The following is a 576,716-nucleotide window of genomic DNA, read 5'->3' on the forward strand; positions in this document are numbered from 1 at the left end:
GTTTAGTCTTGGGAGAGTGTATGTGTCTAGGAATTTATCCATTTCTTCTAGGTTTTCTAGTTTATTTGCATAGAGGAGTTTATAGTATTCTCTGATGGTAGTTTGTATTTCTGTGGGGTCGGTGGTGATATCCCCTTTATCCTTTTTTATTGCATCTATTTGATTCTTCTCTCTTTTCTTCTTTATTAGTCTTGCTAGTGGTCTATCAATTTTGTTGATCTTTTCAAAAAACCAGCTCCTAGATTCATTGATTTTTTGAAGGGTTCTTTGTGTCTCTATCTCCTTCAGTTCTGCTCTGATCTTAGTTATTTCTTGCCTTCTGCTAGCTTTTGAATGTGTTTGCTCTTACTTCTCTAGTTCTTTTAATTGTGATGTTAGAGTGTCAATTTTAGATCTTTCCTGCTTTCTCTTGTGGGCATTTAGTGCTATAAATTTCCCTCAACACACTGCTTTAAATGTATCCCAGAGATTCTGATATGGTGTATCTTTGTTCTCAATGGTTTCAAAGAACATCTTTATTTCTGCCTTCATTTTTTTATGTACCCTGTAGTCATTCAGGAGCAGCTTGTTCAGTTCCCATGTAGTTGAGCAGTTTTGATTGAGTTTCTTAGACCTGAGTTCTAGTTTGATTGCACTGTGGTCTGAGAGACAATTTGTTATAATTTCTGTTCTTGTACATTTGCTGAGGAGTGCTTTACTTCCAACTATGTGGTCAATTTTGGAATAGGTGCAATGTGGTGCTGAGAAGAATGTATATTTTGTTGTTTTGGGGTGGAGAGTTCTGTAGATGTCTATGAGGTCTACTTGGTGCAGAGCTAAGTTCAATTCTTGGATATCCTTGTTAACTTTCTGTCTCATTGATCTGTCTAATGTTGACAGTTGGGTGTTGAAATCTCCCATTATTACTGTATGGGAGTGTAAGTCTCTTTGTAAGTCTCTAAGGACTTGCCTTATGAATCTGGGTGCTCCTGTATTGGGCACATATATATTTAGGATAGTTAGCTCTTCCTGTTGAGTTGATCCCTTTACCATTATGTAATGGCCTTCTTTGTCTCTTTTGATCTTTGATGGTTTAAAGTCTGTTTTATCAGAGATGACGATTGCAACCCCTGCTTTTTTTTGTTCTCTATTTGCTTGGTAGATCTCCCTCCATCCCTTTATTTTGATCCTATGTGTGTCTCTGCATGTGAGATGGGTCTCCTGAATATAGCAAACTGATGGGTCTTGACTCTTTATCCAATTTGCCAGTCTGTGTCTTTTAATTGCACCATTAAGTCCATTTACATTTAAGGTTAATATTGTTATGTGTGAACTTGATCCTGTCATTGTGATATTAGCTGGTTATTTTGCTCGTTAGTTGATGTAGTTTCTTCCTAGCATCGATGGTCTTTACATTTTGGCATGTTTTTGCAATGGCTGGTACCAGTTGTTCCTTTCCATGTTTAGTGCTTCCTTCAGGAGCTCTTGTAGGGAAGGCCTGGTGGTGACAAAATCTCTAAGCGTTTGCTTGTCTGTAAAGTATTTTATTTCTCCTTCACTTATGAAACTTAGTTTGGCTGGATAAGAAATTCTGGGTTGAAAATTCTTCTCTTTAAGAATGTTGAATGTTGGCTCCCACTCTCTTCTGGTTTGTAGAGTTTCTGTAGAGAGATCCACTGTTAGTCTGACAGGCTTCCCTTTGTGGGTAACTCGACATTTCTCTCTGACTGCCCTTAACATTTTTTCCTTCATTTCAACTTTGGTGAATCTGACAATTATGTGTCTTGGAGTTGCTCTTCTCGAGGAGTATCTTTGTGGCATTCTCTGTATTTCCTGAATTTGAATGTTGGCCTGCCTTACTAGGTTGGGGAAGTTCTCCTGGATGATATCCTGAAGAGTGTTTTCCAACTTGGTTTCATTTTCCCCCTCACTTTCAGGCACACTAATCAGACGTAGATTTGGTCCTTTCACATAATCCCATATTTCTTGGAGGCTTTGTTCATTTCTTTTTCTTTTTTTTTCTCTAGACTTCTCTTCTCGCTTCATTTCATTCATTTGATCTTCAATCATTGATACCCTTTCTTCCAGTTGATCGAGTCGGTTACTGAAGCTCATGCATTTGTCACATATTTCTCGTGTCATGGTTTTTATCTCTGTCAGTTCGTTTATGGCCTTCTCTGCATTGATTATTCTAGTTATCCATTCTTCCATTCTTTTTTCAAGATTGTTAGTTCCTTTGTGCTGGGTACGTAGTTTCTGCTTTAGCTCTGAGAAGTTTGATCGACTGAAGCCTTCTCCTCTCAACTCATCAAAGTCATTTTCCGTCCAGCTTTGATCCGTTGCTGGTGATGAGCTGCATTCCTTTGGAGGGGAAGATGTGCTCTGATTTTTTGAACTTCCAGCTTTTCTGCCCTGCTTTTTCCCCATCTTTGTGGTTTTATCTCCCTTTGGTCTTTGATGCTGGTGACGTACTGATGGGGTTTTGGTGTGGGTGTCCTTTCTGTTTGTTAGTTTTCCTTCTAATAGTCAGGACCCTCAGCTGTAGGTCTGTTGGAGATTGCTTGAGGTCCACTCCAGACCCTGTTTGCCTGGGTATCTACAGCAGAGGCTACAGAAGATAGAATATTGCTGAACAGCGAGTGCTGCTGTCTGATTCTTGCTCTGGAAGCTTCATCTCAGGGTTGTACCCTGCCGTGTGAGGTGTGAGTTGTCAGTCTGCACCTAGTGGGGGATGTCTCCTAGTTAGGCTACTCAGGGGTCAGGGACCCACTTGAGCAGGCAGTCTGTCTGTTCTCAGATCTCAGCCTCTGTGTTAGGAGATCCACTGCTCTCTTCAAAGCTGTCAGACAGCTGTCAGACTCCACCCAGAGGTGGAGGCCTCCTTGAGCTGCAGTGGGCTCCACCCAGTTCAAGCTTCCCTGAGTCTTTGTTTACCTACTTAAGCCTCAGCAATGGCGTGCGCCCCTCCCCCAGCCTCGCTGCCACCTTGCAGTTAGATCTCAGACTGCTGTGCTAGCAGTGAGGGAGGATCCATGGGTGTAGGACCCTCTCGGCCAGGTGTGGGATATAATCTCCTGGTGTGCCATTTGCTAAGACCCTTGGTAAAACCCTAATAAGGATGGGAGTTACTCGATTTTCCAGGTGTTGTGTGTCTCAGCTTCCCTTGGCTAGGAAAAAGGATTCCCTTCACCCTTGCGCTTCCCAGGTGAGGCGATGCCTCGCCCTGTTTCAGCCCTCGCTGGTCAGGCTGCACCAGCTGACCAGCACCAATTGTCTGGCACTCCCCAGTGAGATGAACCCGGTACCTCAGTTGAAAATGCAGAAATCACACATCTTCTATGTCGCTCGTGCTGGGAGCTGGAGGCTGGAGCTGTTCCTATTCAGCCATCTTGCTCCCCCCTCTTATTTATTATTTCTAATTCCCCTACCTGTTGTGAGTCTCTACCTTTCAGCAGAGAGAAGAGCTCAGTCCTTACCACTCTCCCCCACTAAAGAGAGAGATATATATATATATATTGAATGTGATATTATAGGCTGCTCTGAAATGTAGATATGTTTGCTCATTCTCATCTTTGTAATCCCATATTTCAGTGAATTCATTCATTCTATCCATATTTATTTGGGATCTACTCTGTGCCAGGCACTCTTCCATACACTATGGATATAGAAATAAAGAGGAAAAAATAACCCTGATTTCAGAAATTTCAGATTCTATTGAGCAAGACAGATATAAAAGTAAAAATAATAATTATTAGCATTATTATTTAAGAGTGAAAGTAAATAAAATGTAAAAAGAAAAAAAGTAAATTTTATGAAGATAGGAAGCCAGGGTGATGACATAGAAGAATCCCTGAGATGCATGGGCTCTTTTAGATGAGGTGGTCTGAAGAGGCTCTTAAGAAGAAGTGGTATGAAGGAGCTAGGCATAACATTTCTGGAGCCACAGAGTTCCAGACAGAGAGCAGCAGGGATGAAAGGCCTAACACAGGAACAAGTTGCAGTGGTGCTCAATAAAAAATTTAAAAATTCCGTGGGCCTAATGGATGAATAACAGGAGACAGTGGTTTGAAATGAGATCAGCAGGGTCCAGATGAGGTAAAGTTTTATGATGACAGTAAGGAGTAGATAATTATTTGAAGTATAATTGGAAGCCACTGGAATGTTTTAAAGAAAGAAATGATATGTGCTTATACGTCAGTTGAGTGTGCACAAGGTTCTACTCTCTGGCTGACACTGTGGACAGCACAATCATAGTATAGTCAGTGGATTTTCCAATTCTCTTCTTCTTTAAGATTCTAAAGCAAAAATCAGTATGTAGAAGAAATTTTACTAATGTGTTCACCTCATAAAAATCTTTGCAGAATCTAGATGTGTGTATTTACCTATGAATGTACATGTATTATTATATACATAATATATAATCAATTATCTATTTTAAGAAGATATTCACACACTTATAGAAAGTACCAAGATAGAAGATATAGCCAGATAGAATCTTCTAAATATTTCTGTTCAGGCTATTTTTTGGGGTTTATGACAATGTGGAACATGCTTTGCTTCCCTTTACTTACACAGTTGCAAGAGCAGCTTATTACCCTTGTATTTGCCAAAATAGATTTTTATTTTCCTATCCCATAAAAATGTGATTGTTCTTCATATACCTTTCATCTGTCTCCAGATGTTCAACTTGGTGACACTCAATCAAACTAATGAATTATGAAATGAAACTAATAGTAAGTCAACTTTCCCAAATCACTGGGAAAGAAGGCAATACAAAGTTCATTACTGAAATTCCAGGATGGTGAAGTTTTTCAGGTCTAACTTGACCCAGTGTCAGCCTCTTCAAACTTGAGAACTGGTTAATCCTCTGAAGTGTCATAACACGTAGCCACAAAATCTGGTGCAAGGAGGGGTGTTGAACATTTTACACGCCAGTCTGACATTACTTAGGAAGTGAGGTGCTTCAGTGAAACATGCTACAGAAATGGGGAACTATTTACCTCAAATTGGCACATAGAATCACTTTTGAAGTCTTCTGATATTTCAACCATCTCACTTTCAAAACGGATGCTTCTGAAACTCCTTTCTGGGGTAGAAGGACATGTAAAATGCTATCTAATCAATGTCTCCTCTCTTGTTAACCTGCCTATTGAGCCAGCCTATTCATTATACATGTATATTTTGAAAAGCTTTTCTGAAAAAAACACCCATGTTCCTTGAAAATACATCCCACAATCTCCACTGCTTCTATCAAAATTCATTCTTTCCATGATAATGTAGTGAAAGGAATGATGAATTGAAAACTCACTGTTTTCAGTTTTTGCTATATTTCTGCCAAGTTGAATAGAATGTGTTACGTTAGGCACATCACTTCTCCTGCCTAGGATACAGTTAATGTTATTTGCAGAATAAGGGAATTGGATTACTTGATTTACAAAGTATGGTCTACTTCTAAATAAGGTTCTCTTTGTCTTGATTGATTTATTAAATTTAATTAATTAATTAATTAGATTTTTGGTTTTGGAGACATAGTCTTGCTCTGTCACTCAGGCAGGAGTGCAGTGGCATGTTATAGCTCACTGCAGCCTCAAACTCCTGGGTTCAAGTGATCCTCCCCACCTCAGTCTCCTGGGTGCCTAAGACTACAGGTGCATGCCACCACCACACCCAGCTAATTTTTTTGAAGAAAAATTTAAATTTTTTGTAGAGATAGGGTCTTGCTATGTTATCCCAAGCTGGTCTCAAACTCAAATGGTCCTCTCATCTCAGCCTCCCAAATTGGTGAGATTACATATCCAGCCCAATTTTATTTGTTTGCTCCCATCTATCACATACAAAGAGGCCAGGAAAAGGGTCTTCTCATTTACATTTATTATAGCGTTTTGTTTACATGAAGATTAAAATAGATGTGCCACTCTATATTTTGTTTTCCTTTAAGGCAAAATACTGAGTATACTTTCATTAAGCATCACAACTTCAGCAAACCATTTTATCATCAAAGTAGGAAGGCCAAACCTGGCAGAAAATTATGCAGAATAGTCCTTCCTTCCTGATACTGCTATGAATACTTCCCCGTCTTGCCAATCCAAAGAGATTCCAAAGGTATCATGAGAGCTGGTGATTCTAGTCAGTGCTTTGTTTTTTTATTGCTTTTCACTTTTTATTTCTATTTATGTCTTTTAAAATATCCCTAGGCTCTTTAGCTTTCAGACCAAGTCTTAATCTGACAAACCAGAGTCCACTTGCAATGAGTTAAAGGAGATCAATACTATTTTGGACAGACTTAACACTATCCTTCTCAAGATGTGGGGGTTAATGGAAGATTAAATGTGGGAGCATAACTTTTGATTATCTGTGTGACACAATTTGGTAAAATAGCAGATCATTCAGAAATCATTCATATTTGGCCTTGAGACGTATTAAAGGATGCATCTTTGATCTCCCTCTCTAATTACGTTTCGCTTTGGTCTAATGTCAAAGAAATAATTTGCATTCCCAAAGCACGTACTAAGTAACGACAGAGGAAGGGGACTTAGAAAAAAGCAAGGGAGAGAGGACCAGAATAAGATTTTCAAATGCCTTAGAGAATTCATAAAGTAAATGTGTATGTAAATAATCCAGATTTCATTAAATTTGCCCTTTGTTCTGCAGTCCAACTTCTCTTTCTTAAAATTATTTCCATTCCTCTCCTCCCCAAAACCAAAGTCATTGAAGATCAATAAATAAGCATGAATGTTGTGAGTACCTTCTATAAATAGATAATTACAGAGAATGCATGTTGAGAAAACAAGTTCCTTGCCATTCAGAATCTTCCAATCAATGCTGACACATGAAACTAAAACATATGCAGTGTAGAAAATAGGAGTTGACAGGGCACAAAAATATCATATAATAATTAATTGTTCAATTGTTGTGGTGCAGCACACTCTTGCTATAACAGATTAAAGGAGGAGATCAGTGAGAACTGCTAGAGTTTTGAACGTCTTCACAGGAATATTTGAAATGGTGTTTAAAGGCTCAGCAGGATTTGAATAAATAGAAAGAAGAGTCAGAACATTCCAGATTCCAGTGTCCAGAAAGAAAATGATATGAAAATGCATTATGCAATACAAATATTCATTATATAGGGACAGAAACTGGGAAATCTCAATTTATTTTACCCATAAATTTCAAATAAAGAATTTTGAATGAAAACGTTAGCTAGAAAATTTGAAATGAAAGATGGGTAAATTTCCCTAGACAACAGTACATGTCAGTTGTTGAAATTCACTGCCTCCTTTCAGTTATGCACTGTAGCTGGATTTAAAAGAATTCTAAATTCAAACAACATTTGAAGTTTTGTGCTAAGATGGAGGGAGCAAATCCGATGCTTTAGGGCATCAGGTTTTTTTGTTGTAGGGCCATGAGGAGGATTTGCACCCAGTCTTATTGCCCCCTAACATCAAGAAGAAGCTGTGTTCAACATCAAGCTATCAATGTCCTGTTTGAGCATAGCCATAGAAAAAAAGATTCTATGGATTTTTCTCACTTTCCTGCAGACTCAGAGAATCTTCCCAAACCCCTGTTGTCTTAAATTCTTGTCATTGAGACCAAAAGGAGAAGTGATGCCAGTAATGAGAACCTCGTTGCTTTTTAGAAAATATGATGATAAACTGTGTTTCTCATGTATTTCCCTAGCTGTAGATGCAGATCCTCTGAGGTGCTAAGATCCGTATGATGCCCAGGAGCAGAGAGAGGAAAGAGATGTGATGGGAGGGGGCTAGAGTAAATTAAAACAAACAAACAAACATGATATCCTCCTATCATTAAATAACTTATCAACTATTTGCAGAGACAAGGTAGCTGAATAAGACACACACAAAATATAAACATGTAAAATGTAAAAAAAAAAAAAGGTAACAGAGACAATAATAGACAATAAGGTAAGTCTGAAAAGAGACAAAATGGCATGAAAAAAATTAGTTAATGCCAGACTATGTGGAAAAGACAGTGTCACAGAAGGAGGAGATTACTGCTTTGAACAGCTTATTTGGTGATAAGATGCGGAATGAACTAAGAAGGGCATACCAGGTTTGGAATTACGGAGTCATATGAGTCCTCTTATTTAGTCCCCAAAATTTTTCCATGAGTTAAATATCTTTTTTCTCAATTTACAAGTAGGGAGGTTGAGGTTTAGCAAGGTTAACCGATTTGTTCAAGATCACACAATTATGTAATTGGTAGAATTAAAATTACAGCCTAGGTGTGTCTAATTTCAAAGTGTTTGCTTTTCCCCACTCATGAGCAGGGCTTGAGGGGATATTGAGAATGATTATTATTGCTGGGGATCATTTTCAAAATTATCAGAACTTAAGATGACTCTAATTCGATCTCCATTTCATGAAGAGAGAGAGATGTAGAAAGGCAGAGACAGAATGAAATAGGATAGACATACAAAGGAAAAAAAACAGGATCAGAGGAAGAAAATGAGACTGTCATGAGTCAGGTGAAATAGTTTCCCCCTTTTTTTTTTTTTTAAGGAATTCAATATATCTTATCATCATCATACCAGTCAGCAAATAGACAATATTAAATGTATTAAAGATTTTTTTTTAAAACTTCTCAACCAGAATAGGTCTTTTTCATTTCTAATATTGAGTATGGCTAGCTGCTACATGTCTCAGATGAGTTTAATATCATATGCTTATTTCCTTGGTTTCCAGACACATGGGAGTTTTTTGTTTTGTTTTGTTTGTTTGTTTTTGTGGGTTTTTTGTTTTTGTTTTTGTTTTTTTTTGAGACAGAGTTATGCTCTTGTTGCCCAGTCTGTAGTGCAACGGTATGATCTCGGGTCACTGCAACCTCCGCCTCCTGAGTTCAAGTGATTCTCCTGCCTCAGCTTCCCTAGTAGCTGGGATTACAGGTGCCCGCCACCACACCCGACTAATTTTTGTATTTTTAGCAGAGATGGGGTTTCATCATATTGGTCAGGCTGCTCTCAAATTCCTGACATCAGGTGATCCGCCCAACTCAGCCTCCCAAAGTGCTGGGGTTCAGGCGCGAGCCACCGCGCCTGACCACATGGAAGCTTTTAAAAAATCCTACTGCCTAGGGCTGGGAGCCATGGCTCACTCCTGTAATCCCAGCACTTTGGGAGGCTGAGTTGGGCGGATCACGAGGTCAGGAGTCAAGACCATCCTGGCTAACATGGTGAAACCCCGTCTCTACTAAAAATACAAAAAAATTAGCCAGGTGCGGTGGCGGGGGCCTGTAGTCCCAGCTACTCGGGAGGCTGAGGCGGCAGAATGGCGTGAACCCAGGAGGCGGAGCTTGCAGTGAGTGGAGATTGCGCCACTGCACTCCAGCCTGGGCGACAGAGCGAGACTCCGTCTCAAAAGAAGAAGAAAAGGAAAGGAAAGGAACAAGGAAAGGAAAAAGGAAAGAAGAAAGGAAAGGAATAAGTTATAGTAGGAGTCAGGCATGGTAGTTTTTTAAGATTCCCAGGTGATTCTAATGTGCAAGGCATTTAAGGACTAGTGGTTTACTTAATTATTCAGTTAATTTTCTTTAATCCTAAATTTATCTTAATTTTCTATTATTCTAAAATAGGTGGATGCCAGATAAATATTCTTGAACTAAGGTTTTAAAGTCTATTTAGACCTTCAAAAACCAACTCTGCCACCTCTTTGAGAACATTATTGAACATTTCTCAATATTTGTTTCTTCATCGATAAATAAATAACGACTACCTTCTAATGTTCTCTGGTACTGAATGAGAAGGTAAGTGGACAAGATGGAGCACAATACCTACTATCCGGTGCTCAGATCCGATTTTTCCTGCCTCTACTCCACCTAGTTTAGGGAGGGAATTGAGTCCACAAAACAAAAGCAACTTGTCGCAGGTTCCAGAGCTACTTAAAGCATGGCAAAGCCTAGATGCTTTCAAGTATCTCTCTTTCAAGCATTGTTTTCACTATAAAATATTAAAGACAGTGTGGAGAAAATAACAGTAGCAGTAACTGAGAGAAATAAATAAACTGGTGAATGGCTTTCCACTCTGCTACCTGAAAGTCTCCAATGTTGCCATGAATCCAGCTATAATGTGCTTAATAAGCCTCAACGTGTATGTATGTTTACACACACACACACACACACACACACACACACACAGTCTCACTATGTTTCCCAGGCTGGCATTGAACTCCTGGCCTCAAGTGGTCCTCCCACCTCAGCCTCTCAAGTAGCTAGAGCAACAGATGTGCACCAACCACCTTGCCCGTCTGGTCTATATTTTACCTCCTACGCTTTTGCACCATCTTTCTATGCAGCCTGATTTCTGTATTGAAAACTTCTAACATCCAGACTGTTTATGCCTCACATTTTTCTTCTCACTCAGATATTTCTTCTACCTTAATACTACTTTTTATCCCAATGTGATTCATCTTTTGAGGACCAAGTGAAGAATCTATCTGGTCTACCAAAATAATTCTCTTTTATTTCTTTCAACTTTTATTTTAGAATCAGAAAGTACATGTGCAGATTTGTTAGAAAGGTATATTGTGTAATCCTGAGGTTTGGGGTACAATTGAACCCATTATCCAGGTAGAGAGCAGAGTACCCAAAAGGTAGTTTTTAAGCCCTTGCACCCCACCCTCTCCCCTTTAGTAGTCTCCAGCATCCATTATTTCGTATTTATGTCCACATGTACTCCACGTTTAGCTCCCATCTTATTAGGCTTAGTGGTGTAGTACTAAGGACACCAGGCTTGAAGTCGAAAATACTGTTTTAGTCCAGATGTTCACCACTTTCCTCCCATGAATTGGCATGAGAGGAGGGGAAAATATTAGAATGCAACATATCACAGGACTGTTTTGAGGACTTCTCAAATAAATATTAAAGAAAAAGCTTTGCAGAGCAAAAATAGGTCAGCAAGCTTGGAGCAGAGTGTTACAATGAGAACAACACATCACAAATTAGATTTTTTTACAACTGGATTTATAGTTTATTTCTATATATGAAAAGATAACTACCAGGAAACAAAGCATTTAGAAAATTCAAAGTTAGAAAGTGACCATCTTTAAATCAAGTTTCTATCTATTTTGGAGAATATGGTTATCTCTTCTTTACTTATTCAGTTAGTTACGTCAATTCTACAATTCATTCAGCCAATGTAGACTCAATCTCATAGTTTTAAACCAGAGCTTGTCACTCATTTCCTCAATGACCTTGGGCCAGTCACTTAATTTCTCCACATCTCAATTTCTTTGTCTGTAAAATTGGGATAATAATCTTGACCTCGCAGAGAGGTTGCATGAATTAACTGATTAATGATTATAAAGCAATTTGAAAATACAGAACACTATATAAATGCTAAGTATTGTTATTAAGCAAATCAATTCAGAAAATCAAGATAATGACATTTCTTTTCAATCTATTTCTTAAAGTGCTTAACGCCTTTGCATCTAAGCTTCATGTTGTAAAAAAGCAGTTTAAATATTTATAACTTGAAGTTTTCTAATTTAACCAGTTCCTACTGCATATCAGGGAAGAAAAATTGAGGGAAAAATCTCATAAACTGAGAACACGAATTCCTCATTTTCTTTGACTTTTTGTTAATATCTAGTTTAATTTTAAAAAACAGCCATCTCTATCTATCTATCTATCTATCTATCTATCTATCTATCTATCTATCAATCATCTATCTATCTATCTATCATCTGTCTAATCTATCCATCTATATCATCCATCTGCTGGAATCTTGAAATTTCAGAGCTAAAGTGTACATTATATTCCAATTCCCTTGTTTTACTTATCTGGAGAAAGTATTGAGACAGGAAGTGATTTGCTCAAGTTTGCAAGGGTGATTTGTGCCAGAACTGATCTCTATCCTTAATCCTTGGCTGTCTAGCCTTAATTCAGGTGCAGGGCAAATAATAAAAGACAGAAACAGTAGCCCTACCTTCACGGATTTTACTTGAGAAGACTTATAAAATTGATAGAGTGAAAAGCTATGATTAATTCATGTGAACTTTAACAACAATATGAAATAATTGGATCAGCTCCTAATTTATCAATTGTAGATTTTGTCTATGCAACTTTAGAGGTATAAGACTACTAGACCTGGCCACTGTGACACTTCTAACTTTCAACCATCACTTCACTTCACTTTGACACTTTTCCTTAAAATGCAGGTGAATACAAGAATTGGGTTTCAGGTTTTAGATATATATATACACACATCATATAATCTCATGTATGTATACATATATATACACACACACATATATACACACACACACACATATTCACATATACATTTTAAATAAACATTTTTGTATGGAGTGCTGATTTTCAATTAAAATATTCCAGTTCTATGTCCAGCTCAGGCTACTACCTATGTAGCCTTAACCAGCCATTTCCTTTCACTGATGCCAGTTCCCTAATTTATTAAAGAAAAAGTCAGGATAGAAACTTGCTTAAGTCTCTCAGTGCTAAAGTTCAAAATGCTGTGGCATCTGAAGCCAGAGTTGAGAATCCCTCAGGTAGATATTGGATTCTGAATAGGTCATAGACAATAAATCTGATTGTAAAACCAGTCACACTTTAAACCAAATGCTCATTTGAGGTTTCCTATCTTCAAAGAATAAATTTGCAGAATGTTAATGCTGAAAGGAATATTAGAGATCATTTAGTCTGATTCCCTCATTTTATGATGAGAAAACTGAAGTCTTGAAATATTAAGTAAATAGTCCAAGGTCACCAAGTCAGTCCATGAGGAAGCCAGGTCTAAAACCCAGGTTTTCACAAATCCCAGTTGTCTGTACTTTCTTCTAAATCATTAATTGAAATGACATTGGGGTAAATGACACCTTTGCTTTGAGGTTAGGATTTTATAAACAAAAAAATTCAAATATTAAAATATTACTTCTCCCGGTTGTCTTTCTTTCACTCTTCACATGTTTGTTCTGAAGACATAGCATTTAAAAGAGGGTACTACCTATACAATAATAAGGCTCAAATGTCATAGTGTCTAAATATCATAAATACCCACCTTTCCCTACGATGGTCTGTCAATAACAGGTTTCATGCATTTTTTTGCTGCACAAGTTGGGAGAAATCTGTTGTCTGCTTCCCTTGAATGTTTGCATTAAGCAATAAATACTCAGCCTTCTCTTGCTCAACTTTGGCTTTTCATAGCAATTCAAAAGATCAAGATCTGTTTTAAGAAGGGGTTTAGTACCATTCTCAAAGTGACATTGGCTCACTGAAATAAATGTTGCTGAATCGACATCCTCTATTGAGCCATTTAAAGTATACTTTTCCATCAGAGGAAATCTTCACTGTGGCCCTTCAGGGATTCTAAACTAGTTCTCACCACAACTAAGTAGGTTTGTGAATGTCTGAAGACCTGAAGAACCTGGCAGAAAAGCCTTACACCCATTGTAATGAAATATGCAGGGAGGAACCTTAATTAGAATCCTCCCTTTTCAAAAGCTAGTAACCAAGAATGTGGAAATGCCATGTAGATCTAGATATATGAATATTCTTTGGTGCCAGATGATGTTTATGTCTTTACTGTATATAATGTTTGGTGTTCAAGTATGGAGTATGTTAGTGTGGTTGATTATACAGTTTCACTGAAAGATGATACAAAAATAAGAAGCTACCATGTAAAGGGCCAGTCACTGAGAAACTCGTATTTATTTTCCAAAAGAAAAGTTGGATCAGGTAGAACAGATATTTTGCCGTTAATTCATCAGATTAGAAACCCATAGTTTGAAATGCTACATTCATCAGTCCTGAGTTCTCTCTTAAGATTGATCAGCCCACACAATCTCCATTTCAATCTCCCATGGAAACCTCAAACTTGAAATATCTTAAACTGAACTCATCATCTTCTCTTCCAAGTAAATCCTTTTTGTAGTCAATTAATGAATTTGCATAGGTTACCCATATATGAATGTCAATGCAGTGTGATTTTGTGCTTTCTAATAAATAGTTTTTACAATCCTATATTTTTGGATGCTTGAAATTTCAGCAAATGAACATCATCTCTCCTACAAATTTGTATTTCTGGAAAGGTATCAAATCATCTGCCATTTACAATTAGAATGAATGAATTTATTTGAAAATATTCTCGTATAATTTTTGGTGATAAAAGGGGAAACAGGAGAAAGAAGACATCACAAAGGATACAAGCATGTGTGTGCATATGTGTGTGTGTACTCACTTGAGTTTGGAATCTGATGAAATCAGGATTTTGAGTTTTGTTTTTGAGGAAGAGTCTGTCACCAGGCTGGGTCTGATGGCAGATCTCGGCTCACTGGCTCGCCTCCGGGTTCGAACCAGATCTCCTCTCAGCCTCAGGTGGCTGGGTTCGAACACCACGCCGCCAGTAATTGGCAGTTTAAAGTAGAGCCGGGGTTCCACCATGTTAATGGATGATCTCCGGATCTGACCTTAATGATCTTATCCGTATCAAAGTGCCTGGGATTAGTGAACCACCACGCCCAGCAGAAGGATCTTTCAATCAAACTTTATCTGATCCTCTGCCTCAAAGATTATCTTTCTTAGGCATCAGGATCAACGGTCCTCCTGATCTCTCTATTCACCGGACCAGTAGTCCTCAGACCTCTCTGCATCAGAGTATGAGTACCCCTTGAGTACACAGTCTGATTCTGTTGAATTAGGATGGTGCTCTGTCATCGGAATTTAAAACAAAAAAAAAATACTCTTCAGGTAACCCTATTGGATATTTAGAGTTGAGAACCACTTCCCCAAACCCTCCACGGTCCTGCTTCCAGTATCAACTTCTGGCTTCCTCCCATCTTTATATCTAACCACTTTTTTTATGTGTTGATGTAAGAAGTGTCCCTCTAGAGTTAGTTGCCCTCTCAACAACATGATGAAGCTGGAGGCTGATTTTCACTGTCTGCATCTCCTCCAAGTTTCAGAGTTTACAGCATGTGATTAAACATAAATGCTTACCACCAGTTTACCACCACCTCCATTTGAGAGGATGCAGTTGAGCCCTGAGGTGATAGGCATGCAATGTTCCCCCGAACATTAACACTTGAGACTAGTAAAACTAAGTTAGTTGCCCAAGCCATTTTGGGTTAGGCTCCCTGTGAGAATCTGCAGAGTGCTACCATCTTGTCTCTGTACTCAAAGATTCACATGTTTCTAATAAGCTGAAGTCCAATAGAATCATGATCAAAAATAAATAAATCAATAAATAAAAATAAATGTTAAAAAAACATGCGCTTTGAATTTGAGCATGGGCTTTAAAATCTGGCCTCTGTTCCTTACCGATGGCATGACAATGGGCAAAGCATGTAATCTTTGTGAGTCTTCAGTTTTCTCATCTCTTAATTAAGGGTTGCAACACTCACCTTTGAGTTTCAGTGAAGGTTATATGAAATTGTGTATGTAAGTCATTTGCACAGCACCTGGCCGCTGCAAATGCTCAGCAAATAGAAGTTACAGTGATAGTAATTGCTAGTAAAAATAATCCTGAAGAAGGACTAACAAGTTCTGGGTAAGTGTAACTCTGAGAAAGTGCAGAATTGCTGGCAGTATATTGGGGCAACCAAGACATTTCTCCCTTCCCATCACCTGATATGTGTCTGTTTTCATCTACATAAATGGTACATAAATATTATGGAGCTGGTCTTAAGAAATACATAAAAATTAACTATAGTAAATTAAGCAAAGAAAAGAGGGGTAGTCAACTGAACAGCAAATATATGAAAAATATCGTTGAGGACTAAGAACAAAGAGTTACATTCGGAGGCAGAAACCCACCTCCTGCTCATTTTGCTGTGCCTGTTTGTTTGGCTTACAACCAGTCCTGCTTACTGGCTCTCTGGAGATGACTGTCAACAGCTGGCTGCTATACAGTGCTGTGCAGGAGTAAATAAGACCCATCCTACCCTGCTGGCATCAGTGAAGGAAAGACCAGAAGGACCGGATTTGGAGATTTGACATTTTTATTACTAAGAATGTCTTCTGACCCATATTGACCGTTGCACATGAGAGCAGAAAAGACCCACACTTGGTCACCATGCCCTCCTAATTGAGGAGTGCTGCTTTATGTAGCTTAAGTGCCAGAATAGGAGTGCGGAATCTCGGGTGCTCACAGATTCACAGTAGGAAGCCCACAACAGCTTGCATTTGTCACCTATACCCTGTTTTACATAGACAAGTCATAACATTGGCTCCAGCATGCAACACATAGAACTCTAAGCTTGGTTTTGGCAGGAAAATGAAAATGAAAAAAGACATCCACCCTTTCCTTATGGAATGTAAACACCTCACTGCTGGGCAGAAATTTACATCAAATTGTCATCTTTGTAAGGAAATGAATATAAATTACTCATCAGAAACATACATATTTTTTCTCAATATTTGAATGACATGTGGAACCTGCTAATCAAATCGTCCTTGATTTCTCAATATATACATTTCTCTCGCAGTCTCATATAATATAAACTGGATAGATAATGTAGTATATTTTTTTCTTAACTTCCTGGATTATTAATTTGAATGTGTCATTTTGAGCAGATTGCGAGCTACCACAATAAAGTTTGAGAGCAAGGCTGAGTAATCATATTGCACAGGGGTCTAATGGTAAAGAGGGGCATTGAGGAGGAACATGGAGGAGCAGGGGCCAGGTTTTAATGGAGCCACTTCCTCAGCATGTGCTACTTGACCTAGTTTCTGCTTCATACAGTCCAGCTTATGCAACTAGGTAAAACGCAGGCTGTGGATGAAAACCAGATACTGTTTCTTGGCTGAGATTTCCGCAGCAAATAAATTATGAAATTAAAAGAGATAAATGCTCACATATGTATTGTGCAACTCATTTATAAGGAATCATAGATTCATAGACTCTTAGGTTTTTATGCACAACTATTTACGTTCAATTATTCAGTCAATGCCATGGAGACAGGGTTACAAGATTGAAGGATGAATATTTTCTGTCACCCTTCTGTGTGTGTGTGTGTATGTGCATGTGTGTGTGTGTTTTAGCATAACAAGAAACAGCTACCTGGATATCAAGAAGCAATCACCTTGCAGTTAATATGAAAGATAAAAACAAAACAAAACATATATTCATCATAGCTATCCAAGTAGAACATCAATAACTGAACAAATGGCAAGTCCAAATTAAATCAAAAGGCAATAACAAGAAAAAGAGTGTGGGAGCCATAGATCATTGCACAGGGAGGTCACTGAGCTCTCAAAGCCTGAGGAGATGACCCGCCCTGAAAAACCCATATAGGTGTCTCCTGTCTGTTCACCAGGCTGAGAATCATAAGAAGGCTAAGGAAGTTGAGTCTCTTTTAATAGGAATCAGCTAATGGCCCAGCTGAAAGCCAGTTCTGACTTCAAGGAGCCAGGAAAGCCATGTGTCTCCTAACATCTTCCCATGGTCAGTGAGTGGCTGAACCTGGAAAGCCCAAGGTAGACCCCGAGCCCTGTGAAAAGGCAAAACTTCTTTGTAAGCCATTTACTCCTCAAGAAAACCTAGTGGATGTCAAAGATAACTTCAAATCAAGAAGAGCAAGGAAGTTCCCATCTTCACCCACCGTTTGTCCGTTTGTCTGTTGTGTCTAGTTGAAACCACTAAGGAGCAAACAAAGACTGGAGACTCAGATATAACCCTAAAATTTGCTCCTAGGATCACTGAGACCAGAGGGCATGAGAAATCAATTCAAGTTCCTTCCATTGCTGTGCCTTTTTCCTTTTGGAGTTCCAAGGTCTAAATAACTGCATAAAACAAATCAAGGGAAAATAGGGCCCAGCTGCCTGTGGCCTTTGTTGATGAATAGGGCTCTAAGTCAGTCACTCAGCTGTTTTATTACTTGTCTTTAAGGCTGATGAGTCCCAAGCAGACCTGCATCACTGAATTCTCAATAAAGGGTTAGTGCTTGTCCTGCAGAATAATAAGAACCGCTAATGGCACCAATTAAGAGCTGTAAATGTCATTTATACTTGTTTGTTATTTTTCAAATCAATAAGGCTGGAAAGACACAGCAGTCTGAGATAATTTAGATTGGAACAGTTTGTGGGGACATTTTAATGGATATATTGCAATCGGGATTCTTGTTCTCCTTTTGGAGAAATTGTGTTTCTCATTGGGTTAATTCTAATACTTATTTAAAGCAGAACTTTCACTTCAAATAATTAAACATAGGGGAAACTATTTAAGGCAATGAAAAGAAAGACAAATATATACATTTCTGCATTCTGTTCATTAAATCTCTTGTTGGAAAGAGCACCCATCTTCTGTGAGAAAGTATTGTTAAATGGGATAAAAAATAATAAAAATAAAAATAAATAAATTTATAAAGAGAGAAAAACTAGTAGTGCGGGCTACAGCAGTATATTCTGATACTGGAGGAATGTCTGGGGCACATGATTTTATAAGGTTCTTATTCTTTTGCCAAAAGTAAGTAGTAGACTTGTAATTGGTTCATTCATAAGATTGTGCAAGTTACACATAAGGTGTTTGTTTGTTTTGCTGAAGTATGAGGCAGTTGATCAGAACTCTAGAGAAGTCCGTTTCTTTATTTCCAAAAGTGGCACAAGAGTCTCATTTCTCACTGGGGCCCTGTTCTAGCAAGAGAAAACTATTAAACATTTCACTGACAAGACTGCAACCAGAGACTGACAGCCCATCTCCATAAAACAACAGAGTGGTGCCAATTATTGCAACTAAAGGGACATCTCACCAGAGAGTTTGGGAATAGCTTACCAAGCTAACTTCTGAGTATTTGTGAATGCATTCTTAAATTTTTCTATTATAATTGGGAACGTTAACAAAAGATGGTAAGAAATGGCATGTAAAATTCCAAATACCTGTCTTGCGTGTCTACCTCTACACTTATTCCTCTATAAGTAGGTTCTCTGCTTTGTTTCAAAAGTGAGACTTCAGTGGTTAATCTTTTGAAGGTTTATTTTTAATTACTTTTAATAGAACAGTAAAATCACCAAGTCGGGGGGAAATACAGACTTAAAAGACGTTTTGGGAAATTGCCATTTAAACAATCAATAATCATTTTGTGTAAATGTCTACTTGACAATAAAATAATTAGTGAAAAATGGAATATTTTACATACTCAATTTATTGTGGCTACCTCGCAATCGTTGCCCAGTTTGATTACCTACACTGAAGATAGCATGGGCATTGAAGAAGTAAGTTACAACAATTTTAAAAATTAAATTGACGAATGTTTAAAATAAAACAGATAATGCAGTGGGGGAAAACAAAGGGTATAGAAAGTATATTCTAGCCGTATGTCTTTTCTGGTTGATTTGATATACATGCACGCTTCTTTTTTTTTTTTTTTTTTTTTTTGACTTTTGACAGTGTGATGTCATGAAAAGGAGGAATGTAGGGAGAAAAACATGTTTAGATGTCTGGTATGCTCTTGCCCAGATCATTTAATACAGATTTGATACAAAGCTTGATCTTGTCCGTGTTCTCGAGCTTGCCTTTGTTTTAAATAATGCAACTTTAATATCCACAAATTATCTCTAACTTACCTCCCCACTCGGAGCTCTACTATTCCATTAAATATTTTTAATTTTCTTCATTGGCTAAATTTACCTACTCATTCTCCTCAAATATTTCCCACACTCTCTCACATGTCATTATCTCCAGAATGTCTTCTTATCTACCCTATCTTCATCTATGAAAATTTTAGCCTCCATAGACAGCACAGACTTTGCCAGTTTATAAGGTGTTACCTGATTAAACCAGTTAGAAATAGTTTTATGTCAGTCATTCATTCACTTGTTCAACACACATTTACTGATGGTTTACTATGTGCCAGGCATTGTGATAGGCTCTGCCCTTCCTTAAAAATATTATTTTTATATTTGGGCCAACCACATGGCTCTTGATATATTTTGCTGAATGTTACAGCAATTTGCACATGGACTTTATCTCAGCACAGTAGGGTAAGTTCCTTGAGGGCCGAGGCTTTGCTTTAGTCATTTTTGAACTTACTGAACTGCTTATGATGGCATCTTTCTTAGAAGAAATGAATGAAAGAGCATCAAGCTATGTATATATAATTCCAAGACAACTGAACTGCTGAATTTGAGAGAAAAATGATCATATTAGGTAGCCATGTGCTAATTTAGATAAAGCAGTAAGTTAATTCACTTAATTTCTTATCCCCTGCTTATCTGGATATTATTAAAAAATGGCATTCAGTGATTTTTCTCACTTGACTTTTTTTTTTGTCAAAGGCCCATCAGAATGCTCCAATAAATAAACAGAATCAGGAAGACCTAGTGTTGAGATATGGTTTGGGGTTTGTTTTTAATACACATGTGTACTCTACAAGTCACTTGTGTCAATGGTTGGCAGTGAGAAAACTGAATGCAAAGGTGTATAGGATTCCTCTGTTTCATTTGGGCTGCAGAAAGAAGGGAAACATAAATGACTTCTGTAAGCCCAGTTACTCTCTAGCAAGCCCTAGAGCAACCTAAATACAATCCCCAGTGGGCAGGGATATGGTGGTGTCTGGTACTAACTAAAATGCTCAAGGCCATACAGAACTAGGTGGATAGAGGGAGCAAATTTGGCTCGCCGTAGTGGATACCACATAGTCTCCTCTCAATGCTTCTTTTTCCTCCTCATTAATTCCCACTTTTTTTTCTGCCTGAGGCTCCCTGAACTCACTCTTTCTCTCCTCAAAAGAGATCCACCAGACAACATCAGATAAACTCTCTTGCTCTTGGAATGCAGTTCATTTCCAGCATGAGGAATAATTATCTCAAGGGATACATCACTCTCTGTGGAATGCCAGACCACAGAAAGTTGTGTGAGGCAGGACATTTTAAGGGCAAGCAGCCCTGAATTAAAATTAAACTAATTAGGTAACTTCCATTTTAATCACCCTGTGAAAAGGTCACTGTGGCCCAGGGACTTAGGCTCAATAGATATCTGTTTGATGATTGCATTTACTCATTAGTTTTCTAAAGTTTAGGTACTTGGTTTTGTTACTGACAAAGAATCCAATAAGGCCTGATGACCTCAATGGCAGAATGGACTCCCACTGTTCATATTGTGTTCTCTTTGGAAAGAAATTTCCAACTACATCCCCCTATATGGGGAGTCACAGGGTCACTAGTAAACAATATTCTCTGTTCAGGGAAGATTTATGTGAGTGTTCCTTCTCAGCTATCAAATGTAGGTCAAAGAGTCTCTCATTTCCTGAAGCAAAGGCCCCTTCAGGGTCAGGGAGCTCATAAAACCATGTATAAAGCCAGACTGGGGATGACTAGAGAGAGGCAGATATGGCAGCTGGCTAGAGAGCCCAGACCCATCTCTAGGGGACAGTGGTCCATTGCCATACCGTAATGCACACTCGGTGTTGCCAGATTTTCACAAAAAGCCAGAAAATGAAAGTTTTATGTAAAATCTCCTAATTTTCAAATGTTGGCTTAAGATATTAACATGTTGTTAAAGGTAAACTATGTCTGTGGGCCATATCCAGGCCATAGCCCATGAGTTTGCCACCTTTGATTTTTAAAAAGGTAAACTTGTGAGTCAGTACGGTGGTGCATGCCCTGGAGTCCCAGCTACTCCGAAGGCTAAAATGGGAGGACTGCTTGATCATGGTGTGAGTTCCAGCCTGGCAAACATAGTGAGACTCTGTTTCTGTGTGTGTGTGTGTGTGTGTGTGTGTATAAACAAGGCAAATTTGTGATGTGATAGAGTGTGTGTGGAAAGTCTGGGCCCTTAACCCCTTTACTGCATTTCTTACAACCAGAGCAATTCTCATTTTCTCACCCCACCCACCCACCCACTTCCATCCCCAGCTCATTGGAGACCCACATGGTCAATTTCCTTGTCAATGAACAAAGGGAAAAATATTTTTTGAAGAAGTGTCTTTTTAAATAATATAAGAAAAGGTTTTTAATGAGTGCCTCTGATCTTTTGAAGTTAGCTTTCCCTAGATAAAAATTTAGTCACTACAACAAAAGAAGCAGTAGCCTTTACCTGGTTCTGTTGCTTATGCTTGTTTAATGATAAACGCCATCTCCGCCAATTCTGTATTCAAGTGTTAAAAAGTAACGAAGGTTTTTCAACTGCCATTTATGACTGCAACGAAAAATTTGCTTCTGCATAAGGCTTGCCTATCCTTACTAAATACTCTGTGATTTTTTCTTATACTAATGCCCTTAATTAGATTTATAGACTCTTTACAGTGTTTTATGTTGATGAGGGACTTAGAATACAGCACACACTAATAAAATATCCCCACTACCCAACTTGTGCTTTTGCATGTTTTATTTCAGTGAATAATGAGTCTTAAATAATGTTCTGAATATGTTGTCGAGGATGTTCTAAAGAAATATGGACTGATGATCCATCAGGAAACATTAATAAACACACAACCACATGGAACTGGTGACCAAGAGAAAGTGATTCATTGGGCCATAAACCGTTAAAGAATTTGGACCATGAATGCCTGCTACAAATAAAAATGTATTTAGAAAACAACAGATATACATTCTCATTTTTTAATTTCCTTTCTGTGACTTTTAGCTTGTGTAAATGTTTTAAAATTGAAGGTAATCATTGTATAACAGTCTCCATCCTGGGGTAAAGAAATTTACTCTACATACTTTCCTTTTCACATGACACAGCCATTTTCATGGTTATAGCTAATTAGTTTGGTTTCGACATTAGATACGGAGGATGTTTAAGCAACGTAAACTAGCTGTCATCCAGCGGCATCATAATCAAAATGGCATAAAATTTGCCATAAAACCTGAAGCTAATAACATTTATAAGGCACCTTATTACATAAGGATATTGGAGAAGCTCAGACACTGTATATCACAATGCTTCCCCAGGGACCTGGTTCATTTTCCTAATGACTGTGTATGGGTTTACTTTAGGAGTTTTTATGCACCTGCCTGAGCACCGGGCTAACCCAGCCAGACTGATAAGAACTGAAGCAGAGTGAGGTCCAAACTAGATCTGCCTGAAAATGAATCAGCAATCTGGCTACCTTTGTTGCTCACTAGCTAAGCCTTCTCAGCATTTCGTGGTCATGCTGGTTTTAATATTCGTCCATGTTTTATTTGAAAATGCTTATAACCTGCTCTCCACCTAAGAGGTTTTTTTTTTTCTATGCCCTACTCTTGTAGCCTTTACGCTTCCACTCAACCTTGTAAGCTAACATCAAGCTATGTTTCCTCACAGATATTTCCCTACAACTCTAGCCCACATCAGTCTTTACCTTTGAGCTTTTATCTGGCCTGCACAGTCAGTGTCCATTCTTGCCTTCATTCTTGCCTATCTATTTTTTTTTCTTTTTAAAAAAATTGAATACAACTTACAGCTCAACCTTATATCATCACCAAATCATAGAGAGTCAATCCTGGAAGTACAATAGGGCCACATGTTTCAACATTAAATGATATTTGACCAGTCCTACTTGGGACTTCCTTTTCTCTTTCGTCACCTATGGAACAGTCAGCTGCAGCATGACAACCACGTTGCATTGATTTTCAGGATCCTACCCACAGTTCAATCTATTCACATCATTTCTTACATGCTAATCTAGTTCCTGTCATTCCACCATGCTAGACCGTTTCTGGTGACCCTTCATTGTCTTGAATACATTTTCCGAACAATGACTCAATTGATAGTTTCCAATAATAACTGTTGCCTAGAAGCCCTGCTCTCAATCCCACACAGTGACTTCTCATGCAGCAACTTGAATATCAAACATAATCTGCATGGTGAAGATTTTTCTATTCCTCCCTCGGCTTGGTGTTCCCTCTCTAGGGAGGAGGACCAACCTTATTATCTGAACCATCTCTCCTATCTCTTCTCAGGGGAGTTTCTGAATGCCCTATAACTTGGATCCTGCCAACTATGATAATCAGTTTAGCTTATTTCCTATCATGCAATGTGTTATGTTATATGCTAGCTAGTTTGCTGATTATGTCATGTATAAAGCTTGCCTTTTCTCTCTAACTAGATTATAAGCTTCTTATGAAGAAAGATGCTGTCATTATACTTCTTTATCAAAGCTTTAATGCATTCTCTAGTCCTAGGCATGTGGTAGTGCTCATACATTCATTAATGATTATCTTCCAAAAACAGCGTGAACCCAGTATGATTCTAATACAATAAAGACACCATTCTATCATCTAATCGGATCTGGCTGTCCACCATTGGAAAGAGTAATACAGTTGCTGAATGTAAGATGTGCCCCAAATCCATCCTAAACCTTCCTTTCCTTACATGATCTCCTTTTACTGTAAATTTGAATCTTCACTTCATTCAATTCTCAGTTTACAGTTTCTGGCTTTATTCTCCAGTCTTCTAGTTCTTCTGCCTCTCCTCTTCTCTCCTTTCCTTCCCTTTAACTTAAGGACTTTTCTGTTGCCAAGTTTTTCATGTTTGACTCTATGGTAACTTCCTGGGAACTGCCCGTGGTACAGCCTGATTAAGTGTGGCCTTTCTCCTTGGAATCTTTTCCCTCTCTGGGGCTCCAGTCCCAAGAATCACTGCCTTGTAGAAATGATATGCCTTTTCACTTCTTTGGTATTGCTCATATCATGACTTCTACACATCCCATTGTGCCATCTATGCCTCCCCAGACAGATAACTCATTTTCCCCCATGATAATATAATAGTAATAATAGATATTATATAATTTTATATGTATTATATAATACATGTAATATATTTAGTGACAACTTCTTAAGCTCAAATAGTGATGCAAAATATTAGGGAAAAAAATTATAATAATTGGAATGCATGCAAATTAATTGATAATGGTATAGATCACAAAATGCTATAAATATGCAAACAGCAGTAAAGCATCATCAAAGTGTCCCCCCTATTTATTAGGGGAGTTTATTTGTGCATTGTGCATTATAGATTATTATAGTGAAAAGAATAAACAAATTTAGAAAGTGATTGCATTACAATATGGCAAACAGACATCTATAACATTTTTATGAAAGACTTTAACTTCTTATGGTATTTTTGAAAATGAAATGATTCATGAAGTTTCCTGAGACTGAGGGACCCAAAGAACAATTGAAATGGCTTGAGAAAGAGAATTCATCTCTTCATATTAGGAAGCTAGCCCTGTTCTGATATTTGGCAATCATACAAACAAAAGTGTATGCATATTATGGACCATTCTAGGGAAAATCTTTACCTCATCAAACTTACTTGTGAATGTAGTTAAAGGAGTCACACTACACAAATAAGTAGAATACACAGCACATCTGACAGTAATAAGGTTAGGAGAAAACTAAAACGGGGTTATGGGATGCTTGTCAAGACTGGTGTGCACTAGTTTAAGTACAAATATCAAGAGAGGTTTCACTGATACTGTGCTATTGAGCAGAGAAATAGTTTAAGAAATAAGTGATGTGATATCTGGAGAAAGCATGCTTCGGGTACAGGAAGCAGAGAAACAGAAACATTTTATCCTTGCCACTCAATAACAAGGATCCCTGTGAGGTTGGTGGTCATGAATTTAAAGTGATATCAGTCATCAGGGTTGTGTATATATTTTTGGTTTTGGTTTGGTTTTTGCTCTAGTGGTCAGAATGGGTGGGAGCTGGATTTGACCAAGTTTTGGATTTTGCCAAGTGATTATAAAGAGGAAGAGGATCAACAGAGTTGAAAGAGTAAACAAGGAAATGATAATAAAATAAGAATCTCAAGTAAGGAAGAAAATGAGGGCATGGGGAAGGAATAAGGGACACTGGAAAGGTGGCAGAATCAAATAATTGTAGATCCTTGAGAGCTCAGAGACTTAATAAATCTGACTTCTAGTCTATGTAGAGTTGATTGACAGCTGGAAGCCCCTGGGTACCTTCCGGGATTGGGCTAGTCACAAGAGGGATCAACACAGACTTAGAGGGTTGAAACTTTCTGCTCCATTCCCCAATCTCTGGGGAGGTAGACAGGCTGAAAGTTAACTTAATCACCAATGGCCAAGGGTCTAATCAATCATGCCTATGTAATGAAGCCTCCATAAAAATCCAAAAGGACTGAATTCAGAGAGCTTTCGCAAAGCTGAATCAGGAGGTTCCTGGAGGGTGGTAGGCCTAGGGAGGGCATGGAAGCCCCATGTCCCTTCCCTTATACCTTATACTATGTATCTCTTTATCTGTATCCTTTGTAATATCCTTTAGAATAAAATGATAAGCATGTTTTGCTAAGTTCTGTGAGCCATTTTAGCAAATTAATTGAACCAAAAAATGGGGCTGTGGGAACCCTAACTTGAAACTAGTCAGATGTTCTAGAAGTCCAGACTTGTGACTAGTGTCTGAAGGGGAGGCAGTCTTGGGGACTGAGCCCTTACTCTGTGGAATCTGATGCTATCTTCAGGTTGATAGTGTTAGAATCATGTTGGAGAACACCCAGCTGGTAACTGCTGCAGAATTGATTGCTTACTCGGTTTGTGGGGAAAAACTCCCACACATTTGGTCACCAAAGTCTTCTCTATTTATTGTCATTGTGAGTGAGAACAGAGAAAAAAATATGCTTTGATTTTGTGTTTCCTCTAGTAACAGAAGGTATGTACTTCAACATAGCAAAGACCACATTTGACAAACCTACAACTAATGTCATACTGAATGGGGAAAAGCTCAGGAACAGAACAAGGATGCCCACTCTCACAACTTCTATTCAACATATTATTGAAAGTCCTAGCCAGAGCAATTAGGCAAGAGAGAGAAATAACTCCAAATAACCTAAGCAACTTTGAGCAAAATGAACAAAGGTGGAGACAACATATTATTGGCTTCAAAATATATTACTAACTATAGTTACCAAGACACATAGTACCAGCACATAGACAAACAGATCAATGGAACAGAATAGGGAGCTCAGAAATGAATTCATGCACCTACAGCCAACTGATTTTTGACAAAGATGCCAAGAATGCACACTGGGGAAGAGAATCTCTTCAATAAATGGTGCTGGGAAAACTGGACATCAGAAAATGATATTAGACCTCTACCTCTCATTATATACAAAAATCAACTCAAAATGGATTAAAGGCAAATATAAAGTTGAAATTATTATACTACTAAAAGAAAACAAGGGAAATGTTTCACAACATTGGGCTAGGGAATATTTTTTCTTAATAAAATAACTCAAAAGCAAAAGCAAAAATCCCCCAAAATAAACAAATGGGATTACATCAAACTAAGAAGCTTTTGCATAGCAAAGGAAACAATTTAATGGGGTAAAGAGACAATCTACAAAATGAGAAAAAATATTTGCAAACTATGCATCTGGCAAAAAGTTAATATCCAGAATATTTAAGGAACTTAAACAACTGAACAGCCAAAAAATAAATAACCCAATTAAAAAATGGGCAAGAGACCATAATAGACATTTCTCTAGAAAAGATATACAAATGGCCAACAAGTTTATAAAAAAAAGTTCAACATCACTAATCAACAGGAAAATGAGAATCAAAACCACAATGAGATACCACTTCACTCCAGTTAGAATGGCAATTATCAAAAAGACAAAAGAAAAAAAGTGTTGGTGAGAATGTGGAGAAAAGGGAATACTTATACACTGTTGGTGGGATTGTAAGCAATTAGCCATTATAGAAAACAGTTTGGAGGTTCCTCAAAAAATTAAAAATAGGTCTACCATATGATTCTGCAATCTCACGACTGGGTATGTATCCAAAGGAAATAAAATCAGTATGTTGAAGAGATATCTGCACTCCCATGTTCATTGCAGCTCTACTTACAATAGTTAAGATGTGGGATCAATGTAAGTGTCCACAACAGATGAATAGATAAAGAAAATGTGGTACATATACAGAGTGGTATAATATTCACCCATAAAAAAGAATGAAATAGTGTCATTTGCAACAATATTGATGAAGCTGGAGAAACATCTTGATAAGTGAAATAAGCCAGGCACAGTGAAGCAAATACTACATGATCTTAATCATGTGGAATACTATTATTATATTTTGAAACAGGGTCCTGCTCCACCATTCAGGCTGGAGTACAGTGGTGGGACCATGGTTCACTTAAGCCTCCACCTCTCTGGCTGAAGTGATCCTCCCACATCAGCCTCCCAAGTAGCTGGGACTATAGGAACACACCACAACACCCTGCTAATTTTTGTGTTTGTTTGTAGAGACAGGGTCTCTGCTGTTTGACCAAGGCTGGTCTCAAACTCCTGGACTCAAGCAATCCTTTTGCCTCAGCCTCACAGAGTGCTGGGATTAGCAACATTGTTATGTTACTGGCATTATTTTGTTTTAGGTAATTTTAGTTATTCAACTAATATGTGAACGTGTTGCTGATATGGTTTGGCTGTGTCCCCACCCAAATCTCATTTTGAATTGTAACTCCCATGATTCCCACATGTCATGGGAGGAGTTCCCCTGCACAAGCTCTCCCTTTGCCTGCCACCCTCCATGTAAGATATGACTTCTGTACATTTTCATACATATTATCACTGGGGAAAATATTTTGAGTTTAAAATCTAAAGTGGAGTTGTTTTCTAGCCTCAGGTATTAATAAACTGCCTTTTCACCTACGTGAATGTCCAATGGAATGTATGAAAATAACCTGAACTGCAAACAAATCTTTTCTTGTGAAGGATCACCCCTCTCCTTGCAGACAATCTACCTGACCCCTGTCACTTTGTACCATGTCTCAATTCCAGTCATTGTGAAAACCAAAACCACCCACACACATTTTTGAAATGCACTCATGCTTTCTCTGATGAGAACAAGAAGATTAACACTCATTTTAGCTTATAGAAAAAAAGAGGAACTTAATGAAAAATCTGAGACATAAATGAAACTTTAAAATTGTGGTCAAGACAATTCTCAAAGTGACTAAAACGTGAGACATTTTGGACAGAGGCTAATCTTGAATATGCATATATACTTTGATGAGTTAAAATTTTCCATCATTTGTTTCATGACTCAAAAGTTAGATGTGTCTGTTTTCTATCCAATGCCATACTTAATACGCACATGATTTAAAAAGAGAAAAGAAAAAAACGCTCAAAGTACATTGCATATTGCTAGTTCCAAAAAACGCTAAGAAGTAAGAAATCTTTGTACAATTCTGGGTACCTGAACTTCAGCTGGGTTTATAATGCAATGAATGTGCCTTCTGTATGTTATCTTAATACATGTGGGCCAGTGAAGGTGTGTACATTTCCACACCTACATGCTTACCATTAGCTTCATATGGAGAACCGGCCTCTTTGTGATAGGAAAGCTAAAGCTAGTGTTTGCATTTATGTGCCCAACCTGCTAATCAGTTGTAGCCTTCATCTAATCAGAAAGCCAGAAAGTATTGCCGGCCAAATGGAGGAGAATGGTGGTGATAATAGTGATAAGGAAAATCAAACCTGAGACTCTGACTTACTATAGTTGCAAATACTATTTTCAATAAAAAGGTTTGAAATGGTACATTGTTATTCATAGTTAAACAGAACAGAACAGACCACCTCCCATTCTATCAAAATTTACTCAAAATTGTCATCATCAAAGCCTTTTCGGGCTCTAAAATAAATACAACCTAGTTCTGTCTTTACACATATATCCACATGCCTCTATATATGCACATCCATTTTGTGTGCATAGATAAGCATAGTTTGGTTTTTGTTCATCAAACACTTCAGAATATTTTTTCAGATATTTAGCCCTCTCTTCTCTTAGCTTTTTGAAGACATTTAACGTAAAGAAAAAGAAAAAAATGCATTTTTTTATTCATTTACACTTCAATCATCCATGTTGTTTAATATGAGCTATTTGATATTCAAGAGCCCTTGGGGCTTTTCAAACATGCTTTGGAAAAATCTTTTTTTTTTCTCGCCTAATATAAAAAGTAGCATTTCGCCAAAGGCAAGTAATACTGAATGCCAGGGAAGCAGGGTGCTACTTTACTCTGAACTTGTGAATCCTGAGTAATGTCTAAATTGGGGAAAAGAGAGCTCTTGGTAGTTTGTTGTGTATGCTTACATGGGCACCTTTGTTCTATACAGTCACAAATCAGTCTTCATAATCTATATTATTTTACAGAATGAGAATTTTAACCTCAATCTAGGAAGACCAGGATACAGACGTAAGATTAGTTTATTTCCTTCTTCCTTCTCTACCCACTTCTCCTCCTCCTCCCCGACCCCTTCCTTCTCTCCTTTGTTTTCTTCCTTTTAATATGTGAAAAGAGCCACTGGGTCAAATCAACATTTTCTCTTAGGATAATCTTTCTCATGTGGAGAAATGGACAGATAGAGCAACCCTAAAAGAGTCATGAAACTTTGACCCCTCAAGTGCTTCATTAATTTTTCTGTTAAAATTCCATACTTATAAAGACTTAGCCTCTACTTGATTCCAGATATATGAGGTTCACTGATTCCAGAGGGGGCAATGCACATCCTTAAAAATTACCAAAATGTAATTCCTTTTTGAGGAAAATGTTCAGAATTTGTGGGGCTACAGGTCTATAAATTTTGAAGACCTGTTTTAAGGAAAATGTTAAAAATTATAAATACGAAATCAAGTCTTCAACTTAATATTTATTTAAAATGATAAATGAAACTATAATACATTACACATTTTGAAAACTATTAAAATCCAGAAAAAATAGCATATTTATATTTATTATAATATGTTTATTTACTGCCTAGCAGTTAATAATCTATCATTTTTCTTAAATTTTTTTGACTGCTGGCCCTTTGATCATATTGCCATATGACAATGATTTTGTGGCATCATTTTTTTATGGAGTGAATAGGAAGATCATTCAGTCTTACCTTTAGCAAGGTTGACAGAAATGTGTTTTTAATCATTGATACTTTATTAAATTTTCTTTCAGCATCTTAACTTGTCGGTAATGTCATGTAAAGTGTTAAGATTGTTGTCAAATTTGGGTAAACATCTCTCAAGTTGTTTTTTTTTTTTTAATACAAGCTGTAAGATGTCAGGGCATTTCAAAGTATGTATGTTTGTGTGCATGTGTGCAGTGACAAACACAATATCCTCTTTGAATTGATGACACACACTGACCAATTTGTAGTAAATATCTCTTGGGTAGTGATCTTTCGAGAGTTATATGTTATCTTTATCAATGTTTGTACTTTATGTCAAACCATCAAGAAATTAATAAGAACCTGTATAGATGTAAAAGAAAAAGTCATGTCAGACAGAGAAGAGTATGACAAAGGTCTGACCTGGAGAGGACATGGGAACGGTTTGAATGGGGTGGAGTGGAGAGCACCAAAGGGTGAAGGGACACACTCTTTGGAGCTAGGCAAGGAGGTGGAAGGAGAGCTGAACGTTGGATAGTGACTTCTAGTCCATCAGTCTTTAAAGCTAAGGAAATGACAGCCAGTTCTTGAATTATGATGCATAAGCAGTATAGCTTTACATTCATTTGCATTTGAGTTCCACAAACTCAAGTCTTATACTTACTAACCTATGTAACCTAGCTGGAGGTAATTTAACCTTTCACCTAAGAAACTGTGCACCATATAAATATATCCCACTAAATCCACGTTAACTGTAGCTACAAATCACCTCCCCTTACCCAAATTTCAAAAATGCCTTCAGCCATTCTAGTTACATGACACAAGGGCTAATTTGATACAATGGATGTCACAGTTCGGGGGTGGAGGGGAAACATGGTCTTAACCTACTGAGGTAAAAATATCTTACTTTCAAATTTTACAAAAGAATATGATCACGTGAACAATTGCATGGATTATTTTCACATTTTGGCCCATGCAGGTGAAGGACCCTGACACGTGAAGCCCACATTTTGGCCCATGAAAGTGAAGGGCCTTTCATTGGCTTTATATTAACATGCCTCTGTTCTTTCCTTTTTGGTACTTTGGCTCTGGTTTTACATGCTTGGAGCCCTACTGTATAAGTCTTTAAAACATCTGGGGACAGTCATATGTTTTTGTTCATAAGTCTCTTCTTCCAGATAAACATTCTCAGCTCAGACTCACATTCCAGGGTGTAAATGTCTCCTCCCTTCTCTCCCCACCTGAGCCTCCAGTATGCTTTTGCCCCTTCAATGTAACCTCAGGAACTAAACATAATAGCCGACTTTTAGTGCTTATAACTTTCACATCTGTTATTTCAACTATTCTTAAGTGTTTAATCAGAAGGTCTGTTAGAATCACGTATTGGTAACTGTGTGGGGCATAGTGTACTTTCATATAGAACTGGCAAAAGTGTATACTGGGGCAATTATTGATGGGGATTCCATTGAGCAGTAACTATTTAAATTAAAAACCGTCACATCCTGTGATCTAGCACCAGCACTTATTAGATTCAGCCTCTGAAAAACATGCACATGTGCAAAGTGAGTCATGTAGGAGAATGTTCACCCTGGCTCTTTTTATAGCAGGGAAAGGCTGGCAATAATACAAATGTTAATTTAGCAGTGAAATGACTCAAAACTGTGCTGTATTTGTATTGTGGCATACTCTAAGAAGATCAAGAGAGAGATAAGTTGATAGATTTACAGATTGTCAAGACATATTTTTTAGTAAAAATTAGACAAAATTGTCAGGATACTACACAAAATACAATGTCTTTATTGTGAAGCAAGCAGGGACAGAATACACATAAACATACATGTAGAAATACGTAGTAGTAACTGACATCTCTGTAGAGGGCCAGAATTGGGATGATTGGTTAAAGGAAACTTTTCCCTCAGGTGTAGCTTTTTAATATTTGTTGTTTTAAACAACATTTTCATGCTGCTTACAAAGACATACCTGAGACTGGGAAAAAAGAGAATTTTATCGGACTTACAGTTCCACATGACTGGAGAGGCCTCACAATCATGGTGGAAGGCAAGTAGGAGCAAGTCACATCTTACATGGAGGGTGGCAGGCAAAGAGAGAGAGCTTGTGCAGGGGAACTCCTCCCATGACATGTGGGAATCATGGGAGTTACAATTCAAAATGAGATTTGGGTGGGGACACAGCCAAACCATATCAGCAACACGTTCACGTATTAGTTGAATAGCTAAAATTACCTAAAACAAAATTATGCCAGTAACATAACAATGTTGCATTGCTATTCCCCTGCTTGTTCACATACAAACATGCATGCATGTGCACATACACATACATACGCACAAATCCAGGAAAGATTCTGTATGATTGGTTTAATGAATATGAAATTAGAAGTCTAGATTTAAAGTGCACACATGCAAAAAACAAAAATAAACCCTTCTTGAGTGACCTGGAGTCATGTTTTCATGTTTATCATATGAAATAAGTTGTCAATAGGATAATATTAACCTGGCAAGAGTCGCAGCACATGAAATTCCCTGATGAGGTTTTAGATTTTAGAGAAAACATTTCCTTTAGGTTCTCTGACAAAGAACAACCTCTTGAACTTGGATTTGAAAAAATGAGAATGGGCTGGGAAGAGCCAGGTTTGGGAGTAAGGGCGCAGAGAGTAGAGGAGGAAGACCAGCAGGTGCAAGGAACGGTGGGTTGACTGAAGCCTCTCTCTTCTCTCTGCTCCATATCTTCATCTATATCATGGGCTAAACACAACCACACCCACCTCAAGGAAACATGGTGAGGGTCATCGGGACAGCATACACGAACTCCCCTCTGAAAGTACCCACTGCTTTACAAATACCAGGCATTGTTACCCACAACTTGATGTTTAACCAATAAACACAAGATTGATGTGTTTTTACTAACCATAAAAAGTGAGAGTAAAACTAGAAAAGCTCAGTAAATGAGGACTGAGTTTCATAATTTCTGATGCCTGTGACTGTATACCCAGCACTGACAGGTCAACACAGTGTGTTTCTATAACCAAAATCAGTTAAATGGCCAATGTTAGGCAGCATAAAGTTAAAAATATGTGACATTGTTTTTGATCATTACCATTACATTGTAAGTAAAATACTCTGCTCCAAATGATAATTGTTTATCTTCAATGACGAAAGTCTGAATCGGATAAGATGGGAAGAAATTTTTATCAGAGGACCCTTTAACTGGATGTATATTGGACCAGGATTTTAAGAAGATTTCTTCTTCTTCTCTCTCAAACAAAATAATAGCTACTCTGTTCTTTCCTTTTGCTCTCAAGCCTGAAGATGATTTGTGCCAGGCAGAGATCTGAATCTAATGTTTTAATGTTGTTTTAACATAGTTTTCATTTTTAATCTGTAGATAATCCTAATATAATAGACTGTGAATCAATATTTATAAGTGAATTTTAATCTTTTATAGCAGATCCATTAACAAACCCCAAATTTATTGAGCCATAAAAGTTAGGCCAAGCTATGGCATGTAGTATAGTCTTATAGTTCCCAATTGAATCACTAGGCAGCGTAGATATGTTGCTTCACACTGCACAAGTGCTCTCAAAAAAAAAAAAAAAAGTAGTATATTTGTCTCCTCTTTTACTTTTCCTTGGGATAAACACGGAAACAGTAAAAAGGGGCTAAGGCACCGCAGGGGATGCAAAGCAGACAGGCTACACAGCCTACAAGGGAGGCTATTACAGAGTTACAGTGGCTGTTGCAGGGCAACCAGCTGTGCATCTAGAATGAGCTGGTGTAAACGAGGTGCTTTTAATCTGGAAACAACATTTTTTTCCTTGGATGTTACTTCATTTCCCTTCAATTTTTATTAGGACATTTTCAAAATTTATCCTCCCACCACCAGATGTGCAAACAATAAATATAATAGTGGTTTTGCCCCCTTAGCATTTTTGTTTTCAGTGTTTGAATTGAAAAAATGCAAGCATAGTCAGAGCTGCTCAGCTAAGTGTTTCTGGGCCCCTAATTCAACCAAAAAGGTCACGAGAATGTGTGCAGTACTCCCTCCACCTACTTTAATGGTGTGTACTGTTCATCACTCAATATTCTTGGACAAGTTTCCTCCCTCCAGTCCCTCAGCTACCTAATTAGTGAAGCACAGACACCTATGTGTATACACACAGAAACACACAAAATAAGAAGGCCCTTTCAGAAGAAGGGTTTGACATGTTGGCTGTCATACGGACCTAGGATTTCATATAGAGAAAATGCAGACTTTTTAAGTCTAGCACTTGAAACTGCTGCTGTCTTTTGTAAAACTGACCAAACCACTGGAGCACATGAAATAAATCGGCAGACCATGACAAAATACTACCACTTTGTAGTATCCTTAAAATTCCCATTCAAGGTTAAGAGTTGTTAAGAATTGCCTTAACTCTCCCTAGTTTTTTAGAGATTAATGAAATCATTGCACTGTGGAAACCAGAGGACTTGCTGAAACAATGTAGTAGTTCTTCTGGCTTTCCTGGAGACCTGAGTTGGCGATCAGTTGTCAAAGGTCATATGGCCTGTGTGAGGGATAGCCTGAACCAACACTCACATCTCTGTATATTATCATGCAAATATATATTATTTTGACAAATAAGATAATTTGCATTTTCTGTCTGTTTCTCCATGGGCATGCATACTCATTAGTTCAAAACTGAAGAGCAACTTTGCAAAGTAGCAGTGAGACACAGTGCTCCAGATTAGATGTCCTTGACATCTCCTGGCTTGAAAAAAATATGTATTCAAAAACTGTTCAGCTCCCCAAGAACCAGGTGATTCTTCTTTCTGCTTCCAATACTCATCGCTGAGCTGAAGGAACTGCCTGACACATCAGTCTCTTGATGGACAATGTACACCCCATCTTGCTTTGTACACCCCCAGGCTTGCATGTACCTCTGTTCTGGCTTACTCAAATGTTTTTACACAAATATATTGTACTATCTCTTCTAATATGATGCTTCTTCTTTCAAAGATACTTTTAACATGCTGACCATATTTCTAATTTGGGAAGGAAGTCAGTAAGTGTTTTATGTCTAAACTCATTGGCCCAGTACCTTGCTGTGGAAACAAAATAATTTTTCTTTTTAATCTAAGAATCCTAGTTCTCAGAACTACAATGAAAAAAGAAAGTTAAAAAGTTTCAGAGGATGGAAAAATCAAAAAAAGAGATGTGGAGAAAAGAAGAGTGGAGGGCATGGGCCTTTGTGATCAAGTTTAAGCTGCTTTCTGTAACTCCTCTTTAATGCCTCAAATGCCTAGAATCTTTACCAGCCCTAAGAGTTTAACTCTCCATCATGTTATCCTAAAATAGTCTGCTTTCTTCTACAAAGACATAGTTCCATGAGTGCATGAATCCTTGTATACTGAAGGCCAACTGTCTCCATAGAATATTCCAGAATTCCCTGTGCCCCTAGCTCATAAGTCTTAGCCTGTCAATGACCTACTTTCTCATTAGAAGTTGATGGACTAACTACACTGAAGATAAGTCTCTGCTATTCTGAGTGCTTGCTAAGCCCCCAGACTCCTTGTGAAAGGCCCCTTACTCACAACTGGAATGGGTTATGACCTGTGTCTCTGCCTCTCTGAGCACAGTTGATGCAAAAGGGGTGAAAAGTCACCGAACAGAAGAAAACTTTGATTTGTTTATCAAATCAAAGTTGTCCAACATCTCATGAGGTAACTAGACATGAAAGCACTGCCCACGAGGGCATTTTATGGTGGTGACTGGTCATGCATTCAACTATTTGATCAATTCTTTGTTAGAATGTGTGAATGCAGTACACAGAGAGAAGGATCAATACAGCAGCATGGCATAGTCAACGCAATGCGGAGAGAAAAGGTATCAAGTAGAACCATGAGTAAGAAATTACTAGAAGGAAACAGAAGAAAAGTGAATTCGGTGCTAATAACCAGAGAAGTGGTACTAGCAGAAAGAGAGAACATTCAATGACCATAGTGGACAGCATGATTGTGAAGTCACAGGCAAACTTTGGTGAGGGGCTATGCTAAGTCTTGTGGTTGAGTCACAGGAGATTCCGTCTGATATCTAGAGTTAACCAAAAATAAATGCTAACAATTGCTTCCATCCATAAGGGTTATAAATGAGGTTCCAGATGCCACACAGCCTTGAAGAGGATCTGCTGGAATGTTTTACTCTTCTTCCTTTCTTTCTCAAGTTTTTCTGCAGTAAATCTTTATTACCTGCGGTAAATTTACACACAAGTTGAGGGCCAATGTATTCTGCCACACATTGATATACCCGTTGGTAATTTAACTCCATAATTTTGGAAAATGCTCTGCATCAAATAATCTATACATTTTTCCCTGTTTCCAAACCTAGTTCAACTACATCACATATTTATTAGAAGAATTATCAAAACTTAAATATGGAATGTAAGATATTTATATTTTAATTATGAGATAAAGAGGGAATCATAAAAGATGTAAGAGCTGAAAGGCTGGTCAAGGAAAGTCGTATATACTTAGAAATGTATTTAATTAATATTGATATAGAACTTGCTATTTACAAATCACCATCTAAGCACATATCTGCTATATTAAAGATATTAACTCTATAAATTTTAACTCACATAATCCTCATAACAACTTTGCAAAATAGATACTATTGTCCTTATTTTATAGATGAGAAAACCAGGGAATAGAGTTGAAGTTACTTGCCAAAGGCCTCACAGTAGGTGAGGGCAACAGCTAGACTGTGAACTCAGGAATCTTCCAGAGTACAGCCTCTCATCCACTATATTAATGATGCCTCTAAATTCAAAATTGAACTTAAACTTCGACCAATTATCAAATATTTATTAAGCATCTCTGATAGACAATGTGAAGCCATGCATACACACACACACACACACACACACACACACACACACACACGGAATGTATAATCTTGATCATGTGTCCAAATTGTGAAGACAGTAAATAAAAGTAACTTTATATTAATGTTATTCTACTTTTTTGTTTTTGTAGTTTTTAAAGCTATTTATTCAACACTAACTAGTCAAGCCATATTCTCAGTATTTTAAAGATACCATCTATAACCATAACAGTAATTCTGTGAGGACTCTCTCCACTTTATCATTCAGGCAACCAGGCTTAGGGAGACTAGCGACTTTCAGTTCACAGTCACTCAGATAATGAGGAAAATGTTCCCAAAATAAACATTTAAAAGCTGTAGACACTGTCTTGGTATTCAGATAAATAAAAAATTAATATGGCCATTAAGAAATAGCTTCAAAGGGGAAGTCAGATTTGACCTTTATTTTATTTTTTAATATATGTATTTAATGATGGGTAATATTCCCAAGAGCTGAGAGGTGAGGTGGGGTTGGAATTATCCTTTCTACAAAGAAACTGGGAAAGTCATCACGACCAAGGATCTGGAGACATTCTGGCTGGCGGAGAAAGAGTAGGACATAAATTTGAATAAATCAGGTGAAGCCCTATTAAAGATGTCCTGAAAAAGAGCAGAGGAGTTTGGACTTAATATAATAAGAAATAAGACTGTGAAGGTTGTTGAGAGGCAGAGGATATGATAAAAGCAGTGCTTGGGGAAGATTAATCTGTCAACAGTTTGCAGGATAGATGCTGTTTTAAAGATTGTATATTGTTATAGTACTTTATGTTTCCTTGGGGGTGTTTTGTATATATTTTTCTCTCCTCTGTTAGATTATAAACTCCTGTAAGGCATAGCCTGTGTTTTCAGCTTACATTTTCAGTTTCCCACAGTGTTTAGCCCAGTGTTGGTCTGTTACTCTTGATGGTTAGGAGTGTAGAAAAGCCACCTAATGATGGGAAATATTCAAATATTTCAAGCTACTAAGTACAAAGTAACAGTGTCTTTCCTAGACTAAATTAAAATAATTCTCTTTTTTTTCTGAGTTAGAGATTTTGGTACCCTGAGTTCAATAACATGAGAAGTTATTTAAAAGAAGGGGAAGATGAAGAAGGAAAATAAGAGGGAGAAGAGACGGTGCCTACATGAGATAGACTTGTTGAGGCACAGAGACTCTAATAATATGAGAAATACCCTCTAATTCCATGTGGGTAGAAGATTGAATAACTTTGCTAATCACTAAGACTGGGAACTGAAAAGACCACAGAGCCAGATCACACAGTTCTATAATTAGAGCCAAAATAATTCCCTCCCCACCCGCCCATATTCCAATTCTGCTCACGTGGCAAGCAGCAGCTCTGTGAAGCAATGTGTGATGCCACTCCTGGGTTTCAATTATAGAAAAAAAAAAAAAGGTAATAAATAATGTCTGCCTGGTATGGGATGAGACAATGATAGCACATAAGCCCTGTCTTTGTCAATCTCAACTTAGTTTGATCTCAGTTTTCTTAACTGTCAAGAAATTGAGACTCAGAGTGAAGTAACTAATCCCTAACAGCTTGTAAAAGGAGGACCCAAGATTGGAGTTTATCATTGCAGGGACACATTTAGCCTTTGGTCACTATTTGAATACTCCACATGCCATTTTGTTCAGTACATTGGGATTCTTTATTTATCTCCATCCTCCAAAAGCATAAAGCTAAATGATAACTTTTGACACAAATATTCATAATACCAGAGGTTTTTCTTGATGTCCTTATAGGTGGAAGAACAAGCTTCCTTTGCCTTCGGAGTCTGATTTTCCAGTCCTCTGTGAAGCTAGATTTGCCAAAGGGAAAATAACTGAATACCCTCTGGGGCAAACCAGCATCTGTAGAAGCTACTGCATTCAACACCTGCTTAATGCCTGCAGTGTGAAAGTAATTTATCCTTCTAATTTTATAGTGTAATAGATCAAATCTTTCCTTCATACCTACCTTTCAGGCCTGATTCCTTATGCATATACACTTCCCTGGGTAAAGGAAACATCTTTGTTTCTGAGGTTTCTTTATGATCATGGCTAGTCCCTACTTAGATAATCTCCTCCACCTCCACAGTGGTACTCTTGGTAATGGGAAGTTCAGCTAGCAGTATAGTTTACATCGCCATATACAGTCGGTTAATGGCTGCTTTATTAGGTATCTCCAGTGAGATGATGGGCCATCCGAGAGTATTAACACCTGGATTTACAGTCATCATGATGGAACACATTGAAGATCTTTACTAAGCTGAATTACTCAATAACATCTTAGAAACATAAATAATCAAGAAGCCTCATTTTCGAGCCTAAAAGCCAGGAGTCTGTCTTGCTAATTGACCATGATGGAGTTATAATAGTGAAATACAACACAGAAAAACTCTCTAGAAGGTTGCCTCGGGCATATAACATCAATAAAGCAATGGTGATCCCATTTCCAGCCCCAAATTCTTACGAAGCATTCCTTCAAATCAGCCCCATGTTTTGAGATGCAGATCTATGGGGAGGTATTTTAAATGTCTAGTTATTTCACAGAATACATAGAGAATAACTATCTCCATGTAATTAAATGTGAGCTCCACAATAATTCCAAAAATCTTCTAGCCTTCTCAGAATTAATTTGTAGGCTTCAGGCACTAAATAAGATTAGTTAATTCATCAAAGAAATAATCATAAAGTAGAATAGAATAGAATAGAATAGAATAGAATAATCAAAATAGAAGCAAACAATTGCTGCCTGAAAGTAAACAATTTGCAGCTATATTTTTGGAATAAAGAAGGAAAAAAGTAACATATAAATATAAGATTAGTCTGCAATTAGGCAATGGCTAATATGACCAATGCCAATGATGATTATTCATTTCCCTAGTGTTAAAGTTTTATAATCATCAAACAATGGATCCTTAAAATGTAGATAAGGCAGGCAATGTTTTCATTTTATAAATTATGAAATAGGCTCTGTTCATTCCAGTCATGTGCTGTGATAGATTTTGATATTTTATATGGCTCCAAAGCCAACAGGAATAGTAAGTACGGTTTATTCCCCCATGCCCATCTGGCTAGATTACCCTCTGGACTATTGGTCACATCCTGACCATATTGTATTAGTTTTTACAAGAAATAGCATTTATAGCTCAACCTGCATTACAAGGAAAAAATGACAATCAAGACTTCACAGTAGTGGTCTTCAAAACTTTACAAATTTCTAAATGTCAAAAACCATGGGACATTTCCAAACCAATCAACAGTTAACAGAAAGTCATATTTGTCCCTTGAAATAGCCTTTACAAAATTATAACTGAGGAAATCATGTCAGTGGAAGAAATCAGACGTAACCAACCCTATCTTCCTTCTCACCTCTAAACTGTCTTTGTTGATTCCTGGGCATAGGCTGAACTAGCCTTGGGAAGGAATTTAGTTTATAGTTTAAACTCTGAAACAAAATGGATAATAGCCCTTCACCAAAAAATCCCTTTCTCACCTGGGGACCAGTCTGCCTTTGTAGGACTCACAAATTAGCTACAAGATTGGATGTCATGGTTTGGGGGCCATGAGGCCTTTGGCTGCAAGAGTCTGGACAAGAGTCTGGACCTCTCCAAATTACTCCTGGGAGTAACACCACTATTGTAAAACCAAAGATCAGTGCTTGAGACATTTTGCAGACCCTGCACTCGATGGATCCGCTGACACCACCCAGACCAGTAATCTGGCCCAACCAGTTCTGCCATCGCACCCAGGAACAGAAGACCTCACTTTAAGAAAACCTAACTTTGACCCCCTATGATTCCATCTCCAACCTGACCAACTAGCACTCCCCACTTCCCAAGCCCCTATCCGCCAAATTATCTTTAAAAATTCTGATCCCCAAATGCTCGGGGTGACTCATTTGAGTAATAATAAAACTCTAGTCTCCCGCACAGCTGGCTCTAATCCCCTGTTTGATAAATCGGTTCTATCTAGGCAGTGGGCAAGGTGAACCCATCAGGCGGTTACACCCTCAGTTTTCTAAAATTATTTATATGTGATCAAGGTAAACATCCAGTTTGGGTCATTAGGGTAACTATATATTTTTGAAATAAGTCAAATACTGTGTTTCTTCTTGAGTGCAAAGGACTTAAATAATTGCAAAAAGCTGATCATTTGTTTGATGCTCTGTTGCTAGAGCTGAGCCCTTTCTAATTTTATACATAGTGATGCACATTATCACCATGGACAGAATATATGGTCTGCTGTAATCAATCCAAGGGGTTACAATGACTGTTTCTTGCCTTTTAAGAGTAAAAACCTATGAAATGTTAATCACCAGGAAGTGTTCTCCTTTTTCTCATCTGTCTTCCATTTTCCCTCAAGCTCTTTCCTCCTTCCTAAGGCAATAGCCCTGGCCTTTCTCTCTTTCATTAATACTGGAAGTTAGTTGTGTCCAATTATGATGATTCAAGATTCTGGTCTTAGCCGTTTATGTCTACAAGCTTTCAAAGATCTGGAAAGGCAGTAACCAGTCAAAAAATGCTCAGCAGACCTTAGGGTTTGCTGAAATAAAAAGGAATATATGCAAAGATATGGATTCACTTTTGGCAATACATTGCTGAAAATCTCCCCTACCAATATAATTGCTGTGTCAAGATGAAGGCAGAGCAGGAGGGAAAGCAACTAGAATAAGTTATCATCAAGAAAGGGAATGAAGGGACACAATTTTAAGAAGCAATAAGGGACAGGCACCAGAGGAATTTATGTTGGAGTCTTTGCAGAGAGAGTAATTAATACATTGCATATGGAATCAACCCATTGAGGGATGCAATGGAAGTAATTAGTATGAAGTTTTAATAAAGGAGTTAGACATGTATTTAGAGGAAAGAGAATGCTGTGATGTACAATTAATAACTCTGAGGCTAGGATGAGGCATACAGGACATGAGCTTTCTAGCTGCTTTTCCCTATTCACCCATCAGCCAGTCAGCTAAGAATGTGCCTTAGCGAACATTTTCTACAGCAGGCTCCCAGGAGTGACTTGTCTGTGGAAATCAGGGAAATCTAAAAACAGCTCTGTTCTGTTTCAGAAAGGTAAATGAACCTTCTATGGAAAGCAGAGGTGTGAAAGCCTTTAGACAAACTCATTACAAGCTCCAGCACACACTTAGTGAATGGAATTGTGACTTAGAACCTCATACTGCCCAGTGTCCTTAGGGGCCAAGAATAACAGATAAGTACAAAGACAGGACGTTCATTTATATACTGTAAATGAATGGCAGTATGGTCCATCCTGCACTGTCATTTTTATTCCATCCATGCCCAAAGGAATATAGGAAACCAAGACCATAGACTGGGGCCATCACCCATAAACAATTGTATACATGGTCTCCAACTTTTGAGCAAAGGATCTCTACGATTACAGCATGAACTCCAAAATTAACTAATGTCACAGGTAAAATCTGTGGTTTGTAGTCAACTCTGGTCCATCCATTTAGGTAAATATGTGACTTCTTAGGTAAGAGTATATCCTATTAACTACTTTTTATCTATGAATAACCAATTCGGTCAAACAAACTGCTCTAGGCTTAATTGTGCACATGAAGTTAGGTTGAAGTTATGTCTAGAGAACGTCTAGAAAAAATTAAGAAGTTCTTGAAAGGGCTAGAGAACAAATGAACTACCTAATTAAGCTCCTGAACTTCCACCCCAACATCTTTTCATAGTGATGCCTGATAAGTAAAATTTGTCATTAGTTATTTTGTGGATAGTTATTTCCTGATAGTTGGATCTCACATTGACATATCTATCAGTAAAAATAGGTAAATTTTTACTGAAGTTTATTAGATTTGCTGCTCATTCAATATCTCATTTAATTGACACAACAATACAGGAAGATAGATATTAATGAGAGCATTTTATAGAAAACGAAACTGTCTAAAGCTGGTAAGTGGCACAACCAATGTTCCATCTCAGCTCTTCCTAATGCCAAAGTCATGAAAATCTATCTCAGTGCTCTTTCAGAGCAAGATTTTCATGAAATAAAATTGTCAAATGAAAACCTAGGACAAGCAAAGGTACAGGAAAGGAATATAGTGACTGAATAGAAAGAAGGAATAGCAGCAGAAAAGCAACCCTTCTGCTCCTCCTCCTTCTCCTCCTCCTCCCCTCTCTTCCTCTTCACAATCGGAATGATTGGTTCTATCTATAACTGCTATATTAATGACAATGAAAGGCAATACAAATTGATATTTGATCAAATATACAATATTTCTTTTCCTTTTGAGTGAAAGATTGGAATACATTTTGCATCTTCTATGAAGAGAACCAGAGAGTCCAGTGTTATTTGGCACACACATAGAAGTGTTGAAAAAGAAATTAGTAGTCCCTTTTCCCTTTTTAATCACTGCCCTTTCTCTAGAAATGTAATATTAAGCAATGCGTCCCCTAAAAGAGGAGACCCTAATGTCCCTTAAATAATTATATGTATGGAAAAGTATACTTCACCTATTTGTCAAGTCATGTATACAAGTATTCAGAACTCGAAAAATAATTTAAAAAGATTTGAAAACCATGATGTTTTATGACAGAGATGTTTCAGTTGGATTAATCGAGGAATGTGGGAATTCTTCCAAAACCAGGTTATAAAATGTTATACTGTTTTATGAGACTCAAAATTGAATGGTGCAGATTACAGGTAAACCACATGAATACCCATAAAATAAAATTAGATTTTAATTTTATTCATCCATTCATCCATTTCTCCATTCAACAAATGTTTAATAAACACCAATGTGCTGGTCACAATGCTATGTGTGGGCCATAGAATATTGAAAAATCAAATGTTTCGTCCTCATTGAGTTTAGAATCTGGTGAGGAAGACAATATGTAAGTAAAATAACTGCAATTTGTGATAAATGCTATGATGAAAACAGTGCAGTGATAGGAAATAAACAAAGGGTTGGAGGAGTACATACAAATACAGATAAAATTTGTCCAGGACAGTAAAACAATAGAAATAGTTTCTCTGCTGTGATTCATGAGATTTCAAAGAAGAATGGAAGGCATCACATGGAGAAATAGAGTACTAGTGTCCCCAGTTTATGGTTGAATGTGTGCAAAGGCCTTGGAGTGGAAAAGAGATGATTTTGTTCTAAGGAATGCTGGAAACAAGTGTGGCTGCATTATGGTGAGGGATGAGAAAAGTGGGCAGATGTGAAAGTGGTGAGACAGGCTACACCAGCATGGCAGGAGAGATGTGATATGATCTTACTGGTGTTTTCTAGATGTCTTGGCTGAAGACTGAGCATAGACTCAGAGTCAGAGAAGATGTAGAGAAAGAAATAAATAATTTGCTACAGAATTTATCCAAGCTATATTGATGGCTCAGCATACTGGGATAGTAGGAGATGAGAAAAATTGAAAGATCATAAAGTTTTAGAATTGAGTGATTACCTTGATGAATTGGATATTATTTCAGAAACTGGTGATTGCTTGAAGATTGCTTTTTGGCATTGTTTGGTTTTGCTTTTTGCTTGTTTTTGGTCAGAAACACCATTCTTACTACTCTGAATTTAAGAGGTGGGAAAGGGGAAGTTTAAACTGAGAAACAAAGTGGTTTATAGGAGGTCAGTGATTTTCACTGGGGCACCTGGATCCGCTTTCTTCAAAAGACCCAGAGGAGCAATCAGCATTGTCTTCTTGATTTTTACTGATTTGTAATATATTACCTGATTTTGACAAGATGGCCTAAGAACTGCAAAATGATAGAGATTGCAGACCACTGATACCTAAGACCAAGCTGTGGGGAGACGGGAAGTCACATGGGAAATTCTGAGGATAAAATATCCATGTAAGAGGCCGTACGTCATGGCTCACACCTGTAATCCCAGCACTTTGGGAGGCTGAGATGAGACAATCACCTGAGGCTAGGAATTTAAAATCAGCCTGGGCAGCATAGTGAGACCGTCTCTACAAAAAATAAATAAAATATTTAAAAAAAATAGTTGTGTATGGTGACATGTGCATATAGTCACATCTACTCAGGAGGCTGAGGTGGGAGGATTGTTTTAGCCCAGGAGGTGAAGGCTGCAGTGAGCTATGTTTGCACTTCAGCCTGAGCAACAGAATGAGACTTTGTCTCAAAGAAGAAGAAGGAGAGAGAGAGGGAGAGGGAGGGGGAGGGGGAGGGAAGGGGGAGGAGGGAGGAGGAGGGAGGAGGAGGAGAAGAAGAAGGAGAAGGAGAAGGAGAAGGGAAGAAGAAGGAGGAGGAGGAAACGACGATGAAGAAGAAGAAGAGGAAGAAGAAGAAGGAGGAGGAGAAGGAGAAGGAGAAGGGAAGAAGAAGGAGGAGGAGGAGGAGGAGGAGATGACGATGAAGAAGAAGAAGAGGAAGAAGGGAAAAACCCATGTGAGAAGAAACAAAGTGACTTCCATTCCTACTTGGTATTGAGACTGATTTCAGAGCTTTGATCTAAGACTTTGATCTTAGATGAGAGAAAGCAGGTAAAGCTATTACGAACCTGAAAGAAAACCGACTCAGTTGGCCAGAAAGACTCAGAAATAGGAGTCTGGACAACAGGGCAACAGTCTCCCAAGAGTGAAGCAACTGCATTCTTGCTGAGAAGCAGCTTCCCTGGTGCATAGGAATGAAGTGCTTAGCTCAGTGATTGCTGAGCTCACCTCTGTACAAAGTGCCATTTTCACTCATGTAGCTATTCATTCGGGGAATATGAATTTACTGAGCCCCTTCTATGCTCTAGGCTGCAATCTCTAAGAAGTAGTAAGATAAGTCGTATTATTTTCTGTTTGGAAGGAAGCAAACAAGGCAGACAATTCCTCATGAGGCAACTCCAGGAGCTCCTGTTGGCTGCATTGCACAGCTACCTCTCATCTATCCTACCCAAACTCTCCCCTGTTTTCTCATTACTGTCTCAGAGCTTCAGTTCCAGGCCACATGAAGTGAACAAGCCAGATGTCATCCTTGTCCTCGTGGTACATTTAATCTTAGGCCATAGGGAGAGTGTGAATTAAAACACACACACACACACACACACACACAGGTATTAGTCAATTACAGACAAATTTTTAAATGTAGAATTTCAAATACTGTGGGTGTTGTTTTAAAAGACTTAAAGTGCATTCAAATCATTCAAATGACTTTTTTTTTCCCCTAGAATTTCTCTAATACATCATTTTCTTGTCTGACGTATTATAAAGTTAAGGTGAATAATTGTAGGTACACGAACTCAAACACTTCAGAGTGTTCTTCCCACTCTTAATTAACCAGTTGTAGGAGAACATGCTTCAGCAAAACTTTAGGTTTCTGGCTATATTTTCCCCCATCACAATGTTCTCTTATTAATGCAATACCAACGTGTGCATAGGCTGAAAACTTCAAATGTGTTGTATTGACTCCCTGGGCCACGAAGTCTCTGCTGCTTGCTAACATCTTCAGCCCTATCATTGGTGTCATCTCCGGGCTCTGTAATCTTCCCAGGGACCTGCTGAGTGCATAGCTCACCCTAGGACCTCCATGAAAGCCTGGTTTCCAGTTCAAAAGTCAGGAGGCAGCAGGTTTGCACTTCTGCTGAGCTGCAGGGAAACATACTGATTGCTGCCAAGAAATAAAGGCAAATCAGTCACAGAACTCTGCCGAATGAGAGGAAATCTCATGAAAGGCAGATTACAAAGGCGAATGAGGAGTGAACACACTCACTTAAGGCTGAACTCTTGAAGGAAGAAGTTGGTTTGGATTCTTTATTTGGAAAGAAGTAAACTCTGGATAGGCAGAGCAGGCAACCACCTGCTCAGGGCCATCAGGAAGCCAGGCTGCTCACAGGCCACTCACCTATCCCACCCAGACCTCTCCTTCTACCTGGTCAGTGCCTCAGCTCCTCAAACTTTAGATTAATACTAACTAGTTTAAAAAAGTTAAACCAGAGCTGCTACAGTCTAATGTCAATGTTTTCCTTGTTGGCTCTAGTGCAAGTTCTAGTTCCTGACCTTCTTCAGGTGGAAGAATCAGTGTACTGCCTTTTGCCCTCCAAAGATGTTTCCTTCTCCAATAATGTCTCATAGTAGATCCTGAAAAAATGACCAGGACCTTTTGTCTGAAATGGGGAAAGGATGTAACAAAGGACAAAGGAACACATTCTCCTGTTGAGCAGGGAAGTGCTCTGAGGTGAGGCTGCTGGTATTTGGGGTTGCCCTGAAAGAGAATTGCTCGGTCGAGCTTAGTCTTTGATTGTCAAGATTAGCCCAAAAATGCTTGATGAAATTTCTGTGATGCTGAAGGTAGAGATCAGTAGAATATGCTATATTCCAGGAAATAACTAGCCATAACTAAGCCTATTCTGTATATTATGCCCAAGAGTTTAAAAGCAGATTCACATTCAAAATTATTTTGTTATCACAGAAGAAAACTGGTGGTTAGACACGATATGGTATTTTTTTAAATGTAAGAGAGTGATAGATCTGGTAATAGTATTTCTGAAAACTTGTAAAATTGCTGGGTCCCCAGATTTGTTGGTAATTTTTGCCTCCTAAAATCTTTTCTCATTAGGAAATTGCTATAATTGGATTTATATGAAAAGGACCCCTGGGTATAATCTTTGGACAGCAAAAAAGACATGAGAGAGGAAGAAAGCAACACCCCTGCCATCTGAAATGAGCAGAAAGAAGCCCATGTGGAATGAATGAGTGGTAGCAGCTATGTGGAATAGAGAATTAACCCCATAACAAATTACACTCATTGCCCTATCTTAGGCTCTTTCGTGCTAAGCATTTTTACTTTCACCTCATTTAATCTTTAGAATGATTTTGTTTTACACATGAGAAAACTACGGGTCAAAAAGGTTGTGCATTATTCCTGGGTAGAAAGAGGTAGGATCAGGACGTGAGCTCTGCCTTGGGGCCTTTGAAAGGAGTAATGTACTGATGACAGTGGACTCTGCAACAGAAAACCACCCACGGGGTCTTGTCTCAGGAGCTGGAATGTGGGTTCCCAAATGAGGACTTCCTAAAACAAGGTTCAGCTTTAAAAGGAACATCCACTTTATTTAATATGGGGGTATAATTCTTCAATCTACAGGATTGGGTTGTCCCCTTCATTTTGCACACAGAGTAGAGGCCCTGTGATTAGCTTGAACAAACGTGGAGATTTGTGATTAACCCACAAAGAACCCTTAAGTAGCCAGAACCGAGAACCTTTGGAGGTTTTCCTTCTCTTGATTTTACTACCTGACGCCATCTACTACAGCTTGAACTGAGTTAAGTTAGAACCACTTTTTCACTCAGTATAGTATTTGTTCATTTTTAATTGATTCTTACGCTTCAAAGGCTGGGTCCCGGATGTGTCCCTTACTGACTTTGCTAGTTATTTCATTCAGGCAGTCCTTACATGGTCTTTGGGGACTGTGATTAGGCTGAGAAAAGCTGCATTAATTTACTTTTTATACAGATACACACTGATTGGGATGGAAGCAGAAAAACTTGAGAAATAAACCAATGGGATAGTCAAAGATTTTAATCTTAGACAATCTCTCCCAAACCAGCAGCCTGATTCTCTTTCCTCTGGTTGGTGCAGTATGATGCAAAAACTATTAATTGTGTTTTCAAAGGAACATTAAAGGCTAAGCAAATATGCACATAAATAAAATAAGCGTAGTGCTTTGTTCTTTTGTGTTGGTCAGAAAATACACATAAGCATACTAATGAGTATGCATACCATAGTTGTGTGCCATATTGAAAGTATAAGACTTCACTAATCAGTGTGTTCTCCTTGCATCTAGAATAAAAGCAAAAATAAGTATCCCCTCATTCCTTCTAGCACCGTAATTATCCAGATGTCCATTCTACATCCTGATCCCTCAGAGACATATTTGTTAGCTAGTTGTCATAATTGAAAATATCTGTAAATTTATTTTATGTTACAATTCTAAAGAATAGTAATGGAAAGTGCTCCCCTTTTAAGTGAGCATCTGAGGTCTTAGACATGCTGGAGTTAGAGATAGGAATCTCTCTTAATTACAAGAAAAGGAGAGCTGACTAGGAAAGAGGGAATACTAACTCCAGTTCCCCCTCTTTCCCCAGCCAGATCCATCAACTTTAGCAGCCATTCATTTCTGTAGGTAAAGAAAGAGAAAATTAAAGTAAATAATCTCTTAGATCTCTTCCAAAAATGTAATTCTATCAATCCCCATGTTTCCAAAATCAGACATTTCAAATACAATGTTAGGACAGTAGAGGTGATAATTTTCACTAGCATCTCTCAAAAATAACCATTCATGGAAAATTATAAAGCCTTTGGCATGTTTGCTTGCTGTATGGTATGTACTTCATTCAATAGTCAGATAGATAGATAGATAGATTTTTTTTTTTTTTTTTAAGAGAGAGTCTTGTTCTGTCACCCAGGCTGGAGTGCAGTGGTATGATCTCAGCTCACTGCAACCTCTGCCTTCCGAGTTCAAGCGATTCTCCTGCCTCAGCCTCCCAAGTATCTGGGATTATAGGTGCCAGCCACCATGCCCCACTAATTTTTTGTATTTTTGGTAGAGATGGAGTTTCACCATATTGGCCAGGCTGGTTTCAAACTCCTGACCTCAAGTGATTCGCCTGCTTTGGCCTCCCCAAGTGCTAGGATTACAGATATGAGCCACCATACCCAATCAGTAGATAAAAATTTAAATGCTAACTTTCTCCTACTACTTTCAGTAAATGGATATATGGCTTTCAATATTCTAATCACAAACACTGAGCTGCCAAACAAAGCTAGGTGTCCAGTCAATGCAGATTAATCTGTGTGTTATATAGAGATGTGTGTGTCTTCTCCCTCTGCATGAGCTCACTATGAGAAATTTATTTAACCTTTAGCTTCAAGTTTGATGAACCTGTGGTGAAACTGTACTTTTCCTTTCCACAGAATGGCTTATAATAACAATAAAACAAGGGGAAACATTAGAATTGACAAAGATTAATTTCTTCTTACTCTCCCTGGTGAGAATCTAAAATGACAGTTGTCACTTTATAAAGCTGTGACTTCACTGCAATACAGAGGCAGACCAGGTCATCAACTGTGTCTTTTGTGTTGAGCAGCTGAGTTGCAACAGAAGTTGAACATACACTGAGGAGCATAAATTAAGAGTTAGCTATTGTTTGTCACCTGGCAGAGTTCAGACTGGGAAATTTTGAAACCAAAGCCAGGTTCCTATTTTATAGTCAAAACACTCTACATTTTATCTCTCTACTGATATATCCAGCAGTTTCTCTGATGTGCCTCAAATCATCTCATCTTTTCTAATGAGAGTGAGAAAGAATACCTTTACCTTTGTTCCCCTGATCCATGCTGTCTTTTAGTGCTAGCAACAGGGAAAAACTGCATCATCATTTTGGAATATCCTGAACCTATTTAAAATGCTTTAATAGTAAATATATATGGATGCTTTAAGCATACAACTTATTTAGCAAAGCAAGAAATAAAAAAAGTCATATCAATTTCACACAGATGTTGGCATACACAATTCAGAGTAATATTTCCTTTTCCTTCTAAAAAATGACTATTTTGGGTGATGTATACACCTACAATGGTCCCTAGGTAGCCTGATGTTTTATAGAGAATAGTTTGTGACTTGTTTTCCAGCTGAGAACTTCAGGATATTTATATACAAACACCATGTATTACTGAAACCATGATTCCAATTCAGTAAAATAGCATGAGAAGTTGCTTTTGCCTACTTGATATCAAATCATCGTTCATAGGCCTTTTTACTTCAGACTGATTGTTTCAACTTCATAAAGAGATACGCTAAGAATTTTCCATGATTTAAAATGTTGGTGGTAGTTCAGAAAAGTGTTAGCCATTACTTGGATAAAGAAAAAATATAGAGCAATTATTATACACAAAAATATTTTTATACAGAAAAATGTAAGAAAACTACCTTTGCTGGGGTAATTTGTAATTTAATTCAAATGATCAGACCACTTGGAGTTGGTATGAGGGTTTCAAATATATATAAAATATTATCAAAACTTAAGAAACTTCTCTAGTAATTATCTTAATATATGTGCATAAATATATGATAGAATAAACAATGATTCTGACAATTTAACTTGGGGAATAGAAAGACTCCCTTCGAAAACAAAGACAAAATTCCACCTATTAGTAAAAGTAAGGAATAAGCATCCAGCAAATCATCCTGATGATACTTGCACAACATAGTAAAGAATGAGGAGAGAAAGTCCCACCTGGGATTTTTGAGAACCATGTCTCAAATGTGAAATATGTCAACCATCTTCAGTTGTTTATTAGTATTATTACAAATGCAAAGGTGTTTAAATAGGAAGATGCAAACTGAATTGAATGTCCAAAATGTTATAAATGGACATGAGATTTGCCATCCCAGAAGAGAGGAATGATCTATATTGTTATTATCCTGAAGAAGAAGTCAATTTATATAGCAGTAACAGTACACCCAGCTCTGTATGGTGGGTGGCTGACGCCTGTTTCGGTTCAGTGGGCCTCCTGTCTAAATAAGACTGAAAGCAAAAGAGGGCAAAGGCAAAAACTAAATTCATCATCACAGATACAGAATTGGTCTCATCCATTTCACTGATCCAGTTCTATATATCTTTTGTCCAAAGGTGTTACCAAGAAATTCTTATAGAAAGAAGAGATACTGTCTATTATCTACTTCAATCCAAGACATTCCCAGATTTAGCACTGTCTTCCTATATTCCCTAAGATATCACCCAATGATTGTGGCTCTTTTATTTTTTCCTTTTCTCAACCTTCTCTGTCATCTAGTTCTGAAGATTATTCCCAAATGCCTATAATATTTATGAATATCTTTTGTAATAGGCAGATACTCCTTCTGGGTTTACAGTTACTGGGGAATAGAATGAGCAGCCATTCTTAAAAGGGGAAGAATGGCATAGCCAGCTGAAATTACTTGTGTGATAAATAAGTGAATGAGTGACAGATGTTGCAGCCCCATCACTAGAAGATTTGGGAACTATTCTTCTTTACTCCTTTCCATAAAGTTTCTCTGTTTATTGTGAAATCTTTAAGCATATAGAGAAGGGAAATGAGAGCTCATCTCGGAGGACAGCACTGTATTCATTCAACAAATCCTTCAATAAATATTTACTGTCTCTGAGCTAGGCCTCTGAGGATGGCTAGGCATTTTATCAATGGAGTTAAGTATATAGGAGGGCTGTGTAGAATGAAGGATCAAAATGAATATAGGCATTAATACGAGAAAGGACACATTTGAAAGCAAATGGCTCAATCAATTTAATTAGAGAAAAAGATTGATGTTGGGCTCTGTCTAGGTCCTGTGCTCTCACATGACCCCATAAATGCAATATATGTGTGCATACACATGTATACACATTGTATCAGTAAACATGATCTCGTTAGGAACATCGATTGTCCTGGTAAATCATTTTGTTAAAAGTTTACTCTCTTTGAACTGATGGGAAATTCAGTCTATAAAAACTAGTTAGGATATAGAAAGCAAAATAAATAAAATGATAGAAATGAAGAGAAAGACAGATCTGGGAAAGTTCAGAAAAAGGAGAACGGAGAAGTACAGAAACAGAAAGGAGACACAATTCTCCAAACAGCCCTTACTGGAGAATCACCTTTTGCCACTGACTTTGCCTGGCTTTTCTTTTAGTCACTCAAGCTTGAGTTAAGTGGTTCTTTCAGGGCCAAAGGCCTTCTCTCTGCTTCCTCTTGTAAAGCAATTTCAATGTCTCTAACCCAGATACACATACATGAAGAAATACAATCACAAGGCAAAACCAAAAGAACCAAGCTCCTGCTTTTTCTTTGAAAATATTTTTGCTACCACTGAGTCAAGTTCACATTTTAGTGACATTGCCCCAAAAGCAGGTTAGGAAGCTGGGTCTTCACTGTCTCCACTTTAATTCCTTCTTCCCTATGTACTCCTGTATTAATTCTGAGCCTGCAACCTGAATGCTCCCTCTGACACTAGAATTACCTGAGCATTCATCTAATGTAATATCTCCTGTTGGAATGCATATGCACCATTTCTGGCACATACTGGATATTCAATAACATTCAGTACATGGGTGGGATGGAGAGGAGATGACTCACCAAATACACTTGGAGGGAGAACCAAAGGTAGAGAGAAAAAGGAATGAGAAGAGGGCATTTATAACTAACTCTGGTCAGAATTGGCGATCTGACAAAATTTATTTTTGCCCCTCCTGTTTCACTTTCCTAGCAACCCTTGTCCTCTCTGACTGCAACTCACTGAACCTCAAGTGCCCTCAGGCTGCCTGCAACTGTGAGTAGCAAAACCAGCTTAAAGGAATAAATCTCAAATGTCTTGTGCGAAGAAGGTGTAAGTGTCTGTTTATTGTTTATTGGTTTGACATGGGTAGGAGGAAGAATAGGAGGTAGCCTGAAGGCACATGGACTTCAGACTAAAAATCCAGGGTTATAATCCTCGTCCTATGACATCCCAGTCATGTAACTGCTATGGCACTCAATTTCACCTTCTTACTCTGATGATAATAGTAGCAATGTATTGGGTGTATTTTTATTAAATGGCCTAATGGCTTCAAAGGACAAACCCGTCTGGCACAAAGTAGTTTATTAAAAATACTTGCCGGGTGCGGTGGCTCATGCCTGTAATCCTAGCCTTTGGGAGGCCGAGGCGAGTGGATCCTCTGAGGTCAGGAGTTCCAGACAAGCCTGGCCAACATGGCGAAACCTCGTCTCTACTAAAAATGCAAAAAAATTAGCTGGGCGTCGTGGCAGGCGCCTGTATTCCCAGCTACTCTGGAGGCTAAGGGAGGAGAATCTCTTGAACCTGGGAGGCGGAGGTTGCAGTGAGCTGAGATGACCTGGGCAACAGGGTGAGACTCCGTCTCAAAAACAAAAAACAAAAAACAAAAAACACTTAGAAAAGCAGCAATGGAGGTCTACTCAGTAAATGTTAATTATCATTCCATGTTTTCCCTTCTCTCTCCTGCTTTTCTTACTTTCTTCTTCCTTGTATTTTTGTGGTTCCCACAGTGCTTAGCAAAATGTCTTCTACCATGAGTTTTCAGGAAATATTTAAACTAAATTGAATGAATAGGGGAGTAAATGAATGAGTGGGGAATTAAATTAGTGCTTAATGTCTTACCTCCTCTTCCCCAACCATTTGGGAATCTAATCATCTTTTGAAATATCACCAGTCTGACAAGTTTCTTGTCTTTTTTAAAAATAAATTATTCTTTTTTGAAAGTAATGTATTGTTTTTAATTCTAAATTTCCTTATATCACAGATGATAATACATTGCTCAATCCTCTATGATCTTTAAAAAAGTAAACAAGTGATCCTAGTTCTGCTTTTTCAGAGACATGAAATTTCACCATTGAAGAACAACTAGGTTTTTAATCAAATAACTTCTTTGGTCATACAGATAGAAGGCCGCTGAAAACCAGAAGACAATGTGGGCAATAAGCATTTAAACAAAGCTAACTACATGATGACTACTGTCAATGAAATTCAGCAAGCTTTGATGGTTAATATTAATTCCAATAACATAGCCTTGTGAACAGGTAAGAGGCCCAAAGACCTTGAATGTTGAAAGGAACTATAGATCTTCAAAGTCAGACATATAAGCCAAACAAAAAAAGAATAAAAAATACTGATATGCAAGGAAGATCTAAATAATGTAAAAGCCTTGGTTTGAAGTGGGGAAGGTAGAGGAAGAATTGCAATCATTCTATTTGTAAAACATCCATGGAAAGTATATTTTAGATTTATTTAATAAGTAGTAGATTGCCAGCTCTTTTTTTTTTTTTTTTGAAGCCTGAGAGATCATCACAGTGCCAGACGTTAAGGACAAAGACAGAATAGGATCATGGAAGGTTAAGATTATGGAAGACAAAACTCATTCAATCCTGCAGAAGTCTTTTAGGGGAGAATTTCCAAAAAATTCTAGGGTTTGGTGCAGAGTTTAAAATTCAGAACTGAAGGGAATAATCATGTGGATGTTTTATCTCAAAGGCAAAGGCTAGTGGTACAAAACACAGCATACTCACTAATGTCATTTCAAGTCTTCTTGCTCAACGTTTTGCTAACTAGTCTTTCTACAAGAGGGGAAATACAGGCTACTTGACCTTTGAAAGCATCATCAGGACAATAATTGTAAACTAATGCATGTTTTCAATACACTCATCTCCACTATCTCAGGAGAGTAAAGGGTCTGTATTGTGGGGAATGAAATGGGATTCATAGATACTTTTTTTGCTATTTGTTTTGTTTTAGATGGACTTTTGCTCTTGTCCCCCAACCTGGAGTGCAGTGGCATGATCTCGGCTCACTGCAACCTCCGCCCCCCGGGTTCAAGCAATTCTCCTGCCTCAGCCTCCTAAGTAGCTGGGATTACAGGCACCCACCACCATACCCAGCTAATTTTGTATTTTTAGTAAAGATGTGGCTTCACCATGTTGGCCAGGAAGGTCTCGAACTCCTGACCTCTGGTGATCTGCCCATCTTTGCCTCCCAAAGTGCTGGGATTACAGGCATCAGCCACTGCTCCCGGCCCCACAGATACTTTTTGATGAAGACTACTTTTCATTAAGATATTTTGTTTGTTTTTGAGATGGAGTCTCGCTTTATCCCCCAGGCTGGAATGAAATGGTACAATCTTGGCTCACAGGAAAACTCTGCTTCTTGGGTTCATGCCATTCTCCTGCCTCAGTCTCCGGAGTAGCTGGGACTACAGGCTCCTGTCACCACTATGCTTGGCTAATTTTTTTGTATTTTTAGTAGAGACAGGGTTTCATTGTGTTAGCCAGGATGGTCTCGATCTCCTGACCTTGTGATCTGCCCACCTTGGCCCCCAAAGTGCTGGAATTACAGGCATGAGCCACTGCGCCTGGCCTAAGATACATTATTTTTTTTTTAAAGCAGCATGAATATATTTTCCTTATGGATTTGTAACTAGAATTGGTTTAAAGTAAATTCCCAGAGAATTTCTATTTTAAACTAGGAGGAAAGCAAATGCACACACATAAATACATATATCTACAGCTACATGTGCACCAGTCTTAAACTCAGTCAACTTCACATACCCAAGAACAACTCCGTTGTTCTCATAAGGAATCCCTGGGACAATATTTCCAAGTCATAGAGAATCTCCCAAAAAATATTTTGTGAGAGTTCACCATATTCTCTTTTCCAGTTAAAGTTTATGAAATTTAAATATAAATCTGGCTGAACAGATACAATATTTCATGTAATATTTTATATAATATTTTATATAATATTTCACACAATACAAAATTTTAGCTTAGTTACTATATGTATATGCTATATGTGAAAATGAGTGGCATAGTTTTTTTTTTTTTTTAAGGATTAGTGAGTTGTTATGGGTGTTTTGTTTTGTTTTGTTTTTGCTTGTTTTGTTTTTCTTTGACCAGAGAAGCACTGACTACATTGGATTTACTTAGGCAACTCAATACTAAATATCTACTCATCCCTGATTAAATAAGGTAGTAGGTCTTCACTTTCTCGGAAGCTTCTCTGTAAATCAGATTATATCTAGATGGAACATAAGAAGGGGGAACCCTAATGACCTCTCTCAAAACCAGTCTGAGGCAACATTGTTTGCACTTGGCCAGAGCTACCACTTTGACACCAGCTAGAGAGTGACCTGACCTGACAAAAAAAATGCAGCACTGCAGCACCTGTGACTCACTCACTGGTCAACAGTCCTCACTTAGCTTCACCATCAGCCTGCCCCTTTTTTAGTCTGGAATTGTGAATATTTACAATCCTAAACTACCTCTTTGAGAGAGCATACTCCAGCAAATGTCTCTGTGTAAATATCCCCTCATCAAGAGGAAATAAGAATGATCTATGTTTGCTTCAAAAACTGGAAAAGATTAATGTCTAATTACCTGTTCATTTTTCTCATTTATTTACCCCACAACACACACCTTGACACCTTGCAGGAGTTCTCTTTCTTACCTTCTAAGTTGGTTGCATTGATATCATTTGCAATTGAGCAGAAATGGGAAAAAATGTGTCTGTGTGGATGGGTCTCCAAGGACATGGGGAATCCAGATTAATACAATAGCTACATTAGGACTTCTTGGAATTCACAGTGGCCTATCAGAAATGCTTGAAAAAATCAGAGGACATAAAATCAGGAGTCCAGACATTGGCATGAAGACCCACAGAAATATAAGAGCTATTAATACCTGAAATGTTACAAAGACAGGGCTTTGAGTATTAACAATTTGTAAAACTGAAACTAGGAAATTTTAAGAAAATTGCCAAAAGTTACGTACCTATGCATTTTCTCATTTACTATAAATTGATCAATAGATGACAGATAACACCAATGCCATTTACTGTAGAAACTTCAAAGATGAATTGTATACAAATCCTGTTTTTGAGACGCAAATATTAGATACAGCTCAAAGAAAGCTTGAGAGAGGTCCATGCACCATACTACAAAAGAAAGACAGTCTGTAGATAAAGTAGAAGACTTTGGAGAGAAAGGACACTGGAGCTGGCATTTTGCAGACACAAGCAGAAGAAATTTTAAACAGGAGAAGGAAAGGGTGTTGCAGTTTATCTCCCTTTTAGATGCTTCATCTCTAAATATGCACAGGAGAATCTTGGTGAAAATACCTCCCATCAGGCAACTCTAACTGCATATCTACATGCTCCATGTGGCTGCTGTGGCCTACATACCAGCTGGCTTCTGACCTGGCCTGGGTTTCTCCATTTTGGCCCAACTTCAGTTTTAGAAAGGCATGTGCACCAGTTTCAGAATGGGAGGTTCTCAGCCTGCCTGCCTCACCTCCCTGTGGCAGCCCAATTGCCTTGAACCTGGCAGGTCTTGCATTCTGGTCCAGCCCTCCTCCCCTCCCCTTAATCAGCAGTAGCACACCTTTCTCAATAAAAGACTCAGTTCAAGAAAACTTCTTGCTCCCGCCTCCGGAATGGAGAGATTTCTCTTACCCACCTACCAGCGACAACTTTCACTGCTTGTGCCTGTGGACAAGCAGTTTCTCTGTTCCTCACCAAAGGGCCTACAGCTTTCACTTCATGGGAGAAAAGGGGCACAAAGCCCACAGATGTCCTGTGCCTGCCCCTCCCTTGAGGCCCCATCAGCACTTGCACCATCAGTCAGTTTGCTCAGTCTCCACCTCTGCCCCAAAGTTGCTCCTGAGCAACCAGTACAGGCCCCTGCGGAGGACTTTATGGGTGAGTACGGATTTCCCTCGTCAGGTGCCCCTGGCAATTTCTTACTTACTAGCCACAATTGGCCTTTGGTGGCCAGGGGTTCTTTAAATTTTTAGCTTATTCTTACCTGTTTGTTTTGTGGCTTCGAGAAGTCTCTTTCTTCATGCTCTGCCATAGGCAAAAGCGATCACATGCTCTAGCTCTCCTTGGAGAAACTTCTTCATCTTAGAATTTTAGGTTATTGGGTTGCACTGCCACCCCAATATTCTGCTATTCTGATGGGCTAAAGAAAAGCTGTGATTTTGTTTTTTATCTGTTTTTTATGCATTATGATGATTAATATAATGTGGATGTCACCTCCAAATACATGCATATATATATGTATATATGTATATATATGTGTGTGTGTGTGTGTATATATATACATTTGAGATGCAGTCTTGCTTTGTTGCCCAGGCTGGAGTGCAGTGGCATGATCTCAGCTCACTGCAATCTCCACCTCCCAGGTTCAGGTGATTCTCTTGCTTCAGCCTCCCAAGTAGCTGGGATTATAGGCAGGCACCATCACATCTGGCTAATTTTTGTGTTTTTAGTAGATACAGGGTTCTACCATGTTGGCCAGGCTAGTCCCAAACTCCTGACCTCAGGCAATCCACCCGCTTTGGCCTCTCAAAGTGCTGGGATTACAGGCATGAGCCACCATGCCTGGCCACTTGATATATTTTCTGTGTGACTCTTTTGACATATTTGTTTAATGAAAATGCCATCTCTCATGCTGTGCCTTGCACTTTCAATCTCTTAAAGATGCTCCTGGATTAATAGAAGTTTTTTTTTTAATTTAATGAAGTTCAACTTAACATTTTTTTTTAAAGTTGTGTTAGATTTTATAGTGTAAATTTTAAAATAACATATTTGCTACTACAAGTCACAAATATATTTTCCCATATTACTATATTATTTTGTACTGTCTTTTACACTTAGGCCAATGACCTATTTGGAATTGACTTTTGTATATTCTGTGAGGAAGGGGTCTAGATTTATTTTTACATGTATAGATATCCAGTTCATTCTGTAATATTCGTGGATATAAACAAAGACCACCAAATGAGAATATATATATATATATATCAAGAATATATATATATATATCAAGAACTTCTATGAATTAAAGAAAAGGCAATGTGATAAGATTGAGCAAAAGACACCAGCAACCAGCAAAAAGTATAAAAGAGGACTTTAAAATGTAATAAGTTTATAAAAAAGTGCTAGACATCATTATCCACCAGGGAAATACAAATCAAAACCAAGGAGAAGTGCTACTACACACCCTCTACAATGGCTAAAATTTAAAAATAATAAAAAATCTAACTATTATTTTTTTGAAAAGGATTTGGAGCACCTTGAACACCTACAATGCTGGTAGGAATACAAATTGGAAAAGCATATTTGAAAACTACTTTTATTTACGAACAGTATTGAACATCTACATACTATATGATCCACTTCTAGATATGCCCCCAACAGAAACGAGGGTGTGGGAAAACAGCCTGTTGCATGGCATGAGTGATGCCATCTTGAAGCAAAACCACAATGATGACTGACGTTTGACCTCCACATACCAAGGTGAACAGGAATAAGGCCTTTAAAAAATGCCTGCAGCATAGATAACCCTTCATAAACATGCTTAGCTAACCTTTCCAGTGAAAGGGGAATTCTCAGCCTCTTTCTTCAGCTTCTCAACTCCCTCAGCCTTTGGAGGTAGGTTTGCACAAACCTGCTTATCATGGAACAGAGTATAAATGTATAGCATAAGACAGGTACAATAAAATTCACAGCAGCTTCATTCAGAAAAGGAAAAAAAAAAACTGGAGGCGGGGAAAGAGGGGTGGTGTGTTAAAGAAACATGAGTAGAAGAACAAATATAGTGTGATATATCAATACAGTGAAATAATATACAGTGATTAAAAATGACTAACAAATGGTATATATAACAACAAAATGGTTATATCTCAAAGATAGTTAATAAAAAAACATGTATATATACATTTGATTTTATTTACATAAAGCTCAATAATGAGTACAACAAAAACTAATGCAGTACAAATGAAGAGAAAAATAGTAGTGAAGAAGGCATACTGAAGAAGATTTCTAGTGTGCTGGAAATCTTCAACAACTTGATATGGGTTCTGCTTGCACAGGTGGCTAGACTTGCACAAATTCATTGAGCTGCACATTTGAGGTTTATTCCGTTTATGTGTGTAATGACTCTAATATATGCTATGAATAAAAGGCTAGACAACCAGAATATTTTTACAGTGGCGATGGCTTCAGAAGTCTGGTGACAATAGAAGGAGTTGAGCAGAAACCCCATTTTTAGTGGGCCTGTGATGATAATGGTGCCAGGAAAGGGTTAGCAGTATTGAGGTCAAGACTATTCTTGTACCATCATGTGCCTGTGTTTTTTCCTGTATAGACTTCTTTAGTTCTTGCTGGTTCTCCAGAATTCCCTTTGATTCTGTAAGCTATTTAATATCTCATAATTTCTTTTCTGCCTAAATTTCCAAGAGTTTATTTCTGTTCCTGGCAACAAAATATCTCAATGAAAAATGTATCAAAAATGAAATATTGCAAATTACTAGCTCCAAAATATTCAATGGGCTAGCCAGAGAACATAAAATGTAGGAGAGAGAAAGTCTCAATATTCCAGTCTGGGATATTTTAAATATTTATCATTTGATAGCATAAACAATGTTTGACTCAGAACTTTTATGTAGTAGAAGTACATACCGAGTACAACTATTGCCTAGAAAAAAAGGAGCAGTATAATGGAATTCTAGTCAGCTTCAGAAAGAAGCAAAGGTATAAGCTTAGCCTGATGTTGGCCATTTTGAAAACAAAGGGAAAAAAAGAAAAAGAAAACATCATTGTTAACAGAGAGCCACTTGTATTGTAAGATCTAACATTTTTTACATCTTCAATCCTTAGAAGGTCCCAAAGCCCTAAATAGGAGTTCTCCTGCTCTAGTCAGATGTGTCCCGAATCACTGGGAAAAGCTCCCTACTCATAAAGTTCCCGGCTCTATGGGATCCACTGCATTCCAGCCAGTCCTCAACCTATTGGGTTTCACCTCCCCAGACCTCAAAATCAGTCAATCAAGCCAATCACATCCTCCCATGGGAATGAGGGGCAGCTCACTTTCTCGTTTCTACAAAGCCTGCCTCCCACATCCCCTTCTGGTTCACTCTGCTCTCAAGTGTAGCCCCTGCATGCCCTGCACGGACAAAGCATAAGTACTTGGCTGACCCCAGAAGTGCAAAACTGACTGTGAAGTTCACCTTTTCTCCATATCCCAATGTTGAAAGAAGGCTGAAATGGTGAATAATTCATCTTGCAGTGATGAGGAAGGTGGCCTTGTTGGTAAGGGCTTTGTGGTGCCCTGTGTGCCCTGCATGGACAAAGCATGTGTTTCCTCCACTCCCAGGCTGTAGGTTATGTGACTAATAAACTTTTGCCAGTCTCATTTGACCAGTATCATGTGTCATGTGTACTGCTATCTTGTACCATTTAGTGGGGGCCTCATTCTATGACTACAAACAGGACAACTGAACTCCTCATGAAGATGCAGTTTGGGGACAAGAGGAAATTATCAGTATCTCTGCACCAGAATCTGTCATTGTGAATCACCTAAAGGCAGAGGTTATCATTGTTATAAACACCTTTAAAGTAAGGGCCTTGGAGATGGGCAGAGCTTGGAAGTCTTTCACTAAGAGACAAAGATTCCCCGACACGAAAACTCTCTTGATCTACGGCTCTAGCTAAAAGCTCGGTGCCCTAAAGCCAATCAGCACCTCTGCCAGTCAGTTTGGTGTGAAAATATGAAGTCTGAAACTGCTACAGACACTCTGCCATTATGAAAGTTAACTAACATTAGAGAAGACAAAGCAAAAAGACCAGAAGTAACTGTCTCCTTGGCACCTTTGAGCTACTGAGTCAAGCAAATTCTGGAGCCAGCTTTATCCCTGCCCTTCCCACTTATGTGAGACCACAAATCCCCTTTCTTATTTAAGTCAATTTGAGTATTTTTTCTATAACTTTTTTGCTGCAGATATAAGCCTTCTGGTCAAAAAACCATAAGCAATACTTTTCTGAACTATTTTAAAAAGTTTACAATTATTGTGATATTCCTAGATATCTTAAGATTTAAGCCTATACCTCTAAAATCATCAATTACTGATGGTTTCATGGAAAGAAAGTCTCACAGCTGCAAGACAGGTAAAACACTAAACAGACTCAGGAATGGGAGTAACAGTAATGGTAGAATGTCAGGAAAATAATGCAGACAGTTAAGGCCTGGAAGAAGTCCAGATGAATGGTACTTATGTACCATAAAAGTAAGATTAAAATGTTCAAAGATGAGCCCCTTGTGATATGGGACAGGGGAAGGGAAGTGCTGGGTAGAGAAAGGCGGGTCCCTGGCTGGGGCTCCATCCTCGGACCTGTGCTGATGGACCTAGCTGAGGATAGGCATTCTTGCCTTTGCATCCAAGTGTTGCATTTTCCAAGACCACCCTGGTCCGCCATGCCCCCATCCTGTGCCTATAAAAACCCTCGAGACCCGAGCAGGTGGACACACAGGCAACTGGATGTCGAGAGGATCACATCAGCGAGGAATACACAAGCGGCTAGAAATGGAGAGTAACACACCGACAGGCACAGGCATGCCGGCAGGCCACCGACTGGCAGAACGATGCAGAGTTTGGCTAGGGCAGTCAGAGGAGAGCGCAGGCCACTGAATGGCCCGACTCCAAGGGAAACTTTCCCATTCCATCCCCTTCTGGCTTCCCCCATCTGCTGGAAACTACCTCCACTCAATAAAACCTTGCACTCATTCTCCAAGCCCAGATGTGATCTAATTCTTCCAATGCATCAAGACAGGAACCCAGGATACAGATAGCCCTCTGTCCTTACAACAAAGTAGAGGGTCTAATTGAACTGGTTAACACAAGCTGCCTATAGACAGCTAAACTAAAAGAGCACCTTGTTACACATGCCCACTGGAGCTTCAGCTGTAAACATTCACCCCTAGACACTGCCCTGGGGCCCCCTGCCCATCTGTATGCTTCCCTAGCGGTTTGAGCAGCGGGGCACTGAAGAAGCGAGCCCTACCCACATCGCACACCCTGCCAGGGTAACAAGGAAACTTTTACCGTCTCACATGTAGGGAGGAAAAACTAGCAGGCATCAGTCAGGAAGTAGACTAGAAATCTTTTCAAGAGAACCAGATGGATTTAGAAGAGCTTAGCTATGTTATCCTCCGTGAATCTTGGTCAGTGTTTCTCAAATTTGATTAAAACCTATTAAGTGGGGGAGAGACCCTTATTCAGAAGGAAGGCAAGGAAGGAAAAAAATCATTAGCAGTAATTATGTTCTTCGAAATTGAAAATCCACCCTTACACTTCATTGTTATTTCCATTCTCCAGTTTGTGCCTCACCCCATCCCATTCCCAACTTAGCACTTTTTCTATATTCATAACATTCTGACATGGACTCAGAGAATCACAACGTGTGTCCCATCCCATCCTACTAGTAGATTTAGGCAAATATAAAATAGTGAATTTGTATAGATTTCGTATATATGGCTTGCTTGAACAATGTGAGATACACCCAGCGGGGAAAAGAACACAAACACTAAAGGAAGGCAACCAGATCCTGTATGAAGAGTGAAAATGCCTGGCATAGAGCAACAAGAGTTGTGTGAAAAGATTGGGGTGGGTGGCTGGGCCCCAATTCTGATCATTGTTCTCAGGGCTTCCCATCACCTACAGAATAAAATTAAATTCTGTGCACAACACACAAACATGGACATTCCACCTATCCAACTAACCTACTCTATGGCCATTTGTTTTCCTTATACTGGACACTCAGGCAAGGATGAAATGCACGTACTACCTATAATATGCCCCTCCTCATTGTCTTAAAACATTATGTTATTGTTGTTTTATTTGTTAAACATTTCTATCTAAATTTTACCACCAAAATGCACTTACATGTAACAGTTTTAGTAAAACTTTCCCTGGTATATGCAGACAGCCCTAAATATCACAGCATTCCCCCAATTATTTTTGTATTGCAGCACAATATTTTTCAGTTTCAACTGCTTGTTTATATCCCTGGCCTATGGACAGAAAACATGTCTTATTTGTATTGATTTCTATGGTATCTACATGGTGCTTTGCACATGTTATGCCCAAAATAAATATTTGTTGTATAAATGAATGAATGAATGATGCCAGGAAGGCCAGCCTTATGAATTGGTGGTAAAATGTATTGGTTAGTTTTACGTGCACTAGAAAATGCTTCTGAAACACAAATAATGTTCCTATTTAGATGCAGGAAGTTAAGTGTCAGAAGAATTATTTTCTTAGTTTAACTGAAGACTTTAACTTTTATTAAATATAAATGTTTTTTGAAAAGGTCCCTCTTTCTTATGTTTCTAGGCTATCCTAGATTCTTCACGATGACAACTAAAGTCCTCCCCTGAGTTTACTGCTTCTTCTCTGACTCCCTTTGATCCAAATATGCTGCCATTAATCAAGGCCTGTGCTCAGGGTTGATGTTGTTGACTAGTTACACTTTTGTAATAAGTTTCTGATAAATTACTGAAAGTTTTTTTAGTGATGGGTACACATACACCCCTGAAAGAGAAAGGAGGGGGATTGAAAAAATTGGGGGAATTGAAATCACAAATTTCAGGTACACTGAAGGCTAATGTACTTGTAAAGAAAGGCTTATTAATGGTGGTTTCCCTGGTCCACAATAAATCATGGTAGTTTAACTGACTAGCTAGATGGTGGAAATAAAGAAATTCCACACAGAGAACCTTGCATTTGGGATATAATCAATATACCCAATGACATAATATCAGACCTTAAAAAAATGACCCAAGTTACTCCAATTGAACCTTTGCACTTTGACCTCCATTAGTTTCTTTTGTTTGCTTCTGAAGTAAAATAGACACAAAGTAAAACTGCTTGATGGGTTTCCATGCAGAGAATGGATGGTGATAGTATCACAAAGTCTTACCAACAAGGCCACCTTCCTTATCACTGCAAGATGAATAATTCACCATTTCAGCCTTCTTTCAGCATTGGGATATGGAAAGAAGGTGAGGTTTACAATCAGCTTTGCACTTCTGGGGTCAGCCAAGTACTTATCTTCAGAGCAGCAGAGAACGTTAATTTTACAAGGTCCTCTACTTGATCCTACTGCAATAGAAATCCAACCAGAACCTTATCATCCTAGGAGATCAGCCTTGGAGCTATAAGAGAATGAATTCACCTTGAAAAGAATGATCTCAGGCAGGGAAAGGGAAGAATTTTATTGCCATGAATTTGCAGTTTCAGATATGAAAACTGCCTTTAATTTCTGCGTATCATTTTTACCTTTTAATTGGGATTTTATCTTTCCCCAGCACTTCAGAAAATACTAAGTTCAAGGTTTCTCAGTTTCTCTGACTCCATTACCCTAGGATGCTAGTAAGCCCTTAGCCATTTCACTTCACCTCCACTACAGGGTGTGTTCAAGGTCCAGTGATAAAATTGGCCATATCTGTCTCTCATCTTCCTCTTTGTACACTTGTTTCACAATTTGGGAGGATTCCTTTGTCGTCCTCTTTATTTTAATCTTACATGCTGCTTTCAGCAAGTGAAGTATTAAACTAATTTATAATCAAGTTGGGATAGATCATGTGTTCTTTCATCCAGAAGGGAATTTTTTTCTTTAGGAAGGCACAAAATGGGAAGTAACACAGAAAGGTTAGTTTCTTGGTCATTTTTAAAAATCCACTCTTTGATTGCATTCATTCTACAAGCATTGATGAAATACGTGCTACACTTTGCAAACCAGAGATAATTGAGCAACACAGACCCTGTCCTTAAGAAATGCATCTTCTAGTGAAGACACGAGCATGCGGTAATTATGATGCACAGTGAGAAAGGGAATTATGGAGGCAGACTAGGGTATGATATATGCAAAAGTCTTTCTGCTAAAATTCTTATATTTCTCACGGATGATATATTTCCTAACGTTATGCTGAATTGGATATCAATGTCCAGATCTTCAGTGGTTCATATGTCATCTGTCCTGAAGCTGATCTCTCTCCCAGGCTTTCTTTTTCTATCTAGCCTTTCAAAATAGTCATTCTGTAACTTTAAAAAAGAAAGACTTACTATGGCATATTATCTTAGTAAGGTGAAGTATCAGAACCTGCCTCCAGGTCACCAAGCAAAGGGACAATTCAAAGTTTTGATAGTTTCTAGGTTGAGAAAGTGAGTAACTCTGATGACTAAGAAATCCTTTTACAAATCAAGTTTCTAACATTTACCTTTGTCATCCAAAAGTCCTCCAAGATGTCTAAATAGCAGAAAGGAGAGTTTTATCGGCACTATCAGTTTGCAAGCCAGGAAGAGAAAGTCTCCAGTGTGGACCAAATGTGCTCTCTCTTTGAAGAGGGGAGGGGAAGGTTGGATTTTATGCCTCACAGGGCCAGTATCATACATATTCAGCAGGTTTGGGAGAAAAGCTATACAAATTTTTGAGAGGAACAGAGCACATTGCATGGGTAGCTATGTAGGTAAGGTACATCGCATGTTCACTTTGGGGAGGAATTTCAGCATTAAAATGAGGTGGAAGTTGGCTCTTTATGTAAGAAGATGAACTTGTCTGCAATAGCTTATCTAAAACGAAAGAATGCTCCTAAGGCCGATCTGGTCCTCTGACCAATCAGAGTTGTAGTGATCTAGGTTGTAAATCAGAGCTGATAGCTCCTATTGTTAGGGAGTTTAGCCATAGGAATTTAGAAATTTGCCATGCCACCCAGGCCCTGAACCCTTGACCTGTGGGTAACTTTGTTTCCTTAACTTTTAGGTGCATCTTACTTGATAAAGGGGAATCTATTCTCTCTGGGATCATAGCTTGAAACAAAATTGAGGAAGGACTAATTGAATTGCTGGAGTGTAGATTATTAACAACTTTTAATGCTAGGTCATCAACTGATTTTCTGTTTCTTTGCTTAAAAATTAGAAGGAAGTCAAAGGACTGAAAGGCACTGACGTAACAAAAATCTGTTTATCCCCATCTATTCCTAGTCATTCCTCAGTATCTACAAGGAATTGGTTCAAGGACCCACATGGATACCAAAATCCACAGACACTCAAGGCAGTCCACTGTGGAGAAAATTGCATATGAGAAAAGGTGGTTCTTGGTATTTGTAGGTTCCACATCCTGCGAACAATGAATTACCTAATTGCAGCTGGTTTTATTTACCTGAAAAAGGTTTATCATGCTTAGTCTTGTAGGGGTGGAGAGAGTCCCAACTGTCTGTTAAGACTAAAACTGGGAAGAGAAGTGGTCGTGAATTTGCCCTCATTCTAGAAATAATTAATATTCATAATTAGATATATGAATTGAAAAAAGTTATAAATAAGGGCTTTTTTATGCCATAGATTGGTTCCAAGAATATTTTACTTTTTATATGTTAAATAATAATTTACCAAAATTTAACACAGTATTTAGACCATTTTGACCAAATATAATCTATAGTAATTACAATGATAATCAAGAAAAACTTCTTAATACTTATATGATTACAGGAAATTATTTATTAAAGAACATTTAAATACTCTTTACTTATTTACTTTATGTTGAAATCCTTTTATCAAGTGGCCGATAAAAGGTTTTCAACATAAAATATTAACTTCAGATATACTGCCTGGTAGAAATATAACTTCAAGGAAAGAAGAACTTCTTAAATACACATACAAATAAGATTAAGCAAGATGGAAGAAAAGATCATTTCAGGGTGTGGGCATAGTAAGTACCAAAGTATGTATTCCAGAAAAAAACTTGGCAAATTGGCGAGATTATTACCAAAGGATTGCTTGAAAAGGAAAGTGGAAATTGACTTAGTGGAGCAGTATTGTTGAAGGTGGCAACACAATAAAATTTCTAGAATGACTCTTTCCCTTCTTACCAATGAAGTACGTTGAGTTCTTATGGGACTTCAACCTTTTTTCAGAGTGCATTCAGGACAGTTCACATTTAATTCAAGGACTGTGATTTTTAAGCCTTGGCAAAAAGCCAGATGAGTTGAGTCTCAAATTACTTAGATTCTCTTGGACTTGAAAATAAATTCCAAAGTTTAGCTTTAGAGAGCTAAATGTCTCAGCAGCCAAGAAATTGAAGTTGACAATGGTCAGAAAAATGTCATAATCCTTGTTTCCACTCCTCACCTGAAATATTTTCAGAATATCCGAGTCCAGCTCGTACAGCTAGTATGTGAAATAGAGAATAGTTGAGTGTCAAGCATGTTGTCATTTTTGCTCGGTGAAGAATTCTATCTAACAGAAAGCCATAAGAAAAAAAGCAAGAGTGTTTCATTATGCAATTCTTGGAGACTTGAGTTCCCCTATCAAGTGAAAGTATGGGTAAGAGAATCTACATGAAACCACATAGCAGTTGGCTTCTGTAGATACCTGTAAATGAAGCAGAACAGAACAATGTAGAAGAGAGAGCCATTTTTTTTTTCCTGGTCACATATAAAAAGTTCACAGGACAAGGATATTATTTATTTTAACTCCCAGAGTTTCAATAGTAAACATAGATGACTAAATGAAATCTTCTATTTATTTACAAAAGAAGAGGAAAAAGGAGGGGAGAAATCACATGAAGAGTTTTTAAAAATCTGAAACGTAGAAGCTTCTAGCTTAGTTTCCATAACTTGAATTTATAATGAAATGGGAGAGTTCCCTGATTCCGCTCACAGGACGTGCAACAGGGGTGTGGCTCGCCTGCTTGATGACCCCACAACTCAAATGCCTACGGGGAGCATGCAGAAATGCAGGTGCAGAGGCAGGTGCGAGATCTTTTAGGCTCCTGCCCCATGGCAGTGTCTAGTGGTGGGTGTCTGCAACTCCCAAACCTCAAGTGGGTGTGTCTTATGAAGCTCTTTCATATTTGCCATCTGTAGTTGGCTTGTGTGTTAATCAGCTCAATGGACACTATCTTATCACAAGGGCAGAGGGCTAGTGTGACAGCCTTCTGTATTCTGAGCTCTTACCCAGTGTCCTGAAAGAATCGGATCACACACAGGCTTGAAGGATGACTGCAATGTTTCACTGAGTGGTGGAGGTGGCTCTCAGTGAGATAGATGGGGAACCAGAAGAGGGGATGGAGTGGGAAGGTGATCAGAGTCAGGCCACTCAGCTGCCAAACTCTTCCTCAACCACCCCAGGACAAACTTCCCTCAGTATCCAGATGTCCTTCCTCCTCTCTTTCTCTGCTGCGTTATTCTGCTGTTGCTGGTCTGCTGGTCTGTTGGTCCACTGGTGTGCTGATCTCAATTCAGCCACTTGTGTATGTGTCCGCTAAGGTCTTAGGTTTACATGGGAGCAGGATGGGGGTACATCGTGGGCCAAAAGACAAGTTTTGGGGCATGAAAACAGGAATGCCTATCCTCATTTAGGGCCACAGGTCTTCAGGCTTGAGGGTGGGCCCTTTGCTGGGGAACCATCCTCTTCTACCCAGTATTTCTCTGTATTCTGTCCATATCGATAATGACACAAATCATCATACATGTGTCTTTTTTTCCAGTGGTTCTAAAACCCTAACAAAGAGTGGGAAAAGGTAGCATTAACCAGGACTAATGTTTTTGAGATCTGGTGTGATGGAAAGGTGAGAGAAGAAGTGCACTGAGGTGACTGGCAAGAGAATTATCAAAATAATGGACTCTAGTACCAAAGCTGAATGGGGACAGGATTAGAGGCAGAAGTTGGTGTGGTGTAACTGCAAGTCTGCCCAAGCTCTTGGGCCCTTGGGGCAGTGGAGGGCAGAGAGTGGAAGTTTGCAAGGCATTGACAAAGAGCAGAAAGAAAGAGACTAATGATTACAGACCAATAAGCCTGAGAAATTGGTGAGAGAGAGCCCAGATAAGATTGGAGTGGAGCCAGAGAGTGGTATTTGGGAACTTAGGACACTAGAGTAAAATTTAAGGTATTAGGTAAAAGGCAAGAAAAGAAATAATTTGGAAATTTGTTGGGGCAATTAGTCTGTTAATTTATACTATAAAAAAACAGATTCTCTGTCTTGTCCTGAACACTCTCATATAAAGCTGACATGTTATCTTAGAATTTCGCAAACACATCTGAGCTCTTTCTAAATGTATCAGGTCAAAGTCAGAGATGGGGGTTGTATCCAAATACTAAAAAGAAAAAAAGGGAGGACGGAGGAAGAGGAGAAGGAGAATGCATATGAATCTAATTCTATGTATTTTTATTTTTTGTAAAAACTAAACTTGAATTAAATAGCTTTTTCAAGTCACCTTGACTTTATCATGGCCTTAACATGAAATAAAAAGGAATAACTTCAGTCATCCTTTAATATGGGAAGCAATCCCATTAATAAAAGGGCTGATACTGCACCTGCTTAGGCATTTTTCTTGCTTTCCACCCCCTTGCACTGCATGACAAAAACAACAATGTGATATTTTATTGACAATTACTATGTGCCAGGCTCCAACAATACCTAAGTGTTAATACTTAGAGTTCCCAGTGTATCTCTCTTTTTCTCACACCTACATGATTTTTGTACATCCAGTTTCGTCTCTCTAGAATACACTTTCCCACTTTTCTTCCTGCTGGGATATTCCTATCCTTTCTTAAAAACTTAGCCAATCAACACATACTTTATCATATTGACCCTCTTAGGCAGACAGCAATGCATTTTCCTCTATTAAATTCATTATCTACTGCTATTGTCTTATAATTGATAGTGCCACTTTTCTGGCTACAAGATTGAGTTTATCTCCAAGACCAAACACATCATAAGGTAAATAAAAAACATTAAATGAATATTTGTTGAATTAGTAGTCTGATGCATGAATCAATTAATGAATAAATCTGCACCAATATATCCTGCACTGTTCTGTTCCAATAAATTACTGCTCACAAAGGGGAAAACATTAGGTTCCAGACATAATTTCCAAAGCAGGTAATATCCTTTATATTTTCAGAAGCTCTTGCAAAGACATCCTGCATTATTTGAATTACAATTTAATTTTGATAGTGACAATAATGTTTTTATTGGGAATTTCAAGAATGCTGATATCAATGACATTGGGTATCAAATACAAAATTGAAGTAGGATGACGAAGGTGGTTGAAACAGACATGCACCCTGCCACCACACTGAACTGAGACCACGTATTTCTCCTTCATACTGCACAACATCTTATTCCTTCTGTTTCCCACTGACTCCCACTTCTCTCATTCGATAGGGAATTTTCTTTATTTTCACAGGATCTATCAGATATTGTTGGAAATGACACTGTAAGTAAATTAAGTACAGGATAGTATGGGCTGATGAAGTACTGTAATTTAATTTTATTGCATCAGTGGCAACAGTAAAATAAATGCACAGCATAACATGCTGAGATAGTCTATTGATCTTTTCAGTCAATATTGGATGAAAACTCCTAACAAAACATAAAATTACAATATTGTTAGAAAATATATTATTTTTAGCTTTGAATACTATAACAAATTTAGAAACATAATTGTTTATTTTACACACATCTAATATATATGTAGATGACCAAGAACTGAATTCACAGCTGATCAGAACATATATAATAATAATATATTTATCCCAAGGTTACTTATTATGTTACTTCCAGGGGTAGTCAGCCTAAGAGTAGGATAGGTCTTAAACATTTATAGTCAAGCAAAAGGATGTGACAAAATCCAGGTACCCAAAGGAACCTCATAGAGATAAAGTACATCCTTCTAAGAACCTCCCTCAGAGACAAAGTACATCCTTCTAAGAACCACACTGAATTTATAATCTTGATTATCTGTTTAACATAGTATACAAAAAAAGTGAGTCGGATATTAGAGATAATTATAAGGGAAAGACAGAATTTCCATAATGACAAATGGTGGTTATTTTCTTGAAAGCAGAAGGCATGCTTCGGAAAACGGTCAAAAACAAACTAAATAAGCAAAGAAGTCTGAAGCCTTTCAATGCAAAGAGGATTGTTTCATGTACCTTAACAACAGTTTTGGACTTTTTTGGAGTGTAGTTTGCCTAGGAAATAATTGATCACAATTCTATTTTTATGGGGAGTCAAAAATGTTTTCAAATGTATTCAAATTTGACCTGAAAATACATCACAACTAGTAACTGATTCGGTTTTCTGTTGTAGTGGTCTTTTACTCCATATTGAAATCACTTTTGCAATTAGAAATTTGTTTATTAAATTTAACCAATATATGTTCAGTGCCTACTATGTGCCAGGTGCTGTGATAAGCACTTAAAGGGATGGAGAGATGAACAGTATATGATTATTATAATTAATAATTCAAAAATTTTAGTGAATCACTTCAATTTAAAACTTGGAAGTGTCTGCCATACCCCTTTTGGGGACATATGAAGAACTAAGGTTATTATAAATCTGAGATGAGGGGATTCAGAATATATCATTACAAGAAATAGTGTTGATAACGCTCTAAATCTGTGTATTCTTTATTCATTTCCAAGTGTTCTCATTCTACTTCATATTAGTTCTCACAATAAGCCTATAAGCAAAGAAATAGTAATATTCACTCCATTCAGCAGATGAGAATACCTCAAATCAAAGCGGTTATTTCAAATTTTAACCTCAGACAGTTAGAGGGAGAGTCTAGAATAATATAACATACGTAATATAATAATATCCTGCAAACAACTACAGTGCCTCCTTCAGAGGCATTTTTACTCTCAACCATACACCAGGCAGTCTGCATTAGGGAGAACACTTTCGCTTGGATGTATGGAAGAGAACCCTAGAGGTCTGGACACAGGAAGACATAGAGAGGCCAAAGGAGCTTATCTGATTTCTATCATCCTCCTCACTGTTCTTCCTTACCCAGAGGGTAAGGAATTATATTTTATGTATTTTCTTTCTATCTATCTATCTATCTATCTATCTATCTATCTATCTACACACACACACACACACATATATATATAATTTATATAGTATAAAATACTCACATGCCCAGAGGAAAAATAGTGAACCAACATTCTTCTTTGCAGCTGGCATAAATCTTAATTCATTCTATACATGTGATTAATACAACTTGCATTGCCTCTTCTGTAAAGGTGCTTCGTTCCAGTAGTACAGGTGGTTTCAACTACATACATAAGTCTGCTGGGGGGACGATAAAAACACATGTATTAACCGTATATCAACATGAAAATAATGTTTAAAAGGTTTAAGGAAGAAACAGAAGATTTAAAATAATTTTTCAAGATCTTCTAAGAGGAAACATGGAGAAGCTTCTAGGTCCCTAGGGAAAGAAAACCCAGGAAAAATTTAAAAGACCAGAAAGAGGTAATGGTTTTCTAACAGTACATTTTAAATGCTCCCCTTTTTAAAATATCTGAAGGAATTATTCTGCATGTGCCACCAAATATACAATAATACACAATTCCTTTGGACATTCAGTTTGTTTCACTACCTTAGCAGTCAATCATGAAAGCAAGCCGACTCTAGCTTTTATTTTTGTTATTCCAAACAGAAGAAAGAAAGCTTCATGAGAATGCAGTGTAATTGGAGAGAAAAATAATTGCAGCATAAAAGAGGGGTTGAAGGGAAAGAGAAGAGGGCTAGAAGGAAAGGGCTTAGCAACTCAGAATGTGGCGAAAATCATTGCACCTGGAAAGAAGGGCATTGGCTTGCTATATCATTGCAAATCTCTGATAACAAAACCTTTATTCAGTCATCTTTGGATTGCTTCCAACTGCTACTGATATATTTTGAATTTAATAGATCAAGGTTAAACGTATGGTTGGATGCTGACTTGAGGGTATCTTCCTTCTGATAAAATCAGAAACTATTATTGCTAATTGTCTACTGAATTTCCTAGACGCCCAGGAATGAAAGACCTTAGTAGTCATCTAATTCCACTATACACCATTTTTCAGTAGTTGTATTCTTTCTGACTTTTAGCAGAGTGAAGGGGAAAGAAGCCAAGACTTACAAACAGGTGGTGAAAATATGAGTCTCAACTCCGTCTCTGGCTATTTAGATGACCTCTGCCAGGTGATTTAATCAGGCTGGGGCTTGTTTCATTTAAACTAAGGAAAGGATTACATTCTACATATGCTTATAAAATGTAATAAAGTTAATATCTTTTGAAAATATTCACTTCAATAGTCCTCGTAATTGATCCTGGTCAAAAATAAAACAAGAAAACAATTATTCCAATATTTATATGTTCTTTCACATTCCAATGGAAACCTTATAACACCTACCCAAGCTCCGTATCTAAATATCTAACACAAATATTAACACATTTTAAATAAATATATAATACACCTATAAATATCACAATAAGCTGGGCATGCAGCACTTTGGGAGGCCAAGATGGGCTAGAATTTGAGACTAGCCTGGACAAGATGGTGAAACCCCGACTCTACTAAAAATACACAAATTAGCCGGATGTGCTGGTGCACACCTGTAATCTCAGCTACTTGGGAGACTGAGGCAGGAGAATCACTTGAACCTGGGAGGCAGAGATTGCTCCTGAGCCAAGAACACGCCACTGCCCTCCAGCCTGGGTGACAGAGTGAGATTCTGTAAATAAATATCACAATGATGCTGATTTATAAAATCGCAACTCTATCTAGAACAAAATCCTAGGATTGACTTACTGACTCTATGTTGTGGTTTTTCAGTATAAATTACTACTTGACATTGCTTTACTAAGAAAGCAAAGACCCAATACCACCTCCTACATCAATTCACAGTATCACACCTACTACATGGAAATAATTTGGGACTCTGTTTTCTTTTGCTTTACCCTTTCAAGTAATTCATTTATGTCAAAAGAAAAAATTGATTTGTGGATATTTAGTTGTTTTCTTCATTTACAAAATGTTGAGAGTTAAGATGTCTTTGTGGCTAGCCATTTTACAATAAATACGGGCGATATCTTCCTGTGTCATGGTTTTCCTTCTGAGGTTACTTAATGATACTGAGTGTGAATGAGACAATTATTTTGCTAGATGATGTCTTCTTTCCAGACATTAAGTAATATCATATAAAATATAATAATCATAGCTTTATTTGATTTTTTTCTAAGTATTTACATGTACCAAGTCCTTTAATCCCCACAGCAGTCTGGGGAGATAGCTACTATTGTTATCACTATTTTGATAATGAGGAAACTGAGACAGACAGAGGATAAGTAACTGGCTAAAGGCAACACAGCTAGTAAGTGAAAATGCCAGGATACGGACCCAGGCATTTAAGCCCACGGTCCATGTCTTAGCCAATATTGTGTAAGTTGAGAGCAACAGAATACACATTTTCAACTCCCTTAATAGCTTATTCAGAGTGAAACATACACATATTGTTTCTTAGTGATGGTTTTATTTTTAAGGCAGTGAAGATTATGTTACAAGGCAAGCCACTCTTTTCATTTCTAGCATGCAAAAGCTCAAGCTAAGTTGTGAGGATAAGGAAGTGTCATCATCCTTCAATTACAAACGTGGATAGAAGCTTTGATATAACTAATGATTAAATGGAAAGATAGAGTTTTCCATTACTCATTGATTTTATCCTCCATAATATTGGAAATTAAAAATTGTAACCTTTTGAGAATATACCTGTTTCTCTGATACAAATACTTCTACAAATGTGTACATTCAATGCCACCAAATTTATTTCACTTCCATTCACCCCCTAACTGAGTGACAACAGGCTACTAAGAGCTATGTCAGGTAAGTAATTTTTCTTGAGCTTTTGTGTTGAGTTCTGCACATAGCCAAATATCTGCTTTTGAAGGAAAATAAAATTATGGAACCGAATAAAGCAGAACAGTTTTTGCCCTAGCATGCAGGCTGTAAGTTGTTTTTTGTTTGTTTGTTTGTTTGTTTGTTTTGATGGAGCCTTGCTCTGTCACACAGGCTGGAGTGCAGTCATGATCTTGGCTCACAGCAACCTCTGCCTCTGGGTTCAAGTGATTCTCCTGCTGCAGCCTCTCCAGCAGTTGGGATTACAGGCGCCCACCACCATGCTCCCCTAATTTTGTAGTACTTTTGTTAGAGATACCGTTTCACCATGTTGCCCAGGCTGGTCTCAAACTCCTTACCTCAGGTGATCCACCCTCCTTGGCCTCCCAAAGTGCTGGGATTACAGGCATGAGCCACTGCGTCTAGCCGGCTCTAAGCTTTTTAAGGAAAGATGTTTTGTTTTACTCATTTTTGCACTCATAGCACCTAACCCTGTCTCATGTACAGAACTTGGTCCTACAAACATGCCCATTAAATTGTGTGAGGTGATTAAAAATAATTGTTCAAATAAAACACAGTCAAAATACTAAAATTGTAAGAATATAGGCCAATGAGTCTCTAAGAGATGAACACGCACACATATTCCCTACCAAGTTTAAGAAACAAAATTCCCCAATATCAGAGAAGCTCTCCCCATGCCCTTCTTAATCGCTGCCTTCCTTTTTCCATAAAAGAAAACCATGACCTGCCTTCTAACAGAGTAGAGTACTTTTGCCTGATTTTCAACTGTATGTGAATGGAGTATTACAACATGCACTCTCTAAGGTCTAATTTCTTTCACTCACTACAATGTTTGCAAAATTCATCCATGGCATTGCTTGTAGCTGCAACACATTTTATCTGTAGTATGTGACACCTTTGGTGAGTAAAACACTTTTTCTTTTAATCCCTGCTACTGTTAATGGACATTTGAGTAGCTTCCAGCTTTGGGCTCTCATAAAAAATATTGCTGTGCATATCATTTATCCTTCTTTAGGCCTAGACATGAATGTATTTCTGTTGGGTAGATACCTAGGTTTAGAAATGCTATTGTATTGAGTAGGCATTTATTCAGGTTAGCAGATAATTTGGGGTAGATTCCAAAAATGGTTGTTCAAGTGTGCATTTTCTCCAGAAGTATATTATAGTTCTACTGGTCCAACATCCTTACCGGTTGTCACTCTTTTAAATTGTAGCCATTGTGTGAGTTTGTGATGGCCTATTATTATGGCTTAATTTACTTTTTCATCTTTTTTTTGAGACAAAGTCTCATTCTGCCACTCAAGCTAGAGTGCAGTGCTACAATCTTGGCTCACTGCAACCCCGGCCTCCCGGGTTCAAGTGAGTCTCCTGCCTCAGTCACCTGAGTAGCTACGAGTACAGGCGTGTGCCACCACTTCTGGATAATTTTTGTATTTTTAGTAGAGACGGGGTTTCACAAGTTTGGCCAGGCTGGTCTGGAACTCCTGACCTTGAGTGATTCACTCGCCTTGGCCTCCCAAAGTGCTGAGATTACAGGTGTGTGCCACCGTGCCCTGCACCATCATTTCTAACTATGATGAAGGCTGTTTTAAAAATATTTATTGGCTATTCGGATGTACTATTTTGTGATTTGCCTACTTAGTCTTTTCCTCATGTTTTTAGTGAGTTGACAGTCTTTTTATTATTTACAAAGTAAGTATTTATTTTCTCATTATAAATGTATTTTCTTATAAGAATTGTTTTTCTTATTATTAATGTATACATTAATAATTTATATGTTATGGATACACATGCTTTGTTAAATGTATGTACTGCAGGTATATTTTCCCACATTGTAGCTTGCATTTTTACTTTATCGATGTTGTCATTTAATAAAGCAAAGTTTTACATTTTAATGTGCCCTATCAATTTGGTTCATTCAGTGAAGATTGTCTCTTCTTGTCTGTTCTGTGGTGCTATCTTTACAAAATTGGGTGTGAATACGAATTTTTTCTCTCTATCCAATTCCAATAGTTTAATTTTGAATTTTCTGCTAATATCACATGATCCTCAATAGTTACTGTAGCTTTCCAAGAAGGATTGATTTTTTATATTTTTAATATATATATTTTTCATTACATATGAGATGTGTATTTACACAACCAGACTCTGGATTTGTTTTTAGTTTTTAAAATTTCAATAGTGTTGGGGATATAAATAGTTTTGGATGCATGATTAACTGTTTAGTGAAGTCTGGGCTTTTAGTACACCCATCACCTGAGTAGTGTACATTGTACCCAACAGGTAGTTTTTGATCTTTCACCCTGCTCCCAACCTCCCCACTTCTAAACCTCCAATGTCCATTAAGCCTCTCTGCATACCTTTGTGCACCCACAGCTCAGTTCCCACTTACAGGTGAGAACACGTGGTATTTGGTTTTCCAATAAGAAGCTTTGATTATCTTGTGCAGAACAGTCATCTTAGTTGACATTACAACTTAATCTTGATTCTTTTTGACCATTCATATTTTCACACATACTTTTAAGTTTGTCATTTTTCACAAAAATAAACTACTAAAATTTTGTAATTTGGTTACATAATTGAATTAAATCTATGCATCAATTACAAAGAATCAACTCTAAAATATCGACTCTTTCAGTGCATCACCATAATAGTATTTTATACTTTTCTGACAAGGACTTATACATCTTTTATTAGCTTTCTTTATAGGTATTTGATCTTTCATTGATGCCATAGAAAATAGTATGTTTCTGAAATATTTTCAAATTACCATTTACTGTTATTTAGAAAAACAATTGATTTCTGCAAATCAACCATGTATCTAGAAACCTTCCTAATTTTACTTACTAACTTATATAGTTAATTTAAATATATATGTGTGGCTGGGAGCGGTGCCTCATTCCTGTAATCCTAGCACTTTGGGAGGCCGAGAGGGGTGGATTGCTTGAGCTCAGGTGTTTGAGACCAGTCTGGGCAACATGATAAAACCCCATCTCTACTAAAATACAAAAAATTGGCCAGGCATGGTGGCAGTCGCCTGTAATTCCAGCTACTCAGGAGGCTGAGGCAGGAGAATTGCTTGAACCTGGGAGGCGGAGGTTGCAGTGAGCCGAGATTATGCCACTGCACTCCAGCTGGGACAACAAAGCAAAACTCTGTCACAAACAAACAAACAACAATTTTTATATATATATATATGTGTGTGTGTGTGTGTGTGTGTATAATTGAATTTCATTATTCATGTATGCAATAATTATAAACCTACCTACTTAATTTATTTGTACTCCTAAAATCAATATTAATGGCACTTTTGTGGCCATTTGCAAACAACACAGAGTGGTGAACAATTTGAGTCACCAACACACATATTCCCAGCTCTATCTTCTTGTTTCAGGTCACACACTATTAAAAAGTGTCTTTTTGCAGTCCATTTATGCCACATTTTTTGCATTTTTATGCTTTCCATTGATGATTTGATTGCATAAAATGGGCTCCAAGCCTAGTGCTGAAGTGCTGTCTGGTGCTCCTAAGTAGAGGAAGGCTATGATGTGCCTTAGGAAGAAAATCCACTGTTATATAAGCTTTCTTCTGGCACCAGTTATAGTGCCACTGGATCTGGGTTCCATGTAATAAACCAGTGGTAAATATTATTATTAATAGCGTGTCTTTAAATGGAAATACACACAAAACTATGTTAAATACTGATCTATCATAAAACTAACATGGGCAGAGGCTCCTAGGAACCTAGCCTCATATTTCTCCTAAAAGCAATTGTTTAATATTTGCTGATTAAGTGTTTATAATGACCTCATAGAACATAACTATTGCATAAATAATAAAAATCCATTTATATTTATCTCTTTGCATATATATAAAATAAGGAAAATTTTCATAGTATTATTTTTGCATTATACAGCAGATAGGTACTTTAACATAATGCCAAATATTTAGGGTAAAGGTGAGGATCCTTGCTTTATTTCCTGATCTCAGGGAAAAGCTTGTATTATTTCATCACTAAGAATAATGTTTATTGGCCTTAAGCAGAGCGAGGTTAGTAGGAATTGCTGAATCTTGTGAGTAGAAAAATTTCAAAAAAATTTTATCCAACAAAGCAATGAGAACATTGTCTAAATGTCATTAAATCAACTTTTTCAGAACTCTGGACATTAATCAAAGAACTGAAAAAGTTGGGGAGTGTTTATTAAAGAAAACTGATTGAATCTTGGTAATAACAGCATGCTTTGTGACATTTTAACTTTCCTTATTAACATCTCTCTCCCCCGAGCTCTTGAAGATGAATAGCCCTTGCAATCACAATGACAACCAGCAGCCTGACAGCCACTGAAAGGGCCAGAATGACATCGGAGCCCCTCTCAAGCCCTATTCTCAGAGAACCATTATTTGTGCTGTCTAGTAGTTCCCTCCAAAAACCCACTTCCAGAATTTATCTTTATTTGACCTAACCCAGACTTTACCCAGTACAAACACCATTTTCCCTGGGAGCATTTGTTAAAAACAATCAGCAGCAATTGTTTAACAACACAATTGCCTGAGACAGATATAAGAGTTGGAACAAAAAACAAAGCTGGCAAAACGTTTAAAAGGAAAACTAAAAAATGAACTGTTCATAGCATACTTTTAAAAGGGCCAACATATTGCTAGCACTCTAGAATCCCATGCACATTAATGGGACTGTGTGGACAGCCATGGTTGTGCACAGGCTTAGAAAAGACCTCAGGAATTCCTAAGCTCTCACCTCTCAATGTCTCTGTTCAAGGAGGAAGCAAAGACTAAGGTAGGGTTTTTAATCTACACAGAACCCCTCAACAAAGATTGAGAGAATAATTGGTTCCAGCAATTTAAAGAAATCACTGTTGAATAACTATGTGACCACTAGGTAAGTTAATCTAAGTATTTAGTGGTTACATATCACAAAAAATTTAGATTTTGTGCAATTAGTTTAGAAAGTCACTAAACAATCAAACAGCAACAGCAACCACCACCACCACCATTATCACCAAACTCTGAGAGAAGATAATCTGACTTAGAGAGTGTTCATATTGTATTATTTTAAATGTACAATTTTCAAAAGAAAATTATGAAACATGCAAATACAAAAACAAGAAAATATAGCCCATACATAAGGAAAAAAAAAGTTAAGAGGAAAAGAAAAGTAAATAATTCCTGAGGAAGCACAGATGTTACACTTAGGAGGCAGAGAATTTAAATGCTATTTTAAAATGTGCTTAAAATCTAAAAGATACTGTGTCTTAAGAAACAAAGGGTCTGGGCATGGTGTCTAACACCTGTAATCCCAGCTCTTTGGGAGGTCAGAGCAGGAGGATCACTTGAAGCCAGAATTTCAAGATGAGCCTGGACAGCATAAGTAGATCTTCATCTCTACAAAAAGTGAAAAAACAAAGAATTAGTCTTATGATGACACTTCATCATATCTGGAACCTAGTAGTCTCAGCTACTACTCAAAAAGCTGAGGTGGGAGAAATACTTGAACTCATGAGTTTGAGGCTTCAGTGAGCTATGGTCTTGCCATTGCACTCCAGACTGGGCATCAGGGCAAGACCCTGCGTCTGGAAAAGAAAAAAAAAAAAAGAATGATGTCACACCAAATAGAGAATATTAATTTTTTTACAGTGTAAAAAAGAACCAAATAGAAATTCTGAAGTTGAAAATTAAAATAACTGAAATCAAAAATTCATTAGAAGGGCTCAATAGAACATTTTCTTTGGCAGAAGAAGGAATTTGTGAAGACGAAGATGGGTCAATTGAGATTATTCTCTCTGAAGAATAGAAAAAAAAGAATAAAGAAATATTAAAAATGAACATACCCAGATATGCATGGGACACAATCAAGTATACCAACATAACATAAAATTGGAATAACAGAATGAGGGGAGAGAAAGAAATGAATATAAAAATATATATAAAGTATTAACCAACAAAAATTTGCAATATTTGATGAAAAACATTAACATACACACTCAGGAAACTAAACAAATTTCAAGAAATATTAATTCATAATCACTCCCAGATACATTATAATGAAACATTAAAAGACCAAGTCTACTGAGAACCTTGAAAGCATGTAGAGAGATATGATCAAGGATGTACAAGGAACCTCGATAAAATTAATTGCTGCTTCCTAACCAGAAACCAGGGAGGCAGAGAGCAATAGAATGACATATTCAAAGTGCTGATAGATAAAGACTGTAAACCAAGAATTCTATTTAAACCTAAACTATTCTTCAAAATACAGGAAAAATGATAACTTTCCCAAAAGAACAAAAATTGAGAATTATCTTTGCTAGAAGACTTGCTTAGTAATAAATAGTAATAGGATCAAGGCTGAAATAAAAGAATACTATGCAGTAGCTTGAGTCTACATGATAAAGAATACCAGTAATGGGAACTACATAGAGAGATGTATATATGCGTGTGTGTGTATGTGTAATGTATATGTATATTTATAAAGGTATATATGTCATAGGTATGTATATATGTTTGTATTGTTGTGTATATTATATATTCACACATACACACACACAGGCTTATGTACATATACTTTGAAATTGCAGTCACCTCTTCTGAGTTCTCTGTACCCCAGCAGTCATCTTTTGCCATTTCATGCCCAGATTCTGAGCCTCTATTTCATGCACAAAATTGCAAAATGCCTCCAATTAAAAAAAGTTCAGATTATTGATTTACCTTTTCCATGAGAGAGAAAGTTTTAGTCTCTGTAATATTTGTTTCCACAAATTTATCATTTTATCATACAGAATATTTCAGCATTTTGTCTGGTCTTCTTAATTATTTTTGACAAATTCATCACTTGCTACAACTTTCTACATTCTATCTGCAAGTGGAGGTCTCATCCTTGCATATATAACTCTTCTTTAAGTTTGTATTTGACATATTTCTTCTATGTTGCATATAGTTAGTTCATTGCTTTCTGGTTTGTTTCAATATTGTATGACAAACTTTGTGATTTAATTAGAGTTTAAATTATATATTTAACATGATTGCTGACATGTGGGGAGTCAAAAACTATATTTTACTATTTTCTATTTATGCCACAAATTTTTTGGTTTTTTGCTTTTTTCCTCTTGAATTAATCAAATACGTATTTTTATTATACTATTTTAACTTGTAGCTTATTAATTATATATGCTTTTGTTATTATTTCTGTCTTAGAGATTTTTAGCATTTATCTTATTCAAATTAAAATCTTACTAAATCTTATTAAAATCAAACTATAATGGAACGTTTACTATTTAACTAGAAAATGCAAGAACATTTAACTACATTAATGCTCCTTTTCTGTCTGCATTTTGTAGTCTGATTTTTTAATACTGTGATTCTACATATATTTTTACATTCCACACTATATTATTGTTTTTGCTTTGAAGCACATTTCAGGAAACTACAGCACATGAGCCTACTCTAACTCTTTGTTTGTGTATTACCTATGAACTAAGAATATTATTTTTAAAGTTAAAAGAAGAATGAACAATACACAACAGATCCTAAAAGATTTGTTGGCCCATTACCAAAAATGTTGATTCCCTGCTTTAACTATCAATAAAAATTTAGATTTATCAGTGGGTTTACCTTCTCAGAGTTCTTCTGTACCTTTTGCATTTTTAGATTCCACCTCAGGTAATTTTCTTTTTGCCCAAACAAGTCCCTTTAGAACATCTTTTAGGCAGATCTGTTGGCAATACCTGCTCTCATTTGTGGTGGATACTTTTGCTTCATATAAAATTCTAACTTGCAAGTTATATTCTTTTAGCTCTTGTCATCATTTCTTCTTTCAATTAACTGTATGTATTATTATTAGTGTTTTGAGAATAATGACTGTATTTCCCTTCTGTTTTTTTTTTTATATATATATAATTTTTCTCTTTGTCTTTGGTTTTCTGATATTACAATATGCTATAGGTAGTTTTTCTTTTATTCTTGCATTTGTTCTGTTTGATGTTTATAGAGTTTCCAGAAACAGGAATTTGATATCTTGAAACAATTTCAGAAAGGTGTCAGCCAAAATTTCTCAAAATATTCTTTCTAATCCATTTTATTTCCTATGTTTTTTCTGGACTTCAATTATTTATATGTGAGAGTGTTTTTCCACGTCTCCTATACCTCTTATGATCCTTTTTATTATTCTATTCAAGAGTCTTCTTGAGCTTTAATTAGTTTAATTTCCAATGACCAGTTCTATAATCCTTTTTTCTCCTATATCTAATATGCTATTAATCCTATCTATTGAATTCCTGACTTTGTGTTTTTTTAATTTCTAAAATTTCTACTTACAGGTATATATGTATGTGTGTATAGTCCAATTCCTTGGTGAAATTATTTATTTTTCAGGTATAGAATTTCTTTTCTTTATGGTTCATATTTATAGTATTTTGGTTTTCTGCCATAATTTTTTTTATTTTTTTCTTCAATATTTAAACGTACATCTTTACAATTTACGACCATTAAGTCTATCATAAATACCATATGAGTTTGTTTCTAAAGTTTTGCTTCTCTTGATATTTAACTCCTGCTATTTCATCTTTTACTTTTCAGGTTATTTTCTATTAAGTATTAGCCTTTGTATGTTTTGAGGTGTAAGGAGATGTTATTTGCCACAAGAAAATATTTAAATTTAATTCCCATGACTATAGACTATATAGGAGTTAGTAATTCTATACTACCTTACTTTGACCAGAGACTGAAGTGATTTAGGTTTGGGATTAAGTTTCTTACAGGTCAGTCTATTTCCGGTTGAAAACTGAACTGGTCAGGTTTTCTTTTCACAATTCTTTTCTTTTTTTTTTTTTCCTTTCTAATGCCTCTAAACCATTTTTATTTGTTATTTGTTTCAATTTCCTAGTTTCTTTCAGTAAAAACATATGCAATCCCATAAGCTTGTTTATTCCCCCCTTTGGGGTTATGGTTCCTCTACATTGTTCTAATTGGAAGATAAAGCATACAAACCAGTAAAGCAGCCCCCTCTTCTGAAAACTTGGCTATGTGAATGGAATATTATTTTGATGTAACAATCTTCAGAAGAACAATCCATTTTAAGCAGATCCAAACTTCTTATAACATTTGTTAGGAAACGTAATGAATAAATTAGAAGAAAAAGAAAAGACAAAAGACTAAATCTTTAATCTTGGACTCTAGCGGGAACTGATATGATAACCAACTGGTTTGCTCATAAGATGCTCTGAGATTTGACTCAGCTCCTTGACTTCTTCCTTAAACAAATTATTGAAGGTGGCAGTCCAGTAGTGATTCAGATTTATCTAAGAAAGTCATTGTTTCTATGGCCAAGAACATCCTTTTTAAGGAGGACATTTGAGGGATCAGAGGGCATCTACTGGTGCTATTACTTGGCTTTTGATATACCGCTTCCCAATAAATAAACTACTTCTAAAAACTGTATATTATGAATGCATATGATGTGTTAAAAGAATAAGTTCTTCACATAGTTGAAATAGAACTTCTTATAAGCCATGCATTAGCTCTGGCACCTACGCTTTGGAAAAATAATACATGAAGGCCAACACCATGGTGGTTTTGTGCTTAACTAAAGCAAGCAACCACAATGGAACTCAGTGAAAGATGAGAATCAAGATATTTGCATGGAACTGTACACAGAGACTGAGAATAGATCATAAAAACAAAATGCACATAGAAGGATTTTCTTAATGCCCCTCACAGCTTCCTATATCTCTTGGATGTGTTTCTCTAGATCTCCTTTGTGCTTCATTTGTTCTGTGTCAAGTAATCTTTCTCTTAATTTTCTGGTTAATTCCCTGAAATGAGGGGAAAAAAAGATGAATGGATGAGTGAACATTTAGTATAGATAATGACTAACCTTCTCATACATGATTTTAACAAGAAATTTAAACTTATTTGAGTATATTATGTTGATTTATCTAGTTATGTTACAGCTGAAGAGATGATACAGCATACCAGGTTTATCATCATGACAGATAAAATGACCTGAAGTTGTGGTGTTTAAACACTGAGAGATATTGTCAACGGTGCTCTGGCTGGGTCTATATATGTACCAACAAACATAGTCAAAAAAATTACAGTATGGTAAAAAAACATCAGAATAGTGCAATAATGCTAATATCAGCTGCTAATCACTAATTGCTCTTACCAATAGCTATTACAATTGAGAATAAGTAGTTTGCTGAAGTTCTGAGGGAAAAAGAGGAGGGGGTTAAGTGAGCGAAGTGATTCCTTACCTTCCTTCCATTAAGAATGTACTATATTTAGCATGACAAATCATTCACAAAGAAAATTGAAGAACTTTTTTTATGGAATGGTAAGTGTTAAATAATAAAAACTCTTCAAATTGAGTTACACTGAGAATAGTGAGAATAAAAATAGAATGATTTTTCAAAACTGTTAAGTTTTGAGAAAAGAACTAGGCACAGTGGAGGGGGAAATGATCTAGAAAAAAATGAGCATGACTCAAAGTTTGAAAGAATATTGATAATGTTGGAGAATGACCAAATTAACTTAGCAAAAGAAGGGCAATTGAGACAAGTGGTTTTCAGTTTGGATAGGGTTGTGGAGGAGTTTGGATGGACAACCATGACTGCTGTTACACAACATGAATATCTGCGTATTCACCAATGATATTGCTATTCTGTCTTACACATTTAATTCATTCTGGCAGATCATTTATGAAATATATATATCCATAACAATCTCACTTGAATTATGGAAAAAACCCTACTTTATTAAAGCAATGCATCTGGTAGGCTGCAAATCCCTCTTAATTCCACATCTACAGAAATTCTAGTAGAAGTTGTTGCACAGTAATATGTAGAGAACGCCCTCACGTTGGTAACTAATGGTGGAATGCAATCCATGGGGATTGCACCCTCTTATCCCTCATTTAGATGGTGAAATAAATTTATATAGAGATTTATTATAAACTGCATGGGTTTGTTTTTGTTTCTAAGTTTCATTACTAAATAATACATTTCAGTGAGTTCCTCTGCCTACCTTATCCTAAGGCTTTTATGCATCCCATGAAATGTTTGTGCCATTTCAAGAAAGGCAAAGCAGCTATTGGAGGCACTTGATATTGCTCAAACAATGTCCCAGCACACTCTGTAATTTCATGAAAAGTCAGTCAGGGGAGGGTGGAGCTCTTACAAGTACATAATGGGAACTTCTTCTGTAAGGAAAAATGGGCATCATTGCTTTGCCATTTGCATATAGATTTTCCCCCTACTGCTACCTGAGAAAATTAAGAGCTTCCACCCTATCAGTTTCTTAAACATGTTCTTGAGAATGTCCACATTTATGTCAGCACTTTTTCGACATCCTAATGATGCTTTTGCTAGGACTATGGCATCTATATGGCTTGTTACCAGCCTAATGAAAAGTTGCTTTAGGTGTCAAAATAAATCTAAGAATGTTCTACACTTCAGCTGACTGTAATATATCATCATGGCCTGCTTAAGTAGTATAAAATGCAACATGATAAAGCTGCTAACAAAAACCTATGAGAACAAGTAGCTGGGATAATAGGCATTCAGTGTAAGGATAATATAGCAGCAATAAAAATTTCAATAACCAAAGGTTATATACCATACTTTTTAATGGAGTTCTTGGCTAACTGAGCTTTCTTCAATAGTAGACACGTGGGTAGGTTGATTCATTACAAGCATCACTCTGATTTTCTTCCCACTTGGAATAATATTAGGGGGCTCCTTACTCAGATTATGAGATGTCCTTTTGTTTAAATTATCCTTTTCAGGAATTGGCTTGAGTCCTAGCTACATTTATAGATAAACTTCCCAGTTATTTTGCCTAAAAACATAATAGATTCAATATTTTTGTAATTTTTAGCATGCTATTTCCTGCAAACTGAAGGACAGAGTCCTAAGACTAAGAACACACTTTCAAGTCCACTCACGTTTGTTTGATGATTACTTAATGACTCCTTACTCTCAAGCTGGAGTCTCACCATTTCTGAAACCCATGTTATTGTATCTTACCATTGCATTTGACATTGTAGTATGTTGTTTGCTGGGACTTCACCAGCATACTCTACTGAAGGCATTTCCGTTTGGCCTTCCCTACACACTGTCAATATTAAATGCCTTCATTTCTGTGAAATCTTCTCTGACAGTCTCAGCTAGAGTTTCTCTCCTCTCCACACAAATGTCTGTAAAAAGGGATATTATAGTGATGCATAACCTACATATTATTGTGTAGTGAAAACTAATGCAATGCAATCAATACCTGTTGGTTTGCTAATTGAAAAAGTTAAAGTATGAAATAATTTTTAAAGGATATATTCTCAATTTTTATGCTAACCTAAAACAGATATACATAAAATAATTATTCTTTTAGTACTGACAAATCTTTTGAATACAAAACTGATGATTGCAGTTTATCATTATTTTTCTTGAATAAATGTCTCTGTATTATATAGAGAGATTCTTTAAAATGGAGCAACATTCTAAATATATTTGTATGAGAATCTACATATGTAGGAATACTTTTTATAGACATTTATAGTTTTTCCCCCCTCAAACGTTTATTGTTGTCCTGCCTTGACTAAATTTGACAGCAAGTTTATGTGTTGGCTCTTTTTTGTGACTAATACATTGACATTAATGAGCCTTTCTACGGCATTGTATTAGTTTTATGTTGCTGAATAACAAAATATTGTAAATTTAGCAGCTTAAAACAACAAACATTTATTACCTCACAGTTTTCATAGGGCAGGACTCCTGGAACAACTTAACTGGTTTCTCAGAACCTCTCAAGGCTGCAATCAAGATGTCTGCCGGATTGCATTCTCATCTAATTCCCAGCTAGGGAGGAGTCCTTTCAAGCTCCTTCAGTTTCTTAGCCAAATCCATTTCCTTGTAGCTTTCTGACTGAGGTTCCATGTTTCCTATTCACTGTTGGCTAGAGGTTACTCTAGAGGCGGCCCACTGTTCCCTGCCAAATGCCTCTTTCCAACACATGGAGAAACATGGCTTCTTCATGGCCAGCAGAAGAATCTCTATCTTCAGTATGCTAAGCAGAATCTTATGTAATATACAATCGTGGGAGAAATATGCCACCACTTTTACTATACAACACAACCTAATCAAGAAAGTGGTATCTCATCACCTTTGTGAAATTCCATTGGTTAGAAGTAAGTCACAGGTTTTCCCTGCACTTAAAAGTGAGAGATTATATAAGAGCATGAGTCATTGGGGGTCACTTTAGGGTATGCTCATGACAGACATTCAAATTAAATTATTTTCCGTAGAAATACTAACTCTCTTTTTGTATATATGTTTCATCAGTTTATCAAACATACATCAGTATATCAAACATCTAAATATGAAATTTGAGTGTCAGGTTAAATGAGTGTAAGCCAATTTGTTGATGAACACAATTGACTCTTGAGAAATATACAATTCAATTGGTATAGGAGTTTTATTTTGCTGTAGGACTCCAGAGTATGTTTTACAGAAAGAGTTGGCAGTGTCTGTAAAACCAGTGAGTCCACATAAATGAGATAGCACAGATAATTACATTGAACTGATTTTTAATCAGTTTTAATCATTTTTAATCATTTGAGGTTATGGCCCATGATTTCATGCACACATACACACACATGTACCCCTCATGTTGTGCTTTGTATACAACAAACTCTCAACAAACAGAAACTGGTTAGGCTTTCAATACAAGTGCCATACAAACTATTTAGAAGAAGTAGTTGGTAGACATGAAATGATAAAAGTTTGATAGTCTGTTTTGTTGAAATAGTTAAAAAAAAAAAAAAAAGAGCTAAAAGGAATTAGGTATTATCTATTCTAATTCTCTTATTTCATAAATGTGGAAGATTAGGTCAAGGGAGGTTATCACTAAGTCAGTATTGCATGCTTATTTTATTTATAAATTCACCATAATAAAGGGAAGAGAGAGACATAAGCCATATTCTGTGAGATCACAATGAAGCACAAGTGTGGTTAGGATAGAAGTGGAGATCTGAGAAAGGTTAAATGTGAGGCATTAAAGTCCAGTCCGGAAGAACCAGAATAGAGGAAGAGAGAAAAATGAAGAAAAGCTTAGATTTAATGGAAAAATACAAAATCTGCTAAGCCATGGAGGCATGAAAGTTCATAGTTTACTCAGAGAACATAAAGTAAAAAACCTTATTTCTAGAGGAAAAGGTGTTTTGAGGGAAGTTGATAGGAAAGGTCAAAACAAAATTGCTAAGGGCCTTTGGTTCCTTGCTAAGTGGTATCACTAATGTGTTCTAATATATTGGAGATCCATAGGACATTTGGGGGTAATAATAGGATCGTGGGTGTTAGGTATATTACTGTGCATGCAGTGTATGAGATGAGCTGAAGAGATGGCTTAAAAATACTTCAAGACAAGGTGTATACCTAATCTGGGAACACCAATGTAGTAGCAGATGGGAAATTCAACTGGAATCACACTGAAAGCCCAGAGTTACTAAAAGAACATAATTATGAATATTAAATTCTCTTGGGATTGTGACAGACATAAGAATGGGTAGCAAGAAAGAAGTTATTAAAACCTTCATTGATTTTGTGGATGTTATTTGAACATCATTGGTGATAGTGACAGGCAATGAGGGTGGTATAATTTGGAAATGGCTTCCAAGAAAGTGAACTCAGGGAAGTGGCCTCAGGAGGATGAGCTAGTATAAGTGTTGCATCCCAGTGAGCTTACTATTGGTCCTGGAGAATGCTCCTGGAAGAATGAAAAACTGCCACTTAAGGTTATAAGTATGTGCTCTTAAAAGAAAGCTAAGAGTTTGGGGTAGTTGAAGAGGTAGAAATTATTCCAAAGGTAATAAATATAGAAAATTTCCTGGGCAATAAAAGAGGAGTTCCAGAGTGTGTACATAACGCAGGGTTTGAAGTTGTGTAAGATAGGAAGAGGTTAAGAGATGGTCATTATTTTACAAGCTCATGCTAGAATTTGGATTCTCTCACTATACATAAACACCACATCAAATAGTTACATGGCTTATAGCTACAGGTACATTTCCTTGAAGTGTCACCTCACTGCAAGACTTACAACTTATGTAAATTTCAGCTGGATGACTTCATTAAACCAGCATTGTTAAATGACATGTTTCTGAAAATGTGTTTTCTTGTAGTGTCTAGCAGGGTCAGCAAAGAAACTGTTAACTAAAACATTTCACATGAAAGTTTTACATACACTCTGGTTGTGTCAAAGCATCTCCTCTTTATAAGCCCACTATAAATTTATGTAAATTTATGCAATACTCAGCAAATATCATGTAACTTTCTTTAATGAGATATTGAAACATCTGATGACAGAGGGAGCTCAATTCCACCCTGAAATCCCACTTTAATTCTTTCTCCATCCCAACCAACCCTTTCTGTATTACATTCAAGTTTACTGTTCAATCTTATCTTTGCATGGTGATACTTCTACTATTCACGTAGGACTGTGTTTCACTGTTGCTTGTTTTGTCATTTTTCTTCCAAGTCAACTTCTCTCTGTCAAAGTACAGCAAAGCTCAGCTCTCTCCTATTCCAGAAAATTTCACTCTGAACCATGTTATTTCTTTTGACTCCACCTTGTCTATTTTAATATTTATTCATACTTCTTGAAAGAGCTGTCTACACTTTGCAATCAAACAAATTACTAAATTTTTTATCTAAACCTGTTCTCACTGAGGTGTTCAGAGGCATTATAATAGAAAAAACTAATCTCCTCTTGAAGGTTCCCTACAAACCTTCATCAAAAAGAAAATGTTTACCAACCCATCTCTTCTCTATAAATTATTTTGTTTCCCATTGCTACACAGCATATTAAGCTCAGCATTGACATAAATTGAATTTTAAAACGTTTCTACCTTTCTCTTTCTCATTTGTTGGCCCCTTTCTTCTGATAGACTTGAATACAACATGACAACTTGCATTTATTTTAGACAATTAGGCAATTGTTTGCCCATATTCTGCCTTGATGCAAGTGAGTAGGAAACTCCCACAAGGACAAAAGAGAATGTTCTGTTAGGCTTATTAAGAAGTGAGAGTGGGATTCTCAAACTGTGGCAAGGTATTGCCATCTTTAGGTGGCAGAGTCAGGTATGGTAAAGTGTGATCATATAGTAATTGCACCTTCATTCATTCACTTCTATTAATGCTGAAAGGATTTCGTCTATATTGTTAACTGTTGGTTCTCCAGTTTCTAGAACAGTACCCAGCACATATTAGGCAGCTCTTGAATAATGGAATAAAAAATACACTATTTTCCTATCACTCTATTCTCCCTCTTGGCTTAATGTAAAGACTTCAAAATTTTGAAGAGCAGTTTCAGCTAGATCTCCTTTATTCTATTAGAGTTGTACTTTCAGATTCTTCTTTTAATCACGTTGATTTGACATTTATTCTCTTTTATGTTTCTGATTGCTTTGCGATATTCTAGGTAATTCTTTTCACAGAAATAGGGTCAACATTCAGCTTTCCTGGAGTACTTCTCAGGTTATGGTAACCCCCCAATTCTTGTAATCATTGACTGTATTTCTTTGCTGAAGAATTTAGGCAGAGGTGCTAAAAGCTACATAAATAATTAATGGAATGGAGCCACTTAGATGCATAATTCAATTGATTTAGACAAATAGATCAGATATGTTAGAGCCACTGCACTGGCAAGAGATGGGAGACTTCTTCAGCAATACTAAAATACAGGGCTGAGAGAGTTACTGGCATTACAACTAGGATGAATTACTGCAGCCAGCCGAGATATAATAACAGTATGAATTATTGAATTGGCATCTTCCTGCGACAGCTTTGGTCACAGCCTTGCTATGTTCTGGAGATGATAGAAGGAGATTTGTGTGATGTAAATTTATAATCAAAGGGTGTTCAGGATGAAAGATGACCTCCAAGGTTATGAACCTGAGCAGGAGACTGCATCATCACATGAAAAAGGAACTGTAAAATATGAAGCATTCTTCAGTTAGTAGTTGGAAGCCAAAGAAACTCCACTTTCTTAAAAATTTAACTTGAGGAAAGTTTCTGATAGACAGAGATAGAATCTGAGATACCAAGATGATCCTACATTTGACAGCTCGGGTGAGGGATGTAGATCTGTGCAATGTTGGCCTAACCATGTTCCTGAAATTATGCCCAAGACAGGATGAGGAACTAATTAAAACATTTGGGCTATGAAGAGCACAGACACACACACTCATGCATACACGCTGCAATTACTTTGCAAACAAATAGTTTGGGCCCCATGTATGGTGAAAAGTAGGACATTTTGTTAACATACTGATTGTTTCATTATAACTAAATCAAAAAGATGCTATTATTTTGGAAAGTGATCTGAAAACTTTGCTTCTGATTCTGCCAATAAGAGGGTGTCCTTTTTTTCTGAGCTGAGCTAGTTGTGCAAGACAAACCCAAACACACGGGGAACGCATTCCTTTGCCACCACTGCTTGACATGCTGAGTGATGGAGATGGACTAGGAGGCAGCATCTCCTTTCTGAAAACAAAGTGGCCTTTAAAAAGGGCTGTTAAACTGCTGTCTCGTGTTTGATTATTCTGTCCTCAGTAAAGTCCTCTATTTTTTACTACTAAATGGTCATTTTTATGAATGACATTATTTTCGTCTGACGACTGTTTCTAGAAACAATAGGTCAAAAGCAGCAAACTATAGACCAGAGCTGGAACTATGAAGAAAATTACCCCCACTAATAGACCGTGGTCAGTTCAGTCTAAGAAAGCGTCCTCCAGGAAATTATGTCAGATACTAGAGAATTTAGGGAAAATCTCTTATAGACATGATTTTAATTTAATGTAATGAAATAGTAATGCATAGATTTATACCATGCAATAAGACATTTTTATGTCTATACATAATTTCAAATTACATATGAAAAATACAGTAACTCAAATTAATGCATTTCTAACATATGATCAATTGCATTGCATTTTCTGGCTGTTAAAATTGTGTTTTATAGCATCAATAACAAATGTAATAAAATGTATTTCCTTATTAGGTCCCTCAACTTTTTTTTAAGAAAGGCAATAACCTAAAATTGTTAACGTAACTTTCTTTTTAAAAATGGCTAAATTGTTCTTATATTGTGTAATAAAGAGAACAGACGGTATTGACAAAATTAATGCAAAAAAAAACCCACACAATTTTGCTCTTTTATTTTCCTCTAAGACAACAAAGATACATCAAAGGAAACTGAAAAACAGTCCTAGAAAAGAGAACTATTATTACTTATAAAGTGTCAGAATCAATAAAATATAACCTGCTTGGTTTATTGGCTTTAAGATATTTAAATTACTGCTCTTTTATTTTTAAATAATTATTTTCAGAATTTTATTTACTTAAACAGAAATGGTTTAAAACATATACTCCAAAGAACCAGTGTTTAGCTTGTCTATACTCATTCATCTCCAGTGTGCATCATGCTCTCCTTCCATAGCATAAACAGAGGCTTACACCTGGCTTCCCTTCATGCCCTTGCTGTCCTCTAGCCTAATAAGAAAGTCATCTCAGTCACTGGGAAAAGGGGAGATCATTTAACAAAATAATTTGTACAGGAGTTTAGAACTTTCTCTCTCCTAACCAATTGGGGAATAGATTTTGGCTTAGATTGAGAATAGGATAATTTTTGTTTTGATTCTATTTTTGAGACTCTGGACACCAATTCTACCCATCCCAGGACTGCTGGCATCATCAGGTCATCCTTGTGGAACACGAGGTTATAATAATTATGAAGTAGGCAAGCATCCTTAGTAGCTTCTTTCTTTCCTTTCTGTCTTTTGTTTTTAGAGATGGGATCTCGTTGTGATGCCCAATCTGGTCTCGAACTCCTGGGCTCAAGCGGTCCTCCTGCCTCAGCTACCTAGGTAGCTGAGACTACAGACACAGACCACTGCACCTGACTGCCATGGTTTTTTTATTCAAAGAATTCAGAGGACAAAAATATATATGGCAAAATACATAAGGTTAAATACTTGGTATTATAGCTCATGAACTTTAATTTTATACGTTTCTTTTAAAAAACAAAGCTATTGATCTAGTTTGGATATGTGGCCCTTGAAATCTCACGTTGAAGTGTAATTCCTAGTGTTGGAGGAGGAGCTCAGGGGGAGGTGTTTGGATCATGGGGGTGGATCCTTCATGAATAGCTTAGTGCCATCCCTTTGGTGATGATGAGTGAGTTCACCAGAGATCCGGTTGTTTATAAGTGTGTGGCACTTGTTCCCCTCTCTTGCTCCCTCTCTAGCCATGTGACATATTCCTGTTGCCTCTCCTTCTGCCATGGGTAGGAGTTTCCTGAGGTCCTCACCAGAAGCTGAGCAGATGCTGGTACCATGGTTGTACAGCCTGCAGAACTGTAAGCCAATTAAACTTCTTTATACATTACCCAGCCTCAGGTGTTGCTTTTTATCAATGCAAGAACTGCCTAATATAGCTACCCCTAAAGTCTACTAAGATTAACTTAAATGACCTTTCCTGGCATATATATCTATGAAAACATAGGGTTTACTCTCATTATAATAATCAACGAGCATGTGTGCTCCACCCACAGAGAGCAATGTCCACTTCTACATGCTGAGCACTCTAGCTGCGTGGAGTCTAAAATCCATTTAAGGGGAAAAAAAATCTTACACAAGAAAAGTCAAATAACAGTATATTATAATAAATGCTAAGAGCCATGAAGATCAAGGTAGAACACATTACATAGAATACATTCTAAACTTAATTCATTGCAAAGCAATTTTCTTTTTCACTTATATTTTTTTTGTCCTGATATGTAGATTCATGATTGGAACAGTACTCTTTGATTGGTGCATAGTTTTGAATTGCAGAGTTGTGGGACGACACGTTTTCTCTCTGAACTTATTAAGGGTGACTAACGTGCTTGCCTCTCAGGAGCAAACATTTTCTAGATCCTCTGGTTTCTCAGAAACCCACAGACGAGCTTGGCAATTGACATCTTTAAATTACTGATGACCTGTAGTATTAATCCTTTCACCTTGCTGAGACATGTCTGCTCGGCCATGGTAATCAGGCCTTTTTTGCTCATCATAATCCCATTAACAAATTGAAAGAGAGAACAAGAATTTTTTTTTTTTTTTTTTTTTTTTTTTTTTTTTTTTACCAATTCCTCTGACATGAAGCAGTGCAAAGGGGTTATAATTATGGATTATGTCTTTTATTATACATTGGAGCAAGCATACATTAGCCTAATTAAAAACACAGTGTGAATATTCAACTGCATCAAGCTGCAAATGTTTAAGGGCTGTCTGTAACAGCTGAAAATATATTTTGGTCTCATAGCAAACCTCTTGTCAAGTTGTATGGAAAACTGAGTTCAAGGATTGAGGACTGCACATTTTTGTGTTGGCAGATTTACTGACACCTCATCATGTAAACACTTGCTAATCTAGGACTCAGAGAGACAAAGCATACCTGAATGCACCACAGGATTATAAAGTGAGGTTGTGCTGAGGTTTACTAATGAAAGTAAGTCTGATATGCAGTTTCACTAAATCTCCCAGATTGGCTAAAATTACTTTTAGAAGAACATATGAATGAACAGAAGTCTACCCCACACCTAGAAAGAAAATATGCCTTGAACACCTTAAGAACTTGCCTATATTCAACTACAGAACTATTGGGTTGGAATCACAGAATTGTAGAGCTAGATTGGCATGTACTGGCAAAATAGTCCAACCTTTTGAAATTAGAAGATTTAACAGGTGGATCTGTCATAGCGCACAGGCAGAACAGGATAGCCACAAATATCTGGGCAAGTTGCATATTGCCCCATTCTAGGAGGGCCAATCATGAAAATTATGATGAACAATTTGCAGAGCCCCATGCAGTAGCACTGGATGTTTTAAAGGTCCTTAGCTCATTTCATGACTCAGTATCTTCTTAACCTACCTCCTTTAACTATTGATTTTTTTAAAAATTCTCATCAGAGTACTCTTCTGTCTCTGACCTAAATTATTTTTATGGAAATAGAAACATATCCTTCTTGTTTTATGGAAGATGTTTACCACCAAACACATTACTTTTTAAACATGCTCTATGGCGTTATTGGTCTCTACTGATAAAATGTATTTCCTATTTAAAAGTGGTAGGGCACCATATGACTTAATTTTAGCACACTAATACAAGCATGTTTGCAAGACACTTCTGTAATGAAGCACAATATATTTACTCACTGAGCAATAACTGGTAGGAAAATTACCTTTCCATTGTGTAATACTATGATGGAGAGAGCTCAATGAATGTGATACATGCTATCGTCTATTTGTGTTGGCAAAAGGGGGCCTGGATCTGGGTCATGGTGTCAAAATCAAGTTGGATCAGCTTTCTAAACATATATCAGATTCACTCCTGCTCTACATCTCTACTCTGAGTTACCTTCCTCTTTCATCTAGATAACTTCAATAGCCTCCACTCTGATCACCTATTCCATAGTTGCCTACTTTTAACAAATTTTCCACAAAGCACTCATAAAATATTCTGAAAATATAAATCTCATTATATCTGCTCTCTTCTGCCCTCTAAACTATTTCAGTGGTTGCTTAGTGCCACTAAAATAAGACCTTACCTGGCTCTCAAAGTCAGACGAGCTCTCTTGACCTTCTCCAGTTGCCCTGACCATCTTTCTTTTCCACTTGTGCACCAAGGTATTTCTTGTCTCAGCAATTTTGAATCAATAAGTTTCCCTTCCTAAAAGCGATTCTTCTTGCTTTTGGAATAATCAACCCTTTTTTCTTTATCTTGCACGCTTCAGCTTAAATGTCATTTCCCCAAGGAATTCTTTCTATTCCATATCACAACTGTGCCTTATACCCACAGCAGGGTATCTTGTAACATCCTTTTTGAGATTTCTCATAATTATAACTTAACCTATTTTCCATGTGACTTAACTTAATAGGTATGTTTTTCCTAGATTCAGATTTTCATGAGGTCCCAAACCCAGTCTTTCATTTTCATCACCCTGTTCCCAGCGCAGAATACAGTGCCTACATCTAGGCACATGGTAGACTCTTGGAATGAGTGAATAAACGGGTACCAGCTAGCACCTAATGTCTGCCATACACCCTGGGTTAATTAAATTACCCTCTTATTGTGGGATCCTAGAACATCTTGTTCCATCTTCTTGGAATAGTCTCCTTTCTGTTTCACCATAACTTCTGCTTAGCCTTCAGAACCCACTGCAAACATTACTTCATGATGTTTTATATCCATAGGTTGGTTCCCTCTATTAGACACCTGTAGCACCATTCCATTTCCATTTACAACATTTTTACAATAATTTTACATTAAATTGTGCAAAAGTTTAGTCATTACTTTTCCTGCACATAAGCTTCAAGAGTACAACTAACATGTGTTTTTTGCTTGCCAATATCCTAGGTGCTTAGGCTAGTGTGAGCTATATAGTATTCTCTACGAGGACACTTGTGAAATGGATAAAGGAAAAAAATTCTGAGGGAGGTGGTTAAATGCATCAAGGTGTTCACTATGAGAAGAGTTGTTACTACAATAATAGTAGTTGGGTGTGTGTGTGTGTGTGTGTGTAACATTAGGGCAGTCCAGATCTCAATGGTATAATCCACTGTCTAACTGAACAAAGGCTCTGATGTACATATTCAAAAGCAGAGACATATTTTTGTACATTAATTAAGGTTTCGTTTATTGGCCCAGGCACTTCAGGGTTCGGTCAAAAGTGTTCCTTCTTTTTGTTCAGTAAGAATCCTCATTTTCGGTGATTCACGAACTTACACCTCCTGTCTCCCAGATCCAGGGAAACATATGGGAAAGTGTATTCCACAAACATTTGACAGCCTCAGTAAGGCAGAAAGAAAGCTGTCACCAGGCCATATTAATGACTTCCTTTATAGATGGCCTAAACAAGAAGCAGCAAAGACTTCTGGCTTAGATGCTGAGAAAAGGCCTCAGGAGATTCTAAGAAACCCTCCCTGAGTATTCTTTTCTCCAGGCTGAAAGACCCGATTCTTCCAGGATTTCTTTATGTATTTTCCTCTAAAGCATTACATTTCCTGGCCACTATTCCAAATTGTAGGAATAAGAAATTCTATCCAAGTCATGCATTTTTTCAACTCTTATCTAAAAGGAGGGCACATAAGCCCACAAAATCATAAACTACCAGAGTTTTAAGGGTATGTAGAAACTATGTAAGCAGGGTGAGGAGGGGGGTGCCCAAGATGGCTGAATACGAACAGCTCCAGCCTCCAGCTCCCAGCGTGAGTGACACAGAAGACGGGTGATTTCTGCATTTTCAACTGAGGTACCAGGTTCATCTCACTGGGGTATGTCAGACAGTCGGTACTGGTCAGTGGGTGCAGTCCAATCAGCGAGAGCTGAAGCAAGGTAAGGCATCTCCTCACCTGGGAAGCACAAGGGGGCAGGGAATTCCTTTTCCTAGCCAAGGGAAACTGAGACACACAACACCTGGAAAATCAGGTAACTCCCACCCTAATACTGCATTTTACCAAGGGTCTTAGCAAACGGCACACTAGGAGATTATATCCCATGCCAGGCCCAGAGGGTCCCATGCCCACAGAACCTCCCTCATTGCTAGCACAGCAGTCTGAGATCTAACTGCAAGGCAGCAGCAAGGTTGGGGGAGGGGTGCCGGTCATTGCTGAGGCTTAAGTAGGTAAACAAAGCCACCAGGAAGCTCGAACCGGGTGGAGTCCACCGCAGCTCAAGGAGGCCTGCTTGCCTCTGTAGCCGCCACCTCATTGCCAGCAACAGAAAAAGGCTGGACGGAGAATGACTTTGACGAGTTGAGAGAAGAAGGCTTCAGTCGATCAATCTCAGAGCTAAGAAGGAACGATGTACCCAGCGCAAAGAAACTAAAAACCTTGAAAAAAGAATGGAAGGAAGGATAACTAGAATAACCAATGCAGAGAAGTCCATAAATTAACTGATAGAGATGAAAACCATGACACAAGAACTACGTGACAAAATGCACAAGCTTCAGTAACCGACTCGATCAACTGGAAGAAAATATCAGTGATTGAAGATCACATAAATGAAATGAAGCCAGAAGAGAAGTTTAGAGAAAAAAGAGTAAAAAGAAATGAACAAAGCCTCCAAGAAATATGGGATTATGTGAAAAGACCAAATCTACGTCTGATTGGTGTGCCTGAAAGTGACAGGGAGAATGGAACCAAGTTGGAAAACACTCTGCAGGATATTATCCAGGAGAGCTTCCCTAACCTAGCAAGGCAGACCAACATTCAAATCCAGGAAATAAAGAGAACGCCTCAAAGATACTCCTCAAGAAGAGCAACTCCTAGACACATAATTGTCAGATTCACCAAAGTTGAAATGAAGGAAAAAATGTTAAGGGCAGCCAGAGAGAAAGGTCGGGTTACCCACAAAGGGAAGTTCATCAGACTAACAGCAGATCTCTCAGTAGAAACTCTACAAGCCAGAAGAGAGTGGGGGCCAATATTCAACATTGTTAAAGAAAAGAATTTTCAACCCAGAATTTCATATCCAGCCAAACTAAGTTTCATAAGTGAAGGAGAAATAAAATACTTTACAGACAAGCAAATGCTGAGAGATTTTGTCACCACCAGACCTGCCCTACAAGAGCTCCTGAAGGAAGCACTAAACATGGAAAGGAACAACTGGTACCAGCCATTGCAAAAACATGCCAAAATGTAAAGGCCATCGATGCTAGAAAGAAACTGCATCAACCAACGAGCAAAATAACCAGCTAATATCATAATGACAAGATCAAGTTCACACACAACAATATTAACCTTAAATGTAAATGGACTAAATGCTCCAATTAAAAGACACAGACTGGCAAATTGGATAAAGAGTCAAGACCCATCAGTTTGTTGTATTCAGGAGACCCATCTCACATGCAGAGACACACATAGGCTCAAAATAAGGGGATGGAGGAAGATCTACCAAGCAAACGGAAAACAAAAAAAGGCAGGGGGTGCAATCCTAGTCTCTGATAAAACAGACGTTAAACCAACAAAGATCAAAAGAGACAAAGAAGGCCATTACAACTATCCTAAATATATATGCATCCAATACAGGAACACCCAGATTCATAAAGCAAGTCCTTAGAGACTTACAAAGAGACTTAGACTCCCATACAATAATAATGGGAGACTTTAATATCCCACTGTCAACATTAGAGAGACCAACGAGACAGAAAGTTAACAAGAATATCCAGGAATTGAACTCAACTCTGCACCAAGTGGACCTAACAGACATCTATAGAACTCTCCACCCCAAATCGATAGAATATACATTCTTCTCAGCACCACATCACATTTGTTCCAAAATTGACCACATAATTGGAAGTAAAGCACTCCTCAGCAAATGTAAAAGAACAGAAATTTTAACAAATTGTCTCTCAGACCACAGACCAATCAAACTAGAACTCAGGTCTAAGAAACTCAATCAAAACTGCTCAACTACATGGGAACTGAACAAGCTGCTCCTGAATGACTACTGAGTACATAACAGAATGAAGGCAGAAATAAAGATGTTCTTTGAAACCAATGAGAACAAAGATACACCATACCAGAATCTCTAGGATACATTTAAAGCAGTGTGTAGAGGGAAATTTATAGCACTAAATGCCCACAAGAGAAAGCAGGAAAGATCTAAAATTGACATCCTAACACCACAATTAAAAGAACTAGAGAAGCAAGAGCAAACACATTCAAAAGCTAGCAGAGGACAAGAAATAACTAAGATCAGAGCAGAACTGAAGGAGATAGAGACACAAAAAACCCCTTCAAAAAATCAATAAAGCCAGGAGCTGGTTTTTTGAAAAGATCAACAAAATTGATAGACGACTAGCGAGACTGATAAAGAAGAAAAGAGAGAAGAATCAAATAGATGCAATAAAAAAGGATAAAGAGGATATCACCACTGACCCCACAGAAATACAAACTACCATCAGAGAATACTATAAACTCCTCTATGCAAATAAACTAGAAAACCTAGAAGAAATGGATAAATTCCTGGACACATACACTCTCCCAAGACTAAACCAGGAAGAAGTTGAATCCCTGAATAGACCAATAGCAGGCTCTGAAATTGAGGCAATAATTAATAGCCTATCAATCAAAAAAAGTCCAGGACCAGACAGATTCACAGCCGAATTCTACCAGAGGTACAAGGAGGAGCTGGTACCATTCCTTCTGAAACTATTCCAATCAATAGAAAAAGAGGGAATCCTCCCTAACTCATTTTATGAGGCCAACATCATCCTGATACCAAAGCCTGGCAGAGAAACAACAAAAAAAGAGAATTTTAGACCAATATCCCTGATGAACATCGATGCAGAAATCCTCAATAAAGTACTGGCAAACCAAATCCAGCAGCACATCAAAAAGCTTATCCACCATGATCAAGTGGGCTTCATCCCTGGGATGCAAGGCTGGTTCAACATATGCAAATCAATAAACGTAATCCAGCATATAAACAGAACCAAAGACAAAAACCACATGATTATCTCAATAGATGCAGAAAAGGCCTTTGACAAAATTCAACAACCTTCATGCTAAAAACTCTCAATAAATTCGGTATTGATGGAACATATCTCAAAATAATAAGAGCTATTTATGACAAACCCACAGCCAATATCATACTGAATAGGCAAAAACTGGAAGCATTCCTTTGAAAACTGGCACAAGACAGGGATGCCCTCTCTCACCACTCCTATTAACTTAGTATTGGAAGGTCTGGCGTGGGCAATCAGGCAAGAGAAAGAAATCAAGGGTATTCAGTTAGGAAAAGAAGAAGTCCAATTGTCCCTGTTTGCAGATGACATGATTGTATATTTAGAAAACCTCACTGTCTCAGCCCAAAATCTCCTTAAGCTAATATGCAACTTCAGCAAACTCTCAGAATACAAAACCACTGAGCAAAAATCACAAGCAGTCTTATACACTAATAACAGACAAACAGAGAGCCAAATCATGAATGAACTCCCATTCACAAATGCTTCAAAGAGAATAAAATACCTAGGAATCCAACTTACAAGGGATGTGAAGGACCTCTTCAAGGAGAACTACAAACCACTGCTCAGTGAAATAAAAGAGGACACAAACAAATGGAAGAACATACCATGCTCATGGATAGGAAGAATCAATATCATGAAAATGGCCATCCTGCCCAAAGAAATGTATAGATTCAATGCCATTTCCATCAAGCTACCAACGACTTTCTTCACAGAATTGGAAAAAACTGCTTTAAAGTTCATGTGGAACCAAAAAGAGCCTGCATTGCCAAGACAATCCTAAGCCAAAAGAACAAAGCCGGAGGCATCACGCTACCTGACTTCAAACTACACTACAAGGCTACAGTAACCAAAACAGCATGGTACTGGTACCTAAACAGAGATATAGACCAATGGAACAGAACAGAGCCCTCAGAAATAATACCACACATCTACAGCCATCTGATCTTTGACAAACCTGACAAGAACAAGAAATGGGGAAAGGATTCCCTATTTAATAAATGGTGCTGGGAAAATTGGCTAGCCATAAGTAGAAAGCTGAAACTGGATCCTTTCCTTACTCCTTATACGAAAATTAATTCAAGATGGATTAGAGACTTAAACATAAGACCTAAAACCATAAAAACCCTAGAAGAAAACCTAGGTAATACCATTCAGGACATAGGCATGGGCAAGGACTTCATGTCTAAAACACCAAAAGCAATGGCAACAAAAGCCAAAATTGACAAATGGGATCTCATTAAACTAAAGAGCTTCTGCACAGCAAAAGAAACTACCATTAGAGTGAACAGGCAACCTACAGAATGGGAGAAAATTTTTGCAATCTACTCATCTGACAAAGGGCTAATATCCAGAACCTACAAAGAACTTAAACAAATTTACAAGAAAAAAACAAACAACCCCATCGAAAAGTGGGCAAAGGGTATGAACAGACACTTCTCAAAAGAAGACATGCATACAGCCAACAGACACATGAAAAAATGCTCATCATCACTGGCCATCAGAGAAATGCAAATCAAAACCACAATGAGATACCATCTCACACCAGTTAGAATGGCAATCATTAAAAAGTCAGGAAACAACAGATGCTGGAGAGGATGCGGAGAAATAGGAACATTTTTACACTGTTGGTGGTACTGTAAACTAGTTCAACCATTGTGGAAAACAGTGTGGTGATCCCTCAAGGATCTAGATCTAGAAATACCATTTGATCCAGCCATCTCATTACTGGGCATATAGCCAAAGGATTATAAATCATGCTGCTATAAATACACATGCACACATATGCTTACTGTGGCACTATTCACAATAGCAAAGACTTGGAATCAACCCAAATGTCCATCAGTTACAGACTGGATTAAGAAAATGTGGCACATATACACCATGGAATACTATGCAGCCATAAAAAAGGATGAGTTCGTGTCCTTTGTAGGGACATGGATGCAGCTGGAAACCAACATCATTCTCAGCAAACTATGGCAAGAACAGAAAGCCAAACATCGCATGTTCTCACTCATAGGTGGGAATTGAACAACGAGATCACTTGGACACAGGAAGGGGAACATCACACACCAGGACCTATTGTGGGGAAGGGGAGGGGGAAGGGATAGCATTAGGAGATATACCTAATGTGAATGACGAGTTAATGAGTGCAGCACACCAACATGGCACATGTATACATATGTAACAAACCTGCATGTTATACACATGTACCCTAGAACTTAAAGTATAATAATAATAATAATAATAAAAGACAAAGAAACCATGTAAGCACATCATCATTTTAATAATGAGGAAACGGAGACCCAGAATTTCTGTCTGACTTGCGCAAGGCCTCTTAAGTGGATATAATGATTCACTCTCGGGTACTCATAAGTCTAGGTTGCCATTAAAAAAGTAGTGGTTTTTTTTTTTTTTTTTTTTTTTTTTTTGAGACGGTCTCGCACTTTCGCCCAGGCTGCAGTGCAGCGGCGTGATCTCGGCTCACTGCAAGTTCCGCCTCCCAGGTTCATGCCATTCTCCTGCCTCAGCCTCTCGAGTAGCTGGGACTACAGGCTAATTTTTTTTGTAATTTTAGTAGAGACGAGGGTTTCACCGTGTTAGCCAGGATAGTCTCGATTTCCTGACCTCGTGATCCGCCAGCCTTGGTCTCCCAAAATGCTGGGATTACAGGCGTGAGCCACCGCGCCCGGCCAGGAAATGTAATTTTTAAATGAACAGGTTTATGATTTTCAATTCTGGATATTTTACAAGTGATACTTTAGATATCAATTTTTGTCATTACATTTATGCAACTATTGTTTTATGACTCTTTTATCATTCTAAATGAAATTTAAATATGGAATCCAAGGGCTCTAATGATGCTTCAAGGAGATGGTTCTACGTGTAATACTGAAGCTAATCTTTCAAGAAAATGGGAATAGTGTTGAGAGTCTTCTTGAGAGATATTCTGGGGTTATCTATCAATAAATAAATACAGAATAACCAATTTCAAGATTGGCAATTTAGGGTTCCTCTCACATTATTCAGTTCTTTCTATTCAATGTCCCAGTATAAGCAAGATAGATTTACCTTAAGAGTATTACATAAATACAGCAATTACAGAAACCACTCATGTGATTCTATATTTCCAGCACTGTGCTAAGTGATTTATATAATTATCGTATTTAGGTTCATGACTCTATCATATCAGTTGAAGTAAATACCATTATCATCCCCATTAACAATATTGCAAATTATAGTCTTAGCATATTATATAATAATTAGAATCTAATAAGAATGATTAAACATCTAACTTTAGGAATTTTTCATTTTCTTTAATAATTATTATCTCAAAAAAATCACAGAATATCTAGGACACATAAAAATGTAGAATTTCATGCAAATTGAAGCCACAGTGAAATACTATTCACTTATTAAAATAGCCAAAGTTTAAAAACACGAGCATAGAAAGTGTTGATGAGTATATGGAGGAACTGAAACTCTTGAACACTGTTGAGGTGATTTTTAATAATTCAATCATTTGGAACTTTGGTAATTTCTTAAAAAGTTAAAAAAATTATTATTTAACATATTATTCAGCCATTTTATTTCTAAGTAATTACCCAAGAAAATAAAAGCTTGTGTCTATAATGGGTACATGAATGCTCATAGCATCTTTATTCGTAACAACCCAAACTAGAAACAACATACATGTCCCTCAACAGATAAATGGATAAACAAACGGTAATGTATACATATATTAGAATACTATTCAGTAATACGAAGAAATAAATCACTGATACATGCCACAACATAGATGAATCTCAAAATAATTATACTGAGTGGAAGAAAAAGCAAAAAGAGGTACGTACTGTATGATCTACTTACATGAAGTTCTAGGAAATGTAAAGTGACAGAAAGTGGATCAGTGATTACCTAGAGATAAACAATAGAGGATGGGGAAAAGCAGAAGGAAAGAAATGCAATAGGATATAGAAGTGTAAGGGCAGTTTTTGGAAGGATAGATATGTTTATTTCGACTGTGGTAATGGCTTCCTAGGTTTATACTTATGTCACAACACGTCTAATGTCTTACTGTAAACTTTAAATATAAATTGTCAATTACGCCTCGATAAAGCTCTTGAAATAAACTATAGAATTGCATAAAAATACAATTATTGTTAAACAAAAAAATTAATAAGTTTAATAAAAGTGCTAGAATTAATTATAAGTCTCTGAAAATTAAAGTTGATAGATAAATTAACCAGAAAGAGGTTCTTTGCATAGAGAAAAAAATACATAAACTTCCAATTTGTCCAACAATAAAAGTGTTAAAACCTAATAGTACATAAATTTAAGAATTATTGAAAAGAAAGACAGCATAGATTTAATTAATTAAACTAGTCAAAAGAAAGAAATTCATCAAATCCTGTGAAAATTATGTTGGAAATATGAATAACTACAATAATGTACTAGGAAAATGAAAATGACAAAATTGACTTCAAAAGTGATTTTTTAAATGAAAAATAAAACTCAACCATAGAGAAAATTTAGAAATTTATTAGAGTAATTTGTAAAAATTTGGCCTCCTGAGTTTTTTTAATTGATTATTTCTTTCAAAACTTTGCAAAATATACATCTCTTGTGAAATGTTTGCTATTTATAAGCATATGGCAAAGCCACAATAATTTGAACACCATGGAATTGTCCAGGAGCGAATAGACATGTCCAAGGGAAACATATTTATCACGCTCCTATAGAAAGAGACAAAGAAAATAAATCAGTTGCAAAAGAGGAAAGATAAACGGACAAAATACAATGAAAAGATTAAATAAATATTTCTATTATTTGAAGAAACTGTAAACTATTATTTCATATTCGACTTAATAAGTAATAGAAAGACTGACCAAGTTTTGTGTCACATTGTGAAAGTACAAGGAAACTGAATACGTTCTCACTTTCTTTCTTTTTAAAACTCATTATTATTATTATTATTATTATTATTATTATTATTTTAGAGACAGGGCCTGACTCTGTCACACAGGCTGGAATACAGTTGCATGATCATAGCTCACTGCAGCCTCAAACTCCTGGGCTCAAGAGATTCTCCTGCCTCAGCCTCCCAAATAGTTGGGATTACAGGTGAGAGCCAATGCCTGACTTGTTTTCACTTTCTTGTACTCTTCACGAACAGTGAATGGGTACAATATTGCTAGAAGCTAATTTAGCAAGTAATCTACTTTTAAAACCTATGCATATATTTTGACTCCCAATTTCACCATTAGAAATTACTCTTAAAAATATTAAGAAGCGTACAAATATAAATCTATACATTTATAGATGTATAAATATAGATTAATAAATATTAAGAAGGGTACAAATATAAATCTATACATTTAGTCATGGCATCATAGTGTACAGTTGCAAAAGTTTAGCAAAACACTGCATACCTACAAATGAGCACTGAGTAAATAAATTATAGTATACCCACACATGTGATACGCTACAGAGCCATTAAATCATGATACAGTTATATGCTTATTGTCATGGAGAAGTGTCTTCAGATATTACTGAGTGAGAAAAAGTAGATAAAAAGTAGAATTAGGGTATGTTCCCATTTTTAGTAAGATGTGCGTACACAAATGCACTTACACATCTACTTCTCTTTTTAAATTTCTAACACATTTTAGGGAGACAAGGGGATAAGTGTAAAATATTCTCGAGATGTTAACAGTGATTAAAATACTTGATAAGATTTACACAATTTTTAATACATTTCAGTCTTTTTTAATAGTAAGTTAAAAATTCTTCATATTATCATGAGAAAACTTTTATTTAGGGAGCATTAATGGATATTTGAGTAGCCAGCTCAATATTTGAGTAAACCAGAGTAGTTATCTATGAGTTCTGCTCAAAGGAGGTTAAAAAAAAAAAAATCTTGATTCTGATTTTGTGCATCTTATTAACCCCTTCACAGAACCAGCAAAAGAGCATTGAGCAGAGGAAGCGGCTGTGTAGGTGGAATGAAATGTGATGTGGGGGTTTGGAGGAGATTGCTATGTGCTGAAAGGTGCTGATGCTACATGGAAGAATTCTCCAACTGTATTGTAAGAAAAAGAGAAAGAGAAACTTAATTTTTTTTTTCCCCACACCATGAGTTTATCTGGGTTTGTGAATAAATGGTTGTTTACTGAAATTAACATTTCTATGCCATTATTGATTTTAACTTATTTTTCTTCCTTCCTTTGAAACTCAGTAACCTGAGTGAGAATTGGCAGAGACACGTAAGAATTTAGGGTGGCATACGGAGAAAAAAGCTATTTGGTGGTCCGTTAGGAAAAACCTTGAAATCTACTTGAAGATTCTCATCTTACGGTTAAATGGTTGCCTTTAAAAAACAATAATAATAATCACCCATTCTGAAACCAAACCCTAAGCTGAAATCACACAGTCCCTAAATATAGTATTCCAGTGACAAATCCTGCTGTGCAAGAGAGCACCAATTAGAAGATTTTTCTTTGTGAGCCTATTGATGTGGACACATGACCCATTAAACCTTCAACGATTACACCACAGATTGTCTGTATTGCACACTAGAATAACACAGACAGTGAGCGGCATGTGTTTGGTGATAAGATTTTGTTAAGTCATGAATTCAAAGATATAATTAGTAGAAACAGAGAAGAAAAGTTTCATCCAAAAATTGAACCTTCCAAATGGTCAGTGGCCTCATCTTTCCAAGAGACCACCACCAGCAGTCACCCAGAGAATGTGCTGATTCAAGTCTATGGCATCATTCCTGACTCCTTACCTCTTGCTTATGCTCCAGAGTTCATCAGTATTAACAGAGAGCTCCATGTTTCTCAAACATTTACTCATCTTCATCACCACCATTACTTCAATGTAGTTCTCAATTAACTTGTGCTTAAAGTGTTGATACAGTTGTTTAACTGATATTCTTGTTTCTTACTTTGTCCTCTTCTGATCAGTTTATCCAGTTGTGACCTTTCTAAACTACATCTGTGACCCTATGCGTTGGTTCTCTAAAATGCTTCAACTCCCCATTTCCAACAGCATGAACTTCAAACCCTGTAGGATGGTACACACATTATGGTGTATCCTCTCTGCTTGTTTCTCCAGCCTCATCTCTGCTAGCTCCTGACAGTATATCTTCATCTGGAACCAATGCTCATTCCCACAAACTACCAAGTTCTCGTCACCTTGTTGGGACACACACGTTGATCCCTCCCTCAATCAGATATTCCTACTCTGCCTTTTTACCTGACTTCAATTCCTCCTTTAAGATTCCGTTTATAAGCCACCTCCTTCCTGAAGATGTTTCATCTGACGCCATGCATCAGCTGTTTATAGCCTTCCCTCTCTTCTCTAACATTCCATATTGTATCTCTGTTTTAGGGCTTGTTGCAATCTCTGTAACTGTTTGTTTCCCCAGGTGCACTGTCAGTTCCTTGAGGTCAGGAACTGCATCTTACTCATTGTATCCTAAGGCAGATTTTCACCCTGGGTCCAGCATATGGTGGGGGCCCATACATGTGTTAAATTCAAAAATGAATGAATGAATGAGTGGTGAAGAGTGTACTTTATGAATAAAATCATTAAAATATGAACATTACCAGTTTAAAATTAAATGGCTATGTAATGAAATATTAAATAATTAGATGGAAGATAACAGACTATGGAGATCAAAACTTTTCAAAATTTATATTTTATTTAGTGTTCAATGCACACAAATTAATATTCATATATATTCATATATCGTTTATATTTGTATGCATATACATGCAGGTATATATGTTTAGAATATAATTCACATTCTAATTTACATTAATATGGAAAATATATACATATGTATGTATATGTGTGTGTGTATCCACAGACACATACATTTTCCATATTCTTAATGTGAATTAGACTGAGTTCCTATCAGTGTGCTCACTCAATTCACCAACCAAACCAGCAGCTTGTAGAAGAGTCTGTATTGCTCAGTGCATGTTTTCCTATGTTTAAGTCATTGTTAGGTCCTTGAGGTCAGAATCTGTTATTATTTGCACTCTATATGGTGCTGAGCACCATGGTAAACATTCAGTAATTACATTCAAGTGAGAGGATGGACTTGATCTCATAGGTAAAAAGGGGGTAATCTGTTCTTGAGAAGCAGAAGGGTGGGTACCAGGAATGCAGAGCAGGTCAAAAGCACCAAACCTGAAATCTCATGAATTTAGGAAAGTTTTTCAAAAGAAGCTTAATGCACAGGAGTTGACGTTTAATTAATAATTCCTTTCTTGAGAGACATAAGCAGCTAGGGCTGTTTTCAGCTCTTTCAAGTCCTTTCTTCTGCTGATGTAGCGAGAAGCAGCAAATTCAAAGTAAAGCTAAAAGAAGCCTGGAAGCTCAGCCTCTGGGCAGTCATTTTCACTATTTATAAGCGCCTGTAAATGGCTAGAGAGCTGGTGGTAGCACCATTCATTCTATTTTTAACAGTTGACTTCCTTACAATCAATGGGATTGACCAAACCAACAGTCAAGTCAGCAGCAAGAGCGTGGCCCAACTGCGGTCCATTAATGTGGCCTGTGGCTCCAGGTGGGTGTACACCACCAAAAAAGCCTTGAGCCAGGGAACACATCCCGTCACACCAAACATATCCAACCTCTTCTCTCAACACTAGATGACCCCCGTTACCATAGAAAACTTGGTGGACAAAGGCCCAGAAATAAATTATGCAGCTCTTTAGCACCCTCTGGTGTCCAGTCTTCCCAACATCCAAAATACTCTTGGGTTTTAAAAACTCTAAAAGGAGCATTCCCGCCCAAAGCTATCCATCTCCTTGTAATGAACAGGGATCTGGAGTAGGGAATTCTTTCACCTGACATTACCATTCCTGTTGACTAAAGAAAACAACTACTGAGAAAAATTTCCCCTCAAACTATCATCTAATTAGGGGAACTGGTATCACCTCATCTTTGCATTTTTGCATATAAGAAATATGAACACTGTGTGCTTTTAAATCTAGATTATCTTTTGGGTTACACGAAGTAAAAGTTTTCTAGAAAACAGGTTGTTTATGTAGAAGTCATTAATTACTTTGAATTATTTCAATAAGAGGATAGTCAAAGAGATACTAACCAAACTAGCAGATTTATTTTCCTCTTGGCACTTCTCGCCACCCTTATCCATTAGGGAATGTTAGAATAGAAAAATGCTGTGCCGTGGGCATCAGATCTAGGCCGTAGGCTGGACTTCCCTTTCAGTTTGAAATAGGCTGTGAACACATCACAATCTCTATGAACTTCAGTTTTCTCAACTACATAACAAGCATATGGGCAGAAGTCATCTTTATTAACTTGAGAAGGAAATTCAGTATCCTATGAGGTTACCAGGGTTTGGGTTTCCATACTACCTGAAGATGGCTTATGGGTACATAGGGTTCATTATCTACCTGTGCATAGGTTTGAATCTTTTCATAATAAAAACGTTAAATGACTTGCAGTTGGAATCAATGTTCTGTGTTCCCCTGAATATTAATGGGACTCTATGGCAATCCTGAACACATAAGAATGGTCGATTCTCATTTTAGACTCTCTCATGATTGTATATTTTGGAATAAGCATTGGTAGTTCAATAAAATTTCTCCTTTTTAAAAAAAGGTGGCCTTAAGCAATATATGAGAAGAAGTGAATTAGGAGAGGGATTTCTGCAGAAAAGTGCCAAGCGTTCTTCATGTAAGTTTCTAACATAACTGTGCTACTTATTAAGATCCTACTAGGTACCAAGAGTTTTAGATACCTCATTTTGTTTAATCCTCCTAACATTCTTGCAAGGTAGATTTTATTATTGTCATTTTGTAGAAAAGAAAACTAAGCCTCAGAGATGCAAAGCAATTTGTCCAAGTTAACACGCAACTTGTACAGCCAATATTCAGATCTAGCTCACAGTGAACTCAAAGTCTGTTTTCTTTCCATAGAAACAGACTGTTAATTTAGAGAGCAAAGGTGAAGAGGAAGAAATTCCTAACTCCATTTTTCTGGCAGGCAGAATAGGTCAAGGCTTTGTTTTCCTAAAACTAGATGGTTTTAAGAAGTCCTGGAAGCAAACTATCTGGTGTCTGTTAAGTCTCCCTGGCAATGAAAAGTATGCAGACCAATTTGGGACTCTCCCTATTGACAGACACACAATCTACAGAACAGAGCCACACTGCTTTCTTATTCACCTTGCTACAGATTTTAATGGAGCATCTACTATGTATTATATACTTCCACGGTGATAAAATAAAACTGGAGTTATTACTTTAAAAGTCTGTACTTGTCAGAAGAAATGTCACAAACGTCTTTACCTGAGACACAAGGAAGGCCTTGCCAATTCCCCCCTTATAAGAATTCACCACACTGCAGTATCCAGAGGAGGTCACCACAGCTGAGCTGGTGCCCACATCCACATGCTGTTAGCCACTACAGCTAAGGAAGCCCTTTGGTCCCACACTGCTAGCACGTAAGGTCCGGTAAGGGAAGAGAAGAGTCAGAATGTCTCCACACCTTAAAAAGAATTTTGGAAATTCTGTTGCTAAAATTGTATACAATTCCTCTGCAGTCACAGTGATGCATTACTAAGAAGTCAAAACACCCACCTATATTCCAGATTTCTCTCTGCTCTACCTCTTGTACCAGATGCCTTACTCTAACTCATCTCAGAGACAGAATGGCAGGACTGATGTTCTAAGGCCAAAGAGGGCTCATTCTATTTGTAAAGTATGTGGTTTTGCTTGGAAAAGAGAAAATTAAACAATTGCCTGTTAGCTGATATTTCTCTTTGCTTTATCATGGATTTCTCTTTCTGGATGTTCCAACATCTTGGATGACAACAATAAGTCAAAGGCATTTGCAGGCCGGATGCGGTGGCTCACGCCTGAATACAAAAAAAAATTAGCTGAGTGTGGTGGCGAGCGCCTGTAGTCTCAGCTACTCTGGAGGTTGAGGCAGGAGAATGGCGTGAACCCAGGAGGCGGAGCTTGCAGTGAACTTAATGTACCTTTCCAGGCTTTGGAAGATACCACATTGTCACCAAGAGTGCTGATAATTCTGCAAGGAGGTGAAAGTGGCAGATCCTGGAAAGAAAGAACCAGTTTCCCTTGGTGTTATGTTGTAGATTCTTAACACTATGGGTCTTCAGCATTTTCACTATAGGAAACTCTCATGACTTATAGACCTAGAGATCAGAGATGAAAACAAAGAGAAGGAAAACAAAGACTATAGAAAGAAAAAAAAGGAGGGCAATCTAGCAAGACAAAAACAGCTAGGTAGTTTAGGATGGAACGCATAAATGCAAATGCGAAGACATTTTTCTCTTGCAAAGCTCCAGAGATATTGCAAATTCAAGCTTTTAGAAAAGCAAACAGTATTATCATATTTTAAATTTTTTTCCTTCCGTTTCTTCTTAGCTTATACTAAATCCTCCATTTTCCCTTCTAATTCTTCATTTCAGGATCACTGGATTCTACTGTGTTTGAGAAAAAAAAGAAGCAGGAACTATAAACCTAAATTATAGCCAATCAGATTGTACTCACAGCTCAACTACTAGACAAATTGCAGCTCATGAAATTTGCTATGGGTCAGGAGAGTGAGTAATTTTATTTTAATCAGTCTTATTTGAAGTTGGAACGCCTTTGCAGCAAATCCTCTGAACAGGATTTCAGAGAGGATATGGACTAGTCTTTTCTCATCTCTTTTCCTTTGTTTTCTTTTTTCTTGGTAAACTATTTCATGTTTCTGACAAATAATGAGAAATAAAAGTTGAAATGGTCAAATTTTATTGCAGTTCTGAGTGAAAGCTTGTCTGGAGCTTACGTTGGCTCCAGCCTTTCTTTCAATGCAATATTAAGCTCTCTGAATCTCATTTTCAGCATTTATTTACATAGTTAAGTCCCAGGCAGAACTGAGGCCCAGCCCCAAGACCACAAATGCTCTGCTGATTGTGGGGCCTTGCAATGGTTTGGATTTCTGGGACATTATTCACGTCACAAGAGACCTTGCAGGCTATTGCTAAGTCGGATTGACAAATATCTGTGCAACACAGTTACCTCCTCAGGAAGTGAGGAGCAAATAAGATCCTTGCAGAGTCACCAAGTATGGGACGGATACAACATTAGCAATTCACAGCAATCTCTCAAATGTGTAAGGCAATATTTGCTGCATCTCGCAATACAGAGTCACACCTCAAGAGAGGATAAACAACGGTCACTCTATTTAGGCCAAGATGCAGGGTGAGCATCTCATACACTTTTCTGTCCTCTAACTTTGAAACCCAGTTTGTGGAAGGATCCATACAACAGTTAAACGTGTGAAGAGGGAACGATCTGCTTTTTAAGAAAAGGAATTTAGCAAAAGCCCAACCTGCCTGATGTCAGCTCACCCAAATGCAGTCCCACATAGGCTGGTTTTGAAGAGCCAGTACCTTCCAGTTCATGTGCACCTCATATACATAAAAATGATTCTAGTGGGAATAACTGAAGGGCTAGAACTGTCTATGCCATTCCTCTTCCTTATCATGTTATTTATCCTTTATATTTTTCATCTCTAGTTTCTTCGTGTTTTTTGTGTTTGTTTGTTTAGGTCAAAGAAATTGATAACACTCACCAAATCATTCGTGACAGCAAAATTCTGGCAAACTAGCCAATGGAGAAACACATAAAAGACTAGCTTGACATTTTAGGAGGCTTATTAACTTAATGCAGGCTTATTTGTGATCCTTTCAGGTCAAACACAAGGATAAACAACATGAGAAAGACATTGTTAGTGTCCTCAAGCAGCTGAAGACCTTAGGTGGCCAATCATCTGAAGATATGGGGCAGGTCAGGTGTAGCTGCACTTCTCCGCCAGGATGGAACAGAAAATGGCAAGAGACCTAGCTGGAGAGTTCTTTCTACTACAAGATGATAATAGACAGTATAATCCAGTGAGGTCACCCTCTTTGATAACTATGTTAGCTAACACTTATTTCCTACTTACTTTTTGCCAGAATTGTGTAACGTGCTTTATACATGTAACTGTATTTAATTCTCACATCAGGGCTATGGCGTTTTCACTAACAGTGCCATACCTATTTTACAGAAAAGAAACTAAGTCACAGTTTCTGTAACTTATTCAAAGTCAACGAACCAATAAGGGACAGAATCAGGATTCCAATTCAGGTAGACTTATTTCAGTAGTTTGCTAGTCAGATATGAGCAGGGCAGGAGAGGAATCCCTTAGCCCCCACACCAGGAATGTTAGGTGACCATCAGGTGATGATGAGGCAGCTGTTAACTGCCTCGCCAAAATTAAAATTGGTTGCAACCAGCTCCAGGGAAAGCCAGTCTCCCATTAGACAGAAAAACCTGAAACTGATGATCAGAAGCTTCTTGAAACTGATGATCAGAGCTTCTTGATAAGATTTCAGGAGTTGGGCACATGGGCTCAAGCATGTGCATTAAGAGGCAAAATGTCAGAGTCTAACTAGCGTATGACCTTCTAAGGACATTCAACTGGTGAGGGAAGAACACCACAAGTCAGCATGTACAACTCCAGTAAACATACTGTGCATGCTCACCTCCCATGTGCCAGCTGGCCACTGTGCATGTGGACAGCCCACCCCAAGGGAAGAATCAGGGGAGAAGAGATGCAAGATTCTGGAAGTATGCCAACATATAAAACTCCAAGTCAAAGGTCAGACAGTGCACTTGACCTCTCGAGGAATCAACATGGCATGCTTCCAAGTGTACTTTACTTCCTTTCGTTCCTGCTTTAAAGTTTTTTAATAAGTTTCTATTCCTGCTCTAAAACTTGCCTTGGTCTCCCACTCAGACTTATGCCCCTCAGTCAATTCTTTCTTCTGAGGAGGCACGAACTGAGGTTGCTGCAGATACGTATGGATTTGCTGCTGTAACATGCTTGCCTTGTACCACTAATAGGCAGACTCTAAAGCATGTGGTTCCGTTTCTAAGAAGTGTAAAACATTATTACCTTTCTTGACATGAATCTAAGAAAAGAAATTTTTCCTTCTTCACTTTAAGGAGCTCTGCATGTGACTTTGTCTAAATCCTCAAAGGGAAAGAAATATGTATTCCTTAATAAGTTAATTAGAATTGCAATCTGCATATCTTAAAACCACCTTTATTATTATTATTATTTTTTTTTTGCTTAATGGGGGTGCCCTGAAACTAATAATTATATTTCAAATAAGCTCTCATAATTTTTACTTAATGCTTTTGCCTTTATCTGGAGCCTTTTTGTTTAACAAAGAGAAAATAAGAAATAAACAAACAAGAAAAAATAACCTTATCCAAGAACCATTCCTCTTTATTCCTTCATTTTTCACCAAGAAACATATAGCTTGTGCTAAGACGATTTATTTATTTATTTATTTTTATCACCAACAACAAAAAATTTCCAATGAGTTTCTTAAGAACTTGATTTTATTACAGGGCAAGTAATTATCACAAGCATTTAGCAGTAATTTAAATGATTTTCCTACTTCAGTGTAAACTCCTGAAGGATACGTTTATTTGTTGGAGTCTGATACTGACATTTTAAAATGTATGATCCTAAATTTGTATTTCCCCAGCATCCCCAAACTCTGCCTTTCCTCTAAAACTTTACTCACTGCTCTGACGTGTTTTGTTGACTGAAAACATTCTCTACGTAAACTTCATGGAGTTAGTGTTGAATTTCTGCAGTGAATGCATTTTTCATGATTAAAAGTCACAGCATGCTTCTTGTCTGCGGAACACCGTTCTAGGAGAGCAGTCATTCTTCCTTATGAGTTCCTAAGTCACAGCCAGTTTTAAACTTTGATTCATTTCAAAATACGTAGATTTAGGACAAAATTGTGGCTCTGTGAATTTGGGACAAAGTATCTACTTTGCCTTTTTTTTTTAATGCCACTTTTGTATCCAAGGAAGACATTCCAGATACACCTTATCAGTCAGGATCCCAGTAGAAAAGGAATGAAGGACACAATTTAGAATAATTCCAGGAAGATCTAATTACCAAGATGTGGGCTGGTATAGAGGAAGTGTAAGTAGGGTAGGGACCTGGAATTAGCTGTCAAGCAGCTGTTACTATCAGCCCTATGCCTGAAGGGCAACAAGAGGAAGAAGTTACCAGGATCCACAAGGACAGTGTCACAGTAAACAGGCCACCCTCAGAAAAGCAGTGATCTTCTACTGAAGAACACAGATATCCCAAGGAGACATGAAAAGAAAAGAGGCAGGTAATAAATACCCACCCTTTACCTCCTGTCTCTCTTTTCCCCTTGTCTTCCTGAGGCTTATATTGACATGAAAGCCAGATGGTGTGGGAATCCCTTAATGTAGTCCATTAGAGGTCAGTCCATTACAGATGGAAGAAAGATGGAGAAGCTAGAGAAAAGTTCTGGGGGCAAAAGAAAAATGTCCTGCGTAAGCTGTAACACTGTATTGCTACGGCAAGTGTCCAACACTACTTGTTTCCATATCTGCTCTGGCACTTAGCAGATGAGTTACCTTAGGCAAGTTAATTGGGCTCACTCAGCCCTGATTTTCCACTCCATAGTATGAAGATTCATATTTCTCCCTTAAAGGGATTAAATGAAAGAATGTAGACGTATCACCAAGGCTAGTGCCTGGAACAAAGGAAGAACTTAGAGAGGATTTTTTCCCCATTCCCTTTCCAAGTGGCAACCGGTTTTCCATAACCATTCTTATTCTTATCCTGGTTTCTCCTTTGATTAATATCAGATATACACAGAGAGAATGTTTTACTTCTTGAGAAAATGTGAAGGTATTTGTTTAGGAACTTAACCCACAACTTTATATTCTTTAGAGCTATGCTAAACCAAATGAATAAACCAACAGTCACACGGTAGTTTTCTAATGATAAATTTTAAAGTACTCTATCCAATCAGATGTAAGTTAATAAATTTTCATTTTTAAAAAATACTTATTTCCTGAAGTAATTGATAAGGCATGTTTCTCAAATATGTCTGCTTAGTGACTAACTGAGGCTTATGGGTTATTGAAGTGATAGTCCCTTTGTTTCAGGGATAGATTCCCATGGAGAAAGTCAACTGTCTTCTACTAGTGACACATCTCCATTCATCTGGACCTCCTATAACTGTATCTTGACTCTTTCAATTATTATTTGTGAAGTGAGGCCAGATCACAACACCATAAGAAGGCATTTTAAGAAGACAACTTTTAACTGAGTTACTAAAAATGATAAAGCATGAAAAGAATAGCTTGAGAGGCAAAACTGAGAAAAAGGTAATTTCCCTCAGCCTCAACTTACATAATATTTACCAACAATTCTTTCTCATTATGCACTCTGAAAATTGCTATTCTTTACAGGGAGAATTAGTTTATTTACTTCAGTTCATTAATAGTATCTCACATTTCTTAAGCATGTTAACATTTGTGTGTGTGTGTGTGTGTGTGTGTGTGTGTGTGTGTGTGTTATCCTGATAATCTTCAGGATAACAAAAACGGGTAGACATATATTCATTCTTCTTCACAGATGAGGAAACGGGCTTGCAGAGATTACAGAACTACTTGGTAACAAAACCAGAAACCAGTCAATAAGCATAAAATATGTAACACCATTTTACTCAAATGTTGATTTTAAAGTTTCAAGCTGGGCGTAGGGCCTCATACCTGTAATGCCAGCATTTTGGGAGGCTGAGGTGGGAGCCCAAGAATTTCAGAACAGCCTGGGCAACATATTGAGACACTCATCTCTACAAAAAATTTTAAAAATTAGCTGGGCATGGTGGTACACACCTGCAGTCCCAGCTACTACTCAGGAAGCTGAGGTGGAGACATCACTTAGCCCAGGAGGTCGAGGCTGCCGTGAGCCATGTTCATGCTACTGCACTCCAGCGTGAGTGACAGAAAAAGACTCTGTCTCAAAAAACCAAACCAAACCAAACACCATTTCTACAATCCAGACACTGTGCTAGACCCAGAGATTAAACAATATAACGACTAAATTATCATCTCTTCCCTCAAGACACATGTTTCCAGTCCTTTGCTAAATACTGTGTAATAGCTAAAAGTGATCATGGTTTTAGCCTAAACAATGACCAAATTCTACTTGAGTCAGGACTCTTACTAATTCAGTATTTACATATGATTGGTATATCCAATAATCCACATATTTCTGGAAATGTTTTTCTTTGTTGGTAGAAGAGGTAGCCATAGACCTGGTCTCCACATTGAGGTAACACAATTGATCTCACTCTTTTTATCAACCACAAATTGAGAAATTATAAGTCCCAGAAAAAACAACCACAACTACTTGTAGATTTAATTCCGCAACATATAGATATTGATTTCTTCTTCCACCCCTTTCCATCTTCTATCTTTCCTTTCTTCCATATTTCCTTATGGAAACATTTATACAGCAGTGCCTATTCTGTTGTAGGTTGAAAAGCAAACCTAATTTGAAAATCAAAATTTCCACTGATGAGAAATTTCCAGTTTAAAGGGAAAACATACAATCAAATCAACAGCCATAAAATGTAATTGTTCTGAGATGTTCAAGTATAGGATTCCATGGTAGCATAAAGAGAGAAGGGAGTTCTTGTGAATAGAACAGAAAAGACAAAGAGGTCTCTAGTGGTTAGGAATGACTGATGCCTGTTAATGAAGGGTAGAAAGATCCAGAGTGAATGATTGATATGAGCAAAATGCTGAACAGCTTTATGTGCTGTGTTGGGAAAAACTACCACCAACGACAATCTTGATTCACAAGAAGAAATGATAGAACTTCACATTCATTTAGTCAATCTCTCTCTGTCTCTTCATCTCTCATTTTGAAGGATACCTTTGTTCTACCTATGGGGAGGCTTCTGACTAAAATTTAAAATTTCAGGGCCCTGTGCAATACTAATATTACATTAACATATAATAAAGACTTAGTAATGAAGACGTTGAATCATGAGGTGCTCAGAGAGACACATGATGAAGTAGGGCTGGGATGGCTTGGATTTATTTTATATATACACAGGAGTCATATGCAAAATTGAAACATCTGCTGTGGCATGGGTACTTTTATCAGAACAGATGTGTGTCCAATCAAAAGAGTTGCTGGAAGTAAGTACTTGCTGAAAATCAATGCTGGCTGTGCAGGAAGGAAAAATGCCTCTGAGGACTTGAGACCACTTTTCAAATCCTCCTGCCAGAATAGTTCTGAGTGTTTTGAGGAAGCAAGTGAAAAAGAAATACAAAAAAATCAAACCGTTACTACTTGTATTCATGTCCTTATCAATCATTCAACTAATTGATCATACAGCCTTCACGACATGAATTTCCTTCCCGAAGCGCCAATTTTCAAATGTGACTCAGTAAATTCCTATTAAAGTCCTAACTCATTAGTCCAGGATGAAAAGTATCCCACGATCATGTCCAGTTAGATTATTTGAACATATTCCTCATATGCTTCCGTTAGTTGAGCTATCTGGTCAGACTAAACATGGCCCTACCATCAGTATTCCCTCAAGAAAATCTGGTTTAGCAGAAAGAGCATGAGCTTCGGTTTGGCATAGCTCAGTGTGAATCTTGTTTCTAACTCTGTGACCTTTGGCTACTTCATTAACTTCACTGAATCAGTTTTTTCATTTGGAAAATAACATGAATAATATCTACCTTGCAGGGCTGTTGTGAGTACTAGGGATCATTTTATAAAAAGGCAAGTGATGTGCCTTGCACATAATAGCTTCTCAATAAATGGTGGCTATTATTGTAATTTCTTTCTCTTAGTTTCTATTTGTCAGCTCCTGAGCATTTTTGTCCTCCCCAAGGTGCTGTCCCAGTTCCTATACTATGTTCAGTTGATGTCAATTAATTTATTTTAAATTGTTAAACGGTAGGGAGTCAAGGGCCCTGAATCTGACTCTGCCATTGGCACACTTAATAACCTTGAACAACTCACTTGCATTTTCTGGGCTTTAATTTGCATTGCTATAAAGTGAGGGATTTGATTACAATGATTTCTAATGTTGCTTCCTGGCCTATGATTATAGATTCCATGGTATTGATTGGTCAAGAAAGCATCCCTAGCCCATGATTTGTGAGTTCCTTGGATTCTAGAAAAATTTCTTATACTTCATTTTATCCTAAAAGCCCCCTAAGTGTCTAATCTTGATTAACTGATTACTTTTGATGACAATAGGCAATCAATGACTCAGCCCATTGGCTTTTCCTGAGGTCATGTTGATAACAGACCAGTAATGAAAATGGCCACATATGCGTAACCTTAAGATTTCTGTTTGATTTTGTCTATGCTAGTCCAAAAACACTGTAAAAACCTTGGTGAACATATGCATACACAACCAAGGAAATAAACGAAAGAATACATGTGTTTGGTTGATGAAATTTCCAGGTCTTTTCCTTTGACCTCAATTTGCCATAGATAGAAATGAAAATCTCCAGACTACTGCCAAATACATGGGTCATAGTGCTTGGTTACACAGTTAGGATCTAATAATGGGACCATTTTGGCAAGAAACCCACATGTGTAGCTATTTAACTGGCAGCAAGTATAGAATATGCATGAAAGAAAAACAATTATGTCTATCAAATGTATTTGGGGAAAAAAGGAGAGGTATTTCTAATATGAAGATGGTTGATGGGCTACAAAAATCTAAATGAAGGCAATTGGTCTTGATAGAGCTGTTCCTTGTATCACTTTTTTTTTTTTTTTTTTTTTTTTTGGTCATTTTTAAATGGGACACTCCTAGATACCTTGACTCCAGGCCAATGCCAATTGGCCAGAGCCTATACAGACTGGATCAGCTTTTTTTTCCATGGAACTTAATGATCAATAACCCCTAGTCAACGTTATCTTTATATAGATACTCATCAATAACTACATAATTTTCTACCTTCTTTAAATACACTAATTGTTTCTAGCAAACTTTTACCTTTAAAGAATATGGACCAGAAGCTCATTTATAGTTAATGTATTACATGTAAGAGAGGTTTTGAAAAGGGTTACTTCTATCACCATCAACTTCATCATCTTGATAATCCAAATACATAATATTATTCATTCATTCAAAATGTTTATTGATTTTTTTTAATGCCCTGAAAAATTAGCTAAACTCTGGTGGTACGGTAAGTAATGGAACCAGTAAAGTCTCTATTCTTATGGAGATTTTAGTCTAGTAGGTTGAACAGAAAATAAAGAAGCACATGAATGATTACAAAAGAGGTATTATGAAGGAAATAACTGGGATGTTTAAGAGTAGACTAACAGGATGGCAATATTTTAGACAGATATCCCAGGAAGGACTCATTGATAAGGCACCATTTAAATTGAGATCTTACATCTGAAAAGTGGCTGTCTTGTAGCATTTTGACAAAGAGCATTATTGAATCCTTTGGGTGGGGCCTTGTGCCAATAGTAAGGAATAACAGAAGGTGTTAGTACTAGATTCCTGCTCTCAGAAATCACCATATAAGTGGAAAGGTAGCAGGCACAAACCAATAATTATCAGTCCAGTGATATGTCTCATCAAAATGTATTATATGTGAGAAGTGAGCAGAGAAACTTTCACGCACTGTAATTGCAAAGCAGTGAATGACTGAGAGAAAGTCTCAGTCAGTAGAGGAATCAACTTTCAGAGGATGAGTTTTTATTAGAGCTTTGATTATGATTTGAAGTAGGATCTTCACCTATAGCATCTCTCCTCCAGGAGAGCAGTGTGGGGTTTTATTTGTTCTTGTTATTTTTAATGTTTTGTCTACAAATTCACCATTTCCAATAGAATGCTCTATTCACAGTGGGCATCCAGCAAATGTTTTTATTTGCTTAGCTGAAGAGTTTAACGCAAAGATGCAGAGTCCATCTACACATGCTAATTGCAATTAATAAAATAAGCTGTGTGAAGGACCAAATATTAAGGAGATGACTTCAACCCAGGCCAGGATTACAAAGAGGCTGAAACTATTTCATGGAGACTTACCTTGGAATGACTGCAGAAGCAAATAACCACAGATAGGTCCATGGACCAGTGCAACTCATGCACATTACTTCATTGAAACATTACATGTATGAAAAATAACATCCGAGACACTTCATTTAGTGTGGTCTTGGGAAGAGAGAGCTCAAGGCTTCTGGTCTTTCAGTACTGAAACCAAATATAAGTTGTATGAAAAATGCATCTTCTGCTGTGGTGGGAAGAGACATACTTGCACGGTAACCTTTTTTTCAAAAAGTCAAGACGAAAAACAAGAGGGACATTATTTCCCAGTACTGACCTACAGCCCTGCAGAAAGTCTCTTGACTCCTTGAGAAGGATTCTTTGTCCAGGTGTGTGCCTCAATGTCCCTGAGCTCACAGGTTGTCATGACTTGGAGTGGATACAGAGAACAATTGTTTGACTGTAAAACATTTCTGGGTTTGGAGATTCTTTCAAATACAGTTAGAATGTAGTCACATTGGTACTGGTAGTAATTCTGCACAGTGGCCCATATGATTCAGAACCACACAAGAGTGGTAGATAGGGGGTCAAATCTCACTTCCCCATGTTGGCACTGAATGGCTACACTGTCCGCTGACACCCACGCATGTCATCAAGCTGCCTGTGAGAGCCTCTTTGTTTCTCATGTATCTGTTTCTGTTTGTTTCACTTCATATCCAATTATGATAAAAGGCATATTCCATTTATTAGATGCAAAACCTATTTCTTTCCATCTTAAGGGTACTCCTTGATTGCTGTACATGGAATTTGTTGAACAACACTGCACAGTGCTTTGTAATTTTACAGACACTTGTATATTGATTTGAGGAACATCAGGATAATATTTCTGACCAATCATCTCCTCCACCCCATAGCACCAGAGACTGATTGTGTCACCCATTGTTTATTTCTATTAAGATACCTCCATCTCTACCAATTTTTTAGAGATATACATCTCATTAAGATCTATATATAATTCCAGGTCACTGGTAGCTAGGCATCTGTTTACAGGTTATTTGTGAATCAGATCTTCTCATATTGTAAAATCTAGCTGCAAGTCAGAACTGAAGGGCTGGAACATTGGATCTGGGGTGAAAGTGAAGTTGTTTGTTCATCTACAGCCGTAAGAAAGCATGCCTGGCCTGAGTAGGGTACTGAAAAAAGGAAAACAGCCGGGACTTTGGAATTTAGATGTGGCACAAGGGGATGATAAGAGAACACAAACACTAATGTCAAGTATGTATAAGGTTGATTGTACAATGCCATCAGTCTAGGATCTCCCTTCCCCTCCTGAACCTCCCAATAAACCAGAGAAAATTTGAGTGTGTCTTTACTCTTTCCAAAAACCTTGGGGTCTCTGGACCTTTCTTCCTCTTCCTTCAGTTTGTGTGTGTTCTGTATTGGGCAGGTCAATAAAAACCTACCCCCAAAGTCCAAGGAAGCTGACAGACTGAAGAAAGAGGCTGACATGTCTCAGAAAGAAACATTTAATACAGACTTACTAACAGAAGCTGTGTCTGTGTCTCAGGCGATGGTGAGACAAAAGGGTGGAACCTTCTACCATGATTCCCCAGATCCAGGGCTTATACACCACAGGGGAAGGATGATGCAGAAGGGATGCGTAGGACAATTGAAGTATGATAATATCATGGCTGTTTGGCCTGAGGGTAGGATTTATGGTAAGTACCTGGTTTTACACAAGGAACAACAGATAAACCGGAAATCTTAGAGGACTTTTCGGAACAGGGGTTAATGAGAAGCCAACATGGCAGATCAGCATCCAAGATGGAGTTGCTTTGGCCTCCCCGGCATATATTCCCTTTCCCACTCCTGTGTCTGGGGAGTGCTCAATTAATATAAAAGATATTTCAAGATAAATGTGAGATCATTCAAAACACAAAGTCTCGGCTGGGCGTGGTGGCTCATGCCTGTAGTCCCAGCACTTCAGGAGGCTGAGGTGGGCAGATCACCTGAGGTCAGCAGTTCGAGACCAGCCTGGCCAACATGGTGAAACCCCGTCTCTACTGAAAATACAAAATTGGCCAAGCATGGTAGCTGGTGCCTGTAATCCCAGCTACTCGGCAGGCTAAGGCAGGAGAATCGCTTGAATCCAGGAGGCAGAGGTTGCAATGAGCCAAGATTGTGCCATTGCACTCTAGTTGGACCACAAGAGTGAAACTACGTATCAAAAAAAACCTGCAAAGTCTCTGAGAAGATCATACTGTTCTGGATGAAAATCTTGCCTCAGAATAAACCATCTATGCAGGCAAAAATAAAATTTGTCAATTTCTGCAATCTCTATTCAAGTGCTCACATAGACTTAACAAGCATTCACACCTGAAATGGGCACTCAAGAAGAATTGTGAATTTTGTTCCCCTTGCATACTCTCCTACCTTAATTTTGAAATGATAGGTTAATTCTGCAATCCCTTGTCATGGAAGAGGCTACATGGAAACTTTTTGTGCATGCTTCTGAATTTTTTCAGAAATGGGAAGTTTTCTTAACCACCTAAGAAAGAAGCATGAGACAGACACAGACACATGCCAGCAAGAACCCAGGAACACTATTTCAAGCCGCTGGAATTCACAGACTTCAAATCTGCAAAGGAAAGCAGTTAGTCCATCCAGCTGCGCTGACAGCGATGTTAACGAAATTCCCTTTATACAATGGTTTTGCTGAGGTCAGGTGATTACTTCACTAGGCCCCTGCTTGCAAAATTGCAGAGGTCAGGAAAATGTGGGGTGGCTGGAAGCTCATCAGCTGGATAGCTAGAAAAACTAGTTTGGAAAGCTGTCAGTTGAGAGATGTTTCCAACATATCAGCGGTATGATGTCCAGATAGCAGATTGCATAACAACTAGTGCAGCAAATAGATTGATTTCCCCCCCCTAGAGGAAAATGTTTGACCCAAGGATATGACCCATTTGTTTAGCAGACTTTCTCCATGAGGGTCCTGCTGGACTTAGCACACTTGAATGCCCAACAGAAAGCAGTATCCAAAAGTTCCAGCAGCCTCATTTTTAACTGGAAATCAAAGACCAGCCCCAAAATATAAGAAAGCATTTCCCAACACATACTCCTTTAACAAAATCAATTACCTGTTATAGCATCCTTCAGAATATATATAAAACCTAATGCCTTAAAATAAAGCATCTGTTAAATATCTTTGCAATGAGTGTTTAGTTTGAAAATCTACATTTTTGCCTCTTCATTTTCTACTTTCACCTTATTTTGCCTTTTCCAGGTGAGAACTTAATTATATCAAACCTCAAATCATGACATCCTTAATTCTTTTTAAAGTTATATTCTATTGTTTAGTTCTTTATGTGAGTTATGGTGCAGCAGACTTGACAGAATTCTAATAAATTAATTAATCAAATTAATCAAATTGCCAGATGCTTACATATAAAATCCTATAAATTAGATACTGTTTTTGACAACCACCAAAATAGAGTGTAGTAATCAAATGGCAATTGTACTAGTTATTTTTCTTTCCCACCTTGTTTTACTGTTTTTGATATTTTAGTATGTAACTTTAGATTTAGCTGGGCCAGGAACAAATTATTGGATTCAATAATGGAAATAGTCACTTTCAGCCAAGAAGGTTATATGATGGCAAAATGCCAGCTGTAAGTCTCTTGGTTGAGTTGATGAAACCTGAGTCAGCAATGTTCTTCAACGACACACAGAATCATATGTTTTGGCGCTTTAAGTAACTTCAAGACTTCTAGTTCTTCACACTGCTTTCCGGAAGTTAAAATAATATTTCCATTTCATTGCACCTGAGGTTAAAAAAGGTAAGATAAGCTTCTTAAGATCATAAAGTTATGTTGGAATGATCCAGAATTCAGGCTTGTGCCTCACAATAGTGTCCCTTTGCTATTCCAATGTGACAAATAGTATTTTATATGTCATTTTCTTTGGCCATGTGCATGGCAGACACTGTTAATCAATGATGATTTGCTTTCCTGCTAAGCATGGAAGCAGCCTCAGAAAACATTGCATCTCATCAAAATAGTCAAGGAATCCACTTGGCAGATGGAATAAAACCTACTTCCTGTCTCCAGGTTGGGCTATGCTCGCTTAAAGAACAGCATCAGGGGTCTCAGATTCAAGCCTTGTGGTAGAAATCAGCTTCTAAATTAAGAAAGTCAGTTGATTGGCTGACCTATTTCCATTGTTACCCCATACGGATCACCACATGGTACATTCGCTTATGACCATTACTAAGACCCATAAAGGCAACTGTGATGGACAAGTCAACTATAACCCTTATTATCTAATCATATTTAAGGATGTGTCTAGAACAAGAGATCTAAGTAGACATCTTTCAAGTTAAACTGTCTTTTATATGTATCCATGGTGCAAGTATTATTTTCTTGAGAGTGGATTAATTACTAAGGCATAATAGTTGCCAAAATATATAGTTTTTAAATTTTGCCTAAAATTAGCAGGCTTAAGCTGGACTTTATGAAAGACAATATTCTTCAAGTGTGTGCTCTATGGTTTAAGGGTAAACAGGTCCCACAGGAAAAGTTGAAGAAAGTGGTATTGTTTAGCTTGGCGAAGAGGAGACTAAAGGGTGCTCTGAGAATTGTGTTTGAAATATGATGGTCTATTAAAGAAGGACATCTTTCATAGATCCTTTAAAGAAGGACAGCTGTTCTTCATCTCCAGTGAGGAAAGAATTAGAAACTGATTCAATAGAAAAATCAGATTTGGGTATAATCAGTCTTTCCTAATTAACCCCACTCCTTTTCTGAATATTACTTTACCATTTTTTCATTAGATCCTGGGTATTAGTATACAGCATAACATTCTATATGTATATTCATATTCCTAATATCTTCCCTAGATATTTTAGTTTTAGTCTATCAAGAAACATATTGAGTACCTGCCCTGAATCAAGCTTAGTGTATAGGATTTACTTTTGAATCTTTAGTGAGCAACCCAATGGCATGAACAGTTTCCCTAAGGAACAGTTAATGCTTGCCTATGCTTTATTTAGTGTCCTGGAATTTTCTGAGTATAAAAAACAAACCTAAATTTACTCTAATTCTTCATGGTGAGCTAAGAATCATTGCAAGTATCTTTTCTTTCTTAACACCACCACCATAGCCATCACATGTATGCCCCATAGAGAGCTCTTACTCATTTTCCAAGTTCTATCATATTACCATATTCATCAGTCATGTATTATTGTTTTTCAAGGCAAAGTATTTTCACAGAAATAAGAGAAAACCTGGATATCATCTCACATACATCTTCTCTTTTTTTTTTTCTTTTATTTATTTTTTTTGAGATGGAGTCTCTGTCGCCCAGGCTGGAGTGCAGTGGTGCGATCACAGCTCACTGCAAGCTCCGCCTCCCGGGTTCACGCCATTCTCCTGCCTCAGCCTCCCGAGTAGCTGGGACTACAGGTGCCCGCCACCACGCCCGGCTAATTTTTTTGTATTTTTAGTAGAGACGGGGTTTCACTGTGTTAGCCAGGATGGTCTCGATATCCTGACCTCGTGATCCACCCGCCTCAGCCTCCCAAAGTGCTGGGATTACAGGCTTGAGCCACCGCCCCCAGCCCATCTCACATACATCTTTTATGGAAAATTAGTACATCCAAATAACATTATTGAGTAAATATACAGTAAACCTATAGTATACAATACAATAACAAAATACAAAACCCCCTGATCCTTCCTCTTCAAAATTACACATGTTAAAGAGGAATGAAGACATGCTCAGATATGAGTCTCCCAATTTGAGGCAGAGCTGAGTAGAACTTGAATGTTTTTCAAAAATAGAATTCATCATTGGTAACAAGGAGAGCATCATTGATTGCATCAAGACAAGAGGTGAAAAATGAGGCCTTGAAAAGTGGAGGGCTTACAATACCTCCCGCAAAGCCAAGTCAGGATATCAACAGGGAGTTTGGTAATCCCCACTCTTAGAAATTAAATCCTATGCCAGGAGCCTATCTCAACACAACTGGCAGAAAGAAAAGAAGAATGGACATAATTATAAAAGCTTTAGAATTTAGAAGAAGTGTGTCTTATGTGATTCTTATTTTTGTTTTCCTAACTCTCTCTTCCTAAAAAACAATACAATTCCTAATATGAAAATGATATATGAGCTTGAATTTATAAGCCACAAGAAAGCAAGACCTAAGAAAAATGTGCCGTCGACTAACATCACACTTAGCGAAAAAGAAAACTATAGAAGAGAAAGAAGGGATGAGTACAGAAGCCTACAAGGAAGGAAAGCTGTCTGATCGGTCAGGCATGGTGGCTCACACCTGGAATCCCAGCATTTTGGGAGGCCGAGGCAGGAAGATCACTTGATGCCAGGAGTTCAAGAGCAGACTGGCCAACATGGCAAACCCCCGTCTCTACTAAAAATACAAAAATTAGCTGGGCGTGCACTTATAATCCCAGCTAGTCAGGAGGCTGAGGTGGGAGAATTGCTTGAAACCAGGAGGCAGAGGTTGCAGTGAGCGAGATCATTGCACCACTGCACTCCAGCCTGGGAAACAGAGCGAGACTCAGTCTCAACAAAAAAAAAAAAAAAAAAAAAAAAAGAAAGAAAAGAAAAGAAAAAGAAAAACAAATTGTCTGAGTGCCTTGACATTTCATGAATCCAGGGAGTCTGAGTCTGAGAAGCATGGTTCTGTGTCTGAGGAGTGGAAATCCCCATATGGAACTAGCAGAGATTTATAGGAAAATATAGGCGGCTCTATCACTGGAGGTGAGTTATAATTTATGTGTAATCAAAATACTATGCAACAATAAGGACTGGGAGAATCTTGGAAGACTGCTTCTAAGAAATGATTTTTGTCCAAAGGTAGAGAAAGAAGTTGTGCAAATGGATAAGGGAAGTAAAACATTCTAGAAAAATTATGGAGAATGTTTTAGTCATTCCGCAAGTATCAGTTTTTGCTTCATATTGTAGGAGATCAGGCTCAAATGTTAGCTTTTTAAAATTCCAGGCTTATAACTGCCCACTATCCCCGACTGAGTATCTGTATCTGTTATAAACAAAGAACTGATGCAAATGATAGTGGATCATTTACATAGGAGACAAACAAATTGAAGAGTAACACCTATTTGTGCTATTGCTTGAAACTAGTCTAATGCTGATACCAGGAAGGATGGTAAATTTATGACTTTTTAAAGATCTCAGAGTTGGAAACTCATCAGTCCAATCATTGTGCCTAACCCATAGTTGACCTGTGGTGGTATAAGCAGAAATGCTTCATATGAATAGGCCCACAATAAAACAACCAGTGGGAACAGGTTGCAGATGCTGTCAAATAATTTAATCACCTTAAAAACGAATCTATTATTTTCTTTTATTTTTTGGCTTTTCTCTTTATCATCTCAAAGAATTATAAGCTGATAGTTGGCTAACCCATTAAATATAAATAATCGAGCACTGGAAGCTTTCTAATTTGATTCTTAACCAGAAACTTTACACATACACACTCACATACTCTCTCACACACACACACAAGCATATGTATGCATTACAAGGTGACAATGAAGAACTGAAATAACTTTTAATTTATTTCTGAAATTAGAAACTTCTTCTCCCAAAACATTGTGGCAATTGCGGCCAACATATTCATTACTCTCCAGACATGAGTAGAGATTTTAGAAATTCTAAATATTGTCCTCAGTATCCGCTTTGGTCAAAGCATTTGCTTTAGACTCAATCTACATTTCCCCTGACTTCATGTAGATTAATTACATGAAATTTATTTTATCTATATAGGTTAACATTTGGCAGATTAACCTTTCTTCTTGTACTCAAATTCAAGGTCTTTTTAAAGTTGGCTTTGTGTTTTGTTTTTTTTTTTTATTATGACTGATTTTAGGATACAAGTCAATAACTGAGTTCAAGTGCATTCTGGGATCCCCTTCCAGCTCCCCCAGGGTCTTTGAGCAGGATCTTGTTAGCACCTGAAAAGTTTGGCACACACTAAAGCAATTAGCTTTCTTTCACACCTAAATTTACCTCCACCCCATGCAAACTTGCAGCTGTTCTCTTACATTTGTTACTCAGATGATCTCTTTGGCAAACACTGAATCATGAGGCTGAGGCTACATAACCTTATTGGCCTCCTAGGGACCTGGTCCTATTTCTTTACAATATTTTATTCACTACCTTTACCTGGGGAGTCATTTTCCACATTTAGCATTGGGAACTTTGAGCGCCTGCTATACTGCCTTTCAACATATAATTGTGAAAAACAAATGTACCTTTTTGAACTGTTTACACGTAAGAGTTAGAATTTCCACTGGTTTTGAACTGGATTTTCACTGGTTTTTAACTGGTGATTAGCAAGTATTTATTTTATTAAAGTACTTATTTATTTTATGGTAGATGTATTAAGTATTTACTATGAACAAAATACAGTATTGTTTGACTGTGGGTATTACAAAGTCATTGAAACCTTATTTCCGCCTGTATGGGGTCAAAAAAGAAAAGCGTTCTCTTAGCCTTCTGAAGGTTAGCTGGAAATGGACTGATAAGAGTCAGATTAACAGGAGAAATATAATACAAATTTTACTTTAATGTGCAAGTTTGGGGGAATCACAGGAGAGTGATTACCCAAATAACCCAGTGAGGTCAGATGATTATATACCCATTTTCATAGTGGCAGAGGAGATGAGGAATGTAGGCAATTATTTTGAGGGGTAGTAAAATGTTTATTAGGAAGAATAAGTGAACCTGGGGAAGAGAAATTAGCTTGCAAATGATTCTCTTTGGAATTTGACATTATCTTTTGAAAAAGTTTATCCAGGTGTAGTTAGATTCTTCAGTCTTCTACCAGTGATAGAGAATCCAGTTCCAAAGAGGGTATAAGGAGGCAATCATGTTCTCTTTGGTGGGACCATCTTAAGGTAGATAAGGGAATAGCAGAGTAAAACTTTTAGCATCTGCCGACCTTCAAGGGCCTTTAATTTAAAATAATCACATACCAGGATGCCATACGTTGGGGTGAAATTTTCTGGGCTCCTTCAGATGCATAGTTATACACAAAGCACACCTATGCACAATATGAGAACAATACTTTTATTATGATATTTGAGAAATACTGTAGAGTCCTCAAATAGATCCTAGAAATTCAAGATTAAAAATATTTGTGAGAATTGGGGCATCAAGGTTAGTCAACAAAGAGACACGGAAGAGGAAAGGCGTGTGTCGAACCTTGAAATGTGAAGGTGTTTGAGCATTCATGTGAAGTTCAAATTTAGCATTCCTTTGACAGTTGTCTGTATACGATGAGTTAAAAGTAGAAAAGTGGAGTGACTATTCCAAGTGGGAGGCTGGTTTGAGTAGATTCATTTAGGAGGAAATCAAGACGAATATGGGAAGAGTACTGGTTTTGACAATGAACATCACCTAACACTCTACAAGAGGAAGAATTTTCTACTGGTGAATGTAAAAGAGTGAGAAAGTATAGGAGGCAGGGCATTTTAAGGTGGAATAACACACATAGAAAACCTTGGTTATCCAAGATAGGTCTGAGGGACCTTCAATATCTGAAATATCAACCACAGTGTCCGAGCCCTCCAGGGAATCTGAGCAAGTAATAAGCTGCAAAATTCATGACTAATGTTGCTCTCCCTGAGAAATCATGCGTAACCACTGTCAAAAGTGTTTAATTCTATTCCTGAAGGCCTTGAGGACGATTGGCCTAGTGTAGCGTGTCAAAGCTTATGAAAGAATCTTTCCCTTTTATTTTCTGTATAAAGCGAGCAGAGTTAACTACAGCTGATTACCAAGGATTGCAGGTACCAGTCTTGCAGGTAGACAGTTATAAGACGAGAAATGATTTTGGAGTCTGTAGATATTAAATCTAAATGACTGTGTTCATTGCGGGTCGCTGGTAACACAAACTCTACAAGAAGTTTCAGATAAACTAAAATGTGAGAAGAATCGAGAAGTTGTGAACATTGTGGTAGAACCTCTGCAAAGGTGACTTACTTATTTTTAGCAAGTTATTTTAAAGAAATATATATTAATTTAAATGTGATAATGTCCATAACATACAATAAGGAATTTCTATCTTTTTAAATTTGCTCTATGTGAACATTCTATATTTATGTAAAGTCAAAGTAACTACTTGGCTATAGTGTTTTGTAGACCATTGTATTTTATATATTATTGGAATAATTCTTATTACAAATCTTTCTCTCTGTCCTTTCTTCCTTGTTTCTTCTCTTCCTCTCTACTTCTTTTCTTCTTTCTTTTTCCTTTCTTCCTTCCTAATTTGCTTTCTTTCTTCCTTCCTCCCTCCCTTCCTTTTTTCTTTCTCATTTTTTTCCCAGTGCTGAAATGTCCATATAAAATATTTGAGATACATATACATGTATGTAAAATGCTTGACATAGTTCATGTTTTCACTCTTATTTTAAAAACAACCATCTGAAAAGTAGGCCAATATTCATGAGAGGAATTTAAAAGTTTCTTTTAGAATTATAATAAAACCATAGTTTCATTATAATCCAGAACATTTTGTCATCATTTCTGCAGCAACCTCAGACATTCTTCCTACATTTCCTTCTGTCCAGAGTTTCATCCTGAGATTATCTTGTGGTGTTTCTTCTTATAATAACATAACAAAACAAACACAAAAATAGACAAAACACTTTATCATCAGTCTTGAAGCTCTGAGTTTTGGTCTCTTTGTTGAGCTTATTGGAAAGATGTCTTTATTGCAGTCAATAGCCTCAATTGTCTCATCTGGAAAGACAGCATCTTAGTTTTCTATGCTATGCAAAAAGTTACCACAAACTTAGCAGCTTAATATAATGCACACTTATTATTTCACAGTCTCTGTGGATCAGAAGTCTGGGTCTTCTGCTTAGGTTTCACAAAGTTGCAATAAAGGTATGTTTCAGCTAGGCTGCATTCTCATCTGGATGCTCAACTGGGGAAAAATATATTTCCAAGCTCATTTAATTGTTGGCAATTCCCTGTGACCATATGACTGAGAGCCTCAGCTTCTTGTTGCTTGTTACTTGAAAGTCATTCTTTACTCCTCAGCTCCCTGCTATGTGGTCTTCTCCATAGGCAGTTCATAACATAGCAACTTGCTTCTATGTTATGAACTGCCTATTAACTTGCAAATCCACTAGCAAGACATAATATATAACATAACATAACCATGGTGTGACATCCCATAACCCTTGCTATATTCTACTGGTTAGAAGAAAGTCGCAGATTGCATGCACACTCAAAGGGAGAAGATTATACTAGAGTATGAACATCAGGAGTTGGGGGGGTGGGCATCATAGAGCTACTTTAGAGTTGTCTGCCACAGATAGGGTATAGTTTAACATTCAAAGAGTCTTCAATCTTGGAAAACAAGCAATCAACATGGTTTCATCCATCACAGCCCAGCTGATCATCCCATCTATTTCACAAAGATCCCCAGAGGTAAGAAATATAGTGCTATAAAATAAAGATGATATTGGAGGGCAACCTGTTAGGTGACTGGTGAGTGATGAAGTTGCTGTTCTTCTCACTGTTATTTGTAGTATGAGCTCCTGATTTCTAATCTTAGCCATGATTCAGGGTCTATTAATGATGACAGGCCTAATTCCTCTTTAACTTCTTCCTCAACTTTCAAAATATAGATGATGATATACATCAATCTTAGAAGGGCTTAGCATGTGAAGAATTCAACCCAATCTTGTATAGAAACACTTTTGAGTAAGAATTCAGCAGAAAGCAGCATAAATCTTTAAAGAGCTGGCATAAAATAGTGCTGGGGAGGAGATAGAGTTTTAATTTAATATAGAGAAGTGAAGGCTAAGGAGTGATTTAATTGCAATCTGCAAATATAGGAGAAATCTTTATAAGAAACAAACTATTTTGCATATCCAATGAAACTCAAATTAGATTAAATGAAGGACGTAGGGAATATTGTTTAGCTAACATATTTTTTAAAAGGCTTTGAAAAGATTCTACAATCTTCTCTAGGTGAGCCATAAAGCTGAAATTGGCATGTGTTTTAGGATGAATTGGAAATGCCCTTTTTTCTTTTCTTTTTTTCTTTTCTTGGATTCTATCTATTAAATATATATAACCTGAAAATGTAAGCTTACTTTTGAAACAAAAAAATAAGCAATTTTTAATTTTGCATTCAGAAAATAAAATTAGATATTCTCTTCTGAATTTTGATAATATAAGACAGTTAGTTTGAAGAGTGGATTCCCAGTAGTCAGGAAATGTAGCTGACCAGGGAAGTGTATAAAGGTCTGAATTTTATGTTTACATCACTGGAACACTTATAGCTGTGACTATCTTTATATGTAAGATAGTAAATACTCATTTTATTAAAAGGCTTATGTTGAGCAAGAAACTCGTGAAAAAAAGGAATGGAGGGAGGAAATTAAGAAAGAAGAAAAAGAGGAAAAAGAAGAGAGAAAACAACCAATCTGGTTATTTTACCAGATTGATAGGTTGGTGAGAAGTAAGAATACTCAGAAAGTGATGAACATCATGAATTCTTTCTGGGAAGGTCATATAGTCCAATCTCAAGAGAAAATGCCTGATCCACCTCAATATCCTTGACCCTCATAGCGCAGATTCTTCTGGAATCATTCCTTTGACTTCAGCTCTTTAGTTCATTTGTTTAGGTTCTTCTGGAATCATTCCTTTGACTTTAGCTCTTTATTTCATTTGTTTCATTGCTGAGTGCTGAGAAAGTTCTTTCTTATTTTGCCCTTCATTCTTTTCCATAGGACTATTGTTTGATCTCTGGAACAGTGCATGATGACTTTACTTTTTACTTTAACATAGACAACCCTGTACCTATATGAAGATGGCCACTAGGCTTTTCCCTTAACGTCGTTATTTTTCAGTTACCTTCCAGATTTTCGTCAGTTATTTAATTATTAAACAGCCTTAAGTTTTTCCAGAAGCTTCTCCTTACCTTTAACATTAATTTACTAGAGAACAGACAAGATCCTAATAGGCCAAAATCCTTAGCTAGATATGGATGGAGTGTTGATTTGCCTATGAATTTAACTTCAAAATCAGTTGCTTAATCAGTTCATCACAAAGACACAGACTGGCTCATAAAACAACAGATGAGTGAGCACACAATAAAATCTAAGCTGCAAAGGCCATTAAACACTAAAGATATATTGTAGAGTGGAACTTGCTTAGGTAAGAACTTCCTGCCCAGTGCCACGCCACAATGATTAATGTGCACATATGTGAACTTTATGAAAAAGATAATGAATTGATTGTGTTCTTAAATGATGCCATTTTAGACCTGTTTGGCTTCCTCTCCTCCCTCGGGAATCAGCTGACCACACTCTGTTAGTTTAAACAAATGAACGTTTAATGTGGGCCATTCTGCCGACCAAGTTGGGGAAAATGGAATCATTTATCAAAGAAAAACAAAGAAAAAATAATGAAGTGGCCTTTTATGCTGGGAAGAAAGTGAAGACCAGTAGTTAGCAAGAAAAAGGAGGTTGCCACATTTTCTGATTAAAGATGCAACAGAGGCAGGGGCTTAGGCATGCTTTTATGCTCCGACTTCTGCTCAATATTGGATCGGAGAGTTGATTCCAATCACACCATGAGACTTTTTCTCTTGTTTCTTAGTAACAACCTTCTCTGGTGCTTTAATTTTAATACTAGCCCTTGTAAACACACATATTTCTTCTTTGTGGTCTTCCAATGGGTTGTGAATAATGATAAAATAATTAGGGAATCTATCAGTAGAAAATGCAATCTAAGGGCTATTTGTGACAATAGAATAAAGGCTACCTTAGTTATATATCTAACTCCTAAAACCAATTAATATGCTGATATCTATTCTACTTAGTACTCTTCTAATAACTGAGAGGAATACAAGGGATATACAAGTGAAAATCTCTGTTCTCAGGAGCTTCTAAACGTTTTAAAAATATGTGCCTTCAAATATATTCATATATATGAGGATAATAATTTACACATAACCATTTATAACTAATGTATGTGATTATATCATCCCATATATTACTTATATATGTAGTTATATACATATAAATGTGTGTGTATATATACATATATGTATGTAATGACTTCCAAATGTTATGATAACGAGTTCTGTGGATTTAAATAAATGAAGGACACATTACTATTGGACAAAGTGTTTTGAAAAGTGTTCAAAGAGACTGAGAAAGATTAGTTTTGTTTTTTGGGTTTTTTTTAAACTCAGTACTGTTTTTCCTGTGGGATTTTATTATTTATGTTCATGTTCTTTTAAAGCCAGTTTGAACTGAACATGCAGTTGAACCTTGAACAACATGGGTTTGAACTGTGTGAATCCACTTACATGTGGATTTTTTTCAATAAAAGATACATCTAGTGTGTCTGCCTCTCCTGTGTCCCCTGCCACCTCCTTCACCTCTTCTGCCTCTGCTACCCCGAGACAACAAGACCCAACCCTCCTCTTCTTCCTCTTCCTCAGCCTACTCAACATGGAGACGAGAATGAAGACCTTTATGATGATTCGTTTTCACTTTATAAATAGTAAATACATTTTCTCTTCCATATAATTCTGTTAATAACATTTCTTTTCTGTATTTTCTTTATTGTAAGAATACAGTGTACAATACATATAATATTGAAAATATGTGTTAATTGGCTGTTTTATGTTATCGGTGAAGCTTTCAGTCAACAATAGGCTATTAGTTGTCAAGCTCTGGGGGAGTCAAAAGTTATATGTGACTTTTCAACTGAATGAAAAGGTTGGTGCTTGTAAACTCCTGAGTTGTTCAAGGGTCAACCGTATACTTATATATGCTTATGTTACACATACACATGAACAAAATTGATGAATAATTACAAATACTTTCAGTATAAAGATACGTTATTAGAAGTATGTATTCTGATCCAGTCATTTCACTCACACTCTGAGGAGGACAAGGAGAACCGGGTGAATTGATGGGGAAGGGAATTTTGAGAGATGAAAGCAACTTAAAGGCCTTTTTTCACAGGAAGTGCTGTCATATGACTGTTAGTTGACCGAAAATGGTAAGTTTAGAAATTCTCTTAAAATATTTTTTGATGTTTAACATGTACTGAGCACTTATGTGCCACTCACACATTTACTGGGAATAAGGCAGAGTGAATGCCAACCTCTAAAGCCAGATTTATGTATGCCAGCTGTTAAACTCATCTATGGTTTTGCCCTACTGAGCTGTCCATAGGAGAGAAGGAACTAAGTTCTGCATTAAGCTGAGAGAAGGTGTTTTTGGAATTCACTTTGTATAGAAGGAGCTGAGAAAGTTTTGAGCATTTGTTCAGAGGGGAACTGTTGAGTAGAGCAGTAAGGAGAAAACATTAACCTTAACTAGATTAGTAAAGTCAAGAGAAGCTAAAACTTGGAGAGAATGAAAGACAAAACAAAGAGAGAAAACTAGCAAAACTGTTTTAAGAGTGAAAGTATCCAGATACATAAAATAAACTCTACTAGAAATTTATCAAAGTCACCTCAGAATTTTCTTCCATGTTTCCTTTATGAGTAACAAACCAGTCCTTACTGGGGTATGGCATATTTTTAGAGAAATTAAAGAAAGCCAGATGGATTTTAATGGATCTATATCTGATTCTTCATAGAAAAATAAGTTAATATGTGCTTATTTATCTTTTGACATAGTAGTCATCTCATGTCAATTGAGTGTAAAGATATAATACAAGAGAAAAATAATATATTAAAAAATGTTTAGTACCACTATATACTAAGAAAATTTTGAAAATATCTTTATATGCAACGAAAAGGAAAATATCTAAGAAAATTTGAGTAAAGTCCCACAATGAAACTCTTAAGATTGATACATTTGAAGTCTATGTACAATATGAAAAATATTTTAACCTATTATAAGAAATTGTTACAATATCCGCTTCCTCTTTTTTCTTACACCATTTCTCAAATGAATAATACAATACTTAATATATCATGCTTATTATAAATGAAAATTTTCTTTCCATTTTTAAAATTTGAAATTTCTTATTAACAGTGATAGTGTCTTATTCATTTTTCTATCCCTGTCACAGGGCCCACTCTTTGTCTAATAAACTGAACTGAATTGAAGAATGAAGACTTCAAGAAATGAAAAGTGTTACGTTAGGGCAGTGGAAATTTTTTTTTTTTTTAACTTCCAAATTTATTTTCTTTTTATTATTTTCTGTTAAAACCTACATGGTTACATTTTTTCATTGTTGGTATCTACAGGTGTACCCACATCCATTGTCAGAGATATAATCAACCCTTAATTGGATGTTGTTCATAGATCAATGTCCTTTTGTCCCTTCGGCAGAATCATTTGGCTAACATTTTTTACAGCTACACTCCTGAGGAAGAGTGTGGGAAAAGTAAGGATAATAAGAACCAGAAACACTGGAGAGGTTTCCTGCTGGGCATGCAGAGAATTTAAGACAGACAAAAGTACTTAGGTTGCTAATTTGAGGTCTTTGAGAAACACTTTCAGATCCAACAGTTTTTCCAGGCTTCCCCAAAACCAATTTGTCAAGCTTATCTCCAGTCCTGCCACCCAGCCTAGATCTATAGTATCTGTCTGGCCCATAATCTCTGCTCCACAACATCTGCAGCCTTCCAGTGGCCACTTGACTACTTTTTTCAGGTTCCAGGATTGCTAAGACTGTTTCTACATCCTCAGTTTTCTTTGGTTCCTCAAGGGACTTGAAAGAAAATCCAGAATTCTATCATTTTGCTCTTACATCCTAATCCCCATACTTATTTCCCTCTCCTCCAAGATGAGAAAATGGCTGTTCCCACATAAGTTATTGAGGAAATGCCTACCACACTGCATTGTCATATCGAATAATCATTTAATCACTGACTAAATCTGAGACACCGAGATCAGAGGATTCAAAAACTCTGGGAAACTTTAAAAACCTTTCCAAATTAAGCATTTATTGTTACTTCATTGCTCCCTTGCTACTTAATTTTCCTGAATCTCATTTTAGGAGAAATTTGCTCCTGTAGCCTTGCACACTTCATCTCAATCAATACGTTATTCTCCCTAGAGGTCCCAAATTATTCTTTTCAAATGTCTTTTTTATCTACTCTTGGAAACAACACAAGCAAATGGAGTTTGACTTCCAGCTGTCAAATCAAGTGTTGAGGCAAACCCTGTGAGTGTGAATCACTCGATCTTGCCTTGTTCAATCTGGGTAATGTGGCACAGTCCCAAGAATTCTCCCCTACTACCAAGAGAAAGAAGTAAAAAGCAAACGGTACACTTTTTAAAGGTTGGAAAAAATACTTGTTTATACATTATACATTATTCATTCACATACAAACTAGTAGCTAAATCATGAATCCTCATTTATGTTCCTTGGCCTTCTTTGATATGTTAGGGTGAAGGTTTGAAATGGAATATTTTAAGTGGACCACCCTGTGACTGCAGTTAAGAATTTAACTCAGGCCTCTTTATAATTCCATTCCTGATAATGCACACCTTGGAAAGTGTATCGACAAGATTTCCCTGTTTGTTTTAGGTACTAAAATTTCCTAGTTGAGATAGGTTAATATTCAAAATGTAAGCAATTGACCACATTGTTGATGAGGGCATAAAAAGTTCTATCTGTAAGGAATATTATGAAATATTATTTGAAAAAATTTGTATATCATTATAAATGTGTTACTGAATTTTAAATTCATTTAAGAAACATTATCAATGAATAGATACAATAAAATCTGTCACACTGGGAGGAGTGTTAGTTTATGTTATTTACATGTTGGTTGATATGTTGTCTCAGTTAAAAACAAAATTATATTTCCTCTGGGCCTGATTTAAAGACAGTTTACTAAGTTTGCTAACACATACACACACACAGACACACAGACACAGACACACACACACGCTCATAGAGATTTTATTGTTCTATAGCTAAACCTTATAGATCCTGTTTCCTTGCCTTGAAGGTCTAATTCTCCTAATTCCTGTGTATTTTCCAGAGGGTCCTATGCCATAAAAGGTACAAAAGAAAGAAGCAAGCTGCCTGAAGTTTGCCCTGATGATCGTTGTGTAGAGGCAGTGATGATGTTTTTGGAGGTTTTAGAAACTAAAATACCCGATCAGGTTCAGAGACATTACCCAGTTATGTTCTGTGTGCTTTTTATGGTTCATTCAATTTTCATCAAACGAGGGGCAGCAATTCGTTATTTTCCATTCTCCACTGTCCCAAATCCTCAGACTCTATCAAAGCACACCTTGAGCTCCACCTCCCACATTGTGCTCCCCACTGGTGCCAATCTTCCAGCTAACTCCATTTTCCCTTTGTAAACGCTCGATGTGCTGACCTATTTAAAAATATAACTCAGGTGCCTAGCGAACCATGATGCCTGCCAGCTCTTCAGATAAAGAGGATCCACTTATTAATCTGCTCTGTCTCCATCTGCCTGCTCAATTGGGATTGACTGCTTGCTGTCCAGACTGATACCAGGGAAATCTGATTGAGGACAAGAATCTCTTTGTACATTTCACCCACTGATATGGCACAACAGGTTTGTTGCAGCCAGGGAGTTAAGCTGATGTGACATGATGTCAGATGGCCTGCCATTGTACGTCAGAAATTAAAAAGAAAATATTCTTTCAAACTGGAATTCCTTATGTGATTTTTATTTCCTTGGGCTTTGAGCAGATTGAGTATTGAATTGCTTGACTGGAGCCCATGGATAATTTAATACCTGCAACATTCGTCCCCGGGTGAATTTCAGCCACATTTGACTTGTTCAGCATGGCGTCTCAGTCCTAACCATTTCATGGAAATCTTGTAAATATTGATTGATGAAATCCCAAGAAATGCTTTTTTCTAACTCTGATTCTGAAATGTTCCAGAAGGAAACACCTAATCTCTGTATCCCTCCTCCCTACACCATATCCAGTTGTATAAGAAGTAAATAAGAATTTTGGATTTTCTCTTATCCTTCTCCAGTTAGAACAATCAATTCTTACTACTTTAAAAAAATTAAAATTTGTTCCACTAAACTATGCTTGAGTAAGTAAATAAGCAAATAAATAAACTCAAACCATATAAGTGGAATCAAAATGTTATTATTTCTTAGGACAGTTTTTTAATACTTCAATTTGAGGTACTGGATACATAATATAAGCTATCCAGGAGAATATAAACATCGTGTATGTTCATATGGTTCTTATGGACTAAATGATGAGTATTCCATGTGAAAAGTATTCTGATTTTAGTAGGAGGTTGTGTTTTTATTGAAAAGATAGATAGAACTAGCCTTGTATCAAATCTAAAATCAAAACTGGATGACAACATGAAATTTCTAGAACGTGTTTATTAATGTAAAATTCAGAGAAAAAAGATAGACACAAAAATAAGAGTTAAAGATCTTATAGGAATTCATGGTTTGTAACAAAGAATAAAATATTATTACTTTCTTAATATTCAGCTTTTACTCTTTAGTAAAGGCTAATCATTTGTTAATTTGTGTAAGCTCCAGTGTTTAAAAATTCACACATGAATGAAATGTGTGGCTGGTTTGTACTGTTTATTGTAAATTAAACAGTCTAAAATGTAAATATTATTGAGGAAAATAAAATCTCCTTCATTCAATGCAAATAACACTGAATAAATTAATAAATTGACTAGCCTCTCTTTAATATTTACATGTTATAAGTGTATTTGTATGTGTGTGAGTGTATCTGCGCATATGTGAACACAAGATATTCGAAGCACTAGAGAAAAAATAATTTGGTTAAACAGATGAAGCAAGTACAGAGCAGAAACAAAAGTGGCACAAGTAAAGAATACTTTTTAAGTATCAAGAAATTACCTTAACAAAAAGTGATTATAGGATATTTTCTCGAGATATAAAAGGGAAAAATATTTTCCAGAATTTTTAAGACTAAAATATAAGAAGAAAAACAAATCCACAAAAAGATTAATGAAATAAAACAATTCAGTTTTAATCTTGCTATACTGGCTTAGTGTTTACCTAGCTATTGAGTGTTTCTTACCTTCAGTTCCATTTTCCCCAAATCTTAGAGCAGGAAAGATAGTGCATATTGTTTATACTAGACAGGCAGGAAAGATAGTGCATATTGTTTATACTAGACAGGACATTGCTTGTGAATTTTTTATTCTTTTCTAGATGAACTGGACTGAAAAGAGGAAACCTGGGAGAAAATTACCCTTTATTGATTACCCTAAATCATACTCTCAAAATCTACTACAAGCATGCATCTCCTTGTTTATTCTCTTCTGGAAACTGAGTCAAAGGGAAGCCCCGTTAAAACCGTCCTCAGCTCCACAATGAGAGAAAAGTGAGAAATATAAGAGGAGTTGGAAGATATCACATTACTGGAACCATAAATGGGATTCTTCAGAAAAGTAAGGATTTCCATGACCAAGTAAGATCATCCAGCATGTGATTCAACTGAAGTTTTCATACTACAAACTATGGAAAGGCATGAAAATCTACAGGACACAAAAATATATTGACTTGCATTTTGTAGGACGAAGTTTAAGTATGATATTCTGCTAACAATAACATCCAAAAGTAAAAAGCTCTGTCTGTTCCATCTTGTATGCCACACAAAATTATGTACTTTGATTACTCAATAAGTATCAATCAAAAATTGGCATGAAGGACTCAGTGGCAAGTTTCTTCTCAAAAGCAGCAACTTACTAATTCAGGCCAGGCAAATGAAACTTAAGTTTGCAAATAGCTCTAGAAAGAAAATTATTTTACAGACTCCTAAGGAACAAAAGCACTATAAACAAGCAAATGTTATTTCCTGGAGAGAGGATGTAAGAGAAGGAAATGAGAAAATAAATGTTGTTCATTATTAATTTGCCATTTGGTTCAAGGAAAAAGTTCGCAGGCAAAGTTGTTTGTATCTTATACTTAATATTTTTCCTATCACACGATATAATTTCAATGGTTTTTTCAAATCATGGTTCCTGCTTATCAAAAAAGCCTTTTTCAAGCCAATCAAGGTGGGAGACCAGAAGGTTTAAAAATAGTTCATTATACCAACTCAAATGGAAGATATAAAATAATCAATTTCAAAGGGTAGAGACTATTTTCTATCAGCATTTGTAATACGACTCATTATTTCACAGTTTTCCTTCTGCCCTTCCTCTATTCCTATCCTCAAATGCTCTCTGGTAGAAAACTTTGACCTTGCTGAGAGAAATAATAACACAACATATCTGCACCATCCGTGAGATTAATACCACCCTCTGAAAGAAGCACCTCAACTGGCAAAATACAAGTGAAATGCATGAACACACTGAGGAACTCTTTGCCTTGTTCACCTTCTTTCTAAATAATTCATCAGTTTAATGATAATGACATTCAAATATCATAATTACAGCTGACTCTTTAAAAAATATCAATTCCGGGGCCCAAAATGGAGCGACCAGCCCCCACTCCTTTTCCCACCATTAGCTATTAATGCCAAAATATGATCTTTATTCATTTCACTGACATAATATAAAACCAATGTAGATTTCCCATTTTTCATAAAATTTTCATCTGCACTATTAGTTTCACTGATAGCAGACTGCAAAATGTTGTTAAGCTACAAGATGGAAGACACTGCAAAAACCTCAGCATGTTAAGAAGCCATAAAATTTTATTCAGTTCATTTACTGCTACAGTCCAGTAACCCTATAGTAAGAGTGTGCTATTTTTATTGTGTATTTATTTAAACGTTGAATATTCTGTTCCCTGGACTAGATATCTAACAGAGTTAATCTAGATTACTTATACACTGCGTTGTCTTCTACTTTGGGGTTTATCATTTCCTTGAAAATGTTTTTGTGTTTTGGCTATTGTGAAGAGAGACAATAGCAGAATATTGAAAAGAAAACCTTGCCTTTGGATAGGTGGCTCGTTTATGCTCAAAATTAAACCACCAGGGTATGGGCCTCACATGACACTGAGGAGAAGGACTCCCTTTTCCCCACCCTTACTCCACCTTATGTCTCTAAAAATACAAATCTCAGTGCATAGTGCAATGAAACACAATGTAAGAGACTTTGTATTGGTCAGTGTGGCACTCTGCCGGAGGTGCTTGACTACTTATACAATCCCGCAGAAGTCAGTCACATTTCTCATGTATTGCTTTGTCAGTATGTCTTAGCAGTTTGACATAAATAGGTAAAATATTTTTAGATTAGCGTGAGGCAGAACATGCTTCAGGTCTACTAATAAAACCATTGCCATCTAAAGCTAGCTTATCTGTATTATTATATTATATGAAATTTGCAAGACGAGGACACAAACTAGAGAAGAGATATAGTGCACATATTTTGCCAATATATGGGATATATCTAAATGTGCTGAGGGGCCTCCTCCACAGGCTTCCTGGGCCATGGGACAACAGCAGTTACGCCAGTGGTGATTCTACTATGAAAAAAAGCACACAAGTCAATTAAAGCCAAAGGAGCCCAAAAAAGGATGTAGATGGGACTGTTATTCTTGTATTTGGGTTTTCTCCCTTAGAACTAGTGTATTGGTTGTACTAGAGTTAGCAAATGCCCTGGAAATTCATTGTTGTGTAAATATACTTGGGCCTCAGGAGTAACAGTTCCCCTGCTCAGTCCCAATTAAAGGCCACATAGAAACTCCAGGTGCAGTAAATAGATAAACTAGCAACAAAAACTACAATAGCAAACAGACCAGAAAAATGATCTACACCATCCATAATACATTCCGCCTGTGTCTGTGACTTGTTAGAAACCTAGAAGACAAGCCTGTCCGGACTTGGTCCCCTCATCTATAATACAGGCTGATAAGAGAAACTATGCCAGTTGCAGTGTTTTCTCTTGAAAGTTCAAAACATGGGGTTGATAAAAGCAAAGTGTGCATTTTTAAAGGCACATGAGAGAGAGATTTAAATCACCCGAGATAGTCTGTATTTATTCATTCCATGGAGGTACAAAGGCTCTGTCTGGGTAGCATTAAAGAGTAAAGGTTCAAAAGGAATATGTGAGAGTCCCCAGGAGACTGGAAACATAAGAATACATTAAAATGAGATGGAGAATGTGTCCCAAAATAGCCAAATAATGACTGTTTGTAGTTACTATCTTGTTAGCATCGATTGCGGAATATTTGAGGGCCTGGGAGAATCAATGTATATGGTAAACAATCACCTCCTAAACTGAAATGTCAGAGATACGATACAGAATAATGAATATAAAATCTAGACAAAACTAATGACCAAACAAGATAAACAAATTAAAACAGATAAGCCATGAAGGGTGAGTGACTAACGATTGAGTTAGGCATAATCCCAGTGAAAATCTGTCCATTTGAACAGCCTTTGCTGTGTGGTGTCAACACAGGCTGACAGCTGAGCCCAGCGTGCCTCCTTTAGCTTCTGGAATATAAAAATCTGGGCTGTGGATGCTGAGATGCAGAAGCCAGGTACTCAGGCAGTGGTAGTGAAAACCATTTCCAGATTTTACAATTTTACAACCATCCATTCATCATTTTCAGAGATGAAAGGATATATCTTCTGCTTATTATGCACCTGGCACGGGAGTCTTGCATTCATAGATACCCCCTAAAAATGATTTTCAAACTAGTTTTTTTCCTCCATTTTTTGGTATGTAATTTTTTAAAGGGTGCTAGAAGTCTTACTTGATATCTCTTTCAATTCTCCTTTATTTTGTGCACTGTCCCTGTTTTCTTATTTTGAATTGATTTGTGAACCCCTTTTTACAGCTAAATGAGTCAGCAAAGATGCGATGTTGATAGATCTCATTGGACTTTGGTCAACATTGTTCTGAAATAAACAGAGCCAGTGTGCTTTAATGGTACACTCCATCACAGAAAAAGCTCTGCTTCCAGCCTCCAATCATTCAGCAAGTCCTTATAACCTAAAAGGTTATTATTAGACAAACGTGAGATTTTGGCAAAATTTGATCTCTACGGTGTCTCTTTTTTTGCCTTGGAGGTCTCTTGTTGCTTTATGTCCTGATACTAAAACTTTCACTGGCTTCCTTTTCACCCCATTCTTCCGTTTTCACATCTAACCTAGACAACTCTCTATTCTGCTCTCTTCAAAACTGAACTGTTGTGGGTCTTGTTTCATAAGCAGCTTCTTTTAAATAATTATCACAGTGGAAAAGATCTCATATTAATTGAATGTTTGCAGACAATAAACACTGACGGCATTTTTTCTGCCTATAAATATTTACCTCAGCAGGAATCATTCCCTTATATTAAAAAAATACATATCTAATGGTGGGAATTTCAGACATCATGGCAAGCAAATAGCAGGAATTTCTTTTGATCAGAGTGGCTTATCTGCACACTGTGTGGGGAAACACCTATTCTGCCTATAGATAAGGCCTTTTGTGATGATGTTTTTGTGAATAATATTTTTAAAATAAAGGGACCTAGGGGCTAAACATTTTTACTCAGCAGACTTAGCAGAAGGAAACTTTAAATTATAATATTTAGATACTAAATATATCATTTATGATATATTGTTCTAGCAACTTCATAAGCAAATATGGCTTTAAAATATATCATATTTGGGTATGGAATTTTCCCTAATTACTAGAGAAATAACTATCTTTTCTTGTTATTTATGTGCACCTGCTGGGCACTATCCTTATAATAGGGGCCATTCAGTTAGAACAGTTGGGGTAAAAATTGTGCTTGACTCTACCTGAACTGATCAATAACACCACGTTGGGCTTAGAAGGCATTCAGGTGAGCCCCTAGTCACTAGCTATCATTGGGGATGACAGAATTTCCATACACTTCCTCCATGCAGTCCAAAGTGGTATATGTGTAATCTCTTAATACCTTCTACTGTATTTGCATTCATATCTTGCATCAAATGGAAAGGTCAATACAAAAACTTAAGGAGAAAGCCACCTGAGTTTCTAAGGTAAATCCTAAAGGTTTATGGTCTTTGTTCAGCTGGTAGGCAACAAGAACTTTGGGACATCACTGAAATCAGTTACTACAGACTGACATCATGCTGTTTCTTGGAATCCTATTGGTAGAAACCTTAACTGAATGCTATATCAGATAAATTGAACATATTTGACTCCAGCCTTTGAAACAGATTTGACTCCAGCCTTTAATGAAAATGGTTGATCGAGTCGCTTACTCATGGAAAAAAATGTTCTACATGCCAAGATGGTATAAAAACAATGGATACACTGGGTGTGGTGGCTCATGCCTGTAATACCAGCACTTTGGGAGACCGAGGCAGGTGGATCACCTGAGGTCAGGAGTTCGAGACCAGCCTGACCAACATTGTGAAACCCTGTCTCTACTAAAAATACAAAAATCAGCTGGGCATGGTGGTGCATGCCTTTAATCCCAGCTACTAGGGAGGTTAATGCAGGAGAATCGCTTGAACCCAGGAAGCTGAGGATGCAGTGAGCTGAGATCACGCCATTACACTCCAGCCTGGCAAGACAGCACCCTGGAGAGCAAAACTCCATCTCAAAAACAAAAATGGATGCATATTTTTAGGAGACAATTCTCAGTGGGTCTCTTGTATTTCCGCATGTGCTACAAGCAAACACAGTGATTGTCTTTGTTCTGGATTACCTTTTTAAAGATGATTGTATAGTGAACTGCTTTAGAAAAGTAGAGCTAGTGTCTCCCCCAAGAAACAGCAGGTTTTCTTACTGTCTTGCAAATAGAGATAGTGTCTCCCTCTAGAGCACGGGTGTCCAACCTTTTGAATGTGAGGATTTCTTTGCTTATGTTTGGTGATGAATATCACAGAAATTATATATGGATCTTTTTTTAAACCTCATCAGCTATTGTTAGTGTTAGTGTATTTTATGTGTGGCCCAAGACAATTCTTCTTCTTCCAGCGTAGCCCAGGGATGCCAAAAAGTTGGACACCCATCCTCTAAAGAAAAGAGCAGTCAGTGCTTCCTACCTAGTGTAACAAAGATAATACCTCCTTCTGGGGGTAATAGCAGACTTACTTATTGTTCTTTATAAGAGATTTGCCTTCCCTAAACTAACAATTCTACTCCTAAAATGCAACCCACTGTGTGTGCAGGGGTCCCACTCTGTGGGAACTGGAGCTTAGGGAACCAGTATAAGAAATGTTGATATTCTCACTATTGCTATTGTTGTATTAAAAAAAAGTCATTTGTCTCTGACTCAGGAATGTCTTGACTTCTGCCAGTATCCATGAAGATATAGCAGGTAAACTTGTTAGCCTGCAAAAAAGGTAAAATTACAGGCCCTTCAGGGTTCCTGGTAACCCCCTGATGGAATAGTGTAGAATAGACTTCCTTTAGCAAACCAGTCATTTGGAAGATCAATTATTAGTATTTCTTATAAGTTACGGCTTTCATACTTGCTATCAAGAACTATTCAATCTGAATGTGATCTTAGAAACTATCCCTCATTCTACATACGAAAAAATTGAAGTTCTGGAGGGGCGGAGCAAGATGGCCGAATAGGAACAGCTCCAGTCTCCAACTCCCAGCGCGAGCGACACAGAAGACCCGTGATTTCGGCATTTTCAACTGAGGTACTGGGTTCATCTCACTGGGGAGTGCCGGACGATCGGTGCTGGTCAGCTGCTGCAGCCCGACCAGCGAGAGCTGAAGCAGGGCGAGGCATTGCCTCACCTGGGAAGCACAAGGGGGAAGGGAATCCCTTTTCCTAGCCAGGGGAACTGAGACACACAACACCTGGAAAATCGGGTAACTCCCACCCCAATACTGCGCTTTAAGCAAACAGGCACACCAGGAGATCATATCCCACACCTGGCCGGGAGGGTCCCACGCCCACGGAGCCTCCCTCATTGCTAGCACAGCAGTCTGTGATCTACCGGCAAGGCAGCAGCGAGGCTGGGGGAGGGGCGCCCGCCATTGCTGAGGCTTAAGTAGGTAAACAAAGCTGCTGGGAAGCTCGAACTGGGTGGAGCTCACAGCAGCTCAAGGAAACCTGCCTGTCTCTGTAGACTCCACCTCTGGGGACAGGGCACAGTAAAAAATAAACGCAGCAGAAGCCTCTGCAGACGCAAACGACTCTGTCTGACAGCTTTGAAGAGAGCAGTGGATCTCCCAACAGGGAGGTTGAGATCTGAGAACGGACAGACTGCCTGCTCAAGTGGGTCCCTGACCCCTGAGTAGCCTAACTGGGAGACATCCCCCACTAGGGGCAGTCTGACACCCCACACCTCACAGGGTGGAGTACACCCCTGAGAGGAAGCTTCCAAAGAAAGAATCAGACAGGTACACTCGCTGTTCAGAAATATTCTATCTTCTGCAGCCTCTGCTGCTGATACCCAGGCAAACAGGGTCTGGAGTGGACCTCAAGCAATCTCCAACAGACCTACAGCTGAGGGTCCTGACTGTTAGAAGGAAAACTATCAAACAGGAAGGACACCTACACCAAAACCCCATCAGTACAACGCCATCATCAAAGACCAGAGGCAGATAAAACCACAAAGATGGGGAAAAAGCAGGGCAGAAAAGCTGGAAATTCAAAAAATAAGAGCACATCTCCCCCGGCAAAGGAGCGCAGCTCATCGCCAGCAACGGATCAAAGCTGGACGGAGAATGACTTTGACGAGATGAGAGAAGAAGGCTTCAGTCCATCAAATTTCTCAGAGCTAAAGGAGGAATTACGTACCCAGCGCAAAGAAACTAAAAATCTTGAAAAAAAAGTGGAAGAATTGACGGCTAGACTAATTAATGCAGAGAAGGTTATAAACGAAATGAAAGAGATGAAAACCATGACACGAGAAATACGTGACAAATGCACAAGCTACAGTAACCGACTCGATCAACTGGAAGAAAGAGTATCAGCGATTGAGGATCAAATGAATGAAATGAAGCGAGAAGAGAAACCAAAAGAAAAAAGAAGAAAAAGAAATGAACAAAGCCTGCAAGAAGTATGGGATTATGTAAAAAGACCAAATCTCCGTCTGATTGGGGTGCCTGAAAGTGAGGGGGAAAATGGAACCAAGTTGGAAAACACTCTTCAGGATATCATCCAGGAGAACTTCCCCAACCTAGTAGGGCAGGCCAACATTCAAATCCAGGAAATACAGAGAACGCCACAAAGATACTCCTCGAGAAGAGCAACTCCAAGACACATAATTGCCAGATTCACCAAAGTTGAAATGAAGGAAAAAATCTTAAGGGCAGCCAGAGAGAAAGGTCGGGTTATCCACAAAGGGAAGCCCATCAGACTAACAGCAGATCTCTCGGCAGAAACTCTCCAAGCCAGAAGAGAGTGGGGGCCAATATTCAACATTCTTAAAGAAAAGAATTTTAAACCCAGAATTTCATATCCAGCTAAACTAAGTTTCATAAGTGAAGGAGAAATAAAATCCTTTACAGATAAGCAAATGCTTAGAGATTTTGTCACCACCAGGCCTGCCTTACAAGAGACCCTGAAGGAAGCACTCAACATGGAAAGGAACAACCGGTACCAGCCATTGCAAAAACATGCCAAAATGTAAAGACCATCGAGGCTAGGAAGAAACTGCATCAACTAACGAGCAAAATCACCAGTTAATATCATAATGGCAGGATCAAGTTCACACATAACAATCTTAACCTTAAATGTAAATGGACTAAATGCTCCAATTAAAAGACACAGACTGGCAAACTGGATAAAGAGTCAAGACCCATCAGTCTGCTGTATTCAGGAGACCCATCTCACACGCAGAGACATACATAGGCTCAAAATAAAGGGATGGAGGAAGATTTACCAAGCAAATGGAGAACAAAAAAAAGCGGGGGTTGCAATACTAGTCTCTGATAAAACAGACTTTAAACCATCAAAGATCAAAAGAGACAAAGAAGGCCATTACATAATGGTAAAGGGATCAATTCAACAGGAAGAGCTAACTATCCTAAATATATATGCACCCAATACAGGAGCACCCAGATTCATAAAGCAAGTCCTTAGAGACTTACAAAGAGACTTAGACTCCCATACAATAATAATGGGAGACTTCAACACTCCACTGTCAACATTAGACAGATCAACAAGACAGAAAGTTAACAAGGATATCCAGGAATTGAACTCATCTCTGCAGCAAGCAGACCTAATAGACATCTATAGAACTCTCCACCCCAAATCAACAGAATATACATTCTTCTCAGCACCACATCGTACTTACTCCAAAATTGACCATATAATTGGAAGTAAAGCACTCCTCAGCAAATGTACAAGAACAGAAATTATAACAAACTGTCTCTCAGACCACAGTGCAATCAAACTAGAACTCAGGACTAAGAAACTCAATCAAAACCGCTCAACTACATGGAAACTGAACAACCTGCTCCTGAATGACTACTGGGTACATAACGAAATGAAGGCAGAAATAAAGATGTTCTTTGAAACCAATGAGAACAAAGATACAACATACCAGAATCTCTGGGACACATTTAAAGCAGTGTGTAGAGGGAAATTTATAGCACTAAATGCCCACAAGAGAAAGCAGGAAAGATCAAAAATTGACACTCTAACATCGCAATTAAAAGAACTAGAGAAGCAAGAGCAAACACATTCCAAAGCTAGCAGAAGGCAAGAAATAACTAAGATCAGAGCAGAACTGAAGGAGATAGAGACACAAAAAACCCTCCAAAAAATCAATGAATCCAGGAGTTGGTTTTTTGAAAAGATCAACAAAATTGACAGACCACTAGCAAGACTAATAAAGAAGAAAAGAGAGAAGAATCAAATTGACACAATTAAAAATGATAAAGGGGATATCACCACCGACCCCACAGAAATACAAACTACCATCAGAGAATACTATAAACACCTCTACGCAAATAAACTGGAAAACCTAGAAGAAATGGATAATTTCCTGGACACTTACACTCTTCCAAGACTAAACCAGGAAGAAGTTGAATCCCTGAATAGACCAATAGTAGGCTCTGAAATTGAGGCAATAATTAATAGCCTACCAACCAAAAAAAGTCCAGGACCAGATGGATTCACAGCTGAATTCTACCAGAGGTATAAGGAGGAGTTGGTACCATTCCTTCTGAAACTATTCCAATCAATAGAAAAAGAGGGAATCCTCCCTAACTCATTTTATGAGGCCAACATCATCCTGATACCAAAGCCTGGCAGAGACACAACAAAAAAAGAGAATTTTAGACCAATATCCCTGATGAACATCGATGCAAAAATCCTCAATAAAATACTGGCAAACCGGATTCAACAACACATCAAAAAGCTTATCCACCATGATCAAGTGGGCTTCATCCCTGGGATGCAAGGCTGGTTCAACATTCGCAAATCAATAAACATAATCCAGCATATAAACAGAACCAAAGACAAGAACCACATGATTATCTCAATAGATGCAGAAAAGGCTTTTGACAAAATTCAACAGCCCTTCATGCTAAAAACGCTCAATAAATTCGGTATTGATGGAACGTACCTCAAAATAATAAGAGCTATTTATGACAAACCCACAGCCAATATCATACTGAATGGGCAAAAACTGGAAAAATTCCCTTTGAAAACTGGCACAAGACAGGGATGCCCTCTCTCACCACTCCTATTCAACATAGTGTTGGAAGTTCTGGCTAGGGCAATTAGGCAAGAGAAAGAAATCAGGGGTATTCAGTTAGGAAAAGAAGAAGTCAAATTGTCCCTCTTTGCAGATGACATGATTGTATATTTAGAAAACCCCATTGTCTCAGCCCAAAATCTCCTTAAGCTGATAAGCAACTTCAGCAAAGTCTCAGGATACAAAATTAATGTGCAAAAATCACAAGCACTCTTATACACCAATAACAGACAAACACAGAGCCAAATCATGAATGAACTTCCATTCACAATTGCTTCAAAGAGAATAAAATACCTAGGAATCCAGCTTACAAGGGATGTAAAGGACCTCTTCAAGGAGAACTACAAACCACTGCTCAGTGAAATAAAAGAGGACACAAACAAATGGAAGAACATACCATGCTCATGGATAGGAAGAATCAATATCGTGAAAATGGCCATACTGCCCAAGGTAATTTATAGATTCAATGCCATCCCCATCAAGCTACCAATGAGTTTCTTCACAGAATTGGAAAAAACTGCTTTAAAGTTCATATGGAACCAAAAAAGAGCCCGCATCTCCAAGACAATCCTAAGTCAAAAGAACAAAGCTGGAGGCATCACGCTACCTGACTTCAAACTATACTACAAGGCTACAGTAACCAAAACAGCATGGTACTGGTACCAAAACAGAGATATAGACCAATGGAACAGAACAGAGTCCTCAGAAATAATACCACACATCTACAGCCATCTGATCTTTGACAAACCTGAGAAAAACAAGAAATGGGGAAAGGATTCCCTATTTAATAAATGGTGCTGGGAAAATTGGCTAGCCATAAGTAGAAAGCTGAAACTGGATCCCTTCCTTACTCCTTATACGAAAATTAATTCAAGATGGATTAGAGACTTAAATGTTAGACCTAATACCATAAAAATCCTAGAGGAAAACCTAGGTCGTACCATTCAGGACATAGGCATGGGCAAAGACTTCATGTCTAAAACACCAAAAGCAACGGCAGCAAAAGCTAAAATTGACAAATGGGATCTAATTAAACTAAAGAGCTTCTGCACAGTAAAGGAAACTACCATCAGAGTGAACAGGCAACCTACAGAATGGGAGAAAGTTTTTGCAATCTACTCATCTGACAAAGGGCTAATATCCAGAACCTACAAAGAACTCAAACAAATTTACAAGAAAAAAACAAACAACCCCATCAAAAAGTGGGCAAAGGATATGAACAGACATTTGTCAAAAGAAGACATTCATACAGCCAACAGACATATGAAAAAATGCTCATCATCACTGGCCATCAGAGAAATGCAAATCAAAACCACAATGAGATACCATCTCACACCAGTTAGAATGGCGATCATTAAAAAGTCAGGAAACAACAGGTGCTGGAGAGGATGTGGAGAAATAGGAACACTTTTACACTGTTGGTGGGATTGTAAACTAGTTCAACCATTATGGAAAACAGTATGGCGATTCCTCAAGGATCTAGAAGTAGATGTACCATATGACCCAGCCATCCCATTACTGGGGATATACCCAAAGGATTATAAATTATGCTGCTATAAAGACACATGCACACGTATGTTTATTGCAGCACTATTCACAATAGCAAAGACTTGGAATCAACCCAAATGTCCATCAGTGACAGATTGGATTAAGAAAATGTGGCACATATACACCATGGAATACTATGCAGCCATAAAAAAGGATGAGTTTGCGTCCTTTGTAGGGACATGGATGCAGCTGGAAACCATCATTCTTAGCAAACTATCACAAGAACAGAAAACCAAACACCGCATGTTCTCACTCATAGGTGGGAACTGAACAATGAGATCACTTGGACTCAGGAAGGGGAACATCACACACCGGGGCCTATCATGGGGAGGGGGGAGGGGGGAGGGATTGCAATGGGAGTTATACCTGATGTAAATGACGAGTTGATGGGTGCAGCAGACCAACATGGCACAAGTATACATATGTAACAAACCTGCACGTTATGCACATGTACCCTACAACTTAAAGTATAATAATAATAAATAAATTAAAAAAAAAAAAAAAAAAGAAAAAATTGAAGTTCTGGTTTATTTACCTAAAACAACACAGTTACTTAGTGGCAGAATTTGAGCAGATACTTAATTTTTCTGATTTTCTGTTGGTGTTCTTCTCAGCATATTCCATTGACTGTAATAAAAACAAAAGTCCATAGTCTAGTCTCAAAAAGGTAACTGATAGATAATTTTTAGTGAGTAAAGTATGAAAAACAGGGAATGAATGTTGCCTACCCCTTGTGGTAATAGGGTAATGGGTTCACATAACAGTCCAGGTTGACATAGGCCTTGGCTTAGATCTAGTAATGATTTCCAAATCATGGAAGAAAACACTTTGACAGGGCACATTTTCCTCTTGGCTGGCTGCAGCAACATTTGCAAATGTTCTGAAGTATTTTTTGGATCTTAAATATGTCATGTTCATGGACAACAGGAATTAGCACTTTCTGCATTCATCCAAAATACAGGATTAGTTTCAGCCATCTTTTACACTTTTGGGAAAATCTTCCTTAAAGTGACAATAATTTAACCTCATTTCTCATTTTCGTTTGAGCCTCTATGCTCTTATCTCTGAAAGCCAATAGCTTATTTTATGTTTTCTCCTCTTGGTTACTGTACTCCTCAGAATAGGGTATGTTATATACAGTATAACAAACAACCTCCAAATCTCCTAGGCTTAAAATGAATTTCATTTCTTGCCCATGCTACATTTCCACTGCAAGTCTTCTAGAGTTTTACTCCTGCTTTATCCTCACCCTGGGACTCAGGCTGACTAAGCCCCACACCTTGAACACTGTATATTATCATGACATCAGTTGTTGCAACATTTGTCTTGAGGTAACTTTGCTACCACTGACATTTTACCTGGCAAAGTGTGTGCCCTGGTCCTAACCAACTTAAGAGGAGAAAGAAGTGTATATCTTGTGCCAGGAAAAGGCAGCAGAAATATGTGGTGACCCAGGCTAATGAGAGCCACAGTTATATTTACTTAGACTCAAACTTAAAGTTTTGGTTGAATATTTCCTCTCATTCCACAGCTTCACTTCTTATTTGGGATATTCTCATTATTTGCATTGATGATTTTTTTGCCTTACTCCAAATGATTCAATGCATTACAGTGGGGAATTATTTCGTGATGTTATGTAAGAGAAACTTGTTTGAAGATTTTTTGAAACCTGATGTCAGAGGTTAAAAGAAAGCTAGAAAGAGAACTGAAAAAAAGCAAAGATAAAGGGTGATTGGTCAAACATGAATAGAGAAGAGAGGGAAATGAAAGAGAGGCAAATGAAAAGAAGGGAAAGGAAGGAAAGAGAAAAGGGAAAGGAGAATATATTGGAAAGAAAGAAAGCCAGTGGGAAATGAATACTGAGAGCAAAACTTGCACATTTCAACATGCTTAAAACTCCCTGGGGGTGGGGGTGGGGGTGCGGGAAATGGTATGAAAACCATATATATATATATATATTTTAAAGTGGAAATTGAAAAAAAGTTCTGAATCTCAAAGCAACTAATAAAAACACACACACAAATTCTTGAGATTCTTCTTCTTCCCTAGGGCTCACTTTTTCTTAGAAGAAACAAAACTGTGAGAACCCAGCTGAGATCTGAATTTTTCCCCCAACTCAACAGGAAAAGAAGTAGAATATTGCTGGCCCCAAAGTTCAGATACCAGGAGACCGAAATGACACTTCAATAAGTGGAGAAATTCTTGAACATATTCTTTGCTTGCAAGGTTTTCTTCTCTATTCATCCCTTTATCTCTCTGATGAATGGCTTTTTAGGTGTGTATGTGTGTATGATTGAGAGAGAGACAGAGAGAGGAGAGAGAGAGAGGCAGAGAGAGAGGCAGACACAGATAGACAGAGAGAGAAAATGAATTAGTGGTGTGCTGGAGTCTACTGACATCTAACCACGTAAGTCAAATTAGCCATGATAGGAGTATAGTTACACCATGAAAATCACACCACCACACACACAGGCACACACACACACACACACACAAATCAGGTTTGTTTATTTATTTATTTGTTTTTCAGAGAGTTTGTTGCTAAACATTTACCAGCACACCCTAAAGAGAGGAGAAAAAAATATGTGAAGAAAAAGAAAAGAGGAGAAATCAAAGAAAGAGAAAGAAAAAAAGAGCATATTTGGACGTGGAAGAAGAAAAAGACAAGTTAAACTGTCTTAAATTCCAGCCCATGAAAGCCTTCCTTTTTTTAAATAAAGTTTTTGTTTTGTTTTTGGTCTGGAATTTTTTTCTTTTAGTTTTTCGTTTCTTTTTAACAAATTATAGGCAAATGAGAGTTAAAGAACTATCCATGCACCTAACTGAAAGACAGCTCTACTTCTCTACTGAGACTGAGTATTTAAGGGTGAAAAACAGACAGCAAACTGCAGCAGACACATGTTTTGGTCCAACTGAGCATTAGACATGTTAGTTATCTCACCTGAAAGGCAAGCAGATTGCCCACTCCATCTGATTTTAGAAATACTGGAGTAAAACATTAGTGATGCTTATATTCCATCATGGAAACGTCTATTCTTTTAAAAATTGATCTCTGTATTTAAAATGCAAAATCTCTGACTCATTAACACTTTAAACGTTTACATCTAAGTCTGAATGAACATCTGATGTTTTTATAGATGGGAAAAAAAAGGACTGAAAAATTCAAATGCAAAATTTGTCCATTTTACTTTTTCTTAGGACATTCAGATGACCCACTTATTAATATCAAAAGATAAAAGGGGAGAAAATACAAATAAACACACAGGATGGTGTTGATTTTAGAGTTAAAATTAAATCAGTCAAAATAAAAGAACAAATTGTAGATTACTGCTTTGTTTTCTTATGTTTTGTTTTTTTCTTTAAAAAGGCTGAGGAAATTTATCAATACATGGGATGGAGAGTAAGATAGCAATCTCAAGAGTATATACACTTTCCTATATTTTCCTTCGCTGGATTCACTGCAGTTTCACTCTACAGGTGGAAACACCCCAAAATAACAACTCAATTGCATAGCAAACCAGCCCAAAAATTACTATAGTAAAAGCCCTTATCTCCAAGGAGGACAGAGGCCAGATGACTTCTGAAATTCCCAAATCTAAAGTTCTCTCCCCACTTTGGAGGACAGGCAGCAGCTAGCATCCAGGGTGTGGTTCCTGGGTGGGTCTGTGTGTCCTCAGATTGAAACAGGAGTGCAAAGGAGGCCACAGGAACTGTAGCTGGCCATGCCAATCAAAACAAAAGAATAAGCACTTATTGATATGGATTCAGATAATACGATAGAAAATCTCCAAAAGAAAGAAAGATACTTCTCTGCTTCTAAGATTCCTCTTTTACAAAATGAGCCTATCCCAAATTTTGTTTTCAACTCTAGCATTTTGGGCTGTCACAGGATGAGAACTCAGAAAAATCACTGTGTGATTACTAGAAATCCTGGGGTGATTCTGTTGCGGTTTCTTAGAATTATACAAAAGGAGCTTGAAAGTTCCATTCCTTGCCTCCAGGGTAGGCAGGTGAGCATCAAACCAAAAACAAACAAAAAAAGAAGAGATTTCATATCTTCCCCTGCTAACCCATATCAATGTTTAATAACTTCCATCTACGTTTTAACATTTTCTTTCCTGCTTTCTTCTTATTGCAGAAGCAGAGCGCTCATGTTTTCTATGCTGTTGTTTGGCGAGATGCAGAAACCTGAGCATTCTTGTTACACATTGTGTGTGTGTGTGTGTGTGTGTATGTGCACCTGTTCATTTTTCTAATGAGTATGTTTGAAGGAGGTGGTAACCCACAAAAAGTCTAGAACAGTACTGGACACATACAACACGTTCATTAGTTAGCTGCAGACTAAGCAACTGAACCTGAACCCTTTGCTCCTAGCAGGTTACTCCACTTGTTTTGATGATCTCTTGCTCATTTTGAGCTTGGCTACAGCAATCTGCATCTCCCCATCTATTCAGGCTTCCTCTGCAACCCCTAACTCCATATAGGCGCACACACACACATGTCTTTGCCTCTCTTAACCTTAGCTATTTCTAAAAACCTCCCTCAGACTCCACTCCACAAGGGAAGCTCCTATTCCTAAGCATTCTGTCTTCCTTTGAACCCTCCTGGAGTACATTCTCTTCTTAGGACTAATTGGTCATCTATAGTCCACCTTGAGCTATAATTTGATGCTGTTTCCATGTAGGTCTTATTTCTTCATTTATGTTATGTGAAATTCAGAAATACACATTACAGTTTATCTCTGTAGCACCCCCCCCACCTCCACCCACAGTGCCTAGCATAGGCTTATGTATATAGCAGGCTTGTAATGAGTATTTGTCGAAAGAATGAAGGAAAGAATCAATTCATCACTCAGATAATCAGGTCTTTAGCTGAGTAGCAATGGGCTACTATTTCAAAGATATAATAATTGTCTTTCACAGAATCTTTTGTGGAGAGAATATACAATCTCTGTATGATTAGGAAAGTCTTTCTCCCACTTGATTACCTATTTTAAGTAAAATTTACATCATTTCTTGAGGTTTTCTGCTCAGATTAGATCAAATTCAATTGGCTCCTTGATTTACACCCCTATTAGTTTCTGCCTCTGTGATGGATATTATGTATACAAAGAAAAATGTCAAAGTCTTTGCCCCCAAAGAATTCACATAACTATGTGGAGGATAGGAAAAAACATGCTGTTGGACACCGAAAAAGGAACACTCTCCAGGCTATGCCTTGGCATGGGCCAGGGAAGAATTCAAAAAAGGTTTGCTTATTTAGTTTATGTTCTTTATTGCATATAAATGGAACCTTGAAAAAAACAATATCTATGTATGGAATAAATAAACGTATATTATGTAATAAAAGAACTAAAATTTTGTGTTCTTGACTAGTGGTTATATATTTTTTAATTTTCAAATATGTAGCCCAATGTGTAAAATAATGAAAGTGGAAATACTCTGGTTATGTTGGGAGAAAAGGTCTCATTCTTTCTTTCTCTTTTTTGCCCAGACCCTAGTAAAGGCTCTAAAACACAACTGAAAACTCATGGTCAAATAAACACTTGGAGTGGGCTTTTAAAAAATTGTTCTAAATCCTGTAGATCAAGTCGTTGAAGTTAGACTATGTTCCTGCAATCCTGGAGGACATGATTTAGGAAATAAAGTGCTACTTTCCATCCATTTAGGCCTTAACAAGTTTAAAAGTTTAAAAAATGGAGAAAATATACATTGAATCATTAGAAAATAGAGGGACATATCTCGTAATTCCAAGAAGTGATGTAAAGATAATACTGAATATATAATAATTGTAGCTGATAGCACTAAAGTGGACCATCAAGAAATCTCTCCATAAGACTACCCCTCCAAATGTTGAGCTGTTGTTGCCAAGAAGAATAATTATTTCCCAAAATAGGGGTATGATTTTTATCAGAGTTATGGCCCAAGACTGAAGGAACTGTGTGGCTGACTTGGAAATATTTTCTATGTTTCTGAATATTCATAAGTTGAAAAATTAATATTAAGATGGACAGAAATACTGCCTTGTTTGTTGTTTTGTTGTTGTTATTTACTCCCAAGTGATATTTTCTCCTTTTTGCCTGCTATATTTTAAGTGAAGATGTTTTTCCTGTAAAGGTGTGTTAGTCTGTTCTTACATTGCTATAAAAAACCACCTGAGACAGAGTAACTTATAAAGAAAATAGGTTTAGTTGGCTCACAGTTCTGCAGGCTGTACAGGAAGCATGGCTCAGGAGGCCTCAAGAAACTTACAACTGTGGAGGAAGGTGAAGAGGAAGGAGTCACATCTTACATGGCTGGAGCAGAAGAAGAGGGAGAAGGGGGAAGTGCTACACACTTTTAAACAACCAGATCTTGTGAGAACTCACTCACTATCATGAGAACAGCAAAGGAGATGTCCACCCTTATGAGCCCATTACCTCCCACCGGCCCCTCTTGCAACACTGGGGATTACAATTTGACCTAAGATTTGAGTGGGGACATGAATTCAAACCATATTATTTTGCCCCTGGCCCTTCCCAAATCTCATGTCCTTCTCATTACAGAATACAATCATCCCTTCTCAACAGTCCCCCTCAGCATAAACCCAGAAGTTCACAGTTCAAAGTCTAATCTGAGTCAAGCAAAATCCTTTCTGCTTATGACCTGGAAAATAAAAAGCAAGTTACTTACTTCAAATATACAATGGGGGTACAGGCATTGGGTAAATATACCCATTCCAAATGGGAGAAATCGGCCAAAACAGAGAGACTGCAGACTCAAATATACAATGGAGGTACAGGCATTGGGTAAATACACCCATTCCAAATGGCAGAAATCAGCCAAAACAGAGGGACTGCAGACTCCATGCAAGTCCAAAACCCAGCAGGGCAGTCATTAAATTTTAAAGCTCCAAAATAATCTCCTTTGACTCCAAGTCTCACATCCAGGCCACACTGAGGCAAGGGATGGAGCTCCCAAGGCCTTGGGGAGCTCCACCCCAGTGGCTCTGCAGAGTACAGCTCCCTTAGCTGATACTATAGGCTGGCATTGAGTGCTTGTGGCTTTTCCAGGTGCACAGTATAAACTGTCAGTGGATCTACCATTCCCTCTAGGAGGGAGGATGGTTGCCTTCTTCTCACAGTTCCACTAGGTAGTGCCCCTGTGGAGGGGGGCGGGGGGCGGGCTCCAAACCCACATTTTGCTACTGCACTGAAGCAGAGGAAAATCTGCCCTTGGAGCAGATTTCTACATGAACATCCAGGCTTTTCATACATCCTCTGAAATCTAGGCAGAGGCTCCCAAGCCTCAACACTTGCACTCTGTGCACCTGCAGGCTTAACACCACATGGAAGCCAACAATGCCTACAACTTGAATCCTCTGCAGCAGTGGCCTGAGGTACATCTGGGGCCCTTTTAGCCACTGTTGAAGCTGGAGTGGCGAGGATGCAGGAAGCAGTGTCCCAACGTTGCACAGAGAAGCAGGGCCCTGGGCCCAGCCCACAAAACCTCCTAGGCCTCTGGGCTTCAGATGGGAGGGGCTGCTGTGAAGGTCTCTGAAATCTGAAACGGCCTTTTTTATTTTTTATTTTTTTCGAGATAAAGTCTCTCCCTGTCACCCAGGCTGGAGTGCAGTGGTATGATCTTGACTCACTGCAACCTCCGCCTCCTAGGTTCAAACAATTCTCCTGCTTCAGCCTCCTGATTAACTGGGATTACAGGCGTGTGCCACCATGCCCAGCTAATTTTTGCATTTTTAATAAAGACGAGGTTTTGCCCTGTTGGCCAGGCTGGTCTCAAACTCCTGACCTCAAGTAATCTGCCCAATCTGTCCTCCCAAAGTGCTGGGATTATAGGTGTGAGCCACTGTGCCCAGCCTGAAATGCCTTTGGGGCATTTTTTCCCATTGTCTTGTTTGTTAACATGTGGCTCCTGTTCACTTATGCAAATTTTTGCAGTTGGCTTGAATTCCTCCCCCGAAAATGGATTTTTTTTTTTTCCTGAGACAGATCTTGCTCTGTCACCCAGGCTAGAATGCAATGGCACTATCTCTGCTCACTGCAACCTCTGCCTCCCAGGTTCAAGTGATCGTCCCACCTCAGTCTCCTAAGTAGCTGGGATTACAGGCATGCATCACCATGCTCAGCTAATTTTTGTATTTTTAGTAGAGACAGGGTTTCACCATGTCGGTCAGGCTGGTCTGGAACTCCTGACCTCGTGATCCACCCACCTCGGCTTCCCAAAGTGCTGGGATTACAGAAGTGAGCCACTGCACCTGGCCGAAAATGGATTTTTATTTTCTACTGTTACCAGGGGGTCCTTGCTCCCAGAGCTCCCAAGATGGTGGTGTGCCGCTTCCAACATGGCGGCAGGTCACTTCCAAGATGGTGGCAAGCCTCGTGTTCTGTGACCTGGGGTTCTTGGCCTCAGGGATTCCAAGGAAGGGAATCTTGGGCCATGTGGTGAGCGTTATAGCTCTATTAGAAGCTGTAGGTCACGGAAGAGAACCGTGAAACTCAGCAACTAGTGTTCAGCTCGATTAGGACGAACCCAGGCACTTAGCTGTGCAGGAACAATCACAAGCCTTTAGCCCGATTGGGAGTGGCAATGGGCGCCTCCCTGGATCAGGACAACAGCGGAAGCCCTGCTGGATCCAGAGGGATGGAAGTCAGCCGCGGGTCTGCCACAGTGGCAAACAGCAGTGGTGGAGGGCAAGTGAAAGCTCAGCTCTAGCCATAACAAAACACAGACCAGAAGAGTGCAGTTGCAAGATTTAATAGAGTAAAATAGAGTGAAAACAGTGCTCCCATAGAAGGGGAGGGGACCCAAAGGCAGTTGCTGTTGCCAGCTTGAATGCCTGGGTTTATATCCCCATCCATGTCCCTCCCACTGTGCTCTCAGGCAGTAGATGATTGGCTATTTCTTTACCTCCTGTTTTTGCCTAATTAGCATTTTAGTGAGCTCTCTGATTGGTCAGGTGTGGGCTAAGTTGGAAGCCCTGTATTTAAAGGTGGATGTGGTTACCTTCCCAGCTAGGCTTAGGGATTCATAGTCAGCCTAGGAAATTCCAGCTAGTCCTGTCTCTCACTACCACATGGTCAGGTTGCAAATTGTCTACACTTTTATGATCTGCTTCCCTTTGAAATATAAGTTCCAGTTTCAGATAATCTCTTTGATCATGCATATGACCATACACTGTTAGAAGCAGCCAGGCCCCATCTTGAATGCTCTGCTGCTTAGAAATTCCTTCCATCAAATACCCTAAATCATCATGTTCAAGTTCAAAGTTTCATAGATCTCTAGAGCAGGGGCACATTGTCACCAGCCTCTTTGCTAAAGCATAGCAGAGTGACCTTTACTCCAGTTCCCAGTAAAATTCTCATCTCATCTGAGACCTCCTCAGTCTGGACTTTGTTTTCATATCACTATCAGCATTTTGGTCACAACCATTCAGCACATCTCTAGGAAGTTCCAAACTTTCTTTACTCTTCCTGTTTTCTTTTGAACCCCACAAACTGTTCCAACCTCTGCCTGTTACCCAGTTCTAAAGCTCCTTCCGTATTTTCAGGTAAGGTATTTAGCAATACCTTATTTCCTGATACCAATTTTCTGTGTTACTTCGTCCTTATACTACTGTAAAGAACTGCCTGATAACTGGTTTAGTTTGATTGCAGAAAGAGGTTTTAATTGACTCACAGTTCTGCAGGCTGTGCAGGAAGCATGGCTAAGGAGGCCTCAGGAAACTTGCAATTATGGTGGAAGGTGTAGGAGAAGCAGACAGATCTTACATGGCCAAAGAAGAAGGAAGAGGGCAAAGAGGAAGTTGCCACACACTTCTTTAAACAACCGGATATCATAAGAACTTGCTCAGTATCACGAGAACAGCAAGGGGAAAGTCCTCCCCCATGATCCAATCATCTCTCCCCAGGCTCCTCCTCCAACAATGGAGGTTACAATTTGGCATGAGATTTGTGTGGGGGCTCTAATCTAAACTATATCATTTTTAGCCACTGTGACCACAAAGTCATTCATAGTATAAGCATATTTAAGTCACACATTCATTATAGATCTTGTCTTCACAGGCCCTCCCTGGGTCACAACTTCAAGATTTTAGATAAAGAGGTCAAGTTGGCTTGGGTGTGCATGCAATTCATAAGGGTCAGAAGAAAAGACAGTTGGCTCTGCCCTTTCCTGAACTATGAAATGAGCCATAGTCCTCTGGAGGAGGTGTGTGCTTGAGATTTTGATCCATTGTACTGTAATTAATGACTTGGGGGGAAAGGCATTAAGACGTAGGTTTGAAACTGCAAATTACTAGAACAACTGCCTGTTTCATATTCTGCTATTTACAAACTGTGGTGGTGGAAAACAGTAACAACCTATAAGGAATCTTGAAAAAAGAAACTGCATGACAGAGGAGATCATTGTTCTCTGTATTGCAACACACATTCAGAGGCCCTTGAAGTGAAATAAGTTAGATATTTTTTTCCTTTTTTGTTTGTTTTTTGTTTTTCCCTTTGGGCCATCTGCAAGTGAACCAGTCTAAATTGGTTTAATCAATCAATAGGAATTTGCAATTCTATGCTAAGTGCAACAACAGATAGTAAAAGACTAAAATACAAAGAGGTATTCTGTGAAATTGGGGCATACAAGAGACAGGCTTCCACTGCTCCTTTGATCAGTCTCTCAGACATCTCCTAGGGCTTGAATACCAGACATGCCACCACTTCCAAATCCTTCAATATTGGCTACCAGAGGAGAAAGATTCACTGCTGGTCAGTCATTCTAATATGGTCTTTAGACCCATGGGGCTAAGCGATAAAGGTTCACAAGTCGTCTGTAATATTGAAAACAAAACAAACAAACAAGAAAACACTAAACCAAAACCTTTTTCAGGTAACTACAACCTGCTCAGACGTAGATCAAATGTCAGGCTTCTTTGCTTTGTGTAAAGTAAAACTCATTGGAATAACTCTGGTTGACGTGATATAGCTTGTGCTGATCAAAAAATTTGGAGAGTATATACCTATGATTAGTAAAAATGTCAAAAAGCCTATTGCTAAATAAATTATTTAAAATGTGGAGTCCTCACTGGAAAAATTATCTGTGTGCCTATTATTGAGGTTCAGAAAACAATACCCTAAAATATGACAATGTGCTTTTCCAAAGCACAGGATTTAGGCTTTCCTCTGAAATTTCCTTATCTACTTTAAGACTGGACCTGCCAAAGAGAACACAATTGTCCTCCACTCCCGCTTGGAAATCTCATTACCTATCACAGAAAAGAAGACAGGAATGCAACCATACCTGGAGGGACATTTTTATAAGATAATGTCTCTCAGCCTTATTTGAATTCCAAAGAGAATCATTTCCAAGTTAATTTTTGTCTGTTGAGTCCATTCATTCCCCTAAAAATCATTTACTACCCCTCAAAACTGCTAACACCTTGATTGTCCCTTCTCCTAAGAAAGTTATATAAATAATCTGGACCTCATTGAGTTATTGGGCCATCATTCTCCTGTGATTCCCTCATGCTCCTGCACATTAAATAAATGCTACATGCCTTTTTCTATTATTAATCTGCCTATTTTCAATTTATTTTCAGCAAACCTTTAGAGGGCAGAGGGGAAGCTTTCTTTGCCCCTACAGTATATACCAATGAGATTTACAGAGGCAAAATGAGAACTTTATTTTCTGAAAGCAATCTGCAGATTGGGGAGATTCAGCCTTCAGTGCAAACCACAATACACACCGAAGAGGGTTCAAGGAGTAGAAAATTATTATTAAGGCAAAAACCATAGGATGGAGGGGAATCAGGTATAGACTCTAGGTTGGATGGCCTTTAAGCAAGACAACACAAGACTCTATTGGCTGGTTTAGGTGGTCTGTGGGTGGTCAGCTGAGGAATTTTCACCAGCAATATATCTCAGGATAAATAACAGAAACTGGTTTACTTTGATTGCAGAAAGAGGTCCTGTGACACTTCTAAAACATTTTTTCCAAGAATGCAGAGTATGTGATCCCTTCCTCACCCAGCCTTGGCTGCCTGGTTCTGTTTTAACCTTGAGCACCTCAGTTAGCCGAGAGAAGTCCATTTTGTCCACCAGCCAAGAGCATATTTTAACAGTGAGTGGAATAGAAACCCAAACCCTAAGTGCATCCTTCTTTATGTGAGTCTCTTTGTACCATTTTCTCTACTCTCCAGCTCAGACATGAATTTAAATGTTCCTTTTTGCCCCAATTTTTATCTATAGATTCCCCAGAGTAGTCTGAGGAATGTGAGGTATGTAACATTTTTCAGGCCCAGAGAACCATGAGCATGAGACTTCACTCACCCTCCCATCCCACACATCCATGCTTGGGGGGTAATTGTTTAAAGGCATTTGGTTTTTTTCTTTCCTTCTGTGTAGTTTCCAGACTAGCTGATAAACTTCCTAAAATATTACCCCAAGTTATACAATGTGACTCTCACCTATTTTCTTCATGTTCCTGGAATTTATGATAAAAACAATAATAATCAATAGCTTATTATTTCAATAAACAATATATCTTATTTTTTAAAATTTTAGGAACTGCCTTTAACTTCTGCTTATTCATTTTTTCTTTGAAAAAACACTTGTAACTGCTGCAAATGCTAATAGGAGCATATATTCAGGACTACTTGAATCTATGACTCTTGGACAGCAGTCCTCAACCTTGGCCCAAATAAACTCTCCAATTATATTAATTTTGCTTCATTTTCATCCTTTAGGTGCACGGAATGTTAGAATAGGTAGCTAGGCAGACATGAGTACGGCAGGAGAGGGCCTTCTACCCCGGAATATCAGGCAACCATCAGGTGATAGGCAGTCGTTACACTGTCTCTCTAAAATAATAATTGGTCACAGCTGGTGCCAGGAAATGGCAGTCTCCCAAAAGATAGAAAACACGCGAAACTGCTTATCAGTAGCTTCCTAAGATCTCAAGAGTTTGGTGAGCAGGCTTCAGTATGCACAGTAAAAGGCAAAATGGCAGAGTTTAATTGGTATATGACCTTCCTCTAGGAACATTCAACTGGTAGGGGAAAAATACCTCAAATGAGCATGTGCACAATTTCAGTAAACACTGTGCATGCAGCCCCTCTCAAGTGCTGGCAGACCACTGCACGTGTGTGCAGATAGCCAGCCCGAAGGAAAAAACAAGGGAGATGAAATGCAAACCTCAGAACCACGCCAATGTATAAAACCCCAAGTGAAGGGTCAGATGGAGAGCACTTGGATCTCTCAAGTCATCCACTTGGCCCTTTTCCATGTTTACTTTACTTCTTTTCATTCCTGCTCTAAAACTTTTTAATAAACTTTCGCTCCTGTATTCCTAGGCTTACTATGACTGATCAATAAAGGTCACTGAGATTCAGATCATAAGATTTAGATGGGTAAATATGGTAAATATTAGGGTATTTTCATTCTTTCCTCTGGGAGTCAGTGTTATCTCTCACCAATATGAATGTTACATTAATACTAACTGACAATATTAAGACTGTTAAATGAGCTTTCCTCTATCCCAGCATCTTGTTTTGAAGCATGGCGTTCTAGGTGGTAGGAAGTAGAATTTTACGTACTCTTTTCTTTAAAGGTCAATATGACCTATTATTTGATGGAGAATTTCATATTAACACAGACAGACTGCTGTGAGGAAATGTTAAAACGCACACAGTTTTAAAATACAACGCAAGGTTCAAAGAAGCTAAATGTTTGTAAACTGTTTCCAAGTGTTTGAATCCCTGATAGTACATGTTTCCTTTTTTCTGACTTTAACAAAATAATAGCATTTTCTGAGCCCTTACTATGTGCCAGTCACATACTTAATCCCTTCATACATCTATTATTTTATTTAATTCTCACAACAATTCTAGAGTGTAGGCATTATCACTACCATTTTAGATGTATGAAAACTGTTCATACCATGTTAAGTAACTTGGCTAAAGTCATCAGTAATATATAGTATTCAGATTCAAAGTCACGTTTATTTGAATCCCAAGATCACTTTTCTTGGCAGAATTAATTAATTAACTTAAGAAATTGAGAATTACTGATTACCAATCGCAGTAAGAATTAGGGGTTTATATGCCTTGAGATCTCAACTTAGATCTGCCAGAAATCAATTTTAACATCTGTACAGCTAGTTAAAGATATTGTGCCAGAATAAATCCTCATTTCCAAGTAACAAACAGGCATTCTGGCTGGTAAAACATTTCCTTTTAAGTTTGATTAATGATAATTATTATGCCAGGATACACTTAACTATGTATTAAATGAAATGATTAGTTTAAATCATGTAAGCCTGAGGATGAAGAACAAAACTTGTATTGTGTTAACTCCAATGGAAACAGGACAAAGGTAACTTCATGTTTGATTTAACTAACCTGTTTGCACATTGGCTTGCAGTTTCACACAGGCTACATAAGATTTAAGTGCTAACCGGCCGGGTGTGGTGGCTCAGCCTCAAATCCCAGCACTTCGGGAGGCCGAGGCCGGTGGATCACCAGGTCAGGGATCGAGACCATCCTGGCAAACACGGTGAAACCCTGTCTCTACTAAAAATACAAAAAATTATCTGGGCGTGGTGGTGGGCACCTGTAGTCCCAGCGACTCGGGAGGCTGAGGCAGGAGAATGGCGTGAACCCGGGAGGCAGAGCTTGCAGTGAGCCGAGATCACGTCACTGCACTCCAGCCTGGGCTACAGAGAGAGACTGTCTCAAAAAAAAAAAAAAAGAAAAAAGAAAAAAAGAAAGAAAGAAAGAAGATTTAAGTGCTAATCATGTTCTGAGTAATGTTGTTGCTGTTATAAATGAATGTAGATTCCCATCTCTTCCCTCGACATGCTCTTTCCCTTACCCTCCACATCATCTAATCACATTGCTTTAAAAAGCATCTGTATATATTGTGATTCTTCAATTCATATATCTTTATTTTCTCTCTTTTCAGAACACCAAATTTAAACATTTTACTGCATCCTTGCCCTCTCCATATATAAATCTGAAATGTATCCATGCTTAGTGTAGCCAAAACAAGACTATGGATAACACCTCTTCCTACCCCAAACTAATCTGCTTCATTTCCACTCTCAGTTTCTATCTGAATACAAATTATTCTAAGGTAGAGTCCTTACTACTTATATACAGCTGTTTCATCTATCAAGAATGTGCCTCCTCCTGATATCTGCATTTCTTCTTAGCCTATTTGTTTCTTTTTAGCATTGTCAAGGAAAGACTCAAAGACATTTAGTTGGAGGGTAATTGAATATGCCCCTATGTGAGGGAGCTCAATCCTGTATAGATCATCTCTCCAAACAAAGATAAAGGATGAGTTTATAAAAGTGAAAACTGCAGACTATCTGTGAAAGAGAGTCCTGTATTTGTTTGCTATTTATTGGCCTTCTTGGCTGTTGTTGTTGTTGTTTTCCCTTGAGTAAGCTGATTGAATGAAGGCCATTGAGAGGGCAGTTTGCCCTTAATTAGGTCCACATAGTTGTCAGAGAAAGCAAAACCAATTTTTAAGGTTTTTGAGAAGCCTTGTGATTTCAATTGGTGTGTTATATCTCTATGCATGGGTGATTGATTGTATTTTGGTCAATACCTAAACCTTATTTAGGCCAGACTCACACCATTTTTCTTCATTATAATTTATCATCATTAATATCATAGCTCATATCATCCTCTGAGAGAGACTTTCTTTGAGCCATCAGCAATGGTAGCTCCACATTGCATCTCTTTCACATCCCCTGACTTAATTTTCCTTACTGAACATAACTTTGTCTGATTTTAAAATGTTTAACCATTGATTTACTTACTGTCCCCTCTTTCCCCATGAAATGCATGTTCCAAGAAAGCTGAGCTATTTTCCCCCAAGAACAATGATAGAGTAGATGCTGAATACATATTTGTTGAAAATCATGATGACTGTTTAAATGAATAAACATCGGCCATCATGTGACTTACCTTAGGCAATGAGTTTCAGACCCAATTTTATAGTATAACATTTCTTAAACTCCATCCTATAACCACATTCCACTCCTGTCACCATGAACTCTAAGCACCATACTTTCTTCAACATTCTGATACTTGTATGTAATTATCTAGCCTCTTGCTTTGTTCAACTTGTCCACCCAGTCTATAAACCCTAACATTATTTTTCTTATAATGACACCAGTAACATCTAACTATATATTTTATTGTGAAAAACCTCAATAACTGCAGACATATACAGAACAAACTTTAAACCTATTCTCACTTATACACCAAAATTGCACAAATCTCATCAGAGGAAATTGCTGTTAACAATTTAGCCTTCATCCTTTCAGACAATTTTTTCAAATGAAAGTTCACATTTCTCATCAGTATCTATTCCTCACAAGTCCATCTTCCAAGGAAAGCTTCCTTGATTCCCAGAACAATCTGGCTTTTCCTCTAAGATATTCTTTTGGCTGAATGGCATACGGCTTTGAACTGAAAGTTAACTTTTCATCGAAACAGGACACTTTATCCCATTAAGACTCTGAACTCTACTAGAGCAAGATCATTTATTCTACTTTGAATTTCCCACTGTCCTAGGCACAGTATTTTTTTTTAATAAAGAAAGTAGATATATTCAAATATCTGTGAGATTTGTATAGAGAAAAACTGAAAGTGTGGATAGAGCCTGGAAATCATAAAGAACACATTCAACTAAGTTGAGCTCTATTACGTGCTTTTGTTATCAACAATGCTTTAGACTCTGTGGGCTATATTTATCTGAAATAGAGGTTATTAGTAAAAAGTGTTCTTATATTGTCTTCAATATATGTTAATTTTGAAACTTTTAAAAAAATGAGACTAAAATAAAAATGCATCTTTTTAAAGTTTAAGAATTTTTATAATCAGATTGAAACAGGAAAGTTCCCTAACCCCCTTATGGCACATGAGACAGGGCTGTGGCTCATTTATTTGGCCATTCCATGCTCAAACTCCTTATACGAGGGGGAGCATGCAGGTGAGCAGGTGCAGGAGTCTGGGCGAGTGGTTTAGGCTCCGTCCTGTGGCAGTGTCTAGGGATGTTACAGTGCTCTTTTAGCCTTGCCATTCAGGAATGGCTTAAATGTTAAACAGCTCAGTGAAAACTCAGTGTAACATCCTGTTTGGGTTCCCACACCCAGTGCATCCCGAATTCCTGTGCAGTGTCTGGGAAGAATCAGGTCACACAGACTTGAAGGATGGTGAATGTGGGGATTTTATTCAGTGATGGAGGTGGTTCTCGGTGGGATGTGAAGCTGAAGAGGGGATGGAGTGGGAAGATGATTTTTCCCTGGAGTTTGACTTTCCCATGGCTTACCTCCTCTCTGACTGTCCCCAGCCAAACTCCTCTCAACATTCAGATGCCTCCTGTCTTCTCTCCTTCTCTGCCATGCCACTCTGCTGCTCTACTGCTTGTGGAGCCTGGGGTTTGGAGTTTATGTGGGTACAGGATAGAGGGGTCATGGTGGGCCAAAAGGCAACATTTGGGTGCAAAAACAGGAATGCCTTTTCTCATTTAGGGCCATGGGTTTTCAGGCTTGAGGGTGAGGACTTTGCCAGGGAACCATCCTCTTATACGCAGTATTTCCCTGTATCCTGTCCATACCAAGATCATTTCAATATAGACCCTCAGACCAAAAACTCTGAATAGCTACCTCACTACTACTTGGGTTGCAGACATTGATTTTGTTACTTTCTTCTTTTGGAGAAGATCTGGTTAGTTTATTATTGTTGTCTTTTTATTTTATTATGCTATTATTGGCCAAATCATCAGAGAAAATATGTGAATGCATGAGAGAACTGAAGATTTATTCAACTTAATCAAAGTCTAAATAACTTGGGAGTCTGAAAGGATACACAGACACAAATTTAAGATTTTATACATGTATAAGCCTAAGCACATATGTATAAATTATGTGTGTGTGTGTGTGTGTATATATATGTATTTTTATGTATATATCAAATGCTATGTGTGGTCTTTTTGTGTAGTGAAAAGATTAACCAACATGTAGAAGACTTGTTTTCTAATTCCAGTGCTGACCTATATTCACTGTTCTTGTGACCTGGACAGCATCTCTCTTGGGAATTCTTACCTGTATACTGGGACAGATAGGCTATCCAGTTGGCTAGACAGCTAAACATGCCCACACAAATATTCAGTGTTTATGCTTGCATATATGTATGAATTACTGATGTGGTTTGGGGGTAACCCCACCCAAATCTCATCTTTAATTGTCGTTTGCATAATCCCTACATGTCGTGGAAGGGACCCAGTGGGAGGTAATTGAATCATGGGGGCAGTTACCTCCATGCTGTTCTCATGATAGTGAGTGAGTGTTCATGAGATCTGACGGTTTTATAAAGGGCAGTTCCCCTGCACACTCTCTCTTACCTGCTACCATGTTAGACGTGACTTTGCCCCTCCTTCACCTTCTGCCATTGATTGTGAGACCTCCCCAGCCATGTGAAACTGTGAGTCCATTAAACCTTGTTTTTCTTTATAAATTATCCAGTCTTGAATGTATCCTTATAGCAGTGTGAGAATGGACAAATGCAATTACCCTGGTTTCTGAAGTCACACTTAGAACATATTTTCACTGAATATACTATTGTTACCTGACTTTACCGCAAAACCCTAGGCTTACTACTTATTTTCAAATCACTCCCTTCAAACCTTTTTTCCCTTTGACTCATGGCATGACTGCCAGCAACAACCTACTGCTGAAGTGCTTGAGTAAATAGAGAATAGGAGATTTCTTAAACAAGTGAATTATTTAAATCTGCATATGCAATGAGACCTGTTAGGCAAAACTTCTGCTTATAAGACCCCCAGGCTCTTAGGAAGATATTTGATATGTAATTTCCTAAACTGCTTACTGTAGTTTTTGCATCTTATTGTTTATTTTGCACGAAATTGTATTGTCAGTAGGAATGTTCCCAGAGAGAGCTTTGATTGAAATATGCTTGGATGAGCATTAGGCTTTATTTTTTTTGCATGTAATAATATTAAATCTTCAAGTTATTGCTAGTTGGATATTTGCCAAGATTTGAATACAAATGGTTTCTTTTTCGTGTTTTCCTTCTGTCTGGTTCTTTTAAATAATGCACATTTTCCCCTCCTGAGTTAAGCAAAAAAAGATGTAAAAATAAATAATATGTATTTAATTAGTAAACACAAATATTTCCAACACATGCCTGCTCCATTTCTAGAGTAAGAGAGGGTCCCCCAAATTCCTTTGTTCTTACAACCTCATTTTTCTCTGGCTTTCTAGTCTATGGCCACTGGCTTTGAAGTCAACTCACTTTGGGCCAAATACAATCTTATATTAACCTGGCATATTCAAGTCAATAGGTTAGTAGGTACCAAACACTGTATCTGACAACCTATTGACTTGAATATGCAGGGTCATGAAGCCTTAAGAGTTCTTGACAAGACTCTTCTTCATTGCCCTGAACTCTGGCTCCAGGACCCTGCTCTTTCTGGTACAGGGAGCAGAGCAAGTTTTCCCACATGAGACCAGTTTTCAAACATAACTGGCCAATCACTGTTGTAAAACCAATCACTCGTAAGGCTAGAGATCTGTTAGAGAGCACCAACACACTCACACACACACATACAGAGAATGTATTTTTAAAATGTAAGAATTCACACAAAATTCTGAAACATTTCAAATATCCTGACGTTTTTTTCTCCTCAACTTTCGGTTTTGGTTTTGTTTTGTTTTCACCCTTCTCCTTCTTTCTTCTCCTTTGATACTTTGACTTCTTTCCTTTCTCTCTGCCTCTTTGTTTCTCACTACTTTTCTCTCTCTTCATCTCTGTTCTTTTGTACTTTTCTCTCTTTCTTCTTTTTCTCCATGTAGGGACATTTTAAAAAGGCACACTTTCTTAAGGTTCCATCTAGTCTCCTTCGTTTTTCTACCAGTTTCTCAATTGATAAGAACTGAGTTACAAATGATGTCCTCAGTGGCCTACAAAAGGCAAATATGATAGTATACAATTCTTGGTGTAATTATGGTCTAAATAGTTTTAAAGTAGAATGAAAACTTGCTGCCCAGTTTGCAGGAAAAGTACAAGGAAGAAGTAGGGAGCAGGTTCCTTCCTGTTTTGCCAAGCGTTTAAGTTGAAGTCCAACTCTTTTTCCAAATTTACAGCTTCTCTGTTCTATAGTAATTTCTCTCTCTGTATGATTCCCTATTATTTGATAATCTATAGCTCATAATTGAACTAGTCTATGATTTTGTCATGTGTCTTACCCTTGATCCAACCCATCTCCACAGTGTAAAATTTATTCTTTGGGAAAGGAACTGATATCATGACTTGCTTGTGTATGACTAGGCCACATTCAGGAGCCTAGTAAAAACTCATCAAATATTTTCTCAGTGATTAAGTTATAGTTCATTAATGTCCTAATTATTAATATTTTTATTATGTGGATAGTATAGGAACAAATAGACTCAGTCAAAGTTAAATCATCCTTTGCTATGGATCTCCATGTAGTCAAATACTTTCTAAGTGAAGAAAGTTCTCATCTCTGTTCTTTTTCCATCATTGACAATATTATAGCCTCTTTTTTTCCTCCACCAGTAAGAGATAAAAAGTAACTACCATATTCATTTTCGTGTGGGCTTCCAAGTTCCTCATAGTCACACACCCTCTCTGAGAGCAGGTCAGTTTTCTAGATGACTTGCAGTAAGAAAATGTACTTGATCACAAACCTGTCTCTGCTCTGTAGGGACTGGGGAGTTTAAAAAATCATTTCAAAGTAAGTATACATTCAACCGGCTATTGGAATGAAAATACTAATAAACAGAATGAATTGTGACTTAATTTGAATATTGTGCTGATTAGCTTCAGGTTTGGTATTCTTGATAAGGCTCTTCCCATTACCCTAGTAATTGAACACTGGCTCCAGAAATAAAGGTAGGGCCAACTGTTCATCCAACAACAAACAAGGAAGGAATTAAGTGCTTGGCAATAATGATGCAGCTTAGAAAGTAAACGTCTTGCATTTTGGGGGACAGGTTTGTTTCTTGGGATTAGGAACCCAAGACAATTTTTGTCATGTGTTTTTCTTTCACTATGAGCTTTAAGACTGCTCAATCAAGCTGTTTCAATGTTCTCATCTCCCTTTCCTCATTACTTTGAGCCAAAGATTTATTGTTCCCTACTTTGGAGGGTGTTGCTTGTATGCAATTATGTTGGCTTAATTATAGTTCATTCTTCTTCATATATTGTTGTGTGACCTCGTGCTCACTTTATTGTGGGCTGTCGCTGTCAGGCCTAATCCCTGGAAGGATGTAAGTACATCAGAATTCATTACAAAAAGAAAGAAAAACACAAATTGGGGTGGAAGGAAGCTCACAAATGGAGAAGCAGCTTAACCTGCTGCTACTGCCTTGAGAGACAAACACAAACAAATAAACAAACAAAAACTCAGGTAAAATCATCCCCAGTGCAGTTTTAATCCACATCTGCAACCTCACAGTCACCAGTGTAAAGTTCTATCATGGAAAAGACTGAAGTCAAACTAAGGCTAAACTAAAAAATGGTAATATGTTTGTCTCCCTTCCTTTTCTATTCTTTTGTTTCTGAGCTTTCTTTAACAACACACACATTCCCCCTCCACCTCACACACCCCACCCAACCCCCAGCATTAGAAACTTTTATTCTAGCCCATTCCTCCAGGATATCAAAACATGATTTCAGACAAGCATCATAAACTCATTAAATATACGGTGGCCCTGCAGTAGAAATGCCTGCTTTGTGTCTCTTTACCTTGCACATAAATTGGAAATCTTGTGCAGGCACAACTGCTGGGCCTCAACCCTAGGTTTTCTCACTGAGCAGTTGTGAAGTGGGGATTGAATTTGCATTTCTATGAAGTTCTGAAGCAACATAGATGCCACCAGCCTGGGGACTAGCCTTGAAGAACCAGTGAGCTAGTGATCTGTCTGCTTTCTTCAAATGTTAGCTTAATTGACACAAGAAGCCCAGTGAGAGCAAGCTGGCCTCTCAGCAGAGCCTCCAAGACTGGCCTTTCCTGGCCTTGTCCCTTACTCTGAGGGGTGAGCTCGCTTTTTGGAAGGATAGCTCTCTGATAACCTAATTCACCACCTCAGACTGACTTGCATCAGCTTGCTGCTCCTCCTAGGAAATATCTGCACTTCTAGAGTAAGTGGCAGTGGTGGTTGTGGATATTGCTCAGGGAGAAGAATGAATGTCTTGGGATACAATTCAGTGACAGAAGATAGACGATATTGCTGGAACAGAGCAGACCTGCCAAATGACCTTTTCAGGCTGAGCTGAACTCTCATGCAGCCATTCCTGGGCTTCTTAGGCTTTCCTTCCCACTGCCCCTGTTGCACAGGAGCTCCAACACATAGCTTTATGATCCAGGAACCAACTACAGTGTCTCAGGATATCGCTTTGTCTAAAATGTCATGAGATTCTTACTCATCAACATATATGTGCTCTTAAACATATATAAAATGGTATTTTGAATTTCTGACTATTGGATAAAACTATATTTCATTCATGTATTTATCCTTGTTACCAAACTCTTAGAAGAAGGTCTATTCTAGTTTTAAAGTTTAGACTTACTCCCTATAGTGTAGACTTGTTCCTCCTGCATCTGTGTGAGCCAGCTGCTGTATGGACTCCTTAAGCTTTTGTGAGTCTCCCTATAGCCTTCTCCCTTCAGAGTTCATTCATGTACTTTTTATTCCATTGTTTCAGGTATAGCCAACCTATACGGGGCAACTGGACTTACTGTTTTTAACTATTCATGTCCTTGGACATGTAATCAAGAAAGTGGAAGTTAAGAAATAAGGTATTGCCCTCTGATTTCAGAGGAGACGGAAGCCCTTGCTAGCTCCATCCTCCAAACACAGGTTTCTTGACTAATGTCTGAAATTCCAGTGTGCCACTTAGCTCCTATTAACGTGTATCCATAAAGCTTAACCTAGTGCTTGGCATGTAGAAGATACTCAATATGTGGCTGAATAATACATAAATAAATGAATTTACTTATCCTAGGGGTTCAATTAAAAAGAAATTATCTGGCATTCTTACACTGCTGGCACCTAGGGCTGATTTTCCCTTACATTCCAACATGATGAAGGCTTTAAGAACAAGCTTTGATATGTAATTGTTCCTCAAAGGGTATTCAAGGTGGGAGATGTGGGAAAAGACAGGGACACAAAAGGTACATTTTTAGACCCCAGAGTTGACTCTCAGGCTGACCGTCCAGCGGTCTCCACCTGTCATCATCCTACTCTGGTTTCTGCCTCCTCTGATTTGAACCTGCGACTGTGCCAGTTAGCTCTCTAGCTCCTGTCTATGGTTGCTGAGAACATAAGCACTAAAACACTGACTAGATGTTAAACAGAAATTGTATATGTGAAATGTCATAGTATAGTGCCTGACCCAGAAGTAGTCACTCATCCATACTTGATTCTTTTGAATCAAATCACTGTCCTCCTTGAACCCCTGCCACTCCAACTTTTTCTGCCTCTGTGTTTGTTAATATTTTACTTCTAATCTGTGATCTACTCTGGGAACATTCCCTAGGATTGAGTCTGATGAGGGATTGGTGAGAGGCAGAAGAAAAAGGGGGATGAGAGCATAAAGTAGTGAAGTCCAAAAAACTTCAGCTATTCAGAAAGTTGCCAGATAATTGATCCACAGATAAAAAGCAGATAGAGATTCTGGGCTAGGTCCATTAAAAAGGATATGACTGTGGGGTGGGAATTCCTACCCCATCTTCAGGAAGCTTAAGTGGGGAGATGACATTTAGCCTGTGTAATTCTTAAATATTAACAAAAACATGTTTAAGTCTCCTTTTTAGCTCATTCTGTCTCCTCCTTTATCTTCTCACTTCCTCCTGTCACCTCAAAACCTCAAGTCCCACTCAGCCTCATTACTTTAAAAACCCAACAAGCAATTCTATTCTCCCCTTTTGTCCCATCTTCGGTTATATAACTTCTCTGACTCAAATGTTTTTATACCACCTCAACTTTATTTTTTTTCCAATGGATCATGCACAGACCACATCTTTTCTTTCTTCTCTGTATTTTTCCAGAAATAGTTCAGGTATTTCCCATGAGACAATTTTTCACAATGTAAAAACATCCAGTTCAATTTTATTGTTTCCCCTTCTATCTGTTAAAACTCTGTCTCAGTTAACACAGTACATTTTCTCTCTCCTTTTTTTTCCTACTCATTAACTTTTTTATTCTCATTCTCATTATTGCAATCATGATTCCAACAATAGGCTAATCATAAATTGAAATTTTAAAGTATTGTTACTGATATACCTGTACTAAAGCAAGGACATCATACAATTTGAAGCAGCAATTAGGAATAATTGAGATCCACTACCAATAACATTTAAACCCGTGGAAATGCCCATAAGTCCCCTTTGAAATATCAGCAAAATTTCTACCTACCTCTTCGTTCTTCTCTAATTAAAAAGGCTTGCTCAATGTTAGCATAAAATACACATAACAAATACATTATTTGAATTTTACATTCTTTGTTTTATTGAATTACTAGTGTAGTAAAGGTATTATATTTTATACTGTTTTATTTTTACATTGTTTTGTTTTGAACACACAGCCTAATGAGTTAATTAGGCATTGGAATAGTCTTCCAGAAATGTCAATCACTATAATTAATATCATCCCAATGGAAAAATAGAAAAGATTTTCAAATAATTAATTTATATACAAACTTTCAGAAAATAGTTGGTAGTTGTCTTCTGCTGAGATGATAAAGTTAACTTGCTTGATATATATATATTTTTTGCCCTGTTTGATTGTTGAATGGCTTCTAAAAAGTACCAAATTTTATTGTACATCAGGGGTACACTGAATGATTTTTGAACAAGTTGAGTGTTAACAAATACAATAAAAGCAACTGAATTATTGAGCAGGAAATGCCTTTTGACTTCTTAGCTGGAGAAAAGAACTTACAGTTAGAATTTCTGCTGTATCTAGAAATCAGGAGGACGAATTCAGCATCAATAATGGATATCCAAATTTATAGACAAAAACCAAAGGCAGGTTTGTAAAGCGTTAATGAAAAAATTAGCCCGGAATCAAAAAAGTGGTATCTGTGTCTCAAAATGAAGTCTTCAGAATATTTGCATAAATACTATTCACTAAATAGTTCCCTATAACTTTGAGTTTAGATATGGCCACAAAATGTGTTGTATCTAAAGAAGAATAAATAGAAGGATGGATTTCACTTCTGGGTAGAAGTTTCAAGAGGATCAGTCTAACATACTTTCTTTTCCTAAGGTAAGTCAGCTTCTAGCTGACCTACATTTGTATATGTAGGAAAGAAAAAAAAAATAACTTTAATTGTTCAAAGTCCCTGAGATTAGGGGCTTGTTTGTTATTGCAACGGAACCTACCCAATTCTGACTAGCAAAGCTCAGTTAAAAGCCCAGTTAAAATATAAATTTTAGGGATTGCTCAGGCTCATGAAATAATACATTCCTTTTGTTTTGTTTTGTTTTTCTTTTTAACTCTAAGCCAGTTCAAATTATATTCCAGCTTACTAAAACAACAGTGTAACCCATTTATTACCTGAGGGGGTAACCTCAACCAAATTACTCAACTCTTTGGAGTCTCAGTTTTCTCATGTGTAGAACTTCACAGTGTTTTCATAACAGTTTAAGGAGATAATCCATGCAAATATTTTAGTGCATTGCCACACTCAATGTAAGTAGTTTTATTAGTATTAATTATAATGCTTAGACATTTAGTAAGACAAATATTCTAAAAGATATAAAACATTTTGCATTTTTCTGTTAAACACATGTAACTTTCAAAAGTATCCATTGTTTATTTTCTGTATTGTAACAGTCCCTCTCTAAGTAACTATATGGATGATAAAGATCTGGCTAAAATGCATTTTTTTTTTTCCTATCTTCTAGATCAATAACACTTCCTGGTTATTATTCCTGGGATATTCCTCTTGGGTAAAAAGACATTTCAGTTTTCTTGAGAGCTCAATGTTTTTCCATATCACTAAAGTCTGAAGTGTAGGAAAAAAAAAAAAAACAGTTGAAATTATTATTATTTTTTTGGCTTCCCACTGCAGTAAAACATAATTTGGCTGAAATAATGAGATTCAATTGCTCATAAGTAAACTGTAGCTTAAACAATGACAGTTGGGCAGTATTTGTTGTTGAGTCTCCTGTTTCAGTGGCAAGCGTTGTTATTGACTCATTTTTGACATATTTTCTACAGATTAAGAATTTGGTAAAGGGGCCAAGAAAAAAATACCAGAGTGCTAAACTGAATTCTAACGAGGTGAAACTATTCTACAGTAAGTTATGATCTCCTTTTCAAGAACTTCTTAACCATAATTTAGCAAACATAGATTCACTATGGAATCTATGGAAAGTGACACCAACTATCTGTTTTCTGTATTATGTATTTTTCAGTTTCCAGATACTAGGTTAAAAAATTTTGATCTGCCTAAATTCTAATTAATATGATTAAATTTCCTTAGTGGAATATGTTATTACTTCTAGTGTTCTGGAAGGCAAATACCAAGGCACATGAGTTGCAAATGACCTTTACTGCACTGAGAGATTTTCTTACATGTGACACACTGGTTTACTGACATTCTCCATCCCTGTGTTGTTTGAGGCATAGAAAAAGCAAATAGATTTCACTCGAGTGACACTTCTAAGTGAAGGAAGGTCATTTTAATCATCTCCAATCTTCTTTTGTGAACCCATCTCTAGACTTTTAAATGCCTGATAATCTTTTCACTTGGTAGCCATTATTCTGGTATGGTTATAAAAGTCAGAATTAAAAGTCCTATTCGATAGTATCTCATAGCATCTTTCTAGAAACAAATAAACAAAGCAAAACAAAACCCTGTAAATTTGGGTAGGGAAGTAGGGGTTAAGAACCAAATAGATATTCAGAACAGATAATGATCCTGTATCTGGGTCCCAGAAGTCCTCTTCCACCTCCCTGACAAGCACAACAGACCTTGCTTCAGTTTCTTATTGATATCATTTATGGGCAGTCTTGGTGGTGGCAGTTGTTTTGGGGATGAGATTTTACCTCTTTAGGAAAATACCCTGATAGGCAGGAAAACTACACATGTTGCCAGGAAGCAGAGAGAACAAAGGTCATCCCTCTGGTTGCCCACCCACTTCATCCTACTGTGAACTGTGGCCCCTGACTTTGGCTTTATCAGATCCCTCCTAGGCAAAGCTTCGCTGTCTTTTATCTAATTCTTCAGAATTTAACTTTCCTGAGTGAGAGGTCACTAGGTGCTATGGTCTGAATGTTTGTGCCTGGATGATTCAACTGCATGATAGAACCTTGGCCTGTACAATCCCTTATTATAATCCAGAAATTCCTTTCTACGTTAATAACTCCTTCAACTAGTTACCAATCAGAAAATCTTTAAATCTACATATAACCTGGAAGCCTCCTCCCACCCCACTTTGAGTTGTCCTGCCTTTTCAGATCAAAGCAGTGCACATCTTACATGTACTGATTGATGTCTCATGTCTCCCTAAAATGTATAAAACCAAGCTGTATCCTGACCACCTTGGGCATATGTCATCAAGACCTCCTGAGGCTGTGTCACAGGTGCATCCTTAACCCTGGCAAAATAAACTTTCTAAATTGATTGAGACTTGTCTCTGATACTTTTGGTTTATACCTTTACAAAGGAGGCGTGAGAGAGATTTTTTTTGCCCCTTCTACCATGTGAGGACACAGCAAAAATGTTGTATCTTTGAAGCAGAAAACAAGCCCTTACCAGACACTGAATCTGCTGGTACCTTGATCTTAGACTTCCAGCCTCCATAACAGTGAGCAATACATATCTGTTGTTTATAATTTGCCCAGTCTGAGGTATTCTGTTATGGAAGCCTGAATAACTAAGACACTAGTGTTACCAACTATTGCTGTCTAATGAAACGAAATGCAGTTTTAAAGTTGAGATAATAATGGACGCTAATAATCTATACACCCTTCAAAATCTAGAACAGTTTTTATTTTTTCCATTCAACCTTCTTTGACTATCTCAGTATAAAGTGATAACCAGCCCTTGCCCCTTGACTTCTGTTCCTTCTCACTCACATGCTGCTTGCCATTATTACATAGTATTTTATGTGAATAAAATATGACTGTTATGCAATATCACTACTTTCTTTTTGTATCAGAACTTATACCTTGAAATGATTGCGGTCCCTTGGGCAATTATACAATTATTTTAATGATGGAGCCCTAACTTAGAACACTGCTTGAATTCCTCTTTTGGAATTTTCTTCAAAGCTTGTAGCACATTTTTTTTGAAAGCCTCAATAGTGGTAAATCTTCATCTCTTGCAGATGGATTCAATTTTTAGAAATAGCTAAAAGTCATTCAGAGCCAAGTCTAGTGAATAAGATGAGTGATCAAGCTGGGTAATGCAGTTTTTGGTTAAAAACAAGATTTGATTATAACCTAATGAGACTTATATTCTTGTGCTGCTCATAAATTGACTCTGAGAGGAATTCCAAAACAGAGTTCTAAAACCGAAGCATGGCAGTTTTCTTTAAATAGATGGCTAGCATTTGATGGTGACTAGACTTATGCTGCGAGCACAGAAATTGGAAGTAAACACTTTGTTTTATAGATAAAAGAAACTGGGGATCAAGAAGGTGAACTCACTGGTCTAGGTTCAGTAGACTAAGGACACAATGTCCAACAATTGCAGTAATCCAATAATAAAGTATCTTGGGAGGTGGTAAATAATCACTTTAGATAGTGTTGATTAAATCACAAGGAGGAAACACACATATTGCAATAAGCCAGGTAGGATTGTTCATAAACTAAAAGGAATGTTAAGACTTTGGTCTGGGTGTAATTTGCAGTGCTCCAAAATCTTTTAATATTTAGAAAACACAGAGCTGACACTGAGCTACAAGACTTACCATGAGTGTTCTCATCAGAACACATTAAGTCTTATCTTTAGAAGAAACCATGGAGTTTATTTGGCTCACCTACTCATTTGGAGGTTGATCTGTACAATACAAAAGATTAAATTAATATTTTGTCTGTTTTCACCTATTTAGGGATGGACAGCTCATATTGAGACAGTCACTTGCAGTTCCATTTATTAAACTTTTCTTTCTAAATTAAGCTGAAATTGCTATATTCTCTATGTATTATAACTATCTCTGAAAACTCTCTGACCACAAGGTACAACCTGAATAAATATAGTAACTTATATATATTTAAAGAAAATCATCAAAAATCTGTCTTCTCTTCTTAAAACTAAATACTCAATTTCTTCAAACTTCCTGCATATGAAGTAATATCCAAGCCTCATTCCTATACGGGTGGCCTTTATAACTTGAAATTTTTTTAGAAAATTGATACATTAAAATTGTTATGGCTACCCTCTGGGCAAAAACCAGTTTCTCTATTTGTCTCTTGAAAGGTGGGATTTTGAAACATGCATATATAAGAGATGTTTGCCTACCCAGAGTGAAACTGGACTGGCTTTTCCTTCAATATGGGATTACAGCCTCTATTAATGGAGATCATTCCAAAGTAGCCTAAAGTATTACATTTTTTTTTTTTTTTTTGAGAGCTTGGCCTGATGTATCACATTTTTATGTTTGCTAATATTGAAAGCCAGTGAAATCTGGTCTCTGGCCTCTATTTCATAATATTTTCTCTGGATTCATATCCCCTTTTCCCCCAGTTTATATTATTTTCAAAATACTTCAGACTTTTAAACATCTTTCATTCACAATTTTACTTGGTTCTCTCAGTTGTCTAAGAAAATCAGGCATTATTATCTTTTCCTTTATGGGCAAACTATCTGAGAGTTATGATTGTGAAAACCAGCTATCAGGGGTTAAAAGAAATTGCACATAATTATACACGTTGTTTAGCAAACACTACTTGAAGAAAAGAGGGCAATAGGTATAGAGTACTTGCTTTAAAAAATCATGAAAAGCAAAGAAGAAAATAATCTCACTTAGGGACAGCAGAATTAAAATGAAGAGTTTTTTAAATATACTTTTTTAGTCACAGAAGGTAACTCTTTAATGCTGTTTAAAAATCGTTGACTAAATCTCTCTTTTACACTCTGCTTTGTGTTAAGTAACTTAACAGATGTAAGAGGAGATGATATGGGACTGGTGTTTGAAGAGTTTACAAATAAATTGAAAAACCAGGTTTGCACAATTAAAACTATGAGATCACTTCTAATGTAAAAAAATATAAAGTGTGTGAAATATATTTTCTAAATAAAGGATGTTTTTTCCGAAAGATATCGAGGCTATTAACCCAAACCTTACCCATTGCTCAAGTTCTTAAGGTTCTTTTAGTTCATCAAAACATTTTGAACTAATTTCTTTTTTCTTTTCTTTTCTTTTTTTTTTTTTTTGAGACAGAGTTTCGCTCTTGTTGCCCAGGCTGGAGTGCAATGGCCCGATCTCTGGTTCACCGCAACCTCTACCTCCTGGGTTCAAACAGTTCTCCTGCCTCAGCCTCCCGAGCAGCTGGAATTACAGGCCACCACACCCAGCTAATTTTGTATTTTTAGTAGAGACGGGGTTTCTGCATGTTGGTCAGGGTGGTCGCAAACTCCCAACCTCAGGTGATCCACCCGCCTCGGCCTCCCAAAGTACTGGGATTATAGGCGTGAGCCACCCTGCCTGGTTTGAACTAATTTCATTTAGTAAAATATCATTGCACTATACTGTTCATCTTCAGTATTTCAGCACTAGATGAAGAAACAGGAACCCATATGATTGCATTAAAATTTTCCATAATATTACTAAAAAATAAACGGAAGAGGTCACCACACATTAAACTATTGGACTAAGGGATTAATTTTCACTTTTATTTAAAAACCCTTTAAGAATAAATGATGGCTCATGAGGAATCCATGTTTAACTCATGGCTTCCTGTGTTCCCAGGTCACACAATTCCCACTCAAATGCTTTGTTTAATATAGCGCAAATTTATGAAATTGACCCATCTCTGGTCAGCTTCTGAAATCATATGAAAACTGCACATTTTTGCTTTGATATGCTTCTGAAATCAAGCGTTTTGATAAGCCGCAGAAGTCAAATGCACCACAAGGATTTTATGAATTCACCTTAACTTTTCTTTCTAGATTAGAAATGGCAAATAACATTATACTTACATAAATATTATGAACTAAAATCTATTAAGAATATAACTCCTGTGACATGCCTAAAAGATTACAAAAGACAATGTGTTCAGTGTGCCCTTTGAGAATCTCAGTCTGAACATCAGAAAAATGATTTACAAGATGGGGCAGGAAGTGCAGTAATTGGAGGTATAGACAGGGGTTCATAAGAACCCTGGAGACAGAAAGTCAGGAGAGCTAATGTAAGATCTCAAAAAATGTGTAGAAAAATATTATGATGCCTTTGAACTCCTATAAGAGAACTGCCAGTGGCTCTTTTTAGGATTACTTTGTCATATCCCAATGGAATACACGTAGTTGATACAAATCTATTAAGTGTTTAAGTTCTTTTCTTTTGTACTTAATACAAATCTATTAAGCGCTCACTATGTACCAGGCACTGAGCCAGACTCCAGGGATAGAGAGGTTCAAGGTAAATAAGTTCCCTGCCCTCTTCAACTGAACAATCTACTTGAGATAGTCAAATATGTGTTATTTAACCAGACTAGAAATAATTCAAGGAGTAAGTACAAGGAGTAACAGGACGGATCTGACTTTGTCTAGAGTATCAGTGAAACCTCCTTGCGAACTTGAAGGGATGATGACGTCGCTGAATACCAAAACTGTTTAGGAATCACCTTCATAAAAGTCAGGATGGGGCCAGGTGTGGTGGCCCACGCCTGTAATCCCAGCACTTTGGGAGGCCAACGCGGGTGGGTCACGAGGTCATGAGATCTATACTATTCTGGCCAACATGGTGAAACCCCGTCTCTAGTAAAAATATAAAAAATACAAAAAAAATAAATAAATAAGAAGTTGGGCGTGGTGGTGTGCACCTGTAGTCCCAGCCACTCAGGAGGCTGAGGCAGGAGAATTGCTTGAACGTGGGAGGCGGAAGTTGCAGTGAGCCAAGATCCGGCCACTGCACTCTAGCCTGGGTGACAGAGCAAGACTCTGTCACAAAAGAAAAAAAAAAAGTCAGGATGGTGGGAAGGAAAGCAGGGTGTGGTAGGAAGAGAGGCCTGATAGAAAAAAACCATTTCAAAAAAAAAAAGAATGAACTTGGCCAGGCGCAGTGGCGCACGCCTGTAATCCCAGCACTTTGGGAGGCCGAGGCGGGCAGATCACTAGGTCAGGAGATCAAGACCATCCTGGCTAACACGGTGAAACCCGTCTCTACTAAAAATACAAAAAAATTAGCCGGGCGTGGTGGCGGTGCCTGTAGTCCCAGCTACTCGGTAGGCTGAGGCAGGAGAATGGCGTGAACCCGGGAGGCGGAGCTTGCAGTGAGCCGAGATCGCGTCACTGCACTCCAGACTGGGAGAGAGAGAGAGAGACTCTTGTCTCAAATAAATAAATAAATAAATAAATAAATAAATAAATAAATAATAAAAATTTTTAAAAAGATGAACTTTACGGAAAAAAATATATTCAATTCCTAAACTAACTCTTCCAGTCTGTCTCAACTGTGACCCGCCCACGTTGTCTCTGCTCTTCATAATATTCTGCCTCAAAGATGGGTGATGGCTTAGATGGGCAAAGAAGATACAATGATGTTATTTACCCATTCTTCCTACAAACACTAAACACAAAATGTATAAAAGAAATGGCAGATGTTTATACAATAGGGTGTGAGAGACACGTGTTGGTGTCCCAAAGTACCCATAAATATTTTCTCCGATAATACACAGGGATCTCAGAATCACTGTAAGAATCCTTATAAAAATTGATTCTATTATATTGGTAATTAAAAAGCTGAGGCTGACTAAGGTTTTCTGATTTACACAAGAGCTATTCAGTCTCAAGGCAGAGCTCGAACTAATAACTACGCTTCTTGTACTTCGATTGAATAATAAACATCACCCCTGTGCAATAGAACTTTCTAAGATTATGGAAATGTTCTATATCTGCTGTATCCAAGATAGTAACCACCAGATACAACTGACTACTGAGCACTTGAAATGTGGATGATTTGATTTAGCACTAATGTTTTAAAATATTTTTATAATTAATTTAAATTTACATAGGTATGTGTAACCAGTGGCTACTATATTGGATAGTGCAGCTCTAGAACATTAATCTAACTCAAAGAAAAATTAAAAAGAGAGTTAATTCTATTTTATAGTAAATGAAAAAAATCAGGTTAATTGACAGTGCTATTGTAAGGGAAAAGGGAAACATAACATACAAGGATGGCTACACATACTCATATTATTTTTAGGTAATGTTAACATGTACAACACAAAAAGCCTTTTATGCCAAATAATTTTAGCTATAACAACAGTAAAGTTAGCTATAACAAGAGTAAAAATTAGCTATAAAAACAGTAAATTAGAATTAGTAAATTATAATCACAGTATGTAATTGGCATAGGATAAACTGTATATATTTAACTTTGTGAAATTTTATTTTTTAAACGTTTGTACATATCCATGAAAACCAAGACTACAATCAAGATAAGAAACATATACATTATTCATAAAAGTTTTTCACACCCCTTTGTAATCTCTCCCACCTGCCAGTCTTCATCTCTCCTCCCTTACCCTCCATAGCACTCATAAGGCTATTGATCTGTTTTTTGTCATTATAAATTAGTTTGGATTTTCTAGCATCTTACATAAATGGAATCACACAGTAGGTCCTCTTTCTTGTGTCACTTCTTTCACTCAGAATAATTCTTTTGAAATTTATCCATCTGTGGTATGTAGCAATAGTTCATTTGGAAAATTAATAGGTAGTTTTCTACAGTGTAGATACACTATAATTTGCATATCTAGTCACCTACTGATGATTATTTGGGTTGTGTCTAGTTCTTGACTATAGTAACAAAACTGTAAATATGTGAATACAAGTCTCTTTGTTTCCATGGACATACACGTTCATATCTCTTGGGTAAATACCCAGAAGAGTAATGCCTAGATTATATGTAGTTGTATATTCAATATTTTAGTTCATTGTTAGTCTTTTCCAACATTGTTAGTCTTTTCTGTTTATAGCATTTTACATGCCCACCTGTCCAGTTCTTCCATATCTTCTGCAACATTTGGTAGAGTTAGTCTTTAATTCCAGATTTTCCACAGCACCACTTATTGAAAAGACTAATTAATAAATTGCTTTAGATTACATATGTGTGGATCTATTTCTGGATTTTTTTATTCTAATCTCTTTGTGATTTTTAGAGCTTTATACTGCCTTGAAGCTAACTAGTGTAAGATACCTGAATTTGTTCTTTCACCAAATTGTTTTGACTATTTTAGCTTTTCAAATAAACATACATTTTTACACAAATACTTTGATAGATTGCTTCTACAAAGGAATTTGTTCAATCCATCTAAGTTGGTGAATTTGTTGCCAAACAGTGGTTCATAATATTTCCTTATTGTCTTTTTAAAATCCCTATAATCTATATTGATCTCTTTTCAGATATTGGTAATTTCTCCTCGTCTTCCTTCTCCTCTGCTTCCTCCTCCTTCTCCTTCTCTTTCTCCTTACTCTCTTTCTCTCCCAACCAGTCTGGCTAAAGATATACCAGTTTTATTAATCTTCTTCAAGAAACCACTTTTGGTTTCATTTATTTGCTCTTTTATTTTTTCCATTCTGTATTTAGACTTTCACTGTGATATTTCTATTTTTTTCCTCTACTTACTTTGGGTTTCTGTTTTAGATCTTCCTTTAAATCTAATATAGGTATTTAGCTTGATAATTTTTTCTAAATGTTGTTTTAAGTACTTTTAATGAATTTTCATATGTCATGTTTTAGCTTTAATTCACTTAAAATATTTTAAAATTTGCTTTTGTTTTTTTTTCTTTGACATTTGTGTTATTTAGAAGTTTGTTATTTTGTTTCTAAATATTTGGGAGCTTTTCAGAGAATTTTTTTTACTGTTTTCTAGTTTACGTCTACTGAGGTCAAATAACATACTTTCTATAACTTGAAGTTTTTTAGATTTATTGTGAATTGTTTTATGGTTCAGAATAGGGTGTATGTTGGTAAGTTCCATATGCTCTTGAAAATGTATTATATATACACATACATTTTTTATGCATATTATATATACACATATTATATATGCAATATGATACATATTATATATTATATATTACATAAATATATATATTTAATGTGTATATATAATGTGTATATATAATATATATACACTATATTTTATTTTTATATATATATATATACACTCTGCTGTTTTTCAGTGGAGTATTCTATAAGTGCCAGTTAGATCACTTTGGTAAATAATGTTATTCAAGTCTTTCATATGCTTTTTAATTTCACATATGGATGCTGTATCAATTATTGCAAAAAGAGTATTGAATATCAGACCGTATGCAAAGAACTGTAGATTTCTTTTGCAATTATATCAGTTTTTGCTTCCTGCATTTTGAAGTGTTTTTTATTGTGTCTAAATATTTGCAATTGTTTTTACCTAATGTTGAATTGACTTCTTTATCATTATGAAATAAAGCTCTTTATATTTTATGATGACTACTTTTAAAATGGTATATCTTTGCCATCCTTTTACTCTTAATGTATTTATGTCTATTTATTTTAAGTGAGCTTCTTGGAAGTATCGTATTGGTTTGTCTTGAGTTTTCATCCAACTAACAATCTCTTATTTTTAGTTGGGTTGTTTAAATTATTTAATGTGATTACTGATATGGTTGGGTTTAACTCTACCAAATTTCTGCTTATTTTTTATTTGGCTGATATGTTTACTGTTTCCTGTGACTCTTTTTCATCCTTTTGGAATAATTGGGTATTTTTTTTTATAATGCCATTTTATCTCCTTTTGTATTTTGTCAATGGTAATTTTGTTTTGTGATATTCAAGTTTTTTTAGAGTTAGGATTACTTTAACTTATAATAGCCTTTCTTCCAGTTACATTACACCATACAGTATAAGAATCTTATAACTGTATTATTTCTTATATTGAGTACTGGCTTTTATACTACATTTGTCACATATGACCTCTACATATAAGACATATAACATATTATTTTTACTATAAACATTCCAGCATATTTTAATTATATTCAAGTAATAAAAAAATGGTATGTAGATTTATTCAACAAATTACTATTTTCAGTCTTCTTTATTTTTTGGTGTACAGGCAGACTTTTTTGCATATAGGATTTCTTTTAAACTTTCTTATAAAGTAAGTATGCTGGTGATGAGTTTTTGCATATAATGGAAATGTATAATGGATAAAATGTCTTTATTTCCCTTTCATTTATGAAGGACATTTTTATTCAGTAACTGTTTCCAGGTTGATATTTTTTCTTTTATTATTTTAAAGATGGTGCTCCACTGTCTTCTCTCTTGTTTCCAACAAGAAATTCATTGTAATCTTTATCTTTGTTCCACCATTCAAAATATACCACCCCCTCCCCCACCTAGCTACTTTTAAGATTTTCACTCAATTAACCATTGGAGCAATTTCATTATTATGTAACATGCTAGCTTTCTTCAATTTAAAGAGCTTAAGGTTTGTTGAAATTCTTGGATTGTTGGATTTTTGTCTAATCTAATTTGGAAAATATATGGCCATTATTTCTCCAAATATTTGTTTCTTTTTGACTCTTTTAGGGATTCCAATTACAGTTCATTTATGCTTTGTTCACTTTTTTCCCTTCTTTTTAAAATTTAATTTAATTTTAAGTTCTGGGGTACATGTGCAGGATGTATAGGTTTGTTACATAGGTAAACATAAGCCATGGTGGTTTGCTGCGCTTATCAACTCATCACCTAGGTATGAAGCCTGCATGCGTTAGCTATTTGTCTTGATGCTCTCCCTGCCCTTGCATCTGCCCACCCACCCAGCAGGCCCCAGTGTGTGTTGTTCCCCTTTTCCCTTCTTTTTATTTGTACTCTTTTTCATTTTGAAATGTTTCTACTTCAATGACTTTAAATTTTCAAATCTTTTTGCTCCATTGTTTAATCTGCCAATAATCCTATCTAGCATATTTTTCATTATGGATTTTTAAATTTTCATCTCTAGAAGTTTTATTTAGACTGTGTTTACGTCTCTCACATCTCTGCTTAACATGTTCAATCTTTCATCCTGATTTTTGAATATGAACTGTTTTAGTGTCCAATTATACTAACTCTATTATCTGTGTAATTTCTATATTAGCTTCCATTGATTAATTTTTCTCCTCATTGTGAATTTTATTTTCTTGCTTTTTAACTTGCTTTGAATACATGTCAACATGTCAGATATTATAGATTATAACTTGTTTAATTTTTACCAAAAATCGCTATACTCCTATAAATATTATTGGTTTTGTCCTGGGACAGAGTAGAGTCAGTTGGAAACATTATGATACTTTCAGGTTTTCCTTTTAAGCTTATCAGTTAGAAAAAGTAAAACATGATATTAGGGTTAATTTTTCTCTACCTCTGAGGCAAGGCCCTTCATTACCTAAGGTCCTGTGCATTGTAAGAAATTTTACTCTGGCTGGTGACAATACAAACTATTCCTGGCCCTGTATGACCTTTACAGGTTGTTTGTTCTAATCCTATGGATAAGTCTTTCCCTAGTTTTAGAATGTTACTTCACATTCATGTGTTGATCAGTACTTAGCTGAATACCTGAGTGGCTCTTGTCTTACTCCATTTGTGTTGCTGCAAAGAAATACTTGAGGCTAGGTAATTGACTAAGAGAGAGGTTTATTTGGTTTACAATTCTGCAGGCAGTTACAAGAATCATGGCACCAGCACTGGCTTCCGGGGAAGGCTTCAGGCTGCTTTCATTCATAGAATAAAGTGAAGGGGGAAGCCAGCTTGTGCAGAGATCATAGGGTGAGAGAGGAAGCAAGACAGAGGAAAAGTACTAGGCTCTTTTTAATAGTTCTCATGGGAACTAATATAGAATGAGAATTCATTCATTACCTTGCAAACAGCACCAAGCCATGCATGAAGGATCCACCCTCATAACCCAATACCTCCCACTAGGTCCCACCTCCAACACTAGGAATGAAGTTTTAACATGAGGTTTAGAGAGATCAGATATCCAAACCATAGCTGTTTCATTAGCAGATCCCCAAAGTTCTCTCTTGTATAGCTCTCACCTCTCAGAAACTCTGCCCTGCATTTTTAGTCATCTCGTTTACCTGGACTTCCAGCCCTACCTCCTCAACGCAAGAAGTCTATTAAGCTCTTTCTGGGTTCTTACACTTTGTGTCATAGCTTGGAAACTCTCCCAACAACATGCAGGAGCAATCAAGGGCTTATGTAATTTGATTCCCATATGTCAGAGATTGTTCTTCTTCCTAGGTTGATCCTGAGCTTCTTGGGAAGATAAATTATGTCTATAGTTGTTTCTGATAGAAGAATAAATCTAATTATAATTACTCCATCTTGGTTAAAAGGGGAAGTACCCAGATCACAGTATTTTTTATAAGATTTATTGATCCAAGTCACTTGTATCAAGATTATCAACAGAGTACTTGTTTGATTTGCTGGTAAGTTTATATGTTTGACATCAACTTGTTAAAGTATTTTTTGTGAATCTATTAGACACTACAAGTGATGTTTTCACAAAGAGTTTTCTTTTTAACTTTTTTCTTATTCTTTCCTTCCTTGTTTCCTCTCTCCCTCCCTCCATCCCTCCTTTCCTCCCTCCAATCCTTTTCTTTCTTTCCTTCCCTTTTCTTTTTCTTTTTTCTTTGCCTTCCTTCCTTCCTTCTTTCTTTCTTTCTTCCTTCTTTCTCTTTTTTCTTTCTTTCTTTCATTTCTTTCCTCTCTCTTTCTCATTTCTTACTTTTTTTCTTTCCTTCCTTCTTTCTTTCCTTTCTTTTTCCCTTTCAAAAAGCTTAAACAAATACCTTTAGTATTCTAGGAAAGTAAAGACATTTGCCAGGTAGGTGCACAACTTAGAGATGACAGGGAGATATGATGTGAGGAATTTAGATTGTTAGCAGCCTGGGGAAGCAGAAAAGACAAACTCCTTATGGTACAGTGTGAGTCACAGACTTTAAAATCAGTAGATTCACAGAATTTAGAACTTGGCTTACAATTGAAAAAAAAAAATCCATAGTACAATGAAGAACTTTTAAGGGTATGTATCATCATATATGTCACATTTCTGGAGTCCCGACTTCCTATAGAGTGTAGATGGAATCCAAAAAGAGAAGTTTACTAAACTGATTTTGATCTATGTTGGGAAATCTTTTCAAATTTAAAATCTCTCCAAAGTTATGACTTTCCTACTCTTTATTAAAATAGTACCTTGAAAGACAGGAAAGGAATGAACAACTCACCCTTGGCTCTTTTTTCTTGGGAAGGTTGGAAGAAGTTCCTAGTCCTTCTCCCTGACTTTTGTACCACACTATCTCAAAGTACTTCTTTCTCTAACATTGTGCCCACTCCCTACCAATATTGCACACCAGGCAGTTGTCAGGCCGTGCATTCAAACGCAGTGGGAGTAAATACCTGGAAATGATGTGTAGTGAGGCCCAGTGTCTCTCATCCTCTCTTAGCTAAACAGCTATCCTGGGCCTGCTGAGGATTGCTGCCTTTAAGATGGTTTACTGAGCTTCCCGGAGTATTGTTATTGTGTCTCCAATAGGTGAGAGTCCTGAGATCTACTGGGAGGTAAAATGGAAATCATGGCAGTTTATTATTCCATTCATCATGTCATGCTTGTTAGCATGCTGTTTTATAGCCACATTGCTCCACAGTAGAACCATTTTAGTGTGCAAATTCTACATTTTTAGTTTAATTTGCAAAAGATATGATGTAAAGATAAACGAGTCTATGTTTCTCACTCACCAACAGGAATTATCCCCAGTAGATAAAGAGTGATCAATCAAGATAAGACAGAAGTCCTCCCCAATGAATATTAAATATCTTATTTGCAAAGAGGGAAAGGAACTAATGAGCAAGCACTACTAACAAATGTTGAGTTTCATTCAGCTTCCTAAGACATGTTTAAAGAGCTATGGACAGATCTTCATGCTATAAAGGACAATTGCTGCTTAGTTTCTTGGACAATCAGTGAGAATGAGGCACATCACTATCTAGAAGATGACTTCTGCGTCATATGCTTCCTGGTCAAAGCCCAGTTGAAACTTTTTCACACTTTTCATACTTTGTCCATTTCAAAACAAATTAATATTATAGAACAATTATTTTGTCCCAATTTCTTTTTTTTTTTTTTTTTTTTTTGAGACGGAGTCTCGCTCTGTCACCCAGGCTGGAGGCAGTGCAGGGCTGGACCCCAGCTCACTGCAAGCCCGCCTCCCCGGTTCACGCTTATCTCCTGCCTCAGCCTCCCGAGTAGCTGGGACTACAGGCTTCTGTGACTCCTCGGCCTCGCTAAGTTTTTGTATTTTTAGTAGGAGAATGGTGTTTCACTGTGTTAGCCAGGATGGTCTCACCCTCCTGACCTCGTGATCCTCCTTGGCCTCGCCTCCCAAAGTGCTGGATTTCATAGGCTTGGAGCCCACCGCCATTTCTTTAAAACATGAAAAAAGAAGACAGCTTAGGCATCTGATATTTACCTTTGTGATGGGTTTCAAAATTATTGTATCAATCAAAGAAGTATATATTAAGTATCTCAATTTCCTGTGGTAGTTCACACAATGTAAGATAAAAGTGAAATAAAAACATTGCAACTGTAATCTTAAACAATACAACAGTTGACAATAGTCTAATGCTTTAGGTAATAAGTAACAATGATAATATTGAATATATATATATAAAATTGTGATATATTATATATACACACATATATATATAATTGCTGGACACTGTTTTAGGTTTGTTTGCTCGCTTGCTTTTTGAGACAGAGTCTTGCTCTGGTGCCCAGGCTGGAGTGCAGTGGTGCCATCTTGGCTCACTGCAACCCTTGCCTCTCGGGTTCAAGCAGTTCTTGTGCCTCAGCCCCCACTGTACTGGGATTACAGGCACCCACCACCATGTCTAGCTAATTTTTGTATTTTCAGTAGAGACCGGGTTTCACCATGTAGGCTGGTCTCAAACTCCTGACCTCAAGTAATCTGCCTGTCTTGGCCTCTCAAAGTGCTGGGATTATAGGCATGAGCCACCGCACCTGGCCTGTACTGGTATTTTATGTTTTTTCTCTAATTTTCATGGTAAGTGTTAGGTTATGTATAACAATCCTCATCTTATAAACGAAGAAAGTAATTGGTAGAAGTGGTTAAATAACTTGCCCAGTCACACAGCCATTGAGTAGAAGAACTGGTATACAAACTCCCCACTGTCTATTGCCCAAGTGTAAATTCTACCACACCACACTAACTCTTCATAGTAGTTGCCTAGGGTTGTTGTAACAAGAGATCACAACTTGGTGGCTTAAAGTAAGAGAAATGTATTCTCTCATATTTCTGGAGGCTACAAATCTGAAATCAAGATGTCAGCAGGGTTGGTTTCTTCTAGAAACTCTGAGGGAGATTCTGTCCCATGCTTTTCTCCTAGCTTCTGGTGTTTGTAGGCAATGTTTTGGGTCACTTGTCTCCTAGACATATCACTTCAATCTCTGCCTTTTATCTTTGCCATATATTAAATATGTACATGAGTTTGAAAGCATTTTTTATTAAAAAACTCAAATATCTTCACATGGTGGTTTCTCCTTCTGTGTGTTTGTATCTCTTCTTTTCCTATAAGGACCGCAGTTGTGTTGGGTTAGGACCTACCCTAATATAATATGACTTCATCTTAACTTGATTACATCTGCAGGCTCTATTTCCAAATACAGTCACATTCATAGGTACTGGGGGTTAGGAACACAGCATAGCTTTTGGGGAAACACAGTTCAACTCATGACATTATTTAAATCTGATTTATGTTGTATTCTTTAAATGTATGGTTAAATAGAAAAAGTGTTCTTTGAGACCCAGAATCTGGCAGGTAATAGGTGCTCAATAAATTCACGATGAGTAATACTCCCATTAACACATCTTCACTCAATAGAAGCTTGAATTTAACCCCACATATCTCCTGAATCTATAACTGCAAAGGAAAATTAGAGGATTTTTTGTTGATAGAAAAATTAACTTATATTCCTATAATTTGATACCATTGCATTACATTACTTATTTCAAAATTAATGATTTCAGACAAGACTATGCCCATACAGATCTTATAGAGAACAAACAGCTACACATGTCATTGTACTGTTACAAAAGCAATGGATGATATAAAGAAGAAATGCAACACGTTGGTTTTAAAAAATTAAGTGGCAGGGTACAAATTGTTTTTTCTAATTGAAGAATTAACTTTGACTTGAGAGAATATAACAAATTAAATATATTCATGAAAATGAAAATATTCTCTATTGAATACCTCAGAAAAGCTTATTACACTTAAATGCATTTCGTGAAATGTATCTCCTGGCATATTTTTGATGATTTATAACAATATTGAAGTGTTATATCTTCATCAATGCCTTCTATTTGCTAATTTTTTGTGCAATTAAATATCTATCTGAAGTTTGTTTTTCTTTAAAGATTGATTGGGGCTTCAAATAAAATATAATAGTTAGCAATGTGAATAAAAATGCTTGTTGGATTTCTGATATCCTCAAATATATCAAAATAAAGAGAATGGAAGAAAATAAGTATCAACAGAATATCTACTGTTAAGTAGAAAGGATTATGGATTCAAGGTAATATACAGTACTCCCCAAATCACATTGATCTAATTTTGTAACTCTAAAAATTCAAGGGGTTGAAACTGATAATACTAAGGTGTTTTTCAGCTTAATCATTGTGTGATTAAAGTTTAATTATTCTAATCAAAGGCCATGGTATTTGTCTCATTGGCATTACTTTCTCTGAGAGACCTAAGGGGATTAGAGGGAATAGATAAGTAGATTATGGAAGGTCTTCAAAGTAGGAGAGAAAGAATAGACTGTAGCCATCAACTACAGACAGGAGGATACAAAATATTTGGAGGTCTCAGTAGTCTGCTTAAGATCCAACAAAGCAGGCACTACCGCAAATGACACAGAAAACTTGTTTGTTGTGATTTTGTTTTAAACATACTACACAACAGATGTGCCATCATCCTGTTTTTGTCGGACATCTAAATAAAGAAAATGGATTCTGTTTTTTACTTTATTATCTCAATTTCAATAACCTTAATTTCCTAATTAGGAAATTAATGTTCTAATTATATCAGAGTAGAAGGTTGTTTTCTGTGTTTAAGATGGAATTCACGAAATCATTCCTCCTCCTTGCTCCAGCTGCTAAGGAACAATCATGCCCAGTGTAAACTTCATTGTAATACGAAGGTCACCATTTCATCCCTGGAAAAGGGGATGTTGAACCATGAGGTTTTGTCTAAATAATCTAAGTCATTTGTTTGAAAGTGTCTGAAATCTATGGTTGCATGGATGATCGCTCTGATCTTGTAGTCATAGAAATGGTAAACATATATGAGGAGTGCCCTCTTCAAGGTTTTAGCTTGTCAATGATTGATTTAGATTACACTGAATTCATAGAAATCACCAGTTAAAAGTATAACACAATGAGCCATCTCAACTCTGGAAGTATTTGATTCAACGACTGTGCTCATATTTCATTAGATGATTAATTGTATGAATGGCTGAGAGTGCTAAAGAAAGTAGAAATTGGGGAATTTGTGTCAGAAACTTAGCCACTCTGAGCCTGTGCTTTCCCATATACAATATGGGGAGACTCAAATGATAATACTATACTGTGAAATCAGTTTCAGGAATAGTTATTCATCAATAAGGCTAACTTTCTCAGATCTATTCCAATTATTCCTCATTGCACCAAATGGTGCCATGATGTGAAACATTTCAGTCAATACAGTGGAGACAATAAAATCAGTATGACTTTAATCATAGGTGTATCATAGTTTTCCAGCAATCTGTCTTTCTAGTTTATAGCATTTAATTTATTTCCTATCAGTGCTGATTTGGGCAATACAGTAAGTCTAACAGACTACATTTTCTAGAGAACATAGCGTTGAATGCATGGACTCAGAAAGCATAGTCGAGTTTTGTACCCCCGCAAAGGAGTCACAACCCTGCACATTACAACCTAGTATTGCCAAATTCCAAACAGACATTTATCTTCAGGATCTAGGAATAATATGTCAAAATTATCAAGAATCCTCAGAAATTCCTAAAGTTCTAAGATATTCTATATTTTCATAATTTATTTGCAGATTTTAAAATGCAAAACTATACATTTATTATTGCATATTTTCCTTTAAAAATCTCTAAAACTTTATATAATCCATAGAAGAATGATTTCTTATTGTTGTCACTTCCTATATTTTTAAAATATATAATTTTGGCTTATATCAAATATTCAAGACAGGAAAACACCAGCAAACATAATTTTGATACATTCAGATCTCCGAGCATCATTAAGAATACCACACACAGTCGTGTCAAAATTGCCAACTGAAGTATTTATTTTGCTTTCAAAACTTATTTGCTGGAACATCACTTGTAGAATTTGTATAATAAATATAATGCATATAAACTTATTAATATCTATTTTATTTGCAAGAATCACTCATTGTTTCCAGCAGACAGGCCCATAAACACATACTTACAGCACTAGTTATAAGCAAGAGCAATTGATTATATTATGACCACTTCTCTCTTAGGCACTCCTGTCCTCACTACCAGAAATGTCAACATTATCCTTCCATTCCTAATGTCCTGTTTCTTGCTTTTGCATTTAATGTGGTATCAGCAGATTCCTTTGAATCAGTAAGATCTCTATGCTGATTGTTAAACCTTAAATCTCACAGAATTGTAATACTTTTCCCTGTTTTTCTGACTCCTTGACTCAATTTTCTCAGGATATGGAAAGTCACATAAATTTTCAGAGAAATACCAGTCTAGAATCTCTATACAGTTACACTGATTATCAGAGCAACCAAATCCCTGGTTTGATCAGTTGTACTTTATGGTCCACAGTAGATTGTCAATTTCCTTAAAAGAATATTTTCCTTCATTGGAACTACATATTTGAATATTCCCCTCTGTTAAAACTCTGGGACCCTGAGGATACTATTAGTAAATATATTTTGAGTCAGCTAGAATAGATTCATATCACCTGTATAACAATAAATAGAAACAGTGTTTTATCAGTGCTTAATCATTCAGCACAGTGTATGGTAATAATTGAGTGTGCCAGCTTTGGAACCAAAAACCTTTGACTCAAATTCCTATAATACCACTAATCACTTATGAAATCTTTGGGCAGTTACTTCACTGAGTGAAGTAAATTTTAGTTTCCTCATCTGTAAAGTAAACTTTAGTTTCTTCATCTGTAAAAAGAGGAGAATAAATATTTTTTGCTTCCCAGAGATTTTATTTTTCAGATCATTTTATAAGTAACGGGATAGCTAGACTTAGCTCTCTCTGCAGGGATAATCACCATCTTAAGATTGTTATGCAATCTTCCCAAGCATTTTCTTTGTGTTTACTATGTGGTTGTAGCCACAAAAGACATATTTGGCAACCTTTAACGTATTAACATATTAGATCAATGTTATCTTGTGTTAGATATCATTTGGCAGCTTGCTTTTCCTACTCAAAATTATTATTTCTTCTTATATTTATCAAACTTGACAAACGTAGATTCCATTTATTCTTTTTTAGTCATTATATAGTATTCCTTGTTTGGATATTACCCAGTTCCTATGTATTATCTTTGGCGTGCATGTGCAAGTATTCATTTAGCACATAGACTAGAAATCAAACAGCTGGTTGCCTGGTAATATGAATCATCACATTTATTGTTTACTAGTAAATTGCTTGCAGCGTTCCATTTACACGTATTCTCACCAATGTGTGATATTTTCTGCTAATTTTTTTCCCAACTTGATGGGTATGAAATGACATCTCATTGCTGTTTCAATTTTCATTATCTGATTACTGGCAGGGTTAAGCAGCTTTTCATAGGTTTATTGGCGATTCCAGTTTTCTCCTCTGGGGGTTGTTGATAGGCTCTGGTCATTTTTCTGTTTTTCTTAATTGTATCTAGAAATTGTTTCTTAATTGTTTAACTTTGGCCTCAGCACTCAGGAAAAGATATACTTGGTTTCAGCCTTGGCTTCAGACTTTGAAAGACAGAGTAATAAATATCTTCTTCTTTTCTGGCCCCTTCATCATCTGCCTGTTCAATGGAGGTAGAACCACTCAAATTCCTACAATCTCTAATCAAGGCAGTGACATCAGGTATCCAACAAGGTGTAGCCCTCAAATTGGCTGTTAACATCTGAATACTTATTAAGTATTCGTTTTCAAACTTAGGAAAGCAGTCTAGATGTAACTTGGAATAAAAACCTCCATGGGCTTCTTCGGGCTGTTGAAATATAAGCATATTTATGTGTTTCAATAATAAAATGTTGAAATAATGCTGATTTTGAAAGCTGTTAATTTGCTGTACAAAAATTATTAAGAACTTTCAAACAGTTAAACAATATTAGCAGTTATTATGAGTAAGAGAGAGTGCATTAGATAGATAACATTAACAAGAACATAATATCCGTTTTAAGCCAGCAAATGTTTATAAAAATTTAAATGCTAATAAAACAGGAGAATAATAGAAATTAGATTATATCACAATGCTAATCTTTAGAAGCATTAAGAGCTATATTTAATTTTTAGTCATTTAATTCAGCTTAGGCCAGAGTCTTTCAAGAAAAAAAGTCTTATTTGAGAAGTCTTCATATCTTGTGAGGATGAATTAAAAGCGGAATCTCAACTTTGCTACCTTTAAATGTCACAGAGAGAAAAAACTGCAAAATCATGTGCAACAATATCCATGATAAATCATCTTTGATCTCAACATAACAGAGACTATAAGGACTATAACGACTAGAAGAAAGAGTAGAAGGTAAATAAAATAATTCAAACCATTTTTTTCTCACTTACCAAACTTTAGAAGAAAATACTTTAAGTATACTTTAAGGAAACAATTTCTTATCCCTTTGAGTCTATGTAGGCTGAAATTTTAAGTAATACTGAAATAATGTTTAGAGTTGCCTATGTTAGATATCTGAAGCTTAAGGATTTTTTAAATGTGCCACAAATTTTTTAACTTTTTTTCCTAGAAATTTTACTGATTTTTTTCTGATTTTAATTTATGTGTGTATAAATATCTTAGTGATATTATGACACATCACATTGTTGCAAATGAACTACTCTTCTAGTGCATCAGTGTTCAGAGTAATGACTGTATTAGCCTACACTAGCCAATAGTGTAGAGCAGTAATTTTCCCTGCACCATATCAAACTTTTAAATCCAACTGTTCAAATTAGCAATAAGTAAATTGCCATACTTACTCATTTTTGTAAAAAAAAAAATCAGATTTGATCTCATACCTAAGACATTAAATCTGTAATATTGGCAATCAGAGCTAGCCATATATTTGTCATTCAGCCACCATGTGTATTTGGCAAGTTTCTATCCAGTGGATATTTCAAATATCTTTTTCCAGTCTGTTAGTTTACTTTAAAGATTTTGTTTATGACATCTTTTGGGTAAACTTCAGCACTTTGATGATCCTCTTTTATTGTCTTCTGTACCTCTACAGCTACGGAGACAGGCTGTCAAATTTTAATTTTAATTTTAATTCTATTACAGTTTATCCACAATCAATTCAGAACCAGGTCTTCTATGGTGGCTCACAGTTCCTGCACCCTACAATATTGTGGTAATGATGAAAGCTAGCCATCTTGTTTATTACATGTTTCTCAGTACTAAATATGGAGTCAGAATTCTCTCACCACCGTGGGACTCCAGGCCCCTCACTGTGGTACTTCTCTTGCTGGCACCTGGAAAGCCTGTTAGAGCACCTAGAAAGCCTGTACCTCTGTTGGGAGTGCACATCTACTACTTGAGTTGCCTTCTCCATATCTTTTATCTTGGCCTACTTCTCCATCAGTCATGTTAAGTTGCCAAATATGGTACCTAGAATATTATAGGTTCTTAATAAGTACTATAAGAATGAATATAGTTATAATAAGCAAAATCAAAATATTTATCATCTTATTAAGGAAAAAAACTACAGATATGATGCAATAAAATTCCAACTGGACAAATGTGTCATTTACTTCAGGACTCTCTTAAAAGCAGTACATTTTAATTTTGGTCACGTTTTTCTGTTAGAACAATTTCCTTAATATTTAGCCAAATTCTGCCTCCTTACCATTTTTCCAGCAAGTCCCATTTGTCCCGTGTATGTTTTCAGAGTAAGTATAAACATATTTTTTCCTACACGAGCCCTTCAAGTATTTAAGTATAATCATCTTAATCTCTTCTTTATGTCTTTTCTTCTTTTATCATCTTTTATTACACAATTCATTTTAATTTCATGTGGCCACCTTCAGAGTACATGATATCCTAATTCCTTTTATAATACGTGTCATTTGGAATATAAAAGCATCCCTCTTCTGGCCTGACTGCCTAAGGACCATAGGATTACCATCTCCCTTATTCTTTCCAGAACTATGCATCTTGAAATCCACTTCAGTTTGCACACAGCATTTATCCACTACAATTTGCCCGTTTATGACTAATATCGAGCTTTTGCTTTTTACCTAGCAGTTTGACCATGTCTCTACTGTGTGTTCCTCATACTGTAAACAAGGCTTTAGTTTGCACAGGAGTGTACGAGATCCTCGAGTGGAGAGACAACTCACTGTCCACCTATACATTCCTAAATTCTAATGTAAGGAAACTTGCAGGTCATTGTAAACGCTTAATGACTGAATGACAAATAAATGAGAGACCTAGTTTTTAATTATAAACTATTTTGAATATGTTCATCACTATTTTACCTATGTAACTCCATTTTTGCTCCTAAGCACGGAATTGTATCGTTTTATTGTTGTTCAAAGATCTAAAGTGCACATAATTCCATAAGGACACTCCATAGTTCATGTCACACAATTGTCATTGGCCAAGGCCAGACTTTTCATTTGTTGCTATCAAAATTTAGCATGGTATCTTGGACTCATTACTCCTGCCTCTTGTAATTTGATTCCCTGTGATTAACTGTCTCACACAGCTTTGTATTATTTGCAATTTTTTTAAGCGGAGAAAGAGGATTAAGATACAGGAAACAACAACAAAGAGTAAATGATATATTAAGTAATGAATTGTAAGTTACAGATTTTAAATGCTCGCAGAATTTGGCAAAGAAGTAGAACTTGCACATGTGAACTAGATAAGAAAAGAATAGAATCACTGAGATGTGAGCTCAGTTAAGAAGGCTAGGTGGGATTTGGGTAAGTAGAAAAGAAAGGAACTTGTGAGAAAAGGAGAAAAAAAAAGCAGCTCTGTTTGTTTGCCACAGGAAGTGGGAAGTGGCAAGATAATCCTCTGGATAGTTGGAATCAGGATCTCTCCTCTTTCTGATCCTCTCTCTATTAATGTAGATAAAGTAAGAGACATTGTCAAGATGAATTTTGCCTTGTATCTACAGCTTTCTGGTAGACATAAGTTTGCAATTTTAAAATTTATATTAGCAAAAAATACAAAGAGAGAGGGGGGCAGGGCTGGTAGGATGTGGAGTAGTAAAGATTGCTGCTTTTTCTGTTGTTACTTCTTTTTTTTTTTTTTTTTGAGACGGAGTCTCACGCTGTCGCCCAGGTTGGAGTGCAGTGGCGCGATCTCGGCTCACTGCAAGCTCCGCCTCCTGGGTTCACGCCATTCTCCTGCCTCAGCCTCCTGAGTAGCTGGGACTACAGGCGCCCGCCACCGCGCCCGGCTAATTTTTTGTATTTTTAGTAGAGACGGGGTTTCACTGTGGTCTCGATCTCCTGACCTTGTGATCCGCCCGCCTCGGCCTCCCAAAGTGCTGGGATTACAGGCGTGAGCCACCGCGCCCGGCTCTGTTGTTACTTCTTTTCCAGGCAGACTCAGCCTTTAAGAGAAGACCTTATTCTGACTTTTCATCCTAATTCATAGTACGTCTTTCTGGAGGTCTAAGGACTTTTCTACTTGCTTCCAATTGAGAAGTCACTCAGATGGCTGACATCTACAAATCTCAAATCTTGTAAATAAATGCATGTTTAGATGGGAGGCTAAAGACTTCATTACCTTATATTCGCTCTTTAACTATTTGCCGCATCCCACGTGACAACACTAGAATTTCTATTTCTAACACTATGAATTGTATAAGTAACATGTTTTTTGTTTTTCAGTTTATATTGACTGATAAAATACATAGGAACTGATTTGTTCCTGTCTACCACAAATATTTATATCATCATATAATTCACTTTTTAGCTTTATTACCTGTAGTTCTCTGTCCTCACACTTGTTTTACTTCTCTTCCATTTTTATATCATGGTGCCATTCCCCAATTTAGCTTAACATCCTGAACATCCCATCTGAGAACCATTAATCTAAATAATTTTGTCTAAAACAAGGATGTTAATTTAAACATAATATTTGGCTTACAGCTAAAATAAAATTGGGTAATCAAGTGGCAAATGCTAAACTCTTACTAACATGTAGTTTTAAAGGTTTATTTTATTGCATTGTGTAACAAAGAAATGTGTGCAATGCAACTGCATTGCATTGTATCACACTGTGTGCATAATTTGCAACAGATAGATTATTAAAGTTACTAAAGAGCTTCTACATTGCTTTGTGTATACATGTAGAAATATTTTCAAGTACTAAAATAATAATGGTAAGAATGGGCTTGACATATATATTGCTTTTCAGTTTAACATATTTCTGATGCCTACAGTCAAAGATAAAGATTCAGGATTTTACTTTAAAAATAATGTGATGATGATATAATCAGAATTCAGATGGCTTCCAAAGCAGAAGACTCACATCCAAATTCCCAGTTCTCTCAGAGCGCTGTTGGAGGCATTCAATAACAAACCAACCACAAAAGTGATATCTGGCATTTTTTTAATCAAAAAGTTTTGTGTAGATTTTAGATAACTACAGTCTATTCAGTCTAGTCTATGATGAGGACAGAAATGGACTTTTAGAGGATGTTTTGTTGAGCATGAAATAAATGCAGATGAGAAAACATTTCTAATGTCTACATCTTTCTTTGACTTCTGAAGTGAATATTCCACATTCAGAACAATTCAAAATACCCTTCAATAGTTGCATTGTCTCCATGCAGTGTAAGTGCTCCTTTCCCAGGACAGAATTTTAATGAAAGAGTTAATAAAACTGTATTTTTGAGCTTCCTTGCCCCTGAAGAGATTTTTAGGTTCCGTCAATCAGTTGTTCCTTTACAAAACTGATTTGTAGTTGAATTCTGTGGGGAAAGTGGAAGTTTCAGAGAAACCGTTTTTGGATCAAGCAGAGTTGGTGGCATAGGAGGTGGCATTGATAGAGGTTTCCTGATTGGGTGACTACCTAATCATGGCAGAGGAGCAATATTCTCACGGTGTTTCTGGAAGCTCGGCTGAGAGTCTCTTTCTTTCTGTCTAAACTAGAAAAAGTGAATTTGATTGTCTGCAACAAGAACCCTGTTTATGACAAACTTTTACCACAGAGCCATCACAAATTAATTTATCTGAAACAGTCTTAAATTTGTGTCTGTTTTATCTACTTTGGGATTTCATGTATTACGTTCTCTCCCAGACATGTATCTATATGACTGCTTTCTCACTATACTGCCATTCAGAACTTCATGAGACTCACAGAATAAATTATACCTAAACCCATAAAATATTGACTAAAGAATTAAAAAAAAAATACTTGCAGAGTTATCAGTGTAAGTATACTTTTCTTCTACTACCCTACAATTACAACTTAATCTTTACATTTAAAATGTTTAAATATCACCATTCTCCATAAGCCATAATTATTACATGCACAAGTGGACACAGTTAATGAGGTAATTAGGCTACAATAAAGCAATCTATGAATTAATCAATAATCATTTATGGAGCACTATTGTGTAGCAATCTTGGCTAGGTCTAAAGTAGCCCAATGCTTAGTCCACTTTACAGCATATTCCACTTTACAGCATTTACTCCAATACATTGGAGTATTCAAAATATACAAAACCACAGTTGGGGCAACACCCCTACTAAAAGGAGGAATAGTTGATAGCCCTGGAAAAAACAAGTGAGGTTCTAAGCCTGGCCCTATCCAACTCTGACATTTTTAAACTGGAAGATATATGAGATAATATTTTGAATACCATTGTAATTTCTAAAATGGCTTTTTCCCAACTCACTCACCTGCAGACACTTCAAACTGCAGGCCTAGCCTAATCCAGTTTTTGAGTCAATATTGGCCCCCCCAAATGCAGAATATTATAGCATCATCATGGAGACACAGTGGGGAGTAGGATTGTCTCCGCTGCCAATGGCCCAGTGCTTGTTGTGTGTAGAGTGAGACTCAGACATCTGTTTGTTTACCAAGCCACAGCCTTCCCCCAAGCATCATTGTATTCAGTTTGGATTACTAATCAGGGTTTCATTACCATCCCCTGAGAGCTGGACCCCATCACTTGGGTTTCCAGCCATGGATGTGACCCTCTGCCAAAGGGCCATCTGGACCTGCGGTGTTGCCATCCACCTGATGGCCATTACTGCCTCTGCCTGAGGCCTCCTACCACATGCCCCAGCAGGCAAGGCTGGACACCTTCAGACACAGACATTGGCCTGAAGCAAGCCTGAGATAATAACACATCATGAAACATCAAAATGAATGCTGCTAGTTACGCTCCTCAAGGGCCAATCCCATAAAATTTCTAATATTTATTAAGTACTTCTTTTGTGCCAAGCACTGTTCTAAACACTTTGTATACATTATTTCACTTAATCTTTATAATAATCCATAAATTGCAGAGTATAATCATTACCATTTAAAAATATATATAAAGTATGTTTGACGGAGCATGCTTTAGTAATTTACCCAAAGTTTCAGAGCTTATAAGTGATGAGCCAGGTTTTGAGTCTAAACACAAGCTCTTAATGACTAGGTCATGATAATTAACACCTCATCTCCCAACATGTAGTGCTTGACTTCAGCCTCCCATAGGCTGAGATTTTAACCTTCCATGCACACTAAGAAATATATTTATTACTATTTTAATAACATGAAACACGGCAAAAACATGTATACGATACTTTTAAAAATTATCTTTTTTTCTTTTAAATGGCTTTTTAAAATTGAAAATATTTTAGTCTTGTGCATTGTTTGAAAATATTTTGAAATAATTTGTTTCGAAAACTTTGTAAAGTATTTCATAAACTTTCCAAAGTAACAAATCAAATGATGGGTATAATGCATCCTTTTCTGATCTCTGGGTAATGAAGTAAAGACCCTGATTGAAGGCTGGAGTGGTTATCTTGGGATGGTATGTGATCTCAGGAATGTACAGTGTGCTGGTTATTTAGAGGTTTTCCTGACCATTTTCCTAGTTCTTGGTTCTATTCTAGCCATTGAGGTGCCACATAAGTAGAAGAGGATCAGTGGTCATACCACTACCAAAGGCAGACATTGAGAGAAATACTATATTTGTTTGGGTGAACCACAGTGTTTCTTTACTCTCTCTCTCTCCCTTCTCCTCCCCTCTACAGACAACTCTCTCCAAATCTACTTAAACATGCAGCCTTCTTTTGGAAGAGAAAGATTCTGATATTCATTAACAATTAAATTAATCTTCAAGAAGCCCAAATAGTGATTATATTTGAATAAGTATTTTAATGGGAAAAATAAGGTGAATACGAACAGATCCAGACAGGAGAAATATTATCCTTTTAGGTCTTTAATTCTTTATGCATTATGTTTTTCTTCTAGAATTTTCTTCCGCTTCCTTTCATGTAATGACATGAATATGCTCCAGTGGATCCTAGGGTATCTTTCACATGAGGTTACCCTTGCCCTTTGGATGTCAGGTGGAACAAAGGGATGGAAGATTTTTTGTACTGGGATATTCAGTAAACCCCTAGGCCTACCTATTGTGTAGTTAGAGTTAGAGAAGCAAATGATGTCCGTGAGGGCCTACAAGGCACAAGAGGATGAAAGTTTAACTTAAAGTTTAGATGCTAATATTCTAGCTAATAATAATGTATGATTGCCTCATGTGCTCTCTTTTTTTATATTTCTCTCCTAATATATAAAGATGGATTTCAAAAGACAGGTAGCCTAGGATTCAAATTCGGATCATCTTTACACTCTGTAAAATAACGGATATATTTTTTAAAACATTGTATTTAATACACTCCAATGCCAAAGGCTTTCTACAGACTCATGTGGAGTGGGATGATGCCCACAATGTTGATAAATTGACAGAATAATATAAAGAACCCAAAAGACATGTGCCATGAATTCTGTAGCCACATTTGGACATGAGTGTGAGCCAGAAGATCATTCTATTTGGGAAAATTTAAATTGGGTGCAAGAAGTATTAGCTAACAGTCAGAACCAAGGTATGATCCAAAGTGATAAAACTTGATGAAGTTGGAAGAAGCAAAAAGGAGAGGAATAAGTGACAGAGAGTTGGTATGGATCCTCAGAGTAAGACAGAAACACAAGTAGTTTCAAGGGCATTTGACAACATGAAGTGCCAGCTATATTAGGGCACAGGAGAAAAAAAAATGTTTTCTGGACAGACTTAATTTCTGAAGTGCCTTCTCCTCTTACACTACCATGGAAATTACAGTGTTCTTCTGCTGTCTCACCACCTTTCACATTAAAAAAAAAAATCATGCCTTTCCTTACCTGTCTACCTAATTAGACATCCGTGAATGAGAAATGTGTCTATGTATCTTCAGTTTCTATATGTCCACTACAATCCTCATGCCTGGAATAGGAGAGGTGTTCAATAAATCCACGAACAAAGAAGCAACTGAAGTTCTAAGGTCCAAACAATGTTGATACTTTGTGAACCAGTAGGGGTTTGCCTCTTTCTAATGCCTCCTGGAGCACAAGTGTTCCCAGAATCTGGAGCAGGGTTAAAAGCAGAGATGAATAATGATCCCTATTGTAAAGTTCCAGGGATCCAGATAAGATAACATGCCCCACTCCAGGGAGAATATATATACTTTTTTTTAAGAAGACACAAGAAATGAATAGAAACACTCTAGAATGGAATGCAGCCTGTGTTTGTAAGAGGACTTTAATATTAAGCCCTCAATAAATATTTGATAAATGAATGAATGATTCTGTCCAAAGGGGTTAATCATTAAAATGCTCGGAGGAGACCTCAGCAGGCCCTTGAAGAACATAGCAATTTAAGAAGTAAAAAGGAGGGCACAGGGGAATGTTAGGGTCAAGCCAAACATTGAATTCAGGATGGCATATGGAATTTACTGTAAGTGGTCTCTGTGCTGAGATGCTTCTTACTGTTTGTGCAAATTTAGTTCTGTTAACTTTTCCCAAAACTTCTCTATCACCTTATCTTGGAGCTTAATTCTAACTCTGTCTACTATGTCCATACTCTGGGAATGTCTTCAAGATAATATTATCTTGTTAAAATTTGGCTTCAGACTTCAGGACTTTTACATTCTTGGATGGGGATCTAAACAAGACACGAACTAATGATAAAGAAATATGGCTCCTTCTCCATTATTTTAAACAAGAAAATATTATTGTTATTGTAGCTGTTTGACAAGCAAGGACATTAAACTTGCTATGGATAAGAAATTTGAAAGTTGATTTTTTTTTGAGGCAGACAATAAGGAAGAGTGTTTTTGGACATACTTTGCTCAAACCTTTCCTGTGTTTGAGTATTCCACCCAAATAGAACTTTCTCCATTGAGCCATTTGCTGTCCTGTCAGCTAAAAACAAAAACAAAAACAATAAAGCCAAACAAAACAAAACAAAACGATACTTGGCACTTGATGTGTAACACAGAGACTACATTCTTACAATCGGTCAGAAGCAGAACTTGACCAATACGAAACAACACATATCCTAAGGAAACAACATGCACAGATAATTTGCAGGAAGTTTAGAACAACAATAAATTATTTTAATTCACTCTGTATTGCAAAGCTTGTTGCTTTTCATAATGCCTTGATACAACACGTGGGATGAAGAATCTATTTTTTAAAAGAAAGACAGTTCTAATCTCCTGATCTAGATACCGTTTGCTACAAATTTTGTTAACACATTTGCCTGGGAAAAGTTTGCAAACAAAGGCAAAGACAGACAAAGAGCATATGCTAAATTGATCATTTTTGTGTCTGAATATTCACTATTTGAGAGACAAGAAACTGTTCAATCTGATTTGGGTTATGATTATACTGTAGTCCAAATTGAAGTGTCTGTGGAAATGGATTGGGTGAGCTTCTCGGTTGTCAGTCATATCACTTATTCCGTGCAGAGTGAGATGAGGGCACTCATGGGAAACGGTAGAAGTGGTTCTGTGATCTACCGAGACAGATGGGTGTTCCTTTCCTTTGAGGAAGCCCTTCCTGCCTCCTTGAGCAGCTACTGTGGATGAAGAGCAGGGAGCAAACACCCTCTCTGAATTAGTCCATTCTCACACTGCTATAAAGAAATATCTGAAATTAAATAATTTATAAAGAAAAGAGGTTTAATTGGCTCACAGTTCCATGGGCTGTACAGGAAGAATGGCTGAGGAGGCCTCAGGAAACTTTCAATCATGGCAGAAGGGGAAGCAATGTTATATAACTAGAGCAGGAGAGAAGTGAGCAAAGGGGAGGGACTACGTCTTTTTTTTATCTTTATTTTTTGAGACAGACTCTTACTTTGTTGTCCAGGCTGGAGTACAGTGCAGTGGCGTCATCTCAGCTAATTGCAACCTCTGCCTCCCGGGTTCAAGCAATTCTTCTGCCTCAGCCTCCCGAGTAGCTGGGATTATAGGTGCCTGCCACCACACCTGGATAATTTTTGTATTTTTAGTAGAGACTGGGTTTCACCATGTTGGCCAGGCTGGTCTTGAACTCCAGACCTTGTGATCCACCCACCTGGCCTCCCAAAATGCTGGGATTACAGGTGTGAGCCACTGTGCCTGGCCCGGGGCTACAAATTTGTAAACAACCAGGTCTCAAGAAAACTCACTATCAAGAGAACAGCAAGAGGGAAATCTACCCCCATGATCCAATCACCCCCTAATGGGCTCCTCCTCCAACATTAGTGATTACAATTCAGCATGAGATTTGAGTCAGGATACAAATGCAAACCATTTCATACCCTCTCCAATCCTGCCAGTGCCACCCTGGGCCTGACTTGGGGGAGAGTCTCCAGGAAGCATTCCAAGAGCTCAAATTCTGGATCAAGTATTCTCAAATCAAATCAGCAAACACATCTGAAAGAACTGGGCTGGGAGCAGGGTGAGATTTTGTACACGATGCAGCAATATGGTTAGAGAGACAGAATATAAACATGTAAAAATTTAAATAATGAAAAATACGAGTGGCAGTTTAAGACACTAAAAGAAAAGCAAAGTAAACATTGCAGCAAAGAGTGCTGTGCAAAAGAGGAGGAATTCCTGTGAGAAATGACGTTTCAGAAATTGATCCTTGTCACTTACCAAAAACAATTTAAATCATATCTGTCAGTCTTAGCAAGGGATGTAAAGACACAATTAGGTTTGCTCTCAGGGCACTGGATGGAAGATTCTCCCTTTGTTTTTCCCTTCCCACCAGTTTCAATCAGAGTTTTCCAGAGAAACAGAACCAACAGGAAACTAGACAGACAGACAGATAGACAGACAGATAGATAGATAGATAGATAGATAGATAGATAGATAGATAGACAGACAGATACATAGATAGATAGATAGATAGATAGATAGATAGATAGATAGATAGATGATAGATAGATAGATAGATAGATAGATAGATAGATAGATAGATAGATAGAAAGAAAGAAATTAGCTCATGTTATTGTGGGGGATGGCAAGTCAAACCTGTAGGGAAGGCCAGCAGGCTGGCAGGCTGAAAACCCAGGCAGTATCTCTATTTTACAGTCTTGAGGCAGAATTACTTCTTCTCTGGGAAATCTCAGGTTTTTGCTCTTAAGGCATTCAGCTAATGGAAGTCCATCAACATTATCTGTGATAATCTTTACTTGAAGCCAACTGATTATAAATGTAATCACACCTACAAAATATCTTTAAAGTAACAACTAGACTACACCAGTGTTTGACTAAACAAAGGGCACAATAGCCCAGCCAAGTGGATGTGTAAAATTAACAACTGCAGCAACCACAGAGGTTTTCTGCGCGCACACACACACACACACACACACACGAGGCAGCTTATTAAGCAATTCATGTGCTTTAAAACATATTTCTGCTCTAAATGACCACAGTTTCTTCTTCTTCATACCATTCTTAACATTGTTATTACTTGCTGTTCTTAATTATTCACAAAATCAATTCCATTGTTTTCATTAGGTTATTTTCCTTCATAAAACTTGTGAGGGTCCCCAGTCTGTTTCTAGATAACATCCACAGATTCCCCACTATCTGACCCCATCCCATTCTGTCTCTCCATTTAACTCCCTGATATCCCTCCAAACCAAGCTTGGACTTCAGTCAGTCACTCTGCCTCCTGCAGCCCTCTGACTTAGACTCTTCCTTGCTTTGCTTTTTTGAGTCTCTCCTCCTAGAGAATCTTCATATTGTTTATAGCTATTGATATTTTCACTATGAATCATTTCCTGATTTGCTAAGCATAGATTCATTACCTACTGAAGCCTCAATGAATGCTTTTCTGATTATTTTTAAGGACTTTGGTTTCTCTTGATTGAATGGCTGAGAGTAATTATTCGTGTGTGTGTCCATTTTCTCTCTCTTTCTCTTTCTTTCTCTCTCTCTTAGCAGTAACCACCATGAAGCTTGAACATCTTTTCATTTTTTCAATGTATCTTACTCAGAGGCCAGTGTGCAGTAGGTCTTCAGGATGTATGTACTTTTAGTATAAACAGAGAAGGAAGGAAGGAAGGAAGGAAGGAAGGAAGGAAGGAAGGAAGGAAGGGAGGGAGGGAGGGAGGGAGGGAAAAGTATGTTGATAACTTGATAGAGAAAGCACATACAAAATTATAAAATTTCAGAATTTTAAAGCTGAAAAGATCTTTGGTGCTCATCTTTGTTCCATCTTTTAATAAGGAAAAAAAAAAGTGAGACTTAGAGAGTTTAAGTGACTTGTCTAGAAAGAAGATACATGATTTAGGTTCAGGTCACAGAGGTGGCATATACCTGACCCAGAATGCTTTCTATGATACCATGCTGCCAGCAAATAATCAATGTCAATGGACCACTAAATTACCTTCTTTTATCACCCTCCAAATTTGTAGATGTTTCATTACTACCCTCCTCTTTCATGGGGTGTGGTAGTGTAGTCACAGGGCTGTTGACAAATGGTCCTGTTCTCCTTCTTCCTACAAGGGGAAGGACTACACTCCTTGCTTCCTTTGGGTTTGAACTTGGCCTGGTGACTTGCCTAAACCAGTGCGATAGACAAGAAAGCAGATGCCAAAGACTACTTTGGTGCCTTGTTTTTCCTGCATCAGACTGGCTCTTACTATTTCAGATGGTGGAAGCTCTGTGAGTCTGGATTTAAGCAAGTATCACATAGAGTGGGGTCTCAAGTTGGTCTATGAAAGGACAGGGATCAATAAATAAACCTGTTTCAACTACAGAGTTTGAATGTAGCTGTTTCTACAATGTAACTTAGCCCATCCCATCCGATACAGTGGCATGCTGAAAATGAGTATATTCATTTGCTGGGGATGTCATAACAAAATACCACAGATTGAGTGGTTCAAACAGCAAACACTTACTGTTTCATAGTTCTGAAAGATAGAAGTCCAAGATTAAAGTGTCTATAGGGTTGATTTCTTCTGAGGCCTCTCCTTTTCTTGCAATTGGCCACACACTCGCTATGTTCTCAGGTGATCTTTCCTCTGTGCAGGAGAATATGTGGGTTTTGTGTGTTTGAATTTCCTTCTTTTAAAAGCCAAACTAGATTAGGGCCCACCCCATTGTCCTCATTTCAATGTAATTACCTCTTTAAAGGCCTTATCTCTAAACATAGTTGCATTCTGAGTTATGGGGGTTTAGGACTCCAATATGTGAAGTTTGGAGAAACACAGTTTCACCCGTAACAGTGAAAAATATAATCTGTTTAAAATGTTGAGAAACATATGAATGAGTGAAGGCAATAGAAGCAATAAATTGGTTTGGTTTTCTGCCCTGGTCTCCATCAGAAAGTAGAGCTATGACTGGATAAGTTTTACTTTGACTTATTGGATTCGTTTTAGTTTTGCTTCCTGCCTATTGCTGTTTAAGAAAATGCTGGAGATAAAGAATGAAGCATAGATAGTTTACTGCTCACTAAATATTGGGGAACTCTCCCACATTTCCTAGTCTCCTTGAAATTAGATCGTGTGACTTGCTCTGGTCATAGGACTTCCTTGTGGAGTTGTTGGACTTACAGCAGATTTGCATGAGGAAGAAACAATGTTTTATGGGTTAACCCTCTGAGATCTAAAATAGTTTGCTATTATGGTATATTCCTATACTATCCTTACCCCAAAAAAGAGTGTACGTGCAATAACGTATGTAGTATATGTGTGGGGCAGGCAGGCAGTGGCAATAGTTTAGGGAAGGGATATGCATTCAGTAGCAATGATAGACAATGGAAATAACATGAGAACACTGACACTTTAGCAGAGTGGGCTTGCTTTATGTTTGTTCTTTTATTTTTCATTTAGGATGGAAGGATTCCAAGAAAAAAACTTCATCTGCTTCACTATTTTACCTAGGGCTGGCCTCGAATACCAACCTAACAGAACCATCTTTTCTCCCTAGACAATTTACACTTCAGAAAAGCATTTGGAACTAAGTTTTCATAAGGTAGAAAGTAATTTAATGTTGAAAAGGTAGAGCCAACCATACATGAATAAATGCATATCCACTGCATATTAATAATGCAATATAATAATCTACCCTCCTCACTTTTAGAAGACTCCTCTGAGCCCTTTCTCAATGTTACGATGGCTCTGAGCTCCAGGCCAATTCTGACTTTTTTCTCCTTGTTTCTGCGAAGTGTTCAGGAGTGTTACAAGCAGACTCCAGGAAATCCATTTGAAATGGAGCCCTGGCAAAGTTCTCTGAGACTAGAGAATAGTGAAGCAAAATGTATGTAGCTATATCATGCCTGAAATAGTTGAATGAACAATGGTTGTTTATTCTAGATCAAAAAGAACATACGGAGAGTATTATTACTGTTTTTCATTATTTCTAAAGTGTCATATATATATAAAAGTAATCAAGAAATTACAAAGTAATTTGAGTTTACTGTTAGTTTTTGAAGTAGTAGCCACCTCAACATTAGGGTTAATGTACATAAATTTATGTATTTGAAACTAATGTGTTTGATTTAACAATAGAGTTGCCCTCTATGATCTCTAAGATTTGTTCATTATTAGTTCAACAAACATTTGATAGATATTGGTCAAATAAGTTATAAAGTGATGTGTTTATAAAGGTCAAATAAGTTAAAGTCCTTTTCCCTCACATATCTGAATCAGCCGACATTCTAGTGAGGGAGATGGATGGATGACCAACAACTCTATACTGGAAGTAGAGACAAGGCATATTCACAGAGAGCCAGACATTCTCCAAAGCCTTGTTGGAAGGTATCTTTGAGAAGGTAACTCTTAGCCTGGGATTTCTAAGAAAGGCAAAACCAAAGTCAAGCCATTACAGGCAAAGAATATGCAATGCAACAGATATGGAAAATAACATTTTTTTTGGTGAGTTCTAACTAGGGAAATGTCAGAAATGCTGTACAGCGAGAGTCCTGTCATGGTTAGAAATCAGGCTGGGAAGGTGGAGAGGTCAGGATGTGGAAGATTTTTGGATTTTATTCTATAGGCAATGGGAAGTCATGGGAAGATTTTAAATCCATGAGGAACATAATGTAAACCACAAACCTTTGTACAGTCTCATTCATTTGCAAAGATCCATGATCCCAAGAGAATAATGCCCTATCACTTCATTTTAACTTCCACAGTTCTTGCAGTTCATATCTTAAGAGTATTTACCTTTCTCCTGCCACAGTAGTCTTTAATTTTAGTTTGAAAATATTTATTTTGTTTTTTTTAATTATTCCAACAAATTAGTGACTTTAAGACAGAATTGTGCCCTCTTTATCTTAATATTCCTTACAGTAACTGACATATATATTTGCCTAAACAGATGCTCAAAAAAAGAAATATTGTTAAGACTATGTGACTTAGGCATCCTCCCAGGGGGAGATTGCCAGAAAAGAGGCATAAAACTCCCCTCGCAAAGTCTGAGGATACAACAGGTACACAAGGAGCATGTAATTTAAGCAAGAATACGTAAGAGGAAGAGCAAACCATGCTGCTTACCACCTGAATTACTCAGCCTCAATTCTCTCATGTGTAATATGGGTAGAATAACTAGAATATTTATCTCATATGGCCTTTCTGAGAATTAGGCAGGATGATGTAAGTGAAAATGTTACAGGAATTGTGCAATACTATAAAACCACTAGCAATGTTGGTAACAACAATGATGTCCATCATGAAGATAAGAAATTTTCAAGTAGTCAGACATGCAGAAATGCTCTTCACTTTCATACAGTTCAGATATAAGCACCTATGAATTGAGAACATTCTTCATCATGTTGAGCCCAAATATGTTTACTATCTAAACTGTGCACTGAATTTGGCCAGTGGTGCTCCTTCCCATATAGTTTCCATTGGAAAAATCATTTTGAATATTGAAAATGATAGAATGTGAAGTCAGAACTGCCAGGTGCTGGTGCTGGTTCTGGCTTCATTACTAGCCATATTTTTTGTTTTCACAGCTATGAAATGGATAGTAATACAGCTCTGGCTTCCTCTACTGGATTAATTTTCTGGTCAAAAAGAAGAATATGAAAACCCACCCCAGCCAGGCACAGTGGCTCATGCCTGTAACCTCAGCACTTTGGGAGACCAAGGCAGGCAGATCACCTGAGGTCAAGAGTTTGAGACCAGCCTGGCCAACATGGTGAAACCCTCTCTCTCCTAAAAAAATATATTCAAAAATTAGCTGAGTGTGTTGGCACATGCTTGTAATCTCAGCTACTTGGGAAGCTGAGGCAGGAGAACTGCTTGAACCCGGGAGGCGGAGGTTGTAGTGAGGTGAAATTGCGCCATTGCACTCCAGCCTGGGTGACAAGAGCAAAACTCTATCTCAAAACAAAAAACAAAAACCCACCCCTATTATTTATGAAAAGGAACATGCTATCCCCATAGATGTGATACTACCTAGTATAACATAGAACACATTCAATGATTTCTAAGGACATTTGCCAAGAAAGGTAAGTTTGGGGAACTCACAATTATTACCAAGAACTACATCCCCTATATCCACCTACTCTAAGCCATATTTGTACACATAGAAACTTTATGCATAGAAATTGTTTTCCCAATCACCAGTATAGTAAGAGCAAGGTTACTGCAGCTGTATGGGCACATAATAAAAGACAGGAAATGAAATGTCAATAGAAAATGTAATGCCTTTCTAATATATGTCCTTCACTTATTGAGACAGTTACCTGGCTGTTCTTGAAACAGGAATGATTTGTTTATAAACCAGGTATATTCTTTCAGCTCTTGAAAGAAGGAAAAAAGTCCTCCATCACATTTTTCTCTCCCACATCACCTGAAAATGTATTTCCTGCATTTCTATGACTATATATTTATTTATTTATTCATTCACAACTAATTTCTGGGCACCTACTATATGCTAGTTACATATGAGAATGTTGAGGCTAATCAAGTTGCCCTTGTTCTCAAGCACCTTTCAATATAGTAAGGAAAGCCAGTCATGTAAACAAATCAGGGCAATAAAACACTATAGTTGTTATGACAGAAGTATATGCAGGATATACAGGGAGACACAAAAGGGAATGTTTAATTCTGCCTGGGGAGAAAGAAAAGACTTTATGAAGGAGGTGATGTTTGATGTGGTTCTTAAAATATGAGTGAATTTATAGGCAGACAACAGGGAGAAAAGCTTTCTTAGCTAAATATAATACGAAAATACAAGTACTGCAGTGTAGAATGGGTCCGAGGATAGGATGATCAATTTACTGAGCAACAGAAATATCAGAGAAGGGATATCTGACACAGGCTATCCAGTTAAATATCCAGATATGGAATCCAACATGCAGGAGAGTGGCCAGGGCTGTACGTCACAATGATCCACCTCTGACTCTTACTTTTGCTGAGCCTTGAGGACAGACATCCTTTTCCTAGAATGCAGACGTTTGTACTGGTTCTGTAATTGGAGAAGAATCTTAGTGAAGTCAGTCTTTGGACATGGTTCTTGGCCCTCTGACTTTGCTTGTGTCATCAGATCCTGCAGGCTTCGGGACTGTGATTCTACATTGAGGAGTGTTCTGTCCTCCTCTAGGGCATGCGCCTCTATCTACCTGGTGTCACAATGTTTGCATCCAGGTAGATAGTCATTATTACAGGAACAGAAATAGGGTCTCATGTGGCAGTCTTTTAGAATGGTTGGAAGGCACATTACACAGTGGTTAAGGGTGTGGAGTCAAGCATTAGGCACCTCGTTTTCAAACCCTACGTGTGGGATCAAGGGTAGTATCCTTTGCCTTCCTATGCCTTAATTTCTTTATCTATAAAAGGGGAATAATCATTTTTCTTTTATAGAGTTTCCATGAAGCATATAACGTGATAAATATTAACCTCTGTCATTATTCATATGACTAGGTAAAGATGGTGAGATCTTTGTCCCTAGAACGTAGATAACTGGATCAAGGCTACTCTTCCTGGAAACCTCATGTATGCCACCTGCCCAATCACTTCAATGGATGTATTATCAATAGTACATAGGACACTTTGATTTGGACTTTCCTAAATGGTTAGTTTAGGTTTTGATCTACACATTTTGATGTTCATGCATGTAGAAGCAAAAGTAAGTGGCCTATTTTAAATACTGGCCAAAGCCTTTTTTAAAACTCTTAAAAAAAAAAAAAAAAAAACCTCCCATGATATTAAATTTCTTAAAAATCTACATACAAAAGTGGTGACTGCTCTCCCATATATAAATATAAAAGTCCCAGCATGTAAATGCATTAGCTAAAATAAGTATTTGATCCTTTCAACCAAAGCCCATTTTCTCTTCCATCCAGAAAGCCTTGAAGTGTGAGTATTACACTACTTGCAGGTTTCTATGTAGGCAGGGGATAAATAGTCTGCTTCTGTAATTAATAACTATTAAGGCTGTTTGACTGATCATATCTTTGGGCTCCTGAAATCTCTTCTGTGCAGGTGTGCATTAATGGAATTCATTAAATTCATATATTTCAACAGATAGTAATTTACGATCTTTTATAAGATCTGTCAGGAGCCGCAGCAGGAGATACAGGACTGTCTCAGGGCATTACAGAGCAAACCGGGCTCCCTCCCTCAGAAATGGCTCGCTTATGAGTAATAAATACGAATGTCAATGCAATAGGTAGTCACATTATGTGCATTCTATGACATTTGCTATCTGAAAATATGTAGGATAAGCTTTTCATCACTGGCAAAATCCTGAACAGGGCTGAACGATTTTCAGAGACACTGAAGGAAAAGTGTGTGGGAGTTCTAACCACTTTATATTTGCCATAAAAAAGGAGAACTTGGGAACAGATCAAGGCTCTGGGAAAGTAATGAGTTTTCCCAGGGATGAGTCATCCTCCCAAGCTCACTAAATGGGGCAGCCTCTCCATTCTGACCAGTGTTTTCAAGGGAAATAGAAATCAGCCTTGACTTCTGTCATGTCCCACCCTCGGCTCAGCCCAAAAAGAACTGCTGTCCTATCAGAGACGGGGTGTCCCTTCAGCATGGCCAAGTTTCTGAATGGGCAAAGCCATCAGCCACTTTCCTCAGGGGGTCCCAGGATGGCAGGGCCACATTTGTGAGGTGAAATGCTACTTGAGGGACTTTCATAATTAATTTAAAACTGAAAACAATCCTGAGAGAACCAGTAAAGGTATTATGTAATTATCAGCTAACATCTAAGGGGATGGTTAGAGGTGAATGAAATGAGAGGCAATGCAAGGTAGGAGGTTGTCCTGAGCCAGCAGGGACAGGATGAAGAGAATGAGTTGGGAAAATTAGAAAGTAACAACCTTAAAAGGTCCCTTTCATATTTTATAAATGGAGTAAAACGTTCTTCAGTGGTTTTGTAAGGGGAAGGGTTGAGTTGAGGTCAAAGCCGATATTGCAATGAACGCTCCTGTTTATGCAATGCTCTTACCATTCAAAGAATTCTTAAAACAGTTAGATGAGGTTGGCAGGCCCCCTTTTAAAGGAGATAAATGAGCCCTATCCCTATTCCGAAGCTAATTTGTGTCTTCCAGGGTACAGTGGTGGTTTTATGAGCTTATCCTATTCTGGAGTTTCCTAAGGAAATAACAGACAGAGGCATCTGCTTTCAGGGACCATCTAAAAAATCAGCAACACCAGGACCACCAGCCAGATCCCAAACATGAGAATGTGAGAGCCCTCACCAGGAAGTGGGGGTATGTTTTCTTTTATTTTGTTTTGCTTGTTGACGGTCAAAGAAAATATATTTTTTAATGTATTATATAGGCATATATATATACATGTATTATGTATATATATAATGTGCATGTATCTTATGGACAATATTTACTACATGATTAATTAGAGAAGTCATTTGCCTTTTAAAATGCTTCATTTTCTAAACCAACCTACCACACAGATATCTATACATTATCCACCCCAACACATTTCTGGTCTAAATCATTAAACATGAGACTGATAAAAATATAACTTTTGCACAAATACGGAATAGATCTATGACATAGAGCTAAGCAAACTAATATACCCATATTCTGGCTAGGTGATCATCAGAGTATGGGTATATTAGTTTGGTTAGCTCTACGTTGTAGATCATTTCATAGATCCTTCTGTTTTTGAATTGTATATTATCTTTTAAATTGAGGTCTAATTTACATCCAATAAAATACAGTGTACAGTTCAATTAAGTATATAGTTCAATGAATTTTGAGACATGTATACACCCACATAATCAGTCTGCAATGAAGATACATAGTGTATTCATATCCTACAGCATTCCCTTCCTACCCTTTACCACTATATCCCACTCCATACCATCTCTGAGGCAACTGCTGCTTTGATTTCTGTAATGTCATATAAAGAGAACCATAAAGTATGTTCTATGTTCTCTTTTATGTCTGGCTTCTTTCACAAAACATAACATTTCTGAAATGCATCCATGTTATGCTATGTATCAGTAGCTTGTTCCTTTTCTTCATTAAAGAGTACATATCGCATCATCATACCACAACTTGGAACTATTCACTGGTTCATGAATATTTGCAATTTGTTTATGTTTGATTATGAACAAAACTGCAATAAACATTCTTATATATAAATGTTTTTGTGGGCATGTTTTCATTTCTCTTGTGTAAATACATAAGAGAGGAATCTCTAGGCCATATGATAACTATAGGTTTAATTTTATAAGAAACTGTCAAATTACTGTCCAAAGTACTGGTACCATTTTTAATGGTACATTTTTAAATGAACACGTAATAGTTATATATGTTATGGTGTTCGGAGTGATATTTTGATACAATGTGTAATGATCAAATTAGAGTAATTAGCATATCCCCCACCTAAAACATGTATCTTTTATTGGTGTTGGGAACACTCAAAATCCTCTCTTCTAACTATTAAAAATATATATACAAAAGAAATTAGCCAGGGGTGGCAGCATGTGCCTGTAGTCCCAGCTACTCGGGAGGTTGAGGCAGGAGAATTGCTTGAACCTGGGAGGCAAAGGTTGCAGTGAGTCGAGATTGCGCCACTGCACTCCAGCCTGGGTGACAGAGTGAGACTCCATCTCTACGGAAACAACAACAACAACAACAACAACAAAATATATATATATAAAATAAATTGTTGCTATTCACCCTATCATGTTTTAGAAGACTAGAACTTATTTCTCCTGTCTAGCTGAAATTTTGTTTCCATTAACCAACCTCTCCGTATCTTCTGACCCAACCCTTCCTAGCTTTTAATAACCATCATTCTAGACTCTGGGCCGGGCGCAGTGGCTCATGCCTGTAATCCCAGCACTTTGGGAGGCCAAGGCAGGTAGATCACAAGGTCAGGAGTTTAAGGCCAGCCTGGCCAGCATGGTGAAACCCGGTCTCTACTAAAAATGCAAAAATTAGCCAGACGTGGTGGCGCTTGCCTGTAATCCCAGCTACCCGGGAGGCTGAGGCAGGAGAACTGCTTGAACCCAGGAAGCGGAGGTTGCAGTGAGCCAAGATCGTGCCACTGCACTCCAGTCTGGCAACAGAGTGAGACTCTGTCTCAAAAAATAAATAAATAAATAAATAAATAAATAAATAACTATTATTCTAGACTCTACTACGAAATTAACTTTTTAAGCTTCTGTACGTGAGGGAAAACATGTGATATTTACCTTTCTGTGCCTGAATTATTTTACTTAACATAATATCTCATGCTCATCCATATTGCTGCATGTTGCTGCAAATGACTGCATGTTGCTGCAAAAGTATTTCATTCTTTTGTATGACCAAATAGTATTCCATTGTGTACATATACCATATTTTCTTTATTTATTCATCTGCTGATGAACACTTAGTTTGATTCCATATCTTGGCAAAAACTATGAAACATTTTACAAATTTGTGTGTCATCCTTGGACAGGGGCCATAATAATTTTTACTGTATTTTTTTTTTTTTTTTTTTCAGACAGGGGTTTCACCATGTTGGTCAAGTTGGTCTTGAACTCCTGACCTCGTGATCCACCTGCCTCAGCCTCCCAAAGTGCTGGGATTACAGGCGTGAGCCACTGTGCCCAGCCTTCTGTATTGTTTTATTTTCAGTATATGTGCTGAAGAAGTGAGCACTAACCTTTTTATTCCCTTCATCATATTTTCAAATACTTCCAGGAATTAATATTACAGGCAAGATTAATCAGTGTTAACTACTGATATTAGAATAATGATTCAATTTAAATCTTCCAAATAGTAATTTGTCAAATATTCAGGATATCTTGTAATAGCTAAGTTTACAAAGAAAAGTAAGACATAGTCCTTGCTCTTGAGAAACTTATGATGTATTAAGAGAAACTAGAAGCCAATATGGTAAACGATAATGAAAGTGCATAAACCAATGTGGGGATATAAGGCAGTTACAGAGATCTTCACAAGGCTCAGGCAGGGCTTCGGAGTCCTGAGGATATTTGAGCTTTGAAGAGGTCTTTCACTCACTGAACATGTATTCATTAGGTGCCAATTATGTTCAGATGCTCCGTAAATGGAATTGAATTTTGTAAGGAGGGAGACTCAAGGTCAAAGCAGGAAGATTGTATCCAATCTGGAGCCAGCAAATTGACGGGAAAAAGAAGGGAATTAATAATTGCTTCACACCTATTGTCTACTGGGTGCTTAATCTCTCAGCAGCCTAGTTCAAGATTTTTATTCCCACATTACAGATGACAAACATGAGTTTCAGAGAGGTTATTTTGCTTGCCCAGGTTTCATAGAGCATGCATGAAGCAGAGCTGGAGTGTGAATGCATCTGGTGTCCTTGCAGAGTCCACTCCCAGGGCAGTTGCCTTTTTGTACAGGCATAGAAACAGAATAAAAGAAGATGAAGAGAGAACGAGAGACGGCACCAATGGCAACATGATTTTAGTGGCTGAGGTTACGTTATGCTTTATCTAGAAATGGAAGCCACAGGGGCCTTGAGACAGAATGTAAAGAGCATTGGCTTTAAAATCAGAATTGCTTGAGTTCATATCCCGACTGATTCACTGAGTAGCTTGACCATCATTGATTATAACAGAAGTCATCAGGGATAATAATATCCATTGCATCACTGTATACCAACGTCCAGTGTTTAAGTAAATATGACACTTAGTAGTTATATTTATTTAAATAATGATCACATCATTGGCCACATTCTATATGCAAGGCTTTTGTCCTGTGTGTGACTGTGTGTATGTATATGTGTGCTGTGTGTGTGTGTGTGTGTGTGTGTATATATATATTTGGACATTGTGACAGCATTCTAAGTCCAAAAGTCCATCCATGTCCACCCATCACTTCCTTTTATAATGCTTATTGGTTTGGGTTTTGAGATATCTTTCATGAGCCATACTCACATTACCTTCATGATATTAGTGAAATTTCCTACAATTGCATGTAGACCACTGTTGCTCATCATTTTGCATGAAGTTTAGCTGACTTGAACCTGCTTCAGAAATGTACATTTACTCCCAAATTCACTTGCTTTGCAATGCTTGAGATGGGTGGACCTAAAAACCTTGGCTACAATTGAGAGCACCTGCCAGTTCCACAGGAGAAATAATCAGAAGTGGTTTCTGACACTGAGCAATGCTATGGTCACACAAGCACTACCTTGGAACGTTGAGACAATTACGTTAAGTTGAAGGCCCCTAAACCAAAAGAAGAGAAAAAAAAACAGTCTGTCTGTTTTCCAATGGTTGGTTTGTTGTTTGCAATCATATTAAATACCCACTTTTTGCATAACCCATGGACAGACTAAATGGTGACTCTTAATAATCCAAACGGCAACATTATGGAGAACTCCTGTAAGGCAAGTCTAGACACTAGAGTAAAAAAGAACTTAGTGGTATTTCTAAGAAACTGACTCAAAAAAAAGAAACAAAACAAACAAACAAAAAGCTGGTAGAGTCAAAACCAAAAGAGCAGAACCATCCAACTGGAGAATTTTTTAAGTGAGATGTAATTTCATAGGTGACAGTAAAAACCAGACTGGACATGGCAGTAGCAAATGCACTCTAAGGAGCGATTTTGGTGGTAGGAACAAGTTGGCCTTATTGCCCTAATGGATCATCCCTTTCTCTATCTGCTGTGATATGAGAGCTGATGAGATCCTGCCTGAGGCAGCGGGACCGTCTCAACACAGATTGTCTCTCCATTCACAGGGGTAAACACTTTACTGGGAGATTTAAAGTGAAATTTAGAATTACAGGGAAGTATCTAGGAAACAGATATTTTTTCTTCAGTGAACTCTTAAGAGGGCTTGTCAGTAAAGTTCAAGCAAGCAGGTGTGCCGAAAATTGCTTTAAAACCAAACAGACAGTAGGAGGCATGCATATGCCAGAAATCATAGCCCCCGTGAGACAGACAAGCCCATTTTTCAGCAGGAGCAGCTGTTGGTGCATCTGCAGACAGGTTGTTGTCAGGAGTGTTGAGCAGAGAAATTTCAGGAGAAAGGTGCTCATGAGAAGGGAAGAGGCGTGAGGTCTCTGGTGTATAAGATTCAGCAAAGAAACTTGGGTGATGTGCTGAGTCCTGGGCTGACATTGTTAGAATTTAGAATTTCATCTGAGACTGGGAGGCTGGACAAAAGTGGCACTGAGACTTTAGATTGGAGTTTGTTAAATCCTGAGCAATAAAAATTGCAGTTCACTCTAATGAAACTTCCTGGGAAGACTATTAGTATTAAACAGGGAGACTCTCTCCCCAGAAATAATGCTAAATCACAGTCACAAATACTTCCAAGTCCAGTTCGGCACAAGCCAGAACATGATTGCATTTTTTAAATTAAATTCACTCTTATTGCTTTGGCAGTTGCCATTTTCTGAAATTAATAGGAATAGAATGCATGAACCAAAAGGCTAAGGGTGACCATACTGTATTAGAGGTTACAGAGGTGAAGGTGACAAAGGTGGGTGGGCAGGCAGAGGTAGGGGTGGCCATATCTTTATTAAGCATTTACTTCAAGGGAGTAGATCCATGAAAAAGACTAGGACTCTAACATAATAAGAATTTTACAAATTTGTTGGCGACGTTAAGGCTCAAAATAACAACTTGTGTTTTACTATAGAAAAATTTAACTGTTTCTTTTAATGTCTCAGCATCATGAGTACCCAAAATTATCTTACATCCTTTACGTGACTCAATATGCCTGCTAGCAAATTGCTGATCAGCAGGTGGGTGTTCACTTCTCACCTTTTAAAGTATAAGGTAATATTAAAAATAAGCCTTAAAGGATCCTAATTCATTGATAATAGCCATCTTTATTCCACAAGCCTCAATGTGAATTATTTATTGAAATTCATTAAGTGAATAACTTATTCATGAATTTAGCAAATATTTGCTAAGCTGTCTCACTGTGCCAAGCGTTTACTTTTTGGACACAGAGATTAGAGGCATTTGGTTCCTACCCTCAAGGAGTTCACTCTAGAATCAATGAAAGAAGCAACAAAATGACCTTTGAGACAAAATCACAATACAGAGGAGTAAGTGCCATAGTATCTGCACTTATCCAACATGAACAAGGCTTCTTGACCTCATCCTAGGGATTGAATTAGAAACACTGTCAGGAAGAGGAGCTGCTGGCATTGACCTTTGGGAAATGAGTGATGATTAGCCAAGTGGCCATGGTTGGGTAGGGTATATCAAGTGGGAACAATATGGACACAAGCAGAAGACAGAGAGAACATAAACAATTAGGGAACTGAATACAGATCAAGAGAACCGAAAAGAGAGGTAAGTAGAAAATCACAGGTTGAGAGGAGTTTGCAGAAACAAGGCCAGAAGCTAAAATAGGTACCACTAAGGTACATGACAGTGATTAGAATCCACCAGAAAATTCTGAATAGTAGTAATGTCAACAGATTTGCAGTTCAGAAAGAATTTTGGTGGCATTGTGGAGGATGAAGCTGGAGGCTTGAAGGCAGTTTAGTGAGCAATAACGAAGTCTGAGCTAAAGCAGAGGTAGGGTAGATAGCAGATGGGGGTTTGAGATGCTTAGGAAATAATGTTTGTAAGATATGGAGTGTGAGATGATAGAGGTGTGTGGGGAAGAAAGGATAGAACCTGGAAACATTCTTTCAAGCACATTAAAAATATCAACCTATTTAATACCATAAGAGTCATATTAGTTAAGAAATAATGCATGTCTATACTACAGATGTGGAAATGGACACAAACCCAGGTATTGTCCCATGCTCATCAGAACACCTTGTTGTAGCATCTTGTTTCAGAGCAGAGTATCCCTTTGCAGCAAATGGAAGAATCAGAATCAAATCAGGCCAGCATCCTGTTCTTTCAAGCACCCTATCTTGGATACAGCAATTGAAACAGGTCAAACACAGGATGGGTGTTACATTCTGTAAAATACTTGTCCTAACCAGACAACAGGAGAAACAATGCTACAGAGAAAAACAGACTTCTGTCCAGATGGCAAGGTGAGTCAATGCATACCTCATCCTCTCTCCCTTTGATATTGTAACTATCATGGCTACATGTTTATTGCAGCAAGTGGCCTTGGAACATGGTTACTTATACTGGCGGTTCTCAAAGACAAGATTAAACAGAATGAGAAAAGGCAACATCGGAAGCACAGTGGCTGAATGTTTTCAAATTGAAGAAATTCAAGCTCAAGTCTAAAAACTGAAAGCTTATGTAAAATTAAAAAATGGGATATACAAAAGGGAATTGACCCCTAGACAGATAAAATAATGAATATCAAAGTTTAAAAAGACCAGCAAAAAAAGCAGATTTCCTAAAGCTGAATAAAATAAAAACACCAAGGTCTGGGAGGCAGGGAATCTAAGGCCAATTCATGATAATTTCCGAAAACTGGATCAAAAGGGAAGCACCTGGTTCTGGGCACAGGGAACCTAAAGCCAACTAAGACCAACTTCCTAAAGCTCATCTCCCGCTGCCCAAGTAACAAAGGATCAAAGGCTACTCTCTCTGCAACCCTCCCCCTTTCACCACATCACAGAAGGAATGGGAAAGTGCCCAGGATTGGCAGTGGGCCAAGGATAAGCCATCCCTTCATCTGCATAGGGCACCAATTCACCTCAGTCTTTAATTAGCCATGGACCAAATCCTTTATCCAGATCAGGGGTAGCCCAAAGGGACCTCAAAAAGGGTACTTAAAACCCAGGAAACTGGGTACCCAGACCCTTTGAGCTGCATGCTAGGGCCTACTCCCACCCTGTGGAGGGCTTTCTTGCTTCCTGCTTTCCCTGCTTCCTTCCTGTTACTTTGTTCGTGTGTTTTGTTCAGTCCTTTGTTCAAAACACCAAGGACCTGGACAACTCCCACTCATGACCTTCCTTCCAGTAACATTATAATCTACGCATAATGTACCTATATATTTATGGCTAAACACCTGAAATAATATAAATATAATGCAGTGCTTCCAAACCAGAAGAAGAAAGAAAAACAAAGGAAATAAATGAAATTCTGATAATTAAATAAATATTGGAAGGAAAATAAAAATGTAAAAAAGAAAAATATCATAAACAGAAAACACTAGGTATGGTAGAAATATTTCAAATATATCAATAACTCCAATAAATATAAAGAGATTAAGCTTTCTTATTAATATAAGAAAATGTGATACAGTCTTAAAATCCTTACGCTGTTTTAAAAGATACATTAAAACAAAGTGACATAGAATTATTAAAAATGAGAAAAAGAGATTAAAAAACAGATAATATGAAAGACAAAAACCAAAGGAATGCTTTATTAACAATATAGTAACATTAATGTCATACAACATACGTCAGACAGCAGAGAGTAGTGATATAGTGATAAAAGGAGCAATTCTGATAATATATAAGAACTATAGGAATGAATACTCTATGTCAAAATATATGAAGCAAAAATTAATATAATTAGGAAAATAAATATTTTACACCAAATATTTTAATATATCTATTTAGATACTCAAAGATCAAGCAGATAAAAAGTCAACATCTAAATGATTGAAATAAACATTTTAACAAATTGGAATATACCCATCTACCTCTATGTCAATTTCAAAATTTTTACTAAATATTTGTAAAACTCTATGTTTATAAAATAGACCTCTTCAAATATACATGGAACAGTTTTTAAAAATTTGATTACATTCTAAGGAGGAAAAGAAGTTTCTACACATTTTATTTTATTTTATTTTATTTTGTTTTGTTTATTTATTTTATTTTATTTTATTTTTTGAGACAAGGTCTTGCTCTGTCACCTGGGCTGGAGTGCAGTGGTATGATCTCAGCTCACTGCAGCCTCAACCTCCTGGGCACATGTGATCGTCCTACCTCAGCCTCCCTAGTAGTTGGGATCACAGGTGTGTGCCACCATGCCTGACTGATTTTTGTAATTTTTGTAGAGACGGGGTTTCACCATGTTGCTTAGGCTGGTCTTGAACTCCTGAGCTTAAACGATCTGCCCACCTTGGCATCTCAAAGTGCTAGGGTAACAGGCATGTGCCACTGTACTCAGCCTGTTTTAAATAATTAATGTCATATCAGCCATATTTTTTGACAGCATCTTAGTAAGTTTAGCTATCAACAATGTAAAATTGGATAATGAAGAAAGTTTCTAATGTTTTAAGTGTATAAACCTATATAAGTTCTGAATTAAAGGAAAAAGAGAAATATAATAGTATTTAGAGGTAATTAGCAAATAAATCAATAAACAAACTTTTTGAGCTATAATTGTATTTAAATTTAAATATAAATGTAAATATATGCTTCCAAACTCTCTGTTTAATATAAACAAAGATTGGCAATTTATGAGTAAACTTTTAACTGATAAAGCCAGAAAAATAATAGAATTAATACAAACAGTAAAAGAGAGAAAAATAACAATTAAATCATATACAAGTGAAATGGGCAACAAAAAAACCTCAACAATATAATAAATAATAAAATTGAGTTTTTTCCTATAAACAATTAACAAAAGGATTTTAAAACTCTAGCAAGGCTGTTCAAGAAATAAAAAATTGCTAAACTAAACAATATTACAAATAAAAAGAACTATAAATAGAGTATTAATTTTCTAACACCAAAATAGAGTATTAATTTTCTAAAATCATAGTTTAAAAGTATAAACAACTTTATACCAATACATTTGGTGAAAATGAAATGGACAATCTGAAAGAAACGTATAAACTGCAAAAATAAATTCAAGGAGAAAGAGTAAATAAAATCAATGTATTACAGACTATGGAAGTAACAGTCAACAATTCCCTCTTCCTTTTTTCACTGACCAATTTTATACGTATTATACATAGATTGATTTACAGGCATATGTAAGCCCTGTCTTACAGGGATACCCAATTTGTTTCATAAAGTCAGGAGAACTTTTATTAAGACTGAGTGAGAAAAATGTAGGAAACTATGATGACCGACCAATGTTACCATGAACATGAATATAAAAATTAAAAAGCAATAAAAACTTAAAAACTACATTCAGCACCATAATAAAAGAACTAGGGTTTATACCAGTAATGCAATGATGGTTTAATGGAAGAAAACCTACTGTTCTTTATCAACAGATTAAAGTGCAATGATATTAAGAATATCTCAATAGATACAAAGAAAAAATTGAATCAAATAAAGCACTTACGGATGATAAACAAAAAGTTATAGCAACATGCGAATAGAAGAGCATATCCTTAAGTTGACAAAGAATAGCTAATGAATTGGCAAATTAAACAGATGACAGAAAACTTAACGATAAAGCCATATTGGTTGCAAAGAACAGTCTGTTATAAACTGTGAATGAGCATAAGCAGGAACATTGCTCTAGATAAGATTTATCTTAAAAAAACTATGATTTTTTTTAACAGCCTTACACCTTGGCAATCATGCATTCGTAAAGTAATGACAAAAGATACCATTAAAATGACAACAATAGCGAAAAGGAACTTACAAATAAATCTAACAACAGATATCATAAATGACAGATGAAAATTTAGGAAATATTTACAATATTGAAGAACATCTAATAAGATTTTGTTAATTGCATAAAATATTTTGATTTTAACTGTAACTTCATATACATTTAATCTAATTACAAACAAAATTGTAAAATAGTGTTTTGAAGACCTTGACCCATGAATTATTTGGAAGGATAAAGGACAAGGAATACTCTAGAAGAAAAAGAAAGAAGGAGCTGGAATAAAAACTTGTCTTATTATTTACCAAGATTTATTAAAATACTGTAATGCTGGAGCTTTGGATACAGATTATAATGATGGAGCAGAATGGAAAAACAATCTGAGACCCACTTGTATGTGAAAATTTGATGCATGACAAAAGAGCTATTAAAAGCCAGTGGGAGACAATGTAGTAAATACTATTTGGAAAACAGCTATTCACTGGTAAAAAAATAAATATAGATCCCTGAGTTACAAAAATAGACCTAAATCAATTTCACATGGAAAAGGCCTATGTGCTAAAAGCTGAACTTAGAAACTTTCAGAAGAAAATACTGGAAAAATTTTACTGTACTAAAAATTTTAAGAACACCTTTAAGAAGATATAAAAAACACAACTAGAGACGTATAAAATTAAAGCTTCATATGAAAAAAATACACTTCAAACAAAATAAAAACCACATATTAGAAAAAGTATTGACAGTGAATATATGACATTAGCTTACAATGTATGATATATAATTTATACCTGTAAGTCAATCAGAAAAATAAATTTGCAATAGAAAAATGAGAAAGGATCTGAACATAAAGTTTCACAAAGAACAAAAGCAAATATCTAACATAAAAACATATTGGACCTTACCCTTTATGAGGAAAATGTCAATTAAAACAATGTGATTATTTGATTACTTAAAAGTCATTAGATTGATAGAATTTTAAAAAGTGACAACTTCAAGTGTTTGGATGGCTGTGGGTAAATGGGAACTTTAATAGTGACATGTTGAAATATAAACTGGTAAAGCTATCTTGGAAAGCAATTTACCAACATACAGGAAAAGTAAAATCACACATACTCTATGACCTGCCATTCAATTTCTACACCTACATGATTTTAAAAAATTATGCAGTTACACAAGGAATGATGTGAAATTATATTTATTTCACTATTGTTAATAACAGAGAAAAATTATAGTCCATATAATTTCCAATCACTAGTAGATATAGGTAAATGTTTACTCTTTTAATCAATTACTTACCAACAGTTAAAATAAATCAACTAAATATAATGAGCAAAAATGCAATTGCAAAAGAACATGTGATTTCTGCAATTTAGTCTGAGATGCATCCAAAAATGAATACGTATTAATGGGTGTGTAATAAAGCCAGAACAGCAAAATGCTGATAAGTCTAAGTAAAAGATATATAGGTGCTCACTGTAAAATTATTTCAAACTTGTTGTATGTATGAATATTTTAAATATAGTTGAATTTGATAACATATTATAAATAGTCCCATTATTTGCAGAATGATATATTAATAAAATTATAAAAACATGCATGGAAATGACACATTATTAACTTCAGAGTTATGGTTACATCTAGGGAGTGAGAGAAGGAAAGGGATGAAAGGTGAAGATTTACTCTATCAGTCATGTTTCCTAGTATTAAAGAAGAAGTAAGGAAGAGAAAAATCTAAACAAATACAGCAAAAAGATTTCCATGTGTTAGTACCAACTTGTTCATTCAGAGACATAGTTTATTACTTTTGTACATACTTCTATTTAATTAAAATATTGCCTGATTAAAACTCTTATAAATATCAAAACACAATGAACAGTATCTACATTATCAAAATTATCTTAAAAGGATAACATTGGCTTAAAAAGTAAGATCGTTTGCATGGTAAAATGCCTGTTGCATAAAATTTTTAAAAGCAAAGTAATCCTAAGTGTTGTATATGGATATATGCACAAATAATAAAAGTATAAAAGCACAAATGTGAAGATACTCACCAAATAAAAGATAGTGCTTACCCCAGGGGAAGGAAAGAGCAAAAGAAGTTAGAATGGTAAAGGTCATTTCAATTGAAATTGCAACACTATAGTCCTCAAAACAATTTTACTTTTGATAAATCTGGGTAATAGAACACAGTTCTTCATGTTTTAAAATTTTCATGATACATAATAAAAAAGAAATCATAAATCAGTACAGTCTAAAAGAATGACCTGACTTCTCAAGTCAGAAACAGCATCACAAAAAGAAAGAACTCTCCAATGACATATGAGAATTTGCAAGCATATTCCAAGAACTCTTTTTCCTATTAGACTATGATATTAGCTTAGATCATTGATTACTGGTTATATTCATTTATTTCTGTACATATGATAATCCTGAGCTGTTTCGTTGTCCATTATTTTATATATCTTACATTGTATCCTCAAATCATAGGGTTTAAAAAATTCTTACTGAATATTTCATAAAACCATTTAACCAAACTGAGGATTCATCTGCATCATTCTAAACATTTCTCATTCTTTTTTTTGTTAAGAAGCTGAGATCACAAGAAATATCTAAGAAACTTCCTGGAGAAGTTGCATATTGGAAAGGATCATTTAATTTGAACACCAGTGAGGCAAAATTCCTTCAGAAAAGCATAGCATGAGATACAAAGCAGAATGTCTACAGTGGTTATAATTCAACTCTTTCAGGCCCTCACCTGCTTTTCCCAGCTAAGAGCCAAGAGTGTCTACCCAGGAGGGTGGGCATTCAGCATGAAATGAGCAATGCCAATGTTTCCAAGGCCGGGCACTGTGGCTCATGCCTTGGGAGGCCAAGGTGGGTAGATTGCTTGAGCTCAGGAGTTCGAAACCAGCCTGGAAAACAAGGCAAAACTCCGTCTCTACAAAAAACACAAAAGTTAGATGGGTGGGGTGGCATGTGCCTATAGTCCCAGCTACTTAGGAAGCTGAGGTGGGAGTATTGCTTGAGCCCAGGAGGTTGAGGCCACAGTGAGCCAAGATCAAGCCACTGCACTCCAGCCTGGGTGACAGAGCAAGACTATATAAAATAAGATAAAATAAATTAAATAAAATAAAGGAGTTTCTTGAACCATGATACGTTACTTGCTACCAAAAACTAGAGAAATACACATGGACACCAGACTAGTTATGGAAGAACAGGAACTAAAAGTCAGCTTTCTACTTCTTTAAGATGGGACAACTGGGTTGAGACTCCCCTCAGTGTAACCAAGTGTTCTGTGGCTGGAATTAGAGCAATTTGTTACACAGATAGGAGAAAAAAAAAATCAAAGAATCATCAAGGCAGATACCTACTCATTTCCTTTTTCCTTCTTTTCCTTCCACAAAATACTTTATTTCTTTTTTTTTTTTAATTTTTTTTTCCCCTGCTGAAAGAGCCCATTCACAGCTATGGCAAAACCCTCCTCTCAAACCATCTATCAATTTGCAGTGGTTTCTGTTTTACAGTCTGAATCCAACCCTACTTGGAGCTCCTTAGAGGACAAATACAATGGAAATGCAAAGTGCTAATAACATATACATACCTAACTCTTTTCACAAGGGTATTGTAAAGACTAATGAGTCATTGTTCGAAATAACAATAACCTTCTGATGAAAGGTGGAATATACATAGAGTTTGGAAGGTTTTATTTTGTTACCGTTGTTATAATTACAGTAGCTGTATAGTGTGTGAAGCACACCACCAGCCAAGCATCATCTCCTTTCTCCTTCCTTGTTTGTGCTTGAAAAGCAAGCCCGTTGCCCTCTATAGGTCTTGGTTGTGTTAATCACTTTTTATTCTGCTGTCAGACACCACGGGGTAAGATCTGGATTATTTAGTCAGTTGAAAAGCCAAAGTCAACATTTTGGAAAATTCTCTGACCTTCATAACATTCTTCTTTGTTCTTTCACACTCCCAACAGAGTATCCCCTCTGTGTGCTAGACTTTCTATTTTGATAATTTGTCTAACTTACTGCATTTGGTAAGGGAGGTCTGGGAAGCGATGTTAAGCATCCCAAGAAGGTTTATTCTGCCTCTTATTAAATGGAAGATAGTCTTCTTTGCAGACCTCTAATAAGGTACATGAGCTCAAAAGCATCACTCAAGGATAAGCGTGCATAGGTCTTTGTTGATCTGCATGCTGATTTCTCTAGGTCTTTGACTCTGTGTTCTGGGGGGCTATTTTGCATTTGCTGAATAGTATACCTTTTCCCTGCTGCCCTCCTCTCTCTTGTTATGTATGGGCTGTCTCTGTCTAAAATTCCTTATGCTGATTTTCCAGACACATTTATTTATGTTCACTCACTAATTGAAAATCTCATATTTGAAGTTATTATTCTGATTGATGTCTGTCATTTTGATCAAGCAGTAGCTCACAGATGCTTTGTTAGAACAATTTTACAAGTGAGTTTATCATCATGCCTTTCTCTCCTGACCTTCTCCATAGCTGGTAGCAAAAAATCTCAGTGGAGGCTCAGAAAGAGGATATGTTTGGCAAGGCTCCCAAATTCATTTCACTGTATCTTCACTACTAAAAGCAATCCTTCTATTTCAGCTGTTGTTAACAGTAATAGAGGAGAGGCAGAGTGGTCAGACTCGGTGCACGAAAACAAAAATAAGTGGAATGGTGACCACTCCCCACCAAGAGGAACTCTGTCCCCAAGCTGAGCCCACATTTATTCTCTCCTACACAGACAACGTTGGGAGGCAGGTGGGGGTGGGGGAGAATGTTTATCGGATTGCTCTTCATAATATCTGAAATACAGAGAAGGTTGAAATTCTGAGCTGCTTTAGGTAAGAGGGCACTGAAAGGTGGTGGAAAGGTACTCAGAAAACCAAGATGTGGAGCAGAGAACACATTTTCTACACTTTGCACATGTGCTAAGTCCCATCAACTTCACTAGCTTTGTTAGAAAGTGTTTCCTAAAGTATATAAATTGTTTTGTAACGAATATATTTACATTCAAATAAACTGGTTAATGTTATACATACTATTCTTGTTTTCAAAATTAACAATGTCCATTCGTGGTTAAGTTCATTCTATCAAGGAGCTTATTTCAATTTACTTCATCCAAATTTTTTAGAATGTAATTGTATCACTCTTTATTTATCACAAAAATTAACACCCCAAGAAATTATTGTCTTCTGAAACAGTTTTAAATATCCTGTGTCAGACCATAGGCCTCTTGTGGTTAGATAATTTTATGTATATAGAATCATGAACCATTAATATCAGAAGGACCTTGGGCTCATTGAATCCAAATCTGTGCCTAATGCATGGATTTCCTCTTCTAATATGAACACTTAGAATTTGCTTAAATGTCTTTTAAAAATCCCATCTTGTGAGGAAAGACTTGTGAAAGAAAGTGTTAATTTCTGGAAAAAGATCCAGATTAAATGAAAATTTTATTTGCTAATCATTTTTAACCACTAACTACAATTTTTCTTAGAAATTCACTTTCAATTTCATTCATTCAAAAATATTTATTGAAGATCTTTTATGTGACAGACACTATTCTAGAGATTGGGGATATTTCAGTGAACAAGACTGACAAAGTCCCTGCTCTCACGGACCTTGCATTCTATGTTCAAAAACAGACATGAAGCAAGCGCATTAATAAATAAAATAACATTAGGTGGTAATGAAGGATATAGAAAAAAAGAGAAAAACAGTTTTAGGGATAGAGAAAGAAGAAGGGACAGAAGAATTCTGTTGAAGCATTCTGGTTAGGGAAGTTCTCTCCAAGTAGGAGACATTTGAATAGACACCTAAAAAGAGTGAAAGGAAAGTTAGTCTTGCAGCAGGAATGTAGAGCAAGATCCCAACAGCATAAATGAACTGAACTGGAGGAGTAGCAAAAAGGCTCTTAGTCATGAATAAAAACTAAAATATTTTACCTCAAAATATATTTGACATATTTCTAGATGGTTATTTAGAAAAGCTGGACATGTAAGAATAGCTGAAAAGCTGTCTTTTGTAGGGGAGATTTGCAACTGTAAAGAAAATCTGCACTGATACAGCCAGACTTTCTCTGAAGGCCCCACCTTTTCTAGATCTAGGAAAGATTAACTGAGATTCTGACACCTTAAAGGTCTGAAAGAAGCATTTACCATCTATTCTCTCTGAGGATGCTGCCTATGAAATTTCATCTGTTTAACAAGACCATCTTTGCTAGTCCGTCCTCCTCTTCTCTCCCTCCCATAACCTGTTTTGCTACCATAACTTACCTTGCCATAATCCAAGACCCTATTCTTTCTGTAATCTCAAGGTGGTATAAAGGTGTCAACTATCTTCCCTTTCTTTAAGATCTTATAATTTGTTCCACAAAATAATGCCTGCCTCTTGGATTCATTCGAATTCCAAAGAGAATCATTTTGCAAGTTAATTTCTGTCTCCCTGGTTCATTCATTCTCCCTAATAATCACTTACTGCCCCTCAAAAGAATAGTCTACATTCTCCATCTCCCTCTCCCCTATGAGAAAGGGTATATTAGCTTCTGTACCTCACTGGGGAGTTGGGGTATTCACTTTGTGGTTCTCCCCCTATACATGTTAATAAATTTGTATTTTTTTCTCCTATTAACCTCCTTTTTTTCAATGAACGTTCAAGAGGCCAAAGGGAAAGTTTTCCATTATCCCCAACAGTTAAAAAAAAAAAGAAAAAGAAAAAAGAAAAGGAAAATGCAGCTGGAGAGTTGTCAGAGGCCAGATCTCAGGGGATGTGACACCAGGCTAAGGCTTCTGAATTATGTTCTAGTAGGATAGAAGCCACTGTAAGATTTGCAGCCGATGGATAATATGACTAGCATTAAGTTTTCAGAAGGATCACTTTGACTGCTATGTGGAGAATAGATCATAAAGGCAATAGCAGAAGCAAGGAAACAAGTCAGGAGACCAGTTAAATTGAGTGAATCCCCAAGACACCTCATTCTTGACAATCTATCATCTTTCCTCTGGGCCTGTGATGCTCTGTACCTGCCTCTACTCTAGTTCCATCTACTTTCAGTGGGCTTGATTGCTTAAAAGTCGTTCTCCACCACTCCTGGAAGACCGTCAGCTCTGTAGAGGTAAGGACCATGATTTACTTCTCTTCCTATCCCCAGAATCAAGGCCAGTGCTGGCCACATACATGAATACCTCAATAAAATCAGGCTGAATTTCTCTACTCCTTCTTACAAGTGGCAGGCCTTAAAACTCTGCATTTGAAAGCAGTAATGTTTATTTCCTTGTTTAAAAAGTAACTTGGAGATCTGTCTCTGCATTTCCACTTGTCAGTTAAAGTATACCCTCTCTTATTAGGCCATCTGCAACTGTTACCTGTTATCCATGTTGCTAAACCATTTTCAGACCTAGTTTATAGTTTGTTGCATTGGTGAGTATAATTCTCTTACTGTTCTTTCCCAGAGCTTTTGGTCAAAGAAAGTACATATTTGTATCACTTTATCTTCAGACCATGGTGACTAAACCAAATAAGTGATTAACCAATGCTTACCAAGGAAAGAAATTTTACAAAATGAGTACTATGCAAACTTTTGGATTATTGGGGTTTGTTAGTGTTTTAGCCCATTTTCTGCTATAACAGAATACCACAGACTGGTTATTTTTCACAGTTCTGGAGGCTGGGAAGTCCAAGAGTGTGTTGTCAGCATCTGGCAAGGGCCTTTGTACTGAATTATCCCATGGCAGAAGGGCAAGTGGGCATGTCAAATAGAGAGAGAAAATTGGGCAGAACTCCGCCCTTTTTTCTGGATCCCACTCCCATGATAATGAATCCCTCTTGCAATAACTGCATTAATTCACTGATAAGGGCAGAGGCCTCATGAGCTAATCGATCACCTCTTAAAAACGCCACCTCTTAATATGATTATATAGGCAATTAAGTTTCCAACTTGTGAATTTTGAGGGACATATTCAAATTATACCATTTAGTGAATAATTATTCACTTCTATTTGTTTGGGGTCAAACACTACTAGAGTATTTCACAGTAACTAAGAGAACTTGCATCTGAAAAAAATGGGGAGCATTGACCTAGATGAGATGCAAAAAATATAATGCAAGTTTTTTTTTTAAATATAATTGTGGTTTATGGGGTATTATGAAGAAAGAAAAAGCATTTTGTAGTATTTTATAAATTTGATGTAGCTTTGAAAAAAACCTTTCCAAATATAGTCATATAATCATATTAGAATTACTTAGTGTGATAGTTAATGTTAGGTGTCAACTCGAGTGAACTAAGAGATACCCAGGTAGCTGATATAGCATTATTTCTAGGTATATCTGTGAGAACCTCCTTGGTTCTAGTTCCTTTGGCTTTCGGACTCTAGGAACTGCACCAGTGGCCCCCTAGCTTCTCAGGCCTTCACCCTTGGACTGAGAGTTATATCATTGGTTCTGAAACTTCTGGACTTGAACTCAGCCATGCTACCAGCTTCCCTGGTTCTCCATCTTACTGATGGCCAATCATGGGGTTTCTCGGCCTCCATTTAATCAAGTGAGCAAGTTCCTCTAATAAATCCTCTTCATCTACCTACCTACCTACCTATCTATCGCCTATTAGTTCTGCCTCTCTGGAGAACCCTGACTAATATAGTTAGTAAAGACTAGGTATGGTTCCCGAATCAGGGACTTATTTAACTTAGATGAATGCAAATGGAACTAGGAGATTCGAGGTAAGATCAGAAATTACAAATAGTATTGCACATTCTGAGAACTCAAAATCACAATCATCAAAAATTACTAAAAAACAAGCTTAAATAATGGTTTCAAAAATTATGAAGGTTTATTGAGTAGAACTTGTTGAGATTTAGTTCAAAAACTAAAATTTTGGACAGGAAAGGAATCATGAAAGGAAAAGTTTTATATGGCATAAGACATGTATCAGTAATATTTGTAGATGCGTATAACTGGAGTACAAATCCACTGACCGATTAACTCCAACTGTTTTCTTGATTTCTCAGAGTAGTAACCAGCTGAGCTTTTAAGCCAGTCAAGGAAAAGTATATTATTTCCATCCTCTTTTAAACACTCTATAAAGAACTCTCTTGTTCATAATAGCTCTGTTTACTGCATAGTACAGCATGTTCTAATTATCACCCCTGCCTCACTAACCACACAGCTTATGTTCCCACACTCATCTGTTATTTTTATGCCTCCTACAGAAATGAAGAGAGCATTAATAAGAATAATACTTGGAAGATAATATTTTTGGTAAAATTAGAAAAAAAAGTGTGGCTGATAATATAGGAAATAGAGCTTTTTAGTTCAATTGAAATGACCCAGCACTAGCAGTCCACTTTCTTTGATGTTTTCATTTATGATTTCCTGTCAGTTCCTAACCCGATTCTTTTCCTCTTTACTTGGATGATTTATTTGGTTATGATTTGATTTTGCTGTTTATTTTTTTCTGTCACTAAATTTACTTCACTTTTTTCTTCATACATTTCTTTTACCTTGAGAATTCCTTCCACCTTTCTTGCTCTTTCCATATTTTGAAATTCTAACTTTAATTTGTTTTTGATTTATATTTTTCTCAATTTTTTATTTGCCTTTTTATCTCCCTCCTTTCTCTCTCTTCTTCTATCATCTACTTGTAATAACTTCTCTAATGTATGCACAGAAAATATCTTTTTGTACCTCTGACTGGCAAAAAATGTATATACATATATATTGATATGGGAATTAATACATTTTCAGCACAAGAAATGGGACCAGCGGGAATGTCAAATGGAACATTAAAACATTTAAAAATCACTACATTAGCTGAGCAAGGCTTAAATAATATTTGCATGGCAAAGAGTCTAAATAAAGAAGCAAGAATAATGAAGTAATAGAAAAAGAAAATGGCTATAAAATGATCCTTTGAAAAAGTAGTATGTTGGATCAGAATTGCACCAATTTTTCCAATCTGTAAAAGGTGGAGTCAATATGCCTTTTACACACAATCTTTCCTAACATTTAAAATATGTATGTGCACAAATATTTCTTATAAGACTGAGGAGGCAACAGGTCTCACCTCATTAAGAACCATGTTTGCCGTGCTGCTGATTTCACCATTCAAATAGTGGTTACTGCTTGCAGGGATATTTTCCATGATAGAAATCTTAAATGGATGGGGAGGGAAAAAGAAAAAAAAAAAAACAAGAGGAGAAGATTGCTAATTAAAAGGGAAAGAAACAACAAGGCAGGATACATCAGTCCGTGGATACACACATTTTCAGCGATGACTCAGGAACACGTTTGGGTAGATTACGTCAACTCTTCCCTCAATAGTTGAATCTAATCATCCCTGTGAATTGATTGGAGTTTGAAAAAATAGCAACTAAGGCTTCTTTCACATGCTTATAATCAGCTCTTGGAAATGTTGCACTTTAGATAAAATGATAGAAATAAATCTGCACATTGGAATGGTGCAGAGATAGTTCACTGAGTACATAGAAATTATCTGCATGTAGGGCAATTAAGTGGTGCATAGCCACCTATCCCTGCTCCTAAAGGGGAAAAGCCTTTGCTGGGGTGGAAGAGGAGGATAATGGAAAGGCTAGCCCAGTGATGTCTCTGTCATCCTCTGCATCCACTGTCAGACTGAGCATTGGTTCTAGTCCTGCTTCCCAAGGCTCACATTGGCACTAGCCTCTTCCTTTCTCCATCCCAAGCCAACAACTCTCAAACAAAGTTATTGTACTGTGTTACTGTGATACTGGTAAAATGAAGTGAGCAGCCTTTTTGTTCCACCTAGGATACTCCTGACCCAAGCAACCATCCATCATTCTTCTTTGCTTCCCCAAAGTACATGTTGCAGAGGAGAGCTACTGTCAGGAGGAGATGCAGCACAGACAGGAGACAGACTTACAGTGGCCTCCTTCCTCAGTATAAGAAGCTCACTCCCCAGGCTCTGGCCTAACTTGGCTTCCAGGCAAAGACAACTGTACCCACAATGCCAACAGCAAGAGAAACTCTTAGACCTTATTCCAAGAGATGCACTCCACACACAGCGTACCCAGACAATACCTGATATTCAGGAAACAGGAAGACTGTCATCATCCAGTTGTATTCTTGCCTGACCAGACATCTCACAGTGGGGGTGGTGGGGGACCACCAGGGCAGGGGAGGGCCATGCTCCATTCATGGGCTAGAAATGAGGGTGGAACTTGGAAAGTGTAGAATGGAACTAAAACCAATCATATAGCTGAGTGGTGAGGAATTAACGACTGAGGTAATTTACAAGTGCTCAAGGTTCCTGGAATCAGGACCTAAGTCAGCTTGTCACAAAGGAGACTGGAATGTATTTGTATGGGAGAGAAGGGCAATGCAGAGGTGGAGGGTGTGAAGAAATAAGAAATTGTGTGGAGCAACTGGATCGGGGACCTTGGCCCTTGGGCCTTGGCCTGAGAGTTTAATTCTAAATTTTAACAGCTTTAAGTCTACGTAGAAGCGAGGTAGCGGAGTGGGGGTATTGAAACATTACCTGCTACTTTTCAAACACTGCTTAGAACTTAGTCTGTTGTTGGGAGCACTAATGAATGACAAAAACAAGGAGAAAAACTCAGAAGCTGCTCAGGGTCTATCTCTGTAACGTGAGGTATGAAAAGGACAAATTGCAAGAGCCATGGCTTCCTCTTCTCTGCCCAGCTTGAAATCAGAGTGTCTCCCAGGTCACACGCTATTTTCCCTGCTCTCTCCCAAATTAAGACTCTAGAGGAGAAGCTTGTTGTTGCCATGGTTACACCAAAGCTAGTGCATCAATACAAACGCATTCCTCTGAAAACATCCTCAACTGTAACCCATCAGAACTGGTTGGCTGAGGAATCCATAGTTCCTTAAAGACATTTATGGAGAAGAAAATATCTCTGTGTTCAGGCTGGTGATGTAATGTTGCTTTGCTCTGCTTTGTTTGAGTGAAGAAACAATTTCCTTGTCAAATATACAGAAGTGAAGGGTTTCCCATGCAGTAAAATCCAATCATTTGTCCACCAGAGCTCGGCACATGCATCGCTGGCCGAGGGATGGTATGTCGAGGGAAGCGCACAAATCTTGTTCCTGCTCATCCCCAATGACTAAGACCATTAATGACATAATTGCCTTCTCACATCTACCTTCTACCCAATTAAAAGCATTTTTGGACTATGAGACAGTATCTCCCACTGCTTGCAAATGCTAGGACACACAATTCTCATGCTAAAAAGTAAAAGGATAATTCACTCTGGTATCTTAAATTAAAAAGGCTTATCAGGAAACATTTTTAGGATTTGTATCAAAAGGAAATAAATGCATCCTCTGTAATTTCATTCACTTTATAAAAATATGTAGAATAACCTTCAGTTCACTCCATCTGTATGCGAAAAAAATTATCTGTTTAAAAAAAGGGGATTGTTTTTCTCCTTTGTTAAATAGGATTGAGTTGCTTTAGATTTTTTTTCACCTTTCCCTCCTCAGGTCTTCCTGTCAGCTGTTACTATCAGCTATGATTAAATATAAACAAACATTGTGATTCATCAAGAACTGAAAGACTCATTGTGGATATAAACCTTCCTCAGTCTCATGGTCAGATTAGGTAGGAAGCCAGGACAACCTCATAGACAGAGATCTATATAGCTGAGTTTATGTAAATTTATTTATTGTCATATAATTACTGAATAAAATGTATATGTTTCTATGTCTGCATCTAAACTATTATTTTCTGAAATATAAAGGTTTGTAAAGGAATTATGCAGTTAGGTATAAAAATGTTTGTACTCCACCTTCTTGGAACTCCAAACAAAATGACTCAGAAACTAACAGTTTACCAGAGAAATTCAGCCTACCTAGCTCACCAGCTTACTGGAGCTCATATGAAAATCTTCCCAGAGAGATACCCACCATATTTATGCTGCCTCCAAATGTGTCTATAAAAGGTTTGAAGCCCAATAAGATACACTGAAAATTATTTTCTCCTGAACACTAGAAAGCAGAAGAGAGTTGCTCTTGGGACATCGGAAAGTTGATTTCTCCATGGACCTGAGGAAGAACCCAACTCAGTTTAAAATTCTTGCACTTGCCTCCCTCCACCTTCCTGCATCCCAAACTTCCTATCTGAGAAGTAAAGAATTTCTCTCTTCAGAAATTTCAAGTCTTGAATATACAGACTTTTCAAAGCTGTATATTCTTTGGAAATTCTCTCCTGTCTTTATTTCTATGACTCATTGAACATTCTTGATTCACCTCTTACTCTTTTTTCTGTCTCATCCCTCTCCTCCCACTTCTACTGTATGTGTGTATATATGCACGCACACACACACACATACATGCTCCTCCACCTCCTAGCATATATATGCTAAATATATGGCATATAAATATATGTAGCATATAAATACATATTTAAACGGCAAGGTTTTTGTTTGTTTGTTTGCAATAGGGTTGATATGGCTTGACTCTGTGTCTCCACCCAAATCTCATGTTGAATTGTAATCACCACATGTTGAAGGAGGACCTGGTAGGAGGTGATTGAATCACGGGGCAGACTTCCCCTTTGCTGTTCTTGTGACGGAGCTCTCAGGAGATCTGGTTGTTTAAAAGTGTAGCACTTCCTGCTTCACTCTCCCTCCTGTCGCCACGTGAAGATGTGCTTGCTTCCCCTTCAGCTTCCACAATGATTGTGTTTCCTGAGGCTTCCCCAGCCACGCCTCCTGTACAACCTATGGAACTGTGAGTCAATTAAACCTCTTTTCTGCATAAATTACCCAGCCTAAGGTAGTTCTTTATAGCAGTGCGACAATGGACAAATATAGGGGTCTTGTTATATTGTATGTTGCCCAGGCTGATCTCAAACTCCCAGGCCCAAGTGATCCTCCCCACCTAGTCTTCCTAGTAGCTGGGATTACAGATGCATGCCACCATGCCTGACTCTTTCATGTACTTTATGTAACCTCTTTGTATTAGGTTCCTCTTGCTGCTGTAAAAAATAAGAATTTTTAAAAAAATACCACAAACTTAGTGGTTTAAAACAATTAGAATTTATTCTCTTACAGTTCTGGAGGCCAGAAGTCTGAAATCAGTTATTTCTGGGCTAAATTCAAGATGTCAGCAGGGCTGGTTCCTTTTGAAGGCTCTAGGTGAGAATCTATTCTTTGACTCTTCCATATTCTAAAGGTTTCCAGCATTCCCTGACTTGCGGCTGCGTCACTCTAATCTTTGCTTCCATCATCGCATAGCCTTTTCTTCATCTGTAGTCAATCTCCTTCTGCCTCCTTCCATAAGGACACCTGTGATTACATTTACAGCCCACCAGAATAGTCTAGGATAATCTTCCCTTTTCCAGATCCTCAGTTTAATTAAATCTGTAAAGAAGTCTCTCTCTCTCTCTTTTTTTTTTTTTTTTTTTTGAGATAGAGTCTCACTGTGTCGCCCAGGTTGGAGTGCAGTGGTACAATCTAGGCTCACTGAAGCCTCCACCTCCTGGGTTCAAGCAATTCTCCTGCCTCAGCCTCCAGAATATCCAGGATTACAGGTGCCACCATTCCCGGCTAGTTTTTGTACTTTTAGTACAGACAGGGTTTCACCACGTTGGCCAGGCTGGTCTCAAGCTCCTGACCTCAAGTGCTCTGCCTGCCTCAGCCTCCCAAAGTGCTGAGGTTTTAGGTGTGAGCCACCACACCCAGCCTGAAAAGTCTCTTTTGTCCTAGAAGGTACCAACCACTGCTTCAAAGCATGAATATATGGATATCTTTGGGGGTCATTATTCAGTCTATTATGGCCTGCTTTCTCTGATCTTTTGCTTATGCTCTTTTGTGGTAATATCTTCTCTCTCTGATTGCCTTCTTTATTCAGAGGACTTCAATGGTGAATATCCAGGGGAGATTGTTGATCTAATACCCAACCCTGACTTTACAAGTAGCTGTTGTACAGTTACCTTCAGATGGTATGAACAAAGCAAACTGAAAACACTTGAAATTTAAATCAAATAATTTTTCCTCTTTCCCTCACAGAGACAGAAAAGTATCTCTCATTTTCATTGTTACCTATTTTTGAGCCTTGGATAATATTGACTCAGACATTTCCCTTTTCCCCATAACTTTTCTCAGTTAGAGTCTAGAGAATCTTCCTTTGATGTAAATTGTGCTCTCCCTGGTGTCTTTCCAATGGCTGCCACAGTTAAAATCCCTATTGTACTGTGCCTCACATTAGTTTAACAACCTCTTAATGAATTTCTCTGCCCCTAGTCTCTCCCCGTTCCACCTTAACATGTATATGCTTCTGGAAGAGTTGTCCTTTCCAATTACTTTGACTAGTGTCATTTTCTTCCTCAAAACCTTCAATGGTTCCTCAATGCCCCAAGTCCCAAATTTTTAAGCCTTCATCCACTAAAGTAGTCCCCACCTACTTTTTCAGAGGCACACTATTTTCTGCTATTAATAATCTCTACTGATTATAAGCAATCCTGTAGACTCCCCTTTGTAGATTTACTGATATGATTCTTTAACCTTGAAATCACTCCTCAGACATTCTTCTCTCTAAAGTTCATCTCAAGTGCCTTCCCTGATCATTCAAGCCAGCTACCTCTTTTCTTAAAGTAAAATTATTTTATGGCAAATTCCTCTATGTACACTTATGAGTATTAGATATTCAGAACGTATTTGTTACATAGATTAACCAAATTTAGAAAGTGGAAATAAGTAAGGTATGATTCACAAAACCTTTACTATTTCAAATGTTTGCAATATGTATTCTTTTGAGTGAGCCAGAAAACATTTTCTCATAGGAATATTTTAAAATTCTCTCACATGACTTTTTAAAATTGCTTTTTAATTATCTTGGACACCAGTTTCTCAACCAACTTATCTTGGGCTTGCATTTCAAAAGCAGGAAGGAAACTCCACACACACAAAAATTAAAGTTCTGTCTTTCTTTTCTTTTGCACATCATTTGAGTTTGATGGATACCAAGAGACATATATCAGATCCTGAGCAGGATCCCATTGAGAGTTCCCATGGCACCTCAGTCACTTAGTCATGATCTATGCTCTCAACAGTTGAAGATAATGACTTCAGGAACAATCTTTCACAGGTTTCACATTAAATGAGATGAAAGTGCAAGCGCGGCATTAAAGCACCTTGTTATTTGCAGAGTACTTAGAGTAACCTTAAATATGGAGATGATCAAATTTCATGACCTTTAGTTTTAATTCTTCCATCTTATCTTTGTGTGCAATTCCTATTTTTAATAAAGATGTGTGTATGTATGTGCGTATGTGTGTGTTTCTGCCTAAATTAACCTAGACACCTAATACATTAACACTTTAGAATTAAATACAGAAGCCTGAAAATGGCAATATAAATATGCTTATTTTTATTGTAAGCTTATCTTTATTACTTTCATGACTGTATACTTTTAAGAGACTATTATTTTTAAAGTGTGCTGGGGCACATTACAATGTTAAGAGCCTCAATCTTTGATTTTCTTTCTATTGCTTTGCATATTTCAATTTATAATAAAATGAAGAGCTAGCTCATTAAGTTCTATTTTTGACAAGGTGTTTTATTTTTAAGATTAGTCACTAATAGAAAACTCTCCCATGACAACAATGGAAAAGCCTTCTCCAGAGTATAAAACAGTTCCCAAAAGATGGTAAAAGAATTTGAAAAGAATAGGCCCTAAGAGAGTGAATATGTGTATATTTGCTCAGAAAGAACCACATATCCTTGTTGAAATCCATAAGCACACAGCAAATAAGCACTTACTACATTTGATGAGCTAATATCCATAGGTCCACATAGATCAACAAGATAAAGTATCATGCCACACACCTGAAGAAAATAATATTCCTCAAGCTCCATTCCCAGTAAAAACTGAGAATGTGAACTTCCTATTAATAGTACTAGAATAATTGGGAGGCTGAGGTAGAAGGATTGGTTATTCCCAGGAGTTGGAGGCTACAGTGAGCTATGATTGCACCACTGCACTCTAGCCTGGGTGGCAGAGCAAAACCTTGTGTCAAAACAAAGTGTTTATATATATACACATATCTATATGTATGTGTATATATGTATATGTATGTGTATACACATACAATTTTACATATATATATATATATAATTTGAAAAGTTTTTTAAAAGCCCTAGAATAAGTATCATCTTGTATTTAAGGCCTTTTTGACTAAATCTACCCAAGTTACATAACTCATATACTATCTGCCACAAGTGGACCCTAAAACAGGATTCAGGTTTGTAGAAAATATCAGTGAATAAAAACAAGAAAGAGAAAGAAGCAGAGAGAAAGGAGAGAGAACAGTAAACCCGGGTTAACCTAAATAATATACATATTTTTATTTTTTAATATTATGATTTGTTGAGATGGCATCTTGCCCTGTCCCCCAGGCTGGACTGCAGTGGTGCAATCTCAGCTCACTGCAACCTCTCATCTCAAAGGAGTCTTGTGCTTCAGGCTCCCGAGTAGCTGGGATTACAGGTGTGCACCACCACGCTTGGCCAATTTTTTTTGTATTTTTAGTACAGGCAGGGTTTCACCATGTTGGCCAGGCTGGACTAGAACTCCTGGCCTCAAGTCATCTGCCTGCTTTGGTCTCCCAAAATGCTGGGATTACAGATGTTAGCCACTGTGCCTAGCCAATACATGTATTTTTAAATACTCAAATAATTCGACTTACTTTCTTCACTTTCTTTTTGTTTAAAGACTTCACTGTCTTTTTATAGAAGTTTTAGGTTCGCAGCACAACTAACTGGAAGGTACAGAAATTTCCTATGTACCCCTGCCCACCCCAACATGCATAGCCTCTCCCATTATCAATGTCCCGCCAGAATGGTACATTTGTTACAATTTATGAACCAACATTGACACATCATAATCTCCCAAGGAGACTAAAGTCCTGTAGGTACATATAGGACCTATTGGACAACAGGTACAGTTAATAAACTGCCCATCTCCTATGTTTCAATGTAAACATCATCCAAACACTGATTCTCTTTGGGTCACCATACTTGCCAGTTTGGATTTTTGAAATCTACTAATGAAATGGGAAACATGTCCCCTTATCCTCCTCACAGGGCATGCGATGGGGGTGTGGTTCATTTCTTTGGTGTCCCGCTGCTCAAATTTCTAGAGGGAGCATGAAGACTGGCAGGTTGTGGGGCTCCAACCCCACAGCAGTGTCTGGGGTGAATGTTTACAGCTGAAGCCCAGTGGGCGTGTGTTACAGTATGCACTTTCAGTACAGCCAACCATAGGTGGCTTGTGTTAGCTCAGTTACACCCCCTGCCTTATTGCAAAGACAGAGGGCTTTCTGTATGCTGGGGTGTCTTGCCTTGGTGTACCAGAAGAATTGGATCACACATGGACTTGGAGAATGAATGCAAGGTTTTATTGAGTGGAGGTATCTCTCAGCAGATGGAAGAGCCAGAAGGGAGATGGAAGAGGAAGGTGGTTTTCTTCTGGAGTGGGGCTGCTCAGCAGCTGGGCTCTCCTCCAACTGCCCTGGCCAAACTCCACATCATTCTGCCAGCTGATGGCCTGCCAGCCTGCAGACACCTGTCAGTGTGCTCTTACACTGGTGCGTTCCTCTCGACATCCAGTCACTTGTGTCTTTTTGGGCTGGTGTGTTTCTCTCGAAGTCCAGCCACTTGCATCTCTGCCCACTAGGGTCTTGGGGTTTTTATAGGCACAGGACGGGGGCATGGCAGGCCAGGGTGGTTTTGGGAAATGCAACTTTTGAGCATGAAAACAGAAATGCCTGTTCTCACCTACCTCCATGGGCAAAGGCCCGAGGTGGAGCCCTAGCCAGGGACTACGCCCTTCCCTTCCCAGCACTTCCCTGCCCCCATCCCGCATCACTCATAGGGGTTGACATAACATATTAGCAACAAGAAAACTTCACAGAAAGACAAGTGTGAGAAAGTATGCCAAAGTCCATCATTTACATGTTAGTGTTCACTCTTGGTATATTTTGTACAATGACATATTTCTACCACTGTAGTATAATACAGAGAATTGTATGGCCCTAAACATCTGTGCTCTGCCTGATCATCTCTCACTCCCCGTAAATCCCCGGCAACAACTGATGTTTTTAGTGACTCCATAGTTGCACCTTTTCCAGAATGTCGTATTGGAATCATACAATATGTATCCTTTGGAGTTTGGCTTCTTTCACTTAGTAATACGCATTTAGGTTTCCTCCATGTTTTTTCATGCTTTGTAGCTCATTTCATTTTAGAGCTGAATAATAGTCTACTGTCTGGATATACCACAGCTTATATATTTATTCACCTACTGAAGGGCATTTGATTGCTTCCAAGTTTGGAAAATTATGAATAAAGACACTATAAATATTTGTGTGCAAGTTTTCATGTGAACATGTTTCCAACACCTTTAGGAGCATGATTGAAGGACCATATGTTAAGAGTATGTTTATTTTCCCTTCCTTCACTTTTAAATAAGATTTACGCAAAGCTCTCAATAATCAAATGTTTCTCTTTTTGTTGTATAATGTGACTCATTGTTTTCCCTCTCTATTTTGTGCTATGATATGGTTTGACTCTGTGTCCCCACTGAAATCTCATCTCAAATTATAATTCCCACATGTTGAGGGAGAGAGATGATTTGATCATGGGAGTGGTTTCCCCCGTGCTGTTCTCATGAAAGTGAGTGAGTTCTCAAAAGATCTGATGGTTTTATAAGGCGTTCTTCCCCCTTTGCTTTCTTCTCTCTCCTGCTGCCAAGTAGGACATGCCTGCTTCCCATTTGGCCATGATTGTAAGTTTCCTGAGGCCTCCCCAGGCATGTGCAACTGCGAGTCAATTAAACTTATTTCCTTTATAAATTACCCAGCCTTGGGTATTTCTTCATAGCAGTGTGAAAATGGACTAATACATGCTGCTATCAGAGATAACCTGATATATCTATTTTGCTACCTGGCGACTTCGAAGTAAATTTATCAGTAAGAGAGAAGACTGTCCTGCATTCTCTCATGTTATAGCTGGTTGTTCTGAGAAAGACATTCCAATCTACATTCAGTTGTATATGGTCCCTAACAATATCATTATCAATTTCCCTTCCCAGTTCACTCTTGATCTTCTCCTAATTATGTATATATTTTCCAAGTGGTTTTATATCCTTTTCATGTATGTTTCCTCGTTTTGCTATTAAAAATGTAAGTTCCTTGAAGGAAATCACTGTATCATGCAATCATGTTGGAATTTTGGGCTTCATCAATAGAAGATAGGTAAATATATTATTTGCAGGCAATGAATGTTGTTAACTGACCGACAAGCATTTATTTCCTAAATGAAAATGTCACATTAAGAAGTGGATTTTGAAAGACTCTGAAGATTACTCCTGAAACCTGGCAACTCCTCCAAGTTAATATAGTCACATTTACAGGACTATAGGTACAGCTAGTAAACTGCCCATTACCTATGTTTCAATTTAAAGATCTTCCAAAGACTGGTTCTCTTTGGGTCACCACACTTGCCAGTTTGGACTTTTGAAACCTACTAATATGGACTGACACAACAAATTAGCAACAAGAAAAGTTCACGGAAGGACAAGTGTGAGAAAGTGTGCCAAATATATTAGCATTCATTTTGCAACCTTGTCTCCAGTTTGTGTGAAGTTGATGGTTGGAGGTTACGCTTTCATTAAAAATTGACAACATTTTAAATGCTAATCAAAACTGCTTGTCCTTTCTACTTCTATTTATCTTGAAAGGGGAAAAAAAGAGAGAAGGAAAAAAAAAGATGGCTTGCTTTGAACTGTAACAAATATTCTCTCCATTGACCCCCAGACCCCATTGCCTCCTCCTGTGTAGGACAGATAAGAGCTATGCAGATTGAGTGTCAAGACCTCAGCCTGAAGTGTGAAGGCACCACAATGCGAGTTAGAGATGTGTTTTCCAGAGGACAAGAGAGGAAGATGTGTGTGTGTGTGTGTGTGTGTGTGTGTATGTGTGTGTGTGTGTAGGGGTGGCCTTTTCAGGTGAGTCTTTTTAATTGATTGTTGAGAAAGTATTGTGGAGGTGTTGCTGGTTTTACAGAGGGTAAAAGGTAGAAACATATATTTTCAGAAAAGAAGAGCCACATGGTATATGAGCAAATAACAAAATCAGAAATTATAAAATTAAAAAAGAAGGGTAAAAAAGTCATCTCGAGCATGGAAAGCAAAGCATGATCACTAGTGAACCATCAGAAATAGTATACTTCATTTCAGACCATTCTCAGGAAGGGCTGAAGAGGATGCAGGAAAATGCTTGACTCCAATTTTTATACAAACCTAAGGCTGAGAGTGTACAGAACAGTGCTTTTCGGTGTTTTACATGGAATTACTTTCTTTTCACTCATTGTTGTCTGGCTTTTCAGAGCTCCAGAAGATACTAAAAATACAGGAGAGTGAAAACACAATTCAAAGGGAAAATGTCTCAGAGTTTACTATATAGTGAAAGATAGCCTTTTTTTAAAAAAGCAGAAATTGTTCAATTAGTTTAGCTGGTCTTCCTGGTTAAATCAAGTTACAAACTTAAATGTTTAATCTGTTACTAAATTAATGATTCATTGGACCAACAAGTCTAAGTGTGTGTGTGTACGTGTGTGTTTGTCCACACGTATATGCGTATGTGTGGGTGCATGTGTGTGTGTAATTTTGTCAAAAGAGCTTAGTAACCTATAACTAAGAGGGTATGAATAGAATAGTTCTCCTCAATGCAGATCTATGATTTAAATCTGTGTTTCTCAAATGGTGTCCTATTTGTATTCTGTACAGTATAATTATTTGCTGGGTAGAACTCTCTTGCAAATGTCAGAAATATGCTGTTCAAGATGCCACTGAGAATGGTGAGACATTAACCTGGAAAGATTTTATCACCATCATTCATCATTTCCTCATCCTCTTCCTCTTCATCTCCTTTTTTCTTCCATTTTATCTCTTCCATCCCCTTCATCTCCTTTGTCTCTTCATCATCATCATGTGCTACAATGAAGTTAATGTGCCTCATCTCATTTAATTATTCCAACAATTTGGACGCATAAGTACTATTACCTCTAATACAAACTGGGACACTGAAGGGTAAGTCATCTTTCCAGTGTGGGCTGAGCTAGAACTTAAAACCAGACATGGATGAAAATAAAGCAAAGGCTCTCCACCATTAAACTAAAACCAGACCTTCCTTAGTAACCCATTACTGATCTTTATTCAGATATGAATCTTTGTCTGAGTCTATTTATATTTTTAATGAATAGCAAAGTTTGGATAATGAGCTCCATAAGTTTATCCCCCACTGTGTTAAAAAAAAATAGTTCTTTCCATTTATCCTAAATCCTCCTTTTTTAAGCTTCAAAGGGGACCCTTTGTTCTGGAATTTGATGAATAAGACCATCTCAATTCTCTCTATTCTTTTCAATTTTATAGACTTGTAGACTTTGAGTCTATTCAGCTTTGACTATTACAGACTGAAGAGCCTGATTATATGATATCCCCAAATAAAATATCTCCATTTATTCGGTCACTTTCATTGCTATATTCTCTAAACTGTCTCTAGCTATCTTTGAAACAAAAGGCAGTTTAAACATAACACAGCCAAGTAGAGCATGGCTAATTCCTGAAGTGGAGCTTGGCAAGGTGGACTGGGCTGAGTTATCACTAACCTTTCTATTAAGGTAATATCATAGCTAACCTAACACCTGAGGTTCAATTCACACCTGCATGAAAAGCATGATTTTAAGTAAATGCAGATTATTCATTGCTCCGATAAAATGGCTCCTTTCTTTTCCCCCAGATTTTGAAATCTGATTTTAAAGGTTGTTCAACTGTAGGAAAATACAAATGGCCTAGGAAGGGCAGTGCATCATTGTTCTGTTTTTTCTTTTTAATTATTAAAATCTCAACATGTTTTCATATTCCTGAAACTGGATTTCTGAGTTATATTGTAGTACGGGGAGACATTAATATTTCTAGAGCTCCTGGCCCTGCCTGAGAAAACTAGATGGGATGAAACCCTCCACTGGTTCTACTGGGGAAGAAAGAAGTGGTACAAAGTCATTACATCTGACAGTGGACAGTGGCTCTCGAAGGTGTGCCAGAAGTAGGGTAAGGGCCAATGAAGGTAAAAGGAAAGGCACAATTCACCTGAGAATAAGGTTGTCTTTGCCACCAAGGTAGCTGAAGGTACGAATATTTCTTCCAGATTTGCTTCCATCTTTGTATGCTGCTACTCACTGTGCTTGGCTTAAAATTGCCATGCTTGAGTTTTCTGAGCTCAAAGACCATCTGATACCTGGATTTGTGTGAGGAAAACAGCTTCCAAAAATTACAGGGAGTTACTTTGCATCAATAAATGCAATTTATATGCTAAATAATCACATCAATAGATAAAGTCTCCTTCCAGTTTCTCAATTCTATTACCGTGTTTAAATTTCAGAACAAAAATATAGTGAAATATATTTTTTAGGGTTTTATAAAGAGGAGGTCTTAGAAACATGACAAGGATTCTTTTCCTGACATAATTGCAACAACAAGCCTGAGCTGTTACAATCACCTTTCACCCTTCTCAATGACATGGTACGTGCTATCATTTCATTAATATAATTTTATAGGTAGAGAAACTCAGGATACAGAGAGGTGAAGTCATTTCTCCAAGGTCACACTGTCAGTGCTAGGAACACCCCTAAGAAAAGACAACGAATTCTTAATTCAAATAATACTATTTAAGCTGATGAGCTCTTCCTGTGATCAATAAAATGGAGGACCAAGCTCAGTGTGGACAACCAGAGTGTCACACCAAGATATAAGCGAGAGACACAGCAGCGGAAATATCCTGCTGCTTATGAAAATAATGGAGGGCCACATCAGCATATTCTTTAACTGGAAACTGTTCAATTAAGTATTCATTTCATTTCACAGTCATTTTTGAAAAATAAATCTGTGTATCTTTACACCTTTAAGCTCAGTAGTTTTATGCATTAGGTTGATGTGCATAACAAAATGTGGACTATTTTTTAAATTGCCAGATAAGAGCTAGTATGTCGCTACTATTTATGTATTGAAGTTGTAACAATCATGTGCTTTTAATTCATTTCACCTTCAAAGATCCGAATGTTTCCGGTCTGTAATATATTGCAGGATGTGTTAGGTGCACTGAGTCTGTCTGATTCACAGCTTTCTAATCGGCTATTTAGAGTTTACACCAAGCAGAAAATCAATGTATTCAAAATGTAGTAGCTCTCTTGTTAACTCTAGTCATTTGCTTAAAGAGTAATGTCAAGCTGATAATTGAAATATGGCTTAAACCGTGCATTTTAATTCAAAAGAAAAAAATGTTTGAAATATTACTCATTTGATCTTTCCATACTCCAACCCCAAAGGACATATTTTGCCTGGCTGGCTCGACAATTGCACTCAGGGATAGCAAGGCCTTGCACATATGCCTACTGATGCTAGGGGCTGGAATTTATCCTCATCTCAGGAATGATTTAGCTTTGCTAAAAAGCTGTAGGGCTTCTAGAAAAACTGGTGGTTTGCCCTCCCTGGGAACTCTGTTTTATTTTCTGTTCATGGGTGGGGAAGTTGCTGGACTGACTTTTACAGAGGTGGCCCTGCCCTATGCACATGTGCCTTAAGGTTTTTCTGTCTTTAGCAACTGGGGGCAATTTGCTGTCAGATGGCAAGTGCAGTCCTGTGTTGAAATCTGAGCACCCCACACTTAAGAGACTGAAAAAAATCTTTGAAGTAAGGCCAAGGTATGGAGCAAAGAGTCATGCCAGTCAACTAAGAGATGGGGGCAGACAAGATTTTAACCTGGAAAAATGTGGGCTGGGAGATAGAAATACCACAACAAATAGGTTCAAATATGCCTAAAGTTATTATTTATATGAAGAATTTGGCTTATTCTGTGAGATCCAGTATGAATAAGAGTTGAAAAATTTGCAGAGAAAACTATCATACCAGAAAAAATAAAATTTCTAGTAGTTAAAATGGTGTGAATAATGAAATGGGATAAATTTATTGTTACTACTTTCCTTGAGGCAACATTTTCCTTGATAAACTGGATACTCAAGAAGTGTTTTGAAGACCTGATCCAAATACAACATTGCAGGGTACAGGGAATAACTGATATTTAAGGTCGTACCTGCCCTCTCTGCTCTCCTAATGTCTTGTGCTTGAATGCTGGCTCCATTCTTTACCATCTTTTATTGAAATTTGTGGTGCCTTATATACTGCCTTGCACAAAATAAGTACACAATAGTGTCTATTATCCTGATGATCAAAATAAAATGGGTAGAAAGGGAGATGCCACTGATAGCCAGACAAAGAATAAAGTCCTGGAGAGACTATGGGCTATTTCTTTATTTATATTTAGGTAACCCATCACTGCAGTTATAACAGACATATCTAAGTATGCTTTGCCCAGATTTGTGTCAATTCTTTCAAATGTTGAATGCCAGCTAGCTCTATAATGAAACAGAAAACTACTTAATATATGCTGAAACTATGTGTTGGGGCTGAGAAACAATGGGGAAAGATAGTCCCTGTTGAATTTTCATCAAGAAAGCCAAAGATGATAAAACATAATTATCTTATGTGGAATACGGTCCAAATGTTGAAGTGAAAATTTCCACTCCTGTTCACAGGGTCACTGGATCTGTATCCCATAATAAAGATAAAATCGAAAGTAAGCCACCTTCCTGGACTTCTGTCACCTTTAGGTATATCCATCCCAAAGCTTACTTTTCTTTTAGAAGAGTGAAAGAACCTACAACAAAGAAGCAGTGTGAGTTGATCAAAAAAAGATATCTTCAGGTTTGATTTGTAAGAGTTCTCAACAAGGAGTTACTTTGCCCCCAGGTGACATTGAACAATATCTGAACATATTATTGATTGCCAGTGCTGTAGGCGGACATGTTTCTGGGTCGAGCGAGTACAGAGAAAACAGGAATGCTGCTTAACACATTGCAATGTGCAGCACAGCTTCTCTCAACGACGACAACAAAAATCATCCAGCATAAAATGTCCATAATGCTGAGGCTGAGAAACCCTGGATTATAATTATGACTGTGTTTTATGTAATGAGGAAGCACACAAGAAACTATCTATATAATTAACATCACCAAATTACTTTGTCTCATAAGAAAAAAAAAAACTATAAAGTGAAGGAAGGGACTTTTGGCTGATAGTACAGAGGTATGTTTCCTATTTTGACTTTCACTTATTTTTGATGCTAAAAATGAAGAAACTAAAGTCAAATAGAATGAAAGGAAGAGCTAGAAGGGCATGGGAGAGAAATGGACAAAGGGAAAGAAAGTGAGGGATTATATAAGGCAAAAGGGAGAAGTAAAAGTAGAAAAAAGAAGGAAGTGGAGGAGGAAATGGGCTGATGGTAGTATAATCCGAATTATACTTTTATTATAATGAAGATTACGGATAAATCTTTAATTATTAGAATAGTACTCTAAGTCTCCCTTTATCTCATTTCCATGGATCCTTCAGAGGAGCCAATTACCACATCTGTCAAGGGAAATGAGAAGAGATCTTTCTATATTGAACAATAAGAGCACAGTGCTAATGTATATTGAAAATAGGACCTCACAGTAAGTAACTATGTCAGAACAAGTCATTCCCACATATACAATAGCAACTCATCTCCATCACTATCTGTCTAAAACTCAACCCATCTGACATAATTTTTATTTATCTGTTGGCTTAATAAAACAGCTTTATTGAGATATAATTTATATGCCTTAGAATTCACCCATTTAAGTGTACAATTCTAAGTTTTAAGTATATATACAGATGTGTGCAAATATTACTATAGTCAATTTGGAACATTTTCATCATCTCCTAAAGAAACCCTGTGATCTTTAGTTACTTTCCTCTTTTTTCCTATCACCCAACCTCCCCTTCCCAGTTGTAAGCAACTACTAATCTACTTTCTTTCTCAATAGAACTGCCTATTTCAGGCCTATATTTTCTTCTGAGTTTTATAGTTTAGCCTTTAAATTTAGGGCGCTGATCCATTTGAATTAGTGTTTGCCTATGGTGTTAGGGAAGGATTCAACTTCATTATTTCATGTGTGGTTTTCTACTTGGCTCATAGCTACTTCTTGAAAAAACTATTCTTTCATTCATTGAATGATCTTAGCACATCTTTTGAATATCAACTAAACATAAACATGTGGGTTTGCAACTATATTCAATTATACGTCATTGATCTATATGTCTATACTTATGCCAGTTACACACTGTCTTGATCACTATTGTTACACATTTTGATATTGAGAGGTGTGAGTCTTGTAATTTTGTTAATCTATTTAAAGATTGTTTTGGGTATTCTGAGTCCCTTGCAATTCCATGTGAATTTTGAATTAGTCAGTTTTTACAAAGAAGTCAGCTAGGATTCTGACAAAAATTGCAATGAATCTGTAGGTCAGTTTGGGGATTATTACTATCCTGACAACCTTAAGTCTTCTGATCCATGAATATGCGATATTTTTCCATTTATTTAGATCTCCTTTACATTCTTTCAACAACGTTTTGCAGTTTTCAGAGTACATGTTTTATACTAACTTGCTAAATTTATTCCCAAATATGTTATTCTTTTTGATGATATTGTAAATGGAACTATTTTCTTAATTTTAGTTTTGCACTTTTGTTGATACGGCAAAGAAATATAATTAATTTTTGTATATAAACCTTATAGTCTGCAATCTCGATGAGCTCATTTTATAGTTACAATCTATTTTTTTACTGGTTACTTAGGATTTTTATATACAAGATTGAGTCATCTACAAATATAGTTTTACTTCTTTTTAAGTTTGATGCTTTTACATTTGTATTTCTTGTGTAGCTGCTATGGCTAGAACCATATTTATATTTCTTGTGTAGCTGCTATAGCTACAACCTTTAGTATGGTGTTGAATAAAAGTGTTGAGAACAAACATTTTTGCGCTCCTGATCTCAGGGAGAAAGCATCCAGTCTTTCACATTGAGTATGATGTTAGTCCTGTGTTATTAATAGATATTCTTTACCAGTTTGAGGATGTTTCCTTCCATTTCTAGTTTGTTGTGTGTTTTTATCACAAAAGGGCATTGGTTTTGCCAAATGCTTTTCCTGCATCTATTAAGATCATACGGTTTTATGATGCTTTTTAATATTCTACTGATTTGGTATATTACTTTTTTTTATGTTGATCCAACTGTGCATTATGGGGGAAAAATCTCACTTAGTTGTGATGTATAATTCTTTTTATTTATTGCTGGCATCAGTTTGCTAGTATTTTGTGAGAATTTTTGAGCCTATATTCATAAATGATATCTGGATGTCATTTTTGTTTTTGTGTAGTATCTTGCTTTGTTTGGTGTTAGGGTTAAACTGGCCTCACAGAAATAATTGCAAAGTGTTCCTTCCTCTTGTAATTTTTGAAAAAGCTTGTGAAGAATTACTATTAATTCTTTTTAAATGTTGTATAGAATTCATTGGTGAAGGCATCTGGGTCTGAACTTTTTTATGGGTAGTTTCTATTACTAATTCACCTCTTTACTTGTTACTGGTTTATCCAGATTGTCTATTTCTTACTGAGGCTGTTTCAGTGTCTTGTATCTTTGTAGGAATTTGTCTACATCATCTAAGTTATCTAATTTATCGGCATTCAATTGTTTATAGTATTCCTTTATAACCTTTTTTATTTCTGTAATGTCAGTAGTCATGTGCTCTTTTTCATTTCTGATTCTAGTAATTTGAGTGTTTTCTCTTTTTTCCTTGATCAATCTAGCTAAAAGTTTGCCAACCTCATTGATCTTTCAAAGAGCCAGCTTTTAGTTTCATTGATTTTCTTTATTTTTTATTTCATTAATGTTCATTCTAATCTTTACTATATTCTTTCATCTTCCTCCTTTAGATTTAGTTCTTCTTTTTCAGTGTGTTAAAGTAGATAGGAAGGTAATTGATTTGGGGCTTTTCTTCTGTTTTAAACATAGGTTTTTCAGCTATTAATTTCCCTGTACACACTGTTTTATCTGCATCCTATAAGTTTTGGTATTTTGTGCCTTCAGTTTTGTTCATCTAAAAGTATTTTCAAATGTTTTGATTTCTTTTTTAACCATTGACTGCTTACGAATGTGTTATTTAATTTCCATAATTACAAATTTCCCAAATAAATTGTTATGGATTTCTAACTTTATTCTATTGTGCTCATAGAACACATGCATTATTTCTATCCTCTTAAATTTATTGAGGTTTGTTTTATGGCCTGACATATGGTTTATCCTAGAGGATATTCCATGTGCACTTGAGGAGAATATACTCCGCTGTTGCCGTTTTCATACGGATCTGTTAGGTCTGGTTGGCTATAGTATTGCTCAAGTCTTCTATTTCTTTGTTGATCTTTCTGCCTGCTTGTTCAATCAATCAATTATTGAAATCCATTATTATTGATTGTCCATTCTTTCTTTTTCTTCTGTCAGTTTTTGTTTGTTTTAGCATCTCTAATTGTCCTTAATTGTTTGTCTTCTCCATGGGGCAAATTGTTGTATTTATTGCTATATTATTGGTATCTAGAATAATGTCTTTCAAATAGGACATCATTAAATAATTAATATATCAATATTTTCTTAGTTATTTGGCACATCATATGCATGAAAGAAGGAATACAGGAACATTTTAGTTCAGTTTTAGAACATACACCAACCCTTAGCTACAAACTTACATATTAAACTTTGGCCATCCATTTCCTTGATTAGTACCATTGGCCATAAAAAAGACAAGCACGAGAGTAGAAAGCTCCACTCCACTATTGACTGGAGTGACAGAAACAGGAAGCCCATGTGACATGGGTGTGTAGTAAGGACAGTGGATATTTAAGCACCAAACTTGAGCATTTAAGTCATTTGAAATGCTGACAGGAAGACAATCAAGATCCAGAAGTTTGTTTTTGAGCCTAGATGAAAATGAATGTTCTAAAAGATGGCCAAAAAAAAAAAAAATTTGCTTAATTGTACAAAATTATACCAGGAGGGGAGATTTCTTTCTGACCCCAGCTGGTGATCAGTTTGTGCCCTGATGTATGCGATTTAATGGTCTGTATCATTTTTATCAGGTCACTGCAGATGCTATTCTTACTCATATGAATGACTAATCCTCTTGTTGGATACTTCTTCCTGCTAATTATTTCCACTATGTCCGAAGCAAGCCACTCACAGACAAGGCTCAAGAATGGGATTATTTCTTCCCTGGAGCCAAAACAGGAGAAAAGAGGGAAAAAAACCCACAAAAACCCCTCAAAGTTTATGGTAAAATATACCTTAGTTTTAAGTACAGAAATTTAAGATAGCCTTTTGGCAAAAGGAGTGTAGCTTTATTAAAAGAAAACCCTCTCCTTGTTTATTTTTATGTCACCTTGCTTCTATTCATGCCCAAGAGACAGACAAACCACAGCTTAATTTCTCAACAAACTGAAATCAACTGGGAAAACTTCTGACCTTAAAAAAAAGGAAAAAAAAAATGATACCTACATGTCATTTCCCAGGAAGGTCAACCAATCTATTAAATACATACTCACACACACATACTCTAATGAACCCTCACATATTGGATGCAAAGATCTGAACACTGAGGATCAAATGAGACTAGGCTGAAAAAATAGCAGCTCAAATTATCAATATGCACCTCTAGAGCCCATAGATAATTCAATATTCTACTGGTCCTTTTTATATATAGATGTGAGGTGATGATTCCAAGTTCTGCAAATAAGTATGTAGATACATGAGCAATTCACTTTACCTCTCTAGGTTTTAGTGGCTCCTCAGTTATGCAATATAGATGTTTTGTTAACTTTTGTGTGTCTGGCTTGGTTACAAGTAGAGGGAGGACAAAGTGAATGAGACCTTCCTCCAGTCCTCAAGGAGATCTGGGTGAATGGGTCAGACCAAATTGTATCAAATGTCCTATCTTATTCTAAAAGTCAAGGAAATATTACCGCAGAAACTCAGATATGAAGGGAAGTTAGAACTCACTTAGCTAAAAGTTTTTTATTTATGAGCCTCTCCCCTAATATGCTCTGCAATGGATTAATGTCATCCCGAGCCCCACCTCAAAAGCGGAGCATTTGCAATATCATGAAGCAGCATTTTCCAGCATCTCAAAACACCCTCATTAGAATTTGTTCTTAGATATGCCATTGGGGAACAAATAATAAATCTAAAACATAACCTCAGTGAAAATGAGGAATAGCAGCTGAGATCCAATGAAAAACAGACGGGTCCTCAAACCGAGAAATCTAGCTTCTGGGGGAAAGTAAAGGAGTTATATTTTGAGGTTTCCTGGGTGCCAGACACTGTGGTAGGTCTTTTCCTGACAAGCCAGTGAGGCAGATAGGACTTAACCATCATGTATATAAGGAAACTGAGTCCTAGAGGTGAAATAGCTTGACCAAGGTTACAAGATTCTAAGTAGCAGAGGCAAGGTATAACTCATTGTCTCTTTGAATCTCCCAAGCACAGTACAAATGCTGCCGCTCTGTGCTGATTCTGTCCCCATCTGCTTGCCTAATCTTGTGGTACAATTTGGAGCCGTTCATTTAACCTCATGGGGGCTCAGTTTCCTCTAGCTCAAAACTGTCAACATTTCCTATGAGCACAAAACTATAACGTATACAGTAAGCCTTAAGTTTATTTGCTGTACAGTAGCTACCACCCCAAGAGTACATTCCTCAGAGGAGGTTCTTACCATGTAGAAGCACCCAGATACCCAGACAGGATTTCCATTCTGGGGAGCCGTGATTTACCATGGCTTAACAATGAGGGGCCAAGATATAAACGTAGAAAACCACAGATGATGTTTTGGTACCAAAGATACAGTGGATAAGGCCTATCATTTATTCAACACCAGTGGCCAGTTCATGATGCCTTAACAAGACTAATGTTAGATAAAATATAACAAAAAGTGGTAATTGTAAATTCAAGATCAGTTATCACATAACATAGTAATCTCCTCTTCAGTATGTTTAAACAGTCTTGATGCATTGTGAAGTCTGCTTCTGTGGTTTTTAAACCATATGACATACCTAATAAAACTGCTTTACAAAAATAAGCTTTACTACTGAACTTCTGTAATTAAATACGTTTATTATAATAGGGATACAATTTACTGGAGCTCTGAATGCTGGTCTCTATAATTAATAATGAAACATGTTTTAATGAACATTTATTAGTGGTATGAAATACAAATATCTTGTAGATCAGCTGCCATCTAGGAAAACTTCATTTATTCCCTGAGATTAAAAAGCCCTGCATTAACACTATCAGCATTGCAGTCTTGACAGCTCAACAATCTGCTCTCTGAAAACTCATTAATTTGGACCCTCACTAATATGGACACTGTGATAATTCAGAAGGTGGTGGGACTGAAGTTTGCCCTTGTACTATCTATGAAAAAGAGTTTGCTAAATAAATTACTCACGTAAACAAGATTATATAAAGGTCTGTTTAACCACTTAAAAGAATTTTCTTTCAAGTATCCTAACACCATGCATTTGCATACACACAATTAATATGGCAATTACAAATGAGTTTTATGTATTCAACTGAAGGGACTCGGTGCCTTGCTTACCAAACAATGGATGAAAAAATGTTGAGTATCTACCAAATATAAAGTAATGCCTTAAGAACTTGAACACATACAACGACATTTAGAAAATAAACCACTCTTTCAAGGATGTTGTATTCTAATCCAGTGGTCCCTAACATTGGCTCTGCATTGAAAACATCCGGGGCCCAGGTGCAGTGGCTCAGGCCTGCAATCCCAGCACTTTAGGAGGCTGAGGCAGGAGGATCACTGAAGCCCAGGAGTTTGAGACTAGCCTGGGCAGCAAAGTAAGACTCCTGTCTCTACAAAAATACAAAAGAAAAAAAAAATTAGGCAGGCATGGTGGTGTGGGCCTGTAGTCCCTTCTACTCAGGAGGCTGAGGTGCGATGATGGTTTGAGTCCTGGGTGGTTGAGACGACAATGAGCCACGATTGCACCACTACACTTCAGTCTGGATGACAGAGTGAGACCCTGTCTCGAAAAAATATTAAAAATAAACAACTAAAAAGGAAAATAAGAGTGCTTTTCTCTGGTCTTCCTGATCCTGCATCAGGCAAGGCTCTGCAAGTATGACCTGTACTATGATCAGGGTGATCATATGTGTTTGGTGGTCCAGGATAATCCTTATTTGTGCCTTTTATTCTGGCATAATTATTAGTGGTGCATCCTTCATGTTTCTCAAAAGTGTCTTGGTTTAGCGAGCAAATTATATGTCACCCAAACTCTCTCAATCCTTTAATCTCCCTTAATCATCTCTTGAATTTGCCTCTTCCTGTCTATTCTCACACACTGTGTTCTAACCTAGAACCACTTTATGTCTTGTACCAGCTTAATAATTTCCCAGTACCTCACCATGGATCCTCTCCTTGCAATGAGTTGTCACCATTGCCTTTAAAATAAACTTTATATTCTTAGTACAGTAAAGTAGGTCCTTTAATGATTTGTTCTCTGCCCAATTTTCAGACCTTACCAAGGCACTTCCATAGTCCTATGGATCCCTCATCTATTCTTCTGCCTTTAGGCATGTTATGTTCTCTGTTCACTCTCCCTCAACCCTTACCTAGCAACTACATACCCCCTAGAGCACTAAACACAAATATCACATCGTTAATGAAGTACTCTCTGATCTCCTAGGGTACATCCATTGTGGGATAATTTTCTTATACATGCTTTTCTTATGGTTGTGGTCATATTGCTTTGTATTTGTTTGGTTGGTTGTTTTCATTTATTTGTGTAAGTCTGTCTTGACAATCGATATTGAGGAGTAGAACTTATTTATAATATTTCCATTTCCCCAACTTCTGTCCCAGAGTCTCCACTTAGTAAACACATCCCTGAATATGGAAGATAAATTAAAAATATTCATCTAACATGCTGAAATATGCAGAGTTAACCATTCTGCTTTTCCTGGAACCTTCTGAGTCTGTCAGAGCGTGAAGTCCCCAGCATATTGCAGTGACCTTGAGTGAATAACTTGCCCTGTGACCAGGTTTCAATAATTATAAAATGGAAATTTTGTCATTGCCTACGTTATGCCACAATGCATTGAAGGTATATTTATTAAAAACTGTTTTGGAGATGATAAGTACTATATATTTGATAATTATAATAAATATTATCAGAAATATAACCATTATTGCTAATTCCTTTAAGATCCCAAATAAAACAAGAATAATAAGCTAAATATATACCTGTTTACACAAATGCATAAATATCCACAAATCATAACTCTTCTTCCAGAATACAGGCTGATTACTGAGAATGAGATGTATCTTCCAGCCAATATATTTAAACTCTTATTCTGACTGATGGCCTGTCCTAAGATTTGACAAAAATATTCTTGTTAAAATAGGTGTAACGATATCAATTCTGATAAAAGCAGAACCAACCTTGGCTTTGAGTCAAGAAATTCTAAGCCCCAAAGCAGAAACCTATTTAGGAAGTTAAAATCATTAACTGGCTTTTACTGGTTTTGTCAGAAGCTTTATTTCATTGATGGTTTGCTGCATCTACTTAGAGCCAGTTCTTAACTGAAGAGTGGCATTCCATAATAACAATAGGTTGGTAATTATTTAAACTTAAATTGTACGTATTCCTCTTGTAAAAGTTGTGTGTATATGAGAAAGAGTTTCAGAACTAATGAAAACCTGTTTTGCAAATATAAGATACTCTAGGTAATACTGTAGACTGCAAAATGTATAGTGAAAAACTAGCTTCCTAGAGCTCATTGTGCTTCTGCCATCATTTATTTATTTAACTATGATAAAGATATTAACAACTAACCCCTTTGATAATCACTTATGTATGAAGCACAGATTTTCCCAGGGGATTCTATAACAAGAATCTGAAAGTTGGCAAGGGGCAGAGAAAGCAGTGAGTTAGTCATCATTGTACTTGGAGAAAACAAAAGTTGATGGCTAAGTTATCTGCGTATGTCTCAAAGAAGACAGGTAGGTGCATTGTGAATACAGACTATGGTGAGGTAGAATCTCCAGTATTTTTCTCTAGTTTGGATTTAAAATATACAGATAATCATAAAATTTCAAATTAAAACACTTGGTTTAGGTCCTAAGGAAATTGGCAGGTGGCTGCTAATTCTCGTAACAATCATCTTGAGGGCTCATATTTCCTCATCTTCATACTGTGATGCAAATTTACTTTCTTGTCTCAGCATTATTAGAATGCATTAATAAGACTAGAGGTAAAAATTTATGAACTGAAAGCACATAAATACACCTTGAACTGAAGAAGAAATTTTTCTTCATTTATTAACATCTATAGAATGTGATTTCAGAGGCATTGAGCATATCTCTCCTATGTTTTACTCTCCTGTTTCCTGAGCCTAAATATCTTCTCCTTTAAAATATGAACTCTCCAGGACAGGCATGCTGCTTTGATATGTTAACAGCCTTAGAAAACTGAGTAAACGAAGAATTAGAGAGAAGATGGCAAAAGGAAAGAGGAGGCTAGAGAGAGTAAAATATCACACAACCACCCACAATGGGGAGAAGAAAGAAGTGTGAGCTTGAGAAAGGACATACATTGGTGACTGGAGTGGAAGAACAACTTCAAATATAAGATATCCTAGGTAATATTGTAGACCGCAAAATAGGCAATAAAAAACAGTGTTCTAATTCAGAATTTTGATATAAATGCTAATAAACTAGTAGATAAATAAACTTATTGACCAAAGGCTTTGTTTAAAATAAATAAATATCCTCCTTGAAAATTTATCAAATTGACAAGCTTAATAAATTATGAGAATTACCATTTTGCTTTTATATTCAACCTTATAAGTAGAAACAATTTCCTTGTTTATTCATTTGTGTGGCTGTATTTCCCAAATTATCTCTTTCTTCTTTTCTTCAAACTAACCATGCATCTGAGGACATTCAGACACATCACATTTTAGCTGCCATGTACGAATGATCCGTTTCTGAAAATCTCATGTGGGGAGGTGAAATGAGGTGGGGGTCCGGTACGTAGACACCTTCAAAATGCAGTTCTTGGAGAAATTTCGAGAGTTATATCCATCTCATCAATAGGCCATTGAATTACAGGCCCTGGTGTTTATCTGTCTCCAATTGACAACAGTAGAGATTAACTACAAGCCTTCCTAGGTGATACATTACTTTGAGATACTATCCAAAATTTAAGTTTATTAAGTCATGTAACCACATGGTCATTGATGTAGTGTGTATTCAATGCTAATAATGAAACTGCTGTCACTACATCCCTTTGCTTATGAAGAGCTAATTTGTTTTGTGAGTATAAAAAATTTTTGAGGGGTTGGACATATATTTTAAAGCTAGTAATTATTAATCAGTTTTTGCAGAACTCTATAGAATAGCCACCTTTGGAATCATCAAAAGCACTATTGTGAGATGCAATTTAAATTAAGAGAAAGAAAATCAACTCACATTACATTGTCAGATTAAGAATTCCAACAAAAAACACCATGAGGCCAGGCGCGGTGGCTCACGCCTGTAATCTCAGCACTTTGGGAGGCCAAGGCGAGCGGATCACCTGAGGTCGGGAGTTTGAGACTAGCCTGGCCAACATGGAGAAACCCCATCTCTACTAAAAATACAAAATTAGCTGGCCATGGTGTTGGGTGCCCAGCTCTTCGCGAGGCTGAGGCAGGAGAATCACTTGAACCTGGGAGACGGGAGACAGAGGTTGCAGTGAGCTGAGATCATGCCATTGCACTCCAGGCTGGGTGACAAGGGTAAGACTCCATCTCAAAAAAAAAAAAAAAAAAAAAAACACTGGGAAACCATGGTCTTGGGCCAACCACCAGCTCTAGAGTAGGTGCAGGGATTCTTTCTGTTCCCCATCAATAGTACCTTGACCATATCCTTGGCCACATGCCCTGCTCCCTATGTGGCTCTATCAATTGTGTCTTTTGACAACACCTTCATTAACGCTCTTTTGAAAAATAATTTACAGTTCTCTTGAAGATACAAATACTTCTTGCCCTAAATCCTTCCCCCGATCCATCTTTTATAGCAGGTTAACCTCCTGTGTTCAAAAACATACTTTTCACTTTCTCTGCTCAGAAGAAGGGAGTTGGAAGCTGCCCAACTATACTTAAAAACAAAAATGGCAGGTAAATTTTATCAGTCCTGTGCGAAAAACCTATAGAAGAAAGTGGGGCTAATATCCTGCCAGCTGGAGCAAGTCATTTCACAAATTTAATATAATTTTCTCTACTAAAGTGGTTACTAAATTGAAAAAAAAATACTTTTTTAAGTAATTGTAATTCTGCAACTGTGTTCAGTAAGTACTTTTGTACCATTATCATTCAGAAAAGGTGAACAGGACCCAATTTATGGCACAATCTAGCAATCAGTCCAAATTCACACCGAGTTTCCAAGTTATTTCTCACCTAGGAGTTGTCTTTATTCTCAGAAATTTTCCATTGTGGTTCTGAAATTGGTCTGGCTGCTTACTGCAAGATGTGGACCTGTCTTAAGCTTATTGTTAACCAACATAAAATTCTCTTTAGAAACTTAGCAGTGGACTTTCATACATATTTCATGGGCCGGAATTTCATCTCATGTTAGGCCCAAACAAATGAGATCAGTTTCATTGGCTCAGCCTCCCTTAGAGATGAGAGTAACCATTCCCTCTTAGAAAAGAAGACAGAGACTGACTTTAGGGAGGGCATGCAGAAATGTTGACACAGATACTTGGATATGCAATGAGACATGATTTGATTTGATTATTACACTAAAATAATATCACATAGGCTATCATTTTATTAGATGAAACACTGAAACTATTGCCCTGGAAAGGCACTGAATATTAATCCAACTCTGTATTTACTTCCATCAATACCCTAACTAGAGAAGGAGCTAGAACTTGGATTTTGTCAAAAGAAATCCTAAAGCAAGAAAGAGGTATCCTGCAGATTATGGGGACTTAGAAGTAATTTCCTCTATCCACAACAACATGAATTCTGTCAACTTAATTTTTCAGATCAAGAGAATTTCAGTAGGGTAAGAAAATCGCTATAGATGCTATTGGTAACTCATCTATCACCCATGTACTGTACTCAGGTAGTTAGCAGGTCTCCAGTCCACTGCTTTTCCTGAGAGCTTTTTCAGGAGACCTGGCTGTCTGTTTCTTTGCTGTAAACTAGTCAGTTTAAAAGTGGTCCTAGGAATGGGACCTGTTCAGGAAAGAATGGATTTTATGCCCTGCTTATTGCCTTCCAAATGCCAGGAGCTTTTCAGAGTAATAACAACTGGTGTAAAAAGAGAATTTGAAATAAAAGAAGCTTTTATTGCCCTAGAAAGAGGCTGCCCATAAACTTTCCACCTGCTTTAACCGCTGGGGAATGTGTGGGTATCCACAATTTCTGGCCAATGAGAATTTACCTTTCCTATTAGCCTCATATCCTCCAGAATAATGTACATGATAAAAACAGAGCAGGAAAACAGGATCAAACCCCTTTAATTGCAGTTGTCAAATTCCAGCCTAGCACTTTACGCATTCTGTCATCAAGAGGACATTTTACTGCTGGTGCTGATGCTTTACTCTTATGCAAAATCTTTCATCTTGGAATATCAAAGATTTCTACAAATACTAATTCATTAATTAAGCCTCCTGATGACTGTTCATAGAAAAAGGGAAAATGTGTTTCAAAATGAAAGAGACTTAAAATTCAGGTTGTTTGGGTGGCAGCTTCAGTGAACAAAGGATGCCATTTCACTGGTGTCATTGTGACCCCCCACACATCAGTCACTGCATCCAGAACAGACCTTTCTATAAAAATGCAAACATTTTTCAGGTGAATGTTTCATAGGTTTGCCTTTAGTTTCTAGTGAACCTTCTTCGTGGCACTCGGTCAAATCATTTGTCTCTAATTCTGTTGTTCCTTTGTTCTCTTTCTCTAATAGAATGTGAAACCTTGTGAACTTGCTGAGATTTATTGGTTCCCTTCAGAGTGGCTGTAGAAAACTGTGGTGTTAAAACCCCACCCATAGGGAGAGGGAAACCAGCCCTGCATCAAAGACAGGTTTTCAAAAAAGCCGTCCTCAAAAGCAAAGGCAATAAAAATATTTGGCAATTTTGGTCTTAAGTAGTTAAAATGTTGAAATTCAAATAAATCAAAATAAAACATTATCACCTCAAATCACTACATAAAAAAAGAGACTGGAGAATATTTTCTACTCTTCCATCATTCAATAGGTATATTTTAAGTAGACTCCTGGCCAATCCAGTGCCAGTGTGTGGCTGTTTCTCAGGAGGTTTTAAAGTGCAGCTTGGGTTAATGCATGCTCTTGCCTACTTTGAAAGAAAGGTCGATGAGGCACAGAAAAAGGCACTAGAAATGTGTGCTGAAAATTCTACTGCTTCCTTCCTAACCAGAATACCACATGGGATTCTAACTCCTACAATTTCTGAATCCATTCAAGTGCATTTGAGGTTTGCAAGTATCATAACCAGTAATGTAAGGAAGAATTTCATTACCTGGTCATAAATATTCCCATGAAGTAGTTTGTAAACCCATGCTTAGAGAGCCCGCATGACTAAGACACTCAACTAACATCTAGTGCCCACAAGGTACAAGGACTGTGTTGGAATCACCTTTGATTCCTCAGGGTTTCTAGAAATTAGAACCTGGGTCTAAAAATACACACTTAAAATTCAATTATTTTTATTAATAATAAACTAACTTTGTAACTTCCTCTCTCTCCCTTAGCACTGTCCCAACAATGTAGCCGAGTGAAAAAAAAGTCAAGTAAGACAGAAAGGATGTGAACCTCAGATTTCAGCTTCACCCCATATTATTTGTGTGACCTTGGAAGAAGTTATTTAGCTCCTTCAAGGTTCACTTTCCTAATCTACAAAGTGAAAGCAATCCCAGTAAATCCTGCAGAGGGTGCGTGGTGCACAGTAGGCATTCAATAAATGTCATATATGTGGACACACAGGGACTCACATGCACATATATTTTGTGCTTTTTAGAGAAGATCATACATAAAGATTTAGAATCTTTAGGAAAAAAGAAAATACCCAGAATCTAGCCAGAATTATGCAAGACATAATTACATTATGCAAAACATATTCCTACATTAAAACCTATCAAATGGCATATATATACCAAGGGACAAAAATCTAAACAATGCCCAACAAGCAACATTATATTTTTGATAATGAACAGAATAGATAATTTGCAACAGTGCTGGAACTACTCTCTCTCTCTGTAATCCCTTCTGCAGACCAGCATTTAATGCAAAGATCAAATTATCATGAAATGAGAGAAGGTCTCATAAATATATGGCAAGGTTCCTTCAAGGTGGAAACCCAAGTCTAATTTTCTTCAAGCCACAGTGATAGACAATATTTTTTTTTTCATTTTTGTTACCAGTTTTAAAGTATTCATGGAGTGAATTTCCTGAGTCTTCATTAGGTATATTTAGAAAAATTGAAAGAATAAAATCTGTTTTGTCAAACACTTTATGTCCTAGCTGGGCTGCCAAAGTACATTTTTTTAATAAAAAGCTCAATTACAATACAAAACTGTGTGGGATTAATCTCAAAGGGAATGGATTATTCAGCTAGGAAAATTCAGAGGACAGAATAAAACACGATGGACTATTCTCACCAAGAAATACGACATGGGGCCAGACGCTGTGGCTCACACCTGTAATCCCAACACTTTGGGAGGCCAATGCGGGTGGATCGCTTGAGGTCAGGAGTTTGAGACCAGTCTGGCCAACATGGTGAAACCCCATCTCGCCGGGCGCGGTGGCTCAAGCCTGTAATCCCAGCACTTTGGGAGGCCGAGGCGGGTGGATCACGAGGTCAGGAGATCGAGACCATCCTGGCTAACATGGTGAAACCCCGTCTCTACTAAAAATACAAAAATTAGCCAGGTATGGTGTTGCACTCGTGTAGTCCCAGCTACTCAGGAGGCTGAGGCAGGAGAATAGCTTGAACCCAGGAGGCAGAGGTTGCAGTGAGCTGAGATTGCCATTGCACTCCATCCTGGGCAATACAGTGAGACTCTGTCTCAAAAATAAAAATAAAAAATAAAAAAAGAAATATGATGTGGATGGAAACACTTGATATGAGCTTTAAAAGTCCAGTAAGATTGAGGTAGATAGAATCTGTAGGCAATCATGCTGGGTATGTAAATAAGAATAAATTGCACAAACACAATTAGGGAGCAAAATGTCCAGTGGATATACAGTGTGGGAAATGAGATGAGGCTATGCTAGGCAGAAGGGATGAGGAAAACACATCCTGGCTCCTTTGGGCATTGTATTAAGCACAGTCACCACCTTCTGGTGAGGAGATTTGCAAGAGTTACATGCTTATGATTAGAAAAATAATAAAAGACAGTTTGACTGCAAAATAATATGAGCCAATGACGAAGTATGTAACTATATAAAGACTAAAAAAATTTGGGTTACATTAATAGAATTATGGTATCTTAAAAAAGAAGGGACACAGACCATGGTTAAATAACTTCACTCAATTCCAGATACCATATTTTCGTTACAAATCAAATGCACTAAAAATTGTATTCAGACAAGAGGTGAAAATGGAGACTAGTTTTGTAATTAAGAAACAAGAAACTCTGTCTTATGAGGAATGATTGACATGCTTACTGCAAAACAGGTCCTTAAATAGTTGGAGAGTTGTATGCGGAAGAGGAGTAGAGTACTCTCAGAGATCGCAGAAAGAGTGGGTTGCAGAGAAATCTATTGGACTTTGATTTTCAATGCCAAAAACCCTAAAGTACTTAGAACTACGTAAATTGGTAGATGATGATGACCCCATCACTAGAAATATTACAGCAGAAACAAACCACAGTTTATATCTATACCATACAGTGACTTCATATTAGATGGGAAATTACACAATGTGAACTTAAAAGTTTTTACAACAATACAATGTTATTAATATTTTAACTCCATCCATAAAACTGAGCTTAAACAAATAATAGTTCTATATACAATTTTAATTACGTGCTAAATTGTCTGAAGATTCCCACAACAGATAATTGCTACAGGAAATAACAGGCATCTGTCAATTAGAAATCTTCTATCTGTCTTGGAGAATATTTTCCACAATTTCACCACTTGGAAAAGAAAACAATTCTGAAATTGAACATGTATCACCATAGTTAAGTTTTTATCATGCTGTTTAGTATACCTATTTTTAAAGAATGTCAGGTTTGAAAGATGCAACTACCTCTCTGTTTTTGCATTTTCATAAAAATGATAGTATACAGTAGAGTTCTATTTCAACTATTTATATATAAAATATTTCCATTTATCTCATTCATGAGTCTTTTCTTAACTATTGCTGGACTTGTTAGCTTAACTCCAACATCTTCAAGTTCAAACAGTTTTATTATTATTAGAAACAGAAACACCTATTTGTGAACTGGATGATCAAATAATGGTTATGTGTGGTAATAAAGCTATTACATTAATATAGAGTCATTAATGCAAATGCGAATGACCCAGGGATGCAAGGCTGCTTAACAAAGTAGCAAGATAAATCCATCCAGTCTGGGGATGTTTGAATTTTCATCCCTGCACAGATGAGGATTTCCATCCATCTCTCTCAGACATGGCTACTGGAACCCAATTCTGTATCTTTTACTATGTCACCCTACAGGTAAAATTTTCATGCCTCTATTTCCTTCACCTCTATCTTCCTTATGAAGTTGTTGGCTTGTGTTCCTGTGAATTAAGTTGTGCTGGTTTTCTTCCAGCTCATATGGTGACTTATAGAAAGAAAACAGTTGAGTTATTTGCATGACCTTTTATATTTGTTTTGCATGAAATGAAATCATGTGCTTTTCTTGTAAAAGATACTAATGCCACTCAGCAGTCTATAGGGTTAATTGTTATTTTAATGAGCATGACATGCAGCACTGGGTAAAAGTATGATTTTAAAAGCTACAAGCTATAAAGGTCACATATCAGTGGAGTGGCAAATTTTTATGGCATATTGCTAGGAGCCTGGTCTGTTCTATGCTCACAATCATGTTATTCTTTGCCTAGTGCAAGCCGTATGCTTTGACAGCATACTAGAATTTTTTTATTGGAAAACATTGTGTCTTAAAATCTTTCCAAATAACTCTATGTTCAACCATGGGATTATGTGGCTGGAATGAACCTTAGATATAGACAATATATCAAATGATTAATAGTATAACTAATAAAGTTATAATCCAATGATAGAAGTTCAGATCAAATTTCCTAAAATATCTATAGAGAGAATACCATGGCTAGGTGTCACTGCCTGTGTACTCATAATTCCAAATAGCCCTTAGTACTACAAAGACAGTGCAAAGGGTTATGTCACAGGGATTGGCTGAGAAGTTACTCTCAAATGGGAGATCAGAGAAGGCTTCCCTGAGGAGAGGGCATTTGACCTCCAGCTTGCATGGTACATAGAAGCCAGAAAGTTTAAGCTCAGGCAAAGGCAATAGCAAGTGCAAAGCCTAAAGATGGAACTAATGAGTTCCTGTTGGAAAAATGCAGAGAAAACCAGGAAGAGCGCATACAATGGAAAAGGTAGAGTATCATTCACCAGGAGGCCTGGGAGGCTAGCAGTGTACAAAATATGGCATTGGATTTTATTCTATGGGAAATAAGAAGTCATTGGTAAGGTTCAGGCAGGGAAGTTACATGTTTCTAAGTAATTGCTTCTATGGTGAATGGTTGGTATGTTGCCAAGATTAGAAACCTGGAGACTGGTTGAAATGGTCTTGAAGTTGCCCAGCTGAGAGGTGAGTGATTATGGCTGAATTGGTCATCAGTGGAGGTGAAGAGAAAAAGACAGATTTGGTGTAAAGTTTTTGCTAGAACAGAAAATATAGTGTCTTCAGTGCCCAAATCAACAGGGTTGCACCCCTTGCAAAATGAAATTCAGGCCGAGTGCAGTGGCTCACGCCTGTAATCCCAGCACTCTGGGAGGCCAAATCACCCTGAGGTCAGGAGTTCGAGACCAGCTTGGCCAACATGGTGAAACCCCGTCTCTACCAATAGTATAAAAATTAGCCAGGCATAGTGGTGCATGCCTGTAATCCCTGCTACTAGGGAGGCTGAGGCAGGAAAATTGCTTGAACAAGAATATAAGCAAAATCATTTCAAAAAGACATACATTTTATTACAAGAATGAATTTGCTTTGGGAATCTGTTTCCACAAGAAGCATAGTTTTAAATGTATCACTTCCATAAACTGTAAATTGAATTAATGATTGCTGGAATTCATACTTGAAAATCTCTGGGGAGATGAGTTTTGTTGAAACTAACCTAGGAATTGACATACATTCTGCAGTAACTAATAGAATGTAATAAGAGACACTTTAATCACTGCTGATGGGAGGGAAAATGGGCTTTCAGTGAGGACATCTTCCCTCATTTGCTACAGACCAGGAGTTCAGAGGAGTCACCTAGTTTTGCTCAGTAACCAAAAGAGATTAGATTTGAAATTGGAATGAAGTACACCATAACCATGAGGAAAAAAAAAACTGATTAGGATTCAGGCAATTGGTACAGAATTTCTGGCTGCTTTTTATGTGAGGATTATTCCATCTGGTTTTACTCAATAAAGGGGAAAAGCAGTCTCTGCTGTTGGGATTCACCAATCTTTTACTTGCACGATCTGCTTATACATTGCCTGGTTACAGGAGTCTAGAGTGTGTGTGAAGTCAGCGTATTGCTGTTTTCTCATGGATAGTGACATTATCTACTCCACACATGGGCTATCACAACTTCAAACAGAGCCCTCTAGACGGTAGAGCTAGGAGGCTATTGGGCCAAGAATTTTGGTTCTTTTATTTTTTTCTTTTTACAAGTTATGAAAGGTAAGTTTCCTTTTTCTTTAAGAGACAGAACCCAGAGAATTTCTAATATGTACATCTGAACTTTTTTCCTTGCATTTTTGTTTGCTCATTTTCCCCCAAATCCTCAGCATCTTATGACTCTCCTTACTCCTGATATGAATAGTACTATAAATAGTACCACCTTCAAATCAAGGATTACCAAACCTCTCTGAGAGCAAAGAAACATGAAATGATGACATTGGTTAGGGGCCCACTGTAATCTCCATTTAAACAACCAATGGGGAACCCTAAGAGGAAGAACAACATCTGTGCCGTCCCAACTGGTCTTTTGTCTCTTACCTAAAATTCGGAGGAAAAAAAATAACATCTTCTAGAGAAAATATCAGAACTGAACATGTAAACGTGCTCAATTGATGCTTCCTGCAACAAGCAGCTATCATAGATAACCTTGCTAGACCAGTGGCTGAGACTTTCCTCTTGTCCCTATTGTCACTCAAACTTATGCCTGAATTTTCTGAATTTTCTGATTTTTTTTTTTTTTGAGACGGAGTCTCGCTCTGTCGCCCAGGCTGGAGTGCAGTGGCCGGATCTCAGCTCACTGCAAGCTCCGCCTCCCAGGTTAACGCCATTCTCCTGCCTCAGCCTCCTGAGTAGCTGGGACTACAGGCGCCTGCCACCTCGCCCGGCTAGTTTTTTGTATTTTTTTTAGTAGAGACGGGGTTTCACCGTGTTAGCCAGGATGGTCTCGATCTCTTGACCTCGTGATCCACCCGTCTCAGCCTCCCAAAGTGCTGGGATTACAGGCTTGAGCCACCGCGCCCAGCCAATTGGCCAAACTACTAAGAGTGCAGGAGAGAAAGGTTATTTTTTGTAAGAGTTGGGTGTGGCCATCAGCTCAGAAGTGGAGTGCATGACTTCAGTCCCTTTAGTTGCTGGTGTACTCAATCTCATAAAGACATGTTCTCCTTGTGCTGTTTCTAGAGATCATCCTTTCCACAGAGATGGCTTGGCACAAACTAGTTTATCTAACCTTTGGAAGTGCCAGTGTCTGAACCAGAGCAATCCAGTGACTTCTGGAGTGAGCATTGCTCCGTCACTCAAGGTACATGCTGGAACCAACTGGTCATGAGCAAAGTGCTTTAGTACAAACCTATACACATACATATGCACATACACACTCACATAGACATCTAGACACAAGGACACATGCACATGCAGAGACATACACAGATACATATTCACATACACATACAAAATGTTCTTAGCAGCTGAAGCCCTCAATGAGAGCTGGAGATCTAAGACAGGGACACAGACAGGGCATAGAAATAGGGGAATATCTACCTAGAGGAAAAGAAGTGATTATATGAAAAATATACCTGCACACACATATATAGCAGCGCAATTGGCGAATTGCAAAAATATGGAACCAGCCCAAATGCCCATCAGTCAGATAGAGTGGATAAAGAAAATGTGGTGTGTATATATATACACACGCACACACCAGGGAATACTACTCAGCCATAAAAGGAACAAAATAATGCATTCGCAGCCACCTGAATGGAACTCCAGATCATTAAGCGAAGTAACTCAGGAATGAAAAACCAAACATCTCATGTTCTTACTCATAAGTAGAAACTAAGCTATGAAGATGCAAAGACATAAGAATGATACAGTGGACTTCGGGGACTTGGGGGGAGAAGGGAGGGGGTGAGGGATAAAAGACTACACATTGGGTACAGCGTACACTGCTTGGGAGATGGGTGCACCAAAATCTCAGAAATCACCACTAAAGATTTTATTCATCTAACCAAACATCACTTGTTCCCTCAAAACCTATTGAAATAAAATAATAAATTGGTAACAAAAAAGTTACCTTTTTAAATATATAGTTAGGTGAGATTTGAACACAACATAAAGATGTGTAACTGCAGCCATACAATCAGAATATACTGTATTGCTATCATGGCCCCAAATTCCCTCATACCCATTTGTAGATAACTTTTGCCCTCATTTGATCCTCTAAAAAGCCATGATCTGCCTTCTGTCAATATAACTTTTGCCTAACCCAGAAAGGCATTAAAATGGACTCATACAAGCACAGCAAAGAAATAGAGGGATGTCATTAATCCCAACAAAGTCAAGTTGGTCTCACAGCTGAATTATTGTTACATCATCCAAACTGAGATCTGAAATGGCTTCTTAAACAGTTTATTTTTTTTTCCTGTCAAAAATTGCCACAAAGTGTGGGCTTAGAATGGAAGTTCAAGCCTTTGCAGACATTGTGATACCACAATGTGTATTTCTGATTCCTCACCATCAATATGGCTTTCTTTGCCTCAGATCGTAGGCCTTCAAGTACCTGCTTCTGGAAATAAAGTTATGTTCAGAAAGTAAGGAAGGACCTGAGATGAAGAAAGAGTTTGCTGACTCTCAAAGTTTGGTTAGATTTCCCTTCTGTTTTTCTAGCAGTATTCTGTGCCTTCCCTTATCCTAGCACTAACATTAAATATTATGTCTTTCCCAAGAGTCTGAAGGCTCTTGCAGGGCAGGATTTTCTCATATTTTCCATCTAGTAACGTCCTGCATATTGCCTGGCTCCTAGTAAGGTCTCAGTAGTTTTTAAATAGATTACATATTATAGTTACCATTTGATGCTTTAATTAAATATGAATTCTTATTCTTAAGGTTGAATTAATTTATTCATCAAAAAATTATTAGTACCCACTATTTATGCTTGGTGATTACAAAGGCAGTAGTTACAAAAATAGAAAAAGCAAACACTCTTAAAAGGTTTATTTATAAAGAGTGTGTGTGTGTGTGTGTGTGTGTGTGTGTGTGTGTAACAATGGAAGGACATTTTGAGATGGAGTTTACTTGAGAAGATTTTAGAAATTTCATGCTGTAATAAAACAGTGCAAAGTAATTTTATCTATGTTGATTTGTATAATATAGTGTATAATCTAGACTCTGCCTTTGATCATCACCCCCAAAAGAGAGGCAGGTTCTTAAAACATATTTGTTTCTGATAACAGAACTTCATTATCTCAATATGAGATGCAAGCCAGGTAGAATGGATTTAAAGCTGACTTGGACCTTTTTAAAAGAAATCTACATGGTTGTAGATGTTTGTTTGTGTTTTCCCATTTTATGTATCTTGCTCATTCCTGGTCCCTGTGGGCCGTCTGAATAAAAGGTCAGGTTACTGTCAACTGTGAGAAAGACTGTTCCAGAAATGCTTCCAGCTGAGATCTCCCAGGAGATGTCACACCTTGACATGTGTGTCAGGACTTAAGGAGATGACTTTAAAATTCATATGTAAATATGCCATTTGATTGTGTGCATGTAGATGTTATGGTTATATAAGTATGCATGTGGTATGTATGTGACAGCATATAAATGTGTGCATGCGTGTTATGCACATAGTTATATGTGTTATATATGCATATTTGGGTTGTATATTAGTGTATGCTGTGTGTCTGTGCATGTGTGATGTATGTGTGCATTGAATGTATATATGCCGTGTTTAGGGGGGTGTGTATATATATGTAAATGTAGTGTGTGTTAGGAGAGACATTTCTGTATTTTTTCCTATGTATATGCTCAGAAAGTGAAAGAGAAAATATGTCATTATCTGTGGAGAATACAGCCTCATATTAAACAGATTAAAAACAACCTTTCCTAGGCTGTCAGAGAAAATGTTGAAGGGTTTTCAAAAGGAGAAGGAAATCTCTCAGGCAACCATATCTATATTTGCATTGCTTGTTTCAGAATAAAGACAAAAAATACAAATCCACAGCACACTCTTTTGACACAGAGTCATATTTTGAAAACTGCTGGTTAGTAGCACCTCCGTGATGTGCCTGCCTGTGACATTTTAAGATCACAAATTACTGCTAAGAAACACTCTCTCTTTTCATATTTACACTTAAAAAACCTTTTCTTCTTAATGGTTAATTAGGTCACTAATCTAAAGAAGCTCTTAAGAGGAAGATGAAATGTTGACATTTTGCAATTATTTGCTACTGTGAATAATACATAAAAATACTACTTATGGAGAAAGTGGCTTTCAACCCCTTTTTCTTCCATGAAAGCTCATGCTGACAGCAGAATCCCTGTGCCTTGGGTCACAGACAGCCACACTACCTCCTTTTCTGCTTTATGTACTTTGGGAAATTACACTGTGCTCTTCCAAAGTGCAGAATCAGTAGGGGTGTGTGTGCATGTAAGTATATTGATCTTGTCTAATTCCAGTTACACTACAAGTGTTAAAACACTAGCACATCATTAATTACTTGAAGTAGAAACTCTTTTGGAAATCAGTTTAATCAGACATAGATAATATTCTAATAATTTAATCCTACAGCAAGCACTTTGTAACTTCTTTAGTAACAGGATCATGACAAGTATGAGTAATGCAAAGATGACTAGGACACAGTGTTTGCCCTTTAGAAGCTGAGGAAGCGATGACTTATATTATTCAGCCATATTCAGGGACTATTGTAGAAGAATATGATGAAATATTATTCACCCTTAAAAAAGAAAAAAATCTTGCAATAATCAACAATATGGATGAATCTCAAAGACATTATGTTAAATGAAATAAACCAATCACAGAAGTACAAATACTGCATGATTCCACTTACAGAAACTATTTAAAATAGCCAACTTCAGAGAATCAAGTAGTAGAATGGTAGTTACCAGGGGCTGAGGGAGGGGAAAATGGGAAATTGCTAATCAATGGTCATAAATTTCAATTACACAAGAAGAATAAGCTCTAGAGATCTGCTGTACAGCATTGTGCCTATCATCAATAATAATATAATGTACACCTAAAATTTGTTAAGAGCGTAGATTGAATGTTAAGTGTTCTTACCATAGTAAAATGAAATTTTAAAAATTTGACTTATTTTGTTTTGCCTCTGTACTTCAAATGTTTCTTCTTCCATCTTGCTTCAATCATTTAATCCCATTGTCGAAACCACCATCAATAGCCTCACCCCTCTAAAATCTCAATTTCAAACCTCCTTTCTCTTAACTTAAACTTCTATTATTGTGGCTCTCTTATGCCCATGACTTGACACCAGTATATTATAAATTGAGCAACCTTCTCAGCGTCTTCATCATTATTCACCTGTATCTATCCACCATAATCTTTTTAATGCATTGCTGTGCAGTCTTCCCTCTGGCTTCCTTGCCTCCAACTTTGTTCCTTTGTTTTAACAGTCTCTTAAAATCATGTATTAGATCATGCCAGTCACTTCAGTACATGGTTGTGGAAGGAAATAATAAATTCTTTACATCTATCCACTTGTGTTATCCTCATTGTCCTCACCCTAGTCTAGGCTCACATCATCAGAAAACATGGTGCTGAGACTTCTACCTTCTGGTATTTGTATTATTTTCCTAGCACTGATGTAATAAAATACCAGAAACTGAGTGGCTTATAACAACAGAAATTTATTTTGTCACACTTCTGGAGGCTAGGAGTCTGAAATCAATGTGTCACCAGGGCACGCACTTTCTGAAAGCTCTGGGGAAAAAATCCTTCCCTTACACTTCCTAGTTTCTGGTGGATGCTGGAAACCCTTGGCATTCTTTGGTTTACAGTTGCATCACTTCAATCTTTGCCACCTTCATTATATAGTCTCTTTCCCAGTGTGTCTGTGTCTCCTTTCCTCTTCTTATAAGACACTAGTCATTAGATTTAGGGTCCCACCCTAATCTAATACGACTTCATCTTACATCAATTAATTACATCTGTAAAGACTCTATTTTCAAATAAGGTCACATTAGGAAATTTCAGTTGGAAATGAAGGCTTTTTTATGTGTGTAGAGGGAGGCAACACTATTCAACTCACTGTAGGAGTAATTGAGTCCTAAGGAAGACACACTATATTCACAAACATGAGCTCATTCACACTCTCAATGACTTGGTGTTTTCATCTTCAAAAGGGGCATTGCACCTGCCATGTCTTCTTCACTGAGTGGTTGTGAATATTTAGATGAACATTTTGATGGAAAATGGTTGTATACTACAAGGGCCAAAACACATATATTACACATTTTTATTATACAGAAAGCATGTTGATATATATAATTCTTGAAATAATATATATGTATAAATAAGAAATAAAATACATCTTTTCCTGCATTTTAAATTTAGAGTGCAATTCATTATCCTAATTTGCACATTCAGTTTCTAGTATATTTTCAGATATGTATTAAGAATCAGTGTTTTATTTAACTGAAAGAATTTTAAAGATTATTTCTTATTTTCTTACATTTCAGTGATTAGACATTAGGCCTGAAGGAATTAAATTATTTGTACAGGTTTCTCCAGCTCATTGGCTGAAGAATGAGAACCCCGTTCTCCTTGCTCCCAAATGAAATGAGCAACTAATATAAGATGTTAAGTGACTTAATTGAGTGGCTAGTGATTCTCAGATGGAGCAGGTAGATGGTGGAGTTAAAAAGGATGATTTGAATTCAGCTGAGATATTGTCTAGTCATTTGATACTGTTCATGTTTCTTAATCTTGTTCAGATTTGGTTTCCTCAGCTGTAAAATGAGAACAATATTTATTCACAGAGTTAATGTGAATATTATTTGCTTAACATGAATAAATCACATAAATCATAGTCCCTTCCAGGTTTCTTAACTATGTATACATAAAGGCAATTTACTATGCATATATATATACATGCATACATAAACATACACACATTCCCCACATATGCAATAGGATGGCAACAAGTCACACTCAATAAAAGAGATATGACGATGATGATGTGACCAAAATAAGAGAGACATGAGAGTGCTTCAGGAAAGCAATTATAACACACTTTTTCTTAAAGAATTACTAGAAAGCCAGCCATGTAATCAGACCCTGGTAGGTTCTTTGCTTATGTCATCTTATAAAATTTTCTCAGCAACCCCAGAAAATAAAGATCCCAGTTTTACGGATGAGAAAATTCATCATCAAAACATTCAACTAAGTTGTCCAAACCCACAAACTTAATATTTGCTAAAGATGGATTCCAAACGGATGTCTGTCTAAAGGCAAAGGTTAGGATCTGTCTTGGAGCTGATAGGCACAGGCTGTGAAATAGGTAGAAATGCAGAAACTAGAATTGGAGTGTTAGTCAGCATAGTTATTTAGAAAGCCCTTTTGACACCCAGGCACTGATGAACGAGCGAGTAAATGCAGGCTTCTGCACCTGGCAGTTTCCGGACACCTTCCAAGCTCAGATTCTGCCTCTGCTCTGCCTCTTGGGATGACTGCTTGATTAATGAGCTCCCATTCATAAAGCCTTCTGATGAGGAATACGCACCATGGCTGTAAGTGGTAAGTCATATCATTGTTTGGATTGGCACTGAGACATGCAGGCAAAAGCTTTACCCCTGTGGCTAGGGAAATGGAGGGATAATATAATCAAATCTGTGGATTCATGCTCTGCAAGTCTGTAGGCTTATCGTAGGGGGCCACTTTGAGTAGAAGTCAGTTGGATTCCTGGCTGAATGTTATGTGTTCCAGTTCCCTATGTTTATTAAGTATTTTCAAGATTATATCTTAACCTAATCCTTTCCAAGCCTTTGGAATTCATTCTAGTTAGCTCACAGATGGATGAAACACAGGAGAAGTTAAAGAAAATGCCTGTGGATTGGTTTTCCCTGAATGTTTCTGATTTAGGGCAGAATTTAGGTAGGAAGAATAAATTAAAAATATCTTTGAGAGATAAAGAGAAAAAAATATAAAAACTTAGGCTTAACTTCCTGTGTGTAAGCCTCACCAAAGAGCTAACAAAGAAATGCTGTGTGCTTGCTAGGCCCTGGGCATCTCAGGATATATAGCTGAGTGTGTGCTTATGTTTTAGTTTACCTGTCTGAAATCTCTAAGTGTGTGTCTACCCAGCTGTAAGATAATGAATTGATTTTTAAAAATAATCTAGTCAATGGTTTTTATTTTGTAGGATGCTAAACAACCTATTTGATTTTTAAAAATAAACTTCCCTTTTAAAGTGCTGTAGACACAGACCAAATGAAACTTGGCTTATTTGTCCCTTCTAGGTTTATGTTTCTATGAATCAATATTTTTAATTATATAGCAGTTTTCAATAACCCTCAAGTGTGTGTGCAACATATAGTTTCCAAAGAATTAGTCAGAAGTACTTTTGGAAAATATAGTATGCTGGCTTGTAAGACCAGTCATAGCATGTGTATAATCATTTGTTCATTCTTTGGTCATTTATTTAACAAATATTTTTGGAGCAACTGTTATCTATGAGAGGTGGTAATGGAAGTGATGGGTATGTATGAGTTTAAAAAGAAAAACACAGAAGGCTCAGACTTGAGGACAGGAGTTTCTTTAGAGCTGTATGGTGATGTTGAGACATGTTCTCATGTATTTGTCTTACAGGGTGAAAATAACAGGTGCCTCATGAATAGGGATCATTAAACATACACTTAATGAAGTTAAAAGGATTCATTAAATGACACAGGGGTTTGATATTTTAGTCTTCATGATTCTTATGTACCACCTGTCTCAGTGTCTGAAATGCCACAATAAGCAAACTGTTATTTCTTTAATCTTAAAAAAGATCTTGCTTTTGAGATAATTTTCAGTTTAAGACAACTACCTTCTTTAAAAAGTACACATAAACACGTATATACATAAACATGTATATAAGTACACATAAACACATATATACATGCTCTGAGAATATATAAACACATATATAATATATATTATATATAATAATTATATAATATATAATAATTTATTATATTATATATAATTATATATATTATATAATAAATTATTTTATTATATAATATATTTATATATAAATATTATATATAAATATATAAATTATTATATTATATATAATATAATATATTTATTATATATTTGTTTATTTATAATATACATTTATAAATTAATATATTTATTATATTATATATAATAAATTATATCTATATAAGATACAAATGTAGTATATATAATACATAAATATAATGTATTATATATTAAAATATATTGTGTCAAAATACACAATACTTAATAAATACAAAGAGAAGAAAACTGATATCCCAGTGGAGCAGTCTGCTGGACACCACTCTAATCAAGTGATCAAACTGAGCACACATGCAAGGTGCAATGGGAAGGACCCAGCAGGTGTGTCTGTCTGTGACAGTCCTGCCAAGGATGCATAACCTGACTCTAATTTCAAGGAAACCTCAGAAGAAACCCAAATTGCAATAACCAGCCTACAATGGTTAAAAGTGTCAATGTCATGAAAGTCAAAGAAAGGCTTTCATGGAGGCATTTTAGATTGAATGTGACTAAAGAGACATGGAAGGTAAATGAAAAAGATTCCTTGAAGGATATTTCTGGGGCAATTGTAGACATTTGACTGGAGTCTATAGATTAGATGGTAAGTAGTGATGCAGCAATGTCACTTTTCTAGTTTTCATGGTTGTACTGTATTATGTGTGACAAGTATTAGCAAATTTTTTTCTGTAAAGATCCAAAGTACATATTTTAGGCTTTTTGTGCCATACAGCCTCAGTCACAACTACTTAAAACTGCCACTGTAGTATAAATGCAGTCATATACAACATGTAAACAAATGTGGAAGTGTTCCAATAAAACTTTATTTACAAAAACAGGTAGCAGGTGAGGTTTGGCCTATGAGCCACAGTTCACTGACTCCTGATATGGAAAAATGCCTTTTTCATAAAAAAAATATATACACTGAAGTTACCAAGGGGTATTGGGGAATCTAATAAAAATTACTATCAAGTAGTTAAGGAAAAGAAAATATGCTGCATTGTACCTGCAAAAATTTGAGATTGTTTGAAAGTAAAAATACTTATATACAAAAAATTACTCTATCTCAAACATATTAGACATCCATAAATATAGTAAGCCTTGGAAAACTGAAGTGTATCCAATGACTTAATGTGTAGCTCTAGTGAAGCTAATGAGACTAAAGATGACCAAGAGTAGTTTAAATAAAATTCTTTCATGTAATTGAGAGTGGAAAACTGCAATATCACCAGATAAACACATTTTAAATATGTAACATTAAAAAAGCATATAATACTAAGTTTAAATTAAACTGTTTTAAGTAGACTTTTGAATATTTCTGTTACAGCCCCCAAATCTTGCATTTAATTATTTAAATTGGGTAAAATATTTCACTTGGCTCTTTTTTTAATTGGGAAATCAAGGGACTTTGATCAACTTCAGATTTGTCTAATATCAGTGTATATGGTATCTTCCGCTTCCCTTTCTGTAGAGTTTAGCTCCTATACCGAGGCAATCTAGCAGAAAAGTCAAGCAGAAAAGTCAAGCTTTTTGAATCTGAGTAACTTACCTAATCAAATGAGTTTCAGTTTCCTCAGTATAAAGTTTAATTAAAGTTTAATTATAGTGCGTATGTGAACTAAATGGTCTTCTTTTTCTTGGCACTTAATGTATTCTCAATTAACATTAATTTCTTTCTATATCTTATACTATTTACATACAATTTTTTGCTTTCTATCAGCATCAATACCCGAGAAATGCTATATAGATTTTTGAGGGAAAAAAAACTGTTTGTTTGTTTGTTTGTTTTTTGCCTTCCTGGCAATCCCAATGGTGCAAAATATAAAGCTAACATCCAAGTGGTCAATTGGCAAACATTTGGTGGCAGATTGACCTAGTGAATGTCGTTCCGAATTTTATTATTTCATTGGCCTATTCAGTACATGTTCTCCTTTTTTGTTGTAAGTATCCCATCCTGAATATTTGGCTACTTCAGGAAAGTACAAGGTAGGCAGAATGGATTTATGTTTTAATAAATTAAATTTATTTCATTTCTATTACGTCTTAGGGCCTTGAGGTATAGTGCAATAATAAAGTTACAATCCCTTTTTAGGAATATGTGTTTGCCAAAATCCTTACCAGCCTGCCCACAGCATCAAGCACACAATACCTCTTAACATAAAGCTATTTCAAATTAAAGTAAAACACAGTTTAATGCTATAAATGGAGAGACACAGACACACAGAGACACACATGCACTCACACAGAGTAGAAAACGCCACGCCTGTTGAAACACATCAATTTTATAAATTGGGTAGCCTACTATCGCATAGTTGAACTATAATTAGGTTCTTAATTCTGTTCCTTACAGCAGAACATTGTCTATTACTTTTATTGAAATAACTAGGCTTCTTCTATTAGCAAGATTTTCTTAAAGAACATCCGATCATTTAAATTTATTAAGACACAGTAGCAATGCCCTTTAACAGCCATGAAGATTGATTGGTATTTTCATTAAAACTGTTACCTTTTAAAGAAGCTATATGAAGTACTGATGACATTTCCCAGTATGAGTGCCCCAAAATAAAGCATCATTAAAAAAATAATTTAGCAAATCCTCTGTCTAATTGTGTATCTATTATATGGCCAGATATAAAGATCCAATGAGTTCTGTATAGAAATTATAACTCGATTCAAAGAGCAAGCAGGCTACCAGACAGGCAAGACATATACAACTGAAAAACAAAAAGCAGCTACAACACAAAGAAATCCATGCTCAAGGTTTAAGAATGACATACATTATTCATGGCTTCAGAGGATGGAGACTAGCTTGTTCAATTGGGTTGATCAGAAAAGCCTCAGGGACCAGACAACCTCTTAGTAGGAATGGGAAGCGGATGTTAGAGTCTAAAGAAGCAGTGTCAAAAACAACAAACTCTGTGGGTCTGCGGGGCTGTACTTATGCTGGTTTCCTGCCAATAATATATCTGATTTCTGTTGTGCCTGGGAGTCACACAAGGGCTTTACCCATATTTTGGAAAAGGTAGACTTGTGTTTAGAGAGATGTCTCTTATTAAGACAAAGATGCTAACATTTCACCTTCCAATGCAATGGTAGAATAATCCTATGTGAATGACTCCAAACATCTACATTCACGTTTCTACAACACACTTTCAAGTCATAGGCTGGATGAAGCTCTTAAAATGTTTTCTGTGGGGCATAAAAACATGTTTATACATGGTTTCCCTTTGCTTGTCTTGGGGATATTTTGGGGCAATTCAAGTAACACTAATCCTTGCACACTTTACTTTCTGAAATGATCTTCTTTTCCCTGCTACCACATTCCCACTCCCAGTCAAGGGCACAGCAAATTATCCTCTATCTGAGTCAGAAATGTAAAGCTCACCCTAGATTCCTGCCTTGCCACTAATATCCAATGAATCAGAAAGTCCTCTCACTTCCAATTTCTGAATATCTCCAATTCTATTCTTTATCACTATTTAGGTCAGATCTCCCCCATGTCTAGTCCTATCTAATTTGCACCACTTTCCTCCTTGCGTGTTGCACTCCAGACTCATTGAAATACCTTTTATTTTCTCAGAGTTTGCCTATGTCTTTTGTACTTTGTCCACAGTGATCCCTCTGCTAGAATGACCAACAGTCCCCCAGGCTTCTGAGCATGGGTCTTCTTTTCCAGAAATTTTTCTGCAGTTTTTCTCCCTTTTTGGATTGTGTGTCTATTCTTTGGGTTCTTTTGGAGTCCCTGCTGTATTATATCATATCACTAACCACAATATGTAGTAATTGCTTATATGTGTCTCTGTTTTCTTTGAAAGATCTTAATCTCCTTAAGAGGAATAATTACCACCATCCCTGAACAGACAGCGCTGTGCAGAAACTCTTTCAGACTCTCTACTCCTCTCACAGTGCATGACACATACGAGGTACTCAACAACTATTTAGAGGAGACAGTAATATTTTAACCAATGTTTTCAAACCAGAGGGACTCCAATAGTGTATTTTCTGATAACATGAATTTTGGCCCTAAAAGAGAAAAATTAGGAATAGTCAACATTGAATTTCATCTGATTATATTTTATTGTAATTTTTAATGCATAAGTATTTAATATTCTCCAAATACACTGTGAATGGCTCCTCTCAGATGAAGAATTCTATCTATTAGGGAAGATGACATTTGTTATGGTTTGGATGTGGTTTGTCCCCATTAAAACTCATGTTCAAGTTTAATGGCCAGTGAAGCAGTATTGGACGGTGTGGTCTAACAGAAGGTATCTAGCTCACACGAGCGGGGTCCCTCTTGAATAGATTAATGCCTTCCCATAGGAGTGAGTGAATTTTCACTCTTGTAAGACTAAATTAGTTACCAGAGTTTGGGTTGTGATAAAAATGAGTTTGGCTTCCTGGATATTCTCTTATTTCCCTTCTCACCATGAGATCTCTCTGCACATGCCTGCCTACTCTTCTGCTTCTCTGTCATGTTTCAACCCAGCACATGGTTCTCTCCAGAAGCTGGACAGATGAGATGCTATGCTTTTGAACTCCCAACCTGTAGACTTGTGAGCTAAATAAATCTCTTTTATTTATAAATTACGTGGCCTTAAGTTTTCTGTTATAGCAACACAAAACAGACTAAGAGGGAAAATTCATACTGAGGAGTGGGATGCTGCTATAAAGATACTATAAAGCAGCTTTGGAATTGGTTAAGGAGCAGTGACTGGAAAAATTTGGAGCAGACTACAAAAAGCCTGCATTGCCAATAATACAACATTAAGGGTGACTTTGGTGAGAGCTCAGAGAAAGACAAAAAGGTGAGGAAAAGTTTAGAACTTCTTAGAAATTGGTTAAGTGGTTGTGACCAAAATGCTGCTAGAATTATAGATGGTAAAATAGAAATTAAAATAAATTAAATATTAAAAATAAAGAAATATAAATCACAAAGTCTGTTTTAATGAAGTCTCACATGGAAATGAATAAAAAACTTACTGGGAACTGAAGGAAAGTTAATCCTTTCTAACTATGGGTAAGTATTTGGCTGCACTTTGTGTATGCTCTAGGGGTTTGTGGAAGGCTGAACTTAAGAGTAATGAAATAGTGCATCTGGTGGAAGAAATTTTGAAATAAGAAAGTGCTCGGGCTGCTGCATTGTTACCTCTAACTACTTATAGTGAGTTTTTAGAGAAAAGGGAAATAGAACAAAAAGATTTGGAAAATTTGCAGTCTGGCTGTCTGATAGGGAATAAAAGACTATTTTCAAGAGAAATCCAAAGGTGCAGCCAAGTAGACTGCTTACTGAACATTATCATATGTAAAAGGGAACCGGGTGCTATACATCAAAACAATGAAAAAAGGCCCTGAAGGCCCTGAAGGCATTTCAAAATTCTTCAAGGCTACCCCTCCCATCACAGGCTTAGAGGTCTAGGAGGACAAAACATTTTTGGGGGAACAGGCCCAGATTGCTACTACCCTGCCCCACCTTGAAACACTGTTCCCCACATCCTTGGGGCAGCCATTATTCAAACGGTCCCAGGTATGACTTGTACTACCACTCTAGAGAGTGCAAACCGTTTAAGTCTTGGTGGTTTTCACATGGTGTTAAGTTTGCAGATGAACAGAATTCAAGAGCTATGGAGGCTTGGTGGCTTCCACCTAGATTTCAGAAAATGTACTGAAAATCCTGGGAGCCCAGGGAAAACCTGTCACAGGGCCAGAGCCACCATAGAGCCATGAGCCTAGTGGAGCTATTGAAGAAGGGCTGCTGCCATGATACCAGAACTGTAAAAGTACCAGGGTATAATTCTAGCCTGAAAAAAGTCACAGGCACTGAACTCTAACCTGTGAGTAGTCACATGGGGTGTACCCAGCAAAGCTATGGGTATGGGATTCCCTGAGGCCTTAGGCATCTGGCCCTTGCTCAGGTATGTCCTGGAGACAGCACATGGAATGGAAGACTATGCTAGAGCTTTAAAATTTAATGTCTGCCCTGCTGGGTTTCAGATTTGTGTGGGGGTCTATTACTCCTTCCTTTGGACAAATTTCTTTTTTGGGGAACATAAGTACTTACCCTATGACTGTAAAACTATTAAACTTAGGAAGTAAATAATTTGTTTTTGATTTTACAGGCTTACACATGGACTTTGGACTTTTCAGTTGACACTGGAATAAGACTTTTGTGAGTATTGGGATAGAATGATTATATTTTGTACCTGAGAAAGACATAAGTTATAGAGGGCCAGGGGCAGAATGCTATGGTTTGGATGGGGTTTGTCCTCACAAAAACTCATGCTGAAGCTTAATTGCCAGTCTGGCAATGTTGAGAGGTAGGTCCTAGTGCAAAATATTTGGGTCATGGAAGCAGATGTCTCATGAATAGATGAATGCCCTCCCAAGGGAGTGAATGAATCCTTGCTCTCACAGACTGTATTAGTTACTAGACAGCAAGTTGATATAAAAGTGAGCTTCGCTTTCTCTATTCTGTCTTGCTTTGTTTCTTGCCACATGATCTCTTTGCACACACTCACTCACTTTTCCACTTCTCTGCTGTGTTTTGATCCAGCACATAGCCCTCCCCAGAAACAAGTCAGATGTGGTGCTATGTTCTTGGATTTCCCAGCATACAAAATCATGAGCTAAATAAACGTCTTTTCTTTGTCAATTACCCAGCCTCAGGTGTTCTGTGATAGCAAAGCAAAACAAAGACAACATCCATTAAATGTATTAAATGAATTCCCACTCAGTGTCAAATTTGAGAAATATAATTCTATTCATTTCTATCTATTTTTCTGTTGGTTTACCTCTTTTTGTTCTTACAAAGAAAAAACAAAAAAATCTAGCCAACTATTTGTACAAATTTAACAGATAATATTAAATTCACTTAGAAAAATAGACCAATTTAGAATAAGGTCAATATAAGTGAAGGTCAGCTACAGTTTGGAATGAAGTCAAGGGTTGATGCCACCTCACACATTCATTTAAATAATTCTAGATGCACAGTCTAGCTGTGGAGTCTGCAGAGAACTAATCTCTACCTCCTGAGAAGAAAGAATGTGGACATAGGCCATTCAAGGACATGAATAAAAGTTAACAGACTTTGTTCCACCACAAAACTGGTGAAATCTGGGTCTTTGGGCATGATTCCTAGAGAAAAAAAAAACTAAAAACCAAAGTTAAATCTCAGATTCATCACTTATTAACCATTTTATATTTATGAGGTTTAATCTGGGAATAATAAAAATATATAAATTTCATGGGAAAAAAGATGCAAAAGAGATAATGTATATGAAAGCACATTTAACATTAAATGCTATTATAAAATTATATGAAATTGTATTATATACATTTTTTGTATAATTGTATTCTATAATATAGTAACATGCAAATATAAAACCATCCTCAGTAGAGTTTGTTTTTCTAGTACCTAATATATATTTACATTTTCTACTTACTTTATGGCATGAATTAGCCACTATCAGTTACTAGATAATACACTGAACAATTAGGAATTTTGAATTCTGTTGTAACCATTAGCAGACAACCATGTTATGTTAAAGAAGCCACTCAACCTCTCTAAGATTATGCTCCCAGGTATCAAACAAGTTTGTCCCCAGCTCTAATATTTTTAGAAGCTGTATGTTTACTTCTGAGATTTTACTATTTTTTCTCTTCCACTTTTCATTTAATTTTAAGACAAATCTAATACAGGAAGTAAGTTAGAACAAAAGATGAAGACTTAAGGGAGAGTCACTTTGAAAATGGATTATTTCTCAAAAATACAAATTATAAAATTATGGGTCACAGAAAAATTAGTTTCCACTCCACTTCTCTCAAGCACATAAAAGTACTTACCAGCAGAACAGTTGCAACAGCTCAACGGTGCCCTGGAAAAGAAGAATTAGAGAAATGACTCATTCTTAATGATTGTTGCCAAGGAAATATTCAAAGTGTAGCTAGATAGGGCAAGATGAGAAAAAATTTCATGGGTTGGAAGGTTTTCAGTGGCCTAGAAAAAAAAAAAAAAACCTTAAAACTCCATGAATACCAGTTAATTGGGAAAAATTATCATCTAATATTAAATTCTTGTTAGCAAATAACAACAAAACACACACAGATACACACATACATGCAAAAGTGGTTACTAAAATAAATTCACGTATCAAATGCCCCATAAGTACAAGGTGCTGGGGGTAACATTAAGAGCTCTGAGATAACTCCTTGTCTCAACAAATGTATAATTTAGGTGAAAAGAGAGACATACGTAGATGTTCTGAACCAGTTAGGAGGACCAAGACATCTTTCATCATCACGTGGCTTAATTCTGAAGCTCTGACTCATATATGGCAGATACATACTTCCTAGATCTTTATTATCCCAGAGTTGTCTCCTTCAACTTCTGGATGTGGGTGTGCAGCTACAGTGAGCGACCTAGCCATCAGAGTCTCCACGGAATTCTCTGCGTATTTCAAATCTGGTCTGCATGTGACTTATTTCTGTACACTCTTAGGATTCCTACCTTTGGACAGGAAACTGGGTCATGGGGAGAAAGAGGGAGTTGGAAGAAAGAAAAGAAATTGGTCCTGATTATCTACTTGTTGCCCTTTCCTTTGACATTGTCTTGTTTCTCTGACCACAGTCTTGTTCTGCCAGATTTGTTTCATTTTCTGCATGACTTCATCTGGATGGGCATTTCAAGCTGTGATTTCCAAGTTTGATCGCCCATTGTAGACTCTGTTATCACTGAAAAAGAGGCTTTAAAGTTCAAAGTAAGCTAGAATGAGCAATGTCTTAAAAGTTTGTATCTTTCTGATCTTTCTCTGCTGTTGGCTGCTTCAAAGAATGTCAGATTATGGTACATTGTGTAGCAAATATCTCCAATGGGTATTCTTTAAAAATGCACTCAGAAAACCAGTCTTGCAACTCGAAAGTTTGATGGTGAAACCCCTTGTTATTAATGTAAAAAACTCATTCTGCGAACAGAACTTCAGCAGCCGCAATTCTCCCACATGGTTCCCAGCTCATTGTTCTTGTCCTCAAATAGTGACTGAGGTGATCAGAATGTTTCCAGATTATTTGAAGTAAAAATTGAACTCTGTTATCCACATGCACTGCATTCCCCACCATCTTCAGACACCAAAATGCCCCAAAGATGCTTTTGTACACCCTCACTATTCAATCCTAGGCATGTTGTTAAAGCAAATGAAACCATTAAATCTTCTTTTACAAAGCATAGATATTCACCAGTTCTTACTCTTCCAGAATTCTAACCACAATCCATTCTTGTGGGAATGTCAGTTTCTATGGATCTGAGCTAAATAGATAATTGCTCAATTTCTACATAAATATTTTCATCTAATCTAGTGGCATGATTATTTTCTACCTTCTTAGAGCTCATAAAAGAATTCTGAAAATACATGTAAAAAGTAAAGTATTAGGGAGCCCCCACACCAGCCAAGGGAGGTGGTGAGTGATTGTGCGACCTTGCCCGGGGAAACCATGCTTTTCCCACAGATCTTTGTAACCCGTGGATCAGGAGATCCCCTAATGACCCCATGCTACCAAGGCCTTGGGTCTGAAGCATAGAGTTGTGTGGATTCTTGGCGGCTGCTCAGGCATGCATGGAGACAGGAGGTTTTGCATACTCCAGCCCTGGGAATTCCAGTGAGATAGGAGATCCTCTGTGCATTCCCCTTGGAAGGGGCTGAAGTCAGGGAGCCAAGCGGTGTCATTCTGTGGGCCCCACTCCCATGGCACCTCTGCAGCTCACAAGTTAAAGACCCACTGGCCAGCCAGCTAGTAGCGGCAGACTGGAGACTGCCTGAGACGAGTTCTCTGGGGGAGGGACAGCTGCCATTTCTGCGGCTCAAGTCAGCGGTTTCAGCCTGCCAGCTCCGGGGAGTCTGGGCAGTCCGGACTGGGAGGAAATTCCCATGGCGCAGCACAGCTGCTGTGGCAGATCATGGCAAGACTGCTTCTTTATGTGAGACCCCAATCCATCTCTCCTCACCAGGCGGGAGGGGAATGTCCCTATGGGAAGTTCAGCAATTCCAGCCAGGGTGTTAGGCACAGAACTCTGATCTCTCCCTGGGATGGAGCCACTGAAGGCGGCGGGGGCAGACACCATATCTGCAGTTCAGCCTGCTGGCTTTGGAATGTCCGGGGAGCCTGGGTGAAGAAAGTTCCCCTCAGCGCAGCACACCTGCTCTGCCAAGGGCAGCCAGACTGCTTCTTTCTTTTTGTTTTTTGTTTTGTTTTGTTTTGTTTTGAGATGGAGTCTCACTTTGTCGCCCAGACTGGAATGCAGTGGCTGATTTCAGCTTACTGCAACTTCCACCTCCCAAGTTCCAGCGATTCTCCCGTTTCAGCCTCCCAAGTAGCTGGAATTATAGGCACAAGCCACCATGCCCGGCTAATTCTTGTCTTTTTAGTAGAGACAGCGTTTCACCATGTTCGCCAGGCTGGTCTTGAACTCCTAACCTCAGATGATCCACCCACCTTGGCCTCTCAGAGTGCTGGGATTCCAGGCGTAAGCCACTGTGCCTGGCCCAGACTGCTTCTTTAAGTGAGTCCCTGATCCTTTTTTTCCTGACTGGGTGAGACTTCCCAATAGGAGTCTCCAGACACCTACAGGAGCCTTGGGGCCGATATCAGGTTGGTGCTCCCCTGGGATGGAGTTCCCAGAGGAAAGAGCAGACTGCCGTATTTGCTGTTTTGTAGCCTTCACTCGTGATACCTCCAGGTATGGGAGAGTGTGAGGTGACTAGGGTCTGGAGTGGAACCCCAGCAAACTGCAGCAGCCCTATGGAAGATGGGACAGACTGAAAAACAACAACAACAACAACAAAAGAAACAGAAAGCAACAACAACGTCAACAAAAAGACCCCACAAAAACTCCATTCAAAAGTCAGCAACCTCAAAGATTGAAGGTAGATAAGTTGACAAAGATGATAAAGAATTAATACAAAAATGCTGAAAACTCAAAACGCCAAAGTATTTCTTCTCCTCTAAATGATTGCAACACCTCTCCAACAAGGACACAGAACTGTGCTGAGGCTGAGATGGATGAACTGACAGAAGTAGGCTTCAGATGGTGGCTATAATGAACTTCACTGAGCTAAGGAGCATGTTGTAACCCAATGCAAAGAAGGTAAGAACCATGATAAGACATTATAGGAGCTGATAACCAGAATAACCAGTTAAAGAGGAACATAAATGATCTGATGGAGCTGCAAAACACAACATGAGAACTTCACAATGCAATCACAAGTATCAATAGCCAAACAGAACAAGAGGAGGAAAGAATCTCAGAGTTTTAAGACTATATTTCTGAAACAAGACACGCAGATGAGAGTAGAGAAAATAGAATGAAAATGAATGAACAAAACCTCTGAGATATACAGGATTATGTAAAAAGACTGAACCTATGACTAACTAGGGTCCCTGAAAGAGATAGGGAGAACAGAACCAACTTGTAAAACATACTTCAGGATATCATCCAGGAGAACTTCCCCAAACTAGCTAGACAGACCAACATTCAAATTCAGGAAAGGCAGAGAACCTCAGTAAGATAGTTCATGAGAAGATCAACCCCAAGACACATAAAAATCAGATTCTCCAAGGTCAAAATGAAAGAAAAATTGTCAAGACAGTCATAGAGAAAGGCCAGGTGACCTACAAAGGAAACACCATCAGACTAATAGCGGATCTTTCACTGGAGATCCTAGAAGCCTGAAGAGATGGGAGGCCAATATTCAATAATCTAAAGAAAAAAAAATTCCAACCCAGAATTTCACATCTGGCCAAACTAAGCTTCATAAGTGAAGGAGAAATAAGATCCTTTTCAGACAAGCAAATGGGGAGGGAACTCATTACCACCAGCCCTGCCTTGCAAGAGCTCCTGAAGGAAACACTAAATATGTAAAGGAAAAGACATTACCAGCTGCTACAAAAACACACTGAAGTACACAGCCCAGTGACACTATGAAGCAACACCATAAACATGTTTGCAAAATAACCATCTAATATCACGATGACAGGATCAAATTCACACATGACAATGTTAATCTTAAATGTAAATGGGCTAAATGCCCCACTTAAAAGACACAGAATGACAAGCTGGATACAGAGTCAGCCTCCATTGGTGTGGTGTCTTCAAGAGACCCGTAACACATCAAAGACACACACAGGCTCAAAATAAATACACGAAGGGGCCAGGCATGGTGGCTCATGCCGGTAATCCCAGCACTTTGGGAGGCCGAGGCAGGTGGATCACAAGGTCAGGAGATCAAGACCATCCTGGCAAACATGGTGAAACCCCATCTCTACTAAAAATACAAAAAAAATTAGGCAGGCGTGGTGGCAGGCGCCTGCAGTCCCAGCTACTCAGGAGGCTACAGCAGGAGAATGGTGTGAACCCAGAAGGCAGAGCTTGGAGTGACCTGAGATCGTGCCACTGCACTCCATCCTGGGAGAAGGAGTGAGACTCCGTCCATCTCAAAAAAAAAAAAAAAGAAAAAGAAAAAGAGATGAAGGAAAATTTACAAAGCAAACAGAAAAGAACAACAAAAAAGCAAGGGTTATAACCTTAGTTTCTGACAAAACAGACTTGAAACCAACAAAGTTCAAAAAAGACAAGGGGCATTAAATAAGGGTAAAGGGTTCAATTCACTGAGAAGTGCTAACTATGCTAAATATAAATGCACCAATACAGGAGCACCCATATTTATAAAGCAAGTTCTCAGAGACCTACAAAGAGACTTAGACTCCAGCACAATGATGATGGAAAATTAATGCCCATTGACAATATTAGATGGATCATGGAGACAGAAAATTAACAAAGGTATTCAGGACCTGAACTCAACTCTGGATCAAATGGACCGGATAGATATCTTCAAAACTCTCCACCCCAAAACAACACAATATACATTCTTCTCATTGCCACATGGCACTTACTCTAAAACTGATCACATAATTGGAAGTAAAACATTCCTAAGTAAAAGAACTGAAATCATAACAAACCGTCTTTCAGATCACAGAGCAGTCAAATTTAAACTGAAGATTAAGAAACACACCTAAAACCACACAACTACATGGAAATTGAACAACCTGCTCCTGAATGACTCCTGGGTAAATAATGAAATTAAGACAGAAATCGAGAAGTTCTTTGAAACCAATGAGAACAAAGAGACAATGTAGTAGAATCTCTGGGACACAGCTAAAGAATTGTAAAGAGGAAAATTTATAGCACTAAATGCCCACATCAAAAAGCTAAAAAGATCTCAAATTGACACCTTAACATCACGACTGAAAGAACGAGAGAACCAAAAGCATACAAATGTCAAAGTTACCAGAAGACAAGACATAACCAAAATCAGAACAGAACTGAAGGAGGCAGAAACACATACACAAAAAAACTTCAAAAAAAAAAATCAACAAATCCAGAAGCTGTTTTTTCTAAAAAAATTAATAAAATAGATAGACTGCTAGCTAGACTAATAAAGAAAAAAAGAGAAGAATCACATAGACATAATCAGAAATGATAAGGGGGATATCACCACTGACCCCACAGAAATACAAACAACAATCAGAGAATACTTGAAACACCTCTATGCACATAAATGTGAAAATCTAGAATAAATAGATAAATTCCTAGACACATACACTCTCCCAAGACTGCACCAGAAAAAACTCTGGTCTGTATGCGCCTTATTTCCCTAAATGGATCAATAATGAGTTCTGAAATTAAGGCAGTAATAAGCAGCCTACCAACCAAAAAAGTCAGAACCAGAAGGAGTCACAGCTGAATTCTACCGGATGTACAAAGAAGAACTGGTAGTATTCCTACTGAAACTATTCCAAACAATTGAAAAGGAGGGACTCCTCCCTAACTCATTTTATGAGGTCAGCATCATCCTGATGTCAAAACCTGGCAGAGATACAACAACAAAAAAGAAAACTTCAGGCCAATATCCCTAATGAACATGGATGCAAAAACCCTCAATAAAATACCAGCAAACTGAATCCAGCAGCACATCAAAATGCTTATCCACAATGATCAAGCGTGCTTCATCCCTGGGATGCAAGGTTGGTTCAACATACACAAATCAATAAATGTAATTCATCACATAAACAGAACTAAAGAAAAAATGCATAATTATCTCAATAGATGCAGAAAAGGTCTTTGATAAAATTAAACATCTCTCCATGTTAAAACTCTCAATTAACCAGCTATTGAAGGAAAAGGACAGAAATGGACACTTCTCAAAAAAGCACATAATTCATGCAGACAGCATACGAAAAAAAGCTCATTGTTGCTGATCATTACAGAAATGCAAATCAAAACCACAATAAGATACTTATTATCTCAAAATAGTAAGAGCTATTTATGACAAACCCACAGCCAGTATCATACTGAATGGGCAAAAGCTGGACGCATTCCCTTTGAAAACTGGCACAAGACAAGGATACCCTCTCTCACCACTCCTATTCAACATAGTATTGGAAACTCTGTCCAGGGCCTTCGGGCAACAGAAAGAAATAAAGAATATTCAAAGAGGAAGAGAAGAAGTCAAATTGTCTTTGTTTGCAGATGACATAATCCTACAACTAGAAAACCCCATATTCTCATCCCAAAAGCTTCTTAAGCTGATAAGTAACTTTTGCAAAGTCTCAGGATACAAAATCAATATGCAAAAATCACTAGCATTCCTATACATCAACAACAGGCATGCAGAAAGTCAAATTAAAAATAAACTCCCATTCACAATTGCTACTAATAGAATACCTAGGAATACAGATAACAAGGGAACTGAAGGATCTCTTCAAGGCAAAAAAAAAAAAAAAAAAAAAAAAAAAAAAACATTGCTCAAGGAAATCATAGAGGACACAAACAAATGGAAAAACATTCCATGCTCATGGATGGGAAGAATCAATGTCATGAAAATGGCCATACTTAATTTATATTAAGAGATTTAATGCTATTCCAATTAAACTACCATTGACATTCTTCATAGAATTAGAAAAACTATGTTAAAATTCACATAGAAACAAAAAAGAGCCCCATATAGCCAATACAATCCTAAGCAAAAAGAACAAAGCTGGAGGCAAAACACTACCTGACTTCAAACTATACAACAAGGCTACAGCTACCAAAACGGCATGACACTGGTAGAAAAGCAGACACATAGACCAATAGCACAGAATAGAGAACTCAGAAATAAATCCACACACCTACAACCATCTGATCTTCAACACACCTGACAAAAACAAGCAATGGGAAAAATATTCCTTATTTAATAAATGGTTCTGGAAGGAGTGGCTAGCCATATGCAGAAAATTGAAACTGGACCCCTTCCTTACATGTTACACAAAAATTAACTCAAGATGGATTAAAGACTTAAATGTAAAACCCAAAACAATAAAAACCCTAGAAGAAAATCTAGGCAATAAAATTCAGGACATAGACATGGGCAAAGATTTCATAACAAAAACACCAAAAGCAATTGCAACAAAAGAAAAAATTTACAAATGGAATCTAATTAAACTAAAGAGCTTCTGCACAACAAAAGAAACTATCATAAGAATGAACAGACAACCTACAGAAGGGACGAAAATTTTTGCAATCTATCCATCTGACAAATGTCTAATATCCAGAGTCTACAAGGAATGTAAATAAATTATGCAAAAAAAGCAAACAACCCCATTAAAAAGTGGGCAAAGGACATAAATGGACACTTCTCAAAAAAGGACATTCATGCAGACAACATATGAAAAAAAGCTCATTGTCATTGATCATTAGAGAAATGCAAATCAAAACCACAATAAGATACTATCTCATGCCAGTCAAAATGGCAATTATTAAAAAGTCAATAAACAACAGATGCTGGAGAGATTGTGGAGAAAAACGAATGCTTTTACACTGTTGATGAGAATGTAAATTAGTTCAATCATTGTGGAATACAATGTGACAATTCCTCAAAGATTTAGAAGCAGAAATTCCACTTGACCCAGCAATCTTATTACTGGTATATACTCAAAAGACTATAAATCATTCTATTATAAAGATACATTCATGTGTATGTTTGTTGCATCACTATTCACAATAGCAAAGACATGGAATCAACCTAAATACAGATAAATGATAGACTGGTTAAAGGAAATGTGGTACATATACATCATGGAATACTATGCAGCCATAAAAAGGAAGAAGATCATGTGCTTTGCAGGGAGATGGATAGAGCTTGAAGCTTTTATCCTTAGAAAACTAACCCAGGAACAGATAACAAAATAAAGCATGTTCTCAGTTATAAGTGGGAGCTGAACAATGAGAACACATGGACACATAGGGGGAACAACACACAATGGGGCCTGTTGGAGTGGGGGAGAAAGAGCATCAGGAAGAATAGCTAATGGATTGTGGGCTTAATACCTAGGTGATAGGTTAATCTCTGCAGCAAACCACCACGGCGCACATTTACCTACGTAATAAACCTGTACATCCTGCACATGTACTCAAGAAGGTAAAATAAAAGTTGATGAAGGGAAAACAAAAGGAAAAAAATTGTAGGATATTTTGACTATTTGCTTTATAAATTTGTGTTGAAATCCTTTATGTATATTCAATTTCTTCGCTTAGTACTGATAAATGTAACTTGAATTTGAATAAAGAATATATAAAAAAGTAAAGTATTTAACTTTATAAGATTAAGACAATATTTTGTTTTATAAATTGCTTTACATTAAGAATTTAAATGAAGTATATTGCATTGAATATAATGTATCACCAACTTAAGCATTCAACATCGTATTATTTTTGCATGTAAAGTTAAGTTTCCCGGTTGAAAAGAGAAAATATTTCACAAGTGCAGGTGAACATATTTAATCTGATATAAGCAAAAGTAAACAAACAGAAATGAAAACTAATAATGTGCCTAAAAGAGATATGTAAGAAATCTCATTAATTTGGACCTTACATATCTTAAACATGGAATTACACAGACACTGATTAGATTGAAGTTGGTCATTGCAATATCTAACTACAAAACCTTATATTTTTGAATGAAGTTAAAATAAATTTGCTAAAGTGGAGTGAAAATAGGTGCCTCCCCGAAAGTTAATTGTTTTGGGTACAGTTGACCCTTGAACAATGCAGGGATTAGGGACAACAACCCCCCAACAGAGTCAAAAACCCACATATAAATTGACTCTCCCACGAGTTAACTACTACTTGCTCACTATTGATCAGAAGGCTTACCAATAACATAAATAGTTGATTAACACATATTTTGTACATATGTGTGTGTGTGTGTATATATACATATATAGTATTCTTATAATACAATAAGCTAGAAAAAAGAAAATGCCACTAAAAAATCGTAAAGAAGAAAAAATGTACTCTTCATTAAGTGGAGCTGGATCATCATAAAGGTGTTTTCCCTTTTCATCTTTACATTTAACAGGCTAAGGAAGAGGAGGAAGGGGAGGAGTTAGCCTTGCTGTCTCAGAGGTGGCACAGGCAGAATAAAAACCATATATGAGTGGACCCTTGCAGTTCAAACATATGTGGTTCAAAAGCCAACTGTACTGAGAAAATTATGAGTATCTTTATTTTTGAATTTTGGTAGAAGTGCTGGTTATAAATGATTCTTATCTACCCCTACATTAGGTTCTTCAGGGATCTTGATGAAAACATAAAAGCAAACGGACTCATAATAAAATTACTATACTGTTTAATTGTGATCTGTACTAAGTTCTTTAGTTTTTTTATTTGATCTCAACTGTATAAAGTTTTTAAACAATAGTTGAGAACACTAAGTGTTCCTCTATTGTTTTGAAAAGAATTAACTTTTTGTTTTATTTTTAAATGTTTTATTATTTTTTAAATGATGTATTTGGAGCATATTTGAAGCATTAACAGTACATTGTTCTGAGGCACATTGGGCTTTTCTGCCCGCCCTTACTAAGACCAAACTGCACGTATGTAGTAACTTTTGAAAATCTTAGATAAATTTTACAACCCCATCTCAACGTGCATGCTGAAGGAATGAGTTATCACCTCACTATAATATTTTCTTTAATGAACCATTATTCCATTCTTTTGTTGCTGTGTACTTATGTGAAAATGAATGAAAAATTCTCTTCTTCCTAAAGTGCATAAAAAAGTACAAATTATCCCTTCCTTCTCCCAGGAACTCCTGCCAAATCTTATTATATTTAGAGGTCCTTTATCCCAGAGGTCAATTCACATCTTTTTGTATTTCTGAATCATAAGAATTAAAAAAAAAAAAGCTGTAAATGCAAATGTAAAAACCCTCAAAATGACATTGATTTGTATGTGTGATTGAAGTAAGATTGCTGGATTGTCTTTAGGGAGATGTGGGCTGATATTTCTAGGGAAAGATACTGCTCTCAGCCTGGGACACAGCTGAGTTCTAAGCCCATGGAAAAACAGAGGCGTAGTGGGTTCTGTGACTGGCCATAATGCTCATGCAGGATAGAAGAAGTACCCAGTCACAGCAGGTCTGGGAACAGATGCCTGGACACTGAGCATTAATCATCAGGCCATTGGGAGCTGCAGTGAAAGAGGTGGATGCCTCTGATTTCTACTGGACCACGGTGATTAGAACAATGAGTCCTACAATGAAGCTCAACATTGGTAATGTTGGACTGCCCAGAGGGAAGTCTCTCCCACACGTATACTCCTGAGAGAGGTTTCTGAGCTGGATATGATTGCATTCAAAAGATAAAGAAATGTGACATTTCTTTCACTTTATGCATAGTGGAGAAAAACATACCTACTATTAAAACATTGTAATATGAGAATCCAAAATAAAAAAGTTCTCTTTCTTAGGAAACACACTTCAGTAGTTTGGTTAAGGCACTTAAGTTATTATAATAGGGTTTGATAGATTTTTTTTTTTTTTTTTTTGAGACGGAGTCTTGCTCTGTCACCCAGGCTGGAGTACAGTGGCGTGATCTCAGCTCACTGCAACCTCCACCTCCCTGGTTCAAGCTATTCCCCTGCCTCAGCCTCCTGAGTATCGACTATCTCGGATTACAGGTGCACACCACCACGTCCGGCTAATTTTTTTTTTTTTTTTTTGTATTTTTAGTAGATGCGGGGTTTCACCATGTTGGCTAGACTGGTCTCAAACTCCTGACCTCAGGCAATCTGCCTGCCTCGGCCTCCCAAAGTGCTGGGATTCTAGGCGTGAGCCACCATGCCCAGCCTAGATTTTTTAAATGATGTATTTAGAACACAGAGAATAACACAGTTTTGCAATATAGTTGTTTTGTTTTAATGCTGTCTTGACCCAGTTTTGATCCCTGGCTGGAAGTCAATCAGTTTCCCCCTTTGCTCAGCCCATTAATTCCAAACCTGAACCACCTCTCATGTCAGGCTCTGACTCTAAAGACAGCCCTAATCATCCCCAGTGCCAGGTACCAGATAACCAGTGACAGTGTCTATGCCCCAGAGGCCGCTGAAATTACTGGAATTAAGTAATCCTAAACTTGTTTATCCTGCTTTGCCTGTTCCTTCCCGTGGACACCACTATAAAGGTGTTTGCCATAGTTTCCCCTATTCTTTTTCTGTCCTGTGATCAACCCAAGGGCGTACTCATATGACCCTGTGTCATATGGATGCACTTTCTGCAGGGAACTGCGAGTATTAAAAACAACTGTAAATCTCTATCTGATCTCTCTTAATCTGAATCTGACCTCACCATATCTCACCCAACATGATATGGCTAAAACATGTTTCTCATTTACCACCAGAGCCCATTTCTCTGTGCATCTGAGGCTGGGAATTTGGGTCTGCAGCTTTTATGCTGGGTCTCAGTACATCTTCTAAATAATTACTTGTTCTTTCTGTAAAAATTTTTGCCCTTTTGAAGCTTTTGCCATTTGAGCTGAGCACCTCCCAGTCTACCTTATTTAGTCAAGATTTTGGATATAGATATGCTTTTGGTTCTCTTCTTCACTGAAGTTCCTAACATTTTGCTGGGTGACTTCAGTACCTACTTGTCTATTTATTTTATAACCTGGTATATTGCTTCATATTTGTTATTCAACCTGCTTATGTCTATTTTTCTTCATTTCTATTCATCTTCAGCCTCCTGTTCCCCAAATTAACTTGGGTATGCTTCACTTCCAAAAGCAGTTCTGAAGGCCAGAAGTCCAAATCCAATTTCACTGAGCTGATAGTCACGGTGTTAATAGGGCTGGTTTCCTTCTAAAACCTTTAGAAGAGAATCCATTTTCCTGCATTTGCCAGCTTCTAGACACCACCTAAATCCTTGGCTTGTGATCCCTTCTCCATCTTCAAAGCCAGCAGTGTAGCAGGAATTTGACTATAAATAATAAATTTCAGGCTTTGAGAACTGAGATACAGAGTAGATCTCCATCCAGGTCTCAGGCTGGCCACTGGTTTGTGCACACGTGGGACTGATCAGAATAACAATGAAAATGCTCAACAATCTTGAACGGACGATGGAACCAAGCCCACAAAAGGCAGATCAGAACTTGCATCCCAAATGTAACATGGCCAAATGCGTGCTAAAACAAACCAAATCAAATTAAAATGACAACAATGTTGATTTTAGGATTTAAACAAGACCCAGGCTATTATAACATAATTGTCAAAATGTTTAGTAAGAAATTCAAAATTATGTGGCATAAAAAGGAATGAGGAAAATCTCAAATCACAAGAGAAAAGATAATTGACAGATACCAATCCAGAAATGACACAGATGTAGGGACAATTAGAAGACTTTAAAGCAGCTATTATAACCATGCTCCAGGAAGTAAGGACAGACATTCTTTACATGAACCAACAGTCTCAGCACAGATAGAGATGATATAAAGAAGAAACAAATGGAAATTTTAGAACTAAATAATATAATTTCCAAAAATCCTGGATGGGATCTATGACATATGGGAATGACAGAGAAAAGAGTCAATGAACTTGAAGATATAGGAATAAAAATTATCCAATCTAAACAACAGAGAAAAATTCTAAAAAGTGACAGAACCTCACTGACCTGTTAGATAATATAAAAGAGTCTGGCATCCATGGAAGTTCCAGTAGGAAAGGTGAAAGATAATGAAGAATAAGCACATTTGAAGAAAAAAATGACTGACAACTTCCCAAATGTGATGAAGAATGCAATTCAAAATGTTTGTCAAACCCCAAAGAAGATAAACTCAAAGAAATCCATGCCCAGGCGTATCATAATCAAATTTCTGAAAACTAAAAACAAAAAAGAAATCCTGAAGGCAACAGGAGGAAAATAACACTTTCATATAAATAAGCAATGATTCAAATAACTGTGGATTTCTCATCAGAAACCATAGATACCATAGGAAAGCAGAATAAAATTTATAAAATGTTCATATAAAGAATTAGCTATCAGTATTCCTATCTCCAGGAAAAAAATATTCTTTAGAAATGAAGGTGAAATAAAAATAATTTTAGATGAAAGAAAAAGAAAATTAATTTTCAGCAGATATGCTCTAAAAATATGTTAAAGATTTTTCAGCCGGGCGCGGTGGCTCAAGCCTGTAATCCCAGCACTTTGGGAGGCCGAGACGGGTGGATCACGAGGTCCGGAAATCGAGACCATCCTGGCTAACACGGTGAAAACCCGTCTCTACTAAAAAATACAAAAAACTAGCCGGGCAAGGTGGCGGGCGCCTGTAGTCCCAGCTACTCGGGAGGCTGAGGCAGGAGAATGGCGTAAACCCGGGAGGCAGAGCTTGCAGTGAGCTGAGATCCGGCCACTGCACTCCAGCCCGGGTGACAGAGCTAGACTCCGTCGCAAAAAAAAAAAAAAGATTTTTCACATTGTAGGGAAATGATCTAGAGGGGGACTTGGAACTTTAGAAAATAAGGAACAGAATAAATAATAACCATCAGAATAAATATACTCGTGTATTCTCTACTTCTTAAATTTTAAAAACTGATTATTTAAAGAAAAAATAAGTAATATTACCTGAGGAAGTTTCTTTTTTGTTTGTCCGTTTATTTGGTTGAGTCAGAGTCTTGCTTTGTCACCCAGGCCGGAGCGCAGTGGCGCGATCATGGCTCACTGCAGCCTCGACCTTCTGGGCTCAAGGGATCCTCTCACCTCAGCCTCCCGAGTAGCTGGAACTACCGGTGCATGCCACCAGGCCTGGCTAATTTTTTGTATTTATTTTTTGGAAATGAGGTCTCACTATGTTTCCCAGGCTGGTCTCAAACTTCTAGGCCCAAGCAATCCTCCTGCCTTGGCCTTTTAAAGCTCTGAGATTACAAATGAGAGCCACTATATCAGGCCTATGTAAAGAAGTTTCAATGTATGTGGATGCAATATAACTGACAACTACAACATGAAGGAGGAAAGGAAAAAGAATGTAGACAGTGGTAAGTTTACTACATTTAATTTTAAGTGGTAAATTTACTACATTTAATTTTAAGTGTTTAAAATATTAATTCTAAATAGACTCTAAAATGTTAAATATACATATTGTAATATTGATAAACCACTAATATGTACAAACCAATGCTAACAAACTCAATAAACTCATTTAAAAGGAACACTGAAAGTATTCAAATTATTCAAAATGTCATAAAAGAAAGAAAACAATTATAAAAAGGAGAATGAACAGTAAACAAATAATAACACGGTAGACCTAAATCCAGACAAATCAATAATATGAATGCAAATAACTTACTATTTAAATTAAAAAACAGAGATTACTATGATATATTTTTGTAAGACTCAAGTATATGCTGCCTATGTTAAACTGACTTCAAATAAAATGATATAAGTAAGTTAGAAATAAAAAGTTAGAAATTAAAATATAACATGTGTTTGCAGTAGGAATAAAAAAAACTGTTTTGCTCCTACTCCTACTCTCAATACAGAATTTAGGTCACCTCTGGCCACCTAAATGTGTGGAGATTTCACTCCACTAACAACTATCACTCCAGAAGACAATGGTGTCCTATAATTCAATTCAATTCTGATACTATTTTCCTGGAGATAGCATAAGATCCCACAGGTTGAGAGCTCTATCCCACAAGATTGTCCCCTACTTCAAATGCCAATCACAAGCAGTAAGTTGTCACCTACACTTATGACTGAGTGGCTATAAATCAGGGTTTCCATGACTCCCTCCTTGGGTTGATTAATTTGCTAAGATAGCTCACAGTAATCAGAGAAACACATGAACTGATTGATTATAAAGGATATTACAAAAGATCCTGATGAACAGCCAGATGATAGAGATGCACAGGGTAAGGCATGTGGAAAGGAGGGTAAATCTTCCATGCCATCTCCCAGTGCCGAAAATATCTAGGCCCCTCGATGTGTTCAGTAATCCTTAAATTCTCTGAACTCTGTCCTTTGGAGATTTTAGGGAGGCTTCATTATGCAGTTGTGACTGATTACCTCATAGGCCATTAGTGACCAAATCAACCTTTAGTACCTCTCTCCTTCCCAAAGGTTGAGGGATGGGGCTGAAAGTTTTAATATTCTAATCATATGGTTAGTTCCCCTGGCAACCAGTCCCAATCCTCAGGCTATCTAGGAACTCCTTAAGAGCCACCTTATTAGAATAAAAGATGTTCCTATCACCCAGGAAATTCCAAGGAATTTATGAGCTCTATGTCAGGAACCAGGATCAAAAGCCAAACACATATTTCTTACTACACACTCTCACACCATGCAAACTCTAATAAATAGAATTGAGTAATCAAAAGAATATTAATATAAGACAGAGTAGACTTCAGGGCAAAGGAAATTACGAGAAATAAAGAACAATGTTACATAAAGATAAAAGGATTAATCTACCCCAAATTCAGCAATCCAAAATATGTATGCACCAAATAATGAGTTTCAAAATGCAAGTAGAAAAAATTGCTAGAACTGAAAGCAGAAGTAATTCCCAATTATATTTTGAGACTTTAATATCCCTTTCTCAAAGATTGTCAAAACTACTAGACAAAAATTCAGGAAAGATGTAGAAGAACTAACTAACACTATCAATAAATGAGATGCAATTGACATTTACAGAACTCTCTACCCAATGCAACATGATACATATCCTTGTTAAGTGCTCATAGATCATTTATCAAAATAAAAAATATTTCTGGTTTCATAAAACAAACTTGAATAAAATTAAAATAATTGAAATCATACCATGTGTTCTCTGATTAAAATGAAATTAAAGTAGACATTGATAATTTAAAGAAAAATTAAAAACCTCCAAACACTTGGAAACAAAACAAAACAATTCTAAATAATCTGTGTTTTTCAAAAAAGAAGTCTCGGGGGAAAATTTTAAAAATATTTTGAACTGATTGAAAATGATAATACGACATATCAAAATTTGTGGGATTGAGCCAAACAATTTTTAGAAGAAAATTTATAACATTAAATTATTATATCAGAGTAGAAGAAATGTTTCAAATAAAAAATTTAATCTTCTATCCAAGGAAACAGTTTTTTAAAAAGAGCAAATAAACCTAAGCAAGTACAAGAAAGGAAATAACAATGGGCACAAATCAATGAAATTGAAAAATAAACAAAGGTCAATTTTTAAAAGAAGATCAATAAAATTGATAAGCATTTAGCCATGTTCAACATTTTTAAGGAGAAAAAAATACGTAAATCATAAGAATCAAGAAAAAAAGAGGAGATATCACTACCAACTGCACAAACATTAAAATAAGAGAAAACTGCAAATAGCTCTATGCTAAATAAATATGACAACCTAGATGAAGTACACTAATTTTATGATAGTCATATTACCAAAATTCACACAAGAAGATACAGATAATATGTATAATCTTATACTTATTAAAAAATAAATTCAGCCAGGTGCAATGGCTCATGCTGTAATCCCAGCATTTTGAAAGGCTGACATGAGAGGGTCTTTTGAACCCAGGAGTGTAAGACCAATCAGGTCAACAGAGTGAGACCTTGTATCTAAAAAAAAAAAAAAAAACAATAAAAATTACATATAATTTATTATTTTAAAAAGTCTCCAGAACTAGGTAGTTTCACTAGTGATTGCTACCAAATATTTAAAGAGGAATTAATAACAAGTCTACACAATTTCCTCCAGGAAACAGGAAGAAACACTTCCCAAATGATTTTATGACACTGGATTATCCTGACACCAAGACCAAACACAAACCATACATCCTCCTGAAAGAACTCACCAAAAACCAAACAACAAAAAAAACTAAAGACTAACTTTTTTTCATAAACATAGACACAAAATACTAATAAATCAATGCAGCAATATTTGAAAGAATAATACACCATCATCAAGTGGGATTAATCCTGAAAATGTGAGGCTAGTTCAATCCTTGAAAATCAATCAATGTAATCTACTATAGTTACAGAATAGAGAAGAAAAAAACCACATGCACATATGAATCGGTGTAGAAAACTCATCTGAGAAAACAACTCACATAAGTGATAGAAAAAACGCTTAGCAAATTAGTAATTGAAGGGAATGTCCTCAACATGATAAAGAACATTCACAGAAAAACTACAGCTGACATTTTAAATGATAAAAAACTGAATGCTTTCTCCCGAAGATCTGGAATCAGACAAAAACGTTTGCTCTACAACTCCTATACATCATACTGAATGATCTAGTCAGTGCAATAAGGCAAGAAAAACAAATCTATAAGATGTACAGAGAGCAAAGAAAAAATATTAACTACTCACAAATTATACTATTGTCTTTATGGGAAATTTTATTGGATCTACTAAAAAGCAAATTGAAAACCCAACTTAGAATTAATACCATTTATAATAGCTTTAAAGGAATAAAATGTTTAGGTATAAATCTAATATACATCCAAGTATAGGATTTGTATCCTGACAATTATAAACACTAATTAAAGACATCAAAGGAGACCTAAGTAAATGTAGATACATATCATGTTAATGGATTAGAAGACTTGATATAGTTCAGAAGTTAATTCTCTTCAAATTGATCCCTAGATCTAATGCAATTCCACATAAAATCTCAGAAAAATGTAACTTTAAAAAATACAAATTGATTCTATAACGTATATGGAAAGGAAAAAGACCTTTAACTGCCAGAACAATTTTGAAAAAAAGAACAAAGATGATGGACTCATACAACTTGATTTTAACAACCACTATGAAGCTACAAAATCAAAAGAGTGTGATATTGATGAAGGTAAAGTCACATAAATCAATGAAACAGAATACAGTCCAGGAATAAATCAACAGTATAGCAAATTGGTTTTGACAAAGATGAAAGTCAATTCAATGAATAAAGGATCATCTTCTGAAAATAGTTTTGAGAAAACTGGACCTTCAAAAGTAAATGAATAAGCAAACAAACAGCAAGCCTGCTTCAATCTAAACTCCACACCTGCCTATGATTCATAAATCTAAATAGAAAACATAAAACTATAAAATTTCTAGAAAAAAACAGAAGAAAGTCTTTGTGGCCTTGGGTTAGGCAGTGAGTTCTCAGATATGACAACAAACACAGTCTATACAAGAAAAAATAAGTTATACCTTATCAAAATTTAAAAAATAATTATTCTCTGTGAAAGACATTGTTAGAAGAATAAGACAAATTCCAGATAGAGAGAAAGCACGTATCTGAAACACAACACATTTCCAGACTATGTAAAAAATTATTCACATATACTCCTAACTTTGTGTACTGGAGAAAAAAAAAGTATAAAATTATTAATATCACCACAATTATCAAATCTCAATATTAAGAAAACAACTCAATAAAAATGGGCAAAGTACTTGCAAAGATGTTTCCAAGGAGGATATACAGAAGATGAATATGACATGAGAGATGTTCAATATCATTAGTCATTAGAGAAATGAAAATTAAAACCACGGATAAGATACTATTATAAATCTATTAGGATGATTATAAGCAAAAAACTGATAGTACCAATTGCTGGCCTAGGATGTGAAACACTTAGAACTCTCATATATTCCTGATAGGATTCAAATGGTACAACCATTCTGGAAAACTGTTTGGCAGTTCCTCATGAAGTTGAATATACACTTATCATATGCCATTGCAATTTCAACTCTAGGCATTTACCCTGGGTGAAAACATATGTTCATACAAAAACCTGTAGATGAATATTTATGGTAGACCTGTACATAATAGCTCCAAACTGGAAATAATCCAAAGAGTTTTCAGCAAATGAATTAATAAACTGTGGTATGCCTCTACACTTAAATACTAATAATACTAATACTAATGAAAAGGAACAAACTAATTATACATGCAATAGCATCAATATATCTCAAAGGAATTATGCTGAATCAAAGAAGCCAGTCTCCAGAGGTCATATAAATGTCTTAATCCATTTACCTGAAGGCAAAACAGGAGTAATAGACAACATATCAGTGCAAGGGAGATTTTTGAGGTTGCTAAAACTGTTATGTATTCCAATTGTGGTGGTGGCAACCTAAACCTATGTGTGTTAAAACTCACAACAGTACACCACAAAAAAGCCAATTTCACTATATTTAGTTTAAAAAATAAAATTCTTGAAAATATCAGATTCTACAGGGGTGGAAAAAAACATTATTTTTAATTTTCTCCTATGGTTTTACTCATACTCCAGGTACATCTGAAGTATTTTCAATATTGTTTTGTTTATGTCCTATATGGTAAATGGTAGTAGGAGAGCAGGAAACAATTGTCTTAGAATCATAGCCTCAGGGCTAGGTCAAAGCTTATGTATCACGATTTTAAAGGCATTGTGAACAGTGCCGGCATATTGCCCACTTCCGTGGCAGCCATAATGCCCATCTTCATGGGTGCCATTCTGGTGTAATGCCAATGAATGTTGCCCCTTGGAGTGGCCCATATTACGAATACCTTGCCATCTCAAAGCACTATTCCTTCATCCACGCCCCTCATACACAAATTGCTTGTGATACTTCAAGTTTCACCAGTAAAAGTAACTTCACTTATTTAATGTAAGACTCTAATCTTTATTTGAAATGCCAATTTTGAGAGAGGTCATATTCATACTAAGTTACTATAGTGGCATGCACGTTAAGTCATATCTGTCCCTTTCAGAATTTATTTTTTAAATTTTTTATTGTGGGAGAGAATAAAGCCATTACATATACAGGTAAAGTCAAGCAGGTTGTTTTGGCAATTAGTGTCTTACAGAAATTAGGTACCTGAGTTCTAGATTTTTTTTTTCTGGGTTTGCTTCTTGTCTCCACCATATAAGAGCTATGGGATTGGGAAGACATTTACCCTTAGTTTTCTTATGTGTAAAATGGCAATGATAATAGTACCTACCTTATAGGGATATTCAGGATTAAATTAGTAGAAAAAGTGTAGTGTGTTCTATTAGTTCTGTTAGCTCTCAACAAATAGAAACTATTTTAGTGAGAAGGAAGAGGTATGGAAACACTGGAGAAAATTCCCAACAACTTACTACTTTATTTTGCCTAAGGCTAGTACATTAAATCTAAACTCATCTAATTGTAAGAGCTCTATATTCCATGATCTCAGGTAATGATGATCAGGGTTACCCCCTTGGTATCTCTAGTAGGCTTGTGGCTATTTTCAAAGCTAGGTAAGTGTTATTGAATCTTAAAAAAATAAAATAAAATAGAAACAACAACAACAACAAAACTCTTCTCTTCCTGTCTTTTAAACCTTCAAGTTGTAAAATTCTGTGCAGTCTAACTAACCCTGAAAGGGTTCCCCACGGTGTGGTACACACTAGAGCAATTAACTGATTACTGCTGTTTTGAAAATGTAGCCTTTGGCACGGTAATAACCACCTCCTCCCAGCAAGACACAGTCTTGTTTATCATTATTGGTTTGGACTCTTCTGAGAGTCTTTGACGCATATGACAAGGCTCATATCCAAGCCAATTTGAATTAATTTCTTCCATAAGATTCCATGAAACACTGGCAAATGCTTTTCAAAATCAGAATCCCTTGCACTTTCGCATTTTCTTCTATTTCCACTTCTCTTCCCATTGACATAAACTAGAATTAAGTAGTCATATTGAGCAGAAAACAACTCCTTTGTTTTACACAGTTATGCAAAGTTTACCTATTGAAATGTTATTGGATAAAATCACAGAGTCATAGTTTTAAAGCTGGAAGTGATGAAGCAAATTATGGTTTTATTCATGGATTGGAAATAACAATGATTTTTAAAGTATATTTTCCAATAAAGATCACACATAGTTCTTTCTTCCTTTTACCCAATACACCTTGCTTAACCACCTCTCTTCCTTCCTCTCCAAATACAAGCTTTCAGCACTAGTACCTACATTTGTGGTCACTTCAGCATTTGTTCATGCAATTATATATGTGCTCTTGACCACCTTCCAACCTCTGAAAAAAGTAAAACCTTTCTTACCCACCCTAAGTTTAAGCAGCTTGTCTACCTCTGGTCTTCTCACTGCAACTCACCCAAGTGGCCCATCTTTTCATATATATACCCCTCCACTCTTCAATAAGACGACAAGGTCTCTACAGCAGGCAGCATGACAGTGTAAGATGATATTTTTATTAAAAGCACATTTATTTTGTGATCAACCCCTTGCTCTGACCCATTAGAAGAGGGTCAACTGAGAAAAGTCACAAAATCTCTCAGAGCCTTAACTTACCCATTTACAAAATGAGAAGACGTTGTAGATTGTTAAGGCGCCTGATAACAGTGAATGTGCATAGTCATGTTCATTTCCTTCTCCTAACTTAATATCCTCTCAAGCAGGAATTGCAGTAACATGACCCAAATATACCCTTAATATTGGCCAAAAGTGTGTTTAACATTGTGGTTTGAATGTTTCTAGACCTAGCATGCCTCTCCAGGTTTCTCTGTCCCTACCACTCTCCACTGTATAAATGTGACCACCATAAAGTATGTTACTACTTCATGGCAGTAACCTGTCTGCTTTTTAGAAACACTTGCATTTGCTAGAGTCCTTAAAACAAGTGTTTCATATGTAAATACAAAGTTCAATACATAAATGAAAAATTGGTAAAGAGCAACCATTTTCTCTGATGACACATGTTTCTATTGGTGTGTAGGGCTGCATTTTTAACCACCAAAGCAATAGCTATTTCCAAGACAGTCACTGATTTCATTTGTCACTTTATTGTCAGAGTCAGAGAAGTGAATTAAAGCTGGAGCTGTCATTGTCATTTTTTGAGAACATTCCTTTTCCAAGCCCAGGTTATAGTTTGTTGTTTCACTGGATAAAAAGGCATTTCTTAACAGAAAATGTGGTCTGCACCTTCAGTCACGACCTTCTCTTTTCCTGAAACACCAATACACTTTTCCACAAACAGAGCTCTCCTAAAATCAAGGCCAGAACTAGGCAAATATAAACTCACATTCTTTTATACGTGATATCTATGCTCAGTTAGAGGAGAGACTGTATCAAAGACCAAAGAAGGCTGATGTGTGCTGACAAAGGCACCAGAAATAGAAAGTTCCTCTTGGCTTTCAGGAATTCCTGATGATGTGGATGTAGACTGAACGAGGCCACTGATAGGTCATAGGTCACCTCATATGAACTGGTAAGAGATGCCCCTTCTTGGTGGATGCAGCATGGCTTGGCAAGCTAAGGCCTGGCTAGATTTTTGTTCACACTCATTCCCCTTGGCCATGGGCCAGTGTATAGTTACCATCCTGCAGACACATACAGGGAGGCCTGAGTAGAGAAATTGTATTTCAATGTTCATATTTTCTTTATGCCTCTTTATATTTTCCCTTCCCCTTTCTTTCCCATTCAAAGGCCTCTGTGTTCAGAGAAGAGAGCAGAAAGAACTGCTGAAATAAGGAAAATGAAATCCCACTCCAGAACATTCCAACCTAACGACTTGGGATAGGATCTTTCTGCTTCAAAGAGTCATAAAGAATAAAAGATACAATAGATTGAGGAAGGGGGAAGAGGGCCGAGGAAGGGGGAAGAGGGCCGAGCAAGGGTGTGATTGAGTCACAGTGAGAAGATCTCTGGAAGAACAAGGAAATATCACAGAAAGAATGACTGTGACTGGATCAAAAAGGACATTTATAGTCTTCCAAGCAGACCATGCCCTTGTTGGTAAAGTAATAGCAAAGACTACTGTACCCTAAGATGAAATCTGGAAATTAGAGAGGCCATGCAGGCAGGAACAATATTGACCTTTGTGGGTTAACATCCAAGAATCTAAGCCGCCATCAACCAAAAACTGTTCTTCAGTTACAAGACCTGCCAAAAACTGGCACAACCCTAGGGAAGTGAGGGTCATAGGAGGTGGATCCCAAGAAACTATGATTAAAGTTTCTCCCAGTCAACATGATAGTATCTAAACAATAATAAAGTGTGAGTTATTTGAAAATAATGTGATATTTGGGAACATTCCTGTCTTTGTGTGACCATTGTTACCATCTAGGAAATCTACCATGAAGGTCATTGCTATAGTCATTGGAGGGGAACAATGACTGCCACAGTCTCCATTCCTATTGTAGTTGGGCCCGTTCTCACACTGGAGGCACCTCGTTCCCAGACAGATAAACACCAAAGAAAAAGATGCTATGGTATTTTCCTGCCTTTTCCCCGCCTTCACAATGATATGGCTTTTGTATTATTTCTTAAAATTAAGCAAAGACTCATTAAATATGGACAGTGGGTCATCAGCCAGTCTGTGGGAGAGGTCTATATAAAATAGGGGATATTTCAGATGTCCCTGACATGTCACCACCTTTTCTCTGTTCTCAGGCAGTGGCTACCTGATATAGTTTGGATATATGTCCCCACTCAAATACCATGTTGAACTGTAATCCCCAATACTGGGGGGTGGGGCCTAGTGGGAGGTGTTTGGATTACGGTATCAGATCCCTCATGGCTTGCTGCTGTCTTGATGCTGATAGTGAGTTCTGGCAAGATCTGATCAATTAAAAGCGTGTGGCACCTCCACCCATGCACTGTCTCTCTCTCTCTTGCTCCTGCTTTGACCACATGACATGCGAGCTCCAGCTTCACCTTCCACCATGAGTAAAAACTCCCTGAGACCTCCCCAGAAGCTAAGCAATGTCAATGCTATGCTTCTTGCACAGCCTTCAGAACCATGAACTAATTAATCCTCTTTTCTTTATAAATTATCCAGTCTCAGGTATTTCTTCATAGCAATACAAGAATGGACTAACACACTACCCATGGCAGCTACTTCCTCTTCTGCTTGGAGGAGAGGTCTGACTCTAATTCAAAAGACACATCCGATTTCCGTCATCCTCAGCACTGTTCTCTGCCACCCTGACCTGGCATAGGGACATTTCCCAGAGAGAAGGTCTGAAATGTTTCTACATGATTGCTTGGCACAAGTTGATACTGCAGGACTTGGAATTTTGGGAGAATAAACCACAACATATATACATATCTAAACTTATCTTGCAGGGAGAGAAAAGATTGTCACCTTTGAAAGTAACAGCTGTCTCAGGAAATACCATCCACCTAGTCATAAAAGGCCACGGGCCTGCAGGTCAAAGAAAATTTGTTAAGTGGTGTATTCTCTGTACCAAGCTAGAGGTGGCCTTTGGGTGACAATCGTAAGTGGTAGGCTAGGTAATTACCTGCAACATACATAAAAACAAACAAAAATCTTCACCTCTCTCTTTGACTCCTCCTTGTACTCCTCCATGCTCCCCAACAGGATGAGAAAATAAAAGGATAAAGTAAAAAAAACAACAACAAAACTATCTGTAGAATTTTACCATCTCAGTCTGTATGCCACCAAGCTAGTTGGAGGAACTGCATCCACTCACAGCATGAAAATACATTGTCTGGACTAAAGTAATTTAATTCCATCCAAATTTGAATGAGGGCCCTGTCTGATGAGGTTTCAGCCTCTGTCAAAACAGGAAGTGACAGCTGGGAGAAGTGACCAGGTATGCAGCAGAATCACCAGATTTCCATAAGAATGGATGTGCCTTAGTGATTTACAGAGCACCAGAACCTTGCCTTGAAGACCCCAGGAATAAATACACAACAAAAACTGTGTGAACAGATAGAGAAAGAAAAGAACAATCCCTCCTCCCCCAGCTCTGCCTGGGTGTGGGGAGATTTTATTGTGCAGGCAGGTGGTGTGATACAGGACAGTGTATACTGAACTCCATGCTGCTCTAAACTATGAGGCAGGGAAGGCCAAGTTGCTGAGGACAACCGCACATTTTACTAAGTCCCTGAAACCTATCATTGTGCATAATGTCACACCATGGAAAATTGGAGAAGCAGAACAAATGCAGGCTTTCCTATCGCAATGTCTACTGCCCTCAAAAAGCAAACGCATAGTTTAGAGTGTCCTTTTTCAAAGAAATATAAACTCATAGAAAAACAGACCCCTAGGAACATTCCCATCAGCATACTTGCAGGCAAAACTGAATAAATGTCTTTGGATTCATCTAGTATGCCCTCCCCCGCCGCCACCCCCAGCTTTTTGTCTCTTTCCCTCTCTTTCTGTTATTTTCAAAGTTGTATCTTATCATTTGATGAATAAAGTGAAGTTTGTGTTCTCAGAAGCATTGTGTGTGGCATTTTCATTTTGAAAAGAAGAATGCAGAGTGGGGTTGTGCAGAAACAAATCTTTTGTTGTCACAGACGTGCATGTGTTTGAATAAGCCATTCCGGAGTCATCATGCCAAGTTTAATATATATCTTTTCCCACTTGACTCCAAGTCCATGGGTATTTCTAGTATACTATGTGGCAAAAATGTGTGTCCCTTATGATCTAAAGGTTGCAAATACCACCAAGCTCTGTATTAGAGAAAATGTGAGAAAAAGATAAGGCCCTTTTGAGATTAAACCCTTGTCCTATGCTCCCCTATATACAGATTTTGTTTGTGAAAGCAGTGATTCCTGGCAAATACCACCAGAAGCCTGGAGTTATGGAGGAGGATATCAAGTCAAATATGGACATCACCAACTGGAAAATATTTTAGTAAAAAGTTATAAATTCTTGGAAGTCTGCTGAAGTATTTTTTTTTTTTTTTTTTTTTTTTTTTGTGCAAACCTCTGACTTGACTCCATGGGAGTCACAGGTGAATTTGGATTAAAAAAAATAAAACTGTAAACAGGACAATGTGGGAGGTGGAAATATAACAGAATGTAATGTCTTCTTGATAAAAGGAACAAGGTAAGGATATCTCACAGAGGAGGAGAGGGAGAGAAAGACATTGTCCTTGTGTTCAGGTCATAAATAACTTTCCTCTAGCTACTTATTTACTCCCTAATTTCTTGACAACTTTGATCAAGTCAGTCATTCAATATCTGCTTTTCACTTATGGATTTTAAATGATTACCTCCCCCCTCCATTATCCTTGTCTTTCTTAAAATTACGTATTTGCTATTCTAAAGAACCCTGTTTTGTTCCCTAATATTGTGACATTTATGATAGTAAACTTGATTTTTAAAAATGTGATAGCTTTTGGTGGTGTACAACCGAGAACCCAGAATTCCTAAAATATGTAGGGGAAAGAGCCAACAGGGCCCCAACATTGGCTTGTGGATCGTGTAACCTTAGGCAGCATTAGTCGCTCTGGTCACAGTGGGAATGATGTTCTCTGGTGTTTTCCAATGTGGTACAATTGATTATTTTAAAATATGGATCAGTACATTACTGTAGGCATCATGATCACAGTTTTAAGAATTGCTTGGTAACACAGTGGCAGTAAGGGTGCAAAACCACTGCATTACCTGAGGTCTCTTCCTGTACGTTGGTTTCTGCTTTGGGGCTAGTACCTTGAACTACTCAGAAGGAGTAAAGATATCTCCCTACGTCTGGGTTGCGCTTCTGGGTCCTCTGGGTGTCTTAGGTGGACACTCTTAAGTGAAATAAACTCCACTTAGCAGAAGAGATTTGGTGAATGTCGCAGGCTCAGCTTCCTCAAACTACATTTTGTTTTGCAGAGATGCTGCACGCGCAGACCCAATCCATCTTAGGGCCAGGGTACATGAACACTGGTGTGGAGGTCCCGCATGTCTGCCAAGTTCTGGCTTAGAGAAAGAGGTCACTACTGACAGAAGCTTCACATTACTTAAACCACTAACCACTGACCTAGTCAGACTTAAAAGCCCTATTTGAATGTTGTATGCTGCCTGTTCCTTAGGTTTCTTGGTTTCAAGGGAAGGAATGCTGAGAACACGGTAGAGCTGTCTCTGACCACTGCTTGACTAAGCACCTCCAGTAAAGCTGGTGAAGCATTTCCAGAGTCAGTCACCTACATAGAACATGATTGCAGAACCTTTCAATGTCTTCAATTTTATGGTTTAGGGAAGAGAAACACTTTTTAGACCTTTATCTCACAGCATTCAAAATGTCCAAGTCGGTGAGGGGAAAATCACTCATGCTTTCTGTAACAGCGCAGAAGCAAGTTTATGCATAATTTTCTTAGTATTGTGTGTGGAAAACAAACAAGTATAAATATACCCAACTAGTTGGTAGTTTTATAATGGAATAATTTGATGTGGTAGAATAATGAAATAAAAAGGTAGTTTCAAGTATTCTCTATTCTCTTATATTCTTTTGATTTTTTATAACCACTGTTAAGATTTAGAAAAGTAGCAATATGGAATAAACAAGAAGTAACCAAGATTTCTTAGACATAAACAGCTTTTAAAAGTATAACTCTTTATTAGGTAACTGCAAATGATTGCAATCACAGTATTGCTTTTCAAGATACATATATATGCTTTAAAAAATGTGACATGGAAAATATGGATCAAAGGTATTAGTGGCTTTCAAGGAACCTCTGTAGATATCAGAGTGATTATTTTGCTAACTATAATTTTTCTCAGGACACTGAGCCTTTCTATTTTCAATACAACCCAGAGAATCAAAGGGTCACTGCCTACACTTCTTAATAAGATTATGAGAAATTTGATGAATTAAATTCTCTAGGTCATTGAGGATAACATTTTTCAATTGCATAATTTGATATTGAAAACATTACTTTGATGTGCCAATCTACTTCCATGTTTCAACATGGAGAGTCTTATAAATATCTTTGATTTTTTTTTTCTTTTACTGTTTTCCTTTTTTTTTTTTCCAATATAAGACCTTGCAGGGCCTCTATGCATCACTCTGATTCAGACATTATAAGATCAGAAGAAGATGTAAAAGGTAGTCAAATGAGGCTTTATCCTGAGACACAGCTTAGCAATTATTTTTCTTCTTATGTCTAAGTTCAGCAATCACCACGCTTTACTCTGTCTCCTCCTCTCTTTTGTCTTTATCTTTTTCTTTTTTTATTCATATAAACATAAATCTGTTCATTTAAAGGTTTTATTAAAATGTTTCAGATTGAGGTTTTGTTATAAAACACACTTTAATGAACTAGAGTTTTACCTTCTGGAATACATGAATTTAAGTACAGAATAATTTCATGTATAGGCCAAGGTCTGCAGTTCTGGCCTGTATGCCTCCCATAATAAGGGAGGAAGAGCCTGGGGAGAAGGAGATAGAAGGGTTTACCATGTCAGCCCAGCATGAACCTGCCTGAAGCATGGTGAGAGTAACCTGTCATTGTTGGGTAAATTGAGGCAACCAGGAAGACAACGTCACTTTCAAAGGCCCTATTCTGATGATTTTGCATGACTAGAAACATATTCCTTTATCTTAAAAATTGGGCCATTTAGTTACAAATGTGCCCAGAAAGAAATATAGGGTAAGCCACAAGTAGTTCGCATTCAAATATTAACGAATGCCCTAAGATTCTTTCCGACAACAGATTTTTAAAGGTTGGGAAGCAAATATGAAGATGCATGTTTTCAGTCTGAACAAGGTTGGATAAAGCAATGAGGTATAAAAATGAGAAAGACACTTATTTTAAATATTCATCTGTGAAAACTCATACCATGAGCAGCCCTGAGCATCATTTAAAAATGAGTAAAACTTGTATTCAACATTCTTCTACTCTTTTTTTTCTTTTTGAGATGGAGTCTCGCTCTGTAACCAGGCTGGAGTCCAATGGCACAATCTTGGCTCACTGCAACCTCTGCCTCCTGGGTTCAAACGATTCTCCTGCCTCAGCCTCCCAAATAGCTGGGACTACAGGTGCGCACCACCACACCCAGCAAAATTTTTTCTATTTAGTAGAGACAGGGTTTCACCATGTTGGCCAGGATGGTCTCAATCTCCTGATCTTGTGATCCTCCCACCTCAGCCTCCCAAAGTGCTGGGATTACAGGCGTGAGCCACCGTGCCCAGTCTAACATTCTTCTACTTTTTGTGCCTTCCTCCTACAACAAAATTCCAGGCCAACAGAGCCCCAGGGCAAACACACGTCCCCCACTTGATACCTCTGCCTTTCTTCCCTACCAGCCTGGTCTGCCCATACACATCACAGGCCCTGCATATGGCCCCCTCCCATGTACTTATAGGCCTAGTTTGCTGATAGACTAAATCTGATAAAATATTTCCAATGGATAAGAAAAAAAAAAAAGAGAAATAAAATATCTCTTCCCAGAGATATTTCCATTTTTCTTAATGCAGGAGATCATCTCTCTAATATAGGATGAAACTGTGCTATTTTGAGGACAGATGGAGTCTCCCTCTTGTCCCTCAAAGCAGATCCACTACTTAAGTGGCCAGTTCTTTCAACTACACTCCAAGTCTTTCGATGTTGATACACCCTGAACAATAAAACAGAGTGATACATGAAGTCACCAGAGGTGGTGGCTGGAGTTAAGTAAAGGGTGTTTGCTTTAACATAGTCATTAATGATTTATTCCGCTCAGGTCAAGTCTAGACAAGTAGCTCAAACCTTTTAAAAGTTTGATCTAGTTTTATTAAAACAGTCTTCCAGTTTTTAAAAGTTTGCAAATGTTCAGGAAAAAAAAAAAAAGAAACTGCTGTGATTCTAGGATCCTTTCGCATGTGTTCTTACCCCTTTTTAATAAACAGCAGCCTTGAGCATATCAACCTACTCCTCAGTCAGCAAATTCTGTGGGGGGCCTTAGGCAAATGATTTTCCCACTGCAGTCTCCTTAACAGCTAAAAATGTCTCTGCTTAGTACCACTTCATGCACTTCTCATATTTCCTCATCAAGGTCCAAATGCAGTATGAATTTCCATGGGAAAATCTGTTTTTTATGAATATAAGAGTGGTGGATCATAAGGTAGCATTCTGGGGCCACCAGATATGAACTCTGGTTTGTCACAAGGAGTAAGTTTCTTAGGAATAATCCCTCCCCTTTTGCATTGTGCTTTTACCACTGTCCTGCTTCCATACCCTCTTTCTTGAACTCGCGTTCCAACTAAAAAAACTGATCTGATGGGGTGGCTTCGCTCTTATCCAATATGGAACAGTCACTCAACGGTAAGTCATTGACCTCTTAATGATGGCTGATACATAAATGTCTTTGGCTGTCCCTGGTTACACCAAGGGCCATTGAGTCATTTAACAAAAGGTACAGGAACTTGGTTGGAGGCAACTATTACAATACACTTCTATACAATAGAAGAAGTCTATACTGTAGAGTGTAGACTTCTTTCTTAAAATAGGCTTGCAGGAATGACAATCTAAGATGCCTCATCAGCAAAGTATTTTTCCAAACTTATTACTTGCCTTATGTCCCCTACTAATCAGTAATCTCCTTGAGTAACATCCCAGTGCCTAGTACAGTACCTTTCAGATACAACAGCCTTGATAAACACTGAGTGGACTAAATGTAATAAATTGATAGAGCCACTCATTTGGGTTTCTAATACAAAATGGCCTTGGCTATTCTGTTTTTAAATATTTAGCAGTTCAGTTAAAAACGCCCCTGTGAATCTTTTATGACATCATTTATCTTTCTATTTCTTTTCAGCTTTAAATTGCACTGCCAGATTTATTTGCTGTGGTATTAGGTTTCCGTGTCTACCCAGTTCTAGTCCAGCTCTTCTAATGCAATTCAGTCTTTTTACTGCAAGACTCAGACTCAAATATTAAATCAACATTTGCCATTAAGACTCCACATTTGTCTATGGGATGATGATTGGATTCATCTTTTGGAAAGGAATCTATAAAAATACATCTTCTCTAATAATGTCCAAAGATAATCCTCTCCTCCTCCTCATCCCCTGCCGTGTTTCTTAAAAACGTGGACTCCAGGACTCTCTAAGTTGCTCTCCCCAGAGCTACAGTAACATCTCCTCCATTGGTAATGTCATTCCATTACCTCCACTCTCTGATGTTCTGATGTTTGCTGCCAAATACATGGTTTCAGAAAAATCCTGCATGCTTTGCCATTTTTATTAGAAGCAGAATCTGATCAACAACATTCCAATTATAAGAGTAAAAAGAGAAAAAGGTAATCAGGCTTTGAATTAAATCACATCTGGACAGGCCTGTTGTTGAGGGCACTAATAATATATTGCATATGTATTTTGCAGAGCATGCCAGAAGTGAATTCCACATCATTAACAAAGTTCTCTATCGATCGCTCACAATCTGGCAGCTGTAACTGGCAAGGTGCAGAATCGAGTCTTCTTCGCTGCTGAATATGTATCATCATGGCCCATGCAAGTCCCTTCTCTGCCTACGGGGTCTGCCAGGCTCACAGCTGCTTGAAGAGCAGAACGGGGGTTTGCATTAACACTCTTCAAGTCATTTCTCTCTCAGACAGGGATCTTGCATTTTAAACACCACTGCACAAAGAGCTTGGAACGCCTTCTCAGAGTCAGTTCTCTTGGCTCACTACAGAGAGCAGGGAGAAACACGTCACTCCTGCAAATAGCCACAACAGTCCTCAGAAGGCAATGGGCTGAACAAGGCATGTGTGGTTGCCACAGTCTCTCTCTGCTAATGGTGAGGAGAAAATCTCAGATTTTCAGCTAGCGACCAAGTAAAGTCAGAAGGAGTGGGAGCTTAGTATGGCCCAGCTTGGTAAGCACCTTCATTGTTTTAAAGCACCCTCAATATTCCTCATACCATCTTTGGAAATCTAATATACTATAGCAATTTATATAATACTGGTTTTGATCCTTGCAACAAATCATCAGCCAGAGGATGTGTTGTGTGAAGATTAAAGACCTGAGTGACACAGCCAAACTGACTGACTAGATTTCTGCTCAGCTGTTTACCAGCTCTGTGATCTTGGTCAAGTTATTTAACATTCCGTGCTTCATTATTCCACCTGCAAAATGGGGATAACAATAGTAGCTGCCATATAGGGTTGTTGTAAGAAATAAATACAAGAAAACATGTAAAACACACTTAAGGGTGAGGAATGGTACCAAGTAAGCCTCAATGTTAGAAGTCATTCAAATTCAGGAGAACTATGGTTACTCCAATCCGATTAAATGATGGTTGAAGCTGAACCTACAGTTTTCCATGATCTCATAGCAAAGTGTCAAAAAGGGAACAGGCATTCCCCTCTACAGAATTCAAATTATCTGTATCCCTCTGAAGTATCCAAAGGGAAGCAAGCACTCACTGCAGCTGATGGAAACACTTTAACAGATTTTTTTGTGGGGGTTGGGAGGAGTTGAGGCTTATTAGCAAACATGTATTTCAATTTTTGTGGAATTATCTAATCTGAAACCCTTTTTCGATCATCAAAATTAGTATCAAAGACTTATTGAGCCTGGGTGCGATGACTCATGCCTGTAATCCCAGAGCTCTGAGAGGCTGAGTGGGGAGAATTACTTGAACCCAGGAGTTTAAGACCAGTCTGAGCAATATAGGGAGATTCTGTTGCTATAAAAAATTTTTAAAAATTAGCTGGGTTTCCTAGTGCATATTTATTACCCCTGGTAGATGCAAAGCTGAGGTGGGAGGTTTGCTGGAGCCCAAGAAGTTGAGACTGCAGTGAGAGGTGATCATGCCACTGTCCTCCTGCCTGGACAACAGAGTGAGACCCCTCCCCAGCCAAAAAAAAGACACTGAGTAGCTGCTATGTGTAAAGCTTTGATAATGACTCTGAAATGAGAAACTGACGTCTTACAACAGAGTTCCTCTCCATATACCTACCAACGGTTCAGTATATGAACACATGGCATTGATAATATGTGCTGGTGAGTATGAACATCCATCTGGGATAAGAAGGACCTGTGTGGAAGCCTTATCTTTTCCTGGGTGAAGTGGGCACAAAAATTATGCATTTGGGTTAACAGAAGGCTGGATAAAGTAAAGCCGAAACAGTTCCGGAGACTACTGACCTTGACCCATTATGGATGTGAGAGTGAGTGATCACAGAACATCCATAGGGCTTCCTTTACATAAGAAAATTCCTTAAAGAAAAAAAAAAATCAATATTTGTGGTTAACAAAAATTAACCTGCTTCTTTCTTTTCTAATACCTCTATCATATGATTAATAATGGCAAATATTGCTGGAGCATCATGGGATATACAAGCAGTATAAGACTCAATACCCTATCCCAACAAACTTGTCATCTAATTAGAGAACTATACAAATTATGGATTAAAAAGCAGCAAGTATAATACAGAAAAATGCACTAACAAATAATATCAACCAAAAAAAAAAACAGGGCTACATAAGCTAAGAAAGCAGGGAAACATGTACATCCCAAATCAACACCAATTATGCAGCATCCCAGACCTGTTTTTTTCAGAACAAATGGGAACTAGGGGATAAAGGAAATCTTTTTCAGGTTGCAAGAGCCCCCTTGAGTAAAAACAGAAAACAAGTCAGACAAACTTAAGAATTCCCTCTGCTTCTCAATAGCCTCTTCTCTGCCCAATTTCCTGCAGTGACAGGTCACTCCTTGTCACTTTAAGCCCCAGCCCTTCCCCATTAATCGTGCCTCTCAGTTTTTATTTATTTTTCATCTTAGGGGAAAGGAGGTGGGGAATAGATTTCTTTTCCAGCTGTTTCTTTCTTGTAGCACATTCTACAAACTCCAACCCTGTCCCACCTGCCTGAGAAACTACACAAAGGGGAGGAAGGTAGAAAGCAAAATAAAGGGGAGGAGAAAAGTGGTTAAAAACTTAATTTAATATACTCACTAAAGATGCTGAAAAATGCACTTACTTCAGAACCTCCACCACTGAGTACTGTGAAGTAGCATTTAGCTCTAATAGGGTTTCTGCTTCATCAGCTACAATAATTATTTTCCTTAATTTGCCTTGGACATTCTGTATAACGATCTCCATGTTTGGGAGGGGGTGTTCTTTCTATAAGCGAAAACAAAATGCATGTGTGTGATTTGCTTCACCTCCTACATTTGGCATGCTTTCTTTTTCCCGGGCCTCAGGTGTGTCTTCACTCTCTCTCTGTCATCAATATGAATTTCTGGACATTAAGACCATCCATCTCCACTCTCCTACCCCAGCCCTGCCCCCAATCTAATTGGCAATTTGCCACCTCTACCCTTTTCTTTAAAACTAGATCAGCTTTCCTGCAACTTGCAAGAATATCCTGTCCCTTGTAAGAAACCCCAGAGAGGCTGATCTTGAAAATGTGCAAATGTATTATTTAAAAAATGATATTGAGATCAAACTATGATGTGTGTTTATATCTTTTTGATCTCTATTTTTGTCCTTCTTAACTATCCCCTTACCCTGTTTCTGTGAGTGGTAGCTACAGATTTTCAATCACACCCACCGGCAAAGCCAACCCGCAGGGAGGCTCTCAGCAGTGCCCTTTCAGAACCAGCCCAGCAGATGAAAGGCAGATGGAAAATTCCAGGGGTTCCGATCTGAGCATTTAAATGATCATTTAGCATAACACAAATCTGCGAGATATGTATTTTTAGTTTCCTATGCAGAGCAATAGAATGGAGACAATGCAAAGGACCCTGGTGAGCATGTTGCAGGGAAAATACTTGAGAAGAACTACAGTCAGCAGAAAATGAATTTGGGGAGACCCTGGGAAGATCTCTGGACAGCAGAAATGTGATTTATAATAATCTTTTCCACTGTGGGCAACTCTGTCTTTACAAATTGCACTCACTATCACTGTTTTTTTTCTTTTCTTTCGAATTTTTTAAAAAAATTCTCATCTGGTACAAGAGTGATAGAAAAGCGTAGTTTTACATCCATTCTACAGATGTTAAATGATTCAGAGCCTTAGGAACAAATGGGAGACAATGCTAGAGCCACATCTCTGATGTCCAAGGAGGGTTCCCTTGCACTACTTTATACTCCAAATTACGCTAACATATTATCTAGAAAACAAGGCTATCACTTGAGAACAGGTTCATCACCTCAATATTTAGATGGTATTTAAAGATAAAAATTTTAAATATTTTAATAACTGTCAGCAATCTCTATGCTAGACAACAAATGCTTGCATATGCTATGATATATGATTTATAAGATTTAGAATTCTTCAAGGTACCGTTTCCACATCCTAAGATGAATAAATAAGTGATAATACGATACATCAAAAGTCACTCAAATCTCTGTTGGCTTAACAGCAAGTCCAGTCCTGAGTAACTGTTTCCTGCCACACTGTCCAACCAATGATATTAATATGTTAAAACAGTTTTTTTTCTAGAGACTTGCTATAGGTTAGAATAGCTTTATACATGTGGAAAACATCAGGACATTTTAAACAGAGATGTTACCTATTCAATCTAGTCTTCATGTTTACAATAAGAATATTGTGACTTCCAAAATAAAGTCAGATCTCACTGATGGGCCTTTTTTCTCACTGATGGGAATAGCAATGGGAATTTGAATCAGGTCCAATTATAGACTAGTTGAAGGAGTGCTTGTACTTAGCTTGCTTTCTCATATCATGGAATGTGAACTTTCTCTTTGCTGCATACTTTTCTATTATTGTTCACCTTTTTCTAAGAGATGGAGTCTCACCATGTTGCCCAGGCTAGAGTGCAGTGGCTATTCACATGCATAATCATAGTATACTACAGCCCTGAATGCCTGGCCTCAAGCAATCCCTTCATCTCAGCTTCCTGAGTAGCTGGGGTACAAGCGTGCACCACTGCGCTCAGCTTATTTTTCACTATTGTGTGAGCTGTATCTTCAGTTCCTGGATTATGAGAAACACTCCTAACAAGAGACCCATAGACGTATGAAGGTATTAATGAGTAAAAAGTATGTGTTAAAGAGAGGGACAATTTCCATCTGCTGTCTCTTATTTAAAAATCTTTCCATTTAAAAATCTTATTTAAAAATCTTTCTATTCTTTCCTCCAGCTTTCCTTTTGACCTTCTAGAGCTACTTTCACTCCTATGAAGTTCTCTGATTTGTAATATACAATTCCACTTGGCTATGCATTTTAGAAATACAAATAAGTAACATATACTGAGCATTTCTAGGTGGTAAGCATGTGGCTGAGTTCTTTACATACGTGATCTGATTTAATAGGCATATTAATCATATGAGGTAGATGTTGTTACCCCTGTTTTTTGATAGTGATGATACTCATTTTCTCTTTTTACTTACCCACATTGATATGTAAGAGAGAACACATTCTCTGTGTGGAAAGAGAATACATATCTTTCCATAAATTAATTTTGTCCATTTTCTTTATTTTAATAAATGACATGACCATCAAAAATACAGTTATTATCTTGGATCCCTCTCTTTCTCTCATCCTCCACATCCAATCTGTCAGCAGTCCTCTTAACTCTGTCTCCTAAATATATCCTAAACACTTGCACTTCCCTCCAGCTGCTTGTGTATTGTCCTGGTTCAATCCACCACCATTGCTTGTCTAGACATGTGCAGTAGTCTTCTTACTGGCACGCCTGCTTCTATTTCTGTCTCGCTATAATTGAAAACAGTGATCTTTTAAAAAATAAATCAAATTTAATGTCTTCACTATAAATTCTATAATGGCTTCCTATCACATTTAGAATAAAATGCAAACCCTCGTATCCTGGCCTTAATGATCTGGCCACGACCAACCTTTAGGCTTGATCATTCTCTACCTTGCTCTTTCTTTCCCAAAAAGAATGTTTCCTAAAGTCTTCAATTTTATCCCTGCCTTAGCATCTTCACACTTATTTTCTCTACTTGGAATGTTCTGCGGCATTTTACAGAGTACCTTTCATCATTCAAATCTCAGCTTTAAATGTAACCTTGAGATGCTTTTGCTCACCACCAAATTTAAAGTTTGCACCTAGCTATTCATAACACTTATCACTGTCTAATATTTCCCTTTCTTACTTTTTCATCTGCTTATTTATATTCAGTCTCCTCATAAGAACAGGGATCATATTTATCTTATTTACTATCAGGACCAGCTACATAATTTCTAGAGCCTAGCAAAAACTGAAATTATGGGGTCCTATGTTGAAAACATACTAAAAATGTCAAGACAATGACAGCAGAACATTAAGCCAAGTGCATGGCCTTCTAAACTTGGGGGACCTGTGCAAACACCTAAGTCACAGGCTTATGAAGTCTGTTCATCATTGTACTCAAGCACATAGTAGCTGCTTGAATACATTTTTTGAATACATTATGTATTCATTTATTTGTTGAATTAATTAATTAATTAGGTTAAGGCAACTGAGCTGAAGATAACAAACTTGTTAAACACAAATAATAAAATGCAAATTGAGAATAGAAACTCTGGCAGTCTGATCTAGCATTTCCTCTCAGCCACTGTGCCACATTGCATCTCAAGGCAAATAAAAGCTAGTCCCCCACTTCCCCAAAATATTCATTCTCTTCTTTCAGTAAAATCTAACATTATGCAGAAATAAAGAATGACAACAACTAGCTATAATTCTATGGAAGTATGTGTTAAGCATTCTAACTAAGAAGGGTGTAAAAAAAGTTATAGAAATTGAAATGTGAGTGAGGTGGGATGGTTAGAAGTTGCATTTGAGGTAGATTTGAAGGCTGATAGGATTCTGGTGCGTGGGCTATAAAGAGAGTTTATTATAAAAGAAGATCCAATAGAGGAAGCATACAGAACGACAATGTGGTGAGAAGTTGAGCATGACTGAGGAAAGGCAACATGAAGGGGAAAGGGCAAGCATGAAACAGACATATCTGTCAGGTCCTGAATTTGATAACTATTAGATACTTAGGGGCTTCATTTTTTTTCAGCAGGAAACGAGAGCCAGGGTAGTGCCACTCTGAAAGCAGAACCTGAGGAAGATAAATCTTGCTATATCAAACAGAGTGAGCAAGGAGAAGAAATCACAGGCCATGTACATGTGCCTAACTACAGTGCTGACACCAGGGATTCTAAGGAAAGAAAGATCATGGAAATCACAGAGACAATGGAAACCTAAATGATTAACTGAGGACCGTGAAGTAGCAGCCATTTCAAGTGATAATTTTGAAGTCTTAAATCTCCAGCATACCTACTATGTGCTTACCGCTTTACATATGTTATGCTTAAATAACATATGTAAAATGTATTTGTACATATATTTTACAGACCTGGGAGGAATATCTTATTTATTTTCAAATCACACCAAAGGCAAGGCAAGGCTCAGAGAAGCGAATTAATTTGCTGGATGCTACACAGTAAGCATAGTGGGTGGGATATGAACTTACAACTGTGTGAATTGAATGAACCCTGTCTGGGTAATTGGGGAAATTAAGAATGGAAACAAGGAAATGAGGACTTGGAGCTGGTTGAGAAATACAAGTACTTCATTTATTGCCTTAGAGAGGTCATACTTGTTTTATATGAGTATGCAATGTCCCTTTGTTGTGTTTAAATCTAGAAACTGTCTTTGCTTATACTTTTACAGTAAATACCTCAGGACTAGTCACTTACTAAACATTCTATAAATTCTTTATAAATATTATGCAAAGTTGCAACACATAGTTGGGAGTAGAAAAATACGTAGATTTCAGGAGAACTAAATCTCATTAATTTGGTCAAATTAAAAACCAATGATCATTATGAAATAAGAAAAAAAGGTATTTTAGTAGATTAAGAATTAACAATAAATAATTATTCTTCCCTACCTGTTTTCTGATCTCCTGGGGTTACTGAGGGTTGATGAAAAAATAAACCAACACCAGCAGCATTTACTGAGGTAATACTCTCCTCATTGAATATTTTACTCAACTACCTGCCGTGAACACACCCTGATCTTTAGAATGGATTTTTAGCAATATTGCTCATTAGACTAGTACATCAACTCACTCCCTCCCCCATATCTCATCAGAAGCAGTAACAATTTATTCAAAAGCTACTTGTTTTAGAGTAACTCATCATCCTTTCAGAATCTGAAGTATGTCTCCCCTTGATAACCATATGACCATTTTATTTAGTTTTTTAAAAATTGAATTAAATATTGTTTTCCTCCCTTGAGAGAAAATACGCTTCACAAGTGAAGAAGTCCCATCCAAAGAAGTTGTAAGCCCTACATCCTGTCAAGAAGTTCATTTGCATACATCCTCTTATTGTCTATTGACACATAAAACTGAGTTTGCATTTATCTTCCACTTAAACATTCCTTATTATATATCAATAGCACAGAGGTGTAGGTGAGAACCATTTTCTGTTTTTTATCTAATGAGACCAATTTGGGAACTCAGAAAAGAGTGAAAATCAGGCACAATGAGTTCACATACTGGTGATAACCAATCAAAGCTTGGTGTAGAATCAATTTATTAATAACACAATTTTTAATACCTTCCACATACAGAGCCATGGGCTAGATGCCATGGAGGGGGAGAGGGTAATACAAAGGAAGATTCTGAAATTCAAGATGACCACTGTCTATTTGGGATGGTGTCATAACCATTAGAAAAAGTAATTATTCATTACAAGATAAATGCAAATTTCATATGACAAAAATATTTTAACTATTTGTATACTCAGACCACAAAGCTAATTCCACAGTGCGTCATTTAAATATGAGGGAAAAAATCCTGGGGCATTGTAAAATTGTATAACACGTAGAGAAGGCAATTTAGCATTACATGTCATATATACAAAGACATTTACTCTTTGGCTTTGAAATTACTTCTCAAGGTATTTATCCTACAGCTATATAGGCACACGGGCAAGAATGATTCATAAGCAAAACAAGTCCATGTAGAGATATTTTCTATTTGGCACATACAAATATGTACATATATACATATACACAAAAATACATACATATATACACACAAACTATATTATGGCACATTCATCTGATGAATTTTTGTAGCTATTCAAAATAATGGGGTAGCTTTTTATGAATGGATTTAAAAAGATGTTCAATATATATTGGTTAATAAATCAAAAAGCAAAGTATAGAACAAAGAGGACAGTATAATATATAGTGTTTCCTTATAAAATGTATCAGAGATGTCACATATAAATATGAGCTAGTGCAATAACTTTCAGGAGATATATATGTGTGTATATATGTGTGTGTGTGTATATATATGTTATAGCTAAATAACTTTCAGGAGCTATATATTCATGAGATATATATGTGTGCACACACACACATATACATCTCCTGAAAGTTATTTTACTAGCCATTGTCTATTTGAGAAAGTGCCACAGACATTAGAAAATGTAATTATTCATTAAAAGAGAAATGCAAATATCTCTTGTAATAATTACACACACACATATATATACACGCATACCCATCTCTTTCTTTTTGCGCACACACACACACACACACACTCCATGTATATGCCTTAAACACATTGTAAACTGAGTTTGCCTCTGGGAAGCAGAACAAAGATTAGAGGCAGGGAAGCAATAGAAACTTTAACTGTGTATATTTTTGCATATTTATCATTTCGTTTTGTGGTCTTCTGTGCACATATATTGCCTATTCTAAAATTAATCCAATATGGCAAATTAGTAATATAAAACACAACATGATGACGAGAACTGGTTGAGTATAACAGACTCTCTACTGCTGGAAGTCAGTGAAATGTAGGTGTACTTCAAGGCGATACACTGAGATCTTACTGGAAGAAGAAGCCTACTTGGGGATTGAAGTTGGAGTAGTGGTTGAGTGTGGTGTGAGGGTAAGTAAGTTTACCCCCATCTCCAGAAAATGAATGAGCTTCCAGTTCCTACCAAATTCACTTTCTAGACTGGTAGTCTCTCCTCAAGGTCACTCTGAACGACCTGTAAAAGGAAAACACAAAGACACCCAGGAAATTCTGACAGCGCTCAGGGCTGACTGGGTGACCAAGCTGAGGGAGGTTGGGACACTTTTGAATTGGACTCTGTAGGGGTGCTAGTTCTGGCCTAGGGCAGGAGGGTCCTGTACAGTTATAGTAAATAAGATTCTTCAGGAATAAAATCCGAGCATCTTGAATTACAATCTATTTACATGTTAAGCAAATTTGTCCCTTCTAGATGCTGCTTCTCACTCAAAAGCCTCTCAAGTTGAACAAAATAGATTGAGGAAGGTGGTGGATTTGTAGTTTTCTGTTGCCTGAAGTTCTTCATCCTACAGCTGATCAATTCTCTCACCTCCACCCTCAGACTCTTTGGGGCTTCGTAATCTAAAGTCTGGCCATCAACTCTGTAGCTTTATCTGGCACAGTAGTTCATATCCTTATTATAGGAGAAAGGACATTCAAATTAGAACGTACAATTATCCTTGTTGAGAACCAACTCTCATCCCATATTACTTACTCATATCTATCTATGCTGTAGAAATTGGGGGTGAATCAGGATCCAAACTAAGCAATCCACCTGGCTTTGGGACACTGTTCTGTCTCTTTAGTTAGACTTAGAAGAAACTTCTTTCATAAAAGATGAAGATTTTAATAATCCTGAATTACTCTTCCTCCTTTTTTAGGACTAGGGCATAATTATTATTTCCTGGATGACAGTAACACTGAGCAATAAATCTACGTACATTTAACTGATAACTTTTCAAAGATATGTGTCTTGTTGTGTGAAAGACAAAATACACTGGACAATCAGGTTTTTGAATATGGAGAATGGTCATTAATGAAAAACAGTTCAAGGAAGAGAAAGAGGGCCTGCGTTGTTATAGAGGCAGATAGGTGAAGAAGTGGTTCATGAGTCTTACTGGAGTTATGTAGAAGAAGGGAGATGGGCCATATCTCAAAATACGTGAGAAGAGAATTGTTCTTTGTAGTTAGTTGAACACAAAAGAATAGGGAGCACAGGCTCAGGTAAAGTTTGAAATTGTAGTTTGCTTCCATCTTCAAGCAAACTTCAGCCACACAATTTTCTCAGCTCCTCCAGCTCCAAAGGTAGCCTTTTAACCTTTGTTTCCTTGGTTGCCAACCCCAGTTCTCCACCAGCTTTTCTCATTATGACCTGTCTATACAAGTAAGATGTTCCTGATCTAATTCTTCCCTGTATTCCTGCCTATATCATCCAACTCATTCTTAGTTCTGATTCACTGATATCTTCTTTAATGTCCCTAATAACTTTTCTTGTCACCAAGGAACCATTTTTACTACTTAAGCAACTTGAAAGTCTGTCACCTAAATGTCCTTTAATGACCAATGTCACTGAGCCTTGCTTGTCTATTTCTATGGTGAAAGAACTTCTTCAACCCTGGAAAAATACTGGCTGGACTTCTTTTTCATGGGATCTGTCCTGAGATGAGAAAAATAATGACAAAATATGATCAGTTATACATGAAAATTGAAAGCTTAACTATCTTCAAAATTTTACAAAAGACAGATCCGGAGGAAATGAACAGGGAGGAAAACAGGAGAGATGTAAGTAAGCTAGGTTGAGCAATAACTGTTGACAGGAAAGGGGTTATTATTAAATACTAGGACAGGTTATTAAGAATGGTTATGAAAAATGCAGAAATGTCCAGGCTACAGGAATTCATCCTCTTAAGCAAGCACAATGTATACTGATATTTCTTTAATAAAATATGTACAAGAGAGGAATATATTTGTTATCCAGAACCTTAACCATCCAGTCACATGATCTTACTTTCCAATTACATCAATATATCCCTAGATTCAACCCCTGGACTGCTTAGAACCAGAGGAAATTAAATTATGAATAGAACTCTAGTCATAGCTCTAAGACTTTAATTTTCTTCTTCTTTCTTTTTTGTTTTTTACTTTTAAAAATATTTTAGGGATATATTTAAACGTTGTTAGTCTGCTACAGAAGAAGTTCAATATTACTGTTGTTGTAATTAACTGGAACATGTTTTCATTCATTTTTTTAAAGCAAATTCAGTGCTAACTCAAGGTATCTGCAAAATACCATGCTAACCTCTAAATGTGCTTCTGTTGCCAAAGGTCTTACATATGTCCTGCACACGTATGTTTCTGAACATTTATATTCTTATGCAAATAAAATGTATCTACAAGGATGCATATATCTACATCCACAACTAATTACACTCCTAAGTACTCATCATTGTCTTCTATTTATGCATAATTAAATCCCCATGCTCTTTATCTGCTTCTGTAAGCTTTAACATAGAGATACAGGAAGAAAAAAAAAGAATGACACCCCACCCTCACCACACACAACCCACAAACCTGCTGGTTTTAAAGGAAAATCCCTCATTTGCTCCAGTTGTCTATGCCAAGCTTTTCTGCAGTGAAACACCCCTACAGTGTGTTCCAATGGGTTCTCATTTGGGGAAAGAGAATGTTACAGAGGGGCAATGACATTTCCTATGTCTGTTCCTGAACCATTTTAAAGGGAGTAAAATGTGCAGGAAAATGTTCAACTGATTTTATAGCAAAGCATCATGGTGCTGTTATCAGCTTCCTTGCGGGAAATGGTAATGTGTATTCATATAAACACAATGGGGTTGAACATCACCTCATATTCATTCAGATGTCTCTCAGCACCCAGGCAACTCAAACAAAAATGTCTATTTGCTCCCCATACCAGCTTTCAGCAACCAAGATTTCCAAACCCTACAGGCCCTGCTGCTGCCCAGCAGCCCAATGAGCAATTGAGTCTTTCCTTTGCAAGCACATCCTCACTCCCACCATTGACAAGTATCTACCAGACATTTGTTCAATTTTCATTTCTATTTAGAATGTGGGCCTAAAGATGATTGTAAATATGGGCAGCCTTCTTCAAGGTAGTTTTTGTTGTTTGTTTTACCCCATAAACACATAAGAGCAAGTCATTTGTTTTTAAACCAAAATACCAGAGAAAGCAAAACAAATAGAAAACGAAAACAAAGTAAAAAATAACAACTAAGAAGCAAGCACTATAACACAAGCACAATGTCAAGAACAGAAAACAGACTCAGATGTCTGGTTAGAAGCCTCATTTGGAAATGTAGTGATTTTATGGGGAGATCAAAAAACAACCAACCAAAAAATCCTTCAAAAACCTATCACTGGGCTAAATATTCGGCTGTGGATATATGAAGTCAGCTGTCTATGGTGAGTCTGTTTTCAGTCTGTAATTCTGACTACTGAAAGGCTAGTTCTGGCTGTCCAGCTAGGAAGTCAATCTGAGCAATAAATACTAACTGAATGTAAAGACTAATGTTGGCCATTGTGACTTTTCCTGAACAAAACGCCATGGTTCACAAAATGGAAATAGCTATATCTGACCTAACTTCTACTGGGAATTTTGGAGAAATTAGTAGAAGATGGAAAGAAAATTCAGGAAGGATCCATAACCAAATAAGCATCTAAGATAGGCGTTGGAGCATAAGAGTTTGATATATTGAAGAGGAGGGTAAAGTATGTTCAGAGAGAAAGAGTCAAGAAATATCTTAGCATATTCAGAGAAATATCAATCTATCACTATTTAAAAGGTAGGCACACAAGAATAAAAGGGCAAGGGAAAGAAAGGTAGGAATAACATTATATAGTTTGAGGATACTGAATAGCAGAGAAAGTAAAAGTTTAGATTATATCTTTGATGACAAGAAACCACTGAATGAATATATTTCAGTATTTTGCTTCTCATTCCAAGAAGGGTGTTTCTCAGGTTGTATCTCTACCAAAGTCATACTTAGGAAGAAATGGAATTTTCACTGGCAAAGTCATGGCCTAAATATCCCTGATCTTTTCACTTTCTTTAAAAGGTGAAAATTAAGTTAATTTTTACATCAAGTGAAGTCATGCAGGAAGAAATCTCAGCCAAGATGATTTAAAAATTATATAGGAAGAAGGAGAGAACAATTTCCCTTCATGCTGGTGTAATGAGGCTGGTGATCAGGGGCAGGTTTTATGAACACAAGTTCCAGATCTTTAGGATTACTCTGGTTAACCAATTGATGGCCTCTGAAGTTAGCACCCAGGTGTTGCAGGACTTCTCCTTAGTTTAGCTAAAAATGGGGTTCTTGTTCGTCCCACAGCCACAAAAATTTAGGCTCGCAGACTGTGTAAAGGGTGAGTAAAGCAGGGTTTTATTGTGTGAAAAGGAGAAACAGGGATCCCTCGCAAGGCCAGAGTCCCCTGCTACAGCACTTCCCACCCACGATTTGAATCCCAGGTTCCACACAGGAAGAGAAGGGGCCAGGCTCCTCCCTGCTGCAAATGTAGTGAACTTCCTGAGGCTCCACCTCAGTGGGCAGGCTGGTTGGAGTTTCTCCAGGGACTCTCTCATTCCCCCTCTAAAGAAGTTCATCTAACTGCCATTAGATTAAGGATAAGGATGAACACTAATTTCAACTGCTTTCTGCTGACAGGGGGCACTGTTTTGGGGAAACGGCAGTCAGAGTTCCCTTAGAGGCCTATCTAACGGTTCCCAGAAGAAGGGGCCATCGTCAAAGGCTCCATTGCATGACTGTTTGGAGTTTGATGGCCTGAAGGCAAGAAGAGACAAACCAGGTTATTAGAAAACAAGTATTAAAATGAAACACAGGGAAGGGTAAGGACAGCTCAAAGATCCCGAGGCCTTTTACCAGTTTGCACAGGGAGAGAGAGGCCAAAAGCCTGACTGGTTTAAAAAAAAAAAAACTTTTATCCTTTTGCCGGCTTGGGCTTTTGGGTTCCCTTCCCCTGGGCCCCATCTTAAGCCAACAAGTTTAAGGTTTGGGAAACTAACTCTTTTCAGTTTGAAAGATGTATCTGAAAACAGCATAGTACAGAGACACAGTTACCTATCACAGAAGAGGGGACCGAGGAGAAAGGAATAAAAAGAAGGCATTTTTTCAAAGAAGCCCCAGGGTTTCACGATGCATTCTAAAGGGGTACAGACTGAAAATGAATGGCTACATTCTAGAAAGAGGGGAGCAGTCACCCCTGGTTCCCTTCTCTTTATAACAGATATCCAGAGGTAAGTGAGGGAGAGAGAGAAGAGCATCCTCTTTCCCTCTTCCATCCTCGCATCCCTGAGTTCCAGTGATCTTGGCAGGTGCTGCCATGAATGTCAAAACAGCTGGCACCCAAGAAGCAAGGGGGTGAAGAAGGTGGGAATCATATGCTCATTCCTACATACTCCCTATCTCCCCTGCTGTCAGTAGCCTTGGATTCCTTAGACCTCATTTATGCTGTGGATACTAACGTGGCCTTTATGCTTGGGGTTGGCTTAATGAGCAGGAATCAGCCACATTCACCTGTGCTGTGCCTTTTAACCTCTGTTGTCATTTGCCTCTGGATCCCTCAAATCCAGTATATTTTCCTAGGACTTCGACCCAAAGCTTGGAATTGAGTCTGGAACAAAAAATGTATCTCGAGGGGTTGCGTGGACTGCTTACCATAAGCCAAACGCTAAGGTGAAATTGAAACTGAGTCCTCCACCAACAAAGGAGAGAAAATGATGTCATGTGACACACCCAGCTAACTGGTAGCTATGGTTCTGCTTGCTAGGATTTGGGTGCATGGTGCTTGGCTTTGGTTACCTCCCTTGGTTTTACTTTCCCAAATGGAAACCTCTAGGTATTGGGGACCCTATTTATTCCATCATCTGGCAGGATTTGCAGGATAACTGCTCAGAACTAAAATATTAATCTGGATTTCTACATTAACCATCCCTCTTATTCTTTTTGAGCTGCAACCAGAGATTGCTGGTTGGTTCACACGAACAAGCAGGGTTAGTCTAAAAATGTAGGCAAAAACTGAAAAACAAGTAATGAGCTTAGAAATTAATGACAAATATAAGTTTTGAAATATGATTTCTCTCTCTCCATTCCTCATGTTTTTTAAAAAAATAAATCATCATAGGACTGAGTTGTTTAAATAAACTTTAGTTTTATACTTGGCCTCATTATTTGCATAAAGTACAGCAAGAATAATTATTTCTACATAGGGCTTTTGGATTGGCTTTGATGGAATTCTCTTAATTCTCTTCCACAAGGAATCTCGGATAAGACTTTTTAAAGCCAAGCCCCACCATGAGTTTGCATCCTCAAATACCTGTGAGTTGGATGATCCTCTCTTCTTAAGGTCCCAAGATAAACTGGGAGCTCCTAGACCTGTTAGAAAGTGACATTCTTTACTGATCACAGGTCAGGAACCCTGTACAGGGACTGCACAGACGAGGGTAGTAGGCCAGTTTCCCCACTGGGCTTCTATCAGTTCTGTAAGCTGATATTGACTCCTTAGTAAGCTGATATTGACTCCTTAAAGGGAAGCATGCCTTCCCATCAAAGCCTTAGTAAAATAACCAATTCTTCCATTTGCATTCTGTTGCAAGAGGAAATGGATTCTTATTGCACTGATGCAAACAACTATATTGCCGTCAGTTAAGCGTATTCACAGATAGTTTCCAAATTCTAGAGGACCCAGGCAGAGAGAAACAAACACACTCCCAATCTTGATCATAGGGGCACACCTTGCTTAATTATTAAAGGCCATAAATAGTTCAAATAAGTTCCCTTGACTATGAAAAATAAAACATGGATCAGCAATATCCTAATCAAACGTCAAAAAGTTTTCTTTAGCTTTCTGAGTTCAGTCCATTTAGCTAACTGTTGTTCTGCTTGATATTCATGAACATTTCAGCTCTTCATGAGTCCTGTACATTTTCCTTTATTCCAATGTTACAATTTCCAAAGTTATCAGAAGCTTGTATTTGAGAGCACCTGTTACAGTCCTATAGCTTATTATAAACCATCTTTTAAAAAGAATTAAAACAAGACAACAATTGTTATGAATAACATGTCCAGGGTAGTTCCACTTAGAAACACAATTCACAAAAAGTTTGATTATCTCTGAGGTTTATAATAACTTAACATAAAAACCTTAATTAATCATAATTAATCACAACCTTAATTAAGCATATACGCAGACATTCAAAGTTTAGAAATCCCATACAATTTTGAAACATATATTAGCATTATTCACCAAGTCATAACCTAAGAAAAATTGAGCATCATTTTGGCAATCCCTTGTAGCTAAACATGTCAAATAATCCTATTTACCTCTCTTTTCTGGACACTTCAGGGATGCTCTGAAGTATTCAAAAAGCCAAGTACCAGGGAAAACAATTTTGAAACTGAAGTTTGATTCTGGGAAGGCTGTTAAATGTTCGAGGTTTCAAACACTTGATATTACAAAATAGAATTCAAGAGTACCATAAGTTACTATTTTGCCAAAATGATGATGCAGAAATTTTAAGGAAGAAAAAACCTCTTATAAACCTTTGCAAAGATTGCCAAATAACAGATTAATGCCTTAGGGAAACCTTGTTATGCTTTTATTTCAATGCTCAATTTACAGAAAACCATATAATACCCTGTTTTTGAATTTAGTCAATATGTTCACACAGAGAACCTCTTCTAAAAGATTAATTTCCACAATTCTTCCACCACTTCTTTGAACCTTCAGCTTTCCTAATTTAATGTAAAACAATTCTTTAACCCTAGGCAAAAGTTTACATTTCCATGTCTTCTTATAATCTTTTACTAAAAAACACATTTTACTGTTTTTACACATCTTGTATGTAAATCCATTTCTAGTAGCCTAGCAATTTTTAACTTTAAGGTAAAACTTGGTAAGTTGCTTTAATTGTGTGCTAACTACAGCCAAGATTTGCCTTGTTTGTTAAGGGTGTGGTTAATTCCATATGTTCCCAGGCCTTACCAATTGTGAAGCCAGCAAGCCAAACAGTTCTCAAAACCCAAAAAGCAGTTTGTAACCTCAAAACACTTAGCAAACCTTGCATCTGACCTGCATTTTACTAATAGTCTTTAGAGCTGTTTTTATTTCTAAAAGATTAAAGTCACGTGAGCTGAAAGGTACCACAGCTTTTAACTTCCCTTACAAAATACTGATCAAAGCACTTGTCTTTCTTTAGTTCAACTTAATCAGAGCTCTTCTTACAGACATCACACACAGTACACACACAGGCAGAAGAACACCCAGTTGCTCGGTGGGGCCCTTTAAAAGACAGGTCTAGGAAAACATGCAGATATCAAACCAGAGAGGGCTCATCCCCTATGGCAGGGTTGCCAAACAAAGCTTTGCCAAGTGGTTACCGGCCAAGGCCCCCAGGATATAAAGCAAGATGGAGGCTTGATTTCCCAACCAAATCTTGGCAGAAAATATCAACAGTGATAGTTGGGTGTTTAGGGGCAGGGGCTGGCCTAGCAAAACATCTTCCACAATTAAAAAAAAAAAAAAATTTTTAAAGTTCATTTGCTGATGGGGTTGAGAAAGGGAAAGAAAAGAAACAGTTTAAAAATGCCTGGGGAAGAAACTCTTACTCTTACGCAAGCGGTTTCTCCACCAGGGAGAAAAGAAAAGTTTGATTACTGGTGGATAGAGATGAATCTCTTGGCGGGGAAGGGGAAGCTCCAGCTGTTTGTTCATGGCGGAAAATGACAGCCAGCTGCCCCAGGAGCCTTGAGCCATGCTCCCCATCCCGGCAGAGGGTGGCGGGTGGACGGGAGCCACTGCTCACCGGCTGGTCCCAAAAAAGGAAGGAAAAGCTCAAGCAACAGTGAGAGGTTCTGAGTCCCCATTTCACTCACCGCTTCTGGTGCCCCGACACTGCGCGCCAAAAGATGTTGCAGGACTTTTTCTTAGTTCAGCTAAAGACAAGGTTCTTGTCTGTCCCACAGCCATGAAAATTTAGGCTCGCAGATGATTTAAAGCGTAAGTAAAGTAGGGTTTATTGGGTGAAAGGGAAATAAAAGGGGGGGGGACATAGGTATCCCTCACAAGGCCAGAACCGCCAGCTAGAGCGCTTCCCGCCTGCGGTTGCAATCCCAAGTTCCACACAGGAAGGGGAGGGGCCAGGCTCCTCAGTGCTGCAAACGTGGTGAACTTCCCCAGGCTTCACCTCAGTGCAGAGGCTGGTTAGAATTTCTCCAGGGACCTTCTGTCATTTGGCTGTCTCAAAGGGATCTCTTTCTAATTCACAAATTAAGACAGCAACTTTGCATATAGCCCAGATGTCTACATTAGGAAGAAAAGTAGATTATTTGGTCTATTGTCAAATGTAATTTCGTTTTCCTAAATAATAACATGGTGACCCTCCTGAATTAAAAAAAGAAAGACCTAAAGTATTACATAAAAACTTTAAAACTTTGTTTTCCTCTAAATGAAGTGAAAATTAGACACCACGGAAGTAATTGAGTTTCAAACCTGACTGTAACTCTGAATATTTCGGCTTTGTCTAATATATGCCTAAGGCATAAGAGCAAGAAACGAAAAAAGGCTGATTCAAGGTGGAGTGTCAACTTGACCACTAAAAGTGAACCACCCCATAAAAGTAGGAACCCAAAGAGGTCCACTAATTAACAAAAGAAGATTCTGAGAAAACGTGCCTGACTTGAACTTGGCATTGGTTAGAAGGAAATATATAGAGATGTTTTACATATGTACCCATATGTGGCATGTGTCATATAAGACACATGGGTCATGTGTGAAATACTGTATAAGACAAAAATGACATATGTCATATGTCACATATACAAATAAGCCACAAGGACATATAGATGTATGTATCGTGTGACGTATTTGTTATATGTCATGTGTGACATGCATTAGTCATACAAGACGTGACAAGTATGTCATTTTTCATATGTGAAATACGAAAATTCAAATATGGATCTTATGTGACATATATAAGACAGGAGTCATGTGACATATGTAACATAAGTGTGAAATATGACATGTGGCATGCATGTGATGTGTGTCATACAAGTGTCATATGGGTCATACATGACAAATGTGTGTCATATGTGTTATAGACAAAATGTGTGTCATATAGAACAAACGAGTCATATGCGACACACATGTCATGTATCGTACACGTGACATGTATGTGTCATATGACGCATGTTGAATATGGTATGTCATAAGATGTCTGTTTATGTAAAAATGTATGTGCCATGTGTGACGTGTATGTGAAGTGTCACATGTGTCATGTAACGTGTCAAATGAGGCATGTGTGTTACACATGTTTCATATATCCTTGTCATCTGTGTCACATGTGACACACACGAGGCATGTACGTGTTACATGAGTCTTATGTAACATGCACGTCATATGAATTGTGTCACATGTGACGTCATGTGTCTTATAATGTATGTGTGTCACATGTAACATGTACACGGCATCCATGTGCCATCTGTGACAAGTATACAATATGCATGTCGTACATGTATCCGCCATACATGTACCATACGTGTGTCATATATGACGTGTTACATGTAGGTGTTCTGTAAGCCACAGTTGTCATATGTGACGTGTTACATGTAGGTGTTATGTATGTCATAGGTGTTATATATCGCATATATGTACCATACATCTGTGGTGTTTGTCATGTGTGACGTGTTTCATGGGCATGCATGTCATGTGTGACGTGACATGCATGTGTCATGCATGTGTAATACGAAACGTGCAAGGGACATGTGTGTGTCACTTGTGTCCTACGTGATCATGTGCAATATTTGTCATGCATGTGACGGGCATGTGTGACTTTTCATATGTCATATGTGACATCTATGTATCATGTGTCATGCATGTGTCACACGTCATGTGTGACATGCATATGCAACGTGTTATGTGACATGTACGTCAAACCAATATGTTATATATGACGTGTTTCATTTATGTTGTATGTGGTGTGTCATGTCATATGTAACAGGAATATGGGGCGTTTGTTCCATGTGTTATAGGTAACATGCGTCATGTCTTATGTCAAGCATTCATATATGACATGTGTTATATGTGACATGAGTTGGTCATGTGTGACATGTATGTGACAAGTGTGTCACATGTGTCTTTTGTGATACGTGTTTCTTGTGTCCTCTGTGACACAGATATGAATGTTTCACATGTGTCATGCAGGTGACGTGTATGTGTTGCGTGTGTTACACATCTGTGACATGATTCATGTGTAATATAGGCATATATTTGTTCTGTTTGGCCATATGTGTCATGTGACATTTTGTGTCATACATGTGACATATATGTGTCATGTATGACATGTATGTGACACTTATGTGTCACACATGACATGTGTCATGCATGTCGTGCGTGGCCTGTATGTCTCGTGTGTGAGAATTTTATGGCATGTATTTGTCATGTGTCTTATGTGACGTGTATTTGTCATAACTGAGTAATGTGTTATGCGTGACATGTACGCGCATTTTATGTCATCGGACAACTGTGTGACATGCATGTGTTATATAACATGTGACATGTGAAACGTGTCATATAAGTACCATATATGCCTCACCTAACACACATCATATATGTGACATGCATGAGTCACGTTTGTCGTATGCAACATGTGTCATATACGATGTGTTATGTGTCACATGTGACATGTTATATGTGATGTGTGACGTCATGTCACATGACTGACATGTACGTTTCGTGTGTGTTATGTAATAGTCATGTGTCTAATATGACTCACATGTCATGTGTATCATTTGTGACATATGTGATATGTTCCGAGGGTCCCCTATTAATGTAATTTATGACATAGGTGAAGTGTATGTGCTATATATGTGCCATGTAAGTGTAACACGTGACATGCATGTGCCATATACAATGTCACGTGTGTTCCACATGTGTCACGTGTGTCATGTGTGACAAGCAAGTGATGTGTATGTGTCCTGTATGTATCATACAACATTCATGAGTCATGTGTGACATATACGTGACATGTATGTCATTCGTGTGCCACCTGCGTCATGTGTGCCATGCGTCACGGGCGTGTGTCATATATGTGTCGTGTGTCCTGTGACATGCATGTCATGCCTCACATACATGTCTTCATACTTGACATGTATGTGATATGTGTCATGGGCACCCTATAAACGTCATGTATGTTATACATGACATGTATGTGCCTTATTTGTCACATGTATGGCACATGTGGCATGTATTGCCACATGTGTTTTTTTGTGGCACGTATATATCATGTATGTGTCATGTTTTTGCATGTGACATGAATGCATCACGTTTCAGGTGACAATCGTTATATATGTGTCATGTGTCATGTGTGACATGTGTGTGTATGACATGTATGTCTATCGTGTGTATGCCTGTCATGTGTTTTGTATATGACATAATATGGCACATATTTTACATACATATGGCATGGATGTGTCGTTTATGACATGTGACAAATGTCATATGCTTCATTGTGTGTGGCATGTTTGTGTCATATGTGCATCATGTGTGACATATATGTAACATGTGACATACGTGTGATATATAGGATGTGTGTCATATGACATATATGACATATGTATAGACGTGTCATTTATTATATATGTCATATATTATATATACACGCAAATACACGTGTGTGTGTTTTATCTTTTGGAGAATAATCAAAATCCAGCTATTATAGATGTAATTTTTTTGGTTTTATTTTATTTTTCTTCTGTGGTCTGTAAAACCTCAGGTAGAGTATTTAATTTTAAATCTTTTTTAGCTAATAGTGCCTGCACAACACACCCCCTCTCTAATGACTATAAGAATTGTAAAGACATATATGACATAATGCTTCCTCTATTGATATAATTCATCAATAACATAATGCTATGTTATTAAAAGCCCACGATTTTCCACTTATAATGTTTCAAGGAAAATAAGCAGTTTATAGTACAAAAAATACATATATATATTTACGCATATACATATACATCAAAGCACTATAGGTTAAAAATAAATGACCAATGGAATCAAATATTTCAGTTATTATAATTATCAGACAAAAATAGAAAATAATTGTGTTTAATATATTTAAATGAAAAGATGTTTGAAAATAAGAATAAGAATCTAAAGTTTATATATGATTATATATATATTGTTAGCTAGATTTAAAGTAAATGAAACTTAGAGAAATAAATGAAATATTTCAAAACAAATTTCAATAGATGCATTAAGAAGAAGATTAGACACTACTAAAGGGAAAATTGGAAACATGGAAAATTAATCTAAAGAAACAAACTAATTTGTTTTCTGTTTCTGTAATACAGCTCAGAAAATGAGAGATAATAAAGATAAGAGAGTCAAGAGTCATGGAGGATAGAATGAGAAAAGTCTAGTATAAGTGTAGTCAGAGTTCTATGGAGAACACAGAACATTCTATTCTCACAATAGAATGAGAAAGAAACTGTAAGAAAGTATACCAAATTTGCTGAAAGACAAAAATCCTTAGATAAAGGAAGCCCCCTCCCCCCCCCCCCCCCCCCTCGCGGCTGCCAAATCCCAAGCAATATAAACATTTAAATGCCTTCTGGAGTTTATACCAACATCTTTACATTCAGTTAACTGTAATGACATACAACTGTAATGACATACACAAACACTAAAAGTTCTAAAATCTCCAGCTTTTTTACCTAAAATAAATCTTTTGAATTTAACTTCTTCCAATGTTAAAAGAAGTTAACAAAAAGTAAAATCTGTAATAGGTTTCAGATAATGAAAAGAGCTTAAATTTTCAGAGTCCAGAAAGCCAAAAGCTACATAACAAAATTAAAGGTCCATGAAATACTTAGAATATATTAAAAGAAGAAAAAAGTCCTTTTTAAACAGATTTCCTCCCACCCTTGGAAAAAGCATCTTTTCTATTGTCAATGGCCTGTTTGTTCTCTTCTTTCTACTTTGCTTTGCTGGCCAGAATGGAACTGACAGGTTGTTGTCCTAAGCAGTTTTACAGAATTGATGAGGCAAGACTAGTATAGACTTTGATCCCTAATCATTCATCATCATGTACAATTAAAATAAGAAAAGAACAAAGCTTGGTACACACATTCTCTGGGTACCATGCAAGCAAGCACTTAATGATGGAAGCCAGAGAGTTATTTCACTTATCACAGAGGCTAAAGTACTCTTCAAATTCAAATCTAGATATGAGTGATATATTCATTACTCTAGCAGCAAATCTTAGTGTTCTTAAGGTAATTAGACACCTGTTATAGAGAAGCTATTAATGACCAAATAATTTTTCTTTGTTGTAGAAATAAGGAGGAAGACAGGAATATAATAATTAATTGGAATGTGATTTTTAAAAATAAAGCGATTTCATAATATATATTTTTGGGACTAAAAATAGAATAAAGTCTATATCCTAACTAATTTGACTCAGCACCTTTCACTATAAAATATGCTTAGGATTTAGCAGCGTATACATTAAATGAGTTTTGATGTATTATTATGTATTTATCTTCCTTTAATTCTGTATCTTGAGCTTCCCATCCCCAACTCCATCACATTCTCCTTGCTTTTTTGGCAGACCACACTGACACATTTTTCTGAACTCTGACTGTGCACCTTTTCTGTGCTGTTTATTTTGTTGCTTACATTATGCCTTATTTGTATTCCCTGTCAATTTTGAGTATATTTCACACATGAAATCAGCTTAAAATACTTTGAGGCCAGACGTTATGAATACCACTTTTGACATTCTACAGTGCCTAGGAAGGAGCTGTACCCAAGTAAGTACTCAATGCATTTCTGTTTCAAACTGAAATCATTAACAAATAAGTTTTAGTTTATTTGTACAATGAATGGATGGTGTAATACCAGATCCAGTTTTATAAATATGTCATGTCCCTTAAACAGAAAAGTTATTACTACTAACTATTAAATGTTTTGCTTAGGATAATGGTGCCCTTACGTGTAAAAAGTCATTTTTAAAAATTTCACCGTAAATAAATCTATGAATTAAGCAGTATCATTAGTGACATACATGGAGAAAATAAAATCAATAGAAACTTTAAAAGGACACTTTAAAATTAAAGTTAGTAGCAACAAGTGTTTGTTTTTAGTTTCACATTTGACAAACATAAACTAGTATTACCCAATGTTGTCCAAGGTTAAAGTAAGTGAGAGAGCAAAATCAATTATTTGGTTAATCAAATGTTTGATTATATCAGTATAAAGTCACCAACTTACTGAATTAAATTTTCTCTAAAGTTTTTTAATAGGAAGGTGGGGAGTGCTAGCAGAAGACGGACCAATTCTTTCAAGTCTAATAAAATCCAAGTTTCATCAATTACTAGTTACTTCATTTGGGAAAAGTGCTTAATGCATTTGAGGTTCAGTTTCCCCATCTCTAAAATGGGAACATTAACTACTTTGCAAAATTGTTTTAGATATTAAATAAAATAAAGGATTAATAAGATAGAGTGTAGGTACTTTTATTGATGCTATCCGTGGCATAGCATATATTCCAATAAATTCCTTACTATACCAGTGATCCATCTCTGTTGAAACAGAGTATAAATTCAACATTTTCTTTACATTTTCTATTTGATATGTCAGTCATTGTGACTTACTTCATTTCCACAGTATCCTGTAAGAAAGCTGTTTTGCTCACAGCTGTTTTTGAGGGAGGAGCCCCAACTCTAGGTTCCAAGCAAGCAAACACTTAATGATGTCAAGCATGTACTTCCTACATAAAGTAAGCAAGCACTACTTCCTAGATATGCCTTATTGGATGGGAATTGCTCCAGACTCAAAAGCAGCCAGTCCTTAGACTGGGCAGCAACACATGAATAGCCTAATATGAAATATAAGCTTTAGGTGAGTGAGCTGGGACAATTGGATTCTTGCTCTCAGGAATTAGAATGTAGAAATATAGGGAGAGAAATTAGTGGTGAGAAGGAGCTTACACTCTATCTGGTTGATGAGTTAGAGCAGGGAGTAAGCAGTTGTGAATGAACCAATATCAAGAGACAGACAGAGACAAGATTTTATAGAAAACATAAGTAAGGAGACACAGCAAAATAGAGAATGAAAAATAAGAGGACAAGGTAAAGAAACAAAGAATAAATGGAGAAGACCAGACATACAGAGAAGCAAAGATTGAGGGAATAAACAAAGAGAAAACAAAAAAGAAGGTCCGCCACAAATTATTGTCATTGTGATTCCTAGAGGTGCTGTGTGACCAGAATTTCTCCATCTGAAAGAATCCCAGCCCTAATTGCTCCTCACAGGGGAGTAGTTTAAGTCTCCTCCTCTCTCTCGCATTCCTCACTTCTTGAACTATAAAAATGTCTTTATTGTAACAAACCAACATTTTCAGTCTAAATAAAATGTCCTAGAAACATCTGGGGAGAGAGAGGAAGACCTATGTATTAATAGCAAATGAATTAATTAAGCTAATATAGGAATTTCATCATGACATTAATTTTTCCCACCTCCCATGTGTGACATTGCTACCTCCCTCCAGTTGCTCATGTTGTCCTTCCACATGGAAAATATCTTTCCAACTTCTCTCTAACTTTGTAACACCTAGCTATTTATAAAATGCCCAGTGAAAGCTTCCCAACCACCTGATTACTCTGCCTATACAATATCTCTGGATCATTCCTCAGTCATTCCTCAGCCATCATTTTTACACATAGTACTCCACCTCTTATGCCTACATTATTGCATTTTTAACCAGTGCATTGCTATTTTACCTGTTCTGTGTATATATCTAATCTTCCCTGCAAAAAAATGAAATATGTTATTTGAGAGCAGAAAGTGGGGTAGGCAGATGCATTTTTTAAATTCCTTTTATCGTGATCATATGATATCCCCTGTATTAGTCCATTCTCATGCTGCTATGAATACCCGAGACTGGGTAATTTATTTTAAAAAAAAAAAAGAGGTTTAATTGACTCACAGTTCTGCAGGGCTCAGGAGGCCTCAGGAAACTTACAATCAGAAGGGGAAGCAAACACATCCTTCTTCACATGCCGCAGGAGAGAGAAGTGCAAATGGGAAAATGCCAGATGCTTATAAAATCATCAACTCTCCTGAGACGTCACTGACTATCACGAGAGCAGCATGGGGGAAACCACACCATGATTCAGTCTCTTCCCACTGGGTTCCTCCCACAACACATGGAGATTATGGGAAATACAATTCAAGATGAGATTTGGGTGGGGATACAGCCAAACCATATCATCCCCCAAAGTAGTAGTACAGAAAAAAACATATATAAATAAACAAAAATCAAATAAATAAATGAATGAATGGATGGATAAATTAGTAAATTTAGGGTAGTTCAAAGGCTTTTATAAAATTGTTCATAGGGAATGCACAGGAAAATTTCTTGTTTTTTTTAATGAGCAAAACACTAGCATTTGTGCATCAGTTCCTTTGAGTGAGATTGGCTTCCTTGATTCTTTCTATGAACATAGTTACAATTATTTTTATCACCATCAAAAAAAGCCTTGGGTGCAAAAATATATTTTAGGTATCATATCATCATAATTGTATCCTAGCAGTCTTCCTATGCATCTACTTGTGTTAAAGAGAGTGTTACAAGAGATTAACTACTTATAGAAGATAAATCAACAAGAAGGGACAGAGGAGGACTTGACAAAAATCAAGGTATTCAATCGGAATTGTTTGTTTTTATGTTCTTTTTAATTTCGGGAGAAAATCTCTTTCATCTCTTCTCTACACTTGAACAGCAGGTGGGCAGACACTGAAATTTTTCAGGAGACTGAGCTTGTGGGCAAGTCACTTGGAAGAAGTTCAAACGTCACGTATATTACTGATGTTGACAACTCTAACTGCAGGACACAGGAGAAGCAATCCTAGCTGGGGTAGAGCTGGCATTTTCAAGGTATTTTTTTTTTAAAGATAAATGCTCTGACACCGATCTAAAACCCTAGTTCCCCAAGGCTTTGGTGTGTAACTGCAAAGTGTGAGGCCAGTCATATACAAAGGCAAGGATGGGAGATTTTGCTTGAATAAAATTGGGAGCAGCTTATATATTCTGCCACTTCTAAAATCAACTCTGGCTTCTTGAGTTGGAAAACACCAGATTTGCTATTTGTTGTTTATTATTATTATCATTATTATTATTATTTGTTTCCACCACTATCTTTGCCTTTCCAGTGTCTCGACAAAGTGAAATGTGTTTCAGGATCATAACAAATAGTTTTCAAAAGCATTCAGTTGAATTTAATATTGCTCTCCTGTGTTTCCTATAGCATGTGTACATGATGCCTGTATGTGTATGCCTGCGCGTATGTGTAAATCCAACTTGTGCAGATGGCTGCATTCATTTTTCAAATAGATATCACAGAATAGTCCAAAAGTAATTGATACGATTATTCAATATGAACATAGGAGTTAAAACATCTGGAAAGACATCAGTGCAGGTGTGAAGTTAATTAAACCTGTTGTGGGGGGTGCACAGGAAAGATCATGTGGCCTATCTCTTTGAAGAAATAGGCTGTCGTTTTAAAATCCATATTATATTTTATTTTACTTTCTTAATTTCCTTATAATTGTCTTATAATCATTAGAAAAGACATTATATTTCACTAATATAAAGACATTAAACAAATTATGCAGATATAGAGATATTCAAATTCTCTTTTCAAGCAAAAGAATATGAGTCTTCACTCTGGATATCTTTGATTAATCTCCCAATGATTTTACCTGAGGATAGAGCCCAATGGCTAGGATAGAATGGCAGAATTTCTGTAGACCAGTCAGAACCATGGGCTCAAAAGACAAGCATCGCTTTCTTCTTTGGTTGTCATGGTTTTTCTTTCTTTCTTTTCTCTCAGATTATGGCATTCTCTTTGATCATTTTCACTCCAGAGCTAATCTTTTACATTTGCAGTTCTGCATTTATTTATACTTTTTTTGGTGTTGTTATTTTTAATACTTTTATTTTAAGTTCAAGGGTACATGTGCAGGTTTGTTACATAGGTAAACCTGTGCCATGAGAGTTTGTTGTTCAGATTATTTTCTTACCCAGGTATTATGCCTAGTACCCATTAGTTGTTTTTCCAGATCCTTTCCTTCCTCTCCTCCTCCCCACTCAAGTAGGGTCCCAGTGTGTGTTGTTAACCTCTATGCGTCCATGTGTTCTCATCATTTAGCTCCCAATTATAAGTGAGAACACGCAGCATTTGGTTTTCTGTTCCTGCGTTAGTTTGCTAAGAGTAATGGACTGCAGTTCCATCCATGTCCCTGCAAAAGACAAGATCTTGTCCTTTTTTATGGCTGCATATATACAATGGTGTATATGCACAACATTTCCTTTATCCAGTCTATTAATGATGTGCATTTAGGTTGATTCCATGTCTTTGCTATTGTGAATAGTGCTGCAATGAACATATGTGTGCATGTGTCTTTATAATAGAACAATTTATATTCCTTTGGGTATGTGCCCAGTAATGGGAATTGCTGGGTCAAATGATATTTCTGTCTTTAGGTCTTTGAGGAATTGCTACCCATTGTCCTCCATAATGGTTGAAATAATTTACACTCTCACCAACAGTGTATATGCATCCCTTTTTCTCCACAACTTGGCTAGCATCTGTTATTTTTTGACTTTTTAGTAATAGCCATTCTGACTGATATGAGATGGTATCTTATTGTGGTTTTGATTTGCATTTCTCTAATGATCAGTGATGTTGAGCTTTTTTTTTTATACGATTGTTGGCCGCATGTATGTCTTTTTTTTTGAGAAGTATCTGTTCATGTCCTTTGGCCACATTTAATGGGATTGCTTGTTTTGTTCTTGGAAATTTGTTTAAGTTCCTTACACATGCACATGCTGCACATTAGACCTTCGTCAGATGCATAGTTTGCAAAAATTTTCTATTTTGTAGGTTGTCTATTTACTCTGTTGATATCTTCTTTGGCTGTGCAGAATCTCTTTAGTTTAATTAGATCCCATTTGTCAGTTTTTGCTTTTGTTGCAGTTGCTTTTGGCATCTTTGCCAAGAAATCTTTGCCCATTCCTGTGTCCTGAATGGTAATGCCTAGATTATCTTCCAGGTTCTTTATAGTGTTGGGTTTTACATTCAAGTCTTGAATCCATCTTGAGTTAATTTTTGTATATGTTGTAAGAAAGGGATCCAGTTTGAATCTTCTGCATATGGCTAACCAGTTATTCCAGCACAATTTATTGAACAGGGAATCCTTTCCCCATTGTTTGTTTTTGTCAGGTTTGTTGAAGATTAGATAGTTATAGGCTTATGGTCTTATTTCTGGGTTCTCTATTCTGTTCTATTTGTCTGTGGGTCTGTTCTTGTATCAGTGCCATGCTGTTTTGATTACTGTAGCCCAGTAGTATAGTTTGAAGTCAGGTAGCATGATGCCTCCAGCTTTGTTCTTTTGATTAGGATTGTCTTGGTTATTTGGGCTGGTATTTGGTTCCATATGAATTTTAAAATAGTTTTTTTCTTGTTCTGTGAAGAATGTCAATGGTAGTTAAATGGGAATAGCAATGAATCTATAAATCACTCTGGGCAATATGGTCATTTTAATAGTATTGATTATTCCTATTCAAGATTATGGAATATTTTTCCATGTGCTTGTGCCATCTTTGCTTTCTTTGAGCAGTGGTTTGTAGTTCTCCTTGTAGAAGTATTTTACCTCCCTAGTTAGCTATATCCCTAGGTATTTTATTATTTTTTTTGTGGCAATTGTGAATGGGAGTTCATTTGTGATTTGGCTCTCAGCTTGACTCTTGTTAGTGTATAGAGATGCTAGCAATTTTTGCACATTGATTTTGTATTCCGAGATTTTGTTGAAGTTGCTTGTCAACCTAAGACACTTTTGGGCTGAGGTGATGGAGTTTCTCAGACATATGATCATGTCATCTTCAAAGAGGGATAGTTTGAATTCCTCTCTTCCTATTTGAATGTGCTTTATTTATTTCTCTTGACTAATTGTTCTAGCCAGAACTTCTAATACTATGTTTTATAGGAGTAGTGAGAGAAGGCATCCTTGTGTTGTGCTAGTTTTCAAAGGGAATGCTTCTAGCTTTTGCCCATTCAGTATGATGTTGGCTGTGGATTTGTTATATATGACTGTTATTATTTTGAGGTCTGTTCTTTCAATGCCGTGGTTATTGAGATTTTTTTTTAATATGAAGGGGTATTGAATTTTATCAATCAGATAATTCATATTTCCTGAATTTGAATTTTGGCATGTCTACCTAGATTGGGGAAGTTCTCATGGATGATATCCTAAAACATGTCTTCTAGATTGTTTCCACTCTCCCCATCACTTTCAGGTATACAAATCAGCTGTAGATTTAGTCTCTTTACATAGTCTCATATTTCTCATGTTTCTCAGAGGTTTTCTACATTCTTTTCACTTTTTTTCTCAATTCTTGTCTTATTTCAGATAGACAGTCTTCGAGCTCTAAGAACCTTTTTCTCCACTTGGTCTATTATGCTATTAATACTTGTGATTGCATTATGAATTCTCGTTTTGTGTTTTTCAGCTCTATCTGGTTGGTAACATTCTTCTCTATAGTGGCTATTTTGTTTGTCAGCTCCTAAAAGGTTTTACTGTAATTTTTAGCTTCCTTGCATTGGGTTACAACATGCTCCTTAAATTCAGTGAAGTTCATTTTTATCCATATTCTGAATTCTACTTCTGTTATTTTGGCCATCTCAGCCTCAGCTCAGTTCCAAACCCTTGCTGGAGAGGTGATGTGATCATTTGGAGGAAAGAGGGCACTCTAGCTTTTTGAGTTTTCAGCTTTCTTATGCTGATTCTTATTTTTTGTAGACTTATCTACCTTCAATCTCTGAGGTTGCTGACCTTTTAATTTTTTTCATTTAACAGTCTGGCCACTTTTCTGTAGGGCTACTGTGGGTTTCTGGTGGTCTGCTGCAGTCTCCAGTCACTTCAGATTCTATAGTACCTGGAGGTATCACCAGTGAAGGCTGCTAGACAGCAAAAATGGCAACCAATCTCTTTTTCTGGGAGCTCTGTCCCAGTTAGGTATGAAGCCGTTGCTGTCCTGAATGCACCTGTAGGTGTCAACACAGAGACCCTTGCTGGGAGGTCTCACCCAGTCAGGAGGAACAGGATCAGAGATACACTTAAAGAAGCATTTTGGCCATGTTTTTGTAGAGCAACTGCACTGTGCTGGGGTACCGCTTCAGGCCCCTGGTCAGCTTGGGCTGTCTAAAACCTGGAGGCTGGAACAGCTAAGTTGCCTAAACAGCAAAGACGGTGGGCCACCCCTCCTTCTAAAAGCTCTGTTCCAGGAAGTTTTCAAACCTCTGTTGGCTGAAGAACACTGGCGAGGGTGGTTGGAGGCCCAGGTTGGGAAGTCCTGTCCAGTGAGGGAGAACAGATCAGGGAACTGCTTAAAGAAGCAGTCTGGACACATCTTGGTAGAACAGTTGTGCTGTACTGGGGCATCCCTTCCACCCCCAGGTTGGTTTGAACTCCACAAAGCCCACAGGCTGGAACAGCTGAGTAGCCCAAACAGTGAAGATGGTGATCCAGCCCTCCCCTCGGGAACTCTGTCCCATGTAGGCACAATACTGTTGCTGGTGACTGGCTGGAATTCCAAACCAGTGGGTCTTATTCTGTGGGGTACCACTGAAGTAGGGCCTGCAGACCATTGCTGCTTAGCCTCCTGAACTCATTCCTCTTCCTAGGGGTGTGTACAGAGGTCCAACCTTCTGCCTTGCCAGAGTTGCAGTCACTTTTGTTGGGATGCCCAGAACCAGAGTATGCAAAGCTCCTTAGTTTCCACATATGCCTGAGCAGCTGCTCTGCCAAAATTCCATGCAACTCTGTATGTCAGACTGAAGGTCCTGGTGAAGTGGCTCATGAGGAGGATCTCTTGACCTGAGGGTTGCAAAGATCTATGGAAGAAGCATGACTTCCTGGGATCACAGATTCATTCTCCACTTCCCTGGGCAAGAGAGGTTACCTTGGCTTCATGTGGCTCCTGAGTGGGTCATCGCCCTGCTTTGCTTTTCTGCATTTTCCCTGGGTAAAGCTGTTTTCCTGATCTGTTTCAATTGAAGGTGTTGTATTTACTGTCCTCTTTCATTCCTCTCTGTGAGACCCACACACCGTAGCTCCTTCTAGTTGGCCATCTCTGCCTCAACTCTCCTTTTCATACATCAAATTTGCCTTCTGCATGCTTTTATAGAAGAGAAGGGCTCCCAATGCATCTAAGTTATTTTATAAAAATTCTGAATTTAAGACTATGGGTACTGCTAATTAGTTCTTCTCTGTTGCAGAGATGTAAGCTGTCCAGCAATGAAGAGTTCTGTGTGAAAAACCAGAGGAGTTACTGGTACAAGAGAACATGAGGAAGGCAGAAAAGGAAAATATGTGTATTTTAGCACTGTTTACAGAGTTCAAGTCATTACTTGGGTAAACAAAAGCTCGTTGTATGGTAAATGGTTCACTCTTCCAATAATCTTGTTTTTTGGGTGTGGAGTGATAAATTAAAACGTGCTATGATGACAGAGAGACAAAATAATGCTGGGGAAGGAAAGGTTTGTGCCTTCTTTCTCTCTCTCTCTCTCTCTTTTTTTTTTTTCTTGAGACGGAGTTTCACTCTTGTTGCCCAGAGTGGAGTGCAATGGCAAGATCTCAGCTCACAGCAACCTCCGCCTCCCAGGTTCAAGCAACTATCCTGCCTCAGCCTCCCGAGTAGCTGGGCTTACAGGCATGCACCACCACTCCTGGTTAACTTTTTAATTTTTTGTAGAGATGGGGTTTCTCCATGCTGGTCAGGCTGGTCTTGAACTCCTGACCTCAGGTGATCTGCCCACCTTGGCCTCCCAAAGAGCTGGGATTACAGGCGTGAGCCACCACTCCCATCCTTTCTCTCTTATGAAATTACATATAGCTTTAGGGAATTAACTTTTTCTGTCACCCACTTATGAGATATTCTCCTTTATCTTTTCTTCTCCTCTTTCCTAATTTCCTCACAACCTGCACTCCACTCTCCATTCCATGCCAGTTTGTTTTCTATCCTGCTATAGTGCATTCTTTACATGGCAATATCTCAGTGATATAAACTCACTTTTTTTGCCAAAGGGGTAAACACAACTTCAGCTTCAGCTTTCACCACTGATAGGTCAGCGTCACTCATAAGAACTCTGAGGACAGCACTCAGAAACCCTCCTATTACAGCCATTCTTGAACAAAAAGCTAAAAGAGCCCTGATATTCCATTCAATCCCAATTCAGTTTGAAGGCAAATCACCTTTTGGATTGTGGAACTCTTTCAGCCTACCAAAAGGAGGCATAATTTATTTCATAAACTGAGGAGTTGTGAAGTGAGTGGAAGAGTTTGGGTCTCAACTCTTCCCCTCCTTAAAGAGTATGGTTTTGGAGAAGCTTCAGTCAAATATGGATACTTCTTTATTAATTCAACACATCATGAGAGTGTCAGGTACTACTCTTGTTCTTGAGCACATTAGAGGTAAACAAAGTAGACAAGACCCAGGCTCTACTGGAGTATATATTTAGTGGAGAAGTATAGCTCATACAAATAAATACTGACAGACAAGAGAAACTCTGGAAATTTAAGTGGTAAAAGAAAAACAGAGAGTGGTGTGCTAGGTTAGTGAATCTCAAACTTTAATGTGCACACAGATCACTCGGGGATCTCATTACAATGCAGATTCAATTCAGTAGTCCTTGGGGGTGAGGTATGAGATATTGTATTTCTAATAAACTTGCAGGTGATGCCTTGTGGTCCTTGGACCACATTTTTAATAGCAAGTCTTCAGCTACTTACTAGCATTGATTTTAGGTTGTGTAGACATGGGTCAGCTTTTCTGATTAGGCTATGGTTAAGTGGAGAACCCAGACATTGAAGGTACGTAGGGAGAGCATTCCAGGCAAAGGAAGGGGTTATTAGAAAAAGCCTTAGGAGCAGGGAGAGATAGACATTTCAAAGGAATGGAAAGAAGGCCCTTGTGACTTAAGCATAGTGATCCAAGGAGAGCAAGAGACAGAGTCAAGATTCTGTCATAAAATCTGGGGTAAGAATTGTATTTTATTCTCATTGTTAAGTGAGATCATGGGAGAATTGAAATAATGATCTACTTTCCATTTTCTAGGCTCATTCTGGGATATGACACAGAGAATGGGTTATGAAGTAGAAGCAAAAAATCCAGTTAAAGGCTACTGCAGCTGTCTAGGTAAAAAAAAAAAAAAAAAAAAAAAAGAGGTAGGTAAGATCAAGATGATAGAAATGGACATAGAACACAGATAGATTAGGGAAATGTTTTGGTTTTCATTTTAAGTTGTTGATGGATTGGCTATAAGAGGTAAGAGTAAATATTTCTCTCAGTTTCTTAGCTGGAGTTGCTCAATGGTAGACCCATTTACTGATTTCCCCAGGGGACTTGTTGAGAAGCAGATTTTGGAGGGTATATCAAAAGTTCCACTTAAGCTATGATAAAAACAGTTGTCCAGGGGATCTTAAGCTCTAAGTAAAGATGAGAGGGAGAGATATACATTTGAAAATCACCCGTATGTAAATGGAATTGGATAATACTTTGGGAGAAATTATAAGCGACAAAGGAGAACTCAGGCCCTAGCCTTCATTCCCTCTACCATTTAATGTTTGAAACCAGGATAGGTGACTCAGACAATTGGGTTGAGATTGTATGCATTGTATGGTCATTGAGTTAAGATAAAAGCCATGAGTGTGTGATGCAGAAACTAAGTAAAAATACATTTCAAAAAGGGAAACAGTCATGGAGTTGAATAGTTCTGGGTGACCAAGGGACTTGGAAAAGTGAAGGTAGATTGCTGATGATTGTGCCTACACACACACATATCACACACTTTGTAAGGTCAGAGTGATTAGACAAAATGAGTACAAAAATATGAGAAATGCCACATCACAGAACTATTGAGTATCCTGTAAGGAGGCAGGACTTCTGACAAGGTCTTTCTAACTTCAGAATGTCTGCCTTTTTCAGTCTGCCATCTGATTTCTGATCATAGCAGCACCTTTCATTTTGGATAGGAGAGTCAATTTCAGCCAACATACATTGGCTACATCAAAACATAGCCTTTGAGAGAATGGAAGGGAGAGGAAGGAAAGCAAGGAGGGGAGGGGGAAGGAGATGGGAGGGGTGAGGGGAAGAAAGGAAGGGAAAGGAAGGAAGAAAAGGAGGAAGGAAGGAAGGAGGGAAGGAAGGAAGGAAGGAAGGAAGGAAGGAAGGAAGGAAGGAAGGAAGGAAGGAAGGAAGGAAGGAAGGAAGGAAAACTTGAATAGAATTCTGGGTTTAAGTGGCACATAGTGTCTTAACTCTACATGTTCAATGAGCTAATTATTTCTAAATCTTCTCAATTCCATCCCTCTCCAAGTAAAACCCATGTGCTCATCTCCTTACTCTGGCAGTTTTTGCAGCAGTCTCATTTATGTCTCATGGATCCAGCTTACCTGAAGAATAACCCCAAATCACTCTCTTTCCTTTTATTATTTGTCTCCTGTGCTCAAAAACCTCTGAAAATTACTCTCTGCATTTTGAAGAAAATCAAAAGATATTTGTCTGGAAGTCAGACATTTTTAAATATTCTCCCCATTTGAAAATATATCTTCCTTATCACCAACATGCATCCAACCTTAGACAAATCTCTCTTTCCATAATTTTTCCCACCTCCTTGTGTATTCCCACTTCTAGATTTAGATTTTCCTTAATATACTTTCCTATCTGGAAATCCCTTCCTATTCCTATCTAAATATTTCAATTTGACGTATATTAAAGCCCCACTTTTATGTCCCTTTTAAAGCAGGAAGCTTACTTGACCAAACCAAGCCAAAAATTGTTTTATTTCCTGGAATTCATATAACACCCAAATCTCTGCCACATGGCAAGCTAACAGTCCTATGCTTCCAGTTAATTTCACCAAAAGATACATTCAACACACAAGTCATTTGGCACCCATTTAATGCCCACTGCTATATTAGGACCAGAGGGGACATGAAAACTTATTTGCACCCTCTAGAACACAACAGAATTTCTGTCATCGACACATTTTGAACTGCTAAAGTGAAAAAGTAGTATTTATTCTAAATTTATAAGTGCTGAAGTGACTAAACTAAATATTATCAACTCTGCCAATGTGTAGGATAGAAAGCAAATGCACAGGTCAGCCAGAGAGAGTGAGATCTGAGAAATTTCCCCCTGGCCCCCCTGGCTTCCTGGATATCTAGCATTGTTTGCCTGCTGATTAGTGAGGTGTCTCTAGGTACATTAATGTGGAAGGTTGGATGTGTTTGACAATAAGTCAATGATTCTTTTTGACACGACTTTAATAGTAGTGAAGAAGTGATTGTAAGATGATGCTTTTTAATGGGATATAGATATAAGTGAACTGCTTTTTATGACAAAGGTCAATGGTATTGATGGATAGTGTAGAGAAGATAATTTCCTTGGCATAGTAGAAGACAACTTGCATGATTCATGAAGGTATCACTCTTTCTTTCTTTCTTTTTTTTTCATCTTTCCCACAAAGAGGAAAGAAAAGCTCTTCTGCCAATTCCTTCCTGTTGCCACTTCACCTGAAATAAGGGAGCGGTGATGTCCTACAATGAGCTGCTCAACAATTGATGGCAACCTCTAGCTGGCCAAGGCCTTCAGAATTTGACAATCATATGCGGAGTGAGTTTATTTTATTGTGAAGGAAATGGATAAGTACCATTCCAATGGGACATACAAGCAGTCAAGGAGCAAAGGCCAAGCAGCAGAAACAGGAGGAAGGCAGGCAGCCTCAGCTGCATTGGAGCATGCATTCCTGTGTCTACATGATACTTACAGGTTGGGCAAAAATTTACCAGAGTCAGCTCTGCAGAATTATATTTTGTTGAAAGGTCATGGGCAGGCAGAATGAAAGAAACACTGTGGGTAAAGGGTACTTCTGGAAGCAGAGCCTGCTGGCCTTGGGCTGAACTGGAACTGCTGGTTCATCTTGAATCAGACAGAGAGCACCATGGACACTTCTAGGCAGTGCCCACAGCCCAGCAACAAACGTTTCTGCAGAGATTTCTTTGCCACAGTAGGCTGTTCCTGAACTTTAATGAAGCTTTTTTTTTTTTTTTTTTATGATAGGGAAAGAGATAGGAAATAGAAAGAAAAGAGTATGGAGAAGGGCAGAGAGAGAGAGAGACAGAGGGTAGACAGAGAGAGAAAAGGGAGGGCAGGGTGAGAAAGACAGAAGAAGGGGTGAGAGGAAAACATGACATGAAAGTAAGGGAAACACAGAATTTACCCATGGTCAGTGTTTTGGGAACTAAAACGTTTCAATTGTCCTTTCCTATCAGAATAGAATTATCTCAGAATCCACATCAAGACAGTCTTTCTAGAGAGAACCGGGTCCCAATCTGCCTTCTGCCCTTGGCTCTCTGTTCATCCATTGGGACACTTCAAAGACTTCATTTTGGTTAATCAGTCATCTGTCCACTCCTGGAGTTTTGTTTGAAACTGCATATATTTGTCCAGATGAGTTGTAACTTTCCTAGCATCTTATCTGCATGCCTGTTTCTGCCACCTTTCCTCTGCAAGTTGCAGATGCCCTGTCCCACAGCAAGCAGTGAAAGGAAACGATGGAACAATGTTGGCTGACAGTGAGAGAGCAGTGATGTGTGCTACAGTGAGTAGCTACAAGCCTTCACACTCTGGGGTTTTGCCAGTTTTCTAAGCTCACTGTTAGAACTTGGAGAAGGAGACAGTTCTGCCGTTGTCCCAAATGACATCAAGGCCAGTCATCCAACATACTCATTTTTTAGTTCCTTAACATTTTCATCTCAGAAAATAATTGCTTACATTTTAGCCATCCACTCCTATGACCAAAATGTAGGCTTTGTCAATAAAACCAAAATCAAGCCAAACCAAATGAGACCAAAAAGCTGACCTGTTCTATTTATAAAATATTAAATTCTAATACGCTCCAATCTGATGCCCTTTAGCTCTCTTGCTTGGTTATTATTGCCAATATATCTAAACTTCAATCTCATTGATACTCTAGTATGATCACCTATCTAGGTTTTTTTTTTTCCTATCTATCATATAAATCCTGACTCCTGCCTCTTGTCATGTGATCAGGCTTCTGTTGTTCAACATAGCAACACTGTTATCCATTCAAGAGTCCTTCTTTTCCTATAGCTGATTTCTGAACACTATTGAAAAAAATTAGTCAATATTATATTAACATTCAGGGTTTCCAGTCATAACTAGGCCCTTTGTGCTACTAGATAAATGTACCATTTCTGGTATTGTTTTAAAATATCTTTTCTCAAACACTTAATTCCCTCTACTCCAGTGCTGGCTCCATATGCAACATCATTGAGAAAATAGAAGCTGTTAGATTAAAACACCATCAACTTGCAACACCTCCCCATAAGATAGCTTTTCAGTAGATCATTCTTTGTGTTTGAAAGAGCTCCCCTTTCCCATCTAATGCTCATCCCTAACTGTATGCGTTCGCCCCTATAGTATTAGCAATCTTTTGGTCAAGTATGCCTTCTCTTGAATTTCTTTCTACTTGACAGTTGCTCCAGATTCCTTTCCATTGGTATTGAAAGATACTCAGACTCTCATATCATTTAAAACAAAAAAACACTAACAGGACCATTTCCTCCTTCCACCCAACTACATCTTTTCTCTTTATAACTATAAAAAAGAGTTATCACCTTTCTTCATCTCAAAGTTACTCTTCAACTTATTGTCCTTGGGCTCTATTCCTATCATTTTATGGAATAACCCCTATCAATGATACTAATGGCATTGTCATTGCTGAATCCATCATTTGCTTTCCGATCGTTTTCTCCCTATTATCTCCATAGGCTTCAAATTTGACAATCATTCTGTGCCAGAAATTTCTCATGTCCTAGGCTTCTGTAAACTCAAGCCGCATGCATCTCCCATCACTCTTCTGGCTGCTTTTGCTCTGGCTTCTTTGCTCTTCCCTTCCTCCACACAGCCTGTCAACACTAATATTTCTCAGGTCCAAACTCCTCTCTCTTTCTCTTACTTCCCCTTCTTCAATGTATCTCAACTTGGAAATCATTCCCATTGGGGATCTTCCCAGGCCTTCACAAATAGGGTTGTATTCTTTCCAATGTAACTTTTCAAAGAACCTCAAGCCTATTTCCTATTTGCATATATTTCAAATCTTATCACTGCTAATTTACAGGGTGCCATCCCCATGGAACTATGAATTTCTTGGAAACAAGGATTGGCTTACCTTTGCTCTTGTAACTTCAACATTGAACTCCATGTCGGCAAACTTTTGTCACATCACAAATATTTGTGAATAAAATTTGATTGTAATTGAGGGAGACTGGTTTTCTGAAAATTTCCAGACTATCTGATACAATATGGGATACTTGAAAAACAGGATATTAATGGGTTCAGTATGGCTGGTAAGTTTAATTAGATGGCCCTAAGCCACCAAAATGTATTTCCATCTCCTTATAGTTATTGCAATGTGATTCTCAATAGGAAACTCAGGGCCCCTGTGTTTTTAAAAATTTTTTTCCATTTACGTATTCAAATAATTAAACTACTCAATTTTTCTTAAAGGATTTAAGGAAAGCTCATTAATTAAATATGTAGTCATGTTAGAGATTTATGGTTATCACATATTTCTGGAAAAAAGTATATGTCTGGATATACATGTCTATATCTACATATAATTATGTTTAAGTTGATTCGAATTTCGGTTAATAAAAAGGTAGCAATTACTCATAAGGGTGCGGCTGAAAATATAGCACACATGAAGTTCTATTCCACAGCAAACAAAGTAAACAAATTTATAAGTTATATTTTTTCTTTTCTTATAAATACTCTCAAAGTTAAAAGTTATTGGCCTAGTTTCTACTCTGATAAAAATAATGATGACTAATATTTACTTGAATTTTTACCACTGTATTTTACCTAAAATATTTTGTCCTTCATTTCAGGAAACTAGCTTCAATTAACACTTCAATTTGCTAAGAAATTTTAAGCATAAGTCGAGAGGGCTCATATTTTCTTTAAGAATTGAACTATTCTTAAAGAACATTCCTAAAGACTTGAGCTATTCTTTTTTTTTTTTTTGAGACGGAGTCTCGCTCTGTAGCCCAGGCTGGAGTGCAGTGGCCGGATCTCAGCTCACTGCAAGCTCCGCCTCCCGGGTTCACGCCATTCTCTGGCCTCAGCCTCCTGAGTAGCTGGGACTACAGGCGCCCGCCACCTCGCCCGGCTAGTTTTTTGTATTTCTTAGTAGAGACGGGGTTTCACCGTGTTAGCCAGGATGGTCTCGATCTCCTGACCTCGTGATCCACCCGTCTCGGCCTCCCAAAGTGCTGGGATTACAGGCTTGAGCCACCGCGCCCGGCCGAACTATTCTTAAAAATACAGTGTATTTGTAATTATTTTTTCCCTTATACCAATAGTAGACACCATTCAATAATTTAATGATATGATTGCTTGTGAAGCATGGTTAGCACAATAGCAATTTTCCAATATAAATCTCAAATAATGAAACTGTTGTCTCCTGGAAAAGAGAATGTTGATTTGCGTGTTCATGAATACTTTCATGTTTTCCTGCAAGGTAACAAAAATTCACAGAATCACAGAATCTTGAAGCTGGAAAGGGCCTTGGTGATTGTAGAGTCCAAATATCTCATTTTACACATGAGAAAACTGAAAACTGATTTCCCAGACCCACAAAGGCTACTAAGAAAGTTCTTTTTAGTTTCTCTGCCACATAGAACTCTTTTCTTCTTCCACAAGCACCAAAGCCAGCATCTTTCACGTTCTCTAATATCTCATTTTCTGCCTCATCTGCAAGCAAATGCAGAGTTCCAGGCAGGCCCAGTGAAGTGCAAATCTCTTGCATGGCCTCTCCTTTCTTCTCCAGGACTTTTAATACACTCTTCCTTCTGTTGGGAGAATGTCCTTTTCACTGTAGATTTCCTATTTTACGACTTAGCTCAAAGTTTACCTCTTTCAGGAAGATCTCCCTGACCTGAAAGGCTGAGATAAGTGTCTTTTCATTATGCTTCTGATAAGCGCTATTTTTATTGGCACCACAGTATGTATATTATTGCATTGGAATTGTGGACTGACTTCTCTGCTCACCTGTTCTCCAGGTCCCAGCACAGAGCTGGTTCGCAGCTGGAGCTCGAGGAATATTCACTGCATATGTGAACAATTTCATGAGTAGAATCCGATATTCATACGTGCTAAAACAAAAATATGAGCAGAGAGGGCATTGTACAAGACAATAACAGAAAAAAATGGATTCAATCATTAATTCATCCTGATAGTATTAGAAATTAGTGTATTATTAAACTTTATTTCACTTTACTACATACATAAATTTGTGCATGTGCACACACATATTAAAATGACAGAGCTTGAAAGGAAAGAAATACTTTCAACTAAAAATTCTACCCGAGTGACTAATCCATAGGCTTTGTGGAATAATTTCTATGCAGTTCCTTAGGGCAAATACAATAAAAGAAGACCTGGACTAACCATGTATTCTCATGAGGATGCTGTGGCTGAGCCCACCAAACACCAAACCGCCCTGTCAAAGCATGTGCAGGGAGAATGGGCTACCTGGTTGCCTCTCTGGACTGCCTTTTCTGATGGAGATTTAGCTTGGAAGACTCTTACGCCCTGCCCTTGCCTGGGTCTTTGAAAAGCACTTACTGTTACGTACCAGCGATCAAACCGAAACCTCCATCAATTTCTTTGAGAAAAAAGCTACATGATCCAGCTGACAAAATGATGTATATTATGAATAATAAATTTCTCAAGGGCTTCAGTCTACGTTATTTACTAGACAACCATAATTTGTAATGTTTACTTAAACACTGGCTCTCAACAAAACACTTAGAAACACTTAGCATCTTGTCCCTGAGCAGTTTGCATCTGAAATTTGGACTGCTTAATTTTATTGAGTGGAAAGAATTTTAGTATGCTGCTACCCCAACTACCACCAAGGCCACCAACATAAGCCATATCTGCACCAGAACTGGACCGTGATGTCTGGAAACACATGTGAGTGAAAGCTGCAATGTCACTGTTTTTGGAGCAAAACAATGTCTGTCATGAATCATTGCCTAGTGAAAGACAAGTCTTCACCATGACTCCAGGAGAAAACACGATATACTTTATATATAAGCAAGAAAGTCCAGGCTGGAATACTTTCTGTAACCTCTAGAGTCTTTTTTCTTTTTTTATCATCTGATACACTTTACTGGTTGCTTTAGCATTTAAAATGAATTAAGTGCTATTAAACCCCATTTTTAGGTAGTTTCATCAGTACAGCCTAAGGGGATATAAAGCAAGGAGCTTTCTCTGGCAGAAATCCAGATACTAATGGTGTTAAAATGCCTTCTTATTGCATTTAAGTCAGTAGTTAGGTCAAGTAGACAAACATATTTTAGAATATGTTTAAATAAGCACTCTATTAAGTGTTTCTTTTCAACTCACTCATATTCTCTTACTTATTTTCTTTCCTGCTAATACAGAAAGTGACATAGTCACAGGGACTGAGGCTTTTGTGTCTAGAAATACTGAGTTTGATAGTTAAACTTGGAATACCTGAGACTCATAGACATGATGATGATTATGACGAGGAAACCGGGGGCCAACAGAACATCGCAGAGGACAAAAAGAATAAGAAGGGTAGCAAATCGCCACTGGATAGACAGGCATCAAGGTGAAACGTGTCCCTGAACACTTGATTGTATCTTGTTTACAGAAGTAAGAAAACTGGCTACCAATTATGCACATAAATTTAGGTTTTGTTTGGTCTGTGAAAAAAAAAATGAGTTTCAAACCTCATTTACAGCTACCACGGTTTTGGCAGAGAATGATATTACTAAAGAAACTTAACAAGAAGTGTGGCATTTTAATTGTAAACATCTAACTATAAATAAAATTGGGATATATGTTTTTTGTAGCACATGAAGAGAGACTGAAAAAAGGGCAGGAAATGAAGGGCATAAGGAGAGATTTTCACTGCTAAAATGGTGTGTGAGAAGTGGTGCTCCTGGACAATATGAAAGGCTAGGCAATCCTTAGTTACGATTTAGAGTAAGCAAAGTGGCAAGTGGATGAAATAAAAACAAAGGAACTCTTAGAGCAAGAAAATTATGTCCATAAAAAATAATCATATTCATGTGGTAAAAAATAGAAGGAGAAATAATGAAAATGAGAATTTCAGGTAAGCTTTGCAAAATGTTGGTAAATTATATGAGGCAAAGGGCCATTTCAAAAATTTTTTATATGTTTATATGTACCTAGCAATGTATTTGACAAAGAGTGGCTGCTCAATAAATAATCTTTTAGTATAGACGATGGATCGATAAATGGATGGATGGATAAATGGATGAATGGATGGATGGGTACATGGATGAATGGGAGGGACTTTTCCTATGCGATAGTCAATGTAAAATTAGGGATGAATCTTAGAATTTGGGAAGCAGTAGAAGTTAGTATCCTAATGTATGAAGTTCTAGAGACACACAGAGAAATCCCATAACTGCTTGAATTAAGTTAACATGTTATGAACCTTCCAGGGGGAATTGCTATCTGGATGCTGACCCTTGACAGATCTTGATCAGCATCTGCCAGGATGTCCTCTGAATACCCACTACTGATCCATCCCATCTACCATGGAAATGGTTTGATGTTCAAATATAGGATGCAGTTCATAAGTAGTTGCTTAATTTAGAAACATATATGTTTGGGAGAATTACATATGCTGGGTCACACAATTGTTTAAGATGCCAATATAGGAAAAGTATCTGTAATCTCTCTTCTCTCTTCTTTGAAAATATGGAAAATAACAATGTGATCCTACACAGACTAATAAAATATGATTTTATATTAGATGTTATTCTCTATCTTTGAAATGTATTCAACTCCTCTATATCTCTCATATCTTTCCTTGTATTTGCTGGTTATATTAGTCTTCTGAACGTATGTATTTGAGATACTTTCAGTGAGGTACATGGTCATTCAGCAATTTAATTCTCCTGAAGAAATAGAAACTTCAATGTGCACAGAATATATTTTCCCCCCATTACTGTAATATTCAATTGGGCTAAATTATCCTGTAACAGCATTTGATCATGTAGCTACTGGATCTGGCTTCATTTACTTTAGGGTTAGTAAAGTCACAGCTTAAATTGCTTAAGAGTTGGCAGCATCAAAGTTTCCTCTTGTTCCTTTATCAACTTCTTTACTTGTAAAGAGTTGAAAACTGGCATAGGAAGTGGAAAGTCAGTATGGAAGAAATACTACTGGTCATCACCTCTACTTTGGAAAGATCAATGAGATAAGGATTTACAAAGGATGTACAAAGAAAAAAAAAGATGCTCAAGACTTTTCTTGTTTCGAGCCATTTAATCCTCAAAGGGAAACCTAAAATCATATTAAAAAGCATATGAATAATAAGAATAATAAAAGAAACATTCAGATGGATAATTATTTTACTAAACGTAATAGAAAATCAGACACATTATTAATGTATATGCTTTAGGAAAATATTGTCATAGACCTTCTCATTTTCATTTGCAGTGAATTCAAGTGAGTGTCCTAAAGGAAGTGAAGAGAATTCTCCTCTCTATGGGACTTTGACCTTCTAGAGCCAGACATAAAAGTGTGTTTACTATCCAAAGACAGGTGAATCATAAAATTGTGTTAAATGAGAAAATTTAATGAGGAAATTGTGTTAAATGAGAAAATTTAATGAGATAATGAGGAACACAAAGATGAAGGAAGTAGATATATATCACAGAGGAAGGGGATCACAGGGAATTTTAAGACCAGAGGAGCTAGGCTATGGTAAGAACATCCTCATCAAACCTGAGAGAAGTCTGCAAATAAAGGCAGCACAGATAAGATCATGATAGTATTAGAACCCAGACCCGGAAGCAGATCTGGAAGGCAGGTGACAGGAGCAGGAACGTTTACACCCTTCATCTGGAGACAGGAGAATCCAGGAAGATGATTTTAGTCATTACTTTTAGAGTCAGAATAAGGTGTTAGGTATAAATAGTTGGAAAGGAAAAGTTAAGAGAAGTGTGTTTGTGTGTCTCTGTGTGTGTGCATATGTGTGTGTGTATAAAAACAGTCCCAAAAGGGAGTGACAGTGTGGGGTGGGGTGTTGAGGAGTATACTGAAGGACACAAATCTGACTTGAAATTAGAAATAGATTCAGCTGAGTTTTCTACACTCTCTCCTGTGCAATCATGGAAGTATTATATTTTATGCAACACTTTTAGATATTTAAAAATTAGCAACCAATGTTATCAACATCAATCATAAACTACATCTGCAATTCAACCACTTGATATAGCCCTGCACATAAAATAGATATGCACCTTCATAAAATAAATAGTTCCTTCTCCCAACACAGGTTGATAAGCAATCATGGATCATGATGTATACGGCCAGGAAGAAACTGAAAAGATTTTGTTCAAGAGATGCAGGCCAAAAGCCTGCCTTCGAAAAGTTCTTCTGGACTTTTATTTCCCGTGTAGAACATTGAGGATGGTAATTTTGTTTTTTTGTTTTTTTTTTTTTTGAGACAGAGTCTCGCTCTGTGGCCCAGGCTGGAGTGCAGTGGCCGGATCTCAGCTCACTGCAAGCTCCGCCTCCTGGGTTTACGCCATTCTCCTGCCTCAGCCTCCCAAGTAGCTGGGACTACAGGTGCCCGCCACCTTGCCCGGCTAGTTTTTTGTATTTTTTTTAAGTAGAGACGGGGTTTCACCGTGTTAGCCAGGATGGTCTCGATCTCCTGACCTTGTGATCCGCCCGTCTCGGCCTCCCAAAGTGCTGGGATTACAGGCTTGAGCCACCGCGCCCGGCGGAGGATGGTAATTTTGAAGGCACCATCAGAAAGACCCCTTACTCTGTCATATCACATTGGTCCATTTTAGGACAATAAAAGGTTGAACTCCCTTTTCTGGGATTTAAAAGCTGGGTTTCACAGAGTGCAGCTATTTCAAACCTGCAGCTGGCAGGCCATGGAATTGATACAGCATAATAACAATGCGCTTCGGAACTGGGACTTCCTTAGTATGGAAATGGCACCATGGTACTCTTCAATGAGCAGCTTAAAGAAGATTTTAGTAATACTCAGCTGCAATTGCTCAGTGACAAAGGTACTCCCTAGCTGTACTTTTGACAGGGTTTAAACTCATGAGGGTATAGTTCATAGGGTACAGAACATAACACTTCCTTCTGAGTTTGGAGAGGTATAATATGCACAATCACAATCTATTATTGGGAAAGGCTGAATGACAGTTAATGTCCAAAGATAGAAATGCTATCAAGTGCAAAGCAATCATCAAGAAGACCTGCTTAAACCAATTGTGTTATTTCTATATTTTCATATTTCTCTCATTAAACTACTTATAACTTTATATATAGCCTTTAGGGCATAGGGATTAGAGAAAATTTCAAAGAAAAAATAATAATTGCTTTGCTTTGGATTATTACCCTTTTATAGAAAACTGCTAAAATTAAATCTACTAGTTAACTAGGAAGATATTTATTTAAGGAAAAATACTGCTTTCAAAATTTTCAAGTGCCCTAGGGCTCATTCCTGGGATCCTTTATCTCCTCTCCATAGGTAATCTCATCTATTCCCATGGCCTCAAATTCATCTATATGATAATGACTCCTAAACTGTATCTCTAGCCTTGACCTCTCCCCCATCTCCAGGCGAGTATCTCTAAGGTATGCCTAATATGCATCTCAAATTTATCATGTTCAAAACAGGACTCTTCACTACCTTCCCCATCTCTCACTCTCAATCTCCTTTTTCCTCAATTTGTCTCATTTCCCCAGCTACCTACTTCACCAGTCAACCAATCCTATTGCTCACGCCAAACAAAAAGGCACCTTTGATTCTTCTCTTTCCCTCTCCCTTGACATAAAATTCACAAGTAGGACCTGCTGACTCTGTCACCAAATTATATCTCATCTGTCGACTTCATTCCATCTCTGTCTCTGCCAGTCTCATCTATAGACGCGGTATCCCCCTATCTCCTGACTGATCTTTCTGCTCCTTCTTGGTCTATCCTCTCATGCAGCAGACCAAGAAGTCTGCAAATATTGTAATGTGGATCACGTCTCTCCTGCTTAAAATCTTAACAATTTCTCAACGTATTTAGAATAAAATCTACATTTCTGACCCTGGTCTATGAAGACCCATAAAGTCTAACCTGAGTCTACCTTTGCTCTCATCTAATAGCCCTCTCCCCTGAGCCAATGCTCTTAAGCCATAGAGCATTCTTTCTGTTCTTGAAACATGCCAATCTTGTTCTCATCTTAAGGCTCATTATTCCTGATGCCTTATGTGTCAGGAATGCTTTCCTCCCTAATTTTTACACTGCTGGTTCCTTCTTATAATTTAGGACTTTTCCATTTTAATTCTCTGCAAAGTATGTATCAGTAAATAATTTCTAGTTGAACGGTATCATTGCCTTTACCATTCACCACTGTATATCCAGTGCCTAGAAAAGTGTTAGTTTTCAATAAGTATTTGGTGAATAATTGATCTTCAGAATTAATGTGTTAATTCTGTAACTACCAGTGTCACCATATTTGAAGCAATTAGCTTCTTTATTGATAGGTTGGGACAACAATCTGATCATTTAGTTACAGAGCTTCTAGATTTAGAGCTGTAACACTTTGTAGTCTATAATAATATCATAACCAGCTTCTGATACAAATAACTCAAAAAATGGGAGTGAGAAAAGTGAAAATAAACCCAAGATATCAATTTACTCAATTTTTTTCTATTTGTACTTTAATTGGTAATTAGATAATTTTGCTACCATACTATAGGCAATGCCTTAGTTACTATTTTATAGTCCCAACTACTAATTTTAAAAAGTTTCCACTTAATTCAGAATTAAAGAATAGTTGGCTTCTTCAATTGAACTGTCTATTAAAATAAGAATGGCTGCTAAAAAGTTTGAGAACAATACTATATTTCAACAGTATGTGGGAAGAGTAGTCACGAGCTGGTCTTTGCTTAAATTCTACCTTTTTTCCTCACTAGTGGTGTGACTTCAGGAAACATTTTTGCCTTTCTGAACTTCAGTTTCCTCTGGTTAAAAATGATATAGTAACACTTAAATCATAGAATTGTTATAAAGTCCCTAAATTCCTCACAGAAAATAGAAATTCAATTATCATGAATTATATTCTTTTTTTTCTTTCTACTTGTTCGTTGTGTACACTTCTCTTCAAATATCAAGGCTTTATTTTTGTTTTTAATTGCAGCCGATGACTTTGTGTTCTGACGGTGGTTCTGTAATCAGGCTGGAGAGGAACTATCACAGTGACAAGAGTTGCACAATAAACCCTTTTGGCACTTTGTTAAAGCTCCTCAGAAATCTGCCGGTACCAGAACTTTCCCTCCTCTGCACCACTGCATCGCCACCACAGACTGTATTTCCTAGCAAGAAAATTTAAAACTAGCTTAGAAGTAAAGGGAAGAGAGGACTCCTGTGCTTATATTTAGTTTCTACAAGGACAAGAGAATAGATAAAAATTACACGTAACCACAGAACTCCTTATCTGTAAGAAATCCTATTGTCTTTTACCCAATGACGAAACGAGTTTTTGCAAAATTGATTGCTTCCCTTGTCTTATAATTTTTCTTCTTAAGGCACTGGACTCTCTCCAATCTACTCTATGCATTGCATTTGCATAAATTTGTTTCCATACCAATCCTCCAGTCCTAGGATTCATTTGCTGGCTCTTTGGATTCCCATTTAAAACAACTATAAAGTTTAAAAATTTCAACTTTATCACAGAGTCACTTTTTAAGGAGAAAAGAGAATATTGACTCTAAAATAGATAATAGAAATAAAATAGGCAAAAATAAATAACTTTCATTTCCCACGTGCACACATAACCTATGAGGTTAGGTGGCATAACAAGTTGATGACAAATTGGTGACTAGAACCTAGCCTACCAATTCCTATTGAATGTTTTTAATTCCTATACTGTGGGCCAATTTCTATATGTGAAATATGCAGTTATTGCTCGTGTAAGTGTGAATAGCTATGGTGGGTTTACAGCCTTTTCTCGCCATTGTTGCAAAGACCCAGGCACACTGCTCTTGCTGATGGGACAGTCTCTCTACAGAGTGAGCAATGACACTTGGAAAAAGAGAAAGTCAGAATGAATCTATCATGATCTATAGGATATAATAATCATTCAATTAAGGTCATCTATTTATTTTAGTATAAAACATTAACATCAACAACCATATTTAATGCATTCAATTCAACAAATAAATATTTATGGAACAAAATATGATTAGTGCAGTGCCTAGCTCTAATAAGTGCTTGATAAATGTTAATTATTACTATTTTTATTTCTCTGTATCACATACAATATATAATTCTATTAGGAGTCTATAAAGTAGCTATTATTATTTTTATTAGTGTTATTATAATTATCATCCTCACTCAAGTTTTACAAGTGAGAAAACAAAACAAGGCATAAACGTAATCTCTGCCACTCTAAACCACTGAGAATTTGACAAGAGGTCAGATTATCTATTTGTGTCCTGCACCCAGTTCAGTGCTGCCCTCTATTAGTTTTAGGCAGAAAGTCACATAGTCCTCATGTGACTCCTTCCAGACTCAGGGATTCCAGTATGTAATTATTTTGTATTTTGCTCACTGTAGTCCAGAGAAGGATCTTAATATACTGAGGCCAGTTCTCTCTCCCAGTAACTTCTACCAAATGGCCTTCTGTTAAATTCTCTCTGGGGCTTCAAGAAATAATGTTAATCTCTCTTCTCTATGGGTGTCATGATATCATGGTGAAAAACCATCATGGCATGTCTCCTTCTCTTCTTCAGGTTCAACATTCAATTCCTTCAGCAATGCCCTAGGTGATATATCCTGTACTTTACTATTAATTGATTTTTTTCTCTGTGTACTCCCATTTATCCATGCCCATTTTTTAAAATGGGCAGTCAGAACTTTATAAAATACTTGAGTCATGGGCTAGTCCAAAGTATAGTGGGCCAAATAAGTGTCCTCAATCTTTAGCCTACAAAAATCGTATGCAATCCCAATTTCAAATTTCAGCCCAGATGTCACCATTTTGATACAAGCATCATCTTCACTCAATTGACAAGTAGACATCACCATTTTAATATTCATTTATATACAAATATGTTCCCTAAATCTCTGGAAGACAGCTAGGATATATCTGAAGCATTTATGTGAGCATTTTATGTGTTTTGGTGGGAATGGCAACAAAACATGAATTCTATACATCCAGCACCTCTGCTGCCTGTCACATGTGGTAGGCAGTGGAGGAACTGAATGAGCAGAATGAGTATTTTGTGTAAAGAAAACACCAGGTCCAAACTCCCTGAGGCAAAAAAGTGCTAGGGACATTTGAAGGAAGAAATGAAATCCAATATCTTGGTGTGGTGTGGAAGGTATGGTATGACATCTTACTATCTACAGTTTTAAAGTAATTCTTGGTACATTAACACTGATAAGAATATTGAACAGAGATGACCAGGAGTAAAATTCTATGTCTCGACAAAATGACATCTTTCCAGGTAGACAATAACAATTTCAAATACGTATATGGTTGTTCAACCATTTTCACTCAAGTTCCGATTAATCCATCTTCTATATTTGAAAACATTGGGAAGAATTTTTTATTTGTATTGTTGAACAAAACATTAAAAAATTGTTTTTCCTTTTGGTTTGTGACTATTAAAAATTGTGTTTCTATAGAAAAAAGAAAGGGTTAAAATTATGAATGTGCAAGTCAAATGAAAGTAAGCTGCTTTTTAATAGACAGCTTGTCAAAATCTTTAAAAGAGCATACATCATCACCCTTTTCCCCCATAGAATACCTATAGTTCTCTGAGGGATTCCAGTGATCTTTGGGAAAAAAAATGTGACAAACATTGCATTAGGTATATTTGCTAAGAACTTTACATTGTCCTAAGATTGTAAGATTCCCTATACTTACTATCAAACAACAGGGTAGAGTGGCATATAAAAATGTGACAAGATGAATATTGCAGCTGTTGGAACTCAGAAAACAATACCCCAAAATGAAAGCCTCGGAAGCAAAAGTTTTCCTGTCACCTTCTGCTGCCCTCCTGTCTCTCAGTCCTATTCTTCCCCAGGGTTAGCCATAGAAACTAGAATCCCCTTTCCTTTAGGTGGGTCATAGAAACCTGAACCCTATTTTCCAAAGCCAGCCAAAAACCCTAAAAATATGACTCTAACTTTCCCTCTGCCTTTCTTTGCAAAAACTGGCCATAAAAATTATCTGATCTACCTTGTTTGGCTGTAGGACATGAGAACCCAATTTGAGAGAGGGTCCTGCCCCATACCAAGAAAGGAAGAATGCATGCTTAGAGAGGCCGAGAAGAATCTAGATGGACAAGCCTGGCTGGTTTCCCCATTAGATCTAGTAGCATTAGATCATATCCTTTTTGTCCAGTCATATTTCTACATGGCTGTCCATATGTTGTTGAACCTAAACACAAAAATAGACAATTTCCCTTGTATCTTTGTGTCTTCATTCTGAAGACTCCCATGTACGTGTTAATAAATGTGTGTGCTGTTTCTCCTATTAGTCAGCTTCTTGTCATTGATTTTCAGCGAACTTTCAGAGGGTGAAAGGGGAGTTTCCCTTGGCCCTTACACTGCTAACAAGTATTACAGAAATCCAGGGAGGAAAATAATCCAAAGATGATGAAATATTAAACCTAGGGTAATTTTCATGGAGGAAGAATGTTTTAGGACCCATATGCTGTAGGACGTAAAGGTTGCTGGTGGGTCCAACAGAGGTTTCTCAATCAGATATGCCCAACACAATTCATAGGCTGAATTGTGGCTGAATTGTGCTGAAACTAAAGACATTTTTCCTCAGCCTTTATAAGGCTTAATTTTTCCAACCTATCAAACAAGTATTTTTAAAGTGACCATAAAAATAAATACTGAAAGATATTTATGGAGCTGCTGGTGACAAGTATCATGGCTCAAGGCAGTACTTGATATAGGCAGTAGGGCTTTGGAAGCCAGCGGTGGATTGGTCTCCTTTGTGTTGTGATTTTAGAGCTCCTTCCTAAAACTCCTTTTCCTACACTAGAGACACATCCATTTGGATGCAGGGGCTATTTAGGTCATCAAGAGGGGATCCCTATGGTTTCAACCCATGATCAGTATGACTTGTTCCACAAATTCAGAACTGGTATACACTTCAATTTTTGATTGTGTTTAGTTAATCCAACTGCCCACCCAATCCCGCTTAAGGGCAAATATTTTTTGGCACCTACTTCCCTTCTGTAATTTCTTAAGGACACGGGAATTTATCCATTGAAGTGTTTCAATTCTCTTCCAAGTGGCCAAGGAGAAATGGATTAGTTCTGCTTATGTTTGTTTATTTTTGGCCTCGAGGCATCACTCTATAAGACAGGGCCTTCTAACTCAGTGAAGTATTTCTCTTTGTTCACGGGATGCTCCTGCAGCCCAGATCTTGCCCAGTCTGCAGAAGTATCTCCAATTAGACTGATTCTTTTCTCCCTCCCTCTCTCCTTCCTTCTTTCCATTCTTTTCACCATACCGTTTCATGCACAACCAAGGAGTCCTTACAGAAAAATCAGACATTCCTGAGAATCTTAGAGCCTCATAAACTGGGGCTGGGATACCAGTCTAGATTCTCTTTCCTTCCGGACATTTTACTTTAGGGAACAGTTTGATACTTTCCCTGTCAGTGGGTGGAGAAAAAGATCAGTTTGGTCTTTATATCCAGAAACTGATGCCTCGCTGTCCAAAGTAATCTTTTTTTCCCCCTCAGCCAACAGAAAGGCAAGTTTACTAAGCTTCTCAACAAATAGAAACTGTTACTCACTAGCATTTTCTAAGAACAGTCAGTGACTACTGCCTCATATATGTGGTACTGAGAAAATACATTGCAGAGGGTTTTTTTCTGATCACTGTTGGTCTGTTTCAGGTTACCCCATGATCCTCATCCGTACATATAGGAGAGAGGGTCAGGGTTCTACTGTCTTCTCAAGGAGTCCTCTTTTAATTCAAGGCTTAAGAGGCACCCTGATGCAAAAATATTTCTAAGGAAAAATAGCTTTATTGTCTAAGGAAAAAATCTGAACAGATGACTTTGGGAGGTTGGGAGAGATGAGAAGCTACAACTAAAGGAGTAACAGGAGAAGTCTAAAGGCAAATTTCCTCTCTGATGTGATATTGAAGATCCACAGCAAACTGGGAGCTACAAGTTTATTTTCTGAGTTATTTTAAAAATTATTTTTTCCTAAGGAAGATTTAAAAACATTATTTACATGTGAATAAAACCAATCATATATGAAGATAATTTACTAGCTCATAGTAACATCCTATTTATTCCTCAGTGTTCAAAATGCAAGACAGAAGCATAATATGCTTTAGAGAAGATGTGGATTTTTTTCTTTTTCTTATTTTAGAGACAGGGTCTTGCTCTGTTGCCCAGGCTGGAGTACAGTGGTGTGATCACAGCTCACTGCAGCCTTGATCTCCTGGGCTCAAGCAATTCTCCCACCTCAGCCTCCTGAGTAGCTGGGACAACAGGTACATGTCACCATACATGGCTAATTTTTTGATTTTTTGTAGAGACAAGTTCTCACTATGTTGACTAAGCTGATCTCAAACTCCTGAGCTCAAGTGATCCTCCTGCCTTGGCATCCCCAAGTGCTGGGATTACAGGCATGAGCCACCACACCTGGACAAGACATGTGTTTTTATATCAGATAGAATAGGCTCATACTAGCAAAGAGCACAAAATGTTATGCAACCGATCTTTCAGATTTCTCCTTTATAAAATGATAGCTATATAACTATAAAATATGATTATATTACTCCTTTTAAAAATTGCTACAATGATTAAATTTTATAATTCATGTGAATAAATGTATATTTATTGGCCTTCAACTTTTTGACTGTGTAATTTAATCAATGTACTCAACTCCTGTGCCTCGATTTTCTGATTTTTAATGTTTGCATTATTATAGTAACCACTCAAGGGATTATTGTGAAGATCTTATACATGTTAGTTCTTTGAGTAGTGACCATTAAGCATATGTGGTGATGATGATGATGATGATGATGAGATATTCTGACTGCCTGGTTGTAGTAAACACCAATCAATTGTGATCATTAGTTTATATTCCCTATTCAGAACTCTTTAACTTAAAAGAATCCACCTTCAGTAATTTATAGTGCATTAACTAATAACATAGTTGCCAAACTCACACTCTTCCTTTCTATTTCAATGATTATTTTTAAAATTTTCTTCCTTACTTTATATCTGTCTTCCTTTCTTTCTTACTAGGTAAGGCCTGAATATTTTACACCTAACTTTAAAACTGCCCATTAAATTATATAAAATAATGAACAAAACAGGTAAGTTGAACTAGAAACAGCACTGGTCTTAATAGAAAGAGACCTGGGTTCCAGTCCCCATTCTGACACTTTGTATGAGAACTTGAGATGGATTATGATTTTGAATCTAAATACACGTTTATTACTTCTGCTCTTGAAATTCAGCTAACTGAAGGATCATTATACCTCTTCTTGTTTCCTAGCTTCTAGTTGTCTCCTGACCTTTAAGTTGTTGCTTTTGCTGCCATCTTCCTCCTTTACAGCATCCATTTCAAATTTGAAAGACCCCTTGATTATATCATGATTGTTTCAGAAGAGCTGTCTCTGTCAGTCCATCTTATAGAAAATTGACCAGTTAGGTTGGCTGGTCTTTAAGCTAGTACACTGCACAGTCCAAACAGCCAAAATGAGCAGAGGGGCCTGATGACACAGTTTAGGGAACTCTATTCTGCTGATGTAAGCAAACGTTTTTCTTACAAGGCAACAGGTATAGAAGGTAATATGACTGATTCATATAAGACAAAGTTTAAGACTATATGCCTGGGCCGGCATTTGGCACCAAGAAAATAAAGCTGAATAAGGCATAGTTTTTGCCTTTGAGGAGCTCATAGTCTAGTGTGTTAAATATAAATTACATTGAGATAAAATGAGTGTGTAACTGCTATCAAAAGGTATGTGCTCTCTGCAAGGGCAAAATAAAAGGATCTTAGCTTATGTTGGATGTTAAGGAACATTTACTCTTTAGAGTATGATCCTTGAGCCTGAGTCTTAAAGGATGAGCAAGAATCTGGAAAAAAAAAAAGTGTCAGAAAGTCATTCTACATCACAGAGACATGGATGAAGAATAAAGGTAGAGAAGTGTAGCAGAGGACTGGAGTGTGAGTGTGTTATGTGTGTGTGTGATCCAACAACTACCACCATATGCTGCATAACAACATTTTGGTCACCAATAGGCCATAGCTAGGGCAATGGTTTCATAAGATAATAATAGAGTATTTTCACTATACCTTTTCTATGCTTACGTATGTTTAGATGTGCAAATACTTACCGATATTTTATAATTGCTTACATTACTCAGTACAGTATTATGCGTTAAAGGTTTGCAGCCTAGGAGCAAATGGATCACACTCTCTAGCCTAGGTGAGTAGTAGGCTAAACCATCTAGATTTGTGTAGGAAAATGATGATGTTTGTATAACAATGAAATTGCCCAGTAGTGCAATTTTCACAATGTGTCCCTGTAGTTAAGTGACACATGACTGTGGTTCAGCACTTCTGGTCGTCTAGAGAGTATGACAGATGATTAATACATGAATGAGAAGGGAATGGGAATAGAAAGAAAAAACTGAGGGTCAGAGCGGGTGGTTAAAGACATAGAACAGGGGAGAAGAACTGATGAATCTCTCTCCTAGAGGAAATGAGAAAAAATGAAATGGAGAGAATTCTTGGATGGAGTGCTACTTACTATAAAGGGCTTCTCTCCCTTGAGACCGGAGGAAAGAAAGTAAAGAAAGCAGTATAGGTAGATAAACATTTTAATGGGGAGCAGAGTGATGAGGCCCATTCTCCCCAGTGGCTTTCATTCTTCTGTGAGGTAGTTGAGGGGCTTGCCTGCTACGAGAGTGTATTGGGTGGTAAAAACCTTGAAGAGAAGGCCAATGTTTTGGCATATTCACTAAAGATCACAGGAAAGAAAAATCACTATGGGTAAATAAACAAAATAACCAGTGAAAAATAAATAATCAAGAATAAGTAAAATATTAGGCAGCATAAAAGGTCCATCTAAGACTGTTTGCAATGAATTTGTTGACAACAAATAAGCAAGGCTGGATGATTTTCACCAACATTGTCTTGTTCTCTGGCTCTAGGAGGAAAGGATGCAGATTGCAGTTTTGATCTTTTTCTATCCTCTCTAGAAGTTTCCAGTTAGGGTTATGTTTTTTCCACAAGAGAAGGTGCGGGGGGAGCTCTTAGTAAGAATGGTTCAGCTTGGGGGTCAGGCTGGCAAGGCTTATGGCAAGAGCTAGGTGGGGAACAATGAGAAGCTGATTTTCAGGATAGTGTGAGGATCATTAAAGCAGAGGACTTTATGAGGTTGAAGAATTGGCGGAATGAGAGAGACTATTAGAAAGCTATAAGATGAGGTGATGTGGGAGTCAACAGTATAGTATGAGACTGTTAGAATTACTGATGTGACAATAATTCTGGGGTTGATGCTACAGGAGGCTAGAGCTAATAATAGTTCAAATTAGTCCTAATATTCAAACAGAACAGGGGAAGTAGTCAAATGACAGAAAATTTTCGACTCTGTTTTCTGCCCCATGTTCTGGCATAATGTTTTTAAGGAAGGATAACAATAGCTAGACTTTTGTATAATATTTTCTTCTTGTTTTCCCCCTTGTCCCACCTCCTTATCATTTTGAAACAACTTTACTTTGTAGCAAAGTTGTAGACGGTGAAGCTCTACTTTATTCGGTGTAAATAAAGTTACTTAAGGTTTTACACATATTACAAAATTCCTGGGATCAGAGTCAGGATGAAGTATTTCTGGCCCTGGTACATTTGCTGAAATTTTGAATCAGGCAAGAGTGAAGGAAACAAGACCCCAGACAAAATAAAGCGGTAAACATCCGTCACCTTTGTCCTCCTGCTCCTTGTGTGACAAAGGTTGCCATGGTGCTAGAAGAGAACAGAACTCATAGAAAACAAGCAAAATGTACTGTACGTAATATGAGGATTTTTTTTTAAATCTTTGATTTTTTTTTCCCTCTGAGTCAGACTTGGTGAGAAAATTTTCTGACTCACACAGTATGTTAGATGCCATGTTAACAGTAACTTCTTCCAATATAGCATACTCCAACCAGAGTAGTTTCAGCTTTTCCTATTTAATCCTTGGGCCCTCGGGGATGCAACTATTGGGCTGTTGTGTGTAGTTTCTGGTGATAAAGATTTCTGATGTAAAGGATTTCCAAGGGATGACAAAGTGCATGATGAGGGACTGGGTGTGGACAAAATAAGTGGTTTGGAGACAAAAGCCCTCAGCTTTTAAGGTGTGAAACAACCTCTGCCCTTTGTTTTCAAATAAGTCATATCTGGCTGATCAAAATAAATCCTGTAGCACCATTTGGAAGCTTCCTCTGAAGAAAAATGCCTGCTCTGGGCCAAAAGCTGCAGCAGTGAACCTACTCCTGTCAAAGTGATTTTCCCCCCTTCTTTGTTCCTCTTGATAATCCTAACAGTCTTTTGTACGTACACAGCTGAAAGCTATAATAACCCCAGTTTTACAGATGAAATAAGTGAGGCTCAGGGACAGAGCGAACCTTCCCTCAAAGTACACGGCAGGATGGTAGTGAAGCTGGAGCTAAAGTCTCAATCTTCACATCCTGCTGCCTTCCTACATGGCCGGCCTGGTCCCTGGCAGAGAAAACTAGTGTTTCCCCATGAGTTCATGTGCATCTGTGCGTGTGTCCTCTGTGCACTCAGGCCTCCAGGACTTTTGTCACCGCCCAGAATCACTAGTCTTGACCATGACACATTCTCCAAGAAGCTGAACTCCTCTGTTTTTGTTTGTTTATTTTTACACAGTAGCACATCTGTGTGCAAAAAGAGAGAATGTGGTGTCCAAGCTTCAGGATCTGACCCCAGAAGCCTCGCCAGCGGCGTCAGTCCGGCTTGCACTTCGGTCTGAGCTGCACTCGGGGGAGGCGTCGGGCTGTTTAGCCGCCGTATCCCCTGGCAATCTGTTCAGGAAAATAGACAAGAAAGGGCTGCCCAGGGCTGCGCCAGCTTCAGAATCCTGCTGCCATCTAGGGATGAGATGAAGCGTCTTCCAGCATGCAGCCGCCCTGATGGATCGCTGGGGCCTCGGGCGGGGTGCGCCGCTGTCCTTTCGCAGCCGTCCGGGCGGCTCTGCACGTGCAGCGCGCGGTACCCCCCTCCCACCCCGCCCAGCAGCCCGCAACACCCCTGGTCTGCCGCGGGGGACCCTGCCGATGCCATTCGGGGTCGAGACTGGCGCGGTGGAAACCGCAGAGCAAAAGGAAACACAGACAAAAACAGTGAGAAGGTAAAAAGAGAGCGAGAGAAAACAGCCAGGGAGCAAGGAGCAGAAACCCTGCAAGAACAGAGACAAAAAGGGGAAGGTCCATCAGCGGAAGCGGGCTGCCCTAATCACCTGCGATGCGTGTGTTTATGGAACCTTGCCGCTGTCACCGCGCTGGTGTCCACACGTAGCTTAATGAGGTCCAAAGCGTCAAGCTACTTTCTTTTCCATATATGATTTTCAAGGTTTCCTTTTGCAAAAAGGAGCGGGCGGGGTGGGGGGAAGTGCAGGGAATAGGGTGGTGGAGGAAGTGGGGTGGGGGTGCGGAGAGGCGGGGTAGGCGGGGGGAGATACTACTGCCTTTCGTAAAGATTGCATAGAAAATCCGGAAAGAGGAGACTCACGGAGTTAACTTTATTGTTTTATGTTATGGTGTAAGCATCTCTTTCTTCTACAAACAACAATGGGCCTTTCAAACAAGGGAAGGGGGAGAGGGTTGACTGGCGGGGGTGGGGCGGGAGGGGGAAAGGGGAGGGGTCAGGGATTGGGGAAAGGATCCTGCTGTTGACTGGGAGGCCCTGCTGGGAAACTTCAAACCACATTCTTTCTGAAAGGAAGTGTTATTAAAAGTAACTTTAATCCTTCCAGCCAGAAGGCTCATAAAAGCATACAATTAAGTCAAACAAATGACAAGAGCATTTTCTCTCCTACCTGTTTCCCCCTTCTGAGAGTAATTAGTACAGGCTAGTCTTGTCTCATTTTGTGCAAACAGAAGCAGAGCACTTTGGTAGGTGCCAGATTTTCTCTTACTTTCCTCAACCTGCCTCTTCCTTCCCTATCGCCCCACCCAAAACCCGGTTCAGCTCTTGGTACCAACCAGCCTGCCTGCAGATCCAGCCAAGAACAAAGGGGCGAATTTCAATATTTCCTCTTTGTGCAAGGTTAATTGAAAATCAAAAAGTCACTTTTCAAATGTCATATTAAACCCGCCACTGCATCAATTTCCTTTTGGTTCCCATCTCCATAGGCAAGAGAAAAGTGTTTTGCGGGGGAGGGAGGTGGGGGAAGTAAGGACACAATGAGGGAAAAGAGAAAGAAAGAAGTGAAGGGATTAAAAAAATCAGAGATACACACACACTTTGATTACAGATAGGCTAACATGCAGCAGAAAATTGTTTCCCAGAGTGTCCTCAGTCAAAGACAGTCTTTACATTCGGTACTGCGTTACTTGATATTCCAGAGACAGAATTGCATCCTAAACCTACAGAGATTAGGCCTCCATGTTTTTATGTTTTAGTAGATGGATCACAATATGATTGTCATAAATGCCACCGGATTTTAAAACCTTAAAGGGTAATGTAATAACCGGGCCATCTTCAGTCACCCCTCTCACTTTTTATACCCCTCTGAAACAGGTACAGAAACACACACACATCCCCACAGAGAGAGATACAGCCTTATGGGGTTCTGACAGTCAGTTTTTGTCACAAGGTATTTTGGAAGTGTTGGGCCGGAGTTTAATGACCTAGCATCCTTAGCTTTGCTCCTGGCCCAGTAACCGTTCTCTGTCTGGATTTCCTGAGACTCAGTTTTCTCCTTTCAGGCATCATATCTGCCTCCTGAATTCACTACTCAGACTACATGAGGGGCCACATGAATAGAACAAACTCATACGAATGCTTTACCCTCTTCTCGCATTCCCTAGGTCTTGTCCCGGATTAGGTGATCTTAACAGGTTCAATTTTCTGGAGTGGAAACCTGGCTTGTTGTTGCCAATATTCCTGAGGTCTGCAGAATGGCCTGGGGATAGAACTATCTGTTGCCAGGCTTCTTCATGCTCACTGTGTGTGTTTCCTGTGCCCCCTGCTGCTCTGCTACACTCACTTGCCAGTTGTTCCTGAAGCCAGTTGCTTTCCTGCCCAGTTGCTTTGGTCTTTCTGTCTACTATCTGTCACCTTATTTTCCAGGTATGGGCCTAGGGGTGTATCCTCTCCTATGATGTACCAATGAATCTATTTCCTGTGGACCAGCCTAGCCATGATAGGCTTATCTACCAGGAAATATTTGATTTACTACAGGTTTAACTTTTAAATATACCTACAAATAACTTTTTGGTTAGATAAGCAGAGTGAAGAAGCAGAATTGTGAATTAAATTCATTCTAAGATAACCCACCTGCATAAACCAGGCCCCTAAACCTTTTTTCATTTTCAATAATATTGTAATATTGTGGTGATATCAGATGTGTCGATCAACCCTAAATGAAGGGTAGGTGGAGAAGAACATTACAACCCTCTAAACTCATTAGAATGCAAAGATAGAGAGAGTCTCTGCAACAACAGCCACCTAGCTGTGTCAAAGTTCTCCTAGTGGCATTATCTTCATTGGTGAGATTGAATAGACAAAATCTGTGTCTTACCCTTTTAGATTTCTATCAACCCATACCTGTATGCAATATGCTGTGCCCTACTGGACTCTTTCTTACACATTTTCATTAAAATATTGCATCTGTTATACAAGTTTTCTTAGCATGCCCTGATAACAATGACTTCTTCATTGTGCAGCACTTCTTCCGATATACACTTCTGTCTTGGTCCATTCAAGCTGCTGTAGCAAAATACATTAGACTGAGTAATTTATAAACAACAGAAATTTATTTGTCACAGCTATAGGGACTGGGAAATCCAAGATTAAGGCATCAGCAGATTTGATGTCTGATGAGGGCTCCCTCTCTGCTTCACAGATGGTGACTTCTTGCTATTTTTTCACGTGGTGAAGTCACTGAACAAGCTACTTTAGGCCTCTTTTATAAAGGCACTAATCCCATTCATATGGGCTCTGCGCTCAGGATGTAAAGCCCTCCCAGAAGCCCCACATCTTAAAACTATTGCATTGGGGATTAGGTTTAAATATATACATTTTGCAGGGGACAAAATCATTTAGATCATACCAACTTCTATTAGATACTGGTAACAATTTGTTGCACATAATCGGACATACGTGTGTCTCCTCCCACTCTCCAAACTTACTGAAAATAAGGACCATATCTATCAACTTTATAGTTCAGGAACTTAAGGGTAGATGTTTAATAAATAATTGTTGGAGGTTGAAGAAATATAAAAAAGAAAATGGATCTGGGACTATATTAGCATAATATCTAGATATTTTCCAAGCAATTTAGTAATAAAAATCTAATTTGTCATTGTGTTGGGCCAGCAAAAAAGCAATCAGATGACTGGATTAATTAATACCTGCAAACAATTGCGTTAGAATTTTTACATAGTCTAAGTTGACAGAATATGCATGTGCATCCCAAAACATTCTTTTAGCTGGTGAAGCTGTTTACTTAAGACATGCTTACAGTCTCACAGGGAAAATTTGACAGCATGACTTGTTTCCTTAGTCCACTTGAGTTTCTTAACCTAATCTAGAACTTCCTGTCCTCAACACTACCACTAAAATGAAAGATAGAAAGAGAAAGAGGGAAGGAGGAAAGGAGAAAGGGATGAAGGAAAAAAAGGAAGGAAGGAAAAAAAAGAAGGAAGGAAAAGAAAGAAACGTCATATTTAACAGATACATCTACTCTGGAGTTGAAGTGGAATTCCGGCTAACAATTCCAAAGGAAAACTTTTAAATTCCTACTTTTAAAACATTGGATGTTGAGAATAATAGGTTATTGCTGCTTATCGCTATTATGTTATATTTCTACAAAGAGATTCTCCAGAATCTTTAAAGGGCTCTCATCGAATGTGGAGTTTAAATATATGAGTAGAATTTATTTACAGTGGTAGAACTGGGAATTAGAACTGATGTATGCATAGCGCGGGAGAAAGTCTGAGAACTTGGTTTTAGTAAAACTGGCATTTTGCCCTGGTACTTCCTTTAATCCTCTATATAACCTTGGGCAAGTAACTAAATCTCTGGGATACTATATATATATGTATTTTAAAGGGGAATGTTTTGGGGAAGACAATGGGTGAGACAATGCTGATCTAACACATGGATTATGGTGAGTCAATATCTGTGAAATTGTGAAAAAAGTTACATGCATGTTAGAACTAGAAGACATTATTTATTACTTATATTTTAGTAACCTATCCAAATATATTGAATGCTTACTTTATGGTGACTTTTTGCTGTTCTGGTGCCAGAAGCTGGGCTCCAACTGGCCTGAATCTCTTAATAAAATCTGCTAGTTCAGAGTTTGTCATATTATCAATAATTTTTGCATTGTCTTTTGATGGTAAGTGCACACACAGTCGAATATCTCAAAAAGCCACTCCTGTTGAAAAGATGGATGTAAGTGTTCTAAAGTCCAAAAGAAAAGGGAGCTGTGTTAAAGGTTAAGATAGCTTTACCAGACCAGTGTCTCTTCTCATTTACATTGCATGCCTTTTATATCCTCCTTCCTCTCTCTTTTTAACAATCTCCTTCTCTCCCTTAATGCTAGTATTTTGTAAGATATCCAAAATGTGTATTTAATCCATCCAAGTTTGTAGTCTCCAGTGTCAAAGCTTCTGCTTAATGCTGAGTTAATGCTCAGTCGTGCCAAAGCTTGAAGCTTTCAACGCAGCCCTGAAACCAGCTGCGACACATCACTAACGCTGAGGCTTCGGCTCCAGAGACTGCTGCCTGCATGGAGTAAATGCATCATATTTTAAAGCTTTGTCAGTGCAATCTAAGAGCTGTGTAAAGTGTAATTGGGGATCTTTGAAAAAAAATTATATTTGAAACCATTTTACAAGAATCATCAGGGGAGGCTTGCTTGAAACTTTTTCTTCTTAACGTCTCACTGCCCCAGAAACAGGTCTATCACTTTGGGTAGTTTTTGCTTTTGAGCAGATTGTTTCTTTTCTTCAACCATCTTTTCTTTTGCAGTGAGCTGAGGTAAATAAATTTGAGAAGGGTGACATTCTTTTCTAACTGTAGTCTTAGAATGACTAATCTTGCAAGGAAGAACCTGATACGCCCTGTCTTTCACATCTAGGCCATTGCTCCTCCAGGTGTGGTCCATGGATCAACAGCATCAGTGTCTCCTGGGACCTTATTAGAATGCAAATTATCTATGGGGAGCACCCAGGGATCTGAGTTTTAATAAGTCCTCAAGGTGATTCTGCTCAACACTAAAGTTTGAGAATCATAGCTCTAGGCTATTTGAATTCAGAAATTCCTGATATTGCATCCTTGGGAGATGCCTCACTCAGAACATTTTAAGGATGGGAGACTCACTATATTAAAAGCCACTTGAAAAAAAATCAACCTGTTCTGTGACTAAAAGTTTTCATAACGTCATTTTAAAATGTATTGAGAGATACCTGCTTCTATAGCCTTCTTTTTGTTTTTATTCTTCTTATCTTCGATGCTTGGCATTGAGTAGGTGATCAATATATTTGTATTAAAATGAAGAAAATATTGGCCTTAGTTTTGTTTTCTAGATAAACCTATCTAATCCAATAAATCCATCTTATCTTTATTTCATGAGGCAGCCTGTCAGATATTGAAAGCTACTAAGATGTGTAAGTCCTCTCTTCTTTAAGTTAATGATGGCTGGAGTTCTTGCATCCACAACAGAGGACACTGCACACAAACTCAGGCATCCCCTACTGACTGTCCTTTGGATGTGGACTCTTTCTCTTCTAGGAACAATGAAAAACCTCAGAACCATTACATATCATCTGGAAATAGACCAGAGTTTCCTGTGTATATGAATGCAAATAATTTTTAATAGAACTTAGAACTTTAAAATTAAATCTATTAAAATCGACATTAGTTCTGACCTGTTGAACTTTTCCTCTGTTATTCCTTCTTTATTGACATTATTTCCCCTGTATTTTAGAGGGCTAAAAAAATTGAGTAAATAATAATTTCATCTTTAAAAAGTATATAAATTAAGAAGGCAAACAAGAGAGAAAGAAACACTCATAATTATACAACCCATAAGAAATAGAAATTAGTAATTGTCTTTCTCCTTCTCTCCTTCTCTCTGCATAAATATCTGTATCTGTACATACACATGCCCTGAATATATGACCATATTATAATTTGTATTATTTACAACAAATGTTGATGCAAACACACACACATACACATCAGGTATCCCAACTTAGTTTTAAGTAGGGATTTGACATATCTGATAAAGCTTTAGGAGATGTCTGCAACCTCTTGGAACGATGACGGATCCAGGCACTTTAGTGCGAACTATTAGGTTGGTGCAAAAGTAATTGTGATTTTTGCCATTACTTCCAATGGCAAAAACTTCCTGTCTTTAGAGTTGTCTCCCAACCTAATCTCCATTTGACTCATGTTTAGAAGCTGTAGGAAACAGAAAATCTGTAATTAGAAACAGCAAGTGCTATTTCTTTTATTATTATTATTATTTTGTATTTTGAGACAGAGTTTCACCCTTGTTGCCCAGGCTGGAGTGCACTAGTGCAACCTTGGCTCACTGCAACCTCCACCTCCAGAGTTCAAGTGATTCTCCTTCTTCAGCCTCCCAAGTAGCTGGGATTACAGGGGCCCGCCACCATGCCTGGTTAATTTTTTTGTATTTTTCATAGAGATGGGGTTTAAACATATTGGCCAGACTGGTCTTGAACTCCTGACCTCAGGTGAACCACCCACCTCGGCCTCCCAAAGTGCTAGATTTACAGGCATGAGCCACTGCGCCCAGCACAGCAAGTGCTATTTCACCTACAAACTTGCATCCTATTAGGACCCAAGCAACTTAACTGGCAACACAATGGGAACAGGACACCCTTTCCCACTTCACCATAGGATGGTGCTCAGCCTTGGCCCTCCAAGAGCTGCCTGATGCCGCAGGGTCTCGGGAGGGTATCAGGAAAACACTAGGGCCGAGCAGTTCCTGGGGGCTTGACATGATACAGAGAGAAGAAGCAGGGCAGGCTGCACTGCAAGGCCTAGAGTAGAATGGCAGCATCACCATTGTGCCAAGAAGAGTGGTGGCTTCTAAAAGGAAGTAGTTCTGCCTGAAAGAACAGCAGGAGAGACTACATGGCCAGTAGGGCAGGCCTAGGCCCTGTTTGGCCAGGCATGGAGAACACCTTGAATGTTGACTTTTAACTGAGCATCTGTGGATCACTCTGAAGCAACCTGCAGAAAGTTTTGACTGTGAGGTTTTTTTAAGGAATTAGGTTTTCATGAGCAGATAAGGCAACAATTATTTTAATTTGATAACATTGATATTATACTCTCAACTTTTTAACAACTTTGTGTGTGTGTATGTATTTTCAAGATAGGGTCTCACTATGTCATCCAGTCTGACGTGCAGTGGTTATTCACAGGCATAATCACAGCACACTGTGGCCTGGCCTCAAACTCCTGGCCTCAAGTGATCCTCTCACTCCAGCCTCCTGAGTAGGTAAGACCACAGGCACACAACCACCACGCCTGACTTATAACACATTTTTAAAACTAACTCTTTACCATGAACATTGTCTTATGCCCATAGCTATGCACAAAACATCATAATTGTTAGTGGCTACAGAGTATCAAGTACAATGTACCAAAATGAATTTAATGAGTCTCCCATTATATGACTGTTATGTGTTCAATATGTCCCCTACTGCAGTTTATATGTTGAAATCCTAACCTCAGTATATCAGAATATGACTGTACTTGGAAATAGGTCTTTAAGGGGGAAATTACCTTAAAAAAGAGGACATTACGGTGGGCTTTAATTTAATATGACTGGTGTCCTCATAAGAAGAGATCAGGACACAGAAACAAATAGAGGAAAGATCATATAAAGACACAAAGAGAAGACGGCCAAATATAAGGCAATGCGAGAGGGCTCAAAAGAAACCAGTCTTGCTGACACCTTTATTTAGGACTTCTAGCCCTGTGAGAAAATAGATGCCTTCAGTTTAAGTCATCAGTCTGTGTTACTTTGTTATGGCAGTCCCAGCAAATTAATACAGCAACTACTATTCACAATGTTTATTTAATAAATAGCATTTGTACATCCTGGTACACATCACTGATTATTTTTCCTAGAATCAGTGCTGGAGGTGAAATTATTGGTTCCAAAATTTATTAATAATTTGTATTATTAATTCTATCATAGAGTATATTATTATTTTCAACTTTCTTTTTTTCACGAATGTAATGCATTTGATTATTTATCTCCATGTTGAACATAATAAGACCAAGTATAAGACCAAATTGTGTCCTAAAGTTCATAATTATAGGGTTCCCTTCCAATGAACAGTCATGCACCCACAGATTGCATGGTGCTTCATCACTGCGCAGAAGGCTTACTGTCTTTCAGACCACATTCCATCCATCTTAATAATGTATAGAAGCTGCTTCCTAGAATTAGAGGATCCCTCTTGGGGAAATAAGGATCAGATAATTGCCTCTAAAAACTACCCCTCTCAGCTGGAAACGGAAATATTATACTTACAAGGGTCCGTCAGGTCGTTAGCACCTTAGCATGTTTGTGCTGTTGTTTGATGGTTTGATTTTTCAAAACAATTAATCACATTGTCCATCGACAAGAAACAAGACATTTCTCTATTTTACGTCAGTATAGCAGCACCACTAAGTTTTAGATAGCTTCACTGTAGACCCCTTTAGAAACATTTCTAGAGCTAGGAGAGGTGGCTGCAGCCCACAGAAGTCCCCGGGAGGTGCTGGTTTTCTAGGAGAGTGTTGTGTGGTGTCCACTGAGAACATTGGCATGCTACATACCTGACAGAGATAATCAACAATGAATATTTTATGGATTAACTTGGGAAACCAATATAATTCATTCAGGAGCACATGGGAGAATATTCCTAATACCCTCAAGGTAGAAAAAATGAGATACTTTTCTGTGAAATGGACTGAGTGGGGAGCAAGCATTATAAGATTGGAACCAGCTGAAACCCTAAGGGAGACTTGGGAAAACAGAGAATGCATATAAGAATTTTATCTTGAGAACCACTCTCTAAAACCCAAGAGAGAAATTAGAAGTATACTATTCTCCGCAGTTCCTGACATTTCCCATCCTCAGAACAGGAAGTCTGAGAGAGATGCGGGATTAGAATGAGTTTTCCAAAACCAACCAGATCTCAGAATTTAATGCTGTGGCCCAGTCTCTATGGAGGGCAGCTATAGTAGAATGGTTAAGAATAAAGCCTCTGAGCTTCACAAATTTGCAGAGTAAGATATTTGAACTTCCATTAAGACCATTATCTATTTCTACTTTGAGTTTTCTCCCTATCACACTTGCTCTTTCTCAAGATGGCATTAAAATGGCTGCAGGCAAATTTGCATTGAGCTAAGGGAAAGTTGAGTTGAGGATACATTTGGATTGATATAGCGGGATACGGTTAGTGATTTGCAATCCTTTTATGGATGATTAAGTTCTTACCAGCTCAGAGGATGCATGGCTCTCCAGGACTATTCCAATTTCCCACTGTGCTGACTCGAGGGACTTGTGAAGATGAAAGCATAGGGTTAGGGGCTGACTGTCCTATGAATGTGCCGTTCAGTTCCTGCCACCCAAAGGATTGGGCAACTGAAGGAAAATCAACGAGTGAAATGTGTGCAGCGAGAGCTAATCAGCAGAAAATTCTTCCAAACTGTACTGCTCAAGTATGAAGGAAAGTTGATGGAGATTTCCCCAACTTTGATAGCAATCTGAAAATATTTTTCAAATTCACCAGAAACAACGTGATAAAACTGAAAGACTTTTTTTCTTTTTTACTTTTTTTTTTTTTTTTTTTTTAAGACAGAGTTTTGCTCTTGTTGTCCAGGCTGGAGTGCAGTGGCCCGATCTCGGCTCACTGCAACCTCTGCCTCCCAAGTTCAAGCAATTCCCCTGCCTCAGCCTCCTGTGTAGCTGGGATTACAGACACACACACCACCATACCCAGCAAGTTTTTGTATTTTTAGTGGAGATGGGGTTTCACCATGTTGGCCAGATTGGTCTAGGACTCCTGACCTTAGGTGATCCACCAGCCTCGACCTCCCAAAGTGCTGGGATTACAGGTGTTAGCCACCGCACCCGGCCCTGAAATACATTTTTCAAAACTACAGCAGTAAAAATCAAAGTTCAGTCTTGTTAGAAGGAAGTCTGATGTTCTGTTATCTTAGAGAGAATATTATAAAATCTTATGCATAGTGTACAAGCACAAGTGTGGAGAAAACATGAAGAGATAAACTATGGGTACATCCCTGCAATGGAATACTACTCAACAGTAAAAACAACTGAACAGTAAATAGGTACAACAGCTTAGATGAATCAGATTTCTTTCTTTTCTTTTTTTTTTTTTTTTTGAGATGCAGTCTTGCTCTGTCGCCAAGGCTGGAGTACAGTGGCCCGATCTCAGGCCCACTGCAAGCTCCACCTCCCAGGTTCACGCCATTCTCCTGCCTCAGCCTCCAAAGTAGCTGGGACTACAGGAGACGGCCACCACACCTGGCTAATTTTTATATTTTTAGTAGAGACGAAGTTTCACCGTGTTAGCCAGGATGGTCTCGATCTCCTGACTTCGTGATCCGCCCGTCTCGGCCTCCCAAAGTGCTGGGTGGGATTACAGGCGTGAACCACCGTGCCCAGCCAGAAAGATTTATTTTTAAGTGGTAAAAGTCAATCTAACAAGTTTTTAATAGTATATGATTTTCTTTGAATTACATTATGCAAAGGTAAATTATATGGAAGGAGAACAAACCATTTTTTTTGTTTAGGGACTAGGGTTGAGAGATGGTTTTAACTATAAAGAAATAATATGAGGACATTTTGGGGTTTTATTAACTGTTCTGAATCTCAATTTTGTTAGTAGTTACATGTATCTACAAATGTTATATAAGCTGTACACCAAAACAAAATTAATCACATAATACATTCATTTGAAGATTGCAAAAATATTTTCAAAATTAAAATATTATGTACTTGTTTCAGGAAATCAGTATTATTTATACCATTATATAGTAATATCTGTGGAATTTTTCACTTTTAAAAATTATAGTTTATTTTTATTTATTTCATCATACTAAATAAACACTAATTAAAAAATATTGTTTGTGATTTTTTTGTTCATAATATTGTATTGATTTCCTTAAAGAGATATTCAGTTGGCTAGTTCTCAGGATCCCACAAAACCCAGTCCTGTCCCTACTATGCTGGGGGAGACAGAAAATTGAGAACCTGTGCAGTAAAATAATCATAATGGGCCCAAATATTTCTGTTTGCTAGAGACCACATACTAAAATCATAGCATCAGTTATTGGTTATATACAAGTTCACTGTCAGCTATTGTGAGTGAAGAAGGTGAATGTAGGGGATATTCTTAGACATTATGACCCTATAGGCAGAACCCTGCATGAAAAAGGAAAATCAGAGCCATAGGCAAGAAGGCAGGATTTAGTGATGACAGAACAGCAGAGATGCCTCGGGGCTACTGTACAGCCTGTTTTTCTAGGAGGAGCCTACCCTGGCCATGCCACAGACGGTACCTCTTAAGAACTTCAACCATAAGGCATGATCTGGAGGCTATTTAGGGTTTGAGTGACAGATATGTACAGTAGAAACTTCAAGGATGGAGCAAGTTTCAATTTGTATATAGGTTTGCTAAATAGGTTTCCACATTTGCTATACAGAGTGGTTTTTACTTTGAATATAAATTAAATACTTTAGCAAAGTTCTGCTGTGGAGAGCAAGATAATGTAGACATCAGTGAAGCATAGTAGTGTCTTAGAATTTTGTTTTAATTCTTGGCCTGGCCGCCAGATTAAGGTTGGAATATAAAGAACAAAGATCCCAAGGGAGTAGTAATCTGGGGTTCAGATGACTTCTTTGGAACTTGGGTTTTGACTAAGCTGGAACAGGAGGCTTTGGCAGCTGATGACTTCTCAAAAGCAGAAGCTAGTTGAACCGGATAGGGGATTTGTGCCATCTTTATGAGCATGTAAAGAACAGAGATGGCATGCAGACTCCTGAAGCGACAACTACTGTCACCATGCCCTAGAATGGCTCAGAGCTAGGAACAGGACAGTGACGCTTTGCAAGCAAATGTGAGGAACAGGTGAGCCTAGCTACAGGATTGTACCTAAGAATCTCTACAATAATTTAGAAGAACATGAATGCAGCAGCATCTGTGGCCCCACTCACAGAATAATGACATAATCACATCAGGAAGTTGGAGCACATAATAACTAAACAGAGAGGAGGCATGTTACCCATGTTGAAGCAAAGATAGAGAGTACTGTGGTCGACAGCACGGTCTTCGCAGTAGCTCTGGGTCTGAGTCTTCTTTATAATTAATTACCTATATGACTGCAAATATAATCTCTTTAAACCTCAATTTCCTCATGAGAAACAAGAGCATAGTAATATGAACTGTCCCATTGGTATGTTGTGGAGATGAAATGCACTAATATATAGAGTGCTTTATACAACAGCAGCCATATAATAATCAAACAGTTGCTAAGACTGTTATTCTTAAGCATTGGATTTGCAATCTCTAGTGTAATCTATCTTATCAATATTATATATTAATTACACTGTATTACACATTATCCTCTATGTTAATTTAAAATATGTAAATTACTGTTAATATGCATTTAAATGCAATATTCAGCTTATGGTAAGCATCTAATGAATGTTCGTCAAATTAAAATGTTCTGAAATTTAGGTAACTTGGATGGAAAGCCTAGTGATTCCACTGGGAGATCCTGCATGATGGCCCTGCCCTGAAACACGCACTATGCAAATCCTGGTATTAGTAGTGGGAGATGTTGGAAGTCAGGGTTTATGAAGTTCATCAGGAGGAGTGGCTCTACATATCAGCAACTAGTGGTGCGGTCAGTGAAAGCCGAGGGGGAGGATGTCAGAAAAGAAAATCACCATGGTTACTCAGCAGAATTTCTAGGGCTCAGATCTCTCCAGTCACTGGGTAAGATGTGATGCATACAGACCACGGTTTCTGCAGGACAAAACAGACAAAGAGAGAGGAAGAGAGAGGGGAGAGAAGAGAGAGAGAGAACAAAAAAAAAAAAAAGGAAGAGAGGATTGATTTCTTTCCAGATTTGGAATCCAACAGAGAAACTTGAGGCTCTAGCCTTTATTATGTCAGCACCCTCTGGATAAGTTCTAATGAAAGCCACTCTCACAAACCTTTTCATCAGTGTTACTTTCCTGGGCATAACACTTTAGATGCCAACAGTCTTTATGTCCAGTTAATAGAAAATGAATTCCTTACTGTTGCTTCCCAATATATTGGCAAATAAGAGTGCAGACAACTCTGTCAGTCATAATCTTTTCATCCTTTACATTGATGCTAAATTAAAAAAAAAAAAGAAAGAGAAGAAATAACAAACCCCTGAGATTAAACAATGATTTTCTAATTTTTGTATTCCATAGTTCTTATTTTATAGTATCAATATGGGTACTAGGTGAAATAACTCCCAAGCAGCTTTCTCTAGAGAAATACAATTTTCCTGACCATCTCAGGAATATAATTGCCATGAGCAGCACTGGTAATCAACAATTACACAGACTGTTGATTGTGTTCTTTCATCTCCCATCTTGTGCCAAACTATGTAACCAATGGTGTGTAAGTCACGCTTTTCCTGGCCTCTTGGTTTTCAGAAACCTCTGCAGTCAAGAATCTCACTGTCGTTCTGTCTACACAGATGCCTGTGGGTTTCTTTGTTGTTATTGTTCTTCTGTTTTATTTTGTTTTGTTTCATCTTAACCCATTGAATAGCAAAGCAGGAAACCATGTAGGGCCCTGGCTCACTGCAGAGGCAAGGCTGCCCCCAGAAGAATGTATGGCATCCAGATGTAGAGGCTCTCTTATAAAGCTCAATGCCTCCCCTAATTATTCCTTCCAACAGAACTTGGAGGAAGAACAATGCCCTTGTGTGAATGCAAATGGCAACTGAGGCCCGGTGAGATTTAAAATTAATCAGAGGGAGCACAGTTCAGAGGGAAGTTAGAAACCAGTCATTCTTCACACCTGTGTGTAGTCCTAGATACTTGGGAAGCTGAGGCAGGAAGACTGTAGAAGCCAAGGGGTTCAAGACCAGCCTGTACAACATGGCTAGACCCTGTCTCTAAAAAACAAAACAACAACAACAAAATGAGTCTTTCTTCACAGTAGCCTGAGCAATGTAAAAAGTATCAGATCACTAGTATGTCCACTCAGTTACACTGTGGAACCCCAGAGAGCACCGTTATTGGGGTCCTGTAGCTGTGGGCTACAGGAGATTTTACCATTTTCATCATTACCATCTTCTTTCACAGAACTTGCTGAACTGTAGCAATTTGTCCATTTATTTGATTTCCACACTGGCCTGTGAACCCTTCAACAGGAAAGATGGGATTCCTCACATCTATTCAACCAATAAGCACAAATCAAGGAACACAGTCATTCCTCAATCACTGATTATTAAACAAATAACTTTGCCACATTTGTGCCAGAATATTTTATGCAAATGTTAGAAGTTTGGTAGAGGTTTATAAATGATATATGTAAAAAAATGAAGTCAAAAATTTCCCCTCGCCATCTGAGGCATTCAAACTCACTTGGTGACATTGGAATTTGGGATGACTGAGCAACTAAGAGTTCAATTCTAAATAGAAATAAGGAAGGATGCTTCTGGAAACCTCATACTACACACATGGGAAGGCAAATTTGAGGGTGTTGGCATCATCTGGGCAGAGATACAATGGCAAGTAAAGCACAAAAAGGGTTATAATCATGGTGTGTAACTTTCTCAAAGACTATATCTGACATCTACCTGACCTTGGGAAAATTACCAGGGTAACTCAATGGGAAACTTAAGTCAGACTCCATAGCAACCTTTGAAGGAAAAATGTGCACAGAGTAATATCTGGTACTCAACAAGAGTGGTACGGCTTCATGCAAACCATGAGGAAAATAACTGGAGAAAGCAGAGTTAGAGGCCAGAGTCCTCTTGGTCTTGCAGAAGATTCTATGTGAGCACTTTGCTTTTTGTCTTTGGTGTTGATCAAGCTTGTCCAGCCTGCAGTCTGTGCCCCACATGTGGCTCAGGATGGCTTTGAATGTGGCCCAAAAGAGATTTGTAAACTTTCTTAAAACATTAAAACATTTTTTGCAATTTTCTTCTCTCATCAGCTATCGTTAGTATTAGTGTATTTTACGTGTGGCCCAAGACAGTTCTTCTTCTTCCTGTGTGGTCCAGGGAAGCCAAAAGATTGGACACCCTGGGTATAGATAATGCTTGTCCCAACCGGTATTGTTGGGAAATTTCAGAGTTTATCAGCTTCGTCCTCTGCTTTAAAGACATCTGATTTGTCTTCATCTTTTCTTCTCTCTACTATCCTGCACTTAATTCAGCATGCTTGGTTTCCCTAGGCAAACACATTCTTAAATATCTTTACCTAATTATCCTCCTTGTACTCCATGTGTGGTTTATGAATTACAGAAATATTTTCTTTACGATGAACCCCTGATTTGTAAATATCAACCTAGCACACAACTAGTTCCTATAAAAACTTTGCAAATGTCTTTAACGTAAACACACACACACACACACACACACACACACACACACGTGCATGCGCACACACACACCACCAGGTTTTTCTTCTCCATCCAGCTTGTCTTCTGCCTGAGTTTTCTGGTAAGCACCTCAAATTGCCCTCCAATTTGGGAATCCTATCAGTCAGCCTGGGGTGGAACACATCCCCTCACTCTGGCCAGCAAGCGCTCCTCCTGGAAGGTCCATCTCATTTACCAGTCCACCAAAGTGAGCAGATACTCTAAATAGAGTTAGCAGAAGCACCATGCTTGCCAGCGCCCTCCACTGTGCTTGACTTCAGTTAGTGCCTCTCGGTTAAATTCCAGATTCCGTGCCTGCATCCCATGATTTGACACCACTCTTCTCAGACAGTGTTAGCAACGATTCTCTGACTGCCTTTCCAGTCTGTTTTCCAGGCATTAAATCCTGAAATCATGTACCTTCCTCACTGGTTTAAAGTACTGAAATCTCAGGACCCCTCAGGACTGAAGTCTCTCAAGTTGCAACTGTTTATTCCTCCTTCAATTTTTGAGAATTAGATCATTTACATTTCATTACTAGTTTAATCCTTTAAAAATAAGCCCTACAATGTATTCTCTCTTGACAACAAAGATCTATGTCCTTTTTGTTTTGTAAAGTCTATCTTCCTTCTTTCCCTTAGTTCTTTTATTCTTTTAAAATCTATGATTTACATTGCAAAATTCAGCAATTTCCTTCTGTGCTAGACATTAGTGCTGTGCTCTAAACGATGCCTGTTTTCTTTCCTCCAGGCACATCACAAGATAGCATTTTCCCATCCCCTCTGAGGTTTGTCTTGACTTTTCTTTGGCCAAGGTGTGCATTTGCCTGGCTCGTCTCTCCCACTTCTGGAATCAGAAGCACAGCATAGAAGCCTTGTTCAGACAATCTCTTGATTGAGTATGTTAAAAACAGAGCCACCTAACTCGTGGTTGACAAATAACATGAGTAAGGAATAAGCATTACTGGTTTTTTGTTTGTTTGTTTGTTTCTGAGATTTGGGAGTTGTTTTTTACCTTTACGTAAGCAAGTCCAAGCTGGCTGATATATTCTCAAAAACCTTGGTATCATAGGCCACCTTGTCAATAGGATTATAGCACTTAAAACCGAGTACTTCCCTCTATTTGTTTTATATCTAATATGTATTTAAAAGACGGCTGGAGCTATGTAGGCCATAATTCATTTGTTCAATATAAATTGATTGAACACATCCCTGTTTTATCTTTTATTGTGAAAGTGATTCTTTTTTTGAAAGAAGGAAAATAATTGGATGATAGGAGTACTTATTGAATATAGTCAAGGTCATTTAGCATAGCTAAATTGGCCAAAATGCCATTCTGAGGAGAAAGTGAGGTGTTCCCAGGATGTTAAAACCATCTTTAAGTTTAATAAATGGCCAGTGGGAACTTCAGGGCATCAGTATGAGACAAAATCACCAAAATAACACTTATGTGTCTATTGGGTTTCTGTTTGTATATGTGCATGTACGTGTGTGTGTGTATGGGTGTTTGTATTTCTCCTACATCATATATTCTTTGTCTTAGAACCATCAAAAAAAGAAAAAAAGAAATACCATGATACGCTTTGGCTCTGTGTCCCCCCCAATCTCACCTTGAATTGTAATAATCCCCATGTGTCATAGGAGGGACCTGGTGGAAGGTAATTGAATTATGGGGTGGGGTTTTCCTGTGCTGCTCTCGTGATAGTGAATAAGTCTCATGAGATCTGATGTTTTGATAAAGGGGAGTTCTCCTGCACATGCTCTCTCTTGCCTGCCATCATGTAAGATGTGCCTTTGCTCTTCCTTCACCTTCCACCATGATTGGGAGGCCTCCCCAGCCATGCGGAACTGTAAGTCCCCTAAATCTCTTTTCTTTATAAATTACCCGGTCTCAGGTAAGTCTTTATTACAAGCATGAGAATGGACTAACACAAACCATGACAGACTAATGGGAGAAAAAAATGAATAGTGAGTACACAATTAAGTAACAGTGCAAAATATACAATGCAAACAACTTGAGAAGGGCAAAATCATTCTGGAGGAAAGAACCATATGAAACTCATAGAATCATTGAGACTAAAGATGAATCTTAATAATTCTGAAGGCAGGAGACATGGGAAAGCCTATTATTGCCTTGATGGAACCATGAACATGTTAGAGGGAGTATGTGGAGATCAAAACACACCTGGATATTGGCTTGTCACTCATTCATTTGACGTATTTGCTGAAAACCTACATATAACTATGTTGGGAATTATAGTGGCAAGCCAGATATCTGCCACCCCAGTTCTCATTGAGCTTTATTGTCTAGCACATGGAAAACAGCAAACAAATGATTATTTAACTCACAATTGTGTTGAGTGCTGTGGAGAAATACAGTGTTATTTAAGGGTATAGATCAAAATGGTTTTACCTGACCTGGGATGACAGGGTGAGGAAGGCTCTTCAAGAAGTAGTTTGGGAGGCATTTGAAACAGTAGAGCTAAAACACAGATTAAAAAGCTAAGAGAGCAATAAACAAGGTTAGGGAGGAAACAAGAACTCTGTAAGAGGCTTCATTCTTCATAATACACAAAGGAGGTTCTTGAGGAACCTATTTGCGTTATTTTGCTCCCTTTGTCAACATTTCCCAGCATAAATGTCTCTATATGAGTGATCTTTGTTCATTTAAGGAAAAACTCATGAAACTATTTAAAGAGCTACCTTAAGAAACATGACATTAAGAGGTAAAATAACCACTTATTTCTAATTTCTCTAACCTTTCCATTAATGTGGTCTCATAATCTCTAAACTATAGTAGTATCTGAGCGAAGTCTTTTATTAGGCTGTATTTCCATCAAGTAGGAGTAACTTCCTTGAGGATTAATGTGTGAAAGTATATTTTTCTTTCTAAGATGTTTACATTTCATGAGGGGTGTGTGTGTGTGTGCACGCGCGTGCGCATATATCACATACATGTACTTGAAAATTTTCTATGTGCAGGAAATGCCAACTTTACTTTTTCTAAAACTTTTACATGAAACAAAAGAGAATTATTGGCATTCACTCACTTGGAAATAAATCTATAGGGAATATATTTTGGTTGTTTCTCTTCATAATTGTTTTTAAAATGTCATTGGAGCTACTTTAAAAAAAAAAATCAGGCCCCAGGATGGCATTTGCCAGCTTTCCTTTTGGGGGATCAGCCAATCCTACCTTTTATTTGGAGGCTGTCACTCAAAGTAAGTGGAGCGATGTGTGGCTGGGAGCTGGGGAATGGTTGCCAAAAGCCTTGCATCATTGCTTCACCTCAGTGGAACTTCTGTAAGGGAAGAATTGGATGTTATTGAAATCTTTCTGAAATAAAAAGATAGCCTCCCTAAGAAGCACTGAAGTGGTCCCCAAAAATGTTTCAAAAGCATCTTGAGCAATATTGGCATGAAGGAAACTGTGTTTCTGCATACCAGTACTATGGGGCCAGACTTGGAATGCCCTCAAATGAGAGCAGAGGCAGCTCCTGCAGCAGCTTTTCAGAGAGGTAACAGAAAGTGGGAAGACTGCACAATGGAAAGGAAGGAGAAATGCTCTAAGGAGGCACTGAAGTAAAGATTCAAACAGTATGACTCATCCACATGGCTGGGCAAACCCACTGGCAGAGGGACCAGCAGTATACACAAGAATCAGGAATCACATAAGGGCCTTGAGAGCAATGATTTAAAGCCAACTTTCCCTTGGTGAAGCCTGAGAAAAATGAAGAAGTTCTGGCTTTTGTTGACCTGTGGTGGATAGAATAAATATAAGTAGAGCAGTTCTAGTGCATGTAGTCTGTGCTCAGTTTCCCTGTGAATATAGGGTCATGTTATATGGCTTGAGTAGATCATCAGCTCCAAGATAAACTGGGTGATGCATTCTTTTTAAAATTTTTTCCACTTAGACTAAAAATATTGGCCTAACTCACAATATATCAAATATTAGGCTAGACACTGAGGTACTAGTTGTAAACAAGATAGCCTATGGCTTCTGACTTACAGAATTTTTGTTTTGTTGGTGAAGACAAATACGATAATAGGTAGTCATAATACAATGTCATAAATGACACAAATAGGAAACTATAGGATACATTGGAAACACAGAGGAAAGATATTTGGCGAGTGGAAAGGGATCAAGGAAATGTCTTCAGAAAATGTGGTCACTAAGCTGAATACTGGCATCTGAGAGGAAGTTACCTAAATGAAGAGTGCAGGCAGCAGCTGGGAAAAAAGAGGGCAAGCTTAAGGAAGTGAGTTCTAATCAGAAAGAAAAGAAACAGCATTTGAAAAAGTCTGACAGCAAGGGTTTGTTGCAATTCAGAGACAGGTAGGTTGATCATGGTTCTTGGTGTACAGTGCTCAGTTAATGGTTTGTAGATATGAATTGTAATCTAGTCCTTAAAATGGCTTCTCTTGTTTGCTGAACTGCAAGCCACTTTGAGCTGGAACAGTAACAGGATTTGTGAATCTAAGAGAACCCTCTATGTAGAATGTGTCATGCTTTCATTATTTTCTTCTTCCTGTTGCGTCAGATTTTGGCGTCTGTTACCAAATTTTGGAAGAATGAAACCAACCTTTCCTATCCTCCCCCCACCCCCCCCCACACACCCACTCATCTATTTTTGTTCTTCACAATTCATTCTTTGTCATTCTCCAATTTTACCATATGAAAAAATGAATCCAGCAAAATGAGATTTCCTTTTGGTCACAATTCAAATCATGTTGGGATTATCTAATTATTCATTTTATAGAGTGCTGTGATCCAATTAACAATATTTTAAAATGTCATTTCAAAGAAAAATGGAAAAACATAAAATGGACTGAAAAGCATAAGTGTGGGTTTAAAAAAAAGCATCCTAATCTACTCATGAGTTTCTACAGTTAGTCTTATGTATGAGTGCACAACTAAATAACGTGACAAGTTTCAAATAGCCACAAATTACCAAGGATTAATGAATGCTCACATATGAATACATTTTTAAAAGAACCCTATTGTCCCAGGGTTTTGGTTTATTTTGACAATGTTTTGCCTCTCTTTGTTCATGGTGAAAATTTTTTTTCCCTTTCCCTTTGGCAGGAGAGAGGGCGTGTGGTGCTTTGCCAGAGAGGATCTTGCATGGAAATCACCTAAGAACTCCAAACTCAATGCCAGGGCAGACTGGTGTCTATTCTGGTGGGTTTCCAAGTTCTGAACATTGGAATTTAAATGCAGATGGAGGCCACTCTGGACGTGTGTCCATGGTACTTGGGGTGATGTTGGTTGTGAGCTGGCCTACACACAGATCACACACAGATCTCTTTGTGGCATTGGAGAAGCTGGAGTCAGCTCATAGGGGAGTCCCAACATGGAAGACCCAGGAGTGCAGCAGGCTTTACTTTTTAAGAAGTAGCTCATTAAAAATGAAATTGGGAAGAGATCTTTGATCCTGCTTGGAGCACTAGACAACCAAAACCAAAAATGGAACTGGAATTCCGTAGTCCGAAGGTTTGTGACCAAAATCTTAATTCAAAGCTGCACTTTATCTTCCCTTTCATTCAATTCAGCTCTTTTAAGATCAGAAATCAGTTTCCTTCATATCATGACAGGGTTTACATTAAGCTACTTGAGTCTCCAAAATTACAACATTAAATCAGTTGCATAAAAACAAAAACTAATTCATTGACATTAGCTCTCTTTGTAATTGATGAAAAGAGGAAAGAAGTGAAGTTTGAAAAAAACCCTCAAATGTACACCTAAGTTAAAGACTGTTAAAGTGTCTTTCTTTTACTGATTTTCTATTTAAATTGAGAAATTAAATTTGACTGTGTAATATTTCCACATACGTAAACTCCAGAAACTGCACATAAAATAAAAAGAGTTTTTCATCATTCAGGAAGATATTTCCTTGATGGGTTTGTGTTCATCAATAAACTATGCCTTGCTTCAAAATGTGCAGGCACGTAGGGCTGTTTCTAGCATCTCAGCAGGCTCTTAGAGTGGATTCCAAATATGCTGACAGGAGACTAGGGGTGAAAATACATACAGCAATACATCTGCAAGCTACATGGCCTTGAGGGGATTGCCTAAACTCACCTGTCTTTCTCTACATTGACTTCATTGCAAAATAGGGGTAAAAACAGTGCATGCTTTAGTGTGTTTTTTAATGACTAAATGAAATAATATTTGCCAAGCATTTTTAATACAGTCTAGTGTTTCATAAATGATCAACAAACATGTATTGCTGCAATTATTTGTATTTATTATTGTTGATTTTACACAGCAATGTCTCCCAGTAGTTAACTTTCTACTTTTAAAATAACTGGAAGAATGTAAGCTCTCAACTAGTCCTGAAACAATAGATACCAACTAGTAGAGATAATAGCTATCTGGAAGAGGGAGATACATGCCAAGTCAAAAAAAAAAAAAGTAAGTTGGATACATGCATGAAAAAATGTCTAGCAAGATATAGAAAGGGAGCAAAAGGACATTTGCTTTAATTTATAAAGATCAACATGAATAGAGATAGCATATCCTCCCTGAGATAGAATGTTGTATCCTTATGTAGAGAGAAAGTTGTATCCTTAAGTAGAGAGAAAATCATATTATTTAGCCTAAAATTCAGACTAATGACCTCATTTTAAAAAATAAAACAAACAATAAAATCAAACAAAATTAAACCACATAGCCATAGTGATAAAATAGTACTTATAATTCAACCCAAAATTAGATATTAAATAGCACATTTTTTTTTCTGCGGGAACAACACCTTTTTTTTTCTTCATCTATCATCCCAGGGATGGCTCAAGTCCTCAAAAGGCAGCACTAAAATAAGGCTATGTCTCTTCCCGAGAATATTCTGGATTTCATTCTCTGATTAAAGATCACAACTGTTTCTTGGTTGAGGAAATCATGTTTTTCAAAGCCACCAATGAGCAAAGTTTGCATTTGTGTTCATTTAAGAAAAGAAAAAAAATCCTGAGCAAACCTTTCTCTGTGCATTAAGCCTTCTGACCTTTACTGAAATAACAAAACAGTTATTCAAAGGACACAAGGATGAATTAAAGGTAGCTTTCTATTTGCTAACATTCAAGGGGGGAATAGCTTGCCTCACTTTCTTAGAGAGCTGCTCTGAAAGAATATACTCAGTCCTCTCAGGAAAGTGTTCAATTACATGTTTTGTTTTGTTTTGTTTTAATTAAATGTCTGGATATCAAAAAGTTTGATAGGTTAACAATGAAAAACTACCTTAGCAAACTTAAGGCCATCTTGAAGAAGCAGTACCAAAAAGTTTGTGGGAAAAACAATTTAGAATCTTGAGTTCTAGGCCTGTGTGCCTCTAAGTAGTAGTGTAGACTTACATAAGCAACTTAAGGGAATCAATGGATTTTGTGGTTGGTGGTGATGAGGATGCCTCATTTTGTTTTCCCTTCAGAATGTTATGCAAAATGTCTAAGATTCTGGGAAGAAGGAACTTGGCAAATCCTATGAAGTCCTTTAACTAGAAGTCCTATGTATTCTTCTATTTTCTGTTCCCATTGCTATTACCTAGATAACTGTAGTAGTCTGTGAACTGACCTTCCCACTGTAGTCAACCTCCTCATCAATCTATCTAATAATGTATTCATTCCAGATTTTTCTTTATCATTTCTCTGTTTATAAGCCACGGATTACTTACTATTGCTACCAAATTAAGTACAAAATTTTGTCCAATACTCAAAGGGCAAAACATGGTGCCATTTCCATTTCCTATGTGACTTTTTCTTTTTCTTCTACATAAAACTTATTTTCTAAAAATAGTTGGTTCTTTGCCACTATTTAAATACTTCTTACATTATTTTGCTTTTACACCTTTCATAGTTTGGGTCCCTCTTTGCCGGGAGCTCTTATATGCTGCCCTACACAAAATATGAGCAAGGTCCCCACACAAAACACACGTACACACACATACATGTTTCAGATGAATCAACTTTGGCAAGGTGTACAGGTTGAAAATGCACAAATTTTATTGTTTGGCAGGCATTTTTTTTCTACTCGGGAGGCTGAGGCAGGAGAATGGGGTAAACCCGGGAGGCGGAGCTTGCAGTGAGCTGAGATCCGGCCACTGCACTCCAGCCTGGGCGACAGAGCGAGACTCCGTCTCAAAAAAAAAAAAAAAAAAAAAAAAAAAAAAAGGTAATTGCATTCCTACTGCTTTAATACTCTCTTAGGAATCTATTAAATCTGTGATTTTTGACATAAGACATTTAACCTTAAATCATTTTATTTTCCACCCTTAGAACGACAATCCATGAATTACATAGTTAACAAATACTATGTGTATGAGACTGATTCACTGTCACAAACCTGAGGAAGAAAACCCCTTTGAGGTTTAAAGCCGAGAGGGAGATAAAAGCTTGGCTGTACTACTTTGGGAAATGCTGAACTTATCCACATGATTATCCAGTCACTGATTATTTTAGCAAAGTAACATAAACAGAGGAGGAGCTCTAGTCTCCAGCTTCTCATTTCTAAAAGAACAGATGTAGTTTATCCCCTTGAAGCTCTTCCTAACTGGACCATTCTTTCATTCTAGAAACCCAAAATCAAGTATTAGTTATCAACTATAAGAAATAGGATTTGGTTCTAAGACTACATATTAGTAGATCACAAACTTCATACTTACTCTTATTTTATTATTATTTAAAAATTTTCTAAGACTTTAAAGAAGAATTAAATATGGCTTGGTGGAAATGGTGAATTTTATCAATAAATCTAAATTCTAGTGATACATCTGCCACTTTGTTTATAATCTTGGAGCACACTTTTATTCTATGTGTGTACATATTTCCATTTATAAAATGGGGTTATTGTAAAGCTAAATTGAGATTTTTATTAAATGTAGATGAATAGATTGATAAATAATGTGCCCTCACTGGATAAGTCATTCTTAGACTTTCTCCCCTTTACTAAAAATTATACACTGTAATAATTTAAAAACATTTTATTAGTAATTTTAAGACATGTTATCTTATAGACCTATAGAAAACCAAAATAAACAAATATGTCTTCCTGTGTGATTTAAAAAAAAAATCAATCACTGGCATTTTATCACTCTTTTTTGTGACTTTCTTGAATACGGTATAACTTTCTACTTTTCAGTAATGAAACAAATATAGGAAGTTATCACTCAAACGTCAGTACCAAGATGATGCCGGGCTATGCATTTTCATTCTCAAAATTCTTAGAGAATTTTTGGTGTTGTCAGAATTGCTAAAATATATCATGTGTCTGTTGTACAGAGGAGACTGCAAAATGGCCTGGGATATGTCACTTAACTATAATAATACATGCCAGCCAAACAGTTTTCATAGATCATGATACTCCTAATAAGAATAAAGCACTAGAACTGAAAAACAAAATCCAATTCATTTCTGTATTAAGGTTTTTGTGGCAAATTAAAGACTCTTGACTCAATCTAAATTCAAAAGAAAGGGACATTTCATAAAGATATGAGAAGTCACATAGAACTCAAGGATAAGATTTTGACTTAGCATTAAGAATAGCTAAACAAAGGGACTCAGATTCCAAATAGATTCTCAATCCTTCCTCAGTCTTTTCTGCAGCATGATCACTTACATTTCTTTAATCTAAGGAAGAGAAATAAATCCACCAACAATTCCCAAAGTATAAAGTGGAGCCTTTACCTCTTTTTACAAACTTCCAGAAACTTTCTTGAGCTAAAGTTCAAATATTTTTGGCAGGTAATGGGATGTATAGGTCCAGCGCTGATAACAGGTCATCCAACAGTCAAGTATACTGTTTCCAGAAAGCTGAGTTACATAAGCACATGGCAACTTCTGGTGAAACTATATAGATGGATACAGCAAAGGGATAATTTTAGGAGGAAAGGATATACATGTTACCACAAAGTCCCTGTGAGACACATTTCTGATTTCTTTGTCTAAAAATAGTTCTCTCTTTTGATATCTCATTGTTTTTATTTCTCTAACCCAGACATATTGGTACTCAATTGTGCATTGCCTTATATTGCTCTTTATTACACAGATGCATTCCCTGTTTCTAAACCAAGTACAAATATTTGGGTGTAGAACCGCATCCTGTTTCGGTTGCATGATTCAGAATGCCATGATGGTGCTAGTGTGGTCCTACCTATGTAGTAGCCATTTGAATAATAATTATTTAAATTCAGTTGACTGTTTTGCATAAATTACAATAAGTATGTGTTTTATTTCAAATAAAAAATGGCTTAAGTGAGTTTATTTTCTGCATCTAGTTTTTGAACTTACAGATAGGTCAGTTTATTCAGATCGACAGAACCAATCATTCACGTTGAAACAAGTTCTAACTCTTTCAATTATATATTTATCTTTTCACTGAACCATCTATATGTATACAAAAAGAGGGAGAGAGTGCAGGGGTTTTACATGGCTGCAGGGAAGAGATTGACAGCAGGAAGAAACTGAGTGATGTGGTTAGCCAAAGGATATGATACTCCAGAACCTCAAGGGAAATTACTAGTAAAGGTAAGGTAGACTAACACTCCTCATAAAATACCACCATCAGATTTTTTAAATACTTATTTGCAATCTAGATAGATTTTTCAGAAATTTTGACCAATATATTTATTTAATGTAGAATTATTCGGACCAAAATTTTGTAAACAAAATATTATGTTATAATATCTTATAAAATACTACCTCAATATATACATATGTGATTAATATAGTTGCTAAAATGTATGCACACTTTTTGTTAAAATGTTGTAGAAATGGATGCAAAACAATATTTCATTAAGACTTTTCTTCATCAGTCAGAATACTTTGTTTTCCTCAGAATCACTTATAGACATTTCTACTTATTACTTTTAGCGAATACATTTCTCTGGCAGAGAGAAATATAGAAGTTATTAATTTTGCTATTAGTATTAGAGTCAGTGTTATTGCTGATTACAATCATTTCAGTATCATTTTCCTAGGAAATCTTTGAATACTAAGCTGATACCAGCTACTTTATAAAATATTGTCTTCTATAAAGTATTCCATGTCTGTTTTTGTGAGTTATCTACAGCTATGAATTTAGTATTTAAAGAAAGATGCACTTCTGATTTATTTACCTACTTCTAGCATGCTAATTTAAAAATTTAATTTTTACTCTCTTCCCCAGGAATACTTTTTAATATGACTTCTACAGAGATGGTGATAAACATATGCTTTCTAAAGGGTCAGACACTGTTTTGGAAATTATTAAAATATTTATTATAACAATAGAACCATTGGAGAAGGTCTTATATATTTCATCAAGTTTTATTTATTTTTATTTATTTTTATTATTTTTCTTTTCTCCTACTGCCTGTTTAATTGCAAAATTTCACCAAGTTTTATAAATGTTTTCCTGCAAACTATAGTCTTTACTTTTAAAAATAAATCATGGCTAATTTCTTTTATGTGATGCTTTTTGTTAGGAAACAGATGAGTGGGAGTTGGGAACTCAGGTCTAACCTACTTAAATCAGAGAGAGCATCAGCGCAAATATTCTTAAGTAAGCATTCATTGTCTAATCAAACGAAACTGGCTTACTCAATGTTCGGTAGCATGTCTTTTCAAATCCTGGCTCAGGCTCTTGACTAATATGGGCTGCTCACTCTGATCCCATTGGGGCTGCAGAAATCTCCTATTTCCTTTCATTTTCGGGTATGCAACTGCCTTTCTAAGCCATGACTACATTGCTAAATGAATCATTGATTCGGAAAATCTGAAGTGACCTTCAGCTAGTTCTCCAGCTCTTCCTCAACAGAAAAGAGAGGCGAAATCAGCAAAATATTGGAAAGAGGTAGTTTTTCTAAAGATATTTGTGGCAGGTAGAAGATTGGAGGCCACTCAGCTATGTGTGTAAGTGTGTGTAGGGGAAAAATTATGTTCTGTATTCAGAAGTGACATTCTTTGTATTTTTAGTGTGGCTCCAAAAACAGCCTTTTTCTTATAGGTCAGAGGCAAACACTGGCCTTGGCTCCTCAGCTGTTCTAGTAAACTATTTTTTACTCAGACAGTCTCAAATTCTTCATAGACTTCATTTGGACCAGTTTTTGTGCACTTATCTTATTGGCACAGTGGTAGTCTTTTGAATAACCAATAGTGTGAAAAATTATACAATTAAAAATTCTACTTCCATTACTTTTCTTAACTTCTCCCTTCATATTTTGTTACGGTTATGAGGTGTGTTTTATTAACTATTCTAGACATAGGTCTAACCCTGCATTTACTCAACACTGGGTTGCTCCTTTTCATGATGGGTGATCTAGTTAGACATATCAATATTCAATGAAATGTATAGATTACCCTGATAAAATGGCTCAATGAAGTTCATGTAAGGTCAATGGAAGATTGAGGCATCATACGCACTGAGCCACTAATTGGACTCGTACTAGTAGAATATAGCTATCCTCACCCCCGCCTATATCCTGAGTCCCCTTCCCCTTAGGTGCTGAGTATTTCCAAAGGCTTCTCTAGCTGAAGCAGGTATAAGAAAAAGAATTGACATAAAGCATCAACCCTTAGGTATAAATGATTGGCAAGTCTCAACCTTGCTAAAACTGAAAGACTTTTCAGTTGGCTATGCTTGAAGGTTTCTACTGAACTACCGAAGCCATAATGATGTATGTAATTCAAGTTTCCTTTGAGCTGACCTACAATGTAAGAAGTTTCCTCTATGACCTCTTAGGTTTTTCTCTCTCCAGCAATCATGGATTCTTTACGAATCTCATAAGGAGTGCAGCTCATTTATTATTAACACCATTTTAGAATAAAGGAAGCAGAGGCTCAGAAAGGTTTAGCAGCAGAGCAGAGTGCAGTCTTCTGATTTGTGGGTTCCACATTCTGGATGCAGAAAACTTTCAGTCATTCTTATCTATTGTGAGGCTTGTACCAGTTTCTCCATAAACTTCCAAAACCAAACCACGTTGACAAGCTTTGCTCTTGCCTCTGACTTCTTTCAGATAGTGCCTAACCATCTTCTCATGACGAGTCATTTTTGCTCTCCCTCATTCCCTTCTTGATGTTCAGGTAGGTGAACATGATGACTATAAAAGGCAAGCAATTAATATCTGGAGTTAGGCAGAGCTCTGTAAGCCAGTCTCTAAGCCTGAGCAAGCTCCTTTGTCCTTAACTGTAACCTTGGCACATGAAAAGTGACTTCCATTCCATTTTACCAACATTTCGGTCAAAGATCAATTGCCACTGTAATTATATCATATATCACAGGATGGGGATTCAGTGAGAGGGCAGGCCCTTTAAACTAATACATATCATTAGCATTTAAAGAACACGAAAAACAAATTGAACATCAGTCCTCATGTAAGTCTTTTTTCTAGAGCAAATAATTTTCCAAATTAAAATGAATAAATTATTGAAATTGTCACATGTCTGAGAATAAACTAGGTGGGTAATGCCGTCAAGCTCTTAGCAAAGTTTAGATCATTGTACTTCTCTGTCTGATCATTATAACATCTAATCAAGGGGAGCTTAAATACTTCAATGAGCTCTCAAAATAAATTTGATCTGAGCAGCTCAGGTCTCATGGATTCCTAGGGTTACTGACTAGGTGAAACATGTTTTTGTTTTAATCCCTGTCTCAGCTCAAAGAGGATTAATGCCCGTAATTCTCCTATCCCCATTTAATTGAGAAATGAAGTTTGAAGAGGCACCTCCTGGAACACTCCACTTTGAAATATGACCCATCCACTGTCTATATGATAAATCTTCCTCTGCTCTCACAAACTTATACACATCCTTCCTATCCCAAAGAAGGACGAAAGAAAGAGTGTGTGTGTGTGTGTGTGTGTGTGTATGTGTGCGTTTCTGTGCATCTATTCCAAAATGCACAACGTTGTTGTTTTATTTTTCCATTTTGGAATTATCCTAATAAAGGCATTCTCTGGGAAGCTCAAACTGCATCTCAAACCTTTCTCTGACACAAATATCCCCACTGGAACAAATAGCCCTTTCACTAAAAGCAATACAGTTATTGCATTCATGTTATATGATTGTAATTTTCACTTTTGCTTTCAATACAACATTAAAAGAAAAATTGTATGTAGAAAAGAAAAAGACAATATACTATATCCTGGAACTAATTCTTTGGCAACTACAAAAAAGGGGTCCGTAATTCTGAATAGAGGCTCCTGTCCTAAAACAGACCCAATGCTAAGATCTAATAGAAAGGGCACAGAGAAGCACAAGGAAGCTTAATGTCACTTTCATGTTTTTTGTACAAGTTGATGTGAGGATCTAATGAGGCAATTTCTGTAATACACCTCATAGGGGACCAGGCACATAGTAAGCCCTCAGAAAATGCTGACTGTTGTTATGTTTTATAAAGAATTTTTACATCTTCCTCCTAAGCCCTGAGGCTTCATAATGAAGCCTTATATATGACATTCAATGGCTCAATGCCTTTCCTAACCTAATGTAGAAAGTGACATACCATTGCTTCCATCATAACCTATTGGCACATGGACCAACCTAAGTCCAATGTGGGATGACCCTGTACATAAGGGTAAGAAGCAGGCATCACTTGGGGCCATCTCAGAGACTGGCTGCTACAACTGCCTAATGGCAACCAAATCCTTTATGAAACTACCCTCTCTAACACCTTAACTTTCAAGGACCAGGATTTTGTGACTGTTGTGAGCAGAATTTCAGTGAATGAAGATATACCCCAAAATAAGATTTCACTTAAAAGTTGAATATCTGTTATCAATTTACAAATGCTTTTATGTGATATCTCACTTGAGCTTCAAAATAACCTTTTAAGACAGGCAACAAGAGTAGAAACTACTCCAGTGATTTCATAGATAAGGAAACTGAAGATCAGAGAGACTTAATGATTAACCTAAGATTTAAACTAGATATCCTCCTAGCATTCTCATGGCACTTATTCTGCTAGCGTAGGCTGCCTTGTATATTTTTAAAATGACTATCTGTTTATGTGCTGGTCATGGGGTTTGCAGCAAATCACAAATGTGTAATTTTTTTTGTTAAAGGCATTTACTCTACTTTCTAAAAATCACTAGAATTCAGAAACTGATACTACTTCTTTTGTTTCATTATTTGCCTCCCTGCCCCCAAAACTCATACATATTTAGAGACATGCATGGACACTCATAAACACACATATTCTTCTTCCTAGTCTCTCATCAATGGCAAACTGAAGTTCTTTAGAATATGCTAGCTGTCATTGTGCCAGAGAGAAATCTCTCTTTCATGCAAGTTAATATATGTATATATATGTATATAATCATACATGTTTTTATATAAACTTTGTAGCTTTCCTCCCTCTTTTCTAAAATAAATTATGAAAGTTTGTGTGTTCAGGCTTCAGGCAGAATTTTTCATCTGAAGGGAACTTTTTCAACTCTTTCTATTTGAGACGGTAGCCATTTGTATGAAGAGAAAATGAATACTAATGGAAAATCCTAGAGTGGATTTGGAAAATCATTATAACAGTTCAGCTATAGGTTTGCGCCTTTGACAAAACACCCATTCAAGGATGAAAAACTCACTATTTCTCTTCTGCATTTCTTTTTCTGAATACAGCTAGATTGAATAACAGGCCAGATAAAGGATTCAGAGCAATAGCTTTACTAAGTAATAGTGAACCCATGTTCTAACCAATAGGACAGAAACTGGCCCTCTGTATCTCTGACACAGTTGCCTTTCATTGACAGATTTACAATGGAGGGGTTGGGAGAGCAGATGAGTTAAAAAAAAAAAAAAAAAAAAACCAAACGAAAGCAAAATCAAGATCCCCCATAAATTTCACGCTCCCCACATCTTCTGCCCCAGCACCTACTAGAACACCTTACTCTTAAATTCTGCACATGCGGAGATTTATTTGTATCCCAGAGGTTTGCTCAGATGTTTCTTCTGTGCTTTCAATGCAGGCCCACCCTTTTTTCCCTTCATATTCAAACCCTACAGATTTCCCTTGAAACCTCCTCAACTGGTAATAATCATTTACATCCTTACTAGTGCTTATGATTTTCAAATTACTTTTAGATAAGCTAACTCAGTGATCTCCACACAACCTTAGACATTTAGCCCGGCAAGTATTGTGCTGTTGCTTTCAAGGATGAGAAAAAGGAGACTTGGAGTGTCTCGATTAGCAAACAAGGTTACAGAGCTAAAAAAGGAGTGACAGTGGAGTAGATCCCAGCTTAAATGCTTTACCTGCCCCTACAGCCTGCAGATTTCCATTTTCTGAGTGCTTGGAGCTCATGGAGTCTCTCACATCTCGTGTGATCATTAAGAGGTACTAACTTCCTGATTGCTTCTGGTGTGCAGCTAACTCACTGGTGACCCACCACTTTGGGAGGCTGAGGAGGATGGATCATGAGGTCAGGCATTCGAGACCAGCCTGGCCAACACGATGAAACACCATCTCTACTAAAAATACAAAAATTAGCCAGGCATGGTGGCATGCACCTGTAGTCCCAGCTACTTGGGAGGCTGAAGCAGGAGAGTTGTTTGAACCCAGGAGGCAGAGGTTGCAGTGAGCCAAGATCGTGCCTCTGCACTCCAGCCTGGGCAACAGAGTGAGACTCCATCTCTAAAATAAGTAAATAAATAAATAAAAGTAAAATAGACTGAGCCTTCACATTTTGCATGCAGCCTTGTTGGTGCTTGTCCTTCTCCTGTGCTTACTCAAAGATGTGACAATGTGCACAATGAGAAGAGAATTGGGACCAATAGGAAAGAATGAGTTAGGTATTGTGAGCACTCTTCTTCTTCTTTTTTTTTTTTTTTTCCTTCCAGAAATCTTTGAGGTAGGTAACATAGTCAATTGAGGTCTAGAGTTATGTACTCCATTTATTCATTATTTTCTTAACATAGTCCCTACCTACTATGTGATATTCTCTGTCCTAGACCCTGAAAATACAAGTTAAATATGGCATATTCTTTACCTCTATTAGCTTAAAATTGATTGTGGAAGCTTTCATTTTTTCTTTGAAATGAAAACAAACAAGTGCCAATATGCATGAGAAAAATAAATTGTTTCATTTCTTTACCTACATCGCATCAGGAGTAAACGCATACTCTCTCTGACTAAGCCAAATATAGTATAAATCCCTCCTAAAAATACCCTCAAATTGAGAATCCAATATTAATGGCTAAATTATATTTACCTTAGACTGAGCATTTTCTACTAGGATTTACATATGCATCTTGGGGATTCTGAATGTTGTACTTCTTTTTTCTTTTAGATTTTAACCTGAATGGAAAAGACAATATGAGGGTGATGAAAGACCCTAGACGGTCCGCCTTGGGTAAGAAGAGAAAAAACCATTCATTCCACTTTTATCCAAGGTGTTTCACAGATGATATGAAATAATTTTGAACGGCTCAGCTCTTTAACTAATTCCTTTGATAAATCCAGGAGTCAGAACTTAGAAATATACAATAGACTTTTTCCTAATCAGCGATGGCACAGGTGGAAATGTGTCCTTTGTGAGTGTATTCAATAGCCACTCAATGGCCTTTGACAAACATACTACCTTTTAAAATGCAAGATCCTGCAGTCAAAATTTCTGCTCACATTCTCAGAGCTATATCTCTTCATCACTTATTGGACTTAAACTCTATTGTCTTCAGCTGATTTTTCATTAGGGTGAAGGGTCATTGAGCAATCATTATGCATAAATAACTGGGAAATTTCGTGGTGAGCCTTCAATAGGGGAAGTAGCAAAAAATAACAGCAATCATACCAGACTCTATTGAGAGAGTCCTCAATGGAAGTAATATGAATGGGGATAGGGAACTAGCGGTGAGAGGGCAATTCCTCTGGGAGTTTCATTCCAGAGGAGACTTCACTTGAACTGAACTCCAAAGGATGAACAGAGTTTTGCACTACAAAAATTGCATAGATATAACAAGCTGGCAGAACAACCTGAGCAGGTAAGAGCCTGGGCCATGGCTTTCTATCATTATGCACTGTTTGGAAGAATATTAATATTGATTCTCTGTACCATTCTTTAGTATATTCATCAGATCCATTGTTTGGTGTTAATTGCATTTTGTCAAACAAGAGCCTTCCACACAATTTGGGAGACATTAAATACTAGGTGATATCTCTTACAAAACTATATTCTATACTCAAAATCCGGAGTTAAAATTGAGGCCCATTTCTTTTCCATGATGTAATACTACGTTACTTTAGTGGCAAATTCTCATATTCCTTGAAAAGCTCATCATTTTGAGGTGACATTTCAAAACTGCCTTCATAAAATTAGGAAGATTCCAGAAAGCTTGAAACAGAGAACAGTTATTCCCATGATATATGATCTTCCTGGGCCTCTACCTCATAAACTCCTAACTTCCTTTCAAATCCTATAGAAAGGCCGATTTTTCCTCCTTTGTACACAACATTCATTTTTCCCCCTCTCTCTGGGCTATTATTTATTATTTAACTTGGTTACTGTATTATTTAAAGAAAAAAGCAGTTTGCAATATTGCCTGTATGGGAGATGCTATAGAGGGTAAAGTAATATTGATTGCGTTGTAGCTATTAACTACTGTTCTGGAAACAAGGAAGGAGTATAAGACAGTGAATCACAGCAAGAAGTACATTCACCCTCCTACAAGATAAAAAAGAAAAAAAAAAGTTAGCAAACCACATTCCAAATTATTCACAAACTTTAGAATTTCTTATTCAAGGTCCAAAGGGCCAGCTTGAAATGTTAAGATAATTAGTGAACTCACAGGAATAGAAATGGCCCTTAAGGAACAAAAAATTTCCCATACTTTTAGAGGCTGTGAAAAGAATGACTAAGGTTTTGTAATTTTGTTCCGGTCCACATTTTCAACACTAACTACTAAATCCTTTATACAAATACACTGTCTATTTAGACTGCTTTTCCTAGAATCCCCCCATACATCTTTTTCTGGTTCTTTCTGATGATCATATCACCCCTTGAAAAATCCAGATTAAAAAAAAATAAGTATGAATTTACATATACTTCTATTCCTTGGTCTTTCTCCGTTATTATACCTGGATTTCTCTGCTTTTGTTGTAAGTGCAGACATTGGTGGAATCCTATTTCCAGTAGGGGTTAACTAACCAAATGGGAATTCTATAGATTGGATCTCACAATGGAATATTTAGAAATAAATCTGTAAGAAGGCCTGGGAAGCATAAAGAACCCAAGGGGAGAAAATGTAGTCAATAAAGCCAGAAATGGAAGAACCCTTTTTAAAAATCAAACAGAAAAAAAAGAAGCAGATGTCAAAAGCTCGGTATGAAGTCAAGTCTCAGGGACAATGAAATCCAGAGTAGGGAACAGGGGCCAAGAGATTAGGGGACAGGTTATTTTGGGGCAAAAAATCAAGAAGAGTGTAATTTATCACTGACATTTAATTGGCCTCCATGGTGAGATGCATGGAAGTACCTCCAGTATTTAAAAGGCTTTAGACAAGGAAGACAGAAGCAATCAATCAGATTTCCAACTGAACTTATCCTTCTGTTAAGTGTTGTAGCAACAGAAAATACATGCTTCCTTAAGGGAAGTTAGAAGACCAAGGTAGCACATGAATCAATTAGAAAATACTGTTTCACAGTACAGAATACTGGTTTCTATAATCCCTCTAAAACACCCTTGCTCAAAGTGATTGATAATAAATAAAATAAATTAAATAAGAGTTGTTTGTGTTTTCTAGATTCTATGTACTATAAAATTAGAGGGGAGAAGAAATTTAACAAGGGTAAAGGGCAAGAAAGAGCTAAAAGGAGATGGAGCCTGAACTATGCATTTGATAGTAAAAGATAGGGGCAATAAGAAGGAAGAGAAGAACAAATGGGAGAAAAATGAAAAGGGATGAGTAAAATAATGCCTCCATAAATTAAATAATTGGTCAGGGGTTAAGCCAAAATTCCAGAGCCCAAAACCCAGTTGTCTAATCCCATTCATTAGTATTTTATCCAAAAACATACACATTTCTCTCTCTTCACGTAATTCCTCACTTACATGTTTCTGGTGTTCATTGATGAGTATCCCATAAACATCTTTTCCTACTTGCCCATGTACATATGAATGAATCACAAAGCCTTACCCTCTTGAAGCCAGGCAGGTCAGAGCTCAAGAATGACCTTGAACAAGCTATTCTTTGAACTTCAGTCACTGCATCCTGTAAAAGAAGGTTGTAGTCCTCTGTGGTTTTTAAATCTAAAGCAAACCTTAACCCCATAGTGTTGTTTTTATTTAAATGATTTCAATATGAAGATATGCACATATAATGGTCAAAATGAATATGTTGATTTCTGTACAAATTAATTTTTTTGCTAGTTTGCACTCATAAAATTGAAACAACACAATGATGACAAAGTAGCTATTTAACTTAATGATCATTTAATTTTTCTTTTGATAATGCATGTTTTTATTTGGACTAATACAATGTAAATTATAACTAACAAGTTTTAAATATTCTCTCATTTGAAGCATCTGCTCAATGAAGGCGAACCGCAGAAATGTGAACTTCTCCTGCTTCTGCTATTCGTAGGAAGAGGCAGACTTGAAACCCTGCAGTTGTCTGTGGCCTAAACAATGCACAGATGATCAACTTGCGAAATACGGGATTTTTTTTTTTTGTATTTGCCTAAACAGAGAAACACTAATGATGCGTTCCATCAATTAAAGAGAAAAAAATAAATCTATCAATACTACTGCATTTGTTCATTGATAAATTCATTCATTCATTCCTCATGCATTCATATGCTAGATCTTTGTAACAAAATATTGAAAAAAATATATACTCTTCATTATAGGTCTCATCCTAGGAAGACAGACAAGTACACATATGATAAAACAAGAAAATTAAACTTTCCCAAATGTTAAAGAGCAAGCACCATCATATGTGTTTTTTTACATCACATTGCGTTTAATCGAAATGCACTAAAGAAACACAGGTCCAACCAGGGAGCTTGATGTGAGTTTTGAGATAAATCTTAATAGTGAAGAATGGGGGTGTAGATTGTTAGAAAAAGAGCAAATGCTTGGGGATTTGAGTGTTATTCCTACTGTTTTGAGTGGACATAAGAAAGTCCTATGTAACTAGAGAATAAAACACCTTTAGCACCGTGATGGGAGAAGAGATGAGAAAGATAAGCTGGATCAAATAACTTAAAGGACTTGAAATCCATCTTAAAATAAAGGCTTCTACCATAAAAAAAAGGTAATTAAAACCAAAGTGCCAAAAGGAAGAAGAAGAAAAGGTAAGTGAAATCAAAGTTTTCTATTATAGAAGGAAAATGTGTTGTTATTTATAATGAAAAATTGGACAAGACAGAAACTGGTTAGGGAGTGACTGACATACCCCATAATGTGAGGATCTGAGGGCCAAGGTAGTCAGAATGGAATTATGGAGGATGGGGCAAGATAAGAGACATTTCAGAGAAAAAAAGCGATGCTCCACAACCAGCTGTACTAGAACTTGCTATTGTTCTCTGACGCCAAACCCTCTATTGGGGTAAGTTTAATTTAATCACCTTCATCTCTTAAGTGTTCAAGTGGGCTTTGCAGGACAATTGGTATCTACTACTTTAGGAGGGAGACTTTAACCCAGAAAAAAGCAGAAAAGGTTTCAGCTGCCAAGTCTTATTTGTGTTTCATGTATTTTATCAAATTATCTTGAAGACTCAGTTCTGAGTTCCTTGTCATAAATATGAACACTGTATTTCCTCCATTTTGGAATTTTCAAAAGGAGGCTAGTAAAATGTAGTTTTTCTACAAACTCGCTTACATGGGTTGAAAGAGGAGTTTATTTCCTAAGATGTACTATCTTGAGTATTTATTTTTAGACAATTATTTATTCTTACAGTGTCCACAAAAGACCTCCAAACCCTGATACTTATGAACGTCCTCATAGGAATATACCAAGGAGAGTTGATTAGCCCATTATTTCATGTTGTAGACATTCACTGACTAACCTCGAGGCTTATCAGAAAGCTTCAGTAATCAAGACAACATTATATTGGTGAAAGAATAGACACATAGATCAATAGAACAGAATAGAGAGCTTGGAAATGGATCCATAGAGGTATAGTCAACTGATCTTTGACAAAGGAGCAAAGGCAATTCAATGGGGAAAGGATATCTTTTCAATAAATGGTGCTGAATTAATTGGATATCCATGTGCAAAAAATAAATAAGATAATTTAAACACAGACTTTACATCTTTCACAAACATTAACTCAAAATGGATCAGAGACCAAAATGTAAAACACATGACAAAAAAATTTCTAGAATACAGGAGAAAATATAAGTGACTTTGGGTTTGGTTATGACTTTTTATATATAACATCACAAGCATGATCCATGAAAGAAAATATTGATAAGTTGGACTTTATTGAAATCAAAATCTTCCTTTCTGTGAGAGTCATTGTTAAAAGAATGACAAGACAAGCCATAGACTCAGACAAAATATTTGCCAGACACATATCTGATAAAGGAATTGTGTCCAACACATGCAAATAATTCTTTTTTAAAAAAAGTATTATTTATTTAATTGACAAAAATTGTGCTCATATATAGTGTACAACATGATGTTTTGAAATATGTATACATTGGTGAATGGCTAAATCAAGTTAATTAACATGTATTACTTTCTATACTTATATGTGGTATAAACGCTTAAAGTCTACTCAGCAATTTTCAAGTGACATTGTTATTAACTATTGTCACTATGTTTTTCAAAGAACTCTGAAAACTGAATAAAAATACAAACAACCATTTAAGAGTGGGCAAAAGATAGGATCAGACAGTTTAATAATAAACATATAAGATTGCAAATAAGCCTATAAAATGATGCTTACTATCATATGTCATTAGGGAATTGAAAATTTTTAAAAAAGATATGAATACATACTTTTTACAATGTCACATCTAAAATACTAACAATACCAAATGCTAGAGAAAATTAGGAGGAACAGGAACTTTCATTTATGGTTGGTGACAACACTAATAGTACAGCTACAATGGAAAAGAGTTTGGCAATTTCTTTTTGCTTGTTTTCTTTGTTTTGTTTTGTTTGAGGAGGAGTGTCACTCTGTTGCCCAGACTGGAGTGCAGTGGCTCCTTCTCAACTTAACTGCAGCCTCAACCTCCCAGGCTCAATCTATCTTCCCACCTCAGCCTCCGGAGTAGGTGGGACTACGGGTGCATGACGACCATACCTGGCTAATGTTTTGTATTTTTTTTTTTCTAGAGACAAAGTTTTGCCATCTTGCTCTGGTTGGTCTTGAATTCCCGGGCTCAAGCAATCCACCTGCCTCGGCCTCCCAAAGTGCTGGGATTACAGACGTAAGCCACCACACCCTGTTCAGTTTGGCAATTTCTTACAAAGCTAAACCTAGTCTTAGCATACATTCCTGCAATTGTTCTCTTAGGTATTTTCTTAACTTACTTGAAAACTTACATCCATATAAAAACAGGCACCCTCTATGCAATCACCTCAAAGTGACTTTAATCCTTATTAATGTATGATTCTTCACACACCTCCGGAGTCCATTACTGAATATTTTATAGTTCAGGATCTTTTAGCTCCTAAGCATTTTTTCCACTGGGCATCTGCTCTTGTAACGTGGATTCACACTGCATATTCGGTCCCACCCAAACTGACCAGCGTTATGATGTGTTCTCTGCAATGTACCCTCAAACAAAATGCATTGAATCCTTTTGCGTTTTTACATTTCTTTAGTTAGTTATTAGCAGGTATTGGAGTTGGTGCTACCCTGTGAATAGAAAATGTAAGAGGATATCTCCAGATACTCCGACCCCCTCTTTGAAATGTGACCATTTTGTTGTGGAGGAAATTGTGCTGCTCTTGCTAAGTTAGCCAAAGGAGTTGTTTTGATTGTAGAAAGTCCACACTGACTATGAGGCAGACCTGCAAAGCCTGATGGGTATACTGTCTTGCATAGGGTTAGGCAAAGCTGAGTCTTCCTTTATATTAAAATATTATGAACTCATAGCTAAAGATCCAACACTCAGAACTGACTAAACCCAATCAAGATGTTCCCTTGTTGTTACTAAATTATACTAATTTGAATTTACTAATACTATTCCCAAAAAAGGGAGCTATATTTACATTCTTCTATTACTGAAGTAACATCAGTAGGTAAGAGGAAAATGGAAACATTCTTATTTTTCTTTATATATAAGATAGCTGAGTGAATACATGTTCTCACATCTATCTCTAGTGTACCTTATCACTTTTGGGTAGATATGGAATAAATACTTAGAAATATTTAGGGAAATTACTTAAATCGTGGTTGCACAAATAAAAAATAAGTTATACAAGGAATGGTTAAAGAGATTTGAAAGCTTTATAACTCCTGGTGATCTGGTGAAAAGATGTTCATCTTTAAAAAATCTGAGTCCTATCAAATGAAATAGGAAATAGACATCTTTTGGAGGACATAGCCAGTTAGACAAAAGAGTGAAAGTCACAAATAACTCAGTAGTAGGAAAAAATTGCAATAGTTAAGAGCTGCCAAAAAATACATGTAGTATATTTTTGCATCCTTAAACTCCTGGACTCAAGAAATTCTCCAGCCTCAGCCTCCCAAGTAGCAAGGACTCCAGGTGCAGGCCTCCTGTCTAATTTTTAAAATGTTTTGTAGAGATGAAATTTCCCTTTGTTGACCAGGCTGCTCTCGAACTGCTGGCCTTAAGTGATCCTCCTGTCTCAGCCTCCCAAAGTACTGAAACTACAGATGTGATTCACTGTGCCTGGCCAAAAATACGCTAGTTTTTTAAACAAAAAGTATTGGGATCATCCATTAACCGTTATAGTCTAAAAATCATTCATAGGGATCAGACATAGAGAATAAAACAATCAATTTATTTAGTAAAGCTGACTGGAACACTTGACCTAAAATTGTTTCTGCATTGGTTTCCTAATTTGCTATTCTAGCACTTTAGTACTTTACTGACACTGTCTATCCCGGACAAAGCAGATTTACCATAGAACTCTTCAACAGGAATCTGTCTCAAGAAGTTGATATCACGATGAAACACAGAGCAAAAGGTACCCTCTCTACACATAGGGGAGCCAAAGAACAATCTAGAGGTATTGGACCAAGCACGCTCAGGTTCTTCTCCTACATTCTCAAAGCAGACAACCCTTTCACCTCTCATAGAGAAGAGTAAGCAATAGTCATGGAGCATAACCACAAGTGTGTCAATCACATAAGTATCTTGTTAAAGTGAAGAGACTGATACAATAGGTCTTGGCTGGGATCTTAGATTTTGCATTTCTAATAAGCTACCTGGAAGTTTCTAAGCCTCTGGTCCATGAAGTAGTTAGGAGATAGAGAGTCCAGGATGGTTACTGTGGCACGTCTTCCCATATTCAAGCAATGCCTTTGACTCTAACTACAACATCTTGATTGAATTACGTGCTCTGCTTCTCTGATTTGCTGCAGTGCAGGACCAGAAGCAGTTATTTTTTGCACATTATAACTGGCTAATGTCACAAAAATCAGTAATTGCTGAAATCTTGATAAATGTGCCCCAACATAACCATAAGAGGATAATTGAATTAAATACTCATAAAACATCGAGATTTGGTACTGTTGATTCCAACTCTTCCACACTTTTCATATATTCTCCCTTCTGGCTCTAGAGGGTTTAAATATTTTTAAATTAGCTCATTCTTCCCCCAGAGGTCTTCATTTCTTCATTTGTTTTATTTGATCACATTAGCTTCTAAGCTGCCTCATATATTTTTGGAGTGTGTTTGGGGACATAAATACAATAATGAAATTAGCATTTCCTCCTCCAAAAGTTGAGCTTCAGAGTGGGTTACGCTTATCTGTCATCCTTACTTTCTTCATCACAGTGCTTTGCATATAATAAACCTTAGTAAATATTTCTTGATTGATACATACACTTGAACATTTTTATTACTTGTATGTGTCTGAAATATCAGGGTTCTCAGATCGAATTCTTCTTTCTCCCTTTCAAACTTTATCAAATCTTTGTTATTTAAAGTGCTATTAAGTATCTCAAGTTTATCCTTTCAGTTTGGAGGTGATCGTCTCCCATTCTGGGGGAGATGGGTCCTATGCCCCAACATTTGTGCACTTAATTAAAGCACAAGGGATGCTTAATTAGTGTAATAAATGCAATTAGAAATGTCTGTAATGAAGAAACTGCTGCTTAATTTTTAGAGCCATAGACAGGGGCAGCCAGATGGGTTAATTGATGAGTGTTAACTCTCCTTTGGTAAGCACTTTGAGCTCTGATTCAATGAGACTCTACAAATGTCATACATTGTTGTTACTATGTTTAGGTAGAATAGCTCTGGGGCCCCACTTCCTTAGGCGTCCCCATTTAACAGTTTTATTCTCAAGCTGACTTTTGCTTCTTCCAGGTGTAACTGGCTCCCAATAATAACTTAGGGTATACTCAACTGAAAAAAGTAAATGTGAATTTCCAAAATGTTAAGAGATGTGTTTTCATGATTTGTTTTCCTTTTGACTAATACACTATTTCTTCTGTGAAAGAAACCCTTTTGGCTTTCATTGTTGCTAAAGTCTGTGAGTGCCAACACCGCTTTGTGAATGAAAAAGACTGCCATCCTTCACGAGGTGCCACTGTATCTCATATTTCCACCAGTTATCTTTGAGCAACTATATATTCTTGAAAGAAGTTTTAAGTACCTTTAATGTCTTTAATTAATAAAAAATGATGTAAAAATAGATGAGCCTCTTTTTTATATCTAGTGTAACATATTTCTAGTTGGATAAAATTTCCAGTTGGATCAAATTTCTGGTTGGAAACAGAATTGAGTCGTACGATTAGAAGAGTTAACTCTGGCTCTAAAGGCACAATCCATGACCTCCTCTCTTGTATTTGCACACTGAAAATATCCTAGTGGCACTGAGTACCGGGAGAAAACAAAGGTCTATGGCCACTGTTGCTCTTTGTCAGGCTTTACATAAAAGTACTGACTGTGTTATGATAGAGAATCAGCTTGCTAAAACATAACAAGAGTCTGCAACTTCTAACTGAGTGAAACTCTACTTAAGTGATTATATGCTTGGATGGCTGCAAGAACAACAGATAGCTATGTAATTAATGCAGACCATGTCAGCCTCCTTCACTTCCTTCTTGTCTCCATGCAGACCAGTAATGAGGTGTCTCCTGACACACAATCACAATGCACTGACAAACCATCTTGGTGTGTGAAAAAGATACGGAAAAATCCAAGCAATGTGACACTACCAGCAAGCGTAGTTCCTCTTCACCAGAGACTTCAGGTCACAGTTGGGCCTAAGCGTCTCTTGGCTGGAGAAGTCATTATTTGTAAGATTACAGACCAACTTCCATGTCTGAGAGGCTCTTATGTTATTATATAGAAAGAAAATATTGTTATCTATAAGAATTATTTGCTACTTTCTCCTTATGTTAGTAATCCTAAGAAAATATTGAAAATGAATCATTCTTTAAAACAATGAAACAACTTACTAATTATTTTCACCACTATATAATGCACCTGTGCCTACCAAGAAATTAGATATTTTCTTATGTGTAGCTTCATTTAATAGACTATAATAGATAAAATTTATTATTCATTAAATTGTGAAATTCCATGTCATATACTATGATGTATAATCTTCTATATTCATTGTGTCTATTCATTAGCATCACCATTGACTGACTTCAAGAGTATACTTTCCTCTTACATAACTGTGCTAGTTGCTACAGATAATATTTAAAAGCATAAAACATAGTCTCTGACTCTGTGCTTTAACTTAATCCAGTTAGAGAAACACAATATGTGTAAAAAGATGAAGAATTATGGAATGTAATAAAATCTAATTCCAAATGGAAAATACAGACAAGAAATATGATGAGACATCAATACCCGAGAACAAGATTACCAATGGAGAGGGTAGACCAGGTGCAGTTTTTCTATGACTAGTAGACTCAAAAAGAAGAGAATTCTAAACAAGAAGCTATGTGGAAGAAGTAGTATATTTTAAACCGTCAACTCTTGTTAGAAAAAACAAACATCCTCTGAGGATTTCCTCATAGGTAGCAATATGAAAAGCAATAGTGCTCTGCATCAGGAATGAAATTAGGTGTTAAAGGAAGGAAGACATAGCAAGTAGAAGTTATAATTACAGACCTTGAAACTCATGTTCCAGATCAGTGGTCTCCACCCTTTTTGGCACTAGGGACCGGTTTTGTGGAAGACAGTTTTTCCATGGACCAGGGTAGGAGATTCAAGCACATTCCATTTATTGTGCACTTTCTTTCTATTATTATTACATTGTAATATATAATGAAATAATTATACAACTTACCATAAAATAGAATCACTGGGAGCCCTGAGCTTGTTTTCCTGCAACTAGATGGTCCCATATGGGGATGATGGGAAACTGACAGATGAGCATCAAGCATTAGATGCTCATAAGAAGCAAGGAATTTAGATCCTTGCAACCTAGATCCATCGCATGTGTGGTTCACAGTAGGTTTTGCGCTCCTGTGGGAATCTAATGCCACTACTGGTCTGACAGGAGGCGGAGCTTAGGTGGTAATGTGGCTGGAAATACAGATGACACTGCTCACTCACCCGCTGCTCACCTCCTGCTGTGTAGCTTGGTCACTGACAGGCCATGAACTGGTACTGGTCTGTGGCCCAGGGGTTGGGGGCTCCTGTTCTACATTTTTAGAGAAGACTACCATGTAAAACTATAGTGAATAATTATTTTAACATGATATTTGTTATCAAATGTCTAATTGCTATCATATGTCTAATTGCTAAAGCATATATCATAAAATCTAAACTTTATGATAATTTACCTTTTAAACAGTCAATAAAAACTGGAACAATCTAGTAGGGTATCACAAATGGTGATAGGTCTTAACTTGCATAATATTTGAATTTATAGAGAGAATAAATACCACATGGAAGTAAAGCACAAAATAAGCCATGAAGTCAGTACCCAGTATCGCATGTTTGTGAGACAGTGAAGAATTTAATTCAGTTACAGACATCATGCCATAGGGAATAATGATTTACTAAACTTTATTGAGTTATGTGATAAAAAGTGTTATGTTAGGTAGATTAATCAAGGGTAGTGGTTCCATTCTTTGGTTTTCAGATGCTAGGAAGGCTGTGGAAATAAAGTTGCATGTAGCTCTATATACACATTGAAACATGTATCTACTAAACAATGAATATACTTTCAATATGTTTCCTTTAAATATGTATAAATAGGCCAGGCCTGGTGGCTCACACCTGTAATCCCAACACTTTGGGAGGCTGAAGCTGGTGAATCACTTGAACTGAGGAGTTTGAGAGCAGTCTGAGCAACATGGTGAAACCCTGTTTCTACAAAAAAATACCCCCCAAATGCTTATAAATATGACTACTACAATAAAAATAAATTTAATAAATATAATTTATTGCAATAGGCCATTCTATATTTTTTCAATCAACAGATGTGATTATTATCTTATACTGGGAGATGCCTACCTGTCTCCTCCCCTCCCCTCCCCTCCCCTCCCTTCCCCTCCCCTCCCCTCTCCTCTCCTCTCCTTTCCCTTTTCCCTTCTTTTCTCCCCTCCTCTCCCCTCCCCTTCCCTTTCCCTTCCCTTCCCCTTCCCTTTCCCCTTCCTTTCCTCTTCCCTTTCCCCTTCCTTTCTCCTTCCCTTCCCCTTCCCTTCCCCTTCCCCTTCCCCTTCCCCTTCCCCTCTCTTTCCCTTTCCCTTCCCTTCCCCTTCCCTACCCCTTCCCTTCTTTGCCTAAGCTGGAGTGCAGTGGTGTGATCTCAGCTCACTGCAACCTCCACCTCCCAGGTCCAAGCAATTCTCCCACCTTAGCCTCCCTAGTAGCTGGGATTACAGGCACACCACCACATCTGGCTAATTTTTGTATTTTTCAGTAGAGATGGGGTTTCACCATGTTGGCCAGGCTGGTCCCAAACTCCTGACTTCAGGTGGTCTATGCGCCTCAGCCTCCCAAAGTGTTAGGATTACAGGCGTGAGCCACCATGCCCAACCTTATTTTTGTATTTTTAGTAGAGACGGGCTTCACCACATTGGCAAGGCTGATCTCTAACCCCTGACCTTGTGATCTGCCCACCTAGGCCTCCCAAAGTGTTGGAATCACAGGCACGAGCCACTGTGCCTGGCCTCCCCTCCTCTTCTTTCCTTTTCCCTTTTCCCTTTCCTTCTTCTCTCCCCTCTCCTCCCTCGCTTTCCCCTTCCCCTTCCCCTCCCCCTTTCCCTTCCCCTTCCCCTTTCCATCCCTTCCCTTCTTTCCTTAGGCCTTGTGAATTATCTGTACATTATTTTCATTAAAGTGCTGTCAGGGCTGGGTGCAATGGATCATGCCTATAATCCCAGCACTTTGTTAGGCAGAATCAGGCAGATTACCTGAGGTCAAAAGTTCAAGACCAGCCTGGCCAACATGGCAAAACCCCATCTCTACTAAAGATTACAAAAATTAGTGGAGTGTGGTGGTGTGCACCTGTAATCTCAGCTACTCAGGAGGCTGAAGTAGGAGAATTGCTTGAACCCAGGAGGCGAAGGTTGCAGTGAGCCGAGAGCTCGCCACTGTACTCCAGCCCAGGAGACAGAGCAAGACTCCATCTCAAAAAAATGCTCCTATCTAGGCATAGTGACATGCACATGTAGTTACAGCTATTAGGAGGCTGAGGTCAGAGGAATGTTTGAGGCCAGAAGTTTGAGACCAATCTGGGCAACAAAGCAAGATCCCATCTCTAAAATACAAAAAACAAACAAAACCATGCTGCCAACTTACTTTGACATTCGTTTTTTAATTATCAAATATAAAATGTACAGACTAAATGCTCAAGATATTTTCATTTGTGTTGTTTGTTATTGGATTACTTAGTTATGCTAACCTAAATATGACCATTAAAATTGCTGAATTTAATTTTTTTCTTAAAGTCTTATTAATTCAGAATCTACTTCTTATTTGAAAAGTTATAAGATATGTACATATTAAATATGTAAAGCCCCTAATGGCACTAGGATCTTCTTATTTTATTTCTTCCTACACAATTAGACTATCTTTCCTTTGTCAAATAGCATTTCTAGTATATTTTTGAAGACCAGGAAATAAAGACAAAGCTTAGGATTTAGCTGAGAGTGGCACATTTTGAAGCCAAAAGAGCTTGTTTCATGTACCCCACACTTTGGATTTTCATCAGTTACAAGATGTCAACTTGCTAGACACAAATGTTCCATCCTCTAAAAAGAACAAAATATTAAAAACAAGATTTGATGAAATAGAGTAAATAAGATAGAAGTGATGTAATGAAACAACTGAAATTCATGAAGGTTTATTACATTCAAATAAGAGAAACACAACTGGGTTCTCAAGTTTCCTACCCACCCCATTCACAGACCCACCTAGTCCCATAACTTATTTCTGCAACATTAATACATACTTTTATTTTTCCAGAAATGGAGAATACCAGTGGATATGCTCTTGATGGTGGAATATGTAGTAATTGACGTGTCAAACTAAATGTTTCAAGCTGAAATTGCACTTTGATCACTTTTTTTACAAGCTTTCCTTGCCAAGCTACTTGGGCAGGAAAGCATTTACTCAGCAAGCCTGGGTTACTCAAGTCTTGGACTTTCCAAAGGGAGGGCAATCCTCAGTGACCAGCGCCTGGGAGATAATCTGTGAGCTTGGAAAATATTCTACCTGATGAGATTGATTTGGTATGCCTGAGGTCTTCAGTCAAGCAGACCAATTTGACCATGTAAGTTCATTCTGATAATGTAGTTTTTGGTAAATGCTTGTGTTTTTTTCTGGAGGGAAAAGTAGTCCAGAGTCTAAGCAGACTAAATGTCAGACATGTAGGAGCTACATGGCCATGAGACTGAACCCCGATAAAATCCCTTGACACTAAGGCATGGGTAGCTTCCCTGGTTGGCAATGCTGCACAAATATGGTCACACATTGTCTCTGGGTGACTAAGCACACCTCCAGAGGACATGTGGAAACATGTACTTGGTGTTCCCTGGACTTTGCCCATGGGCCTTCCCCTTAATTGATTTTCATCTGTAGTCTTTCACTGCAATAAACCACAGTAGACAAATATAAGAGTGTTTTTGAGTTCTAGGAGTCCTTTCAGAAAATTGTCAAGCCTGTGGGTGGTCTTGGGAACCCCCAACACATTATTTTTGTCTACTTCTCAGTGAAGATGTCCATAATTCCGTCCTCATTACTTTTCTTCTAAACTCCAACACTTATCATCAATACAAAAGAATTTAAAGACTTCACATAATCATTATTTAGATTATTATTGTTTGATATATTATTTATTTCAAAGTTAAGTAAAATTCTTATTTTAGCACAAATACTGTGATTACTTTTTTCCTAGAAGCTTGCAATGCCTTAATAATTAGCACTGACTAGGCACTCAATTTATGCTTTTACATTACTGATTGACCAACAAACTGATGAGATTAATAGTGAACTAGGAACATCTATTACTGACTGATCTGATCATGTTTGACAGCCCATAGTACTGGTTTAGAAATACTCTAGATTGCTATTACTGAACTGCGTAAGCACTGATAAAGCCCATTATAGCCAACTTGTATCTATGCCTTGCAAACAATAAGCACCAATATTTATGGAATGAATTTGCAAAAAAAGAAATCTCATGAACCTTTGTTGAATATTTCTGTGAAGACCCTAGGAAGGATAGATTTACCGAAATTCTGAGTTTGAATTAAATATTTTAGGCTGGAGGATTATTTCATGTATCTGAAATAATCTTAATGTTTAGCTCAATCAGTTACTTTTCATGTATTGATGTAACACATGATTTAGTGGTTATTTAACATGATACAGCAAAATTTCTCTGCTACATTGGGAGCAACTCTAGAGTATTTATGAGTATTAAGCAGAGGTTATCTAACATCATATTTAAAAAGAAAGCATATGTATTAGGGTGCAAGCTTGCACAGATCATAAAATTCAACTCTAAACAGCCGTAGACAAAAGATGGAGCATCAGGTATAATCAGTCTAATACAGCTAATAAAATGACAGAAATGGGGTTGAGAACAGATAACTTTTTAAAGTTCAGAATAGTATGCAGATTTTTGGCTCATTATCTGAGGTAAGATTACTCAGAAACCTGAGAGAAGCATTTGTGTGCAGTGTGATCTATTAGGAAATGTGTTCCTGGGAGAAATAGATGAGCTTGAGGGATGCTAAGTGGAAAAGGGAAGGACTCCAAGCAACAGTACAGTTTTAGGCAAAGAACTGCAGAGGGTGACTTCAGCCTGATTTATAGGGGGATGAGAGTGTATGAAGTACACCTCAGATTGGCCACTTCTACAGGCAAGGGAGCTGAACTTTCATACCATTGCATTATTTGCCAAGGGCTGCCCCAGGAATCCAAACTCCTAGGTACTTCCCATTCTCTCCGAGGACAGGAAATCACCCCCTTTTTTTCAAGGATATTCCTCTGAAAAGAGGCCATTGCAAGCAAAATAAAGCAAACATTAAAAAGGATCCAAGGAGATCCAAATAGAGCACTGACAATATTCACTACCAGGTAATAAAAATACATAGCTGTGCTATATAAACATGATCAGTGGATTATCTGTGCTTTAAAGAATGAAATTCAAAAACATGCTGAAGGAGTACTTGAGAATTTATTGAAATAAATATATCAGCCTTTAAACAAGTTGTCTCGTTAATTATTAGGAGGTAGAGGTAGATGTGGGGTTTGGAAGGAACCCAACGGACAAGAGAAAATGATTCAGTGAAAGGGGAACATCCAGGCAGAACCAAGAAGAAAAGTGTTTAAATTAACTTGGAAAATCTTTGTTGGGAATATGTTTTCTTTTTTTTTTTTTTTTTTTTTTTTTTTGGAGACAGAGTCTCGCTCTGTCGCCCAGGCTGGAGTGCAGTGGCGCGATCTCGGCTCACTGCAAGCTCCGCCTCCCGGGTTCACGCCATTCTTCTGCCTCAGCCTCCCGAGTAGCTGGGACTACAGGCGCCCACAACCGCGCCCGGCTAATTTTTTGTATTTTTAGTAGAGACGGGGTTTCACCGTGGTCTCGATCTCCTGACCTTGTGATCCGCCCGCCTCGGCCTCCCAAAGTGCTGGGATTACAGGCGTGAGCCACCGCGCCCGGCGAATATGTTTTCTTATAGAACAAATATACTACAGGTCCAGAGTTTGACTCTGGGACATGTGAATTCTTTGGTTGAGGAAGGGAAATTAAACCTACAACACTTTGGAGTATGTTTACTCAAATAAATAGAAATTAATTTAAAAACAGGTCTTATAAGTGCTAAATTTGAATAGTCCAGAGGATATATGAAGAAATACTTTGACTTTATTGTTTTTATTTTGAACCCTTATTTGTTTCTGTTTCTCCTGTAGAATTTTTCTCTCCTATTGGGTTCTGTGAGAACTTAAGAGGAATTTGTCTTGAAGATTATGGGAAGGACAAGGTGGCAGAAAATTAGAATTTCTGTTTGTAGTAAACTTTAAGTATAACTTTTAACATTTCTCCTATTCCTGTACACATGGCTTCTGCAATGTGGTTTTGATATGTGGTGTGTTTTCTCACTCCCTCTGGAATGGCTTTGTGACTTGCTTAGACAAATAAAATTAGGTGAATATAATTGGTTACAATTTCTAAGTTTAGGCCTCAAAAACCTTCAGGCCTCTATTTCTTCCTCTTAAAACCTGGTGCTATAATGTGAAGAGGCTTGAATTAGTCTTCTAGAGAATAAAGCTTTGTAAGAGTATATTTTTTAAGTCTGTCATCTCCAAGTTAACTCATACTAGAGTGCAGTCACATAAATGATCTCAGAATAGAACAACAGAAGAAACACCCTGCTGAACCCAGACCAAATTGCTGGCCCACAGAACTATGATAAAATAAAATGACTGTTGTTCGAAGTTGCTAAGTTTTAGGGTGATTTTTAAGGGAGCAAATGATCGTTGGTACATTGTAGCACAGCAACATGAGAGATCACACAAGTATGAGGCTTGCTGTCTGAGTTTGCGTCATGTCTCCCATAGGCATCATGCAGAACACCTTCTTTTGAGCTTTTATATTAGGCCTCTCTTGGGATATTGCTTAAAAGCCCCTCTTTGAAAAGTATGCAATCAAAATCAGGGTATATTTTAACCTACTTGTTCACCGCCTTAATTATACAGACAATCACATAATTACATATACCTTAAGCAATCAAACCCAGGAGATGCTCTTTAATATCCCACTGGGTAAATGCTTGGAAAAAGCTGTTGTGATATGGAATTGAGAATAGATCAAGCCTATCATTATATGTGTTAATTACTTGTCTTTTTGTTAAAATATCTATCTATCTATCTATTTATCTATCTATCTATCTATCAACCTATCATCTATCTATCTATCATCATCTATCTTCAGTTAAAAAAAAACTAGTTGAGTAATTGGCTGATGCCTTTATCACAGAGGAAACATCAACTCATTAAGTATGATGAACGTATTTAATGTGTCTTGATCAGACATAAGCAGCTAGCTGTTATCTATGGAGCTATGGAGCTAATTTAAAGGAAAATAGGCACAGTTAACCCTGCACATTTTCAACATACCTATCAATGTCTTGCTTAGTGGAATTCTGAAATTGGTAGAAAAGCTGGTTGCCACCGGGCTTAAAGCTTTCCTCATCAGTCATGTTACAATGTTCTTTGTAGCAAATGCTCAAATTAAGATTATGAACACACTTCACTAACTTCCCTGTTGCCTTCTCATAGAAAAAAATCGCTGTCCTCTTGGCTAACATGTTTTGTAGTTGTTCCTCTGTTATGGTTTCCACACAGCAAGGAGGGACTTTTAAATAAAAGGGAAGACTTAGGGAGAAAAAGAGCAAATGTAGATGATTAATGTCAGTCTGTTCTGAACTATTTGGGTGTTTTTATGTTCTAGTCTTTGAAAGATGCTGGAATATATGTCTGCTTGGCCAATAAGTCCCCAATAACTCTTCAGCCCCATAGTACTGTGTGTAGAGAAAACCTCAAGGAAAAGAAAATGGACAGTTAAACTGGATAAAATATATCCCTTAAATGAGAACTACACTATGTGAAAAAAAATAGAACAATATGTCCTCAGCAAGTCAATGATCATAAGAAAAACAGCTTTATTGGCTAGTTATTTTGTGTGTTTGATGTACAATATGGAGAAATATTAATAGCCAAATGAATGTGACACATTGACACAGATGCATTGTAAATATTATGCTATTGAGACCGTAGATTCAGTTACATTCCTCTGATGAATGTGGATGCTTTCATTTCTTGTTTTAGAAGGCAATTAACCTGATTAATATCAAACTGCAAGCTCTGCCTTGTTTGCAGTAGGTAACTGCTCAAATTGTTGTTATTTTAGCTTCAGCTCTGAGACAATTTGTTTCTGTTCTCCTTTCCCCCCAACAAATATGGTTGAAGGTTCAGACAGAGACTTGGCCAGAGTTCATATACACACTTTTAACTGCCTTCTTCCCAGGATTTCCTCTTCATTTTTGGAGTGGGTGGATAGTGGGGTGCTGTGGTTGCACTGGCTCCTGTCCTGTGGTTCTTACCAACACAAAATACGAAGGTTTTTTAAAGGAGCTTCAGTTATTCTAATTACCCTGTACCTTAAGTTGTCTTTCTAATACCTTGTGATGGTTCCTTCTAAATGTCAAATCTCTTCCCAAAACTGCTTCATCTCAGGAATTATGTGTGTATGATTGTACATGTTCAGACTTTATAGTTGTTACCTGCATGACTGTCAGTCTAGCAAGAATTCATTCTACCCTACAAGAAGAAAAAGTTCAATTTTGCAGAAAAATAATCCAAACTGTATAGGATATTTCTCAAAAAGAAAACTTTGGAAAAGTTGTTTACATTTATAATCCTTTAGTTTTAAGCAAATATTTCTTGAACATGCTTACTTGTCAGTTAGTTGAACAGAAGAAAAAAAATGTAATGACATCCCTGATTGCAGAAACCCAACACTTAAGAAATCACATTCAAAACATAGGTGCTTTAACTTGATAAGTATTTTAAACGCAATGCTATATCCATTGTTTTCAATGAACATAGCAACATTTACATGCACAATATAGTAATGTGATAATTGCCAGAAATAGTCCCTTTTTGAAAATCTTTAATGTAATTCTACAGGAAAAAATTTTAAGGCAGTAAAATAAAGCGTATTTCAAGATCCGCAATGATGTGTACCTTACTTTAGCCTTTTACTTCAACTAACTTCAGCAAATAAAACTTGGTGAATAATCTCTATTCTTTTCTTCTTTTCTTTCTTTCTTTTTTTTTTTTCTTGTAAGCCCCTCTGCCTTCCTGTCTCCATTCTTTCCTACAAGGAATATTGGGTATTTATTATGTGTATGGCACATTCTAAAGCAGTGAAGATGAGACAGTAAATATTTCAGGGACAGTATCAATTAACTGAGCTTATGTTGTATTAGAGAGAAACAGAATACATAAAATAAAATCAGATATTAATGAGTGAAATGCAGAAAATAAACAGTGTAATATGATAGAGTGTAATGAGATAACTTGCTTATATTGGTGATCATGAGAGCACTTTTTGAGCGAGAGACTGAAAAACATTTAATAATAAGATAGAACTTGCAGTGGCCCAAACTGAGAAGTAATCTAAAGCAGATGGCACAGCCAGTGCAGTGACTCTGGGAAAGAACATGTATCGGGTCATCTAAGAACTGACTGCAGGCCTGTATGGTTCCAACTGCAGAGAAACCAGCAAGAAGTGAGCCATAGCTAAGATAGGTATCACCTGATTATCTGGATCTGTGTGTTCCAAGGTATGAGTTTATATTTTATTCTAATTGCAAAAAATACTATTGAAATATTTTAAGTCAGGAAAGTCTATGATCTGATTGAAAATTCCAAAATAATCTTTAATCATCTTGTGCATGGAGTAATTTATAGGAGGGAGCAAAAGTTGAGGAACATGGTCTGACAGTAAGGTTATTAAAATATTCTAAGAGATTAGAATGGCTTGAACTAAGATGGTCACAGAGAAGACATAAAACTTGGAAGATACTGCATTGTGATTTGGAGGAGAAAGTCAACTGGACTTGGTATGGGAAAAAAGGAAAAACTAGAATAAAGGATGACACATAGATTTTTTGCTTAAGCAACTTGTTTAATGGTGATGCCATTGCTTTAAAAAAAAAAGAAAGAAAGAAGAAAAGAAACAGTTGGCAGGAATTAGTTGACCAGTTGCGGTGGCTCACACCTGTAATCCCAGCGATCTGGGAGGCCAAAGATGGTGGATCATCTGAGGTCAGGAGTTCGAGACCAGCCTGGCTAACATAATAAAACTCCATCTCTACTAAAAATACAAAAATCAGCCCAGTGTGGTGGCGCATGCCTATAATCCCAGCTACTCGGGAGGCTGAGGTGGGAGACTTTCTTGAACCTGGGAGGCGGAAGTTGTAGTGAGCTGAGATCGTGCCATTGCTCTCCAGTCTGGGTGACGAGGGCAAAACTCCGTCTCAAAAAAAAAAAAAAAAAAAAAGGAACATTTGTATGAGGATAGCAATAGTTCTATTTTGGTCATGTTAACTTTGTGGTTCTATTTTGGTCATGTTAACTTTGTGGTGTTCAGTAGACATCTAAATGGAGATACCATGCAGATGAAAGAATAAAGAGTTCTATAACTTACAGGAGAGGTCAGACCTAGATATAGAGCTTTGGGTGTTTAGAATATGTAGAAGGTGTTTAAAGCCAGATGATTAGATGATATTTCCTAAAGAATGAATGTAAATATCAGGTAGAAAAGTGTTAAGAGTAACCCCCAAAATAAATAAAGAGAAAAAATTATTAATACAGACAATAGGTTAGTTGTTAGGGAGTTTCATAGGAACAGTTTTCATGTCATGGAGTGGCATCAGTTCTTTAGAATAGGCTGAAGGAAGAAGGTAGTAAGAGAGAGGCGGAGGAAGAGGAGACAGATTTTAGATAACTGTTTCAAGAATGTTGCTATATAAGGAAGCAGAGAAAGACAAAAATGCTGGAAGAAGTATATGTATATTCAGAAGATTTTTAAATTTTATTTTTTTCTCTCTTTTCCCCCACACCTTTTGCTTTGCTTCGTTCTTCTTTCTTCCCTAATTGATAGAAGATACCAAAGTATGTTTGCATGCTCACTGAACTCACACAGTCGTTAGGGATAAAATAGTGACAGTGGTGATGCTGGGCTGGGAAGAATAATTACAGGCACAACGTTCTTTTGACAACAGGGTGTAGAATCTGGAACATAAAGTGAAGGGATAGAGTCTTATAGGAACTTGGAAATTTATTAATTAGTTTGATTCTGTAATACTTGGTATACTTTTATGCCATATAATATGATTCGATTATTTTATTGCTATCATATATGCTGTGTTGTGTTACCTAGATCTTCTCCTTAACAAGAGAAGCACTCACTCCCAGAGATGGGATTGACACAGGCAATGACTGGCAGTTTTCAGCTGAGACACTTTAGAGGTTGTCTTGGTCCAAAGAGACCACCCAACCTCAAGGTCTTGCCCCCTTTTTGTTGGCATCCTACATCCAATGATTGGTCAAAAGACTACTTCATTTGCCTCAAATCTGGATAACCATACACAGCAAACCCACCTCCAGAATTCTACAAAGGTCAATTGAATGCCTTTTAATAATTTCATTGCAGGCCAAATTTTGCCAAATCCTGCTTCTTTCACTCACTCATAAGTATTGGTCTCAAGGGTGTTCTCCATCTCGGAGTCTGTTTGCTTAAAAGCCAACCTATGACAGTGGATACCAGGAATGACTTTAACAAAAGGTCATTGTAAAATTGAGATTCTGAAGCACTGGGTCATCTGACAATAAGGCCACCACCTGTAGTAGTAGAAAAACTGGTGACTTCTGGTATGGTCATTAGGGCAACTATTAAAACTTTCATAGATGTTGAACTGAGATGAACTGAAACTGACAGAAAGGAGTGAGCAAACAGTGCCCTAACAATATGGGGGAAATGATCATTATAAGGGCTATGAAATTTGATGGTTGGTGCTTAGGGCAATTTATATCTTGAGAAAAACAACAAAAGGCTGAAAGTGACTCAACACCAATCAAAGGCTAAGTTTAATTTCCAGACAGCACTCTTGTCACAACAGCAGGAAAGGCTGAGGATCAGGTGTCTTACTGAATTATAAGCATAGCAGAGTTACATTCTCAATGTTAGTAGAGATAAATGGAAGCAGTGTGCCAATAAGAAGAGGATGGAGACATCTGAGTTGAGGCACTCAAATGTGAATCCTCTCATTCTTCTGAATCTTTTTGCCTGTAGATCTAGTCCACTCTGTGCTAAAGGTTAACACTTTCCATGCCTGAAGATAATGCAGGAGCTTCTGCCTTGAAAGACAACATGATCTTACTTAATTTCTTTTTCTGGCCAATAGGCAGAAATAATTAAGTCACAACATTAAGGAAACTGTTGGGACTATCAGGAGAGGAAAGGGACTTTACCTTGACAGAGCTAAAAACCCTAGCCTTCATAGAGGCAGGAGCCAGGAGAGTATGTACAAGACAGATGGTGATAGTGTTGATTACAGGGGATAGAACATAAAGTTGGATAAATGAGACTTTATTGAAATAGTAGCACTATTTGATAATACAAGATTTAACACTCCAACCTGGGCATGGTGGCTCACACACCTGTAATCCCAGCACTTTGGGAGGTGAAGGGGGACAGATTGCCTGAGGTCAGGAGTTCTAGACCAGCCTGGCCAACATGGAGAAACCCTGTCTCTACTGAAAGTACAAAAATTAGCCGGGTATGGTGGCAGGTGCCTGTAGTCCCAGATATTTGGAATGCTGAGGCAGGAGAATTGCTTGAACCCAGGAGGTGGAGGTTGCAGTGAGCTGAAATCACACCACTGCACTCCAGCCCTCCAACCTGATGACAGAGTGAGACTCTACCTCAAAAACAAACAAACAAACAAACAACAAAAAAAAGAGGCTGGTCGTGGTGGCTCATGCCTGTAATCCCAGCACTTTTGGGAGGCTGAGGCAGGTGGATCACAAGGTCAGGAGATAGAGACCATCCTGGCTAACAAGGTGAAACCCCGTCTCTACTAAAAAATACAAAAAATTAGCCAGGCATGGTGGCGGGCACCTGTAGTCCCAGCTACTTGGGAGGCTGAGGCAGGAGAATGGCGTGAACCCTGGAGGCAGAGCTTGCAGTGAGCCAAGATCACGCCACTACACTCCAGCCTGGGAGACAGAACGAGACTCTGTCTCCAAGAAAAAAAAAAAAAAGAATTTAACGCTCTAGAAAGGACCCTGGGTTATAGTGCTAACATATTGGTAGGATAAATTTCAGAAAGATGGAAACAGAAATGCCCATTTCAAATGACCTAGGAATGGCAAAGCTACTGTGGGAGATGGGTAAAAAGGGGATCAAGTGGCTCAGAAACTGAATATGCTACCTAAAGCTAGAAAGACCTGAAAGTGTCCATGCTTTGTTGGAGGACACAGAGAGGAACACTCGGCTTATCAAAACAATGAATTCACTTATGACAGTGACACTAGCATCACTAAGAAGCTAAGTGCGGGTGGTCCTCTGAGAAACAGGGCTAACTGTAGGAGATACTGTTATATAACTGAACTCACTAAAAACAATGGAATTGATAGTAGCCCCATTCGGTAAATGTCAGGTGTCAGCGTTCAACATTCAGAAAATGCATGGGTACAGTTGTCATTATATGCAGCAAAGTCACAGTGACAGCCAGTTGTTCATAATTGTTGAGAGCTATAGAGATGGTTCATACTGCAAGCCATCCTAAGGGCTAGATAGATAGGCTCCCGAGAATATTGCTTGAAGTATACAGAAATAAAAATACAAGTACGGGGTCAGGAAGGCAACACCTACTGTCTCAGTAAAAGTCGTAATTCCCTTACCAAGACTCCAGACAACATCCATTTTTTTTTTCTACAGCATTCCATTAACTGAAGGAGATACTGGATCTCTGTGGGGAATAACCCTACAACAGCCTGGGCAATATATATGGTAATGATGCCTTCAGCCTTTCCCCAAAGACATAGGACCAAATGAAGTAGAAGTGGCAAGTATGTTGAACGCCTTTTGGGAGACAATTCTCTATGGGTCTCCAGTGTTTCCACAGCCTTGGAAGCACAGGCACTGGCTGCATTTATTCTGGACTATCTTTTCTAAAATGTATAGCAAAGAGTATTTAAACATATAGTTAGTGTCTCTCTCCAGAGCAGATGGTAGGTTTTTTTTGTTTCTGCCCATGTTGATAATGCCCAGGTCTTCCCTTGGGATATATATCAGGCAGATTTACTACTCATTTTTGAAGATTCAAGTTTCTTTTTTTTTTTTAAGTTAAAAATTCCTTTTTAATTCTTTTCTTTCTGGCCTCTTTGTGTAGAGTCTTACGATAACTTTCTTTTTTATACTTTTAAGTTCTAGGGTATGTGTGCACAACATGCAGGTTTGTCACATATGTATCCATGTGCCATGTTGGTGTGCTGCACCCACCAACTCTTCTCCCAATGCTATCCTGCCCCCTCCCCTGATCCCACGATAGGCCCTGGTGTGTGATGTTCCCCTTCCTGTGTCCAACTGTTCTCATTGTTCAATTCCCACCCATGAGTGAGAATATGAGATGTTTGGTTTTCTGTCCCTGCAATAGTTTGCTGAGAATGATGGTTTCCAGCTTCATCCATGTCTCTACAAAGACATGAACTCATTTGTTTTTATGGCTGCATAGTATTCCATGGTGTGCATGTACCACATTTTCGTAATCCAATCTATCAGTGATGGACATTTGGGTTGGTTCCAAGTCTTTGCTATTGTGAATAGTGCCACAATAAACATACATGTGCATGTGTCTTTATAGCAGCATGATTTATAATCCTTTGAGTATAAACTCAGTAATGGGATGGCTGGATCAAATGGTATTTCTGGTTCTAGGTCCTTGAGGAATTGCCACACTGTCTTCCACAATGGTTGAACTAGTTTACAGTCCCACCAACAGTGTAAAAGTGTTCCTATTTCTCCACATCCTCTCCAGCACCTGTTATTTCCTGACTTTTTAATGATCGCCATTCTAACTGGTGTGAGATGGTATCTTATTGTGGTTTTGATTTGCATTTTTCTGATGGCCAGTGCTAATAAGCATTTTTTCATGTGTCTGTTGGCTGCATAAATGTCTTCTTTTGAGAAGTGTCTGTTCATATCCTTCGCCCATTTTTTGTTGTGGTTGTTTGATTTTTTCTTGTAAATTTGTTTAAGTTCTTTGTAGATTCTGGATATTAGCCCTTTGTCAGATGGGTAGATTGCAAAAAAATTTCTCCCTTTCTGTAGGTTGCCTTGTTCACTCTGATGGTAGTTTCTTTTGCTGTGCAGAAGCTCTTTAGTTTAATTAGATTCTGTTTGTCAGTTTTGGCTTTTGCTGCCATTGCTTTTGGTGTTTTGGACATGAAGTCCTTGCCCATGCCTATGTCCTGAATGGTATTGCCTAGGTTTTCCTCTAGTGTTTTTATAGTTTTAAGTCTAACATTTAAGTCTTTAATTCATCTTGAATTAATTTTTGTATAAAGTGTAAGGAATGAATCCAGTTTCAGCTTTCTGCATATGGCTAGCCAGTTTTTCCAGCACCATTTATTAAATAGGAAACCCTTTCCCGATTTCTTGTTTTTGCCAGGTTTGTCAAAGATCAGATGGTTGTAGAAGTGTGGTATTATTTCTGAGGAGTCTGTTCTGTTCCATTGATCTATGTCTCTGTTTAGGTACCAGTACCATGCTGTTTTGGTTACTGTAGCTTTGTAGTATAGTTTGAAGTCAGGTAGCGTGATGCCTCCAGCTTTGTTCTTTTGGCTTAGGATTATCTTGGCAATCTGGGCTCTTTTTTGGTTCCATGTGAACTTTAAAGTAGTTTTTTTCCAATTCTGTGAAGAAAGTCATTGGTAGCTTGATGGGGATGGAATTGAATCTATGAATTTCCTTGGGCAGTATGGCCATTTTCACAATATTGATTCGTCCTATCCATGAGCGTGGAATGTTCTTTCATTTGTTTGTGTCCTCTTTTATCTCGTTAAGGAGTGGTTTGTAGTTCTCCTTGAAGAGTCCCTTCACAACCCTTGTAAGTTGGATTCCTAGGTATTTTATTCTCTTTGAAGCAATTGTGAATGGGAGTTCACTCATGATTTGGCTCTCTGTTTGTCTGTTATTGGTGTATAGGAATGCTCGTGATTTTCGCACATTGATTTTGTGTCCTGAGACTTTGCTGAAGTTGCTTATCAGCTTAAGGAGATTTTGGATTGAGACGATGGGGTTCTCTAAATATACAATCATGTCATCTGCAAACAGGGAAAATTTGACTTCCTCTTTTCCTAATTGAATACCCTTTATTTCTTTCTCTTGCCTGATTGACCTGGACAGAACGTCCAACACTATGTTGAATAGGAGTGATGAGAGAGGGCATCCTTGTCTTGTGCCAGTTTTCAAAGGGAATGCTTCCAGTTTTTGCCCATTCAGTATGATATTGACTGTGGGTTTGTCATAAATAGCTCTTATTATTTTGAGATATGGTTCCATCAATACCGAATTATTTGAGAGTTTTTAGCATGAAGGGCTGTTGAATTTTGTCAAAGGCCTTTTCTGCATCTATTGAGATAATCATGTGGTTTTTGTCTGTGGTTCTGTTTATATGCTGGATTATGTTTATTGATTTGCATATGTTGAACCAGCCTTGCATCCTAGGGATGAAGCCCACTTGATCATGGTGGATAAGCTTTTTGATGTGCTGCTAGATTCGGTTTGCCAGTGTTTTATTGAGGACTTTTGCATCAATATTCATCAGGGACATTGGTCAAAAATTCTCTTTTTTTGTTGTGTCTCTGCCAGGCTTTGGTATCAGGATGATGCTGGCCTCATAAAATGAGTTAGGGAGGATTCCCTCTTTTCCTATTGATTGGAATAGTTTCAGAAGGAATGATACAAGCTCCTCATTGTACCTCTGGTAGAATTCAGCTGTGAATCTGTCCAGTCCTGGACTTTTTTTGGTTGGTAGGCTATTAATTATTGCCTCGATTTCAGATCCTGTTTTTGGTCTATTCAGGGATTCAACTTCTTCCTGGTTTTGTCTTGGAAGGGTGTGTGTGTCCAGGAATTTATCCATTTCTTCTAGATTTTCTAGTTTATTTGTGTAGAGATGTGTATAGTATTCTCTGATGGTACTTTATATTTCTGTGGGCTTGGTGGTGATATCCCCCTTATCATTTTTTCTTGCATCTATTTGATTCTTCTCTCTTTTCTTCTTTACTAGTCTTGCTAGTGGTCTATCAATTTTGTTGATCTTTTCAGAAAACCAGCTCTTGGATTCATTGATTGTTTGAGGGTTTTTTGTGTCTCTATCTCCTTCAGTTCAGCTCTGATCTTAGTCATTTCTTGCCATCTGCTAGTTTTTGAATGTGTTTGCTCTTGATTCTCTAGTTCTTTTAATTGTGATGTTAGGGGTTTAGTTTTGGATCTTTCCTGCTTTATCTTATGGGCATTTAGTGCTATAAATTTCCCTCTACACACTACTTTAAATGTGTCCCAGAGATTCTGGTATGTTGTGTCTTTGTTCTCATTGGTTTCAAGGAACATCTTTATTTCTGCCTTCATTTTGTTATGTGCCCAGTAGTCATTCAGCAGCAGGTTGTTCAGTTGCCAAGTAGTTGAGTGGTTTTGAGTGAGTTTCTTAATCCTGAATTCTAGTTTGATTGCACTGTGGTCTGAGAGAGAGTTTGTTATAATTTTTGTTCTTTTATATTTGCTGAGGAGTGCTTTACTTCCAAATATATGGTCAATTTTGGAATAAGTGTGATGCAGTACTAAGAAGAATGTATATTCTGTTGATTTGAGGTGGAGAGTTCTATAGATGTCTATTAGGTCTGCTTGTTGCAGAGCTGAGTTCAATTTCTGGATATCCTTGTTAACTTTCTGTCTCGATCTGTCGAATGTTGACAGTGGGGTGTTAAAGTCTCCCATTATTATTTTGTGGGAGTCTAAGTCTCTTTGTAGGCCTCTAAGGACTTGCTTTATGAATCTGGGTGCTCCTTTATAGGTTGCATATATATTTAGGATAGTTAACTCTTCTTGTTGGATTGATCCCTTTACCATTATGTAATGGCCTTCTTTGTCTGTTTTGACCTTTGTTGGTTTAAAGTCTGTTTTATCAGAGACTAGTTTTGCAATCCCTGCTTTTTTTGTTTGTTTGTTTGTTTTCCATTTGCTTGGTAGATCTTCCTCCAACCCTTTGTTTTGAACCTATGTGTCTCTGCACGTGAGATGGGTCTCCTGAATACAGCACATTGTTGGGTGCTGACTCTTTATCCAATTTGCCAGTCTATGTCTTTTAATTGGAGCATTAACCCATTTACATTTAAGGTTAATATTATTATGTGTGAATTTGATCCTGTCATTGTAATGTTAGCTGGTTATTTTGCTCGTTAGTTGATGCAGTTTCTTCCTAGTATCAAAGGTCTTTACAATTTGTCATGTTTTTGCAGTGGCTGGTACCGGTTGTTCTTTTCCATGTTTAGTGCGTCCTTCAGGAGCTCTTGTAATACAGGCCTGGTGGTGACAAAATCTCTCAGCATTTGCTGGTCTGTAAAGGATTTTATTTCTCCTTCACTTATGAAGCTTAGTTTGGCTGGATATGAAATTCTGGGTTGAAAATTCTTTTATTTAAGAATGTTGAATATTGGCCCTCACTCTTTTCTGGCTTGTAGAGTTTCTGCCAAGAGATCTGCTGTTAGTCTTATGTGCTTCCCTTAACCTGACCTTTCTCTCTGGCTGCCCTTAACGTTTTTTCCTTCATTTCAACTTTGGTGAATTTGACAATTATGTGCCTTGGAGTTGCTCTCCTTGAGGAGCATCTTTGTGGCATTCTCTGTATTTCCTGAATTTGAATGTTGGCCTGCCTTGCTATGTTGGGGAAGTTCTCCTGGATAATATCCTTAAGAGTGTTTTCCAACTTGGTTCCATTCTCCTCATCACTTTCAGATACACCAAGTGACGTAAATTTGATCTTTTCACATAGTCCCACATTTCTTAGAGGCTTTGTTCATTTCCTTTCATTTTTTTTCCCCTAAGCTTCTCGTTTCATTTTGTTCATTTGTTTTTCCATCACTGATATCCTTTCTTTCAGTAGATCGAATAGGCTACTGAAGCTTGTGCATGCATCATGTAGTTCTTGTACCATGGTTATCAGCTCTATCAGTTCATTTAAGGATTTCTCCACACTGGTCAGTCTAGTTAGTCATTCGTCTAATCTTTTTTCAAGGTTTTTAGATTCTTTGCAATGGGTTCGAACATCCTCCTTTAGCTTGGAGAAGTTTGATCATCTGAAGCCTTCTTCTCTCAACTCATCAAAGCCATTCTCCATCCAGCTTTGTTCCCTTGCTGGCGAGGAGCTGCATTCTTTGGAGGAGAAGAGGTGCTCTGATTTTTATAATTTTCAGCTTTTCTGCTCTGGTTTCTCCCCATCTTTGTGGTTTTATCTACCTTTGGTCTCTGATGATGGTGACGTACAGATGGGGTTTTGGTGTGGGTGTCCTTTCTGTTTGTTAGTTTTCCTTCTAACAGTCAGGCCCCTCAGCTGCAGGTCTGTTGGAGTTTGCTGGAGGTCCACTCCAGACCCTGTTTGCCTGGGTATCACCAACAGAGGCTGCAGAACAGAGAATATTGCAGAACAGCCAATGTTGCTGCCTGATCGTTCCTCTGGAAGCTTTGTCTCAGAGGGCACTCGGCTGTGACAGGTGTCAGTCAGCCCCTACTGGGAGGTGCCTCCAAGTTAGGCTACTCGGGGGCCAGGGACCCACTTGAAGAGGCAGTCTGTCTGTTCTCAGATCTCAAACTCTGTACTGGGAGAACCACTACTCTCTTCAAAGCTGTCACACAGGGACATTTAAGTCTGCAGAAGTTTCTGCTACCTTTTGTTCAGCTATGCCCTGCCCCCAGAGGTGGAGTCTACAGAGGCAGGCAGGCCTTCTTGAGCTGCAGTGGGCGCCACCCATTTCAAGCTTCCCAGCTGCTTTGTTTACCTACTCAAGTCTCGGCAATGGCAAGCACTCCTCCCCCAGTCTCGCTGCCATCTTGCTGTGCTAGTAATGAGCAAGCCTCCGTGGGCGTGGGATCCTCTGAGCCAGGTGCAGGATATAATCTCCTGGTGTGCCATTTGCTAAGACTGTTGGAAAAGCACAGTATTAGGGTGGGAGTGACCTGATTTTCCAGGTGCTGTCTCTCACAGCTTCCCTTGGCTAGGAAAGGGAATTCCCTGACCCCTTGCACTTCCCCGGTGAGGCGATGCCTCGCCCTGCTTCGGTTCACACGGTCTTGCACCCACTGTCTGACAAGCCCTAGTGAAATGAACGAGTGATTTCTGCATTTCCATCTGAGGTATTAATTTCAAAAATATTTTTTTGAAATCGCTCGTCTTCTGCGTGGTTCACGCTGGGAGCTGTAGACTGGAGCTGTTCCTATTTGACCATCTTGGAACCTCCTCAAGATTTGGGTTTCTTAAGCTCAGGGTTGACTGGCTGTAATGCAAACCCATTATGTGTACAGCATGTACCTGAGTCCTTCTCCATCACTCTAATCAGGCTTGGTGGTCAAGGAGAACTGATGCATCATGATGCTCATGCTGCAGGTTGTGTTGTGAGTAAAACAATTCTTCATCTCTGATAGAGCAGTTTTTTGTCTTTATTCATTCAGCATTCACAAAACTGTTATAGGCTAATAATTTTAGCTTGCAAATAGGATAAAATATCATATACCTTACAGCTTGTAAGAAGGCCTTCATAAGATTCAGAGAACTGCCACATCCGTAGTGTCCTTAGGGTTTAAAGGTCACTGGCTTTCGTGGAGTCTGGAAGTAAAAGGGGTTCTGCAGCACATCTCAACTGTAGAATTAAAGGTATTCTTTTGGTGATATACAGAGTACACAGAAAGCACTAGTAGGATAATCACATTGTAGGCCACTAAGTTTCTCGACCAAGTGCATGCCTTTGCAACAGGGAATTATATGATTTTCAGGAAATATTAGGCAAGAAATAAATTATTTGACCATGTATCATAATCTGATTATAGGACAAGAAATGCCCATTGATTAGAGCTCTCCAGATCTACCAAGTAGTAAGACTGGGCATTATGAACAATCCTTTTTAAAATACAAGTAGTACCTCCAGAGTGAGGCATAAGCAAGTCTGGGAATAACAAGTAAGCTGCATTAGCAGATGTCCCAAACTTCCATGGCATCCACCACAGTTGCACCTTGCACCAATGCCTCTTCCACAGACCACACCTGTGATGGGACTGGCAGACTTGATATGACCAATTCACAGGGGAGAAAAAAAGGTGGAGTTTGTTTTATAGGTTAATGGGCTCAGTAGGTGGATACAAATAAAAAATGAACTGCAACAGCAATGCATCCTTTCTCAGTGATTGCCATTATAGACAGTGGTGAGTGGAATTCCTTCCAATAGGCAGAGGCTTATGTGGTGCACCTGACTATTCACCATATATGGAGAGACAGGTGACCTGAAGTAAGAATAGACTTTGGGATGTGGGCAGGTGACAAATGGCTAGTTGAAAGTCTCAATGTAAGAAGGTCTCGGCCGGGCGCGGTGGCTCAAGCCTGTAATCCCAGCACTTTGGGAGGCCGAGACGGGCGGATCACGAGGTCAGGAGATCGAGACCATCCTGGCTAACAAGGTGAAACCCCGTCTCTACTAAAAAATACAAAAAACTAGCCGGGCGAAGTGGCGGGCGCCTGTGGTCCCAGCTACTCGGGAGGCTGAGGCAGGAGAATGGCGTGAACCCGGGAGGCGGAGCTTGCAGTGAGCTGAGATCTGGCCACCGCACTCCAGCCTGGGCGACAGAGCCAGACTCAGTCTCAAAAAAAAAAAAAAAAAAAAAAAAAGGTCTCAATGTACAAATATCTTTTTAAAACATTTTAATGCCAATCAAGGAACTTTTATTCTAGAAAAGGCACTACATAACCAAACACACCGAGTAGTTACTTGATGTCAGCCATGTTTGGTTACTGGACATCCTAATGCATCTGGAAGCTAAGGGAGAATCAGAACTAGACATAATAAATTAGGATTTATCAGTCCTTTCAATCTATCTGTTATATATCATATCTTAATTTCATCCATTTCCTTAGATCTTCCTTTGGATACAACAAAATTGTCTGTGTACTTTGATTCCATCTCCTCAATAATTCCTTTCCACTCTAGTCCTTACAACAACCATAAAAAAAAAAAAAAAAAAAAAAAAAAAAAAGCAAGATCTATCCAAGATGGGAAGGCTGGAGAAGTTACAAATGATAAGGAATTTGATAAAGTTCTTATAATTATGTTTCCCAACTCTTCAACTGGAATCACTGTATATGTTCTTGCAACCATTGCCATACTTTTGTTTGGGAGAATACAGTCCACTGAACACTCATTTTGTTCTCCAGAATATAGGACTGAATAACTATGGCACAGGCAATATATACAGAAATTAAGAACACAGGATTTAGGGTCAAAAAATATTTTTGAAATTAGTTACATCCTATATTAGCTGTGAACATGGACAAATTAGTTAGCCTTCTTGAATCTAAGTTTACTCATTTGTAAAATGGTTTAAATAAGGTAATTTAAAGGAAATGTTACTACAGAGTCCTGCACATTTACATTCAATAAATATTACTTAATAATATTAACATTTTCTATGCTAAAATTAAAATAGTAGCAGTTAAAATAGAATGTGGTCAAGATTAAATGAGATAAATATACTGTTTCACATTTAATGCATTAAAATATTGTAGTTTTAAAAAACTATTATCTGGTTAGACTATTAAAAGATGAGTCTCACATTATGGTTACACTTTGTGTTTTCTCAGTATTTACGTACACATATTTCCTATGTCTCTGCACAAAAAAAAAAAACATTTTTAACTATACAAAAAGTAAAGTATTGTGAAACACATTAATTCAATCTCAGACTGGGATTTTGTGATGACAACAGAAAATGCTATGTTGAAATATACTTCGTTATCATAGAACAAAAGTGTTTACTGGGAAAATACTACTGAAAAAAAGAAAGTTTAAGGTGCTTAAGAGAACAAATCTTTACCATTCTTTAATTATTCCTATCAATAGAAATAATATTGAGGAATTACAATGTATAGGCACTGTACTTTTTTGGTTTTTATTTTATCAAAGCTATGTATGCGTCTAGTTTTTGTTTTTTAATTATGATAAACATGAACAGTTGAATCAAATTCATTGTAAAAATCAGTTTCCTGACCTCACCTCTATCCCCACCTTTCTTGTTACCCAGAGAAAACTTCCTTTGGATTTTTAATGGATTCATTTGCTACTTTTCTATACATCTCTAAATGGTATACTGAAATCCTTACTTTATAATTCTTTAGAAAGAGGAGGATTTAGCAGTCTTTGTTAGCCTACCACATCCTTAAATATATACAGTCTTTGTATCTCCTCGTTGTTCAAAAATGGTTATATCATAATTTAGATCTACACACATCAAACCTTTTTATTTTTTCTCTGGTTAGTAACTATCAAGTTTCTTTTCTGTTTGTTAGTTTTCTATTAGTTCTAACTAATTTATTTTATACTTTTTCGTTGAAATTTATTTCAATGCATTAAAATACTTTAAGTATTTTCTCTGTGTCATCGTGAAGCAGTATGTCCAGGTGTCTTCTAGCTTGTTTTAATCTTGGTTGAGTGAACTCTAGAACTGCTGTCCGTGTGTCTTTTGGAATTTTTCTTTATTGTCATCCAGGCAACTCCCTTTGCTTCTCTTTGGGTCAGAATCTGTTTCTATGATGCCATATTTTATTTTTTTCCCTTTTTTATTTATTTATTTCTTTTCTTTTTTTTTTTTTTTTTGGAGACGGAGTCGCGCTCTGTCGCCCAGGCTGGAGTTCAGTGGCGCCATCTCGGCTCACTGCAAGCTCCGCCTCCCGGGTTCACGGCATTCTCCTGCCTCAGCCTCCCGAGTAGCTGGGACTACAGGCACCCGCCACAATGCCAGGCTATTTTTTTTTGTATTTTTAGTAGAGACGAGGTTTCACCGTCTTAGCCAGGAGCCATATTTTCTTTCTTTGGTTTAAGTGATTGTTTTGTCAAGGCATATGTACTAGGCCATTCATGCATTGCTATAAAGGATTACATGAGGCTGGGTGATTTATTAAAAAAAAAAAAAGGCTTAATTGGCTTATGGTTCTGCAGGTTGTACAGAAAGCATAGCTCAGGCTTTTGCATATGGGGAGGCCTCAAAAAGCTTACAATCCTGGCAGAAGGCAAATGGGGAGCAGGCATCTCACATGGTGGGAGTAGGAGCAAAAGTGAGAGAGAGGGGATGGGGGCAGTGCCACACTTTACAACGACCAGTTCTCCCAAGAACACACTCAATATTTTAAGGACAGTATCAAGCCATGAGGGATCTGCCCTAATGACCCAAATATCTCCCACCAGGCCCCATCTCCAACACTGGGAATTACAATTCAAACTGAGATGTGGGCGGAACATATTTTCAATCCATATCAGCATATTAGGCTGGCAACTTGTCATACAGAAAATATAGATATGAAAGTTTTGCTATCTTACACATCTAAAATATCTTTGTTTTGTCTTAACTTTTGACTGATAGTGACTTGATATAGTGTCCCCAGTTGGAAATAATTTTATTTCAGAATTTTGAAAGTCTTTTCTTATTGCTTTTAAGTTTTCCTTTCCTTTCCTCTCCCCTCCCCTCCCCTCCCCTCTCCTCTCCTCTCCCAGTTGAGATGGAGTCTCGCTCTGTCGCCCAGGCTGGAGTGCAGTGACAAGATCTCGGCTCACTGCAAGCTCCACCTTCCAGGTTCACACCATTCTCCTGCCTCAGCCTCCGGAATAGCTGGGACTACAGGCGCCCGCCACCAAGCTGGGCTTTTTTGTTTTTTTGGGGTTTTTTTTGTGTGTGTGTGTGTGTTTTTTTTTAGTAGAAATGGGGTTTCACCGTGTTAGTCAAGATGGTCTTGATCTCCTGACCTAATGATCCGCCGGCCTCCGCTTCCCAAAGTGCTGAGATTACAGGCGTGAGCCACCGCGCCCAGAGTGTTTTTAAATTTTCAGGGTTTTTTGTTTGTTTGTTTGTTTGTTTTCTTTTGTTTTTATATTTTAAAAAAAGATGCCATTTTGATTTTTCAAACCTTAGTATGCAACCATTTTTTCTCTCTGAAAGCATGTAGTTCATCTTTTTGTCCACATTGTTTTGAAGTTCAAGATGTTGTGTTTTTGTATATATGTATTTTCATACATTTTCTTGGCCCCTTTATGAGCTCTTTCATCCTGATAACTCAACTTCTTCAGTTCTGGAATTGTCCTTGAGTGAGTTTTTACTCAATTCCTTTATGTTTTCTCAGTTTATTCTGTTTTGAACTCTATTATGCAAATGTTGGATTTCCTGTCTTTGTCCTCTAATTTGTTGTTGTTTCTGTATTATTTCTCATCCATTTCTTATCTCAGTCTTGCTGTTCCCCTTTCTGAGAGTTTTTATTTTTTCAAATTTATCTTTCAATCTTTATACTAAAATTTTCATTTCTTCTATTATAATTTTTTATTTTCTGTCTCATACTTGTTATATTAGTGTTGCTTTTTATTATCCTACTTTTATTTTATAGATTCTTATTTCTCCAAGGTTACCTGGTTACTGATTGTCTTTTTCCTCTCTTAGGATATTCTCTCTCTTTCTCTCTCAAATATATATGTATTTGAAATTTTATTTTCCTCCCTAGTCTCTTTCTTCCATATATTTGTTCTTTGTTCTTTTTATTCATTTGTGCTGGTTTCTCTCCTGGCTATCACTTGTTGACTGCTTACATTTATGAGTGTGCACTAAGACACTTACTGGAGGCCCTGAATGCACCAATGGGAATCATCAACTGTAATGTTCACTGAGGGTGATCTAGTGTGGCCGTTTCACTGATGAATCATGTATGTCAGCACATTTAGAAATTTTCCAAAGAACTGGTCGTATTTTCCAGAGAAGTTTCTTGATCTCTTGCCTGCAGGGCAGCATCTTGGCCAGAAATCAGGTGGTTAGGTTGGAAAAGAAGGCTAGTAGTCTTAACAGTCACTAACATCACTGCCTGCAGTATGGAATACCTTCTCACAACTGTGTCTGACATTCTCCTCTTCAGAGACCACTGTTTAGCCTCTACAGAACATAAAATTATTATCTTCTGATGTGGTGAGAGGTGGTCATCACTACCCAAAGTAGGAAAATAAATCTGAGAAGAGTATAATCAATGTTTCTCCATGAGAGAAAACTGTGGGCATTTGGGGTTGAACAATTATTTTTTTGTGTGAGAAATACACCTCCCTCATTCCAGCCAGCAAAATGCCAGAAGTACCCTGCAGTCATGTGATGCCTGACAGTGTACCCCTATATTTCCAGCAGGCCCTGGAAAAGTAACTGCCTCGTTTGAGACATTCTTTCTTTTATTATTATTACTATTATTATTATACTTTAAGTTCTGTGATACATGTGCAGAGTGTGCAGGCTTGTTACATAGGTATACATGTGCCATGGTGGTTTGCTGCACCCATCAACCTGTTATCTGCATTGGGTATTTCTCCTGATGCTATCCCTCCCATAGCTCGCCATCCCCCAACAGGCCCTGGGGTGTGATGTTCCCCTCCCTTTGTCCATGTGTTCTCATTGTTCAACTCCCACTTATGACTGAGAACATGTGATGTTTGGTTTTCTGTTCCTATGTTAGTTTGAAGGTGTTCCAGTTTCATCCATGTCCCTGCAAAGGACACGAACTCATCCTCCTCTATGGCTGCACAGTATTCCCTGGTGTATACATGCCACATTTTTTTATCCAGTTTATTATTGATGGGCATTTGGGTTGTTTCCAAGTCTGCTATTGTGAACAGTGCTGCCAAAAACATACATGTGCATATGTCTTTACAGTAGAATGATTTATAATTCTTTGGGAATATACCCAGTAATGGGATTGCTAGGTCAAATGGTATTTCTGGTTTTAGATCCTTGAGGAATCGCCACAATGTCTTCCACAATGGTTCAAGTAATTTACACTCCCACCAACAGTGTAAAAGCATTCCTATTTCTCCACATCTTCTCCAGTATCTGTTGTTTCCTGACTTTTTAATGATTGCCATTCTAACTGGCGTGAGATGATATCTCATTGTGGTTTTGATTTGCATTTCTCTGACGGCCAGTGATGATGAGCAGTTTTTCATGTGTCTATTGGTCGCATAAATGTCTTCTTTTGAGAAGTGTCTGTTCATATTCTTCACTCACTTTTTGATGAAGTTGTTTGTTTTTTTCTTTCACATTTGTTTAAGATCTTTGCAGATTCTGGATATTAGCCCTTTGTCAGAGGGATAGATTGCAAAAGTTTTCTCCCATTCTGTAGGTTGCCTGTTCACCCTGATGATACTTTCTTTTGCTGTGCAGAAACTCTTTAGTTTAATTAAATCCCATTTGTCAATTTTGGCTTTTGTTGCCATTGCTTTTGGTGTTTTGGTCATGAAGTCTTTGCCCATGCCTATGTCCTGAATGGTATTGCCTAGGTTTTCTTCTAGGGTTTTCATGGTTTTAGGTCTTATGTTTAAGTCTTTAATCCATCTTGAGCAAATTTTGGTATAAGGTGAAAGGAAGGGGTCCAGTTTCAGTTTTCTGTATATGGCTAGCCAGTTTTCCCAACACCATTTATTAAATAGGAAATCCTTTACCCATTGCTTGTTTTTGTCAGGTTTGTTAAAAATCAGGTGGTTGTAGATGTGTGACATTATTTCTGAGGCCTCTGTTCTGTTCCATTGATCTATATATCTGTTTAGGTAGCAGTACCGTGCTGTTTTGGTTACTGTAGCCTTGTAGTATATTTCGAAGTCAGGTAGCATGATGCCTCCAGCTTTGCTCTTTTTGCTTAGGATTGTCTTGGCTATAGGGGCTCTTTTTTGGTTCCATATGAAATTTAAAGTGTTTTCTTCTAATTCTGTGAAAAAAGTCAATGATAGCTTGATGGGGATAACATTGAATCTATAAATTAGTTTAGGCAGTATGGCCATTTTTACAACACTGATTCTTTCTATCCAAGAGCGTGGAATGTTTTTCCATTTTTTGATGTCTTCTCTTATTTCCTTGAGCAGTGATTTGTAGTTCTCCTTGAAGAGGTCCCTCATATCCGTTGTAAGTTGTATGCCTAGGTATTTTATTCTCTTTGTAGCAACAAAACAGATAGACCACTAACCAGACTAATAAAGAAGAAAAGAGAGAAGAATCAAATAGACACAATAAAAAATGATAAAGGGGAGATCACCACTGACCCCACAGAAATACAAACTATCATCAGAGAATACTATAAACACCTCTATGCAAATAAACTAGAAAGTCTAGAAGAAATGTGTAAATTCCTGGACACATACACCCTCCCAAGACTAAGCCAGGAAGAAGTCAAATCCTTGAATAGACCAATAACAAGTTCTAAAATTGAGGCAAAAAAAAAAAAAAAAAAAAAGCCTTGGACCAGATGAATTCACAGCCAAATTCTACCAGAGGTACAAAGAGAAGCTGGTAGCATTCCTTCTGAAACTATTCCAAACAATAGAAAAAGAGGGACTCCTCCCTAACTTATTTTATGAGGCCAGCATCATCCTGATACCAAAACCTTGCAGAGACACAACAATAAAAGAGAATTTCAGGTTAATATCCCTGATGAACATCAATGAAAAAATCCTCAATAAAATACTGGCAAACTGAATGCAGCAGCACAACAAAAAGCTTATCCACCATGATCAAGTCAGCTTCATTCCTGGGATGCAAGGTTGGTTCAACATATGCAAATCAATAAATGTAATCCAGCATATAAACAGAACCAAAGACAAACACCACATGATTATCTCAATAGATGCAGAAAAGGCCTTCCATAAAAATCTACACCTCTTCATGCTAAAAACTCTCAATAAACTAGATATTGATTAAATGTATCTCAAAATAATAAGAACTGTTTATGAAAAATCCACAGCCAATATCACACCAAATGGGCAAAAGCTGGAAGCATTCCCTTTGAAAACCGGCACAAGGATGCCCTCTCTCACCACTCTTATTCAACATGGTATTGGAAGTTCTGGCCAGGGCAATCAGGCAAGAGAAAGAAATAAAGGGTATTTAAATAGGAAGAGGGGAAGTCAAATTGCCTCTGCAGATGACATGACTGTATATTTAGAAAACCCCATCGTCTCAGCTCAAAATCTCCTTTAGCAGATAAGCAACTTCAGCAAAGTCTCAGGATACAAAATTAATGTGCAAAAGTCACAAACATTCCTATATATCAGTAATAGACAGAGAGCCAAATCATGAGTGAACTCCCATTCACAACTGCTACAGAGAAATGATTTCTAAGTACACTTTCATCCACGTTTCTTACCTTAAACCCTATAGAAACCTTTTCCCAGAAATATCACCAATTATTGAGATTTGTGAGTTTTTGGCCAGAGTATTACCAATTCCTGAGATATTTAGAGTTTCTGCAGTGTAGATTGAGTTGCTTCTTTGATTTGTTCATCGCCAGTTATGAATGCAGGTTTGGAGGTCTGATGAATGATTTAATATCCATGCCTTTCCAGTTTCCAAATGTTATTACTATTGTTTCCATTTCTCTTTTCTCTTTGTGAGTTTGTATCTTTTCTTAAAAAATCCCTTTACTGTCATTTTAGTGGACAATAAAGGAATGGAGAATGGAGGTTCTTGATCTCATTCAACCTCTATCTTTATCAGCTATGATAAGTTCTTTGTGTGCACTTTTTAATTTATGCCCACAACAACCATCTGGGGAAGGAACTCAAATTATCTCCATTTTTTAGCCAACGAAACAGGTTTTAATCTTGGTCCAGGTGGCCCAGATATTAATACATATAACATTACATATAACATAATACATATAACATTATATTTTCAACCAATGTTCTGACTTTCTGCTGCCTTCTCTAAAATATTGAGGCATTCTTTCTGCTTGCCTGTGGGTGCAAGTGAGGATAGTGGTTAAAAAAAAGAGTAGTGGCCAGGTGCCATGGCTCATGCCTGTAATCCCAGCACTTTGGGAGGCCAAGGCAGGTGGATCACGAGGTCAGGAGTTAGAGACCAGCCTTACCAACATGGTAAAATCCTGTCTCTACTAAAAATACAAAAATTAGCCAGGTGTAGTGGTGTGCACCTGTAATCTCAGCTACTCAGGAGGCTGAGGCAGCAGAATTGCTTGAACCCAGGGGGCAGTGGTTGCAGTGAGCTGAGATCTCACCACTACACTCCAGCCTGGGTGACAGAGTAAGATCCTGTCTCAAAAAAGAAAATTAATAAAAATAAAAAAGGGTAGCATGGGCAAGAAGACGTTTCAAAAATTAGAGTATGGATTCTCTCCCAAGGCCTCACCAGGCCACAAATAGCTAGAGGCTCCATTCTATTTTGCCCCTCAAACCCTGCTAGCAGGTATAAGCAGGGATTCAGATCACCTCAAAAGTCAAACCTGTTTTAGAAAATCTCTTCACTTTGTTCCATATGTGAGTTACCCTATGATGTTGTTATACCCTGCTCAGATTTCTTAATCTCTATTCCTCATCACTGGATGTCAGATTTTAAATATTGCTTTTAAGAGGGCCAAAAACTAGAAAATCTGATGGAAGTAATAAACTATCTCCTAAAAAAATCCCCTCTTATAAGAATTCCTGATTATATATTTTAGAGAATTCACAGACCCTTTGAGTCAATCTAAGAGTCCCAGAAGATTATAAACTCTTCTACTTTAATAAGAGTAGAAAAATATTCTGTAAAATTCCCCCTCCAAATTTTTACTTTTTTTGTGTATAAGAACTAGAAAGACTAACATTTTTTTCCAGGACTTTTAAAATATGCTTTTGAAACAGATCCTTTGAAGCTACTGTAGGCAAAAGTTATTTTAAGTCACTGTTACCATGTTTTTTTCTTTCTGTTCTAACGAACAAGTGAACTTCTAAAAATTTCAGCTTATAATAGAGACTATGAGAAGAAACATAGATGTATAGCTGTGTGAAGGCTTACCCTTTTTCTCTGGACTTTCCAGGGTGTTCTCCATTGATTAAGTAGGATGAGTTCAACATCCACCGATTTTCCTCCTGATGCCTTCATAAATGTACTGTGATGGTTAATTTTATGCATCAGCTTCACTGGGTGTCCAAGTATTTGATCCGACATTATTCTGGATGTTTCCGTGAAGGTACTTTTGGATAAGATTAATATTTACATTAATAGACTGAGTAAAGCAGGTTTTCCTCCTTAATGGCAATATGCCTCATCCAATCCATTGAAGACTTAAATGGAAAAAAAAAAGTTCTATACCCTTCCCTAAGTATGAGAAGATTCTTCCTGTCTGATTCCCTTGACCTGGGACATTGGCTTTTTTTGCGTGTCTTCAGATACAAACAGAAACATTGGTTTTCCCTGATTTTGGGCCTGTTGGTCTTCACACTAGCTACTTTCCTTTGTTCTCAGGCCTTCAGACTCAGACTGAAACTAAACTGTGAGCTCTCCTGGGTCTCCAATTTGCCATCTCATCCTATAGATCTTGGGACTTCTTAGACTCCATAATTGTATGAGCCAATTACTTATAATGCATTTCTATCTATCTATCTCCCATTGATACTGTTTCTTTGGAGAACCCTAACAAATACATATGTGTTAGAGAAGAAGACTTTTAAAGAAAGAGATGAAAAATGTTTTAAAATATAAAAATGATGTACATTTTCCTTTTTAGAATAAAGATGTCTAGTGCCATGATACAAGCTCGAGGTAAGCCCAGAATGCTCCATAAAGCAGAGTTCTGTAGATCCTTATGATACATTTGTTGTCTCCAGAATCAATCACTTCATTGGACTCTAGCAAAATATTTAATGTATCTACATGTCAAATCAGTGCCCTGGCTTTTCTTGCCATATGAAGGCTTTTTTATTTTTTAACTTGAATAAGAAGAAAGAATTTTTTTCTCCATAATATCAAAGTGATTTTGTAAGCTTATGGAAACAAAAGAGATGCTCTTTAAATATATAATTGTTTAAATTTTTTGTTTTCATTTTTGCAATATGATCAATCAGTAAACAAGGAATAGTAAATCAGAAGAGGCTAGGTCCAAATTCCAGTTCTTTCTCCTGTTAGTTGCATGAGAATAGCTAAATCACATATCCTAACTGGATTTCTATTTTGTTTGTTTTTTGTTGTTAAATATAGAGAAAAATGCCTTACACATTTTCCCTTATGAGGTCCTTATGAAGATTAAATGAAATAATATATGAAAATATATGTACTACATTCTAAGAACTAGTTTGAATAAATATTAATACTAAGAAAGAAAAGAAAAAGAAGAAATGAAATATAATATTCACCAAGGGAGAAAAAACAATTTTGCCAGCACAAATGAAAATGAGTATCACTCATCTCAAAGCGCTAATGCAATGTTTTATTTTGTGTATGCATCTATGCATACCTGTAGCTAGACTTAATACTTGTGACTATAAGCATGTAGGTAACTCTGTTATAGGTGTATACAAGCGGATTCAAACTGCCCACTTCCTTTCTTTGAGTTTTGCTCAAATGCTTTCAGAATGAAGAGGATACTGATTAATTTCCCAAACCTCCTATAGGACTAAACAGCAATGGGATTAGCTCAAAAAGCCTGAAAAAGAGACAGTAAGATCATAAACTGTTAGAGTTAGAAGAGATTATCCAGTAACAATCCTTCCATACTCCCATTTTGTAAACTCCCCATATGCACAGATAAATTTTGAATAATCTGCCCAAATGCATGTGGGTAATCCATGGGAGAGCAAGCATTCCAAGTTAGCCTCTAAACCTCCTGCCTCATTTTCTATTCTTTACCCTCAGCATCACACTATACTACACTGATGTTGGTTTTCATGTTTTTTAGGGGGGCTTCAAGACTTCCTGTCTTTCGTATGCTTGAATTCCTTTCAGCACAGCCGGCTTTGCACATGAAGGATTGATTTGATCTGGAGTTTACTTAACAACTGTGTAGAGAGAGGGCACCACCTAAAACTGTTTTGGCCCTTTAGACAGATGTGATGGTCAAACTGTTTCGGCACCTTGAGAGAAGTGATGGTTGCAAGTTGGGGGATGATGTGTAGAGCTATAAATTACTTCTATTTTTGGAGAAAAGTCATATTCTTGGGAAAGTCACTTTCCAGGTCCATGTTAGGGTATTAAGGAAATGTTCTTTTATAAATAGGTATCTGGTTCCTCTCTTTTCACAAGGGGAGAATAAGTCAGTCTTTCTCTTAGGGTCAAAGCATCTAATTGTAGACAAAGTTTTTATGGGTGGTGTGGAAAGTGAGTGTCCCCACGTGTCACTGAATCACACACTAACAACCTTAAGAAAAACAATGCAAGTACTTCCCTGACTCTCATTTAACTTTTAGACCCCCCTCTGAAGGCTTAGAAAATGACAGTCATAAAATGAACACATATGAGCCTTCTTCATCAAACATTTTCAAGAGAAGACCATTGAAACTAGTTCTGGGTAAAAGTGGGGAGTTTATTTCCAGTGTCCTATCATTTCCTCTTTCTATACTATTTTCCCTAACTTAACTGTTTCTCTGAAACCTTGGGGTTCCTATGCTTCCTTAGGCATTCTTTAAAGTACAGGAAAAGGCTATTTCACTTCCCAAAGTGTTTAGGAATTCCCACTATTGCTCTTTTAGGACTGTTTTCATTTTAAGCAGGTTCCAGAAAGATAGCACTGTTTTCTTTAAAGGGATAACTCTTTACTGATGGTGTTTCCAATGGTTCTGTCCGCACCTGTGGGAGTTGTATTGTTGTAAGGGTTTCAATTCTGATAAAGGGGCGAGAAAATATTTTATGAACCTGGAGTCCTGTATCACTCTTTTGCCATACTGTCACATTGAAAGGCGCATAGTGCAGAGGAAAGTAGTACATTCCCTTGATAGCTTACAGTTTTCTAAAACTTTGACTATCAGTTGAGTGTTACTAGACTTTTGTGAATAATGCTACATTCAAACTTAAAATACCCATGATTATCACCATTAATAACACACGTACAAAGAATTTGGAACATTTGTAAAAGAAAGCCGAAGAAATAGCCCATTCTTCTTTACCTTTTCAGTTATTGGGCTAATGCCCTAAACTGTGAGTTCAGGTACCCAAACTTCTTCTGGATTTGCCCCTAGTTGTTATTACTCTTCTTTTGGTTAGTTTCTGTGTCGGTGCTATTTTTTGGATTCATTCTTTCTTCAATGAGAAATATCTAAGATCTGAGTTTTTATTCCTCATTCTGCGATTCAGCAGCCTCTTCTATTTATTTTGAAGTACTCAAAATCCCAGTTAGCATCAGCTGGCAAGCAGTTCAGGAGTGTCCTAGAAGCTCATTTACCCAGTCAAGTATTCTGGTGTCCTGAGATTAATTTGGCTTGCTTAGTGGAAGATATTAAATCCTACTTATATGCCATACTTGAAGATTTTGCTTCCACAGTCTCCACAACTTCTTTTACCCACCTTTTACATGCCTGTCATCAACATAGCAATGTTCCTCCCTTGTTCATTGTACTCTCTGGTAGCATTTCCTATACTAGAAGCCTCTCAATAGATATTAGACAGGAATTATGGATTCATTGCTGACTTTGTAGTCATCTTCAAACAATTACTCCTAAATTGTCGTGCATTACGGGACTAAGATAAAAGCTGTGGTGTAAGCTTAGAAGAAAAATTACAAATAAGAACAACCTTGCAGTATGTAAACCCTCCCCATAAAAAGAGACACTGAGCTATATTTTACTAGCGCCAAACGTATTTCCTGCTTATACCTTGGAGGGATATTAGATAACTAGAGCAATATATTTAATTGTTTTGTATTCTGAAAGTCCTGCTATTTCTTCTTCCTTGATATTATCATATCTAACAGTTTCATTCCACTTCCTTTGAAGCTATCTTAGGTTACTGCCTCATGACCTCAGACTTCATAAAGCCTCTCAATACTTATTTTTCTGTGTTGAATCCCTCTAGTCTAAGCTACAGGCTTTCATTCCATCATTCTTACTATCCTAAAGCACAGATTGTTTATATAAGTTCCCAGGACCCTGAAATGGCTTCCAATTGTCTAGGAAAGGATGTGTGCATTTTTGAGTTCAGTGCCACTCACAAGTGCTTTTGTCTCTTCCTTTTCTCAAGCCGCTCGTCCATGTGAATCCCCTGTACCAGGCAGGGTGAGCAGTTCACTTTTCCCTAAAAAAATAATCCTGGTGGATTTTAACTTCTGTATGTAACTCATATCCACATCAATTCTGTCTGCCTAGAGCATTCTACTTTTTTTTCTACTTAGAGCTAATGCATCATCCATATCTTAACTTACATTTTCAATGTTTAGTTTTTCTGTGAGTCCTTCCTTAGCAGTCTCAAAGAATGTCCCTCCTCTTATCTTCAGCCACATTTATTACTTGCATTAATCATTTTGGCACAACTTAATCATTAGTGATTCTAGTTATTTTTTCATATGCATCTTTTGTTTACTCAGCTGCGTGGTAAGTCCCACAAAGCAGTCAGAGTAAACTCCCTATAAGACATATTCGATTGTATTTTTCCCTTGTCTAAAACTCTCCAACAGCTCCTCATTGTGGCTAGGAAAAAGCCCAAGTGCAGGCTTCTCACAACCTGATGACCTCTCTAGCTTAATCTATTCTCATGTTTACTTTTTCTCCTCCTTCGAATTTTAAGCCAGGATAACTACTTTACTGCTTTTACATGCTTTTCTTCAGTTCCACAAACCACCAGTCATCAAATCATGACACTTCTACCTGCCATTTCCATATTAAGAATCTACCTATTTGTCCCCTTTCTTATTGCCAGTAATCTAGTATATAGCAAAAGTCACTATCTTCTGAACTATTGACGTATCCTCCTTTCATGCTAATTAATTTTCTAAATGGGAGTGCTGAGCTTGAAGTGGTTCTGAGTTATCCAAATAGATATTCAGGGTATTAATTTTGATATGCATATTCTGGATTAAAGAATATGAAATTGGAGTTATTGTCAAATTGTTACTCATAGGAATAGATGAGAGGAACAAGGAAGAGAGCATAGAGAGAGTCAAGAAGAAGGTATAAGTCAGCACACCAAAGACACCTGACATTTAATAAATGGATTCTAAAAGGAAGCAGCTAGAGAAACAAAAAAACAACCCAGTGTGGTAGCATGAAAAATCAAGAGAAGCAAGTAATATAAAAGTAGGCTTTACAATGCCAAACCATGAAAACAGATTCAATGTAAATAAGGACTGAGATGCAATATATTTCAACATTGTTTGAGAGGAACAGGTCAATCTTACTGTGCATTTACTATATGCCAAACACTTTTCTTATAATAATTTATTTAAATACCCTAACCTAGTGAGATGATAGGTTTTTGCCTATGAAAAGTTATGGAGTAAAGTGAGAAGCTCTAGATTCGAGCAAGTTTTAATGCTGACTGGCAGGTGCTAAGGTTCGAACATTTGTCTCCTCCTAAAAGTTGTATGTTGAAAGTTAATTACCAATGAGATAATATTAAAAGGTGAGGCCATTGGTAGGTGACTAGATCATCATGCAAAGCCCACATGGAATGGGAACAATGGTTATAAAAGAGGACCCAGAGAGTTCCCTTGCTCTTTCTACATGTGAGGACACAGTAAGAAGATACCATCCTACAAATCAAAAACTTGGCCCTTAAAAGACCCCAAATCTGCCAGCACCTTGATCTTGGACTTCCTAGCTATGAGACCTGTGACAAATGCATTTCTGTTGCTTATAGGCTTCCCAGTTTGTGATATTTTGTTATGGCAGCTCAAACAGATTAAGAAAAAAATGAGGCCGGGCGCGGTGGCTCAAGCCTGTAATCCCAGCACTTTGGGAGGCCGAGACGGGTGGATCACGAGGTCAGAAGATCGAGACCATCCTGGCGAACACGGTGAAACCCCGTCTCTACTAAAAAATACAAAAAAAAAAAACTAGCCGGGCGAGATGGCGGGCGCCTGTAGTCCCAGCTACTCGGGAGGCTGAGGCAGGAGAATGGCGTAAACCCGGGAGGCGGAGCTTGCAGTGAACTGAGATCCGGCCACTGTACTCCAGCCCGGGCGACAGAGCGAGACTCCGTCTCAAAAAAAAAAAAAAAAAAAAAAAAAAAAGAAAAAAATGATATCAAAGATTGGAGTGCTGCTATACAAATACCTAAAATGTAGAAGTGGTTTTGGAACTGAGTAATAGATGTTGGAAGAGTTGCTAGAAAAATTCTACATTTTCATGAATTGGCCATAAAGGATGAATATGTGAGGGCTCAGAAGAAGGAAAGAACTGTAGAGAATGCCTCTATTTTCTTAGAGAATATTTATTGATCATAAACAATGTTTGCAGCGATATGGATAAAGTCATTCTAATGAGGTCTCAGATGGAATGAGAAACATGTTAATGAAAAGTAGAGGAAAGCTGATCAATGTTATAAAGTGGCAAGTAACTTGGCTTAATTCTGTTTATGTCCTAATATTCTGTGGAAGATAGAAATTATGAGCAATAAAATAGATATTTGTCTAAAGACATTTCTAAGCAAAGTGGTAAAGGTGCAGCATGCCTTCTTTTGAATGCTTGTAGTAAGATGCAAAAAGCTGGAAACAATTTTAAAATGGATTTCTTTTTTTTTATCAGATGGGAAGTAGACCTTACAGATGTAGAAATATCTCTGCCTGTTCCTATTGTAAAAAGTGAGAATGCATGTTTGGGAGAGTGCACCAAGGGTGTGGCCAAGTGACGATTGAATAAGGAAATTCATAGAGATTAGCCACATGTTATTCATTAAGACCAGTAGAAGAATAACCTAGAAGGCATTTCTGAAGTCATCAGTGATGCTCTTCCTATCACAGGCCCAGACTGAAAAGGCCTTAGGGCAAAACAATTTTAAATGGAGGCACCTGCATGACATCAGTGCTCTTCAACCCAGTGACACCTCAAGGCTCTGTTCCCTGCATTCCAGTGCAATGCTCCTTAGCTGCTCTAGGTTTTACTCCAGCAGGCCCAAGTGAAGCATAAGTTGTGATGGTGACCTTTCTACAGGACACAGATAAGAAACCATGGCAGCATCCATGTGGTGTCATTTCTGCTGGCTTGCAGTATGCACAAGTCTTGGGGGCATGGCTGTCTCTACCAAGATAGAATTTGAAGGATGGAGCCACCCAGATCCTGTGTATGAGATCCAGACAGAGAAATGTTACAAAGGCATGCCCATTGGAGGAAGCCCCCAACTAGAGCAATGCCTAATGGAGCCATGGGGGTGGGGTCATTTCCTCTTACTTTCGAATCTAACTTAGATTGCTAGAGCCACCAGCTTGCAATTTCAGCTTGTGCAAACTGCAAGCACCCGACTACGACTAATGTGGTGTGGGCTGTGTCCACCAAAACTGTAGGGCCAGGGTCATCTGGAGTCTAGAGTGGCCATCCCCTACCTAGAAAAGCTGTAGAAGAGGCACGACTTCTGCCTCAGTGGGCTTGGGGGGCAGAGCCTCCAGTCAAGGATTATTCTCAAGCCGTAAGGTTTTGGACTTACTCAAGACCTGTTACCCTTTTAATGTTTCCTCTTGCTCCCTTTTGGAATGGGAATGTATATTCTATGCCTGTCCCATTCTTATACTTTCGAAACTCATAACATGTTTAATTTTACTGGCTCACGTTTGGAGAGTAATTTGCCTACATATAAATTAATTCTTTAAATATCATCCGTATCTGATTTTGATTATAGTTAGAAAAGACTCTGGACTTAAACTTTAAAGTTGTTGCTGAACTGAGTTAAAACTTTGGGGCTCTGAGGAGAGAAAGCATGCACTTTGCTTATGAAAATGACTACGTTTTGGGAGGACAGTGGACTATTATGGTCTGAAGGTGATGTTCCCTCAAAATATAACATATGTTGAAACCTATTCACCAGTGTGATCCTATTAAGAGGTGGTAACCTTTGAGAGGTAATAAGATCATGAGGGCTGAGTTCTCATGAATGGGATTAGTGCCCTTTTAAAAGAGGTTCGAGAGAGCTGTCTTGTTCCTCCCACCATGTGAGGACACACTGAGAAGTCACCATCTGTGAACTAGAAAATGGGCCTATACCAGACACCAGTGTTGCTGATGCCTTGATTTTGGACTTCCCAAGCTCCAGAACTATGAGATATAACAGCCACCCTGTGGATAATATTTTGTTATAGCCATCCAAATAAACTAAGACAGTAGGTCTTGTAGAGAATCAGGGGTTGCAGGCTAGACAGATGGCACATAGATTGATTTTAGCTAAGAAGGCAAAAGACAATGGATGCACAGCCCAAGGGGACCAATGAGGCTTGAGTAATAGAAAGAGGACCAAAATACCTTCCGTTTTCACCTGAGCAGTGACTAGATGAATGCATGGGGCTGAGTGGAAATTGAAAAATAGAGGGAAAATGTCATTTCTTTCTAATGGCTTCATTGAAATGTAGGGGGTAAACTCATTTGCTGAACGCCAATAGAAGCTGGCAAACTCAGATGTGAGAGGTTGTGAAGAGATCACTGAATTTGGAATCTGAATTCAGATTTTTTTGTCTCTGAAGACTTTCTGACAGTATCTGAGCTGTCCTCTTTTATTTACTAATCCAGGTTCATGTCTCCCAATTTTGGTGTTGTCATGGCAATGCCTAATGTAGAGCCTGCCACATAGTAGGCATTCGAAAAAATTATAGTTAAATCTGAATCTGCATTGCCCTGTACCTCACCCTTTTAGCTTATTGAATTAGAAGTCAGTAATGGGCTGTTTCAAAGCTTTCTGCCAACAGTCATTGTAAGGATAAAAAGAAAAAAAAAAAAAAAGAAAGAAAAACCTTCAGTAAGTAGACAGTGCTATTCTCTGTAGAGAGGAAGGGCGCTCTGACTTAGCACCCACCATGCCTGGGGCCATTAATGAATCCTGGCTTCTTTTTCTCATCATTGCAGCAATTCAAAAAGAGAAAGTTCTTCTTGGCAAGGAAGTGCTATTTTCAGAGACAAGATTAGGCTCATTTTGGGCAGGAGCTGTACTTCTTCAGTCCCGGCACCTCTGAAGATTAGGTTAAAAGGTAAGAAGGAATGACTCAGAATAATTGCATTGCTTTACTGTGAACTTTAAGATCTTTTAGTGGAGAAGTTTTACAAGCAGTGATAGATAGTCATGGAGAGAGGAAAAGCACAAACCCAGGGGAAAAGAACTGTGATGCCTGACTGAATTTCTACAAAAAGAAGCTTGGCCAGCTTTGTTATTTTTTTCTACCTCCCCCAATTCCACAGGAATATTTTGAATATACTCTCATCTTGCAGCTTTTGAAAACTGATTTTTCCCATCCGCTTTCACTTTGTGATTGCATGCTTTCTATAAAGCAGGTTTTAGAAATTTTGAGACCAACTGCATGAAGGTAAAGCGATCTATACACATGTTATATTCAATTGTTATTTTATAATTGGGGAAAATACACTCCATAGTGATATCTCTGAACCAAACGCAAATGTCTTACCTCTCAGCACGAATCATTCAAACTGTTGAAAAACATGTGTGAATCCATTGAGTTTTTAGCTCAATGCTTAGCTGTTAAAAGAATGCAGAAGAAATAAAATTAGACAGTGCCTGGACTTATGAGTTTACAATCCACTTGAAGAGAAAAGATAGGGTTTAATTGTGCACTTGATGATAAGGAGTAATATAAAATTGTAGATATTTAAGCATTGTATTTATTATTCCATTATTTTTATTCCCCTCCTGTATCCATTCTCCTAGATCCCACAGTCAGAGAACTGGCTTTTTCTGACCTCCCATGTCTGATCAACTGCCAGGTCATATGACTTGTACATCTATCTATCTTTAGAATATGTCCATTTATCTCTGCTCCCTATTGCCATCATCTTATTGAGCCACTATCCACTCTTACCTGGACTACAGGAACAGTTTCCTAACTGGTTCCCTGATTTCCAGCCACACCCTTTGTTAATCCATTCTCCGTAAGCTATCCAGAGCTATCTTTCTAAATACCAAGAATAACAGTATCTTTAACTTTATACATACATCCACACTTTTATATCACTTCTGTTGTGCCTGTTTAAACCATCTTGTTTAAAATAATTCAATGGTTCATTCTTACTCTTAAGATAAGAGCCTGAGCTGGTTTTAAGTCTCTTGCTGCTCTATCCCTGGCTTGAATACTAGCATTTTTCTCCAGCCACTCTCTAAAAGAAAAATGTACAACCTGAGCCACTGACTTCCTTTCTGCTTCTCCCTTACCTCCCCGACACACCCTGCCTTCATTATGGTTCATTTGTTATCCCCATCTTTGGAAAGTTTTGCATCAATTACTTTGTATTTCTATTGTGTTTTGTTCTCAGCCATAAAAAATGACCACTTTATGATAATTACTTATTCTTTCTACTATTTGTACCTCGATAGGGGCAGGACTCAGTTTGACATTCTTTATTTTGTTATCTGAGCATAGATCGGTACTCAACATTAATTAAATGGGCAACTAACAGTTAAGTGAATAAATGTGAAACTGGGCAAAACAAAAATAAAGTTTTGTAAGAGAAGGGTAACTCTGATCTATAAAATAGCAGGAAAGAATGGAGATTGACTGGAATTTGAGAGATCCACAGAGAACATATCATTCTGGGCAATGATATGAGGAAAAAGAATGATCAGTATAATAACGGAGAGATTATCTGCTTGACAATAGTGGTAGGTGGATGGTGGATACCCTAGGTAACTGGGACACTTACCTACATGTGGGGAGTCACAGTTATAAGAAAGTAGAAGGCCTTGATCACAGGGAAGAAATTTATATTTGACATGGAAATAAACATAGGATGTATAAAATATTTGACCCAGTATCTGGAACCTGTCAGAGGAAGGTTTGTGTGAAAGAAGCTAAAATATTACTTATTCAGAAACTAAAACAGCAAGAGCCCCTCTTTGCACAATCCTTGAATTGGAAGATGACTTTTTAAAACTGTGATCGGCAGGTAAGATACCAGAAAACATAAGCTGACAGGCTCTTTAGTCTGATGGCTAAGTCTAAAGCAATGTGCTTCTATGCCCCAATTATATGATACTAATAAAGTTATTTAACCTACTTAAACCTCAGTTTTCTTCTCTGAAAATGGGGATAAAATAACTTACCTCATAAGGCTGTCATGAGGGAGAAATAATGTCATTTAGGTAAAGTTCTTGCCTCCTAGTAAACACTCAATGAAAGTTTCTATTATTTTCATGACATATTGTGCTTATTTTATTACTTTGTGTTCACAGTTTCTATTCTAAGGTAGAAAGGTTCAGCATGAGTTATATATCCTTGTTAAATTAGTTTTCTGATTGTGGTTTTTGATTAAATGTCATGTAAGAGTCAAAGTAGAAATAAATAATCATGCAAGATGTTATACCACAAAAGAACCAGGGAACATAAAAGGTGGGGAGGATTTCACCCCTTGTAACACCGTTTAATTCACTTGAAAAACCATGAAACGTTTAGAAGAACTTGATATTTTGTAAATTAGTGAGTTGACTCATTTGATCAAATATTCAAAAATTATAAATCAACAAATGTTATGTATTCATTTCTGACAACTGTGATTTGCACAGTGAACAATAGCGTTGATAACAGCATTCTCACATGCAGACTCTGTTTAAACCTCAAAGTAGAGCCACATGTGGGGCAGCATACAGATGAATTAATGCAACTATGCTCTGAGACAAGGCATTGTAAAACTGGAGGTTTGCTGGTGAAGAAGAGAAGGCTGGGACCTGACAGCATGAGGGAAATGGAGTTGACAGAAGATACTAGTTCTAACAAAGATGATTTTTTTCCAAGTCAAAGCTGCCAAAAGATGTACCTAACTTTGCCACAGGTCAGCGTACATCAGGATAGAAAGCCTAATGGTTGTACAGAGCAGAACCCTTGAATCCAATATTTATTGTAATTAGGCACAATGCCATCTTTTTGTGGAAGAGCAATTCATTCGCAGCAGATTCCTAGCCAATGGCAAAAGCTAGAGAAGAGGACTTCAGCACTTTGGAAATTAATCTAGCTGGGTCTAGATAGGGAAATAGTATGCCATCCAGGCTGATTGACCTCCAGGGCCACAGGATAAAATGCAGCTTAGTTTTTACTAGACAAGATACAATAGAAGAGAAAGGTATAAGGATTAAATATGACTTGATGGAGGGCTATAATATAGTTCAGTAGAACGCCCTCACAGAATCTAAAGCACATTCTATGTCATTAGACATTCCTAATATTTGGCAGTACAATAACAAAGGTCATCATATATTATGTAGGAATTGCTAACCTCATAAATCCTAATTGATAAACTTCCTCCCATCTCTACCAAAGTTGACTCCAAAGGTAGGGCCATGGACCTATGGTTCTACCCATAGAAAAGGTCAACTTTGGGGAGCTGAGAAATGGCACAGCTAAGAGAAACCAAACAGCCATAAGAAACCTCCATTGTCTAAGTCAGTATTGTCAGACCTATGCTCCGTAAGGCAACAACATATTATTCACTAAGGAGAATGATGGAAGCTACCATATCTACCCTCTAATGTCCTGAGTACTGGGGATATTTTTTGGTAAACTGGCTATTTGCTGCAGGAATATATGATTGCACTTTAGGTTGAAAACACAATGAGAGCTTCAACTGCTTCTGGCTGAACTACTGTAACTTAGGCCAAGGTAGTTCATGGAAATATTATTTTAGTTATTTTGTAATTATATATAAAATTTTAGAAAAGAAATAATGACCTGGAAAAACAGAAGTCCCCTGTTTTTTGTTTGTTTCATTTGCAAATCGATGAATATGTTCTTGGGATGGTAAATGTGTATTCAAAATACAAACATTACTTTTCCCTCATTTGTTTACAAACTCCTTTAAAGTAGCAATACCGCTTTTGATTTCTTTTCCATTATTATTATGTTTCTTGCAGCATTTTTGTATATGTGAGTTATCCAAATATGTTCCTGAATAGTAGATGACTGCTCTATATTTTCTATCATTTATGGGAAGATGGGCACCCAGAATATTTCCTGAATTTAATGGTTTAACATCGAACGGGAAATTAAAATAAAATGCTATTGAACACTTGGGAGAAGCTAATAGGTGAAGCACGATGCTTCTATAACAATAAAAATAAATTGTAATATGATCATTAGAAACTACCTTTAAAGGTCATCTATTTTCCTTAAAGGTCAAGATAATGCACTAAAAGCCAAATTTAATATGCTTTTTAAAAAATTATTTTAACTTACATTAACTTTTAAGATTGCTTGCAAGCTAAGATTGCACTTTAGTTTATGCTAAATGCCTTAGCCATTTAAATATATAGCTTTGTAAAATATAAAAACCAAAACACCTCTGAGATATTTTTCTATATACCATGTTCTTTAGGCCAAATGTGTCCTTGTTAACCTATGGGAAGATCTTTCCTCTACTAACAAGAGACTCTGTTCCAGAAAACAAAATGGGCAGCTGAAAATCTTTTCCGTTGTTTTAAAGAAAACACACGGTTTGAAACTCTATTTTTTTTAAAACTGTTTTCAATAATCTCTACATTCAAAGTATAGGAGCTGAGACTGGCTTAAAGGAGGGAAAAAGGGATTATAAAAGCCCCAAACAATTTGCCTTCTTTGGCACACCTACAGTTGAATGCTTTAGCTTCCTGCCAGGATGGTTAAGTTAACACTTAATTAGTATGTGTACCAAACAAAATGCGCTTCTGGGCAGCACTTTTCTTAAAAAAATTTTTCCCCCACCGCCCCACAAATAAATAGACTGGTTTTCTGCCCAAAATATTCAAGAAAAAGACTCTGCTTGCCTGGGGCAGAGGCCAGATGCCTTGACTTCCAGCTTTCTTCCATCAAAGCCGTGCAGTTTGGAAATTAAAATCTACAGCAATAATGAAACATATTAAAATGCATGCAAAGTCTTGAGGGCTTATAATATGCTAAAAACTGGCAATGCATGTTTACATCCATATATCAACTTGGATGTGCTGAAAAGATTTAAAGTGTAAAATATGCAAATATGTGTCATATTGTCACACTTGGTCTCTCTAATGGAACTCCCTTTCATCTCAAGTCGTCTTAATTTCATGAATATTACATGGCCCTCACACCTTTTACTCCTGCTGTTGCTAGGCTGAGAAGATTATGAAAATATGTTAATAGTAACTTTCATCAAATAAAAGTTGCAATATTCCAAATAAAGCATTTTTCCCTCCTCTTAAAATACAAATAGTGAAGGGTTTCATGCTATTTTGTTTCCCTGTGGGAGACTAGATAACTATAGGCCAATTAAATTAATGAACAAAATCCATGTGAATGGCAATATTTGTGTATAATCCTGGCTGGCTGCACATATATACAGGTAAATAGTTGTGTTTAAAACACCCTCGAAGGATGAAGATATTCCTATTTCTGGCATGTTGAGGATGTAAAGAAATAATTTCTAAATTAGGCTGACCTACACAGAAGCCCATTCATTTATATTTAATCGTGAAAAACTATAGGAAGTAAAAGGAAGAGGGGAAGTTTGAGAAAGCCATCTTCGTTTATGAAGGTGAAAAAACAATGATAATATTAGAATCTCAGATAACCACAAAAAAGAAAGGGATATATTCTGTCCATCTTGGACACACAGTCCTGGCCCTTTCAGAGTGACAACTTTGTTTCTGTATCCTGATAATGAATCAAGGGCTCATTCTGTCTTGCCTTATTGACTACTTTAATGAACAGTAGATGGCAAAAGCAACGAGAAGCGTTCTATTCTGTATCTAATGTGCACCAATGGGGAAAAACTGTTGTCTGTTTAGAAAAAATAAGAATCATTATATTATTATTAATATACTTTAAGTTCTAGGGTACATGTGCACAACGTGCAGCTTTCTTACATAGGTATACATGTGCCATGTTGGTATGCTGCACACATTAACTCGTCATTTACATTAGGTATTTCTCCTAATGCTATCCCTCCCACTTCCCCAAACCCCATGGCAGACCCCAGTGTGTGATGTTCTCCACCCTGTGTCCAAGTGTTGTCATTGTTCAATTCCCACCTATGAGTGAGAACATACGGTGTTTGGTTATACAGAGTGCCACCATAGATTCAATAATAGGAAAAAAAAGAAGTTGGGGTTCAGTTAGAACTTTATTTTAGGGAGCCTCTAAACCTAATAAGCTTGGAGTAAAGATTATTGTGAACCCATGGACAGGTATTCTATAAATAGGTAAAGTATGGTAAACTAAAAAAGTGACATTCTAAAATGATCTCTGCCAGCAATTAAAATAAAGAAATTAAATAACATTTGATAAGAGCCAGCTTTGTGGCCCAGGTAACTTTCTCTAGGCTCTGATTCCTAAAAGTATTTGCAAAGATGATGAGAGGAAGGACACTCAACCAAGATTAATAACAAGGAAGGACACTCAATCAAGATTAATAACACATGCGAAGGTCATGGTGGGCAGGCGGCAGCACAAAGTGTGCTCGGCTCCCAAGATGGGCAGGATAGAAGGAGCATTTGAAACTAAGTTTAAAAAGAAGACTGAGGGGGAGAATAAGTTATGGCTAAAGGTAAATTACAGAATGTTGGTAGAGGACAAAGAGAAGGTAGAACTTCATAACTGTATTTTTTTAATTCTTGCTGTTATTGCTGCTTTTCTTTCTTTTTTGTATTGTTGCCATTCCCCTAAAAGCATAATCTCAAGATTAGAATTATTAGACACAAAAGTAAAAAAAGAAAATGCTGCCCTTGCTATGTAAAGCCAGTGTAAATAAGCATACAATTACTTTCATTGGTTTTACTTTGCTTACCAGGTATTCCTTCTTTTTCTTAAGTAATATACAGTTTAAATAGAAATTTTGAAAATTTCCCAATTTAAAGAGCAAACAACATTCTCTCTCTTTGTTTCTGTTACCCAAAGACAACTTCTATGTATTGTTATGCATTCCTTAGATGATACTATTTAAATAATTTTATCTGAATTTAAATAATTTTATCTGCTTCATTATTACACTAAATTTTGTATCATGATTAACTCTGTATATCATTAAGAATGCTTTATAAATCTCAAACTACTACATGTTTCATATTATGCTTTTTCATCAATATTAGATATTTGTTTTAAATTTGGGTCAAAAAATACAGGTGAAATACAAAATAGTGTTGATATGTTTTTGCCCATACTTAAGATAACTTTAGATAAATTTCTTTTAAGTAAATAGTGACATTGTTCAGTGTAGTTTTTATCATAACCATTTCTACTAAGCTTAAGGAAACACAATAATAGGAAATAAGAGAAATCATACTATAAAATACAATATTTCCTTTTGTATAAATTATTTTTTCTTATTGGCTGAAATGTATCAACTAAATTTTAAAAGAAGAGAACATGCATAGGAGTATCCTTACTGGTAATTAATTTATTTCAAATAAACCATTGAAAAATAACAAAACAGACTGAAAACCAATATTGTAAATGACACCAAAACTCTTTGAAAAGGGTGTCCAACATTTAGTTAAAAATAAATATCACCCAAAAAAGAAAAGCAACCTGAACAAGGAGTGAAAAATACAAATAACATATATCATATAGAATACACTTCCTGACTACTAGGTAAATAAGATAGATAGATAATAGCTGGATAGATAATAGATAGATAGATCGATAGATAGATGACAGATATTCACATATATTTGGAAGTTAAAAAATATTTCTCAACAAGTCCTGGGTTAGAGAAATGAAAATAAAAGTTAGAAGGGGGACATCACACACCGGGGCCTATTATGGGGAGGGGGGAGGGGGGAGGGATTGCACTGGGAGTTATACCTGATGTAAATGACGAGTAGTTGGGTGCTGACGAGTTGATGGGTGCAGCACAGCAACATGGCACAAGTATACATATGTAACAAACCTGCACGTTATGCACATGTACCCCAGAACTTAAAGTATAATAATAATAATAAATTTAAAAAAAAAAGAAAACTCTTTAAGCTAAACGATAATAGAAATAGAAAAAATTGTGAGTCATAGCCAATGTAGCACTCAGGTGGACATTAATATAGCCTTGAAAAGCATATATATTCCTATTTATCTGTCTGTCTGAGAAGGAAATATATGTATGTATATTTGAGAAAAAGAAAAGCTAAAAACTGATGAGCTTTATCGTTTCTAAGAATCTTTAAAAAAGTAGCAAAATAAGCCCAGAGATTATGTGAAAGAGGTAAATATAAAATAATGGTAGTCAATTTCAAAATAAAAAAATATATATTTTATTTAATAAACATATATACAATACATGCACTTCATAATACTGCAAGTAATTTTTTTAAAAAAATCTGATACAGTTGATACATTTCTACCAGGATTATTCCAGGACAAAACAAAAAGGGAGAGGAGAGATCTGTGGCACAGATAAGCAATAATGGGAAAGTAAAAGGACATCACAATAGATTTTCTAGACATTAATAAGGGAATACATTAAATAATTATATTCCTATTTATTTGAAAATAGATGAAATAGACAGATAGCTGGAAAAATATAACTTACCAAAGCAAACTAAAAAATATGTTCAAGACTTTTATAGGCATGTAATCAAAGAAATAAATTGAGTCTATAATAAAAATATTCCTACAAAAATTACTAGACCAAGATGGATTTATAAACAGATTTACAAACTCAAAGTAGAAATATATCAATTTTTCAATTATTCTTCTACAATTAGGAAAGAGTTCATCAAATTATTTGTTGTAGCTAGCAAAACTTTTATACCAAAATATGACCAGAACAATGTGGAAAGAGGAGTAGACAAATATAATTCCAGAATAGAGAAATTAAAATGATCAACAAAATTATGTTGGAAAAAAATTCGGCAATATATAAAAATAATAATTTGTCATGATAATTTTGGATTGGTTACAAGGATGCAAGATTGATTTACACCAAAAACAAAATGATTCAATGTAATTCACCACATTAAGAAATGAAAGCAGGAGTATTCCATACTGCAATCAAACAAACAAGAAAATATTTTTGGAAAACATTCTACAACTACACAGAATTAAAAATCAAAATTTGTAAAGGTAGATTTATTTGTAGATATGGATAATCATATCATCTAAAACAAATCACATACTTAATGATGAAGCTTTAATGTTTTCCCTTTGACATTACAACTAATACAAAGATATCTACTATTACTACAGCTCTTAAAATTGTACTCGAGTTCTCAGGCAGTGTAATAAAGTGACACATAAAATAAAGTTATGACTCTTGGGAATATTTTTGATCAGTCTCAAATAGTATGATTATGAATTTGAATATAGAACACCTGAAAAAGTATTCAAAAAGTATTTTAGAATCATAAACAAATTGAGCTAGATTGCAGAACAAAATACTGGTATATAAACATCAACTACTTTTATATTATAATAATAGAAAATTAAAATATAAAATGTGCCATTCACAATATTATCAATAATGCTAGGTATGTATGAGTAAACCTAACCAAAAATGTGCAATTCCTCTATAGAAATTTTTCTGTAGGAGAAATTATATAACTTTATTGAGAGTATATAACACCAAATAAATAGAGATTTATCATAGGAGTGAACTGGAAAAGCCAATGCAAAATGTCAGTACTTCAATTTTTTTTTTTTTTTTTTTTTTTTTTTGGAGGCAGAGTCTCACACTGTCACCCAGGCTAGAGTGCAGTGGCGCAATCTTGGCTCACTGCAAACTCCACCTCCCAGGTTCAAGCAATTCTCCTGCCTCAGTCTCCCAAGTAGCTGGGATTACAGGCGCCCACCACCACGTCCAGCTAATTTTTTTTGTATTTTTAGTAGAGACGGGGTTTCATCATGTTAGCCAGGCTGGTCTTGAACTTCTGACCTTGTGATTCATCCACCTCGGCCTCCCAAAGTGCTGGGATTACAGGTGTGAGCCACCACGCTTGGCCCAGCACTTCAATGTTATCCCATTCTACCTTTCATCTTTTTTAAAACTGATAAGTTGATTATAAAATTTCTATGGAAAAGCAAAGAGCCAATTATAACCAAGTCACTCTTAACAAAAGGGACAAAATGAAAGAACATTCTCTATCAAATATGGAGATTTCATATATATATATATATCTTTACTAATAGGCCACTGTGAATTGGAAAATAATATACAAAGAAGCCAATAAAACAAAGTAGTTTAGAAGCATCCCCAGGAATATGAATATTTGATAAATTTGACTATTCAAAAATCTAGAATACTTTCTTCAGCAAAAGAAATAACAGTAGTAAAAAACACAGCAGAGTCTAATTACAAAGATTTGTAATCTATAATGTGTAGACTACTGTTAATCAATAAGAAAAAAGAGAGACACCTAATAGGAAAAAAAATTCATATAAATATCTCTCGAAAGAGAAATCCAAATAGCCAATACCATAGACAAATGTGTTTAATCTGGAATAAGATAAAGATGGTCACCTTTACTACTTTTATTCAACATAGTACCAAAAGTCTTAACCAGAGCAATTAGGCAAGAGAATGAAATAAAGGGCATCCAAATTGAAAAGGAGAAAATCAAGTTATTCCTGTTTGCAGGCAAAATGATTTTATATATAAAATACCCTAAAAATGCCACCAAAAAAAGTTAGAACTAAAAAATTTAGTAAAGTTGCAGGATTCAAAATAAACACACAAAAACTAGTACCGTTATATACCAATAGTAAACTCTGAAAAAGAAATCAAGAAAGCAATCCTATTTACAATAGCTACAAAAAAGATTGCTAGAAATAAATTTAAGGAGGTAAAAGGTCTCTACAATGAAAACTATAGGGCTGGGCATGGTGGCTCATGCCTGTAATCCCAGCACTTTGGGAGGCCGAGGTGGGCAGATCATGTGAGGTCAGGGGTTCAGGACCAGCCTGGCCAACATGGTGAAACCCCATCTCTACCTAAAATACAAAAATTAGTCGGGCATGGTGACGCATGCCTGTAGTCCCAGCTACTTGAGAGGCTGAGGCAGGAGAATCGCTTGAATTCAGGAGGTAGATATTATAGTGAGCTGAGATCACGCCACTGCACTCCAGCCTGGGTGGCAGAGTGACAGAGCGAGACTCCGTCTCAAAAACAAACAAACAAAAAAACAACAAAACTGTAAAATATTGATTTGTGAAAAACTGAAGAGGACACAGTTAAATGAGGAGATGTCTCATGGTTATGCATTGGAAGAATTAATATTGTTAAAATTTCCATACTACCCAAAGTGATCTATAGACTCAATGTAATCTCTATCAAAATGCCAATAACATTGTTCACAGCAATAGAAGAAAAAAAAATCCTACAATGTGTGTGGAATCAGAAAGGACTCTGAATAGCCAAAGCCATCTTGATCAAAAAGAACGCTGAGGGCATCACACTACTTGATGGCAAAATATATTACAAAGCTCTAGGTAACCAAAACAGCAAGGTATTGATATAAAAATAGACACATAGACCAATGGGACAGAATAGAGATCAAAGAAATAAGTCCGCACACTTACAGGCAACTAATTTTTAACGAAGGTGCCAAGAACACTTATTGGGAAAAGAACAGCCTCTTCAATAAGTCGTTTTGGCTAAATTAGATATACACATGCAGAAGAGAAATACCAGACCCATATCTCTCACCATATAAAAAATTAAGTCAAAAGGATTAAAAACTTACATGTAAGATCTGAAACTTTAAAATACTAGAAATGTTTTATGACAATGGTCTGAGCAAGGTTTTCTGGATGAAAACTCAAAACACAGGCAATAAAGGCAAAAATAGACAAATGAGATCACATCAAACTAAGAAACTTCTGCAAAGCAAAAAAGAGAGTGAAAAGACAACCTACAGAATGGGACAAAATGTTTGCAAACTATGCATCTGGCAAGGGATTAATATCCATAATATATAAGGAAGTCAACGCAATAGCAAAAGAAAAAAACACCTAATATTCCAGTTAAAAAATGGGCAAAAGACCTGACTAGACCTTTCTCAAAATATATATATATACACACAAAATATATATATATACACACAAAATATATATATACACACAAAATATATATATATGCGAAATATATATATACACACACACATTCAGATGGTCAATAGGTATATGGGAAAATGTTCAACATCACTAATCATCAGGGAAATGCAAGTAAAAAATACAGTGAGATAACACCTCACCCTGATTAGAAGAGCTATTATCAAATGCTGTTGTGGCTGTGGAGAAAGAGTAACTCTAACACACAGTTGGAGGGAATGTAAATTAGTATAGCCATTATGGAAAATAGAATGAAGATCTTTCGAAAAATTAAAAATAGAGCTACTATATGGTACAACAATTCTGCTACCGGGGTATATCTCCAAAGAAAATGAAATCGGTGAGTTGAAGAGATATCTACAATCTCATGTTTATTGCAGCACTATTCACAATAACCAAGATATGGAATCAACCTGAGTGTTCATCAATGGATGATGGATAAAGAAAATATTGTGCATATATGCAATGGAATATTACTTAGCTATAAAAAATAGAATGCTGTAATTTGTGGCAACATGGATGAACCTGGAGGGCATTATGTTATGTAAAGTAAGCCGGGCAGAGAAAGACAATACATGATCTCACTCATATTTGGAATCTTAAAAAGTTGATTTTAATTTCATAGAAATAGAAAGTAGAATAGTGGTTACCAGAGGCTAGAGAGATAAGAGCAGAAGTGATGAAGAGAGATTGTTCAACAGGTACACAGTTCTATGAGAATAAGCTCTGGTATTCTATTGTACAGTAGAGTGACTGTGTTTAATGACGTTGTATTGTGTATATCAAAATAGCTAGAAGAGAGAATTTTAGATGTTCCTACCACAAAGAAATGAGGAATTAATGAGGTGATAAATACGCTAACTACCTGTACTTGATCATTACATAATGCATATGTGATTAAAACATCACATTGTACCCCCAAATATAAAAATTATTGTGTGCCAATTAAAATCAACATTAAAATTAAAAACAAATTTGTTGTTTCATTTAGCATTTACCAAGTGGTCTGAAAAGCTGCTAATTTTGAGTGGGGCTCAAAATGGGTGAAGGCTCTGCAGCAGGTTCAGGCTTCTATGTAAGTTGCTCTGCCACATAGGCCATATGATTCAGCAGATCCAATGGTGCTTATAGTATCAGCGGCAGATAAGGATGCTGTTGTCAAAGCAATTCCTGTAGGTAAATTGCTCTTACAGTTTTAGAGTAAAGTCCTACCACCCTTCAAAGACAACTGCTCTTTTTTGGAGAAATAGTTCTTAGACTGCTATAGAGTTTTAGTAGATACCAAATATTTCCCCATGAACCACCAAGTTACCATGTACCTTGAGCTGTCCATTGAAAACTAATGCTTTCTGTAATTGATTTATGTTCTTACGACTTTATGCTCTGCTGACATAAAAATCTTAGTTCCGGAGATAAAAAGTTTCTACCAAGAGACACAACAATTGTTCCATTGAACTGGAAGTTCATTGTTAAGTAGGGTGACTAGACTTCTCATGCATCTGGATAAACAGGCAAAGAAGGGAGTTACTGTGTTGACTGGGGTGATTGATTCTGACTACCAAGAGAAAATCAAACCACTACGGTACAATAGAAGTAAAAAAAAGAGTATGTTTGGAATAAAGGAGATCCTTTAGGGTGTCTCTAAGTATTTCTGTACCCTGTGATTAAGGTTAATGGAAAACCACGAAAATGCAATCCAGGCAGGACTACTTATGGCGCAGACCTTTCATGAATAAAGATTTGGATCACTTTGCAAGGTAAAGAACTACAACCAACTGAGGTGCTTTCTGAAACCAAAAGTAACCTAGAGAGGGTGGGAGAAGAACGTAATTATAAATACCAACTATGACCAAGTGAGTAGTTACAAAAGCAATTACTGTAATTGTCTTGAGTATTTTCTCCTTAATTTGTTATAAATATGTTTGTGTGTGTATACATATTTTGGTTTTCTTTCCTCTTTTATTTCCTCATCATATAACGTCATGTGTATTGACTTAATTTTATAGTATTTAATTATTATTAATTTTGCATCATAGTCTTTGTATTAGTCCGTTATTGCATTGCTATAAAAAACTACCTGAGACTGGGCAATTTTTAAAGAAAAGAACTTTAATTGGCTCACAGTTTCACAGGCTGTACAGGAAGCATGGCTGGGGGTGCCACAGGAAATGTACAATCATTCTGAAAGGCCAAGAGGAATAAGGCACATCTTACAAGGCTGGAGAAGGAGGAAGAGAGTGAAAAGGGAGGTGCTACATACTTTTAAACAACCAGATCTCGTGAGAACTCATTCACTATCATGAGAGCGACAAAGGACATATATGTTCCCATGATCCAGTCACCTCCCACCAGACTCTTCCCAGAACACTGGAGATTACAATACAACATGATATTTGGGCGGGGACACAAATCCAAACCTTATAAGTATTTAAGTTATGAGATATCAAAGAGAAGAGTAAACATCACTCACAGACAGTGCATTTTACGTGGTGTGCAGAATAGCTGTATCATGTTAGGCAGAATTATGACCTTGTTGCTATCTTTATTTGGAGATTAAATATGGTTTAAGGAGATGATTTTGAGTATCAAATTGACAAAAGGTAGATTTGTGATGACAAATTTTACATGTCAACTTAACTGGGCCAGGGGATACTTACATAGCTGTAAGTTAAATGTTATTTCTGGATGTTGCTGAGAGGATATTTCTGGGAGAGATTAGTATCTGAATTTGTGGACTGAGTAAAGCAAATGGCCCACCTCAATGTTGATGGGCACCATCTAATCTACTGAGGGCTGAAATAGTACAAAAAGTTGGGGAAAGGTTGACTAAACTCTGCCTGTCTGCTTGAGCTGAACTTAGATCTTCTCCTGCCCCTGGGACTCTTGTTTCTTAGGCTTTCAGACCTAGACTGGAATCTACACCCTTAATTCTCTGGTTTGTAGGCCTTTGAACTACCACTAGCTTTCCTATGTCTCTAGCTTGCAAACAGCAGACTGTGGGACTTCTCAGCCTCCATAATTTTGTGAGAAAATAGTTTATAATGAATCTCTTAGTTAATATATCTACAAATATATGTATATTTTATTAGTATATATTATACTATATATAATATAGTATATAATGTATTTTATATATTATACTAATATATATATTAGTAAATATATCTACATATCTACATATATACATATGTAGATATATTATGTTCCTCTGGAGAACCTTGACTAATATGTGTGTGTGTGTATATGTGTGTGTGTATACATGTTTAAGTCCTTAAATCCTAATAAAGATGACTTAAAATAAATATGAATAAAATTTCTGTAACTTTTAAAGTGAGAAGATTTTGTTTATCTTGTTTTCATATGTTTGAGGAATTTTGATCTTGTTTTCTACTCCAAGGAATAAAACACGCCTGCTCGGCAACAGTTGTTCCTCATGGCAGACACCCATCTTCTTTGAGCTAGGGAACATGGGATTTTTTTCCTTCATAATGTCCCTGCATCCAGGTAGATATGGATTAGGGCCGAAGGTTGTTCTGATTTCTTGCTTATCCTCTTAGAAAGTCACTGACAGAAAAAAAGTATTACATCAAAAAGCCTCAGCCAAATTCCCAGCTCTAATATTTACTAAATATTTCTTCAGCCGCTTATCATCTTGATAAATTTTTTCTTTCATTTTAAAAATAGTCTATTATCTGTTTATACCATCTTAAGGAGTCTATATAGCAATCCGATAAGAAAATGTATGCAAATTAATATAATATTATACGATAAATACAAACTTTAGTGTGTTGACGTTGATGATATGGTGATGCTAATAAACTTTACCCCAAGCACCATGGTTCCATTTTGCCCCATAGAAGAGCATTTCCTTATAAATTCTCAGACCATACTTGTTGATGTTAGCAGAAAGACTCTAATCTCAACGCACCGAACTGGGTCAACCTTCAGGACATGATTTTAGCAGCCTCCACCCTCCATATGTAACTGTGTCTGTGTAACACTGATGTTCCCATAGGCAAAAGCACTTTAACACTAAAACAAACGATTAAAACTCAAATCCCATATTCCACCAAGTTTCTTCAACTACATGTGGTTGAGTTATTATTCTCTTGTCAGCTCTTACTTCAGATTTCTTCTGCCTTCCCTTTCATTTTGCTCTCTGCATTATGTCTACCACTGCTTAATGGCTGTCATAGTTTCATCCTAATTTATCCGAAGGATCAATACTGAGTCTGACATGTGAGATAGATATTTACAGAACTTTTGTGGGTAGTGGGTATAATTATATCTTTAGTAAACAAATTAAGTTCACATTCAGTGTCTAGCATCACTGCCCCAGAAATATGTCATTCATTATTCACCATGGGAACATTATCATTGGTTCAGGTCCTCGAGTCCTCCTTGGTTCTTGGTCAGCAACTTGTGCTGGCCTCCTATTATTTTCTTATCAATGTCTTCTGTATTCTCTTCTTTGAATTTGGAATTCCTTATCCTCTGACTTCCTCTATCTTAGCCTTCACCTGAAAAGTCAAAACTTTCATTTCGTTTTACTGGTGTTACTTTTATCTTTTACCTCAAACTAGCCAGGCCTACTTTTTGGAGCTACTAAATACCCTTAATTCCCTTTCCATGCAAATTTTCTATCAACCTCTTAATCTGCCCTTGAATATGCAATAAACAGGCAGAGTGCACCCTTTCTCAGGATAAGCTGCATATTGGCACATAACAAAAACCCCAACCCCGAGTTCTTACACAACAAAGATTTATTTCTTTTTCATGCTACATACCTAGCTCAGATAAAACTTGATTACAGAATCCAGGTTAAACGAGCAGCCTGTAGCTGGAACATTGCTGGCCTTCTGGTGAAGAGAAACAGAAGATGGCAGAAGAACATGGAGCTCTTTAAACATTTTTCTCAAAGTAGCATAATCACTTCTCTCACATTCAACTTGATGAAACAAGTTACATGCCATTCTTAACATTGATGTGACAGGGAAATATAATAGAGATATGGGAAGATGCAGCACACGTTTATTAAATACAGTGGAATCATCTATAATAAAATCACATTTTTCCTTAATTGGTACAAACTAACTTCACTCTTCTCTAATACAGACAAGGTCACTCCTTTCTCTCCTGCCAAACTTTGTTTAAAGAGAAGGAGGCAACTAGACCATGTATTGTCTCTGTTTCCCAAAAAAGAACTTAAGGAGACTGTTTCTTTTCCTCTCACATGTAAATGTTGATATAATTTCTTAAAATGCAAAGCTTTGGATGACCTGATAATTTCCCTATTCGTAATGATGAATGACATCTATATTTATGATCTAAATCTAGGTGTGTTGCTTTATACTTGTAGATGGACTCAGTTCCAATTATAATAGTGACCTTTGGCCAGGAGCCAAAGGCTGCTAAGTTGAGCCTCTCTGCATCCTCAGCATTTAGAGCCAGCATTAAAAAAAGTGAAAATATAGACAATTCTACTCCATGTTACATGGCCAAAGCACCTGCTCAACCAATAAGCCCACAGGCCTAATTATTAAGCAGGGTTGTCCAGTGGTGGTGGGGCAGTCCTTTCATTATAATCATGTACTTTTTCAAAGTGTTCCATTTATTATCTGCCCTAAAGCTCATCTATTTTTAACTGCCTAGATTTATCATAAATGGAGTAGCAAAGCTTATAAGGTCATGCAACCTTTGATTACAACTGTAGTAAATCAACCTAGATTCATTTTAATGAGACTCATAATTTCTTGTTGGATTTATTTTTTTTTCTTTTAGTGTCTCTATATCTCTCTCTCTCTCTGTCTCATTTTGGTGGGGGTTAACATCAGGCCAAGCTATACAAAACCCAGGATTTTGTCTTTGGTTGGAAGATTCTCTCACTTTTTTTTCCTTGGTCTTCTGACTCAGCTCCTTATAATTTCTGCATGCAATCAAGTGAGAATAGTCAGATTCACAGTAAACACCTAGAATTGAAAATACACAAAGTGTCAGTAGAAAAAGCAGGTCATAGGTTCTCACCTTTATTTTCCTCCTGAATGGCCCATCTACACAGTGTGCAAGCCAGAATGTGGCTCCCAGTCATGAGATTTGCCACTGAAAATAGAGGGGAGAAATAACTTCCGACTAGCTAGGGGAGATGACGCCACTGCCAGCAAAAAAGTGGAAATTTTATCAATTATTTGTTCGTGTTTTACCAAACAATCTATGGGGAAGTGTTCTTTTCTATTATGTTGATTAAGCTGAACAATTCTTTGGACTGTTTTGCAGCACAGGTAAGGTGAAAGACAAGGGAAAAATTATTTACTCATTTATTGCTTCTAATTTTCACATCCTCCAAATGCCAGGTAGATGTCTGGGCGAATGAACATATAATCCTCAAAGCAAATTTTATGAATTGATGTCTGAAACTCTTTTCACCAAACCTGTATCTACATATGATTCCACAGAAAATTTGAACAAATAAATACGTGTTAATATATACAAATTAACCCTTTGATGAAGGATTAGATAGTCCATATCTTTCTGACTGCCATATCTCATGAAAAATATGTCAAGACAAATCGGCTCTTACCTTTTCATGGGGGCTTCCCAAGCATAGCCTTGCTGATGAGCCCTCATTTTAACATTATGCTATTTGTCACAAAGCCCATGTCTACAGAACTACTTGTCTTACAGGAAACTGAAGCAATTTAAAATAAAAAATAAACACCTAGACTTTCTTTTAAAGACTGTTTAATATATATTATTAAAGCAAAGTTCGAATTTGTTTTTTACAATCTAAATAAATATCATCTTTTATAATATGTTTATTATAAACAAGAAAAGCCTATATTCAATTTTACATTGATTACCACATTTTCTAAAATCATTTAACATATTATCCATATATTTGTAATTAGAAAACTATAGAATTTGAAATAATTGTAGAAATTAACAAGTGGAAACATTTTAACCTATAAAGAATCTAAGTCCCCAAGCAGTGACACTGATGGCAAGTCAAAAACTGAGACCCAAAATTGGAGTCTGACTGGGGAACACACCTACTAAAGCATAATTTATTTAAAATACACTAAAATTGTGTGCATGAAGGCCAAAACTAACAGGTCAGACTGAAAGTGGAAAATGTATAAGTAGCACAGAAAGGAAATTTTATTTTTCTACTTCATTATAAAATGATGTGCATGAAAGCACTTTTAAAATATGAAATTACTTAATTGGAGGCAAGCATCACTTTACCTAGAGACTACTACACCTACCACTTTAATGAGTAGTAAAGGACATTCGTATATAAGAATCCATCAATCAGCCATAGAGGTTTGATAATACAATGCACTTAGCACTATCATTACTTGTGTAATTAATACATGCTCACAGACTTACGATAGAATGGTGAGGCTAAACTGAAAATAAAGTAAGATCAAATAAAACTGAGCAAAATTAAACCAAAATTTTAAATGTGAAAAAGTTCTAAATAATTGTCAATTCCCATGACATAATTTTTTCAGAGCTACTGTAATTCTGAAAAGCTTATTCATACAGCTAACATCAGCCTCACCAAAAGATGGAACCAGAGGAGTTTTGACTGAGAATTGAGTAAAAAGATGGATGAAAGGATATCCCAAGGTGGGAAAGAAAATGGGCAACATTGAGGATGTAGAAATGCCTTGAGTAGCGGGAAATCTCAATGAAGGGACAGCCAAGTTTACAGCACAAAATACATGCTGAAGACAGTCAGAGTGAGCAATAGAAAGACAGCTGGGCAGGCTATGGAATCTAGCTGGAGGTATTTGTATTTAATTCATAAGATACCTAATATATTATTAATAGGGAGGGGTAGAATTTTTATAGAACCTTAGTAAATTAGTGAGCTCAAACCGTTCCTTAGTGACTGTCAGAATCCTGAGCTACATGGAGTTTGACATTAAGTTTAATCTCAAAGAATATGTGAGCTCCTTTTATACCATGCTACCAATTTACAGAATCTAATTAACTATCTACCAAAGCTTTTCAATTATTAGACTATTTAAATATCTTAGAGGTACTCAGTTTAAGTTGGTTAATATTATTGGCCTATATGCCAATAATTAAATGTATATATTTAATATATGCCAGAAGAAACCATGTTAATATCAGTGCAGACATTAAAATAGAGTGAGATAGTCATATTGACTGTCCAAAACTCAGAAAATTCAGATATACTTTCCCATAGACTTTTACAGGATACATGAGATTTGTCAGTTAAATTAATATCTATAATTTATGTATATCCCAGTAGTTTTATTTAGATATTTATTTAATAGAAATTAAAACATAAGGCTGTAATGATCTTTGTATAACAGTATTCATAGCAGCTTCATTCACAAAAAGCAAAAATAGAAAACTAATGTCTGTCGATAGAAGAATGGATGAAAAATTCTTGGCATTTTGATATAAGGGAATACTACTCAGTAGTGAAAAAAGGAACGACTACTGATAAATTCAACAACAGGCACACAAATATGTTATGTTGAGAAACTGGACACAAAAGAGTCAATATTGTACAATTCCATTTGAGCGAGATTGTAGAATAAGAAAACTAATCTAGGTGATAGAAATCAGGTCAGTGGCTGTTTCTAGGGTGAGGAGATTGACTTAGAAGGATTCTGGGGTTCAAAAAATGTGCTATGCCTTTATATGTATTTGTTAGACATTATGCTTGAAATCCAACTGTTCACTGTGTGTAAATTACATCCCAATAAAAAGTAATATACATAGTTGTTTTTCTACCTGCAATTGGCTTACATTGGAACCTATATTGGAAGAACTATTAGAGTTTCTGCCATCTACATTTTTCCTTCATTCTTTGGTTAATTGATGGTTTGAGAGATTTCTCCTTTTTTTCTATGTATGTGTAGTGCTTTTTTTCTTTTTTTCTCCAAGGTTTTAGGGGGTGATACCGCTGTGGGCTTTTCTATTGAAGAGAATATGAACTTTCATCAGGTATATTTCACAAAAGTTTTGAATTAAAAAATTAGTTGGGTTTACTCCAAAACACAAGAGTAATATTAATATTTTAATCGTGAAGTAGAACAGAAACCATGAGACTGTCACCTAGCAAGAGGCTTGCTGCCCAATGTACTGGAAGCCAATACTATGACACTAGATTTTTGAGGCGCAAATAAAACAAAACGAAACGAAACAGCTCTTTATTGCAAGTTGACTCACAAAGAGATAGGAATCAAGCTCAAATCTGTCTGCGCTTCAAGGCAATATTTTTGATTAGAAAAGTTTCTGAGGTGAATTCTGAGATTAGCAGGTGATTTGTGGAAGGAAAGAAGAGGTCTGGGAAGTCCTTGGGCATGCGCAGTTATCTCTTTATGCTACCTCATGGGTTGCATGTGCAAATTCGGGGGGAGTTAGCATAAAGCACGCTGTGGCAATTCAGACTGTGATGTTAGTAAGCTCACTTTGCACAGGCTCCACTCAGCCATATTGGTTTCAATCTATTTCAGCCAGTTTTATCTTGATCTCATAAGTGGAGGGAGTTTCAGTGTTTCCTCAAGTTGTCTCTTTTATTGATTATCCTGCAAGCTCAAAAATATGTTAGTCATTAGTTTCTTACTTTTTGAGGCATAGTTTTAGTTTCAATTTTACAGCAAGTTGTTTCATTTCTTATTTGCTATCTTTGGAGCCCAAGAATTTGGTATTTGATTGCTTAAACTATTTAGGACACAGATTCAAAACCACCTAACCATCCTAAAACTATTCAGACGTATCCAGATGTATCCAAGGTTCTCATAAGTATTAAATGTAGCTTGTATGATTTTTTTTTTTTTTTTTTTTTTTTTTTTTTTTTTTTTGAGGCTGAGTCTTGCTCTGTCACCAGGCTGGAGTGCAGTGGCACGATCTCAGCTCTCTGCAACCTCTGCCTCCTGAGTTCAAGCAATTCACCTGCCTCAGCCTCCCAAGTAGCTGGGATTACAGGACCCCGCAACCACGCCCAGCTAATTTTTGTGTTTTTAGTAGAGATGGTTTTTCACCATGTTGGCTAGGATCGTCTTGATCTGACCTCGCGATTCGCCCACCTCGGCCTCCCAAAATGCTGGGAATATAGGCATGAGCCACCGCGCCAGGCCGCGTGGTTTTTATTTATATCTCCTCCCATCTTCACCATAAGAGTCTCTCTTCTAATATTATCTGTAATTACATTTTCTCTTCTTAATATTTTGATCAACTACTTTAGTGTTTTAGTTTATTCTTCCCTCAATTTTCTGTGAGTTTAGTTCAGAAGGCATAACACTACCACCTTTTACTCAAGTAGCTATATTTGGGATATAAGTCCTGATATATTTTTTACTCTTCAGACATTCTAGATGTTCATGATATACTCTATAGGAGATTTCTTCTTCATTCATAAAGTTCTGGTTATTAGGGAGAATGGAATGAAATGGTCTTTAGTGTACTCTCTAGAAGCTCAGTGAGAAAAATGTTCTAGAAGTTAAGACATCATACTTTTCCTATTTATGTCACAAATTCGCTAGTAACGCCACAAATTCTAGTTACATTACAAATTCTTTTCCTAGTTACATCACAAATTCCCTGCCCAGAAGTTCATTCAATCCATAGATTATGGTTTGCTCATATATCGAGAGATGACTGTTTTAAAAATGAATCTAGGGTCTGTTCCGAGCTGTAATTATAAGTGTGCTTACTATGGTTGGAGTTTAAATGTGAGATAAAGCAATCCAAACTTAAACTGCCAAAAGTGTGCATTGTATATAAACACTCTATTATTAATAGTATATTAACTTATAATTTTTAATAAATTAACTTTTTCTTAGTGATTCTATCACTGTCTGATATAAAGCTTGTTGATCATTAAATATGAAACCCAAAAAGGAGACACTAAAATTACCTTTTTTCAAGAATCTTACAACTTGAAATGCCATAGATGGGGTACATTAAGAACACAAAACCAGTAGATTTTTTTTAACATCAACAAATCTGTAGGTATTAAATTAACACTGAGCAATAGTAAGAATAAAAATGAATTGTTATTCACGGTAATATATAAATAAACAATTCCCTGGTTTGTGTCCTCAAGGATCTGATCCTATAAGAAGGACTTAAGTGAAAGTAGTTAATTTTTTGAGGTGATTTCAGGAAGGAGCAGGGAGCGAAGAAAGAGTAGAAGCCAATATACATGCACAATCAAGCCAGTTATAACTGTGCCAAGTGGAGCTCCATCCTACCGGGGGAATTGGGGAGCCAGCGTAGAATGTGACTCTGAAACATCCCAATCCAGGTGCAAGGCAACGGTGTATTTATCCTTTTACTTGCCTTAGTCCTTGTTTGAGAGCAGATTTCCAAGGCACTTACTCTTCATCAAGTCCAGCTTGCCCTGTGCTTGGTGTGAGCATGCTCTTGTGGCCAGAAAGCAGCCTCACAGACAGAGATTGTCAGGGCTACCTAGAGCTCTGCCTTCTGTGGGTAGAGGTGACAGTGTAGGTTGAGTCCATGGCAAAAATCTTGGATCAGCAGGGATTTCAAGTACATAAATTGATTTTTTAAAAAGTGGTATGAGTTGATTTTTTAGCAAAGAATTTAAATCTAGTCATGGGTTAAGTTTGAAGTATCTTAATACCCTCGTTACTGCAAAATGCCAACTCCAGTATATTAGACTGGATTCAATTTAAATTTCTCCCCTCTCAGTTGAAAAAATACTGATCAGAAAATCCAGTTCATTTTCTTGAAGTCACATGGCAAGATATTATCTGAGCTAAACCTAGAATCCATTTTTTTTTTTAACTCCTGGGTTAGAATTTTATATTTTATATCACAAACACAAGTAGTGTTCAAAGTGTGATATTCAAAGGAGTAGCATCAGCAGCACCAGGAAACTTGTTAGAAATGAAAATTCTGGTCCCACTCCAGAACTACCAAATCAGAAACTCCTATAATTGGTCCCACTGATGCGTTTTAGCAAGTTTTCAAGGTAATTCTGATGTATGGTGAAGATTTAGAACCACAGATACCTGATATTAAGATTTCATCTATACCTAAATAGGAAATGGCATTTACCCCACTTTTTATTACAATGTCAAAAAATATGCTAGGTAAGTTGAAAAATATTGTATAATGTGTTTTTCCTTTCTGGCTGAATTTTAGTTGATTTATCTGTTTTTAAAGTATTAAATAAGTTACTTAAACAATTGGCTTGACTACTTTTTGAAGGAATGGACATGTGCATAATATATGTTTTAACAATATATATTTTATCCAAGTGTTTTCATTTGTAGGTCAAAATGTTAAAGTAGTTCTCATGTAAAATAATCCAATTTGGAAGCAACTCAATAAACTGTATTAAAATATAAAAAAACTATATTCAAAATTTGTGTGACTTTCTAAAACCAATTTTTCTCTCCAGGCCTGGGTTTCCTCACCTAAAAGTAAAAAGAATTGAACTAGATTTTTTGTAATTCCGATCAGTTCCATATTTCTGTGCTATAACGACAAGTTGTAGCTGAATGATGAGCTAGTTCTATGTAGATATGGCCCTCCATATCATATTTGTGGCTCTATTTTCAGATTTTTTTTTAAAGAGAAAAACCCAGCAATTTATATAATCTAGGGTATGAATGATAGAAAAATTTATCCTTTATACAGAAACTGGTGTCCAAAAGTATTTAATTGAAGCTGATCTATTTTTTTTTTTTAATTTTGCTGTCCTCTGGTTCTGAGAAGGTAAAATACATGATACTGTCACTCCCCAAGATTTTTTAGGGCTGAGTCATCCTCTCCGAACCAGGGCTTCCGGGCAGGGCAGGTGTAAGAATCAGAAAGCTGAAAGGTTAGAGGATTCTCTCAACCTATTCTTGGCTCTCTTCATTGCTGGCCTTGGCAACTGCTTTTCTGGCCTATCAGAGCTTATCTTTGCATAGATGTTTCTAATATTTTCCATGATGCATCTTCAGTACATTACACAATGTTCTCTTCCTAGTAGTGTGAGTCACCCATATTGGCTTTAGGAGGTCCATCGCTTGTAAATAAGCCATAATCAGCATAGTTTCCAACTGATGCACTACAGCTCATTTCTCCCCCACAGTGAAGGAAGTAGCTTTGAAAAGGACAGAATCACTCTTCTTCCCTTAATGTGCCATCACTGCACAACTGCAGGGTAAGCCAGTAGTCAGTTCTAAGGCTTTGTGTCAGCAATCAAACTCATTTGGTGACACATTAAGTATTATCAGGACACTCAGAGATAAGAATGCACAGGCAAACCAAAAGAGAGTATGCATAATGGCAAGCTATAAATGTGTCTAATTCCATATTTTAAGTAATCACTAAGTGTTTTGTAGACAAAAAGTGCCTACCAAATTGTAAGAATGTAATTTCAATGAGTGATCACCATGATCAAAGCCTGAATCTTTAATTTTGCTGAATGTCTGAGATGCTTCCAAGAGTGCCATCAGGATTTCATTGACAGAAGAGCCTGCAAGGCCAGAGATGCTCTATCTCAGGTGGCAAGGCCATTTCAAGCCCACTCAGATCTTCTCTTTTAAGAGGCAACATAGAGTTGACAGGTAAAATATTTATTTTATTTTTCTTTGCTGAATGTGGTAACACTGATACAAGTCATTGTCTCCTTACTTGAACCGAGAGAAGAGAGCTGAAGAAAGAGAGCAACCACATCTTAACCCAAAAAAGTCATTGTGTGGAAATAGAAATTTTATTTAAAAAAGTTTTCAAATTATGTAGTTTCTCACCATATGAGGTAAACATTACCTCCATTTGACAGATAAAGAGAAAGAAGCACTGACTGATTTCACATAGGCTCATGTGCAGTCACAGCAGAAATGGTGCTCCTGGCTCCTCATGCCAAGAAAATGAGCGTTGCACTCAGCAGTGCTCTACAAAATCAATTTAGAAGATGGTGGATGGGGCTCTTATCTGTCCGGAATCCAATGTTTCTCCACCAAGAAAAGAGGACCCGGTATTTGCTATGGAAAGCCATCTTTATCTTATCATTGTGCTCTAAGTTTAGACGGCACTTTTACTTAACTATCAACTCCAGAGTTGGTTGTTACTGGATTAATATATCAACATATCCCAACACAATGGTCACAGTAAGTGATGCAGAGGATGCTTATGATAAAATTGCTCTATACAGAGTAAACTTCACAACTTTTCCTGAACTAGAAACAAAGAAGCATCTATCCCTGGGAGATATTGATGGCCATCTTGACACTACAAAGAGAAAGCCCACAGAAGATGGAAGAGGAGGAATTGGAAATGAGCAATGTGAAGAGGGAAACTACCATTCTCATTGTTGGAGGGCTCAGTTGGTCTTGGATATGTTTGCCTTCATTTTCGCTGATCTACCTTCTCACTTTCATCACGGTTTCCATTTATTGCATTCTTTTACTGTAAGCCTTTTAAAAACATAATTTGCAATTCAGTCTCAGTTTACTTCCTTGTTTTCCATTTTTGTGATGATAACCCTAGAATATCTGAATACAAAAACCTATAAGAAGCACAAAAAACAGTCTTGTTTAGAGAACACAGAAATGAAGGTTTTGTTTTTACAGAAAGACAGCCACTGAGAGGCCAGCTCATTGACAATTCAAGTTTACCTCAGCACAATCTCCATTTCAAAGTCTTTCTCCAGATTACTGTTTGTTCCTCTTCAAGGATTGTTTCCTGGTTGATGCCAGTTTCAGTGACCTCTTAGTCAAACAGCCCCTATTACTGCATGACCTGATATAGGAGGTGTTGACTTAAGGTCAAACTGAAGATGTTTAACTGAAGGTGTTTCAGTCTGACACAGGAGGCTACTGCTGTTTTCTAAAATGGCTGAATATGCAGCCATGACTGCCCCCACATTTCTGGCTAGTTGCAGTCAAATGTCCTTTTCTTTGACTGGATAAATGCCCGGGCCAAAAACAAAAATCAGGCTAATGTTGAGAGCAGAGTAAGATGGTATGCATACGAAAAAATTGTGTTGGTTTTTATTTCTGCTATGAAAGTAAATTTATTAAATAAATGGAAGATTTTTATCCTGAATTCTTGTGCTTAGACAAAAGGTGCATTTGGATTTTAAGTGATCACATCTCTCTCTGAGCTCTTAAACATTGACACTAGATTCACATATTTTCTCTTGCAAGTTTGTATGATTTGCAGTATTTAAACTTGCCAAGTTAATCAGTCCAGAGTTTTACTTATTTTATATCCTCCACAGGGTCTAGTACAGGTTTAAGCCTAGTAAAGAAGGACAAAGAGCATCAATCATTTTCGTTGAACACCTGAATGTAAATTATCACCCTGAGCTCTTACCTTATTTACTCTGTTATCTATAAAATAGGGATAACAGTGACATTCTTATACCACATTGAGTAGCTAAGAGAGTTTTACACAATGATACATATGAGCCGTGCTTCAGTGCCCATAGCACACATTCATAAACTCTCTAGTTGTAGCCCTGTTAATTATCTTTGAGCTATTTTGTACCTCTTGTAAATTATAGGTAACTGATAAATTGTCAAACTATCTTTTCCAACAGAATTTTCATTGACTTCTCTCCTACCCTAGAAAAACCAGTTTTGCATCCATGTGTAATTTAATATAAATCTATACTTTCTTTGACTTTTTCTTTGAACAAGCTATAGCATCTGCCTGATTCTCTCATATGAGAAACATCAAATATTTAATATGTGTTCATTTTGCTACCTGTAAGACAGTCATGATCTCATCTTTTTGAAATTTATCTTTTAACAGTTTTGATGATCTTCCACCAATATGCCCAGTGGATTCTCCTACCAGGGCCAGGTAACCTTCCTCACCAGAAGTGAGCATCTTGGGAAAAAGTATATCCTTTCTTTGCTCCCAGAGGTGACTTCAAAAAGGTGAAAGAACTTCAATGACTCTCTGTTTATCCAATTTTAATTTTACTTTCTACTAATTTTGTGTTTTGTCTTTGGTTTTGGCTTATTTTCAGCCAGTAAAAATTATTCCCGATTGTTGGCAGCAATATTTGGGTATTTGGTTTTATTGACTGATTATTTGATAATATCTGTATAAGGATTAACTGTTTACAGTGATCTATTCCCTGTTGGATAACAGACAACCGATACGCTGGTTTATTAATTTTATTGATTAAGAGTTGTGTTTCATGGTCTGATCACTTGGTAACTTTTACTCTCTGTTAAATAACAGATGACAGAGAATCTAGTTTGTTAGTCTTTTTCAATTATCTATTTTTAGCTCTAGACAATGAAGAATTTTCCAGTGAGAAGGAGATCAGGTTTCTGACAGGCCAGTAAGATTCTGTGGTTCTTTATTTGCTCTTAATCCTTGGTTCAACTTTAGAAGTGAAGCTCTCTGTTTTTATTATTATTATTATTATTTTTGAGATGGAGCCTTGCTCTGTCCCCAGGCTGGAGTGCAGTGGTGCCATCTCTGCTCACTGCAACCTCCATCTCCTGGGTTCAAGTGATTCTCCTGCCTCAGCCTCCTGCCTGGGCGACAGGCATCCACTACCACACCCAGCTAATTTTTGTATTTTTAGGAGAGACGGGGTTTCATCATGTTGGTCAGTATGGTCTCGATCTCTTGACATCATTATCCACCCGCCTCGGCCTCCCAAAGTGTTGTAATTACAGGCGTGAGTCACCATGCCCAGCTGAAGCTCTCTATTTTTAACTGTATGTATTTCCTGTGTCTATCACTCAGAGAAGGTTTTACCACATTTACCACAGACTGTATGAATGTGTAGTGTTTTCCAATCTCCAGATGATATTGATAGATTAGCCTAAAAAGTCTCCTAAAGGAACTCGTTCTAGTTGGCAGATAAACACATATCAACTGAATATTCCTAAAATTTCCAGAAAATTGAACTTTAGTACTTTAAATGTATTATAAAAAATGGTATCTTTATATAAGCCAGCTTAAAAATACTTTAAGAAATCAAGGAAACCGAATATAGATAAGTCTTTGGCAAATGAGACCAGTTTAATATTTTTGGTTTAATGAAAACAGCGATCATGTTAAATATAATACATGCATGCATTTATTATCCACCTCCTATTTTTCTCTGTGAAATAGAAGTTACTTTAGTAAAAAGTTACAGCTACTTAAGTGAATGAACATGCACTAGGAACAATAGTGGCAGAGAACTATCACCTGGTAGGTGAAGTGATGTAATCTGCTTTTGTTCAGTAAGGGGAAAGATAATCATTTCGGTCTAAAGTGACTGGTTGTTTCAGAAAAAGAAAGAGGGTGGTGTAGGAAAAACCTGAATAGATATAAAAACCTGTAGAAAGGCCTTGGAAAGAAAATTGTATTTGCTTTCAATTACAGGCATACCTCGGAGATATTGCAGGTTCAGTTCCAAAACCACTGCCATGAAGTGAATTTTGCAATCAAGCAAGTCACGCAATTATTTTTTGGTTTCCCAGTGCACACAAAATTTATGTTTACACTGTAGTCCATTAAGTGTGCAATAGAATTAGGCCTAAAAAACAATGTACATACCTTGATTAAAATACTTTATTGCTAAAAATTGCTACCAATCAGCTGAGCCTTCAGTGAGTCATAAGCATTTTGCTACTGGAGTGTCTTGATTTGATGTTGGTGGCTGCTGACTAACCGGGGTGGTAGTTGCTGAAGATTAAGGTGGCAGTTTCTTAAAATAAGATAACAATGAGGTTTCTCACGTCAATTGACTCTTCCTCTCACGAAAGATTTCTCTGTCGCATGTGAGGCTGTTTATAGCACTTTACCCACTTCTTTCAAAATTGAAGTCATCCCTCTCAAACCTTGCCAACTGCTTTATCCACTCTGTGTAAGTAATATTCTAAATCCTTTGTTGTCTTTTCAATAATGTTCGTAGCCATCTTCATAGAAGTAGATTCCATCTCAAGAAACCACTTTCTTTGCTTATCCATAAGAAGCAACTCCTCATCTGTTCAAGTTTTATCATGAGATTACAGCAATTCAGTGACATCTTTAGGCATCCCTTCTAATTCTAGTTTTCTACTTCCAACGCATCAGCTGTTATTTCATCCTCTTATGTCTTGAACTCCTCAAAGTCACCTACGAGGGTTGGAATCAGCTTCTTCCAAATCCGTGTAAATGTTGATATTTTCACCTCGTCCTGTGATTTATGAATGTTGTTAATGGCATCTGGAATTGTGAATCCTTTCCAGAAGGTGTTCAATTTACTTTACCCAGATCCATCAGAGGAATAACTAGCCATGGCACCTATTGCATTATGAAATGTATTTCTTAAATAATAGACTTGAAAGTTGAAATGACTTCTTGATCCATGGTGGGCAGAATGGGTGTTGTGTTAGCAGATGTGAAAACAGCATTAATCTCCTTGTACATCCCCATCAGAGCTCTTAGGTGTCTAGGTACATAATCAACGAGCAGCAATATTTTGAAAAGAATCTTTTTTTTTTTTTCTGAGCAGTAGATGCAAACAGCGGGCTTAAAATATCTAGTAAATCACTATTTAAACAGGTGTGCTGTTACCCAGGCTTTGTTATTCCATTTATGGAAAACAAGCAGAGTAGATTAAGCTTCATTCTTAAGGGCCCTAGGACTTGGGGAATGAAAAACTGAACTTTGGCTTCAACTTAAAGTCATTAGCTGCATTAGTTCCTAACAAGAGAATCAGCCTGTCTTTGACGTTTTGAAACCAGGCATTGACTTCTCCACCCAAGCTGTAAGAGTCCTAGATGGCATTTTCTTCCAAACGAAGCCTGTTTGTCAACATTGAAAACCTATTGTTTAGTGTGGCCACCTTCTTCAATTTTCTTAGCTAGATCTTCTAGATAATCTGCTGCAGCTTCTATAATCAGCACCTGCTGCTTCACTTTGCACTTCTGTGTTACAGAGATGACTTCTTTCTTTAAAACTCATGAATCAATCTCTGTTATGTTCAAATGTTTTTTTTTTTGTTTTTTTTTTGTTTTTTCTGCAATTTCCTCTTCTCTCTCAGTGTTCATAGAACTGAATAGAGTTAGGACCTGTCTTGCTCTGAATTAGACTTTGGCTTAATTAGAACAGCTGTCGTGGCCAGTTTGATCTTCTATCCAGTCCACTGAAACTTTCTCCACATCAGCAATAAGGCTGTTTTGCCTTCGAATCATTTGTAAGTTCACTGGAGTAGCACTTTAAATTTCCTGCAAGAACTTGTCCTTTGCATTCGCAACTTGGCTGTTTGGTGCAAGAATCTGAACTTCTGGCCTATCTCAGCTTTCAGCAGGCCTTCCTCACTAAGTTTAACTATTTCTAGCATTTTATTTATTTATATTTAATTTTTTGAGGGACAAAATCTCACTCTGTTCCCCAGTCTGGATTGCAGTGGTGCAACCATTGCTCACTGTAGCCTTGAACTCTTGTGCTCGAGCTATATACTCATCTCAGCCTTGTAAGTAGCTGGGAACACAGGTGGGCCCAAATATGCTCAGCTGATTTTTTTAGTTTTGTAAAGATGAGGGCCTCCCTCTATTGCCTGGGCTGGACTTGAACGCCTGGCCTCAAGGAGTCTTCTCACCTTGGCCTCCCAAGGTGTACCTTTTGATTTAAAATGACACATGCATGACTTTTTCACTTGAACACCTAGAAGCTATTGTAGGGTTATTAATTGGTCTAATTTCAATTCTGTTGTGTCTCAGAAAATAGGGAGTTCTGAAGAGAGGGAGAGAGGCAAGGAAACAACAGGTCGATGAAGTAGTCAGAGCACACACAGCATTTGTTGAGTCAATTAAGTTAGCTGTCTTATATAGGTATGGTTCACGATGTCCCCAAACAATTAAAACAGTGACATCAAAGATCACTGATTACAGATAACCATAACAGACATAATTATAGTGAAAATGTTTGAAATACTGCAAGAATTACAATGTGACACAGAGACACAAAGTGAGCCCATGCTATTGGAAAAATGGTGCCAGTAGACTTGCTTGACACGCGGTTGCCACAACCTTCAATTTTGGAAAAAACTATTATCTGTGAAGGCATAATAAAGTAAAACAAAGTAAAACAAGATATGCCTATAGAGTGTGTGTAAATGTTTAGTGAAAAAAACTATGAAATATGTTAAAATCTTAACAAAGTCTGTTCTGTTTTAAAGGGTGTGCTTTTTTTTCTTTGTTTATTGCCTTAAGCCATGATATGTAATTCTGTGTAATCTGCACAGATTTTGTGTTTTAGCAAGATAATTTTCTGGGCTTTGTGCTTTTTTTATTATGTTCTTGATTATTTAAGAAAACAAAAACTCTTCACTTACAAAAGAACCAAGGTTCTTTATAATCATGTTACTTTCTATGTTAATTATTAAATGTTTTATTGTCACTTTTAAATAGGTAGACCAGTATTATTTCTGTCTTGAGAGGTCAAATCTCCTGACAACTGCTTTTTCTTTCTTCTTTCTAGAAATGAATTTTGAATGTAAAATAAAATAAAATTAGCATAAACTCACATGATATTTTTTGCACCTAACGTACCTTTGAGATTTTTTTCAAAAGTCTCCTTTAAAAATCACAAAGATTTGTTCTACCTTATAAAAAACAGGGACCAGAAATAAGTAAGTTTACTTGACAAGTTAATATTGATGCATTTTATAGAAAGAGTTTTTCAAATCCGAAGAGATGCTGTTTCCCTACATTAAATTTCCAGGGATATACCATTATTTAAATAAGAAAAATTCTATGTTCCATAGACTGCTTCTGGAGATGGGTCAATGCCTGAGTTCTCCCAGATATGTTTCTATTTATCAGAGTTCTGGTGTTGCTTTGCTTTATAATATTAGGCAACAATGGCATCTTATTCTTTGTTTCCATGCCTGATTCTTACAGACTTCAAACTCTATTATTGAGTATTCTTGTTTTCATGGCAGTTTAGTTATTTGCCTAGGTTCGTTAAGAATTTGCCATCTTTTTCCAAGACATAATTGAAAACCTTGGCTGATAGCCAAGTTTATCTGGAATGTCATGTTTGAGAATGATGATCATTTAATCACGTATTACCAGTCACTTTTGAGTAACCACATTTGACTTTATGGAATCAATGCTTAGGAAGCACTCTTGTAAAACTGGCCTTGTAACTGGCTTTTAGGATTCTCAGCCTTAAAAGTGGGTAAGAGAAATCATTTTCAGACATGCCCAAGAACTTCAGAATATTTCAGCGACCTTAAAAAGAAAGGAATTCACTCAATTTGTAGGTATTATAGGTCAAATCTGGTAGAGAGAGTTTCTTGGCTTGGCTTCCTAGTGTAAAGAGGCTATGAAAAATCCAATCTGATCACTAATGAAGATTTTCAGCAAAGTAAACATGAAAAGACCTATGTAGTGAATTAACGCCGTTGCTGTTTCTATGTCATTGATAGGGCTAAGACTAATGAGACCAGACTTATGTTGTGATTAAGGAAAATATTTAAGATTATTTTTGATCAGAGGAGAAGAAACCGTGGGGAAAAAAAAAGCACTTCGGTGGAAAACTAAGCATTGTCTATAGAAAAACTTTATGAACTATCTGATTCGAATGCTATTCATTATAGTCAATTATATGCATTCCTTGAAGACATTGTGGGTTTGTTTCTAGACCATTGCAACAAAATCAATATACAAAAAAGCGAGTCACATAATTTTTTTTGTTTCCCAGCACTTATAAACGTTATATTTACACTATACTGTGGTCTATTAAGTGTGCAGTATGTCTAAAACAATAATGTATATAGCTTAATTAAAATTAATTTACAGTTAAAAAGTGCTGACACAGAGACACAAAGTGAACAGTAAGCAGGTGGTGTTGAAAAATTATGCTGGTAGACTTGTTGGATGTAGGGGTGCCAAAAACCTTCAATTTGTAAAAAAAACACAATATCTGTGAAGTGCTATAAAGTAAAGCACAATAAAATGAGGTATGCCTGCATTTTGCACCTATTTATTAACTGTAAAGAACACATATATAGGCAAACTCTATCTTTTTCAACGAGTGGGCATTGATTTTCTCTGCTTCTATATTAAAAATAAAAAGTTTTGTACTCATTTGTAATTCTTTTCCTTTATATGTATGTGTGTGTGTGTGTGTGTGTATGTATGTATATATAATTATTTTTCCTGAACTGGTGATAACGTCTTCCTTGTTCCCTCATATAAGAAAAGCCATAAAGTTTAATGTGTTTAGGTTTTACATTTGTGTGACGGTTCTGACTTTATCTTCTTCTGAATATTATGTTTAATGGTACTATACAAACACTTCAAAACTGCTCATGAAAAAGTAAGCATCCCTAAAATATAGAGGGGGATACTGTCATTATTTCAACTCTCTCTCTCTCTCTGTGCGTGTGTGTATATATATACACACACACACGTGTATATATGTATATGTGTATGTGTGTGTTTATAGTGTTACTATTTAATACACATTAGGTTTTGGAAACAAGATTAAATATGTATGTATGTATGTATCTATCTATCTATGTATCTATCGATAGCTATATAGCTCATCTGTCAGTTGTTGTCCAATACCATATTAAAGACGGATGCAAATAGTTTACAGTTTTGGTGATGAGATAGATTATAATAGTCAAGGCAAGGAATACACAAACTCAGAGAGTTAAGTAGATATAGATGATGATATGGTTTGGCTCTGTGTCCCCACCCAAATCTCATCTTGAATTGTAACTCCCACGTGTTGTGAGAGGGACCTGGTGGGAGATAATTTGAATCATGGGGGTGGTTCCCCCATACACTTCTCATGATAGTGAATAAGTCTCATGAGATCTGATGGTTTTATCAGGGATTTCCACTTTTGCATCCTTCTCATTTTTCTCTTGCCGCTACCATGTAAGAAGTGCCTTTTACCTCCTGCTGTGATTCTGAGGCCTCCCCAGCTGTATGGAACTGTAAGCCCAATTAAACCTCTTTTTCCTCCCAGTCTTGGGAATGTCTTTATCCGCAGCATGAAAATGGACTAACAGACTAAACTGGTAGTCATAGAGTAGAGCATTGCTGAAAAGATACCCAAAATGTGGAAGCGACTTTGGAACTGGGTAACAGGCAGAGGTTGGAACAGTTTGGAGGGCTCAATAGAAAACGGGAAAATGTGGGAAAGTTTGGAACCTCCTAGAGACTTGTTGAATGGCTTTGGCCAACATGCTCAGAGCAATATAGACAATAAGGTCCAGGCTGAGGTGGTCTCAGATAGAGATGAGGAACTTGTTGGGAACTGAAGCAAAGGTGATTCTTGTTGTGTTTTAGCAAAGAGACTGACTGCATTTTTCTCCCACCTAGAGATTTGTGGAACTTTGAACTTGAGAAAGAGGATTTAGGCTATCTGGCGGAAGAAATTTTTAAACAGCAAAGCATTCAAGAACTGACTTGGGTGTTGTTAAAGGCATTCAGTTTTATAAAGGAAGCAGAGCATAAAAGTTTGAAAAATTTGAAGCCTGACAATGTTATAGAAAAGAAAAATCTATTTTCTGAGAGAAATTCAAGCCTGCTATAGAAATTTGCATAAGTAACGAAGAGTGAAGGTTAACCTCCAAGACAATGCGGAAAATGTCTCCAGGGCATGTCAGAGGGCTTCACGGCAGCCTCTCCCATCACAGGCCTGGAGGCCTAAGAAAAAATGGTTTCGCAGGCTGACCCAGGGTCCCCGTGCTGTGTGAAGCCTAGGGACTTGGTGCCCTGCATCCCAGCCACTCCAGCCATGACTAAAAGGGAGCAAAATACAGCTTGGACTGTTGTTCCAGAGGGTGGAAGCCCCAAGCCTTGGCAGTTTCTCTATGTTGTTGAGCCGGTGCATGCACAGAAGTCAAGAATTGAAGTTTGGGAACCTCCCAGATTTCAGAAGATGTATGGAAATGCCTGGATACCCAGGCAAAAGTTTGCCTCAGGGGTGCCGCCCTTGTGGAAAACCTCTCCTAGGGCAGCGCAGAAGGGAAATGTGGGGTCAGGGCCCCCACACAGAGTTCCTACTGGGGCACTGCCTAGTGGAGCTGTGAGAAGACAGCCACGGTCCTCCAGACTCCAGGATGGTGGATCCACTGACAGCTTGCACCGTGTGCCTGGAAAAGCTGCAGAAACTCAGTGCCAGCCCATGAAAGTAGCCAGGAGCGGGGCTATACCTTGCAAAGCCTCAGGGGTGGAGCTGCACAAGACCATGGGAACCCAACTCTTGCATCTGCATGACCTGGATGTGAGACCTAAAGTCAAAGGATAACATTTTGGAGCTTTAAAATTTGACTGCTCTGCTGGATTTTGGACTTGCATGGGCCCTGTAGCCCCTTGGTTTTGGCCAATTTCTCCCCTTCTGAATGGCTGTATTTATCCGATTACTGTACCCCTATTATATCTAGGAAATAGCTAGCTTGCTTTTGATTTTTCAGGCTCATAGACAGAAAGGGCTTGCCTTGTCTCAGATGAGACTTTAGAATGTGGACTTTTGGGTTAATGCCGAAATGAGATAAGACTCTGGGAGACTGTTGGGAAGGCATGATTGGTTTTGAAATGTGAGGACAAGAGATTTGGAGGAGCCAGGGGTGGAATGATATGTTTGACCCTGTGTCCCCACCCAAATCCCATCTTGACTTTTACTCCCGTAATTCCCATGTATTGCTGGAGGGACCCAGTGGGAGATAATTTGAGTCATGGGGGTGGTTTCCCTCACACTGTTCTTGTCGTAGTAAATAAGTCTCATGAGATCTGATGGTTTTATCAGGGATTTCTGCTTTTGCATCCTTCTCATTTTTCTCTTGCTGCCACCATGCAAGAAGTGCCTTTTGCCTCCTTCTATGATTCTGAGTCCTCCGCAGCTATGTGGAACTGTAAGTCCAATTAAACCTTTTTTTCTTCCCAGTCTTGGGTATGTCTTTATCAACAGTGTGCAAATTGACTAATACAGATGATACAGATAGATACAGAGATACAGAGATGGATGTAAATATATATGTATGTGTGTATGTGCATATGTATAGTATATGGCTTTGGTGAGGTAGTCTAGGAAAGTTTGAAGGTCCCTGGGGCATTTGAATAGGTTTTTGTTAGAAAAATCGAAACATTGACTAAATTTAGCCATTTATTTTTTAAACTATCATGTGGGTGGATCTGTAAATCACATACAATGGAAGTAAAAGGATGATTCAGTGTGAAGGTGCCAAGTGGGATGCAGATCTATGTGCTGTGTGGAACAGGAGCTGCCTGATCTGCACCAAGCCCAGCCATGTGCCAGAATCATGGCCTGAGCAGGCTCTCTGAGCTTGATTGTCAACTTTATATGATAAGATGACAGCAGCTTCCTAGAAGATTGCTTTAAGAATTGCTGATTAATCATGTAAGTGGCCGGGCGCGGTGGCTCAAGCCTGTAATCCCAGCACTTTGGGAGGCCGAGACGGGTGGATCACGAGGTCAGGAGATCAAGACCATCCTGGCGAACACGGTGAAACCCCCTCTCTACTAAAAAATACAAAAAACTAGCCGGGCGAGATGGCGGGCGCCTGTAGTCCCAGCTACTCGGGAGGCTGAGGCAGGAGAATGGCGTGAACCCGGGAGGCGGAGCTTGCAGTGAGCTGAGATCCGGCCACTGCACTCCAGCCTGGGCGGCAGAGCGAGACCCCGTCTCAAAAAAAAAAAAAAAAAAAAAAAAAATCATGTAAGTATCTCATACCTAATTAGAACTTATAAAGTAGTTGCAATTATTATTGTTGGAAACAAGTCTCACTAGATTTCAGTCATTTTTGAAGGTGGGTGCTTATGTCTGTATCTGTGTGTGTAGAAAGAGTCCTTTTCTACAAAATAGAGCATTTTATTCTTACTATCTTGTATAGTGAAGTTTATGTGATCCTCATTTCTATTGCTTCATTCCTCTTATCTACGCTTTTCAGCTTTTGACCATCATTAGGCCTCTCTGGCCACTTTAACAGAAGCCACTTCTAAAGTTTGGGGCCATCAGAGGAATTTCATGAACTTTCATTTGGACTGTGGACTTTCAAAAAAGTTGCTCTCATATTTTCTGTTCTTCTCAGAAAAAAAAAATGTTTTAAGAGCATAAGAAATGCTGATACATTGTCGTGTTTCTGTGGGTTCACTAGCAAAAATGTGAGAAAAAGAGATTATGCTCATGCTGATACATTTATTAGGAAGAGAATATGTAGAAAACCAAGAGGTACTTGTTTTAACATATACATTTGTGACAAGAGTTAAATTTGAGTTATTTTTGTCTTCTCTCCCAAATGGGGCATAAGTAGAATGAGCTGGGGAAGACAGTTGCTAATGCACAGAATATAACTTTCAAGGGAGAAACTCAGATGGAGGTATACTCAGTTCTGGCCTAATGTAGTCTGCATATCTGGCAGTTAGCTTGTCCCTGAGCTACATTTCCAAAACCTATTCCACTATGTAATCACCTGTAATTTATTCCCTGTCTTAAAGAAACCAGAAACTACTGCTAAGTATCAGTTGACTAATGCTGACTTAGTGTCTGATCTGTTCACTGTACTCTGCTGGGGCACTGGGAGAGAGACCCAAAAGTCTGAATATTTAAACTGATTTCAAAGGGTTTATAGCCAAGTTATGTAAAAGGACATATACCTTGGAATATTATTAGGTATAAAATAAGGTTAGCTAACATCATTGGATATTTAATGTTTACTCTGTGCCAAGTTCTACATTAGGGGAGATTCTCACCGCAACTCTTTGGTAGATCGTATGATCATCCTCATTTTACAGACGGAGAATCTGAGAAACCAGCAGTTACTGAAAAATGTCCTAGGTCACACAGCTAGTGAATAGGCTTTCTAGGGTGTAAGGGCAAGAGATTTGATTGAAGAGCATATGCTGTAGCCACTTTACACCAGGAAGAGACAATGCCTGCTTTAGGAGCCCAGAGTATTAGGTCCCTGTGAACTGGGTCCTCCATAAATGGCTTTGAGAAGGAAAAATGTATACTGGACTTTTAAGGATGAATAAGGTATGTTGAGATTTGAACTGGCACAGTAGGAGGGAGACAAGACCACCAATCAATTTGAGGGATAAAATGAGAAGAATATCTGGATTCGTTGTTTTGAAGTCTGACCATCTATCCTGTTATCTCAATTTCATATCTCCATCTCACTTTGATTCTGACTCTAAGTCTAGTCATAGAAGCAGAATGAAAGTCTGACTCATGAGAAAGATCTGTACTGCTATATGCTAAGAATATGAGATGAGTAGGAGAGTGCGTGCCCTATCTCTCATCATTCTGAGTGAAGAAACTGATTCCAGAGGAATTGGAATATGAAAAACTGGAGACACTACAACTTTTACTTTTACCCCACACAACTTCAACAATGTATGACTTATTTAATAAGACTTTTAACTGCATATCTTCCAATTACAAAATGAGAAAATGTTCTTATATAAAAAGAGTATTTTCAGGTACTTTATCAACTCTATAATGTGCGAGAGGAGTAGTGACTATATTTAGAGTGGGTTTTTTATACTAAAAGTCATTCTCACCTACTTCAACATCTCCATTAAGAGTGTGGTTGTGTTGCCAAGTAAAAATTACAGAGGCTTCCCTATGCCCAAGATATCCGGTATAAAAAAACTGTATAAAATAATAATAAAAGTTTTTAAACCAGGAAGAAACCACAGAGATAATGTTTCTTCTTGTATTAACCAGGAAAAAGACTTCCCCAAATCAGAGCTTTCATTGGTGGCAGGGATGTAATTGGAAAAACTGTTTCTAAAGATACATTTTTTACTATATAGAGAGCTCATATGACATCTAATCCTGCATTCCTGGCACAATGACCCTGATGTCCATTTTTAGCTGGTATTGTTATTGACAAGGTATAGTTTTCCGCTATCCTCTAAATTCCTATAAAGACTTTGTCCTTGTATTTTCATGTCACACTGCATTTGGCAGAGTCTCTGGAGCCCAGTGCATTTGTAAAACTGATTGGTGGTGGTGGGGAATAGCAGATATAGCCAAATTACATGTCTTTGAAGAAGATGCAAAAATCGGCAGGTTCTTAATCTTGAGGCATGCAATGACTACTTTAAACCTGGAGGTTAGTGTATGGAAGAGAGTGAACTTGACCATTTACTTTAAAATTTGTGAGAACAAAGGAGAGTGAGTTTGAAACTTTAATCCTGACATCAAAATTAAATCTATGGAAAACAGAACTTCTTATTAAATGAAACATAAAACAAAAGTAAGTAAATAAATAAATACAAAGTTGGCATGAATACCCTTGCTGACAGAAGCTGTTGAATTTCTCACACCTCTTACAGAGATTAATCCCTTCCTACAGGCCAAAACCTAATTATAAACCATTCTAATTAGTCAGGAAATAGGACTGCTACTCCTTGTCGAGAAAAAAAAAAAAAAAAACAAGTCTAGGAAGAAACACGACTACTGCATGAGAACTCCAGAATTAGGCAGGGGAAATTTAGGTGTTAACGCAAGTCAGAGGTCTCATGCCATGAAGCTTATTTCCTTGCATCACTTGACTAGTGCCTATATATTTTTATGAGGCCTCTTCAGTTTATTTTGCTGCTTTAAGTCCACTATAGTAACAGTTTCATTGTAGCAAGCCTTTAAACTTAAAATAAGTGTTATGTAAAATATTATTTTGCCTTTACATAAAATGGATCTTCAGAACTTTCAAGTGCTCTAGGGCAAAAAGAAGAAAATCTTCTAAGAAAAAAAATCTTAATATTCCAGATATAATGAGTTTGTTTTACATTATCTTTCTTATTTTTCCCCCCTCTGGACTATTTTCACTTGGGTTCCTTTCATATCCCAGTTAGCAAAGGAATTGACCAGAACTAAGAACAGCCCTAGAGCAATAGCTAAAATTCTGCTGTGCTTGTCAGATACTGTCTGACCACTGATTACTGCCCGAGGGGAGTTTGTTTTCTTTATAAACTTTTTGGTGGGTTTTTATCGCCAGAAAAACAGCTTTTATTCCTCTCAGGAGAAACTTCAGGGTTGTGTTGAGGAAAGTATGAGTTTTTGATATTTTATTATTATTTTAAATCATGAGTTTGTGTGCTATGTTAAAGGGTGAAAGACAGGCCTTTTCATTAAACTGAAATAAAGAGAACATCATAATAACAGATAATACAAATGTGATCGACCTGCAAACTCACCTCAGGCAAAGGTCTACATGAGTCATGATAGATAAATGCAACAGGAATCTGTTGTTTCTCCTACATTTCACCAATGGAAGACATACCATTTCATCAATTCTTGGGATTAAGTAGGATGTTATCAGTCAGTCTCAGAAGAAAACAGAATTCACCCCAGGTTCAGATGAAACTAATGAAGAAATTTTTATAGAGGTGTGGATAGGTTTAGGGGGAAAAAAGGAGTGAGGCATTCAGGTACTAGAAGCCTCTACTATCCTCAGGGCCAAAGGATTTCAGGGAGGCAACAGTCCCAGTAGAGCCCACTGGGAACTGGAAATATGGAAGAAAGGGCTTACTGTAGGAACACAGGGCAGGACAGACAAGTACAGAGAAGTGTGCAGTGTGTGAGAGGGCCAACGGAGAGTAATCAACACTCGAGAAATTGATCTATGGATTTGCAGTAGTTCTGGAGAGATTTCTTTTGGTCTAGTTTATGTGGTTTTTTTTTTTTTTTTTTTTAAACTTAAAAAAAAACATGCCCTCTGGCTTATGATGCTTTTTTTTTTTTTCTTTTTTGAGACAGAGTCTCACTGTGTTGCCTAGGCTGAAGTGCAGTGGCATGATCTTGGCTCACTGCAACCCCCGCCTCCCAAGTTCAAATGATTCTCCTGCCTCAACCTCCTGGGTAGCTGGGATTACAGGTGCACACCACCATGTATGGCTAATTTTTGTATTTTTATTAGAGATGGACTTTCACCATGTTGGTCAGGCTGGTCTCGAACTCCTTACCTTAGGTGATCTCCCTGCCTTGACCTCCCAAAGTGCTGGGATTACAGGCATGAGCCATTGCGCCTGGCTTTAGATTACTGCTTTTGTTTTAGAAGCTCAATTCAAATTTGGTGTCTATATCTGTGGTTTCTCGCCCAAGGAGAATTATTTTCTCATCTAGAATATAAATTCCTTTAAGACTAGGAGGACTCAGTTGTTGAGAACCCATTAAGGTGCGTATGAAGTAAAGTAACAAATACTCTGATTTGTAGCCTGGAATGCTGGTCATTATTTATACTAATAACCAATATTCATACTCCTCCTTCTAAAGACATGGTAGGATTGCACTTCTCTGCTCTTTAGAAGTTAGGCAGGGATATATTATCGCTCTGGCCAGTGAATTGTGATAGCAAACAATATCCTTCATGTGGAAGTAGAAGTCTTTAAGGATCAGTGCCCCATTTCCACGTTCCCTTTCAGATTCTGAGCCATCCCAGATGCCAGAACTCAATTAGTGTGCCTTCTCTAATGAGTAGGGTATAGGACAAAGCCTCTCATTGATCCAGGATGTACAACTTGGGTAGGTAAGGGAAAAATTGTTTTGTTTGAAGCCTCTGCAATTGTGGATTATTTATTATTGCAACCTATACAATTATGATTAATCCAGAAGTTTAAAGTAATGTCACTAGTTTAATAAAACACTTTAAATCCCAGTGGTTAAAAATAAAAATAAGACCATATCAAACAAGTCTACCAAACATAGTGAACAAAAGCAGCCTACGAGACATACTGTAGGGGTGTCTTTCTAAGGAAATTAGTAAAAACAAATATATCAGTATAAACACAGATATGGTTGCACCTTAGTGTATATGTATAGAAAGAGAGGTAGGAGCCATGAGCAAATTTACTTGCCTACAGTAGAAGTTTTGAGATAGAAAACTGTTCTGGAAGTATACATGCATAAGTAAAGCTGGCCTAGATTATCAAGCGAGCAGAGTTCATAAAATCCCAGTATTAAAGGATTGAGGAAGATCTGGAAAGGTCACTTGGTTCATTCACCTCCTTTCAAGGAGGATCACACCAAAACTATCGCAAAAAAAAAAAAAGAACCTATTCTATTTTTAAGGCCATCTGTAGAAAAATATTTTCCCTGGTCAGAACTGTTTTTCAGCTAGTATCAAACTTTCTATTTTGAGTGAAATGCCTCAGTTACATTCAGAACACTAAATACGTCACTCAACATCTGTATTCGTTTCCTTGGGTTGCTGTAACAAATAATTACAAACTGTACAGAAATTTATTCTCTCACAGTTCTAGAGGCTAGAAGTCTACAATCAAGATTTCAGTAGGGCCGTGTTCCTTTTGAAGACTCTAAGACGCGTCATCCTACCTCACCTCTTTCTACTTTCTGATGGCTCCTGGAAATTCTTGGCTTCCTTGGCTTGTAGTCTTGGCTCTCCAAGCTCTGACTCCATTGTCACATGGTTCTTCCCTGTGTGTCTTTCAGTGTGTCCTCTTCGTATAAGGTCATCAGCCATTGGATTTAGGGCCAAATCTAATCCAGTTTGAACTCATCCTAACTTAACTTGTTACAGCTGCAAAGATGCAGTTTCCAAATAAGGTCACATTCTGAGGTTTCTGGTAGATATAAAAATTTTGGACAATACTGTTAAACCTACTACAGCATCCTTTGTGACTTGTCCTGAAGGAGAAAACATCAATTTTTTTAAAAAGAACTGTACCCTAAGTGTTTTTTCTTGCAGTCAATTCCAAATTTGTAGTGCATTTAATGGGGATGGCTTTCATTTTACTATTGTTTTCATGGTACAAATTAATGCAAAATTATTTTAAAATGTCATCATGAACATGATCATTGTGCTGGTTTTTGGTGGGAAGAGAGAAACCAGCCTAAGATCCAGCACTAAACTTGCAAAAATAATAATTTTTTGACTCTAGCTGATTAAATGAATGAGATGAACATACTTGATGCACACAACATGTCAAACTGTATTATGACACATTGGACAGTGTGGGGCTTCTTTAGCCATAAATGCTGCGAAAGATGTGGAGAGAGGCAATGCAGTATGCACTGAAGTTATCAGAAAGGTTTTAAGGAGGAGAAAGAAGACATGAAGGGTAGATAGGATTTTATGAAAGAACATATGTTTTATCTAGTTGAGATAACTACAAAATAAATCAGTAAAACTGGGTAAGAAGCAGCTGTCCATAGAATTGACTGGCCACAGAGACCTGGCCATAGAAGAGCATTTTAAAATAGAACAGGCGGGCTTTGATTTATAAAAGTGAGCCAGGACCTGCATGTAAGACCTTCAATGTCAAATTAAATTCAAGCACCATTCTAATGGTGCTGGAAAGGCCCTAGAAGTCTCTGAGCCCCAGACAGACATGATATAGAGGATATTGGGAGAAAGTGGCCTTGGTGACAGAGTGAAGGTTGTGTTTTAGGGATGGGAGTTTAAAGATTGTTGCAATGGGCCAGGCAAGTTTTGAGGGCTTGTTTCTTAATGAATAATGGGAAATAATAACATGGCGGCCATCAAACGAAAATTCTTGCTTAGGACAAGGGTGTCCCATAGAGGATATTCCACTGTGGGATTTATGTTGCTTTTCCAGCAATGGTCTATAGAGAAGCACATTTCCCTTCCCCGTGAGCCCCTTCATTCCTCAGGACATGAGAAAACCACCGTCATCCTCAATGTGTGAAATGCACTGTTTTGGCTGCTCTCCACTTAACCTGAGTTTCATTTAAAAGGAAAAAGAAAAAAAAAAAGAACATTCGCAGACTTCACCGTTGGAAAAAAATCTCCTTATTCAGCAAAAGATAATGTAAGTTTGCCCTGTTAACTCAGCCTTGCAGAAAGCATTCCTGTCAGTTGGCATGAGCTTTGTTCCTTTCACCTCAGGCAGGTGGTAAAGGCATTTTGCAAAAGAGGATTCCAAATTAGGTTAAGCACCAAAATAGGGAAATGGCCTGGCTCACCCTGGTGGGGAGAGATTGAACTGTTGAAGTATATCCAAGTTCACTTCTTTCAAGCCATGTTTCAGTGAGGTTTTGGGGAGAATAAAAATGGAAAAAATGGTCGACTGTGATGGCTTTCCAACATTCTTTTAACAAGCCCTGTCCTAGTGTTCTGAGGCTGGAATATCCCCACTAAATATTAATTTTACTTGCTGGTTTTATTCCAACAAGACCATCCTCTCTTTGACCCTGTCTTAATGCCACTTTCTTTTTTTTTTTTTTTTTTTTTTGAGACGGAGTCTCGCTCTGTCGCCCAGGTTGGAGTGCAGTCGCGCCATCTCGGCTCACTACAAGCTCTGCCTCCTGGGTTCACGTCATTCTCCTGCCTCAGCCTCCGGAGTAGCTGGGACTACAGGCGCCTGCCACCACGCCCGGCTAATTTTTTGTATTTTTATTAGAGATGGGATTTCACCGTGTTAGCCAAGATGGTCTGGATCTCCTGACCTCATGATCCGCCCACATCGGCCTCCCAAAGTGCCAGGATTACAGGCGTGAGCCACCGCGCCTGGCTTGCCACTTTCTTCTGAAGGTGTTTGATGTCCTTTATCCCAGGGGCATGTGTACATAAACAATGCCTCCTGGAGGTTGAAGCTTCTATAAGATACACAAAGATAATACAAGATCTCAGGGCAGGTCATAAGAGAGTTATGATAGGAAGAAAGTTTCTATTATCAAACTTCACATCAGCCAATTATATAGAATCCTACTCAAACTAATTTTTAATGTAAGGAGGCTCTGCCCTTAAGCTCATAGGCCTGTCCCCTAATAGATCGTTGCCACGTTTAAGGAAGTAAACCATTTATCTTATGGTTCTCTTGTGGCTGAGGTGCATTCACAGGACTCAGGGCCTGAGCGATAACCTTTTGTCGAGGGAATATTTACAAGAATGGTGTGTCTTCCTTTGATTAAAATGTCTCTCATGTTTCCCAGATCTACACAGATCCTATTGACTCAGTGTGATATTCTGTCTCCTGGATTGTTTCTCCTTCTCTGTAAATGTTCCCTGGCCACTCCAGCTTTTATCAAGGCCTACTTGCCTCTAAATGTCTACAGCTACATTTAGCATCTAACCATGTGTCTATTTATTGAAGTGGTCTTTGTAAGGTATTTAATGTTTACTAAATTAGTCAATGGAGTCTATGGAGATAAGTAATTCCTAGATAGGCTATTCAGAAAAAGATGAATCTCTAAGTATGAGGCTTGAGTTTCTCTACTCATTTACAATATTGAAAGACATCAAAAGTTTTGTTCCAGTGTTTCTGATCTTCTTTGAGATGATGACATCACCTTTATCCAGACATCTGTAAAGAATGGGGGGAGAAGGATGTCTACTTCACAAAGATCGAAATAATTAATAAAAGTCTATGCTACGCTTATTTCAGTATTGGCTTCTTCAGTGACACCACTGGGGAATATAGAAACATTTCATTTTCTATTGGGATCAGGAAAACCTTTCTACTTCTCTTTCATATTAGATCAAATAAAGGCACAAACTTGTGAAGGTGAAGGACAATTCTTCTCTATTTCTTGATAAGTCAAAGAATGAATAAATATTTTAAAAAGAATGTCCTTCCCCATTTTAGCCTCTTTATAGCATGACTAGCCAATGTTCAGAGAGCTGAAATCTCATTTGTGTAGGCCAGAAAAGACATATTATATCTTATTCTAATATAGCCATTTACTATGCTCTTATTTGCCAAGGTAATATACAGGGAGGAGAGAGATTTCCATTAACTTAGCATCATCTTACTATTAAAACATTAAATCTCTCTCATTTCAAATTTTGTAAAAAATATTTCAGAGGATATTTTCAAAGTATGTGGCTTAGAATGTTGGAAAATAGACAACTTAAGTTCAGAAAACTTTTAATTAACTCCTATTCTAGGACTAGACCCTTGACTTTGATCGAATCACTTCAGTCCTTTTGAGTCTCAGTTCCCTTATCTATCAGATAAACACTGGGTTGTAGGAGTGTTTTAAAGCTCAAAGGAAAGAACATATGTGAAAATTCTAAGAAAAATATAGCACATGGTGTAACAGCTTTTTCCATTTCCATGGCATTGTTATTTTTAGCAATATTTCTGTGTAAGAAACTGAACTGTTGAAATACTCTGTTTACAGCACTAATTTATAAAAAAATCTACGTTTTTATTCAATAATATCATGAATATCTGTGAAGCCTTGGCCAACCCAGCAACTAGAACATTGAAAATAACTTCTATCTTCCAGTGTTCCTCTTGACCACACCTGCCTACTTCGACAATCCAAAAAAACTAGGAACTGGGCATTTATACCTATTTGTATACTATGCATATGTGAAATGTATTTGAAATGTAAATTTATAAATATATGTATAAATATGTATGTGTGTTTTTATATATCACACACACACACACACACACACAAACAGCTAAAGCTAAACATTCCTCAGTTATATCAAGTTAGTATTAGCTGTTGTTTTAACTTCTAGTTCCCAGAAATTACTTTTCTACTGAATATTCTTATGTAGGTTCATCAAAATTGTAGCATTTGACTTAAGTTTATTTTCACACATGTATGCTATTCTATTGTGTGAATATACCACACACTATATGACTATTCTCATTTTGATGAATATTTTTGTTGTTTTAATCTTTCGTAGATTGTTACTATTACAAATGGTGTTGCTATGAGTTTTGTTTATACCTTTGGTGAACACTTGTAAGGATTTTCTTCTAGGTATTTACCAAGGAGACAAATCACTGTGATAATAGATTATATGAATATTCACTCTTACATGATCATATCAAACTGCTTTCCAAAGTGGTTGTACCAGTTTACACCCAACACCAGAGTTTAAAAGAGCCTATTTGTATTTCAACATTTGGTATCATAGAGTTGTTAATTTTTGCCAATTACATTGCATTAAATATAACCTTACTTTGGGTTTTATTCACTTAATCCAATATTACTAAAGACTTTGAGCATCTCTTCATATATTTAATGATTATACGTGTTTCTTCATATATATTTATTTTTAGTGGGAGTGCCATGTTGTTTTTAGGCCTAGTGCTATATCTTAGTACATTCAGTCTGAGTTACAAAAGACTGGGAACTCTTTTCCATTTCTTTGGATTCTCTCAAATAGTATCCACAAAAGTGTTCTGCCAGCAGAAGTTTCCTCCATAAGATAAATGGCTTCTATGACTTCCTGTGTCTTCTCAATTGGAAAGCCTATAGGAAGATTTAAAGTTTACATGGTGCTTTGCTGGGCACAAAACAATGATAAGTACATATTACCTAATTCCTTCTTTTAGGAACTTGAAATCTTGGAGAGACAGTCACATTGATTTAAACCCTCACCATTTTGTTCATTTATTTTTCTACTTTCAAGTTTTGTTTCATTCTGGCCAAAATGAAGGCATGATGTAATTTACAGTAACAACTCTCAAACATTTAAAACAATATTAACAAAAATATTCAATATATTAATAATAGCTAAAATTTCAATAGTAAAGAATATGTAAAAAAATATTGATTTGGCATATCAGATGTGATTATGTCAGCAGGCAAACTTTTCAACTTCCTGTTGGACTATGTGCTTTTCAGATGCAGTCTCTGTCTGCCTACTTTCAAATCAGTGACTGAAGATGTATACCACATCCAGGATTCCTAAATTATACTTCAATTTGAGGCTTTACAGAATCTAACTTCAAAGCTCCTCTGAAGAGCTTTGTGGGTTACCCAACTTCAAAGTGTACTTGAGATTATTTAACATCATTAAACAGAACAATCTAAGAGACAAAGACACAGGCTAAAGTCAAAGCAATTTTAAAGACATCATAAATCATTGTCTTTGCTATTACTTTTCTTCTCATCTTACTTAAAACTGTCACCCTTACCCAATCAGATGCATGTCCAAAGTATGTGTGTTTTGGGGAAACTTTGTACTCAAAACTTGGCCTTATCATTTCCTGAGATTTTCTCATTTTGTCTTAAATGTTCCTTGATATTTCTGGCTCCAGGGTATTGGCTAAGCATGTGAATTCCTCTTTAAACAAACACAATAGCCTATTTCCAAAAGTCATACTATGAGGCACAGCTGTCACAACATCTGACAAATATTCACAGCCAAGGATATGACCTAGCAAGTCTGAATGCACTTTCTCATTTTTCTCATATTTTCACATTTATCTCTCCTTCATTCAGAAGCATTTGTCAACCTGCCTCTATCCATGGCAACCCTTCTTATTTTAATGTTCTCACTCTTACACACAAACTAAATTTACATTTCTTGCTGTTATAAATTTTATATTTTTGTGTGTGGAGAAACATTCCATCAAGAAGACTGAAGCCCAGTAAACTCCCAAAGACAAGACTTCAGAAGGTAAAGCACTCCCTTCCTTCATAGACTAGCAAAGATGAGAACAGATAAAAATAAAAGTAAATAAGAAAAGGTTTTACATCAGTCTGTGAAGTTACTCTGTCTATTCTCATCTCTCTATCAAAGAGCCCTGGTAGAGGATTGAGGATATCAATAAGCTCTATGGCTTGAGTCTAACTCTGCAAATGTATTTTTGGTAATGTGAATTTATTGTGTATAGAATATAAAAAAATAAGTACAATATGACACTCAAATTATATATGTTATATACAATTATACATATGTTATATATAATTATACAATTATATATACACACACCTATATGTATATATATTTAACTAGATTCCATTTTAGATGTGTTTTTCAATTAGTTAAAATTCCAGAAATATACAACAGAAAAACATCTTAAAAGTCATTTACCCCGTCCTCGATTGATAAGTAGAATAACCATATAATTTATTATCTAAACATATGTACTCTTGGAAATGAAAAAGGATACTACTAATAATTAGGCAGATACAACAGGTATTAGCAGGAACTGTGACAGACAATGAAGGGTTAATGGTCATCCTAGTCTTTTTTTTTTTTTTTTGAGACAGAGTCTCGCTTAGTCGCCCAGGCTGGAGTGCAGTGGCGCGATCTCGGCTCACTGCAAGCTCCGCCTCCCGGGTTCACGCCATTCTCCTGCCTCAGCCTCCCGAGTAGCTGGGACTACAGGCGCCCGCCGCCTCGCCCGGCTAATTTTTTGCATTTTTAGTAGAGACGGGGTTTCACCATGTTAGCCAGGATGGTCTCGATCTCCTGACCTCGTGATCCGCCCGCCTCGGCCTCCCAAAGTGCTGGGACTACAGGCGTGAGCCACCGCGCCCGGCCTAGTCTTAAAACAAAGATTGCATAAGTGGTTTGGGCTCATGCATTGGAAGTGCTACACAACATCAGAAACCAGGTTTCGTAGTCCCAGCTACTCGGGAGGCTGAGGCAGGAGAATGGCGGGAACCCGGGAGGCGGAGCTTGCAGTGAGCTGAGATCCGGCCACTGCACTCCAGCCTGGGCGCCAGAGCGAGACTCCGTCTCAAAAAAAAAAAAAAAAAAAAAAAAAAAAAAGAATACATTGTAACAGAGGAGTTAGCTAGCTCCCGGTCTTTCAGTCTGAAATATGCATTGATCATTTTGCCCAAGGTCTGAAGACAAGTCGCCTCAAACCACTGACCTAAGAAAAATGGAATTAATGTTGCAACTGCATTCTCCTAACTTCTCACTGGACTTGAGATGGTAAAGGATGCTGACAGCATGCTTTCCCCTCGGGCAAACCAAACCAGGGTGACATGATCCACTTTGACTTGGCCAACTTGTCAATGAGAGGCATGATGACCTTCTGCACATATGTACTCATCTCATGAACTCCCTGGGTGCACAGAGGTTGTGTCCTGCCTCTGATTCAGGGAGGAATGACCATTTGAGGTTGTTTTTCATCAATAATTATCCTGGTTGCTCTATTTAGCACTCTGGTGTCTGCAAAACATGTTTGCTATTCTTGCTTATTTTGTCTTTAGTTTAGCGTATACTGAATACCTGTTGGGTACAGAAATATGCTAGGGGATATTACATATATTACTGTGATTTATTGTGTATTAAGATTTGAATAATTTCTCCTCCAAGTGAGTCAGACAATTTTGTTTTGTATCTTATAGGCTGCTTGCTTCACTATGGGTCCTAAGGTTACATAGGAAGCCTTCCGCCAGACACTTTCTGCCAGGTTTCCAATGGTGGGAGAAAGATTTATTAAGATTGCTGTTTAAGAAATACTCCTCTAATATTTGCATCTTCACTCACAAAAAAAAAAAAAAAGCAAAAAATGAAATTCCTGCCGTATTTCAGTCCTCCCATTTCAGAACAGTGAAGACATTCCAATTTGTTCAAATATACTTTACCGAAGGAAATTTGTAGAGGAAGATTCCAGAGTGAGTCCGGTTCTTATTGACAAATATCTGTTGAAGAATTATATGGGTGGAGCCCTTCTCTAGGCCTTATAGGTCTCCTTGCTCAAGGGAAGATTAAAATCTGTGAGAAGGAATAATTCAAGGACACAAATGACTTTGTCGTAAGGATGAGGCAAGTTGTAGCATAATAAAATTCAAAAGATTATATTAGAAGTTTAAAGTAGTAAGAAGGAGACAGAAACTTTTCATGGGGAAAATGATATTTAAGGGATTTGAAAAGATGACAAAGTTGTGACTTAGACAAATAGACAACAAATATTTTCCTGGTAGAAAAAAAAATAATATGAGTTTCAGCGTGGAAACAGGAAAATATCCAAAAGATTATGATGAGGGAATATACAAAGTTCACCTTAGCTGGAATTTGGGGACAAAAATGAAACAATACAAGATTAACAACAGCTTAGATGATTCTAAATTCCTTCTCAGGAGAAATCAAAAGGCTATATATTAGTATATTCAAAAGCAATGCTAATTTTTAATAAAAGACAACTTCTAAAATATGAGGCTTTGTTCTTTTTAAAGCTCTGTTATGCACATTATTTCACATAATTTTCATAATGTGTCTGTGCTATAGATAAGGCAGTTACTCTTTCCATTTTATGGGTTGGATAACTGAGATAAACAGAGGTTTATTGCTAACCTGGTGGGCAGGTAGATACCCTCTCTTTCCTTCTGTCTCCCACCAGAAGCAAAGTGCTTGGTCAAAGAGCAATACCTTTCTACACGCAGGAGGTTTTCTTTCCTGTTGAGATTTTATTTGAGTTTTGAAAGTGGGACAATGTTTTTGTCAGGAAACTTCAGTGGATGAAACCACTGCTTCAACCCTGCTAATAAGGCTGCTGCACTCAAACTGTGAGCAAAACCTTGCCAACTCCAAACTGCTGCTGCTCTGCAATCTCATCAGTCCACCTGCCGTGCACCTTGTGCTTTAGTCCCAACTCCTAGGCCCAATCAACTGAATATCTGCTTTGGCTTCGGGTCTTGGCCTCTGATACACTGTCACTGCTGCCTACTGTCCTCATTGCCATCTCCAGGCCCAGCATCCAGAGCCCTAATGCAACTGACCAGCTTCTGGGCTGGCAGACACCATTGTGCAGATGGGGTCAGTATGAATGTCCAAGTGGCAAATCAAAGTAAATGCAGATGGGAACACAAGATGTAGATCAGAGCCATGAATCCAAATAAGATGGGGGTTTAAATAAAACTGCTAATTAGTAACCTTGGAAACATTCTCATTGGCTAAATAATAAATAAAAATTCATCTGAGTTGGTTTTACTAGTGAATTCAATTCAAGGACTATGCTGAGATGCAGTGGATTCAGCTGGTTTTTATCCCTGAGGGTCATATGGAGGTATATGAAACAGTAGGTTCATGCATTATTGGCATGCGATTAGCATGCAATTTACCATCTTCTACCTAGACTCTGCGGTCTATTCTCGGTCTCTTTTCAAGTAAAAATTTCTATATATTTTTTCTTTCACGATGATCCTATTTATTTCTTCCCCAATTTTTTTCTTTTATTCCACTGAAATCTTAACAGAAATACTCAGAGAGAAAAATACATTACAGAATCAGCATCCTACACAGCTAAACCTCCTAGATTTAAATCAGTGAGAACTATGAACGTTCTGAGCTTTCCGAATTGCCTCTTCCCTGAATCTATTCGGAGAACATCCATAAAAGGACCTGCTAGTCTCCTGGAGCAGAAAATATACTACTTTTGAATAGGAATATCTAGGTTTGAGTTCTGATTCCCTATTTCAAGCAAGTGAGTGAACTTCTCTGAGTTTCAATTGTCCTTGATAATTAAATGAGAAGAACAATGATTGTCTTGTGGTCCTCATATGGTGATTGTTAGGATCAAATGAGACAGGTCATGCACATGGTGAGTACTGATACTGTATTTAATTTCTTTCTTTTTTTTTTTTTTTGGTATTTTGCTTATTTGAAATTTTGCCTTGATTTTATTTTTAGAAATATTGCACTAAAATATTCATACTGTTTACTGAGTTTTTCCTGCCCCTTAAATTTTGCTCTTGAGGTGAATGCTTCACTGGTATCACTTTAGTTCTCAGATTGGGCAAGTACCATAGTAAAGGATTTAGCCAGCCAGGTACTCCTAGAGAAGAATCGTTGACGAGAACTACCCAATGCATGGGGTATCTAAGTCAGTTTAGAGGAATCACTGGCACGCTTGGACATTCCGAAAGAAACCTTGACTCTATACCATTGTTAACTCTGAATCTCTCTGTGAGAAATTCCTATTTCCCTTGGTCTCCCATTGTCCATGAGAATTCAGTGCCAGCTCCTTAGCCTAACTTCCAAAATCCATTATCCCTCTGCTGTTCACTTAGTATTAATTCTTAAATCTACGATCGATCTATCATTTCAGTTAATCATGACTACTATTTAGACAGCCTACTCTTATTTCAGTCTCCATTTTTCCAGCTGCCTTGTTCTTCCTTCCTAGAATTCTGTTTTCCTGTTCAGCAGAGAAGCATTTATCAGCCATAAACTTCAAATGAATCCTTACTTTTCTGCTAGGTCTTCCCAGTCAGTTCCAGCCAAAGATGACCTCCCTTCACAAGATCCACAGTGAACACTGCCTCACTGTGTAAAAACTAAATATATCAAGTTTCTATCTCTGCTTAATCAATTTCTGTCTATATTCTGCTTTATTTATTTATTTTTCTCCAACGTACTGCTAAAATTTCAAAGGGTGAAAGACATACGTTTAAATCCCCCCCAGTAAGTTGTTACCAGTATTATACACAATTAAATTAATAAATATGGAAATACACTTCCTCCCTCTATATACGCATTTAATCACTCCCACAAACACTTTTTCTCTGTTTGTAAAGGTTCATAGTACTCCTATATTTCAAGCCATATAATACATATCATATAATTTCTATCATTTAATTTAAGATATGGTAATTTCTTGTCCTAAAATACTTCTAGTAGTTTCTTGTGAATAAGTTGATTTCACTAAGTGGATGATTACCTTTTCTGTGCAGGAAATTTGATGTCCTCTCCTGTCAGCTCTTAGGAGTATCTACTGAAAACTATTGGAATTTCTGACAACATGCAGCTCAAACTCCTGATAATTATGGCTGACATAGAAAACATACTTATACGTATTTTACATATATTTATTTGTTTTCATAACATATTCATTTCACATATGCATAGAATACAAATAGATTAAAATTCCCATTTCCTCTTTGTTTTGGGTTGTGGAAGCAGGCAGGTATGGTCAAGAGCGACACTGGAAGATGGAAGTTACTTCTAGTGTTCTAGTTGCTGGAGTAGCCAGGGCTTCACAGGTATTAATTATGAAGCAGGATATTTCCCTAACCCCTCCTTGGGACTCGCAACAGGGCTACCTTGTTTACTCAGCCTGCTGCTCTCAACTCTTTGTGGAAGTGACTGCACGAGCGAATAAGGTGGGAACTGGAGTACACGAGCATTGGAACTGGCTGGCCGTTTCAGTGTGCCTGCGGGATCCAACTCCACTCCTTCAGACTCGCTGTGTTCCACCCCTCGGGAGGGAGAACACCGGTGAGCGGGTGCAGGAACTGTAGCAAGCACTTTTGGGCGCCAGCAGAAGTGAATTTGCGAGCCCCGTGGCAGTGTCTAGGTGGGGGTGCCTGTGACCTCCGAAGCCCCAGAGGGAAGGCTACAGTGCTCTTTTAGCTCTGCCATCTGCAGAGGTCTTTAGTGTTAGCAGCTCACTTGGCCTTATGCCTTTTCACTTTAGGTGGCTGCTTTTTGCCAGCAAGAGCGAAGGGCCAGTGTGACAGCCTTTTGTGTCCACACCTGTGGCTCCCAAGCTCTTGTCCAGCACCCAGGAAAAATGAGGTCGCACAAACAAATTGAAGGATGGTAAATGCAGGGGATTTTATTGCTGATGAAGGTGGCTCTCAGTGGGAAGGGGAGCTGAAAAAGGGATGGGGTGGGTAGATAATCTTCCTCTGAATTCTGGCCATATCCAGCAGATTCCTCTCCAAAGTTATGCCATCAAGATGTCCCTCTGAAGTCAACCCACTTCTCTCCAACGTTCAGATGTAGTCGTTCCATCTACTGGCTGAGTCTGGGGTTTTCATAGGCACAGGATGGGATGGGGTGGGGTCATGGGTGGTTTAGGAGAAAGCAACATTTGAGCAGGAAAACAGGGATATAAGCTCTTACTTTGGGCTGTGGTTTCATGCTTTTCAGCTTGAGGGTTGGGTTTCATCAAAGACCCACCCTTTTCTGCCTAGAATTTCTCTGCCCCCATCCCTATAAATTATATTACTGAATAAATACATAAATACTTTTATTATAGTTCTATAATTAGAGCATTTCAACGGTTCAGCTCATAACATGAAAATATTACTAAATATTGCAATGTCATGGAAATGACAAGAGCTGTTACCCAATGTCATATTTTTTCCAGAATTGTCACAGGTGGTTTCCTTTGACCCTTGAAACACTCCCAGGACCCAGTGTTTATCTTATAGGTGAGGAAACTGAGACTCAAGAAGAACTGAAGTGACTCAATTAAGGTTAAAGGACTAGTCCCAGAATAAGAGCTGATTAAAAGTTTTCTGAAGTTCATTTTCCAATACCTTTAAGCCATCTCTGAAGAAAACATCCTAGGTTGTTTTTTATGAAACCTTGAATTAAGAAGGGTTTAATGTTTTGATAACTATGGCTCATGCAGAAAACAAAAACAAAAAGTGTCGTTAACTTTTTCACAGCTATTATATGCAAAGTTCATCTATGTTTAAGGAACTTATCCATTAAACTTGATTAAACATTTAGAAGTTAATCAATTTAAAATTTAAAATTCACTGAGAATTTTCTTGAACCATGTATATAGTTGCTCAATGAATATTATTGGTTAAAATAATTTTCTGACATAGACAAGGTATGGACTGGAAAACTTAGAAAGGTATATCTTTCCTTCATATTTGCTTCTTTTTAATGTTCTATTTACAAGCTACAAACTCACAGGAAATATTCTGAAATTTTATAACACTCATAGTAAAAGCTCTCTCTTAAACTATGCTCACTTTTGTTCAAATTTTACCCAGAAGATAAAGCATGGGCGTGGTGGGCATTGGTAAAGTTCATCTGTAATTAAACTTCAAAAAATATATTACTTTCAAGCCAGAAAATGATCTCAACAACAGAATAATTCAGAGACTGTGGTGATGGGGGCCAATTTGTCAAGCCTCTCATTGTTTCCAGGCATTATTTGTGTCAGGTTTATCTCTGACTTCCTTACAAATCATTTTTTTCTGACTCCATGAATTCCTGTGAAATTACTCTTCCAGAAAGAAAATATGATTTTCTACAATTATGTGATAACCTCAGTTTAACACCAAATATGAAGAGAAAAGGACTAAAAGAGAAATTCTCTTGAAAAAAAAATTCCTTCCACCGCACTATCTTAAAGTATGCAACTTTTAATTGAAGTTTTCCTCCCCTAATGCATTCACCTGTCATATCAGTGTTCTCCTCTTTCTTTATCTTTTCAGGCAAACTGTTAACTGAACCAGTGGTGTGCTGGGTATACTGGCTTAAGAGCCCCATTTTTTAAATTGTCAGGAATTTTGAAAGTCAGTCATTAAACAAAGCTATTATTAAAAATAAAATCCCATGCACTTATTAAATGCATTATATTAAAAACCAAAAAAGTGGATAATACACGTCTTGCTGTATATTTTACTATATTGACTATTATCTTTGCTTTTGAGGATAGTTTTGTTTAGTCTGTTTGCCGAGTGGAAGTATGGCATCATGATGGCTACTGCACATCTATTCCCAACCCCATATTCAGTTGTTTCATGTGATCTCTTGAAATCCATGGAAACTAGAAAACACTACAAATAAAGGCTTGATTTATTGTTTTGTTGTCTTGACTTAAGAAACTGATTGACAAAGTGTTATTAATGCAGATTAAACTTAGATATGTTTACCTCAGTGGCCTTTATATTGTGAATACCACAAAAACTGAGCAAATATTTTTCTAGTGTCTGAAAAGTATTATCCAATTCAGCAAATAATGTTACTTTTAAGTGAATGAAGTATGGGCATGCCTTCATTGCTTTAGTTTCTTATTACTTGTAAACACACACAAGTATAGCAACCTAAAATTTATGCTCAAATTATACTCAGTAGTCAATTACAATACAGATTAGCCTTGGCTGTAAGAGATCAGCAAAAATCACCAAAGCATTTCAGGCTTATCAATTGGCTATATGAAATTTTCAATGTGCATTGTGTGTTCTGTTATTATTTTAAAATTGTGCTATATTTTTTAACTTTAAAACTTACAACACAAATATGTAAGTATATATGTATATACACATGCATACACACACACACACACACACACACAGGGTTTTGGGGGTAGGAGGAGACAAACCAGAAATTAAACAGTTGCCAGCACTGCTGTTAACTAAGCAGTTATCACTGCTGATAACTAAGCTGCTACTGTATAAAAAATGCTTAGTAATACGTGTCCCACACACTGCCCATGTATTTTGATTTGGAATAGTGAGTTCTTTATGCCACAAAAGATTTCATATTATAGAGGTTTCTGGGTGAAAACATATTTTAAAAAGTGTCTATCGTTGATGGTAGGGTTGGAGACCTTTTTAGATACCCTTAAATCAGACCTGATAAAATTTGACTACCCACATGTTTTTTATCTAGTAACAGAGGATCAATAACAAATTTATAATCTGCTAGAATTTCTTGGACAGCAAACAAAAGATAGTTTGAGTCCCAGGTTAGTTTATATTTATATTTTAAACATTGACAACTCATTTTACTTCTCTGAAAATGCAAAATAAAGAAATACACTATTTTACCAGTTCTCAAACGTAACTGCATATCAAAATCACCTCCCAAACTATTCAGATCAAGGGGTTCTTTCCTTCTAATCAGATCTACGAAAACAGAATTTCTGTAAGTGGAACCAAGAAATTGAATGATAACATCTTTATGTGAGATGTAGAACCCCTGTACCTCCAAAAGCCTTGCAGGTCATGAAGTTATAATGGTAAACTGGCAGTAAGGATGTAGATGCAACACATTTATAGGAATGGATTATCAACAATTTACCCATTTCCTGGCTCATATTCACTTCTTTGCATATATACTTCTGGTACATATGCTGTGACCTCTTACTGTATTTCATACTCTAATATTTCCCCCATTATATAATCAATGCTGCTATAAATAACTATTAGCTACTTTTAAATTTTAAAATTATATATGTCAATATTTCTAAAATCTTATGCATAAAATATTTTGAGAAATTGTGATAGATCATTACTAAAACCAAGATTTTCTAAGGCTGAGATAGTCACCTGATCAACAGCTTGGTAATTATATGAATAAAAGAACACTAGTTTAGATAAATTTGTCAGTATACTCTGGTTATTTCTTATTTTGTTTATTTATTTTTGGAATGTTCAGTATGCTGATCATTCTAATTATTTTAAAAATATTATTAAAATTCTGAAAATATTTATTAATGTTCCCTTAGGTCCTATGATATAATTTTTATAATTAATTATAATAATAAAGACTTGTAAATTACTTTAAAATTCTCATATATATCTCACATAAATTTTCACACATATTGAGTTTAATTTTTTACCAATATGTAGACAACGTTATTTCATATTTTATGAAAAGTAACTCAATCTTAGAAGGCATTATAGACAATCAGTTATGGAGATAAACTCAAAGATAGGTAGGTACACATGTTCAATATCACATGCATTTTTCATAGTTATAAGTTATAATTTTAGAATAAAACTATATAGGTGAAATGACAATTATTCTACCTAGTTGTTAACTGTTTCCTTAGAGATTTGAATCCTATCTGCTTAAATGTTCTCTTTGGGAAACTTTGGCTTTTTCCATCAGAATGCAATAATTTCTTTTCTGCTTTTTAAATATGGGAAATCTTGGGTTTACATTTTTATTTTCATATGGTTATCAAGAAACATAAGGAAAAAGACAGGTGCTATTGCATTTTGTTATCTTATTGGCTAAAATGCCTGACACATCTTACAAATTGCCTGAAATTCTTGCCATCTGCTGCTGTAAACTTCATCTAACTATAAATTACAATAAATATATTTCTTGAAAAAAAACTTTGAACAACATGGACTTTGGCTTATTTTATTGTTGTTTAATGACTTTTCTGCCAGTTAAGTTTTCTGGTGTCCACAGAGATGTCTAATGACATCAAGAATGAGTTCCTTGGAAGTGAATATGAAATCCAAGTTTCCACTCTTCTCAAAATCAGATTTAGTGGAGATATTCAAGTGTCTGCCATTCTAAGGGTACTGAATTTGGATGTGGAATATTAAGATAAGTTATAATAGTTCATTGGTTCATCAAACAGAACAATGAACTTGCTCTGTTCCATTTATGGTTTATGGTTAGCCTTGGTTTGATCTTTCCAATTTTTCATTTGCTCCTTCAATGAATATATGAGGAACAGTGACATTTGGTGAAATTAAAAAGTTGGTTTATATGGTAGTTCTATACAGTAGTTTTAAGCAGAAGAATTCTGCTTTTTCCATGCAAGTCTTTGACTCCGTGTCCCTGCTAGTGTGTACTTTTTGATGAACATTACAGGAGGCTTAGGCTGTCCTGCCTTGTAACAGATCTGAAGTTTTCAGAGGGGACGTTAGCAAACATGATAACAAATAATGTGTGAACTGGATTAGTCCTGCCTCCTAAAACCTGGAATCTGCTTTGATCTGGAACACTGGGTCATTCTTGGCTTCTGTAGCTTTTGCCACACTGGCTCCTGCCCCTATTTTCTACGTACCTCAAAGATTTCCATTGGAGTTGCTGCCTTGTATTGAAACACTGTGAACTTGACTCACTTCCTGACATCTGAGTTGTCTTCCTACAGGTTTTCCTCTTGTCTTAATTTAAACATAGACTTATTATCCAGAACTCTAATTTTACCTAATTATTTAAATATTGTCCCTTTTGTTATTTTATTCTGTGAGTATGAATTACTTCCTTCATGAACTAAGGAACTCTAGATTACCACGTTGATCCTCTTTCCCCCTAGCTCTTTTAATAAGAACTGCAAGCTTGACCACTATCTTTAATAGGAAAAAGGTTGGGAACTACATTTCTTTTCTTTTCTTTTCTTTTTTGTTGTTGTTTTGAGATGGAGTTTTGCTCTTGTTGCCCAGGCTGGAGTGCAGTGGCACAATCTCGGCTCACTGAAACCTCCACCTCCCAGGTTCAAGTGATTTTCCTGCCTCAGCCTCCTGAGTAGCTGGGATTACAGGCGCCTACCACCATGCCTGGCTAATTTTTCATATTTTTAGTAGAGACGGAGTTTCATTATGTTGGCCAGGCTGGTCTTGAAATCCTGATATCAGGTGATCCACCCACCTTGGCTTCCCAAAGTTCTGGGATTACAGGCATCAGCCACCGTGCCCGGCCAGGAACTACATTTCTTAAAATGTATGAGTACAAAGGGCAAGGCAGAAAGGTATAAAATCTCAGTCTTTGGCAAAGGAATTAAAATTCTAAAAATGGAAGAAGGAAGAGAAGGAGGGGGAGAGAAGAAGGCTGTGGGGGGGGGGGGGTGGGGAGGTGCAGGGAAATAATTTTTGAAAATAAATTATTATTTTAAAACCAAACTAAGGGTTTCATTTTCAGGAACAGATAAATAAGCACCTATCAGAACAGCCTTTCCAGAGGTGATAGCTATAAATTCTGGAGGCAAAGAAATACTTATTTGAAGACACTAGATGGAGATGAAAAACAAGCAGATGCTAGAAGGAAGTCAAGGTTTAAAAAAATACACTTGAAAGGATACTGGGTGAGGTTCTCATTTTTCCAGAATTCTATCCTGGGAACGGCTGCAGTTTGCACTGTGTAGGAAAGCTAAAACTCTGCGCACTCACAATTGTAGTGGCCTGAAGAACCAGAAGATAGAGTTTGTGGCAACTACAGCCACTGGAAAGGGAAAGTAGGGAATATGAGAAAGGAGACAGCCAGAGCAGGAGAAATCTAAATTCTATATGAACCATTCCTGAATGTCTGTGTTACCTCTGAACCACACATATGTTAACCTGACTCCATCTCTCTCCTTGTTAAACATAAAAGTATGGAATTGAGGTTTGAATACCACCCAAAAGATAGTTTTCAATTTAAATTCAACTGTAATAATAGAAGTGTCAATTCATAGAAAAGAAATTATAATCATAAATACCTATGAACCTAATAATAAAGCTTAAAAATTTACGAAGCAAAAATGGATGGAATTCTGTAGAGAAATAATCAACTTTATAGCAACTCTCTCTTAGGAACTGATGAAACAACAAAACCAAAAAAACAGTAAACAACTAGATGACCTGAACAATCAAACTCCTGACATAATTTGTAATTATAAGTTTAGGGCAGATGATATATACACAAACAAAGGCCACATGCTACGCAAAAAAAATGCAAAGATTTCACTAAATTATATTACAGGATATATTCTCCAACCTGAATGAAGTTAAATTAAAAAGTAGTTTAATATATCTAGAAAAATAATGTATATTAATAATTAAAAAATAAACCACTAAATAATCCATGAGTTTAAAAAAGAGAAAATGGTGACAATATTTCCAACTGAATTATAAAATAACACAAAATATCAACATGTGTAGGTTGCAGGTTATCTAGGGCTTAGCTTTAAATGCTTATATTAGAAAAAAAAGTCTACCTTCAATATCCTAAGGTTTCAACTTAAGAAGCTAGAAAACAAAGAGCTAAGCAATCAATTGAGCAAATAGAAGAAAATAATAAATATACAAGAAGTCAATAAAATATAAAAGCCACTATATATGGACACTTAATAAAGCAATAGTTGATTCTTTAAAAATATTAATAAAATTAACGAAATTAAAAAAGAGAAAGAACACAAATTGCCAATATCAGTAATGAGGGCAAAAGCATATGTACGTATTCTACAGGTCATGAAGGATAATAAGGAAACATCAAGAACAACTTTCCACCAAGGAAACCAACAACTTTGATAAACAGAAATATTTCTCAAAAAATGATGAAAGTTGATTCAAGATTAAACAAATTTTAAATATGTAAATCAATTTAAAGCTGCACTTAATTATCAAAATTTGATAAAATTTAACACTATGTCATGATAAAAACTCTAAATGAACTAGGAATCAAATGTAACTTCCTCTACCTGATGAAAATCATCTAAGAAAAATCTATAGCTAACATACTAATGGTGAAATAGTAAATGCTTTTCTCCTAAGATCTGGAATAAGGCAAGGATGAGGAGAGGGTTCTCACTACCTCTAGTCTTTATTGCACTGAAAGTATTAAGTATTGTATTACAAGAAAAATATTAAAAAGACACAAACTTTTGAAAGGAAGAATTAAAACTATGTATTAATGACATGGTTATTGATATGGGCAATTCAAAGAGATGTACAAAAGGATCATTACAACTAACCTATAAATATACCATGGATATAAGCTCAATACACAAAAATAAAAATGAAGATATTTATCTTGGCAACAAAAACATAAAAAATAAACTTGCAAAATGATCTCATTTATAAGAACATCAAAATCCATCACACATGTTTAAATAAATTTACCAAAAGATGTACAAGGTCTCTGTACTGAAAATATAGTATATTGCTAAAATAAATTAAAGAAGACCAGAATAAATGGAGAGATACACTGTGTTCAAGGATCAGAAGATTCAGTATTTCTCAAATGTCAATTCTGTCCAAACTTAAATGGAGTTGTCACAATCTTAATCACAATTCCAATTAAATAGCTCTTAGAAATTGGCAAGTTATTCTAAAATTGACATGGAAATGCAAGAAACCTAGAATTTCCAAAGCAATCTTGAAAAACAAAAAAGTAGGAGAATTTACATTGCCTGCTCCCTAGACTTTATGTAAAGCCACAGCATCAAATCAAGACAGTGCGATATTGTAGAAGAATTGACAATTAGATAAAAGAACCGTAGTAGAAAACTCAGTAATAGGTTCAAATTAATTAAAATTTAAATGTTCTGCTCATCTAAAGACACTGTTAAGAACATAAATCAGAAAGCTACAATCGGTAGTAAAATATACACGAGTCAGACATCTGACATGCTAATGATATCAGGAATAGGTAAACAATTTCTACAACTAAAAATAAAAAACAAACAAACTAATTTGTTAAATGGCAAATTACTTAAACAGAACCTTCACTAAAGAAGATATATGAATTAGAAATAAGCACAATATAATTAGTCATCAGAGAAAATTAAAACCATAATAAGACACCAGTACCTATGCACCAACATTAAAGAAATAGCAACAAATGTTGGCAAAGATGTGGAATAGTCATAGCTCATGGGGGTGATGACTGGGATGGGAATAAAGGCAGGGACTGACAGGAACAAGCATGAGGAAACTTCCTGGGGTTCAAGCGACTTTCTATGTTTTGATAGAGGCTTGGGTTACAGAGATATATACATTCATCAAAATTCAATTACTGTACACTTAAGATTTCTTTAAATGTAAATTTAACTCAAAAGGAAAAATCCATAAAAATATTGAGCTATAACTTCATCATTAGCATGGTGAAATATTTAGGGAATTGTGTTGATGTATGAAATTTGCTTTGAAATACATCAAGAATCTAGATAGTTGATATAAGGGATTCACTGTAAAATTATTTCAACTTTATGTTTAAAATTTTACATTTTTTTAAAAAAAGCTGACTATATGACTATAGCTAGCATTTATTCAGAGATTATTATGTACATTTTATTCTAAATGCTTTACACATGTAAAGATTTTTAGTCTTCAGAAGGATTCTTTGGGGTGGATTCTATTTTTATCCCCACCTTACAGACAAAGAAACTGAAACACAAATGGATTAATTAGCAACTAAAAAACAATCCTGTCTTTACATGGGTAATAAGGAATTCACATGAAATGGGATAGGTTTATAGAAGAGCATGTGCATTGGAGAGGTGAAGATACTGAAGTGATGGAAACATATAATCCATTCTCTGTTTCTTCTACATTGCAACGAAATAGCTTAAGTATGAATACGCGCCCATCTGAGGGCATAGTAATATGGGAATTCAGATAGTTCAGTGTGTGTTAATGACACCACTTCTGAGGTATACATATTTTTTGCTATATTTGGATGGCCCTCTTTTTAGGGGAACCAGCAGCCAATTAATCTCTTTAACAATGTTCTTCCCCATTTCACTCTCTTGCTAGGTCACTAGGAATCCAACCTAGCTTCTAGAAAGTTTACCAGGAACAAGAGGAGGGTAAAAGCCCATCCTGGATAAAGTAGCCTGAAAAGAAGTCTTTTCTACAGGACTCATTCCCCTGCACATATACCCATGTGTCTGTAATACTCAAATCATCAGAAGAACCACAGCAAGTCATAGCATGCATCTCAAAAGGCAGTCCCTACACTAGAACCAGCAGCATATGGGGATTTTTTTCTATAAATTCAATTATCGGGCCCCATCCTGTACCTACTGGATCAGAAATTCTGGGGATTGGAAAGGTTGGATAGTACCGCAGTCTGTGCATAAACTGGGGATTCTGATGCACACTAATGTTTGACAAACACTGGTGCAAAGAAATCCATTACTAGCTTTCTGTACTCTTATTTTTTTATGTTACCTCGAGTTCTTCAGCTTTACCTTGGCAGGATTGTCTAAATCTGCAAGAAAATGACTACAAAGTGAACTAGCAAAACCTGGTCCAGTATAATTTTCCAGGTCCTTTTTACTTATCCCTTAAACTATATACCTCTCAGGTTACTAACCACATCATATTTTCAGATGTCAGCTTTTCCTTTTTCTCTTTGATGACAAGGACATTAATAAACTCTTTGACAATAAAGACATTGATAAGCCTTTGGACAACAAGGACTGTGTCTGAATCATAATTGTCTACTTCAGATTATAACACTTACAGTAGATCATCAATAAATATCTGTCAAATGAATAATTTAGTGAATTAATAAATGAGAAAGTGAGTAAGCTTGCATGTGAGTGACAAATTATCTTGGAACTTATCAAGATCTCAATAAATAAATAAACTTATTGGCATCTCAGGAAATAGAGGAGATATCTTCCATTGACTAAACCTGGCAGTCTATATTTGAGGATAGGTAAGGGGTGAATAACTGTATGAAATCTGGTGCTATTACATAAAAGCCTTCCGCTATTGAGGATAAATCAGAGAGCAGATGCCTCTACTCCTGCTCCCACTTTTACCCCTCATTCCACTCTGTCAACTGTGTGAGAGGAAGTCTGATCTGAAACCTCTCAAAGGTGGATTTGAGATCTCATCAAATACAGGCTATAACCTCAGCACTTTGGGAGGCTGAGCTAGGCAGATCACCTGAAGTCAGGAGTTCGAGACCAGCCTGGCCAACGTGGTGAAATCCTGTTTCTATTAAAAATACAAAAGTTAGCTGGACATGGTTGCGGGCACCTGTAATCCCAGCACTCAGGAGGCTGAGGTGGGAGAATAACTTGAATCTGGGAGGTGGAGATTGCAGTGAGCCGAGATTGTGCCATTGCACTCCAGCCTGGGCCACAGAGCAAGACGCAGTCTCAAAACAAACAAACAAAAACCAACAAAAAAACCCCCAAAGATCTAATCAAATTCAGTCCGAGGCGCAAATCCTGTCACAATTTTGCGGGGCTCCATAGTCAAGAAAGAAGTTTTGTAAAACTTCTTTTAGTAATATATTATAAAAGTTAAATGTATTATTTAATGTAATTTATTATAGAGTCAAAACTACATTTTCAAAATCAAATTCATGCTTCCAGTAAAACATATCTATTGGGATTTGAAAAGCAATACCTTCAATTTTTATTATAATGACTATATTTTCTCAGAAAAAAACAGAACAAAAATAAATATTATTAAGAGAAATTTTACCTCCCAAACATATTAGTATCTTGATCTGTCCACAACCTGGCTCTTTTTTCACTGGCAGAAATAAACTAATTGAGTTGTCAGGTTGGGTAAGGAAAGGGAAAAGAGTCACCTTATATTCCCCAACCAAATCATAGTTTGGGCCTTCAGTCAACACTTTTTTTTTCTTTCTCAAACACAAAAGGAATGCGGGGACTTGCGAACCACATGATAGAGTTGACATATAATAAACTGATGATAGTGAATGCTAAGTTTGCTGTTACCCCGTTGAATTTCTTTCCCAGTATTTTTCAGACATGTTGATTGTGAAATACCTTGCATCACATTTGGTCCAGGAAAAGTAAAAGCGAGAGAATGGCATATTATTTTTTAAAAAGAAAAGCCCAACAAAACTAAAATTTTATTTAATATACAGGGTAATTTACTTTGTATACAATTGATTTTTGAATTGAATAATATTGTTATTGCATTTGTACTATTATATTTTTGCCTGATATCTATTGAAACTTATAGTTCTTTTGTTGTATATACCACATTTTCTTTATCATTTGTCAATTGACATTGAGGTTGATTCTAACTCTTGGCTATTGTGAATGGTACTGCAAAAATAAATGGAAGGGCAGATATCTCTTTGACATATTGTTTGCACTTCCTTTGGTCATATACCCAGTAGTGGGATTGCTGAATAATATGGTAGTTCTATTTTGTAGTATTTTGAAGAAGCTCCATACTACTTTCTATAATGGCTGTCCTAATTTGTGTTCCCACCATCAGTATTTAAGAGCTCCTTTTCTCTACTTGCTTGTCAACACTTACTCTCTTTTGTCTTTTTGATAATAGTCATTCTAACAGGTGTAAGGTGTGATCTCATTGTGGTTTTCATGTGATTCCCCTGATGGATAGTGATGCAGAGCATTTTTTTCATATACTTGTTGGTCCTTTGTATGTCTTTTGAGAAATGCCTATTCCGTTCTTTTGCCTACTTTTTTTTAATAGGGTGTTTTGTTTTCTTGAGTTTTCTGTGTTCTATATATATTTGGGAAATTAATGTCTTTTTAGATATAAAATTTGAAAATATTTCCTCCAATTCTCTCGTCATTTGTAACAACATCAATCGACTAGAAAGACATTTTCAGTAAAATGAGCCAGGTACAGAAAGAATGATTTCACTTGTATGTGAATTCTAAAGAAGTTAATCTCATAGAAGTAGAGTGTAGAATGGTGCTTACCAGAGACTTGGGTGGTTAGGGGAGAGGAAGACAGGGAGAGGTTGGTCAATGAATAGATTTTATTATAGTTAGATAGGGGGAATTATTTGAAAATGGCAAGAATAGAGACAGAATGTATATAAATGATTGCTTGGGTCTAGGGAGTGGGGAGGGGAGAGAAATGGGGAATGAGTATTGCTGGTTCTAGAGCTTCTTTTTGGGGTGATGAAAATATTCCAAAATAAATTGTGATGATGATTGCACAACTCTGAGAAAACTAAAAAGTATTGGATTGTACACTTTAAGTGGGTGAATTGTATTTTAATATTTGTATCTCAATAAAATTAAAATATATATATATAGCTTTATTGTTCTTCCAACTCATTTAATTTTGAGAAAGTCTGGAAAGGCTTTCTGAAAGAGTTTTTCATAAAAATTGTACTGCATACAGGTGATTCCAGGGTGTCTTCACTGGCTTACCAGTGTTTTGACCAAGTGCTTGTTCCTGTTTTCATTTTGTCATAATCAATGAGTGAGTGATGTCTTCTCTTGGTCATTAAGCTTAGCAGCTAGACAGATTCTACAGCAACTCTATGGTAGCCATGTCAAAAAGTCTAAAGAAAGTAGCATGAGGCAAGGGTTCTCTTCTTATGTTTTGTAAGGGAGATAAACTTCCTCAGAAGTTTTCAACAGGCTTGCCTCTATGTCTTATTGACCGTAACTGGGTCAAATGGCCACCACTATGGAAAGAAATGCTGGGAATGTCATTCTCTGGCATTTTCAGCCTCCCTCTGGGGAGGCAGACATTGAAGAAGAAAAGAAGAGACAAAGGGAATAGTATTTACAACATTGGCTCATAGTAGAATCATGTCACATTTCTTAAACAAAAGGCATTAACTTATAAAAATGAAGTAATTATTGGTAGGATTTAAAGTTATATGACTGAGAATAATTTTTTCAAATACAGAGGACTTTCTAGTAACCCTAAAAGTGTGTATTAGATTAGTCCTTCTATGAACCCTTTCATTTCTATTACTTATTTTCATGAATTGTTCTCAGCGCTTTCCTTAATCCCCACTATAAAAATTCAAAAGTCAAAGAGATGCAGTGTGATTACTAAACTGCAGCAGGAAGTCATAGGTAAATACAGACTTGAGATGATGGCGAAAGTTCACCCTTGCCTTCCCTAATCAAACAGTCTCTGGATTAAGGCAAATTCCAGGTCAGGAAGTATAACTGTTAAGTTTAACAAAAGAAACAGAATATATGAATTTTCTTCCTTTGAATTGAAATGTGACCCTCGGTTTTTGAAAATATTTAAACATTCTATTTTCCCGAGAAAAATAAGAAAAAGTTCAGCTATATGTTCATATATATATGCACATATCCACAGAGACATAGTAGTGTGTGTGTGTGTGTGTGTGTGTGTGTACCAACAAAACGCCACTCCCTTGATGACAAATCAGTGACTATTTCTTTCCTCTAGCAAAATTCTGATGAACCAATATTTCAGGTTCATGCAAACAGATTCGTCGTAGAATGAATTTATTATTTGTATCATTATTAATATTACACTCAGCTCTGAGAAGGATGCCTTCAAAAGATTCCACTGCCCTTTGTTGTGTGCAAGTGTGTGGGATTTTGATTAGCAAACCTGCACACCTCCTCTAAGTTTCCTTCTGAGCTTGTGCAGTTAAAATAATTATAATAAAATCTATTAACTGCTTGTTACTGCAGGGGGAAAAGGCACTGCATCCAAGCTTCCATCTGCAACCATTGATTCTGAAGTGGTGAGTGACAGTTCCCCACCGCCTAAGTAGGTTATAACAAGCTAGCTTCAGGCTGCAACAGCCAGTAGAGTGCAGAGGAGAAACGACTGGCCTCCAAACTAGTCTTAAGCCTCAAGAAAGAAAGAAAGGGGGGGAATATCTCTGCCAATAACTGCAGTGCCTATTCTCACATTCAGCAGCAGGAGCTTTGTAATTGCCAACTCGCTTTAATTCCCACTCACACCTTGGGGGGACAAAGCAGAGAACTCTCTCTAACGGATAGTAATAAAACTATTATTCATCTAATCACCCACAAACACATGTGTTTCTTTTGTAATGACTCTGTTGCCCTCATCCCCATAAAACGCACACACACATGCATAAGCCAACTCATGCAAATGAAAACACAATAGTGAAGACAATGTAAACCAAAAGAACAGGCTGCTTTGCAGACATACAGAAATCCAGCTCACATTCATCCTTTATACATATAATCCCAATGAATTCCTATCAATCCCACGCACCATGGTTAAGACCTGTTTGTAGTAATAAGGAGAATCCACACAATTATTTATATTTTTCAAATGAGATCACTCCGTTTGCTTCCAGAGACTGACCTAAATATATCAGGTGAAAGTGCATTTCAGATTGGAAGCTGGCCTCATTGCTGTCTTGGATGTTGCATATGCCTATATAGATGAGCTATCAGCAGCATATGATCACCACTCAATTACAATATTTTTGTGTGTGTATGTGTATACATATTGGCACAAACCCAAATCATCTGATTTATCTCTGTCCATTTCTGTCAATACACACACACACACACACACACACTTTTTATTGTATCAAGCTTCACAGGAATTATATTTGTCTGTGTGTATGTACCAGTACTCTAATGTTTCATATTATAGCATAATGGGCCAGTACTCTCAACCGTGACTGACAATAAAATAATAAGACAGTGAAATATGAGGTGGTGATGGTAAAAACCAATTCATATATCAATATGAATTAGTGCTGTCCTCTAGAATACAATTTATAATGATTTTCATTTATAACAAAATGAAAGTTTTAAATCTTCATTTTTAATATTTTAAAAATCTTTAATTTTTAATTTTTAATTTTAATTACAAATTACTTTAAATTTCAGACCAGATGCAATGGCTCACATCAGTAATTCCAGCACTTTGGGAGGCTGAGGCAGGAGGATCACTTGAGGTCAGGAGTTGGAGGCTAGTCTGAACAAAAGAGTAAGACACCATCTCTATAAATACATAAATGCATAAATAAATATGCACATCATATGATATTTTCTTTCATTTAAAAAAATCTTTAAATCATATTGACAAGAAAACTGACCAACTACATTAACATTTGATTCAGAACGATATCCTACTTCAGCCTTAAAAAAACTTGTTTTTTCATAAGTGTTCATGATTTTTAAAGGAAATCTATATTTCCCACCATTGAATTTCATCAAGAGAATGTGCCATCTACAGACACATAAATTTAATTGTATGAATATGAATATTCTCTGACTGGATATTTTAAGTAGGCACATCTCCATAAGAAGACTGTTCTGGAAAATGTGATCTATTATTTCGATAATCCAAACAAATTATAACAACCGTTGCAACAATAGTAATCAATATTTCAGGCAGAAGTATGTTTTCAGTGAAGGTTTGAATGATCCGGTTAATTTTTGTAAATAAATTATGAAATTTTCACAAGTGTACACATACACACTGGCTCAAAGTTCTTAGTTTCTAAAAAATTAAAAAATGTGGTATTGTTTCCATTGCTACTCTATTGCATTAGGTTGAGCATGATTTTACAATAGACTGGCATACAAAATAAACTTATCAGAAGTGAGATTATTCCTTTATTCTCCTGAATTCCAGAAAGTGTCATCAATTTGAACATATTCTGACCCATGAATCTGGGACAGTAAACTCCCCACTGCACAAAGTTGCTTATGGACCTGTCAATACTTTTTATTCATTTTTGACAATACCGGAATGACAGTTCCACTCTTCTCCAGAAGCATACGGAACTTTGCATCTTAAAGTTTAGGGTACGTTAAAGTACTTGTTGCTTCCTAGGCAGCCTTGATGAAGTAGACTACCCACTGATACCATAAGCAGTGCAGTTGTGTGCACATAAAAAAATTCTTATCTCAAATAAGTCCATTGGACAGTGAGTATGTATAATATGTAAACCCCAGAAAACCTGTCATTGTAAACAGGGTAGTGGTGGTTTATGTTAGCATGTATATATTTTAAATGTACTTCTGCATGCCCTTAGTAAATTTGCTGTACCCCATTTCTAATCATGAGAGAGATACAATAATAATTACCATCAAGCTGACATCACTAAGCTCTTACCATTTATTTGCCATTCATTGTGTTAAGTGATTTGGAAGTGCTATTTTACTAAATTCTCATAAAAAATCCGTGAGACAGATATTATTGTTACTCCTATTTTAAAGTAAGGAAATGGAGGCAAAAAAAAGTATAACTAACATCTTTAGAGCTCACTTTCAATAAATGGTAAATCCAGGATGTCGTACTTTGGCTTCCCACAGAAGGAGACCCTAGTCGAAGATTTGAGTAAAAGTAGTTGACTGTGCAAGAAGCAGCAGTAGAAAGAAGGGAACTGAGAAGCTGAGAGAGTGGCCAGTTTTAGGTGCATCATTAAGTAGGCTGTGACTGTGGATTATTGGAGCTTTATCTTAAGTAGAAAATCTTGGAAACAGCGGACTACATACCTCAAACATATCCCAATCTAAGTGGTGGGAGCTGCCAAATATACATTAATTCTGCTCAGTCATTAATTGAGAAATACTTAGAAGGGTGGCATTTCTACATAACCCATAGCCAGAGTCACTTTCCTAAGCTTCAGAAAAAGCCCTCAGGCAAATGCTATAGATTCTAGAAGTAGGCAATCAGCCTACAGGCACTGAAGTGGCAAGACTCCAAGGATATGGATGGGGCATTGGTGCTAATTAAGATGGAGGTTTCACAGTGACTTCATGATTTTATATAGGACAGAGATAATTCGATTAGACTGCTGTAATTGTGCGTGTGTCTTAAAGCTGCATTTGAATCACAATTGTACTAATTTTACTTCGCATGTATGTTTATTTGGGAACTGAAAAGAACTGATAATGATTTGGGAATTTTAAAAAGTCCTGAGCCACCCCTTGAACCATTGCTGCCTTTTTATGTACTCAGATCTGTCTACAAAGCTCATACACTTAACTACTGTGCAGATATCTCTGACAAAAGCACATCTCTGTAGTGGAGAAAGTTGACTCCAACATCTCCTTTCAGAGGTTCTCAGGCTTCTGAGGGCACCCATGTTCTGCTGTCTTCCCTGCATGCATTAAAGATTCTAACACACTTTATGCAGTGATTACAGTAGAAATGTTCCCTTGTGATTTGATCTGTTGGGGAAGGGGTCAATGACCTCAGAGGAAGAAACTTGTAAGCAAAACTATCTCCCCCACTCATCTGACGTACTATTTGAAAATTTACCAGATGGGACTAAGCTCTTAGGGAAATATTTGTTATTTGCAGACTTCGTTTCTGCCTGATTGGTAATGTTTTGATTATAACTTCTTTTATGGAAATTTGCATTTTATTCCTTTATTATACATTAGGTTTTTAAAGTTAGCAAGTTCTTAGAACTTTCCTCATATCAAGAAATAAAATATGACAATATTATGACAACTACTCAAGATGGAAAAATGGAAGCTGCTCAGAGACAGTAAAGCCTGCTTTGGTGCTAATGGATGGATCCTTGGGCAGGATTAAATAGCAGGCAGGCATTGCTTCTATGACAATGATCTCAGAACAAAAGCCAGGGAGGTGTCTTTAAAAATAAATTTTACCTAATTCTCAGGTGTTCTCAAGGGCAAATCCTTCTTTAAGACCTATCCTAGAACAGAGGTAACTTAGACTCATGGTGCATTAGACAAGACATGACAGTAGAGATTATGAAATTCAATTACAATTACAGAAGAACCTGAGACTGATAGAGTAAGTTAACTGTATATGAGAGTGGTATAGATAATGATTCCAGAGAACAGGGGCCCTATTACTTATGGTTCTTCTCGTCGTTGTCCATTAATATAATTACAAGTCTTTTTTCTCCAATTATTTTTCTTTCATATTTTCAACATAATGAGAGGGAAGTAATACAGAAAAAAAGATAATAATTAGGAGCACCAAGAAGATGAGAGGTAGGAAAAAGAAAGAAAAAAAGATTGGAAAGTAATGCATGATGGCTGTCCTGTTTAGTAATTGGTTTCTAATGCATTTGAAAGAGCATAAGATGAAAGGGACTCTGAGTAAGCCCTCTATGATCATGATATTAGAAATCAACTACTGATAGCTTTCAAGAGCTTGAGCCTCGCTTTGGCTTTCAGCTGCACTCAAGGTTGAAAGACGAGAGGCCACATATTGAAGAGATGGAGAACATCAGAAAGGCCTTAATAATTGGCATCCTATAAAAGGTCCTATCAAGTTAGTATCAGAGAAATGAAGGGACAAACTAGTGTCTTCTAAATATCATATAATGTTCAGACATTGGAGCTAAATGATATTTTCTATTCAGTGTAAATCTTTCCTTATTTTGTTACTCATTGGCAATGAACTTCTCTAGGGACTTTGATCTTGGGGGGAAAAAATCCATTCAAAAATCACCCAAGATTTCAACGAGTAAGAAAATACTATTACATATGTAAGAATTAGGAGCATCTTTTTGGTGCTCCTAATTATTATTTTTCATTCATTTTTATTCAATTCATTTCCTAAGCTGGGTATGTTCCAACATGTAATTCTACCTACATTAGGTCTGTATGGGCCACAGAGCAAAGTATTCAACTAATACCTATTTTTGAGGGGTTCTGATTTCATTAGAGATCAGGCACAAACATATCAAGCAGTGGCCCAACAGTGTGAAGTCCATACCGTGGGCGAAGAGAGAGGGGCCAAAGGTAGGAAAGTAAGAGAGAAAACATGGAGTGGACCTCAATCTGACTTTGAAGATAAATTTGATTTGAAAGATGAAGAGAGATCAGTCAGGATTGTGAGCAGAGCATGACCAAAGGTGTATGAATCAGAAGCAGGAATAAGAGTGAGATAGGAGGGAGTCAAAGTAAGTTTAAACACTGTAGCTCAGGATTCCATGGGCCACTGAAAGCCACATGGAACACATTTTTTTTTTTTTTTTTCTGAGACGGGCTCTTGGTCTGTCGCCCAGGCTGGAGTACAGTGGCGCGATCTCGGCTCACTGAAAGCTCCGCCTCCCGGGTTTATGTTTTTCTCCTGCCTCAACCTCGTGAGTAGCTGGGACTACAGGCGCCCGCCAACACGCAAGGCTATTTTTTTTTTTTTTTTAGTAGACGCGGGGTTTCACCGTGTTAGCCAGAATGGTCTCCATCTCCTGACTTCCTAATCCGCCCTTCTCGGCCTCCCAAAGTGCTAGGATTACAGGCGTGAGCCCCTGCGCCTGGCCAGAACACTTTTAAAAAGTGTCACAGAAAGAATGTAAAGACCTGAAAAGAAATTTATAAGTTAAGAATACAGTGATTCAATGTGAAATCTTCTTTAGAATTGTACAATTAAACACGGAGTGTCAGAGTTGGATAATTATACCTTTTCAAATTGGCTCTGATGACAGGTGGAATCTTCTCAGAGGCTGGGAAAGTAGTTCTTGTTTTCATTTCAGACGCTTCACCATAAGCCATTGAGAACTGTGGCATTTTGATTTAGATTTTTAGAAACCTTAGTAATAATTTCCAAATCCCACAGCCTCTGCTAACAATGGATAAACATTAGTAAGATATAGATATCAGAATAAAAATGCCTTTCAGCGCAGTATCTACCTGTGTCAGAGGAAAAATATACTTCTCATTGTTCTGTTGTATCTGTATTTCAGAATTGCTCAGCATTTCTGGGAGCCTGTTATCTAAGGCTGTATCTATGCAGGAAAGTTGAAGCAATTGCCCACTATTTGAAACAAAACAAAAGGAAGGACAGCAAAGCAAAAATCGAGTTTGAAACAAGCATTTTTGGGCTGTCTTATTACCTTGGATGGTTTACATAACTTACATTCAATGGGAATGTAAGTTCTGTTTCTCCAGATAGGCACGAGCTAAAATTTGCCATTACTAGCCAGTGGGAGCACAGAGCGATTAAAATCTACTGAAATAAGTCTGAGAGAAAGACTGCCTCTAAACATAAATTATGGAAAGTTTAAATGCAGAATTTATTGCTATAGACTTTTCTAATTTTATTTTTCCTAAATAGGATGTTTATTAGCCAGGAACACTTAACCCCTAAATCAGAAGAAGCCCAAGAGTTCAGTAACACTGGGATCTTGTTAATGTTGTTTATTTACTTTTCATTTCTTGCCACAAATTGTTTTGTTCTAATAGCATTAATGAAAATGAAATTGGACAATGTGATTGAAAAATAGTCTCCCACCTTGAAAATAAATGTGTCCGCTTTGCCTCGAAACTTATTTTCGCTAGCCATAGGAGATCATTATCAGAATGGAGCATTCAGTCCTGTCCATGCTACACAAGCTATTTTGGGCTTCATCTTTAAGGGAAATTATTTGTCAGAAATTCTGTGCTGACCAGGTCTCAGCAGACCACTGACAGAGGATCAAATCCAGTGTGCTTAAGAACCAAGAGTTAAGCTCTACCCAGAGCCCATACTTTACAATTGTTTTCAGAGTTCAATTAAATAGAGACTATGGAAGCCTCTCACCAGTAACAGACCTTTATATAATGGGATTAAACCTCCTGATTTTATACCATCTGTGGGCTTTTTTTTTGCATTAAATGTTATGTTTCTAACATTTATTGTTATATTTGTGAGTTATTTCGGTTTGTACATTTTTTTCTGCTCTATAACATTTATTGATTAAATATACAATATGTATTCTCTTGCTTGGATCATTTTCATATTTTTCTGTAGTTATGTTGCAGTTACCACATTACAGAATGAATAGTCTTGTGTGCCTCTCTTGTGTGTATAGGTTAGAGAATCATATTTGTAAGAGAAGAACTAATGAGTAATATTTATGCCCATATATGGATCTCCAGAAGACTGTCAAATGGTTTCCCACTGATACTCTATAACTACTGAATCCAGCAGTGGTGAAGGATTCTTGTTGCTCCACACTCATACATTCGTGATAGTTTCAGATAAAACTTTCGTTAATATTTTGGTCAAAAACATGGTGTCTTTCTGTATGTGTATTGCCCATTTTTATTTTCTCTCTTCTCTAAAAATATATCTGTGCATTTCTTTGGCTGGAATAATTTAAAATTATTTTATATTATAGACACACATTCCCTGAAAGTTACGTGAGCTGGAGCCATTTCCTGCCAGTTTTGACTTTCCTCTGCTTTTTTATGGTTGTTCTTTTGATAAATACAATTTGCTAATTTTTAATATGGTTCATTATACCGCTTCTGTTATGTTTTGTGGATTTTATATCTAGAGAAAGAACTTTATCATAATCTGAGTCATAAGGCTATATTTCTTTATCTTCTACCAAGAGTCTCTGATTTTTGATGTTTACATTTAAATCTTTAATACACCTAAAAATAAGTATGGTGTAAGGCAAAAAAAAATTTTTTTTTAAAGATGGAGTTTCCCTCTTGTTGCCCAGGCTGGAGTGCAATGGTGCAATCTCGGCTCACTGCAACCTCCGCCTCCCGGGTTCAAGCGATTCTCCTGCCTCAGCCTCCTGAGTAGCTAGGATTACAGGTGCATGCCACTATGCCCAGTTAATTTTTGTATTTTTAGTAGAGATGGGGTTTCACCATCTTAGCCAGGCTGGTCTCGAACTCCTGACCTCGTGATGCACCCACCTCAGCCTCCCAAAATGCTGGGATTACAGGCGTGAGCCACAGCACCCTGCCAGGTAAATATTTTTTAAATTCCAAAAACAACAACAAAATGTTACAATGTTATCTTACATCTCTGTATGGGTTTGTTTCTAGTCCTTTTATTCCATTCCATTGGTGAGTTTGTGCATTTATTACTTTGACTATCGCAGCACAAATAAGTTGCTGTAATCACTATGTCTTACTATACCTTTCCTTCAGAAATATCGTGGCTATTGGTGTGACTTTGTCCTTACACATATATTAGAAATAGCTTGCCAAGTATATTATAGTTTTTTTCTTTTTTTTTTTCTATTTTGGAATAGTTAACACAATTTGAGAAATATAGACATATTTCAATATTGCTTTTCTTATAACTGTGGTATATCCATATGTATTATGTCTCCTCTAATGAATTTTTATCAAATTTTAAAATTCCTCTAGAAAGGTCATCTGCATCTTGTGGTAAATGTGTTCCTAGATATCTGACTCTTTTTAAATTTATGTTGTAAAGGATATTAATATTTTAGTTTACATTGTTACAAGTATATTAACATGCAATGCATTCTGTAGTTGAACTTATATCTAACCATTTTGCTAAATTATTTTATTAATGATTTTATTTTATAGATCATTTGTTGTATCTTATGTAGATATATTATTTTTTATTTATGACAGAATTTTTTTTTTTTTTTTTGAGTTGGAGTCTTGTTCTATCGCCCAGGCTGGAGTGCAGTGGTACCATCTGGGCTCACTGCAAGCTCGGCCTCCCGGGTTCATGCCATTCTCCTGCCTCAGCCTCCTGAGTAGCTGGGACTACAGGTGCCCGCCACCGCGCCCAGCTAATTTTTTTGTATTTTTAGTAGAGGTGAGGTTTCACTGTGTTAGTCAGGATGGTCTCCATCTCCTGACCTCGTGATCCACCTGCCTCAGCCTCCCAAAGTGCTGGAATTACAGGCGTGAGCCACCGTGCCCAGCCTATGATAGATATTTTTCCTTTTAAGTTCTTATAGTAATTATTTTACTTGCCTATGTTCCTGTCTAGGAATTGTAACTGTAGCACAATGTTGAATATATATAATATATGTTGATTTTTTTATTTCAGATTTTATATCTGTGAACGTTTTATGTTTTAGACTTATATTTGTGAATGTTATATAATTATGAATAATTAATTCATAATTTATTATAATAACATCAATTTATGAAGCCCTTAGAGTCTGTATTTATTATTATTTTACCTCTTAAGGCTGGTGACTTGTTTACTTGTCTGAGGATTTGGGACTGAAAGATATGTTTTACTGAAATTATTCTGTGTAACGCTGTACCTTACTCCAGAGAAGTTTTGCTCTTGGTTCTGTAGGGTGTGACATTGATCTGATACTATTTTTATTTTATTTAAGTACACCAGCTTAATTTTCTGTCTCAAATACAGTTCTTTAACACAGCAGAATCTATACAATTTTTTCTGTGGATCCCAGCACTGGTGCCATTTTACCCTAAGGTTATCATTTCTTTTGTCTACAGTTCCTTCTTGTTTCAAGTCACTATCATTTATTTATGTAGTTCTTTTTTTAAAAAAGTATTTATTTTTCCTTAGAGATTCCATTTGCTTTCTTGTGAGCTCAGCAATTCTCTCAGTGTTATGTTTGCAGGATTTTTTTCCAGCATGTTCCTCCAAAGTTCTTAGTTCTCTATATTGGTGCCATAATTTTATACAGGTTTATTTTTCTTTCTAAAAAGTAGAAGCTTCTGCACCTCACTCTTCCCTTAATAATCATCTTAATCACCTGATCCTTGAAAGATGTTGAGTGATTTGTGTGCTAAATTAGTCATGACTGGAAAATGTTGGCTTGTATATTTTGAATGGTACTGAGGGCAACAGCAGACATTCTGTGTCTTCAGCCAAAGACTGAAATTTTTATTTACATAAAAAATAAAGTAGAAAGTGTCTTTAAAACTCTGATTTTTTAGTACCTGTTAAAGAGGATTATTCAGTAGTTTCAACAACTTGGAAACGTACATTTTCCATCATCTTAGGTGATTTCTGATCCAAAGTGTGTCTAAAGATCACATCTTGAGAACTACCTGAATCTATCTATCTCACACCTGTTCTTTCTCTCTTCCTGTCCCTGCGCTTTGAATGCCCTAAATTCCACTTCTGTTTTCCCTTTTATTCTTTCTTACTCACTACCATTCTACTTTTTGTGGTTACTTATACTTATCTCATACTTGAGCTCAAATACCACCGCCTCCAGGAAGCTTTCTTTCAAGCCCTTAGTAAAAGTAATATTAATTTCTATAGAAACTTATTGTTGCACCTCTTCATTGTATATTTTATTTATGTTTATTAATTTCGTTCAACACAAGGTCAAGTACTCATCGAAATAGTGGGTTCCTCTAGAAGATAACGTAGGCAGTACCATCCTGGACCTAGGAATGGCAAAGATTTCATGACAACGGCACCTAAAGCAATTGTAACAAAATGAAAAATTGACAAATGGATCTAATTAAACTTAAGAGCTTCTCCACAGCAAAAGAAACTATCAACAAAGTAAACAGGCAACCTACAAAATGGGAGAAAATTTTTACAAACTATGCATCTGACAAAGGTCCATATCCAGCATCTGTAAGGAACTTAAACAAATTTATGAGAGAAAAACAACTCCATTAAAAAGTGGGCAAAGTGCTGAACAGATACTTCTCAAAAGAACACATGCATGCAACCAATATTTTCCAGTCGTTACTAATTTAGCACACAAATCACTCAACATCTTTCAAGGATCAGGTGATTAAAAAACCTCAATATAACTCATCATTAGATAAATGCAAGTCAAAACTACAATAAGATATGGTCTCACACCAGTCAGAATGGCTACTATTACAAAGTAAAAAAATAACAGATGCTGCTGAAGTTGTAGAGAAAAGGGAATCATTATACAATGTTGGAGGGAGTGTAAATTAGTTCAACCATAGTGGAAAGTAGTATGGCAATTCCTCAAAGAGCTAACAGCAAACTACCATTTTGCCTAGCAATCCCATTACTGGGTATATACCCAGAGAAACATAAAGCATTCTACCATAAAGACACAGACACATGAATCATAATTGCAGCACTGTTCACAATAGCAAAGACAAGGAATCAACTTAAATGCCCATCAATGATAGACTGGATTAAAAAAAAAAAAAAGTGGTACATATACACCACAGAATATTAAGCAGTCATTAAAAAAGAAAATGGATGGAGCTAGAAGCTATCATCTTTAGCAAACCAACACAGGAAAGGAATACCAAATACTGTATGTTCTCACTTATAAGTGGGACCCGAAGTAACTATTGGCTTCCAAGCTTTATACCCGGGTGATGTAATAATATGTACAACAGGCTGGGCGCAGTGGCTCATGCCTGTAATCCCAGCACTTTGGAAGGCCAACATGGGTGGATCACAAGGTCAGGAGTTCGAGACCAGCCTGGCCAGCATGGTGAAACTCCATCTCTACTTTTAGTACACACAAAATTAGCCAGGCATGTTGATGCACGCCTTTAATCCCAGCTACTTGGGAAGCTGGGGCAGGAGAATTACTTCAACCCAGGAAGCAGAGGTTGCAGTGAACCAAGATCGCACCACTGCACTCCAACTTGGGTGATAAAGGGAGACTGTCTCTGAAAACAAAAACAGGCCGGGCGCGGTGGTTCAAGCCTATAATCCCAGCACTTTGGGAGGCCGAGACGGGCGGATCACGAGGTCAGGAGATCGAGACCATCCTGGCTAACACGGTGAAACCCCGTCTCTACTAAAAAATACAAAAAACTAGCCAGGCGAGGTGGTGGGCACCTGTAGTCCCAGCTACTCGGGAGGCTGAGGCAGGAGAATGGCGTAAACCCAGGAGGCTGAGCTTGCAGTGAGCTGAGATCCGGCCACTGCACTCCAGCCCAGGCGACAGAGCGAGACTCCGTCTCAAAAGAAAAAAAGAAAACAAAAACAAAAACAAAAAAATATGTACAACAAATCTTGATGACGCATTTGTCTATGTAACAAGCCTTCACAACATGATGTACCCCCAAACCTAAATTTAAAATGTATGTGTGTGTATACATACATATACATATACACACACACATATATTTACATATGTGTGTGAAATAAAAGAGTGGGTTTCCTTGTATTTAATTTCTTGCACCAAGGGCTTAGTATGTTATACAATACATAGCAGGCACCCAGTAAGTATATCCTAATTGAAAATAACTCTTCTGGTAGAAAAATAAAATACACAAAACACATTTATTTCTGTCAAAACCTAATCTATTTCCTAACAATTTGAAGCATTTTTAATATCACAGACAGAACTATAGGATGAGTTTCCTAATCCTATGTACCATATCTTTCTTTAGTCATATTATCTATACAAGGAGATAATCTGCTTTATTAAAAAGAAGCAGAGCCAGATAGTAGGGAAAGTAGTAAAAACAGATATAATTTAGAAACTGTTAAATTGGGGGAAAAGAGATCACAGTATAGAATTGAGCCTAATTACGAATACAGCAAGAACTGGTTGGAATTCACAGCCAACCAGCAGAATGATAAGAGTCAGTAGATGGACAATTACAAAAGGGAGACGTCAGCATAGGATAATTATTTTTAAACTAACTAATTGGATTCTTGCTGAAGGCAGGTCAGGGTGATCAGATATCAATGTGGGGAAATGAAATTGATCAGATATCAAAGGTAATCAGATACCAAAATGGAAGGATTATGCCTTAACCGACTTAACAGGATTTTTGCTTAAACTGGACTCAGCAGGCTGAAAACAGGGGCCATGAGTGAGGCCTGGTCAAAAAAGGCTCAAAGGACCCTCTCTAAAGTTTGCTCGAGGAGAGAGTCTTTGTCATCTTTACTTCTGTTTAATTGTTTTTATCACAGCTGCTATCATATTGTAATGAACATTTATGAGAAAAGTTTACAGTTGAAATGACTACTTGGCCAGAAAATATCTGTAAAGGTTGCACCCATCTGCTCCAAATATACTTCTAGAAGAACTATAACCAGAGGCCAATTTTCTATGTCAAAGGTGAATATTAGCTCTTTAAATTAAAACACCGACAATATATTCAGCATAGCTGAGGCACACTCTTTCATCTCTTGGCTGCTGCTGCATGTAGCAGCTTCTTTTGTGTAGAAGGATGAGTGTGTGACTTCAAAGGATGAGGATTCAGTAGGACTTCAAAGGTGATGTGACAGATGGTACATGAGGAAGCATGGCCCAATGCCTATTCTCACATTAAAAGGTGTTTTTTTTAAACATGAACTCTGTTGACATTTACACATGATAATGAGTATGGCATTTCATCTGCCCATGCTTCTCTGTTGTAGTCCCACGTTAGTTATCCACTGAACACGGAAGAATGCTGGGAGCCATCTTGAATAAATGGAAAGTTAGACAAAATGGCATTCAGCAACCTTTCAACAAATATCAGGCTTCATTCATACTAGTGTCTGCTTGTCAATAAAGCAGACAATTCCAGGGTCATAAATGGCAATTATCTTTAACTGATCCAATTCAATATCTCTTTACTGAATGTTTGTTATGCATGTAACATTAACTGCCATGAGAGATTTAAAAGAAAGATATTACATAGTTCCTGCTTAAGAAAATCAATGTGAGATTTTAAAGACATATAGATGTGAAGCAATCTGAGGACTGTACAAAGTGCTGAAATCCATGATATATTCACTGAGACTTCACCAAGAAGGGGTACACGCAGAATATGTTTGTCAGAGCATTCAGAGAGGATGACTCTGCCAGAAATGTAGTTGCAAGCAGCTGCTGAGTTACTCTGTATCCTAAGAAGGTAGGATTCATCAGGGAAAAAGAACTACAGAAGAACAGAGTAGAAGGGGAGAAAAGCAAATGATGACACCTTAGTTTGGTGCAAATCACAAAAAGACAACACTTTTAGAACCCTTGACCTTGTTTTTACTTTATATCTTCCTGAAATACAAGCTGAAGTTCCTCAAAAGGAATGAAAACAAAGGAAAAGACAACTTTAATTGTGATTTTAAACATTAGAAATTTAAATAGATCTTGCAAATGTGTATTATTAACTTTTTATTGGTGATGGTAGGTCTAATGAGACTCCTATGGAAAAGGGGAGCTGTGAATCCTCAGTTTACAGTCATTTCTTCCTCCTTCTGTACACAAAAACACAGCAATAGTAACTAACAAATTCTTCACTTTTTTAAGCCATGAAATAAAAAGATCATTCATGTCACAGAGCTTATGCATAAGGACTATTTAAATTGTTTTCAGTTGATATAAAAATATCATTCTTAATTTGTTTGGCATTTCATTATTTTGACTCATCTAAATAAATGAATTCTGAAAGGTTACTGTGGAGATACCTATCAAGTATCTTATCTGGCAATGAACAGAAGAAAAAAATGGAGACTGTGTACATTGCAAACTCTAATCTAAATGTGTCATTAGACTGAGAATAAGTTGTTAATGTCGCCCTTGACGTCGACCTTGTCAGAAAGAAATGTAGATGGTGCTGCACAATCTTCAGTCAGAGCTATCTTCCAGACTTTCTCATCATCCTTCTCCCAATGTGGAAATATATCACTGTTCTTAGCCAATGATAAGAATATTTCAAGCACACGCAAGTTTTCATACCAATATAACCACCATGGTTACAATGGCCTGGAGGTGACATTGTCTTTGAAGACATGTTTTGTTCAATGAGCAACATAAACTGTCTTCAGCTTTGAAAAACTCTTTAAACTATATTATTGTATTAACAAGGCAAATAAACTTCAAATTTTCACATAAACCTAGCCTGATTTGGTTTATGACAAAAAAACAAATAAGATGGTAATCACATTTGAGCTGAACAAGAGCTAGCTAGAGCTGGAAAAGAAACGGTATATAAGAACTTTTCATGTTTGTTATTCAAGTATCTGGACAAAGAGCATACTTACACATGTTAGAGGAAGCTGAATCTGAGGCATGATCCAACTGAGTTTAAGACTAGGTCATCTGTAAATAGAACTGGGGAATATTTTTAATGTTATTTTTACATTACTACATTTCTAAAGATCAATGCATATCTGAGTATATTTATAATTTCACCCACTGAAACTTCTGGAGGAATACTGATAAAAAATTATCTAGAACACTGAATGAGTATAGTCTTCAGAGCTGACTTTCATATTGCTTCTACACTTCAGAACTTTGTAAAATGGGAAAGTAAAATATACTGTGGTGCTGGTATTGTTATCTCCAGGGATGTGTGGTCATATTAAATCTCCTTAATTCTTTTGATATAGGAGTTAAAAAGAAATTATTTAGGCAGATAATGAGGGTACCGAAGTCCTCAGTAAGGTTTTCTTTTTATTAAAAAGCAGCCTCAAACTCATTTTCTTTTCTAACAAAGAGCAGCCTGTAAAATCGAGCTGCAGACATAGACAAGCAAGCTGGAAGCTTGCACAGGTGAATGCCAGCAGTTGTGCCAATAGGAAAATGCTACTAGAGATGTTCAAAATCGTGGTTCTATCTTCCCTTTTCCTTTCCAACCACATGTGCAGTCAGGAACAGACAACATGACCCTGGCCAAGTCGAAAACCCATTTGCATAATAAGAAAATTAGGGTGGGGTTGTCAGCTTCCTTGTGCATCTCACACCTGGTCCAACCAATCTGTGGGCCCTATGTAAATTAGACACCGCCTCCTCAAGCCTGTCCATAAAATTTGGTGCACTCCACAGCTGGCGGAAGTCCAACTCAAACACCCCTCTTTCTCTTGGGGGAGGGAGCTAGTCTTCTTTCTCTTTCTTTTGTCTGTTAAACCTCTACTCCTAAACCCACTCCTTGTGTGTATCTGTGTCCTTGATTTTCTTGGCATGAGGCAACGAACCTTGGGCATTACCCCAGACGCTGCTTCACTTTCACTCATTTATTTAACAAATATTTTATTAAATACTAAACACTTAGTATAATTACTAAACAAGTATACATAAAATTTGTCTTCATGGAGCTTATTTTCTAGTGATGGAGATATACATGTATACTATTGCAGAGACTGAAAAACTGTTGGCCAGGTAGTTATCTATTCTTCCTGGGCCAACAGCTAGACTGTGTTTTCCATATTCCCTTGCAGTTAGGTGGCTAGCAAAACACAACAGAAAGCAATGTATGAAACTTCCAGGCCTTATCCAGTACAGTCTTCCATTCATGATTATGACTTTTTAAATTATAAATGAACACATTAAGATTGTATAAATTTATGGGATACAAGTGATGTTATAATTTATTAATACAATGTGGATTACTTAAAACAAGTTAGTTGACTTACCTATACCCTCAAATATTTAACCTTTTTTGTGGTCATAATACTTGAAGTTTATTCTCTCAATTTTTACATTTTGAAATATTCAATACTCAATTATTAACTATATTCACCATGGTGTAGAAAATAACTCAAATTATCTATCTATGTACCTATCTATCTGTCTATCTACCTATCTATCTATCTATCTATCCATCCATTCCTCCTAGGTGAGATTTTGTACCCTTTGATAATCATTTTCCCTATTAACCCATTTCCCCTATCCCCAGCCTCTGTAATCACCATGGTGATTTTTGACAAGCTTCCAATATTTAACATCGCAGTACAGGTGAGAATGGTGAGTTTGAATAGCATGTGTTAATAATAGTAGGGTTTCAAAACAGAACAAGCCTTGGCCCTTGAATCATTGCCTGGAGAAAAACCATCTGTGGATAGGAACATCTACTTTATACTTCACGTTCTTGAGAAATGAAGTGCTACTCTACGTTTTTTAGTTAGCTTGATTCAAAGTTATTATTACCTAGCAAATATAGATGTTTATTTCTTCAAGTGTGGGGCTATAAAGTAAAAATAAGGATAATATAATGAGTGACATTGGCTCAGCTGTTGAGCAGTCAAGTAGTGGGCTGTGAAAGGATACGTATCATAGGCTAGAAAGATGCAGACCCACGCCGTGCAGTGACAGACAAAATATGTCTTCCTTCCAAGTTTTTGCAAAGACAATTCCATTAAAGAATTAATTAAATTAATTAAATCATTAAAGAAAGTAAACAGTTCCTTCCTGTGCCTCTGCACAGTGTTTGATAGAGCTATTAAATCTGTAACTCTAGGACAAGTGGTTAAAAAGAGTGCTCAGAGAGCTAGTGTGGCGTGGCTATTGTTGCCTGCCTTTAGCAAGATGTTATAAGAAAGATGAGTTCAGGCAAAAAGGTATTGATTTTTCAAACAGAATTGGAAAAAAATACCGAAAATACAGAGATTACAGTCCTTAAAGGGAAAAGCCACTACTTCTGAACCCTAAAGAGAAAGAAGAAAGACTGAAAGAAAACATAGACTATTAAAACTTTTCAGTTGAAACAAATTATTCACTATGCATCAAAGATCAAGTTAAAAGTCTTATTTTCATAATAAGCGTTTTATTTCAGATGATACAAGTTACCATTAAACTGAGAGACAGAGTTATGGGGATGAGAAAACAAAGAAATTAATCAGACGTGAGAAATACATTACAGGCAAGTATTAAGCATATGTACTGTCAACATTGTGAAGAGTCTGAGGGTTTACCTTACTTGGAAGCTAACATGTTAGCCTCTCACAGTTTCATGAATGCTAGCAGAAAAAACAAGAATCCTTGGTCAAAGACAATGAAACTTTTACTCACAGCATTTACTTTGGCTTATATATTAGTTAAAGTAATAATAGCAGTTATTGCTTTATAAACAAATCTTTAAAATATACTAGCTCAAAAGATCAAGCTGTTTCATAATCAAACTTTGTTAAAAATTATTTCCCCTCTTCTTCAGGGCTCTGAGGCCTCATGCTGAAAGATAAATCTTTGTCCATTACTTTTTATAACCATATCAGAAGGCGTTTGTAAAAATGTCTTCTTTGAGGATGCACAGCTTTCATACTTACCAAGTTTGATGATCTAAGGTTTGTTGTTGTTGTTATTTGTTTGTTTGTTTTGTTTAATTTTTTTTCTAATTGCTTAAAAATGTTATTATTTTTTAAATCTTCAGTCCAGGTTTGTGGCTCCATTGCTAATACAGTTCCCTAAAAAAAATTTGGTTGGATTCCAATTTATTTGCTTTTAGAGAGCTTTATGAGCCATTGCATGTTAGGAAACAATTCTCCATGAAGCTCTCACAATTCTGTGCATCTTGCCACCATAAGAATGGGCTGCATTTGCTTCCGAACTATCTGTTTGAGAATGTTGCTATAGCAAAGTGCCTTGGAAGTTAGGCACATTGTCTCATTCCGGAGCAAAGAACACTTTTATTTAAAGCCTTAAGAAATAGGTTGTATCTGCTTCTGGGCAGAGGTCTAGCAAGCTTACTGACCATTATAAAATACCTGGATTCCCAAAATTCAGTGTTCCTCTGCTGTGCAACCCACTTCATGTGCAGATGTGTTCACTTTGCCCTTTGGGCATTGGAACACAGGGAGCTGGTGCAGAAAATTTCAACTCCTCAGTTGTTGCTGAGAATAATATAGATAAGAATACTCAAGGTTCAGTAACAAGGGAATTGTTGTTTAAAAAAATAATAAAGTAAAATAAAAACAAGAATACTCAAGGCAATTAAGTATATTGTCATAGAAACAATCAAAAACAAAACAGAGAGAAAAATAAAAAACTGAAAAAGTGTATGTGTGGGTGTGTGTATGTGGTGTGTGCATGCATGTGTGTGTGTGTGTGTGTATGTGTGTGTGTCTGTGTGTATTTAATTAGCGTTCCCTAAGGGGAAATAAAATAAATATTTGAAAAAATGATGACCAGACTTTTTTTTTTCAGTTTGTTGGAAATTATAAAACCACATATTTAAGAAGCTCAATGGATCTCAAAGAAAAGTAATATAAGGTAAACTACAAAACACGTGATAAATCAAAATTATTTATAAGGAGCAAATCTGTAGTAGTTAAAAAGTTACTTGTTACACAGAGGAAAAATGAGAGTAACAGAGATTTCTCTTCTGAACAATTCAAGTAAGAAAATAAGGTAAGCGTCTTTAAAGTAATGGAAGAAAACTATCAATCTAGAATTCTATAATTAGTAAAGCATCTTTTAAAATGGGAAAATTTATAGCAATAAACAACTATATTAGAGCAAAATATTGTCTCATATCAATGAGCTCAGCTTTACCCTTAAGAAACAAAGAACAAATTAAAAGTAAAAAGAAGAAAGAAAATAATACAAATCGGAACAGAGATAGATAAATTTAAAAAATAAAGAAAAATCAACAAAACCAAAAGCTGATTATTTGAAGAGAATCAATAAATGTGATGTGCCTCTAGACAAACTAATCAGGAAAAATTTAAAAAGATGCAGATTTACTGATATCAAGGATAAGACTATGACCATCAGTAATGATTCTGCAGTTGCTAAAACAGTAAAAAGAACATGTTGATTAACATTAGGCCAATAAGCAACAATGCAAACTAAATGAACAAATTGCTTGAGAAACATGATAGCAAAGCTCCGTTAAAAAGAAAAGAGAGGGGAGGTAAGCTGATAGCTACATTTCTATTAAAGAAATTGAATTTGTATTTTAAAATTATATCACAAAGAACAGTTCAGGCCCAGATTTGATTAGCACAATCCACAAAACATTTACGGGAGATATGGTATCAATGCTATGCAAACTCATTCAGAAGAAATAAAAACAAAGGAATAATTTTTAATTTATTCTACAAGGCTAACATTACCCATTTAGCACAACCAGGCAAAGACATTACCAGTGAAGTAAAATATAAAGTGATATCCCTCATAAAAACAAGTGAGAAAATTCTAATCAAGATTTTAGCAAATCAAAACCAAAAATATGTCAAAACAAGAGTACAGCATGACTGAGTGGGGTTTATTCCAGGAATTTAGTTTGTTAAACATATAAAAAATCAGTCAATATAATTCAGCAAATTAACAAAATAAAAACCTTAAAATATGATTGTTTCAATAGATGCAGACAAGCATTTGATATAATTTAGCATCTATAAATGATAACAACTCTCAACATTCCAGAAAGAGAAAAGTTTCCTCTGCATGATAATGACTTTCTATAAAACATACAGCTAACAAAATACAATGTTTAAAGGCTAAAGCTTTCCTCCTGTGATCAGACACACAAAACTAAAATGTCCACCACATCTATTCAACATGTAGCATAAGTTTTATTCCATGCAATAAGGCAAGAAAAATAAATAAAGGCAACCATATTGGGAAAAAAAAACCAGCTAAAACTCTCTTTTTTTTCCAGAAAACTGGTTATCTATGTAGAAAATGTGATATTACTACATAAAAGTTACTAGAACTAATAAATGAAATTAATAAGTTTATGGGAATTAACATTAATATAAAATTCAGTTGCACTGCTACATATTAGCCATGAAAAAGCAAATTGAAATGTAAAATACCATATAAAAGCATCAAAATATGAAATACTAGGGACAAATCTGATAAAAGATGTGCAACACCACTTTGGAACAGTTTGATAGTTTCTGAAAAAGGTAAACATATACCTATCATTTGATTTACCATTTCCATCCGTAGGCATTTATACACGAGAATAAAAAAAATTCATAGTAAGATTTGTGTATGGATTTTTAAGTAGCTTTATTTTTAATAGGCAAAACTGAAGAAAAAAAATAACAAATATCTATCAACAGATGAATGGGTAAATAAATTGTAGCATATTTGTACAATGGGATACCGACTATTTAGTAATAAAAAGAATTAACTGTTGATAAACACTATGACAGAATTCAATCTGAAAATAATTGTGAGTGAAAGAAACCAGACAAGGAATAATATGTATGTTGCTTAATGCCAACTCCATAAAATTCCAGAGAATGCAAACTAATCTAAACTGAAAAAATATAAATCAGTGACTCTCTTAGTGTGGAGAGGAGCAGAATGAAATAATTACTAAGTATTACAAGAAAATGTTTGAGGGTGATGAATGTGTTAATTGTTTTGGTTATGGTGATGGTTTGAAATAGGTATAATATATTCAAAACTTCCCAAATTGTATTTGCTAACCATGTATACTTTAGTGTATGTCAATTATACCTCAATAAAGCTATGAAAAAAAAAAAAAAGAAATACACATAGCAGCAGTTGTTATAGTGAGAGAACAAGCATACTTGAATTCCACAGTAGGATTTCTCCAAAGTGTTGATCACAGAGTTTAGGTTAGTGTTTACGAATTTTATATTGATGACAAATTGTATAATTGTCTACTTTCTCAAGTACAGGCCAACAAATTGGAATATCGCAAGGATAAAGACAATGATTTCACACATTCACAGCTAAGGTTTTTAAAGGGTAATGTATATAAATCAGTAGCTTGCAATAACAGGTACTAGATACTCTAACATCCAATCTAATGGAGTTGCTTTCCATTGAAGGTATTTCCAGTCTTGGAACAGAAGTAAAAAGACTCTGTGTTGAAATGTGTTCTTAAAACACTTCACTTCTATTCTCATGTCATTTGTCAAAACATATAACATAGTTGAATCTGATATCAAGCAGAAAGATAAGGGTAAATATAATGTCACAGGGTGGAACACCATAAATCAAATGGAACAACTTCACACCAACATGCAGAGAAGTATATATACATACACCCACAGTGCATAGCAGAACATGTGTTTAAAACCAATTGCCTCTTTCAATAAAAGCTCTTTACTTACCCAACTTGAAGGGGGGAAAAACCACAACAGTTTTATCCAATCATAGCAACAGGTTCAAATCCATGATCTTCTGATGATTTCTACATCAAACTCAGATGTGGATCTTTTGACTCCAGAGATTTATGTCTCCAAAGTGAGATTATCCAGTCTCTTCAGATAGCAAATGCATTGTTGAGAAGAGGACATGATAACTGTAATAAACATTCTCATTTGGAAACGGAGTGGAAGACACATAGTTGTCACTGGTCTACAGTAGTGCTGGGTAGAATTATGAGGAAACTCTACCCTGGGCTTTGGGAGTATCCTTAAACCACTGATGTTACTCTCCCATAAACAGCTGCCCAATCCACAGTTCTTTGGGGATATGTCTTATTGCTGGCTGAGAATCTCTCTTACCTTGCAGCTTGCATTTAAACAGTCAGGGAGCCCAATGGTCATTTTCAACCTCAAATATTTGATATGTCTTTAAGTGATGGTTCTTTTAAAAAACTCATTCTGTTTCCCTATTGTTGGTTGAGAATCTCTCTTAGCTTGAGGCTTACATTTAAAAAGTCAGACAGCCCCCATGGTCATTTTCAGCCTCAAATATCCAGGATGTCTCTCAGTGGTGACTCTTTTCAAAAACTTGTTCTGTTTCTTAACTTTTTGATTCTAGACAATTCTATTTACCAACAGTCACTCCTACCGTTATTTTTGAGATATCCCTTTCTCTTTGTGCACTTCATCGTGTGTACTTTGGTTTGCCAAAGGCCTGCTTAACTTGTTCTTGTTTTGGTGATACCTTGAAGCAGCTTTCAATACTACAATATCCTGAATTCTGGATGTTTTCCAGTCCTTTTTTCTCTCCTTTGTACAATTTGCACACAATCATGTTTTTTTAGATGGAATCTGATTCTGTTTCTCAGGCTGGAGTGCAGTGGCATGATTCTAGCACACTGCAGCCTCAAAGTCCTAGGCTCAAGCGATCCTTCTGCCTCAGCCTCCCAAGTAACTGAGACTACAAGGATATGCCACCGAACTCATTTATTTATTCATTCATTCATTTTTGTAAAGATTAGGGTCTTACTTTGTTGCCCGGGATAGTCTTGAACTCCTGGGTTCAAGCAGTCCTCCCACCTTGCCCTCTCTAATAACTGGAATTACAGGCATGAGCCACCATGCCCAGCCCACAATCACTTTTGTTTATGTGTTTGTTTGTTTGTTAAATCACCTCTATATTTTAGTCGTTTGTCAAATATAGCCCATTGCAACCAAAGCATGCTTACAAAATTCCAGTGTCCAGAATTAACTTAGTTCAAATCCAAGTCCATTTGGTACATATCTTGTCTTTCAAGTTATTGCACGGGAGAATTCTGTCAAAATATTTACTGTTTCCTAACAACGTCTTCAGAAATTGTTTCCATGCCTGTATTACTCTGTCTTGAAAGCAGTGCCACATTTATTAGGGTACGTCACAACACAGGACCATTCCTTTCCTGGTGTCAATTTATGCAGCAGTAAGCACGGGTTAAGATATGCCTCTATAGTCAACAGCTCCTAAATGCTCGGGAGTCTACAATAACAAAAGTTTAGTTCTTGCTCTGTTTACATGCTCACTGTCGGTCAGAGGTGGCTGAGTTTCAAAAGGTCTTCACTCATTCGGCAGAGCTATCCCTGTGTATGACATTGCTAGGTTCACGACTGAGGGAAAAAACGAGTACAATGCAAAGCAGATGTTGTAGTATTTTTCTTATTTTTATTTTTCTTATTTATTTATTTAGGTATTTATTTATTTATTTATTTATTTATTTATTTATTTATTTTTTTGAGACAGTGTCTCTCTCTGTGGCCCAGGCTGGAGTGCAGTGGCCGGATCTCAGCTCACTGCAAGCTCCGCCTCCCGGGTTTACGCCATTCTCCTGCCTCAGCCTCCCGAGTAGCTGGGACTACAGGCGCCCGCCACCTCGCCCGGCTAGTTTTTTGTATTTTTTAGTAAAGACGGGGTTTCACCGTGTTAGCCAGGATGGTCTCGATCTCCTGACCTCGTGATCCGCCCGTCTCGGCCTCCCAAAGTGCTGGGATTACAGGCTTGAGCCACCGCGCCCGGCCAATTTATTTAGGTATTTATATACTGAGACGGAGTCTCGCTCTGTCACCCAGGCTGGAGTGCAGTAGCGCGATCTCGCTTCACTGCAAGCTCCGCCTCCCGGGTTCCCGCCATTCTCCTGCCTCAGCCTCCCAAGTAGCTGGTACTACAGGCGCCCGCCACCACGCCTGGCTAATTTTTTGTATTTTTAGTAGAGACAGAGTTTCACCGTGTTAGCCAGGATGGTCTTGATCTCCTGACCTTGTGATCCACCCACCTCGGCCTCCCAAAGTGCTGGGATTACAGGGGTGAGCCACCGTGCCTGACCTCTTATTTTTATTTTTTAATCTTACTATGCTTCCACTAAGAAGTGCTACAGGCCTCTTCAATTTCCATTTCATTGACTGAAAGAGATCACAAAATTTAGCTGGACATCAATGAAAATGTATTCATCCTCCTATGAGAGTGGCAAATCTTTTCAACTACTACCCAATCTAAGGTATTATGGAAAGAGAGAGTGTCACGTGATTGCAATGATAGTATATAAATATAAGCTAGGTTAAAATAATGTAATGTAAACAGTGGAAAAGGTCTTAAGTCAAAATATGTGAGAACTACATTGGTCCCTAAAATCAGCAGGTGTTATATTAGGGCTATTGAGCTAGAAAATATATGAGACTTTGATTAAAGGAAAAGATGATTTGCATTTTTGGAGAAAATGTTATCTGATTAAATCAATATTATAATATCACTTTTCTTGGATTTGGCATTCTAATATTTGACTTCTCACTATCATAGAAATTCTGGCACTTAGAAAATGTCAATATGAGTGCAATGAACACACATTGGCATGCTGTTGTTTTTCCCTAGTGGTTTTCAGGAAGTCTTGGAGATCAGTATAGATCACTGAATATCTATTTGAATAGATTGATATATATTAATTATAAGACAACTGAAATTAGTGGATTGATTGGGTAGAAGTGTTTTTTTAATCTTTTAGGTAGATTTGGCATCCTGACTGGTGTGATTCTATTCACATATCTAGAATAAGGTCAGTTTGAAAATTCTCTATTTCTTTCTCACTCCGTTGCCAAATTCTTTTTCTAGTAAAAGTAAAACATAAAATTAATATATCATAAATAGTCCAATTACCAAATAAAAAACTGTAGACATTTTCTTAGGATAAGAGGTTTAAATCTAATTTAGCAAGTATAATACATGTTGGGTCTAAATTTGTACATCGTTAAAGGTACAGGAAAGCAGCACTAGTTTAAAAAAAATTAATCCCTATATGTCAGAATAAAGTCAAAAAATAACTTCTTTCTCTTAAAAAAGAGAACTGTGAGGATGAATAAAGTAACTGAGAGGAATCTGCTGTATTTCATGACCAAGAAGGCTTCAATTGTGCTATTTATTAGTTTACACTGTGGCAGCTCTGCCCCCATTTAAAAGGACATAGAACTCATTGTGTAGCACCCCAGAAACATGAGAACACCAGGAGAAAGAGGCAGCCATCATCAAGAAAACAAACACTGAAATGAATTGCTATTTGTCACCTTTCTCACTGTTTTGTTGACCCAGAGTCCCCATCTACTCTGAGTGGTTTCACGCACAATTCTTAATAGGGTACAAAAGAAAAAAGCAATGCCTGCATTTTTAGAGTGAGAGAGTCATCCTCCAAAGGTTGCCCCTTAAAAGTAAAGAATTGTAACTCTGTCATCTTTGTGGTCAAATTCCTTTTCCTCTCGGAAATAAAAGAATGTTCTTTGAGTATGATTTTCTTTCTTTCTCATCAGCCATGAGTGATGAAAGACAGATACCAACAAATGAAATTAGACTCTCTCTGACTATCCTCAGATCAAAAACTCTAGAGGTAAGTCACTTTGTCAGTCATTTTCCCCCATTAGGACAGAGAGCATAAGGTTTGCATAATTGCTGGTAAGCTCCCACCCCAATACAATTGGGAGTATGAAACACCAGCTGATCAGCTATAGTGTGGACATGTTCTGTGGATCAGTGGAAAATGTTAGTAACACTGTCCACATGCTATGATCAATGCATTTATGTCCTCCCTTTCAAGAAGGTGAAGACATGGGAAACTGCTGTCATATCTTCCAACACAATAAAGGATGTTAAAAGGTCTCTCATAAGCCAAAACCTTTAACATCTGTGTAATTCATCCATCATATTCAGGTAACATTTTGAATTCAAATTATTGGCAGATCATGAGAAGATGCATGAATGAATGAAATTATTATAGATAACTTCTTTGATTCTACCAGTTATGCTACAGTGCCCAACCTATAAGGTAAGGACCCTGTGGATTTAGAATGTGCAGGTCTCAAGTCCGTTTCTACACCTGTAGTATGTTGGTTAAATATCCATAAGTTATAAAGAGCATGGGAAGTGTCATCTTGAACAAGCAATCTCATCATATAGTGCAAGTAGTGAGGTGGTGGTTTGTTTGTTTTTTAGTTTTTTTTTCATTTTTTTACTTTGTTTTGCTTTGTTTTTTAATAGACTGTGGTTTAACGGAGCCACAACTTCTTTTTTGCTGACCAATATCCATTTCTGATATTTCAGTTGGTTTAGAGGCCATTTTTATGAGCACCAGGTGTATTTAAGCTTAGAAATATAGTTTGGCGAAAACTAAATATATTGCCTACAAAATTAATTACAATAACCCATACTGATATCAAACCTAAGATTCAGAACTCATTTATGATATAGTATAACCAAAACAACTCATGAGCCACAGGAATACACAAAGAAGATCTGTCAATTGACACAATCATCATTAAGGTTAGTTTACCATTTTGCCTGAGGGGATTTTTTTTTTCTTTCTCTTTTTTTTTCATTTGTTCTTATGATTGAGGTAAATATCCCTACCCTCAAGCTAAATTGTATTTACTTAATGTATCAATTTGGTTGAGTTTCTTTTCTTTGATTAGTAACTCGCCAATTGTTTTACTACATTAACTAAATCAAACTTAGTTGCATAATTAGGTTTTATTAATATCTGATCCATATAGAATGTGGCATTATTAAAGGTTTGAAAAGTCCAAGAATCCTGAGATAGTATAGTAAAACGTTTCTATGAGGAGGCAACTAGAGAAATAATTGAGACTCTCATTTTTCACATGAAAATACAGACTCAACACTACTGAATTCTCAGTAACAGAATATATGTTTTAGTTTGTTTCCTTGTATTGATTCTGTTTTTAAAGTATGAGAAAGGGTTTGTGTTAACTAATTCATTCTCTCTGACTAAGGAATCTGTCTGGATTTAGGAATTATTCTGTGTGTAGGGAAATGGAAGAACAATAAATGTGATTACCCAGGAACCAAACAGGAACTTAGACTTATAGCAGAGAATTGCTGATTAAAAACAGTAAAAAGGAAAGAAAATGTGTTAAGTAGCAAACCTATATCACTCTGAGTATATTTCAGAGCAGTAATTCTAATGTAAACTCCTATGGAAGGAATACCTGCTAAAGGAGGCAATTCAACTGAGCCTTCTGCTAATTCTCAGAACATTTAATAAATATACATGATTTTCTTAATTTTCAGATTTTCTTCCATATTTCCCCTTTACAGCATTAGAGCTGGCTAGAACTAGTCCACTAACACCAGTTATTTGAATAAAAAAAAAAGTTACAAATGAATATTGCAAGAAAAATGTAGAAAGCACTTGAACAACCTCTTCAACATCCTGTATTCCCTCTCTTGGGAGAAATAGAAGTACCTGCTTGAGATTATATAGTATATTACTTCATATATAGGTATATGGATGTTTTCCACAAGCAAATATACTTATTGATTTTCAAAAATTATAATCAATACAAAGCAATATGATTTCAGGGTATACATATCTAAGTTTTTGAAAGCTTATTAGTTTTCATACTATTTCATAATATTCATGTTAGAAATCATATTAGATTTATTTCAGCTTTTCAGGTGTTTAGATACCTAATATTTGTTTTCTAATCACTATTTCTTCAAATAAGTGGTCCAGGTTAAAACAAACTGGGCATGTTTTTGTGAAAATGGCATTTTAATTAAAAGTACCACATATACAGATAGGCACAGTCACACAAGTTCTTCCAAAATAAAAAAATTTTCAGGATCAAACTAGTAGAATTAATATAGTCAAATTATGATACATTTTGAACAATTATACCTACGTTTTTTCTCATTAGAATAACATACTCTGAGCAGTTGATTGGCCACCAAGAAACTGGTTTCAAAGAGAAAAAGACAGAGAGTGAGAAAGAAAGAGAACTATTTATATGCATGTTAATTTCTGTTGTCAATAACATTTATCGCAATGATTCACACTCATAGTCTATACTATTTTACTTTTGAGAAGAATTAGTAGCGTATATTAGTACAACTTTCATATATTATAGTTACAAAAATGTGAAAATATGTTATAATTACTCAAATACTACTTAAAGTAAGTAGACACTGGTCAGCATTTAAAATGTTTCGTGTTTTTCCTTATAATTCCAAATATCTTATTGTTATGACATTCATTGTTTAAATATATACACATATATATATTGACACACAAATGTGTGTGTATTCAAGAATATTAATTACCCTTTTCTTCAAATGTCCAAAGATGAAAATTAGACCCTTTCACTTTGCTTGGACAAATTGGCAGAAACTGATCTACATGTAAGAAGCATATATATTAAAATAAAAAAAAAATTAGCTGACTTGTCCAAAATATGTACTGGTAGAACAACAATTTAACTCAAAACTAGCTAGGAGCCCAAGGTCAATAAAGAAAGACCATTTTATGTTTTAATTTCTTGTTAAAAGTTTGATTTGGCAATTTTCAATACACAATAGAAATAACAGAAAATGCTGACATGTCACTCTTCACTTATACTATTTAATACATAGCAAATTAGTTTGTGATAACCATATTTTGTGATTACATTAGTAATACATTTTTGAAACTTATTTCCATAGCACAAAAACAGGGAAACAATTAAAAGGATATGTAGTATGTAAGACACACATTTGCATCTATATCACATACATGCTTATTCCTACATAACCCTGAAGAACAAGGTTTTATACATTGATACACATCATCTATGCATTTTTATCTTGACATGGAAAAAGACTGGGCCAAAGCTTTCAGAAATCAAATGTGAACTCATTTTGAAATAGCAGCAGTGTTTGAATTTTAAATTAACCTATTTACAATGAAACTATGCCTGCTGATTGCCATCATCTTCAGGAAAATTAACAGTAACGATCATTGGTGTCATAATGCAATTTCCCCGCAAAAATCACATAGGCTTCATTACTGTTTACATAAATTGTCATAAATACCAATTATGGTGGAACATAAAATGTAATGCTCTTTTTTTAATCATAATCAGACAATTGTTCTTCTAATTCATATGCTAGGGGAATAAGGTTATGATTCAACCTTTGTTCTGAAGGAAGTGTTTTGATGGTAGTTAGTTTTCCTCTAAGTGCTGGTTGGCTTCTTGTCAAATCATTCAACTCTCCGTTTGGATTATGTAGTCCTTGTTTCTGTTCAGTGTGCCCTCTAATATACTAGGAAGAACATGGAGGCGTGCTAATGGCAGATGAGGGAGATATACACTGAAAGTGTCCTCTAGACGTCAGCCGAGAGGTGGCTTCCGGTGGGATTTATAACAACATTTGGTGTAATTACGTCGAAGCCCCCATAAAGGAATAATGCAATAACAGACCTGTTAGAGAAGCACATTTGCAGTACCAATTCCAGCTTCCACCATAGGTCACCAGAACAAATAGCTGGTAAAGGCAATGCCCTGTTAAATGGCTAATTTTCAAAACAAATAAGAGTTAAGTTGCTGGCAGGGGAATGGAGGAAAAGGCCAGAAAGAAGAGATTCAGTATTTTTATTATTTTGGTCTCTAGGAAGGAGTAAATCAGCTAGAAAGGTTACTCAGACAGAGAGTCAGAGCAAGGGACAATACCCACTGAGGACAAAAGCCCTTCCTTTGCTTTCTGAAACGTGCCATACAAAGCCAAGAATCACACCATTTGGGTCCTGTTTTATCGCATCATAGCACTCTTTGTACTTGCTCTTCTTTTGGCCTTTGTTCTTGACTTATTTACTCCTAAAACTTAAAAACAAAGTCTGAATAAAGTTCCCACTCTTCTGATTCAGAACAGTCTTTAAACATTAAAGTCAGAAGAAAATCACTCCCCTGATTCTTTGAACCGTGGTATCCATGCGTATTGGTGGCCACATTGCAATTATATGTGTCTAGGAGCTGTGGTGGGTTTGATCTGCATCCCCTCTCCACAATTCCAGATTGGGCATTCTGTGCTATCTTAATGAACCCTGGCAATTTGTCCTCGTTTTACCCAATTCTATCCTATTTGATTAAAGCAAGCTGTAGTGAAAAGTCCAGTTACATTTTATGAAACAAAATTGGGACTCTTGATCTAAGAAGAAAATAATAAAACTGGCAGGGATTTCATCTGTGGGAGAAATCAAAGTAGAATAAACAGAAATGCAGTAAAATTAGCCTCTGTTGTTTCATTGTGTAAGCTAGGGGAATGCTAAAGGTAAACAAATGGCATCAGCAGGGAGGAGAAAATGAGACTTTTACTTTTTCCATCTTTCATAATCTCATGCATTATCGGTAACAGGGTGAGACGTTTTAATAGGGTGTGATCATCATTAAAAGGCAGATATTTATCTTATCACAGTGCATTAAACTCCCAGAAGGGAGTGGGAAAAAAGGGAGAGTGAATGACTCTCATGAACTATTTAATGAAACACTAAGGTTGTAGCTTTTCTTGTCTTTAAAAAGCGAAATAATCTGATATTGGACAAAACTAGTTCCAAACACACCCAGGCTGTACCCGGGGCCTGTGCATTTTGAGAAGTCTCTTCTGTGTTCTGACTTTGTTTAATAATTTCTAATTATGTTCTACAACACAAAATTAAATATTTCTATCTCCATTGTGTGTACTTATTCATGAGCTGGGCATTAATCGTAAAACAATGTATCTTGTTATTTATTTATACCAGATGTGAGTATTTATGTTGCTCTGTTCAGGGTTTCCAGCTAGGTCTTTATTTGTATACTGAGCTGCCTGTTTTTGCATGAAAATGGTTTCTGAGCTCTGGAGTTCATCTCCACTCTTGTGTTTAAAACAACAACAACAACAACTTTTTTTAAGGGAGAGAATTTATGAATAACTAAGAGATTTCTGCTGTGGCTCCCCGGGTCTCTCATCAGCAGGGCAGCCAGAATATGTTTTGGGGACCAAGAAAATTCAATTTGGGATTTGTTTCACAGTTTACAATGCTGGTTTCTTGCAAACAAAAGCTGCCTGGGCCATGGAGAGCTTTGCTTCTGAAATATATTTGCATAGTGTTAATTTTCTACTTATTTATTAACTTTTTAAAATGTATGAGTTTGTTTGGGTAGTGGGGGATGGAAGTGATGCCAGTGTATCCTTCTGTGTCTGCCTTCATGAAATCTAACTTAGTCAATGGCTGTAAGAACCCACTGACAGATATTTTCTTAAAGGATATTTTATGTTTGCCATTTTATTGGCATAATTGGGCATATAGCAAACTTAACCTAGGGGTAAAAGTTTTCTTTCTATGCTGTTTTCCTCCTAATTCCCCTCCTAGGGCAACTAGTTTTATCAATTACCATGTGTTCTTTAATAGACATTTTAGATCTGTAAATACCCACACAGACACAGACACATATATATCCCCTTTTAAGGCAAATTTCAGTATACTGTACTGCATTTTATTTTTAATTTGATATTTTATCTTGGAATTGTTCCATATCAAGATATAGAGCACGTTCTCATTATTTTTTTACAGCTGTATAGCATATCACTGTATGGATATATATAAAGTATTCAATAAAAGACTGTATTTTATTCCTCATCTTAAATCAGCTGAACACAGCACAGTTATTGCCTCAGAAGACTTTTCAGTAAGTATGTGCTGATCCACACAGAAGGAGCGACTGGCTAGTGCACAATGATCTAACGGCATGGTTCTTTGTCAGTGTGAGTTGGTGAACAGATAAACATGACTTATTCTTAAGTACTGTGCTTCAGAGTAAAGGATGACTGATTCAACTATTTTCAACATGGAGTAATATATTAGTCTCTAAAGAGTATTTACTCCCATAGCATAGGTAACTGCAAAACTGGGTAAAGCACCTACATTTTTTGCCATAACTCAGAGGCTCCACAACAGGGAACCCACCAAATGACTATAGCCTGCAGGCATGTTTTGTTTTGATCAATTAAAATGTCTTTGAAGTAGCTGACACCATTAGCTAATTTAGAAATTTAACATAAAAAAAAAACCGTATCTATAGCTGTAGCTTTTGTTGAAAAGTCTGACAATCTAGCAGGAGTTGGCCTGCCTTTCTTCATAGCAATAGCTTCTGGGGCTGAGTAGCACCGCCATCTTTAGACAAGAACATGAGTGCCAGGGTTCTCCCAGATCTGCCTTGGCCAGTTTAGCTCATTGCTTGCCTTGACCCAGTAGATATTTAAGTTTGCCGTAGCTGGGCTGACATATAAAAATCCATACATAACCTTATGAGATGGAGCAGGGAGTCCCTTTTTGGGGATCTGCATGCCCCCCACTTTCCCAGGCATAGAAATAAAATAAAATCTTGAGTTTCTTCAAGGGAAGCTAGCCATGAAAAGTACATAAATAACTTGTTATGCGAGAAAGTAATACCTAAAACAATAGCCAAGGAGTAGGGTCCAGAGATGTTTGGTTTCCCTATTGAAACTAAAGATAATATCTTAACATATGTCTCTGAGTTATCTTGCAGAAACTGGATTTCCCCACTGAGGACCCCCACCAAATATATCCAGATCTGCTGGCACACAGACCTCAGATAAGGAGGAACTGAAAACTGAACTCTGACCATTGTTCTTTGTTCTAAATTTCTTCCGGTGGGGCTTGGAGAGAATCACACCCCAGAGCCAGTCAACATTTTTTTTTCTTCTGCTGAATCCACATTTTTAAGCAAAGCTTCTCTTCCTTAACCAATTGCAAATCAGAAAACCTTTGAATCCACCAACAACCTGTAAGTCCCTGCTTCAAGATATCCAGTCCTTAGGCCAAAACCAATGTGTAACAGCTGTGTGTTGATTTACAATTTTCTCTCCTGAATTTGACCTCAGTCTTTAAAAACCTTTGCCTGCAGGCCATCAGAGAGGTCAGGATTTAAACAACAGCTGCCAGCTCCTGCTTGGTTGGCACCCTGTAACTCAACGCCTTCCTTTCTGTCACTGCCAAAGCCTCAGTGTGGATATCTGGTATCACTGTGCTGGACAAGTAGACCCCAGTTCGGTTCTATAACAGAGTTAACCATCAAGATCTAATCCCGTATAGGAATAGTGCTCCAATAATGGTAATGATTATTATATTAGGCAAAGTAATGTAGGAATACTGGAGGATTTGTAGTACCAAACCAACATGATATTTGAAAGAAAATATTGTACTTCTAGTTTCTGGTCCAGTATGTAAAGAGCTTGGAAGCTTTCACTCTTTCCTAAAAACAAGTAAAACGCTGAACAAAGTTAAAACCAACAACCTTCTTAGATCTATCAGAGAATTGAGGTCGCAGAGCAAACTGTTGCTCCCAAAATGGAGAGACAGAGAGATACAGTGATTCACAACTTATGAAAGCAGTAACCCCAAATCAGAACCCTTCACAGGAACCAGTACCAGGGTAGAAAAATCTAAACTGTAATTGACAAATTGCTGCAGGCTCAGTGTAGACAAGCGTGAGAGTTTGAAAGTCCCAGATACAGAAATGGGAGGAAAGGGGGCAATCTTAGTGAGGAAGACCCACTTTTGTGAGTTTTCTCTCTAGAAGCTCTGCTAGTTCTCACAGAGAAGATTGGAGAAAAAGCCCCTTGTTCTTTCTGCAGAAGGGCAAATGTAATCATTTTGAAATAAGTCACAGCATTTCATTCTTAATAAGACCTGTTCGCAAGAGAAATTATTTACCAGAGCTTAACCTATTGGGGTTTTATCGCAGCCTAACTCACCTGGGAGAAGGGAAATATATAAATCCAACTCCCTTTAGATATTCAGCCCCACCTAAGGGTGAGAAAAGAACCCAAACCAACACACACAAACAAAAAACCTGAGAAGCATTCACAAAGTTCACAGCCCAGGAGTACAGGCTCACTAAAAGACTAACACCTAGTCAGAGGACTCTAGGCTGCTTCCCCATACCTCATACCTTAGTAACTTCATCACTAAAGACCTATTTCCTGCAGTTCCTTTTACCAGTACATGATGTCCAGCTTCCAACAAATAATTATGAAACATATTCAAAGTTTGAAGAGACAGAACAAGTGCTAGAACCAGATTCAGGTATGAAAGAAATGTTGGTGTTACCATTCTATGAATTTAAAATAAGTGTAACTAATAATGCTAAGGGCATTTATGAAAAAAGATGTTGCTCAGTAATCTGGAAATTTATAAACTGAATAGGCAACCCACATGCCATTATCTTATGCACTGTGCATTTTTTATTGATTTTGGATATCAAAATATCTCACTCACCATGGAGGAAAAGGAAGGTGTGAGAATAGGGAAGGCGAAGAGCTCTTTAAGGCTGAACAAAGACAAACATTATCCCAGAATGTGAGGGTCCTGAGGCAGGGCAGGCCTTATGAGGGCTCCTGACAAAATTATTCTATTACGTGCAAGGCAGATCTAGATGTGACATCTGCTATCTGAGGTCCATGATGGGAGGAAACTCAGGCTTTCAGCCACAGGAATTGTAACGTACACCTTATCCCATTCCTCTGGTAGCTCACTTCCCTTTCCTTCACTTAAGCCTCATAGGTCTATATGAAGATTTACCACCTGGACTCCATGCTCTTTGAAATGTCACAGAATACAGGGATTCTACATGCCAAGGGTAGGCTCTATATATTTATTTCCACATAGCTTAAATGCTGAGATTTGAGTTTTCCAGATGACAATCCCCCAAATTCAATACCTTGTGATCCTTGTCCCCTGCCAGTCAGCTCTCCAAAGAAAGGGCACCATACATTGCACATCTGCCATGTCTGTGTTCTTATAGCTTCACTCTTCCAGAGAAGAGGGTGAGAAAAGAGCCCATCCTGGTACTCACCGCTAATTTTACTCCAGAAATGGAACACAGGTGAGTAAAACTCGCCACATTTTAAAAGACAGATCAAAATATCTCAGGTGCTTTCAGTTCTGGCATCTTTTACTAGTAAAGAGCTCAATATTAATCAGGCTGTGAGGACCAGGACTATCAAAAGGAATACCATCCAACTCTACACAATAAATCAGCTTAGTTCTGGAAGGGAGACAGTTCATAGAGGGGCTTTTTTTTTTTTTTTTTTTTTTTTTTTGACGGAGTCTCGCTCCATTGCCCAGGCTGGAGTGCAATGGCATGATCTCTGCTCACTGCAACCTCTGCCTCCCGGGTTCAAGTGTTTCTTCCGCCTCAGCCTCCTGAGTAGCTGGGATTACAGGCACCTGCCATCATGCCTGGCTAATTTTTATATTTTTGTAGAGACGGGGTTTCACCAGGTTGGCTGGACTGGTCTTGAACTCCTGACCTTGGGTGATCTGCCCACCTCAGCCTCCCGAAGTGCTGGGATTACAGGTGTGAGTCACTGCACCAGCCAAACCACCATGCCCGGCCAAGGGGCTTTTACCTCCAAGTCTCTGGTTTGATTCCAGATATAACTAGACGGACCAAATGTCACTCTAATTAGACGGCAATAAAGTTCCATAGCAAAATTAATTCCACAGTTTGAACTCACTTCAAGGGGACATTTGTCTTCATTGTGGGACATGTGTATTTGGGGCTTGGCAGGCATTTCTGCTTTAAAGAAGCCCATGCTATAATGAGTGAAGATGGAAACCTTTGCCCAGTGCTGAATGCCTGGAGTTTGCTCTGAAAAAGGAGCCTCGGCCTCCAGGTGCCACTAGGCCAGACCTGGCCACCCTTTCAGACTTCTTTCCTGTAATTGTTTGAAGAGAAGATAGCAAAGAAAAACAGCCCTGACAGATTGTAGAGGTGATAAAGTTCCTGAAAATTAGGCCAGCTAATTTGGTAAAAGTCTATTATTGCTGAAAATCTCCCAAAGTTTCACACTTTCCTGCTTTCTATCTCTTATCTTCTGTTTTTAATTGAAATACACAATTCTGTAGAGGTTATAGCCAATTGAGTCAATAGCAGATCAAAAGCTTAGGCATGACGCTTATTTTGGTCATGCATAATACATTTTTTTTTTTTCCATTCCTGAAGGCTCCCTCAGGGTTCATCCCCTCCTTAGGGTGATGGCTTTCATGGGATGTGGTGTCTTGGTCTTCTAGAGAATTTTAGGGTAACTAAATCATTCACGTCCAACAGCTGCAGGAAGATGGACTCTGGAGCTTCCTTCCCCCTCTCCCCTCTTCTTCTTCTATTCTTCCACTTTCAGGGTTAGAATTTAGGTGAATGTATTTCCTATCCTTTTTCAGATATGCAGCATGTTGGGACGACCAAGTAGAAGCCAGACATGGAGAGAGAAGAGAGAATAAAAGGTATCTGAGATGGTGACATGTCCCAGCAGGCTGTGATTCAGCTAACTTGCAGTGAATGAAAGACAGTATGAAGCAGAGAGCCAAGTTGGTACCATATGACCCTCCAATAGGGCATTTTTCTCTGTCTCTGAAATAGAAATAATATCTGGTGTGTTGGTCTCAGAGAATTCTAGTAAGAAAGAAATGCATTATAATTTGTGTATGTGCTGGGGAACAGACCAACAGACCAACCACGGCCTACAGTTAAAACAATGTAAGTATAGAAAACTGAAATGTACAAATATATTCAGGAGGTGAAGGGAAGAATATAAAAACTGAGGTTGTTTTCACCTGGATAGAGATATAGATAGAGAGATAGCTATAGATGATATGGATTAGATTTAGTTGTAGATAGATTGATATAGACATATTCCACCTCACCAAAGTGTTGGAGATGCCAGGTGGCATGGCCAAACCTGACAAGTGTACAGGCTCTAAAGCCAGACTTCAGAATTCAAACACTTCCTCTGCCGTGAGGCATTGAACAAGTTATTGTTTCTTAGATCATTGTCTGTGAAACTATGATTATACTGGTCGGATTCAATAAATAATTTCAGGTAAAGCGTTTGGAACAGTGCCTGGGCCTACTAAGCACTCAATTGATATTAGATATTCTCTTTTCCTCAAGTAAGTCTCATGTATTCCTGCCCCAATATATTTTTTATTATACTCCCTTCCGTTTGAAAACCTCCTCTGCCCTGTGTATTTGAAACAGATGCTTTATTCATTTCCATTAGGTTTAGCAGGTTTCCCCCGACCTATCAAACTTATAGTGGTGTCTCTCCTCTATGAACGCTTAAGGATATTCATTGATGATTCCCTAGAGGGACCGTAATTATATAATACTTTGGGGAATGATTTTATTGTTGTTTATTATTTTCTAGGAAGTAGCATCAACAACAGAACTAACTTAAACCTAAGAATCAACTGACAAGACATTAAGCTGATCATTCATTACCCTCAGGAACCTTGTTTAAGCTTTCTGAGCTTCATTGCATTAACTTGTAAGTAAAGATAATAATGATAACATGTCCTACTTTACAATTTTGAGGCTTTATGGAAGGAAAATCTGTGAAAGTTCCTGATAACCAGGAAAATTGATTTACTACTCTTATATGTGTTCTGGTCTATCCAAATTAAACATAACGTCTTTAAGCAAAGAAGTGTTCTAGAGCATATGGCAGAATATTTTGTACCTTGGAGATTCTCAATTAGTATCTACTGATTATTTGTTAAGTTGAATTAATATGCTAGAGAGGAGAGATGCAAATTGAATATGGCTTCATGGCATGCATGAGAACAATTAGAAGAGACAGAGTAGTCAAGGCATATGAAAGGTGTCCCAAAATCTCAAGGAAAAGCCTTGATTGAGCCTTGATTAAAAGTAAAAATGTATCCGGGCTCAGTGGCTCATGCCTATAATCCCAGCACTTTGGGAGGTCGTGGTGGGTGGATCACCTGAGGTCATGTGTTCAAGACCAGCCTGACCAACATGGTGAAATCCCGTCTCTACTAAAAATATAAAATTAGCCAGGTGTGGTGGCACACGCCTGTAATCCTAGCTATTTGGGAGGCTGAGGCAGGAGAATCGCTTGAACTCAGTAGGCAGAGGTTGCAGCGAGCCAAGATCGTCCCATTGCACTCCATCATGGGCACAGTACAAGACTCCGTCTCAAAAAAGAAAAAAAAAAAAAGTAAAAATGTGTGCATATCTATGGTGTGTCTGTGTGTGAAGAAAGAGAGGGAAAGAGAAAAACAGAGACAAAGCCTTAAAAAGTAGGAGAGAAACAATTTTCAAAGGTATAAAAATAAATATCTTAATATTAGCCATGAGAAATGGATATTAAGAGTAGGTGTTCTTGCCAGCCACGTCATGCACAATTCAA

The 576,716-nt window shown here is 37.2% G+C and overlaps 3 long non-coding RNA genes and 1 other non-coding gene across 4 annotated transcripts; 1 reads left to right on the plus strand and 3 right to left on the minus strand.

Moving 5' to 3' along the window:
* Positions 1-65,783: 65,783 nt before the first annotated feature.
* On the minus strand, positions 65,784-348,859 carry LOC116271469. Its single transcript, XR_004180055.1, has 3 exons — positions 344,721-348,859; positions 294,845-294,876; positions 65,784-74,112 (listed from the first exon to the last, which is right to left on the minus strand). It is a non-coding gene; the product is annotated as an uncharacterized LOC116271469 (long non-coding RNA).
* On the minus strand, positions 225,211-225,314 carry LOC116271516. The gene has a single exon (XR_004180145.1). It is a non-coding gene; the product is annotated as a U6 spliceosomal RNA (small nuclear RNA).
* Positions 348,860-384,920: 36,061 nt separating the features above from the next.
* On the minus strand, positions 384,921-385,690 carry LOC103879685. Its single transcript, XR_640425.3, has 2 exons — positions 385,537-385,690; positions 384,921-385,102 (listed from the first exon to the last, which is right to left on the minus strand). It is a non-coding gene; the product is annotated as an uncharacterized LOC103879685 (long non-coding RNA).
* Positions 385,691-562,533: 176,843 nt separating this feature from the next.
* Positions 562,534-576,302, plus strand: LOC103879686. Its single transcript, XR_640426.3, has 3 exons — positions 562,534-564,063; positions 574,729-574,791; positions 575,715-576,302. It is a non-coding gene; the product is annotated as an uncharacterized LOC103879686 (long non-coding RNA).
* The last annotated feature ends 414 nt before the right edge of the window (positions 576,303-576,716 follow it).

Source organism: Papio anubis, chromosome 19 (assembly GCF_008728515.1).
Source record: "Papio anubis isolate 15944 chromosome 19, Panubis1.0, whole genome shotgun sequence".
Classification (NCBI taxonomy): Eukaryota; Metazoa; Chordata; class Mammalia; order Primates; family Cercopithecidae; genus Papio; species Papio anubis.